This window comes from Mustela nivalis (genome assembly GCF_964662115.1).
Source record: "Mustela nivalis genome assembly, chromosome: 6".
In the NCBI taxonomy this organism is placed as follows: domain Eukaryota; kingdom Metazoa; phylum Chordata; class Mammalia; order Carnivora; family Mustelidae; genus Mustela; species Mustela nivalis.
In genome coordinates, this window is record NC_139025.1 from 12,518,599 (window position 1) to 13,006,185 (window position 487,587).

The following is a 487,587-nucleotide window of genomic DNA, read 5'->3' on the forward strand; positions in this document are numbered from 1 at the left end:
GCACGTTGTGGAGTGTCACCTGGCTCCAGGGACCTAAGAGGGAAGGAGACCCCAGATCTGTTCAGGGAGCTAGGAGCGGCAGGTAAGGGGAGGGCAAACACAACACTTGCAGGGCCAAGGAGGCCGAGCAGGGGCTGGGCTAGGATGCCAACCCTGATGCACCGCGCCCTGTCCCACCCCCTGTTCTCGGGTCCCAGAAGAGCTCATCTTGCAACCCGGGAAAGTGGATGCCTTTGTTCCTCACCAAGCAGCACTTTCTTGGATAAAGCAAACAAGTTTAAAGTTTCTGAAATGTACAAGTTAAAGTCTCATGTAATAGAAAAGAAAGAATCTCGTCATTAAAAAAAAAAAAAAAAAAAAAGATCTGCAACTTTAAACAAGCCTGGAATGATCTTCACTAGGATTGGGCACAGAATGCGGGGTGGGAACAAAGGGTCTCGTCCCCTTGCCTGCTTCAGGTCCCCAAGGTAAGCTCAGCTCACTCTTCAGGCAGGCACACGGGGCTGGGGAGCTGCCCCTGTGCCACCACTCCCTGTGGTGGGTGTGGGCTCGGCTCTGACACAGTCCCCCTTCCTGGGGATGCACCTGCTCCAAGGAGGCCGGGCCTCGCTCTGCGGACCCTGCACAGTCGCCTCTGAGACACCTCCCGCAGGTGGCGGTCAGGAATTAACAAGGTTGTGCCTTTGGAGAGCGCAGCTGAGCCTTTGCAGGTGTCTCTGGTGGGGCTAGCCGGTCCAGCACAGCCCTGAATCATCTTTAGGGACCTGTCAGGCTCTCCCTCCAGGTGCTGGATCTAAGAACATAGTTTATGGACTTCTGACACGTTTCTTTTTCCAAAGCGGATCCTGATGTCCCAGAGTCTAATTCCTTCCAGGCTCAGCCCGGCTTTTTTTTGTAGACCCCCTGCCAGGGATTCTGCATTTTCCATCGAGGACAGGAAAAGCTCAGTTTGCTGAGAGGACCAGATCTCTGGTAAATGAGTGTGAGAAAGAGCCATGGCAGGGGTCCCCCAGCATCTGTGACATCAGATAGCAGTTATTCTTCCAAGATGCACCCCGGCCCGTGCCCTGGAGGGCAGAGTCCTACTCAGCAGCCTGGCTGAGCTTAAAGAAAATAGATGGGGTAAGGAACTATCCCTGGGTGGTCCAGGACCAAATGCACACAGAGTCCAAAGGCCAGTAGAGGGAACAAGGACAGGGAAAACACAGCCCCAGTCTTCAGGGAGGCGGGCAGGGGAGGAGCCTGGATAAACTTGGACTATTTCCTTTCCCAAAAGGCCAGGATTTGCACCCGTCTTAGAGGCTGGACCCTCTCCCCCAAAAAATAACTTTCAGAAACTCCACCATTAGATATTCACTCCTTGCCTTGAAGCTTTCAGAAAACCGGAAGTTGCTTCGTGGGTGCAGAGTTTCAGCTGGGAAAGAAGAGAATGCTCTCGAGTTGGGTGGTGGTGACGGTGTCACAACAGGGTGACTGCGCTTCATGCTGCCCAACTGTATGCGTAAAGTGGGTCAGAATGGTAAATTTTATGTTTTGTATATTTTACCATAATTTTTTTAAAAACGAACAAAAATATAAGTGTAGAAGGTCTTAGCTTCATTTAGGCTGCTTGGGACCAGATGGTGGAGTGACTTACAACAGTTGCGTGATGAGAACCCAGGTCTCCCTGGGGCGGACAGTCGGCTGGGGTAGCCCCTCGCGGGCCTTCTTTCCAGATAAACTCTTCTTTATAGCCAACGGTGCATCGAATCTGGCTCTTCCTCCCCGGATGCCCTGTAACCCTTCCCACCCCTCTTCCAGCCCCCAGCTGCCCAGGGTGAACGTTCCGGAAGAGTCCCCCAGGGAAGCCTCACACCACTTCTGGAAACACCTCCCTTATGCAGGGCCTAACCAATTCAAAGGAAAGTTGTAGGAAGCAGAGCTGGAAAAGTGGGTCCAAGTGTCCCACTTCCCACTCCCATCACGTGCTGGCGAGACCTCCTCACTCAAGGTCTGACCCTTCCATAGGTCACGCTCATGTCCAAATGGAGGCCCAGTGCCCCTTTGGAATCACAGGGTCCCCCTTCTGTTCACCCCCTCCCCTTCCTTTCACCCCTTGCTCCTGTTTCTGCAGAGCCAAAGAGCAGTGAGGACGAATCTCACACGGTAATGTGGCCCCACCAAAGCCGGACACAAAGGAGTAATGCTGTGCGATTCCATTTAGGTGAAGTTCAAAAGCAGGTAGGGCTCACTCACGCTGTTAGAATCCGGGCCTTGGTTGCTCTTGGGCTGGGGGCCGGAAAAGAGTGAGGAAGGGGTGACTTCTTGGGTGGTGACGGCGTTCTCTCTCTCGGTTTGGGGTACAGAGGTACATTCCTTTGCCGAAGATTCAACAAACTGGACTGCAGGACATGTGGACACAGAAACCTTCCCTCCCCTCGGAAACATTTAATGGGTTGGAGGCAGAGGGTTCAGAAGGCCACGAAGCTTCATAAACCCTTCATGGGTTCCTAAAGCCGCCATTCTTCTTCCCTGGCTTGGGTGTACTTCCTGGGGCTTAGGCCTGTATGCCTCTGGGAACCTGGAGCTGAGCTTTTGGGGGCAGACTAGGGGACAGTGAATCCACCAGCCAGCAGTCTCTGAAAATGTCCTCTCCGTCTCCTCCATCCTGTGAGGTTGACGCCCAAGCACCGTGCCTCCTGGGGCTTTCATCAAGCAACAATTGTGACTTGCAGAAAGGTTTGCCCACCTGGAAATGTAAGGGAGGTCTCTGAAATGCTCCACATCCGGCCTGCTGTCAGGTAGAAATTGAGCGGCGTGCTCTAGGCCTGGGCAAGGGGCTGGGGGACCCACTCCAGGTGTCCAGAGCATGCTCTTTCAGTGCAAGGCCAAGTTCCCATCCCAGAGTTCCTGTTGGGGCTTGACCCTGATGCTCCCCCACTCTGAGTTGTGAGGTGGGGTGGGGAGACTGCTGACATCACCATCAGCTGTCCCCCCGCAGCTCCCCCTACCCCAGAGTGGCCAGTATAGTCTCTGTGGCAGCAAAGTCTGGTGTTCTTGGGCCACAATGCTGCCTCAGAGGTGCCCCGAGATCTCCTGCTTGAATCCCCTCCCATTCATGGAAGAAAACACAGGCCCAAGGAGGGGCGTGACATTGTCCCCCTGCCACACAGCCGGACTGCCACTAATTAGAACTTGCATTTCTGGAGTCACATGGCTTCCTGTCTCTTTGGAGATTCACAAAGGGCACAGTCTCAGGGAGTGGCACCATCAGGTCTTAGCAGAACCTGGGGGCTTGTCCAGAGACCCTGGCTGGGACAGGGAAGGGTGCTGAGGACGGTGGCTCATGGGGAGACACAGGCTCCCTGGAAAAGCCGCAGGTACTCTGCAGGTCTGCCCATCGGCTGCCAAGTGACACTGTGAGCCTAGAGGTGGCCAATCTTAAGTTGCAGCCATATAAGTCAAATTGCATGAGAACTTTCCAAAGTGTTAAACAGCAGACGCTGTTATCAAGCAGCTTTTGCTAGTTTATGCTGGCTAAGGAAGAACCCCAAACTCTCAGTGACCCACAGCAACACTGATTCCTGCATTGTTCGTGGTCCACGTGGACTGCGGGTCTGGGGCTCCTGGGCTCCCTGCTCAGGTTAGCTGAGCCTCTGTCCACATGACTTCTTTACTCTGGGATCCAGGCTGAAGAGGCCGCTTTCATCTGGGACCTGCCATTCTTAGAGCAAAGGAAAAGGAACAGTGACTAAACCTTGTATCTGAGATGATGAGCGCCTCTGAATTCTTCACCCTGGATTGGCCAAAGCAAAACCTATGGCCAAGTCCAAGATCAATGGCGAGGAGGGCATACTTCCAGGGCAGGAGCACTGAGGAGTTGGGAATCATATCACTCCACACAGAGGCTAATACACTGTTACTTTGGAAAGACCTGACAATCAAATAGGAGCATCTCGGGGCCAGATTAGAGCCTCGGGAGGCCACCAGGTACTGCTGGTGTGGAAGACGGACTTGGAGTCGGAGAAGTACACTCAAGTCCAGCGCAGCTGCCTGACTCACTTTGCAACCGGACCAGGTGCATGGACCTCCTGGGCCGCAGTCTCCTCGCACTTGTAAGACGGGGATGAGAATACCAACCTCCTGGATGATCACAGAGCCCTGGGCACAGCGCCCGCCCCGAGCCGACTTTGGGGTACGGACGTGGGCCAGAAGCTGGAGAGGAGCCCTTGGGTTCATTGACTGCAAAGAGCAGAGCCATGTGGACACAGCATGGCCGTTCCTCCAGAAGTTAAATATAGAACCGCCCTGTGACCGAGCAATCCCACTTGTGGGTGTGTACCCAGAAGAGCTGAAAGCTGGCTCTCGCGCAGACACCCATATCCCCTTGTCCACAGCTGCATCCCTGACCATAGTCACCAGGGGAACCGAGCGAGGTGTGCATCGGCATGTGAGTGGATAAACAAAGCGTGGTCTACACATGCGATGGAATACTATCCAGCCTTAAGAAGGAAGGGAATTCGGATGTGTGCTGTCGTGTGTGGATGAACCTTGGAGACCTCATGCCCAGTGAAATAAGCCAGACACAAAAGGCTGATTTCACTTAGATGATTCCGTGGAGAGCAGGTGCCTGGCGTAGCCAAATTTTTAGAGACAGAAAGTAGGATGCTGGTTGCCTGGGACTGGGGGAGAAGGGAATGGGGCGTTCGTGTTGAACATGTACAGCCTTAGTTTGGGATGATGAAAATGTTCTGGAGGCGGATGGCGGTGACGGTTACGTAACAGTGAATGTACTTAATGCCACTGAACTTCAAATGCCACGACACTTTAAAATGCTTAAAATGGCAAATTTGATGTTATATTTTACTACAGTTTTTTCTTTCTTTCTTTCTTTCTTCTTCTTTTTTTTTTTTTTAAAGTGCCGAGCTGCACATTCCTGGTGCAGGCAGGTCTCCAGGTAAGGGCTGCTCCCAGCTGTCCCACGGCCCCGCCTTGTGGGAGTCCGTGGCCACTGCCACTCAGTGGCCTCCCGCTGGAAGCTGCTCCCACCAGCAGTGCGACATCTGTGAGACAGAGCCTGCCCTCCGACTTCCTCTCGACCGCTGTGCTCTGATCCAGCAGCGGCCCGGAATGGGGCACCTGCTGCGTCTTCGGCCCTTGGCTTCTCCCCCAGAATTCTCACGCTTGTTCCTTCGTTCACTGAGCAGATACTTACTGAGTACCCACGGACGTCCTGGCTCTCTTCTGGACTATCCGTCAGGGAATGAAAGACAAAGGAAATATTTTCTCCCCTCCTGAAGCTTATGTTGCAGTGGGGGAGAGAGACAAGAAACAAAAGATAAGTTAAAAAAAGAAAGGAAAAAATTTTTTTGTTAGAAGGTATTAATAGTTAGAAGGCATCGTTTGTTAGAAGGTATTAATCCTTGGGAGAAAGTAGAGCAGAACACAAGGGACTGGAGAGGCCAGTGGAGGGAGGGGGCTCGTCGTCTGGTGGTCGGGCCAGGCCCATGGAGAGGGTGACTGTTTTGGGTAAGAGCTACAATCCACACTGCCTACACCCTTTTAAAGTGCATGTACTGAAAACTAGTTGTAGATCGACATGTGCACCTCACTCCCTCAATTCATCTTAGAACATTTCGTCATTCCAAAAAGAAACTGTGCCCATTAGCTGTCATTCCCCATTCTTCCCTCCGCGCAGCCCTAGGCAACCAATTCCTTTTCTGTTTCGATACTTTGCCCATTCTGGACATTTCCTATAGATGGAGTCACACACCATGTGGCCTTTTGTGTCTCTCATGTCACAGAATGTTTTCAAGTTTCATCCATACTGTCGCACGTGTCAATCAATACCTCATTCCTCTTTAGGGCCAAAGAACATTTCACTATATGATGCACCATGTTTTGTTGATCCATTCGTCTCTTCATGGACACCGGGGCTGGTTTCACCTTTTGGCGATTTGAATGGTACTGCTACGAAACATTCGTGTACGAGGTCTTGTGTGAAGAGCATGACTCAAACAAAGACGAGAGGAGATGCGGAGATTCACCAGGCGCACAAATGTAGGGGCTCTGAGGTGTCACCTGCGTGGTGTGTGTGTGAGGCAGATAATGGAAAGAGACATGGTTGGAAAGAAATGGGTGGCCAAGTCACACCAGGCATTGGAAGCCATTGTAAGGACTTGCGCTTGAGTACATGAGAGCCACTGGAAGGTTTTGAGCAGAGAAATAGAGTGACTTGACCCTGTGTACACGTACACCGTGTAGAGTTTGCTTGAAAAGAATGCAAGTAGCCAGGCCCCAGCAGCACCCACCTCCACGGGGGACAGGTCAGACATGCAGAAATCCAAGCCCGGCTCCAGACCCAGCCATGCGGTCTGCACCTTGTCAGGACACCTGGCTTTGAGAAGCATTCTTTTTTCTGCCCATCAACTCCCTCCTCCACTCTATTAAATCGAGGAGTGAGGGCTGCTGGCCTGTACATGACTTTCTGCCCCAGTGATGGTTGAGCAATGGGCACAATTAGAACACCAACCCTGGGTTTTCCTTCTCTGGTCTTGGGCTGCTGAGGCCAGGTCCCAGTGGGGGAAGAAATCAGGATATGGAAGGAAAAGAGCCAAAACACAGAGGCCAGAGCTGTCCGCCTAAGGCTGGTCTCTCAATTAGGATGTCTTGGTTGTAAGTAGCTTAGTTTTCCCAGCCAAAGAGAATTTATTGGAAGGGTACCCAATCTTTACAGAATTGAGGAAGTCTGAAGAGTCAGGCCTGGAAAGAGGTGGGAATCTGGGTGCCCCCCAAGGCCTAAGAAGCAGGATGGACAAGAACAGCCTCATGGCGGACGGAGTGCCCAGGCGGACAGACGGAGTGCCCAGGCGGACAGAATCCTACCCTTCGCCTTGTTTGTTTCCTTCTGTTGGAGATTCGGGTTCCAGGGAGGGCTTGGTGGGCTCCTGAGTTTGGGATGTGCCCTGTCAGACTGTATCTGGGAGGAGTTAATGCTCAAAAGGAGACCTGAGTATTGTTCGGAAGAGGGCAGAAACCGTAGAAGCTCCCAGAACAGCAGAGGTCCTTTCGGAGGTGTCACTACTTGGTACCGTTTGATTGTGGAGGCGACCGCCCTGCTGTCCTTGATTCTCTACAACTTCTGCTCTAGCAATTCTCTCTGTTACCTCTTGCCGAATTGTCATTTTTACCATGAGTTTCCCACACAGTTGCTGGTAACCTTATCCAGATACTCTCAACACCACCAGCCAATGGCTCCCCCGTGCAGGAAAGAGTCCACATTCCTTGGTGGGCCTCAGCCCTGGCCTTCGCTGGCTTTCCATCCCTGCTTTCCATCTTGACCCCCCACCCCACCCCCACCACATTTGCCCAGGTGGGACTCGGCCGCATTTCCAGACTCTGCCTTCCCAGCCCGGGCCGGTCCTGTCACCACACCCTTGCTGGACCTTGAGCCCACAACCTTCCCGCCCATCACTCAGGATCTCCAGGTCCTGAACTCCGCCCCACTGTCTGCACGTCACCTGGTCCTTTCGGTCAGGAGGCCCATCCTGCCATCCTGCCTGCCCCACATCCCATGGCATGTGGCACTGAGCAAAAACTACAGGCAGGGGGTCCATGGCTCCCCTGGAAGACTTAGTCACTCTGGAGCTATCTCTAAGTGGATTGACCCTGAGCTAGTCTGGGCTCTGAGCTCAGGGACACTGACTTGACAGGTTAGGGATCCGTCTGTGGTCCTTTGTGCCTCTGTGGAGCCACCCCTCTGACTCCACCGCCTCATGTCCCCGCCTCTTCCTTGCATCACACGTAGGAACTCTCTGCCTTGGCCTTGGCCTTGGCCCTGGCCCAGATGAAACTGTCATTATGAATGGCGTCTGTCCAGGTCACTTGGCGCCTCCTTGGTTCCTCCTTGAAGCCTTCCTTGATTTCTCCAGTGCTAACTAAGGACACTGGACACTTGTCCAGACACTTTCTTTCTCTCACACACAAAAAAAGAAAAAAAAAAAAAGTATGCTTCTATTAACATATTTTCAAAGTGCCTTCCTATATGTCAGATCACAGCCCAGCCTTGAAGAAGGTGGAGCAGACCAGGTTTCATCCTCAGGTGGGAGATGAAATAACCCAAGGTCAGAGAGGTGCGGTGATTTCCAAAGGCTGCACAGCTATTAGTGGGAAAGACAGGAGGGGTGCCTGGATCTAACTTTCGTTTCACACCTGTCTGGAATTCCACAGCCCACTATTGGAATATTCACCTATTTTAGAACTGTCTTTCATCCAAACCGGGAGCCCTGGATTTCAACACTAGCCCTTCAATTCGATGACAGCTAGAGACCAGGGCCAAAGGCAGCTTTCACAGAGATGATGGTTCTCTTTCCCGGCCCCTTCCAGCATAAAAAATGGAGCTTGGCAAATCTGACCCCCTCTGCAGCGCTGTTTGGGTTACCAGATCTCTGCAGATTCTCCTTCTGAGTGTCTGAGAGGCTGTCTAAGCTCAGGCTGCTCTAACAGAATACCGTAGACTTGGTGGCTTAGAAAGTATAGGTGTTTATCTCTCTCAGGTCTGGAGGCCGGGAAGTCCAAGATCAGGTTGATGGCAGATTTGGCTCCTGGTGGAAGATCCAGCTCCTGGCTTGCAGGCGCCGGGCTGCCTAGCTGTGTCCTCACATGGCGTCAAGAGAAAGCTCTGCTCAGCCTCTTCAGACCCTAATCCCACGATGGGGTCTCCACCCTCCAAACCTTATCATAAACCTGATGAAGCCCCGGAGACCCCACCTTCTAATGCCGACCACACCGAGGGGTAGGGCCTCAATGGATGAATTGCGGGGCGGGGTGGGGGGGACCCATTTGGTCCATGAGGGAAGACGCCAGTTCTTGACTCCACAAGCTGCAGAGCATAGGGCCTGGGTCTCCCTGTGCCTAAAGTGTTTGGTGGAGTCAGCGTTGCCACCCAAGGGAAAGAAAACGAAGCCTGCAGTACTGAGCGAGAATGCTGCTGGCTGGCTAGCAGCCAGACGTGGGGGGAATTGGAGCGCTGTGTCTTTAAGAAGGAAGAGGGCACATCTTCGGGGGTGGAGCCCGGCCCCATTATCCAAGGGCTTGGAAGTTGCTAGGACCTGCCTTTGAGGAGAGCAGGCCTTGTGGGTCTGGTTTGCAGCTCTGGCACCACTCAGGGCCCTGCTCCCCTACTTCCCTGCTGCCACACGACTCAGCCTTGGCACCGGTGAGCACCCTCCCACCCACACACCCACGAGCTCTCCGCCGTCTTTCCAAGCCCAGCGCTGACGGCTGTCATTTCCAAACTCTTCTCCAGGCCTTTCTTCTTCAAGTTCAGGCCCTTCTCTTTGGTGAAGAGAAGCTTCTCCACATGGTCCCTTTCTTGCCTGTTGGCCTGTGCTGGTGGTGGGGAGGGGGGCGGTGGGGGGGCAGCTGAAAATAAGAAACCTGGTTTTCTAGGCTGACCTTCCTGGGTGATGTTTAGCCACCCAGGCTGCTGGCTGTGTTTAGGCTGTGAATCACGTGTGTGTGTGTGTGTGTGTGTTTTCTAAGCTGGAACTGAGAACTCTCTGGAAAGGGGCAAGGTGTCCCAGGCCTCCAGGATCCCAGGTGGGCTCCCAGGTGCCTGCCCCCCGGGCAAGAATGAGCTCCTGGAAGCAGGACTGGCCTGAAAAGTGGAGACACTTGCGTTCTCTCCCCACCTCCCCCTGCAGCTTTTTGGCAACCCCCTTGACCTCCCGAGGCATCCTCATTCCAGAAAAGAGGCAAACAGTTGCGTCCTCGCCTCCTCCAGCTACCATAAGACCAATTAGACGCATGATGAGAAATTTCCCTCCGAGGACCAGTGAGCGGAATCAGGTGGGCGGAAGTTCCAAGGAGGCAGATTTGAGATCCGAATCAGGAAGATATTTCGATTTCCCAGAGTCCCTCCTGTAGATTCCTTGTCACCCAGAGAGCCTTCTGCTCGGGGAACTCGTCAAGCCTCCCGGGTGGTCATCTGACATCAGTCCTGCAGGAGGGAGCAGGGCTGTCCCCTCTGAGATGTGACAGTCTGCTTTTGGTTGGATGTGGAAGGGCTTTGGGAAGAATCTCGGGGGGGCGGTTAAGAACGTTGGTTTCTCTGGGCCATTCCCAGGAGCCTGGCCAAGCCTTCTCCTAGGAGGGGGTTAGGGTATGCCAGGGGACAGCCAGCTGCCTGCCTGGGCTCTGGTGTCACAGAAATGCCTTGCCATTTTCCAAGGCACCTTGAGTGGAGAGCTTCTGAGTCTGCAAAGCACATTGACGGAAGCCACAGGCCCTTTCTGCCTGGGCAGGGAGAGCCGCCTTCCGGCCGTGCAGAGTTGCCCAGGGAGGAGGGCAGCGGTGCGGCAGGCCACTGGTCGCGGTGCAGGTGCTCAGGCGGGAGGTGTGGTGCCCTCACAGGGGACATCTGACCCGGCCACGCTGGGAAGAGATGAGCCCGCCCTGCCTTCCAGGTGGTTCTTAGAGTATGATCGAAGGAAACCTTTTCTCCCCCCTCTTTCAAAGCCGACCCTTCAGCTCTAAGACGGAGAATGAGACCCTCTCCTTCTACTCCGTAGTAGTTTTTGGTCGGGAAAAAGCCAGAAGAGATGAAGGAGACAACGGACACTTTTTTTTTTTTTTTAGGCTGGTCCTGTAGACCGGTGGAGAGCCCAGATTAGGGACAGGGGTGGGTAGGGAGGGCAAAAGCTGGACTGAAGGGTCAGGAAGGCTGAGCCCAAGTGTAACGGCTTGATTGGGAGAAGATGCCTGGCTGCGGGGGTGGGAGGGCCCTAGTCCCCTCCGGTGCCGGAGGTCCAGACAGGTTGGGGACAGCAGAGACCAGCCAGGGTGTTGATATGACCTTGGGTGACTCCAGCAGGGGCGCGGGGCAGCCAGCGCAGAGGAGGAAGAACCGGGCTTCACCAGGAGACACCGGGAGCTCTCCAGAGGCAGGAGGGGGCGAAGACAAGCGCAGGCCACTTGAAGAAGCAGCTCGTCAGTTAGGGACGGAGAGTGACCAGTTCGTTTCATCGCTTTTTCTTGTGAAAGAGACAGAAACATGTTTACAGACTGAGGAGGGGCTCCCAGAAAGGCAGAAGTTGAGCAATTAGGAGAAGGGACATGATGAATCAAAGACACCGGGAGGGCAGGGAAAGGGGAACCCACAGACCTGACGTGCGAGGGGCCCCATGCTGGCCTTTACTCCACCTGGAAATGGAAGGGGAAGGGTGCTCCCAGCCCTCTCTGCCACGAGGGGCTTGGGGAGGGGGGACGAGGCCGTAGTGGGGCTGAGGGGCCACCAGGCATAAAGACTTATGCGGACGCCACCACACCCACTTGTGAGCCTCACCTGGGAGTAGAAAGGGGCACCTGGGGCAATGGCACGAGAATCACCAGGTGGAACTGATGAGTTTAGACAACCCGCTCCTGGCCCCTGCCCTGTGTATGGGATGGGGGAAGCTGGTCTGAAAAGCCAGGACACCCTGCCGTGGCTCTGTCCCTACCTCTGTAACGGTAGGATGTTGGGCAGATGGGAAGCTCTTAGGGTTTCCACCGGCTGGGTGGAGGGGACGGGGGCTGGAGCCTCACCGCTGCTCTGGGGGAGAGCAGAGTGTGGTATTAATGGCACGTCCCACTGCCTTGAAGAGCAGATACTCATGGCAAAGCAAATGGCCCAAGGCCCAGCAAATTGTTTCCGAGGGTGGCAGTGTCCACTGGTCCAGAGGACCCAGTGTTCAGGATATCGGGAGCCCAGCCTGACTCTGCCTCTGAAAGGTGTGGGACTTTGCCTTGGTCACTGCAACCTCTGGCCTCCGTTTCCCCTTCCCCTCAGTGGGGGGTGGTGGTGGCCAGCTGGGAGGGAGGGCAGCTCCACATCATCCAGTGAGGGAGCAGCCTCAGCGGAGTTAGACCTTTCCAGAAAGTGCAGGAAGAGAGTCAAGAGTGAGGGTCTCCTCTCTTCTTCCCTTTTCCCCCATAAGTACAAACGTCCCACAGTCTTTGCCCCCAGTCACATGCTGCAGTCCCTGCACCAGCGTCTGGGGCTGCTGTCACCAGCCCAGCTCCCGGGGCAGGACCGTGGCCAGCCCAGCACAGGCTGTGCTCGCCGGTTCCGTGGCCGCACCCCCAGCAGCGCCACAGTGGCCCCGACTCAGTGGCTGCAGGCAGCTCGTTCTCTGCCCCCTGCAGGGACTGGGATTGATTTAGCCTGTTTCCGTGGCAGCGCTGGCAGCTTCTGCTTCCCCACGAGGCTGAGTGAGTCACGGCCACCCACGCTAACCCTTGGCACAGCACAACCTTGCCGGGAGCTCAGAGGAGAAATCCGCAAGAAGATGGCAGAGCGCTTTGCACCGTCGGAAGGTTTCCCGCGCTGGGTTGCAGGCCTGGTGTGGATGGTGCGCCGGGCACAGGGGTCTGGGCACCGCTCACCCACCCAGAAACCAGGCGGGCTCTCCCAGCGGGAGATGTTAGAGACCAGCTTCAGCTGCCTCCGGAGGGGCTCACCTGGGTGGGGGCCAGCAGCTGCAAGGTCTTATGGGAGAGGATTGCAAGTTTTCGGACTCGAAGTCTAGGGCTCTTTTTATCCCCCGTGACCAGCTCTGCACCAGATCGGCCCCAGGTTCCTTCTGGCTCTCATCCTGGGACCTTCCTCTGTGGCACACATCTGCCCTCTCCTCTGGGCAGTAGCCCTCACTCTGGATTCCGTCCCAGGCCCTCCCCTCCCTGAAACTCCCCTTTCTCTCTTCCTGATCTGGGTGATCTGAAAGAAGACGTGCCTCCTGTACCATTAATGGGTGGTAGCAGATTATAGTGTTATTCTGAAGGTATTATACTTAACCTTGACTTTGAGAGACAGAGCATCAGCCTAAGGGATGGGCCAGCAGCAGCAGCAGCAGCACAGGGAACTTATTAGAAATGCAAATTCTCAGACCCCACCCCGGATGCACTGTGTCTCAGACTCTGTGGGGGAGGGGGTGACCAACTGTTCGCACGGGCCCTCCAGGTGATGCAGAGACAGGCCAGGTTTGATCATCTCTGGCCTAGGGAAGTGGATCTGAAGCAGTGTCATTCTCCCCCTGGGAGGAAGGGAGCGTTTGGGTCTGTATCTCTGTCTATACTCAGAGCACAGCTGCGAGGGTTTCTCTGTTCTGTGCGAGCCACACTGGGGCGCGTGGGTGAGCAAAGACCCCAATTGCTCCGACTCAGGGGAGGGGCTAGAGTTTTCCGAAATCTTGTCCTTCCTCCAGATTGTCTGCATCCCATGGAAAGAAACTGGTGCGTTTTCCCCCATGTGGTCAACGGCAGCGTTGCCTCCCCCACCGCCGAGAGGACCTCGGGGGTAGAAGGAAACCCACCCATTGGCAATGAACAAGCCAGCCATGGTGGCCAGGCCTGGGGCCCGCCGGGGTCCGCTGCAGCAGAGCTGAGGGACTCCGGCCGAAGGCAAAAGCCCTGATAATGCTTGTTCATCAATGTGCGTTACTCTTGTCTATCAGGTTGGGGTTTTTTTGTCTTGTTTTTTTAGCGTTTTGTGATCACCCCGTGCTATGCCCAATAAATGGCCTGACCTTGAAAGAGCTTTTGCAGGCAGGTGGGAGCATTAGTCAGAAGAGATCAGGCTCTGCCCAGGCAGCAAACCCCAGAATCACTGTGGCTGAACCGAACATCACAAAGGCTTAGCCGGCAGTCGATTCCTGCGACGACCTGCTCTGCTCCACAGAATCACTCAGGGGCTCTGATGATAGACAATCCGCATCTTGTAGCTGCCTCGGTCACTGCAGCAGCAGCGGGAAAAAGCTGGAGAGGGTCAGGCACCCGCCCAGGAGTGAATCCTGGCACTTCTGGTCACAGAACAGCATTCGTCGCCAGGCCCTGCCTAAGCTCAAGCAGGTGCACGCAGGAAGCCCATGCAGAAAGGAGAGAAGGATGGATACAGTCAGGTACTAAAAGGCATGACTGCATGGAGAGAGACCATTACTCTTTCATAAATGTTGCCAGGTTGCTTACAGTACCGTGTAGCAGGCACTGGGCCGGACCCTGGGGGGAGCCCGTCATCTAGCGAGCACCAACAGCAGCGTAGTGTGTTAGGAAGAGCGCCCCCTGGAGTTGTGTGATGCAGGAGCCCTGCTTTTATTGTCCTTGCTTAGGTTATGTTTGGTCATTATCATCTGTCTTCCGCACCGTCAGGAAGACTTTGAGAGCAAGACTTTTTACCTGAGTTGCCTACGGCTCTATTTTTAGACAGTTAGCCCAGTCCCTAGGGGGCTTGACCAATACTTGTTAAGTGAATGATTAAAAATGGATGATCATGAACTGTGTTTCCGACCCATTCCTGCCCTCGAAGAGCTTACAGTCTGCTGTGCCAAGAAGTATATAAACAATCAACTAAAGTATAAAGAAATGTCATGCCAGAGAGGGAAAAATCCTTGCCAGAGAAACATCTGGGCCCTCGGGCTTGGGAAGAGAGGCAAAAGGTCATCTTAACCACAGGTGGGGTCAAGGATGCTTGCCGGGGAATAACGAAGGTCCGGACAGGTTAATGGGCCTGACAGAGGGTGAGCTGCAAAGTAGCGGGCAGGACCCTGCCGTATCCCGGGGTCTGCTGTTAGCTTCCCACACCAGCCACTAACGTATCTGTGCAGCGGTCTGGTTCTCCCAACGGCTTGGAGAAGCCTCGTGTCTAGCTATCGCTCCTCAGGGAGGCTTCGAACCCCCTCCAGGTGTCGAGCCTCAGAATTTGGTTCACTTTTGGGGTTTTGCGCTCATCCGCTAGGAGAGGTGGAATGTCTGGTTGGGTCCTCTCTGCCCCACTGTACCTCAAAGCACCAGCTGCCCGGACAGCCTCACAGAGCAGGTAGCAAGTCACACGGCTGCCTGCAGAGAGCCACGGGAAGGCCCCACCTCGGCGAAGCCAGACAGAGGAGGGTAGACAATGGTGGAACCAGAACCTTCCCCACAGGCAGGAATGGGGCTCATTATTTTCAGTTTAGCTTGCAGTGAAAACAATGACATAAGCTTCCCATCTGGCTTCCAAAGCACTTTGGAAATGATTCCATCACAAGTCCATTAATTTTATGTGGGCTCTAAAGACAGGGCGCTTTCCACCATTCAGGCTTTGTCACCGTACTGTCCTTCATCCCCACGGCTGCCCCATTCCTGCTTCTCCATCCTCTCCTGCCTGCCCACCTTCCCATCCCGCAAACCTCTCCCCGACCAGGACCCCAGGGCCCAGCTAGCAGATACTTCCTGGGTGCCTGCTCTACAGAAGGCCCATGCTTGGTGTTGGAGATACCAGGAGGAGCCCAACCAAGGCAGAACCTCAAGGAGCTTTCTGTGACATGGGTGTGGCTCAACCCTGACCCCTTCCTAAGATCCTGTTTCTCCCTGTTCCGCCTTCCACCCTCTCCCCAAACACTGGTTCTTCCTCCGATGCCCCTGTGCACCAAGCAACGAGCTGAGAGTTGTGTGCATTCCTTTGTTTAATTTTTCACTCCAAGGAGATTCTAGGAGTATGTCAGTCTTCTAGATAAGGAGATTAAGGCTCCGAAGGGTATAGAAACTGTCCAAGGTCACGCAGTGAAGAAATGCCCACCTGGGGTGCCTCCCTGTCGCCTGCCCTCAAGATCCATCTTTCTCCTGCCGCGCCGCCTCCACCGAAACTCGGCCGCTGACTGTCCAGTCCACACTCAGAACGAAAAGAACGAAGAAATGTCTAGGGCTTTAGCACTCTCTCTCCACCCCTTCCTTTGGAGAGTTAGCTTAAAAAAAAAAAGTGTAGTGATTTTTTTCCCTAAAGACCAGGAATTAGAGATCAATACCTCCTCATATTCCTGGAGTTTAAAAAACTGGATATTTTGATCATTTCTCCACTCCCTGGAGAGTAGGAGAACCCTTTCTGACACAACCACGTTAGCAGTCTGGTCTGACACATGGGCTGTGGCCTCTGTCTCAGAGGTCATCCCTGGGAGGTCTGGAAACTGCACAGATGCTGGGCTGTCTCTTCACATCTTCGGAGAGGGTTTCGATGCTCTGGGAAGGGGTTGGCACTGCTGGCGCACTGGCAGGCTTCGCTCATGGCCGTTTTTCACCCGGTAGTCCCCTCGGAAGGGCAGGAGATGGCAAAGAGCTCCATGGAGGTTTCTGAAGGTTCACCTCCAGGAAGAGGGACGGCTTTGGACAGCGACTCTTGCTCGCCATGGGATCTGTACATTGCCCATGGCTTTCAAGCGTTCTCCTAAACTAGCAGCTGGATCAACAGCCAGATTTCGTTATTCTGGTGTTTGAGGCTGTCAAGTCTTGACTTGATTTTTTTTTTTTTCCTGATTTCACCACTTTCACCCACTCCAGCCAGCTCAAACTGCCTATGCCAGGAGAATGGAGAGGAAACGAAGTTGGGAAAAAAGTCAGAACTCCCCAGATGGTCTTTTGGTGTCAGCCAACTCTCCCACACAGTTTTGGTGCTGACCGCCTCCAGGAACACCGACTCCCTCGGTCTCTTACTTCGCTCCTTCCTCAGAGCTCCGCACAACCTCCACAAGGAGCTCTGTCTTGAAGGCCACCTTTGTGGGGCGGTCCCCAGGCCTCCGTGAGCTGCAGCCAGGGGCACCATGGGGCTAGGAGCATAGGGCGGTGGGGATCCCAGAAGGGTCAGAGATGCCCACCGGCACGTGGTGAAGCTTGGGACACAGGCCAGGTGCAGGGTAAGGACCCCAGCCCCAAAGGGGTCCAGTTGGAGAAAGACTGAGCGACTGGGGTGGGCTCTACATATGGGGGCTCACGTGGGACGGGGCTGAGAACGGTACCCAGCTTCGGCAATCCGGGCAGGGATTCCTTATCTCATCCCGGGCTTGTGTTTCAGAGCCAAGGCTACTTGAGCCCTCGAAGCTGCAAGAGTAGCTAAGTGTCAGGAAAATGGAAGCTGAGCTGTCACATGTTTCCATCCAACTTCCAAGAGTGCAGACCCACAATTTTGTCTGCCAAGCTACCCCCAACCTCACTGCAGTAGTAGACCCTCTCGCACGGTTGCCTTCCCCACCCAAGCATGGCTTATACAGACGGCTCTCGACCAAGCCCTTCCTAGAGATGTTCAAACTCAGAACCCACGGTATGACTTCGGTAGACCCTGTCAAGGCCCAGGACATACCCCTGTCCCTTCACTCTCCATTCTGACTCTGCATGATGGATTTTCTTTTCTTTTTTTAAGATTTATTTATTTATTTATGTGACAGGAATCACAAGTAGACAGAGAGGCAGGCAGAGAGAGAGAGAGGAGGAGGAAGCAGGCTCCCTGCTGAGCAGGGAGCTCCCGATGCAGGGCTCGATCCCAGGACCCTGGGATCACGACCTGAGTCAAAGGCAGAGGCTTAACCCACTGAGCCACCCAGGCGCCCCGGATTTTCTTTAATAGATTCTCCCGCACAATCTGTTGACGAGCAGGTTCTCCAAATGTTCATGCGCCATTGAGAGTCTGACGCGCTGGTCTCTCACTTGCTCATGTTAAAAGCCAGAAGATCAAGAAGGATTGAGTCATTTTCTTCATTGGGTTTCACAGGCTTTCAGAGCGCTCCAAAGATTCTTCATTTTGAAGCGAAATGCTTCCTTTCAACACCACAGCTCTCTCCCAACCTCCAGAATCTCTCCTGGAATTCAGAGCGGCTGAGTGGCCCTTTTTATATTACCTACCTGAGCCGAACCTTCCCTAATTTCAGTGAAACCCCTCAAGCTGGGAGTTAGGTGAACTCAGAGTCAGCTGTCTTTTTAAAGAAACTGATTCTGACACAGAACCATATTTTGCTATTTTTATGCTATGCACTTATTTTATCTACTAGACTGTAAACTTTTGGAGAAGTGTCGAATGTCTTTGTTTCCCTTGGCTCCCAACACTTCATATTCAATAAATACAAGTTTGAGACAACAATGAATCATTCAATCACATTCCTTAGGTTAAATATAAAATTAATGATTTAAGTATCATTAATGAAATAGATAATCCCACTAAGAAACATTTTTTTATTTTATTTTAATTTTTTTGATATTTTTATTCATTTGACAGACAGAGGTCACAAGTAGGCAGAGAGGCAGGCAGAGAGAGAGAGGGGGAAGCAGGCTCTCTGCCAAGCAGAGAGCCCAATGCGGGGCTCAATCCCAGGACCCTAGGATCATGACCTGAGCCGAAGGCAGAGGCCTAACCCACTGAGCCACCCAGGCACCCCACTAAGAAACATGTTAAAGCATACTGTTCTATATTAGAGTGGTTTTTAAATAGATCCCAATATTAATAACATTGGGCAAAACAGGTCGGTATTTTTCTTTTGCATGAGGCACAGAGGCACAGAAATTCCTACCACCTTGAGGGTGAGAGGAAATTGGAGGGTCCAGGCAGAGAAAAAAATGTGCTATAGATGTATATCTTGATTCTTGTATATCTTGATTCTTCTTGTGGGCTAGTGAGCTGGCTGAGGTTCATGTACGGATGAACACATCGGATTCTGGGGGACTCAATGGAAGCATGAGGGGTGGGGCAGAGATCCTTTGATCCTGATTGCCTCTCCAGGCCTGAAGTGTTCCCAGCTCTCTCCTGCTTCACAATAGGGCTGGTGGCCAGAGGACATCGGTTATCTATTCCACCCTCTTCTGGTAACAACACCGGGATTTGCTGCTGGGGACACATCCTTCCCCCACTCTCAACGCCTGTGACCTCATCCTTCTGTTCTAGAAGCGGACACATACCCCTGTCCTGGTCAGACGGTGGGTTCTAGCTCCCTGGCCACAGTGTGGATTTAAGAGGAGCTCAACCAGTCAGCCCAGGGCGGGTGGCTGGAAGAGAGGAAAGAGGCACTCTTTTCCCGCGGGCTAAGCCCAAAGATTCGGGGTGACGTGGGAAGGTGGGGGACTCTGAAGAGGGAGGTTGTGCCTGAGAATGAAATGAATGAAAATGAAACTGACCTGGGCTGGTCAAAGGAAGCCGCACAAACTTTACTCAATGGACTGCCCAAGCTGAGACATTGCCTCCTCTCAAACCAGACTGCTTTGGTCTGGTTCTCAGTGCAGCTAAGGGTCCTGCCCATGAGAACAGGGAACCAAGGGAGAGAGGACTCTGCCACTGAGTCACGCTACTCTGGTGCCAACCTGGAAGGGCTCCACTTCTGTGCCTTTCCCATATTCTCCCCTGACAGCATCTCATACCCCGGGCAACAGTCCTTGAGAGGCTGCCTGCAAAGCCCAACGCACCCAAGGGCCCTGGCTTCCCCCCGGTGTCCCACCCTCGTGTGTCAGCCTACTGGTGGGGGGAGGGGAGGGTTTCCTGCGAGTGCACTTAAATACGTTCAGAGCCATTTTTAGACTTTTTATTCTATAGACCAGAAAATTGCTGAAATTAGGAGACATTTGAAGTGGCTCTTCAACAAGCCCAGAAGAGATTTCTCTTCTGCTGCTCTATTTAAAAGCCCAGCAGCAGGTTGTTTGGGCTTCTGTCTTGCTGTTATGTAATAAACATAATGTTAAGCTTTGGGAGCCCCCACTACAGGTTGAGAGGGAGGCATACAGCAGCCTCACAGTGATGCGTGCCCTGGAAATGCTTTGTAGAGGTTGGGAAGAAGGTAATAGAGCTTTCTGTGTTAAATAGTGTTAAAAATAACAGCGTGTGTGCGCAGATCTTAATTACTATGTAAATTCCCGAAGGAACCGGTAGCAAAAAAGAAAATGGAAAGGAGGTGTTTTATTCATATAAGGGGGAAATGTAATCAAGAACCAAACAGAAGCTGTTTTTAAGAAGACAAAGGGACCCAGAGGTGTGGACCCATCTGTTTCAGAAAGGAGACTGTATTAATTTTCTATGCTGTGTAGCAAATTACCATACATTTTATGCACTTGAGACCATGCAGATTTATGAAAACTCAGATCTGTGGATCAGACCTCCTGTCATGGTGTGGCTGTGTTCTCTGCTCTGGGTCTCAGGAGTCTGAAATCAACGTGTCGGCTGGGAGGAGCCACCTCGGAAGCATGGGGTCCTTCTGACCTCACTTAGCTTTGTGCAGAATTTAGTTGCCTTTGGTTGTAGGACTGAGGTTCCCATTTTCTTGTTAGCTCTCCCTGGGCACTGCCCTCACCTCCTAGATGGCTCCCACCTCCTCACCTCTACAGGCTGTCTCGCAACATAGCTGTTATTTCCTTCAAGGCCCCGGAAAATCTCTCTCATGCTTCCAGTCTCTCCACCTTCTTTCATCTTGGACCCCTAGACCCTTTTTTAAGGAGATCAGCTGATTAGGTAAGGCCCACCCATCCCTCGTGGGGGCAAGAATCATGGGGACTATCTTGGAATTCTGCCTACCTCAGTGGTCAAAGTGTACAAAAGCAGAACCCCCACACATGTAATCTTATTACGCTACTGTTTTGGCCTGAATGTTTATGTCCCACCAGAATTGCTAATCTGCTCTGTGATGGTATTTGGAAGAGGGGGTCTCTCAGAAGGTGATTAGGTTTACATAAGGTCATGAGGGTGAGACTCCTGCAGTGGGACGGGCATTCTTATAAGAAGAGATGGAGAGCCCAGAGCTCTCTACCTCCACCATCTGAAGATCTAAGGAGAAAGCAGCCATCTTTAAGCCAGGAAGAAGGCTTTCACAAGGAACTGAACTAGCCCACACCTTGATCTTGGACTCCAACCTCCAGAACTGTGAGAAATAGATGTCAGTCTGTGGTATTTATTTATAGCAGTCTGAACTGACTAAGACAGCTATAATACTGAAAGCCACATTAATTTACCTCAATATGAACCTTCTAGAAAGCAGGCTCTCCAAACACTGTGAAAGCATCCAGTATCTAGAGTTTTCTCATGAGCATGTCCTTCCATGTACACCTCATTTGTTTGAGCTTTTATTTGTTCAACCCTTAGCTCCTATTCTCCTTTTGGCCTGGTGCTTGATCCCAGGGCCAAGTCTATTTTTCCCTTAATTCCATCCACAGTATAGAGCTGAACCACTCACCAGAATCTGACTTGCCATCCTGTAGGTTGTTTAGAATTTCTCTCATTCAGCTAAGAAGCTCCTGGTTCTATTCTGGGTGCTCGGGAGGCCTTGTCCAATCTTGGATGCAAGGCCAACTGAGCCTGACACCCTCAGCCCCAGAGCAGAGCCCAGGGAAGGAGACCATCCCCAAGGCCTCTTATTCAGGGTCTTTTGGGCTCTTTTAGGCTCTTCTGGTGAAATCTTATCTATTCACTGTTCTCCACTCTCCTGCTGAGTGGGCAAATGAGCCCCACAAGAAAGCAGTTTTGGGGCTGGGAGCCTTGCTATATCCTCATTCAGGTTAAACTTCCTTAAGTAACTGAGAGCAGACCTGAGTTAGATTTCTTAGGGCATTTCTCTGTGCTGAGTGCTTAACCAGGAAAAATGTTACACAGGGTACCGAGCTGAGGGCAAATAGCTGTGACCAATTCCCTAACCTCAGTCACAGAAGGGACTTGAGGGGTTGGACTTTGGGGTCCCTGGTGTCACCACAAGCTAGATCTACCTCTTCCAGAATCCTTTGCCCAACAGCAGAGCTATTGTGAAGATTTCCCTCACCCTTCATGCCCCAAGCAAGCAAGATGTTTACTCCAGCCCTGGAAGGAGGAGGGGGGTGCAGGCAGCAAGGGGAAGAATGCTAACCAGAGCTAACCTAAGTCAGATGGCTGGGCTGGCCACTAACCAGAGCTCTGCCTCGCCCTCTGGGGATGGCAGAAGCAAAAGTCTGGATCTCTGCATGGCACTCTGGAGGTTTAAGCTCGGATCTGAAGCTTAACCACCCCCTTCCCAGAACTATTATTTATTCCCTCCCTTTAAGAGGAGGTGACTTGCTGTAGACAATAAAAAGAGCTTGGGACTGACCCTTACCTACTGCCTGTCAGAACTGAAGGGGGTTCCTTAATTTCTCTCAACTTCCATTTCCTCATCTGAAAGAGTGGGGTAATTATACTTGGCTTGGTCTTCCTGGCACCACACTTGGAAACTACCACTCCCTCCAGAAAGGGTTACTATTGCTGTTCTTGTTAGCCCTGCCTCTGGGTGTAGGTTTTTCATGGCTCTGCCTCAGCTAGGCTGCGAGTCTGAGAGCAAAGATGGTGTCCGCACTGAGGACTGCAATTCAGGTACCTGAAAGAGAGGAGGCGCTGGTCTCTGAGTAAGTGTGGAGAGTCTGGAATTTGAGCAAGGGACAGCGGCCACAAGGAAATAAGCGTCTACGCGCAATGACTTACTCTATTTTCTGGGTCAGTGGTTCTCAAATTCTTTGTGTTCAGGACACATTCAGAGAAACAGACATATTCAGACACCCGTGAGTCAGCAATAATTGTAACTCTCTCCTTACTATTGAAGAACAGTGTCTTTCAGAAGCTATGAAAGCAGTCACTGTGGGGCATCTGGGTGCCTCACTGGGATAAGGGGCTGACTCTTGATTTCGGCTCAGGTCATGGTCTTAGGGTCCTGGGGGATTGAGCGTTGTGTGGGTCTCCAGGCTCAGCACAGAGTCTGCTTGTGATTCTCTCCCTCTCCCTATGCCCCTCCCCCAACTCATGTGCTCTCTCATTCTCTCTCTCAAGTAAATCTTTTTTTTTTTTTTTTTTTAAAGCAATCACTGTGGCCTCACTGTTTATTGGGATGTCTTTGACCCTGTGGTTGAGCAGTAGCTGTTTACCGCCCTGATCTCCCCTACTAGTGTGCACAAGAAGAATTCATCCATGTCCAGTTAACCACCATAACTTCCAGGTCCCTGGCTTGATAACACAGCTTCAGTGCTTTCACAGCAGTAGAGCTTGTGGCTGTGGTGTACCGGCCTGCCAGTCTCAGGCAGGAACTTCCACATTGGCCTTGGAATCCCAGGATTGAACTTTGCAATGTTTATTGGTTGGTAATCTCATAGGTCCTTGACATATAGTCATTTGTAAGTCATTTGGCCAAGATGTTAATTTTTAAAAAATTAGTTTATTATACAAGTAATATATGAATATGTGTGTGTGTGTGTGTGTGTATATATATATATATATATATACATTTAATGCTCACACAGTACAGACCCAGAGAAAAAGCTGTAGAAGTCTTCCTCTTTTTGTATCAGTCAGAATAGGTCATGTTATTGTACAGTAACACACACCCCCAAATCTCAGTGGCCTATGGTGTATGTCTTATTCATAGTGTGCATGTCTTATTCATACTGCATGTTTTCTATGTGTCCACTACAGCTGTGTTTTTTTCCTTCCTCTAGAACCAAAGCTTATGGAAAAATTAGCCATCTGGAGCATTGTCCCTCTCATGACAGAAAGAAAATGACAAGGCAAATGGTGCCCTGACTCCCAGAACTCAGCACTAAAGTGACCAACATCACTTCTTTGACTAAAACAAGTAATATAGCCATTCCTAAGTTCAATGGCATTGGAATACATCCTCCACAGAGAGGAACGTGCCAGGAAAGAAACTGAAACGTTTAGTGAATGAGAACACATCTCTACCATCTCCTCCTAGGATGACTTCTTTCCCAGAGGTAACCGCTCTCAAAAGTTCAGTCCCTTTTCTTACGTATTGGTGTGTGTGTGTCTTTCTCTCCATTTATTTATTTATATTTCTGTAGAAAAAGGCATGTACAGAAACATGGAACGGTATACATGTTGCTCTGCAACTTTCTCTGATCACGTCCTTTGTCTCAGAGACCTTTCTACGTCGGTATAGAAGTCTATCCTGCTCTTCTAACAAATGCACAGCATTTCATGCCATAATATCTTGACATTGTTGGAGTACTTTTGGGTATTTTCAAAATCGTTTGCTATTATATATAATGCCATGATAATTACCCTCATACAGACATATATATTTATGCGCACATGTATTTCTGAGTAACGGTTTTCTAGAAATAAATTGTTAGAGTAGAGCCTGTGTATGTGACAACTTTAATAGGTTTGCCAATTTGCCTTGAAAAATGCCTTCACTGGGACACCTGGGTGGTTCAGTTGATTAAGCGTCTGCTTTCAGCTCAGGTCATGATCCTGGGATCTGGACTGAGTCCTGCAGTGGGGTCCCTGCTCAGTAGGGAACCTGCTTTTCCCTCTCCTCCCTGCTCAAGTGCTCTCTCTCGCTATCTCTGTCACTATCTCTGTCTCTCCCTCTCAGATAAATAAATAAAATCTTTTTTTTTTAAATGCCTTCATCAACACACATACCCATCAGCAATGTAACAGAGTCTCATTTCCTACATAATCAACAACTTTTAATATTATCAAACTTTTTCTTTTTTGTTTTTGTTGATATGGTGAGTTTTAAAAGTGGTAGTTCATTATTTTATTGTGTTTAATGTGTTTCCTTCTTGAGCATTGCTTGTGTTTATTGTCTAATTTCATATTTTCTCTGTTGTGAATTGTCCCTTTCCACTCTCTACCTGTCCTCTAGTGGTTGTTTTTCCCTTCACATTTGAATGAGCTATTTGAGATTAACCCTTTGTCTGTACTACTGGTTGTGAATGCAGGCATTTCTCATTTACCATCAGGAACTTTCCTAAAAACCAGACACTGAGCAAAATGTTACAGCAGCTTTTCTTCTGTCAATTCCTCACTACCAACCAATTTCCTAAAACACAGAACAATGTCAATATGTGCAACAAATTAGCATGTCAGTTGCATGAACCATGCATAACAAATTAGCATGTCAGTTGCAGGAACTATGTGTAACAAATCAGCATGTCAGTTGCACCAAAGGTTGCTTCCTGATGATCAAACAGTGAATGACTTTTCATAGATATTTGCATGTGTGCATTCACCTGGTCAGAGGATCATCAACGCCAGACTCAATCCCTTTGCTGACACTGAGTGCTTTTCACATCTGCATGTGATTTTGACATTCTTCCAATTATATGTGGAAAGTAACTAGAGAACTCCTCCCCACCCCCACACACATGCCACTTTGTTTAAAATGTTATATTGAATCTAGGGGATGTACAAATAAAATTTTCTGTATTAACCTTGGTCCAGAGCACATTGTGTTGGAGAGAGATGTCTGAGTGTCACAGATAGTAGTAGTAGGGGGATTCTCTTTTTAATTTTGTTTTTTGGGGTTTCCCCCCTAGCTTTATAGAGTTGTAGTTGACATGTAACTTGAAGTTGTATAATGTGATGCATATACAACGTATGCATATACATATGTTGCATAATAATCACCAGAGTTAGGGAAGCTAACACATCTTTCACTTCACATAATTTCTTTGTGTGTGTGTGTGTATGTGGTGAGAACTTTTGAGATCTACTCTCAGCAACTGTCAAGGATACAACACAGTATTATTAACTACAGTCGCCTTGCTGTATATTAGATCCTCAGAACTTACTCTGCTGGTAACTGGGAGTTTATGTCCTTCGACCAACATCTCCCTATATCTTTCCCTGTCCCTAGCAACCGCCATCCTATTGTCTGTTTCTGTGAGGTTGGCTTTTTAGATTCCACATACAAGTGAGATCATCCAGTGTTTGTCTTTCTTTGTCTGACTGAACTTCGCTTAGTATATCTACTGCCCTCAGGATCCAGCCATGGTGTCATGAATGGCAGATTTTTCTACTTTTTGTGGCTAAATAGTATTCCAGTGTGTATGAGTGTGTACACCATAGCTTTTTATTCATTCATCTGTCGATGGACATTGAGGTTGTTTCCATGTCTTGGTTATTGTCAATAATGTTGCAGTGAACATAGGGGTGCACATATCTTTTCAAATTAGTGTTTTTCTATTCTTTGGGTAAATTCCCGGTAGTGGAATCACTAGATCATACAGTAGTTCTATTTTTAACTTTTTCAGGGAACTCTGTACTATTTTCCATAGTGGTGGCACCGTTGTTTATAATTTTGTTCATGGCGTCTCTTTTAGTTGCAAGATTTGTCATTTTCATGCAGTCGAATTTGTCAATTATCATGTTTCAGGTTTAAGGATTTAGAGTCTTGTTTTAAGTGACTTTCCCTCTCTCCAGTTCTTTTTAAAGATTCCTACATATACATATATTTTCAGATTGTTAATTTTATGTTTGGCTCTTTAATCACAAGGAATTAATTATTGGGTAAGATAGATAGAGATAGGATAGTGGAGTCTACCTTTCCTCTGACCCCAAAGCAGGCAGCATATCAACCCAACACCTTTTTCCAACTGGTTTAAAATATACCATAAATTAAATTCTCAGCATTTAAAAATATGTATTCTCTATCTTCAGGAATCAAATTTTGCAGTGCTCCTGGTGTACAGGGATGCAAATCTCGGGGAGCATAGTGCTAAGGACCAGTATCCATGTATCAACAAGGGCATTCTCTGTCACTGTAATGATTGTCACACAGATAAACACTTTATGTGACAAACTATTCTGAGATCAAGGCCGCTGCTGGTGATGCATGCCGAGGGATCTGGTGAAATGTTGATTACAAATAACTTTGTTCCTATTGTAATAAGATTATGAAAGTCTTTAAGGGGTCATTTTACTTTGTCAGTTATCCTTTAATGCACTCTCCCTAGGACCCTTATAGATCTGATGATGTTCAAGAAATCAGGGATTCGGTAACTCTAGGGCGAGTCCCTGGAAACATTCACGTTCTACTGTGCTGTGAGCTCTCTGGGTCCTGGAGATGGTCCTGCAGCTGTTCCCACCTCCGCCCTCCGTAGTTAGGGGTGAGACTTCTCCAGGTGTTTTTGTCCCACTTGTTTTATGAGAGAGGAGGCTGTGCTCTTGACCTCCATCCCTATCTCTCCCCACCAGTCTCTGCTCATCCCATGGCAACCTGAGCGCCCCTTCTCCACACCTCTGAAAGGCCACCTGCGGGTCTAGTCAGAGAAGTTTGAAGAGGCCAGAGTCGGGGTAGTAGAGTACAGGAGTGTTCAGATCATGGCTGACATCTCTCTCTCTCTCTCTCTCTCTCTCTCTCACACACACACACACACACACACACACACATACCCGGAGTGAAAAGTAGTTGACATCTTAGAACAAGAAGGCCAGCCTGGGCTAAGAAGACAGTCTGAAAGCCTCATGAAGAGTTTTGAGAAAGCGTTAGCCTCTTGGTGGCTGCCAGTCCGGGCCAGGCATCTCCTGACCATGGGCTGCCCCCCAGCTGGCCTGGTAGGTATCCTCCTCATTTCTTCGGGGGGCTTCACCCCCTGAGACCAAGCCCTTGTGCCCCCGCCAGGGCTACTCAACTTCCTGCTCAGCCACAACAAGCTGCTTGAAGCCTCACTCCAAAGCCTGGAGAGACACAGCCCGTCCTACCTTAGGCAAATGTGATATTTCTCGGCTGTCCCCAGCTTTATCTTTGAAACAGAAGCAAAGTTCGTGTTCCACATCATGGATCTATGCTTATTTTGATATAAAAAAATGCATGTTCAATTTCATGCCTCACCCTCCCAGTAGGTCCCAGTATAAAATCCGAAACTGCTCTCTACTTCACAGTACTCAGTACAGTTGTAAGTAATTCGTGTTTGCCCAATAATTTAGCTGCTTTCCTTCCCACTGGACTGTCAGCTCCCAGAGGGGTGTACTACGTCTTCCTTACTCCCTGCATTCGAAGGGGCTCACTAGTGCCTGTCGGGGGCTGTGGCTTTTAGTCTCCGCGGTGAGAGCCTTCTTCGTACGAGACTGACATAGGGATTCCAGTCCTCGTAGAGGTCAAGTATCTGTGCTTCCATTTACAAGCAGAAATTCCTGGAGAGTGGCCTCACAAAGGGGTCCTTGTTTACCAAGGGTCCAGGTGAGAGGCATGATCCGTCGCTGCTGGGGACCGTGTCACAGCTCCTGGCGCTCCCCTGGGACAGCGAGGTGATGACATCACCTGAGAACACATACAAAAAGCACCTATTCCGTAAAGGTCTCTAAGGAGAATTACTTTCAGCTCATTCTTGCTGTACTGGGTGCATAACATCATAAGTCACAGTTTCCTGGATTCAGTTCAAGGGCATCAATGATTTGGTAGTTATTTGATTTATAGAAGTTTTCCCAAGTCAGAGAGGAAATTGAAGTGTGTTTTGCTGAGGGTAGGAAAACAACTCAATTTGGAAGAGGAGCTGATACCTCGAATAAGCAATTGTAAATTATGTCAATTTCCCTCACCTTTGGGTCTAATTCTGCTGTCTCCTACACGATGTCAGTGACAACCCTGCTTAGCATTCCTGATACCCACAGAGCAGCAGTCAGAAGATTTATGGGTTAAAAAAATGCAAGTTCCTTAAAACAGCCAAGTGCTGTCTCCGAGTTTCATGCTAAGATATGGTTAACAGCATTTGAAGACAACACTAAATAAAAATAGTAAGAAATCTGAATTGTGGAATAATTATTACTGTAATTACTTGCATTTATTGGACACTTGTTACTGGGCAGACACTGGGCCGAGTTCTTTATATGGATCGGCTTGTTCATAGCAACCATTCGAGGTAGGGAGAATTATTATGCCCATTTCCCAGATGAGGAAACGGATCTCTGAAGAGAGTTTGTAACTTTCCCAAGATCTTGCCTAGTGGAAAAGAAAGTCAGAGCTTGGAGGCTGGTTCACATCATTTTCTGGTCCGGGCTCTTAGCACTGACCATGAATAAGCAATCAGCATTTGTGTTTGAGAAAGAAACAAACTTCGGTCATGCTGAGTACCAGTGGCTGGGGAGCTTGTGTTGTTCACTTCGGGGCCAGACAGATTTGTTTCCCTTGACAAAGACGTAAAGATCCTTCATAAGCGGTTCATTTATGAACTCTTAGGTGATGGGAAATCTTCTGTTCTCTTCCCTTCAAAATGTTAAGCATTGCCTTTCCTCTGCAAACCCATTACAATCTAACAAAATTTTTGCGAGTTTGGCCCAGGCTGAAATTCCAGCAAGACACCTGTTTCGGTTTGGCCAGTCATCAAACAGAGAGTTCTGACCAGCGGTGGTCTTTGGAATGGTAGGCTGACATTCACAGCCTCTGCTGAACGTCTCTCTCTGAGAGCAGGGTTCCCCAGGGTTTCTTTCAGTCACTGGAGTTGGTTGGAGTTTGTAGACGCTTCAAGTTACCCTTACAGAGTACTCGTGCAGGTGCATTTGGCAATGGTACGACCCTTTCCCCACAGCCATTGACCTTTCTGTCCATCCGGGTCCACAACCATCCCCCACTTCGGGAAACATTATCAATCCTCTTCTGTCCAATGCAACAGGGATAGACAGAGCGGACACTATCTGCCCAATGTTGTGCTACTCCAGGCCGGGGGAGGAGACTCTCTAGAAAACATTAATGTCTTAATAAAAGCTGACATTTATTGACTGGTTCTCGTGAAAGCAGGACTTCATTTTATCCTCGCAGTCATTCTTCCGAGTGGCGGAGCCCCAGGTCCCAGTAGGGGCCTGAGGATCCAGGCTGATTGCAAATCTGACATCACAGTCTGAGATATTAACCCTTATTTCTTTGGTACCATTGCAGTGAATGCCAGGGAGTCTGAAGACAAGGGTGGGACTAGTCCCGGAAGAATCCAGGGAAGGAGTGGAAATGGAGCTGGATTTAAAGGATTGCATTGGAAAGATTGGAAAGGTTTGCCCAGGGATGGAGTCGGGGCAGAAAAACAGGCTCTCTTGTTTTTGTTGTCCCTATAGAGCAGTGGAAAAGGTGAATTAGAGCACTTTGTGGTTGGCATTACCAATTAATTTTAAAATAAACACCCTCCTTGTCATTTGAACTTAATCTTATTATATAGCAGATCTCTTCAGATTTCTTTTGTTTGTGCAGATTTTGCAGGCAGGGCTTTTAAATCAATCAAAGAGTGCCTGGGCTGAAAGGAATTATTTTTTGTGTGCATTAAAATAATTGGCCTAGTTCCTCTCTGAAGCAATAAGTGAAACATCTCTAATTCCTATCTTAGAGGAAAAGTAATACTGTATAGGGCAAAAAGCATTCACCTAACTACCTCTCTTTTATTTCTAGAACATGGGATGATGTCCGGGAAAATGAATTTACACTGTCTGGAGGACAGCTGAGATCAGCATATGTAGCCTGAACTTAGCACAGATACAGTGTCCTTGACAGTCATGCTGCATTTGCATGATAAGTGAGCAAAGTTTTCCAATAAGAGAGAGGGAACAGCCTGAGAAACGAGTTTGAACTTCTATATCCTGCACGCGGCGTCAAGATACCTCACTGTCCTCTTTTCTTCCACTTTCTGTCATCCCACCATAAAAGTGCCTCATATAAAATATTCTTCCTGGGATATCTGGACTTTGTTTCCAAGTCATTTAATTTCCCCCTAGTTGTTGACTCTGTGTCCTTGTCTGTAAATCATCGAACTCCTTCACGGTTTCAATCTTCTTGTCTTTTTTACAGAAAGGAATTTTTTCAAAGACATATTTCAATACATATAAGGGGGATATTACCCGACTTTGATTTAGCATCTGCAAAGGAGCTTTGGTTTGTTTCTGAGAAAGCTAGAATCAGGTGACTTTCTTCTCTGTATGGGAGCAATCCAGGCTCTCTGTCCCTGCATAGAGATAAGCACTGTTGGTGGCAGCTCTGTGGGGTGGCTGGGCCCGAGCCTACCTTCAGCTCCACTCTCTAGCCCTGATCAGTCGAGTTGATTGTGGGAAACAGTCTCTCCTGTTTCATGGGAGTAAGGCAGCACGTGGACCTTACTATCACCAGGCCTCCTATAATCATCAGGGACTTAGCCCTAGGAGGCAACCCACATTGGATGTGAAAGAGAGGGGTGGTAGGAAGAAAGAGAATTCTCCTGTCATTGTAGCAATCAGTGCTGTTTGCTGTACCTCTGGGCTCCCAGTTGGCCAATAAGTCCCTCTTTGTTTAAGAGTTTTAATTCAGTTTTCTGTTACTTGCCGCCAAAAGCATTTTACCTGCTACACCCAACAACTGGGCTGTTGAACTGAAACACAGTTCTACACCTTACAGTGCAGTTTATCCATTGCATCTGTCTAACAGTAGCATATTGGGTAAGGAAGTTGCACCCACTGACGGTAGGTGAGGTAGGATAGACGATGCTGTTAGAATTGTATCTTGCGCTCCCATGACAGCCTGAAGCGAGTATTCCAAGTCAGCAGTTGGCTCTCTTCCCCTTGGTTCCACTAGTTTTTCAGGAAACCAGCTTCCTTCCACCTTTTGCCTTCCCATCTCTTAGGACTTTGTCAGCATCCTCATCAAGCTGGCAGAAGGGGAAGGAAGATGAAGGCGGTACCTCTGCCTCTTGAAAACCTGGGTCCAGAAATGGTACGAACTATTCCCACTCTCTTTTGGCTCAAACTCAGTCATGTGGCCACATCACCCAGCAAAGAAGGCCAAGAAGAAAAAGTAAATTGTTGATAACTAGTTCACAGTCTTGCCCAGAAAGAATGTTCTATAAGATTATTAAATTACATGACAAAAAGCTCAAGAACAGGGCACATAATATCAGCCCAACTTTCCAAATGCCCGTGTCTATACATGGATAAGCTATGCCTCTCTATCAACATTTGTTCTCAATCTCCTGCAACCATGTTCCCCTTCTGGCACCTTCCTGGTGACCGCGTTTGCAAATACACTCCACCGCCCTCTGGTAACCATTACAGATTTCATTGTAGATCTTGTATTAAGATGAAAATCAAATTCCTCTACGGACACTTGTTCTTTCCTCCAAAATTCTCACCCCATGTCAGTGGTCCGTCTTCACCATCCACGTGCTTCCCTTCCACCATGACCGGCATAATCACCACCTGACCAGAGCCCACTCTGCTCCCTGCCCTTGGTTATATGCCATCTGAGAAAAACAAAAACCTGCTAATCAACTCAAAACGAATGATATACTTTTCTCCTCCAGCATACCCCTCCAAGAACTTAGTGAATAATTCACTGAACAAAGAAAGGTTTCTTCTTGGGGTACATCTGCTGGGTGGGGAGCTGCTAAATAAGATGAGTTTTTGCCATAAAAATTCACTTCCATAGACAAAGAAAACTGGAGCGATAGTCCCAAAATGTTGACCATGTCTATCTCTAGGTAACTGGATTACATGTAATTGTTTTCCTCCTGCATAATTCTGTACTTTTCTGTAAATTTCGCTTCTGTATTTTTAAAATGTTCTATAGTACATGCTGTACTTCTTTAACGAGCTGAAAAGACATATTTTTTCCCAAGATTTTACTCACTTATTTAGAGAGTAGGGGGAGGGGCAAAAGGAGAGGGAGAGAGAATCTGAAGCAAACTCCCTGCTGAGCATAGAGCCTGATGGTGAGCTTGACCCCATGGCCCCGACATGACCTGAGCTGAAATCAAGAGTTGGACACCCACCCAAGTGAGTCACCCAGGTCCCCCAAGCTGAAAAAACATATTAAAGGAATGTATTTTTGCTCAATTTCCATGATTGATAGAAAACTGTAAATCAAAAACCACAATGAGACCCTACTTCATGCCCATTAGGATGGTTACCATAAAAAAAAAAAAAAAGGAGAGAGAGAAAGAAAAACAGAAAATAGTAAGTGTTGTCAAGGATACAGAGAAATTAGAATTCTTGGTTGTCGCAGGGAATGCAAACCAGGGCAGCTGCTGTGGAAGACAGGATAGAGGTGCCTCCAGGCATTAAACGTAGACTTACCATAGGATCCAGCAATTCCGCTTCTGGATTGACATCCAGAAGTGAAAGCGGAATCTCAAAAAGGTATTTACACCCCCATGTTTATAGCAGCTTTATTCACAATAGCGAGGGGACAGAGGCAGCCCAAGTATCTATCGGTGGATGAATGGATAAACAAAATGCGGCATTTACATACGATGAGATATTATTCAGTCTTCAAAGGTGGGAAATTCTGGCATGTGCAGATGATGAATCTTGCGGACATTATGCTAAGTGAAATGAGGCAGTCACAAAAACACAAACACTGTACAATCGACTTGTGCGAGCTACTTAGAGTATCAAGTTCATAGAGGTTGAAAGTATTACGGTGGTTGCCAGACTGGTGGAGATGGGGAACAGGGAGTTAGTGTTGAATGGCTACAGAGTTTCAGCTGGGAAAGATGAGAATGTTCTGGAGGCCGACGGTCATGTGAATATCCTTCACACCACTGAATCGTATACTCAAATGGTTATTTGAAATGGCAAATTTTTGTATATTTTACCATAATTTCTTAAAAGAAATTTGCTTTCCGGAAGCAGCTTTATGAGAATTCTTTACTTGGATAGCTTGTGATCTCTTTTGAAACCAGATATTGCTACAGTTCAGACTTTCCATCTCTATAGTATTACTGTTTTTTTTTAAATTTAAATTTTCTTAATTAAAATTAACGTACAGGGCAATATCGGTTTCTGGAGTAGAATCCAGTGATTCATCATCCTCATACAACACCTGGGGCACATCCCAAGGGCCCTCACCCAGCGAGCCCATCCCCCACCCACCGCCCTCTACCAACCCTCAGTTTGTTCTTGGTCATTAAGAGTCACTTATGTCTTGTTTCCCTCTCTCTCTCTCTTTTTTTTCTTTTTTCTTTTTTTCTTTCTTTCTTTTTTTTTTTTTTTTTAACTTAAGTAGGCTCCACTCCCAGTTGTGGAACTCAATGCAGGGCTTGAACTCACAACCCTGAGATTGAGACCTGAGCCGAGATCAAGAGTCAGACACCTGACTGTCTCAGCCCACCAGGTGCCCCTATAGAGTATTACTTTTAAAATGAATTTGTAAGTGATGTAAGGAAAAATACTTATGACACCCAAATTACAGAAGGCACAGGGTTTGATAAGCTATGGCTTTCTCCTCCCTAAAGATTTGCTGTCTGGTAAGTGAGAAGGACAAGTAAACAATGAACTATGGTCCACTGGGAAATGAAACCGTGGCCAAGCACAGAGATAGAGGCACTGAATTCTGCCTGGGTGGTTAGCGGGGCTTCCCAGAGAAAGAAGTGTTTAAACACTTGGGGGTTTGCTCATAGAGATGAAGGCGTGAACATGGGGGCACACTGGAAAGTGGCAGAGAGATGGAGGGACAGGACTGGATCATGAGGAAACCAGTCAAGCCACAAGTACCATCCCCAGAGGCCTCTGCGCAGTCATGGGACATCCTGGGACTTTGAACGTGCCTGGCTAAATAAAGGCTGGGGAGAAGGCAAGCTCAGGCTTGCATGTGGCAGCGTTGCCTTTACTGGGGAGAGGACCCAGGAGGCTGGCTAAACTCAGAAATCACGTGAAAGCCAGCCATGGGTCAGGGCCAGAGTGGAGACCTTGGCTGGCTCAGCAGTGTGGTTCTAGAGAAAGACGGAGCCCGCCAGAGCTCCTTGCGGAAAACAGGGGAATGGCTCCCTGCATGTTGGTGCCTGATCGTGTGCAGGTGTTGCTTTTGTAGTCTGACAAGAAGAAGAATGGAAAACTTTTCCACTCAATCCAAAAGCTTCTGTAATGTTCTGTTGGCATCTTGGACTTGGCCAAGCTGAGGCCCATGGCTTCCCCCAAGCCCCATAGGCACAGACTTCTCTCGGGATGACGGCAGGCAAATGGTGCACCGCTGGGCAACCGTCACCTTGGCCCGGAAGAGTGGAGACCAGAGCGTGCTTGTGAACTGGACATCTGTGGGCGCTGCGTCAGTTGGGTTGCGGGATGGGGGAGATAGATATGTGATATGGAGATATTGTAATATTGGACCTGGAAGATCTTCAAGGTCAACTCAATTGCTACCTTATTATCGATTGGCGTGTGTCCCTCCTGTCACTGCGGCTGTTTCTGGCCTCTGAAGCCTCTGTCATCTGCTGGTCCCTCCGTCCTGTGGGGCACATCTAGTCCAGGCAACTGCCTAGATGGCCCTCATGTCTCCTCTCTGAGGCTCCAGGCCCCCCCCCCCCCAGGACCCTTCCTGCTGCTCCAGGGACCAGAGCAGTGAGTGCCCACAGCTGGCTCTCATCAGTTCATGGCTTGAGCACAAACTGCAGGGGACGGGTCATGTGGAAAATCCCACAAATCCAGATCCATCCACTCTCAGGGGATCGGGCCCCTCTCTTATCCACAAATCACAAAAACCTCTACCCCCTTACCTTCTTGGAAGCCTCTTTCAATTCCCCGGGCAGGCTTGACTGCACGAAGAGCTGGAAACTCCCTGCCTGGGGTCAGGACACCCAGGTCTGGGAACACAAAGCGCTGGCTGTTTTTCCTGGAAGGAAGAGGGGAAATTATCTTGTCATTGTTTTTGTTGACAGGTCAGAGTGGCAAAAAAGAGAAGCTATTATAGAGAAGCTGTAATTTCTCAATATCTCACCTTGTTGCTCGTCGATGAGCTCACTCGCCTGAGCACCTGGAGACAGGAGGGCTGGGCTCCGCATCTGACACCGTGACATCAGTGGAGCCCTTGGCCTGACACCTGTTGGTCTGCTCTGGGCTTCTTCGCTCCCCAGGACGTGCCTGTCAGGCAGCTCTAGTGGGCCACTGATTGCTGCTTCCGTTCCTTTTCTTCCCACCCCTGCTGCTCCCAGGTGGCACTTCCCACTCCATCCACCTCTGTCTGGTCCTTCTCCTAGTTATTCCTGTGTCCTCGGGCACAAAGCCCCAGAGGATCTGATTGGATCTTAGGGCAGAGCCACACTCATGCAGCAGAACCAAACCCCAGCGATGCCTGAGCATTAGGAATCTGAGGGATGAACCCTCTTTACTTCCATATAGATTTAAAACTCCCTTTGTACTAAGGATCCTGGCATGCCCGACCCCAAGGAGTAGCATCCTTTGTGAGGAGCCCGCTGCCCCAGGCCCAGCTCAAGAAACCATGAGATCAAACGGCCTGAATGAAGCTATGTGGACGAGGCCCTTCTCTCCTGTGGCTCAGGGAAAGCCCTTGTCTTTGTTCACCAAAGAAAAGGCCTTGTTCGCTTTTTCTGGAGTGTTCTTTAAGGAAGCTTGCAATCTGCTCGGTTCTGTCTATTGGATTTTCCGTCTTGACTGGGGCCCTCGTGGAGCTGAAGCCAACCTCCCCTCTGATGGCCAAAGTCAGGGACTTTACAAGTTCTCGACACTGGAAGCTTTGCAACATCGGAGCCTCTCCCCCGGCCTCCTTCTGCAGCCTCTCCCGACAATCTCTGAGTCTAAACACTTTGGCCTCGCATCCGGGGTCTGGGGTGTGTGTCAACAGTGCGAGGGCTGCTTCTGCGTGTCGGCTGCTGCCCTCCGTGTCCACTTGCCCAGGTCTGAAAGCCGCGACCTTTCACCTCCTCCTGGGTGCAGCCCCCCCTACCTCCCTGCCTGCTGCAGCCTATGCGCGTGGACAGATACAGGATCCAACAATCTGATTTATGTTTTCCAGATTTATCACATCACTCGCATACCCAGGCCGGCTGATATTTTAGGAGCGTGAATCAGAGTGTCTGGCATGGCTTCCTCTGCAGCCGAGCTCGTCTGCAAGCATGATGAAGTCGGGAGGGGGAAGAACTCCACTTATCAGGGAGGAAATTTGTGTCAGTGACAAGTCTGCCTGGCAACAGTGCTACGAAAGAGACACGCTAGGCCCCAACATCGGGACCAAAATCTTCACGCCGCTGGAGAGCGTCACGCTAAGCAGTTTTCCTCTTTGGTGAGCTGACTATACTCTTTGCAGGGTGGGTAGGGGGAGGAAAGGAAGTGTTCTGCACAAGCATTCTCCCAAGGAGATACCATCACCTGCCCTTAAGCAGGAAGACTATGGTCAACTGAAATGTCACCAGGCTGTAACTGTCCATTATCCATGGATACGTCGTGAATGAGTAATACAAAAGGGGCTCATACAGTGGAAAAGGGAGGTGCAAAGGTAAAGCTGCCAGAGGCAGAGCTCATGGACCCCCTGTGATTCAGGGTGGGCTCTGCTTGGGGAGCAGAGCTCAAGATGAGGCGACAAAGAGGTAGTCCTTGATTTTTTTCCTAGTTCGCTTAAGCGCATGCTGCTAAAGAGAGAGTGTCTGATGGCTCAAGGAGTCTCATCGAACAATGGAGAAGGTAGATCCAGGGCGGGTGTAGACATCCAAACACTTGCAGATCAATTGGAAGCAGTGCTCGTTTCTTCTCTGCCTTTGGACCTCAACACCCAGATCAATGGTAGGCATAGCACAGAAGCTTACTGCAGGTGTTAAACCAAACCCAGGCCCAGCTCTGTTGGTACTTTGAGCGCCTGTGAGTATATCGCTTTACCCTCCAGGCATCCTTTTTACCACTTACCAGTGATCTCTTAGAGGTCGTCCCAGGTCGGACATTCTAGGATTCTCAGGTCAAGACTAGTTTTAAAATCCTAAGAAAGCAGGGAATTTAAAACGTTTCCATAAATGTTTATATCTCAGATGCTGGATCCTTGGGTTCCTTTATTACCCCACTGTGTGCACGCAGGTCTTCGGGCTTAAATGTTCCCATGAATACATCACCCAGCGGTATCTGGGGTATATTTACATTTTTAGCATCCGTGTAATTCTATTTGGTTTTATGCCACAGGAAGTTCAAGCCTGATTCATTTAAGGAGTTTCGCAAAATGAGTCTTTAAAAAGGAAAGACGATGTGTTGCACATGTTAGACCATTGTACTTGGCATTGTTATCCAATCAGGCATGTTGGGGGTGGCTCGAGCTTCGGTCCAAGAATCTGTTAGCAATCCATAAAGTTGAATACTTTACTGTCTTATTTGGAAGCATGGAGTTTAAGAGCTGGAATGGGCCTTCGAGGTAGGCAGGCATCTCTGACTAAAACAAGGGCAGGGGAGATTTTGCCCATTTTTGCATGCCTCTCAGCTCTCCATGCGGCTTTCGTATTGTGGGTCTAGAAAATCTGATCCGAAAAAGCCCTGGTGCTAAACCTAAGAATGAGACAGTTGGGAACAGACAACAGAACTGGGACCAGTCTGAGAGTGTGTTCCTTCCCACCCCAAACAGACAGCTCCAGAGTTCAGTTCCTGCTTGTCACAGGCGGGGTGGGGGCAGCGGTGCAGGGGGGCTTCGTGCCAGGCGGGAGCTACCTTTTGCTGGCTTTTGCAAGAAGTGTATACCGAAGAGAAGCCGCCCTCCCTAAAAGTATAGCCGAAGACCCATGGGAACCTTACAAGGGAACGCTGAGCCCATGCAGACTGACAGAGAGACCGAGGACTCACAGCGATGCCATCAGACCTCGGATTGGAGTCAGCAGACAGGGCAGCGGCGGAACCCAGAGGAGAGACGAAACCAAGAAGGAGAGAAGCAAACATCCCGAGATGCCCCTAGTGAGATGGGAGATGAGGGTGGAAAGTGCAGAGGCGCTGCCGTGGGGCCTGAGGAGGCAGCGTGATTGCGGGGGACTGTACGCCTTAACCCATGGGACATGTAAGCTCCCATGGAGGACACAGTCCTCAAAGTGAAGGCTGTGGACGGAGGGAAGTAGCGTACTGGAAGGTGAAAAACGAAGTCCAAAGCTGGGAGAATTGAGGGCAGGGGAAGGTGAGGGCAGCAGGTTCAGAACAGAGTCTTACATTTCGGGAGTTCTTCTCTGTGGCACTTGACCCATGTCTGGGGCGACCATTTAAAGGCCCTCTGCCGAGGTTCGCACAAAGACAAGGGACTGAGGGGATTTGGACAGGATCAGAACAGAATCCTGTCCTTTAGACAGTGTCCTTGGATACTAGAAGTTAATAGTGGGGCCACAATCTGTATTGTAAAATCTCCATTGTACTTTTGGCTGCAAGTAACAGGAAGCCCCGCAGAAAGGAGATGGAACCCAGAGGGATATTTAGCATCTCATAAAACAAGAAGGTGACAGAGGGCGGTGCCAGGGTTTTCCAGGAAAGGGGCCCCCCTGTCTGCAGCAAGGATCCTCTGTCTGCCCATCTTTTTTCCCCACTGGTCCGCAGGCGGATGCCCGCTCAGGATGGCTCTCCTCGTGGCGTTGGCAGTTTCAGGCATCCATGCAGACAACAACAGTCAAGGCAGAAGAAAGACCGAAGTCCTCACTTGTGTCACATCTTTGTGTGTGTGTGTGCACGCGTGCACACGTGTGTGTATGTCATTTCTTTTTTTTTTTTAAGATTTTTATTTATTTATTTGACAGAGATCACAAGTAGGCAGAGAGGCAGGCAGAGAGAGAGAGAGGAGGAAGCAGGCTCCCTGCTGAGCAGAGATCCCGCTGCGGGACTCGATCCCAGGACCCTGGGATCATGACCTGAGCCGAAGGCAGCGGCTTAACCCACTGAGCCACCCAGGCGCCGTGTATGTCATTTCTTAAGAGCAAAGAATCCCTTTCCAGAAGGGCCTCTTACAACATCCCCTCCCATCTTCTCAGTCATGGGGTGACCTCATTACGGCCCCAGGCCTTGTCCATGGCCATCTTTCCGCAGAGCACGCTAGACCAACAGACTGGCTGAGGCTGTTGAAGGTTCATCCTGGGGGGCGGGGGTGGGAGGCTTCCCCGGAAGCAGGTGGCTGTCCAGGCAGAGGTGGACAGAACTGGGAGTCTGCGTGGGAAGGATTGAGGATCCAAAGTGCACATGGGTTTAGTTGTTCTGGGTCATGGTGAGGGGACTGGAGAGGGCGTCCCCAGCCCAGGCCTGCTAAGCCCCTCCACTGACCCTCTGCACTTCGGGGACAACTGTGACAGAGGAGTGACCGAGGTCAAGGAGAAGTGAAATGACAGAGCAGCGTTTCTCAGGTAGGGAGGGACAGCTCTCGAACTACCCACCCCCCCGCCGCGCCCCCCAACTCAGCCCCTTTTACCACCGCGACAGCTCTTTCCCTGGGACATTTTAAACCACCTTCGTTAAGGCTTATTGCAGGGAAAATGTATTTGTTTCCAACTTTATTGAGACATAATTGACATATAACATTGTGTAACTTTACGGTGTAAAACGTGATGATTCAATACACCTATATTTTGCGAAATGATCACCACCATAGGTTAGTTAGCACATCTGTCACCTCGCGTCATCATCTTTTGTGTGTATCCTAAGAACATTTTAGATCTACTGGGAGTAGATCGTGAATACTTGCGAGTGTACAACCCAGCGATGTTAACTGGGGTCACCACGCGCACGTCGCGGCCCCAGGACTTGTTGGTCTTAAAACCGGAAGTCTGGACCCTTTGATCAGCACCTCCCACATTTTCCCTCCCCCCCAGACCCTGTTTTTAGAAGTTGGTCTTGTGTTAGATTTCACATATCAATACATTTATATAGTATCTCTGTGTCTTTGACTTCAGTGAGCACAGTGTCCTCAAGTTCCACCCAAGTTGTCACACATGGCAGGATTTCTTTCTTTTTGAAGGCTGAAGTTTATATACAGCTATATATAATTACATATAGTTGTTATATAGTTATATCTATAATACCTATTTTATGTATAGAACATTTATATATATATGTTATTTATATATATATAACATTTTCTTTATCCATTCATCAGATTCAGAAGTGGTTTTCATGTCTTGGCTCTTGTGAACATGAGAGTGCAGGTGTCTCCTTCAGACACATACCCAGGACTGGCATTCGTGGATCATAGGCCAGCTCCGTTCTTCATCTTCTGAGGACCCTCCATACAGTTTCCCACAGTGGCTGCACTAAATATATTCCCACCGACAGGGCACGAGGGTCCCCTTTTCTCCACATCCTCGCCAACACTTCTTACTCCTCATCTTTTTGATAATAGCCACTCAAACAGGTGTGAAGTGGTATCTCATTGTGGTTCTAATTTGCATTTTTGAAGCATCTTTTCATGTATCTGTTGGCCACCTGTCTTTTTTCTTTTCTTTTTTTTTGAAAAAATATTTATTCCATTCCTCTGCCAATTTTTAAATCAGATTATTTGGGTTTTTTGCTGTTGAGTTGTATGATATCACATACTTGGGATATCCACCTCTTACCCCCTTACCTGAAATATGGTTTCTAAATATTTTCTGCCATTTCATAAGTTGTGTCATCATTTTGCTGTTTCCTTTGCTGTGTAGAAGGTTTTCAGTTAGACGTAGCCCTACTTATGTATTTTTGCTTCCGTTGCTTGTGTCTTCAGTCTCCAACCCTCCCCCACAAAAGAAAACTGGTTCTAAAACCAAGTGTCAAGGAGTTTTCCCTGATGTTTTCTTCTAGGAGTTTTATGGTTTCATGTCTTATATTTAAGTCTTTCATCGATTTTAAGTTCATTTTTTAAAAAGATTTTATGTATTTATTTGACAGACAGAGATCACAAGTAGGCAGAGAGTCAGGCAGAGAGAGAGGGGGAAGCAGGCTCCCCACTGAGCAGAGAGCCCGATGTGGGGCTCAATCCCAGGACCCTGGGATCATGACCTGAGCTGAAGGCAGAGGCTTAACCCACTGAGCCACCCAGGTGCCCCAATTTTAAGTCCATTCTGCAAGTAGTGTAAGACAAGGATCCAGTTTTAAGCTTTTGTGTGTGGATACTTAGTTTCCCCAGAACCACTTCTTGAGAAGATTATCTTTTCTTCCTTCAAGTCTTCCTGCCTCCCTTGTCAAATATAAGTTGGCTGTATATACATGGGTTTGTTTCTGGGTTCTTGATTCTATTCCATTTATCAGCATGTTTTGCCATCCAGTTTTGATTACTACAGCTCTGAAGTGACAGTTAAAAATCAGGGAATGTCTGGCTTTGACATTGGTTTTCTGTTTTCTCAAGATTACTTTGGCTATTCAAGGTCTCTTACGGTTTCATACCAATTTTTTTTTAATTTTTTATTTTTTATAAACATATATTTTTATCCCCAGGGGTACAGGTCTGTGAATCACCAGGTTTACACACTTCACAGCACTCACCAAAGCACATACCCGCCCCAATGTCCATAATCCCACCCCCTTCTCCCAAAGCCCCTGGTTTCATACCAATTTTACAATCATTTTTTCCTATTTCCATGAAAAAAAATGCCATTAAAATTTTGATAGGAATTGGGCGAAGCTACCATCTGTGGGATTATGACTGAACGCCTCTAAGTCAGAATCCCGCCCAGGCGGAACGATACGGCAGCGCCGCGGAGCCTCGGTTGGCCTCGGATAGCCGGTCCCCCGCCGTCCCCGCCCGCGGGCCGCTGCGCGCGCCCCACGTGGCGTGGCGTGCCCGGCCGCGCGTCGGGACCGGGGTCCGGTGCGGAGAGCCCCTCGTCCCGGGAAACGGACCGCGGCCGGAAAGGGGGCCGCCCCCTCGCCCGTCACGCAACGCACGTTCGTGGGGAACCTGGTGCTAAACCATTCCTAGACGACCTGCTTCTGGGTCGGGGTTTCGTAGGTAGCAGAGCAGCTCCCTCGCTGCGATCTATTGAAAGTCAGCCCTCGACACAAGGGTTTGAAAAAAAAAAAATAGAAAAAAAAAAATAAAAAAAAGAGAAAAAAATTTTTGATAGGAATTGCATTGACTCTACAGATGACTTTGGGAAGTATGGACATTTTTGCAATATTCATTCTTCCAGCCTGCACACACAAGATAGTTTTCCATTAATTTGTGTCTTTTTCGGTTTCTTTTAGCTGTGTCTCATAGTTTTCAGTGTATAGATTGTTCACCTCTTTGGTTACATTTATTCTTAAGTATTTTTTTATTGTTTTTGAAGGTATTGTGAATAGGATTGTTTTCTTTATTTGTCCTTCAGATACTTAATGCATAGAAATGCACCTGATTTTTGTGGGTTGATTTTGTGTCCTGCAAGATTATGAAATTTATGTTTTAGTTCTAACAGTGTTTTGGTGGTTTCTTTAAGGTTTTCTATATATAAGATCATGTCATCTGCAAAAAAAGATAATTTTACTCCTTCCTTTCCAATTTGGATGATCTGTCTCTCTCATCTCACTGCTGGGGCTAGGATTTCTAGTGCTATGTTGAACAGTAGTAGTAAGAATGGTCATCCTTATCTTGTTCCTAATTTTATTTTATGACCTACTTTTTTCTTATTTTAAGAAAGAGCTCTTAGTTTTTCACAGCTTTTTTCATATATGGCTTTCAGATGTTGAGAGATGCTACTTGTATACTTTATTTGTTGAAAGCTTTTATCGTGAAGGGTGTTGAATTTTGTTAAATGCTTTTCTGCCTTGGAGGGATTGTGTAATTTTTTTTAAAGATGGTATGATTTTTATTCTTCATTGTGTTAATGTAGTCTATAGTGTTTATTGATTTCTGGATATTAAGCCTGCATCCCAGACAGAAATCCCACTTGATCATGATGTATGATCCTGTTCATATGTTGAATTCAGTTTGCTAGAATTTTGTTGAGAATTTTCGCACGTATATTCATCAAGGATATTGACCTTTGGTTTTCTTTTCACATAGTATCCTTGTCTGGCTTTGACATCAGGGTAATGCTGGCCTTGTAAAATGAGTTTGGGAGTGTTCCCTCCTCTCCAAGGAGGAAGAGGTTGAGAAGAATTGGCATTACTTCTTTAAATATTTGGTAGAATTAATCAATGAAACCATTTAGTCTTGGGCTACTTTGTGGGAGGGTTTTGATTCTTCTTCTGTCCGTGGTCATTATTGGTCTGTTCAGGTTTTCTATCTCTTCTTACAGTCTTGGTAAGTTGTCTATTCCTAGGAATTTATTTATTCTAGGTTATCTGATTTCTTGGTGTATAATTTTTCTTAGTAGTCTCTGTGGTCCTTCCTATTTTGTGGTATTCATTATAATGTCTTTTTTTTTCATTTATAACTTTGCTATTTGAGTCCCCCTTCTTCTCTCCTTGGTTAATCTAGCTGTTAACTTTATCTTTAAAAAAAACTCAACACTCAGTTTTACTGATTTTTTAAAAATTTCTTCTCTGTTTTTTGTTTTCCTTCCTACTGCTAACTTTGAACTTAGTTTGTTCTCTTTTCTAATGACTTGAGATGTAAAGTTAGGTTGTTTATTTGAGATCTTCCTTTTTTTAACATATGCATTTATTGCTATAACCTCTTAGAACTGCTTTTGCTTCATAGCATAAGTTTTTATATGTTATATTTTTATTTTCATTTGTCTTAAGATACTTTCTTTCTTTTTTTTTTTTTTAAGATTTTATTTATTTATTTATTTGACAGACAGAAATCACAAGTAGTCAGAGAGGCAGACAGAGAGAGGAGGAAGCAGGCTCCCTACTGAGGAGAGAGCCTGATGCGGGGCTCAATCCCAGGACCCTGAGATCATGACCTGAGATGAAGGCAGAGGCCTTAACCCACTGAGCCACCCAAGTGCCCCTCAAGATACTTTCTGATTTCCCTTTATATTTATTGACCCACTGGTTGTTCAGGAATGTGTTGCTTAATTCCCCCACTTTTGTGAGTTTTTCAGTTTTCCTCCTGTTATTGATTTCTGGTTTCATACCATTGTGATTTAAAAAAGATATGATTCCAGTCCTCTTAAATTTGTTAAGACTTGCCTGGTGACCCAAAATACAGTCTATCCAAGTGCACTTGAGAAAGATGTATATCCAACATCTGCTGGATAGAATGTCCTGTTTATGTCTGTCAGTTCTATTTAGTCTATATTGTTATTCAGGTCAGGGGAAACTTGTTTGGCCATGAAATTGGGTGACATATCTAATGTGGCAATAATGAGATGTGGCCATTTTGAGGGAACAGCTGAGATCGGAGACAGAGCGACTTGGTTTTATTCTTGACTCTATTTTCTACTTGCGAGGCACTGAGCAGTTACTTGATGTCCTTAGACCTACCTCCAGCACCACAATTTCTTCGGCATGTGGCTTCTTTCATGGGACGCTACGACGAGGGCTTTCATGAGGGCTACCATGGCAATGAGTGTGGCATTCTACAGGTGCACAAACACAGGGCCGGCTGAGGGGCTGAGAACAAGGGGGCAGGGGAAACAAACGTCCTCATTTTTCTCTTCTCTCACCCTTCCATCCCCATTACTACTCACTGCCTTGGCCAAACTCAACAAGAAGCCGAGGGACAAGGAAGGAAAAAGAAAGGGTGGGGAGAGGGGCAGTCTATACAAATATCTAGTACAGGTGTCGTAGGTGCCTTATGGATGGATAGAAATGGGTATTGTTTTTGTTTTTTTGATATTATTTTGTTTTTTAAGTTTCAGAATCCTAAAGTCCATTTTTTCAAAAAAGGAAAGGTCAAACTTCCCATATATAAGAAAACCAGACCACGTGTTAGAGACCACAGCCCCTGGCTTTCCTGTTGCTCTCTTCTCTCATCCACAGAGGAGAGCATGCTAAAGGAGAATTAGTTACATACTGAAATTCAACGATTTGAGGAAAGTTTGTGAGCAGCGTAGTTGGAATAGTTTTGTTATCTTCCTGCTCGTGTAAATACAATATGCCCCCCCCACCCAGACTGTCTCTGTGTGTCAAACAAGTTCCTCCACTTCAACTAAACCGACCTGTCAGTGTAGCCAGACGCTGGGTAAACAAGTCTGACAGAAGCTGTGGTAATGACAACATGGAAAGCCATCTATCTTCTGCTATGATGACTGCATCACCAGTGCGTGCACCTTGAGTAGTTTTTCCTGAAGTGATGATACCAGTGGACCATTTGATACAGCCACACTCTCTGCCCTGTACCCATCAAAGACCAGCATGTGATGACAGGTCACTATTCCATTCTAAACTCGAGAGCCAGACTTGTGTAGTCAATGCAGATTTCTCCTAGCTCAGAGATGAGTCACTGTGCAATAAGCGTAAGTGAATTACACATGGGATCCGATGAGTGTAGACATTTGCATGCACAGCCCTCTCCTGCCTCCTGTTCTCTACTCTTTCTCTGTTCTCCGTTTCTCCCCACTGCCTCAGATTTTTGCCTTCCTCGCCCATTTTCTTTCCATAGAGTCATTATTTTGTAATTCCCACCCGTGGAGCCAGGTAGATTGAATCAGCACATCCAAGCAAAGAGCCCAACCTTTGAGGGGTGGAGCACATTTCCCGAGACCAGAAGAGAACCAGGCTAGATTCTAGAGCAGATCAGTGTTCCTCCTTGAGACAGTAACTGATATAGCCACCAGTTTTGATGACCTAAGACCTTGGATGTAGGCTCTTGGTTACTTAGTCCACAAATTACCTTCTTCTGGTGGCTCTGCTCATCACAGTTATGCCAGATACTGACCAATTCTGTTCCCTCAGGAACTGATATTTGAATCCTTCCCATGCCCACCCCTTACTCAACTGCTGAATGAGCCAGCGAGAAAGTATTTCTAATTGGATTCCTGTTTTGATAAGATTTTACCTGTTGCCTTTAAAATAAGCACATAAAGGACTTCCTCTCCTCCTGCTTTTCCAACTTGTAGCAAAAGGAATGAAAAAAATACCACATACATTGAGAGGAACAAGACAGGGGAAGGAGGTGTTCTCTCAACAATAAGAAATGTCTCAGCAACTATAACTTAATTTAGAAATATATGGGTAATTCCAAAGAGGGAAAGTTTTTGTAGGAAGCATGTTTCTTCTAAAAGCAGCAGTTGTCTTTATGTAATGGATATGCACAAGAACTTTTTGTCATCCGTGCCTAGAGCTGTTTGCTTCAATTATCTCAGTGGATTTCAATTTACCTCCTCCTCTTCCCTTGAGAGGAGACCATTGTTTATTAAAAAGGCGATCCAGTTCCCTTCTCCTGTATCAGGTGCCTATCCTGTCACAGAAGAAAAGTGTCTATAAAGAGCCTCCTTTGCTGGAGTGGGTGTAGGATCCTCGCTGGGATAAGATTAAGCTCGAGTGTCAGTCACACCCTTAGAGCAGTGTTTCTCAACCCAATTTGCACATTAAGATCACCTGGGGGAGTGTGGAAAGGGGTGGTGTATCTATACACACTGATTACCTGGGCCTCACCCTGGAGAATCTGATTTAATTGTCTGACGACCAGATATCCATAGGTTTTAAAAGTTCCTTAGTGGTTCTAATGTGCACCCAGGTTGAAAATTACTGCCTTAGAGCTTTCAGAAGTCTGCCCATGACTGGCTTTGTTACCTTATTGACTAGGTAGCTTTCTTCTGAAATTCAAAAGGAGATGCTTGAAATTGTTTGCCTATCTACAGTCCAGTGATGTCCAACCCTAAAGGAGAAAGGGGTGTAACGCCTGAAGCCTACGAGGGCCAGAGTTCTGAAAAGTCAAATATTTGAATCTGAGTATTGGAATACTGGTCAAACTGTGAGGATGCTTCCTTCCCTCCTTCCCCACCCCACCACCATATATATGCTTGCTTGTGTGTGCCTACATACATACATACACACACAATGACATACCGTGGTTCTACAAATGCACACCACTTTTGGCCCACCTGGCACAAAGCACTGAAGCAGTTAATTTCTATTTGTCAAAATGGTCTTCCTCCCCTTACTGGGGTGCTGGTGGCCTTCTTAGGGTCAAATTGTTTTCCATCTCAAGTTGTTTGTTTGCAATTCCAACACAGGTTCCCATAGAAACAGTGCGAATATGGCGATAAATTTCCAAAGTCACCTCAGTATAGCCTGTTAACCCATAATACATCTAAACCAGCACACAAAAAATTCTAGGGCAATCACTATGGATTTAAAGCACTAACAACATGTGTCCACCCTGCTGGATTACTAATACACCAATGTGTTCCTTGAAAGAATAAGGGCACAGGCAGGAAGAGTAACATAGAATGGCAATGATACAAAAAAAGAAGAGAGAAATGAGTCAAACTCAAGGGTGAGAGCAGGCTTTGGAGACCAAGAAAAGAATGAACATGAGCACTGAGTTTTAAGATCTAAGGGGTAGGCTGAGGTAGATGTAAGTGAGGTGGTATAATGGGGGTTTGCCTATTTAGTAGGTCATTGACATTCACAATCTTAAAAATTCCTGACTATGTAAACAGGGAACTCTTTATGGAGGCTGTGGGTTTCTTCCAAATTACATGCCCATAGGAATTTTCTCTGATTTTTATGAATATCTTGGTACCTTTGGTCATGTTTTCAATTTAATAGAAATTGAATTCTCTCTTGCCATTTTTTCACAAAGAAATAAAGTGTTACCAGGAAGTGGTGGAGAATGCAATGAACTAAAAGCAGATGCTCCATCTCACCTCCAACCAAAGACTTCCAGGATGTGCTGCTTGCCAGTTCTCTATTTTTGTTCAAGACATAAGGTATTTACATAGACTATCCTGACTTTATCCTGGAAGTGGTAGTTAATGTAATAAGACAAGAAAAGGAAATGTAAGGTATACAGATTTAAGAAGGAAGAAATAAAATTATCTTTGTTCACAGAAGATGTAATTATCTATGCAGAAAACCACAAAGGATTGGAACTAATAAACAATTATGGCAAGATTGCAGAGTACAAGGTTAATATACAAAAGTCAGTAGCTTTCTTATATAAAAAAATAAGGGACGTCTGGGTGGCTCAGTTGGTTAAGCAGCTGCCTTCAGCTCAGGTCATGATCCCACATCGGGCTCCTTGCTCAGCAGGGAGGCTGCTCCTCCCTCTACCTCTGCCTGCCATTCTGTCTGCCTATGCTCGCTCTCTCCCCCTCTCTCTCTGATAAATAAATAAAAAATCTTTTTAAAAAAATGAAAAATTGGGATTTGAAATTAGAAAAATACCACCATTTCTACTAGTGGCAATAAATTTTAAATATTTATGTACAAATTGAACAAAATATGTAAAATATCTATATGAGGAAAACTGGAAAACCTTGATGAAAGAAATCAAAGAAGATCTGAAGGGAGAGGTATTCTATGTTCATGGATAGGAGGACCTGACATTATTAAGATGTACTTCTCAACTTTATCTGTAGATTCAACATAATCCCAGTCATAATTCCAGTAAATTATTTTATGGATGTCAATAAACCGAATTTAAAGTTTACATGAAAAGACAAAAAAAAAAAAGAATAACCAACACAATACTAAAGAAGAAGAGCAAGCTCAGAGGAGTGAAACAACACAACTTCGAGACTTATTATGGAGAGACGCTAATCAAGACAGTTTGCTATTGCCAAAAGAACAAATCGATAGATCAATAGGACAAAATGGCCTAGAAATATACCCACACAAATTCAGTCAACTGATCTTTAACAAAGGAATTAAGGCAATTCAGTAGAGATAGGATATTCTTTTCAATAAATGATACACATCGCATGCAAAAATTCAATGTGGATCCAGACCTTTCACAAAAGTAACTCAAAATGGATCATGGACCTAAATGTAAAAAACAGTACTTCTGGAAGATACCATAGGAGAAAATTCAAGTGTGCTTGAGTTTGGTGATGACTTTTTTGACAGAACATTGAAAAAACATGACCCATGGGAAAAGAAAAAATTGATCACAGATTTCATACAGTTTAAAACTTCTGCTCTATGAAAGACGCCATTAGGAGAATGAAAAGACAGTCCACAAACTTGGAAAAATCTTTGCCAAACATGTGTTTGTGGAACTTATATCTAAAATACACAAAGAACTCTTCAAACTCAGTAAGAAAACAAACAACTCAGTTAAAAATGGACAAAAGATCCAAAAAACACTTCACCAAAGATGTTTAGATAACAAATATTTAGTATTTGTTTAGTAGGAATATGAATATGAAACATATACATATGAAATATGTAAATGAAAAGATCCTCCACATTACATGTCGTTAGAGAACTATAAGTTGGAACAACCATGAAATACCACTACGCACCGATTAGAATGGCTAAAATCCAAAGTGGCTTCAAAAATCACAAGTGATCAAAAATATGGATGAGCATAGCCTGCTATGTTAGTACTCCAAATTAAATGCATGTTTGAAGATGTGCTAGCAGTGGGACAGGGAAGAGGAACTCTCTATGGGACAAAGCTGTGAGTCAGTCAGAAAAAGAAGATAGATTTGCCTGGCAGAAACAAACAAAAGTTACAAAGTTTTAAAATAGAATGAGGGGCAATTTTTAAGATGTCGACCACTCTATCTCCAAGTAAAATCCAGATCAGTTCACTGCAAATAAACTAAAATCATCTCACTTTCTATGTCCAGTAGATGCCTCCTGCATGGATGTCCTTTGGACTGTGCTGTAGAGATTGAAGGAGACAAAATGGTCAATGACATTTGCAGGCAAGTAAGAGAAGACAAGTACACCAATAACTAGATTTGATAACAGGTACAGAAGAGGATTCTCTAAAAAGAGGGAGACTGGGGAGGAAATAAATGGAAGCTTTTGGGAGAGGGACATTTGGGAAGGGTCTTGAAGAATTCGTAGAATTTTTACAGGCGATCAGACCAGGTGACAGTCCAAGTCAAGAGAGCGTTGTGAGCAATCAACCAGGTCAAGAAGGACAAATGTTAAGTGATGCAATTTGGCTGGAGTTGGGGCATAAACAGAGTGATAATGGAAAGTGTAGCTGAAGGGCAAGATTTGAACATTATGTGGAGAATCCTGAATGTCAGACTAAAGCATTTGCACTTAATTCAGTAGGCATTTATCAAGCATTAAGCACTGGACAGAATTCTAAAATTGTCCTTTTCTCTGTCCTTGGGCCTGATGTTGATGGAAAATTTGCTTTCTTCCCATATATATCTACATTTCTTCTCTTGTTCTCCCCTATGCCATCCTCCTCCTCTCCTTCCTCACTCTGTTCCTGATGAATTTCAGATCTTCCTGCCTACTCCCCTCCCTTTAGCAGGGAGCAATATCTGTGGCCTAAATTAATTTCATTCCATTAAAAATCCCATTTGTAAGGATTTTTTTCTGGATTGCATGACCTAACATAAGCCACTAAATAAATAGCTCTCTGACGTCTGTTTTTTGTTTGTTTGTTTGTTTGTTTGTTTCTGTTTCTCAAGTCACCAGGTTAACATCTCCATCAAGAGATGAAAAAGCTTTTGCTCTGTGGTTATGAGATGACAGATAACGTTGGTGTGCCCCAAAGTAGAGGGGTTCTCATAATTTGCTGGAGGGTGATAGTTAATGCAAATCTAAAAATAAAACATAGCCAGGCAGCCTCAGGTACAGCCCTCACCAAAAGCAAACAAGGTTTTAGTAGGCAAGTCATTATCGCTACTTTATTTATTCTGCAAGCATTTATTGAGCATCTACTCTGTAGCAATTACTGTGTAGGTTAAAGGGATAGAATTATAAAAGACAGTGTTTCTACATAGCTCACATCCTGAAGGGAAAAAAAAAAGAAAATATAGCAATGTAATAAGTAATACAGAACTGTGCTTTCCAAATTTATTATGTATAACAAATCACCCAAGGATTTTGCTAAAAGTACATTTTCATTCAGTAGGTCTGGGGTTGGGTTAGTCTGCATTCCTAACATGCGGCACCCCAATGATGCCTATTCTATTGGTTCTGGACCACATCTGGAGAAGCAAAAATCTAGAGAAGTTCCCAGGGACATTGGAGCAAAGCCACCAATGAGTTTTCTTTTTAATGTGAACTCTCTCAAATAAAAAGAGTTATTTCAGAAAAAAGAAACATTAACATTTTATCAAAAACTAGCGATTAGTATATCTTTGCTAATTGAATTTAAATAAGAAAAGAAAGAAAGAAAAGGAAAGGAAAAAGAAAAATGAAACCATGAAGAGGCTTGGAAAAACAGAAACAATGGTAAACCTTAAAACAATTATAAAAATCAGTTGGCAATTTCTGACTGTAAAAATAATGAACAATTTTTATGGCTTTAAAAAAAGGTTAAAACTAAAAATCTAAGCAACAATAAGAAGATGGAGAAGATATACGCAAAGAATGAAGTAAGTTAAGGTTCTGATTGAATTTGGAAGGATATAAATACTGACAAGTATTTGACTTGTTGGAAAAGTTATACTTAAATATGAAGGTTAAAAAGAGTTAAAAATGTACTACTTGTTAGAACAATTCAACCGCATCTAAGGGAAGACTTCATTATCAGATTCCTCACACATATCATCCATAGTATTTAGGATATAAGAAAACTTATGATACATTTGAAGAAATAGGAAAATGTCACCCACAGTCAAGAGAAAAGTCAAGTGACCAATATCATCAATGAACCAGATGTTGCAATTAGTAGATAAGACTTTAAAGCAGCTATTATAAATATGTTCAAGGCCTTGAAAGATAATATCCTTAAAGAATGAACAATGGGGAGTTGCAGCAAAATGGAAACCATAAAAATGAACTGAATGGAACTTAAAGAAATGCAAAGTACAATATCTGATCTTAAGAAAATTTATTGGCAGGACTTACCAACAAATGAGTTTGCAGAAGAACGGCTCAGGAAATTTGAAAACTCATAAACAGTAATTATCCAATCTGAGAAAAAGAGATTGTTAAAAAATACCACAATCTCGATAGCATGTAGAATAATATTCAACGGTTTATCATAAATGTAATTGGATCCCAGACAGAAAGGAGAAAGAGAATGGTGGGGGGGGAGAGCCTATCTGAAGAAATCATGGCCAAAGTTTTTCATTTACATGATAAATGTAAATTTAAAAATCCAAGATGCTCAGCAAATCCTAAGCAGGATAACAGCAAAAGAAACACATATAGGTCCATTAAGTCAAACTAATGAAAACCAAAGATTAAAAAAGAATTGTGAAGGCAGGTATAGAAAAGAAGGCACATTATATGCAAGGAAACAATGGTACTAATGATGTCAGCCTTCTAATTTTTTAAAAAAAAAAACATAATCAGAAGACAATGGAGGAACTTTTCAAGGACTGAAAGCAAAAAACTGTCAACCCCCAATTTTTTATCTAGCAAAATATTCAAACACTGAGGTGAATTCAAAAGACATTTAGATTTTTTTTTTTTAATTTTTAAACATATAATGTATTTTTATCCCCAGGGGTACAGGTCTGTGAATCGCTAGGTTTACACACTTCACAGCACTCACCATAGCACATACCCTCCCCAATGACATTTAGATTTTTTTTTAATAAGAAGATCATTAACCGTAGATAAAGGAATATCTAAAAATATTTCTTTAGATTGGAAGAGAATAACATAAGCTGGAAACTCAAATCTATAGGAAGGAATGAACACCAGAAATAATCAATACATGGTACATATGAAAGGCCAATGTCAGCTCAGTGACAGATGCCAAGATGGAATTAGACATACCTAAGATTTTTTGGGGAAATGCTTGTGAAGGGGAGGGAAAGCCAAGGGAGGAGTTGGGAGCGCTTCAGAGAACAATGTAGGTCTGACACCTGGGCAAGAGGAGAGGGGGAAAGTTGGGGACAGTGTGGGAGAAGACTTTCTTTTAAGATTTTATTTATTTTATTTAAGAGAGAGAGAGGGAAAGCATGAGCAAGTGTGAGCGGGGGAGGGGTAGAGGGAGAGGGAGAGAGAATCCCAAGCAGACTCAGCACTGAGCATAGAGCCAGACGTAGAACTCATACAGGCAACCATGAGATCATGACCTGAGCCCAAACCAGAAGTCCTTGGCTTAACTGACTGCACCACCAAGGCCCGAGAAGTTTTCACTAATGTGCAGCTCTGAAAAAATCTTGACCAGGCCAATTAGAATCTCCAGAGCAGAGACTGCCCATGAGAGGAGTCCCAGGTCAGGCAAGAATGGCCTAGCTCTAGTACCTCTGCTGTGCTCAGTCGCGGGCTGAAAGCAGTCTGGGGCCCGCAGTCTCAGCATGAAAGCTGCGGCAGACCTTCATGGGCAGCCCTGGGAAGCTGTCCATCAGTTACTCTGCTCCCAGCGGGTTTCTTGAAGGGAGATCCAGGCAGCACACCTTTATGTATTTATTTTTTTCTCTTTTTAAAAAGTCATATGACTCTTTAAAGTAGGAATGAAAACACTATAATGTGGGGTTTATCATGTAAGTCGATGAAATGTAAATGACAATGATCACACAAAGGAGGAGGAGGTAAGTGGAACTATACTGTCGCAGAAGAATTCTACTTTATATGAAGTAGTACGATATAACTCTAAATAGTTGTGGTGAGTCTAAGATGTATATTTGTAGTAGAGCAACCACAAAAAATAAGACGTAGTACAGCTACAAAGCCAGTAAAGGAATTAAACTGAAGCAGCACACACACACACACACACACACACACAAAATTAAGCCAAAGGCAAGAAGGAAGTCATGAGGAACAAAAAAAAACATGAGGAAGAGATGGACAAGGGGTGCCTGGGTGGTTCAGTTGCTTAAGCATCTGACTCTTGGTTTCAGCTCAGGTTATGATCTCAGGGTCCTCAGATCGAGCCCCATGTGGGGCTTTGTGCTCAGTGCAGTCCACTTGTCCCTCCCCCTCTGTCCACTCCCACATGTGCTCTCCCTATATATAAAATAAATAAATAAAATCTTAAAAAAATAGATGGATAAATAAAAAATAACAAATAGCAATTGACACACCTAAATCTAATCATATTTATAATTACATTCAGAGTGAAGAGACTAAACATTCCAACTAAAAGACAGGGATGGTCAGACTGAATAAAAAAAATGAAGACCCCCCCACATATTCTGTCTATAAGAGACACACTATAAATGTAAAGACTTGGACTGAAAGTAACAAGATGGATAAAGATATATCTTGCAGACGATAAGCATAAGAAAATTGGAGTGGCTAAATTACTATCAGACAAATAGATTTCAAGACAAGGAGTACTACCAGAAATAAAAAGATACATGTAATAATAATAATAATAATTTTCAATTCATGAGGAAGACATAACCATTGTAAATAATTCTCAGAAAATTAAACATATACTTACCTATGGGCCAGCAATTTATAGGTCATTAACCATGACAATGAAAACATAGGTCTACAAAAAAGACTTGTACAAGAATGTATATAGTAATTTTATTCACAATAGCTTAAATTTGGGAACAAATCAAATATTCATCAACTGGAGAAGAGAAAATTGTATACATGGATACAGTGGAATACTATTCAACAAAAAATAAAAAATTAAAAAAACTGCTGATATATGCAACAACACGGATAAATTTCACATTATGCTAAACAAAGAAACCAGAGATCAGGGAGCACATACTGTGTGAGTCCTTCTATATGGTGTTTTAGAACAGGTAGGACTTACCTATGCTGAAAAAACAAGTGAACCTCCTAGAGTTCTATCTAGGGTGGTAGAAATATTCCTCCTAGAGTTCTACCTAGAGTGGTAGAAATATTCATTATCTTGGTAGAAATTGAGATTATATGGACACATATGTTTGTTAAAACTCATAAATTATTTATCAAGGGGAAAAAAGAAATCATAAACAGATACAGTTGTAAAGATATGTAAAAAATGATGTCTGTCCTCAAAACAAGAGCTTTTTTTTTTTTGAGAAAGTAATAAAAAACAAAAGAACACATAGTGACTTCACAAGGAACAAAATCTACCACACAGCAGAACCTCTATGATTTCTTTTGCTTGGAGTTAGAAACCAATTATTTGGAGGCATTGAATGGTAACATCTGAATATACATGGTGCATTTTTATCTGATTTTTTGTGTACGGTGTAAGACCAGGGTCTAATTTCTTTCTTTTGTATATGGATGTCTAGTTTTCCCAACAGTTTGTTGAAGAAACTATCATTTTCTTAGCGTGTATTCATTTTCTTACCTTTGACCTTGTCAAAGGTCAGCCGACCATGCATGTGTGGATTTATTTCTTGCTTTCTATTCTGTCCTATTGGTTTTTATGTCTGCCTTTATGGTGGTATCGTACTGTTCTGACCAGTGTAGCTTTGTAAACTGTGTTGAAATCAGGGAATGTGATGCTTCTAGTTCTGTTCTTCTTTCTCAAGGCTGATGGGGCTATGCAGAATCCTTTGTGGTTCCATATGAATTTTAGAACTCTCTTCTATTTCTGTAAAAAGTGCCCTTGGAATTTTGATAGGGGTTGCACTGAGTCTGAGATTGGTTTGGATAGTACGGACATTCTAACAGTATTGTCTCCCAATTCATACGCATGAGATGTCTCTCCCATATGTTTGTACCTTCTTATATTTCTTCCAGCAATGTTTTCTCATTTTCTGTGTACAAGTCTTTCACCCCCTTAGTTAAGTTTACTCCTAAGTGGTTGATTCCTTCTGGTGCTATTGTAAATAAGATTGTTTTCCTAATTTCCTTCTCAGTTTATTATTAGTGTAAAATCCAAGTAAACATCACTTGTAAGAAACATGCCTAAATAAACAACCTCAACCTACCAAAATTTTTTGAAATAACAAAGTGAAAAAAGATTACCATGCAAATACTAACTGAAAGAAAGACCATATACCTACAGTAATAGAGACAAAATAGAATTTAAGGGAAAGTGTTTATAAGCTATAAGAACAATACTATGTAAGGAAAGAAAAGTCTACCAATAGTAATAATTAATAATTAAGAGCAAAATGTCATGATATCGGAACTTAAATTCAAATGGTTCACACACACACACACACACACACACACACACACACACACACACACAAAATAGAGTGGCACCTGGCTGGCTCAGTCAGTGTGTGACTATTGATCTTAGGGTCATGAGTTTGAGTACCACAATGGGTGTAGCAATTACTTAAAAAAAATTTTAATGGGGATAAACGGCAAATGTTAAAAACTTATAAATCTAAGTGAGTGGAATAGAGGTGTGTGTTCATTTTATTATTCTACTCATTTCATAACTGTTTCTGTTTTTCTATAGTTTTGAAATTTTTCAAAATAAAATACAATTTTACAAAGTAAAAAGTTGGGAGAAATTTACTTGAATAATTCATGAGCTAAAGAGAAAATCAGAAGAAACTAAAATATTTAAAATGAAAAGCAAAAGCGTTACATATTAAAGCCTGTGGAAAACAAGGCAGTATATAAAGGGAAATTCATAGCCTTAAGTAAATTAATAAAACAAGAAAGATTTAAAATAAATCCTTATGCTCAAATAGCTAAAAAGCTAAATAAGTGAGTAATTCCCCCCAAAATAAAGTGAGGAAAATAATTAAGATGTGAGCAAATGTTGATAGAATTGAAAACAAACAATAGAGAGATTCAATAAACCAAGGACTTGTACTGTGGAAAATTAAAGAATACAATACCTAGAAAGTCTGAAAGAAAACCAAAAAAAATTCAAATAAGCAAAATTAACCGAAAACCCCTCAAAACCCATAATAACAAGCAGAGTAGATCTAGTAGCAATCATAGTAGATCTAGTAACAATCATAGTAGATCTAGTAGCAATCATAGTAGATATATGAAGAATAATACAATAAATGTTTTTATTAAGCTTAAAAACTTAGATGATATACGTATTTTTTCTTTAAAAAAATGAACTGCTGAAATTAAGAAGCAATTACCAAAATTAACCTAAGAAAAAGTAGAAAATCTGTATCAACTAACCCATTAGAGAAACTGAATCAATAATTTAAAGCGTAAGCATACCTACCACTCTAAAAGTGCCAGATGTGTTACATGAAAATTTTAGACTTTCAAAGGACAGATAATTCCTATATTTAAAATTTTTTTCAGAGAGTAGAAAAAGAAAGAAAACTTTCTTTTCATGTGGTCATGTTCATGGTCACGGCCACAGATAACATGTATGTTATAAAGAGCCTAAGGGAAAACAGGAATATTTTTCCTATGAAACACCATACCTGAGCTGAGTCTTAAAGGGTATGTAGGAATTAGCCAGGCAAATAAGGACGAGAGTATTGAAATCCTTTATTCCAGCTAAAGTTTAGAATTTTATTTAATGTTTTTAAAGAATTTATTTGGGGCACCTGGGTGGTTCAGTTGGTTAATCATCTGCCTTTGGCTCAGATCATGATCCCAGTGTCTTCGGATCCAGCCCTGCCATCAGGCTCCCTGCCCCGAGGGGGGCCCTCTTCTTCCTCTCGCTCGGCCTACCTCTCCTCCTACTTGTGCTCTCTCTCTCTACCAAGTAAATAAATAAAAAAATTTTTTTAAATTTAAAAAAATCAAAATTTTATTTATTTATTTGACAGAGAGTGAGGGCGTGAGCAGGGGGGAGGAGCACCGGGAAGGGGGGAAGCAGGCTGCCTGCTGAGCACGGCACCCGAAGGCTTGGAAATATAAACCTATATTTTGAAAATGAAGGAGTAAAGCTGAAGACTTTTTTTAAAGTAGGAGAAGGTAATATGCTCAGATTCCCATCTTAGAAAGATTATCCTGACAACAATGTGGAAAATGGTTTGGAATGGGCAGATCTGAACCCAGCCAGTCCCATGTAAGTGAAAGCTGGCTTTTCGTGCAAGTCACCTGTCCCACATCCCTTGGTTAATAAGTGCTTGGATGGGGCCTGAAACCTGCTTTTAATTATTCCTCTATCATTTAGACAAAAAGAGCAGACAATGTGCCAAGGAAGGATAAAACTTGCTAGTAAGTAGTTTTAAGTGCGACTCTTTTAAAGCCCACATCTGAGGTCCTTCAAGTCTGACAAGGTCTTCTGAAACCCGAGTGTACAGCAATTTCTGTCAGTTCAACCATAGGATCTCATACTTGGAGGGAAGCCCAGAGGCCCCTCTCCCACCCATTACGGGAATCTCTTCCAGAACACACCCAACAGATGGCCTACGGGCCCCTTGTGTGGACACTCTTCACCTTCAAAGGGAGCTCCCGGGCCTCCTGTTCCTCGGCTGGTCAGATCTAAACATAGAAAATTCTCTCTCATGTGGAGCCAAGTTCTTCCTCCCTGTAACTTCAGCCATCCATCTGCAATGTCCTTTCCCTGAGTTGTCTTTTCTCAAGGAAAAACCATTAGCCTTAGAGAGAGTAAGCATTAGGATGTGCCATCACAGGGCCATCATGAAAGTTATCATGTTTAAAATATGTCAGTGGGGCGCCTGGGTGGCTCAGTGGATTAAGCCTCTGCCTTCGGCTTAGGTCATGATCCCAGGATCCTGGGATCGAGCCCCGCATCGGGCTCTCTGCTCAGCGTGGAGCCTGCTTCCCCCTCTCTCTCTGCCTGCCTCTCTGCCTACTTGTGATCTTTGTCTGTCAAATAAATAAAAATATGCCAATGGTTGTCCAATAATGTGGACATCCTTAATGCCACTGAAAGTAAATAGTTTCATGTTGTATGTACCTCACCACAATTCAAACTTAAGAAGTCATTCCAAAAAGACGGCTGCATTACACTGTCCAGTTAGAACAATACAGCGTGATGCTTTGAACTTTAAACATTGGCGGGTCTTCAAAATGACACTGGATTTTTGCTTTGCCTCTTTCTATCTTGTCCTTGCTCTCCTCTGGGAATGTTGTCAGAGTTGATTCCCATCCATCTGTCTTTTAGCCAGGGTCTCAGTTTATCTTTGAGAACCAGGTTTTTCTCTCGTTGGTTCCCTCTAAATCCTGAAGGTTCACTGGATGGCGTAAAATCGCTTTAAGAAAAATTTAAATTAGGAACCTTAGCTCGGTTATTTCAGGGAAAAAAATAATTATAATACTTTGAAGCCCCAGGAGTCCCACATTGCTCTAACATAGTTCTAGAGGAGGAAAGATTCTTTAAAATTGTGTGCTTCTAAGTGCTAAGGTCTTAACCTTTGTAGGAAGAGCTGCATTTTTAAAAGAGGAATCTCAGAGAATATGCATGACCCAAAAGCAAGCAATGATAACAGTGACATTTTTAACTGGCTCATCTTGCTCATCTACTAACCAGTTACCTGGCTGTGAGGCTACCTTCAATTATGGGATTTAAAAATTTTTTATCTTCATGAGATGTTTACTTACTATAAAATTTTCTTGCCAGAGAGTGAACCTTAGTTTTTCTGTGGGGACAAAAATCTATCATGACCTCTGCTCATCAGACAGGCCAATCCCTGATGGGCTGCTGCTTCCAGCAGCTAGGACCTTGACCTCATGAGGTCATTGGATGCCCCACCACGCTCAGCCTCATTAGTTCTGGGGCAGCTGTGTTAGCCACGGCCCCAGGAATTCTCGTTGGTGGTCATTTACAGCTACAGATCACTTGAGTGAGGTTGGATCAACTAGAAGTCATCTAACACAGCAACTGACCCCAATTTGGCAGTGTTTTAAAATTCAAGACCTCCACTTACACACAACAATGCATTAGTCTCTTCGATGTTCAAGTCTTTTGTAAAAAATACTGATTTTTAAAATTTGATATCAAGTTAGATGACTTACTCCTTTTTCATTTATCTTTCCCTTTTATAAATTAATATATGCACCTCAGAAAGATGAATGTGATTTTCCCATAAAAATCTCTATTTTCTTGGGACGCCTGGGTGGCTCAGTGGGTTGGGCCGCTGCCTTCGGCTCAGGTCATAATCTCAGAGTCCTGGGATCGAGTCCCACATCAGGCTTTCTGCTCAGCAGGGAGCCTGCTTCCCTCTCTCTCTCTCTCTCTCTCTCTCTGCCTGCCTCTCCATCTACTTGTGATTTCTCTCTGTCAAATACATAAATAAATAAATAAAATCTTTAAAACAACAACAACAACAAAAAAAAACCACCCTGTTTTTAAAAAAAATCTCTATTTTCTTAATTTTTGTAATATTCTTAATAAATCTTGATTCTGTCCAAAACCATATTCTTAAAATATGTCATACCTAGGACACTTCCCTGTGAGATCTTTGCAGGTGGTGTGTTTTTTAAAAAATCATTTGGAAACAAATTTTGACTTCTGGTATTTGCAGAGCAGCTTGATTGGACTAACCCTCTCATGAACAATAATTATAAATAATAATAAAACTGTTTAAAATGATGTTTAAGATAAATGAACTGCATACATGAGAGTCCCCCAAAAGTCAGCAAAGTGGAGAGAAGTCTGGTCTTAAAAAAAGCAGAAAGTACATCTTGTGAGATTTGCAAGTTTGCCGGGATTCAAGTTTCAGGTTTCAGGTCTTAACATTCAAGTTTTTAAAACATTTCGAGATCATTTTTGTGTATGGCATTAGATAGTGGTTCAGTTTTAGTCTTTTGCATGTGGCTGTCTAGTTTTTCCCAACACCATTTATTGAGGAGACTGTCTCTTTTCTGTTGTGTATTTTTGGCTCCTGTTTTGTAAATTAACACACATGTGTGGGTTTATTTCTGAATTCTCTGTTATTTTTTAGTGATCTATGTGTCTGTTTTTATGCCAGTACCACCCTGTTTTATTTTATTTCATTTTTTTTTTTTTAAAGAGAGAGAGATCACAACTAGGCAGAGAGAGAGAGGGGAAAGCAGGCTCCCCGCCAAGCAGAGTGCCTGATGTGGGGCTCGATCCCAGGACCCTGAGATCATGACCTGAGCCGAAGGAAGAGGCTTACCCCACTGAGCCACCCAGGCACCCCACCCTGTTTTAATTACTATAGCTTTGTAATATAGTTTGAAATCAAGGAACATGATGCCTCCAGCTTTGTTCTTCTTTCTCAAGATTGTTTTGGCTATCTGGGAGTTGTTGTGTTCCATACAAGTTTTAGGATTACTTGTTATTATTTCTCTGTTGGTTTGTTATTGGTGTATAGAATCACAACAGATTTTGGAATGCCTATAGACGACATTTTGGAGTCAGATGAAGAAACAGTGAACTCCAAGATAAATCAGTAGAGAATCTTAAATCTGCAGAATATAGAAAAAAGTCCCAAACATTTGAAAATTAATCGATACATTTATAAAAATCCATGATTTATATCATAAAGGAAATTTGAAAATATTTTGAATGGGATTATAATGAAAATATAAGATATCAAAGTTCATGTGATTCAGCGAAGGGAGTGCTCAGAGGGAAGTTTACAGATTTAGATTCACATATTAGAAATGAAAAACTGGGGCACCTGGGTGGCTCAGTCCGTTAAATATCTGCCTTCAATTGAGGTCATGATCCCAGGGTCTTGGGATCGAGCCCTGCATCAGGCTCCCTGCTCAGCAGGGAGTCCGCTTCTGCCTCTACACCACTTGCCCCCCCACCCTGTCTAGTGCTCTCTGGCTCTGTCTCAAATAAATAAATAGAATCTAAAAAAGAAAGAAAACAAAAGAAAGAAAAAGAAAGAAAAGAAATGAAGAAAAACTTAAATTATCTATTCATCTCTTGAAGAAAGAATACATAAAAAGTGGCAAATTCATACAATGGAATATTATTTGGGAATAAAAAGGAATGAAGTGTTGACACATGCTACAATATAGAGGACACTGGAGGACATTTATGCTACGTGAAAAAAAAAGTACTTTCATTGTGTGACTCCATTTATAGGAAATGTCCGGAATAGGCAAATCTGTAGAGACAGAAATTAGATTAGTGGTTGTTTAGAGATGGGAAGAGGGGTTAGCAAGGGGTGGGATGACTCATAAAGAACATAGGATTTCTTTCGGTGGGTGATGAAATATTCTAAAATTTATTTAATGTTGGCTGCACAACTCTGTGAATATTCTTAAAACCACTCAGTTGTATACTTTGGGTGAATTGTGTAGCACGTGAATTACATCTCAATAAAGCTGTCACCAAAAAAATCTAAATTTACAACATAAGAAGTCAGAGAATGAGCAAATAAAACCCAAAGTAAGTAAAAATGAAGAAATAATAATGATAATAATAATAATAATTGAAAACAAATGAATGATAGAGAATATGAAGCCAAGAGTTGGTTCTTTGTAATGGCCAATGAAAGTGGTAAATACCTAGCAAGACTGATAAAAGAAAAAGAGAAAGAATATAAAAATTTATTTATATTCTTTCTCTTTTATATTTTCATTTCCAATTTACATTTCTAACATATAAAATGAAAGAGAGGAGACAAACCCTACAGACATTGAGCTGGTAAACATATGAGTACACATATGTAGCAAAACTCATTAAACTACATGCTAAATGACTGAATTTGAATATAAACAAGTTCCCACTCTACAAAGCTGTAAAAGAATCAATGTAACCCATTGATTACATTTTACTTTGTTAATAAAATAAATAAATAATAAAATAATAAAGTAAAAAATAAAGTAAAATAATAATAAGTTATTATTATATAAAAATAAAGTAATAAAGTAAAACCACATGACTGTATCAGTTGCTGTCAATCCTCCAGACTTCAAGATAGAAGATTCTAGAAATCGTTTGTTTCTTTTCCCAGGCTGATCTCAGGATCTTTCCAACCATGCTCCATGTACGTCTTCATGATGTCTGAGAGGACATCTTTCAAAGGCCATATTATTCCCTCTCATCGAGGTACTCCCATAATTTGTAAAGACCATTTCAACCCTGGCACTACTCTTTTCCTCACTCCCTTAAAAAAAGGCCCAGGTGAAACTCTGAAGATTGTCTTGTGCTGGCCATTTCTGTCTTAGCAGGATCCTAAGAGCTAGTCAATGGCTACTCTCATTTGTTGACCTTGTTACAACAAAATCTATACTCTGAGCATAGGTCATCTCCTTCAGTGGTTTCTTTTCCCTCCCGGGGTGATTGCGTGCTACAGCAAAATGAAGCTCGGTACCTGATTGTGTGAGTGGGCACCTGTCCAGGGAGGATCAAATAAATGGGTATAGACTGGGACCCATGGGAGCCTCACCTTGGTCTATGACAGAGAACAGGAAAAACCTGAGCTTTTCTTTACAAAGGCAACAGAAGACAAATGCAAATGTAACCAGTTCCCCCTGAGGAAAGGGAAGCAAAGTTACGAATCAGTTTCTTTTATTCCTATGTTATTTATTCTGCAGAAAACCATAAAAAGGAGGCCTCTTCGTGCCTCTTAAAGGTCTTATGAGTGACTAATACCACTCTGTGGTTTTGTGATGTCTCAAACTTATTCTGGACAATACTGCGCTCTACCGAATTCTAGCCTTTCTGCCTTAGAGCTTATGGGTAGAATCTTGAGGTGAGATAAGGAAGGCTTCCCGTGTTACTTTGTGTGGACTAAAGACCCCGTAGGAATAAATTGTGAGACAGTGCACACACAGTTTAAGAGGACAGACTTAGTGTCACATAAAGATAGGTTCTAGTCTCAGTTTCGCCAATGATTAAGTGTATGGGCTTGGGCCAGCCATTGAATCTTTCTGAGCCTCAGTTTCATCATCTCTAGGATGGGTCTAATACTACTACCTACCTCATAGGGTGGCCAGGAGAATTAGGAGAAGTATCAATGGTAAAGGGCCTATGACAGTGTCTGACCAAGAATAAAAGAACTTGTGATACTATTTATTTCTTCATGCTTACACATATTTTCTGCTGGGGAAACGGACACTGGTATATTTCTGTGGGAATATAAATTAGCACAGCCTTTCGGGAAGGTGATCGCTGTTAAATTTTTTAAATCTCATGGGCTTCCCGCTTATAATTGCACTTGCAGGTGTCTGAATTAGAGAACTCATCATAAGTGCATTTAAACTCGGCAAAAAAACTTGAATTTGGTGTACTAATAAGCCTTATCAAACATATCTATAGACAGGGGTGCCTGGAGGACTCAGTTGGCTAGGCGTCTGACTCTTGACTACGGCTCAGGTCATGATCTCAGGGTTGTGAGATCAAGCCACACTGGGGGCGTGGAACTTGCTTGAGATTCTCTCTTTCCCTCTCCCTCTGTCCTTGCCCCTCCTCTCTCCCCCTCTCTGAAATGAGAAAAACATACCTGTAGACAGCCTTTTCCTTAGGTACTGCCCCACGTCATTCTGTACTAAGAGGGGGATAGCTTAATTAAAGACTCATCAATGGGTTTCTCACACTTCTGGAAAGTCAGCCATAGTTTCCTGTTATTTAAGAGATGAATACGACATAGAACCTTCAAATTACACATTACAGAATTGTTAAAAATCTTAGCTATAATATGGCTTAACCGTCTTCTCTTATAGACGAGAGTATTTTAGGCCCCCTGAGGTGAGATCACTCCCCCGATTTACCCATCTGGCTTTGACAAAACCCCAGGGCAAGCTGGTGCTCCGGTCAATTTGTGTTTTTGAAGCCCAGCTGTGTCGGAGAATTCATTCTTACTATTCTCGAAGCAGCAGGCACACCTAGTTGTTCACCAACACCCACCCAGCACCCACTCCCTTTTCCCCGTTCCTGAGAGTTAAAAATGCTAACTACCCAGACTCCCTTGCAGCCAGACCTAGTTCTCCAGGGAGATGTAAATGGAATAGGCTCTCAGGAAAGCTATTGTTTTTCTGATTAAAAAAGAGAAGGATAGGGCTGACACGTAATGTCTTTACCCTTCTCTGTGTTTCCACCTGAAATGAAGACACGCCCCCTAGACTGTCAGCGGCCACACACTGGAGACCGGCAGAGTAGGACTGTAGAAGGCGTCTGGGCATCCGTGACCCTGCGGGACCCTTGCGTCAACCTTGGACAGGCCACCTCTTGTTGCTTCCTGCCATGTCAGAAACGTAAGCCCTCTCTTGGTTAAGCTTCTGCAATCCTATTTTCATGCCCTCTTCACTTCCCAAGGCGTAGAGAGGCTGCCATACCTAAATTCACCTTGTCTTCTTCATTCCTGTCTCAGGGGAGGAGGGCATCATCCTTCTCTCCAGATGTAACCATCTCCCATCTCACTGTCTCCCTGCACCCCCTTCTGAAGTCCCTTCTCTCTTCTAGTCCCTCCTCCTTGCTCCGAAGGTATCTTTAACATTTGCCTCCAGTTTGGATTTCCCTACAAAATACCATTCTTTTGTTGCACTTCATGCCCAAAAAAACCTTGGGAGGAGAGACTCGAAAGCCTGCCCTCAATGCAGCTAAGACAGACTTGGATATACCCAAATCTGAAGAACATAGCTGGCCACTCACTCCGTCCAGATTTGTAACTAGTTTGACCTTGTGGGTCCACCTTTGACATTGTGAACCCTGACCTCTCTTGCTTTCCTGGCATCACTCTCCCCCACCTCGCTGATCCTGTCTGCTGCTCAGGTTCCTTCTCTGACCCCTCTCTACCTACCCTCCTTGTCCTTGGATGCTGCTGGCCCTCGGGTTTCCTCCCAAACTGTCCCGGAAGCCTCTCTCACCCACGTGGTCTCAATTCTTGACATTTGCTAACTGTCTTCAAGACTACTTTCATATCCCCTACTTGTCTGGTTTTTTTGTTTCCTGAACTTCAAATTCCTATTTTTCTAGCTTCTCCTGGATCTTCAGTCGCAGTGTATCTGAAGCCACACCCACCGTGTATCCCCGGCCCCCACCCATGCGGTAGCACGTCACCGTCCAATAGAGGGCACAACCGTGGGTCCAGGAATCTGAACTGGAAGACTTGAAGGTATGATCAGTTCTACTCTTACCAAATCCGCGTTCCTAAGAATCAGTGTGGTATACAGAATTGACCAGTGAAAACTGTGGGGAAAATGGGCACAACACTCAAAAACTCCATCAGTGGCATGAAAAAAAAAAAAAAAGGAGCCTAAAATGGTAGGATGGTCTTACCTATGTTCAGTGGTCAGGAAGTCCATAAAGAATACAGTAAGTAGTGGCACTTTGAGAGATGGACAGTTTGCGTGCGGGGGTGGGGGGCGCTGGAAGGGCTGTGCTTTGTGGGTTATTGCAAAGTGGCGAGAGGAAGAATCGGGCACAAAATGGAAGCATGAGATGTGGGTAAGCATCGCTCATCATGCACGTGGTGAACCAAGACAGCCAGCAGATGTTTGAGCAGTGTGTGTGTGCGTGTGTGTATGGACACATACGTGCACATGTGTTTTGAGTATTCCTAAATTGGATGCAGCTTTCTGCATTCACCTGGTATTTCTCGAGGAACACGTACATGCAAAACTGATCCTGAAACGTGTATCGTGCTTTAAATGTTTCCTAATATATCAATAGGATGGGGACGCCTTTGAATGTTCAAAGCACAGATTGTAGTTGAACTGACTGTATCTTGGAAAACTCTATCTTGTTACACTCACAAGCACTTGGTCATGAATTCCCATGAATTCTGCTCCTGCCCACATCTGTGTCGTCTTCTCCATCCCTGCTACCGCTCCTTGAATCCAGAGGCTCGTTACCTCCCTTCTGTGACACTGCAGCCGCCACGTCTCACTCTTCCTCGTTCTACCCCTGCCGTCAGGGGCCTGGGAGATGCCACGTCTGCAGTCGTGTCCTGAAGCAGATGACAGCCAGTGAGGCTGTGACCCCTGATTCCCGAGCCACTCATTCATGGGCGGATGTGGACCTCTCCAAGGCTTCTCACAGTGTGCTGTGGGGACTAGAGGAGGGACTCCATATAGAGAATCTGTACAGACTTGAAAACATAGCAGACCTTCAGCAGGTGGTGGTTTTTCTTCCCCTTTCCTGTTGTTCAACTCAATATAGGATTTTAAAATATTAAAAATATGCAGAGTGATTCCAAGCTTTCTGTAGGATTAAGCCAGATCCCCTGAGAAGGGTTTACAAGACCCTCCCCATCTGGGTCTGGCAGGGCGCTCAGCCTCAGTCTTTCTGATCCAGGTCCCAAACCATTTCCTTTTTGAAACCTCCCCACTGTTCCCTCCCCTCCCTCGCCCAGAAAAGAAATCTGTCCCTCCCTCAAACTGCCACCGTGCACTGTGCAAACACCTCTGATCCAACATCTCCCCAGTCCTGGGAGTGGGCACTGCTACCTACCAAAGACCCAGATCCCTTGCCTCTTTACTAATAGAACTCAGGTCTCTTCCCTGAGCTCATCCTATCCAACCTTCTCCCATGAGAGCTGGGGATGGTGACCGCATTCATAGAACCAAGTGTAGATCCTGACTCGTCTGCACCATCAGGGGTTCTCATTCCCTTTGCCAGCGATGAAGTCTGACATGGGCACATAACCTGATTCTGGGATCTAAGAGATAAAGGTATGTCTGCTGGGAAATTTGTGAAAAGAGTTTCCTCTATTCTAAGAAAGAGATACAGGAAGACATGGTTTTCTTTCTCCCTTTGGATGTTGTGATATCTGATGTGATGGCTGGAATTGCTGCCGACCTCTAGTCTGGTTGGACGCCAATATACATAAACCAGGTCAAATTCAAGAGAATTATAGATGTTATATTTTCAGTGACATTTAGAACCACAAAGGACTTCAGTTTTATATCCCCAGCACCCGGAAACATGTGCCACATACTGGATGCTCAGCAAATATTTGTTGGATGGATGGATGGATGGATGGATGGTTGGAAGGAAGGAAGGATGGATCTCCCAGTGTCCTGCTTGTTGTGCTTTCCAGTATCTGCCTCCTTCTCAAATATCCTGCTCATTACAGAATCTTAGTATTATATGAAAGATCAGGAAGAGGCAAAGTGTTTAGGCAGGAAGTCCAGAAAGTCATAAAACTGAAAAGCAGCCCTGATTGGTATCCTAGGAGTACCTGAAGGCATCCTGGGAAAGCAGCTGACCTGGTGCAGTCCTTGTGGCAGGGCCAGAGGGGGCGTGTCTGTGACGGCCACCCAATACTCCTTCAGCTTCAGCTTCTCCTTGCACCAGGGCTTATACAACCCAAAGTTCTAGTACTTCAAACACAGGCATGTATCTCACAGTTGTCAGGGAGGAGTGATTTCCCTAAATTACTGATATCTGGGTATCTGTGATGAACGAGATGTAAGGAGAGAAGAGAATCATGGACTCTTACTGGTACAGAGTAGTTACTCCACACTAGGCTCATCTCACGTCACCCTCACTGGCACCCAATGAGTTAGACACTATGGCATCCTCTACTTGAAAGGAAAAGAAATTAGAGCCTAGAATTTAGGAGGTTTGCCCACAGCCACTAGGAGGTGGACCTAACTCCAGAACCCCAAGAAATGGATGCGAAGTTGCCCTCCAACAATTTTCCTCAAATATCAGTTGGCTGACAGTTCACTTTACTTTGTTTTTAACCACAATTTATTGAGAAGCTACTCATGGGTTTGACCCTATATGTACCCTGTCCCTTTAAATACCGCATTTATTTTGGGGACCCGGATGTTATTATCTACTGAGAAGATGATAGCCCAGAGAGGTTTAGAAACATACCAGAGTCACCCAGCTAGTAAGTGACAGAGGCACCCTGGTCCACTTAAATCTGGGCTCTTTCTAATATCTCACAGCCGCTTCTATTCTCAACTCTGGCAAAAACCTGGAGAACCTAGACTATTTGTAGGAAGGCACCCAGGCCTTAAATCCAAGTAGCAAGGTCAATATTTTGTAACAAAATGAGAGAATGATAAGTGACCTCTATTTCCAAATGACTGAGGGACCAATGAGTCAGTCCCTGGACGGCCTGAAACCAGGGCCAAATTTTCCTTGTAGTCAGTGGCATGTGCAAACTGACTGTGACTTGTAATGTTTGCCCTCGTATAAATTGTCCCCTGTTGTAAATTTCAAGCTACCAAGAGCTGAACACCTGGCGCGCAGGCATCAGTTGGCTGTAGTGCACTCTACCTACAGAGCGCCCCGCTCTGCTCAAGAGGCAAAACCAGCCAAGGCCCTAGAATTCCAGATCTCATGGCTGCTCCCCTTGGCTCTCTCTCTCAGGAATGGCACTTCCATCTATCCAGGTGCCCAAGGGCAAGTCATGGAGACCTACTGGGTGGTCCCCGTCTGCCCACTTCCAAACAGTGACCAAGTCTTCTCTCTTCTACCTCCTAGATAGGCTTCAAACCCATCTACTCTTCTCCTCTGCCCCTGCCAGGGCTGAGCCATTAGCATCTCTTGCCCAGACCACCACATGATGTCTTAACTGCTTCCCCTTATCCACTCCTGCCCTGCTGAGTACCCTTCATGATCTGCTCAGAGTCATTCGGTGACAGTGCAGATCTGAGCACATTACTCCTTGAAGGAAACTCCTTCACTGGCTGCCCGTAGCTTTAAGAGGATGACCAGTCCTCACCATTCTCCAGACCCAGCCCTGCAGGACGGCCTTCCCTCCTCCAGTGTTAACCCACCACCCTGGTCCCCGGCTTTCCGGTGCTTCAGCCTTCCTGGTCTTCATGCAGCATTTCAGCGGGTCCAGCTGCTTCATGCATGGAGTTTTTTATTTGTGTAGTCCCCTTCCCTGGAAAGGTCTTTCCCTCCCTTCTTTGTCTCCCTTACTCCTACGCATCCCTTAAGTCTCAGCTGAAAAGCACTTCCCCCAGGAAGCCTCCTGTTGGATCCTCAGACTAGATCAGACCCTCCTGTTACAGATTTCCAAATCATCCTGCACTTGTCTTTCCAGTCACCCATGACCTGTCTTCCCCACTGGGCCATCAGCTTTCTCACTGCTTATGGTAGGAAATGCGAGACTCTGGAGAGAGCATTCTGCACAGAGCAGCCAAAAGAGTCCTTCTAAAAGGCAAGTGAGTCCTTATGACTCCTCCATTCAAAACTTGGAACAGCTTTGCAACTCTCTCAGAGTAACCTTCCAAGTCCATGCCAGGGTCTATTATTCCCTACAAAATGTGTTTTCTTCTCTTAATCTCCCTACTCTCTTCCCCTGCGTTAGCCACACTGGCCTCCTTGACCACTGTCCTGCCTCAGGACCTTTGCATGTGTCATTTCTTCTGCTAGGAAAACCAGAAGGTTCACTATCTCAGTTTCTTCAGATCTCTGCTTACATGTGGCCTTATCAGAGAAGCTTTCATTAGCCACCTTATCCAACCCTGATGTGTTTTTCTTCTAACACTATCAAGCAGTTTGCTAATTCTTAGCAGGCGCTGACTAAGTGTCCTACAAATTTAATTAAATTCTGACACTATCTACCCAGGGATAGTGTCAGACCCCACAGGGTAAGGGCTCAGTCCCACAAGACTGCCCCCATTTCAACCTGAGTCTCAGGTTCCCACAACTTCCTCCGCAGGTTTAATTTGCTAGAGTAGTTCACGGAACCAGGCGAAATATTTGCTTACATTTGCATTTATTATAAAGGATGTAACAAAAGATACAGATGAACAACCAGATGTAGGGGAACTTACGACGAGGTCGGGGAGGGTTCCAAGCGCAGGAGCTTCCATCCTTGTGGAACTGGGGTACGTGGAACCTTCTGTCCCTGTGAGACCTCCAGCACGTGAATGCAATCATAAAGCCCTACACTCGTCAAATCTTGTTGTTCAGGAGTTTTTACCCAGCTTAATCTGCAGCCCCTCACTTCCCTTTCCCAGAGATCAGTTGGTGGAACTGAAAATTCCAGCCTTCTCATCACTTGATTTTTCTGGTGAGCAGCCCCCATCCTGAGGTGATCTAGGGGGCCCATTTTAAGTCACTTCTTTTAGCATCAACTCCTGTGTGTGCAAAGTTGGTCCCTGTGAATAACAAAAGACACTCCTGTCACTCAAGAAATTCCAAGTATTTTAGAAGATGTATTCCAGGAATCAGCGACAAAGACTAAGTGTATTTCTTAGCATACCACACCAACCACGTGCCCCCCCCCATCTCTCTGTATCTCTCCCCCTTGCCCTGCTTTATTTTTCTTCATAGGCCTTATCACCACATGACAGAGAATCTGTACTTACTGGTTCATTTGTTAATCATTATCTCTTCCTCTCTAGAAGATGAGCTCTAGGAGAGCAAGGACTTCGTCTATTTTGATCACTGTTGTGCCCCTACCAGTGAGAACAGCACCTGGCTTAAGAGTACTTTATTTTTTATATATAACAGTTTATTCAGTTGCTGGATCCTGGAAAGTTTCCTGGAAAAATCTCACCAAGACTGGTACACTGTGGCTTATTTTTAGTAACATCTCCCCTGGGTGATATATTGACTCCTACTTTCTGGTAATTCATTCTGGTGATTAATGAATTCTGGTCACTCTTTTTCACTAATCCACCTTTTTGGTGGAGAGAATAGTCCCCTGGGCCACAGTTTCAGCACTTACCACGTGCGGTTAGAAGCAGCTGTTCAGGAGAGGGAAGGCAGGTCTGAAGAGAAATTGTAAAATCTGCCTGTGCTTTGCCACGCTCTGAGAAAACATCAAACAAGGTATTTTAATACCAAAGGTCAGAGGCACTCTTTATTTTATCCTCTTTCCCCTAGAAGAAATTACTTTCAGTTTAAAGAACATGTTCTGATCATTTCCATTGGCAAACAAAAGGAACTTGAAAGTGAATGGATTAACACACTCATTTTTGCTCAGGAAAAGCCAATACAAAGTTCTCCTTATTCCTTCCTGTTTTAAACAGAGGATGATTCCAAGGTTAAGGGTAGCTCTCTGGGATTCCTGACACTTCCAAGTGATAGATGAGGTTCTTTGTGGGGATGGGGGAGGTCACATCCTTTAGAAAGGGAGAAGAGGGGACAGAGCCACAGCTGAGCCCTAACATTTCCATGAGAAATGCCATCTCATCATTAGGATAGAATTGAACCAACTTCCACTGGATGCCTCATGGACCATCGCTACTCTATCTACCCTTGGTTCCAGCCTCCTGGAACCCTTGGTTCCAGCCTCCTGGAACCAAGGGTAGATAGAGTAGCGATGACTCCTGACTCACTGTTTTGCCGGGGCTCTTTAACTTCCTGGCGGTTCTGCTTCCTTATCTATACAATGAAGCCTGGAGCCCAGAGGACAGATGGTCGAGAGCTGGGGTCCAACCCCCGCTCTGCCATGTCTCAGATTTCCGGTTGGGGCCACCTCTGTAACATCTCTTCGCCTCAGCTCTCTCACTTGTCAAATGAGGAAATGATAGTTCCCACCACTTAAGGCTGTGATGAGGGTAAGTGATGGGTTCAAACTGTCTGACCCACAGTAGATATTCAGTAAATGCTAGCATAAGGAACAAATTCTGTTTTCTCCTCTACTACTCACACTGAGCGCCAGACGGGTGAGTGATTTTTCCACCTCAAGCAATTTTCTGACACCAGCGGAGTCCCACAATTTAACTTAATTCTGACCCTGTCTACCTGGAGATAGCATCAGATCTCACAGGTTTAGGGTGTTGTGTGGGTCCTAAGAAGGACAAGGGGTAAGATTCCCAGGGTCAACTTGGGACAGACTATGTCAGGACAGGCAGGGTCTGGATCCTAGAAACCGTTTGTGTGGTTCTGGTCACCAACTCATGTGTCCCAGAGCAAGTTTCTTATCCTGAATCTTTACTGTCTCTGTTTACAAACTGATGGGCAACATCTGCTAACATGCCTGCTCGGTGGGTCGTTGGTGTGAGGATGAGTCAGTGGGTGGGAAAGCGCCTTCTCTGACAGGCGCAGCGACTAATGAAGAAGGTCAGTGATGGGGTGAGTGCTAACCCTTTGCCCCGCACTGACGCTTTGCTGCATCCTGGCTGGGGGACAATGGCAGTGTTGCCACACAGTGATGTCAAGAAAACATGTCAGAGATGAATGATTCACAGACCGCACCGAGGGTATGGACGCTTTGCAGAGTCAAGAGGGGAAGAACTGGCAAACTCCACATGTTCTGTAAGACGGCTCCGAACCTGTTGTCCGACCATCTAAAGAATTTGGCTGCAGGAACGGTGGTAAAAACCATGGCCTCCCTCCTTGGACAAGGTCTGGAAAATGTGAATGATAAAAAAAAAAAAGGAGAAAAAGCTTACAGATTCCAAAGGAAGATGCCATATGCCCACAAATAAAGCAAAAGCTCGAGCTGTTAATAACTGGGAGAGCTGCTCATAGAGCAGAGAGTGGGGCTCGGAGTCCAGCATGGAGGGGGCGGCGTGGCTTCAGAGGGCATCATGAACTAGAGCCACGGGAACTGAGTGACTTCAGGCTGCGTTCCAGAATGACCGTGTGTCTATGGGAGGAAGGAAATGAGGCCTCTGGCCTCTGTTGCTCCTCATAGCTGGTGGGTTAAAACCCCTCCTATGGGCAGACACTATGGCCTTACTGTTCTCCTACACGCAGAGCCAACAAAGACAACTGTTGAAGCCATTTTGCTATGTACTTGGGGTCGAGACCCAGAGGTTAAACCTGCTGGTGAGCACTGAAGGTTTGTAGACCCATACATAAATGGGAGAAAAGGGACCTAGAACAAAGGTCCCCTGAAGGAGACGAGGAGGGAAAGGACAAAGACTGAGTGGGAAGGAAATCGCAGTCCACACTTGACACCTTGTGCCGGTCACTGAGGTGGGAGGCATTAAGCAACCGCATTAGGAAAGCCCAGGACTCAAACAGGAAATGAGCCTACCACGGCTCTAAGGCAAAAGTCAACTACAATATACCGAGAAGTTGGAAAGAGGGATTGCGTGAAAGTGCAGAACATTCTGTGGTGGTTAATGAAGACTGCAGGAAGAAGAAAGATGTGCCCCAGGCTGAGTGTGTCCGGGGATGAGTAATACCGACTGAGTACAGGAGAGACTTGGAAGGTTAAAGGTCCCATTTCTAAGGAGGCTGAGGTTTGCAACAAAATTCAGTGTAGGGGGTGCCAGGGTGGCTGGGTCAGATAAGCATCTGCCTTCAGCTCAGGTCATAATGCTGGGATTCTGGGCTCAAGTCCCACATTGCACTCTCTGGTCAGTGGACAGCCTGTTCCTCCTCCCTCTACCTGCTGCTCCCCTTGCTTGTGCACACACACTCTCTCTCTCTGTCAAATAAATAAACAAAAAATCTTTTTAAAAAATGCAGTGGAGACACAGACTGGGATGTGAGCCCCAGCATCTGATTTCTCGCTCTGTTACCTTGGAGTTCACTGAAGTTGAATTTCCTCACCTGTCAAATGAAAATTACGATATCTCCTTCGAGGGTTTTTGCAAAGAATAAGAGTATATGTTAAAACACCCAACCTAGTGCTTAGCACGGACTTAATACAACCTAGCTCCCTTTCTTTTTTTTTTTTTTTTAAGATTTTATTTATTTATTTGACAGATCACAAGTAGGCAGAGAGGCAGGCAGAGAGAGAGAGGAAGGGAAGCAGGCCCCCTGCTAAGCAGAGAGCCTGATGTGGGACTTGATTCCAGGACCCTGAGATCATGACCTGAGCCGAAGGCAGAGGCTTAACCCACTGAGCCAGCCAGGCGCCCCTAGCTCCCTGGTCTTTGGCATAAGCCATTGCTCAGGCTTCAGTTGGTGTAAAGTCATGTTCTTTCACAACTGACAGAGGTCATTACTTGCCCCAGAGTTATCCTATGAGCTCAGATTCTAAACAGGAAGTGATTCAATAAGTAAAATATTAACAAAATGGAAGGGTGACAATGACACTGTCTTTGCTTTTATCCCCCAGCTTCTGAAGAGTGGGAACCACGTGTAATATCCCCCGTGCTGAGCCCAGAGCCTGGCCCGGAACCCTGATAAGTTCTTTCTAAAAGAATGAAGGTGACTGGTGAGGAAACCTAGGAGGATAGCCAAAGGAGTAGACGTATAGCACTTTGAGAAACTTCGTATAAGAACAACAACAACAAAAACCCCAAAACAAAAACAAAAGCACACACACATGGGAGAGAAGTAAGCCTTTATAACCCACGCAGGATCAGAAAGACCAGCACCCATCCCTGGCTTGGTAACAAAAGAAAGGAGCGAGAGGAAATGAGAGTCTGAGCGAGTCCGTCCCTTGCTTGTACAAGCCACAAGGATTCTCAAAAACTAGAACAGTTGGGGCCTGTGTAACATGCTAAGAACTTTTTCAGTAATGGGAGGAAGGAGAACAAGGAAGACCCCCTCCCTTTGCTCAGGGCAAGATGATAACAGATGACAGAAAACAAAGGTCTTGCAGGCCTTCTACCTCCCTCGCAGAGAGGAAGCACCTCATCCTGAAAAAGGTGCTTGGGGAGGTGGCGAGTGCCAGGGGAACCTGAGGTCAAGAGCTCGTGCATCTCAGCTGGGTTGGAGACTCTCAGCCAGAGTAAGTTACATCCCAGAGGTCAGAAATAACTTGTTGTAGATACACTTGCTGTCCTATTCTTGGAGATCTTTGACAGACCATAAAGAATTGGAATGTTGTTCTTAAACCCAAGGCGAGCAAAGGATAAAAAAGTGAGATCTCAAAATATCTGAAACCGGTTGTTTCCAAATGCTGGCTCTCAGATCCTTCCTGAGGCCCTTTTTAAAAATGTGGTCAGAATCTATGGAACTCAGATATAGAAAATTGGCCAAAAGGGACATACTCTGGGTGTCAAAGGGATAGAAGGCTAGGAACACCTCCATTTTGCCTTCCTGCTCTCCCCCTGGAAAGGGGACATGTCCTGAGGCACTCTGTTGACTCCTACCTTTCTAGACCAGTAAAGTTGACATTTGCTGACTGAATCATTCATTAGCTCCTATAAAAGGAAGCAGCCAGCATGGGAGCCCAGCAAGCAAGAGTTCCCCAAGAGAAAGCAAGGCCAGACCAACCTCATGTTCTTTTCTGTAGGCTATCAGTGGAATGTTGTAATAGAATTCATCTGGATTTGAGCAATGTATTTGACAACATCTCTCATTAGAACACACAAAATGAAGTTGCTACCATGGAGCTATCACATGGTTGCAACGCTAAGACCAGCCCCAAAAGTTGTTAGTTAAATGGTCAATTCAAGTCCTAGGGACGTTCCAATGGCCTGCCAAGGAGCTCTCTTCTATCAGCTCCTTCTGTGACATTTTAATTAATAATGCTAACAATAATTACTGTTGATTAGGTGCTTAATCTATGTGAGGCACAATGCTAAACACTTTATAGTCAATCCTAAAGGGAGGTACCGTTTTTACCAGAGGCTTGAAATGGACAACTAGCTTGTTCAACATCACATAACGAGTAAGTGGGAATCAAGGACTTAAACCTCTGCCTAAGGGACTCCAGAAACTGCAATTAACCCGATGAGGACATGGGTGACACTCATGACATTCAGGGAGAGCTAATGAATCGGATAATAAAATTATTACCCCAAAAGATCAACAGTTCAAAATGATAGACTAAATTTAAAATAATTAATGTAAACAACGAATAGCCAAAGTTCTAAAAAACAAACAAGCAAAACACAACTGTAAAAAAGAAGCTACATAAATACAAGATGGGAGAGAGATAGCTTATTAGCAGTGGATATGAAACAAATCTTGGAGGTTTTTTTAAAGATTTATTTACTTAGCATGCATGTACACAAGTGGGGGGAGGGACAAAGGCAGAGGGACGGGCAGAAAGAGAAAATCTCAAGTAGATTCCCCATTGAGCTTGGAGCCCAATATGGGACACATGACCGTGAGATCATGACCTGAGCCAAAACAAAGAGTTGGACACCCAACTGACTGAGCCACCCAGGCACCACAAAAAACTTAGAGGTTTTAATTAAAGACAAATTCATCACCAGTAAATGGTGAAATATACCTGCCAAAAATGTTAACATGAACACGAGCCATATTCATAGACTAGAGTGTCCAAAACAAAGGAAGGGCCGGCATGCCACAACCTGTAGAACTCATTGTCTTGTCTCCATGTTCTGCGCTGGGAATCGCATTTGAAGATGGATGCTGATAAAGAGAAATCCAATCAAGATTGCCAAAGGTGTACAAATGATCTGGGAATACTCATCTCAGAAAGGAGGAGATAGTGGGAATGACAGAATTGTTTTCAAGCCTGTCTGGGCCCCTTCTCAGGTTGCTGCATGGAACTCAAGTGTGTTTTGCTCCGGCAGAGAGACCCAGCCTGTGGCACATTCACCTATAATGTCATCCATGCTTTCTTTTCTGTCAGTGTGCCTCTTCCTCTCTGCCTTGCTCTTATAAAGATCCATGTGAATGCCCTGAGGGCTCACCCTGATCATCCAGGATAATCCTATTCCAAGATCCTCAATCACATCTGCGGAGGCCATGTCCCCACAGAAGGTGATGTTCACAGGTTTCAGGGATTGGGGCCTGGGTAGCCTTTGAGGACCATCTTCCAGCCCACTATAGGTAGCATGACTTTGGAGCCTGAATCTGAGACATTCCCTTCCTGGTTCTCCAGCCTAATGATTGTAGCAGAAGTAGACACTGAATGATACACCAGTTCTGAAGTGTCCTGAAAATTGTCCCAGAAGCCCAAGCCTGAAGCCTGCTCCTCAGACTCCTCCCTAATTGTGCGTGCACCCATTTCCCTTCTGCTTGAACTACGAACATGTTTCTGTTATGTGCAACTGAATCCTAATGGATACTTACAATATGGTCACATGGTGATGGGGATCCTTTAAATTCATCTCTTATTTTTTCTGTGTATCTACATAACTGAGCTACAAATTTATTATACTCGTATTTACAAAGAAAAGTCACCACCTTTAAAAAAATTGCTCTGATACTGGTTATAAACTCCTTCAGCTATGTGGTAATGATTATTGTGGCGGGTGGCATATGAGGAAAGATTTAATTTTCACTCCAATCTGGTAAACTTGGTTGAGAGGATCAAGGAGTTCATTAAGATCAATTCTGTCTCTCAGGTTTCCTCTTGTCCCTGGTCCTCTCCAAGGTCGAGTCTGTCTGTCTTTTTTTTTTTTTTTTTTTTAACATATAATATGTTATTTTGCCCCAGGGGTACAGGTTGTGAATCATCAGGCTTACAGACTTCACAGCACTCACCGTAGCACATACCCTCCCCAGTGTCCATAACCCAACCACGCTCTCCCTTTCCCCAGGCAACCCTCAGTTTGTTTTGTGAGATGAAGAGTCTCTTATGGTGTGTCTCCTTCCTGATCCCATCTTGTTTCATTGATTCTTTTCCTATTTCATTTATTCTTTTATTCTTTTTCATTTCTATTCTTTTTCTTATTTTCTTATTCTTTTTTTTTTAAATATTTTATTTATTTATTGGTGGGGGGGAGAGAGCGAGCACAGGCAGACAGAATGGCAGGCAGAGGCAGAGGGAAAAGCAGGCTCCCTGCTGAGCAAGGAGCCCAATGTGGGACTCGATCCCAGGACGCTGGGATCATGACCTAAGCCGAAGGCAGCTGCTTAACCAACTGAGCCACCCAGGCGTCCCTTATTTTCTTATTCTATTTCTATTTCTTGTTCTTATTCTTTTTCTATTCTATTCATTTTCATTTTCTATTCTTTTATTCTATTTCATTATTCTTTTCATTTATTCTTTTCCTCATAGCAGGGAGATCATATGATAATTGTCTTTCTCTGATTGACTTATTTCACTTAGCGTAATACCTCTAGTTCCATCCACATCGTTGCAAATGGCAAGATTTCCTTTCTTTTTTTTTTTTTTAAGATTATTTACTTATTGACAGACAGAGATCACAAGTAGGCAGAGAGGCAGGCAGAGAGAGAGAGAGAGGAGGAAGCAGGCTCCCTGCTGAGCAGAGAGCCTGATGCCTGGCTTGATCCCAGGACCCTGGGATCATGACCTGAGCCAAAGGCAGAGGCGTTAGCCAACTGAGCCACCCAGGCTCCCCAAGATTTCATTTCTTTTGATGGCTGCATAGTGTTCCATTGTGGGAACACATCTATTGTTTTTATCCATCTTTATCCATTCATCTGTTGATGGACATCTAGGTTCTTTCCATAGTTTGGCTATGGTGGACATTGCTGCTATAAACATTCAGGTGCACGTGCCCCATTGGATCACTACATTTGTATCTTTAGGATAAATACCCAGTAGTGAGATTGTAGGGTCATAGGGTAGCTGTATTTTCAACTTTTTGAGGAACCTCCATGCTGTTTTTCAGAGTGGCTGCACCAGTGTGCATTCCCACCAACAGTAGGAGGGTCCCCCTTTCAGTTGAGTCTGTCTTAGTGGGTAAAATGGATTATATGAACTTACAGTGGCATCAGCGCGGAAGGGAGACAAAGTTCTCAAATCCATACTCAACCCCCCTCCCCCCAGTCACACTGATCTTTGCTTTGAACTGGCTATTGTAAACTCTTTCCTGACCAGTGGCTTCTGAGGCACACAGCACAAGCACTCATGGTCTGGTCTTCTGCCCATCTATGGAGGCTATCACCCTCTTTACATTTCCTATCCTCAGACATGCAGGGACTTCTGGGCTCGTTATAGACCACACAAAGCCATGGGGATAAGGAACACTGGGTCAGGTTTAACCATCTACCTGGGACTCACCAAAGCTGCTGCACTATTGCTGTTTGCCCCGTTGGAGGCAGTATGCAGGGCTACTCTAGAGACTGACAACCTCCTTGTATGATGGGGTGGGGATGCCTTCAAGTTCTTGGCCTCCCCTCAGTTATCTGGATGTTCTAAGCCTCCCTCTATGCACACAAGTCTGGTTCTGAGGCAGGCTGAGAAACAGAACCTGTGTCTGACCTTCTGGATGCTGTCTGACTATAGGATTCCTACTATAATTCCAGGAGCCAGAATTGGGCAAGTTTTGGGGTTTCCATGTCATATGCAGCACATCTATCTCCTGATGTGTTCTTTCTAGGATAGTCAAACTCAGGGCATGACCATTACATGCAGGAGAGTAGTCCCCTGTATACCAAGAAAAGAGCTCTATAATCTAGTACTGATGTTAAAGGGGGAGAGAACATAGTTTAAAAATTCTTCCCTTCCTTCCTTCCTTCCTTTTTTTTTCTTTTTTTTTTAAATATACTTATTTATTTTTGAGAGAGAGAAAGCATGTGAGAGGAAGGGTAGAGGGAGAGAATCTCAAGCAGACTCCCTGCTGAGTGCAGAGCCTGATGCAGGGCTTGGTCTCATAATCTTGAGATCATGACCCGAGCCAAAATCAGAGTCTGGACACTTAAACTACTGAGCCACCCAGGCACCCCCCAAATCCTTTTCTTTCTTGATGTCTGGTTTTCATGAATATTTTCTTGTTTGATATCGAAAGGCCAAGGAAGTCAGCTGTGAATAACACTCCCTCTTGAAGGCAGTACCTGGTTTTTGCTGAGAACAATATGCCTTGGAACTCAACAACTCAACCCTGCTCATGGGAGACTGTTGGGAAGACAATTCAGAAGGAAATTAGAATAGACCGGTTTAATATTTAAAAATATTATCTGTTAACTTATGTATTCACATCAACCAAATTTTAATCACAGTTACTTTTGGATTCAGGCAATTTGGGTGAAGTGATTACTTTATTCTTTAAACTTCCAGTTATTGCTTAGATTTTTAAAAATAAGCAGTAGTCTAATAAAAATGTCCCTAACAATTTCATTTGGATCCTTTCTCTATCCAGCTACCCCCCACCCCTTTATTTCTATGTCAAAGAGCTAACATCTTAGAGATTCTCCACAGTTCAACATTCACTCATTCATTAATTTATTATGCATCTACTCTGCTTCAGGTCATACATTCAAGGATACAGAATAGAGCAAATGTCATTTTTGCCTTTTAGGAAACCACAATTTAGTAGAGAATGCAAAGCACACAACTCTAACACATTCGAATAATTATGATGACATAATTTTCTGACCTTATATGTCATGAAGAATTGACTCAATTTCACAACACATCTTTATTAAGCACCCACACATTAGCCAGGCCCCAGACTGGGTGCTGGGGACAGAAACACATTATTTGAAACAGAGACTTTCTCTCCAGAAGGCTCTTGGGGCTTTTCAAGCCAGCAAGACAAATTTCCCCTGAAAGTCTGTAGGACAGAGTTCACCCTCCAGCCAGCTGGTCTACCTGTAGGAAGCCAGAGCTGTTCTAAGTCAGAAGTGACAGGATCTGTGTCATAGATCAAAGAAAACACAGGGGCAGGATGGACATCTGCATAAAGCTTGATTGGTCTCTGCAGCCACCAGGGAGGAAGTGACTAAGGCTGGGAGTCAGAGTTGTACACTCTTCCACTTAAGAGGACTTTCTTCAAACCTGGTCTCCACATTGAGCTGACTCACGGGCTTCCTTCTCCTATGGTGTCAGAGCTGCCTCTCCCCCGACTGCTGTGCCGAGCTAATAGATTGCTTGTTTCGAGGTAGATTGCTGAAAACTTGTTTCATTTCTCCTTTCTATTTCCAGGTATGTCACTGACTTGCTGAGTCATATTTGGCAAGCTCAGGATCTCTCTTTTCTCCCTGTTTTTCCATCTGGATAATATGGTTTATAAAGAGCTCTAAGACATTCTGTTTCCAAAAAGGTAAAATCGTACAAAAATAATTGTGTTGTTTACCAAAAGGTTTTTTATCTGTACATAGCTCACTTAAAACATTATCTTATTGCAATAAAAATATTTTTGTCTATTTTGTTCTTCACTGGGATGGAAGCACTTTGAAGGAGGTACCATTTGTTTATATATTTCTGTTCCCAACACTCAGCACCACACAGTATAATGAGGCCACGTACTCTCTGTCTGGTCCTTGGACCCAATGGGAGATCCACGCATGTATACAAGTGGCCTGGAAGTCTCATGATGTTTTGTGGTGCCTCTGGGCACCTTTCGAGGTACAAGGGCTCTCATCTGATTTTCAACAGTGTGAGTCAGCCTCCCCGCCCCCAACAAAAACCAGATAAAAACCATAAAGGAGTTTCTTAAGATCTACTTATCTTACAGGTAACTGTGCAGCTGCTACTATTTCTCAACACCGAATTACTAATTCTGGTCATTCCTCAGAAGTATGAGAGTCTAGAGGAGCTTACACAATGTCACAATGGCTGCACTGTCCATTTAATACCAGATTCAAGGGCAGGAAAGAGAAAAGTCTGAACACCGTGGTCGTCTCATGGACACTGAAGTAGCAAGAGGTAGGAAGCTGATCACTTAATACTATGCTCTTCCTCTGGCCAAAGGGCAATATGCCCAGGTAATCTATTTTAATTTAATAACAATCAATATACTGAATAAATATTTGATGGTGGCAAGTAGGAAGCATGATGAAAGAAAAAGCCAGTACTATAAAGGTATCACCATGCAAATTTTGCTAGGACTTAATTTTGTCATAAATATTTTAAGATTTTTGGACTTGAGTTATAAATATGACTTCTAAATGTATATCCTTCTAAATTTTTTTTAAAGAAAATCAAATGTATTGGAGAGAGCAACTAAAAGTACAGTTAATGTTTCTGAGTTTATGTAGCTTTATTTGTTGCTTTAAAAAAATCTGCTTCTTGGGGCGCCTGGGTGGCTCAATCGGTTAATCGTTTGCCTTTGGCTTATGTCACGATCCCAGGGTCCTGGGATTGAGTCCCACATCAGGCTCCCTGCTCTGTGAGGAACCTGCTTTTCTTCTGCCTGCTGTTCCCCTTGTTCATAATCTCTCTCCCTAACAAATAAATAAAAATAATTTTTAAAAAATCTTCTCCAGACCCAAATCATCTTGAGATTGAATCCATGTTTTGTTTTGATCTAACTCTAACATTTTATACAGAGCACAGAGCTCTATTTTCATTGGTGCTTCAGACACATTGCCAGTAAGGAGGAATGGGAAGTATCTAGATACAATTAACTTATCAAATGTCTTCATAGGGTACTTGAGAGACTAAATAATGAGTCTAGAACTAGCAGAGTATGTAACAGATATGCCACACCCACTTTCTGCCTTGGGAGTATACGGAAAACACTCAACGGGACTGTGAAAGTCAAAAGTCTACTATTTTATTGTGCAGAATTTTCACTTGTAAGCTCATTATTGTAAAATAAAACAGATTTAAAAACCCACATTCAACAAACGCATAGCTTAATGAATTATGATAAGGCTAACATTCTTCCAACCAATAGCAACAAAATAAAACTTGGCCAGCCACCTGTCCTAATTATAGGCATCCCCCTTCTTTCTCATTCTTCGCATCCTAAGCTCCTGACTTTTATGGCAGTGGTCCTCTGGACCAGAGGATTCATCCCCACCTGAGAACCTGATAGTAACACAAATCCTTGGTCCCTCTCACAGATGTGCTAAATCAGAAATCTGGGGGTGGGGCCTAGTGATCAGTATGTTGAGAAATCCTTTGGGTGATTCTGACGTGTGTTTAAAGTTTAAGAATTATTGTTTTACAGTAATCACTTACTTGTGTTTCTTTACTTTTTATCACCAAAGTATACATCTCTATACACTCTAGTTTAGTCGTGACCATTTTTAAGATTTAATGTGTCTTTTAGGACTCTTACAATGTGAAGGTTTCCTTTATAGTCCTTCCTTTTCCTTACAATGTATCTCTTAAAGAACGCAGGCTGTAATTCTCCCAGACCTGTAAATTTTCTCACAGTTTGGACTTTGCTGATTAATACACAAATCTGAGTTTGCATCCATGAACTTGCTGATTGGCTACATGATGTATTTCAACATAGTCTTCTGTCTTCTGTATTTCCTGCAAATTGACAGCTAGATCTAGATCTAGAAGTTATAAAATGTGTGTGCATGTGTGTGTATGGGTGTGTGTTAGTTATTCCATACTGTGGAACAAACTACTCCAACACATAGTTGCTTAAAACAAGAAACATGTGTTATCTCAGTTTCTGTGGATTGGGCATCTGAGGTGAGCTTACCTGGTGGTTGTGACTTAGGGTCTCCCATAAGGGTGTAGTCAAGATGCTGGCCAGGACTGCAATCATCTGAAGGCTTGACAGGGGTGGAAGATCTACTTCCCAGGTAGCTCACTCTGTACCTGGCAAGTTGGTGCTGGATTTTGGCAGGGGGCTCCAGTTTCTCCTCACCAGGGCCTCTCTGAAGACCTCTTTGAATGACCGCGAGCCATGCCAGCTAGCCTTCCCAGAAAGAGTGATCCAAGAGAAAAAGGCAGAAACCACTGTCTTTTATGCTATAGCCTTGGAAAAATCACACTCCATCATTCCCAAGCTATAGCACTGGTTACATAAGGGAGGAGAGGGGACAACGCAAGGGCATGAACATCTATAGGACAGAATCATTAGGGACCATCCTGGAGAATGGCTGGTAATCAAAGATAGAATACCTCACGCACTAATCCATATTAGTGGATACTTTCATTTCACATGCAGGATTTGAGGGTTTTTTTTGTTTGTTTTTGTTTTTGTTTTTGTTCTTTTGTAATATACTCTGTATCATATCTCTTTTCGTCCACATGGAGATTCCTAGCAGTTAGGATACAGTAGTATCCCCTTATCTGTCCAAGTTCCAAAACCCCCAATAGATACCTGAAAACTCAGTACCAAACCCTATGTATAAACCGTGTTTTTTCCTATGCATACATACCAATGATACATTTTAATAAATTTTAATTTGTAAATTAGGCACGGTAAGAGAGACTAGCAGTAATAATAAAATAGAACAAGTATAATGATACACTGTAATAAAAGTTATGTGAGGGTCAACTCTCAAAACATTATACTGTATTTACCTTTCTTTGTGTAATGATGTGAGATAATTAAATGCCTACACGTTGAGATGAAGTGGGGTGAATGGCAGGCACTGCGGCTCCGGTCGGCTGCCACTGACCTTCTGACACTATGTCAGAAGGAGGACCTTTAGCTTCCAGACTGAACTTGACTGCAGGTCATCAAAGTCACAGAAAACAGAAACCATGGATAAGAGGTAACTGATTATCTCATAACTACCCATTTGTGTTTAGGTTAGCTCAGGTCTTTCAGGAGGCAAACAACCTGGGATTAGACAGGAAAGCGATTTGGGAGGGGAAAACGGGAAAGAGGAAAGGAGAGCAGCAAGAGAGGCAGGGGTGGTCTGCAGGCTAGAGTGTGCAAGTCTAACACCTATGAGAGGGACTGGGGAAGGAGGGAGGATGGGTAGGAAGAGCCTCTGACTGCAGCACATTAGTAAGAGAGTTTTAGCCACGTGGCTAGGGAGCCCCGGAGCCAAAAATGTCAGTTGCAGAGGTAGGACCAGTGGGAAGGAGCAGGGACCAATGGCCTCCGTTGTGCTCATTCATTGGCTGGGAGCAGCCCTGGGGGCGTGGCCTCCAGGCCAATGTGCAAACACAGCACGGGATCCATACAGCAGAAAGGGGTGGGGGAGTGTCCACTATGCTCCCAGAAGGTGGAAAAAAATGCAGAAAAAATGAAAAAACGGCACATATTTATCGGTGCTGTGGCTTCATTCCCCATTATACGCAACAGACTCAGGATAACAATATCCATACTCTCACCACAAATACGATCACAGAAAAGAGGTCAAATATTTTTGTACTTGCTCTCTCCATAACCCCCCTTGTTAAAAAAAAAAAAAAAAGTGGTTCTCTGTTTGTGATTCAGAATATGGTCATTGTATACAGTATTCCCCCGCTTTGAACCTTCATTTAAGACCTTTATGTATCTACCAGTCCTCCTCCTCGGCTAAAGTTACCTCTTCCCTTTGGTATCTCCTTTGCCCTCCCAGCAATCAGTAACATTTAACCTGGCTTCAGTGTATCCTTTTGTATTTGAGAAAGGATCTAAAATCTAACTGAACGCAGTCTGGTGACTTCCACTGCTCTAAGTAAGAAGTAAGAGGTCCTCGACGTTCGGTTACACAGGTGACTTCAAAGCCCAAACTAGATAAGCCAGAGCTGATCGGATGGCTCAGTAGGCAGACCCATGACCTGCACCCATGCTGGCAGGCTGGGGTCACTCACGCGCCTAGACCCAAAGTAGGGGTGTAAAATCGATGTGATTTTTTTTTTTTTTTAATGGAAAACAGAAGATCTTGAGGACACCGTGCACTCGAGCAGCCTCCTTCCACGACCCTCAGACATCAAGAGGATGCAGTGTGTGGCTCAGGACTTCTGCTGTTCTTTAATGGAAAGTTTGAGAAGCATTGGTCTATATATAGCTCACGGGTTAGGGGGAATTTTCCTGGTTTTTAAAACATCATTTACATAACAGTGAATGAAGATACATAGAGAGGCTGGGGCAGCGGAGCAGTTATTCTGGGGGCACAGGTTTTAGTGGTTTTTTTTTTTTTTTGTCTTCCCTCCCCTTTCCCTATTCATGGCCCCAGAGTTTGCACCAGTTAAAATGGCTCTGTAAATCAGTTAAGTACACAGAGGCAAATTCCAGCAAACTCACATTCGTGAGAAGAATCCCATTAAGATTCCGATGTGAGGGCTGCATGAGATACGTGCGGAAGTATCTTTGATACTTCAGCCTTGGATGAATACGCGGAAGAGTATAAAGGATCTCTTTGGCCTTCAGTGTGAGAACTACTGATTAACGTTTTTCTTTCATTTCCTTGATCTTGACCAAAAACTGAAGATGCTGGCCTCGCAGACGCTGGTGGCTGGTACTGTATGCTCACCAGCCTGTGGCCGAGTCCGTGGTGGGGAGTCTCCCTGGGCAAGGCACCTGTCGCCTGGCATGGGGGCAGCAACTAAACACCGAGGCAGGGAAATCCATGTCTAGTGCAACCGTGTCTACTCCTGGTCTAAATCCCCTCTTGCCCCTTAGATTTAAGAAGGAGGAGGATTACAAAAGCAAATGGGCTTCTGGCTTTGGCTCTTGATGGCTCCTGTGGGCTAAATTCTTCCTATTCAAACCAAACACCTCCTTTTTTTTTTAAGTCAGACTTGTAAAACAGAACATAGAACGATTATTTTCATTACCAGAAGATTTTTCATTTTTCAAGATGAACATTTGCCAATAGATTCCTATAAATAACCAATTCCTTTGGCATATCTAAAACAAGCTATGACTGACAATGGTGTGATGCACATGGAGCATTTTGGTAACATATCCCATAGATGTCCTGGGGGTGGCCTTGCCAGGTAAGGCCAGCGAAAGCCTGTGGACCAGTGCTGCACGCAGATTCTAGCATTTCTAGAATCACAGTGGAGAGAAAGTATCTTTTGCACATCCAAAGTCTGACTCAAATGTTATGAAATCAGGTTGTGTCCTTGCCCTTGTCCTTCAGCCGAACCTGTGTAAATCAATGTGGCAAGCAGTTGCACTCCTATGGGCGTGTGGAGTATAAGGCATGGGGGCTGACAGCCTGGACTTAAGTCCCAGCTGTGCCCCTCACTGTTTCTGTGACCTTGGGAAAATTATTCAACCTCTTGGAGCTTCTGTTTTCTCATCTGGAAAATGGTTGACATGAGGATTCAGTGTGATAATATTTTTAAATGTGGGGTTACATGTAAAACCCAATCAGGCTGGCACATACTAAGTTATTAACTGCCATTAATAACTGTTAGATGAACAAGATGCCATTCTTCAGGCTCTGCAAATAGGTGGACAGATGTCTTTCCTGTTCTGTTCTGATTACACAATCCGTGAACCAAGAGAAGGCTCAATATGCAGCTTCTCCTGGTGTCTAATTAGCACTGAGAGAGCAAGTCTATCTTACACTACACTCCAAACAGCTGTCTGCAGCTAATACATTCCTAAAGTTCAAATGATCGGTATTAAACAAGTCATCCAGTGCATTAATTTTTTTAAAGATTTTATTTATTTATTTGACAGACAGAGATCACAAGTAGGCAGAGAGGCAGGCAGAGAGAGAGAGAGAGAGAGGAGGAAGCGGCTCCCTGGGGAGCAGAGATTCCAGGACCCTGGAATCATGACCTGAGCTGAAGGCAGAGGCTTTAACCCACTGAGCCACACAGGTGCCCCAAGTGCATCAATTTCTGCAGGGCATAAAGGGCAGTTAACTCTGCCAAGTGATTCCATGGAGATGTATGTTAATTAAAATCAGAAAATCTTCAACTGCTCTATCAAAACTTTTCTATAAGTCAGACCACTGTAAATATATTTTCAATATATTTGCTCGATCGCAGAACCCCAGGATCATGACCAGAGCTGAAGGCAGAGGCTTTAATCCACTGAGCCACCCAGGCGCCCCTCAGAATTCTTTTAAACACAGTGCCCACAGTCACTACAAATCAATCCGAGTTGGCATGGCTGGTGAGGAGACGGTACTCTGAGTTTTTAATTAAACATTCATTTAGTTGAATTTCCCTGAAGGAACATCGTGGCTCTCCCTTAAGAGGTCAGGAGACCTCAGGACAGTAAGAAAATAAGTTGAATTTCTAAACTTTCATCATCAAATATCATCCTTGACATACGCATGCCCAGTGACAACAGCTTATGGAATTTCCCCCAATTACCAATGCAGTCACAATGTCTGTAGTCCAAACTCTTGCCAGAGAAATGAACCTGGATGTAATTACCATTCAAATCCTGTCAAACCATGTTAAATGCCTAATTGATGTCATAGGAAAGTCGTATTCTATCAATCTATTTCCAGTTATTCTGTTATGCTGTGTTTTGTAAAAAGTTAGATCACAAAAAATTTGTATAGCATGACCCGATTAACTTCAATCCCTTGGGGCTGCATTCTCCCCTGCCAAAAACAAAACAACAACAAAACTATCTCTTGAAAAAAAATTTTGAGATGGCTTTTAATAAGACATATGTATGATAAACCAATTAAGGGAAAAATAGAAATTCAAAAGCTTTGCAGAATTACAGAGATGCATACTTACTGGGACTCTAGGAAAATGTGGTTATTCTGGTTGAGCATTATTCTTAGGTTTGAGCTCTAGAGAAGTATGGAAGGTTAAATCATTACCTGGGTAAAATGAAAAGTATTTTTGCTCTTTCAATGAAAGACTTTCCTGGAATGTAGAAATCAGGATTCATACAGGATATATTTGCTACTCTGTTCTTTTATAACTCTTCTGACTTTCTCCTTTTATTTTATCTGAAAACTTAGTCGTTGATGGTTGGTGTTGTTTGGCCAGACAGTACAAGATCAACCCATATTCAGACTTCTCCTGTTTTATCACTGTCTGATTGTTGCTGTGGCCCGTTATTCAATGCACAAAACTCAAAAGTTTCCTTTTCAAAAATGGAACTTCATTTATCTTTGACCATATTGCCTAATAAATGGAAGCTAACTTGCTACCAGTCTTCATTGAATGAGGTCACTTCCTTAATAGCATTTCTGACAGATGGCTATTGCTGTTAGTGACAGCAGTTGACATCTTGGGAATTTAAATATTCAAAGAAATTCAACGTGAATTTATTTAGTAATCTGTTATGTGTCATAAATGGTGTGGGTTGGGCTTCAAGGCATGCTGGGAGTTCTCAGCTAAGAGAAAAATTTGAGCTAAAGTCAGCCAAGACCAAAATCCAACCCAGGTCCAAGTCCAAGATCAACAAGTCTGATCTAGAAATGTAGAATGGGGCATGATACAGAGCTTTGCAAGCAACAAACAGTACTTGTTCTTAAGGGTCAAGTCTGAGCCCAAGATCAAGGGCATTTGTTCAGATTGCTGGAAGTTGTAACTGCTTGCAGGGTTTAGAGAAAAAGATTGGCAGGAATTAGCTGCATCCATGGCTTCTATTCATAGCTGGACTTCAGTTCTAGGAGGAAACTGGAGTGGGTTCCAATAGTGTGGGTAGGGAGGCTATAACTGGATGTATACATTGCTGCCCAAAGACTAATTTCATCCCCAAACAAGTTAGACAGTGAATATAGGCTGCAGATGACTTTCATGCTCTACCACGGCAGACCCTGCTACATGCCTTTCTGATATCCAGGATCTTGTTCTTTCTTTTTCTTGTTCTGGACAGCAATGTGCCAAAGTCAAGCAGTGGATTATGAAAGGTCTGAGCCAGTCAGAGCAGTCCTGTTGCCCAGCTTCCTAGACTCCTTTACCATCAGAAGTGCCATGTGATCCTCAGTGGTAACCAGTGAGCCAGATGGGGAGTTTGCTGAGGATGCTTTTTCCTTTAAAGGGAACAGAACTGGGGCACCTGGGTGGTTCAGTCAGTTAAGCATCTGACTCGTGATTTCAGCCCGGGCCGTGATCTCAGGGTGGAGAGAGCCAGCCGTGCATCAGGTTCTGCGCTGAGCACCGAGTCTGCTTAAGATTCCTCTTGAGAGGAAGCTGCTTCTCCCCCAGCTCACACATGCTCTCTCTCCCTCTCGCCTTCTAAAATAAATAAATTAATTAATTAGTTAATTAATTAATTAACCCTCTCCTCCCACCAAAAAGGGGAACAGAACTGGCACATCCAGCACCTTCAACCCTTCTTGACTTACCTGAAACCTGTCACTGGGAAGAAAAGGCCAAGAGAATCCTAGCAACGCCAGCCCTGTCATTGTTCAGTCACTATACTAATGCTGGGAGTTCTCAGCTAAGAGAAAGATTTGAGCTAAAGTCAGCCAAGACCAAAATCTGGCCACTGTGTCCAGATAGCTATGATGTAAGAATTAGAAACACTTTTGTTTAAGCCACTGATAGATGTTCTATTATTGACAGTGAGAATCATTCCTAACGCACTACGGAGATGGAAATCCTCACCACTATCACATTCAGAAACTGGCGCTGAGCGTCGGTGGGGCAGGAGACTGGAACTGAGATGGCATGCTGAGCTCGGGGCTAAGGACCATGGGAAGGAGCACGGTGGTGATTGGGTCTTCAGAATCCTGTAACTTTGTTTGTGGGTTGAGACTTGTGATGTGGTCTGATCAGATCCCATTTGAGATACTTGCTCTAGTTCAGAAGACCAGGCTTTAAGACAGGTGTTATCTAGGATTAGCCTAGGAGAGTCAAGACATTGGAAAACATGTGATGCAAGAATTGGCTGAAGTAAGAGAGTTGTAGCAGCCCAGATGTTGGCATATGGAAGGCACTCCTACATTAAGTGAACCATTCCATGTTTTTCAGTGGTCTCTAGATGAAGTCATGGCTGGTCCCAGTCTGGATTCCAGCCCCGATCAGATATATGTGATCTTGACAAAACTGTTTGAACTCGTGACTTCTCTCATTAAGACCTGGTGGCTATAATGATAACAGTGTATTATACAATTGAAATGTGCAAGATAGTAGGTCTTAAATGCTCTCATAAAATCAAAAACAAAAAAATTCTATTACCTCTCAATTTCCTGATCCTTAAAATGGGGACAAGAATAGTACCTACCTCATAGATACATGTGAAAAGTAAATGAAGCAATCCATAACTCAGTGCCTGGAATACAGTAAATGTTCAGTAAGTGATTTTTGTATTACTTTAAGAGGTAGTTAAGTACATGGCCTCTGGAGTCAGAATACCTTCCAATCCCAAGTTCATCATTTTCTGGCCTTATCACCTTGAGTAAGTCTCAGTTTCCTCATCTATAAAGTGAAGATAATGATAGCACCAACCTCCAAGGGTGATTGCAAGAATTAAATCAAATAGTGCAAGTTGTGTAATTTGGCACAGTTAGGTGTCCAATAAATGCTGGCTATTATTATGATTATGATTATGATTATTATTAGCTAGACCTTGAACAATATAAAAATGTATAGAACCTACTTTTCTCACAATGCTTATTATTTTAGTTTCTAAAAATTGAGAGAGTTAAATAATGACATATATGCAAGAGGAGATCAGGGAGGGAAATAATCAGTAGAGGATGGAAAGGTAAGAGGTAACATCTTGGAAGGAGTTGGACTTAAGGTGGGTCTCATGTGATAGGTAGAGTGGGGACACTGAGGAAGTGAGGCAAGCACCAGGGGTGACCAATATCGTGCATTTTTCAAGAGATGACTTTGTATATATTATTACTCTTCTTTCTCCTGACCTCACCTTCCTAGAGCAAACGGAGTATTTCAATATTGTGATTTAGGAAAACACAACCTGTAAAATAGTTTGCCCCTTCTTTCTTTTTTTTTTTTTTATTTTAGATTTTATTTATTTATTTTACAGACATCACAAGTAGGCAGAGAGGCAAGTAGAGAGACAGAGGAGGAAGCAGGCTCCCCGCGGAGCAGAGAGCCCGATGTAGGGCTCGATCCCAGAACCCTGGGATCATGACCTGAGCTGAAGGCAGAGGCTTTAACCCACTGAGCCACCCAGGCGCCCCTGCCCCTTATTTCATAATTGCTCATCCAAGAAAATCCAATGATATTTAAAAATCATTGAGTAATGCAAAGTTCAGGTCATGTGTAAACCAAGAAATATGTAAGAAGGAGAAGTAAAAAAAAAAAAAAAAGGAGAAGTCAGAGAGTACGGGGACTGGTATCAAGAACCACTAGGCACTTGATCCCATATATAAATTGGTTTAACAGTCATGACCATTCTAAATGTAGACTGCACATGCTCTCCCCGCCCCCCCGTTGAAATATGGATTACACTTTTGGAAAAGTATCTATTAAGAGTTCTTTGAAGCAAACAAAAGAATTTCTGTTTCTAAAATGGGGAACACTGGCTTCAAATATGTTAGCAGAGGACTCAAGGCTCTTCCTAACTTGGACACGCCTGTTTTGCCAACCTTATCCCTGAACAGTCTTAGATACTGGTACTGGGCTGGTCTCCTCGAGATCTCTCGAATGTGTCCTGATCCCATACAGGGCCCAGCAGCAGCCAATGCCTGTCATAGAGTGGGTGTCCAAAACTACTGGCTGGAACCACATCCATGTGTCACGTGTGCTGTTTTGCCAGCCTAGAACCATCTTCTTTGCCATCTCTGTCTCTGTTTGGCTCAAGTTCACACCCTATCTGAGACCTCTTCCCACCACATGAGTGTCTTTTCACTACACAACACTACTTGTCATCTGAATCACAGAAAGCATATATTGTACTGCTTGGGCCACTTCTCTGGTCCCAACCACATTCTCGTGTTTTCCTTTCAAGGATGACCCAGGTGTTCACTGTGAGAGAGCAACATGGACTAAGCCCAGAGGCCCAAACAAGCAGGGCAGGCGGGGAGTGGTCAGAGATTTTGATGGCATGTCCCTCAGGAAACATCTCTAAAAAGCAGCATCTACACCACTTTCTCCAAATCTTTACCATAGTTTTGCTCCATGAACACAGTACCCTATTACAGGGTGACCATATTCTCCCAAGCTCTTGCTAGAAATCTCAAGCCTTAAACGATTGTGACGTATCAGTCTATTAAGCTAAGTGACTTCATGCCTAACAGCCCTGCTTCAGGGGGATGCGGTGTCCTGGCTGGAAGGCTGCTAAACTAGAAACATTCTTTCCCTGTTTTCTAAGAAGATGATGCCTGATTGCTCTGCCTTTCCTTTGTGATCCAAATGCTCTGTTATCAGGGTAAGCCTTCTCTGATTTGTGATTGACAGTTTTGCCAAGTGGGATACCTAGCCTCCTTGCCTTACAGATGAGAACTTAAGTCTTTTGAATTTATCCCATGATCGCTGAGCTCTGCCTATAGTTTCTTAGCATGCACAAGGTCTGTTTCTCAAAGGAAGTGATCTCTGCCATTTGTTTGCCCCTCTAACACTTTAAGCTTTGGTTCCATGTCACAATTTATTTGTATGCCAGGTGTTGTTAGATAAATAGACATTTGAATTATGAGAAACTAGGTATTATTAGACAGTGGATTTGTCTCTTTTTCATTTTAAGTTATCTCCTGAAATTTACTCCTGGTTTTACCAATTGATTGTCCCAGAGAATTACTGAACGTTTACGAACAGGAACGATATAACACATGAGCTTCTCCTCGAGGCTGTGGGCTTGTTCTTGGCAGGGAGTGTGTTATCATTGCTGCGTGTTCCCAGAGCTGCACACAGCCTGGGCTTTACTGCACGTTCTACAAACCTTTGGTGAAAAAAACACGATGTGTTAAAGATGACCAGGCCCCATATTCTTCATTATTGCCCTCTGTTATTACATAGGCTGGAGATGTAATTGCTTGACTAATTGAATGTGGCGGAGGTACCATGCCATTTCCAGGCCCAGGTCTTAAGAAATTGACAGCTTCCATGGTGACTGGGTGTTGGCTGAGTGGCTGACTCTTGGTTTGGGCTCAGGTCCTGATCCCAGGGATATGGAATTGAGCCCCATGTCCTGCTCCATGCTGAGCACGGAGCCTGCTTAAGATTCTCTTTCCCTTTCCTCTGCTCCTCCTGCTTGTGCTCTCTCTCCCTCTCAACTAAATAAACTTAAAGAAAAAAAGAAAAGAAAAGAAAAGAAAGAAATTGGCAACTTCTACTTCCTGTTCCTCAGAACACCCTTTCTGGAAGCTCTGCCTACTAAGTCTGATTACCCCGAGACTGCTTTGCTGAAGAAGCCTGGTGGCTACCAAGGTGCAGACTTGTGGATTGGAACAGAAGAATCACCTGGCTGGGTTCTGCCAGAATTCTCTGACCTGGGAATTGTGAAATATAATAAAACAGTGGTTGTTTCAAACCTCTATATTTGAGGGTAATTTATTAATAAATAAAAAAAGCAGAACACAATCCTGAGATGGGGGCTTGGTGTATATTATTTAGCACTCCAGAGGTCAACTCGTGTACTTACAGCTGTTGTTCATCTGAATTGGTCTGATTCACTACCCCACTGATGGCCCAATAAATGTTGTCTTTCATCTTGTGTGCTCCTAGGCAGCACAGACCAGAGATCCAGACACAGATCTCAGGACACAGAGATTTCAGGTGGGATTGTATCCAGTACTTGGAGCCCAAGAGGACAGAGTCATCATAGTTGTCTCTTCTGATTATTAGAAGAGTTCACTGCTGAATAGTAATCACATTTCCAATAGATGGGGCTAGATGGGGGCACCTGGGTGGCTCAGTCTGTTAAGCGGGTGCCTTAGGCTCAGGTCAGGATCTTGGTGTCTAATAATCCCTGCCTCAGGCTCTGCTCGGCAGAGTCTGCTTCTCCCTCTTCCTCTTTCCCTCCCCCCTTGCTTGTGTTTCTCTCTGTCAAATGAATAAATAAAATCTTTTAAAAAAAATACTTTAAAAAGTGGGGCTAATTCCAAAAAATGGAATTAGATAGGAGACTCCAAGTCTGTTCATAGGGTTGATGGAGTGAGAACCACCCAACAAAATGAACATAACGACACAAGGCAAATGCTTTTCCTGTCTTGTCCTCATGATATGTCCTGAGAAATACAGCTGCAAAAATTGGACTGGGGATGGACTGAAGAAGAAGAGAAATTCAAGCAGAGAAGAGGGAGGGGCAGTGAAAAGTCACATTCATTCTGTGTATACTTGAAATTTCTGGGTCAAGGGACTGGAAAACATCTTACTAGCACTTTAAATTTTTCTGAAAATAATTGAAGGGAACAACTGAAGAATAAAATAATGACAAGGTAATGGCTTAATAAGAAAACCCTTGGAGAGGGTATTAAGAAACTTGTTTTAGTCTCAATACCTTGAAAATTATGTGACTTATCCCTAACTCTGTTTTCTTGTTGTAAATGATACTTTAATGGAAATTCTGTGGGTTGAATTACAAGAGAGGAGATAAAAAGTAGCTTAGAAAGAAAGAAATATTGTATGATTAACGATATCAACTCCTGAGAAGTTTGAAATAGAAACTCTTCAAACATACCTCTTTTTTTAATTAAGTTTTTTTAATTAAGTAAAGATCATCCTTTACTATTATGCAAATGCTGATTATTAAATTTATATAAAAATTAGTTTGGCTAGAAAATAAAAGACAGATGAAAGAACCAGTGAGACCTAAGAACTGCAACATTGTCTAAGAAGCATTCGACATCTAGACCGTTTCTGTTGCATTTTGGGCTGAATGTCACAGGGCACAGGCTGGGAGCTAAAGGCCAGATCATCTGGTGACCAAGTGGCCCCTTTAGAGATTGGGGACCAAAGTAGCCCCAGGAAGTGGCCACAGGGAACTGACTCGGTGTAGTTCTCCTGAGCTATTGGGACGCTCTTCAGAACAGCTACACCCAAAGTTATGCACGAGGGGCCCAGGAATCTGCATTTAGCAGGCACACTGGGGGCTTCCCTGGGCATCCCACAGTTTGGTGGCCCCAAAGCATGTGACCCTTGCATGTGACTGTCCCCAACCGTGCCACGTTCACTCTGACCTAGGTTCTTCTGCTCGCTGCTCATCCCTCCGGGAACACCTCCTCCCACCTTCTTTCATCTTCACTACATGTGCCAAGATCCACTGGCTTCCTGGAGCCATCACCAGCTTCTTGATCTCTTTTCCATAAACACTAATTATGCTACTTCATCCTGTCTTATCCTATTTCGTAGCCTCTTTCACTGTGCACGGTATAGTAAATCCACCTTCATGGATTAATTCCATTAATTCCTTCCCAGGGCAGAAAAATCCCTCTTTAAATAGTTCCCCTGTTTGACAAGAACCTGTCCCCTAGCCATCCTTTATTTTGGTTAAGTGTTTTTCTGTCTTGTCTTCCAAGACAGAAGAAGGATGAGGCCTAGAGTTTGAAGGGCAGACAGTCCCGAGAAGCAGATACCTTCCAGAGAGAGATGCAGGGCCTTACTGATTGGACCTCAGAAAGGACAAGGTTTCTTCCACCACTCTTGATCCTTTGGGATTTTTTTTCCTACATCGTCCCCTTTAGCGTCAACATCAATTTAAACCTAATCAAAGACTTACTATTTCTATCTTATCCCTACATGATACTTTCCTTAAGGGGTGAAACCTGGTCATATACCTCTCATGTAACTTCTCTACCCTGCATGTTTACAGTGGTCTGCTGTCCCTCTTCCTGGGAACGGTCACCCTCGTGGTCTCATCATGGCTCCTTCATGCCATTTTCTGCAACATGGCCCCAGACTCCTGGTCACAGCTGATTGGTCTAGAGGTGGGCACCTGATCCAGAGCTGGCTCAGGCAGGTCCTTCTCTCTCCAGATCTTTTGCAAACTTGGGACATGTTTGAGTTTGGAATGGATCTGGGAGATCTGGGAGGTATGTGCCTTACATGGACCAAAACAAAGTCAGGGAAAGCATTGTGCAGAGGGAATGTCATAGCAGATGCTAGGAGAGGAGCAGGTGAGTGATGTAGAGAGGCTGGTGTGTACTGTATGTCTACATTTCTGCATCGGTATTTCACTGTATTTCTGCATATCTTTTGGAACTCGGAGTTTTCAGAAGAGTACCTATTTTATGTGAGCTTGTTCTGAATGCTTCAAGAAATCTGGAAAGACATGGAGGGCAAGGTGGGCAAGGGGGGTTAATGCTAGGCTTTTAGGTAGCCAACTCACGAGTCTAACAAAATGTGTTTTATCTGAGGGCACCTGGCTGGTTAAAAGAATATGAACTCTTGATCTCAGGGCTGTAAGTTCGAGTCCCATGTTGGGCATAGAAATTATTTAAAAATAAAATATTAAAAAAAATTCATGTTAGGGGCACCTGGGTGGCTCAATGGGTTAAAGCCTCTGCCTCTGGCTTAGGTCATGATCCCGGGGTCCTGGGATCGAGCCCTGCATTGGGCTCTCTGCTCAGCGGGGAGCCTGCTTCCTCCTCTCTCTCTGCCTGCTTGTGATCTCTGTCTGTCAAATAAATAAAAATAAAATGTTTTTAAAAAATTCACATTACGTTATGTAAGCTTCTAAACAGTAATGTGTTTAAAAAAACAATCATGAGACACATGGGTGGTTCAGTCAACTCAGCGACTGACTCTTGGTTTCAGCTCTGGTCATAATCTCAGGGCCATGGCATCAAGCCCCACGTCAGGCTCCCGGCTAAGTGGGGAGTCTGTTTCTCTCTCCCTCTCTCTTCCCCTCTTCCTTTGCCCCTCCCCTGCGCATGTGCTCTCGCTAATAAATAAATAAATCTTTAAAAAAAAGTCATGATTAGTATTACCACTTTTTAAGGCAAGAAAACCAAGGCTTAGAGAGGTAAGGAATTTTTCTAAAGCCACTAGGGCCACGAAGTGTGGAGGTGGAGGTCCGGCGTGAGGCCAGGGCCCTCTCACTCCACTAGGCGGAAGGAACTGCCTTCAGGTGAAGACCAGTCGGTGTGATGCTTTCATTTTTGTGGCACAGTCCTAGCTGCAGGAATTTGAATGGATTCTCAAGGCCAATCCTGCATCTTCAAGTTGTCCCCGGTTCCTTGGCAGGCACTGCGCTTTGGGCTGCTCTCTGCAGAAGTGTGGAATGAGGAAAGCGTAAGTGCCCCGTAGCCCAGGAGCTGGCTATTCTGAGAGGCGGGAGCAGCTGGGAGCAGCAGTCCTGAGAGGCTCACTGCCAACCAGAGCAGCTGGCACGGGCTGGGCATGCCACAAGCTAGAATCCACTCTTGCGGCACCAGCCACAAGAGCGCAGCAGGACGTGTCTGCAAGGTTGTTTGGGAGTCTACACGCCTCTCCAAACTTTCTGCGGGAGTTGCGGTGGCCCTTGATATCCGAGATGGGTCTGTGGAGTGGGGGTGTGGGTAGGAGGCAGGATAGCCTAGGGACAGGTGGAGACCATAGTTGGAAGGGCTAGACCAGTGAGAATGGAGGAAGGTTCAGGAACGTTTTCCTTGTTCAGGGACAAAAGTCCAGACCTCAGATTTTTGATCAGCAGCATATAGACACTTGAAAGAAGCTAAGATGGCAACATACAAATGTTTAGTCCAAAGGGAGGGGCTCTTAGCCCTCTCCTTGTGCATGTAAAGAAATAGAAGTCCAGAAAAATGAAATAAAAAATTAAACAACTTACTAAAGTTGTAGTTTATCTGGATGAGTTAGACTCTGGAAATCTAAGCGAGAATCCAAGGTCTAGTAGGTTTTCTTCCACACCACTAGGAGAATATCTGTAGCATAAGAGAAGATTACATGTAGTTGCCTTGGCTATTTCTTATACCTGAGTAAGGGTATTCATCACTACCCCTCAAATGTAAAGAACAAATGACATGGCAAACTTTAAAAACTTCATTTAAAAACTTCATCTCTGAAAAGTGATATGTAGAGTTCAGGGTGAGAGAGAAGCTGTTTTAAGATCCTATAATCACATTTAAACTATCAGCATAGTCATTCTTTCCTCTGTGCCCTCACATGAAAGCTATGATCACTTTAACATACCAGTCATGCTCTTTGGCATGACTACAAGCAGACACCCTAACTGGATACGTCTTCTGCACCCAAGAATATGCAAAGTGTGACCCTTGCAGAATCTCACTGTGCTCTCTGGTTCCCACCGGGCAGGTGCAACTCTGGCGCTCCCTCGGCTCCTGGGTTCTTGTCAATGTCGCCTTGGCTCTGGCTGGCAACGACAGGAGGCAGATGGTTCTGGGAGGCCTCAGCCCACCACTTCCAAGTCATGAGCAAGTCTCTTTTCATTTCTAGGGATTTAAAAAGACAAGAGAGTGGAGAGAGACCCCCCCCCCATCTTCCTTCTTGACACATTCTTAATCATGAAATCTGATGAAAGGAATAACGAGACAGGGGTTAGTTGGAAGGAAGATTCCAGCTCCCAGGAAAATGCTCACATTATTTGAAACAGTGCAAAGAGCTTCCTGAAGGGAAATAACATTGGAAGGGTGAATAAAAAAATTTTGAAATGGTTCAGAGAAGATAGACTTCTTTAAAAATACTGTAGCAGGAGTAGTATGTGCTGATGCCTTGCCGAAAAGGTCAAAAGGGTTGGTGAGCCAGAATTTTCAGTCCTTTTGGGTTTTCTATTGAACTCATGTTAGCAAAAAAATTGTCAGAAAACCAGGAATGGCATGAACAGCTTAATGGAATATTGTTTCATAAAAACATATCTGTGAGAAGGAAAGAAAGCTTGTGAGGGTGCTTTTAATTAAAATGTTATCTAAGTGCAATATATCAGCAACTATAAGCTACTGCCTCCTACATTATGACTCTAGTTCTGCCCTCTTCTCTGACCCATGAATTTCTAAATTTCATGCTTTAACTATGCTATACCTCCTAAATGCAAATTGGAATATGTGTGTCTCTGCCTTGCTGAAAATCCTTCAGTGTCTCCCCAATGCCTACAGAAGAGAGGCCAAGCTCCTTAACACATCCCACACAGCCCCTCGTGACTTGTCTTCATTCTTTGTAGCTGATATTGGTGCCTAAGTGGTGGCTTGTCTCCCTACTCCCTGCTCCTATATCTTTATGGCTCAAAAAGTTCAAGGAGGTTTCCTAATAGCAAGATGTTCTCTTCCCTTCTGAGGTAAGGTGATGCCAGGTAAATGATTATGCCACTCCATCAGGAGGGAGTTTTGATTCTTCTCTGCTGTTAAACTTCATTCTTTCCTTCTACAAACATTTACTGAATGTCTTGCCTGTGTTAGGAATTGTGCTAGACAGTAGGGATTTAAGATGAACAAGACATGTGTCCTGCCTTCAATGAGTTTACACACTGAGTAAACTCTGAGTAGTAGTTTCCTCTTAACTGTTGTAACAAATTTAGTGGCTCAAAACAACGCAAATGTGTTCTCTTGCAGTTCTGGAATTCAAGGTGTCAGTAGGGCTGTAAATCCTCTGTAAGGCTCTAGGGGAGAGTCTCTTTCCCTTGCCTTGTCCAACTTCAAGAGGCTGCTGACATTCCTTGGCTCGGGGCCCTTTCCTCTGTCATCTTAGCCACTGGTGTGGTGGCCTCAAATCTCTGTTGGACCCTGTTTCCATGGCCTTATTATCTCCTGTGACTCTAACTCCGATCCTCCTCCTTCCCTCTTATGAGAAACTTGTGATTACATTGGGTCCACTCAGATAATATAAGGCTCGTATCCTGTTGTCTCCAGATTTTAATCACATCTGCAAAATCCCTTGTGCTGAATGTCCCCTTTTCCATATTCACAGGTTCCGGTACTAGGACATGGACATCTTAGCAGGGAATTAGTCTGCCTACTGTTCTCTGCTAGCCCTTTTACTTTGTCTTTAAAATAGCATTGCTTGTTTATTCAACAAACACGTGTTGAGTGCCTGCTGTATATATGCCGGGTTCTAGGTGCTGGGAATACAGGAATACAGAAGTGACAACGCAGAAATAAAGCTCTTGCTTTCAGAGATCTTATCTTATGACCAAGAGGAGAGGGAGAGAGAGAGAGATAGAGATAGAGAGAGAGAGAGAGAGAGAGAGCACGCAACACAGGATTTAAGAAGCAAAAGCACCCAGAGCAAGCAGGCAAATGACACAATGACCTTTGAACAGGGAGTGAGTCACACAGACATTTGGGGGAAGAGCTTTCCAGACAGAAGGAACAGCAAATGCAGGGCCTAGAGGCAGGAGAGTGTCTGGTGTCTTCAGGGAACAGAGAGAAGCCACCGCAGCTGAGGGGGCGTGGGGTGGGTTGGAGAGGGAGGAGATGAAGTTGGAGCTTTAGATGCAAGTCAGAGAATACATGTCTCCAGTCCAAAATGGGAAATTTGGCTTTTCCTCTGAGTGACATGAGAAGCCCTGAAGGCTTTTGAGCTGTGATGCGATCTAACTTACTTATGCTCCACACTCTGGATCTAGTACATAGAACAAATTATTGAGGGGGAAGGGCAGGAACAGAGAGATCAGAAAGGGAGACCAACGGGGGAATATCGCGATAATCCAAGCGAGAAAAGGCTTGAGCCAGGGTGGATTTGCAGTGGGTGGAAAATGATTGGATTGTACATGTATTTTGAAGGAAGGGCCAACGGAATTCACTAATGGTCTGGCTATATGATCTGAGAGAAACAGAGACGTCAAGGATGCCGCACGACTTCTGCTCTGAAGGAAAAACCTTTGAATCTCTGGAAAGGTGCCCTTAACTGAGGTGGGGAAGATTGCAGGAGGGAACTGTTCTTTGGGGGTTTTCTAGAGCTTTTCATCTTTACACATGTAAAGTCTGAGACACCTAATATACAACCAGCTGGAGATGTTGAATAGGAAATATGTTACCCTCAAAAATAAAACTGTCAGTTGTTTTACCAGCAAAATGGGTTTATTCAGGAATAAACTTTAGGAGGAGTGCATTCAGGGCAAGCATGCTGTGGCGAAATCAGAGGTCAGTCCAACAAACCAAGGATGGCATTTTATGGAGAAGGAGGAGGAAGTTAGGGGGACTTTCTTTGAAGGAAAACCCATTGCAGAAAAGCAGGAGTTCAAGGTCATGATGGCTTCTCATTGGCCAAGTTGCAGCCGTAGCCAATTTCTTGTAGGAGATGTAATGCACATCTTTTCCCTGTTGGGGCCTATAACTGATTATTCTTTCCTGTTGACGATTCTTCTGCTAGGCGTGTAATGACACTTCCGTTGGAGTCCATAATTGAGAATTATTCCTGTAATTGAGGTTGCATGGTAGGACTCCTTCTTCTAGCCTCTGGATTCCACATTAGGGAGGTTTCCCTTTGTTAATTTTCACAGATGTATGAGTCTGGATTTCAGGGAGGCGTCTGGACTGGAGATGTAAATTTGAGTGTAGTCAGAATATACATGTCATTTAAAGTCATCAGATTGGTGAGATGACCACAGAATGATAATAGACCATAAAAGAAGATATCCGTAGAGACCTGGGGACTTCTGAGTTGAGAGATGGGAGACTGAGAAGGCCACAAAACTAGAATAAGAACCAAGACACTCTTCGCCCAGAAACCACATGAAGAAAATATTTCAAGGATGAGAGTTCCCAACCTCGAATGAGGTGAGGAGGGGAACTGACCACTGTGTTTAGCAGCAAGGCAGTCACTAAGGACCCTGAGAAGATCTGTTTCCCTGGACTGGTGGGGGCAATTCAAGAGAATGGCGGAGAAGAACTGAAGACAGCAAGCATGGCCAAACCTTCTGAAGATTCAAGGGGTAAAGTGAAGCAGAGGGAGATCTGGACTCTAGGGAATGCCTTGTTTTTCACCATGGCAGATATTACCACGTGTATATACGCTCTTAGAAATGACTCAATAGAGACGGAAATTTCCTGATGCAGGAGAGAAGGGACAATTATTGAATCGATATCCCTGGGTCAGAGGGGTGGGACTAGTGCACGGTGGGAGAGGTTAGTCTTAGCGTAGAGCTCTGAGAGTTCATCCCAAGTGCAGCACAGAAGAACATGTGCAGATAGGCGCAGGTGGGTTGGTCTCTCGAGTGGTAAGGAGGGAGTATGTGCGAGCTTCTCTTTTGACTGCTTCTGTTTTATCAACAAAGAAGAAGCAACGCCGGTTAGCTGTGAGTAATAAGCCAGAGGTTTGGTGAAGGGGAGAAGATGTGAAGTAACCCTTTAGAAGAGAGGGGGAGTACACAAGGAAGCGTAGTAGCTCTGCTAAGCAATGTCAATTGATTATAAAGTTCCTGGTGTTTAAACATGTGGTAAATATTATCACATAGATGGGAGACCGAATTGTTCTGAGAAATCTAGTATTCAGAAAAATCAAGTTACACCGCATAGGGCTAAAGCCATAAAACCCTAAAATTGGAACAGCATTAAATATAATTTAATTTTGGATGATTTAGGAGCACTTTGATCTTGTTTTAATAGTTTAGAGTAATTTTCTGCGTATGTTTTATTACTTCCCTATAGATGTATAGTTACTAATAGGAAGTTCTGAATTGATAGGCTGGGTAAACCAGACTAAACTGAAAAACATGGAAGTTTGAATTGATATTTATAGTATTAAAAAATACCAACTTTGCTTGCTTGGTAGGCTACTGTGTCAAAATCATTCCATATCAGATATGTTAGGATGTTTTGTTGTATAGAAACAACTAGAAGGAAATGAAGTCAACTGTGTTCTAACAGACTAAGGAGTGAATAGGGAAGGGGGAACAGGAAAGGACTAGGTGTTCTCCTTAACACTAGGGAAGGTCACGTGTCCTTCATCCCTCCGTGTGGGAGGGGGTTGGGCAGAGGTGGGTAGAAGAGCCAAGGGAGAGTAGGCAGGAATGGTGTTTGGCAGACTCTGTGTTCCTCTTTTTACTCTTCTGCTGCCTCTTCTCTGCTATCTTGAAACCCCCAGAAGGCCAAGGAGAATACAGAGGGAGTGCCTGAGCCAGAAACATGTAATTGGAACCTATAGCTTTGGTGGATTTCACCTTTTATCTCCTTCAGAAACAGGTGAAAATTCTGTCACCAGTGACTGGTAAATAGTAGCCCAGGGCCTTGAAAGAACAGTTTTAGGTCCCTGCGGTAATTCCTTCTATTCTACTCTATTTGAAGGTTAGGGAGGTTACCTTCATAATCTGAGGCCAATACCCACTCTTGAGCCTCATAAGCACTGAATAAAGTTAATAGATTTGGCTAGCACTTGGGGCAGTTATTTCAAATGTTATCGAATAGCTATCTGGGAGTCATAAAACAGGTGGCCCTGAAATTGTACAGCGCTGGTGGATACAGATTGGTAGCTATCCTTTATGGGTAAAACTACGTTACCCTATGTTACCCAAGTTGAGCCAGAGCAAATGGGCAACTGATTTACAATAGGGCACTGCGCTGTGAACGCCGGTTCCTTCATACACCTCAGTGGCATGAATAGTGATGCTCTATTGAGTTTCTTTGTAAAAGAAATGGTATTTAAGATTTTATTTATTTATTTGAGAGAGAGAGAGAGTACAGAGGGAGAGGAAGAAACAGACTCCCAGCTTAGCAGAGAGTCCAACACAGGGCTCAATGCCAGGACCCCGAGATCATAACCTAAGCTAAAGGCAGGCGCTTAACTGACTGAGCCACTAAGGCCTTCCTCTTTGTAAAAAATATATTAAAAACACCAGTGTGGGAACTTAAGGCCTTGCTCCCCTCCCCGCCCTTCCTTCTCTCCTTCCTTTTTTGTCTTCTTGCCCTCCTTTTCCTTATAGTTATTTTGGTGGGGGTGTGGATATATTCAGTTTAGGTCTTTGGTTTGAATTAGCATATTTATTAAATAACAAGGAATCTGTTTTGAGTTAGTGTAAAAACAAATCATGAACAATGGATTCCTTGTGAAATTACTGTAGCATGGTCAGTATTTTTGTTGTTTTTACAGTTGAGACAAGAGAAACTTTAAAATCAACTTGTCAACACTTAGCTAAGCTTTGTGAAACTGACCTATAAAACGAAACACTCATTTTATTTATTTTTTTATGGAAAAAGAAAATATGTTATTTATTAGAAATTTTTATAGGCCTAGAGCTACAGAATTTTAAAGCTGACCTCACATCTGGGCTACCCCTCATTTTACAGATGAAGAATCAGAGGTTAAATGACTTCTCAAGGAGACTCAATTATTAGTGACATAGAAAAACTCAAACCTAGTTTTCTGAAGATGTCCCGTGCTTTTCAGTCATTGTCTTCACTTAGGTTTCTAATGTAAAACCTTTTATCAGTCTAGGATTTAAGCTTGCACTTGACCTGAGAGAGTCTTAACTGCCTAGTCTTAATGTATTTTCATGGGTTTTCTAGTTTTGAGGGCTTGAATTAAATCACAGTTTTCTCATATTAATGTAAGTCGGAATGTGATTTATTAGCTTTTTATTGAGATATAATTCACATACCATGGAAGCTATTTTTCACATATCCCTTTTGAAATCTAAAGTTCAAGCTTCACTTCTAATCACAGTATCCATTTTATGTCAGCAGTGACTACTTACACCCCCCAAAGGAAAGTTCTTACAATTAAGAGAACGTGAAAAGATTTTGTCTCCATCCTATGCAGGATTTTAAAGTAGGTTTGAAGGCGTTTGAAAGGTGGTGATTTAAAAACAACAACAAACTAAAAACAAAACTTCTCCCCACCCCAGGGTCTTCAGGAGACGAAGTTGTAGAAAGGAAGGACTCTATTGAAAAAGACACATTGTGTGAACAAAAATGCGCAGTCATGGCGTGAACAAACACCGCTGTGGAGCAAAAACTTCCATGCTAAGCCCAAGTAGGTACATACTCTACAGGCAGGGTGAAAGGAAACTCCCGAGGACACTTGCGGACGGCTGCGCAGACATTAAGTAAATATCTACTATGTACCAAGCCTGTGGAGGCGCTGAGAACACAAAGATGAATAAGGCAGATCCTTAAGGAGCCCAATCTGGTGGTGGTGGTGGTGATGGTGGGGAGGCGGGGGCGAGGGAAGGGAGGAGAGAGGGAGCCTGTGCAGAGGTGGTTGGGGGATGAGATTAGACGGGAGGGTTGAAGGAGTGACTATATGGTAGAAATCCGGGGGTACAGATTCGTGCTGGCTTCTATGGCAGAAATCTCCCCCAGAACCTCTGGAGAATCTGCCAAATCTGGCCGGATACCATGACGCGGGTCTACAGATGTCCTCTCAAATAGGTTTAAAAATCCTCCTCCCGCTTCCAGCCATCGCTTTCCCCACCATGAGGGGGTCGGGCAAGGGAGGAGGCAGGTTGAAAACTGCACCCACGTTCGCTGCCTCGGCTCCCTGCAGGAGACAGGAATCCAGGGCTTTGCCGTCGTCATAGCAACTAGGAGTTCCGCGGTCCCCCACCTTCCTCCAACTCCTACTTCCCCCGCAGGCCCGGCGGAGAGGCTGCTTCTCTCGCGAGATTTGCGCGCTGTGCCGAGCAGCCCCGCGGTGATCTCACCCGAGACTTGCCGAGGGAGGGAGAGAAGGAGGAGGAAGGAATGGGGCGGGGAGGCGGGGAGGAGAGGGGAGTGGAGGGGAGGGAAGGGCGAGTGCGGCGCCGCCACCGCCGGCAACTTTGTGAGCGAGTTCAGTGCGTGCGTGAGCGAGTGAGCGAAAAAGTCAGTGCGGCGCCGACTTCCCGGGAGGAGGGTCCCCGGGGAGGGCCAGGTCTGGGCTTCAGAGGCCGCCCCCCAGCCACTCCATCCTTTCCCGCCTCCGGGGGCTCCCTTCCCATTTCCTCCCCCCCCACCGGTCCTCTCGGGCCTTCCCACCCCCGCCCGCAGTTACCTGGCCCCTCCCCCACTCGGCACTCACCTCCCCTTCCCCTGCGCCCACCTCCGACCTCCGGACCCCGAATCCCCAGCCACCCCAAACCCGCTTTACCCGCCGGCTCCCACCCCCAGCTTTTTCTCCTGGGGGCAGACAGGCGGGATGGGGGGCGCTGAGCCTCGGAGGCGGCGCGAGCGGGGACCAGGACGCCCAGACAATAGTTGATGCCCGGGGACAGGGGGCACCTCCGTCCCCCCACTCCAGGAGCGCGGCCCCCGCCGGCTGCTCCCCAGCCTGCTTTCCGGGTCCCCCTCGGAGCCGGGCTCGGGAGTTGGGCAGATTCCGCCCCCACCTCCCCCGGGCCCCCCTCCGCTCGGCGCCCGCCCCAGCCCGGCCTCGCCGCCCGCCGTTCTCCGCAGAGGAGGTGGCGAGTGAGCGCGCGCCGACCGTCCACCGGTTTCTCTTTCTCCCCAGGGAGAGCGCGCGGCGGACCCACCCCGGACGCGCGGTGGCACCGGGAGGCCGGGCCGAGCGGTAAGTGGCTCCCGCGCCCTGGGGCCGGGCAGGGGAGCTGGGGTGCAGGACTGTCGACAGCCCCCGCCCACAGCGCATTTCTGGCTGGGACTCGGGGCCAGGGCCGGGAGCAGGACACCCGGAGACCGGTCAAAGTTTTATTTCCGATTCGGTGGCGTGCTGATAGCGCAGCCCGGCGGGGGCGAGTCCGGGCTGCACCGCGCACGGCGCGCGCGCACGCACCACGGAATCCGAATCTGCATAACTACCGGCGGAGCGCCTCTGCGAGAGGCCGGGAGACCCGCGCCCGGGTCGGGGTGGCTGCGCCCACCCGGCTGCTCCCAGCGTCATCTGGCTCCCTTCCCCTTCAGTCACCTGGGTGAGCGCTGTGCAGGCTTTGCTGGAAAGGACAGGCCGAGGGGTGTAATCATGGGAAAGGGAGTAGGGAGCTCGCTGCCCGCGGGTGGTTAATTTCTCTCCCGAGAGTCTGGGCGGGGGGGGGGGCGGGGGGGGAGGGCAGTGAAAGTCGGGGATGCTCTAACCTGCTTTCCTCGGAGCGAGTGAACCTCGAGAAGGCTGGGGAGGCGTGAGGGCGCTTCAAAAAGAACTTTTCCTCTTTAGGCTCATCTGTTTCCAACTTCTGACCCTAAAGGAAATTTGCGAGCCTCCCTGTCGCTTCAGGGCATTTCTAGGTGGACAAGTATTCATTTGGGGCAGGTTGAAATTTCACCTGGTTCCGCCGTTTGTTGAATCGAGAGACCAGGGAAATGGCTCACTTCAGGGAGGATATTTAATTGAGTTGTTGGCATTCGTTTTTGAAAGGAAGCGTTTGGGGACTGATGGCTCCTAGAGACTGCGTTTACCTTAATAGATTTATTTTTTCCTGACGGGTATTTTAGAGGTAGCATTCCCAGAAATTCTTACTACCTGCTGGACGATTATATTTCTAAACTGGGAGCCAGTGATACGATGCAAATTTCAGAGTAAAGGTGTCGACTTTCATCAGGTTCCAGGTCTCTCTGGATGAACTGGGGTTGGCGTTTCCTCTATAAAGTAAGCCTTTCATGTTGAAACTCTGACTCAGACTCTTAAACCCATTGTTTTTATACTGGTACTCTGTGGGAGTTAAGTGTCAACTTTCTCTTCTTTTCTCATATGGAATATTTGTCCAAGGCAAAGATTCTCTGACTTAATCTTTTGGAAAAGTACAAGATTGAAGTCCTGTAGAATCATTCTCTGCAGCCAGTCTAGTAACATTAATTTTCTATATAATCCTGACTTAATGACTTTCACTTTTCTCTTTTTCATTTTGTGAAGGCTGCAATTAAATCATCTTTACCGGGATGGGGAAAAAAAAAAAAAGCAAAACCTGATGGGAATAATGTAGAACAGTGGTAACAGCAGTAGTCTCAAATGAAAGGTTTACGTAAAGCAGTTTATGGTCCCTGATGTGTCCAACTATTAGATGACATACCAGTTATTAACAAGAATATTAATAGTAAAACATTTTTCCCATGGAATAAATTATTTGTACTGAGGCATCAGCAATTAACAGTGCATTTAAAATGACTTGGGTGATGATTTGCTCATAAATGGTTAGGGGCAAAACAAGAGATTTTGGGGATGAATGGCTTTATGTGGGTGACAACTTATTTTCTTATCTCATTATGCTTAAGTAAAGGACTCTTGAAGTTGACTGTATCATTAGATTTCTGTAGTTTGACTGCGAGAACAAGTTCTGCAAGTGGCTCAAGATAGTCAGTAGGTGTTGCTGTTAGCTTCTCTGCAGTTCTTGGTTCTACTGCTCTGGTTTGTAATTGCAATTCTGATACAGAGAACTTTTTAGATCTGAAGTGTCAGGCAGTCGTTGGGATCCTGTGGTGAGGCTGACTTGAACTCTTGGTAATAAATCCAAAGCACCTTACTTCGATTTTTTTTTACTGGGATTCATTTAACTCTATCCATTCACTTTATTTTCTGGCTTTTGTATTTATTTACTTAGCTTTTGCTTTGAAGTACATGAGTAATTTTAGGGAAGCCCCAACCTCTGCCCCCATTTTTTTTTTTAAACAACTTAAAAAAAAAATCTTCATGTAGCTTTGTTGAAGTCGTAGGTTGAACATTGCTTGAATTTAGTGGTTTTGTAAACTTTGGGGGGTCTTGGTTGACTGAGTTGAGATATGTGTATGTTCTGTTGGTTTACAGTTTGAATTTTTCAATAAATGGCTGTTTTCTATCTCTTTGAGCTGTGAAACAGAAGCATGAAGAGAGGCAGAAAAGTGTAAAAATATAGATTTCTTGAATCTTTCCAATTTAGGGGAAAGTACATAGTGATTCATGAGAATTATGTGCTTCCTGTCAGTCCACATGGTTGTGTTATCATGCAAATACTGGTCCCTATCAGGGCACATGTAAAGTATGGATACCTAGAAGATTTCTAGGTGACAGCTCATATTTGAGATTTTTGGTGCACTGATGAAGTTGGTCTTACTCCTCTAATGGAGAACTAGATCTCTGATATAGAATGCTTTTTTCCTTATGATGCAAATGACAGAAGTTAATATCTGAAATTCAGAAAGAAGTGCCCGCCCCCTTATGATACAACTATATTCCTAACCTTTTGTAGTTTATGGTGTCAGGCATTATTTATTGAGTTTCTCTGTCCAGGAAGTGTGCTGTCAGTTTCCATGGTTCCAGTGGTGAGTAAAATTGTGTGTTTCATGGAACTTATAGTCCAGTGGGGCCATTTGTAGTAACTTTTCTGGGTTTGGTGTATGGTACCTTGATGCCTCCATAAAGGTTTTGCATAGCAGGCAATCGGTTATTTTTATTATTTTATGAAATAGTGGAGCCCAGTATTTGCCCTCAGTTCTGGGTCTCAGATTTTCTGGCCATAAAAAATAATCAAACCTCTTTGAACTTCCTTTCTGGAAAACTGTCTTTTTTGGCAAAGGTGGACCTAATGCTTGCTTCGTAGCTTTGCTGCAAGAATTAATGAGAAAATATGTATGAAAGTACTTTGTAAATCAAAGTCTTATTTGCAGTTGCATTTTCTTTCTGATGAGAAGATTCGTAGATTGTTGAAACTAGAAGGAATTTTGAATTTAAATCAATTGACCCATTTTTCTCCATTTGTAGATGATGAAACTGAGGCCCAGAAAGTTGAAGTGATTTGTTGCAGTTTATAGAAGAACTAGTTAGTGATCAGGCAGTGATTGGAAGGCAGATTTCCAAATTTAACTGGACTCCTTTGTTCCCTGGTTTTTGTTTTGTTTTATTTTGTTTTGAGTCTGTAGATTAAAATTTGTTTACTGCTCCCCTCCCCCCAAAACTGTTCAGTGTTTAATTAAGTATCTAAATGAGCAAAACTTAAGGAAACAAACAAAATAAACATTAAGGTCGAAGAGCTTTGAAAACAGTATTGATGTAGTGTTTGGCAAGTAAGTTTTAGAGTTAACTCAAATTACAAAGTTATGGAAAAAGAAATTATGAGTTAGTTAAAATATCTACATGGTAGAGCTTGTAGGCTCTCCCCTCTTTTTGTGGGGGGGGGGAGGGAATATACTTTATTAACTTAGAGCATAATATACTTGTATGCTCTTTAGAGAAGCCAAACTTCATTTCTTCTAGCTTACCATTTTCCTCCCTTTATATAATTTTTCATTTGTGAAAGAAGTGTCTGTCCTTCCTTATTTCTGGAACAGTGGCAACTTATAGACCTTCTCTTTCAGCTACGTGTAAGTGTTACCAGGAGGTGGGGGGGATGGGTCAGATGGAGGGATAATTGCACAGAAAAAAGGAACATGTTGAAGGAGTTTCCTGTTGAAGATCTGACTGATTTATAAAGCACCACCACCCTCCCTTCCACTAGGGTAATCTGAGCCAGGAGAGAAGAAATATCCCTGCAGGCTGGGTGACTGCCCTTCAGATGAGGGGCTCTCTCCCTTCTCCTGGGAGGGTTGAGCATTACCTTACTCTCTTGGTGCTTATCCAGAAATCTGTGTCTTGTTCCAGATCTGGTGCTGCTTAAAATATGGGTGTTCCACGATCACTGGCGGTTGACCATCTTACCTGTCCGCTGCACTTTTACTTTTTGGCATAAGTAAATTGACTTCCTTGGATTTTAGTTTTTTGTTTGTTTGTTTGTTTCTTTTCTTTTCCCTTTCCTACATCTAGCTAATTGGGGGGGTGGGGAAGGTAAAGTGCACACGTCCTATATGGCATTTTATTTTGCAAAGGTTAGAACTAAGTTAATGATAGTTAGATAATTATTCTTTCATTCTGTTGGCGGGCTTTTGATGAACTGGGAATGAGTCAGAAGCATGGGAGAGATTCCCTTTGCTTTGGATCTCTCAAACACGGACGGTTTGAGTGAGGGACAGAGTAACTTGAGTGTGGTTGGGTTTGTGATTATGAGGGTGAGAAAATCCACTGGGGTATACCTTTTGAGGGTGGGGGCCAGTGCACATCCATTTTCTCCTTTTATTGTGTCCTGGGGAGAATAAAGAGAACATGAGTGTTTTCTTGAAGATCAAGAAGGATGACCCTGAAATGACATGGAGGAACAACAGGAGCTTTTTTAGTTGGACCCTAGGAAATAGCATTGCCTTGGTAGACTTCCCGCCGAGTCAGGTGAAATTCCAGCTCTCGGCCTCTGGAGGTCTGGGATGAGAATTTTCAGTCTTTATATTTCTAATTTGTTACTTGTCATGTTGCACCAACTTCTCTCTCTAATTAGGATTATAGTATGCCTCGCTTTAAATTGTGGGAAACAGACAATTACATAATGTTACATTTCCCTTTTTTCAGCTCAGCAGAGGCAGGAGCATGGACGCTTGTTGGAGTGTCCAGTTTGGAGAGGGAGGGTTTCTGGTTTGCACAAGCACAGGGGTCACTCGGAGGCGACTTGAGTGGATAGGACAGGACGTCTAGCCTTGGCCACCACTGGATTCTTTTTCCTCTCTCCTCCCTCCTCCCCCAGAACAGATCTGGGTTAAATGCCTTTTGCAGATACAGTAGTTAATTTTGCTTATTTTCTCTTTCCTCTTCTACTTTTTTCATGAAGTCTTTTACCGAAGCTATAGGTATAATCATTAATTGGTTTTTGTGGTTCAGGGTCTTGCTTCCTTTTAGAATGAATTCTCAGCTCCTCAGAAGAAGCTGCTGAGAAGTAAAAAACAGCTTGTTTCACTGTGAATGATTACGTTTCTGTAATCCAGACTCGCGTGTGACCTGTCTCTTCCTTCGGCTCTTATGTTATTTATTTATTTATTTTTTCATATTCTAAAGTGTTTGCCTAGGCAAGTTGGATAAATTGCAAGCTCCTTATGTTCTCTTTAACAGTCTTGGTCCCCAGAATTGATGGACTGTGGTTCTTTACAAGTTTCTTTTTGGTACTTGATGCTTTTGGGGAAGCAGCTGACAACCAAATTGTAGTACGTCATGGTTTCAAGAAGAGACGGTGCCCATGAGATTATCATTATTGTTGCGTGTCCTAAAATTTTCACCCAATTTGACTATTATTGCTTGCTCCACCTTTGTGTCCCTAGGAAAAGAGGGGAAAGCAGTATTTTCCCAGAGTTTTGCAAGAAATGTAAGTTTATGACTTGTTGGAACCGAACAACTTTTCTTCAGAAGGCTGTACAAACGTGCATTCTTACTGTGCGCTGTGGGTCGTTGTGTGGTTGCTGGACCTCCCCTGTCTTCCTAAACCTAGTCCTGGCTGCTCGGGGGAAACCTCAGAAGGTTCTGCCAGTATCCTTTGTCTGAGTGTTCCTGAGCTGCTGGCATCTCCTCCGTAAAGAGAGTGTGCTGTGTGTGTGTCTGCGTTTGCGGGGTGGGGGTGGGGGTCTGACTGTGGTTCCTAACCCTGGTCTCTTTATCAGTTTGCGAGGTGCCTGTGGCTCTTCTAAGCGGCTCCATGTTACTCTATTTTTTTAATGAGGATCTTAGCGCTGATCCTGAGTAATAGGAAATGAGGTCCGATAATTGCATAACAAAATGTTTCAGTAGGTAAATGATAGGTTATGGAGAACTACAGTGTTCATAGGAAAGGCCTATTCAGAGTTCAAGAATGTCAGCAGAATAATTGGTTTTGGTTTGTTGATTGTTTGGTTTGGTTTGGTTTGTTGTTTGGGATGTTCTGAAGGCCATTTCCCAGGTAATGTTTTACAGTAGTGGCTTTCAGCGGTTTGGGGAGGGTGTGCGTATGGCGAGCACTGAGTGCTTGGGTGGAGAGGGTTAGGGGATCCCTTGAGCTTTGGGGCAGCATATCAGGTGGATGGTGGCGTGAAGAAACTGAGCTGTTGATTCTGTTACGCTCTCTTCCACCGGCTTGACAACACGTCTTTTTTTTTTAAATCATTTTTGAACCTTTGCTTGACAATAAGGTAAACAAGTAGTAGGCTTAAACTAACAGTTGCTGGCTGGGGATTGTAGAAGCTTCGTTTTGAACTGGGGAGAAGGGGAGCCTCTGATCTTCTAGGCTGTCCCATTGACAAAAAAAGACAGCTTGGAAAAAAACTCTGGAAATACCCGCTGACAGCTCAAAGGGTCAGGCTACTTAGACCCCTGCAGTGGAGGTGGAACATGTAAATCCAATTTGGTAACTGTATGTGGGCACTTATTTGTTTTTATTGTGTGAAAAAACACATAACGTAAAATTTACCATCTTAACCATTTTTAAGTATATAGTGCAGCAGTGCTAAGTACATTCATGTTATCGTGAAACAGACCTCCTGAGCCTTCTCATCTGGCACTTCTGAAATCCTACTCTCCCCTTATCTGTGGCTCCTGCCATTCTGCTTTCTGTTTCTGTGAATCTGTCTGCTTTAGACAACTCATATAAGTGAGAATCTGGCAGTATTTTGTCTTTTTTGTGGCTGGCATATTTCACTCAGCATAGTGGCCTCAAGTTTCATCCATGTTGGCATGTGACAGGATTTCCTTCTTTTGAGGCTCGTAAATATTCCATGATATGTGTAGACCATATTTTGTCTACTTGTCCACTCATGGACGTTCAGGGTGCTTCTACCTCTTCTGTTGTGAGTAATACTGGTATGAACACAGGTGTACCAGCATATCTTTAAGACCCTGCTTTTAATTCATCTGAATATACACACAGAAGTGGGATTGCTGGATCATATGGTAGCTCTATTTTTAATTTTTTGAGTAATCTCTATACAGTTTTTCATAGTAGTTCTAAAACCACAGTGGTTTCACATTCCCACCAACTGCACCCAAGGGTTCCAGTTTCTCCACATCCTCGTCAACACTTGTTATTTTCTGTGTTTTTCGTAGTAGCTGTGCTAATGCATGTGAAGTGAGATTTCACTGTGGTTTTGATTTGTATTTCTCTAACAATTAAGTGTTTAGCATCTTTCATATGTTTGTTGGCCATTTGTCTATCAGCTTTGGAGAAATGTCTGTTCACATCTTTTGCCCATTAAAAAAAATTTTTTTTTTAAATTTTTTATTAACATATGATGTATTATTAGCCCCCAGGGGTACAGGTCTGTGAATCGTTAGGCTTAGACACCTCATAGCACTCACCATAGCACACACCCTCCCCAATGTCCATCACCCAGCCGCCCTCTCCCTGCTCCCCTCCCTGCACCTTTGCCCATTTTTTAATCGAGTTATTAGATTTCTTATTGTTGAGTTGTAGGAGTTCTTTATATATTCTGGATATTAACCCCTTATCAGATGAATGATTTACAAATATTTTCTCCTGTTCACTGTGCGGGTTGTATCCTTTGATGTACAAAAGTTATAAAATTTGTCTATTTTTGCTTTTGTTGCCTGTGCTTTTGATGTCATACCCAAGAAGTTACTGCCAATACCAGTGTCACTAAAGCTTTCCTCTATGTTTTTCTTCTAGAAATTTTGTAGTTTTAGTTCTTAGTGTTTAGGTCTTTAATCCATTTTGAGTTAATTTTTGTATATAGTATAAGATAAGGGTTTAGCCTCATTCTTTTGCATATGAATGTCCAGTTCTCTCAACACTGTTCATTGAAGAGATTGGCCTTTCCCCATTGAGTGGTCTTGGCTCCCTTGTTGAAGATCAGGTGCCCACATACACAAGGGTTTATTTCTGGGCTATTCTGATGGTCTGTTTGTCTTTATGCCAGTACTACAACTATTTGGATTACACTAGCTTTCTAATATTTTGAAATTGGGAAGTGTGAGTGGCACTTTTAATTGATGCTATTCTTGGTGTTAAATAATAGAGAATAGAGAAGTCGACAATTGAGAAAACAGTTCACAGAGTTTTTCATCTTTTTGAGGGATCACTTAATGAGGTAGTGATGTAGATGGCAGAATGTTTGCAAGGCTATCCGTTGACAGCTAATAGAGTAAGAGCTGTGTGTCTAGCACTTACTGGTTTACAAAGTACTTTCACAAATACTTATGCCAATGGCTTGGGAAAGCTTCCAAAGGGTGATGGACCTTGAAGATTGGATGTGGACCCCACTGGATATCAGTACCCCAAACCATCTGTATCAGTTGGGTCGCAGTGTTAATGGAGGTCTTTCCTGAAAGACGCTAGTGGTAATCTCAGGAATTTCAACGGTGTCAGTTTTTACACGAACTGTCACTTGTGGTATTGTTTTCCTTGACACTGTATTGCCTTTCCTACTCCATTCCGGTAGACTCTGCTTCTCCCCATCTGCTCCTTGAAGAGCTGTAGGCCTCATACAAAGATAGAATTGTTAGCCGCAGCACTGTTTCCTTTTCTGGGACGTGCAAAGAAGAGAAAACTAACCTGCCTGAGTTGTGTGGGATGAACTGAATGAGAGAGATTGGAACCAGAAGGGCCAATGAAGTGGCTGTTTTAGTACGTACTTTAGGCTACATAAGACATGCTTTCTTACCTTCTTAATAAAATTATGGGGATAATTTTGGTTGAGTGTATTACTTGAAGGGAAATTGTTAGAAATGTTGTGGAGGAAAAATGTAGTGTGCTTGCATTTGGTACACCTGAAATAAAGAGTTGTTGGTGACCAAATGAATTTATGTCTATGTGGGTGAATCTTTAAGGAGTAACTTATTTATTTCGTAAATATTTATTGACTCCCACTATAATGCCAGTGGCCAATGACTGCTATTAGTGACAAGGGAACGCATAGTTCCTGATACTATGCGTGGCTGATACTCTTCTAGTGATTGATATGGTCCTTTTCAGTGTTCTGTTCCTCTCATCTGATTTTCTTTTAGTCAAAGGCCACCTGTTGTACTGCCGATGCAAAAACAGTTGTAGTTGTTTATTATGAAAATCGTTCTGTGTTAAATATTCTTTGTATAGGAGAAAAAAAGAAACCCTAGACAGTTCTGCCTTTTTGGTTTCCAAGGAGATAGGTCTTGGCAAAATTTGTTTTATCAAGTGCTTTTCTAAGTAACAGAACTAAAGGAAACAGGCTTTAATGAATCTTGGCTAATTCTTTCCTGAGGACCCAGATAAGGTTTTCAAGTCTTGGTGGTTCCCTTTACTTCCATGGCGGTTCCAAAAGAATCTAGAAGCCTAGTTTTGGTTAATGGATTTTTCCATTAGTTGTCACATCTTAGAAGAGTCATATACCCTTTTCGGGCCTTCACTCATTCACTCACTTAACAAGTTTTATTGTTCACTTTATTATAGACCAAGTATCTTTTCCTTTGTAAGAGGAGGAAAGTTGAGGTTGAGTTAAGTTTCCTTTAAGACCAACTGTTAAAATCCTGTGAATTTATTATTGTGATTTAGTGAGACTGAAGGCTTTTAGCAGATAGTAGAAATGTTTTTGAAAGAATTAAAGAAGTAAATTCAGAGAATTTGTTTTTAACTCTAAAACATTTTAGTGAGGAAATTCTGTAATGGTGGATAGTTTTAGCATTAGTATCACTTTGCTCTGCAAACAGTCAGCATTTTAACTCAACCCTGAGAGTTGTAATTTTGGTAGGAGACAATCTCACCTTTCTGCTGTACCTTGCAATACTGTAGAAACTTGATTCCTGTTTGAGATTGGTGTAGTGCTAGTGTGGGGGACTTAGAAATGCTTACCACCCCTTTTCCTGGGTGCTTCTGTCATTAATGTGGTGGTAGTCCTGAGATGTGATGCCATCCTGTCACTGAATACAGAAGAGTCACAGAGCTGAGGACAGTGCTGTGAGAAGCAAGCTGGCGGTTGCCCACGCTGCCCAATAGGGAAGATTCAGATAACCTCGTGTGAGGTTTCATGTCTTTTTAAAACGAAAATGGTATTTTCATATTAATTTGTCATGAGAAATTCAGCCTAGTATTATGTGTGATAGGGTTCAGTTATTCAAAGTAAGATTGAAGAATTTCTTCCCGCATGGATTGTTGGCTATGGTAAGTGTGGTCTCATGGTTACCGAGAGCGCCGGAAGATTTGTATAATCCTGGCTCTGTGAATTTGGCCATTTTTCTTTTGTTTACAAATCAGCAGTATTCACTGAGCACCTTCTAGATGGCAGGTACCTGCTCTCATCCTGGATCTACGGCAGTGAACAGCTCTGAGTGAGGTGGGAAGCCACCAGAGGATTTTCCACGAAGGGTCCGATCTGTTATAATTTGAAAGCAAAGCACTCAGTTGTGCAGAGAACAGAATAAAGTATGTACGAGCGGGGTGGAAGCAAGGAGACTTCAGGGGGTCCTAGCAATGATCGGGGGCAGATAGGATGATCAGTGGAGGTGACGAGAAGTGGCTGCGTTCTGGATGTACGCCAGGTGGGGCTGATGGGACTCCCCGAGGGTGTGATGGTGTAGAGAGCTAGGAGAGCCTTCAAGGAGGGCAGCAGCGGTTTGGCCTGAGCAGGTGGGATAATGGTGCATTTGCTGAGATGGGGAAGACAGGGGAAGAGGTTTTGGTGAGGATTAAGAGCTGGTTTGTATGTGCTGGGTATGAGGTAGCAGGTGACATGCAAGAGGAGAAGTCAGCTTGGCGGCTGGCTGCTGTGCAGGCCTCCGTGGGCTACAGTTTTCTCATCTGTGAAATGGGGGAAAGCATTTGTCCTTCTCAGAATTCTTGAGATCAAATGAAAAAAGAAAAAAAAAAGTGAAAACTTCTGAAGTCATGTCTGTGGTGGTGGCATTATTTCTGCAAAGTAGACTGCTTACCACCTTAGGCCCTGTGTGGTCTCTTGCACAGGGCTTAAGTGACAGGCCATCGGCCAGAATGTGTTGTGGAAAGTTGGCACTGGCCTTTCAAAGGCCAGTAGATGGGATTGAGTTCTTTCTTATTCCTTCTGTGATTCCTGGGCAGCTTCTGGGAGAACTCGGTATTTTGGTTTCCTTCAGGGTGTTAGGGGGCTTCCTTCTGTGCAGGGAGCTGGAGAACCGTGTGGTGCCAGATTTGGCCTTAATAAACATCCCTGCGAGCCGAAGGGATTTTATTTAGGAGGAAGGATATTACAGTAGAAAACCCCAGCTCTTTGCTTTCTCAACGTCTTTATTCTCTGAGGCTTCCCATGCCTTGCATCAGTTAATAGGGTCTCATAGGTCAGATTTATTGGGGAGACCACTCTCCATGGTTCTTGGCCCAGAATGCCTATTTATGTATTCCGAGGTTTTTGGATTGCTGCCAGTTTTGCTATGTTCAATGAGGTATGTTCAATATATATTTGATGAGGTATGTTCAATATATATTTGACCCCACTGAGTTAAAATTTAAGATCCAAGTGATAAAGTTGAGAGCAGCAGTCTTATAGTTCAGTCAGTGACATTTGGACCTTATTAAATGTCCTGCCTTAGAGACTGTAGTAGAAAGTTGTGTCCTTGAGATGCAGCCTTTGCTGATGATTGATACCTCGCCAGTAGTCTGCTGTGGCTCTAGGAGCATCTAGGGGTGTGTTCTGTTCTCGGCTCTTCCAATGTGCCCCCCACCCCAGCCCATTTGCACAGAGGCACTGCCAACCTCTCCACTGCCCTCCTGGTTTGCTGCTTCTGTGGTGCGTCAGTAGGGGGCCCACTGCAGGTTATGCGATTTAGGAAGAGGAGGTCAGGGAGCCTTTGAGGGCCTGGCACCTCAAAGTTGATGAATGACTGACGATTGTGGGGAACGTGCCTAAGTAAGTGTGCTAGGTGTTGAGCGCCACAAGAGTGGTAACGGCTTTAATATGTGGGGAGGCATCAGGAGCCAGGTGTTTCAGAGGATACTCACAGGTGGGAAGGATGTGGATATTCTCATATACCTTCCAGACAAGAGGATCTCTCTTTTTCTTTCAGGTCTTCACATTTATCAAATAAGTTCACCCATCTGTGCAGTTGTAGTTAAATTATGTAACCTTTTGCTTTGCGTTGAATGGACTAAACCATACATTATCTGATTTCAGCTGGCAAGAAACTGAGCAATCGTTATCTGTTGTCCCATCACCTGATGTCATTGTCGGAGAAAACCCCAGCCTTTGTCTTTACTTTCAAAGTACCTATTAGGAAATTTAGGTCAGTTGTAAGAAAAAATTTGAAAGGGATCTATATATTTAAATCTCTGTCTTTTCCAGGCTTAACCATTTTCTTCCCCTAGAAGCTTACTTTGATTCTCTAAAATATCTTTTAGAATTTTCCGGGTTGCCTGATTGCTTTTTATTTGAACTCAAGTCTAGTAATCATTTTTATTGGGCAGATAGGCTGTAAGTTTCTGAAGTCGCAGTGCCTGTTTATGCCCTCTTCTTTTTCTTTTTCCTTTATGTAACACTTTTATTAAGTTATAATTAACTCATTATATGGTTCTCCCATTTGAAGTGTGCATTCACAGAATTGTGTTACCATCTCCATAAACAATTTTAGAACATCTTTGTCCTTCCCAAAAGGAACTCCAGCCCCATCCAGTTTATAGACTTGCCCCCTGTGGATGTTTCCTGTGAATGGGCTTGCACCATATGTGGTCTTTTGTGGCTGACTTGTTCAGCTGGCTCTACCGGAAACTTTAACTTTTTTCCAAGCTCTTTAACATTGGTGGTAATGTTACAGATTTTGGACTCAAAACCAGAGAAGAGCAAAGGCAGGAGCTGCCATGTGGAGCAGGGACTGTGAAGCTTCTGTAAACAAGCCCCCCCCCCCCCCCCCCCCCCCCCCCGCCCCATGCTCAGAAAGCTCTCAGATGTCTTCTCTGAGTCTTCCCTTTTTTCTCTTTTGGGCTGGTCTGAGACCAAGCACTGCCTTTTTTTTTTCCCCCTTCTTTTGAATAGATTCTTTTCAACTTTTCCTCTTTTGATTGCCACCATCGTAGGACAGACCCTTGACCTTTGTACCTGGGTGGCCTTAGCAGGCTCCCTTGTGAGCACCTCTCCTGCTGTCCCCCTGTCTAGGCCATCCTGTCTGATGATTCTGTCTGATGCAGAATCGCCAGGGTGTGTGCGCCCCCTCAGGGGACTAAAGTGGTTCAGCAACTTGTCAAACTCATACACTTCTGCTTGCTTTTGTGACCTCTCTCTTAGGTCTCTCCCTCCTTGCTTGTCTGATTTCTTTGGCCTCTCCACGATGGTGTCTCTGCCTTCACATGGGCCTCTGCTTTCTCCTCTTCCCAAGGATTTCGAACTTTCTTTGAGCCATTGTTCATATTCCGTGTTCTGTTCAGTTTAAAACTCTATTCCTCCCCCGTAGCTTTCTCTCTCTTATCCCCTTCCCTGCAGATCACGCCCCTTATCATTATTTAGTTTTCTTTTTATCCCCTCTGATGCAGTACCAGCCCCCGAGTTATAGTTATGTGTCTTTCTCATCCTTCTGTGCCTACTTCCTTCACTGCCATTTTTCTGTTAAGTGTAACCTTGAGTTCTCCCTTCTCTGATATGCTGGTGTACTGTGTTGTATGCTTCAGGAACTTAGCATTAAGTAATGAATGTGCAATTCATCAAGGACATTTAGCCTGGAGAAGACTCAGAAGGGATGTCATCCCTGTCACAAGGGTTGATGGTCCATCATACTGAGAGAGGAGAGAACCTTTGTCTTCCCAGGCCCCACAGAGAAGAATGGGAATAGAGTCAATACAAACATTTGAAAGAAAGGACTTTGCTAGTAGACTCTCTTATAGGAGTGAGTGGCTGTATTCCCTATCGCAAGCCCAGGCTGGATCATTCTGGATGGGGCCCTTGTAAAGGCCATTCAGACAGTTCTTGGTGGGGCTCAACAAGGGTAGTGGTTCTTAGTCTCCGTGGAGTGGTAGAATCAGCAGGGGACCACGCTTGGGTGTCTCCTTGGGTGTTCAGGTTGAGCAGTCTGTAAGCCAGGCTTGGAAGCTTCTGAGGCAGGTAGCTCTTTTAGTCTTCGAGATCCTATGAGTGTGTGATTTGTTTAACAAATTTTTAACAAATTTTAGCTTGCACTATAGCAGTGTCAAGTTATGGGTTTTGCCTTCATAGGACAAGGGGAGGGGGGAATTGCAGACAGACAGGTGCCACCATGTGATTTCTCCTCAGGTAGACGGAGACCCTTGGAGGACAGGGACCATCTCTTACTTTCTATGTTTATTTGCCCTAGAGGAATGGGCACACTGGCATTCTTTTTTGTGTGGCAAACTGATTGATCTGCTGGTCACTGATTTTTTTCCATTGAGCCATTTTTTTCCATTGAGCCATTCCATCAATTCCATTGATTTTTTTCCATTTTTTCCCCAATGAGCCAAAAGGCTCATTACTGTGTTCTTTACCCAATTGTTTTCATACAACTTAATTTCGTAGTTGAAAGGGAGCCCCTCTGTTTTCGACTGTTTCATGGCAGGCTTAGCCTTTGGATTTTGTTGCTTCCTCGTTACACAGTTTATAAAGACTACCACTTATTGTACTCAGTGTGCTAGGCTCTTCATGTCACACCATTGCTAATCTTGGTAAGAAGCCTATAAGATAGACATTAGGACTCCATGAGTGGGAGCCAAGCTGCTGAGTTCCTGTTCCTAGCCTTCCTACACTAACTTCCAGTGCAGCAGCTACTGAGTTGGGAAATTGTCACCTGTTGGGACTAGAGTAGTTGCGCCCATGTTTTGGTTGTGTGCCGAGAATATATTTTATTGTTGAAAATGACGGAAAGCCTGTCTGCATATAATAGGGTAGCTATGCCCATCACCCTTTTAAACACTGTCCATGCTGATGATAGACGTTCTCCACCCACTTCTCCAGTGAAAGGCTGGTCTTGCTGGTAAACTTTTAAACATGGTATGTAGTTTCTCATTTGTCTGTGTTGTGCCACGGCGGACAGTCAGGGCCTGTCTTTTGTATCTGCAGTGATGATCTGGATTTCTCAGAACTAGCATGTGACCATTTGGCAGTTTCTTTTCCTGTATCTCCTGTAGGACTTCGGCCTGTCAAGGTGACCTCCATAGTGCTCAGTTAATAATAGTCCTGAATATCTTTCGCTGAGCTCTACCAATGAATAGGTTCTTTGCTTAGATCATCTGATTTTATCCCTGTGGAATTCCTGTGCTGTAGGTGTTATCAACAGATGAGAAAGCTGAGAAAGGCTAAGTGGCTTGGCCCAGCTTGCAGACCTGTGCCTGTTTGCATTTTCTTTCAGGGACTCAGGCCTGGTTTGCACAGGCATTATGCCATTTCTTTTCATTTCTCTCACCTCCTCCCATGGCTGGTTTCAGAAAAATGAGGTGGTAGGTGAGTGAACGTTAGGAGAGGCACAGAAGCAAGCATCTCTGACTCCTAGAAAAAATTCATGGTTAGTGTATTTAATTTTTTCCCTTCTGGTTGAGTCAGGCTGGTGGTCGCGGTTGCATATTCTCTCTGCTCAGCTGAACTTACTGAGATGTGGGAAGCGACCTCATAGGAGGCTCACACCTGCTACAGAAGTTCAAGGCCCAGGGTTGCAAATGTTTCTAGCGTAAGTAGCTTGACGGAATAGAAATATTTATGGTTGTGGCAAAATAAATATAAATCTTCACCGAGTTTGTAATAGCCACAGAATTATTTTCTGATAAGAGCACTTTCACTTTCCTTCCCAACTTTAGGCAAGACAGGAAACGTGAGAGCTGTGTTTTCTGGGTGAAATGCCGCCTTTCTCATCTTGCAGCATGGATTCTGCTCGGAGGTTGTCATCCTCTCACTGACTTCCTCCTGTTGCCCTAAAATGATCACAGTGTCATCAAGTCAGCATCTGCTTTGTTTTGAAATAAGTGTGGTTTAGGAGTCTGGAGGTATATTAGCCATACACAGATTTTTAAAGAGAGGTTAATAGAACTGAAGTTAATTGAAAATACAAAAACAGGTGTAAGGTTGGTCCTGGCAATCAGGTGTGCTTCTAGGAAACATACATTCAACTGATCAAACAGCTTCTAGGAAACATACATTCATCTGATCAAACTATCACTTTTACTAGTGATAGTAAAAGTTAATTTAGTTAACTGAGGTCATGGTGAAACAGGAAAACATTTTTACTACCTTAACTTCTCTACTGACTTACGGGCTTTGTATGTTTACTGACTCTAATACATCCTTCTTTAAATTTTATGTTCAGGTCATTTCTCCAAACCAAATATTTGAGAGTTCGTTTTCATGTTAAATCAGTCCTTAAAATTTTCTACTTTGGTTTATTAGATAAGGATTTTGGTGGAGTGATAACACGGCTGGGGTGGTTTTAGCTTAATCTTCTGTTTGCTTTCATATTTAGGCTTATTTTTTAATCTTAAGAACAAAGATTAATTTGGAAGAGTATTCTTAAACTTTGGTAGCTGAGCAGGGCCATGATGTGCCCTCTAAATGGGGCATAGAGCCCTGGGGTTCTTTAATGAATGCAATTTCTGGGGCACTCATTTAGAGCAAGACGCATGAAGACCTCAGGTCTGTTCACCATTGGGTTCTTGGTTTACCTCTGCAACAGGGAGTCGCCTTGAGTCGTTTACCTTTTCTTCGGGTTGTTAGACTTGTCATGTTTAACTGCTCTGGTTTTTTGAAAGCTACTTTTTTTTATTTTTTAAAAGATTTTATGTATTTATTTAATACAAAGAGAGAAATCGCAAGTAGGCAGAGAGGTAGGCAGAGAGAGGGGAAGGAAGCAGGCTTCCTGCTGAGCAGAGAGCCCGATGTAGGGCTCGATCCCAGGACCCTGAGACCATGACCTGGACCCCGAGGCAGAGGCTTAACCCACTGAACCACCCAGGTGCCCCTGAAGGCTACCTTTTTAATAATGATATTTAACTATGATACTCCCAGTTCATTAAAGACATGCCACATTCATGCCTTGGTCCACCCACCATCCATTAAAAAAGTCCGTTTCTAAGTATTACCTGAATACTCCTCATTCACTCAGCAGACACTCACCGAGCTGTTTTGTGTCGGGCCCACTGCTGTGGACGAGGGGCTGTGCTGAGTGGTGTGCGGGTGATGTAGCAGACCCGTTCTCAAGATGCTTCCAGCTCTCTGGGGAGCTGAGTTGGGAAGAAGAGAGAGAGATGTCCAGCAGGAGACGAAGGAGAACATTTATAATGCATTGGCTTTTCTTTCCTTTTCTCTTCCTTGTCGTTTCCTTTTTTTTTTTTTTTTTTGTATTAGGAAAGCACTGCATAAGGTTTTATTTTTTTGAAAAGTTGGAAAATAGCAGGAAGTGTGAAGAAGAAGATAGCCCTCCATCATTCTACCACCCAGTGATAACTAACCACAAGTAAAGTGTCCATGTTTCCTACCTTTCAAAAATGGCTTCTGAAAACAAGCAAAAGGGGCACGAAGGTGGAATCTGATGGGGAGAAGGAAGAGGCCCCGGGAAGATGGCAGCATTTTCCACCACGGGCATATGGCGTCAGGTGCCACGGCCTTGGGGGTGGGGTGTCTGCGATTCCTCAGAAGGAAAATGTTGGGGAACAAAACTAAGAGCAGCTTTGACCTTCGATTTCCCCGTGAATAGTTTCTGAGTTGCAAGCGACTCGTGTTTTAAAACTTTGTAAGGTGGTAGTTGACATTCTAGATGCTTTTCTCAAAGGTTAATTTTATTTTAACCTGGTGGCTCTGAGTTGGCCGGAGCCTGCCCTCAAGGACAGGGTGTGAGAGCTGATTTGCAAATCACAGTGTGTCCACTGTGTGCTCATGCTTTAAAGCTGGGATGTTCACAGCAGGAGAAGCAGAAAGAAACAGTTGTAATTTTTGAGGGTCTGTTATGTACTCTTACGTTTTTGGATATATTGTCTCATTTAATTTTCAAAGCCAACTTTTGAGGAAGGAATTCCCTCATTCTTACACTTTAGATTTAGAACATGGGTGCAGGGGCTAATTTGTGTGCCCATGTTACACAGTGGTTCTTGGTAAGTGGAAGTGGTACATACAGGCTTTGGGACCCAAGTGCTAGTTTCCATCCTACCACCGTGACCTCAGGTGGTTCTTCAGCTTCCTCCCTCTTTTTAAGAAAGGGGACAGTGATGCTTTAATTCACAAGGTTGTTGTCAAGAAGAAATGAGACAATGTATGTCACGCCCTCTCCATGGTTTGGGCTTAGTACCGATAGATCGGAGCTCTAATTATTATTATTGTTAATTTTTTAAGTAGTCTCCATTCCCAGCATGGAGCCCAACTCAAGGTCGAACTCATGACTGTGAGATCAAGATCAAGAGCCAGACGCTCAACCCACTGGGCCACCCGGGCACCCTTGGGAACTCTAATGATGATGGCATGGTGTGGCAGCAGGGACAGGGTCTGGCACGTAACACACGCCCAGCCCAGTCGTCTCACTGCCCATCCTCCCTTCTTGCAAGCCCTCCCAGCTTTTCAGCCGCCCTGGTCTCTTTCCCTTGGGTTTTTAAAGACCCGGATGGAAAGATACATTTCATTTGGGTTTTAATAGTGGTCTCAGAGACATAAATTTCATCGACGTTACACAGGAACATCCAGTCTCGTCACAGTTGTCTTTGAAAGGTTACCCTGAGCATTTCCCCCCAGGCGTCAGATGGAGGAAGGCAAGAGTAGGAAAGCGAAGAGCTCGGGGGAAGGAGAGGTCAGGGGGCAGAGAGGGAGGAACCAGCTTGGGTATCTTCCCAGCTTTATTTGCTCCCTGCCGGCCTCAGCTAAGGCCGAGTGTGGCTGAGATTTGTAACCGAGAAGAGGTCAAGACGGCAGGACAGCTGCTTGTGTAGGACATCCTTGGTACTCCTTGCATAGTCATAGCTTTTTCATTCATATATTCAATCAAGAGTTTGTTGGAGCTCTCCTGGGTTCAGGGCACTGTCAGTCTTTGGGACTCACAGGGCGCATCCGTTCTCATGAAAGTAAGCCAGGGTGACAGACGGGAAATAGAAAATTACCAAGTCACTTATTAAGTGGCAGGAGAGAGAGAAGCTAGGGGAGCTTTGTCAGAATATGTTAAAGTTATTTCTCTGTGTTTGCTTCTCCTGTTCGACCTTGAAGGCCAAGACTGTGCCTTTCAATTTTGTATTCCCAGAGCCTAATCTTACATGCATCCCTGAATAAATATGTATAAAGTTCAAAGCTGGCATAAGGAGAAGGTAGTTTATAAATGGTGCATCTCAACTCTCCATATATTTGTGGAAATCTCAACCCGATAAGTGGAGACGTCTGATAAGTCCTTGATCTGTTTTTAGAAGGCAGAAGATAGAAATTGTGACTCACTGATTCATGCTGAGAACTTTGGGTGAAGGTGGCTTCCATTTCTTCATGATGGAAGAGTCTCACGGCCTAGATTTTTAGAAGGAGATTTCACAAAGCTCAGGGAAAAGATAGGGTACCTCCAAGGCCAGCAGAACTATAAAAAGGAGTATGGTTTCATCCAGATGAGTGGGAGGCTCCAAGAAACAAAAGTTGTGATTGTAGATTCCAAATCACACTGATAAGCAAACATGGGGCCGGCTTCTGAGAAGGCAGTGCAGCTGTTTGGGGCCATTGCAAAAGAAGCCAGATTAAAAAAAAAAATAAATAACAGCTTTATTGATACATAATTCACATACCCTAATTAGCCTATTGAAAATGCACAATTCGCTGGTTTTTAAGATATTCACAGCTTTGTGCAACCCTCACCACAGTTCATTTGAGAACATAACACGTTCATCACCTCAGAAAGAAACCCCATGCCCTTTGCTTTGGAGGGAACCCCCCACCCCATCCCTTCAGACCTAAGCAAGCCCTGACCTCCTTGCTGTCTATGGAGTTGCCTGTTCTGGGTGTTTCATATAAATGGAATCCTGTAACATGTGGTCCTTTATGCCTGGCTTCTTGTGCTTGGCACGAGGTCTTCAGGGATCGTGCATATTGAAGCATATGCATCCAAACTTTATTTTTATTACCGAGTAATGTTCCATTGTGTGGTTATATACCATTTTGTTTCTCCATCATTTAATGGACATTTGGATTGTTACCACTTTTTTGTGTTAAAAAGAATGCTGCTGTTCATGTGTAAGTTTCTGTGTGTACGTGTTTTCATTTCTCTTGGGTGTACACCTATCAGTGGAGTTGCTGACTTCGGAAGTAACTCTGTGTTTAACCTGCCAGACTGTTTTCCAAATTAGCGGTACCGTCCGACATTCCCACCAGCGGCAGTGTGTGAACGTTCCTGTTTGTCCTCATCCTTGCCAGGGCTTGTTGCTCTACTGTTCGGTGATTTTGTTTTAGCAGTCCTGATGGGTGTGCAGTGGGATCTCAGTGTGCATGTGATTTGCATTTCCTTAGTGACTAATGATGTTGATCATCCTTCACGTGCTTTTTAAAAACAATTCTATTTATTTATTTTTGAGAGGGAGAGAGAGAGCCCAGGAGAGCAAGAACAGGAGCAGGGGAAAGCAGGGGGGTAGGGGCAAGGGGAGAGGGACAGTTACACTCCCCGCTGAGCAGGAAGCCCAGTATTTGGATACTGGATCATGACCAGAGCTGAAGACAGACGCTTAGCCAGCTGAGCTACTCAGGTGCCCCGATGATTCATGTGTTTATTGGTCATTGTATATCTTACTTGGAAAAATGTCTGTTCAGATCTTCTTCCCATTATTTATTTGTTTGTTCGTTTATTTATTTATTTTAAAGATTTTATTTATTTTATTTGAGGGAGAGAGAGAGCTCACAAGCAGGGGGAGGGGCGAGGGAGAAGCAGGCCCCCCACTGAGCAGAGACCCTGCCCGGGGATCATGACCTGAGCTGAAGGCAGATGCTTAACTGATTGAGCGACCCAGACGCCCCTCCTCTGCCCATTTAAAAATTAAGTTATGTCTTTTTAGTGTTGAGTCTTAAGAATTGTTTATATATCCTTGGGGCGCCTGGGTGGTTCAGTGGGTTAAGCCACTGCCTTCGGCTTAGGTTATGATCCCAGGGTCCTGGGATCGAGTCCCGCATCGGGCTCTCTGCTCAGCGGGGAGCCTGCTTCCTCCTCTCTCTCTCTGCCTGCCTCTTTGCCTACTTGTGATCTCTCTCTGTCAAATAAATATATAAATTCTTTAAAAAAAAAAGAATTTTTTATATATCCTAGATCCAAAGTTTTTACCAAATATGATTTGAAACAAATTTTCTCCTATTCTCTGGGTTTTGTTTCTGCTTTCTTGGGAAGCCACATATGAAGTGGTGCAGAAAAGAGAAAGGGGTGCATCGTAAGCCTGCAAACAAAGGAACAGACTGAAGAGCAGCAGATATTTACAAAGATTATATCTCGAATGACCCGTGACTTGTAGGAAAAGGTTTGAAATTACCACAATGATTGAAGAAAACTTTTTATACGTATGCACACAGCAGGTGCATCGTAAAGATAGAGCTCAGTCATCAGAAAATGAATACCCATGTGTAGTCAGCATGCAGGGTCAGGAAAGAGAACATGCCTCGCCCGCAGAAGCCTTCTCATGCAGCTTTGCCATCACTAGCCTCCTTCTTCCCCAAAGGTAACGACTCTTCACTTCTAACACCATAGATTGGTTTTTACGTATTTTTGAAATTTGTAGAACGGGGATCATAGAGGGTGTTTTCATTTGTGCCTCGTTTCTTTCATTTAACTTGTAAAATGTATCCATGTGTTCCTTGTAGGTGTAGTTCTCTTTTCATTGCTCTGTAGTTTTCCATTGTGTGAAAATACAACTGTTCATATGTCCTACTCTTGATGAGCATCTGGGTTTCCATTTTTGATCTTTGGCTGTTATGTCCTTTGAGATGCAGATGGGCATGGATTTCTGTTGGATATACGTCTAAGGGGGGGTTTGCTGTGCTATCAAGTATATTTGGGTTCAGCTTTAATAAAGATAAGGTATACGCAAATTAGTGATCAGTCTATACAACGAGATGAGGAGGAAGAAGGAAGCTAGACTCACTGTTTAATCTTCAAGGAGGGAATGCAGAGTCCTTCACTCCTCCTGCTGTCTTCTCCAGCGAAGAAAGTGGTTTTCAGACCGAGAAGGGTAGAATACAAAAGATGCTGCAAAGTGAGAGTGTTCTCACTCAGTTAAAGTAGGTAAAAATCTCCAGGCTGAAATGAGTTGTTTCCTAGGATACTGAAAACTCTGCAGTTATTTTCGAGGAACCCAGTTGGAAACTTCAAGAAACGAGAAGGTGAGAGAAGCTCCTGAAATCAGTGTTTCTGTTTTCTAAAGAAAGGAAACTGGATTAAGTTGCATGTGAATTTCTGGCAGAAATTGAGTCTGGGTTTAAACAGGTGATTCGGTAACACTAAGAGAAAGAGGTAGTGGTTACCTGGAGCCAGCGGAGTTTCTGTCATTCTAGAAATATTTATTGGGCATTGGCGGTTCAGTGGTAGAATTCTCGCTTGTCAAAAATACTTACTGGGCTTCCAGTTCCCATAGGTTCCTGGTACTCCAGGTGCTACAATACAAAGATGAATGTCAGGCTCCCAATTTAGGATATCAGCTTGTAGCAAGTATTCTTAGTGCATTTCCTTGCATGCGTCCTTTAAATGGCTCAACGGAGGTGGGGGGGGGCGGGACAGACCCATACAGAGAAGCAAGTAATTACCAAATGTATGCAGAGTGCCTGCCAAGCTGGTTATGAGGTGCTTTGTGGCCCTGGGAAGGAGAAGGGGAGAAGAGGAAGCCTTTGAAGAGGTGACCTTGCTTCTAAAATAGGAATAGACCAGGGGTGAGTGGATGAGGTGGGGAGGGCGGGTACCAGCTGGTGTGGGTATAAGAGCATTTCTGCTCTCCTGGGTAAAGTGATTATGAAAAGCTTTCTAGAAATGGGAAGATGTGACTGGCCACTGATTGGCCTCACAGTGAAAATCTTTGCATATCATGCTGAGGAGTTGGGACTTTCATCTTATTGGCAGGGAAGAACTCCGGAAAGATTTAAAATATCCGGGGAGCAGACAGATCAGATTTGCATTTAAAAAGTCCGCTAATAATGTGGAAAATAAAAAGTCCTAATCTGAACCTAGGGCAAGGAACACCTCTTACGAGAGTGGAGGTAGGGAGTACGCAGGCCAGGAGACCAAGAAAAGGAACAGATTCTAGAGGGATTTCGGAGAGACTAAAATAGGTCATTTTGTGCTAATCGTGTGTTCTTCTTAAAAATAGATTTTAAGAAGGTAAGATAGGCTACTAGTTAAGGGACTGCTATCTTTTGATTTCAACAAAATGTCTAGTTTGACAAAATGCTGTCCTTAAGAACGAGATGGAAAATACGAACTGTGTATTTGGTGGCTTTTGTTGCTTGTTGAGAAGTGTACTTTAAAAATAGTAGTTTTAATGGATTTGCCTCAGCGGGGAGGGAAACCTTTAGACTCTGTACTCCTCTGGGTTACAACTTTTATTTTATTTACTTATTATTTGTTTGTTTGTTTATTTAAAAGTCGGCTCCACACCCACCATGGGGCTTGAACTCATAATCCTGAGATCAAAAGTCGCATGCCCAAGCCAGTCAGTGGACCCTGGGACTCTTGATCTCAGCATTACAACTTTTACCTTTTACTGAAAGAATTTTATTCTTGACAGATGTCCATGTGAAGCAAACTCAGAAAGGTAAGGTAGTGTAGTTGACAGAAGCAAGGTTTTAAAAGACGCATGTTGGAGGAAGTAAAATTGGGGCAGGACAGCAATTTTCTTCTTTAATGTTTGAAGTACAATGTATGTTAGTACCTGAGTGGAGGTACAGTGTGTGTGTGGTATTAAAATTTTGGGGGGGATTGTGATTAAGGAAAATTTCTAAGAAGTCTTCTCAGGGAGCCATAGCAACAGAAGTTTGAGAAACGCTGCCTTGAAGGTATTCAAGGGTTGGGGCCCCTGGCTGGCTCAGTCAGAGGAGCATGTGACTCTCGATGTCGGGGTTGTGGGTTCAAGCCCACATTGGGTGTAGAGATACTTAAACATAACACAAACTTTAAAGAAAAAAAAGAATTCAAGGGTTGGAATGGGGAAACTTGCCCTAGGTATGGGTGGGGAGAGCCCCCAAGATGCCTTCATTTAGGACCAGAAACCAAAGACCCCACTATAAGATGTGAATAATTCTCGCTTTATACGTTTATGTGGAGGAAAAAAAAATTCAATAGAGTTAAGTTTCTTTGTTACTTTTATTTGGCCCTGAATTCAGTATGAGTCCACAGGGTGGGTTTTGCTAAGAAACAAGTTAATGAAGCCTGAGGCTTCCTTTATAAACATAAAAAAGATGTTCTAGAGTTTAGAGAGTTAGTGTTGTATCCCAAACTTGACAGAGCTTCATAGTTGAATAGGAAAAGTGGGAGTATCCAGCAGATGATCAGGCAGACAAGAGGCCCAAGAACCCCGGGGAGAAGAACGAAGCCAGAACAGAACACAACTGGCTTATTGTTCAGAATACCATGGTGGTGGTGAAGAATTTACAGCTCAGATCCACAAGCATAATTGAATTGAGCAAGCCTGTGTACTTAATAAACAAGTTTAAATCAGTATTTATGAAGTGCCTACTATGGACGCTAACTAGCATGGTTCTAGACATTGGAGACTTAGACTTACTTAGCAAAATGGGAAAAATATGAATGTTCATGGAACTTCTGGTGTGTAAAAAACACGTTGGTTTGTAAAATATATCCAGTATGTAAAATAGACAGCATTCAGATACTGACAAGTGCTAAAGAGGAAAAAGAAGGGCGGGGTGGGGAGAGTGGAAAGGTTGTAAAATCCTGGGTAGTGGTGGGCATGTTCATAAAGCCTCACCGGAAAAGGCCTTACTGAAAAGGTAATTAAAACAAAACTTTATGTAATAGTATAAAAAACATATAGAAGGGTACAGAAAGTACCCCCTGGGTAGGTGTGGTGGGGTAAGTTTTTACAAAGTGAATACATTTGTGTAATCAGCATTCAGATTAAGAACAGAATATTACTAGCCCATGGGGCGCCTGGATGGCTCAGTGGATTAAGACTCTGCCTTGGGCTCAGGTCATGATCTCAGGGTCCTGGGATCGAGTCCCATGTCGGGTAGGGGAGGGCTTCCTACTCAGTGGGAAGTCTGCTTCTCCTGCTCCCTCTGCCTCTCCTTCCGCTCCTGTTCTCTCTCACTCTTTCTTTCAAATAAAGAAAATAAAGAAAAGAAAATAATTTCTCAATAAAGAATTTTTTTTTTAAAAGAATGTTATTGGCCCCTCAGGAGGCTCAGTCACCCCTTCCCAAATTATTACCTCTTGACTACTAATTCCATAACTTATTATTTGCCTGTTAGCTTTATATGACTGCTTTATTAATTAATATAAATTCTTCTGTTACTGGCTTCTTTCATTCAGCGTGGTGTTTGTGGGATCCGTCCATGTCCTTCCGGTTGTAGCTGGTTCATTGTTGTTGCTGTAGAGCATTCCATTGTGTGATGACACCGCAGTGGTTTCCTGCCCTTGGCGAGTGCATAGCGCCGCCTTTTCTGTGTGTGTGTTTGGTGAAGACGTCTCTGGGGGACGTAATTAGAAGTGGACTTGCTGGGTCATGGGGTTTGTGTATATTGATTGTAGTCGACACTGAGGAACCGCTTTCCGATGGTTCTCCGTCAGCACCGTACTCTGGGAGCTCCACATTCTTGGCAACACCGGGCATTGCCTGCTGCTGAACTGTAGCTATCCTGGTGGGTGGTAGAGAGCTTCCGTGTGGTTTTAATTTGCATTTCCCCATAGACCAAGGCAGTTGAGGACCTTTTCATATGTTACTGGCCATTTTGATATCACTTTTTGGGGCAGTGGAAATGTCCTATATCTTCACTGTGGTGCTGAGAAGTGGTTTGTTATGGATGTGTTTTGAGAGTAAGGCTGAAGGGATATGCTCACGGTCTGGACATGTGGAGGGGGAAAGAGGAGGCAGGGATGGCTTTAGGTTTTATTTATTTTTTTTGCCTGAGCCAATGGAAGGAGGGGAGTTAGGATGTTGGAGATAGAGAAGGTACAGGTTACAGATCTAATTTTTTAAAATTTTCAGCATTTCGAAATAAGTGAATCAGAGAGACAATTATCATATGACTTCACGCATATGTGGAATTTAAGAAACAAACAGAGGCTCAAAGGGAAAGGGAGGGCAAAATACAATAAGACGAAATCAGAGAGGAAGACAAACCATAAGAGACCCTTAACCATAGGGAACAAACTGAGGGTTGCTGGAGGGGCGCGGCGGGGGGGATGGGCATCAGAGTGGGTACGTGATGGAACGGACGCTGGGTGTTACGTAAGACCTGTGAGTCACTAAACTCTACCTCTGAAATTAATAATACAGTACATGTTACCTAATTGAATTTACATTGAAGAAATTATATTTTTCAGCATTTTATGCCAAAAGAATAGAAAGGACATAGTCTCAGAATAAAGAGGAGCCTTTTGAATTGGATCCGTTTCGCTGGCTTTATTAAGTCCTCACGAACAAGGTGTTTTGTCCCTCCCTTCCCCCCCTTCCCTGAGGACCTACAGTCGAGGTATCGTTTCGCACACTAGCTTTGGGAATCACTCATCTGCAATATATTACGTATGTATTTTTGACTTTGATACTATTAATGAATGTGCATCGTATCCCTCCTTAAACCTGCAATAAATAGATTGAGGTTAGAGTCTAAATATGAGAAACCAGAAAAAAAGCCTTCAAAGTAGGCCACGTGTCATTTCTAGCCCAGAAATACTTCATTTCTTAAAAAAAGAGAGAGAGCGCGAGCCAGATGCATCTCAAGGACACATATGGTGCACGTGTTATCATAGTAAAGCTCCATACTCATCTTAGTAACTTCCTTGCCCAGAGGCTCTATGAAATTATTGTTTCTAAAATCTTGTTTGGAAGGAGCCAAGCTCTGAGTTTTCTTGAGCAAGCTGATTTGCCTCATCCTTAGGGAAAAATATAGCTATTTTTGACTTTTGTGTATTCCCGTTCTCCCCATCACCAGTGTTAAAGTTAAGTGTGCTACAGAGGATTTGACGAAAGCAGTTTGGGGCCGCAGTCGGGAAGCTGGAGGCGCTCTGAGTATCCGTGAGCCATGGTGAGCTTGGCACCAACGTTAGTAGACTTGTCTGCAGTCTCCCTTGACGCATACTTGTGCTCTCCTTTGAATCAAGTACCCACTTCCATTTGGCAGACCATCGAGTCGCCTTCTGAGTGAATATCGGTGTCATTCTTGGTGCCAAGTGATCGTTTATGTAAAAGTTTTGCCTTTGAGTATTACCTGAGAAATATTTGTGTGCAGTTTGATGGTACAGAGTAATTTGATTATTCAGAGATATCAAATGTCCTTTGTAAGATTCTCCTGCAATTTCAAAGAACAGTATTACTAACAACTGATTACTTTTCTCATCTTTGTCTACTGATTTTATGCGACTTAATGTCTGTCTACTGAGAAGAGAATTTTTGACATACATAATCACTTCTCGGCATTTCCAGTCTGCTTTTGGTGTTGGGTCATAGGGTAATATTTTAGTTACCTGATGTGTCTGTAGTTTTAACATGATTATCTTGCCCTGAGGGATGGGTGAAAATAAGTGAAAAGTTCATTGCTGCGTTGTGAATTAAGTTATGCCTTGGCACAGAGGGCTGATCGTTTTGGCATTACAACACAGCATTAGATCACCTTGTCTGCAGTTTGGGAATGTTCTCAAAGTGCTGCCTAACACTGCAGGCTTCTCCATAAACTTGAGCTAGTACGGAAAGCAATGTTTACTGTATCCTGTTCTCAAATATCTCGCCAAGTTACTGTCATCAGACTCTTTATTGATAGAAAATTAGTTAGGCAAAAATCATTTTCTTCTCCTTCCATGGGAGAGGTGATGAAATTTATGAGAAGGTACATATAAGGGAAGGTTGGGAGTGTTGATTGTGGATTTGAGCCCTGGCTGGAAACAACTCTTGACTTATAGTGGAATGTTCTGTGTGTTCCTTGTGTCTTTCAGTCTCCGCTCTCGTATGTGGAAATAATGAAAGGAATATGTGCTACGTGAATTGGTCAGGGTTTTTGGTTACAGATGCTAAGGTCTATTCTAGTTCGTGTAAACAGAAAGGGGTTTCTTAGAGGTGATAGGCAGCTGAGCAATTCGCCAGGAGGGCTGAAGAAAGAGCCCTGAGGCCGAGTTTCTGGAAGTGGGTGCCGGTCCTGGGGACTGGCCCTCCGAGGGGCTACTGCCCCTGCCTGGGTCAGGATGCTCCAAATCAGGAAGCCAGAGCCCGAAGCACTCCACGTTGCCAGCAAAGTGCACGCCACACATCCTTCCACCTTGCTGCTTTTCCCACGTGCTGGGACTCTGTTCCGAAGGAGTCGCATGTGGTGCCAGGTTGGCAGAACCGATTCCCAAGCCTTGCCTGTACTAGAGGGCAGAGAAGGCAGGAAACAGAATTCTTCCGTCCGCAGTTGGTTTATTGGCTTTCTTTATTAATTCTGCTTCGAGAAAGTGGGCTTTATACAGAAGGAGCTGTTAATGGTGGTGAGAGGGAGGGTAGATTTTGGGCCTCTCTGAATAAAATGTTCATCACAGCACCTTTTTAAATATAATACCTCGGTAAGAAGACTAATGGATTGCAAGGAATTTTGAAGGAAGCCTACTGTTTAAAAACACATGTTTTACATTTGGTGGGGGGGGTGCATAAAGAATATTTGGAACCCCAGCAGGTGGATGCTCTTGTTTGTTTAGGATTTCCCTACTAGCCCAGTAAGAGTGTGTTGGTAATGTAACTGAGACAAAAATACTGTCTTTTTTTGGTGAATTCTTTTGTCCTTGGTGAACCAGTTCAGACCCATTCTTGTGAATCTTTCGCTTTGAGAGAGTTGAGGGTTTATGCGTGAGTCAGGATGAATTCATTACTGTTCTCAGAAGAACAAATTAAAGTGTATGGATCTGTGATGGCTGCTTAGCATTGCTACAATTTTTCAGTTATGGTTATTGACCTAACTTTTTCTCTGAAATGGACCTAGCCCTGGATGGGCTTGGAAATCACATGGTCCAGGGCCCTGATTCTGTAGTTGAGGAAATCGAAGGCCAGGGGGTCAAGAGGTTTGCTTAAGGTTAGACAGCTTGTTGGGGGCCGAGGGGCCCTGATTTCACAGTCTGCCTGGTCTTTCCCCACCAGCCCCTCTGGGAGAGCACAGATTTCTCCCCAGTGGCATGAGGGTCTCATAACGAGACTTAAGTCCTGGTGGGGACATCTCAGTGGGTTTGTGGTTGGGTAATACTGTTGTTCCTTCCTGCGTTAAGTAATACTTGGAAATTTTAAGGAAAATGGGTCACAGAGATAAGAATTTTGTTCAATTGAACACTTGGGAAAGGAAAAAAACCACGTAGTGATTGTGCCTAATTGAAGATGTGGGTTTCACTTGGTAGACCGAGCTGCAAAAATGAAGGAGGTTTACGCACAGCTCTCTTCTGGGCTGGGCATACATTTGCTCGCACACTGTTGTTTTGGTATTGCTGTTGCATGCCCAGTCAGTACAAGGTAACAAGTACTAGGAAACTAGAGTCTGACACATGTCTCCGCTCCTTCAAGTCTTTGGTTTGAGTCTTGTTCCCTGACCCACAGTTTACCTTCCTCCATTCACGCCGGCGTCTCCATACTGCACCGTCCTGGCCTCCTGTTTTCAGTAGCACATTGTTCCTTCCTCTCACATACGATGTATACGTATATATACATATACAATATGTATCTCCCATGTCATTTGTATGTGACGTTTACTGCATATGAGTACAGGATGCGTGTTATGTCTGTATGATGTCCAGATAGTCTCTGTGCCGGTGTGTCCTCCGTCAGACTGCAAGCTCTGCGAAGCTTTTGTCAGTTTGTGTATTCCCAGCATGAAGAATAAATAGTGCCTGCCTTGTAGGAGATAGTCAGTGTGTGAATGAATGAACTTGGCAAAAAGCAACTGTTCTTTATGATTTCTACTGGTAAAATGCCAGATTCTCAGTCCTAATGTTTATTTTATTCACGAACTCACGGAGGATGGCAAAATCACCAGTTGGGACCTAAAGAAAGGGAATTATCCCAAGGTTGTGCATTGTGTTATCAAGTATTCTGGAACTTCCTTGCTTCTTTGGCATTAAGGAAGGAACTTGGCTTCAGATGGAAAAAAGTCACTAAATGTTCAGATATCAGTGGAACAAATGTTTTAGACATTAAAATCTAGATTACTCAGTGATAAAAATGTACAGATACAGATTTGGATGGTAGCTGTTTTAAACCCAATTGATAGAAAAGCTTTTCATTTTCAGCATTATGGCAAGTACAGTCAGGTTTCAGAGAATCAAGGTGCTAAGGCAGCGGATGGGAAGAGGAAGGAATTAAGGCCTGGGGAGAGTTGGAAAAAACCCTTCAGCAGAGTTATCCAGATGTGAAAGCACATTTCTGCACTTGCTCAGAGAAACGACAACACGAGACACCGAGATCCATTTAATTCAGATAAAGTCCATAATGTTCTGAAATTTTCATTTATCTAATCTGCTGGTAACCTCCCAATAAGTTCTGGGGGCATAATGTAACTTATAAACACTCATTTTTATTATTTAAAGATGTATTTGATTTTTAGGATTCAAGGGACATAAAGATGATCCTTAATGTCTCAGGAAGATGTTAAGAGACCTAGAAAATATCTTAGAAATAGACGATGCTGGCTTTTCATGTCAGCTTAAGCCCAAAGGTTTAATGACTCGCCCAACACCGCACAGTTAATTCATGGCAGAATTGGTACTAACTTTGGTCCCAAATTAGAACTGAAGTATCCTTAATAAGAGACAGGCCTCTCTCTGATAACCTAGGGGCACTTAGGAATTTGTTCCAAGATTTATGTTTTATCTTAAAAGTTTCAAAAATGCATGCAGATACTCCATTTTATGCAAGTTGCGTTCTTCTTTTTATGTGTAGAGCCATGCATATTTTAAAATATATTTTATTTGTCAGAGCAAGAGAGAGAGAGAGAGCGCACACAAGTATGGGGACGGCAGGCAGAGGGACAAGCAGGCTTCCCGCTGAGCAGGGACCCTGATGCAGAACTTGATCCCAGGACTCTGGGATCTTAAGTTAGCTGTCTGAGTGACCTAGGCCCCCCAAACATGTGTATTTTTGTGCTAGTCTGCAGAATTGTCATCTGGAATTGGAGAAAATGAGCAGAATGAAAGATCACCTGAAGTTTCTGTGTTAGTGTTATATCGGAGCTTTAAAGAAAACTACAATGGGGGAATAAATCTACTTGATTTGCTCTGAAGTTAATTATAATGGAGGAAATTAATTATCGCACAGTGAAAATACCTTATTTAGAAAATATTTTCAACCTCAACTTGGGAAGAAAGGATTGCTATTTTTGTCAATTCAACATTCTGTTTAAGTGAAGTAAGGCATTGTGCTTTGTGGCTTTTTTCTTTTTTTTTTTTTTTTTGCTGGAGGTATAAGTTTGGAAGTGGTGAGTTTCTTTTAAAAAAGAGCTGGTTTTTGTATATAATTTTGTAAGTACATTTTCCCTAAAGATTAGATCATATTTGTATGGAGAAAGATAGCCAACCCCGCCTTACCCCCTTCCCCAGTAGGGAATTACTCTAAAGGTTTTGCTTCTTAATCGTTTATGTTAATCTTTTTTTTGCAACACATGGTTAAATGAGATTTTTATCCTGCCACAGAGTTGTAGCTTGATTTTAATATACTCCAAAAGATCTTTTCCCCAGCTGATTAAAGACAAAGGTGTGATAGGAAGAGCACCAGCCTGGCAGTCAGAAGATTTTGACTTCCATCTTGTCTGTAGGATGATGGTTTTACAGTGGTAATGGGGTAGAGTAGCCTCTTCCAGCTCGGAAAACTTATGATACGTATTTGCTCATAATCTGCTTAGTGCCTCATACGCATACTCCCTAAAATGTCAAAGTACAGACCGTGTGTGTATTTCGAGTCTCACCGTCTCCCCACAAAGCAGCTCTTTCGAGATGAATACTTCGGGAGCCAATGCCCCTTGCTTTAGTCTGGCCATTGGGTTCTCCTGTGTGACTGCAGGGGAGTCTCTCTGGAAGGACCTGCTGGGCATCCACTGATGGCTCTCAAAAGGCCCTTTCTTCACTAAGTAGCCTGAGCTCCATAAGCCTTCTTAGCATTTTTGAGACAGACTCGTTGGGCACGAGGAATGTTCAGATTGGGCCTGGCATCTTTAGGAACTGGACCATTGCTCGTCTTGAGCGGTTTGCCTCTCGGAGTCCTTGTATTAGTGGTGGAAGTAGCCATCTAAATTTTTATGGTCTTATATTTGCCGATTTTCCACAGATCATAGGTGTACATGGGAGAAGGCCTTTGGCCGAAGGGTCTGCATGAGTGTCTCCCCACGCTAGTCTCATGTATGCAGAGTCTTTCTCCTCGAAGGGGTGCTGTGGTGTGTGTGTTCTCAGTTGTCTGTGTCACACTGGCCAGTTGACTAGCTCTAGGTGGGCATGCGGAAATGGCCGGCAGAATTACCGGATTCCTCTCCCAATCTGGCAGGCTTGGATGGGTAGGAGCCCAAATACAGTATCTGTTGGCAGGCACGTCTTGGCACATGGTGAGGGACTTGTGGGTGGGGAAAAGCACGGCTCCGGGAAAGCTGACTGGGGTGGTGGAAGCCCCTGCCCATGGTCACACAGCGACTGTAGTCTAGTATCCAAGCGCTAGTCTTGTGTCATTTTCTTCGAAATCACAGCTGCAGAGTCAGAGACAGCTGTAAAGCCCCTCAATTATTTTGTGATTCAGCTCTCATTATTTTTCACATCTCCTGGATTTGAAGTTTTGAAGATTTGAAGTTTTGTACTCAGAGTCTGGATGGAATAAGGTACCTGTTAAAGACTTACTTTGAGGCTGAAGAAAGCCTTTATTTTTCTTTCATTTCCCGAAGGTATGGCGGTATTAGAGCAGATGGAAGGCTGGAGTTTGAGCTTAAGTTGTGTGAAAACTTCATCAGCCAATTGGCTGACTCTTAATGGTGAGACAGGAAGAACCACCCACGTTTTCCATTTTGGATTTGAGTCACAGAAAACAGGTTTCCTGCAGAAACCATTTGGCTTCAACAAGTGTATGGAAATTTCATCTTTGATCAAATTGATGTTTTTATCTTCATCGTGCATGCATTTCAAATTAATTATTTTCCCCCTTTCAATCTTTAGGTTCAGTTTTGAATGTGAATGGCAGTAAACCTAATACCCAAGATTTCTGTATAAGAAGTAGATCAGAAGGGCTACACTTTCAGGTAAGGATCTCATTTGACTTTATCTTTTCATAATACACAGCTGCTTTGGCAAAAGTCCGGTGTGGCTCCTACCCCCTTTCCCATGAATAGAAGGATAGGTGAATTTTCTAAAAGGCAGCAAATTGATTGCTCTAGACAGGTTTCCACCTGTTTGGGATTACCTAAGAGTTATCAGTGGGGTCGGCTACTTAAAATTATTAGAGAAGCAATATGTGATGGCCGTTAACACACGCACACATACGCACACTCATTCAAAATGGCTTATAAAGTGGTGTAAATTTCTTTTTTTTGGGTGGAGGAAATCATCTTTCTAATAACTACTACTTCCTTCGCATAGTTGATCGATTGAGCTGTCATCTTTCTGGTTTCCAGTACTTTAAGTTCAAAGACAGATTGTTATCAGATTAATTTCTCTACCTCCCTGGCATCCCACAATACTAAACAGTTGTAGGCATAAGAATATTATAGAAAAAGCTCTGAGCTTGAAATAATTTGGAATGTATAGGGCCAGTATTTAGAAAGGCGTTTTCTTCAGGAGGAGAGGGTACTTTGTAGACCAAAAAGAAACAACCCACTCTCTCTCCATCGAGTAAAAACCATATTTACATAGAAAGTGTTGTGCTGAGTTAGAATTGTCACAGTCTTTGTGGATACAAATGAAAGCGTATTCTCAGAAAACTGAAATATTGGTTTTTAGTCAATTACCTTGTTTTCCTAATTGGTTTTGAGGTATTGAGCTGTAACGCCATCCCCCCTCCGCCCGATATTAGCTCTTGTACCTCTTCATGGTGGTTATTTTTCAAGTTTAAAATATGTAAAACTCAGTTTTAAATTATTGGCATCGTTTGAAGAGTGAGTAATCCCACAGTCGTACCAGTAATGCATTGTAGGATGGCTCTTGTAGCAGGCTTCATCTCCTGACTATGTTACCAGTTGTCAGAAATTCGTTTGCAAAACGTTAACACACCGACAAAGAGAACTCTGTGGAGAGAACCTGGCTCGGGGGTTTGTAATGAGCTGCAGATGGTGTGTGGAGATCATTCCTTTCCAGTTGTTCCTGTACTCAGCCTTAGTCAGACCTGTGTAGTAACTTATTATTATTTTTTTTTTTTTAAGATTTATCTTTATTTATTTGTGGGGGACAGAGGGGCAGAGCGAGAGGGAGAGTCTTTCAAGCAGGCTCCACACTGAGCAGGGAGCCTGGCACGGCGCTCCATCTCACAGCCCTGAGATCCTGACCTCAGCGGAAAATAAGAGTCTGACACTTAAGTGACTGAGCCACCCAGGCGCCTTGATAGTACCTCTTGGCTCATCTGCTGCAGGCTGTTCCGTGTGGGATTAGGTGCTGTTACCCTTTGCTTAGAATTCTTCTGGGCCTCCCTATTGCCTAGGGCAGTGGTTGTCAAACTGCTGGGTCTCAGGAGCCCTGCTGTTAAAATTGTTGAAGCCTCAAGAGACCTTTGTGTTTATGTTGATTATATCTATCACTATTTACTGTGTTGAAGTGGAGAAAAATTTAGAACGTAAGAATATATAAGCTTGCATTCCCTTAGTTGGAGAGTGATGACATCATTAGTTATGAGCTTTTGTCAAACAGTGTACATTTAGGAGAGAAAGAGAAGCAAAAGGCAAATAGCATACTATTATTTTTACAAGTTAGATTTATTGAGGTGTAACTTCTATCCAGTGCAATCCACCCATTTTGGTGTATGAGTCATCTCTGGGTTTTGACAAGTGCATATGGTTTTGTGAACACGGTGAAGATATAGAATGTCCCCCATCACCCCAAAATGTCCCCTTGTCCTTAGCCTTAGCACCCTCTGACCTTTTCTGTGTCCTTTCATTGTGTTTTTTCCCTACTGTCATCTAAGTGGAATTACACAGCCATGGCCTTTTGAAATCTGGCTCCCTTCATTTAACAGAGTGCATTTGCGACTCATTCATCTTGTTTTATCACTAATATTTTTTTATTGCTGAGTCTTACTCTGATGTATGAATGTACTGCATTTGTCTGTTTACCAGTTGGAGAACACTTGGGTGGTTCTCGGTTTTGGTGGTGATGTGTCCTAGCATTAATATCAAAGTAGTTATAACCTCACAGACCCCCTGAGAGGGTCCCAAGGACCCCCAGGAGCCTGAGCCGGCTCTTGGAGGACCTCTGGCGGTCTTGAACTACTTGCCTGTGTGTGATGTGCCCTCTGTTTAAAACGCCAGGATCTGGGCGCCTGGGTGGCTCAGTGGGTTAAGCCGCTGCCTTCGCTCAGGTCATGATCTCAGGGTCCTGGGATCGAGTCCCGCATCGGGTGCTCTGCTCAGCAGGGAGCCTGCTTCCTCCTCTCTCTCTCTCTGCCTGCCTCTCTGCCTACTTGTGATTTCTCTCTGTCAAATAAATAAATATAATCTTTAAAAAAACAAAACAAAACAAAAAAAACGCGAGGATCTACCTCAAGGGTCTTCTCTGTTCAGGCCTTTCTTTTTTTTCCTTCTTCTTCTTTCTTTTTAAATACGTATTTATTATTTGAGAGAGAGAGAGAATCTCAAGCAGACTCTGCACTGAGCAGAGCCCCACATGGCACTTGATCTCATGACCCTTAGATCATGATCTGAAATCAAGGGATGGACGCTTGACAGACTGAGCCACCCAGGTGCCCCTCTGCAGGCCTTTCAAGCCCTCTCCCCACCATCACCCAAGGCTGGGCCTCAAGGCTGGGCCGGTCACCACCAGCTTTGTGCCTCTGCCGTGCCTTGTCCCACTGCTCAGCTGTTACTGAGGACGTGGTAGCTCTCCCGCTTCTGGAGAGCCGTGCTTTCTCTCTGTCCCACGTACACACCCGGCACATGGAAGATATAGTACATGTTTGAATGAATAATAGTACCTTTACATTTGTGAGGTGTTTTCTTGTTTTTAGAAAACTTTCCCATATAACATGCATCTCTCGTTTCAGCTCTGCAAGTCATATAGCACAAATGATTTTTAATATCTTCTATTTTTATTTTATCAGATAAGGATGTCTATGGTCTTGACCAAGCTGTATCTTAGAATAACCTGGGAAGCTGTTAATAAACATACTAATGACCCGGATTCAGTCCTAATCTCTGGAGGTCAGCCTTGAGTACTAGGATTTTCTTTTCTTTTTTTTTTTTTTTTTAAGTTTTTATCCATTTACTTGAGAGAGAGAGAGAATGAGAGAGATCATGAGAGGAGAGAGGTTAGTGGGAGCAGCAGACTCCCTGCTGAGCAGGGAGCCCGATGTGGGACTCGATCCTGGGCCTCTAGGATCATAACCTGAGCTGAAGGCAGTCGCTTAACCAACTGAGCCACGCAGGTGCCTGAATATTAGGATTATTTTAAAACATCACCATTGAACCTGATGTGCAGCCCCTGGAGAATCATTGCTCCAGAGTGTGATTTACCACGAAGTCTTAGTGGTGATGTTGTTGAGACTGGAATGCTGATCCTTGGCTCCTGCTGGAACGCCTTTTCCTCCAGGCTCTGGACTCTCACATGAATGGAGGCACTGCAGAGATTTATAGAGTCCTGTACCTGCATTTTTAATTCTGGAGGTACTGTTGTATGAAGGCTGGAACACTGAACTGAGGGTCGGGTTAATATGTGTCTGTTGGGCTCTGTATTTATTACCCATGGATTAACAAATACTTGAGTCTGATCTCACTTTTAAAATAAGGATACTACCTGAAGTTCTAGAAACTTATTACGGGGATTCAGTTAGATACTATGTTAGCGGACTTTTTTTTTTTTTTTTTTAAAGTAGGCTCCATGAGCCCAACCTGGGGTTGAAGTCATGACCCCTGAGATCACGACCTGAGCTGAAATCGAGAATTAGATGCTTAACAGATGCCCCTGTTAAAGGATTTTAAACAATTTATTTAAAGGATTGTGAAATTCTTTTGTAAACTAAAATGTGCTTTCTAAAACTTGTTTTTATTTGATTTTAGCTTCATGTATTTATTGGCTAACTTTCCTTGAGGTTCATAAATTACACAAGTGATATATAAGTGTGGTCTCACTGAAATAGTGAAATAACAGATTTATGGAGAGTAAAACTGAGAGTTCACCATTGGTTGCATAATTTTGATCCTTTGTATATGAATTTAAGTGCATAAATATGTATGTATGTGACATACTTTTTTCCCCTTTGGTTGTATTAACATAAAGTCTTATATTATAAATTATATATATATTTTTAAAATTTGACAGCATGTCTTCTTTCATTCCATATTAGTATATATAAACCCCTCTCATTCTTCTTATAGCTACATAATTTTTTCATGTATTTCCATAGCGGTGGACATTTAGCCTGTTTCCAGTCCTTTACTTTTATAAAAAATGCTGGTGAACATTCTTGGCTCTTAGGAAACCATTAGTTAATTCTTGTTAAAACATATATTCTGTTTTACAGGTACTGGGAGATGAAGTAATAAATGTCTCATTAACGAAATCTTTGACCTGTTCTACTCAAGTCAGGATAGAACTTAGACTTTGTCAAAAATTGTAGTAAAATTTACTAGACCTTGGAGAATTTTTTCATATGATCTTTGTAAATTTAGTTTGTCTTATTTTTGTGGTATTATCATTTTGGTATTTAGATAGACTTTTGAAGACCAGCATGTATATTTCTTGACTCCTTTAGTGTTAAGGTGTTTCCCTTGACTAACAACCACAGTGCAGAGAGATGGCCAGTGCTTCCTGACGTCCAGCCCTGTGTTAGGAGCGTGGTCGCATTTTTCCCCTTCACTAACCCAGTGAAATTGGTAGTGTTTTCCAGGGTAAACATTCAAAAATGGAAGATCAGAGAAGTCAGATCACTTATCCAAGGCTGGTAATGGGTCTAGGATTCAAAGGTGCTGCTTCCACCTATGATGCCAAACAGTCTACCAGGAATTCACTGAATCAGAGATGGTACTTTTACTTAATGATGTCACAGTTTACTTTGTAAATTACTTGTATTTGGGTATTTTACTTTTTAGTACCAGTAATAGTTTAACCTTTGCAGAAGTCCATGCTTTCAAGTATCCATTTTGTAGAAAGTATTTATAATAAAAGCAATATTGTAAAATAATAAAAACAAATACTTATTGAATATAATAAGTGGTATGTTGGAGTGAAAGAGACCGCTAAATGGGGAATTGATGTTGAATTCTATTTATTAATTAACAGAATAACCTTCATAAATGAATGTTTCCTCAATGGTAACATAATAATGTACTAAATTGATCACTCTATACTTCATCAGCCGCCAGCCCTAAATGATAGTAGTGTGAGTAAGAAATACTTGGGAGAATATTTGTCAGAGGTAATGTAGATGGATTGCGAAATGGAATTCTAGTAATGCTTCCCCTTGCCTTGAGTAATAAGGAGAATACTGCCAGAAGGGTTTGTTCATTCATGACAAATGAAAGATTAAAATGCTCTATCTCTGTTAATGAAAGTACCGGAATGCAGCCTCAAAGGTTTTTATTTTTAATTAATTAATTAATTAATTATTTTTTTTCGAGAGGGAGAGAACGAGAGGGGTAAGGGTGAGAGGCAGGCAGAGGGAGACAGTGAGAGAGAGAGAGAGAGAGAGAATCTTAAGCTTAAGAATCTTAAGTCCCAACAGGGGGCTCCATTTCATGTCCTTGAGTGGAAATCATTACCTGAGTGGAAATCACGAGTCACTGCTTAACTGAGCCACCTGGGTGCCCCAGCCTCAAACGTTTTAAGCACGTTGAAATATATATTCTTACAATTTTGTTATAGTTAACGTTTTGAGTATTTTGAGTGGCAATGGGTGGTGGTTATTTCTCAGTAGTGATCATTATAGATGGAGTTTTAGCAAAGGTGGTTTCACATATTCCTTGTGTACTCTTCCGTCATCTTTTACTTGAATGGTAAAATAAAGTCGAGGTCTGAGTGACACAGTCTGGGGTACATGCGATGGTGGGTGCCAGCTTCTTAACCCTTTCTTCTGTCTCTTTAAAACATGTCTCCTTTTTAAGCCTTAAAATACGGTGGCTGGATAGTTGAAATAGATTTTTTGATGGACAGATGGAACTCTATTAAGAAGAAAGAAAACATATGGCAAAGCATACTTCAGACTCCATCGTATTGTCTCATTCCTGATTTTTAACTTAAAAGCATGTTTAAAAAGAAATATTTTTGGCCAATATCTATTTGATAATTGGCTGGCGGAGGAGAATGAGCGTGCTGGTTCACCTTCTCGTGTGGATCTGTTCACTCCGAGGTAGGGTGGCGCCAGAGTGGGCTTCCAACACAGAAAGCAGTCGGGAGGCAGTGACTTTCAGTTGCTATTGATAGGCAGTCAATTCCAGTCAATAATCTAGTGCAATCTACTCCAGACAGCACGCCGTGGAAGTGTTCTCTTGTTCTTTTTTTTCCTCTTATTTGTAGATTTACTGATTCGCTTGGGTAGATGCAGAAACCACATTGTTTTGGGGGCTGCTTTCTGAGATGACACACCCACCCTTCAGAGGAATTCATTTCTTTTTGGAATTTGGCATTTGTTATTTTTATCCCTGTTCTCTATTTAAATTTTCAGCCTTTAGAATGTAAATTCCCAAGTGCATTTTGCCTTGGTGACTAAGGGGTATTATGTAAGGACCCCTCTCCCCCTTCACTGTGTGGACATGCATTTCTTGGCCTATTATTTGTTCTGCGTCTGTATCTCAGTGTAATCCTAACAAGTTCATTCAGGGAGTGGTTAAACTGAGGTTAAGTGGTATTCTGGTTGTTTGGCAGGATATGGCCGTAAACACGTCTCTCTAAACACGGAATGGCCTGAGGTGGCTGTAATGTTCAGTTGCGTAATCACAGATTACACCTGACAAACACAGGAACGAGTCTACAGGCCTCCTCCATGCTCAGTCAGAAATTGCCCCACAGGTTGGAGTCTACTGTAGAAACTGTCTATAGAGCTCCCTTGAATGTTTTCTTAGATAATTATATTAATATCATTCATTTAATTGGAATGTTTCTGATTAGATGAAACTATGAATAGTATTCCAGCATTTCAGAAAGCCTCCCACCTAACATCTAAAGGGATGAGTTAGAATGTTATACGTGTATTAAAAATGTGTATGTTTCTCAGGATTTTGTCGTATTTTTGCCTTTCTTTCTTCCCTCTCTTCCCGGTATTGTGACTTGCAAGCAATTTTGCAAAACATCCCCTAAGAAATAATTAGTCTTCTAGAGATTGGATGGGGTGGAAGGAAGTTACAGTCATTCTATTTGAAAGGACGCGTAAAGTGCCCATAGAGGGCATCTCTGTGTGAATGTGAGGGACTGGTCTTTGGAGCTCTTAGGCAGTTTTGGAAAATACTCCATGTTGGGGCCCCTGGGTGGCTCAGTGGGTTAAGCCTCTGCCTTCGGCTCAGGTCGTGATCTCAGGGTCCTGGGATAGAGCCCCACATCGGGCTCTCTGCTCAGGGGGAGCCTGCTTCCCTTCCTCTTTCTCTGCCTGCCTCTCTGCCTCCTTGTGATCTGTCTGCCAAATAAATAAATAAAATCTTAAAAAAAATACTCCATGTTATTGTGGGCAGTGAAGAACAGAAATAAAATGCCTATTATAGTGGGTAGGAAGGCCTTTTTGGGCGTATTATATATGTTCTGAGGCTGATGTGAATATTTTTGAAAAAATGTTTTACTTAATTACCATTTACAGTATTTATCAGGAAATTGGATATATTTGAGTTTCCATAGCCTAAAATTTTGCTAAATGTTTTTATGGAACTACTTTTTTTAAAAAAGGTGTTTTTAACTTTTTTGTAACTGTTTTTATACATTTCATGTGTTTTATTCAAACTGATTTTGTCTGAAATTTGCTTAGAGAAATCAAATCCAGTTAAAAATACTTCTTGACAGAGGCCTCAAGGTTGACATAATAGATTTTTATTTGAAATATTTACTGTTTTTTTTTAAACTTATTTTATTTTTTTAGCAAAGTAATAATATCTCTGGTTTAAATAGTAACTGAAATGGTAATTCAGACTTAAAAAGAAAGGATCCTGTGTTCCACGTGTTGTTCTTCAGAAGCAAGCATTTTCAGGTTTCATTTTTAGCTGTTTCTTCTGGCATTTACTGCCATATATTTTTAAATAACCAATTTTTACTCTTAGGGCTCGGCTTTTCAACTCTAAACATTGCCTTTTGACTGTTTTCTACAGAAGATGAGGGTTTAACTTCCTGACCTTTCTTTTCCCATCCTCCCAATGATAATTAAAAAAAATTTTTTTTTAATTTAAGTCTAAGGCTCACAGCCAGTGTGGGCTTGAACTCACGACCCTGAGGCCAAGAGTCGCGTGCTGTACCGACTGAACCAACTGGGCACCCCACTTCCAATGATAATTTTATTTACTTTTTGGTCAAAGTGTCATTTAATATTTACAGTATTATCATTTGAATTTTGAGGACTATGGCCACAGAGTACTCAGTGGTCACTCGCTCTTTAACTTAGGCATAGTGGTTACTTTGTTTTTAATTGGCTTAACTTTCTATTGATCAATAATTTTGCACTAAACATTCTGATAGAACCATAAAGACTCACATGGTAAAACATATTAGGGTGTCTGTCAGTTTCAGTTTTTCTCGGTGTTGTCAATCCCAGAGTTCCATGTCATGTTGGTAAATGACTTGCTGTCCAGCCTCTACAGGGCTGCCGTTGTGGGACTCCTCTTTACCACCATCTTGGTGAGGCTTGGTTGTTTTTTTTCTTTGATTACTCTTCTGTTTCCTGGGTTTTGTGTTGTCATCTCTGTTGTTTCTCTCATTTGGGTGGGCTATATACACACATGCGCACACACCCACACACACTCCAATATTCATACGCCCAAGAATGGGATTAAAAAAGCCTTTTTTTCCCTAATCGTTTGCTGCTAATATGTAAGAAAATACTTGACTCTTTATTTTTGTATCAACTTTGTATCTTGCAGTCTTACTAAACTCATCTATTAGTTCTAGTAGTTGTTTTGTATATTCCCTGGAATTTTATACCTAAATGATCATTTGATTTGTAGATAAGAAGTTTTACTTTTTTGTCTCAGATCTTTATTCCTTTTGTTTTTCTTGCCTTCCTGCATGGCTGAAATTTGCTTAGAGAAACTGAATCCAGTTAAAAATACTTCCTTGACAGAGGCCTCAAGGTTGACATAATAGATTTTATTTGAAATATTTATTGTTTTTTTTTTTTTTAACTTATTTTTTTAGTAAAGTAAGTAGGACTTCTGGTTAGTATTGTTTAAAATGTGGTAAGGAGAGATGTTCTTACCTGTTCTTCATCTCAGGGGAAAACAAGTCTGTTTTCTACCTTTGAGTGTGATGTTGCCTTTGGTATTTTCCCACACGTGTTCTTCGTCTCTTTGAGGAAGTTCTCTAACTCTTCCCAGGATGTTGGCAGTATTCGCACAAATGGCCGTGGAATTTTGTTAAATACCCGATCCTGAGATTTTTCTCCTTTAGTCTGTATGCTGACAGATTTTCAGATGTGAACCAATTTTTGGAATAAATTGTACTTGATCATAATGTACCTTTTAATATATTATTGGATTTGGTTTGCTAACATTGTGTTGAAGATATTCATGTCTTCATGCGTGAGGGATACAGCTCTGTCATTTTCATTTTTTGTGATGTTCTTGTCAGGTTTTAGTATTAGCATTAAGCTAACCTTATAAAATGAGTTAGGAGCTCTTTCTTCCTCCTCTGTTTTCTGAAAGTGTTAAATTTCCTTGAATGTTTGATAGAATCTACCAGTGAAATAATCTGGAGTTGTGCTTTGTTTTTGTTTTTTGTTTTTTGATAACAGATTTATTATCTCTAAAAGATAAAGGGCTTCTTAGATTTTTTTGTTTCATTATGTGCCAATTTTAATAGATTCTATTTTTCAAGAAATTTGTCCATTTTATGTAAGTTGTGCTCAGTTTGTTGGCATAAGGTCACACATTCTATTCTCTTATTATCACACATTCTATTCTCTTATTATCTTTTTACAATGGTACATATTTTTGGTATTTCTGGTACTTGTCTTTGGTATTTCTGGTATTTGTCTTTTGTCTCTATTTTTGATCTAACTAGAAGTCTGTCAGTTTTCACAGTCCTTTTAAAGATCTGCCTCTTGGGTTTTATTAATTTTCTCCAGTGTCTGTATGTTTTCTACTTTATTGACTTCTACTCTTTATTATTCTCTTTCTTCTATTTTGGGTTTAATTTGCTCTGTTCTTTATGATTTCTGAAGGGAGAACCTTAAGGACAGGGTGGCAGATCCTTTTTATTTTCTTATATTAAGCATTTTAAAGTTTAAAGTTTCCCTTTAAGTTCTGTTTTAGCTACATCCCACAAATTTTAATATGTTTTATTTTTGTTGCTATTTGGTTCAGAATATTTCCTGATTAACTTTGTGATTTTGTCTTTGATCCATGAGCTATTCAGAGGCGTGCTGTTTGGTTTTTGTACATTTGGAATTTCCCAGATACCTTATTGTTACTGATTTCTAATTTAATTCTGTGTTGTCAGAAAATATACTTTGTGTGATGAAATTCCTTTTGCATTTATGGAGACTTACTTTACAGCACACCATATGATCTGTCCTGGTAACGTGCCAGGTGCATTCGAAGGGGATGTGTCTTCAGTTTTAGATTGTCTGCGAATGTCTGTCAGGTCAAGGTGGCTGGTCATGTTATTCGACCTTCTGTGTCTTTCCTGAGTTTTCTTTGGTCTAATTTTATCAGTTACTGAGATGGAGTGTGAGCATCTCTTACTGTAATCATGTCATTGCTCTTTCCTTCCTTTGATTCTATTTTTGCTTCTATTTTGAGATGCATATACATTTGTAGTTGTTGTATCTTCATGGTAAGTTGTTCCTTATATAATATAATGCTCTTTTTTCTCTGATCATGCTTTTTGTCTTAAAAGTTGTTTAGAGACTCAGTGTTGTGCATGGTGGGGCTAGCGTCTGGTGTTTCTGGATGATGATCTTGGGCCCTGCTATTTCATTAGAAATTTTGTGTATGATCACTGAAGAAGTTACATTTTGAAATATCATCTGCCTCTGCATTCAAACTGAATATGGTGTACCTGGAGAATGGGACTGTAAGGGAATAGGATCTAGGTCCATTAAATTTTTTATAGGGGAAGGAAGAACAAATCTGAAATTTAGAGCAATGTCAGGGACAGGAGGCCTTGATAGAGAGGCGTAGCTGTTAGCCTTGGGAAGCAAGGCAATGATCTCAAGTAGAGTATGGATAATATGGGTGTTTCACAGTACTTTTAGATACAGCCATGTCTGATCTCTTAATCACCATAATACTTCCTTGGTTATGGTCATATTTGAACATTAGGTCCATGGCACATGAAGACCAAAAATCTAACTACTAGTGGCTTAACAGCATTTATATGCTGCTCACATAAGCCTCTTAAAACATGTTCCAGATATGAGAAAAATGGAACTTTTCCCACTTTTAATGGGGAGAACTAGAAAAAAGATATTAATAACTAGCTCTTACCATAACACAATTGATACTTGGACAAAGTCTAAAGCATTTACTGCCGTGTCACTCGCTGAATGAGCTTGGGATCTTCCCCTCCCCCCTCTGCTCTTGTTCAGTGTGTTTAGAAGCGCCCAGATTGTAGAGGAAATGGTGGATTTGTCAATTGGGATAATGGTGATCAATGCACTAGAAGTGGTGTTTTTTAAAATAAAAATTGTAGTCATGTAGCTATGAACTTTTACATTTGTAGACGTAGGTATAAATAACTTAAGTGCTTGAAAATTCATGGGATATTGGTTTTAGAAGCTGCTGTACCGCATTGCCTTTGCTCATGATCTTTTTGGTCCTAGAAGTATTTAAAATAATCTTAATCATAAGGTAGGATGATTATTGAGTTGAACAGTCCTACTTTGTTACCTTGTGGGGAACAGCAATATGATGATTTTTTGGGTTTCTGATATACTTTGTGTACTGGTCAGGCTGTACATTCTAGGTACCCTTGTCACTGAATGTGTTTCTGGGTTGATAACCTCACTTCTGTTTGCCTAATTTCTTCATTTTGAATCCAGTGGGATACTATGTCCAACAGTTGCATATATATTTTTAAAAGACAGGGAAGTACCACTTGATCTCTGTTTTATTCTATTTTCTCCTTTTTCTTTCGTTTATTTTTTTTTCTTTGTTAGACCATATTTTTTTAATAAAGACTTTTCTTTTAGAAAAATCACCAATATGGCATAGTAAATGAAGACTATCTTTGAATTGCTCGAATGTCAAAATATTTTTATTGTAGGGGCGCCTGGGTGGCTCAGTGGGTTAAGCCGCTGTTTTTGGCTCAGGTCATGATCCCTGGGTCCTGGGATCGAGTCCCGCATCGGGCTCTCTGCTCGGCAGGGAGCGTGCTTCCTCCTCTCTCTCTCTCTCTGCCTGCCTCTCTGCCTACTTGTGATCTCTCTCTGTCAAATAAATAAATAAAATCTTTAAAAAATATATTTTTATTGTAAGAGGAAGCCGATCCTCGTTAACTCTTTTCTGTAATTAAAGTTTAGGATTTTAATCAAGTTGTACTTAGCGATAATTCCCTTTGGAGTTAGGTAGGTTTTGGAGAAGAGTGGTGATTTCGGTTTTCCAGTGTACTTTCACTAAGGACAGGGGCACAAGGGTCCTGTGTACTTTGGTAATTGTGTAAGCCAAGCGGTCTGGGTGGTTCCAGGCTAACCCTCCTTTTCATGGATGGTAGAACCAGACAGAATAGGCTTCAGAATCCGGATACGCAATGAAAATGGCATTACTGTTGAAACTTTGTCCCACCTTTTGTAAACATGGGATAGAAAAGCAACAATAGCCTAAACAAATTTACATTAGAACCTGTTCAGAGAATGGAGAAAGGAGAGAGGTTGTTTTCCCCAGCAGTTCTTCCTGTTTCTACTCCCTTTTGTTAGTTATCATTCACTTGAAGAACATCTTACTGACTTCTCTTAGGATTCCTTTACAAAGGAGCTGTGTGTAAAATTGAACTGACTTTCTCTCTGGGGAAGGGTTTTTATTAGGAAGAATAGCTTGGTAGATGCTACAGCAGTTTTAAAAGGTCTAGTCCATTCTCGACTTAATTAAAGGGGAGAGTATTTTAATTTGTTCAACAGCAAACCCTGAGTGCCCATAGGTGAAAAGGCCTGTCGGTTCTCTGGGGAAGCGGAGATTGGGCAGGGGTAGCCTGTGCTCGCCAAGAGCTGTAGGCCTGTAGGGAAATCAGCTGTGGGCATAACGGCACTGGAGTGAAGAGTGCCCCGAGAGAGACCTGCAGCCTGCTCCGGGAGTTCAGAGGAGGGAGAGAGACACGCATTTTCCTAATGCACGAGGCGATTGGGCTCAGGGAAGCTTCCTGCCGTGGTGGGATTTAAGCAGTGTCTTGCTGGGTGGGTTGTGGATGTAGGCAGAGGTCTTCATACCGAGGCATGGGCAGGTGCTGGGGGCAAGAACTTCAGAGTTGGTGCTCAGTCTAGCATGGAGAAGTAATCAGTAACAGTCATAATGATGCCAATACAAGCATTTATTGAATGCCTAATTTGTGATAATTATTGTTGGTTTTAGTTCATTTTCTTGTAACGTAACAACCCTATGAGGTAGACAGATTGTCATCCCTGTGTTACAGAGGAAGAAGTTGAGGTACAGATAAGTTAAGAAACTTGGATAAGGCTATATAGTTAGTAGAATTTGACCCCAGCCTGGTTCTGGAGAGCCCACCCTTACTTGCTGTGCTGTACTATAGAAAATGTAGAAAAGGTGAATTGGGGTCTGTCTGTAGAGCTTCAGATGCCCACATGAATAATTTAATATATTGGAAGATTTTTTCCCCCTGTGGTTTTATCTAGGGGTTTTAAACACATTCTCTCATTTCTTTTAAGGTTGCTTTACTTTGAAAGGCCTTTTCCCTGTTACCTTCTTCAATTTCTACTCAGTTCTCAATTTTTGGCTTATGTATCACCTTTCCGTGAGAGGTTTTCCTCAGTCACCCAGGAAGAAGAGCCCTCCTGTGCGCTCCCATGGTGCTTTGCCACACTGTAACACGATGTTCCTTAGGTGGTGGGGTCGTTGTTCACTTTGTTTCTCAGCTAGACTGTGAATTATGTGAGTGTTGGCATTGTGTATCCTCTTTGTATCCCTGGCTTGTATCCCTGGCGTCGGGTTCATCTTTGTTGCTGAATAAAGCTCAGATAAGTCCCAACTGATTGAAAGGGAGACTAATAAATTTTCAGACATCATACTGACTTTTTAAATTGCTTTCCTTCTGAGTTACAGGTGTCTGAATACCCAGAGAAGAGATAAATAGATGATAGTATGTTTTGGTTGACTGAGTTCCTCTGAGAAAGAAGGAGAGAGATTATTTGGTTTGAGGTTGCTGGGAGGGCCAGGCTCTGGGCTGGGCCCTCATAGACGTGTAACCTTTAAGCTGGCAGGGGAAACAAGGCCCGCCGGTGGAGAGAACAGCATGAGCAGAGGACATAGGTTGGGTCAGTTATGAAGGAACTCTACCCGCCTTGACACCTGAGCCTCTCAGCTTTCTGCTACACCCACTAGGGCATTTGAATAACATATAGAATCTCTTGAAAGCCTGAATTTTCTTTATCTTCTGCCAGAAAGTTGTATGGGCCAGGAAAAGTATTTGCCATGTTGTGGTTTGAATTTAAGGTAAGTTCCTAACACATGGAGTATGAGATTCAAACGCAATGCTTTCTTGGTAGGAAAAGTACTGTTAAAAAACAGGCCCATTTGGACTAAATTAAACGGCTCACCCTCCAGAAATTCTTTAAAATCTTACAACAAGTAACGTCACATTTAGCTGGCATGTGGTCAGCCTGACTGCCTCGGACCAGCAGGGACCTTGAGATTCCGGTTACAACCTGTGCTGTTGAAGGCAGCCTCTTGCCCTTTATCTAGAAGCATGGTGGGTGTGATGCAGGAGCTGAGGATATGTAGGACACGTCTGGCTCCTCGGACCCATGGAGAGGAAGGTGATGAGGAACTCTCATAATGAAGGGGAGTGTTGGAATCCAGACAAGGTTGTCTTTGTTAAGAACCTCTTCCTACCTACCACTGGAAACCTTTTCAAAGTGCTTCTTGAGGCACGAGTCAAAGTAGCACAGATGGTGCCAGAGAACTAGCGACGGCCCTCAATGAAGAGCTTTGTTCCTCGCCAAGTTTGGGGGGATAGTGGGCATGTTCTTAGGAGAAGAGGGAACGGACAGTCTTCTCTAAGATGGTCGAGGTCATAGCTCACCGTGGTACTGCCTGATCGATGTGGCGACTGTGGGCCCTTCTATGAGCAGAAGAAGGGCCAGAGGGAAGGTCTGTCTCTTGTGTTTGTGGCCTCCATCCCAGGCTCCTCTCTACACACAGTTGCTGGTTTTAAATTTTCTTTTCTATTGATTACTGAAGATCTTGGGGCCATAGGTGTTGAATAGAAGCTTCATGGTTTTGTTCCCTGAAATATCCCCAGGGTCTAGAAGAGCAGTGCCAAATAGAAATATAATGTGAGCCTCCGTGTATTTAAAATATTTTGAACTTCTGGGGTGCCTGGGTGGCAGTGGGTTAAAGCCTCACCTTCAGCTCAGGTCATGATCTCAGGGTCCTGGGATTGAGCCCCGCATCAGGCTCTCTGCTCAGTGGGGAGCCTGCTTCTCCCTCTGCCTCTGTCTGCTTCTCTGTCTACTTGTGATCTTTCTCTCTCAAAAATAAAGAAAGAAAATCTTAAAAAAATTTTTTTTTAAAGATTTTATTTATTTATTTGACAGAGAGAAATTACAAGTACACTGAGAGGCAGGCAGAGAGAGAGAGAGAAGGAAGCAGGCTCCCTGCTGAGCAGAGAGCCCAATGCGGGACTCGATCACAGGACCCTGAGATCATGACCTGAGCCAAAGACAGCGGCTTAACCTACTGAGCCACCCAGGCGCCCTTTAAAAATTTTTTTTAACTCCTAGTTGCCTGCCATGTTAAAAAAAAAAAGTACAAAGAAATTAACTTGAATAATACATATGTTTAACCTAATATCCAAAATATTATCTTCTCAACATGTAATCTATATAAAAAATTACTGAGATATTTTACTTTCTTTTGTTCATACCAAGTCTTCAAAATCCAGTGTGTATTTTACCTTTATAGCATGTCTCAATTTGGACTAGTGCCATTCTAAATGCCTAATAGCTACATGTTTCTATCACTTACGGTATTGGAAAGAGCAAGTCCGGAACTGTATCTGGTCTGTGGCGGAAACCTGGCAAATGTGTGTTATGTGAAGGAAGAAAGGGAGAGATGGAGGGAAGGAGGAAACGACAAGACCTAGAAGAGGAGTGAACAGAGGACCGCTGTTGGACTTGTCTTGGGCTCTCCTAGTGGTTTCTAAATAGAACACCTGCTGAATGATGCTGCACATTTTTAGTTTAAGATCATTTGCAAGTGTGTTATCTTATGGATATATACCTTCAACGACACTGTTTCGACAGGTCAGGTTTTCCTGTCTTTAATTTATGGGTGGCCTAGCTGAGGCTTAGCTAGGCTAGGTTCAGTGTGTTTGGTATAACCAGGTTTCACACTCAGGTCTTTTGAGTCCTAGTGCCATGCTTTATGCTCGCCACTGTGTGCCTTCCATTTGGCTTATGTTAGTTAGGTGTACTCCTACTTTCCTGTGAACACACGTGGGATGGATAGATACTAAAAGGTAGACTGAATAAATATTTTTAATATAGTACTACTTAAAAAAATAGTAAAGGTCATATCTTAAGGTTTGTTTTTAATTCAATAATCAAAGATGGGAGTGTATACTATGGCCAGTATACATATATGTGTGTGGCTTCTCTAGCTGTTAGCATCTTCTGAATTATGGAAGGCACATACAAATGTGAGTGAAAAGTTTGTTTTTGACAAGGTATGCATACATGTGTTTGAGCCTGTCCCTCTGTATAACCATTCTCTCTCTCAGATTGTCCTCTGGTAGGCATGTGTCAGGATTTTCTGTTCTAGCACATGGAAAAACGTCTTGTCTCTTTCACAGAGTGAAAGTGACTTGACCAGCATAATAACCCTCCAGTGTGTAAGTTACTGGATTTTTGTGCCTTTCTTGTTTCTTAGGCCTTAAAATGGTTGGTTTTGTTGTGCTTAACATTTTCTTAAAATATATGTATGTATGTGTGTATATATTTGAGCGTGTGTGAGCACGAGAGAGAACAAGTGGGGAGGTGGGCCAGAGGCTGAGGGAGAAGCAGACTCCCTGCTGAGCAAGGAGCCTGATGCTGGGCTTAATCCCAAGACCCTTGGACCATAACCTGAGCCAAAGGCAGATGCTTAATCAACTGAGCCACCCAGGTGTCCTGTGCTTAATGTTTAAATAAAACCCTAAACCAGAGGGGCACCTGGGTGGCTCAGTGGGTTAAAGCCTCTGCCTTTGGCTCGGGTCATGGTCTCAGGGTCCTGGGATTGAGCCCCATGTTGGGCTTTCCACTCAGCAGGGAGCCTGCTTCCCTTCCTCTCTCTCTGCCTGCTTCTCTGCCTACTTGTGATCTCTGTCAAATAAATAAAAATCTTTAAAAACAACAACAACAGAAAAAGCCCTAAAGCAGATACTTTTGATATGATTCAGTTTGTTGTGGCTGAAAGGCTAAAGAGGAGTGGAGGTTAATTTCTAGAGCATCAGTATGATATTATGGAAGCATCTTTTTGGATGGAAGCCAACATTGGTCACCTTTCTATCTAAATCCTACTCCGCAGAGCATAGTGTGTTAGTGAGATATCAGGGCACAGTAGATACTTTATACAGAGTGTTCAAATATTTGAGTTTGTGAGAAACACCTCTAGCTTACAGAAAATGACAGTGTGATTTTAAGCTTTTCCCATAGTCAGAAGATACTGCAAAACATTTTGTTCGTTCGTTTTCGATTTAAAATAATGTACCATGAATTTGGAAACAGTAATGCAGAAGTTATTCACCAATAAATGTCTGTGTGGGTCTTTGTCGTAGCAAAAGCCACCACTTAGATTTTAATTGATCCAAGCCAGAAGCAAGGAAGTTAATTCTAATGTGTCTTGCATATTTAGGAGGTCATTCATAGGGAATTTTCTGCAAAACCACATGACTGTCACTATCTATTGGGTGTGCTGAGGATTTCCGTGTGGATAGCTTCTATATAGCCTTCAGCTTCTCTTTTCATAGCCTGGGGAATGCCATTAGTTCACTGAATTCTTTTTTTTTTTCTTTTAGTTCACTGAATTTTTAACGTGACTGTAGCTGAGCCTTTCTGTGCCAGGTTCTGGACTCCAGAGGCTGGCAAAGTCACATCTGCTCATTTTTCCTAACTTGTAGCTCAGCATCTCAATATCCGGGGAACCGAGATCCTCCCTGCAGAATGTGGGGGAATCTTGAATACACTTGGTGCCTAAGGGACAGAAAACCGTAGGTCTGTGACAGCAGTTCCCAGCCTTGGCTCAATGACAGAATCAACTGAGGCGCTTTAGGACCCTAAAACTGTCCAGACCCACTGGTTTCACACCAATGTGTCCCAGCATTACCTACATTTCAGGGAGGATCTTAATTTCCCATTCAGCTTTACTGAATCTCTAATCATGGTGTGCCATGATTTTTTTTCTACCACCATACCTATCTATCAGTAGTGACTTCTGATGAATCTCAAAAATGTTCAGGAAGGTTTGTTGGTTTCAGAGACAGGGAAGCTTGGGTAAAGGATGAAATAGGGCAGACTCCTCTGTAAGAAGCCCTGGGGGGAGCAGAGCCCTAGAGTGAGGGAGGTGGTGGCTCCTGGAAAGAAGGGGGTAAGCAGGCCGAAGCTGAGAGTCTCTAAGGGGAGAGAAGGAGGTGAGTCCTGCAGGGAGTCTCTCTGAGATGGCTCAGGGGGCTGTGGCTTTAACTCTCTGCAAACTGCATTTCTTCATAATTTGTATGTTTCCCTTTTGTCGTTCTTTGTCAGAGTAAGCAAGAGACATGATTGCTGACCATTGCTCAAGAACCTTTCCCTTCCATTTAGATTGTTTTTAGGTTAGTGCTGTTTGTAGGGAGTCCGCCATCTGTTGCAAGTGGTAGTTTTCCCACCAGTTTTTATATTTTATGTAGTCTTAGATATAGAAGGGTACTTTAGACTCTCACATTTCCAGGGGTTTGCTGGGGACAAGTTAGATGCTCCTGTTTCTGAAGACTTGGTATAGTTTCCTTTTTTTATTTGGTAATGACAGTATTTTGTGGGATATGTCTTAACTTGTTAACTTAGACTAAGGTTATCTGTTAATTCAAAGAGTGGACCTTTATTTAAAGATTTTACTTATTTGACAGAGACAGAGAGTCCATGGGCTTTTGAGCAGCAGGAGGAGCAGAGGGAGAGGGAACTTCAAGCAGACCCCCTGCTGAGTGGGAACCCTGCCCCGAGGCTTGATCTCCCCACCCTGAGATCATGACCTCCTGAGCTGAAACCTAGAGTCCGGTGCAGTCTGGTGCTCATCTGACTGTGCCTCCCAGGTGCCTCAAGTGGATCTTTGTTGATAATAATGTTGATCTGTTCCCAGAGATCTAATGTGCCCCCATTTGATATTCTGGCTGCTGTGTGGTGGTGTCCGTGTGTGTTTCATAGTGTGAAGAACCCCGCTGAGAGCATGGAAGGGAATCGATGTTCCCGGGAGCAGTGCTGTCCCTGCTGCCGGCTTCTGATTTCCCTGTATTAACCTGCAAGTTCAAGTCCCTTCACACCAGTTCTCAAGATGCAAAAAAGTAGAGAATAAATGTAGTTGTTTGGGTGGGTGGGAGCATTATAATATTTCTTTAGGACTGAAATCTGTTCCCCAGCATTCCTTCTGCTTTACAATATTCACATAAGTATGACCATGGGGAAAAAAAAAAAACAAAAAACAAAATGGTCCAGAAACCTTTTCTGGTAAAGCCTAAAGACTTAAAATGTTATTATATTTTCATCCTAAGTGAGTTTAAAAATCCAAATATTTCCCCACTGATTATGAAGATCTTTATTATAGAAAATTTGGGAAACTACAGAAGAGTATGAAGAAGAAAATAAAGAATGCCAGTAATCCTACAACTCAGCAGTAACTCTTGTTAATATTCAAACTATTTCCTTTCAGGGTTTTGTGTGCGTGTGTGTGCGCGCGTGCGCCTGTGGTGCATACTGTTTTGTATCCTGTTTATTAACTTAATATTATGAGTAATTTCCCATGTAAATAATGGTTCTTCAAAAATAATGGTTTTCATTGGTTGTTTTGTTGCCCATATATTTTCTTTGCTTTGAGTTTCTGGTTGAAACACTCAGTACTTGGCTTGGATGCTTTCATTCCTCCGCGATGCCTTTCCTTCATGGAGGAGGTCAGGAGACTTTCCCCTGAGTTTCCACAGAAAGGAGCACAGAGATCTCCTATAACACTGACCATATTTTGCGTCATGTAATTTTTTTGTGTACACATCTGATTCTTCATCTGACATCCCTTGAACCCTTCCTTTGGAAGAGGTACTAGGCACAGACCTCATAATACAGCGTAATGCAAAGGAAATAAAAGGCAAAATACCGTAAGATAGTTTTGTGCCTGCGTTCAGGTTATTGACACCTGGCCTGGGGATACAAAGGCATTATTTAGGTAATTATACAAATAAATGTTAACTCACAGTGATCCTAAGTGATTTAAAAGAGAGGTAAACAGTGCTTATGAGAACAGTTCAAATGAAGAAGGACAAGGTGTTCTATTTGACCACAGATTTAATGTGATCCAGGTCTTGGCTTTTATAAAGATCTGTGCAACCAAGAGATACTCTGTCCACACAAAGAACCTGATGTGGTTCAGGGCTCTGCTGTGGTTGGAGGGCCCTGGGCTTCTTTGGACTCAGCTCTGACCAACAAGAGTACATTATAAGGAAGGGCCCATGTTGGAGAAGATATTAGAAAGAATTTCAAATGAGGCCCAGTTAGGAAAACTGTAGTAAGTGCTTCTGAGGAAGAGAGGATACAGGGAGGATGTTTGAGTTGTCCAATACGGAGCCATTTATCAGGGTGTATAAAAGAGATTCTGGTAGTTGATGGGAAGTGAGACTGTTCTGCTAGTTCCCTTTCCGTTCTAAGACTCCACACTTTTAAGATTATCTGAAGCCATTCAGTGTCTGGTGGGTACCAAGAGGACCCTGAGGGTTGTTGTCAGCCTGTGTAAATTTAGATGGAGAGGAAGAGTGTCTAGCCATCTCCCTGCATGGCGACCCCTCCCATCTGTCCTTTTCAGAAGGACGTGAGGGAAAGCTGTGACCTGCAGTGACTGGTATCTCCTGAGGACAAGCTCTTGCAGGCAAACACTGTAGGAATTCTTGTAACACATAGGAGGAAGTCTGAAGGCGTCGACCTGGGCAGAAGGTCATCTTGCTTCCTCTCACTCCTCTCCCCTTACTCTGTCACCCAGCCTTATTTGTCCCAGTGATGGGGAAGTTTCTTGCGTAAGGTGACTTCTTGTCCTTTGGTGCCCTTACTGGCTTCTTTCTTTCTTTCTTTCTTTCTTTTTTCTTTCTTAAACACTCCTCTCTCTTGCTAAATAAAAATTTTTAAATTTCTTTTTTAGGACTCGCTTAAAAGTTACCATCTGTAGAGTTTTTCAGGCTTCCTAGAGTTAGTTACTTTATAACACATACCTCTATTATAGTATTACTGAAATGTTTTATTTAGTTGCTTAGCTTGCTCCTTTGGAGTGTAAAGTATTGGGATTATGTATTCTGTTTGACTTTTCAGTGCCTGAAAGGCACTCTATAAATGGTATATCCAGAGTATTCAATAACGTGTGAATGAATGGATCTTATTATTTATTTGTTTATTTATTAGAGAGAGCATGTGTGCATGGGGGATGGGAGGGGGTTGAAGGAGAGGAAGAGAGAATCACAGGCAGACCCTTCACTGAGCACAGAGCCCAGCACTGGGCTCAGTCTCACAACCTGAGTTGAAACTAAGTTGAAACGACTATGCCACCCAGGTGCCCCCTGAGGAAATGAATTTAATTCACATTTGCTTTACTGTATTGACACCTTACTGTGGCTTTGGCACTTAACCCCTGTGAGATAAATAGCTGAGCTTTTTGATTGGCCGATTAATACCTTTAGGTGGTCAGGGGTACAGTTTTCTTGGATCCTCTATTAAGGATGCCAACAGAGAGGGCGTCATTATATGGGGAGGCATTCCTAGTTAACACAAGACCACTTTGTATCTTGGGTGACCTTTTAAAACTTCTTCAGAGTTATCAAATTGACCTGAAACTAATGTAGCATTATGTGTCAACTATACTCAAATAAAAAAAACTTTTTAAATTAAAAAATGATCAAAGAAGGTTGTCAAATTTTTAAATCATATTTTCAAGAAGAATCACATTTTCTCTTTTTTTAAAGAAGAACCACATCTTAATCAGGGTTCTAGGTAGTTTTGCCACAAACATTTTTGCTGTGTCACTCATTGGTTATAAGGTAGTTTTGTCATAAAAGATAAAATAATGAAAGAAGAGGGATGTTAATAAGGTCATAATGAAACACGAAAACTTGATAAAATTCATTATTAATTTCTTCCCCATTAAGAGGTATCAGTTTTCCAAACACTAAGATGCGTATTTGTACCTGAGTTTCGTATTGCAACTTTGAGAGCCTTCTACACGGTTGTTCATTCTTGGCACATTGTCATATGCCCCTTAGTAAGACAGCCCAGAGTTGTACGGGAAACAGGGAAGGAATGCTGATGTAATATTGTAATCAGCTGGACTTTGTTATTGTTGTAAATGGTGTGTTGTCATTTTCTAGTATAGTGCGGTATTCAGTCTAGCATGGTGCTCTCACTTGACCACTCTTGTAAGCTCTGTCACTGTATTTTCTGTCATGTTGTTGTATGTAGTCATCATCCACTATTTTAAGACCATGATGGCTTCTGGTGTATAGACCATTAGGAAGGCTGGGTAATATTTAGATAATAAAAAATGGGAACTTTGTCAATGGAGAAATGAAACCAAACTGATAACTAGCTTTCAATACAGTAACTGTGTCAGAGGGGATTAATTCTTCAATGGAGAAGTGAAACCAAATTGTCAACAAGTTGTTTTATTTATTTATTTATTTGTCTGTTTGTTTAAAGATTTTATTTATTTATTTGAGAGAGAGAGAGGGAGTACAAGTGGGGAGAGGGGCAGCCGGGAGAGGGAGAAACACACTCCCACTGAGCAGAGAGCCTGATGTGGGGCTTGATCCCAAGACCCTGAGATCATGACCTGAACTGAAGGCAGCCGCTTAACCGACTGAGCCACCCAGGCGCCCCAAGCTGTTTCATCTTAAATGAAACCAAACTGTCAACCAGTTATTTTATCTTTTATGGAAATTGCCTTAAGGTCACTTAGTTACAAGGTGAAGATGTGGTGAAAATGTTTGCAGCTGCAAAGATAAAGTTTATGGCAAAAGACACCAATGGTGGACATACCAGACGTGCTTCATTAGTACTAAAAAACGAAGCTAAGAGAAAATTGAAAATTGTCATTTTTTTGTTAATTGTGGTGAAGTGAAAGACATTTGCAGAAAGATGACATTAGCATTGGAAGTGAAGTAAGTCTGTACTAAGATATGTTACCAGTAAAATTGAATGTATACTACGGGCAACTCAGGAGCATGTTCTGTTCTAAAACGATGTAGAGCACATAGTTTGCAAAAGCTGATTTATAACTGACTGTGCTCTTGTGTGTAGAAATTGCTTTCAAAGGAGCTTGGAAGTTTATCAGCACCGGTGGTCTGGTTATGGGACTGATCAGACCCTGGGAAATCTGATGCGCTTAAACAGAAATTCCTGAATGTTGATGTCTCCTGGAAAATCACTTGTTAACAATGAGAATTGTATTTCCAAGGAGACAGGTATTTTATACCGCGATAAGAGAATCCGGTTCCCAGGTGATAGATTACCAGGGCAGGATTGGTTTCTTCCACTACGGCAAAGTGCGCTTTCTGCCATTTCACTCTCACAAAAGACCTGTGTTAGTACCTGTTTTCGCTAACCGATAGAGATCCAAAGAGGATTTTCGTTTTTATGAAATGGTAATTGCTTTTTTGCTTTACGCTGTTCCGGCTTACGAAGCGTTTCCTAGGAGTACTCTTCTTTTGAGTAGCAAGGGAAGCCTGCATGACGATCTCCGGAAAGCTTCCCGGTACGTCAGTGGCGTCAAGGCTGGCAGGGGTGGATGGAGTTGCTGGTGCTCCTATGGGTGAAGCCTAGAATTTGCTGCCCAAGTTTTTGCTTTGTTCCTGCCAACATACCGTCCCAGATTTCTTCAGGGATTTGTTCTACTGGGCACAGATCCTTTTTCTCATAGCTTCTGGCTGATTCTAATCAAAACAGGGTGTGCCTTCCCCTGCTATTCTAAATAGCTTCAGTTCCTCTGTTCACAGAATTCTATCATATTCCTTTCCAAAAGTCGATTCATTCACGGGAACCTTCTGTAAGGGACTATTACTTTGTAGATAGAGATTTTGTAAATTGTTTAAGTTCTTAGAATATTGTACTATCAATCTCTTTTCCCAGTGGTGTACTTTCTGGACTTGATGACTGATACCTTGATTTTTGTTTATAAGAAAGAACTTTCTTGAGAGGCTTTCTCTGGTGTGAATGTCTCCCTCTATCCTAATTTGTTCTGTTATTCTCACCTCCCCAGCTATTACTCCTTTGTAAAATGTTCATTTAAAATCAGCAGTGATTGGGGCGCCTGGGTGGCCCAGTGGGTTAAAGCCTCTGCCTTCGGCTCAGGTCATGATCTCAGGATCCTGGGATGGAGCCCCACATCGGGCTCTCTGCTCAGCGGGAAGCCTGCTTCCCCCCCCACCTCCCTGCCTCTCTGCCTACCTGTGATCTCTGTTTGTCAAATAAATAAACAAATCTTAAAAAAAAATCAGCAGTGATTAAGATTACCTTTGTCCAAAAGCAAACAATTCATCTGCATATTTAAATTTAATGATTTTGGGTTCAGGTTTGATTTAAATGATGCAGATTCATGTTGCAGAAAACCGACATCTTACATATTCCTGACGCTGTAGTTGAATAATATACTCAAAGCACCTTCCAAAGTTAAAGTAATTTTCTCATTGACTCATTAAGAGGACTTCACCTGATGGATAAGCAATAATTAGAAAGATAATATACAAATTTTGTAATTTATTTTGCTACTAACTCAAGAGGAAACTATTAGAACTTTAAAAAATGCTTTACATTTTCAATTATGGATACAAAGTTTGAGGATATTAGTCATGTTTTATAATTGGGCTGTACCGTATGATATGATGTTAATGGAAGTATGAAAGAGAATACACAAGGGCATAATTATAACCAAATGTGCACTAATGTTGGTTTCTTAGAGATGGAGCTGGGTAGGGCCTTGGGAAATTTTTCTTGAAATGAATCCTTGATGATCTGTAATTTCACCAAATCAAAAAAATACAGTTGGCTCTTGAACAATGTCGGTGTTAGGGGTGCAGATCCCCTGCACAGTTGAAAATCTGAATATTAGATTCGACTTCCCAAAAACTTAACTACTAATAGCCTACTGTTGTCCTTGCCATTAACATAAAGAATTAATCAACACATATTGTATGTTACGTGTATTACATAGTGTTTTACAATGAACTAAACTAGAGAAAAGTGAATATTGATAAGAAAATCATAAGGAAGAGAAAATACAGTACTTGTATTTATTGAAGAAAATCTGCATATAAGTGGATCCACGCAGTTTAAATCCATGTTATTCAAGGATCAATGTATGCTTCAGATATTGTCGATAAAGTAGATTTGACGTAATTGTGAAGAAAAGTATACTAATTTTGGCAAGTGTGAAATTGTCACAGAACATGTGCTAGTTGTTTTGTTTTGTATTTCCTTGCAATGGCAGAGGCCAGTACCCTCTTCGAATTTTATGTAGGCTCATGCTATGATTGTTAATTCCCTCCAACGTGATATAACAAGCCAGGCCTTTGACTGACATTTGAAAATGACTCAAGAGCTGTCCTGCTGTGGACTGCACTAGAATTCCTTTCACTGGGCCCCCTCCCTTGGACTTTATCCCAAAGACCCAGACTTTATGAGCATCGGGGTCATTTCCCTGGGCCCAATGTGTGGAGAGATTTATATATATTAAGTACTAATTATGTGCCTGGTGTTTGCTATGTGCTCTACATTTGTTATTTCAGTTAAGCCTTTTTACAACTCCAAGATTAGAGATTTAGTCTGTGCATTTCAGTCATAGAGTAGTAACTTGTCCACTAAAGGTAAATCTGAAACTTTGCTTCCCATCCAGTTCTGATGGTGGAGACCATGCTTTATTCATTCTACTATGACAACCTGTATTTGGGGAAGGGAACACAGTGACTTGGAGCACATTTCTTGTTCCCTTTCTCCTAAGTGGCCAGGGTCTCTTTTGGTATATATGAGCTAGACCACCATTATTGCTAAAAGTAGCTGTTCCTTCATCCACTAGCCATCTAGCCATACATTCGTCCATGCATCTAACAGACATTTATTGAGTACTTACTGTGTGCCAGGTGCAGTTTGAGAACCTGCAGAAATGCTGGTTATCAAGCTCTCTCTGCCTTCATGTGACTTATACCCACTTATCGAAAGACTCATTTTACAGTAAGTATGTGGAGGGAGAGAGTGTCTGGTGAGCCATGTCAGACTTCTAGGAGGCTCTCAACAAACATGGTTTTTTTTTTTTTTTTTTTAACCCTGCTTCTTTTTACCTAATTTTTATGTGCCTGGTCAAATATTGTCTCTTGTTTGTTCATTTATGGTTGTACTTTGAATTGTTGACCTGGGTTTGTGTGTTTTTATCAGTTCAAGATCAGTCTGTTAATCTTTAGAGACCAGCATGGTCCACAAAGAGATTTCATCTAAGTGGTCAGTTACTCGGATTTTGAGTATTAGGAAGGTGGTATGGGACATAAACTTACAGTTTTGAGACAAATAAGTTCTGACGGTTAATGTATAACAAGGTGGCTGTAATTGATTAACAGTGTATTGTTCAATTGAAAAGTTTGTTTTTTTGTAGAGGTAAATATGTGAAGTGATGTTTGTGTTAATTAGATGGAAGGAATCATTTCATAGTGTATACATGTATCAAATTATCTGTTGTGCACTGTAAATATCTTACAGTTTTTGAAAGTGTTATTTATTTACTTATTTGAGAGAGAGAGGGAGAGAGTGTGAGCGTGTGGGTGGGGAAAGGTGCAAAAGGAGAGGGAGAGACAATCTTGAGCAAACTCCTTGCTGAGTGTGAAGTCTGACACAGGGCTCCATTTCTTGACCCATGAGATCTTGAACCAAAACCGAGGGTCGGGTGCTTAACTGACTGAGCCACCCAGGTGCCCCAATTTTATTTGTTGATTATACCCTCAAGGCTGGATAAAGAAGGTGGTATTATAAAAATGGTGTAATTTTTTTCTAAAATGTTAAATCATTTTTGTTCTTGTATAGGCCTTAATCCTAACTACATTGTATATATGCTTTATTTAAAATGTTTGTTTATTTATTTATTTGAGAGAGCGAGTGAGCGAGCGAGTGTGGGTGCACAAGTTGGGAGGGACAGAGGGAGAAGCAGGCTCCCCGCTGAGCAGAGAGCCCGATGCAGGACTTGATCCCAGGACCCTGGGATCATGACCTGAAACAAAGGCAGTCGCTTAACCCACTGAGCTACCCAGGCACCCCTGTTTATGTATACTAAATTGTTGTCAGTGTCTTATTAATAATTTACCATATATTGCCTGTCATTTTAAAAGGTTTATTATATTTTACAGTGTGAGGTAATGAGTTAGCGCTGAAACTCATTAAGAGCATGAAGCTTAGATCCTATTATGAAATTCATTGAACAAATGTTACACGTTGTGGAGAATCTTGAGCTGGTTCTATTTTGGGGATTTTTTTTTGTAGATTATCTTGTATCTTTTGATAAATTTAAACTACTTATAGATTTTCAAGGGGAACTAGACCGACACATTTCGAAATGCCCTTCTAGAGCTGAGTGTTTCTTAAACTGGTCTCTGTGTGGCTAATGGATGATTTCAGAGCATGTTGAAGATAAATACTAATAACTTCAAAGATCACTTAATGTAACTTTGATAAAAATACTACTTTTTGAGAATAGTGTAGGTGTTCCTTTTGTGGTGGTGCAATTTCTTATTTTGACCTCAGTTCCATTTTCCCAGTTGTCACATCTAATTGTTTTCCGGGTGGTGTGAGTTCTATGTCCATATCTCTTTCAGATTCCTTCATTTCTCTAATCCTTCTCCCCGGTTCCAGCCCCAGTCATCTCTCACCTAGGAAGTTGCAACACCTTGTTGCCAGGATTTCCTTATTCAGTGCCTTCCTCTTTTGGGCTCTCTTCCACATTACTGTTGATGATTTTGAGGGGGAAAGGAAAAAAAAATATGTGTATGCATGTGTGTGGTGTGGCACACATACATCATGGCATTTTTGTTTCTGATTGTGATGGTCCCTCGTAAACCTTCCCTAGCTCCTCATTGCCTACAGTGCAGTCCTGTAGGTTGCAGGTTGTTTGAAAACTTTGTAGAGTGGTTCCGGCTTTCCACCACCAACCCCTCGGTCCCTTCTCCTTGCCTTCCCAGTTGGTACCAGCCAGTGAACTACTTTCTTGGCATTTGGTTGTTAGTGGTACTTGGTTGGCATATTTGCCATGTACGGTATTCAGCCTTTCTTTTGTCCAGGTAGGCTTTTAAATATGGAAGCCACTATTACATCTTGTTTGAACACCTCACTTAGGGGCACTATGAGGCACTTCTACCATCTGAGCTAGCAGAGTTTGCTTTCTGTGCTTTAGAAGATGTGAAAATTTCTCACATAGATTAACTTTTTTTTTTTTTTTTCTTGAAAGGCTTATGGCTTAAATGGAATTAAAGAACTGAAATGTAATTTTCGTTCTTTAGACTAATTTGTTGAAGACTATTGTTTTCTAATGTAGGCACTATTCGAAAGTTCTGATCTATTTTTGTACTATTACATTTTCAGATTCATCATTAGATGTGTTGCATTTTATTTTGCAATAATAAATATTTCTTTGTAGCTGTGTGAGGTGATGGGTGTTAACTAAAATTATTGTGCTGATCATTTTGTAATATATACACCTATCAAATCATTACATTGTACACCTTAAGCTAATACAATTTTATGTCAATTAGATTTCAGTAAAGCTGGGAGGGGAAACCAAACACACTCGCTCACTCTGCTACAGTACAGTCTTGTACAATGAACATAACAAAAACTTCATAAGGCATTAGCAGCAACATAGATTTAAAAAAAAAATACTGCTACTTCGGCCACCTGATAGAATTGCAAGTCATTCTGAGTTCATCTGAGTGCTTCTCTGTACTTGAACGTGAGCGTTCACAGGACAGCAACTCCAAGTGACATGCGCAGGGCCCATAGCTGACACTGTGAGGATGACTTGATTGTCATCTCGTGGTGATCGATCCCACACAAGTCCGTGGGTGCCAGCGATGGTGTTGAGGGAGGCATCTGGCTCCCTGGCTCTGAGGCCAAAGCTAGATGAGACACTGAATCAGTAGGAAAGCCAGTCTGTCTCCGGTGGCTCTTAGGGAAAATTTCCACGCAATCTTTAGAGCTTAAGTGTTTCTTCGTATGTTTAATATTTAAAATGTGTCTCCGTGGTTTATAGTCTTTGTTTACTCCCACACTATGTGCATTACAGCCTTTTCTGTCTTTATTCTCTGTCCACCCCCCCCCCCCCCCCCCGCCCAGTTGCTTTGCCTCTGTCTTTTTTGCCCATTGGAAACTTATTTGTTACACTTCTTTGATCCCACTGAGTTGATCTTAGAAGCTTTATGTCCTTTTGCCATTTCTTGAGGTTGTACAGGCCAACACTTTGGCTCTTATTATTGCTGTATTTACATGTCCTTTACCATGAATTGGGTTGTAAGCTTGTTGAGGGGAAAGTATGCCATTGGGATCTTTGGAGCTCTGCAACTTTTTGAAACTCAGAGCATTCTACCCAGTTGCTATTTAAGAATGTTTGAATTATACAGCAGAGGAAATAGTCAATAAAACTAAAAGACGCCTACCGAATGGGAGAAGATGTTTGTAAATGACATACCTGATAAAAGGTTAGTATCCAAAATATATAAAAAAATTTACACAACTTAACACCAAAAACCCCCCAAATAATCCAATTAAAAATGGGTAGAAGACATAGACATTTCTCCAAAGAAGACATCCAGATGGCCAGCAGACACATGAAAAGATGCTCAACATCACTCAGCATCAGGGAATTTCAAATCAAAACCACAATGAGATCTCACCTCACACTTGTCTGAATGACTGAAATCAAAACCACAAACAAGTGTTGGCAAGGATGTGGGGAACAGGAACCCTCATGCACTGTTTGTGGGAATGCAAACTGGCAACCTGTTTTCAAGCCACTCTAGAAAACAGTATGGAGCTTCCTCATAAATTAAAAATAGAATTAGCATATGATCCATCGATTCCATTGCTGGGTATTACCTGGAGAATATGAAAACACAAATTTGAAAAGATACATGCACCTACATTTACTGCAGCGTTATTTACAGTAGCCAAGATAGGAGGCAGAAGTCATCGACTGATGAATGGATAAAGAAGTATATGTACACAATGAAATATTCCTCAGTCGTATAAAAGAATGAAATCCTGCCATCTGCCATGACGTGGATGGATTTAGAGAGTATAGTGCTAAGTGAGAGATGGGGTGCCTGGGTGGGCTCAGTCGTCTACCTTCAGCTCAGGTCATGATTCCAGGGTACTGGGATCGAGCCCCGCATTGGGCTTCCTTACTCAGCAGGAGGCCTGCTTCTCCCTCTGCCACTCCCCCTGCTTGTGTTCCCTCTCTCATCATCTCTCTCTCTGACAAATAAATAAAATATTAAAAAAAAAATCAGAGGAGACAAATACCGTAGGATCTTACTCACATGTGGAATTTAATAAGCAAAACATACAAGCAAAGGGAAAAAAAGAGGCAAACTAAGAAACAGACTCTTAGCTATAGAGAGCAACCTGCTGGCTTCCGGAGGCAGGTGTGTGGAGGGACGGGTGAGACCGGTGATGGGGATCAGGGCTGCTCTTACCTTGACGAGCCGGTGTATGGAACTGGTGAATCCTGTACGCTACACTTGAAGCTAGTATCACAGTATGTTAACTACACTGGGATTAACTTTAAAAGAAGGTGTGTGTACTTAAATACTTGTTCTTCGAAGAGAGCAAATAATTGCACCTCAGGTCAGGGGACTTGGTTGGTGAAGTGTAGAGAAGCTGGGTCTTGGCTGTCGTGGAGGCTGTGGCAAGTGTCACAGTCATTTTTGAGAGTCAGGAAACACGTAGCTGAAACTTTCTTTGTCATTTAGCTCTAACCAACATGTGGAGCTTGTAGCATGTTCCTTCAGGCGTTCAAGTCCTGCGTCAGCGGTGAACTTCCGCTTTTCTAGTTTGTTTCGTTATTAACGGAATGCTTCTTACAATCTAGTGACGGGAAGGGGGGGCAGTTGATGATCTAGTTGCATTATCCGCCCCCCATCTGTTTCCTGTGTATGACAGCCATTTCCACTCCGTGCCTTTGCCCATGGGGTCAGGAACATACGAATGTGATTCTGGTTCTTTCAGTGAGAGGAAAGTTAACTACTCAACTTTCCTCAGATTTGTTTGCTTTTTTCAGGCCTCAAGCTTGTCATTAATGTATTTTCTTTAATACCAAAAATGACTTTTCTGGTGTGAAGAGTAGGTGGCACACTTTGTAAGGTGTCTTGAGCCCATGTTTTCCTGTGGGAGATTAGGACTGTCTGTTCTGGAAGTATGCTATTTTGAGACGTAAACCTATTATTTTCATTTTTGAAATGGATGCAACATCTCGGGACTTATGACTACTTTGGCATCATTGCATAAATAATTTTGAATTTTTTTCATTCCATCGTATGGTAATTTTTCTGAATTCATGCTTTGCAAAGGAACAAACTAAATATTAGGGGTTGTTTGGTGTTCATTTCAACAGTGGCTTCTTTGGGTGGTAAAATGTCACAGGTTGGGCTGGTAGGATATTGAAATGGGGTGTGTGTGTGTTTTAATCAATATAAGTATACTAAGAGGAAGAGTGTTGTGTTGACTTATAGATATTAAACCTTATTACTCTGTTTACTTTAAAAATATTTTGAGTAGACTAGAAAGGATAGAGAATTATATAATACCTTCTAGCATCATCAAATCTTAACCTTCTGCCATATTTGTTTGAGATTATAAAACATTTTGGAAGAAGTTGAAGCTCCCCTTTTCTGCCTCCTAATACCACACGGTTTTCTTCTTTTAGAATGCACAGTATTTGATGACTTCGAAAATTAATACTGGATTTCTATCCGTTTACCCAGTGAGCGGTGGTTTCCATTAGGGAAATGAAATTTATACACCTCCCACTTGCAGGATATGGTTAAACTGCTTCTGAAGAGGTTTTACGGAGGTGATGTGAGGTCAGTGAACAAGATGAGAAGCGCACATATTTTGAAAAGTAAATTTGGTTAAATGCGGGCATTCACATTCTGGTTATTTAGTTTAAATGACATTTCAGAGTCACCGTCATTTCTTCAGATTAACTCTTTATCTCAAATGCCTGGATGGTCACTAAAACGGACTTTTTTTCTGTGAAGATTTTGTACTGTAGTTTCAAGTCTTTTTTTCTTGAGTTGCATGAACTTGGTTGGTTTTGATAATTTTCCTCCAAGCATTTCATCCAACTTACGGAATTCTGAATACCTGTCTCTTTTACTTACTTTCTTTTTTGGGGTAAGTATGATAGAAAAATCGAACAGCTATTTATTTTTACTTAGTGCTACCAAGGTCCTTATGATTTCATTCTGTGGCGTAGCTTACGTTGTTGTTCACTATTTGTTCGGTTCTGGAGGTATGTTAAACTTACGTCACATTTTCTAGTTGAAATTTAGTTTTGATAGGTTCCAGCGAAAAGAGGGGAAAAAAATCTACTAAAGTGTAGGTTTTTGTGTGTACATGTGTTTTACCTTTATATAAGGTATATATCATAATTAAGGAGAAACGAGGAAAACAAATTAGAAAAAGATTTGCCAGTGATCCTATCACTCATGTAAATTTTTTTTGACATCTATCTTTCCCGTTTTTTTCTGAAAAATATTTATAACATTTTAACATAGTTCTTGGTTTATCACGTGCATTTAAATTTAATATTAATAAACAGTAAGCTGATTTACTAAGTTACTAAGTAGTAACCATCATTGATAAACATATGTATAATTTTAAAATATTTTATTTATTTATTTGACAGAGAGAGAGAGCAAAGCAGGCGGAGCAGCAGGCAGAGGGAGAGGGAGAGGGAGAAGCAGGCTTCCTGCTCAGCAGGGACTCGATCCCAGGATGCCGGGATCACAGCCCGAGCTGAAGGCAGATGCTTAACAGACTGAACCTCCCAGGAGCCTCTGTTCATAAGGGGTATTACTTAATTGAAAGATAGGTTTAGACATTGTCTATTTAAATTAAGTCAAGGTAGAAGCTTCTAGATGTCCTTGATTTTATTTGTACTTATTCTCATACAAGTACTGGTGGTTATTGAGGACTTTGTGAATAGTGTGAATATGACTGCTGCTGCTCCCTGTCCCCAAACTGGGAGTAGGTGGCCATCATTAAGAGAACTTGTAAGGAAGCAGTTTTGAGACACTTTCAATGTATAATAAAAACTACCAAATATAATTATGTATGTGTGTGTGTGTGTGTGTGTGTGTCCTGAGATCTGTACCTCTGTGAGTGCTTCTCATGTGTAGGGTATCGATCGTCTGCCTTCATCCCTCTCAACCTGCATCTCTTTCTTAGCTCCCAGGAGCTTTTCCCATGTACTTTTCCTCATTTTTATATTTTCTTCCTGACTTTATTATTTTAGGAGCACAGTTCACATTATTATTCCTCCTCCTTTTTTTCTTTTTTCAAAGATTTAATTTATTTATTTGACAGAGAGATCACAAGTAGGCGGAGCAGCAGGCAGAGAGAGAGAGGGAGAAGCAGGCTCCCCACTGAGCAGAGAATCCGATGCGGGGCTCAATCCCAGGATTCTGGGATCCTCACCCAAGTTGAAGGCAGATGCTTAACCCACTGAGCCATCCGGGTGCCCCAGCAGTACCCCTTTTAGTCAGTTTCTCTGTGATTGCATGGTAGGGTTATGGGAGATGATGGGTTGCTTGGTAAACTCCTGCCAGGTATGTGGCTTGTTTGAGTCCACTGTCCCGGTGTGTGCTCAGGCTGCCAGCCCTGTGCGTAGGACCTCAGTGTGATTACTCTGTTTCCTCCTGTTGGCAGCCCTGTGCATTGACTCTGAAGCTGCCCTTATAAAAAATGTAAATTGGAGCTTACTTTTTCTTCATTGCACATGTGTGTGAGCAAACACACAGACACAGACACACACACACACACATACACACACACACAGTCCGCCTCAAAGTAACGAGACTGCATTTGGGTTTAGATGAAGTCAGTAAAAGGGGACGGAATTAATAACTTCATAAATTTTACCAGAAAACTCAACATTTCTGTGTTGGGGATTGGCATTCAGGGGTGTAAAGATGGTCTAAATTTTTTCTAAATTGGCATTTGAAAGGCTTGTGTTAAAAAAGTAACCAGTAGACATTCTTTTAATATCCTGGGATCAGGAGCTGGTAAAGGTGACTGACTTTTTGTCTGAAAGTTTGTAAAGCATGTCCAAATGGTACTTATAGGGGAAAAAGTATTCTCCTTCAGTTTATTAAAGAACTAACTATATTCTAATCTCATTTTATGTTATACATTTTTAATTTACATTTTGATATACATTTTAATTTTCATTAATACTTACCCTCATAGTAGGGCCCTAGGATATTCTTACTGATTGAACGACTGTCTCATGACTATTAACTGTTGATTTGCTACCAGTTTTAAATGTTTAGCATTTGCAGGGGTTTCTAATAGATTCTGTCCTTTGATCCTCATAATAATCTTGTGAGTTAGGCAGGAGAGGAATTTTCTCCATTTTGCTGGGAACTTAGTAGAATTGCTCAGGTGTCAACTAAATGATGATCCCAGGGTTTGAATTTAGGCACCTCTACCTTCTAATTTTATGCTTTTTGCTCAGTGCTATGCTTTTTCCCATATTGATGTGGAAGCGTTTTAGTACTTCGTGTCGAACAGTTTATTTGAGGGCACAATTTTAAGTTCTAGGTTTTTGTGGATGAACGTAAAGACAAGATTTCTACCCTCAAGATAGACTGTTAATAAATAAACAAAGGGATAAGGTAATGATTGTGCCTACAGTAATAATGATTGGTACATAGTAGGTGCCCAGTAAATGTTTGCTGACTGAATGAGTAAGTGGGCAATGTGATAAAAAGGGAATAGGGTCTCACATAGGTAGATTGACTACAGAAGGTTTTTCTTTCTTTTTTTTTTTTTAAAGATTTTATTTATTAATTTGACAGAGAGAAATCACAAGTAGATGGAGAGGCAGCCAGAGAGAGAGAGAGAGAGAGAGGGAAGCAGGCTCCCCGCCGAGCAGAGAGCCCGATGCGGAACTCGATCCCAGGACCCTGAGATCATGACCTGAGCCGAAGGCAGCGGCTTAACCCACTGAGCCACCCAGGTGCCCCAGAAGGTTTTTCTGAGGAAGTGACATCTGAGCCAGAGAAAGAGCATTTCAGACAAAAGGACAGCATATGCAGAGGTCCTGAATCAGGAAAGAGCTTGACTTATTTGAGGACACCAAAGATGGCGGTGGAGCTAGAGCATAGTAAGCTGAAGAGACAGGAGTTCAACATGAAATTGAAGAGAAAGAGACCAATTATATAGGTTTCGTAGACTATGATAAGAAATTTGGCTTTTATTCTAATGTTGGGAGACAATTTTCCATGTGTCCTGTATTTCCGACTGACAACTTTTGTTCTAGACTGTCTTTTTAAGGATGATTTGTATAGTCAGCAGCCTTAGAAGACTCCCTCCAGAGCAAAGTCAGTCACACTACTGTCTATATAATAAGGACAACGTCTCCTTCTGGAGTAAAGTTCAGGCAGGCATACTGCCCATTGGGTTCATTAAGTTCAGGGTTACTCTTCTGTAACACAACCCACTGCTGTGCAGGTGTTAACTCGTAAGAATTGGGACGTAAGGGACTGGCATGAAAAAAGCCGGTACTTGGGCTACGGCTTCTGCTGTGAGTAATGAAATCCTTTGTCTCTGAGCCACGTGTCTCGTGTCCTCCGCGGTATCCATACACCTCTGACAGTCTAACTTATTAGCTTGGAATTTAGAGTAAAATCTTATACCTTTCACACTCCTTGACATTTCAGGATATGGAAAGCCACTGATAGGTTTTCAGCAGGGGAATAAAGATACGTAGTTTAACCTTTAAAAAAGTCATTTCTGACTATGTGGAAAATGATCATGGGTAGAAATTAATGAGGAATCTGGGGCAGTTGTCTAGTTGAGAGATAATAGTGGCTTGGACCAGTGTGTCGCCAGTGGAGAGGAGAGGATTCAGGGTGCTCTTCAGGAGGCGGAATTTATAGGTCTTGGCAGAATGGATGCAGGCTGTGGAAGAAAGGATTATCCATTCCTTTAGGATTAGGTTATATCCATAACCTAATCACTCTTAGGTTTTTGGCTCAAGCAAATGGGTAGATAGAAGTGACTTTGAGTTGGAGAAGCCTCAAGATGAAGGTAATTAGTTTGTAAAAGGACTTATTTCTAACTTTTGTGTTTAGAATTTCAGGGAAAGGAAGAGTAAGTAGTAGTTTGTACGAGTTGGGATCAAAGGACCATTGTATGTACTTTCCAGGGGAAGAACATTTTTCTTGTGTCTTCATGAGCTGTCAGATCCATTAATGTTTAGAAATTCAAGTCCTGCTGTCTCTTGTTAAGGGGGTTATCTCAATATCACTAAATTAGATGAACTGGGGAGGATTTATTTATTAAATAGCCATATTGATTTTTGCCCCAAATTCATTATCTGGGAGTTTACAAGTAAACGCTTTAATATGTTTCAGGGTTTTCCCCTTTCCAACATTAAAGGAGTAATACATTTTTTTTCATATTTTTTAGAATCTAAATTTCTTTAAATTTTTAAAAAAGATTTATTTACTTTAGAGAAAGAGAGAGCGTGCATGAGCGGGGCTAGGCCGAGGGAGAGAGACAGACTCCCCCCTGAGCGCAGAGCCTGCCATCGGGCTCCAACTCAAGACACGGAGATCATGACCTGAGCCTGAAATCAAGTCAGATGCTCAACGGGCTGAGCCACCCAGGTGCCTCTAAATTCTAAATTTCTTTTAAAGTTGGGCTGTTGTCCCTAAATTCTCAAGGATAATTACTGCTCACCTTGCAATGATGTAAGCTGAATGAAGTAAGGTATAAGAAAAGGGTACCTATGGATTAATTTATTCTTTTTGTCATTTTCATTTAGAAACACCTCAGAGGGGCGCCTGGGTGGCTCAGCGAGTTAAAGCCTCTGCCTTTGGCTCAGGTCATGATGGCTCAGGTTATGATCCTGGGATCTAGCCCTGCATCAGGCTATCTGCTCAGCAGGGAGCCTGCTTCCCCGCCCCCTCTCTGCCTGCCTCTCTGCCCAATTGTGCTCTCTCTCCCTGTCAAATAAATAAATAGAAACACTTCAGAATAACTTCCTGTCTTTTTAATACCAGAGGCTGATTTCAACAGCACCTGATTGCTTTTCATAAAGAAAGTAACTAAAAAGCTGGGGTGGGGGTGGGGGGGAAGCCCCGCCCTGGAGAGTCCTGTTAAATGGCTTTCTTTTTTTAATCTAATAGGGTTTATCCTTTTGTGTGCTTCTCATTCGATTATTGTCTTTACAGGACCATTTTGCATTTCTTAAACTTTATGTATTATAGACAGTTTTGGGCTCCAGCACAAAGTTTGCATGAGTTTTGAATTATTTTTGTACCATCTTGCACACGTCCTTTGTTTTCTTTTGTTCTGTGGTATTTTCTTTAGTCTTTGGGCTAGGTCTAGATTTTTGCTCTTTGGAAAGAAAAGGAAAGGGAAGGTAGAATTTATTAGCAGGTTTTTGAGGGAGTTGGGAAGGAGACTAGTCCAAAAATTCTGCTGATTTCAATGTATACTCCACTGCTTGCAAGTCAACAGTGGGAAAACATATTCCATGTAACGAAAGAGAAAGCTTGAACTGAGATCACAAAGTCGTTAGTGCTGATCATGGGACTTTTCTGGGCTGTATGAGTTGGTATTAATCACTAATAGTCTCTGGAGATAATTCTACCAGAAGTGCAGTTAGAATGCTGTTACATCTGATTTTTTGAGAAGATTAATATGTTTTTTTCTTTCCTTCTTATGCAGATCCATCTTTTTGGGGTTTTAGTAATTTTAAACCACAGCCAGGTAGCAGAGTGGGGTTTAAGCTTCCCAGGATGTTCTGTCTTTCCTTCAGAGAAGTATTGTTGCTTTGCCTCAGTACCCCATTATACAAATTCTTTGAAAGGGCTCACCATTTTGTCACTCATTTCATGTTTCATAAAGTGTGCTAGGTGATGAGTCATTTCTCCCTATTTAGTCTTTGCCCAGGTGAGCCCTGGAACTTCATGAATGGGTTGCTGGTCTTCTCTCCCTCATTTCTCGATTTCAAAACAGAACAAAACTATAAGTAATAAGATTTTGCCAGAGTCTTCTGAGAGGAGATTTTATTTAGTGACTTACTTGAGCCAGAATTTGTAGCCTATGGAATGTGCTAGAAATGGTCTCTAGAGGATTGTTTATATTGTTCTTTCAGTCTCATTATGACCCAGAGTTGTGCCTCTCCCCCCTCTCTGCCCTTAGGAAGATTTTTACCCCCCCTTCGCGCCCCCCACCAGTTTTGGGCTTAGACTTGCCTGTACCCTAAAACCAGTCTGGAAATGGTTCAGAGGCACAGGAATCTTAGCCTTAGAACCATAGCTTCTCTCTCCTGCCCATCTTTCTTCCACCTGAGGAATAGCTAAGGGCACAGTAGACAGAGGTCCACCTGGTTTTGTGTCTGAGCTCCTGCTTGTTAGTTGTGTGACCCCAGGCAACACACGTAACCTTTCTAGACCTCAGATCTTAAATGTAAATTTGCAACTGCTGATGATCTCCTGGTGGTTTAGTGAGGCATAGTTGTGTATGCCAGAGAACTTGTTTTTAGGGTTTACTGTAGAGTCTCACTAAGAACTAGAACACAATCAAGTATTTAGAAGTTGTGTGTTTCCCTATAATTCTATTCTTCTGTCTTTCTCTGGAGGTAACTACTGTCCTGAATTTTACGTTCAGCATTCCTTTGCTTTTAAAAATGAGTGTATTTGTAAACAGTGTATTTTTAGCTCTGCCTATTTGGGCTCTGCAAAAATGGCATCCTGTATAGTCTCTAATAACATTTTTGTCACTGTGGGTTTTTCCCTTACTCTGGTCCTCTAGTTAGAGAGAGTGGGCTTTTTCTGATACTAGATCAGAGGTTGGGGTAGCATTAGGTAACATGAGGGCTGAGTCCAAGAAAGAAAAGTGAGGTTAAGAGAGCCACGTTTACTGCTGTTACAGAGAAGGGAAAGAGAAGAGCTAGAAAGACCCCATAGCTGGGCAGGAGTTCAGGGCATCTCTATGAACTCCTGGTCTGCAATATACATAGATATTGAAAGAAATAAAGAAGGACGTGTTTGTCCGTCTGTGTGTGCTCCTCTCTCCTGGCTAGGAGCAGCAGGAACCCAGTTGCAATAAGCACGCCCAGATCTTGGTTTGTAAATGCCATTTTTCCCCCTTCTAGGATGGTAGGGGTTATTAGACTAGAAATCGCTTTTTTTTTTTTTTTGGCAGCCATTATAAAATAATTAATTTGGCTAAGAATTATCACTGGAACAAATGTTGGTTGGTAGCATATTTATATAGTCTGAAAGTATGGTATCACAAAGTACTTACAAACTACAAAGTAGAAAGAGTAACTTTGTAGTGGAAATCTGACAGAGTCCCCCCTAAAATCAAGGCATAGAAATTGACGTTACCAGTAAGGGAAGAAGGGGAAAGTAGCGCCTCCTAGTAGGATCCAGCGAGGGAGCTCTCTTCTTTGGCATTTCTGCTGAAAATTCACAACTGGAGGCGCATCATAAGAAAGTATCAGACAAACCCAGGTAAAGGAACATGCTACTGAACTTGCCTGGAATCTTCACAGTTTTCAAGGTCATGAAAGTCTTGGAAAGTGAGGAATTCTGGATTGAAATACACTAATGAGATGTGAAAACTAAGTGCAATGTGAGATCCTGGATGCATTGGGTCCTTCTACTAATATGGACATTACTGGGGTAATTGGAGAGTGTAAGATCCGGTCTGTGGATTAGATGATGGTACCGTGTAATTCTGATGATTTTCATGGCCACAATGACAGTTTTGTAGAATGTCCTTAATTTTAGGAACTACTGTCTAAACTCTGGAGGCTCTCCTGTTGGCTACTTACTCTCAAGTGGTTCTGAGAAATAATGTTACTTGTACTAACTAGTCTTGCTTTTTTTTTTTTCTTGGTTGGCCCATACAAGAAGCCCCTCTTGTTAGTTGACGTAGTAGTTAAATGTTAGCTTATCGGGCAGATCATTTGTAAGCTTCAAGAAGTTTGCTTTCTCATGCTGTCTTGTTGTGCTGCTGCCCCATAGAGTAGGCTTTCTGTCACATCTCGATTTGTCTTATGGTATGCTGGTTTTAGAGTATTTGCCTTCATTTCATGGGGCACTTGGGTGGTTCAGTCTATTAAGCATCTGGCTCTTGATCTCAGCTCAAGTTTTGATGTTAGGGCTGTGAGTTCAGGACCCACATTGGGCTCCATGTTGGGTGCGGAGCCTACTAAACTAAACTAAACTAAAATAGTAAAGTAAAATAAAATAAAATAAAGTAAAAATTAAAAAAAGTGTTTACCATCATTACGATGTTTTTTTCCCTGCTCATTATTTATTATGACAAACTTCTTCTCATGGAAAGTATGATTTATAGAAATAGGGCCTTTACTCTTACAATTCAGTGATAATACTGTATTTAACTTTGACTTTGTATGTTCTGTTCTTTTATCTTCAGTTTGCTGGTGAGCTATTCAACCTTTCCTTCTCTTTCTCTCTCTTTTTTTCCACTACACTGCATCTACCTTTGCATTGAATATATTTCAGTAGGCTTTTAATAAAAATTGTTGGGCTGGTTGATTGCTATCTTAGAATTTAGAGTTTCAGAAAGAATAAATAGAGTTAGGGGAATTGCAGAGTGGTGAATTCGATGCTGTACTAAACCATAATCTAGGCAGGTTATGTGAGTGGTTAGCCCCCAGAGGTTTGGGGCAAGAAGGGGGAGAAGGTTAATTGTCAGAGCAGCCTTCCCTCTCTGAAAACATGACATGTAAGTTGTCTGTTTGGTAGAATCTGCCCTTTCTTGGAGCCTTTGGAGAACAAAGACTCATGGGTCAGGCATTGAATGTCCACCCATTCCTCTCTCTCTTGTGGAACCGAAATCCATCATAGAGGGCTTGTTTTCCTTAGGTAGGTTGGAGGACAAACTTCTCTTTAGCAGCTACACTAATTTTCATATTTCTCCGAATGATCAAGGAAAAAAAAGCTTTTAAAAAACCAAAGTGGTAGTTACATTGCACTTAGTACACACCCACACACACAGGCTTTTCTTCAGCATTTTTTTTTTTTTTTTTCCTTGCTGCTTTTACAGTGTAGGTGGCCTCTGGATTGCTTTTGACAGGAAATTGAGCAACCTTTCCTTTTTGGAACAGAATATATTTTACTGGCGAGAGAAAAAAAATAAAGTGTTTATGTTTTGAAATTTAATTATGAATTTTTATTTGAAGACTGATTTAAATCTAGAAAAATGGAGGTTGGGTTAAGTAGATGTCATATTGTGTGTTAATATTTCTGAGCCTCCCTAGTAATTTTTAGGCCTTCTCTTCTTTGTTCCTTTCTTGTAAAAAGACAAGGAAGGCCTGGAAATTATTTTGCTTCACAAAACAAAAAGACTCTCCTTTGTTCTCTTAGCCCCTTATGGGTATTAAGAAGTCCTCTTTGACCAGGTCCGCAGTGTTTTGGTTTGTGTTTGAGGCTGCCTTCCCCAGTGGTCTTCTTTCTGTAGTGGAGGAGTGATGGGCTCTACCTGGTTTCACAGGCATCCTAAATCTAGAACGTATGTTAGCCCTACCCTTGGACGAGCACAGGGCTCAGTAAAGCTTCCTAATGATTTGGCTGGTTGCAGAAGTTCCTGGAGCAGGGGTAGGGGCTCCAGATGGGAACACCGCCTCTGACCCAGATCCGGCCTCCCCCGCCAGCGCCCCCAGCAGTGCTCCGGGACATGAATGCCGGTCTGCCCACCAGCGCCTGCCACCCACCCCGCTGCTCACTGCCTGGGGGGCTCTGCTTGAGTTCAGTTTAACTAGTTGCTTTGCACACTGAGCCTTCAGAAGAGGGAGAAATCAGTCTATAATTAGAATATAAACTCATATGCCACATCAGGGAAATAGCCAGTCAGAAAGGATTCATTCTGATGGAATCTTCTAAGTGTGTTCGTGTAGCCTAGCCTTTCATTTGAGCTTAAACATTGCATGTTTGTTCACGTACCCGGCTAGATTCCTGGAGCACATCAGCTGTCAGGTATGTCTTCATTATGTAATTAGGCAGTTATAGCTCGTTAATTAAGCTTGACCAAACAAAACACATGTTTTGGGTGTTATAGGTTTCTGTACTTATGTCCTTATTCTGTGGGTGCAGTGGGTAGACCAATCATGTGAAATCTGCAAGGGTTAGTATCTGGGGTTCTTGACTTCGTAGGTTTCTTTCCCCCATGGTTTCTTCCTGATATCTATACCGTGTGACTGCAGTAGGGTAGAAATGACCTGCGGCGGGGTCTGACCAAGCTCTGTTCTGCTCTGTGTGGGGACATGGCTGGCCCTCAGAAGTCTCATTTTGAGTTCAGCGAAAGTGGATTTTGAAGTGCCTGTATATTTGGCTGAATAAGTGATGGGACTCCTACTATCTAGGATGACAGGCTGGGAAGAGGAACGTCATCCTCTTGTCCTTATTAGGAAAGGGGAATATCTGTGAGGGAAACTAAGTTCTGGTTCTTTTCAATTCATTGGTCTTAGCTCCCATTTTATATGGTTGGGAACAAAGTTTTGAGGGGTTAACATAGTTTGACATAGTGTTTCACCTCAGTGAACTTCAAAAAATTAGTTTCTTGGAAGGCTCTTAAGGATGTATACTCTGATTACTTTAGTATTTTTAGAATGAGTACATATACTGCATATTATTAATATGAGGCAAACGTATATACTCCTTTAAGTAACAATAAGCTTTAAGAGTCACAGGAAATGTTCGTATCTGTAGTGGGAGCTTATAGCCTATCTGAAATGACCACTGTGAGAACTGTAAAATTTCTAAGTGATCACAATAGTTGTTTGCTTTGGAACAGGGTCTCTCAACCTCACCACTGTTGACTTTTGGGGCTGGACCATTCTTTGCAGTGGAGGGCTGTCCTGTGCTGTGTAGGATGGGTTAGCAGCATCCCTGGCTTCTACCCATTAAAGGCTGGTAGTGTACCTCCTCCCCCTGTTGTGACAACCAAAAATATTTCCAGACATTGCAAGATAGCCCCTGGGGTATAAAGTCATCCCCTTTTGAGAACCACTGGTTTGGAGCAGTGGTTCCCGTAGGCATGGGACAGGCTGATCACATCAAAAATCACTTTGTTGGAAGCCTTCATACACACTCAGGTTCCTGAGTTTCTCCTCAGACTTCCTGAACAGAGGATAGGGCTGAGGCCCTAGATCAGCAATCTGCCTGGAGCTTGAATAACTGGGTTGAAGAATTTGTTGAAGTGGGAGTGGCTATTGGTTGGCTTTCCTTTAAGTGTGCGTTGTACTACGCATGAAGAGATGACCAATTAAAGAGGGTTTTAGAGGTAGAGTTTATTCTTTCACGGTTACAATCATAACTGTGATTTATAACAGTGATTTCCCCCCCTTAATATTGTGAGGTATAATTGTATGTGATTCAGAATTCGAAAACAGCCTTAGTATACTAAAGTTCATAATTACTTTAATCTAGGTTCTGAGAGAATACCTCAAGTCGGACTCAAAAGCAAGATTTACTACTAACTTCGAAGTGGAAGAAGGTAAGTTGGTGGGTGAGTCAGAGTCCTGTGGGGGGAGGGAGCGCCGCTCAGATGCGAGTGCCTAGAAGACCTGCTCTTTGTAGGGATATTTGGATTTACCACAATTAGACCCTGTGTTTTTTCCTCCCTGTTTTTTTTCTCCATTGTTTTACTGCAGGGAGGCAGAAACGGGCATTGGAGAGGAAGGGAAACTGGCAGCTTTTACTCTGTGATTTCTGAGTTCAGCATTGTTGTCTTTATAGTTAAAATAGTTCAGGTTTTTTCCCCTGGCTACTTAAATTAATAATAATAAGGTTTTTTGTCACCTACTTATGTTCTCATTCCATAGTAAATATGTTTCAAAAATTCTTCTACATCTTTCTTAAAATCTGATGGGTGTTTATACCTCAACTTGTGTTAACTGGGGTGCGTTAGTGTGTAACTGGGAATAGCAGACTTCTGAAAAACGGAGAGATGGTTGGGTGATGTACTTCCTGATACGGGTATTATCATGGTCTCAGAGTGGTTCCCCTTGGTTACTAGCCCCAGGTAGGAACCCCAGGCCCACCTTGGGTCTGCTCTAATGTTTCAGTGGACACTTCTCAGACATTTTCATCAGCTATGAAAGGGTATACTCCTATTAAGAAAAATAACAACTTCATTCAGATTGAGAGAGACATCTACACAAGCTTCAAGTGTTAGAATATGTTAAATTCTTTTTTTTTTTTTTAAAGATTTTATTTATTTATTTGACAGAGAGAGATCACAGTAGGCAGAGAGGGAGGCAGAGAGAGAAGGGGAAGCAGGCTCCCTGCTGAGCAGAGAGCCCGATGTGGTGCTGTGGTGCTCGATCCCAGGACTCTGGGATCCTGACTTGTGCTGAAGGCAGAGGCTTAACCCACTGAGCCACCGGTGCCCAGAATATGTTAAACTCTTAAATTCAGATAAAACAAATGGTTTGGGGATGTGTGGGTTTCTTCGGTTTTGCTGCAGTGAAAATCTGGGGGTTTTTCTTACCTGCTGCTTTGTCAGAAACAGAAGCAAACTGCCTAAGGAGTTCACTCTTCCAGAGCACTGCAACCTCCAAAGGACGGTAAAGGTTATCTGACTATCTCCCCCATAGTAAACCTTTGTGCAGAGCTGAGGGCTTCTTTTCCAAAGCTCACTGGGTAATTGGAGCAGTGCTTTCAAAGTGGCTGACTGTCTTTGACCTTCCTTGAATTTCCGTAAGAGGAATCGAGGAATTATTATCTCTGACCATGTTTTTAAAGTGCATTAGGACACTTCCCTGGTAGCATTTATTTGGTCAAACCCAGTATTGTTCTTTAATAAAGTGAAATCCAGGAGGATTTTTAGGTCTCTGTAATTTGTAGCCACTTGAAAAGCCCAAGTCTTCTATTAGCAACACAATAGAAAAACCGTGTTTGAGAGTGTAGCATATTTGGAAGCATCAAGAATTGCTTAGTGGCACAACGAGCATTCTGCAGGCACGTCCCATGACCGGAGCTCTTGTCCTTTCTGAAGGAAGAGAAATTGGGCCTGGTAGGAGTGCCCTCTCCTCTGAGGTCTTCACCTCAGCTTGGAAGTTGTTTTTCAAGATTCACATTTTTCCCCTCTAGAGTGCCTGTATACAATAGAGACACACACCTTCTGTGCCACCCTTGTGTGTCCTATGGTATTTTAAACACTCTTAAGTAAGCATCAGCTCCTGATTGAACTTGAGTAGGACAGTTGTTAGCAGAAGCCTTAAGTTCTAGGGTTACTGTGAGGCCAAGCTTGTTTGGCTTTTGTCTTGTAGCAGCTATCCCTTGTCTTTTGAGTTTTGTTCAGCTTCACAATCCGAACCCTGGGGCACTTAAAACACTTCTTTTAATGGCAATACTATCTGATGGTGCTAGGGTGCTCTCTGTCAGGTCTGCTGGGAGGTTCTTCTCTTATGCATTCCTACTGGCTCGTGTCTGCTCAGACGAGGGAGGCGTCACTGAGCAGTTTTCCAGACCTGTTAGTGGCATGGCTCTTTCTTGGCCTTCTAAATGTACCCTTGCCTTCTAAAGACTCTCTACTTCAGGGAACTCTGAATCAATTCCTTTCATCAGAGGAAAACAAAAATCCAGAAAACCAAACCAGATAAACTCACAAAACCTTTTATTTTCTAGACAGTCCTATGTGGATCTTATTAAATCCATCATTCTTAACATTTTTATTTATCTATTTTTTGAGTAACAATGTTCTAGAGTACAAAGTTGAGTTGAGAAAGTATACTTCTTTTTCTTCCCTTAAAAAGAATTGTATGACTCTAGTCTCTCTAAATCCCTAGTGAGAAACATAGAGCGCTATTAATTGATGTTAATCTCTGACTAAATTATTTGCTTTTACACATTGAAACATTTGAATAATTTTCTCAAGTATTGTATTTTTTGCTTTGAATTTTCCCATTCTCGTATAGACAGTTATGTGCTCACAGGTAAGTGGGATGCGGTTTAAATTTTTCTCTCATTTCGTTTTAGTTACTGCATCCCAGGCTTCTGCTTTTAGTGGGAGAGTAGCTGAGAAAATTTTAAAAAGCTCCGCACTTCTTTCTTTTCTTGAAAATAAAATAAAAAGATAAATAAATAAAAATGGTCACATTTGCATAGACTACTAGTTTGCAGATATGATGTGCTTCAGAAAGATGTGCTGCTTACTGTTTCATGGAAATCCCAAACCTTTAGTAAGTGTAAAAAAAAAAAAAAAAAGGAAAAAAATGCATATTGGTGCATTCTCCTAGACTTCTCTTGGTGTTATAACCTAATAACCATTAACGTGTTTCATTGGCCCTCCGGTTGGTAGAATGACTGAGTCAGAGTCAGAAGTTGGTTGAAAAACGGAACCTCCTCCCTGGCTGCCCAGCCTGTCCCCTGACACACCGGCTCTCCTTTCCCTGCCCACCATCCTAACGAACTGTGTCTTCCTTATAACCGAAGCCAGCAGTTTCCTCGTTAAAGGTAGTCCAGCGACAGACAACAGATTAATTAATAAAGGTCTTTGAATATACGAACTCTAAGAAGAGAAGAACTCAGATGCTTCCGTCGGGCACACTTGTGACAGTCTTTGGGTCAGCCTACCTTGAAGTTTCCCTGTAGCACCGAAAGTACAAAAGGGAGACAACTTTTTAGAATAAATACTAGATGAAATTTATTAACAAATGCTGACTATAATATAATAGGAAAATATTAAAATTTTATAGTAGCAGAGGAATGATTGCAGAGTTTTCCTTTCTCTTTGGCCATGACTAATGGGAATGGAGTTGAGCATGCCTGTGGGCCCTTCAGAGTTATCTCACTGTGCTTACTTATTATACAGAGCCGCCTTCTTTGTTCTTGAAAAAGGAGATTGGGGCGCCTGGGTGGCTCAGTGGGTTAAGCCTCTGCCTTCGGCTCAGGTCATGATCTCAGGGTCCTGGGATCGAGCCCCACATCAGGTTCTCTGCTCAGTGGGGAACTTGCTTCCCGCCCACTGCCCCCCCACTGCCTGCCCCTCTGCCTACTTGTGATCTCTCTGTCCAATAAATAAATAAATAAAATCTTAAAAAAAAGAAAAAGAAAATCATTGAAATCCTTTGGCCTAGGAAACATTTTTACCAGCCTATAGAACTGTGGTACGACCCCATCACATTTACTAATAATATCATGCTCCTTCTCTCTGGGGTAGGAACAACTTATTATCACTGAAGTGTTACCCTTACATTCTTCAGAACATAAGAGCACAGCTGTCCACATCAAATAAAATTTGAAATTCGTTCTAGTGACAAACAGAACAAATGCTAATAGGAGTTGAACTAAGTTGTCTTTGAAGAGTGCTGTATTTTTTAGTACCCGGTCCTTATGTTGGGCCCCGAGTTTGTATGTATGGATATGATTTTTTTTTTTTTTTTTTTGGAGTGGATACTGTGTTACCTAGTCAATTTCTTAAACTATTTGTTTTCATGTTGACTGTCTAACAAATTTAAAATTTGCTAATAGGAGTGGATTTGAGCAAGTATCTAAAGTAAAAAAATCAGAAAAGAGAGAAGCGAGAGCGTGAACACTGAATGGATGTGGAAGTCAGGGTGGGAATGGTGCAGACCTCGGTCACTACCTGCCTTCAAAGGTCGGGTCGGTGAAGGAATTCTGAAGACGTGACTTCTGGGATCTGCTCGCACTGTGGAACTAGACATGAAACTTGTGGGGAGCCTGTGTCCGCCGGTTCTTCCCAGTATACCTTTCCCAAAGGGTTTGGGAAACTCTTCGTGGTGGGGGATTTATCTTGCAGCTTAGCCTTTATTTTAATGTTTGTCAGTATCTAAGCTTATTTTGTATATAAAAGGAAGTTGTAAATATCATCACAAGTATTTGAGGGGCTTTCATCAAAACCCTGTTTGCGAACTTAAGGCCATGGTGGGTGAAATCCTCCGTTTAGGGAAGTGCAGTATGCCAGGGGTGTGGACACGTGGCCTTTCTCCATGGCACCAGCCTCTTCAGAGCTAGGGATGCTTCCTGAACTACTGTTTGTCCCAGCACATGGCTGGCTCTGTGTTCTCGCCATGATGGTATCCTTAATAAAAATGTGCTGATGCGCTACTACTCTAGATGAGTCTTCAGTAGGTCAAGTAATGAAATGGTTGCTGAAGACCTAATGAACTTTGATTCCCTTCCCCCTCCCCCCGAGAGTGATTTTTTTTTTTTTAAGTCTGTAATTTAATTCAGTAGCTAGGCTTTTTCTGCTATTGGCTGATGTTTTCCCCCCAGTCAGCTGGAAAACAAATGGTTTGAGAAATTGATGAGATAACATTTGCTGAGTATTAATCTTTATATAGGGACCTCTAGGTAAGTCTTTTTTTTTTTTTTTTTAAAGATTTTATTTATTTATTTGACACGGAGAGAGATCGCAAGTAGGCAGAGAGGCAGGCAGAGGGAGAGAGAGGAGGAAGCAGGCTCTCCAATAAGCAGAGAGCCCAATGTGGGGCTCGATCTCAGGACCCTGGGATCATGACCTGAGCAAGGCAAAGGCTTTAACCCACTGAGCCACCCAGGCGCCCCACCTCTGGGTATGTCTTAGCCTTAAAGCCCTTGTAGTTACAAGAAACAAGATATTCAACTTCTGTAGCCACTTGTCTCCCCTCTGGATTTATTAGTGGAGAAGTTAATTAAGTAAACAACTATTTAACACCTGGTTGATGTTGACCAGGATGGAAATAAAAGAAAAACCCAAATGCCTCTTGTAATCAAGTTGTTTTTCTAGAGGAGGAGATAAGACACAATTAAAAATTGCTGTAACAAATGACCGAATACCTTTTGTGGAAATAAAAGTAAAATGCATTGAGGTGTCTGTAGAGGGATAATTAAATCTATGGAGACAGAATCATTGGAACTGGACAATGAAAGATCCATCCATGCATCTGTCCATTGTCTACCTACCCAACCATCCGCTGAAAGGGCAACATTTATTTCTTCAGGTAACCAAAGTATCATGTTTATTGTATAAAATCTGGATGTTCCTAAAAGGTACACAGATCAAAATAAAAATCACCCTGTTCAAAGCAGGTCACTCAGTCCCCACTAATCAGAGGTACTTATCCCTGTTAGCATTTTTGCTTTTATTTGTGAAAAATTTTAAGCATACACAAACGTGGAGAGAAGAGCACAGTGATCCCCCCGGAACCCATCATTTAGCTTTAACAATTACATTTTGCTGTTTTTGTTACATTGATCTTATTCTTGCTTTTGTGGGGTTTTTTGTTTATTTTAAAACATGACCTAGATATTACATCATTTTACCTGTAAATATTTCAGTAAGTGTTTTTTAACAGATAGTGACTTTTACAAAGTCATAATATCATTACCCTTAACAAAACCAACAATTACTTTTTCATATGACTTACTAGCCAGTCTTATAATCCCCAGTTCCTGTCCAATATCTTCCATTGTCTCGTAATTGTGATTTTACAAATAATTTGTTAGACTCAGGATCCAAGCAGGATAACACATTGCATTTGTCTCTTTTAAGTCTTTCTTAATCTGTAACATTTCCCCTTCCCCCTCTCTCTTCATGTAATTTACTGTAGAAGAAACTAGGTCATTTGTTTTTCAGGACTGCTAACATCTTAATAGTTTTCTTTCATTTTTTGTTCTTCTTTGTGACCATGTACATGTTTAAAAGCAAAATTGGGATCCTGTGCATGCTGTTCTAGAAGCTCTTTTTGTATTTAATGCTATAAGGAGGATGTTTTCCTGTGATTTACTTTTCTACAATTTATTTTCTGTTAAATCGTGGCATTATAGTTACTAAAAATGAGAAAGATGCATTTGGTTATATTTAAAGTATATTTTAAAGTAATGATCGGTATTTCAGCAAAAAATTGCTTCTTCCCTCCCTTCCCCTTCCTTTCCTTCCATCCTTCCTCCTTTCTTCGTTCCTTCCCACCTCCCTCTCTTCTTTTCTTTTCCACTCCAGCAACTAGCTGTTGTGGGGAGCTAGAACACTGGAGATGTGGTTCTCGGACTCGAGAGCACGTTTCATTTATGGTGAGCCATGTGGATAGAGGGTTGTGTGAAAGCCGGGCTGGTGGGACGCTGACAGGGTTGGCTGTGGAGTTCAGTGGTGCTCCTCCAGGCCTTGATTTTCGGAGGAGCCCACTTCAAGAAGGGGACCCTGATCATTGGTATTGTAAGCTGACCTTTATTAAAAAGTTAAGTTGGCTTTCTCATAAAGTGAAGGCCACTGGTGGGAAAGGACTCTTAGTACTTAAAAGGGAGCATGCCTGATTTAGTTGAGATGTTAACGTAATCTTTTTATTTTTAAACATTTATTTATTTTAGAGTGAGGGAGAGTGACAGGGGAGGAGAGGAGAGAATCTCAAGCCGACTCCATGCTTAGCCCAACGTGGGGCTCTGTCTCAACACTCTGAGAGCATGACCTGAGCCGAAATCAAGAGTCAGGCACTTAACCAACGGAGGTACCCAGGCACCCCCTTTTCCACCCTTTTTTCTTTAATCCAAAATCACCTAATAACCCTGTAAAGTCCTTCTGAGATGTTTTTAAGATTCATTTTTATAAGAGTAATAAATGAATCTGCTTGTAAGATTTTCTCCACACCTGCCCCTTCCTGTTTGCCTCCTAGCTCTCCAGACATAAAGCCTTTGTTGATGTAAGGTTTATATTTTCACTTCTAATATGAAGGCTTGGTATTTTTGTGTTTTAAAACTTCATATAATTGGTATTGTATCGAGTATCAATAACTCTTTGTCATTCAGGTACGTATGTGCTTTGGAGGTCCGTGTTACTTCATGAGAAACCTGGTTTGTCCTTTTCAACAACTGTCTGACGTTCTGTAGGCTCATCATGGGAATAGAGCATGGTTTCTCTGCCATTCTCCTGTTGCTGAATTCCTAGGTTTTCCATAGTCCCTGGTTATGAGTACGGCTGCGAAGGGTATTCTCATCCTTGGCACTGTGCACGTGGGCATGTGTTTCTCTAGGTGGCTGTCAGGCCAGGGGATGCTGTAACAGTTACTCCCAAACTGTTTTACCAGAGTGACTCCCATTAGCAGAGGGAGTTGATCTAGAGAAATGGGACAGGACAGGAGCTAAATCTAAGAGCTGACTTGTGATTTACAAATAAGTAGACCTTATTAACTTCTAATATTTGCCTTTGAAATTCATCATCATTATTATTATTAATCATTATCATTATTTTTGGTGCTGGTCATGGAGCCTAATGTGGGGCTTGAACTCACGACTCTGAGATCAAGACCTGAGCTGAGGTCAGGAGTTGGACACTTAACCAACTGAGGCAGCAGGTGCCGTGAAGTTTTCTCTTAAAAGAACTAGTTTTATTTATTGGGCTGTATATTTCTACCAGATGTGCATTTATTTATATGTAGAGAATTTTGCAATTAAATGATTAACAAGTAAATTATTATAACGGCCACCGCGTTCTTGTGTAAAAATAACACCTAGTTATAGAATCTGTGCCCTGGGGCAGAGCCAGGTGTGGGGATCGTATTAAGTGTCTCCGAGGTCTGGAAGGCCTCCTCCTCGGACCGCTAAGCCCTGTTGTAATGGCTGAGGAATGTGTTGTGTCTTCAGCATCACCCACCACATGACGGCCACCGCAGGCAGAGGGAGCACATGATGAAATGAGGGCCTCCGCCGAGGCAGGGAGAGGCATACCGCCATGCCCTTTGGTTTCCCGTAAAGAGTGGGACTTGCCTTTTTCCTTGCCCTTGTGTGGTTGTCTGGCATGTCAAGGAAGACAGGCACAGCGTCTCACTCCTTCAGTCTCTTAAGGAAAGAGTGTAATCATTGTTTTATCTGTTGATGATATTCAGAAACTCTGGGTTTTGAAGTTGTCAGTCTTAAAATGCGACTTCTTCCTGCACAATGGTTATTACGCAATATTCCTTTTAATTTCCAAAATGCTTTACCCGAGGCCTGGAGGGGATTCTGAGCCTTGCCCTTTGATTTGCATCTGTCAGCCAGGCCTGCTGGGTTCCAGGTGCCTGCACGGTGTGCCTCGTGGTTGGCGGGCTCCCAGCTGCCCGGGCTAGGGAAGCCCTGTGGCCCCATCTTCTGTAACAGAGGAGGAGACAGAGGCTGCTTTTATGACTGACATACCCTGTGCCATGCATCAGGTCACTGTGTGGCTCTGCCTCTCCAGCAACCACAGGGTGAACTTTTATGCCCGTCTTTTTTTTTTTTTTTGCCTGGAGTTTCTTTTTCTCCTTGCTGCTTGTCAGTCGCCTTTCCCTCCTTTGAAACACATTGGAGTTCCTTTCCTCAGGAAGGCATTGTGGGCTCATCCTATAGCTGGCTGTTATTTCTTATCCTCATCCACTGAAGTAGATTTGCTTGGAAAACTTGGAAGTGGTTTCTTGGAAAACTCTTCTCTATATCTATGTTATTTATAGAAGACCTTACACCATAAAATGCTGGTTATTTAGGGAAAAGGAACTAAAGGAACTTTAGAAGAAAACCATTATTTATTAGTGGCACAATGTTATTTCTATGTATTGAAAGGGAAAATTTCAACTGACAGAGGTAAACTCTCTAACTAACTCTCAGAGGTTAGCTCCTGATCACCTTAAACCAGTAGGTCCAGGTTGAGGCTTATGTTAAATAAATTAGAATAAAAACTCTCCACTGATGATTCATGTTATCTTTGCATATTCCTATATGCCTGTAACTTTCCCCAGTGTTCTTTTTTTTCCATGCTGTGAAAAGTGGTGAACAAATTAAAAATACCAAGTAGCAGTATATGCTCTTAAAGATAATTCACAAAGAAGATATTTGCAAATGACATATCAGATAAAGGGCTAGTATCCAAAATCTCTAAAGAACTTACCAAACTCAACACCAAAAGAACAAACAATCCAATCAAGAAATGGGCAGAAGACATGAACAGACATTTCTGCTGTCTGATGTCTGAAGACATCCACATGGCCAACAGACACGTGAAAAAGTGCTTTATATCACTCAGCATCATGGAATACAGATCAAAACCACAAAGAGATACCACCTCACACCAGTCAGAATAGCTAAAATTAACAAGTCAGGAAACAATAGATGTTGGCGAGGATACGGAGAAAGGGGAATCCTTCTACACTGTTTGTTGCTGGGAATGCAAGCTGGTGCAGCCACTCTGGAAAATAGCATGGAGTTTCCTCAAAAAGTTGAAAATAAAGCTACCCTATGACCCAGTAATCGCTGTACTGGGTATTTACCCTAAAGATACAAATGTAGTGATCCGAAGGGGCACGTGCACCCAAATGTTTATAGCAGCAATGTCCACAATAGCCAAACTATGGAAAGAACCTAGATGTCCACCCACAGATGATTGGATAAAGAAGATGTGGTACACACACACACACACACACACACACACACACACACAGGAATACTATGCAGCCATCAAAAGGAACGAAATCTTGCCATTTGCAATGACATGGATGGAACTAGAGGGTATTATCCTAAGCAAAATAAGTCAATCAGAGAAAGAGAATTACCATATGATCCCAGTGATATGAGGAATTTGAGAAATAAGACAGAGGATCCTAGGGGAAGGGAGGAGAAAATGAAATAAGACCTGACCAGAGAGGAAGATAAACCTTAAGAGACTCTTAATCTCAAGAAACAAACTGGAGCGGAGGGGGTTGGGAGGGATGGGGTAGCTGGGTCATGGACATTGGGGAGGGTATGTGCTATGGTGAGGGAAAAAAAAAAAAAGATAACTTACAGAGGGGTGTTTAGGTGGTTCAGTCAGTCAAGCTCTTCATCGGCTACCTTCAGTTCAGAGGTCATGATTTCAGGGTCCTGGGATCCAGCCCTGGATGGGGCTTTCCACTCAGCAGGGAATCTGCTTCTCCCTCTCCCTCTGATAGCTCTCACTCTCTCTCAAATAAATAAATACAATCTTTAAAAAAAAACCCGTAACTCACAGAAGGTATATGTAGACTAACTAGTACATAAAAGGTCTATGAAAGCCAAGTTCGAAGCCTATGTAATCCTAAATGAGGGAATGCACAATTGTTTGGATGTTTCAGTGTACAGCATACACAGTTTAACTTCAACTCTGAATTCAGTAAATCCTTTCCCCATGCATTTGCAGACACTTATGTATGCTTTCAGTTTGTAATCAGTGTTATTTTGTTTTTGTTGTGTTGGGCCACACCAGAAATAGGAAGGAAGTGTTACGCGTGGCTCCTTCCCCCAGTACAGGCGGACAAATGCCTATGTTGGTTTCTGTTTATATCAGAGGACTCCAGGGTCCTAGTTTACACCGGGATGTGAAGGAAAAGAGAGATCATCGACTCTTAGATGCGGAAGGAGCCTTAACTGCCATCTCTGTGCTTTGTAGATGGAAAATGGGTGTTCACAGAGATCAGAAGTGTTGCCCAAGTTGTTTTACTTTATGGTGCTGGTCCTAGGCTCAGAGCTGAGTTTGTGGAGAAGGCATTAGGTCAGGCAGCATGACTGGTGCTTTGGGGGAGAAACTCAGTAGTATTTCTCTGTCCATTCAGGGACCTCAGTACTCGCTATGGTATTTATCTTTTGCATTTTGAATAGTTAGAAAATTAGGTATTGATGGGGCATGAGGCTAGAATTTTTTCTGTGGACATTCTTAAGCATGCTATCTCCAAGGTTTTTCCTGAAAAGACATCAGAGAAAACTATAACTTTGTCTGAATTGGAGTTTATAATTTTTCTTAAATTATGAAGTAAGTAATTTTTCCTTGAAAAGTGTTTTAATAGCCTTTGCATAAAACATTTCAAAAAATGCAAGGCAGCAGCACACTTTCACCTTCTCAAGTGTTGACTTCAGTTATGCCTAACTTCTACTGTAAGGGCTGTGTCTTCTTTATTCTGTTCCCTACAGCTCTCGGCACAGAGCTGTATTTGCCTCTCTGTTTCCCTAGCCGAATCCTCAGTGAGAATTACTTTTCTTTTCTTTTCTCTTCGGTGTCGTTGTGAACTAAGGACCAAAGGAAATCCCAAGAAGGATTGTTGGATATTTGAAATACATAACTTCTTACTAATAAAAAATTGGATCATTGGACCAGAACATATGAATTTTGATTCTCATTTTTTGAACCCTTACCATGTGACAGAGATTCTCCAGATTCCTCAAGTACAGAAATGAGTTGACATGGCCCCTACCTTTAAGGATCAAAGTCTGGTAGGTGAGGTAGGCAGGTGGATATTTAGGGGCGACAGCTGAAGTATTAGAAGTGTTGAAGTCATGCATCTCCCCTTGATGTGTCTCTTCAGCAGTGTGTAGAAGGATATGAATATCATGGAAGATAATAAACTTAATCATAGAATTATTGTTTTTTTTTAAATTAAACTTTATGTTTTAAATAGCCAATATATGCCCATAGAGTAAAATCCAAAAGGTTATACAGTGAACCTGAACAGTATAGATTTTATTCAGATTTCATGAGTTTTTCTACCAGTGTCCTTTTTCTTTCCCAGGATTCAATTTAGAAATGTCATTTTGCATTTAGTATATATGTTTTCTAAAGTTTATTTTTACACAAATTGTGGCAGACCGCACTATGGTTTTATTCTGTTCCATTCCAGTTTATGGCTGTACTTTGTTATCGAGTCTCTTAATGATGGAGTTTAAGTTGTTTCTGATCTTTCATTATTATTAACAGTGCCTCTGCGGCTGTCCTTGAACTTCAGAGTGTACAGGTTTATATAGAGGGATTTCCGGGTTAAAGAATATGTATCTTCATAGCTGTGATAAGTATTGCCAAACTGCCCTTCATAGGCCTTGTTCAAGTTTGTGCTCCCATAAGCAACGTATGCCTTTCGCCTTCTTCCTGTGATTAAACCTTTTAAACCTTGCCAGTTTGATAGCTGAAAAAGGGAATCTTTTTGTCATTTTCCTTTGCATTTCTCATTTTAATGAGGTTGTAGGTACTGTCAACGTGTTCAAGAACAGTTTTTCTTTCTGTGAATTAATTGACTTTTATGATTCTTCGTTCATTTATCTGAGATAAGCTCTTTAATTAAAAAGAGAAGTTATTTCACTGGGTATATATTTTGTCATTTATGATAACTTGCGATGTATAAATTTATTATGATTAGATAATCAGATTTAGTTATATTTTCCTTTATGGGATTTGGGTTTCATGTCCTCCTTAGAAAGGTCTTAGGCTCTCCAGAAGTATGAAAAGTATCTCCTACTTTCTTTAAATATTTTTGTTTCTTTTATTTTTTTAATGTTTAAATTTTTTGACCAGGGGCGCCTGGGTGGCTCAGTTGTTAAGTGTCTGCCTTTGGCTCAGGTCATAGCCCCAGGGTCCTGGGATTAAGCCCCAGGCATCAAGATGCATCTGGCTGGGTGGCTGGCTGGGAGCCTGATTCTCCCCCTCTCCCTCCCCCTCTGCCTGCTTGGGTTCCCTCTCTTGCTGTCTCTCTGTCAAGTAAATAAATAAAAGCTTTAAAAAAATAAATTTTTTGACCAATTTGAGGTTTGTTTTTGTTTTTGTTTTTTTTTTGTTTTTTGTGTTTTTTTTGGTGAGTTGGTATCCCATTCTTTTTCCATGTGGCTGTATAGTTGTGCCAAAACCATTATAGAGTAATTTTTTTGTTTTTGCTAGGATTTTAAATGTCACATTTTATCTTATAGCAAACTCTCTGAAGTATTTTTAGAATTTTTATTTTATCTTCTGATTTGATGGTCTATTCATCTACCAGTTTCATGCTTCTAAATTATTACGAGTTTATAACACATTTAGGCAAGTATTAAGCCTTGGTCTCCTTTTTTATAATTACTCTCATTATTTTTGTTCATTCATTTTTCCGTATGAACTTGACATTTTGATACTGAATTTCCAAAAGAATATCCTGTAAATCTTAGTGGGATTGTGATACATTGCCATATTAATTTTGATTTTTTTGCTTAAGTATTGACCTTCTGGGGCTTTTTTTTTACATGACTCAAATGTTTCTCATCTTCTGTTTTTTGTTTTTTTTTTTTTTAAACATTTAATTTTAAAGAGATTTATCACTGATAATATAAAGGGCAGTCATTCATAATCTTACCTTCTCTCCCAGGACAGTTTATTGTTTCCATAGCTCACTTTCCATTTCCCCTCTGCTTTTGGTGATGCCGAGTCATGTTTTTGGGTTTTTATTACTTTATATTCTGTTACTGGCACAGTGCCTTGCATCCAGTAGGTGAATGTTTAAAAAACTCAGGCATACTGCCGTGGGACCCTCACTGGAGAGTGGCGTGGGAGCGTCCGCTGAGATTGAGCTGGTGTGCCTATGGGCACGTGCTGTGGGCGCGCAGGTGCACTACCCAGCATCCGCCCTAATGACAGCACATGCGTTTCCGCGCTGAGGCATGCACTCCAAGGGCAGAGGCAGGTGCCCCTTTCTGGAGCCCCCCCAGCCCCCCCCAGCATCCTCATGGTCTCTTCTTCTTTCAGCCGTTACGTTCTGTTGAAGAAATGAAATCCTGCAGAACGGGGTCATAGCCCATGCTGAGCACTTTTAATGTGATTCTCTACCTTCCTTTTTAGTTAAAAAAAAAAAACAAAAAACAAAACCCTTCAACATAGTCATCCTTTAGAGAAACATATCAGAATCAGCTATTTCTTTCCTCCCAAACTGCTTAGATTATCACCTAATATCTTCCCTCAATTTTGATCATTTCTCCTTTCCTTGTTGGAAATCACTATGTATGATTTTCATACCATATAAACCCGATCACCATCATGAGCCACGGTTCCTGATTGCAGTGTGAGTGTGCTAGGGACAGAAATACTCTCAGTTCCCTGGGTGTGGCTCTTCTGTTCCCACTCCCGCTCCTTCAGCATAAGGAATCTTGTTCTCAAAGACAGGGTGGTCTGCACCCGCTTCAGGACCGCTTTAACTCCCCTTCAGTCCTTTTGGGAGCACAGCCTCTTTGTCCACATGCTTGACCTCAGATCTACACCAGCTTTGAAATTTTTATTTCTGTACCAGAGGATTCCTTCAGTCCGCAAACATTTATGCACAGTGGGGTGTGGGGAACGTGACTGCTTTGGTACCCAGTAGACCTGAACCAAGATTGCATCAGAAAACAGGAAATTGTTTCGTGCAAAGTCCTAGTCAAATAGCCCCTTCATTGTCTCAGCAGCATGTTGAAGGAAGAAAGGAGAGAACCATCTGGTAGCCTGGGAATTAAGGGCAGCAGGGAGATAGAATGGGAGTGTTTAAGGCACGCTGGACGGGTGCCCGGGGCTTGGGTCACACTCCCACGTGCTTCTGTCTGCAGCATGCCTGCCTCCCTTTTGGACCAGTTGGAAAGCCGTGGGCTGGTTACTATGGGAATTGATGGGTGCTGCTGGCAGTGAGGGAAGGAAAGTTCTTGGAATTGTTACAAAAATCTAGGAGAGCAGGGTTTCACCCCCTCTGGCTTCCCTGCTCACTGTTCTTGCATTGGATGAACACACTTGATGTTAGCTTGGGGAAAGCATTTCCAAAAGCTCACCTCTGCCATCCTAAGAAGAGGTTGGGGGGTTCCTCTCCCAGGCAGGCTTCACAGAACACCGGGCAACACACGAAGGATTGCTAATATGCCCAACGACGAATTTTTGTTTTCACAGTTGGCTCCGCACACTTCAGTGAGCTCAGAATGAAATTCAAGCTTCTGTTTCTTTTTACACTGTCAGGGAATGTGCCACAGACAAGGAGATGGGAAGTCAATATTTAATTCCGGAATCATGACCTTCCCCGTGTCTTCACTACCATTACCTCTCCCTAAAAGGGTGGTGGGGGGGGGGGCGCCTTCAGGGTTTGTTACCAGTTTGCTGGTTCTGAAATGTCAGAGAGAGAAAATAAATGTTTTAATGAAGTGATACCCGCAGTGGAAAATAGGGAGTTCAAAATACATTTTATAAGTCAACTTTCATTAATTTGATTAATCAGTAATTTAAAAAGTTCTACCATTGTATGTGCTAGTTTATTTTTATCACTACTCATGAACATGGAATGTAAAGCATTGATTTGTTTTTCTAAGAAAAATAATGGACTTGAGGAGAGAAGAATATTAAAGTATAGTGAACATTATAAAGTTCAAGAGGGCAGGGTTTTCCTGCCTGACATTTTTGTTTCGGTTCGCTGGTTTCTGTTGTTTTTGATTCTTTCACCATGAGTGAAAACCTTACTCAGGGAAAAGCTTTTCTTTTGATTTTGAGAGATTTTGTTGAATTCCTCCTGTAGGTGTAAGAGTGCTGTCTAGATCTGTTCAGACCTTGACTTCAGGGTCTTAAGAGGTGATGAGTCACTTGCAGAGCAATCATGCAATGTTAAATTACCTCGTGATTTGGATGATGTAGTTCTAGAAGCCTTAGCACTCCTTTTTAATTCATTTCATTCCCCTTTCTGTGGTAGGGGGAGGGGCTGGGAAGGAAGGCCAGTTCTCCTTGAGCTTCAGAGCAGGGAAATAAGATGATTAAAAAAAAAAAAAGGGTACAGGGTAGGGTGTGGTGCATCGTGTTAGAGATGAATTGATGGACTGTGGTGGTGGCTCCAAAGTTAAGTGTCCTTGTTTGGGAAGCCCCAGAGGCCTTCCTGGAGGTGGCCACTGTCTAATAAGTCACAAGTGTTACTATTTAAATTGGATCTAAGCAGCATCTCAACAGGTGTTTTCCTTTGTTTCTTAGCCTTAGAATTTCAAAGTGGCCCGATTTTTATGGATGTGCTTTGCTTTATACCTATGAAGTGCTTCACACCTCAAAATACTTCTTTCTAGTGTATGTTATTATCAGAGTGCCAGACCGTCTAGACTTGGGCTGTAAACGTGCCCCTGGATGGAGGAGACTGGTGTCTCCTGTGTGATACTGTGACAGAGGGGAGCGCCGGGTGTGGTGGGAGCCCTGGGAGAGGAGGGCCGCTAACCCCGAGGACAGGGTCCGGGGACGCCAGGGCCCTGGGCATGGGAGTCCAAGCTGTGCAGTGGCTTCCTGACACTTGTCATTCCGCCGTGAAGTAGTTGGAACTCCTCCTGGTTAACCAGGAAGAAGGCTGAGGCTTGTTCCATCTGCTGTGGCAGCAGTGTCGTCCAGAAGCTGCTAAGCCTTGCAGAGTTGTTACTGTAACCCGTGTTGTTCACACTGAGTCTAGCGAGGCCAGTCCCTGCTCGCAGCCCAACCTGTATGGGCCAGAGTCGAGATTTCAATGATGTTTTTGCCAAAGCGCATACCTTTCCAGGGAGAGAGCCCACCCTATGGAAATTCAGTGGAAGGGGCACTAACAGAGGCTTGGGGAAGAGGTGGCCCTTCAGTTGGGACAATGGGGTGCATGTAATTTCTAATTAATGGAGAGGCACTTTATCGGTGGGCACTGAATGCAGACGGAATATATGAGCGAAGGCCTGGAAAGAAGTCAAGTGACGAGGGTGTTGAGGCAGGAGAGGGTAGTTCACAGTTTGCCCGGAGTGATGGCAGGCGGAGGGGGATGGGGAAATGACTTGAAGAATCAGCGTGAAACTCATTTGTGTGGAACTTGGAGTGCCTGGTTGAAGAATTTGGACTCTTTTCATTTAGTTACTGAGAAACCCTTGATGGTTTTGGGCAGGTGAAGGTGGCTGATAGGATTTCTTCTTCATATTGACTTTGAATTTTATAACTTTTATTTATATCATATCTCTATATAAATTGTTGCTAAAATTTTTAAAAGATGGGGTAAGGAAAGTTAAGATTCAGTAGGAAAAAAATAGAAGGTTTACTCTTTAGGAAAGGTCATGAGACCTAGTTGCTTCATGGACTATAATTCGGATGACATGAATTTTCAGAATCTTGTCAGCTTGGTGAGTTCATGGCTGTGAGATGCGTGGAAACATGGTGTTGGTGTAAATCTATGTGACTAGTGGAATGTCTGTGACTTATTTTATATATACAGCTACTAAGTTTGACAGACGGAGGCTATTTATGGGTCCCTTTCAGATCCAGGGTCTTGTAAAGGGACTTTTTCCCATGGGCTATAGACTGGGAAGCCTTTTTTTTTTTTTTTTTAAATTATTTTTTTAAAGTTTTTTTTTTTAAGATTTATTTATTTATTTGTCAGAGAGAGTGAGCAAGCGAGCACAAGCAGGCGGAGTGGCAGGCAGAGGCAGAGAGAGAAGCAGGCTCCCTGCTGAGAAAGGAGCCTGATGTGGGACTTGATCCCAGGACCCTAGGATCATGAACTGAGCTGAAGGCAGCTGCTTAACTGACTGAGACACCCAGGCGTCCCTTTTAAAAGATTTATTTATTTATTTGACAGAGAGAAAGAGAGAGAGAGAGAGAGAGAGAGAGAGAGGTGTCACAAATAGGCAGAGAGGCAGGCAGAAGGGGAGGGAGAAGTAGTCTCCCTGCTGAGCAGGGAGCCCGATGTGGGGCTTGATCCCAGGACCCTGAGATTATGACCTGAGTCTAAGGGAGAAGCTTTAACCCACTGAGCTACCCAGGCACCCCAACCCTTGCAAATTCTTTTAAGATAAAATAGCCAAATAGAGCAGGAGTAACCAAAAATATAAAATCTGGGGTGCTTTCGTGGCTCAGTGGGTTAAGCCTCTGCCTTGGCTCATGGTCCTGGGATGAGGCCCACATAGGGCTCTCTGCTCAGCAGGGAGCCTGCTCTTCTTCCCCTCCCCCCACTTGTGATCCCTGTTTGTCAAATAAATAAATAAAATTATTTAAAGAAATAAAAATGTAAAATCTTGTGGGCTAATTTAAAAACTACAGAACGTGTGTTATTGGCATGCTGTCGCATTCTCTTTAGAAGGGGTCATTACTAAATTGATATATCTCCTTTCTAGCCAAGATTTCATTCTACTTGATTCAAAGCCCACAGTATAGATGGGACTACAAGGTTTGCCAAAGCATGGAACAGTAGTAAGATTTTTTTCTCCCTGGCAACTTGGAATTTATTTTTATAATTCTAGTAATTAATTATGAAAAAATGTTATTTTGTTAACATTTATGGAAAGTTGAAATAAATGTGTATAAATATTAAATGTGACTTGTTTTCTGATAGAGTGATAGCAAAATATGAGGAAGAGGTGATTATTTGAAGATTCAGTCATCCTAGTAGAGCATGTGTTTCTGTGACTTCTAACATTCTTCTCTAGATAACATAGCATAATATTGCATGTTGCACCCTGAAGAGGGAGTGTTGGAATATCCTGGGGACATCAATTCATCTGGGAGCCAGTTTATAGTAGTATGCAAGGGAGATAAATTTTATGTTTATAGCTTTTGAGTTTAAAATAAAATCCCGAGATTCGATTTTTAGACTAAAAGAAATTTCACAGTGGTCATTCTGTCTCTGAAAATATTTAGACTTTCATAATTCTGTTTTATAATTTTTGTAGCCCAATACCTAGTGTGAAGTAAGTAATTGATGCATTATACATAAGGTCTTAGTGGTATTCTGGGTACTGTCTGCTGTTTTTAATACCTTTTTTTTTTTTTTAAGATTTATTTATTTGAGAGAGCCAGGGAAAGAGAGGGAGAGCATGAGTGGTTGAGGGGCAGAGGGAGAGGATTTTTAAGTAGACTCCCTCCTGAGTGTGGAGCTGGGCACGGGACTGCATCTCACGACCCATGAGGTCATGACCTGAGTTGGAATCAAGAGTTGGAACTTAACCAGCTGAGCTACCCAGGCAACCCTGTTTTTAATATTTCTTGTAAGGACATTATCTTTTAGGCTAATTAGTATATCAGTTTTGAAAATTGGTCAAATTTAGTCATTGATAAAGAATTTTACCTTTTTATACTTGTTGTAGTTCCTGGTAATCCTTCTGATGGGCTTTTGAATGAGTAAAGATGAAATTGATTTTCAAACAGAAGCCACATGTTAGGGCGCCTGGGTGGCTCAGCGGGTTAAAGCCTCTGCCTTCGGCCCAGGTCATGATCCCAGGGTCCTGGGATCAAGGCCCGCATCGGGCTCTCTGCTCAGTGCAGAGCCTGCTTCTCTCTCTCTCTTTCTCTGCCTGCCTCTCTCCCTACTTGTGTTCTCTGTCAAATAAATAAATAAAATCTTTAAAAAAAAAAAAAAAAAAGAAGCCACATGTTAAATTGACGCAGAGGTTGTTGCCGATATTTAATATACTTCAGATGATTATATTTGTTGGGAGACCCACAGATACACTTGAAGAAGCCCTTCCTCGGCACTCTCTGTTAAGACTCAGTGATTTTTCTTGACAGTTACAATCTTGTTATGCTAAGCAGGTTAAGTAGAATAATTTCTATGTAGAATTTAGGTTTTTAAGACCAAACTGAGCAATGTTAAATGGTACATACATATATCTGTAGTTAGAGTTGCAGCAACCCTTGTCTTAGAAAGGAAGGGGGTCAAGAGGGACCATTTCCTTGCAGTGGTGCCACACTGTCCCAAGAATGGCTCACTTTCATCCTCCGGCTGCAGAAAATAACTTGCACCAGGACCCCCTCCCCCAGCCCTTGAGTTCAGGAGTCCATCTCTTGGCACCTGGCTAGGTGGGAGGGAGAAGAAGAGCCTAGAGTTACACTTTCTATCTCTTGGACCCATGGGAGATAAATAACATATGAAATCCAGACAGTCTTGGACATGTTTTTCTTTGGTTATCAGTTCCTGTCCAGGCAATCCTATTATAGTCATTAAAGCAAAACAGAACAAGACATTTTTGAAGGTTAGATGTCAGTGGTGTTACAGAGCTCTGGTTGTATGTGTGTGTGAGTGTTCAGATATCTGAATTGGGGCTCTAGTTTCTGGGTGTACTTATCCAGGTTCATTATGGACAGAGCCAGGTAATTCATGTTTCTGAAAGTAATACCCATGGGCTCCTGTTATTTACCCAGAGCCTTTACAAATAGTGGGGAGCTGTAGCCCTTCCCAGCCCTTTGTAGACACAAAGAATGACTTCATTTACTTCAATGGGACTAGTATAAAATTCTCAATCAAATTAGAATTCATTCTGAAGTGTGCCATTTAGTACTTTTTCTTGGGGTTATAGGAGAATGTTTTGAAATCAGAGCAGCCTCGGAAGACATAAGTCTAAAAAAATTCCCAGGTTCTCCTGATTTGTAGTTCTTAGAATAGGGAAAGAATACATCCCAAGCTTCTCAGTGCCCAAGGCTGTTTCCCATCCAGTGTTCCCAGGTTGGTATTTCTTTGGCTTATCCTGGGAAATTGGGAGATGTGATTTTTTTTTTCTAGAACTCCGTCCATGTACTGTGCCAGACTGTGAGAAACAAGGCTGACTTCTTTTTCTCTGTTTCCTAGAGAAGGGTGTTGACATTAGGCATTGTGGAGCCCAGGAGGTGTGTGCCGCCCACTCCTTGTCCGTGACTCTAGACTTCACCCCCATATGCTGTTGAGTTACAGATTTTGTATAATGTGAAGCGATTGTGAATGATCCCTGTAGCTTCGGGAGATTTTGAAGGAGGTGAGGAGTGGTCCTTGCCACACAAGACTCAATGGGGTGCTGCCCACACTTGTTCTGTGCCCGCAAGAGCCAGTTCCTAAACACGGAGGCACCTCTACCCCAGGGCCTACTGGTGCCCAGAGTTAGAAGTCTTAGCGAAAGCTAGCGGATGCCAAATTTAAGTACAAAATATTTGTGATGGGAACTTTTTAGAAAATGGGTTTATATTCTGATTGGGGAGAGAAAACTTGTTCATGTGAGCTACTTAGAGTAAATGGAGGGCAACATACAATGTCACTGCTTCATTGACAGCTTTTATTTATCCCAAGGTTAGAAAGAAAATCCACGTACCAAGCTTAAAGTATGAATAGGAACTTTGACTTCTGATGTTTGAATGCGAGGGCCGAATGCGGGGGCGGGGGAGGTGGGCGAAGGCTAGAGAAACTCTGTCTTTAAAAAGTGTGACCTCCTTCATGCTCCCTGATAAACAGAGGATTCTCAGTTGCCTGGTGCTTTGAATTAGAATCAAGGCATAGTCTTCCCCCACTTTGGAAGAAAATATTTGTTGATCATTGTCTACCCTACGTATTAAGGAAGATAAGCAGTTTTCCCCTATCTCTTGTTTTCTTGAGATGAGCAGAGAGAAGTTATCAGCCTGAAGCTGAAGCCAGTCCTGTTTATCTACACTGATTACTGTTTCTTTCTTGGGAAATATGTATTAAAAACGAAATCTGTCCATACTCAGCTGTGAATGGGAGAGACTGGACAGCCTCTCTCTGATTGGTTGTGCTGATGGCTAATCAACTAAATGCATATGTGCTATATGGAGATATGCACTGGATACTAATATTAGTGTAATTATCTCTTACTTCAGTGTAAAACACTGATGAGTGTAAAAATGTCTGACATCTGTTGCTGACAGATATTTCTTATCTGAATTTCTATTGCAACATACATTTTCCCTCCCAGTTATTGTAGTTGTTGTGCCAAACAAAGTAAGTAAAACAGGTATCACGTAACTTACCAGATTTTCCAGTTGAAGTCAAAGAGTTTCCTGTGTCTTTTTATCTGTTTTAAAGACTTCTGCTTTGTTGACTAGGTAAGTAGTAGGTGCTAATTTTAGATAATTTGGGAAACAGAATGGGACAAGAAAAGAAATCCTCATGTATTCTTACATGAGTATTTTCTTAATTAAAATTATGAAAATATTCAAACCATACCTGGAAGCACATTTGCCAGTTAATGAGCCAAGTAGGTCCTGCAGATAGAGACGGACGTGTTTGGAAGATTCCACGGGACCAGGGTCGTCTGTTTGGGGTCTCAGAGCTTAGGAAACTGAGCACACGACGACAAGGGTGCCAGAAGCTTTTGTGTCCGTGTGTTTGAAGTTGTAGAAGCCAAATTTGGAAACTTCCCCTTAAATTAACTTTTACAACTGGTACTGTAGTGAAAGGAAACTTTGTAAGACATACTAAAAGGAAGAATAAAGCCTGAAAATCACTTTATTCAGAAGTTCACAGCTGAAATAGTGCAGCTCCGATCTTCCGCACCCCGGTGTCTTGTATTAACCCCACGAGCCTGCAGTGCCGTGACGCAATCCGGGGTCTCAGCGCTTCGGGATCGCCCTTCGTTTCGATGGAAAAAAAAAGTGATGTCCAGTACTTCCCTCTGAGTTCTGAATATGCGGCCAGTGCAGGGTTCCAGGGATGCTCTTACGTGTCACCAGGTGGTGGAGAGTTTACCTGCTTTTGATTTTTCTTTTTCATTAGAGTGATGTCCAGAACATTCATTTTAGGCCCATAGTTATTTGACTTGCGGCTCATTTTGAAAGGTCCTTGTTCTCCAAGGTGTGGAGGCCCCCTGGTCAGTGACAGAGCAGTATGCTAGCTTTGCGTCCTGTGGCTGCAGGTGCTTTCTTGAGGCCCCAGGACAGCCCTGGGAGCAGGAAGACTGTGCAGGTTCCCTCATCCCTTTTACACGCGAGGAAGCTCAAGGGGCTTGTCTAATGCCCTTTGATTATGGATGGCAACTATGATTCTTCTTTCTCTTAGTGCGCTGTCCTTTTCTTCTTGGTTGCTTTTCCACTGATAATAACAGAAGCTGCACCGATGATTATAGTAAGTATCAGAGCTGACTTTTATTGATCAGTTCCCATGTGCCTGGCAGCGTTCTGTGTGTGGCTTTTTTTGTTTGTTTGTTTGCTTGTTTTTAATAATTCTGTGTGTTTTTACATGTATTGACTTTCACTTCACTCCCAGGGAGGAGGTGTTACCTTTTTACAGACCAGGAGACCAGGGTACAGAGAGGATAAGGAACTTGCCTGAGGTCTGTTGATAATTATTGCGAATCTCAAAGGAAAATATGTGAAATTCTCTGCAGGTTCTAAGCTCTCCGTAAATGATAGTAGTTACGATGACTGTAGCATGTATCCAGTTAAAATTTCTACTTATGTGTCTTCGTCTTCATTAGCCCTTGAGTTCATCGAGGGCAGTGGATGAACTGCTGCTCTGGCCCCAGGGCTTGGTCCGGACTTGGCACCTTGCTGATACTCCTGCTGAATGATCCTTCAAATGTATGGCGTGACTGTATCCTGGGGTGTAGGATTTGATACCAGTTTTGCTCTCCATCATCTCGTTGATCACCTGGTTAATCAAGACATCATGCTAAATCTGCATAGATTGGTAATCTGTTGATCCCAGAGGACTCGGACCATCTGCTTCCTTGTCCCCCGTTGTCCCAGGGGGACTGGTTGTGTTCTGAGGCATTGGACACACTTCAGATGGCCTTTGTGCTGACTCTAACCACTAGAATCCTGTATTTTGAAGAACGACAGGACATTTCAAACAAGTATAACATGAATTTTCTAGCTGAGATAAAGAGAACTTTCCACAATTGGCTGAAAGAAGTGGAAATCGGGGAAGTTGAAAATGGTTTTGCATTAGGATGTTCTGTTTCTTTTGAAGTGTAGCCAAGAGATTCTTCATAACAGCCTGCATTTAAAGTCCAATTGTAAAAAAAATGACACATTGTGGCTGTGTACCCTCTTATTTTTGTCTTGTTTGATGTTAGGATGGGAGAATAGGCTAGTACTATCAGTGTGGCGTTAACTCTTTGAGTCAGCCTGTTCCAAAGCAGGAGTGTTTGTGGTGGAGTCAAGACTGAGTCGTGACTTTCTCACAGGTAGAAGCCGATGGGACCAAGGAAGCTGCTGCTGTTTTGATATTCTTTGGTTTGCTAAAGCCCTGTTTTAAATTACCATGAATAAACAAGCCACTGCCTTGAAGGGAATCAGGAAATTTAGATTCTAATTCTGGTTTCAGTTTTTCTGACTCAGTGTGGATGATTTGAGTGGCGGGAAGAGAAAACTCCACTTGGCTTTTTTTTTTTTTTTTGTCTGAGTAAACGAAGTGACCTTAGTTCTCTTAAGGAAGGGTAATGAAGGTAATGGCCAAAATTCTACCTGGTGCATGACTTACTACTGTGTTCCTGAGAGTGGGATTAACCTTTGTGGGTCTCTAGGATATAATGAACATTAGACCTGGGGCTACACTTCTGGGAACAGGGAAGTTTCTAGGTCCTTTTTTTTTGTTCAGATACAGAGTACCTGGAAGCCATAGTGATTTTAATAGCAAACTAGGAAATACCGATACATTAATACACAATTATATACATACGTACATACATAATACATTAGGAACTGTGAATGACTTCATTAGCAGAAAATGACCACATATGTGAAGTAAAGTCAGAAGCTCTGGCTGGCTCAGCTTTGAAGGTGAAGTGGAGAGCTGACTCAGCTGGGCATGACTTTTTTTTTTTTTTTAAATATTTTATTTATTTATTTGACAGAGAGAAAGAGAGATCATAAGTAGAGAGCCAGGCAGAGAGAGAGGGGGGAAGCAGGCTCCCTGCTGAGCAGAGAGCCCCATGCGGGGCTCGATCCCACGACCCTGAGATCATGACCTGAGCCGAAGGCAGAGGCTTAACCCACTGAGCCACCCAGGCACCCCTGGGCATGACCTTTTCATGTCTTTATGGGGGTGTCAGTTTCCTGCTGCTCTCTTGTCCTCCCTTGTTCTGCTGTATGTGCTTTGTTAGAAAACCCTGTGTCAGATGCCAGAAGATTGATGAAGGACACCTGGGTGGCTCAGTCATTAAGTATCTGCCTTCGGCTCCCGTCATGATCCCAGAGTCCTGGGATCGAGCCCCACATCGGGCTCTCTGCTTGATGGGAAGCCTGCTTCTCCCTCTTCCACTTCCTCTGTTGTGTTCCTACTCTCTCGCTCTCTCTCTGTCAAATAAATAAATAAGTAAAAAGTATATGAGAGAAAAATCTTAAAACTGAGAAAATTTTCTTTTGTCGATTTAATTTTTTTGTGGAAAGGGAAGATGATGTCTGTTGTCTTATTTTTATCAGGGAACTGTATTTCTCTCAGGTCTTAAGCTTATTTTTTAATCTTAACAATGATGTGTTCACTGTAAATACATAAGCAATGAAAGAAAACTTAAAAAATAAAGGAAAAATAAAAAAATAAAAAAAAATAAAAATAAAAAAATAAAACCACCCCTAAGTCCTAAACCTAGCAATATATTTTAACATTTTGTTAAATACCCTTATATAATTTTTTTGTACACATGTAATGTAAAATATGTTCATACCACTTTTTATTTGGTTTTATATTGTTCATTTCTGTTTGGGGGCTTTATGGATTTTTTGGTCAGTCCTGTACTGATGTCAATATTTATTTCTCAGGTATCCACTTATAGCCAGAGGGTGTTTTCTCCAAGACTCTGTACCATTTATGTGAAATGCTCTAAAATCTTTGTAAGAAGGGGAGGCCATTAATTAAGCAAAATGTCAGACAAATTATTCTGGGTAGCCAAGTTTTTCATGTAGTGAAGTGTAAGCTGATGATTTCTAAGACTTCTTAAAACAATATGGATGAAAAATTTTCCAGAGTTCTTGTACACTTTTAGCATGTTTAAATGTATACTTTGGCCCTGGGGGTTTATTTCTGTGAGTTTGTCTTCATGAAGCAGAGAACATATACAAACATGTCTGTCCAGTGACATTCACTGCAGCATTGAATATGAAGGCAGACATTTGGAAATGATATGCAGTACTTTATGGCTATATTCACTACTGTATCTAGTAGTGCATCCATAAAAGTTTACATTCTAGAATATTTGACAGAAGGGAAAATAGTTATGGTATAATAGAAAAATGCACGCTAGGAATTATACACATTGTGTATTTTTATATTTACATATAATACATAGATACATGCACTCATGAATACCTTGATTTTTTTCTTATAAATTAAAATTAAGTGTAACATGCATATAGAAAAATGCACAGACTCTGAGCATTTTACCATTGATAAACTTTTGTGAACTCAACACACATGTATAACCATTACCTAAATTAAAAATTAGAATGTTAGAGAATTAGAATATTATCAAATTCCAGAAGCTTACTTGTGTTTTCTTCCATTTTATTACCTTTCCCCACCCTAATATAAGGAAAGGTAACTGTGGGCCAGATGTGTCTTATTTTGAACTTCCTAAAAATGGAATAATCTGACAATATACTCCTTAGTCTGGCTTCTTTTGCCCAATATTATATTTGTGGGTAGAACAGCTCCCCTCTCCCTAAGTATTATTTTGACATGTTAACTATACTGCAATTAATTTACTTACTACTGAACATCTGGTTTGTTTGTTTGTTTGTTTCTGATTGTTTTGTTTTGTTGTTGTTTTCCCTGTCAGTTTTTGCTGTTACAGCGAATGCTGTTACGAGCCTGCCTGTATTTGATTTTGGGACGGCTGTGTGTACCCTTCTGTTGGGCATCTGTACCTAGGAGTGGGTTCCTGAGGTTGAATCTGTGTGTGTTCATTTTTAGTAGATGACACAGAACTTTAATGGAGGTGCCCTGTTCACTGTTGCTCACAGTGTCGGCGAGTTCCACTGGCTCCACATCTTCATCAACACTTAGTTTTAGTTTTGTCTTTTAGCCATTCCAGAGGGTATGGAGTGGTAGCTCTTGTTGTTCAGATTGCATTTTCCTGAGGACTAGTGAGTAATCGCAGTTTGATTTGAGTCAATTCCCTTCTGAGGAAATCTTCTGTTATTAAATCTTGTGCTAATCAACTTCATTTCAACAGTAACAAAACCTGTTACCTTCCTCTGGCATTGAGGGTGTGTTGTTCTCCCAGTTTCTTTAATTGCCAGACCCAGCATGGATTCTTCTGCATCAGTTAAGTGGGGCAATCCCTAATAGATACAACTTGTCACGCATCCAAATTTTCCTGCTTGATGCTCCAATTTGTGTGACTTTCTATTCTGTATTGAGAGAATGTTTGAAATTATGAAATATTTCAAGTTACCTATTCATTTCACATCATGACTGATTAAAATGTTGGCCAAAGAATTCAGTTTAAGAAATCCCAAAAAGAAAAACTTTTTGGCTTTAGTCACTGATTTTCTTTAGGTCAGTATATTAAGAATGACTCATCCTATTTTATTCAGAGTAACTTTTAAAAGAATCTCACTCCACAGTAGAAAATTGCAAGTAAATTTGATGTAGGTAGAAATGCATCTGAGGCTTAAGGCTGGGTCTATTTGCTACATGGAATATTGGAGGAGAATGATAATCCTTACATCCAGTTCCTAGCTTTTAGTATTAACCTTTTTTTTGATTAATGAACTAAGAGATCCTGGAGTTATCAAATTATGGGTCTTAGAATAGAGAGACTTCAGGGTAGATAGAACTTGAGCCTGCCTTTTTTTTTTTTTTTTTTTTTTTAAAGATTTTATTTATTTAGGGCACCTGTGTGGCTCAGTTGGTTAAGCAACTGCCTTCGGCTCAGGTCATGATCGTGGAGTCCTGGGATCAAGTCCCACATCAGGCCCTCTGCTCATCAGGGAGCCGGCTTCTCCCTCTGCCCCTTGCCCCTTTCATGCTTACTCTCTCTCTTTCTCAAATAAAATCTTAAAAAAAAAAAAAAAGATTTTATTTATTTATTTGACAGACAGAGATCACGAGTAGGCAGAGAGAGAGGAAGGGAAGCAGGCTCCCCACTAAGCAGAGAATCCGATGTGGGACTCGATCCCAGGACCCTGGGGTCATGACCTGAGCCGAAGGCAGAGGCTTTAACCCACTGAGCCACCCAGGTGCCCCTTGGGCCTGTCATCTTGACATAACACTGATACTGAACATGTCCTGGGTAACCAGGCTGGACGCCAGGCCTTGTCATCCTCACCTCATTTAAGGCCCACCAATAGTGGGAGACAGGGAATGTTATACTGTTTCATACATGAGGACGTTGTGGTCGGAAAAGGCTAGTGGATGCCACATCATGACTGAGGGTGAGTGGAAATTTTCTCACTCTGATTTTATGACTGTGTGATGGAAAATTATAGTAGGTAGGGCCTTTGGTTTTAATTGAAAAACTCTGTCAATTCTTTAGATGTCCTGGGGACACCAGTAATGTATGAAAACAGAGTAGTAGCGTTTGAATCTCAGTTGAAGGCCAGCTAGGGTATTTTATGGAGAAAGTTTTTCTTCTAGCTTCATTCTTTCTCATAATCTGTCAAGGGTTTCAAGCAATCATCCTGATTAAAGACACATTTTTCAGTAAATATAACACCACCAGTGGTGGTGGTAAAGTTAGAGAAATTTATAGTTGAGCTTCAAGCTTAAAGCAACAAAAGCATGCATTTGTTAACGTTTGTTTTGAACGCTACAGCCCCAGCAGGCCTCTCTGTCCTAGGCAAATCATATACGAATCTGCTCCCAAGGAACCTGAGTTCTCATGGATGTATAGGAAAGCAGCCTCAATACAACATAGAAAGGGAAGCTGATAGGAAGTAGTTCGTTGCAGGCAAAATACTGTAGGATTCCATACAAAAGACAACTTTCTGCTGAAACCTATCAAAAAATCAGCTCTGGAGAAGGTAATTTTGGAACTACCCTTGACGGGTAGAGGGGATATGGGGACCTAGAAATTGGCATCTGGTTGGGGGCAAAGCCGCTGCAGAGTTTATCTTTTTATAATTCTGAATAAATACGCTAATGAAATGAGTACTGTAAATAAAATTTAAGAAATTTACCCTATCAACAAACAAATGGTATGTGTTGTAAAACCGTAATGTTTCTGATGAAGATTAGGCAAAGCGCCTTTTACTTTTGGCTCTGGTCTCTTCTGCTTAATGTCAGCCCCAATCACTACCTTTTTCTGCCCTTTCGCTCTGGAGGCTCAGAAACGTGTGCTGTGTGAGACAGGACATCCGGGGCCATGCCTCTTTCCACTTTTCATGAATGCTCTTCTCCCTGTTAGGGATTGTCCTTGTATCATGTAAATATTTGGGAGAGCCTGGGAGAGCAAGCATTTGATAGGTCCTTTGTGAGTGGAGCACGAATGAAGAACTAAATGAAATAAAATGTTGTGCCTTTTTACTGAGTTCCTATTTTTATCGAGCACAAGTACTTGCTCAGTTAGTTACAAGCTGTCCCAGAAAATCATTGTAGTGTAACTGCATCAAGCTGGCTCCCAAGCAGGAGGGACCGAGTGTGCAGGTTTGTGACTTTGTGTGGAAACGGTTTTACCTTTAGCTCTGATTGTATGTGTGCTGTTGTTTGGTCACGGGAATGATTGCCTAGAGTGGTTGATTCTGAATGATCGTTTTTGTTTTTTTTCCTCATTCCTTTTCTTAAATTATTTGGACCAGAAGGAAAGGATAAGAACTTACACCTACTGCCTCTACTGCTAACTTAAAGTTTAAAATTCTTTTGGTTTCCCACAATGTTGTTGGGACCATGAGAAAAAATTCCTAACCTGGAAATCATTATTTGGCCTTTTTTTGTGTGATGAAATTTGGTTCTTTCACATTATAGCCTTTAATACTTCCAAATCCTTATTGAGGAAATGTTAAGTTAATTATAACAATAATAGTTAACCATTATTGAAAAACTTGTACTCAAAAATTCGCTAGACTTTTGCCTCCTTGACCACATATAATCTCTGTATCATCCTGTGAGATGTTGACGGACGTCTTCATGTTACATGCAACGCTATAAATGATTTTTTGTCAAGGTCTCATTACTCATAAGTGGCTGAGCTGGGATTTGAACCCACATTTGTCTGCTCTAGTGCGTGAGCCACTGTGCTGAATTGTTCTTCCCTGTTTTTTTTTTTTCTGTATATTTATGTTTTCTCCTCCCATATTATGGTGATAGGATGTATCCCTGTTTTAGCTTAAAATAACACACTTTTAGTTGTCACTAATCCTTTATATAGCAATATTTGTTGATTTCCCATCTTTGCTACTCTCATGAAAACTCTTTCATTTACTGTGGTGTTAACTGTACTTAGATATCGTGTGGTTTTTCCACTTACCAGCCAAAAAGTGAATTATTTAGTTTTCACATGTTAGTATCCTTTTTTTAACTGGCAGTTTAGTCTAAATAGCTTCTAACAGTCCTCTGAGACAAAACCCTGGAGCCTAGATACTTCTTCTTGTGCTAATTTGTGCAAAACAGCATCTCAGGTCATCCTGTGTTGTAACTGCTCAGGAACACAGTGTGTGGATAGTAACAGGGCAGCCCTCGTGTGCTGGAGGTCACATCGCAGAGAGAAGGCTAAATCCATTGAGAAAGTTCTGGTACACATTCATAACATGTTTAGATTTGCATTAGAAAAATGTGCAATAAAACCATAAGGGAGACTCCTACAAACTACAGGCTGCTGTGGGTAGGTGGGTGGCAGAGGGGCTCGATGGGTGATGGGCAGGGAGCAGGGCACTTGTGATGCGTGCTGGGTGTTGTATGTGACTGATGAGTCACTGAACTCTGCTTCTGAAACTAACATGACACTGTATGTTAACTGGAATGTAAATAAAAACCTGAAACATAAACAAAGCAAAACCCTTTCAGTAAGTGTCAAAAATTCTTATTGTTACAAGAAGTTAACATCTACATTTTAGAAACATAAAAACATAACTATCTATTTCATGGCCTGTAATGCTACAGTGGATAACTTTATTATATACTGGTCTGCCAGTGCTTGTGGGGTAGGGTGGTATGCTTTTCCAGTCTAACATGTCTAGACAGAACCAGATGTATAATTATATAAAATCACAGCTTGGGGATTATGGTTGAAAAACTTTAATAATTATTGGCAACTGTGTGCCATTTTGTCTTACTTTGCATCCTTATTTTCTTGGCCTATTGCTGTAAAGGAGTTAAAGTTTATTTTTAGGCAGAACAGAAAGTGTCTAAAGTGTGATATGATATGAATCTAGTTTTTTAAGTTAAATGTATTTTCCATGCAAATATATGTTTCTTGACTTGGAGAATTGAATAAATCTCAATAAGAATTATTGCTTCCAGCATTAAATTTGGGTAGAAGCTCTTCGAAACCAGCGTAATAGGACAACAAAACTGCCACTTTAAATCCAGAATTTTTTTGAATGTGCATTGACTGATGCTGTGTACAGTGTGTTTTTTTAGAAGTTCAGACTGTCCTGGCATCTGTCTAGTTTTTATCTCCTGTCTTCTCCCTCAAGTAGTCTTCTAGGGAATCTAGCTACGAACCGTTTATTCTTCACAAGAGGGAAAATTTCCAGCATCTCCACTTCCCCTGTCGGCCTGTCCCCTCCAGAACAGGCTGTTATAAACAAGCTCCGGTGAACATTTTATTATTGAATGTAGGAGTTCCTTATAGAGACTACATACCAGTCCTTTTTTTTTTTAGATTTATATTTTGCCATGATTTTCCCCCCATTTTTTTTTTAACAAACTTTAGATAATCAAAAGTCTTAAACAGGATTAGATCTAATGTGTCCATTAAAAAAAAAATGGTTCTTACTTACTGTGTCTCAGGAGGCCTTTGCCTTCTCCCCTCCCCCTCCATCCTGACATTTCTTCTGAAAGCTTCATGGTTTTAGCTTATGTATGTTGAGGTCTATGATCCATCTTGAGTTCACTTTTTTTTTGACATGCTCTCTTATTACCTCCGTTTTATAAGTGAGGATTTTGGCAATCTGAGAATTTGGCGCTCTAGCCGTGGTATGTAATGGTAAATTCGATTTATCATTTTAGAACTTTTCGTGGATGATCATGATGAAGCTGTATTGTAGGTCGTATCGTATAAACCATTTTGCTCAGGACATTTTTGAGGCATATCTTCATGGTCACAAAAACATTGTTGCTGACAAACGAATGTTCTTTTGTCGGGGTTCATTCCCATGATGAAACCAGCCGTGTTAAGTGAGGAATAAGACTGCAACCTTGGTGTGCATGTATTTTATCAGGAGAGATATTGTGTTTATGTACAAGTGTCCTTTGAAGCTGCCTGGTGTGACTTGCCTGTTAAGACAATCATCTTGTGATAAGAAATTGAAGTGAAACAGGGGCACCTGGCTGGCTCAGTGGGTTGAGTGTCCAACTCCTGGTTTCAGCTCAGGTCATGATCCCAAGGTCATGAGAGTGCTGAGTGGGGAGTCTGCTTGAGATTCTCTCTCTCTCTCTCTCTCTTCCCTCTTCCCCCACTCTCATGTGCTCTGTCTCTCTCTCCAAAATAAATAAATAAATATTTAAAAAAAAGATACTGAAGTGAAACAATCAGCACGATTGAGCTCTTTAACCTGGTCTGATTAAGTGTTTTTACTAGCTGTAGTATGGAGGCCTGCTCTGATGTCAGGCTGTGGTTGTCTCAGGGTTATCCCTTATTCCGACCCTTTAGGCTCTCTCCTCTGACACTGTAGAACCATCACTGGTCCCCGCCTCTAGGGCTCAAGAGAAGCCCAGCAATTGATGTGTCATGGAGGGTATATGTTTTGGGTGTTTCCTAGGTGTTAGCCGTCCTGCAAACATTATATTCCTCCCAACAGTTTCCTTCTAAAGCAGAAGGAAAGGAAGATTTTCCCAGCACACTCTTGGGGGTGGCATGTGGGGAAACTTAATCTAGTTCTCTAGGAAAGCTTCAGAGTGGTGATTTCTCGTAAGTCCTTTCATGTGTCTGGGTTGAGATAAGACTACAATATGCTGGCAATTGAGTCAATTCAGAGATATGTGTGGAGTATTTGGGGGGAGGACAAGGGGCTCCCTGTATTAGACGTCTGTAGGTCCAAGACGCTGTACTGTAGGGGGATGTGAAGGTGAGCAGGACAGGAGGAAGCTAACGTTATTCTTAAAGGGAGCTTTGCTTTGTCCTCGGGCTGCCGTCCATTAGAATGTATGATTAAGCTCATTTGAAGCTTGCTCTTTATCGGGGAGAAAAGCTGCCCTTCATTTTGAGCTGTGCAGTTGAGCCTAACGGAGAGAGTTCAGGCCCATCGCTTAAGGACACTCCGATTCCACGGCAACGCTGGCGGTGCCCATGCTACAGATCGGGCCTGCATCTGTGTAATTAGCAAGGGCAGCCGGCCGGGCTCACGGCACTCTCCGAGTGGCCTTCTCACTAAGGAAACATTAGCTTCAGTTGATAACTCTCAGAAACTAGGACAGTTCTCAGGCTGCTCTTTATTTGTATAGATAAACAACAGGCATTAATGCAGCCATGCCGAAAGCAACAGTTAAAAAAAAAAAAAAGTCACTATGTTTTAATTGTATCCTCTTAGCAAGGTTATGTTAATTTTTTAATCTAAAAATTATGACTGAAGTAGAAATTTGTATGCATTATGAACCAAATTAAAAACATTTTCCTGAATAATATTGGTTTTGCTTAATGTTTGCTATTCTCTCTGATTAAAATGGATGTTTATAGCCTCAAGCATGCTGACCAATTAGTTTTTACGAGCTACTCTATATTGTGCAGAGGAACCAAACTTAATGGACTTAGTTATTTGTTCTTTTGGTGTATTTTGAGAACAGTTTTCTCTTTCATATTTGTTCTCTCCATTTTGATCGAATGAAGTTTTACTGAGTGCTTTTGATCTACGAATCAGTTACGGATGTATGTGGTAGTTAATGATTTTAAGGCTATAAGTAAAACTGGCTTTGACTTATAACTTACAGACAAGGTTTTTGAATATTTCTACAGAAAAATTTTCTGACTGCTTGGAACAACACTCTGAACTGTCATGTGAAACCAGCCATTGATTTCTTTGCCATCACCTGTGTCCAGATTTATGTCCATACTAATTACAGTCAGCAGGGGTTCTTGGAGTCCACACTGTGTGTGGGCATTTACAAATGCAATGTTTTGTGCTGCTGTGTCTAAGTGAGTGTTGACTATTATTTATAGGTAAAGAACTCTCTCGTCTTTGTAGATATTAGGTTATCTGAATCAAGTAATACTTGCCTAGCTATTTATATGTTAATATGTTTAAAAAGAAATTTCTCTACAAAGAGGCATTAATCATTCACTGTTTGTTTGATCAGATGGTGATGCCGACATTCTATTGTGTAATCATAAACTAGCTTGTCATGTTTAATGCCACGAGCAGATGCACTTCCTAGTATAAACAGCACGCAAAGCCCCAAATCTCAATGCAGTATTTAGGAGCATATTAAAATCTTTGTTTTTTTTTTTTTTTTTTTTGTGTGTGTGTGTGTGATTTAAAGAAGTAATTGTGGATTGCATTGTGTCAAATTTTAAAAAAAATGTGATTGCTGCCACAGCTTAAAAACTGAAGAAGCAAAATCTGGCCCATATGCTTTCCATATAATGTGTTATTCTTGGAGACTGTGTCATTCCTAGAGGGTTAGTGCATTAGACTAACTGGAAGCAGACCGCCTGGATTCAAGTCTTACCTGTACCACTTGCCCAGCTTTGTGATGCTGGGCAGGTTACATAATCTCTCTGTGCTTCAGTTTCCTCCTTTGTAAAGTAGTAATAATAGCGATAACAGTGTGTACCCCATATGGTTGTTAGGAGACTGATACACGGTAATATCAATAAAGTGTTTAGGACAGTGCCTGGCACATTGTAAGGACAAACGAGCAAGACCACAAATGGTGAAATAGGTAGATGTGTGTGTTACTGGGGCTTCTCCTGCAGTCAGTTCCAGTTCCTTTTTTTCTAATGATTTATTCATTTGTTTGAGAGACGGAGCACGGGTCGGGGGAGAGAGAGAGAGAGAGAGAGAGAGTCTCAAGCAGACTCCCTCTGAGTGTGGAGCCTGACTTGGGGCTTGATCCCATGACCCCGAGAGTGAGACCTGAGGTAAAATCAGAGTGTCACGCTTAACTGACTGAGCTACCCAGGCACCCCTCCAGTTTTTTTAAAGTAAGTCTATGATGTCCTGATGGGTCACAGATGTTTATAGGATGACCATTATGCTAAGTATTATTCTAGGCTTTATCGGGGATACAAAAGGACTGTAAGGCATGGTTGCTACATTGGAAGCTTGCACCGTGTTTAAGTAGGTCCCCACAAGGTGATAAGTACAAATGAGTGTTAGGTAAGGGAAAAGGTATAATCCTCAGTTAAAACACAGGGGATGAAGAAGTATAAAAGGTGACTTTTGACCATGGAGAACAGGAAATGTAAAAATCCCATAACAAAAAAAATCTCAGCTTTGTGCCTATGAGAACCATATGACTTCATGGAAGAAAGCTCATCATGTTCATTGTTCTCTAGCAGAGCGAGTCATTAATCTTAGATGTGTTCTAAGTCCCCTGTTTTTGTTTAAACATCTCCCTTGACTTCATCTATAGCTCTCGTTACTGCCGAGTGCTCCAGCCCAGAGCGTCCCGGCTCTCCGGTCTTTTAACATTTCCGGGCCGTTGTGGTTTGCCTTGATTCTGGAGTGCTCGGAAATGCCCATCTTTCTCACCTCAGCCTCTCTGAGACCTTTCCCCAGTCTCAATTCCGAGATGCCTCCTCCAACCTCCCAAACTGAGCCCCAGCTTCTCCAGCTTTGACTTAGCTGTAGTTGTTTTTCTGGCTTGTTTTGGGGGGGCTAAATGTACGTGAAGCCTCCTTGCATATTATGAAGTGCGGACAGCACAGATGTAAGGGGCAACATTGCCATGTCTTTTTTGCACGATTTTTTGACCTAATATATATTTATCCTGTCATTCCTCCACGGGACTCCCCCCCACCCCACCGCTTCCCCCAACCACTGGCCTCTGCCACGTTCACTGAGAGCTCCTAAGTCAGAAGTTCTATGTTAATGCATCCTAGTTTGCTGCCTGTGCCCCCGCCCCCAGCCCATGTCAAGACAGCAGGGAGCCGTGATGAGTGAGCGAGTGAGCTGAAGGGTGTTGTGCCTGGAGTAGCACCTCCACTAGCTGGCGACCGTGGACTCGGGTGCAGCTCTCACAAGAGGCCGTGTACTTAGTGTGGGCAGAAGAGCAAGGGCTTCCATGTTGAAGGACGGATGCAGGTACGACTTCACTTCAGTGTGATATTTTCCCCCCTTTTGACCCCTTTGACACTCACATTGTCACGTGACAAATGAGGACGTGATGTTTACCCTGTGGGGTGGTGTTGATGAGATGAGATGTTTGTGGAAAACCATTTGTTAATGTTAAAGTGCCTATTAGTTGTTTCTCATAAAAACACAACGTTAGGCAGAATTGTTCATCGCTGCACTGTGCGCTGACAAAGTTCACACGTCATGCTCAGCCCTAACCAGGAGGTTGATGTGGTTGGGTGAGTAGAAGCTGGAGGGCTGGGGAGGCAGCATGGGGCTTCCTGACCTTGACTGCCTCAGTGGTTGGTCCTGAGCTGGTAACAGCAGCTGGGGGTGACTGGCAGGCCCCTTACGGGGTGTCAGGGGAACCCAACAAAGTGATACCTCAAGCTTTGTAAACAATAGGGTTTTCAGATTGGGACAGAGATAGAGTGTGTGAGGAGCTAACATTACTTCAGATCTGTGGGAAGTTTACCTTAGGGAGCTTTCTAGTGTGGGGGTGTGGGGGTGGGGCTTATGTTACTGCAATTTATGAAGAACCTTGGGACAAAAAATTATGAAGCCAAATGATAAGTACCAAATTGCAGACACTCAGCTTCTCTCTCTCTCCCTTTCTCTCTCTCTCCTAGAAATTCACAGTGGATTTTCATAGAGAAGGGTTAGTAAAAGAAGAGAGAGAAGTTAGCAACAACAGCTTCCTGCAGTGACTGTGGGATTTTGAATCTGGGTAACTGGACTTTTAGCTTCTGTTGCTGTGTATTGTTCTCTGGCTCTTCAAGAGTCTCCACGTTAGTCATGGGCTTTCAAGTGTCTGTGCAGCTGGGGACACTGCAAGAAGCCTCTTACATACACCAGAATGAAAGAATAAACATCTTCGATTTAACCACTTCTGTTCTCCAAATACTGGCAAGAAATGTGTTGTGTATAAACACAGGGAGAAGGGAGGCCAGGGGTGATGGTTTGGTGGAGCTGCTTGTGCTCTCATAATCTCATAAATTTTGTAAAGTTTTTTGGACCTTAAAGTTCACATCTGTAAAATGAGGGTGTTGGAGTAGAGGTCCATTGTCATGCCCGTGCTGCGAATATTGTGTATTTCAAAGGACCTGGAAATGTTTCTCCTGATATTCTAATTATACATGGAAATTTCCCAGAGGAGTCTGCAAGTTTTTAGGACCTCTTTTCACTCAACAATGTTTATTAAGGACTTACTGTGTACCTGAGTCTACTACTTTGGGGGCTGGAGATAGATCCGTGAAATAAGGCAGGGTTCCTGCCCCGTAGACACTTACATTTTAAGGAGAAGGAATAAATCCACAAACACGAAGATGTGCTAGGAATTGCTGTTACATTGGATGTGGAATTACAAATGGGAAAAGTCGTGGACAGCAGCCTCATGGCTGGTGGTTACTGGTCTGGAGAGTGGAGCAGGTCTACGGGGTGAGAAATCCACACTCCGCTCTTTGACATGCATCCAGAGTTTTACATTTGAGAGTCTTCACTTTCGACATGGTATTTGAAGCTTTGAGGCTGGATGAGCTCAACTGATGACTGGATTTAGAAAGAAAGGGGCAAGAGATGTGGACCAAGCCTGGGCTCTGTTGGGAGGTTCGTTGGAAGAGGAGGGTAGGAGAGAGGGAACTTGGTTGGCTTCTCTTGGCTTCCATTCCACAAATCTGTTAAATACTAACACGGGTTCTGGCCCTCCCTCTGAGTTCAGGCACTACCTGTGTCTGTAGAAGTTAACATGGCACCTACGTATACACATGACGTTTAACAAATGACTTTTAACACAGTGCTGAGTCCTTGCAAAGTGCTCAGAGGCGAGAGCTCTCTTTGGTGTCTTCCATCTCCCTCGCCTCTTCCTTCTGCCTCGCCTCTTCCTTCTGCCAAGCTCATGGACGGTGGTGATATGTCTACACTGTGTGCGGCAGCCACTTCTTTCTAGGTCGGCTGATTGACTTGAATGTTGATCAAGGGTTGGTTTCCTTGATAACAAAAGCTGGTTTTTGTCAGTAGTGCTTGTTATTGTATAATTACATAGTTGAAATTTTATGTAATATGATTAAATGTTAGTTTTTTACAAAAATATGCTAAATATTTTTGAAAGCATCCGAAAGCAGTCCTCCAAAAAGATGCTGTTAAGTGAGGTATGATCGTGGCAGCTGCAAAGGATTGGGGGAGTAGTTAAACTTCCACAAGGATTCTCAGCTTGTTTCCTGAGAGCCTTTGAGTTCATATTCCATTCTAATAAGATAGGGAGAGTGGGAGATGTGAATGATGCGTTTTGGTCATGGTTTGTGTAAAAATGACTAGCCTGCAGTCGGAGACTGATTATTCATGGCAGAGATGTTCGCTCTTCATCAGGAAATTGGTAAAAGAATGTATATTTCAAATTAGATGGCCCAGCTCTGTGTGTGTGTTTATGGTTCTCTGCCTACAGCAGCTTTTTCAGTTTCTAAATTGATTATCGTCCTATTACCTTCATTCATTGGGATTTTACCGTGTGGCCTTTGTGAAAAGCTTTTTGACAGTATGTGTCCAAAGCCTTCACGGTGATTATGTCCTGCCTTACCACTCTAGGACTTTATTTTGTGGCAAAACACTTTTTTTTTTTTCAATTCATAAAAATTTATGTTCAGGGATGTTGATCATTGTAATATTTGTAACATAAAAATTAAGTGCAGCCTTCTGTCACATAGTGCAGAATGGTTCAGTTGTGACCCGTGTGTATAGAGAAGACTGTTACAATCAAGCATCTGATTTTTTTTTTTCTTAAGATTTTATTTATTTATTTGACATACAGAGATCACAAGTGGGCAGAGAGGCAGGCAGAGAGAGGAAGAAGCAGGTTCCTTCCTGAACAGAGAGCCGGATGTGGGACTCGATCCCAGCACCCTGGGATCATGACCTGAACTGCAGGCAGAGGCTTTAAACCACTGAACCACCCAGGCGCCCAAGCATAAGATTTTTGAGAAACACTAACCATAGGGAAAAGTTTTCACAGGATAATGTGAAATTATAAAAGATACAGACCATTTTACATAACCTCTTAAAAACTTACAGTATTAAAAGTTTACCCCTGGGTGGTAGGATTGTGGGTGACTTTTGAGTTTGTATTTTATACTTTGTTTAAATTTTGTAATTTTCCACTTGGGTTATTTCTGTAATTACATAGTAACTTTATTATAGCAGTGGATGGTTTGAAACTTCACAAAGAAGACTTTTGAACTTGGTTGCTTTTGAGAGGTGGTAAGTCATAGCAGGACTTAGTAAGAGAGAACATGAATAAAAACACTAAGATTACTTTTAGTCTTTAAAATAATTATTTGTGGAATGCCTGGATAGCTCAGTTGGTTGAGCCAACTGAGCCTTCGGTTCAGGTAATGATCCTAGAGTTCCGGGATCGAGTCCGCATCAGGCTCCCAAGTCCATGGGGAGTCTGCTTCTCCCTCTGACCATCTCCCCTCTCATGCTCTCTCTTTCTCAAATAAATAAATAAAATATTTTAAAAAATAAAATAATTATTTGTAATTAAAAATATAAAAGATTTACCTTTATTGTTATATTAAGTACATACATATATAAGTAAATTTACTATTCATCTGTTATATGAGGTTGACTATAATATATAATTAACATGTTGGTATTTATAAATCTAGAAGTAAAATTGTTTTTAATCTTCTTACTTATTATTAATCATTTATAATAGTTATTAATCTTTATAATGACCAAGAACAGGTGAGCAAAATAGAATGTTCCTCCTTTTGAAAATAAAGAAATAGAGTCTCAGAAAGGGTCATTTCCCCTGCCCCAAGTCACATGGTTAGTAATGGCAGCTTTTGAAGCAAGATTCTGTGATTCTGAATCTACTGGTCTTACTGCTCCTGGCACTGCACTGCATTCCAGTCTTTTCTCCAGCAAAGTCAGGTATGGAAGGAAGGAGTCATGGGAATCTGGCTTAAAAGTCCTGAACTGAGGAACTGCTTGTAAATAGAAGAGGGTTAAATAACCTGGGTGAGGTAGGAGTCTGTCTTTGAAACAGGAACCTGAAGGGCACACAGCTGGCTCAGTCAGTGGAACGTGTGGCTCTTGATCCCAGGGTCGTGAGTTCGAGCTCCATGTTGGGGTATAGAGTTTACTTAAAGAAAAAACAACTTGAGAGCAGAAATGCTATCAGAAGGAGCCTCGGTTTATGGTTTCCAGAATGAGTGCGTCTGTTGGAGAGCAGGACCGTAGCGCCGTTATTAAACCATTCTAAGCAATACACTAAAATTTTCCAACATTCAACATGCGGCTTGAAGCTGGGACCCTTGCGTGGGTCCTGTGGCTGATGGAAAGTGTCTTGTCTGGGGCTCAGCTATCCGGGGGCTGGCTTGTGTGGGACTCCACGGTGCAGGGGGGCAGGCAGCCTTCCTCTCATTTGCTGTTGGCCTGTTACCGCTTCCCGTGTTTGTTCAATAGACTTACAGGTTATGCTAATCAGTGTTAATTAAAGCAGCAGCTACAAAATTGACACCTGGCTTAAAAAGATTCCTACGAAGAACCATAGGTTGAGGGTAATGATGATGCTAACACAAATGAGCTGTGAAAAATTGGCAGAGCCGAGACTTCCCTCAGTACCAGCTATTATCAACTATGAAATTAGCCAAAAAGTGAATTTTGTCTAAGAAAATTGTTCTCCTCTGTGGGCTGCTGTTGGAGTTACAAAACCCCTCCCAAGTGGAGGAGGTGTTGTTGCTGACGGCCATTCCCAGGGGTGCCGTGAGCCCTTCTGGGCAACAGTGGGTGACACCTGCCCGGAGGTATGGCCGTGTCACTAGTCGAGTTTCCAGTTTAGATTCTTGCTAACCTGCATTTACTGAGGATCCCTCAGGTACCAGGCCCCAGGCTAGTGTGGTGAAGACAAAGCCTTTCAGGAGCTTACAGTCTAAAAGGGTCTCATTCTTATGCTAAAATTATAGACTAAAAATTTTTTAGTTTTAGGGGATTTGTGGAGTATCTCAGCCAACCCTGTTACTGTTTAGGTCAGGACTTCTCTGCCACGCACAGCACACTGATGGCGTGTTGTCGGTACCTAGGAGCCATCGAAATTGCTCCCCTGACTTGGTAGCATTGCAAAATCGTATCCAGTTTTTCCTTTCTTCCTTGCTGTTTACAGTTGAGTTCTCAGTCCTGATTTTCTAACTTGCATTTTTTCCCAGGAGGCATTGCTAATCTATTCCAGCCTGGAAAAAATAAAATCCCCCAACTTCAGGCTCTAAATCATGTAAAATGAATGAGTTTTCTTTAAAAAAAAATTGCATGTGTGAAGTTCTGTGTATTGACTTATTTTTTGAATGCAGAGTATCTTTGTCTGCATAGACTAATAGAAATTATAGCATCCAAGGCAGCAGAAAGAGCATGGCCTTGCTGGGTCACTTGACATCACTTCCCACTCCTGACATTGAACAGAAGGCAGCGTTCCCTGTGGGTACATCAAGGTTCATCATTTATGGTCAGTGGATTGTTTTTCAGTTACGTAAGGAACCCCAAGAAGTTCTCACTTTCTGAAAAATAATGTAATAAGTACTTCAGGCTTGGAATATTATAAACAGAGTTGGCTTATTAAATGTTCATATGTTCCTCTGCACTGTTCTCAAGCAAGTTAAACAGATCAAGGAGGAGTCTCTCCCATTTAAAAATATCCAGACTCTCCTCATGTTTGTGTTCAAATTATTTTTGTAATGATTGGTGAGAGCAGCGTTATCTGAAAGTTTAGTGTGTGTTATCCCCGCCCCCTTTGGTGGTGGTGGTGGGATATTAGATTAAAAAGTAGGCTTTCCTCAAGAGTATTATTAATGAAGACATAATGATCTTCAGCTATAGTTTATTGCAAATTACATTAAGAGTAGACAAAAGGAAATTCAACTATTTTAATGTTTCAGTAGAGGGAACCTTTGAAAAGTAAGAAAAACAGAAAGGCAAAGAAAGTATCCATAGCTTCATCATTGAAATAAAAGTTCTATTTCAAGAGTACTTTTTAAAGTAACACGGTTCTGATTACCTTGCACTATTGCTTGGCCAGTGGGTACTCGTGAAGGAAAGGCGTATCGCTGAAAGTGGGGTGGATGACATCTGCATTAATTTTTTTTTTTAAAGATTTTATTTATTTATTCGACAGAGAGAGAGAGAGAGATCATAAGTAGACAGAGAGGCAGACAAAGAGAGGGGGGAAGCAGGCTCCCCGCCAAGCAGAGAGCCCCATGTGGGGCTTGATCCCAGGACCCTGAGATCATGACCTGAGCCGAAGGCAGAGGCTTAACCCACTGAGCCACCCAGGCGTCTCTGCATTACTCTTTGAAGAGTTAATTGTTTTTCTTTGAAATAGGCGAAAACGACTCCAATAAGAAATGCTTTGAGGAAATGGAAGACTAACCTATTTTAACAGAAATAGTGCAGAGATGTGTCTAAGAATATGATTTTGTCATAGTATTTTAGCCCTGGGTTGGATCATTTCAGTTTAACGTTGGTGGTTGAGAGCTGTTTCTCCCCTTCGCTCACTCCACTGGGTAGAGCAGCAGTTCTGACGTGAGGTGTATGGAAGTTAGGGGCAGGCGTGGGCGCACTGTGGAGGCACCCGCCTTCTATGGTGGGAATGATGACGTGCAGGCATTCTCAGTGAAACTGGTTTCCTTGACCTTTTCCTTCTGTATTCCTACTCCTTGAGCTTTAAAACAAACTGAATGTGCATTAAGTGCTTCCTGTTGAAGAAATGGAGGGGGTTAGTGAAGCTCTGTGGGGCTAGAGATGGGACCCTGGGTGGTAGTGGACACACTTTGGAGAGCTTCGAGACCATGTGTTTGGTTCTCGGATGACTCACCTGCTTTATAACATCAACATCTCAAAAGCCAGGTGCTCATATGGCTAGAATTGTTGGCTCTGTTGAATATTGGTTTTCCTACTGTGGAAGAGTCCTATTTTTTTGTGATTGAGTGCTTAACTTTGGGAAGAAACAGTTTTGTGGTGTCTTTTAAAATGTTTTATAAATAAACCTGGTTTAAATAATGCTTGATACTACATGTTCCATTGTCTTTAAAACCCATTTCTGTGGCAATATTCAGCACAATTAGTTACACAATTTAGCTATGTAAGATGTTATTGTAAATTTGAGGTATTTTTATGTTGGTTAAAAGATTAACGTGGATTAATTTTTTTTTTTTTTTTTTTTTGCTGTACAGTTCTGTGAATTTTAACATATGTGGATTTTTGTAACCATCCCACAACTGTTTCATCCCCTCAGAGAGTGTCCTCGTGCTGCATTCTCTCCTACTCCCTGAATCCTGACAACCACTGATCTGTTCTCCAGTTCTATAGCTCGGTCTTTGTAAAAGTGTTGTTTAAATGGAAGGATGTAGTGTTTAATCTTTTGAAGTGGATTTCTTTCATTTAATGTAATGCCTTTTCATTCAGCATCATTTTAGTTGTGGGTATCAATAGCATGTTCCTTTGAATCCCTGAATAGGATTCCGTTGTGTGGAAATATTACAGTGTGTTTGTCCATTAATCTACTGAAGAATATCTGTGTTGTCCTAATTTGTGGGTGTTACAAATAAAGCTAACTGTGAGCCTTTGTGTACAGGTCTTTACGTGAACACGTGCTTTCATTTCTCTGGGGTAAATACTTGGGAGCAGAATGGCTGGATTATGTGGTAGGTGTACATTTAACCTTCTAAGGAAATGACAAATCATTTTCTAGAGTTAACATTGTGTATTCCCAGAAAGCCGTGTAGGAGTTTCAGGTGCTTGACATCCTTGTCAGCATTTGATATTATCAGTACTTTTTGTTTTAGCCATCCTAATAGATGTGAAATGTATCGCATTGTGGTTTTAATCTGCATTTCCCTAATGGCTAATGAACATTTTTTTGTGTTCTTATCTGCAGCCATTAGTTTATTCTTTTTGGTGAAGTGTCTGTTCAAGTCTTTTTTTTTTTAATTTCTAAAAAATTTATGATTGAAGTATAGTTGACATACGATATTGTTAGTTTAGGTATACAGCATAGTGATTCAACAGTTCAGTGAACTTTCAAATGAAAGTGCATTTCATGGCACTTCACAAAATGCCAGATAAGTATAGTTACCATCTGTCATTATACAAAGTTATTATAATATTATTGACTCTACACCCTCTGCTATGCTTTTCCTCCCTATGACTTCTTTATTTTGTAACTGGATGTTTGTACCTCTTAATTCTCTTCACCTGTTGTGACCCCCTCCACCACCACTTTTTTTTCCTCTGTATTCATGAGTCTGTTTCTGTTTTTGTTGTTGTTGCCATATTTTTTTTTTGAGTGAGATCATATGGTATCTTTCTCTGACTTCTTTTATTTGGCGTAATACCATAGGGCCATCTTGTCTCAAATGGCAAGATTCCATTCTTTTTTTTTTGTGGCCAAGTAATAATCCATTGTGTATGTATACCACATCTTTTTTTTTTTTTTTTTTAAAGATTTTATTTATTTATCAAAGAGAGAGAGGGGGAGAGAGCGAGCACAGGCAGACAGAATGGCAGGCAGAGGCAGAGGGAGAAGCAGGCTCCCTGCTGAGCAAGGAGCCCGATGTGGGACTCGATCCCAGGATGCTGGGATCATGACCTGAGCCGAAGGCAGCTGCTTAACCAACTGAGCCACCCAGGCGTCCCTGTATACCACATCTTTATCCATTCATTATCAGTGGATGCTTTGGGCTTTTTTGTACCTTAGCTATTATAAATAAGGCTGCAATAAACATAGTGGTGCATTTATCTTTTTGAATTAGTGTTTTTATTTTCTTTGGGTAAATGCCCAGAATTACTGGATCATATGGTATTTCTGTTTTTATTTTATTTTATTTTCTGTTTTTATTTTTTTGAGGAACTTCTGTACTAGTCTCTATAGTGGCTGCACCAATTTACATCCCACCAGCCATGCATGAGAGTTCCCTTTTCTCCACATCCACCCCAACTTTTGTTATTTCTTCTCTTCTTGTTAATAGCCATTCTGACTGCTGTGATGTGCTCGCTCATTGTGATTTTGATTACCATTTTCCTAAAGAATAATGATGTTGAGCAACTTTTCATGTGTCTTTTGGCCATCTATAGGTCTTCTTTGGGAAAGTGTCTGTTCAGGTCCTCTGCCATTTTTCAACTGGATTGCCTGCTTTTTGGTGTTGAGTTATAGGATTAAAAAAAAAAAAAAAAAAAAATATATATATATATATATATATATATATATATATATGATATTAACTTTTGTCAGCTATTAACATTTGCACAGATCTCCTGGACAGTAGGTTGATTTTTCATTTTGTTGATGGTTTCCTTTGCTGTGCAAAAGCCTTTTGATGTAGTCCCAATTGTTCATTTTTGCTTTTGTTTCTGTTAATGGAGGAAATAGTTTCAGGAAATATTGCTAAGGCTGATGTTCAAGAGTTTACTGCCTATATTTTCTTTTAGGATTTCGCATTTAGGTCTTTCAACATTAAATTTATTTTTGTGTGTGGTGTAAGAAAGTAGTCCAGTTTCATTGTTTTGCATGTAGTTCTGCAGTGTTCTCAACACCATTTATTGAAGAGATGGTCTTTTTCCCATGGTATATTCTTGCCTCCTTTGTGTAGATTAATTGACCATATATGTGTAGGTTTATTTCTGGACTGTCCATTCTGTGTCACTGATCCATGTGTCTGTTTTTGTGCCAGTACTACACTGTTTTGATTATAGCTCTGTAGTATAATTTGAAATTTAGAATTGTAATACTTCCAGCTTTGTTCTTCCTCAAGATTGCTTTGGCTATTTGGGGTCTTTTATGGTTCCATATAAATTTTAGGGTTATTCATTCTAGTTCTGTGAAAAATTACTATTGGTATTTTGATAAGGATTGCATTGAATCTTTTAGATTACTGTGGGTAGTTTTGAAATTTTAACAGTATTTTTCCAATCCATGAGCATGGTATATCTTTTCATTTACTTGTGTTGCCTTCAGTTTCTTTCATCAGTGTCTTAAAGTTTTCAGAGTTATAGTTCTTTCACTTCCATGGTTACATTTATTCCAAGTATTTTATTGTATTTTATTTTTTGGTGAAGTTATAAAGGGGATTGTTTTCTTAATTTCTCTTCCTGCTAATCTCTTATTACTGTATAAAAATGATACATTTCTGTATATTAATTTTGTATCCTTCAATTTTACTGGATTCATTTAGTGTAATAGTTTTTTGGTAGAGTCTTTTCGGTTTTCTGTTTAAAACGTCTTGTCATCTGCAAATAGTAAAGTTTTACTTTTTCCTTACCAGTTTGAATGCTTTTATTGCTTTTTCTTATCTGATTGCTGGAGCTCTTACTTTTATTCAACACAATACTAAAAGTAACAGAAGTGGACACCCTTTCTTATTCCTGATCTTAGATGAAAAGATTTCAGCTTTTCATCATTGCGTATGATATTAGGTGTAGGCTTGTCATATATAGCCTTTATTATGTTGAAATATGTTCCCTCTAAACCTGCTTTGTTGAGACCTTTATCATGAGTGATGTTGAATTTTGTTAAATGCTTTTATTCCATCTATTGAGATGATTATGTGATTTCTATCCTTCATTTTGTTATTGTGGTGTGTCATTTTGATTTATGGATATTGAACCATCCGTGCCCTGCTGAGATCAGTCTTTTTTTTTTAAGATTTTATTTATTTGTCAGAGAGAGAGAGGAGCGAGAGTGAGCACACAAGCAGACAGAGTGGTAGGCAGAGACAGAGGGAGAAGCAAGCTCCCTGCCGAGCAAGGAGCCGGATGTGGGACTCGATCCCAGGACGCTGGGATCATGACCTTAGCCAAAGGCAGTGCTTAACCAACTGAGCCACCCAGGTGTCCCTGAGATCTGTCTTAACTTGATCATGATGACTGATCCTTTTAATGTGTTGTTGAGTTTGGTTTTGCTAATATGGGTTGAGGATTTTTGCATCTGCGTTCATCAGAGATATTGGTCTGTAGTTTTATTTTTTTGTAGTGTCTTTGTCTGGTTTTGGTGTCAGGATAATGCTGGCCTTTTAGAATGAATGTGGATGTGTTCTTTCCTCTTCTATTTTTGGGAATAGTTTGAGAAGAATGGGTATTACTGTTCTTTAAAACTTAGGTAGAATTCATCTGTGAATCCATCTGTTCCTGAACTTTTGCTTGTTGGGAGTTTTTTGATTACTGATTCAATTTCATTACTAGTAATCAGTCTATTTGGATTTTTTATTTCTTGTTTCAATCATGGAAGTTTTGTTGGTTGTTTTTGCTTTTTTAGAAATTTATTCATTTCTTTTTAGGTTGTCTAATTTGTTGGTATGTAACTTTTTATAGTAGCCTCTATTTATAATCCTTTGTATTTCTGTGGCATTTATTGTAACATCTTTTCATTTCTGATTTTATTTGAATGAGTCCTTTCTCTCTTGCTCTCTTTTTATGAGTCTGGTGAAAGGTTTATCAGTTTTTTATTTATCTTTTCAAAGAACCAGATTTTAGTTTCATTGATCTTTTCTACTGTTTCTTAAATCTCTGTTTTATTTGTTTTCAAGTCTTTTGTCTATTTTTACTTGAGTTGTTTCTTTCCTTGGTTTAAGCTTTCATTTTTTAAAAAAATATGTTTTTTTTTAAAAAAAATATTCTTTGTTGCAGGCGCCTGGATGGCTCAGTGGGTTAAGCCTCTGCCTTCAGCTCAGGTCATGATCTCAGGGTCCTGGGATCGAGTCCCGCATCGGGCTCTCTGCTCAGCAGGGAGCCTGCTTCCTCCTCCTCCTCTCTCTCTGCCTGCCTCTCTTACTCCCTGTGATCTCTCTCTGTCAAATTAAAAAAAAAAATTCTTTGTTGCCTATGTGATTTGCAAATATTTTCTCTAACCTGTACCTTACTTTTTAATTCTCTTAGCAGTGTTTTTCTTAGAGCAAGAAGTTTTAAATTTGGAAGTGTGGTTTATCTTTATTGTCTTTTTAATGGCTCATGCTTTGGGGGTAATGTCTAGGTACTCTTTGTTTGACTCCACATCATACCAATTTTCCTTTGCTTTCTTCTAAAAAGTTTATAGTTTTACATTTTATGCTTAGATCTGTATGATCTATTTTGAATTTATAGTTTATAAGATCTGAGGTGTAGGTCAAGGTTGGATATCTGATTGTTTCAGTACTATTGAAAAGACAGTCTTTTGTCCGTTGAATTGCCTTTCCACCTTGGCCCCAAATCAGTTGGTTTGGTATTTGTGTGGGTCAGTTTCTCCAGCTCTTCCTATTTCTCTGAGGTTCCCTTTCTTAGTCCTCCAGACACAAAGATGGGGCTTTAGAATGGGGCAGTGCGCTTCCTGTGACTGTCTCCATTCTGGGCCAGGGGCAGGAAGACAGAGAGCAGCAGACTCACATGGTGAGAGTGTAGCTCCTCTGATTAGTGAGGAAGAAAGGTTCCTTTCCCTTAAGGTTTAGGTGACTGTTTCCCTCTGCTTACTACCACCTTGTGATCGATTCCCTAGGGCTGGGAACCTAGACGCAGAGAAATGAAAAAGAACAATGAGGAATTTCCCCCCATTCTAGGAATCACTTTTCCTGCTTCCTAAGCTAGAACTTGGAGTATTTATGGATTTTCCCACTCTGTCTGTATTCTGGTGCTTGCTCATGTTCAGAAGTGGGGCTACCTCGATTCCAGGCTGGGAAATTTTAGAGGAAAACATGGGGAAATTCGTCACTGGTTGGGTAATACTTTGAGTTTTACTCTCCTTCCCCCCTTGAGCCTGCTGTGGTCATTTACTTTCCAGAGCCAGCTCTCAAACAGCTGTTTCAGATACTCTGCCCAGGTGTTACAGCTGCTTGCAGTGAAGAGGCTGGATGGAGTGTGCCTCCTTCATGTTGCCTGAGACCAGACTCCCTTATGTTGTTTTGAAATACAAAACTTGGGGTACTGTTTTGGGTGGATTACATAAACCTTAAAATAATAGGTATTCTGTGGACAGTTGTTTCTCACAGGCTTTCTTTTTTTTTAAGTCATAGTATCTTGGCTGAATTGATTTATTTACATTTGTAAATATGAGAACAGAGTGGAAACCTTGTGGTTTGTGGAAATTGTGTGTTGAGTTTATAGTGAGATTTTCTTCCTACTAAAAAATGAGCAAATGTTGAAGGCAAACATTTTAGTACTGTATGCAGATTTACACTTAGTACTGTGTGTTTTTAGTCTCACTACTGCACCTGGATGCACTTGGGAGGCCGGAACCATTTAATATGCTGTCTACATTGTAATTCTTATCTTATGTGATAGCAAGAATTGTCTGACTTTATACCCTCAACATCCAGTATTGAGTTGCCTCTGAGATGTGAGTTCCCATATCTACATTCTGAACCCCTTGCTTAAGCTTTGAGAGGAATTAGAAGACTTAGGGAAGTCCTAAAAAGAGTGGCAAATTATTAACATATTCATTCTCTTCTGACTTAAAAAAAAATATGGACTAAATATAATTTTGCAGACAGCTAGTAAAAAGCAAATATAGCGCCGTGGCCTCCTAGTGGAAACAACTACATGGTCTAGAAATTAGCTAATTTAGGTAATTATTTATCAGTAGAAACCCATTAAAAATTAGTGAGGGGGAGGAATCAACTGTCGGTGATCGTAAATCTCTTGAAATCAACCTCAGGAGGCCCTGTTAATGGGAGCACAGCAGGTTATAGGAGCAGAAAATTAGAAAGGCCGAGTTTAAGGTAATTAAGAATAACTCCTTTGGCATTAAAAATATAGAAAGTGACAGTAATATATGAAGAGGGAAGATAGTTGCATAATCCTGTGGTATCCCTTTATAGATACATCACAGTGGTCGTTGTTATTGGTGTTATGATTTTGGTATCTATTTTACACAAGATGATTGAGTCTTTGAGGACTCTCTCATTGGCTCTCCTAGCATTCCCATGCTTTTCCTATTTAAGACTATTAATGATTGTGATCATTTATGGACCTCTGTAGCAGACCCTGTCCTGGGCACCCTCTGTTGTTATCCCATGTCTTCCTCACCAGAGCCTTGTGAGACTGGTCCTGTTTGACAGGAGAGGGATTGGGCATGGGGTGGGTAAGCGCTGAGGACTGAATTCATGTGGTCTGGCTCTGGAGCTTTGCTTTACTTTTAACCTTTTAGCTATAAGATTGCTGAGTTGCATGGGGGAAGATTCTCAGAAGGATTGAGAAGTCCAAATTAAATACTAAAAATTAAATTAATTTTATGAAAATAAAGAATATTTTGACTAGGTATGTAGGAGCTTCAAAAATCATATGCTGGGTTTAGTGATTATCCAACTTAAACCGAAGAGGGAACGGGAACAGTCTCTGTTTTATGCTTCATTCTGTTATCAGAACGTCTCTTCTGCCAGTTTTCCCCATGTCAGCTTGGTGTAAGTAACCGCTGTCTGTCACCACCCCCTTCCTAAGTACAGCTCACTTGGTAGAACTGTGCCACAGTGAGCTTCGGTAACCTGGTGCCGGGGGACTGCATCTAAAGGAAGACTCAGATGGGTTGAGGTTCGTGGAAGTAGGAACTTGGCACTTTTTTTCATATGGGTAATTCAGGGTCCTAATACACTTAGTATTTTAAGCTTCCCAAGTGATAGTAGGAAATGAGTCTTTATGAGTGTTCAAAAGAGATGACTCCTCTATGAGTTTCCTTCTTGTTACTGCAATGAATTAAATTGCTCTTAAACCAATTGGTTGATTTTATACTTCTAAGAGAGATTAAGACCCTTAAGGAATTGAGGAATGGTGTTAACATCCTGTCCAGATGGATATTTGTGCCTGGATGTTCGTGTTTATCACATTTTTCTTTGTGAATCTACAGACAGCGGCCAACTCGGAGTCAGCCAGACAACTTGTGTGGTATCCTTCCTTCCTATGAACAGTTTTGGCTGATAGCTAAGCATAGATAAGATCTTTTCTTGATGCCTACAGAGATGTTTTCCTCTTTTTGATAAGTGACTTCATAATTCTAGACCAAGCACATACTAAAATCATTGTGGGAAAAAGTCTTAAAAAGCCAAAATTTGAGGGCTATCAAAATTGTATCCTTTGTCTAACTCCAAATACTTGGTTGCCAGTAGTTTATCCTCATTGCATAGACATTTGACAAATGTTTGAGATAAAAGTTTTTATTTCTGTTCCTAACAGTGGATCCTAAATAGAGGGAACTAAGAGTGGAACTGGTAGTGAGAAATGGACTCAGCGGTATCTGGTGGCGAAGTTGCACAGTCCTCTCTCTGAAGATGTCTCCAGATTGACCTTTCATTTGCATGGCACCAGACTTAGTGACCACTTAAAACCAGACCACTTTATTCTGTTCTTCTGGAGCCGTTGGTATTCTTGGAACATTACATGGATATAAAATGTCTACAGAAACCAAGGAAGACCCAGCTTCATTGTAATGCCTTAGGAAAATCTTATAACAGATCAAGCTTAAAATGTGAATTCTGACTGTAGCCTTATTCCTGCTCACTTGGATACTAGTTGACCGTCCCATTCTGCCCCTGCAACCAGTTCAGTTTCCCCTTTGCCACCATAATTTCTGTGCTGCAAAGCATATTTATCCATGTCCTCCTCCTGCTTGAAACATTTGCCAGGGTCCTTACAGCCTGTGGGAGAAAGTCCAGGGTAATTTCTGTGGCTTTCCAGACCTCTGATGGGAACCTGGGCATCCACATTATCTGCCAGACCTGCTTTGAACTTGGTCCTTTTGGCACACCTGGCAGTCTCTCACCTCCCAGTGCTTGCACTGTTCCCTTTCAGTGCTTCCCTTAACACCTTCTGGTTCTGGAAGATTATACTCAGGGGTGCCTTCTTCTGACACCCACTAGATTGGGTGGTGTGCCCAGCTCCTGAACTCCTGTGACACTCTGTATCTCCCTGTCTTTGTTCCCTGTCACTGGATTGTATTTGTCTGTTGATGTGAGGGTGCTGTGTCTTCCTTGAGAGCAGGGCCGCATGTCTTAACTACCGGCTCCCTCAAGCCTGACACGGTAACTGACACATTGTAGATATTGTGCTCAGTGCATATTAATGCCTGAGTGGTAGAGTGACCTTCCAGCTCCTGAGTTCCCAGCCCCAAAAATGTTTCGGGGAGGAGCTGAGAGGACTCTGTTACTCAGAATTTATTCTAGCTCTCATTTTATTTTTATTTTACTTGATGCTTTTAGTTAGCCTTTAATTTTTTTTATTTTCATTTATTTATTTTTTTTAAAAGATTTTGTTTATTTGACAGACAGATCATAAGTGGGCAGAGAGGCAGGCAGAAACAGAGAGAGAAGGAAGCAGGCTTCCTGCTGAGCAGAGAGCCAGATGCGGGGCTCAATCCCAGGACCCTGGGATCATGACCCGAGTCAAAAGCAGAGGCTTTAACCCACTGAGCCACGCAGGCGCCCCTAGTTAGCCTTTTTAAAAAAAGTTTTTATCTTTCATCTTTGACAGCCAAATAAATAAAACCCTTTTAGTAATTAACATCATATTAATAGCTACAAAATCCTAATACATACATTAACACTAAATTTTCCAACAATGGGAGTGAGCACTGTTTACATGTTGTGGTTGTAGGAACTGAGGCCGGAGAGAGGTAAATTAGTCTGCCCAAGGTTTTACCTACAGTTAGTAGTCATTAGAACCAGGATTTAAATCTGGGTTTGAATCTGGACATTAGTACATTTCATTGTCCCATTTTGCCCTCAAAGAAAGCTGGTGTTTGTGTACTAATTTAACACCCAGCAGGAAGTCCTCCGCTATCAGGCAGTGCTGAAATGATAGAAGGCTTGCTGTTTGGTGACCCTCTTTGAAGTAGAAAGGAATAATCTTTTTAAAAAGGTGGACAGAAATCAACATAGAAGTAGAATTATTTTGTTTTGTTTCTCCATTTGGGTTTTGTTTCTAGCTTTAAACAAATCTGTCCATCGAGTTAAAATGAAGAAGGTGGACATGCTTTCTTTTCTACACCCTGTAAGTTTCTGGTTCTCCCCAAAGATAGCAGTGTCCCCCTACCCCCGCCCCACCAGCTTTGTGGAATTATTCTCTTTATGTTAGACATCATTTTTTGCACATAATACCTTAGTTATTTGACAGTAGGAGGTGGAGGAAGGTGTCCAGTAGCATTTCCACAAAGATGTAAGAAAATAATGACTCTCCCCTCTATCAGACAAGTTGTTGTAAAGCAACTCTGCTTTTTCAAAATAAAATGATGATATTGAGGAGAATAAAAATGCTGTGGCATAGAAATTGCAGTGTGGTTCAAGTGACAGTGACAACCAGGGTGAGTTCAGATCCTAGATCTCCAAATGACGCTCACCAGCAATTCACCTGGCTTGTACAGCACCGAGAAGCTCTCCGCGAGCAGCTTGAGATGTGCGGTGCTCCTGGTGCTTACTTCTCCCACTCCCCCTCCACAGGGTCCCCCTTGCCTGCTTCCCTGGGTTTGTACTCCTGGCCCCACTCACTCCCCAGTTCAGCTCCCAGAGTGGATCAGATGTTTCAAGAATGAAATGTCTTCTTTGCCCAAAGGAAAATATTGGAAAAGATGTATTCTGATTTAAAAGGCTGTTTAGTAATGACATGGGTGTGTGATTTAGATGACAAACAGTGAATCATAAAATAATATGTTTTAATACTACAAAACTTTTTTTTTTTTAAAGATTTTATTTATTTGACAGAGATCATAAGTAGGCAGAGAGGCAGGCAAAGAGAGAGGGGGAGGCAGGCTCCCTGCTGAGCAGAGAGCCCGATGCGGGGCTCGATCCCAAGACACTGGGATCATGACCTGAGCTGAAGGCAGAGGCTTTAACCCACTGAGCCACCCAGGTGCCCCCTACAAAACTTTTTGAAACTGCTTTTTTGCCAAATCTTACTTACCATGTATGCTTTAAGTATTTTCTAGCATCTGCAGGGAAAGTTGTGTCTGACTAGTAGGAACATGGATCTGATTCAGCATGGTTGATCTCTCATGTGAAATGTCTGTAGGGAAACCTCTTAGGAGTTGTTGTTCCACCAAATCATCAGGGAGGGACTTAGGCTGCTCTGGCTTTTAGCATCCTAAGAAGCATAAGGCCATCATCCACGAAATCATGGGACACTGTCAGAACTCGAGCCAAGCTGTCTGCAGGAGGAGGGGAAAAGAAAAGTGGCAAAAGGAACTTTCTGGAATCTCCACCCACTGACTTCTTGAAACTCTTTGGCGACCACTGTCTTCAAAGGAGGCTCAACTGTGGTGTTTAAGTAGGCACGTTGCCAGCCTAAATAAAGTCAGATTTCTGTGACTAAAGAGCAACAGGAGGGCAGTGGACATTAGGTTTGAAAGGGTTGACTCTGCCACCAAGTATGAAGTTTATTTTTTAAGTCATGAATCTGCTTAACTATCTTTTTAGAGTTTAAAGGCAGCCATATTATGTAAGGATATTTTAAGGAAATATTTCAGTTTTAGGAAAGTTTTCTTTTTCCCCAGTCTACGACTGTGCTTTTTGTAAAATGTTCTTTTATTTCTCTTGAATAAATAATCTCGTAATATTATAAATATTAATAATCTGGGCTTAAAAATAGAGTAGGATTGATATTATTACATGCTTCAGAATAAAACACTCTTTCATGCTTCAACTAAAGGCACATGTTTTAGAAATTGCTGCGAAAAATCACGAGGTCTTTCTCACTGAGCCCCTCCTTTACATGTAATGGGAAACAGCTCTGTCCATCGGGTGGTGAAAACTGCTTCGGGTGTCTGTCGTCATGATCCAGAGTCAGTCATGCTCCTTTGAGGTCCTGTGGTCTCTGCATGAAAAGTTCTGCTTTTACTTTTCAACCTGGGAAAATTCTCTTTATCCTCCAGGCTATACTTGACTACTTAGCTTTTCCTCCTAGCTGCCCCCTACCCTCTGTGTCCCATGACCTCCTGACTGGGTGCGGCTGCTTCGGTGCTCCTGCTGCCTGCGTCACAGCGGGGACCTCCAACTGTGATGGTGTGGAGCCCGTGAGGTAGTCTGTAGGGCGCTCTGATGCTCCCTGCCTGCCGCAGGAAGCACACATGGGCACATCCCTTTTTCACACTGTCTTATAATCGCTTCTGCACTTTCCTCTTGCTTTTCTGGATCATAGTTTCCTTCAGGAGAGTTGCCATATTCTGTTCACTCTAGTTATTCCTGGCACCCTGTGCAGGGTGCAGTGGATAGTGGCTGCTCAGTGAAGGTCGTGAGTGAGCGAGTGTGCGTGAGGCACAGGGGAGAGGAAGACTGGAGCTCTCCAGCGTCTGCTTTTGTTTCACTCAGACGCAGAGACGTTCGGGAGGGGGGTCCCTGCATCTGGCTGGGGGTGCACCAGAGCTGAGCAGGCAGCCAGCTTCCCTACCGATCTTTTGTCTCCGTGAATGATCTGGCCCTCTTGTAGACACCATGGCATCCTTCTGAAATCTAGAATTCTTTGTCATTGGAAGCCTCTTGAGTTTAGCGGATCTGGATTCATTGGCTTCACTTACTGAGTGCCTGCCCTGTGCTGGGCTCTAGAGCTGCAGAAGTGATTAAGGGTGGTCCTTGCTTTTAATTTCTTTTAGGATGGTGGGGACATACACACACACCATCTTTAGTGTGTAAGTGCTTAAGTGAAAGACTGAAGGTATGAACAGAGGAGGGACGTGTGAGTCTTATGTTTTTTTCCTTTTTCCTTAAGAACATTAAGTTCTCCTGCAGCAGGTAAGTAATCTACTGTTCCTTAAATCCTGTTCTTTCCGAGACTTTATAAGCCTGTTTATGTTCACATGCATGAGACACCAGGCTGTTGCTGGCATCATGAGGCAAAAGCAGCACCAGAGGAGACTAGATCGCCTCTACAGGGCTCGGCTCTTTGACCACTCCTGCCGCATGTGACAAACACTGAAAAACATGCTGCTTAGACCTTGTCTTCAAGTTCCTGCTGGTCATCCTTAAGGTGATTGCTTGCTAGGAGATAGCTACCGGCAGCATCACATTCACACTCTAGTAGGTGGAAGAAGAGAGAAAAAAGGGCGGAATTCTGAACAGAGTCCGCTCCCTCTAAGCAACCTTTCTTTGCTTAATTTTCTCCAAACACCTACGACTGTTTCTCATTGGCCAGAAGTGAGTCATGGACACACCTGGCTGCAGAGTGGGCTCTGAAGGTGGTCTTTAGGTGGATGTCCGGCTTCTCTGATCAGTGTGGGCTCTGTTAGGAACAAGAGGAGGGTGGGTATTGGGTCGTAACAAGCCCCTGTCAGCTACGTGGTGGCTCAAGAAATGTTCTTTGCGTGAATGAGTCAGGCCTGACCAAATCAAGCCCTTTGGTGTAGACACTAAGCATTTAGTTCTCATGGTCTACAGGTTTTGAATCTTAAAATCAGACTAGCTTTTCAGATATCTAGAAAATGAAATATTTAGATTAGCCCTGTCCTCTGAATCGCGGAGTTGGTTTATCTTTGGGCGTGGGGGCCCTGGGCCGGAATTGTAGGCTTGCTGGAAGAGGCAGATTTTGTGTGTGACATAATGGCCATGTCTAGCATTTTACTTTTATTCTTGATTTGTAATAGTTTCTTTATGGATTTTTCTAAGGTACGGTTAGTTTCATTTACAGAAATAGATAGTTTATATAGTTTTGTATTTATAGACATTATTACATTGGTGGACAGCTTGCAGTCTGTTCCTGAAGTTTCAGAGATTTTTATGTCTTCTTTTTTCACTTCTGTCCTGGGGCACTTTTCCTCATGCGGATACTAAGGTTGATAGGGCGTAGTTTCCTAAGTGATAGAATGTGCTCGTGCCAGTCTTACACTACTGTGATATCTTGAAATAGAGCTTTTAAAACACATAGTGGAAGTTGTAAGTACTTTGAGACTTCCTCAGAATTGAGAATAACAACCTCCAAAATTATCATCATTCGATGCTGTAATGATTTAACAGTTATTATGAGAGGATATCTTTTCTCTTCTAGTTTGTGAACATAAATGCAACAGGAAACTGTCTTCATTGTCCGTGATACTATTTTGGTCACGATGGCCCCGTGAACTTGTACTTTTTAAAAAGAAATGTTCTGTGAGGAACCTTAAAAATAGGTTTTTGTTGGCTTCTTCTTTGGGATGATATTCATGTACTCTGTACGCCATTGAAAATATGCTCTAATACTTCATTCTGTGGGGCTGACCAATCGGAAATTGGTTTCCCCAAACTCTCTAAACATAAGAATGGCCTGCTTTTATTAGTTATGTGAAGAAGTAAACTGCAGAGACCCTCAGCTGCAGGATGGCTCTCTCTTCACAGCTGCCGCTCTTCCTTTGTGGACGGTGCCAGTTGCTAAGAGAAGGCTTTGTCTGTTGCGTATAAAATGCACTTTGTTTGGACCTCCCTCGAGCAACTTGAACTGCGTATGAGTCCAGCTGGACATTCCTCAGCAGATGATCATTTAAATGCAAGTCAAATTTAGAACCCAACTTACATTAGTTTAAAAATAGGCACTGCCTTTAGAAAGCTGACCTCTGGTCCATTTGGGGCTTGAGGATCTGATAGGGTATTTCTTGTAATTCCCACAGCTCTGTTTTTGACTCTGAGAGGCAGTACGCAGTTAGGCTCGATGAATCCAGTATCCTTGTAACGTGGGACCCCTGTCTTCATGCCATGCCTCCTTTCCTTCCAGTGCATTCGTGGCAAGATGAGAGATTTTGCATCATGGAATGGAATCTGCCTTCTGTTACATTTTATTGGACGTTTTATTGGCTAGGCCAGGCTGGAGAACATAGGAAATCTAGCAGATGAATTTTAAGGTATTAATATGATAGGTTCTTTCGTTTGGAGCTCAAAGTTTATCAAATGATGTAGGTTAACATTCATCACACGCAAGTGAATAATCAGTCATCAAAATACGGAGTAATTTTCTCAATGTCTCATTTAGCACACCCAAGTCTCAGGTTTACGTAAGGTGTGTTCAGCAGAAAAGTTAATGGGGTAAGGTTGAGGTTGTGAAGAAGTTTATACTTGGCCTTTGAATGCTCAGAGACGCGAGCATGTATCGAGCTTGCACGGCTGTATGAATTACTGCCGAAAAGTTTGTCTCAGACTGAAACGAAATGGTAAGCTTAGAGTTCCAGATACTTGAATTATGTAGACTTCGTTAAAGAAGTAACCCTCGAGGACAGTTTTTTTTTCCTTCGTCATTTAAAAAGGTAAAATGGATACTTCTTTTTACCCAGTAAAATCTGTCTTCATTTCTGGACACCACTTTTCTTATAGTCTTCATGGTATCAACTTACTAACACCTTTTATATAAGCTTCGTGGAGGCTCTTACACTTTTAAACAGAGTTAGTGTTTGACATTCAGTCTCTTTGGTACATTTAGCAACACGAAGTTACATATTGTGATCCTCCTTTGTAACATAATTTTTTACAGTAAAGGGAATGTCTTTCCGATGACCATATGATCTCTCTGATATGAGGAATTTGAGAAGCAGGGCAGTAGGTCATGGGAGGCAGGGAGGGAAAAAATGAAACAAGATGGGATGGGGAGGGAGGCAAACCATAAGAGACTCTTAATCCCAGGAAACAAACTGAGGGTTGCTTGGAGTTTGGGGAGGTAGGGAGAGGATAGCTGGGTTATGGACATTGGGGAGCACAAGTGCTATGGTGAATGTTGTGAAATGTATAAGCCTGATGATTCACAGACCTATGTCCCTGGGGCAAATAATATATTATGTGTTAATTAAAAAAAAAAAAAAAGAATGTTTTTAAAGAGGCAATATGGGTTTTTGCTTGCTTTTTTTTTTTTTTTTTTTAAGAGGTCAGAGTATATCGAATATACCCTGTGGGTGTGTGTGTTTGTGGTTCACGTTATAATAGTTGATGAGTTTCCGAGAGAGTCTACAGTGCATTGCACAGGTGATGTTTGGAAATCTCCCGTGATTACCCTGCCATACTCCTAGGATAGAAATCTCATACACTGACATGGTTTGAAACATTTGTGGACATGTATACACATTTTTTCTTTGTTGTACACCTATTTGGATAAAGGCAAAGTACTTGCAATAGTCATTTTTCATCATAATATTAAAGCTGAATCTATATAAAGTAGAATTTCCTTCAAAGAGGCAGCCTGAGGTATTAAGCAGCTGTATCATAAAGAACGTTTTTGAAGTTAGTGTTTTAATGGGAATGAAGATTTCTGTTCCTGATACTGGAAAGTTTATTCCTTTAAATTAAAAATACTCTTTATAATGTCTTAATTTTCATACTGCTCTGTAGCTTTCTGAGTGCTTAAGTAATTAACACCCTTTTGGTATGCAGGCTGCATTTTTAGCAGATTGTACACAAAAGCCAATTATTTGGAAATATGAGGATGTACTTGATCCTCTGATTTAGTTCAGGTGTGTATAGGTTAAAGGTGGAGAAGCAGAAAGGGAAATGGAGGGAGACAGAACTGACAAAGATGAGTGGGAGTGTCCAAACTGGGACTTGGGAAGTAGGAAAATGTTCAGACGAACCCTCACCCCAACAAGAAAGCTGAGTGCGTTTGACAAGCTTAGAGTTAGTGTGGTCGGACCATAGTAACGGGGGAGATGGGGCTCGCCTTCAAGTTGGAAAGACTTGCTTGGTTATCATGTAGGGGCTTTTAGACTGCATAAAGCATTTTTTAATTTTATGCCTAGTGTAATTAGAAGCCACTGGATGGCTTTAGGCAAGGGTGTACTGTGTCTCTCTAAAGGGTTGCAGTGTGTAGAAGGTATTCGAAGGTAGCGGGAGTAGAGGCAGGGAAGTCAGGTTGCAGTCTTGCAGTCTGTCTCTGGGACATAAAGGGTTGATTGCATTTTTTTTTTTTCTTTTAGAGCTGGAATTTTTAGTTTTTGCATTATGGATGAGCTTTATTTAGTTCTCCCAATAGAGCATAGGTTCCTTGAGGTCCTGTGGTTGGTTTGGTCTTTTTCCCTGCTGTGTGCCCATAACTTTGAGCAGAGTTTGACAGAGAGAAAGTGCTTAGTAAAGATTTCTGAACTGACCACCTGATGGCCCGAGAAGAATGTGCTTCTGTTTCTAGCTCATCTGAGTCCATCAGCATCTTCTCCTCTGCTGTCTGCCTGGTGGTCTGACAATATGGAGACCCATCTAATGGCGAGGGTCACGACAGTCAGGTCGGCATAGACTCTCGTCCTTGACAACAAGGTCTCTGTCTGCGTACTTGGGGAAATATTGGCAGGTACCAGGGCTAAAGTGCAAAGAAGGTCTATTAGCTTAATTTTTGGTGCTAGCTGCCTAATGGCATAGCTACAAGAAGGTTTTGGCAGGAAGGAGCCAGTGTGGGTTGCTTGGAGTTAGGGGGAGGTGAGACATAGCCAGCATATTGGAATGTGGTAGTGGTTTTATTAGTTCAGAAATTTTAAGTTTCAGTATAACCATGTTTTTTCCAACTATATTAACAGATCAGCTTGATGCTTTATTAAGAAAAAAAGAGGAAGAAACAAGAGGTGGGATTTGAGGCTGCATTGTCAGTATGTGATCAAGGTTCCACCCCCCCCCCCCTTTTTTAAACCGAGATCTTTGACTTTGAAACAGCTTGGCAGATAAAACCGTTCAGTAGTGTGAACATCCAGTGGGCCGAGAGCAGTTTTATTCTCGGATACAGATCATGTTTATATAAACTCTGAGTATAAATGATTTTCGTTCTCAGGTTGAGACTTGTAGACTGGGTGACCGGACCAGACTTGTGCATTCACTCTTTATTTTTTTTTTTTTTTAAAGATTTTATTTATTAATTTGACAGAGAGAAATCACAAGTAGACGGAGAGGCAGCCAGAGAGAGAGAGAGGGAAGCAGGCTCTCTGCCGAGCAGAGAGCCCGATGCGGGACTCGATCCCAGGACTCTGAGATCATGACCTGAGCCGAAGGCAGCGGCTTAACCCACTGAGCCACCCAGGCGCCCGTGCATTCACTCTTTAATGATGTGAAAGTTCAAGTGTGAAAGAAGCATTTGAGGCACCAATTCTGTCTTTGCTCTCGTGGTCAGGAATTGTGGGAATGTGCAAGTGCGCTTTTCCTCTCCCTTTATTACTACTAAGCTTCACCGAGGTGGTTATCTGTGCTGTAAATGGGTTTGTAAGTGACTTCAGTTGTAAAGTTTGGGATAAATTTCTTCCTTTTCTCCTTGAGGGAAGTGAATGGCATTTTCATGCAGTTATCTCCCTTTTTGTTGCTCCAGAAGACAGGGTCTGGGATCTGTTTTCCTTCTGTACTAGTCCCCAGTTTCCAGCTCAGTTCTCATCAGAGAAGCTCACGGAAGACGGGCTGCCCCTCCAGCCCTCCCTTCAAAAATAGTCCGTGAACGGCCACATGCGTACGTGTCAGATACTGTTTTGGAACAATACAGTTGGCATTTTTTTTGTGCATGGGACTAGAGACTATTGAAGTAATTAAATTGATTGACCAGTATGACTGAGGAGACCACCATTATTTCTCTCCAAGGACATCGTATTGACAAATGAAGGGGAGCATTTTGTTTTAAGCGTCACTGTGAAAGGAACCCTCATCAAAATATATGACTCGAATTTATTTGGAAACTGGAATTATTGCTTCCTTTGTTACAAACATTGGAACAAGAGTTGTGCCTGTTATGTCAGAAGTGAAGCTGATGTTATAAAGCCCACAGAATTTTATTCAAATGGATTGAGATAAAATCTGTCTACACTTGGAAAATATGTCAGACAGTTTAAGATGAATAAGTTTGGTTCAGCACATATATTCCTTTGTTGTTCTTTAAGTTGATGTATTCAGTGTGTTGTTTGCGTTTGTTAATTTCACTGAAGAACTTTGGTATTCCTGATCACTGATAATGTTGACAAGACATGGCTTAATATTTACCACACAAATGGCACATTGGCTCTCATTTTTAAATATGAGTTGTCTCGTTGGGCGGTGTGTGTGAGGTGGTAGTATTAGCAATCTAGAAAATTGAAGCTGTGGAAGCTATCAGTTTCAGGTCTTCCTTTCTAATTTGTATACCTTTGATGTTTTTGCTTGCCTGCTTTTTTGCTTACTGTGTTAGCCAGAACCTCCAGTTGAATGTTGAGAAGAATGAAAAACGGACCTCCTTATCTTGTTCCTGATGTTGGGGAAAGCTTTCAGTCTTTTACCATTTGTGCAAATACCCTTTGTCAGATTGAAGATGTTCCCTTTCTATTTCTAGTCTGCTGAGGGCTTTTTTTTTCCCCCTCAATCATGAATGGGTGTTGAATTTTTTCTATATGTTGATATGATCATCCTTTTTTGTCTTATACTGTATTAATATACTGTATTAAATTAATTTTCAGATGTTCCGTTATTGATTTTCAAATGTTAAAACTAGTTTATGTCCCTGGGGTGAATCCTATTTGGTATCAGTATTTGGTAACAATATCTAGTCTTTCTTTATTGTTGCTGGATAGGATTTATTCATTGAGAGTTTTTGTGTACGATATTTATGAAGGATATTGATTTGTTTTCCTTTTTTGTAATGTCTTTGCATTGTTTTAGTATCAGGATAGTATTGAATTCAGAGAATGAGTTGAGAAATGTTCTCTGTTCTTCTATTTCCTGGAAGAGTTTATGAAGAATTGACATTATTCTTTATAAATGCATGATAGAATTCAGCAGGGAAGCCATCTGGGCCTGGGATTTTCTTTGTGACAAGATTTTTAATTTGCCAGTTTAATTTCTTATTATAAGTCTATTCAGATTTCCTGTTCCTTCATGAATCAGTTTTGCTAATTTATGTCTTTCTAGGAATTTGTCCATTTCATCTAAATTATCTAATTGGGTGATACATACTTTTTCATAATTATTCTGTAGGGTCAATAGTGATGGCTCCTCTTCCATTCCTGATTTTGGTAATTGGTGTCTTTTTCTTTATTTCTTGGTCAGTCTAAAAGTTTTGTCAACTTCATTGACCTTTGTAAATTAAAAGAACCACAGTTGACTTCATTGTTTTTTTTTTCTGTTGTTTTTCTGTTTTCAGTTTAATTGAATTTTGCTCTAAACTTTAATTCTCTTCCATTTGCTTGGTTTGGATTTGGTTTACTCTATATCTAGTTTCTTAAAGTGGAAATAAATTGAGATCTTTCTTGTTTCCTAACAGTTATAAAATTCTAAACTGTTTTAGCTACATCCTATAAATTTTAACATGTTGGGCTTTTGTCTGTTTGTTTGGTTGGTTGGTTTTCATTCAGTTCAGAACATGTCTTAATTTTGCTTACAGTTTTTTTTTTTTTTTTGACCCATCGTTGTTTAGAAATTATTGTTTAATTTCCGAGTACTTGGAGATTTCCTAAACTTCTTTCGGTTGTTGCTTTAATTCTTTGGAGTCCCATATTTTGTATTATTTCAGTACTTAAATGTATTTTATGGCATAACAAATGGTCTCTTCTTGAGCCTTGGAAAGAATGTGTAATCTGTTGTCAGACGGAGTGCATTAGAGATGTCAGTTAGGTCAGTATGGTTATTAGAGTTATTTAGATGTCCCAATCCTTGCTTATTTTTTTGTCTACTTGCAGTCATTTTGAGTGGAGTGTTGAGGTCTCGGTTAACTGTTGAATTGTCTTTCTCCTTTCAGTTCTGCTCATTTTCATTTCATTTTTTGGGGGGCTCTGTTGTTAGATTACACAAACTTTTATAATTATTGTATTTCCCTGATTAATCAATCCTTTTATTGTTTTAAACTATCCCCCCTAATATTTTTTTTTGTCTTAAAGTCCACTTTGTTTAATAATAGTATGGCTACTCCTGCTATCTTATGGTTACTATTTCTGTTATATGTTTTTCAGTATTTGAAGGTGATCAGAATGAGTCATGTGTCAATCAATATGAGAATGTTATGTGTGATCCTGTTATACCTTTTTCAAACCTGCTACATTTTGTTTATATCCATGATAGTGATACCACCTGAAAGTAAAAGGAGAACCCTTTTAAAAGTAGCAAACAGTTGTAAACTATCATACCTGTGTGCAGTTCTGTAAAAGTTAACACCCATAGAGAGTCCTATAACTTCTGTCACAGTCAGAATGCCAAACAGTTTCCTAACCTTCCCCTACCCTCTCATGCTAGACCTTCATAGTTACTTCCCCTCCACCACCATCCCCTAGCAACTACTGATCTGTGCTCCATTCCTATTGGTTCAGTCTTTTTTTTTCCCCATGAAAAATTACCATTTGGGGTCTGCAAATAGCTGACTTTATCCCTCCTGTGACTTCGTATAATTGCTGAAAACTCAAAAACAAACAACAAACAAAAACTACAGCGTGATTAACCTTTTTTCGTTAGAGACAACTTCCTGTGGTAGTTAAGGAGCTACAGTGTTAGTTTTTTTGTTTTCAATTGTAATTTAAAAAATGTTTGTTTTATTAACATAAAATGTTTTATTTGCCCCAGGGGTTCAATTCTGTGAATTGTCAGGCTTACACACTTCACAGTACTCACCATAGCACATAGCCTTCCCAATGTCCATAACGTTCGGGTGCACGTGCCCCTTTGGATCACTCCATTTGTATCTTTAGGTTAAATACCCAGTAGTGTAATTGCTGGGTCATAGGGTAGCTCTATTTTCAACTTTTTGAGGAACCTCCATGCTGCTTTCCAGCTTTCCAGAGTGGCTGCACCAGCTTGCATTCCCACCAACAGTGTAGGAGGGTTCCCCTTTCTCCAGATCCTCGCCAGCATCTGTCGTTTCTTGACTTGTTAATTTTAGCCATTCTGACTGGTGTGAGGTGGTATCTCGTTGTGGTTTTGATTTGTATTTCTCTGATGCCGAGTGATGTGGAGCACTTTTTCACATGTCTGTTGGTCATGTGGATGTCTTCTTTGCAGAAATGTCTGTTCACATCCTCTGCCCATTTCTTGATTGGATTGTTTGTTCTTTGGGTGTTGAGTTTGATAAGTTCTTTATAGATTTTGGATACTAGGCCTTCATCTGATATTGTCATTTGCAAATATCTTCTCCCATTCTGTCAGTTGTCTTTTGGTTTTATTGACTGTTTCCTTTGCTGTGCAAAAGCTTTTGATCTTGATGAAGTCCCAATAGCTCATTTTTGCCCTTTCTTCCCTTGCCTTTGGCTATGTTTCTAGGAAGAAGTTGCTGCAGTTGAGGTCGAAGAGGTTGCTGCCTGTGTTCTCCTCAAGGATTTTGATGGCTTCCTGTCTCACATTGAGTTCTTTCATCCATTTTGAGTCTATTTTTGTGTGTGGTGTAAGGAAATGGTCCAGTTTCATTTTTTCTGCATGTGGCTATGCAGTTTTCCCAACACTATTTGTTGAAGAGATTTTCTTTTTTCCATTGGACATTTTTTTGCTGCGTTGTTGAAGATTAGTTGACCATAGAGTTGAGGGTCTATTTCTGGGCTCTCTATTCTGTTCCATTGATCTATGTGTCTGTTTTTGTGCCAGTACCATGCTGTCTTGATGTTGACAGCTTTGTTATAGAGCTTGAAGTCTGGAATTGTGATGCCACCAACTTTGGCTTTCTTTTTCAATATTTCTCTGGCTATTGGGGGTCTTTTCTGGTTCCATTTAATTTTTAGGATTATTTGTTCCATGTCTTTGAAAAAATTGATGGTATTTTGATAGGGATTACATTAAATGTGTAGATTGCGTTAGGTAGCATAGACATTTTCACAGTATTTGTTTTTCCAACTCATGAGCATAGACCATTTTTCCATTTCTTTGTGTCTTCCTCAGTTTCTTTCATGAGTACTTTATAGTTTTCTGAGTACAGATTCTTTGCCTCTTTGGTTAGGTTTATTCCTTGGTATCTTATGGTTTTGGGTACAGTTCTAAATGAGATCGACTCCTTCATTTCTCTTTCTTCTGTCTTGTTGTTGATGTATAGAAATGCAATTGATTTCTGTGCATGATTTTATATCTTGACATATTACTGAATTCCTGTATGAGTTTTAGCAGTTTTGGAGTGGAGTCTTTTGGGTGTTCCACATAAAGTATCATATCATCTGCAAAGATTGATAGTTTGACTTCTTCTTTGCTGATTTGGGTGCCTTTAATTTCTTTTTGTTGACTGATTGCTGAGGCTAGGACTTCTGGTACTATGTTGAATAGCAGTGGTGATAGTGGACATCCCTGCTGTGTTCCTGACCTTAGTAGAAAAGCTCTCAGTTTTTTTTCCATTGGGAATGATATTCGCTGTGGTTTTTTCATAGATGGCTTTGATGATATCAAGATATGTACCCTCTATCCCTACACTTTGAAGAGTTTTGGTCAATAAAGGATGCTGTCCTTTGTCAGATGCTTTTTCAGCATCTATTGAGAGTATCATACGGTTCTTGTTCTTTTATTCATGTATTATATCGCTTTGATTGATTTGCAGTTGTTGAACCCACCTTGCAGTCCTGGAATAAATCCCACTTGGCCATAGTGACTTTTCCTTTTAATGAACTGTTGGATCATATTGGCTAGTATTTTGGTGAGAATTTTTGCATCTGTGTTCATCAAGGATATTGGTCTGTAATTCTCTTTTTTGATGGGCTCTTTGTCTGGTTTTGGGACCAAGGTAATGCTGGCCTCATGAGTTTGGAAGTTTTCCTTCCATTTCTATTTTTTGGAACAGTTTCAGAAGAATAGGTATTAATTCTTCTTTAAATGTTTGATAGAATTCTGATACCTGAGAAGGCATCTGGCCCAGGGCTCTTGTTTTTTGGGAGATTTTTGAGGACTGCTTCAATCTTCTTACTGGTTATGGGTCTGTTCAGGTTTTCTATTTCTTCCTGGCTTAGTTTTGGTAGTTTATATGTCTCTAGGAATGCATCCATTTCTTCCAGATTGTCAAATTTGCTGGCATATAGTTGCTCATAATATGTTCTTACAATTGTTTGTATTTCTTTGGTGTTGGTTGTGATCTCTCCTCTTTCATTCATGATTCTATTTATTTGGGTCCTTTCTCTTTTCTTTTTGATAAGTCTGGCTAGTGGTTTATCAATCTTATTAATTCTTTCAATGAACCAGCTCCTAGTTTCGTTGATTTTTCTACTTTTTTTGGTTGTTGTTGTTTTTTTGTTTGTTTCTGTTTCATTTATTTCTGCTCTGATCTTTATTATTTCTTCTTTCTTGCTGGGTTTAGGCTTTCTTTGCTGTTCTCTCTCCAGCTCCTTTAGGTGTAGGGTTAGGTTGTATATTTGAGACCTTTCTTGTTTCTTGAGAAAGGCTTGTATTGCTATATACTTCCTTCTCAGGACTGCCTTTGCTGTGTCCACAGATTTTGAACAGTTGCATTTTCATTATCGTTTTTCCGTGAATTTTTTCAGTTCTTTAATTTCCTTGTTGACACATTCTTTCTTTAGTAGGATGCTCTTTAGCCTCCATGTATTAGAGTTCTTTCCAACTTTCCTCTTGTGATTGAGTTCTAGCTTCAGAGCATTGTAATATGAAAATATGCAGAGAATGATCCCAGTCTTTTGGTACCAATTGAGACCTGATTTGTGACCCAGAATATGATCTATTCTAGAGAATGTTCCATGTGTACTAGAGAAGAATGTGTATTCTGTTGCTTTGGGATGGAATGTTGTGAATATATCTGTGATGTCCATCTGGTCCACTGAATCATTTAAGACCTTTATTTCCTTGTTGGACTTTTGCTTGAATGATCTGTCCATTTCAGTGAGGGGGGGTGTTAAAGTCCCCTACTATTATTGTATTATTGTCGATGTGTTTCTTTGATTTTGTTATTAATTGGTTTATATAGTTAGCTGCTCCCATGTTAGGGGCACAGATATTTAAAATTGTTAGATCTTCTTGTTGGACAGACAGATATAATTGCTCCTCTTCTTCTCTTTGATCTCCTGTTGGGTTTGTAGGTGCTCGGAATGGTTTGATAACTATCTAGCTGAACTCCTGTGACCTGATGTCATCTCAGTCTGCTACTCCTCCGCCATCTTCTGGTTCAGTCTTTTTGAGGACGGCATTTCACCTAGTGAATCAGATCATCATATAAATAGAGTCATAGATTATTTATCCCTTTGAGACTGGCTTGCTTCATTTAGCATGCCTTGGAGATTCATCTGAGGCACTGCCTATTTCTGTAGTTTGTACCTGTTTATTGCTCAGTACTCCATTGTGGGGAAGACCCAGTTTGTGCATTCACCCACTATATATTCACCCACCACCCATTATATATTCCATTTTGGGCAATTGAACATTTATGTTCAGGTTTTTCTGTAAATGTAAGTTTTATTTCTATTAGGTAGATTCCCAGGTGTGTAATTTCTGAGTTGTAGGCTAACTGTATATTTAGTTTCGTAAGAAACTGCCATTTGGTAGCAAGAATCAGAAGCAAATGGAACTCTCAAACATTGCTGGTGGAAATGCAAAATGATACAACCACTCTTGAAGACTTGCTACTGTGGGGTGTACAAGTATTTTTTTATTTTAGCCACTCTATTAGGTGTGTAGCAGTCCTTCATCATAGTTTCAACTTGCATTTTCATGGTGGTGAATGATGCTTTAAATTTTCTATATTAACCATTTCTGAGAAAAATTTTTCTAAGTACTCTAAATATAATCTCTTTTTGATAACAGAAGCTATTATTATGACCTATAATTATTATATGGGTTTGGAATTACTGGAACACTTTCAGGGACTACTATGTGGTGTTAAGGCTGCTTCTGTGTCTTTTAGGCTTTACTTTTCTGCCCTCGGTGTGCTGGATTCTGGCAGAACTCCCATCTCCCGTTCTCTTTTTGGTTTACAGCTTTTGTGAAATTATCATGAATAAACCTGTTAGAATTGTGTTTGAGAATGAGTAGTAAAGTGCCTCTCTGAATGCCTCAGGAGCTCTTTTCCAAGTAAAGTACCTAACCTCAGTGACATCTGGTTTTAGAGCTTCTGAAACTGGGGCTATGAAATTGATAGGACAGATCTGTGGATGTGACTCCATATGCACTCAGGATTAAATGAACAGTCTCACTTGCCAAGTAAGTATTCTGCAAAGTATTCTGAGTAACCTTGAATTCATTCTAATAGTTCTTTCTTTTTTGGTGTCATTTCTCTACCACCTCTTTTGCTTCTTTCCTTTTTCTTGCCTGTTGTGGGGCAAGTAGAATATGTCATCTGGGGCCTTCCTGGTTTAAATATTGGTGTCCCTGATTAACCAGGACAGGGTGAAGTCTTTCTTTTAGTTGAGTTCAGTTTAGTTTTGTTTTAGTTAGGATACTTGTAAGCTCTTTGACTTCTTCAAATGAGAGAGTCTCTATGAATTATTATTAACAACAATGTAAACTAAACTAAAGAGTGACAAGAAAAAGTATATTCTTCAAGTCACTGTTGCATAAGTGACATTTTTAAATCATGGGCTGTGGCGCTGATTCTGAATCTTTTCTCATATTCATCATGTCACTTTGATGCATTTGTTATAAATAAACTTGATGAGTAGCTTGGTGGTTTAATACATAAATTTTAAAATTAGACAAGGAAACAGTTCCTGTATATGTACTTTTTATAAGCACAATGTCTGCCTGTGTGTTCTTGATCAGATTCTTACCTAAGTCTCTGAAGTACTTTGCTGCTTTGCATGCCTCATACTGTCAAGCAAGTTCTTGTTCAAGGGATGTGTAATTAGATCATAATATGGTAATTTGTTATGCAGATATCATGTCTTAAATTATCAATCTACCAGCTTTATTTTCCTTAGTTATTTTTGGTTCTCTGATGTGAAGTAAGATAGTAATTTCTTTATGTTAACAGAAATTATCTGGGCAGAAGTACAAGAAAAAGGTTGTTGATGCTCAGCACCCTGATTTCAGTTATGAGATTTTCAGCTGTGTTATTTATCGAGGGGGCTCTTTTTATCACATTCACTGTGATTCCCAAATTCCTTTATGATATTCAAGTAACACTTATCTTTAAGAACCATTGTTCAAAATTGTTTGAATGAGAGTTCAAAATGAAAATAAATGTTCCTGACTCAGGTGGGGATCAGTTAACATGGGATGTGCTCCACCAGACAGCAGGGAGGCATTCCTAATCATTTCCCACTGGAATGACCAAGAAGAGTGTTTGTTGTTGTTGTTGTTGTTGTTTTACTGAACAATTAACACTTAGTTTGTTAGAAATTAAAATCTTTGTATAAGCTTGTTTAAGGTGATGAACTTTATGTTATGAAACATGCCAATGTATTAATTGAAAGTCTAACTGTTCCTCTTGTCACATTTTAGTTTCATTGAAATTAAACATAAAAGAAATTGATGAATTGAACTACATTAAAATTAAAAAATTCTCTTCATCAAAAAACATTCTCATAAGAATGAAAAAGCAAGCAACATGGTGGGGGAAGATATCTGCTATATCTATCTATCTATCTATCTCCAACAGAATATATATCCAACAGAAGACTCCTAGAAAATATATAAAAAACTATAAACCAGTCAAAGTCAGCCCTCCATTCTGTCTTACCTTCTGCCAGCCAGAGACAGAACACTTGAATAGATAGTTTACAAAAGAAGATACTAGTTTGGCAATAGGTGTGAAAGTGTGAAAGGGTCTCAAAATCAGGGAGAAATGAAAATTAAATCATAATGGTATAATGGTATTATATTATATAATATATAATATTGTCATCCTTGACAATAATATATAATATAATATAATATATTATTGTCAAGGATGACAAATGGAAAGGTCTGATAATTCCAAGTGTAGAGCAGCTGGGATGCACACACACACGTCTAGGGGCAGTGGAAGTGGGTACAGTCTGTGGTCCAGCAGAACCAACAGAAACTCACGCCTGTGTGCTCCAAAGAATATGTTTAAAAATACTCATAGCATTATTTGTATGCCAAATAAGGAAGAATGAAAATGTTCTCAGTAGTAAATGGGGAAATAACCTGTGGTATGTTCATTAGTGGGGTACTAATGCTTCCTATTACAACACAGATGAGCTTCCCAGGGTTGTGAGAAAAAAGACAGCATATTCTGTGACCTTATTTATATAAATTGCTTGCCAACCTTGTACTTTCCTTGAACCATAAAGTGACCAGTTCATAAGTAGGTAGAACCAGTCTGAGGTGTTGGAAGTCATCATGGTTGATGGCTTTGGATGTTACTGATGACCTACAAGAGTGACTTCTAAAGTGTTAGTAGTGCTCTTTCTTGGTTGAATAGTGGTTGCATTAGTGGGTTCACTTTGAAAATTCTGAAAGGTGTTTGCTTGTATGCATATATGTATATTTCAATTTTTATAAAGTTTTGCTTTAAAAAATCCATTTACCCCTCCCTTTTTTAATCTGCATATTGCATTCTGACATGGAAATGATAATTAGAATTTTTTCATGTTAGCCATAATTGTTCTTAAAAACCGCCTTTCCTTCAAGGACTCTTTTTTTTTTTTTAATTTTGTTTTAAGATTTTATATATTAGAGAAAAAACATAAGCAGGGAGAGTGGCAGGCAGAGCAGGCAGAGGGAGAAGCAGGTTCCCCACGGAGCAGGGAACCCAATGCAGCACTTGATCCCAAGACCCTGGGATCATGACCTGAGCCAAAGGCTGATGCCCAACTGACTGAGGCACCCAGACATCCCAGGACTGATGCTCTTATTTGGCTATTTTGGTTTTACTCTTTCTTTGGGTTTTTAGACCTAATTCCACTGGGACTGGAGTAGTTCCCCACACCGCCAAGCAATTCTACGGACATCAGCTGGGTGTTTTACAGTTGAGTCTCATTCTGATACCATATACCCAGACTAGGTAGTTCAGGTTTGATTAACTTGCTATAGGGGCACACGGAACTGGGAAACCTGTTTACTAACCTGTTAGGAAACCTGTTTACTAACTAGAGTACCCATTTATTACAAAGAATATTAAACGATACTAATCAACAGCCAGATGAAGAGTTCCCTAGGGGGAGGAATGGGGACAGGGCATGGAGTTTCCCGACCTCCACTCATGCTACTGTCTGCAAAGCTTCCATGTGTTCACCAACCCAGAACCTTCCTAAATCCCATCCTTCTGGATTTTTAAGGTTTCATTACAGGCATGATTGACTGTCCTTGGCCATTCTCTTGCCCATCTCCCCTCCCTGGAGGTGGTGGGGGATGGTGGACTAAAAGTTCTAGTCCTCTGCTTGGTTGTCTCCATTGGCTACCACCCCCATCTTTCATTGCATTACAAAAGACACCTCATTAACATAATGTTAGAGATCTCTTCAAGCTCTCAGCACATAGGATACTCCAAGGATTTGGGAAGCTATGAACCAAAAACCTTGGAAAAAGACCAAAAATGTATCAGAAATATGTATTTGGTTATCTGAATGACCACATATATATTTCTTATTTCTTACAAATCACAATATTATAAGGATTATTTTGAAGTTGGAATATTTTAAAAGGTCAGAAAGAAAATTTCTGGGCTTTTGGTTTAGGAATAAACTATAGTGGGTTTATTAAATATGAAAGCCTGTCAATGTTTAAAAAATGCTACCGAAAACTAAAATGAGGTGTTGATAAGGTCTTTTTTTTTTTTTTAAATATTTATCGATTTATTTGTCAGAGAGAGAGAGATTACAAGTAGGCAGAGAGGCAGGCAGAGAGAGAGAAGCAGGCTCCCCACTGAGAAAGGAGCCTGATGCGGGACTTGAGCTCAGGACCCTGGAATTGTAACCTGAGCCGAAGGCAGCCACTTAATCGACTGAGCCACCCAGGCATCCCGATAAGGTCTTCTTAATGGTGGTCCTGTTAGTCCAGAGAGAATATTTTTCACTTACAATAATGCAGATCTAGTTATGGTCTAATACACTTCTTGGTTAATATAATTTTATCATCATTGTGTTCTCATAAAATCCTCCTAGCACTTCCCATATTCTGCCATATGTTAAAGTTATTTATATTTCTTTCTACTGTATATTCTAATTTTCTTGAGGGCAGGAACTGTTTCTTTATTTCTTCTAACATAATGCATTGCTTATATTAAATAATCAGAAAATGTTTTTTTAAAAAAAGAATAAAAACAAATTAGCAAGTAAAAAAAAAAGGAAGAAAATGCTGGTTGTCTACATTTTATAGAAGATAGTTTATAAAATCCTGGAAGTATGGAATTCTACTGCGTATTCCCCATACATGAGACAAAATTAGCTGTAATTTTTGCTTGATGATGTGATGATCATGTAACATCTGTTCCAGCTGATGGTCTTGAAATTTTATAGTCTTCTCCATTGAAGAAATGTGCTTAATATATGTTAGCACAATGAACTTAGTCTAAGTTTATCCTCATATGGTGTAAGTAATATTATTTAAAGATTGGAAGATCTGGACTTATTACATTTGATAGTATAGGAAAGTGCTTTGTAAATTAATACAGTTAATCATAGTTAGTAATAGTTCTCTAACTAGAGGGTCATGAAGGAGTTTTCTGTCATGGTACGTATTTTGGCATTGATGCTGAACCCATGTTTATGTTCAGAATCACTTTAAAATATTTTATGAGACAATCACTGGCCTAACATAAATTGATTGTGCTGAAGAGACATTTTAAGATGCTCATTTCATTGACTTGATTATTTTGTATGTTTTCAGTTGTATAGGCAGGGGTATAATAAATGTATTGGCTGGCAAGATTGGTTTCCTCATTTGTATAAAACATTAAGGAATTTGTGGTGCATGCCAGTTTGGAGGGGTTAATTGTTGTAATTATGGTAATTTCCAGAGGTGTTTAATGTCAATATTTCATTAAGTGTTTTTCTTTACAATTTTTTTTTTCCAGACAACCCATTTGTTGAGGTTAAAAAACCAGTGAAATTGCCATTAAAATTTGTTTATGTATGTATGTGTACACACACACACACACACACACACACACACATTCACTTGATCCTTGAACAGCTGTTAGGGGTACCAACCCCTCTCACAGCTAAAAATCCACATATAATTTTTGATTCCCCCAGAGTGTAACTACTGATAGCCAACTGTTGATTGGAAGCCTTCTGAGAACAAAAACAGTCAACACATAGTTTGTATATGTATAAAATCTGTATTTTTACCACAGAGTAAGCTACCGAAAAAAAAATGTTATTAAATCATCAGGAAGAGAAAACATTTACAGTACTGTACAGGTTTACTGAAAAAAAAAAAAAATCCATGTGTAAGTGGACATGCACAGTTCAAACCCATGTTGTTTGGAGGTCAACTATATATACTTATTTATTTTAGTAAACCCTTTATTTTGGAGGAAACTTGGATTTACAGAAAACTTGCAGAGATGTGAATATGTATTTTAAATTGTCTTCAGTGATAGTTCCTTAATTAGTATTTCTATGAAAGTTTAATATTTTTAATAAAGATGGCACGTGCCTCTAATTTTTGTCCCATAGACACCTATTTGGTTTAAAAGTATATGTTTACATGAAAGTAGGCTGATTTAGTCCTTTTTTTCTTAAATGCCACTCTCCCTCTGCTATGAAGTGGCTATCACTTACATGGAGAGCTGTGAAACATAAATGTGTGTATGTGTGATTTATGTGCTATATTTATGAGCATGAATAAACTTTATTGAATCAGGACCATGGGGATCATTTAATTATAGATATGATCAGAAATCTGCCTGGCCAAATGTTCACAGTTTTATATTTTTATAAAATAAAGTAGTTTAAAATTGCGTTTGCCAAGATTTCATTTCCCTTTCCTCGCTTCTATTGTAATTGTATGGTAACCTGAGAGGGATTTGCGAGGACAGAGGGATACCACGTTTTATTGAATGGAAGGTACTTTCAATGTGTAAGACACATCATTTTTTTATGTCTCATTATGTTGTCTTATTTTATCTGTCATTAAGGAAAAACCCCACAGCCTTTTAAAACTGTAATATAGTGCAAAGATGCCACCAATTGTAAGATTGGTCATGATTTCAGTGGTGTTACAATGAAGTCAGATGTGAATTTTAGATCTGTGCAAGGCACTCATTGTCACTGTCAATGTGAGAATCATTTATTTAAATTGTGTGGCTTTTATGTGCAGATCCTGTTGGAGACATGTTCTAATGTGTCTCTTATTCTAAGAGGACAGGAAAATTTTCACTGGAGTTTTACCTCTGGAAACAAACAGAGTGCTTTCCTGGGGCTGAGAAGGAAAAGCCACATGCCGCTTCATGTAACTCGAGTCCTCGCCTGCGTGGCCTCCAGAATACGTTCCATGATGTTCCTTCTCTCCTGAAATTTTAATTTTTCTCTTTACTGATTATTCACTTTCCTAGGTTATAACCTGAAAACACTTGGCTCAACCCTGATCCTTCCCCAAATTACTATCCCCTTTTTCCCCCAGACCAGCACCTGCTTCTTTCCCAGCATTGCCTGGGTCACAGGCACTTTCCTGCCTCTGTCATTTATACATTGGTGCTCTGCAGAAGATTTATGTCTCTGCTGTTTTGCTGAAACTGCTTTCTCGAGGTCCCTAGTAGCCTTCTGATTTTCTAAAGCTGGTAGCTTCTTTTGAGTGCATTTGTTCAGTTTCCTCTCTCTGGCTCTCTTGTGTTTGGCTCTCTCCGGCTCTTTCCTTCACACGCTGGCTGCTGCTTCCATCTCTGTGCCAATTCCATAATCCCATGGTGCCAGATTTTCTTCCTATTGCATTTACTGTATTATTAAAAGGATACTGAAACATGAAAAAAATCTCCATAAATCTATCACTCTAGTGTATTATTAATTATTTCCTCATTTGAATATTTCCATCCGTGGCTTGACCACATGCCAACCCCTTTTTATTTTATTTTTTTCCCTCATCGTAATCTTGGTAGGCATACTGGGTTTTGGAGGATTTTTTTTGGTAACCATATTGTTTTATTGTCTGCCTTCATGTGATATCAGCTATCTTCTTGCGGTCTTCCGTATTGTTATATTACAGGACAGTAAATTAGAGAATGTAATGTTGATGCACTGTAATTTTTTTATATAGTATTTCTGTTGGACAGTTGACTCATCTCTAGATTCTTTGTGCTTTATTTAAAAAAATATTATAGTAGAGCATATATTCACTCATATAACCTTTTACTTCTGTTATATTATTGACATGAGATCCATTTCCAGGAGTGCCATTGGTTACAGGGGTGATGCTGCTAAACATTACCTATTTTTTTTTAAAGATTTTATTTGTTTATTTGACAGACAGATATTATAAGTAGGCAGAGAGGCAGACTGTGGGGGGTGGGGAGGGAAGCAGACTCCCTGCTGAGCAGAGAGCCCGATGTGGGGCTTGATCCAGGACCCTGGGATCATGGCCTGAGCCGAAGGCAGAGGCTTTAACCCATTGAGCCGCCCAGGCACCCCAATATTGCCTATTTTTAAAGGTGTTATCTCAGTTTATGACCCTGCAAGCAGTTTTAATTCAGGCTTACTAGTGTCAAAGGTGGAAGAATCATTTTCCCGATGTAGGGAAGGAAAGCTTTTCCCTTCTTCCATTCTAGCTTGTCTTTCCTGGCTTCCATTCTGCCTTTCTAACAATTTAATTATATCCTAAGACAGATTAACAGGAGAAAAACAAATTTTATTTCCTGTGTGTGGAAGTCCCAAAGATGTGAAGAGCTCCTCAGCCGTCAGGCAGTTGAAGCTCAGTCCATTCTTATGAGGTGAGGGGAAAGGGACACAGGTCTGGGAGGGAGGGAAAACAAATCCCAAGAAGATGAAAAGAGCGAATGTTTGGTCCAGAAATGTTTGCCAGGCCATGTAGATACGACTTTTCATATAAAAAAGTTATCTTTGATATCAGTTGTCTTCCCGGTACAGGCCGCTCTATCTAAATTCTTCTAGGCAGTTAAGGGAGACGTAAAAGCAAAGCAAAACAAAACAAAGCCCCTCTTTCCAGGTCTATAGGCCTCGATTGCCTCCAGCTCAAAATAGTGCACGTTAGTGGAGCCCAGGTGGATCCCGCTGCACTTGAGTCTCACGGCTGAGCCTCCCCGAGAGCTCTCACAGTCCAGAGGCTGAGCTGGTTGGTTGCTCCATCTCACTGGACCTGTCTGTTGGTCCTGACCGTAGGCCACTGCACTTACACTCCTGTCAGGAAGACAAGTATTTAGTAAGAAGCAGTTTTGTGGAAACAAACAAACAAACAAAAAACACCGTGGTTAATTGAAGGAGACTATAGTCCCAGGGTCAGAGTTCTGGGAGGAGCCAGTTGGGATCCCTAGATGTCAGGCTTGAAGCATCTTCAGGTAGAGCACGCGGAGGGAGGGGCAGTCTGACAGACTTTCCTGGTCTGCAGCTGAATGTCTCCAGTGGTCTTGCTCAGTGTCCTGCACAGCCAGAGGCATGGAGATGTTCTGCACGTGAACGGTTGTTGTGGTTTCTCTGTAGCTTATACCAAGCTGACCCACTTCAGCTTGCAGGCTTCAGGAAAAGAGCAGTGTTAGTTTTCAGTGATTCCAAGTCAGAAGTGTGAGAGAAAAATTAAAATTGTTAGTTTGGAGAGTTACTGTAGCCAAATATTGGAGGAAATGAGGAGAATTCAGGATCTAGTCCATTTTATAGGTAGCAAACAGAACCTTAAAAACAGTGAACAGTGCTAGAATTTGATACCCACAAAGTGTATTAGTGACACACAACTTTTCTCTCTGTAATTATTTATTTATTATACTATTATACTATTTATTACAGTAAATCTAAATTTTTTTGCATTAAACTTGGCCTGGTTATTTACATAAGTGCAGCAAGAACAGGAATTGACTCTTCTCTTAATCTGCTTTGCTGTATCTTTTTATAAGGAATCTCAGATTAGACTTGTAAAAGCCTCTCAAGGCTAGGAAGCCAGGCCAATGATTTACCTTCAGATTTATATTGTAATACCTATAGATTTGGGTTAATTCCTTTTTCTCTTGAGTTCCCCCAAAATATCCTCAGGTTTTTGTGCCTGCCAGAAAGTGTGACATTCTTTACTTACCTGGTAAGGCTGCCAGGAACTCTGTAAGCAAGTATCAGTTGGATTTTTCCAGTGGGCTTTATTTAAACCTTCATAAATTCAACCTTATTTTCTTAAATTGTCTGGTCATATCTAAGTCCATTTGTGTCTCTTTGAAATATGACATTCCAGTCAAAGCCTTAGTAACATGACCAGTTTCCCAGTGTGAACTGTTATAAGGAGAACAGATTCTTACTGAACTTATGGAAGTAACTCTATTGCCATGAAAATAAGAATACTCTCTAAGAGTTTTTGAACTCTGGAGGGATCAAGTAAGGAGCAAAAGATAAGTGTTTTTATCTTCGCAAAAATACATTTTTACAAATTGCTGATAGCTTAAGAGAAAAACAGTTTCCTTAAATCTGGAAAAACAAACCATAAGAGAATGAAGAATATTTCAAACAAAAAGTAATAAAAATTAGAATCATCCTCACCCATTCATTCATTATCATGAAATTCATTCATGACGTTGACCTTGATCTTTTTATTAGCAGTTTTATGAAACCACTGATTTCTTCATTAGAGTTCTATAAATTCTTAACCAGTTTACTAGTATGATCTTAAAATGATCAGAAACTTGTGCACGAGACTACTTGCCAGTCCTTCCCGTGAATCTCTCTGAAGGTGAAATGTATTTGCGAAAGCATCAGAGTAAGACAGTAGCTCTCTGGAAATGACAAAGACTTAAAAAGCCATGGCTAAAGGTCTAACGAGAGTTCATCATAATGATACTGACAAGGAAATTTGGTTATGTCTGTGACATAACTAGAACTACAAGTGGTAACATTATATGGATGTATGAGATATTTTAAGAAATTTCATACAGTTTCTAGAACACTTGCATCAATAATGCTTACTTACACAATCTAACCTAGGAATCTTTATAACCAACAGCAGACCAAAAGTTTAAGAAAACCTTGTCCTTTTGGGGCTCCTGCGTGGCTCAGTCAGTTAGGTGTCTGCCTTCAGCTTAGGTCATGATCCCAGGGTCCTGATATTGAGTCCTGGATCAGGTTCCCTGCTCAGCAAGGAGCCTGCTTCTCCCTCTGTTCTCCCCCTGCTTGTGCTCTCTTGTGTGCATGCTCTCTCTCTATTAAATAAATAAAATACTAAAAAAAAAAAAAAAAAAAAAAAAAAGAAAATTTTGTCCTTTTAACAAAGAGATAACCACATTCTGATCTTGCATCAGTACTTTTGATATTAAAATTCATTTTTAATTAAATCCATTCCAGCCTTAGCCCACTTGACCACACATAAAATTTATTTCCCAAGATTCCTTTTCCATAAACCTTCTACAACTTTTATTTTTTTTTTATCTCCATTCAGATTTTGACTTTAATTTTTCCTCTTTTCTTTCTGAAATATAACCAGCTTTACTTTAGGACAAAATTACCTTCTTTTCCTTCAACAAATTATCTCCACCCCTTGTACCTTTGCTTGCTAAAAACACACGTCTTACTTTGCTTGCATATAGAGATATTACCTAGTTATTTCAAGTAGCTTTAGTTATCTATATTAGAATGTCAGACCCTTAAAAAGTTAATTTCCAGTGAAAATTAAGCATATAGTTGTGTGTTACTGGCAAATTTGAGTACAACTTATAATTTCTAGAATTATAAGCTGCCTCATAATACAATCTTTCAGTGTGGCAGAAGACATGTTAACAACACCCACATTTATCTTTAGTGTCTCTGTAATAAGCCAAAAAAATTAAACCTGTGGTCAGTAATGATAATTCAGTATTCTATCTTATTTGGAAGTGATCAGATATTCAATGAATTTCCATCATTTAAGCTAACTTAGCAAAGCTATTGGTGGAAGTTACCAAAAATTTGGGAAACTATTTTTAAGTAGATATGCCATAAAACATAATTATTGCGGAAAAGTTCACCTAAAAACTCTTGACCCACTTATATCTATTTAATTCACTTGTTTTGAACAACTGTATTTAGATTACTTATGAAAATTTCATGAACTATTATATCAGTAAGCCATCGTTTTCTGTTTTTTTTTTTTGATGGTAACTTTCAACAGATGTAACGTGAGCTTTTTGACTTTTAGTCACGCTAGGTAGAATAAAAGTATTATACTTAATGCTGATAACTTTAAAGACATGTCTGTATTAACTAAACTCACAAACTAGCTCTTATTTACCAAAAATTACCCTAGATCATGTGACGTAAAAAACATTTGGGTTAGTTTCTATTATATTTCTGAGTTTTAGAAATGCTTAATGTGATAAGTTATGTGTCTTTAGGCTACTTAAATAGAGCTCTTTTTGATTATTTTTACTAATATATAATGTATTATTTGCCCCAGGGGTACAGGTCTGTGAATCGTCAGGTTTACACACTTCACAGCACTCACCATAGCACATACCCTCCCCAGTGTCCATAACCCTACCCCCCTCTCCCAACCACTCCTACCCCCAGGAACCCTCAGTTTGTTTTGTGAGATTAAGAGTCTCTTATGGTTTGTCTCCCTCCCAATCCCATCGTGTTTCATGTTTTCCTTCCCTATGCCCCAAACCCCTCCCCCTGCCCTGCCTTTCAAGTTCCTCATAACAGAGAGATCACATGATAATTGTCTTTCTCTGATTGACTTATTTCGCTCAGCATAATACCCTCTAGTTCCATCCACATGGTTGCAAATGGCAAGATTTCATTTCTTTGGATGGCTGCATAGTATTCCATTGTATATATATACCACATCTTTTTTATCCATTCATCTGTTGATGGACATCTAGGTTCTTTCCATAGTTTGGCTATTGTGGACATCACTGCTATAAACATTCGGGTGCACGTGCCCCTTCGGATCACTCCATTTGTATCTTTAGGTTAAATACCCAGTAGTGTGATTGCTGGGTCATAGGGTAGCTCTATTTTCAACTTTTTGAGGAACCTCCATGCTGCTTTCCAGCTTTCCAGAGTGGCTGCACCAGCTTGCATTCCCACCAACAGTGTAGGAGGGTTCCCCTTTCTCCAGAGCCTCGCCAGCATCTGTCGTTTCTTGACTTGTTAATTTTAGCCGTTCTGACTGGTGTGAGGTGGTATCTCGTTGTGGTTTTGATTTGTATTTCTCTGATGCCGAGTGATGTGGAGCACTTTTTCACATGTCTGTTGGTCATGTGGATGTCTTCTTTGCAGAAATGTCTGTTCACATCCTCTGCCCATTTCTTGATTGGATTGTTTGTTCTTTGGGTGTTGAGTTTGATAAGTTCTTTATAGATTTTGGATACTAGGCCTTCATCTGATATTGTCATTTGCAAATATCTTCTCCCATTCTGTCAGTTGTCTTTTGGTTTTATTGACTGTTTCCTTTGCTGTGCAAAAGCTTTTGATCTTGATGAAGTCCCAATAGCTCATTTTTGCCCTTTCTTCCCTTGCCTTTGGCTATGTTTCTAGGAAGAAGTTGCTGCAGTTGAGGTCGAAGAGGTTGCTGCCTGTGTTCTCCTCAAGGATTTTGATGGCTTCCTGTCTCACATTGAGGTCTTTCATCCATTTTGAGTCTATTTTTGTGTGTGGTGTAAGGAAATGGTCCAGTTTCATTTTTTCTGCATGTGGCTATGCAGTTTTCCCAACACTATTTGAAGAGATTTTCTTTTTTCCATTGGACATTTTTTTTGCTGCGTTGTTGAAGATTAGTTGACCATAGAGTTGAGGGTCTATTTCTGGGCTCTCTATTCTGTTCCATTGATCTATGTGTCTGTTTTTGTGCCAGTACCATGCTGTCTTGATGTTGACAGCTTTGTTATAGAGCTTGAAGTCTGGAATTGTGATGCCACCAACTTTGGCTTTCTTTTTCGATATATCTCTGGCTATTGGGGGTCTTTTCTGGTTCCATTTAATTTTTAGGATTATTTGTTCCATGTCTTTGAAAAAATTGATGGTATTTTGATAGGGATTACATTAAATGTGTAGATTGCGTTAGGTAGCATAGACATTTTCACAGTATTTGTTTTTCCAACCCATGAGCATAGACCATTTTTCCATTTCTTTGTGTCTTCCTCAATTTCTTTCATGAGTACTTTATAGTTTTCTGAGTACAGATTTTTTGCCTCTTTGGTTAGGTTTATTCCTAGGTATCTTATGGTTTTGGGTACAGTTGTTAATGGGATCGACTCCTTCATTTCTCTTTCTTCTGTATTGTTGGTGTATAGAAATGCAACTGATTTCTGTGCATTGAATTTATATCCTGACATGGTTACTGAATTCCTGTATGAGTTCTAGTAGTTTTGGAGTGGAGTCTTTTGGGTGTTCCACATAAAGTATCGTATCATCTGTAAAGAGTGATAGTTTGTCTTCTTCTTTGCCAATTCAGATACGTTTAATTTCTTTTTGTTGTCTGATTGCTGAGGCTAGGACTTCTGGTACTATTTTGAATAGCAGTGGTGATAGTGGACATCCCTGCTGTGTTCCTTACCTTAGGAGAAAAGCTAAAATAGAGCTCTTTACAAATTAACTTTGTCAATACCATCTGGTGGTAGAAAAATACCACATCTATATACATTCATAGACATAAGTAAACACACAGACGCAAACCGAGAAATACTGTGGCTTCTGTTCTAAAATTTTAGCTATGCATCAGGTATAACACAAAACTCACTAGTTTATAAATAACCGTGTCTCTGGCAAAGGAGCAAGTTAAGGTTACCCACTTAAATGGTTACGGCCTTCTAGTAATATTTGTGGAGAAGACGTTTTCAGTTTGTTTTTAAAGATTTATTTATTTATATTAGAGAGAGAGAGAGAGAGACCCCGTGCACGCACATGAGTGCGGATGGTAGAGGCAGAGAGCAGAGGGAGAGAGAATCTCTAGTAGGTTCCCTGGTAAGTGTGGAGCCCATTGTGGGACTTGATCCCACAACCCTGTGATCATAACCCAAGCCAAAATCAAGAGTCAAATATCCAATTGCCCGACCCACCCAGGTGCCACCCAGGTGCCTCACTTGGAGAAAGCTTTTACAATTTATATTTGTCCATAAGAAGTAACGTTATGGAGGCTGTGAAATAGATTGGGCAAGGGAGCCTTTCTAGAAATTTATATTGTAAAAAGCATGCCCCACACCCGTTTTCCCCCTTCATTTTAGGAGACTGTGGGCTGTGTTTTAGTTACCTGCTGTGGTGTATACATTTTTAAGGACAATGGTAAGATTTACACGATTTCAAGGGATGGAGAAAGAATATACATTATGGCCGAGTTTGGGATATCTTTATCTTTTATCAGAAGCTTAGAGTAATTACTATTTAAGTTTTTACTTTTTCTCACATGTAGGACAATTGTATTCCCAGTGTCTTCATTTTTTGCACCATCTGCTAATGTCTGAAGGCAAATGGGAAAGGAACTGAGTGGGTTTTGAGTTTTAGAGTTAAACTTTTGGTTCTCTTAAGATCCAAGTTGTAAATCAAGAATTATTGCTGCTAACCCCTTTTCTTTTACACTCATGCATGCCATCTCCAAAGCATTGGGTAGCTGCTTCCATTGTAGTAATTCAAGGTTGACTAGCCTTGCTAAGCATGTTATTTTGAATTTGTCTTTTTAAACTAGGGAGAAAGTGCCTTACTAAGGTGGAAACTAAAAGATTTTTGTGTTCTGGAACTTCAGGGTATAGTGAATTATGCCTTTGAGAAGTCTATAAAGTGTTCAACAGAGACCTTCAGATGCTCTCCTTCTTTCTGGGTGCATGATTTAACCTTAAACCAATTCATCTTAGAGAGGAAAGCCTCTACTAATGTTTCTGTTAGCCCCTGAATATCAGCCCCCCGCTGAGACATTTCTTGGCCCTTTGCAGGAGGCCAGAGAGAATTTGGGCTATCTGTTTTTTTCTGAATTCCCTTCCTGCCCTCCCACTCCCACCCCAGGTTGCCCTGGCTTGTCTGGTAACTACATATAATTGTGGGTGGGAAGAACACTTCTTAGCAACAGAACAAGGTCCGTGTGAGTGGCCATTCACCTTTTTAATTGCTCTTTAAATTTGGTTGGATATCCTGAAAGAGGAGTTAGATGGGCTTTATGATTTAAAAGATGTTCCTCTTAATGGAGCATGAATTTTTTTGTGCTTGGGAGGATCTAGGATATATCCACAAAGGCTATTACATAGGAAGTCCTGAAGCTGGCAGAGCCTGATTTTTAGAGCCAAGCAAAGCAAGCCTTAGTGTAGTGTGGGTGCTTCTGCTAAATTCACTTCCTGGCTTCCAGCATTCCCATGAGTAACTTGTGTACTGTGGACCTAGAGATTAGGCTGGAGTGCTGTTTGTAAATCTTGTAGGGAAAGGAAAGCTAAAATAGGCAACGGGGTATTTAAGCGATTTTTCTGAGGAGGGTGGAAGGGTTTGGGAGGTAAAGGAATTGGCTGGGGAGATGGGGCTGGATTTTAAGAAAGAGGATTTATGATGCCAATTTTTGTACTTAGTCTAATTTCTGTTCTTTCATCTTATTAAGGCAGATTTTAACATTAGCCATTATATTCCATTGTGTTCTCTTATTAATTTTGTCTTTTGTAGAATGAGAGCGCTCTAAATTTTTTTTTTCTTTTCCATATAGACAGTTAAATATGGCCATCATCTGGTCCTCGATAGGTCGGATCTTACAGTAATCTCAGCAGTGACATAAAGCAACAAGACTTTTTATGGCATAACCATGGAAAGCCTCCCAAAAGAGGATGTAAAATACAGCCCTTACCATATCCAGAGAGTTCTTTCCCAGGCTTGTCCTGGGAAAGGGAAGACCTTCTTTGTCACAGGCAGTAAGAATGGTATAGTGGAAGAAGCAAGACCTGGGAATCCGTGATATGGGGCAGGCACCATCAGAATGGGACTTCTCAACCATAACAGGACAGTGAAGGTTGAGGGGACAAAGGCCTCCTTAGCACCAGCCCCCCGCACGACAAACCCCTACAACCTGGCATGGCCAGACAAAGAGGGTGCTGCTTGTGACTTTGTGTCTTGGAATCCTGGTCCATTTGACTGATCACCAGTTGCAGATCAGTACTTGCACATATTGGGTGGTGGAGACCAGAGAGAACATTCTCACTGGTCACAAAGCCAATGTCTCAGGGCTTAGAAGAAAGGAAAACTTCAACTAGTTTTTACATAGGGCACCCATAGCAAAGTTTATCTAGACAGACCCTGGTCTGGTGAGAACTATCCACTCACCAGTCTGTGAGGCTGGCTTGAACAACAGGCTTATAGGCCCCATGCCTACATTCTGCCCTGTGGTTTTTCTTCTTATAACAAACAATGCAAAAGACAGAGAGAAAAGAAGCCAGTGATCATCTCTAAGAGGAAGGGTGATGATCAAAAGAAAATAAGAGCACTCATAACAAATCATTACTGGAGTTGTTATACTGAAGAAACAGATTCACACAGAGTTAATATTTTCTCCCACTGATTTGAATTTAGTGGGAAAAAAAGACTTCCACATGACCCTGCAGGCAGAAACCCAGGGGACTGGTGTGTAGGAATCCTTACATTCTGTGGTATCCTGTCAGCTCCAGCGGCCCCCGAATATTTGTAATGTCCAGCCAGTGGAGAGCCCCACTTTGGGTGCCAAAACTGCAGGGGAGGAAATTTTTTCCTTTTTCCCTTCTAGGTTCTTTGGCTGGTCTAATAATTAAATTCACATAAGGCAGATAAAAACAAATTTAATTTTGTATGTTTAAGAGCCCTAAATATGTAAGAGATTCCCTGGCATTTAGGGAGTTGGGGCTTATATTCTGTTTCTTAGGAGCTAAGGAAAGTTTTTAACATGTAAGATAAAACTTAATAATTTAGATACCCTATGACAATTCTGGCCAATGAAAAATGGCTTTTGAGAACTTGGTGATAGTATTGACATAGATGGTAATTCAGAGACACATCCTTCTGTTTATACCTTAACCAATTGCTAAGTAGTCTAGTTTTCCAGGTAGTTTAAGTGGATTTTGTTGTAGATTTTGGTTGATGTTGTTTGTTGATTTTGTCACTAAATAAGTTACGTTGTGGGGGACTCTGATCTCTCCCTGCAATGCTGGTGTCACAACTGCGTGAATTTTTGCTGTAATCTGTACACCATCCATGTACTTAAATCATTCTTGAGTATCTCACTCCTTGAACCTAACTTTCAATTACTGTTACCTTTCTTTTACTCTCTTGAATTGTGGGCATTTCCTAGAGTTCCATCCATTCTCTTTTGTGAGCTCAGCCCTCTTCCATTTAACCTATTTCAGACCCATCTTAAACCACACCTCAAGCCCTGTCTCCCATGAATAGCCAGAGACCCATATTTTCCACTCCCTTCTTGACTCTGTGCTTCTGCGGCAGATTTGCAAGCTTAAGTGCCTGGCCAGCAATGTCAAAGCAGGCCTCAGGGTAAGAAAAAATATTTTTCTATACTAAGAAAAGCAACAGAGTAAGTGGAGTGATAAATGGCCGTTGACATAGGCTCAAGGTCAGGAAGACAGAGCTGGGGACAACAGGGAGTGGGGAGGGGAGACTGTAGACCCCATGCAGGCCATTTAGCTCTGGCCATTTGATGTTATATGGGAATGTGAGCCCAAGGTTACCAGATCTCCCAGGTTTTTAAAATTTTTTAATTTTTATTATTTTTTGTAAGAACAGCTATAAATGAGGATTTGCTCATTAAACAGTCTGAATATTAAAGGATGGGTTGAATTTTTTAAAACATATTTAAAAAAAATATGTCTATGGACCAAGTTCAGTATATAGGCTCCTAGTTTATAGGCTCTTCGTGTAAAGGCAGTTTGTGTTCTGGGTTATTGTCAAGCACTCCCCTGCCCATCTCCCATTCTTCCCTTCTGTTTCTGTTCATTTAATGAGAGAACCGTCCCCCAGTTATTTAAGTGAGGAACTTCCAAATCGTCACTGACACCTTCTTACCTCATTGCTTCTTTATTTTGGAGAGAAGAGGTCTGGGTCAAGGGAAAAGCTTTTTATGAATAAAGGGAGATTTGGACTTGTTAATAGGCAAAAGGGACAAAGCCAAACAGAGAGGGTAACGGACAGAGCTTGGGACGTCCACTTGGGGGTGGATCCAGCTGCAGGACCTTCTTGATCTCCTGATCTACCCTTCATTACTTGTATTTCCCAATGATTTTATTTTACCCAAAACCAAGTATTTTCTCTTTATTTGATGTGCGGATACCATATTTCCTTGAAATTTCTTTTTTTTTTCTTTAAGATTTTATTTATTTATTTGAGAGAGAGAGAGAGCTAGAGGGAGCACAGGCAGACAGAGTGGCAGGCAGAGTCAGAGGGAGAAGCAGTCTCCCTGTGGAGCAAGGAGCCCGATGTGGGACTGGATCCCAGGACGCTGAGATCATGACCTGAGCCGAAGGCAGCTGCTTAACCAACTGAGCCACCCAGGCGTCTCCCTCCTTGAAATTTCTTGAGGAAATTTATTATCCTTTTAGAAATAGGTTCTTTGTTTTTTCATCTTAACTCTTTTTTTCTTTGACATTCTTGAATTCAATGTTTCTTTCCATGTTGCTGATTTTTCTGGGGTGGATAGCGATTGTGTAAGGGAGGTAAAACTTCACCCTCTTAGGGTCTCTGACTGGGTCTGAGAATTAAGTTGACATGCGACACATTAGAAAAGCATTTTTTTGAACATGTACATGGGAGTTTTAGCAGGAAAATGAAGACCTGAAAAAACCATTGAGGCCCAAGTGTTTCTATATTAGGTTGAACAAAGAGTAATGATCGTGGAAAAGAAGCTAAAATATATGGGGAGGCTAAAGTAAGATAATAGATTTTATTTTAAAAAGATTTGTTTGTATATGTTCTTCTCAGCCTTGACTACCTGTCTCTGGTGATCAGAATGTCCTTTTCCTCCAGGTACAGGAATGGGAGTTTTCATAGGGGAGTTTTATCTCCTGTTCTCAGGAAGTAAAGGGGAGATCAGTGCATCTTTCTTGTACTTGTGGTTTTTTTTTAAAGTAAACTCAGTATACCAAATTGGCATGTTTTGGGGTGTCATATTCTAATCTCCTTTGGTTTTTATCATAGATTTATTTGTAGTATATGATAGAGCCAAAAGATTGAATTCAGCATTTGTCATGGAGGTTCTGCTGACCTGGTTGTGCATGTGGGCTCTGATTTACAGGAGCCATGATGGGTGGGCCAGCCATGTTGGTAGGGTGAATTTTCCAGAAGATGTGTGAGTTACTTGTCTTCTCAGTGCAGGTAAGCTTCGTTATTAGTTATGTGAGACACTGTCTAGCTTCTCTGGGGTTTAGACTCTAGCTGTGTGATCTACCCTTCGTTACATTTATTTTCCAAAGGCCCAAAGGATCACTCTGTGGGTGTTTCTCAGTGGTTTTAATCCAGGGGCTAATACCACGGAGTATGGTCTCACAGAGAAGGGACTGACGCAGGTGTCACATTCATTAATGACCTGCCTCACTATCCATGGTGTATTTCTGCTGACACGTGTTAGGTTTTCCTAGAGTCTGCTGGGAACTTTTATTTGGAGGTCCATCTTCTAGTTTCTAAGGGATCTTTCAGTTCTGTTGAATTCCATTTTCATTCCGCTTCAGTATGCTTTTTATTTGTTAGAGTTTGTCACAATGATCTGCTAGTGCCACCTGTACTGGGATTTCCTATAATTGCTGTGCATTTATTTATTTGTTTTTTTAATATTTCTTACAAAATTGGAGATTTTGTAGGTCAAAAGATAAATTTGTGAGTTATTAGCAGTTTTGAACCAGAATTGTTCTCTTTTTTTACAGTTTTACCTTTCTGTTTCTGCTTATGCTATTTCCCCTCAGTCCCCTTTCTGTGGACAGACATCAAATGTAGTATGCCTTTACTTGTGATATGTGTATGGCATTGCTCCTAAGATTCTTGGGCTTGGAAGGTTTTTTCCCCATTGTTCTGCCTGGGAAGTACTGTTAGGGAAACTTAGAGCTCAGTAGCTTGACCTCAAGTGTAGGTACATAACTGGGATCCAGTACCATTTAGTGACCATATCACCTTGTAGAATTATATCTTTCACTTCCCTGTTCTCCTGCGAATTGTGGACAATACTAGCATCTGCCCCTTAATGGTGCTGTGAATAGTTAGATGGGATCGACATGTTCCAACACCTGTGACATGGTAAGTTCTGAAATACTTAGCTGAATTTAAAAGGTTGGCTGAATAAATTCTGTTGTGGTTTGGCCTTCTCTGTTTTGCACAGTTTCCTTTCTGCTCTCCTGCCCCCTCCCCAGACCCCGAACTCCTGTTCCCCTGTTCTTGCCACAGCATTTTGTTATAGTCAGCAGGGAGTGGTCTTCTAGTACACCAGTGATACCCTTGTTTTCCTAGGTAAATTGAGTTAAATGAAGGTATTTCTTTCTTTGTATGACCACAACCTTTAAAACTCATGGCAGGATTCTCATTTTGCCCACCGTATCCGTCAAGACTCTCTAGAGAAACAAAATCAGTGGGAATACACATGTATGTGTCTTATACATATACATAAATATATTTCCCCCCCAGTTCGATTGGGAAATAATTGACATACATCACTGTATAAGCTTAAGGCACACAGCATGGTGATTTATTCACATATCTTGTAAAATGATTGCCATAACAGGTTAGCTAGTGCCCATTTTCACATGTAGGTAGCAGTAAAAAGAAGAAAAAGATGAAAAGAAAAATAAATATTTTCCTCATGATGAGAACTCTTAGGGTTTACTCTTTGAACAACTTCCCCGTATAGCATACAGAGGTGTTACCTGTAGTTATGTTGTATGTTTCATCCCTAGTACTTGATGTATCTTAAAACTGGAAGGCTGCAAGATTGTGCCTTTTGAGCACTTTCTTCGAATTCCCCCTCCTCCCACCCTCTACCTCTGATAACTATAAGTCTGATTTCTTTTTCTGTGAATTTTGTTTTGTTTTGGTGTAGATCTCACCTATAAGCGAGATCATATAGTATTTGTCTTTGTCTTTCTCTGACTTCCTTCGCTTAGCATGAATGCCTTCAAGGTCTATCCATGTGATCGCATAGGATAGGATTTCTTCTTTTTTATGGCTAGTAATCCATTGTGTATACACACAGAAGTAGCTCATGGATTTGTGGGCCTGCAGGTCTAAAATCTGTAGGGCAGACCAGTAGGCCGAACACTCGGGCAGAAGTTAATGCTGACAGTTTGAGGAATTCCTTCTTCTTTAGGAAACTTCAGTCTTTGGGATTAACACCTTCAGCTAATTAGATGAGGCCTTCCCACATTATCAAGGGTAATCTCTTTTCATAAAGTCAGCTGATTGTAGCTGTTAATCGATCTACAAAATACCTTCACAGCAACCCCTAAATTAGTGTTTGATTAACTGAGCACTATCTAGCCAAGTTAATATATGAAACTCACACCTGATGTAAGCTTAACCAGTACAGAAAAACATCGCATGATTGGTTAAGCATTCTATCAGTAGAGTTGAGGCCACCTGTGCTGATGTCATCAAATATCCAACTGAATATTTATGCTTCAAGTTCTTAGCAATTCTGTGTTTAGTGGTGGTGGAGCATGTATGGTGATGGTGAGGTCTGTGCATGTTTATCCAAATTATCGGAGAAGGCTGTTCTCTCCCATTTTGAGCAGCTATAAATATGACATTTATGATTTGAGCCTGTTTCCTTCATGCTTATTTTTAGTGAAAAGATCTGTATATTGGCTGAATTTCAAAAGAACCTGGTTGTTTAGAATTCAGGCCAAATGCACAGTTGTTACTGTAGAGGGGAAAGCAAACATTGCCTTCTGATTATTCAGTGTTCTCTAAAGGAAAGAATGACAAATTCATGTAGCAAAATTATGGCTTAATAAATTCAGTGCCTTGTAGACTGGTATACTTAGGGCATACCCTTGAGGATGAAAGCGAATGCTTTCCCTGGCCTACTGCTTGTGTGCGCCCTGGCAGTTCGTTTTGTCTCTTACCCTGCATAATTGCCTCTTACATAAGGAAAGATTGTTACCTCTGCTTAAAATAGAAATCTCCTCTATGGGCTGTGGAATTGCTCTTTTTAAAATAACGCCATTAGGAAGCAAACAAAATGAATTAGAGGTGAATCAGGTAGAACTGTCACTCTCTGTCTCTCTGCTACGTAAGGATTCGTTTTGAAGATTTTGTGCATATTCCTACCCATATGAAGTATGGACCATAAGAGTCCGAGTTCTGAACACTATTCATGACATTTGAAATAAAAAAAAAATACATTATGTCTTTGATGACAAATTTAAATATGTAGCCTCTGATTTTTTCCACATTGTTAAAGCATGTTAACCTTACAGTGTAAATAAAGTTAACTTAGGGAACCTCCTGGCCAGGTCAGCTTAGCAAAAGGTGGGTGACACCAGTGTTTATCACTATTAGAGGTTTAATGCTACAGCTCTGAGCAGTTGTGTTCATATAAATGTTTCGTTTCTAATCTCATAGTGTTGACTTGAAAAGTTTTTTTGTAGAAAGTTTTTTTTGTAGAAAAGTTTTTTGTAGAAACTTTTGTAGAAAACTTTTGTAGAAAGTTTTTTTTGTAGAAAGTTTTTTGTAGAAAGTTACACTGTCATAATACATATTTTTAAATGAATCAGTAGTCTAATGGGCCTGAGTCTAAGAGAAGCGATCTCCTCCACGCTGGTAGCTGACTGACAGAATAACAGTGTTTTTGGTCTTTTCTTTAAATATATAGGTTTTTTTTTTTTTTTTTTTTTTTTTTTTTTTTAAACCACAGTGTGGATGATGCCTTCTGAAATGTTTTAATTACTTTGGGAAATAAGTATCCTCTTCTTTAGGTAACAATGAGATGTACAATTTTTTATTTTAATGTTTGCCATGGGCTCAATTATTGTGTTCAAAGCTATAGAGAATTATATTATTAGTTCTTGGAGGACTTAATAGTCTATGCCTTGGAAACATCCACAGTACTGAGCATAAAACCGTAGGAGGATGGGGTGCTTGGGTGGCTCAGTGGGTTAAGCCTCTGCCTTCAGCTCAGGTCATGATCTCAGGGTCCTGGGATCGAGCCCCCCATCGGGCTCTCTGCTCAGCGTGAGCCTGCTTCTCCCTTGCCTCTCTGCCTGCCTCTCTGCCTACTTGTGATCTTTCTCTCTGTTAAATAAATTAAAAAAAAAAAATCTCAAACCCCTCCCCCAAAACCCAAACCCTGTAGGAGGCTTCTAATGACTATTAAGTGGTTTTGACCCAGCCTATAGTGAGCTTGTAATCTAATTCGTTAAAATTTTATATTTTAAAATCTTGTTGTACAAGTATTTAGGGAGATTGTCCCCTTGAATTTTTCCACATTCGTGCATTTAGCATCAGAGTTCACTGATTCTGCTGCAAACAAAACCACATTTTATTTTCCTGTTCCATTGGAATTTGGATTGTTTGCACTTTTCTGAGGTTAGGAACAATTGTGTTTGTCTCTGGGTGACAGTTCTCCTGGTGACCATGAACTCAGGAATGGATTGTTGGCCAGTGAGATATACCCATGCTTGACTGTTTTCCAAAGTGACTGTACCAAAGTGCAGCTCCCACCTGAGAGTCTGAATGTTTGCCCTGTTCCACATCTGTGCTGCACACTTGACATTGTCTCACTTGTTAAAAGCAGTTGAGTTGATGGGTGTGTAAATGTGCTTTTTATTTGTTTCCCTAATTACTAAAGAAACCATTGTTTTATGTACATAAGGACCTTCTATATTTTCTTTTATAACTTCCGCCCATTTTTCTCTTGGATCAATCTTTCTTAGAAATTCATAAAAGATATATTCCAGATACTTACTGTTTTGTTGGTTATATGTTTTCTTGTTTGTGGTTTTGCCTTTTTTATGATGATTTTTAATGAACAGAAAATTTTTTTATTTTAGTGTAGAATGAATTTATTTTTCTTTATGGTTTTTTCTTTTTTATGTTGCTAACCTATTCTGAAGCCATAAGATATTCTTTTATTAAAAAAAGTTTTTTAATCCTGCCTTTTATATGCAAGTCTTTAGTTAAATTAGAATTGATTTTTTAATAAAGAGTGGAATATAGATTCAATTTAATCCCCCCCCCCACATGAATAAACACATGTGCAAGCACCATTATTAAATAATTCCACCTTTCTGTATTAATCTACAATTCCTGCTGTGTTGGAATTGATAGTTGGTAGGGCAGGTGCCTCCCTACCATCTTCTTCTTGTGCAATATCTTGATTTTTCTTGAGCCATTGAGTTTTCATGTAAACTTTATATATAATCACCTTGTCTTGTGTCCTGAAAAGCCCTGTGGTTGTAAATGTAAATGTGTGTGCATGTGTGTATGTATAAGCACATACACATGTGTATCCCCCACCTCTGTCACTGTGGGTGTGTCTCAGAGTAGTCCCCACTGGCAATGAACACATCTCGCACTTGGATTTTGATTTCTAAATACCACTTTCTAATCAAAGGACTCAGGACTCCTTGGCTCATTTCAGGGAAAGAAGGTACAAAATGAGACTGAAACATCTATTTTCAAAAAGTAAGAAATGCTCAGAGAATGATAGGGTCATATGAAAATGACCTAGAAGGCATCTTGAAGGGATTTCCACTGGCCAGATCTGGGACAGGTTGGGTTACAAAATGGATAATCGTAGTAGTGTATAATAAGAAAGAATAACCGTGCGGGCATACCTCGTTTCCTTGTGCTTTATTCTATTGCTGTTCACAGATCCTGTGTTTTTTAATAAATTGAAGGTTTGTGGCAGCCCTGTTTGAACAAGGTTTTGGCGCCATTTTTCCAACTGCATTGGCTCATTTCATGTCTCTCTGTCACATATTGGAAATTTTCACAATATTTCAAGCTTTTTTTTTTTTTTAAAGATTTTATTTATTTATTTGACAGAGAGAGATGGCAAGCAGGCAGAGAGGCAGGCAGAGAGGAGGAAGCAGACTCCCAGCTGAGCAGAGAGCCCGACGCGGGGCTCGATCTCAGGACCCTGGGATCATGACCTGAGCCGAAGGCAGCGGCGTAACCCCCTGAGCCACCCAGGCGCCCCAAGCTTTTTTTTATTATTATTATTATATTTGTATGGTGATCTGTGATCAGTGATAATTATAACTGGTGTAGTTGTTTTGGGCCTCAAAAATCATGCCTTGTAAGATGGTTAACTTAACTGACAAACGCTGTATGCGTTCTGACTGCTCCACTGACCAGCCCTCCCTATTCCTGCAGACACAATACTTTGACGTTAGATTAATTAATTTCCTTGCAATGGCGTCTAAGTGTTTGAGTGAAAGGAAGAGTGGCATGTCTCTCACTTTAAATAAAAAGCTGGAAATGATTATGTTTAGAGAGGAAGGCATGTTGAAAGCCAAGATATGCCAAAAGCTAGGCCTTTTGTGCCAAAAAAGCCAAGTTGTGACTGCAAAGGAAAAGTTCTTGAAGGAAATTAAAAGTGCTGCTCCAGGGGACACATGAATGATAAGAAAATGAAACAGCCTTATTGCTGACATGGAGAAACTTCTGGTGGTCTGCAGAGAAGATCAAACAAGCCACATTCCCTTAAGCCAAAATAATCCAGAGTGAGGCCCTAACTGTCTTCAGTGTTGTGAAGACTGAGACAGGTGGGGAAGCTGTGGGAGAGAAGTCTGAAGCTCGCAGAGGCTGGGCCATGAGGTGTAAGGAAAGACGCCGTCTCCGTAACGTCAGAGTGCCAGGTGAGGCAGCAGGTGCTGACGGAGAAGCTGCAGCAGGTTCTGCAGAAAGTCCAGCGAAGATCATTCATGAAGGTGGCGGCACTAAGCAAGAGGCTTTCAGTGTGAATGAAACAGCCTTCCATTGGAAGGAGATGCCATGCGGGACTTTCATAGCTAGAGAGAAGTCAACAGCTGGCTTCAAAGCCTCAAAGGGCAGGTTGACTCTCTTGTTTAGCTGGTGACTTTCAGTGGAAGCCAGTGCTCACTGGCCATTCTGAAAATCCTAGAGCCCTTTAGAATGATACTAATTCGATTCTGCCTGTGCTCTCTGAATGGGTTAAGAAAGCCTAGATGACAGCACATCTGTTTACAACATGGTTTATAGAGTATTTTAAGCCCACTATTGAAAACTGCTCAGAAAAATGTTTCCTTTCAAAATACAACTACTCATTGACAGTGCTCCTGGTCACCCAAGAGCTCCACGGAGATGGACAAGGTTAATGTTTTCATGCCTGCTAACACAACATCTACTGTGCAGCCCATGGATCAAGGAGTCATTTGAACTTTCAAGTCTTACTATTTAAGATATGTATTCAGAAGGGCTCAGATAGTGAGTCCTCTGATGCATTGGTTAGAGTAAATTGAAAACCTTCTAGAAAGGGTTTACGATTCTAGATGCCATTAAGAACATTCATAATTCATGGGAAGAGGTAAAATTACCAACATTAATTAGCAGGAGTTTTGAAGAAGTTCTTTCCAGCCGTCAGGGATGACTTTGAGGGGTTCGAGACTTGAGTCAAGGACGTAATTGCAAATATGACGGAAATAGCGAGAGAACTGGGAAGTGGAGTCTGAAGACGGGACTGACTTGCTGCGATCTCCTGATGAAACTTTGACTGATGAGGAGCTGCTGCTTGTGGACGAGCAAAGAAAGTGGTTTCTTGAGAAGAAATCTCCTTCCGATGTAGATGCTGGGCAGACTGTTGAAATGGCAGCAAACCATTTAGAGTATTACATCAATTTTGTTGATAAAGCCGTGCAGGATCTGAGAAGATTTGACTCCAGTTTTGGAAGACGTTCTGCCACAGGGGAGATGCTGTCGAACAGCTTCACGTGCTACTGAGGAGTTATTGATGAGAGGATGAGTCCATCGATGCAGCAAACCTCATTGTTGTCTTATTTTACGAAACTGCCACAGCCACCCTAAGCTTCAGCCGCCCCCACCCTGCTCAGTCAGCTGCCATCAACATCCAGACAAGACCTTCATCAGCAAAAAGGTTACTACTCACAGAAAACTCAAATGATGGTTAACATTTTTCAATCAAGTACTTTTAAACTTATGTATATTGTTTTTTAGACATAATGCTATTGCCCACTTAGTGGACTATTGTACTGTAAACACGACTTTTTTTTGCTGGGAAACCAGTAAAACCAGTGAGTTTATTGGAATACTCACTTTCTTGGGGTCAACTGGAACTGAGACCACAGTTTCTCCAAGGTGTGCCTGTGTCTGTCATTACCTATTGAATATATATATTCAAAAGCATGATATCTTTGATTTGAGTTCAACACCACAGAATTCATTCCAGCCTTTCTTTTTTTCTTCCTTTGTTTTGTTTGTAGCCTCAGAGTTTATAGCCAAGACAGTGGTCTCCGAAGAGGCTAGGTTTCTTCTCCCCCATGTTCTCTTGAGTGGTGTTATGTTGTGCATTTATAATGCAGTCCATTTGTCACTGATTGTGTTTTCATTTTGAATTGCCCCACATACTGGTTGATTTTAGTTATTTACTTTTTTTGATTTTGTGAAGAATTACCATGTTTATGTATGTCAAAACTAGACAAGGAGTTATATTCGGAGATCCGTCTTCTCTCTATTCCTTGTATTCCATTTCCAACCCCCATTTCCTAGCCTAATGGCTTTGCAATATCTGTAGAATAAAATTCCAACTTAGGGAACACCTGGGTGGCTCAGTTGGTTAAGCATCTACCTTCAGCTCAGGTCATGATCCCAGCATCCTGGGATCGAGTCCCACATCAGGCTCCTTGCTTGGCAGGGAGCCTGCTTCTCCCTCTGCCTCTGCTGCCACTCTATCTGCCTTTGTTCGCTCTTGCTCCTCTCTCTCTGACAAATAAAAAAATAAAATCTTAAAAAAAAAAAATTCCAGTTTAGTATAACTGACAGGTTCTTCTGCCATCTCAGTCTTGGCTTGTCCTTGCCCCCCATGTTCTGGCTGCTGCAGATTTCTTGGTACTCCTCAGATAGGACTGGTTCATTCCGGCCCTTGCACATTCTCTCTCTCTGCCTACAAAGATGCTCTTCTCCTCTTCTTACCTTGCTCATCTTTAATCATTCAATCCATTTTAGCTCTTGCCTGTTATGTATGGGAAGACTTCCTTTACCTACCCCTTCTCCCCACTCCTTCTCCATAATAATTCTCTCTCGTTAATTTCTAGCTCCATAGCGCTTGTGAATATTGTATACTGTTAAGACATTTAACTTAAATTATCGATGCCTAGACTTGTCAGCTTCTTTATAACTGTGAGCTCCTTAAAGACAGGAACTTTATCTTTGTGTTTTCAGCATCCAGGTCAGTTTCTTACACATTTCAGTTATGCAGTAAATGCAGTATAGTGAGTGGATTTCACTTTTTTCGTTTCTTTTTTTTTTTTTTTTAAATTCGTTTGCTCTTTATTTCATTCATGGTATAAGCAGCTGTAGAGAATGTGAATCCTTGGGTTATGCCTTTGATCTTTTTGTTCATGGCATTGTTGTATTCTCTGCCTCTCCCAGTATATTTGGGCATAACCCTGGTAGTTCAATATCTTCCTCTGATCCCTGGGATGTTGCATATCTAATTAAATTTTAGACATGGTACGGATGTTTAAGATGAGGTCAAGGTATAGAAACTGAAGTATGCAAATGTAGAAAGTCAAGACTATTTTGTCTGTCAGGTTTGCTTCCTCAACTTGAAAAGCTGGAAGAAATTGTACTGGAAACAAATCTGTTCAACAGTGTTTTAAGAACCCTAGTTAGCTTTTAAAATGTCATTATTTTTGTCCAAAGGGCACATTCAGTGACCTTGCAAACTGTGTTTCTAAGCTGCTCCTGTGAGTTTTATTCTGTGTATAGATTATCCAGCAGATAATATGGAAATGTGGGGCTTATTTCCACCAGTTTCCTCATCCACCATCTGTTACTTTCCTTCCTCCCTCTGGATTGCATTCCCTTCCCGCCACTCCTCTGGGTTCTGTCTCATCACAGCTCTTTCTCCACAGCCCCCCACCTGGAACTCCAAGCAAAGGTTTGGTTGCCGGGCAGACATCATGCTAGATAAGGGAGGGCTTCAGGACCCTGCCTTGTGGGGGTTCAAGATTTGCTGCTGCTCAGAACAGTTGATGTCCAGGGAGCCTGGACTTTGAGAAAGCATCCACTTGTACTACTGACCTGTATTTTTTATTTATAAAACAAAAATCAAAAACCAAAATATTTTACTTTTTTATTTAAGTGTAACACATATGAAGATAAGTAGATCGTAAGGGAGCCCTTTGATGAATCTTCCCAAATTGAGCATGATCATGAAACCACCACTCAAATCAAGGAGTGCAGTATTACTAACGCACCAAAATTCCCTGTTCCACCCCTTTCTGGTATCTTCTTACCCCTCTTCCCACCTCAAAGGTAACTATTATCCTGACTTATATAGGTTTACCTATTTTTGAATTTCCTAAAATGGATCATGCAGTGTATTCTCTCTGTGTCTGGCTTCTTTGTCTCAACATTATGTCTGTGAGATTCATCTGTGATCTTGTATTAATTATGATTCATTTATATTTATTACCATATAGCAGACAAATTACAGTGTTTGGGCTGGCTGCTTTTTTGGGTAAATTAAGTCTTATTGGCACACAGCCAAACCCATTCAATTACGTATTCATCTATGTAAATGTACCCCAAAAGCAGAAGTGTGTAGTTGCAATAGGGCTCAGTAGCTATATGGTCTGAAAAACAAAAAATATTTACTGTTTGGCCTTTGCAGAAAAAGCTCACTGACCCTTGCTGTATAATATTTCATTGTATGAATACTTGACAATTTGTTTGTCACTGAGTTTTGGCTATTAAGGTTAATGCTTGACTATTTCTGTGTGTGTCTTTGGGGCTACGAATGTGCATTCCTGGTAGGTATCCTGCTGGGAGTGGAATTGCTGGGCTACATTGTAAGTTTATGTTCTGTTTTATCTTGTTCTGCTCAACTGTTTTCTAGTTCACACCCCCACCAGCGGTGTGTGAGAGCTGAATTGTTGTTCGTCCTAAGACCTAGTATTGTCAGATTTTCAGTTTTAGCCATCTTAATCAGTATGTACTTTTATTTCATTGTAGCTTTATTTTGTAGTAAATGGTAAGGAATGAGGGTGAGTACCTTGTTGTATGCTTATTGACCATTGGGGTATCTTGTTTAAGTGGTCTTTTTATTGTTTTATCAGAGTTCTTCATGTATTCTGAGTGAATCCTTTGATGGATGTATGTACTGCAAATATCTTCTTCCATTCTGAGACTTGCAGCATTATTCTTTTAGTGGTGTTTTTATTTCTGTGAACCTGAAGGTGATCAGAATAGGCCACCCAAAATATGCCACTTGGCACGAGGATTATTTTGAGTGAAGGAAACTGAGAAATGGCAGATGCAGGGAGAGTTCTCTTTCCTCCCTTCCTTCCTTCCTGAAAATTGGGGCATAAATTTCCATTTGTAAGGTTACATCCCATCTCTATACCAGGAAGAGAAGAACCATTCTTCTCATTGGAGAAACTTGGGTCCACAGAATCTTACTAAGTGGTTCTATCTGCCACTTCGTTCCTGGTCCTCTTTCCACAGTTTATCATCCGTAGGCACTCCGATCTCCTTTTCCTGTCTATAGTCACTTCTGCACAATTTGTTGCCCCTTATTAAGATGGTATTTAAGCCTCTGGGTCAAACTGCTTCTCTTGTTTTTTTACTTGTTTTCTGTGACATCCCCATGGGTGTAAAAATATTAACATCAATAAAGAAACATATACCTTTTCTTCTGTTAATTTGTCCTTGTCAGTTTAATTAGCAGTCCCCTAGAAACTGAACGTGAGATGGTAGAGAAAAAGGTCTTTTCTTCCCTACAAGCTAATGAATGCCCACAACATTGGTGAACCTTACATACACCGAGGAAGGTGAAATTAGACGTGGTATTTGTAGATATGTGGACAATACCTACTCCCTGCCTTCTCAGAAGGGCACACCATCCCCAGGAAATATCATAGCAGAGAGTGATTTTTATGTTTTTAAGTCCTTTTTAATTAACAGTGTGATTTGCTATATTGTTATTTGTCCTGAAGTCCAAATAGGGACAAAGTTCTCACCTTTCACTTTCAAATACTCAAAACCTTTCCAGGATCTTGGGGTTCCTAGTTCTGTGGGTGTGTTTCTTTAGTGTTCCATGGTATTCTGAATATTCAAAGTTTTAATAAACATGCTGTCAGAAATTTGATCTAATATATGTATGTATTCTGAGACCTATTCCCTCATATCCCTGAGTTTAGAAATGTAGAAATTGAAGCTGACTTATCTCGACTTCAGTTCGTAGTGATTTGAAGAGGGTAGGTAGGTTTTCTAGGGGATGGACTGCATGGTTTTTGAGGTCCATTTAATAATTGTGTTTTTGTTTCAGTTTTACAAATAGCAGTTCAGGACAATGTTAGTTGATTAAAATATATTTAATTTGTTTGATAGTAGATACAGATGATTTGAAGGTATTTAGAGATACTCTAACACTGCAAATGTTTTCTTCTTCTTCTTCTTCTTTTTTTTTTTTTAAGATTTTATTTATTTATTTGAGAGAGAGAGAGAGGGTGGGGAGAGGAGCAGAAGGACACTCAAACTCCCCACCGAGCCCAGAGCTCGATGTGGCGCTGGATCCTGATCCCAGGACCCTGACTGAGATGTGACCTGAACCCAAGTCAGACACTCAGCCCACTGAGCCACCCAGGCACCCCTGTTTTCTCTAACTTCTAATTTAAATGCAACTGCCTAGGTTGGTTTGCCTCTTTCAGAAAAAAGATAAAACTTTTTTTTTCAACTCTTTTCTTTTAATGAGATTTCTTGTGCACTTAGCTATTTTTTTTTTCTGTTTTTTTAAACTGCTTTTTTAAACTACTGTATATTTTTCTTTTCTTTTCAGGTTATTCACTATTAATATGGATGCTATTGTCTAAATTTCTGCAGCCATGGCACAAGAATATAGTAAGTACTATCCTCTACTTCCTATGACCCCCATGCTTTAAAATGTGTTGACATTATGTCTTCAGGGTTTTCATTGGAGCAGAGGAAGTACAGAAACAAAAGTTTTTAACACTGCTTTTCTCAAAGAGATCAGTTCATTTGGTCATCTACTTCTTGAGTTGGTAGCTTTATACAGAAATTCATCATGGCATTGATTAATTGCATCTTTAGATAAACACAGTCGTGCTCAGCCTGCTTCCGGTCAGGACTAGCAGAGCGGGCATCAAGGTTGGATCCGTATCTCGTAGCCCATCCATCTCCCATGTGGGAGCTCCAGGGTCGGCCCTGTCCAGGGGCAAGCCATCCCTGCTTTGTCTGTGCTTGAGTCCTCGTGGACAAATGCCCAGGGTTGGGCGCTACCTGGACAGAAGGATGGTTTCAGGAAGGTCGCGTGATCCTATCGCAGCCAGTGACATTGGAAGGCATGTTGGCCAGGAGCTGCAGGCCGAGGCTGTCTCATACCTGAAACGAGCCTGCAGGAAGAGTCCGCCCCCCTTTCTCGTCCTCTGGGTGCTGTTCCATGCTGGCAGGGGACCTGCTGTGGCTGCACCCCGAGCAAGAAGCCACCCGGGGTGGAGGACAGAGAAGCCAGCCCAGAGGCCTCCCGAAGGCCCAGCTTTTGAGCCAATGCGTTTCCTTTTTGTTTAAGCCAGTTTACACTGGGAGCCAAAACATCCGAAGTGATTCACTTAATCTCCATTTTATTTTTAGTAATCCATTAGTTTCTCCCTGGGGAATGTGGGAGTAATTGCAAAGCAAGGCAAAATAATTCCGTTAAATTAAACTGGCAGGGTGTGCTGCTGGTGTTGACTGGCACCCTCTTCACTCTGAACAGTTAACTGATGGAGTGATTTAGGATTCAGAGACAGGAGAGTAAAATAGATTGCTTTCACTCTCTCTTTCCCTCCAGAAGGTTCTGCCTTTTAAACAACCCACTTGGCCTGGCCTGTAAACTCTGAAAAGCGTCTTGGCCTTCCTACCTGAAAACCAGCCCCCATCCCGGTGTAGATTTGGCAGTATGGACCTGTTCTTTGTGTTTTCAGATTTAAAAACAGTGGTATAGGGAATAACACACATACCCATATGTACTCTCCGTGTAATACACTAGCGAAATTGAATGATTACCACTTCTATGGAACAGTTAAAAATCTAGGATAATGCCCCTAACGGCAGCGCCCTTCTCTGGGTCCGAGGAACTGTTCCTTATCCTGCTCTTACTCGGTATTTTTCCCGATGCATTTGCCTGTGCTTTTATCGCATTTGTGCGGTACGATTTTTCTGTATGCTCTTTAACTTCAGGTAAATGTAGATACTATGTACATTTGTTCTTTAAAATCACAGAGGAGTTGAGAATAAATTTAGGATCATCGAAAGAGGCCCTAAATTTGTTCTGAGACACTAGACATCCCAGTGACCTATGCTAAATGTGTTAGACTATAAATTGTTGAGTTTAATCAACATGTGGACAGCTTTTTATCTTATTCTCTGAATCAGTGTCTGGTCTGCTAGTGAGTTCCCTTTCCTCACCTGCTTCTGTACTCCCATGCAGGCTCGACTTCTGTTTGAATAGCCTATGCTCAGAAGGCTTGCTTTTGGCAGACTTAGGTAAATCTGCATTTTCCTGCCATCACACTTACAGAATTTACTCTCATGCATTCTGAAACGTCAGTTTGTTCCTTGTATTGGTGGCAGCAGTTCCAGAAGAGGCATCCACTCCTGTGAGCAGGTTGGGAAGCATGGTGCTTTGAAACACAGGACCTCAGTCACTGGCACTGTGTCATTATTTCCTTTTGTGTCTGAGCTGGAATCTTGGAGATCATTTTGTATCATTCTTGTTGGAAATAGATCTCAAGTCATTTAACTTCTGTGATCAAATAACTCCTTCTGTTGCTCTTGGAGGATTCATGTTACCCCTTGTTCTTGTTTGGAATGTGGCCTACACAGAACTCAACAGTCATTTCCATTCAGGGATCATTAATTCCTTCACTTGGGGACATAATTGCTGATAGAGTGTCAGAGAAAGATTTATGACAGTCAGAAGAGAACTTCTTTCTTTTTTCCTAGGATGTTATTTTTGTTTAAATGTTTGATGTATAGGGAAAAAAAAAGTAAGCTCAAAAGATATTTTCTCCTTAGTTCATATATACTGTGTACATGTTACAGGAAGGAAAACAATAACATCTTTTGTTGGAATCAAATGGGGGTTTTTGTGCTGTGTATATGCATTTTTCTGTTGTTAAAAGAATGGGTCCTCCTTTAAATTTTATTTAGATGTAACTATCTTTAGCTTTTTTTCCTTCAGTGTGGACCCAGGATTTTAAGTTAAGATGTTGCCAGTGTGAGATGATTATAGCCATCAGTGGAAATGCCCAATGAGGCCCTTGTGAAAAAAGCTACTCTCCCATTGAAAGATGACTAGAATTCAAGATAGCACATGCTGTGTTATACATCAGGCCAAATAGAAGAAATACAAGATATTTACATTTTAATCCCATAGTATATTTTATATGCATTTTCTCATTAAAAAAATTTAATGTTATAGTTGCTTTTTAATGGACGAAGCCTATTGAAAAATTTTTTTTGAGAAATTGATATTGTGAACTGATGTGTTTGTTGTATTTGTGTGTGTGTGTGTGTAATGGTATCTTCTTATTTATTTTTTTATATAAAGGGATTGGTAGGCTTGGCTTGATTTTATACCTCAAAATGAAATGGTGCCTTTGTGGGGGATGGTCCATAGGGCTGAGAGAACTTCTAGACAGTGACTCAGACCTGTAATTAGGTCTTGCTCTCCGCACCCTTGTTGACTTGAAAGCACTGGCCATAGACCATTTAGTCTGGGAAAGCAATACATGAATCATCTAAATTGGCACAAATTATCTGGAATGCTACTAAATGTTTTCTATTCTTTATTCTGATTGAGGGACTGAGAAAGGGAGACTTGTTCTTTGTGAAAATACTCAAGAGGATACTTACAGATTTGGGGAACTGGATTTCTTCTCTAGATAGAATGGAAAGCAGTTGAATATTCGACATTTGTAAAACAGTTTTGATTTTGTGGATTTGCTTTAGAATATTCCTCTAAGCTCTGTATCCTTCCCTTTGGTGAACTGTTGCTTGTCCATCTTTCAGGAAGGGGAATCCAGGGACGCTCTTGTTCTCTGGAGCCTCAGCTTAACCTCCACACCACAACGGGAGTTACGGGAGAATCCTAGAAGGTTCTATTGTGCTTATTTTGCTTCCTTCTAACTTGGCCCACTCATCAATATCTCTCATATTTAGGATATAATTTTGTTACCCTTTTCTTCCCTTTCTCAAAATAAAGGGTCAACAGACCTGTTGAGACCTGTTAGGTACTTGGCAATGAAGTTGGTGAAAGTTTCTATCTTTACTAAATAAAAAGTTTACTTTGTTTCAACCTAACTTTGTAGCAAAATCTTGAAAATATTCATATTCCTTCTGAAGTGGCAGACATTTATAAATCATTTAGGTTAAAGATAAGACTATATATAGAAAGTCAGTCTTTTAATTTTTTTTTTTTTTTTCCTTTTGGGTTTTCTCTGATGGTGCATTAGGGGTCTTGCCAAGGGCTTACTATCTTACTGTGTCTGCTCTAAAGAGAAAAAGACAAGCAGACTAATCCATAGCAAAAAGACCAGATTTTCAACTTGTAACATGAGTTGACCTTTTGGTGCATGGATAAATCTTTATTTTCATTTTGGAATATATGCGAATGAGCATCTCCTAGGAATGCATCTGTTGACAGGAAGCAGAAGAAAGCCACCGCTTACCGTGTAATTGCATATCTCGCGGGTCTGTCTACTATTTTGTGTCTGTGGGTATCTGTGCATAAACATGTGAGTTATGTTGTTTGTCTTCATCTAGGGCATTGGCTCCCTGTTAGACATGGCCACATTCACTTTAGAGTTGTTGGAGATCAGGCATTCAAATCATAAAATTATTATTAGCACATGCTGATTTGAGTTGGTAGATGTTAGAGTGAATTTCTAAGAAAGAGGTGAAGTATTTTATGAATACTCTTGACAAAATTCTGTATTAATGTGGTTAGTTAAACTTTTTTCCCTAAAAACAAATCACAGAGACCTTCCTATTTGCAGTTTAGGGTGTGTTCATGGAGAACTGGGATCCTGTTTGTCACGAGGACTTGCTTAGTACGCAGTTAGCCTTCCGCTTAATTTCTTTCTACAACTAGGGACCACGAGACCATGTCTTGGTACCAAATACAAATCACCCAACCTTTTTCCCTTTAGTTTACATATTGTGTAAACAATTGGGTCATTAGCCAATACATAAACAGAGGTGTGTGAAAGCTGTATCTCTAGTGGGAATTTAACATCACTTGATGGTTTCCAAGTTACTTTCTGTAAATTATTTCTTCCATGCCAGTCAGTACCTCTTGTTTGATGGGTACAGTGAATCGTAAAACCTCAGTCAAGAATTCTAAAGTTCTTAATGAATATAAAAATACCTAAAGGAGTTTTATGTTTGATTCTGTCCTATCCCCGAGGAGCAAATGCCTTCTAACTTTGTGCCAAGGAAATCTCAGTGTTCTGAGTGAATGCTAATCCCTGACCAACACATCCCATCTCTCTCTCTTTTTTTTTTTTTTTTAATTCTCAGACTAATTAAATAGAATTAGTCTGGCCTGTAGGGTTAAGTGCCCCTTCTGTAATCTGGAGAACTCTGCTAAACTGTGTGTGAAGATAGACCAGCTGTCTCCATTTCTGTCTGGATATTTGACCCCATCCCTAAAATTTGATAATGTACTCCCTGTACTACATAAAGACTTCATTTAAAGATGGAGGTCAGTGGATTTCGATGCTCTGCAAGGGTATAGAACTTACTGCTTTTAAAGATTTAGGCCAAGGCCCAGCATTAATCACTGCTCTAATTTGATCCTTGACTTGTATTTTGATGATCATTTGGAATATCCATTCAATTGTATTTATTCAATGCATGAAGAAAATCTCATTTAATACTGTCTCCCAGCATTGGGGCGCCTGGATGGCTCAGTGGGTTAAAGCCTCTGCCTTCAGCTCATGTCATGATCCCAGGGTCCTGGGATCGAGTCGCGCATTGGGCTCTCTGCTCAGCAGGGACTATGCTTCCCCCTCTCTCTCTGCCTGCTTCTCTGCCTACTTGTGATTTCTGTCTGTCAAATAAATAAATAAAATCTTAAAAAAAATACTGTCTCCCAGCATATTTAAAAAAAAATCTTTAATAAAAATAATATATTCTTATGAAAATGTAAAAACAGATAACCATAAAGATGAAAACCAAAATGAGAACCATGTAGAATTATGCCATCTAGAAGTAGCTGTTATTAACATTGGCTAATAATGTGTTCTCACAGAACACAGAGCATGCCATTAAAACATGGATACGTCCCTCACCCCAGTTCTGAATAAAGATGGATGGTGGTGGCACCCAAAAACCCTGAAATACCTCTATATGGTACGTGTTAAACCTAGTATCATCTCAACTGCTACCTGTGTTTAGTTCCACAGGTTGTCATCACGTCGTCACAGAGTAAGGAGATAGCCTCTTGAGAGAGAAGCTGGACTGGGGCCCATACTGGCTACCTTTTGTTACCATCCACTTTGAGGGAGAGATTTTCATGAGTACGGCATAGTTCTTGTTTTTCTTTTTTAAGTGAAGGTGTATTGTGAAAAAGCTGCTTTCTAGAAAGAGTAGAATAGTGTGCTTTTGAAAGAAAGACATTCCGCTCCCTTGATGGAGAGATAGGAGAGAAGAGTCAAGGAACCGAAGGCTCATGTGGTAATTCTCCAGGGATGACTGAATGTCAGAGTCTCTCCTGGGCGGGCTGGCTCTCTCTCTCTCTTGCTCTCTTTCTTTCTTTCAGTACGGCATATCTGTCCCCTGCGACCTCCTCTCCGATGCTCCTCATCTCTCCTCTCCCTCCCCTGCCCTGTGGCAGCTTCCCACAACCGAGCAACGCAACATGGCAAACCTGCGGAATTCTGCACTGACTCGCGCTCTGATGTTCCCGCTTCAGGCTTCGGTTTGCAATAACTTGGGCGACTGTGTGGTTTGCAAATCATCGCACCACAAAAACTCAAGCCACAGACATCTCCCTGGATCTAAAAGTATTTGTCCTTTGTGGTGTTGTGATAGTTTCTGAGCATTTGTTTGTTGGCCTCCTTCTCAAAGGCCCCAAATAACGTGGCATGCCACAGCCCTCTAGGCTTCCAGTGGGCCACTTTCAAGTGTCCCTCACGGAGCCATTCTCCATGAGCAGTGATGCGCTGCAGCCCGTTAGTGGGTAATGAGTACCCTCCCCGTTTCTTGTCCTGAAGCCATTGTGGTGTAAACAGAACAAATGAAGAGAGCTTTACACTCTCTTCCAAGTAGAGAGTGTAAAAGTTTTTAAGAGAAAGTCTGCATTTTGTGTGGTGTCGTTCAGTTTTGGCACTGCGTCTGCTTAAATGTCAGCCTGGAGTACTTTGGGAGGCTCCGCCCCTGGAAGGCACTGAGGATTTTTGGAAGAGTGTTAATCCGAAGCTGTTAATGTTAAAGAACGTTTGTTACACAGCAGCAGCTTGCTGACTTCACTTTTGCCATTGCAGTGTCTTCCACTGAGAGACCCCGGAATTCTGTCAGGCAAATAGGGCCAGGTTTTACATTACTTGGTAAGTTTATAGTATTGGAAAACACTCAAACTTAGGTTCATTGATATCACAATGTGTTTTTAGTTTTAAGTACTTTTTTTTTTAAGATTTTATTTATTTGACAGAGAGAGAAAGATCACAAGTAGGCAGAGAGGCAGGCAGAGAGAGAGGGGGAAATAGGCTTCCTGCCGAGCAGGGAGTGTTTTTAGTTTTAAATATCAAATTGAGGTCTTTGTATTTCAGTGGTTGAAGAAAGCAAATTTTAATTCATTTTTAAAAGTCATTATTAAATAATAATCCTATCTTTTCTACCAGTTTTACCTGTGGGACATTTAAATACTGCACAATGATATTTAGTAGTTCTGAACAGTTGTCTTTTTTTTTTTTTATGATTTTAGTTATTTATTTGTCAGAAAGCACAAGCCGGGGAATGGCAGGCAGAGGGAGAAGTAGGCTTCCCATTGGGCAAGGAGCCTGACGCAGGGCTGGATCCCAGGACCCTGGGATCATGACCTGAGCCAAAACCACACGCTTAAAAATGGACTGAGCCACCCAGGCACCCCCGAACCATTGTTTTTTCATCCACAATGTTGGGATTGTTTTTCAGTTGATTCTTTTGGATAACACGCATTAGATTTATTTCAGGCAACTCTTCTCAGCCCCGTTGCTGTAAGTAAATAAATAAAGAACCCTCCCCGTTTATTTATTCGCTTCTCATACTCCTAACAGGTTACAAGACTATCAGCGGGTTCCTGATTTTATTAAGTTTATTACTCCGCACAAAGACAGCTTGATGAGTTTTTTTGCTTTTAGGTATGATTCCAATATGATCTCTTTTTGGAAGGGCTGTGGATAAGTCATTTTCAGTCCGTCTCCCCATCTTGTTCCTTAGAGTGGGCTACCTCTTTCCTTCTTCACCTCCACTTCTTCCTCCTTTTTGGAGATGGAGAGTTGGAGCTGGAGTGGGGTTGAGGCAGAAGGGTAGTTAGGGTAGTTAGATTTGACTTTTTTTTTTTATTTTAGATTTTATTTATTTATTTATTTATTTATTTATTTATTTATTTGACAGAGAGAGAGAGAGATCACAAGTAGGCAGAGAGGCAGGCAGAGAGAGGGGGAAGCAGGCTCCCCGCCAAGCAAAGAGCCTGATGCAGGGCTCGATCCCAGGACCCTGAGATCATGACCTGAGCCAAAGGCAGAGAGGCTCAATGCACTGAACCACCCAGGCGCCCCTAGATTTGATTTTTTCAAAGTGGAGGATGAGAATAAAATCAAGTTCAAGTAAAGAATGAAGTGGTGGACCTGATCTGGGAAAAAAATTAGAGGGTAAAGAATTCGGGTGAGGAATTTATAGTCTAAAAAGTGAAACACCAAAGGGAAGTTGCTAGCTCTGCCCTTCCCCCATCAGCTGTTTCTTCTGTGGACTTCCTCGCACCAGGTAGCCACTATTTCCTCACCAGCGTCTGAGGACAGCTTTTGAGCAATAGTTAACTTGTCAGTGGGTTTTTTTTTTCCTCTTCCCCCATAGTAGATGCTCAGTTAATAGAAAGTTTGACTTGCAGAGTTAGCAGAAAGAAAAATAGTCCTTAAAACTGCCCTTCTAATTTGCTATTAGATGAGTTCCTCCTTCATTATTTCTGTGAGGAGGCTAGGAGGTAAGTGGTGGTGCTTTTTAAAAAAATTGAATCTTCCCTACTGTTATACCAGGATTTTTCTTTTCTTTCTCTAGAGGAATGAAAAGTGTGAGAAATCATTCAGGTTTCAAGTTAAGAAGGTACATTGTTGTCTAGTTCCCACAGAGATGATTTCTAGCCATTCTTATATTTCATTGTTCTCCGTAAATTGGTTCAATTAACATTTTGTTCTGAAATCTTGTCACATTGAGTTCGTGGAGTCCCCTAGAGGTGGCGTGAAACCACAGCTCAGAATCACTGCATTAGGGATCATCCCTTGGCCAGAAAGGCAGTTAATCTGGAGTTAGTCTGGAGGAATACCGTCTGGATGCTTTAGTGATTCTCTTCTGCCTTCTTCAGATCTCTGTCCTTATCACCAGGTCTTTAAACTTCATTGTCAAGTTCACTCTCTTCCTGATGTTGCAAAATAGAGGCATGGTCATGGTGCTTTTTGGAGGAGTTTGTGTCTGTTTTCTGCTATTTCTGGATACAAAAGGCACAGCAGGACCATTCTTCTGGGTTTCAATGCTTAAAAAACAACAAAGTTGAAGGAGAAAGAAAGAAAGGAGAGAACAAAAGGAAAAGAGTCTGGTTTCTTAAGTAGTTTGTCTTTCTTTTGCAGATCCTATTTTGGTCATGATTATTGAATGTCATGTACCACTGACTGCAGGCACAGGGTGTTTCCAATCTGGGAGAAAACCATGGTCTATAAAATAGTTTCTCGGTTATGGTTTCTCAGCTGTTCTTTAGCACAAGAGAAGATGCAATTATTTCAGTTTTGCTAGTTGTTTTCCTCTAAGGGCAGAGGAGAACATTGTTTTTCTGTGAGCTTCCTAAGGCCAAGTGGTCTGTTTGACGCTGGGATGTTCCATGTAGTCCCGCATGGACTTGGCCCATTTTCCCAAATGAGATAATGAATACAAAAATGCTCTAGTAAACTATAAAATATCATAAAAAGGAGAAGTATCATAAATCGTTCTCACTATTATTCTGGGCTAGAGTGGGTGACTACAGATATTCTGCTTAGTTCGTGACCTTTCATCTAAGCATCTAAGAACCGGCTACTTCTGATAATCCTGTTTCTGGGGACTAGCTAGTTCTTGATGATGCCGGGTTTTTTGTGTTTGTTTGTTTTTGTTTTTTCATTTTTTTTTTTTAAATCTGCCTGGACCTTTTATGGCAGAAAAATGATTTGCATATTGAACAAATGTTGTAATGTATATTGCATTAAAATGAGTTCCTGACATTTCACAATATTTACAAACACAGGAGTCACTGCCCTTCATATACGGCAGTAATTGTCTGTTGGCAATGACCGTGAAGTTCTTGGCCATGTGAAAAATTACTTCAGAGTCTCAGTCTCCTCGTTCAGCCAGGGGCCTGCTTCTCTGGCAGATGGACTTTGTTGCCTTGGTTGAGCTTTCGTATAGAATATTGCTTTTTGTTTTGGATTAACTCTTTGCCCTCAGGCTTTTCAGTTGGTACAAATCCAGGGGAAAGACCGTTCTGACTTAGAGATGTGACCTGGTCTATAGAAAGTAGAACTTGCGAGGACAATTAAGAGGGGGAAGAAGACTTTGTTTCCTCTCTCTCCCAGAGGATCTACAAAGCAGAACTGTTCTCGTCTAAGTCCTCAAGCCTCTGTGGGTGAAGCGGCCCCGTTTCCGCAGGTACTGTCTCATCAGGTGCCTGCAGTGGGACGCGGCCACGTCAGTCCGCAGGCAGGATGATAGGTGCTTCTGCATGGGCTGTGACCGCCTCATCAGAAACGCTTCCCCGGCTCTCAGTAGTGGATCCGGGCCGACTCTCGGGGGGCTCTGAAAATACCGTCTTCGTTTACATCCCCAGGCCTCTTGGAATTGTTTCCAAACACTAATGGCTTGGTCTCTGCGGCTCGTTTCACTCAGGGGCGGAGATGGGCTGATGGTGGCATGTTTTCTAAGGCTGTCTGATTCGAGGGACGTTGTAGGTTCTTCCTTTCCAATATACAGATCTTCCTCGACTTAGAGGGATTCTGTGCCAATAAACCCATCCTAAGTTGAAAATCGCAGAAGTCAAAAATGCATTGAATACACCGATCCTGCTGAACATGAGGCTTGACCTACCTAGCCTGCCTTGACGTGCTCAGAACATTTGCATGAGTCTGAAGGTGGGCAACATCGTCGTTCATAAAGCCTGTTTTACAAGAAAGTGTTTAAGATACCATGTAATTTGTTGAGCGCTGCTCTGAGCGTGAAAAGCAGAACAGTGCTATGGGTACAGGATGGCGGTCGGTGTACCGGTGGTTTACCCTCAAGATCACGTGGCTGACTGGGCCCTGTGGCTGGTGGTCACTGCCCAGCATCCGGAGACAGGATCTTAACATGTATCACTAGCCTGGGAAAAGATCAAAATTCAAAATTCCAAATAGGCATTCTCCTGCTTTTGCACCATTGTAAAGCAAAAAAATCATTAAATTGAACCATCATACCCTGGGGACTGTCTGTATATTGAAATCAAATTCAGCGAAAGGCTGTGATAAAGTTGATTCATGGAATTTGTTTTTAGGTATTTGGGTTTTGTTTGTTTGTTTGTTTGTTTTTTAAGCAGAGAATTATAACGAGGCTAACAGTTGTCTTGGAAGTGATGTCTGTCTTGGCTGAGTAAGAAAAAGAAGAAAGTGGCAGTGGAAACACTTGATGGACCTGGATGAAAATGTTTTAAACTCTTGTTAGCATAGAAGTCTCCTCCTTCAAAAGAGAGGGGATATTTAAACTTAATTATGGAGGCCTTTTAAACTGGAATTGGGGTGAAAGCAAGAGGACTCAAACATGCAGAGAAAAGAAAGTCCAAGTTGTAACTTCCACAGCAACCAGACTTGTTTAAGCTACAAAGAAGCAATTTCTTGTCTCCACCTCTAGTCCGTGTATATAATTCATGACCCCATATGAGGTGAATTAACTCTTTTATTGGGCCATTTATTAAATGTTAAGTTCCATCTATTGGTGAGTAAATCAGCCTAGAGAACATGTTCCATATTGAGAATGTTTGGCTAACCTAAGGATTCGTGTGTTTATTAGTCTGTGATATCTCCATTTTAAGGAAAGTAAATACAGGCCCAACGACATAGTTCTCTGTTAAAAGCAGCAAAACAAGTCACTTGAAGGGCAGGGAGCAGATGGGTCCTTGCATACTTCGTTCTCAGAAAGATAATTCGTGTGGACACAATGCAGGCTTCGCTCTAACGAGAGAGAGTCCAGCTCTGCCCGCACGCCCTCGTTCTGTTAGGCCGGCCTATGGCCGCTGCGCAGCGCTACCTCAACGTTCTCCCGTCATACCTTTTCCATCGATGGAGCAGAGGACTTCCACACACCTGGGGACTAGGACAGATGGAGGAGACAAAGGCAGCTTCGGGGCCAGCCTACTTCCCAGCTCCCGTCTCCTTGGTCGCTCTGTACTCGCTTCACACCTGCTCTGTGAGGCCCTGCTCCTGTCCACAGGTGACCCCTTCATCCCATCTGTCTCGCGGTCCTCCCACCTTCCAGGTGTTGACCTTTAGCCGTGTCATTGCATCTCTCCCAGCTCATCGCTACTTTGCCTGTCAGCGCCCTCCAGCTCTTTCTCTGTCCAGCACAGATCTTCCCGCCTGTCACAGATCTGTCATCCTCTCTCGTTCCCTGCACTGGGGGGAGAGGAGCTTGACATCATCACTTTTCTACCCTTTGTCTTCAAGATTTTTGTTTTTTAATTTTTTGAGCTGTCATATGCACGCAATAAAATGCATATTAAGATTTGGGCTATGTCTAGTCATTGGCTCTTAGGAATGAGGCTGCTATAAGCATCCTTATGAAATCATTTTCTGAGCATGTATTTTCATTTTTCTTGGGTAGATATCATGGAGTAGATGGATGTTTTGCTGTCTAAGAACCCATCAAACTGTTTCTCCAAAGTGGTTGTGCCATTTTATACCAACAATGTGTGAGGTTCTAATTGCTCCCCGTTCTTATCAGCATTTGGTATTGTCAGGTTTTGTTTTGGTTTTCATTTTAGCTGTTTCTGGTGGGCTGAGTGTGAAACACAATCTCATTGTGGTTTTAGTTTGTTTTTTTCCCTGAAGTCTAATAATTTTGGGGATCTTTTCATGTGCTTCTTGGCTATTTATCCCCCCCCCACTCTTTTTTTTTTTTTTTTTTTTGCAGAGTATCTTTTTTCAAGTATTGAGTGTTTTTCTAAATTATTATTGAATTATCTTTTAGTTATTTAGCTGCAAGATTTTAAATATATATTAAAATACTATATATATTTAAGTAATAAAGATACACATAAACACAGACACATACAATGTTTCTGGTGAGAGGAAGGTTTTATTTTAAATTTAATTTACCATTTTTCATGGTCAGTGCTTTACTGTGTGTTATTTGAGAAATCCTTGCCTATACAATATTGGGAGTATACTTTTCCTATATTTACTAAAAGATGCTTTAGGGTTTTATCTTCTACATTTAGCTTGATAACCTAATTTTAATCTTTTAGGGATATGAAATAGGGCAGCTGTTGAGGTGACTTTTTTCATACACACACACACACACACACACACACACACACACACACACACACACCTAGTACCATTTATTAAAAGATATTTCTATTAACTGAGCTGGTGTTTTGGTTGAAAGTCCGTTGCCCATCTACGTGTGCGTCTATTCCTGGACTCTCTTCTGTTTCTCTGCTCTGATGTCTGTTCTTAGGGCAGTTACCTGCTGTCTTGAATATTGCAGCTTTATAATAAGTTTTGAAGTGAAATAGTGAAGTCTTCTAACTTTGTTCTTGTTTTTATAATTGTTTTGACTATTATAGGTTCTTTACATTTTCATGTAAATTTTAGAATCAGCTGTGTTTTTTTTTCCCCCATAAAGCTTGGGAAAGATACAGAGATCTAACTGTATCTGTGTGATACAGTTATCTATCTGTGTCTAAAATGGGACTGGAACTCACAACCCGAAGATCAAGAGTCCTATGCCATACTGATTGAGCCAACCAGGTGCCCCTAAAGCTTTTTAGATTTTGATTGGGATTTCATTGAACCTCATTTTCAGTTTGTGGAGAATAGACATTTTGATGATACTAAGTCTCTTCATCCATAAACCTCTCCACTTAATTTCTCTGAGCATTTTGTAGTGTTCAATATAGAGGTTTCTCACATCTTCCATTTGGTAAATGAGTTTTTTAATGCTTCTGCGAATGATGTTTTAAGATTTCATATCCAGTTGTTCACTTGCTGTTTGCATACTGACCTGAAAAACTCCTAAATTCTCTTGTTGGTTCTAATGTTGTGTGCATGTGTGTTTTCTAGGATTATTGACATATATGATTCTAGGTAACTGTGAATCCCAACACTTATTTTTTCCTTTCCCATCTGTATATCTTTTTAAAGATATATACCTTTTGCAAAGATTTGCTTTAAATGGCCTTATTGAACTAGCTAGAACTTTCAGTATAAGGCTGACTAGAAGTGCTAAGAATGGAATATTTGCCTTATTTGTGATCTCAGGGAAAACATATTCAGTGTTTTCCTGCTCGGTTTATACCTAATTTTTTTTTTTTTTTTTTTTTTACAGTGGCTAAACCCAATAATTCTTTGATCTCCTTAGTTCCAGGTGTGGAGCTCTCAATCTACATGTTCCCAGGCTTCCCTTTGTTTCTGACATTTGTGCTGAATTACCCTCATTCTTCTCTTTGTTTTCTGCCTCATTTCCCCCAAAATAACTTCCCTTCTGCCCCTTGTCCTTCTTTTTCTTCTTTCTTCTCCTACCTCCATGAAAATCGCTTCTTATCGTTCACTAGCTTTTCTTCTTCTCATTCATTTATTCTTCTATCAGCTAGTTATTGAGCAGGTACAGTGTGGCTCGCTGTGCTGGTATCTGGGGCTGTCCAGGTTGATGACGTCCTGGTCTCTGCCCCCAAAGAGCTCACCCTAAAACCATGCGAAGTGGTTCCAACGAATGAATGGCTCGCCCAAGATGAGGGGTGTTTCTCTAGTCCTCTGCATGTGGTCACGTGCCTGTTCTCAGTTGTGTCCGTCCCAGGCCGTTTCTGCGTCCAGCCAGAAGCACGGGTGTTGGAATAACGGCGCTGCTTACTGCTTTCAGTTCTCTGGTTCATGGAAGGAGCTAGCCCAACAGTGCTTCAGCACCTGATGGTAGTACCTTGCTTTGTATCTTCCGGGACTCTGTAGAGTTTTATATGCATCAGAAACAGTGTTTTCAAATAAATGAACTCATAGAAGACCTTGTTCTTTGTTTATTTTTATCCTGTATTTTATGACTAGATAGATACTTTAATCAACTGAATTATGAAAGTGATTTGGGAATGTATTAATTTACCAGGACAATTTTTTCTTGTTCTTGTGTTTTGTTGGAATATTCCCATGCAGGGCTCCTTTACCTCTGAGCTACGGGACAGTAGGATGGTTCCCAGGCTTGTTACTGCTGGCAGAGCAGACTCTTTCTTTCCTTGATAAGTAAACATTCATGAGCTACACTTTTTCAAGATTCCTACCTAGGGTTTTCATTCTGTTACTTTATCCAAACAATGTCTGTTTCTTTTCCTTTGTTTGTCAGAATGCTTCTCTTAATAAAGAGCTCTGCTTCTCCTTGTAGAGCCATAATGATGCCACAGAATACATTTCTTAAAGGAGGTACCAACTAAGGATTAATGTATTTTCAGATCATTAAATTATAAAGCCATGAATAGTGTATTAATGCTAATGGAATAGATACATGAAGCATTGTTCAGTGATTTCACTGGCACAAAGGTGAAGCAATTAAATACATTAAATATATACAAATTGAATTATGTATTTCTTTCAGGCAAATGTATGCTACTTAGTATCCATTAAACGTGTCTGCATAGCTTTATTGTGTTTGAGCATCATGTCAGAAGTCTGTAAACCCAATCATGTAATGAAAAGTCTGTTACTAGCATTTTATTCACTGAGTTTCCATCATTTACAAAATTTAAATTACTTTGAAAGATAAAGAACTTATCTTTTATTACCAATGGATTTTTTAAATATCCTTACAGAGAAGAATGTACTGATGATAGAAGGTATTTATGTATCAGATAAAATCCGTGTATATGGATGTATGTTTTATTGTGATTTTTTTAAGAGCCCTAAAAATGCAGTTATCAACATATAGTCAACAGGAGAATCAGTGTTTTAAATAGAATTTACACTAGGATGTAAACAATTCTTATATTCTTAATTAAAAATAAAATAAATTTTATATTCAGTATTAAAGTGAAATGAAAAGACATGAGTGGACAATGAAATATTTCTTAAACTATTTGACCGGGAGCAATTACTGGGTCTTCCTCTCAGAGGTTGTATTATTCCTTTTCTTGTTTTTAAACTCAAGTCTGTGTTTTCTGTTCTTTTTCTTAATATAAGATTAAAAATTCTTTACTTTGGGGTACCTGAGCATCTGCCTTCAGCTCAGGACATGATCTCAGGGTCTTGGGATGGAGCCCTGTGCTCAGTGGGGAGTCTGCTTCTCCCTCTGCTTTTGCCCCTTTCCCTGCTCTTTCTTTCTCTCTCTCAAATAAATAAAATCTTAAAAAAAAGAACTTCGCCTTTATTATGCCTAATAAGAGTTCATAGTGATTCAGTTTGAGTGGTTTTCAGTGCTGGAGAAAGATTTGAGAAGTCCTTCTGAAGGGCAGTCACAGTGGCTCCCTTGGCCTTAAAGAGGACCTCACAATGCAGGGTTCATTTATCAGTAGATTGGGATTTTGTGGGCATAATTTATTTTCATCGATTACTCTCTCTGAATCCTACTATTTCAATTATGTTACCATCCTTTAGGCAGAGCCTTCTTTGTGGGAGAACATTTTTCCCCCTCCCCTGTTATGCGCTGAGTCTCGTTCTCCTTAGGCAGGATGCTTTCTTGCCCTTACAGGGAAGGGACCGTCCCACAGGGAAGCCAGGTAATTGTGCTATAGCCCTTGCAAGCCATAGGACCTCTTTTGATTATTTCTGATGTTTTATTTATCCTCTTATTCTCTCTGCCCAGATTGTCCAGATAGAGTCAGATCTGACAAAGGTCAGCTGCAAACATGTGATATTTTCAATCACAAATTGGCCAATCGGGAGGTTTCTATTTAGTTACTTGAACTAGGTCACCAGACACATTGTGTTAATCCCATAGTTTAAATGGGCCGTCTGTTGAGTCACCCTGGTAATTGTTCCCTTTCTGAATGCCACTGTACCCAAGTTAAGCTACAGCCGAGGGTGTTAGGAGTCTTTTCAAAGAGACTAATGCCCTGAACTGTGGGCCCCTCTCAACGGAAACTTGCCCTTGGAGGTTTCTGTTGTTTACTTACTTGCTTCTGTATTCTTTTTCCTCAATTTTGAGATTTTTTTTTTTAATTGTGAGAGTTTTGGATTGTAAAAGTTGAAGGTCAAGCTTGTTGAGGATAATTAGAAAAAGGGAGATGTGGGACTGGGAGTAAGAAAATGAAAACATTTGTCAGTAGCAATAGTGGATTTCTTTGCTGGGAAGCTTTGGGAAAGGCACAGGAGAGGACGGATGAGAAACCTGGTCTGCACATTTGGGCTTTTCTGTGACTCAGGAGAGGAGCTCAGAAGGGTGGAATGAAGGAAGTAAGAATGGAGGGTGTGAGTGGAACTGGCTTGCCCGAAGCATCTGGAATATGCATTTTACTTTGTGTTTCTGATTTTCTGGGGAGATCTGGAAAGTAAGAGTCAAAAACATGGAGTGTGAAGTCTGGAGAGCCGTGGCCATGAGGCAGAGAACTGGACCGTAAACACGTTACCTGTGAAAAAGAGAAATACCAGCTCCATCCTGGGGCCTCTTCTCTACCAAGGAGAGGCCATCTCGTTCTGCGACTTTCACTGCCAACCACATACCTCCATGATACCTGCTTCTCTATCTCCAGCTCACACTTATTTCAGATTTGTGTTTTTGGTGGCTTCCCTGATATCTTCACATACATCTCCAGGGGTCAGCACAAAACTCTTGATTTCTGTGTCAAGTGCACAACTCAATGTGGTTTCTCAGGACTCTCTTGGTTTTAACACCTTCTGGGGAAGCCTCTCAATCCTAGGCAGACCAGTGTCGATGGTCATCCTACGTACAGTCCTTAAACCTTCCCGAACACTCCAAATTTCTTGGGAGACTCACCACCCAGAACCATCCACCCTTCTTGACATTGAAGAGTTACCCTTGATTCATTGTGTTCTACATCCAGCAGAGTGCCATGTAGATTACCAGCATCTAATCTCTAATCTCTCAGCATGCCTACTGTCTGTACCTTCAAAACACCCACCTTGTCCACTGCTCTCTGTTTCTGCTGATCCTACCCTAATGCATGCCATGTGCATCTCACGCCCGGTCATGTCACGAGACAAGGCCGTGCTGCCCTGCAGCTACTTAAGAAGGCCTCCAACTTCCTTGTAAACTGACACCATCTGTCTCTCCTACCTTAAGTCACCCCCCTCCCTTCCAGCCGTACTGGCTCTCTTCCCTTTGGGCATGCTGAGTCTTTTCCTATTTTAGGGTCTTTCTATTTGCTCTTCCCTCTGCCTCTTCCTTTATTGTTGTTCTTTAAAGATTTGTTTATTTATTTTACAGAGGGAGTAAGGCGGGGGGGGGGGGGTCAGTCCCTCCACCCTGAGATCACAACCTAAGAGTCAAACCCCAAACTGACTGTACCCCCGGGTGCCCCAGGAATGTCTTTCCTTTGGGTAGCAGATTCTTTCTTGACGTTTAGGTGTTCTTATCTTAAACGACTTCTTCACAGAGAGGCCTTCCTTGACCAACCAACTGATGAGAGCTGCCAACCAGCCACGTTGACCACATTATTTTTTTAATTTAATTTTTCCGGATGGCACTTCTCACTCTCTGACCTTTGTATTATTTATTGATGGGCTTGTTCTTGATCTTCCCCTACTAGAATGTAAGCTCTTAGAATGACAGCTTTGCCCCTGTGTTCACCAGCCTATCCTCACATCTTAGAACAGTTCATAGATAGGTAGGTATTCAGGAAATATCATTAATTAAAATAAAGAATGAACTTAATTACCTCTAGACATCTAATTAAAACTTTGAGGGAAAGAAGATTTTGGAAGATTTTTAGCAAGCGAGGATCAGTAAATGGAAATTGTGGGGTATCTGTCATCGCTGCTACAAAATGTATAGAATATTGTTGATACAATTTCATTTAATAACATCATCTTTTGCTTTATGTTAGTTAAAATTCTTTTATAACCTTATCAGGATTATTTGCAAATATATTTCCCTATGTCATATATTTCTTTTCAGTTCGTATAAGTCTTTCAGTGGCAAACTCCCCTCTGACAGTGGTTTTCAGGTCTGTACCCCCGAGGGTAAAAGTAGAACCATCATATACATTGGTGTGTGGGCGCTGCAGAGAGCCTGGGAGCCTCCTCCCTTGTTTAAACCAAGGGACTAAGTTTGGAATTTGGGTGATTATAATCGATGCATTTCAATGCTAAAGATACTTCTAAACCAGGGTGGGAACCTCTGGACCCTTGGCACTTGGGGCCAGATGCTTCTGTTACGGAGTCTGTCTCTGGTGAGGACGTCCGCAGTTACCCTTGGCCTCTGCTCAGTGGGTGTTCGTAGCATTACTCCCCAGCTGAAACCGTACATGTCTCCAGATACCGCCAAATGGCCCCTTGGGGACAAAATTGAAGCCTACTGTTTGAAACCGCCCTCTCTTTTTCTTTTATATTCTTTACCTTGGGAAATTACTATGCAAAAAAATCAAGTTGATGGCTGATTTGGGGGTGGGGGGCAGTGAGGAATGTAGCAGATTTTTAAAAAGCTATTATAAAGACAGATTCTTCATCTTACATCATTACTAAGTTATAAGACTCTATTTTCAACTTAGTATGCCTCTGTAGTTCCACGGTAAGCTTTGCGTTAAAAACCCTAAAATATTCTGAGGGAATTTGTTCTTTCAGTGTTTCTATATTTTTCGCCTGCTCCCATCACCATGGAGCTAAACGCTTTGAGAGACATGTTAGGTTAAAAACAGTAATGACAGAAGAGGAAAAAAATGTATTTCTTCTGCTTCATTTTTCCTTCTCTCCAGTTCTTCTTTACCCCTCAGTCAACCGAATGGGGTCTTTAATGTGAATTTTGCTAAATTGGGCATCAAGGTAGGAAAGGTGGGTTTTTCAGAGTGTGTTTCTCTCCCCCTTGGAAAATGCTCACATCAGAATTTGAGCAGATCTATGAATTGATGATATTCTAAGACAAGACAAAGCGTACCAGAACCATGTAGGGAAGGAGCCTTTTTCCTTGGCCTGCACCCATTTTAGAGATTTATGTATGACACAGGACACATTGAATTGCTAGGACTCTTCTTCATCATCCCGAATTTTTTTAACATATGGAAAGCAAATATCAAAATGTGTGTATGCTTGTCTTTAGTGCAGAGCTGATTGATTCTCTGAATGAATGCTGTTCTTATCAGCTTTCTTAAATTGAGAACTTAGCCCAGGATTGCCTATGAAGCATTTCAGTACTCCAAGATTCTCTATGAGTTGAAGAGTTTGAGTTTCTAGTCTCCTTTCTTTGGAGTGGAGATGTTGCAGCTTGTTGGGTGTCGCGTGCTGTAATCAGTCATTTCCGGTCCACAGAGAGCAAAAGGTGGCACCCATCCGCATTTGTGTTTTTCAGGTTAGGGTTTTTATTTGAAGGCATGCCCTCAACCAGTTATATACTTTGAGCCTTGACCTATCTGAGTGGAACATTCTGCTCAGTACTTTCACATGTACCAAGGATTAATAGCAAATGGGGAAAAATTCTTTTTCCCTAGTATTTACAGACAGTGGTATCTTCTGTGAGTTTCTAGGAACATGCACTGATACATTGTTTCTGTTCATCAAAGGTGATTTGGAGAGTGTTTCTGTTTAAACACTGCATTTTTCTTTTTCTAAACAGATTAATGTCTTTTAATATCAATTAGTAATCCAGTGGTGGTCTAACTGTGCTGAAACCTTCCAACATTAATTTCAGGATGCGGCGATGCCTCATTTCTTTCTAAACAACATTAGTGCTTCCTTTTGCATGAATGAAGACATGGTATTGAATTTAAGAGTAGATGACTCTTAAACTATGGAATTTAAACATCAGACTTAAAAATAACTGCAAAGATTAAAAAAATAGGAAGTTGAAAAACTTGTATCTGGTTTTGTGCTATGGGCTAGTGAGAGAAGAAGGTCTTTTTCTATATTATGAAGTCCTTTACTTCTTATCAGTTACCCCAGGATGAAACCCAAGGAAACATTCCTCGCATTCTTGAGTAAAACTCCACCCCCCTCCCTTCTGTATGAATTGATGGTATGAGCTGGTCTTTGTTCATTTGTATATTGATCAGAACAAAGATAACAATTCACAAATTACAACATCCTCTGATTTTATTTTTAAAAAATATTTTTGGCAAGTTTTTGGATGTTTTCTTTCTTGTTAACTCGCCAGCAGTATCCAGACAACCCTGCTTTTTACAGATTGAGTATAAACATGCATGCAGAAAAGTTACTCTCTTCTTACCTTTATAGTGTTGCTACTCTGTTTGCAAGTATATATAGACACACCCACCCACATACATGTAGATTTACACATGTATGTATATGTGTTATGTGTGTTTCTTCATCTATGTGAATGTTTTTCCTTTGGCTTTCAGTTTAAGCAGCAGATACCTACTATGTGCCCAGTGTGGTGCCCAGTGCTGGAAGTGTAACGAGCTGGTAGAGACCCTGTCTTCTTTAGAGACTGTAGAAAACCTCGATACAATGTAACATGCGTATGGAAGGTTAATAATCACTATTAACATTACCAACCCTGAAATCCTGCTTGTTGTTGTAGTCTGCCCATCTGCACCCGTGCTGTTAATCAGGCGTTTTCCCTTTATCCATTGTTGAGATATTACTTAAATTTAAACGTGACATTCTGTTGTGTTCTTTCATGTAGTTAAACACTTAAACATAATTGTAATGAGTAAACAGTATTGTGTTTGTGGACATAACATGATTTCTTTAGTTTGGGGACATTTAGGATGCTTAGAGTTCTTTCATTTTTTTAATTTATTATTGTATTTTATTATATTGTATTTTCATCATGCTAAGTGTACTCTTTAGTTCCCATTCCCTATTTCTCCCTCCCCCTCACTCACCTCCCCTCTGGTAACCACCAGTTTGTTCTCTATAGTTAAGAGTCTGTTTCTTGGTTTGTCTCTCTCTCTCTCTCTTTTTTTCCCCTTTGCTTGTTTTATTTCTTAAATTCCACATGAGTGAGATCATATGATGTTTGTCTTTTTCTGACTGACTTATTTCATTCAAGATTTTCCTCTCTAGCTTCGTCCATGTTGTTGCCAATGGTAAGAATTCATTCTTTTTTTTTTAATGGCGGATATTCCATTGTGAGTATGAGTGTGTGTGTGTGTGTGTGTGTGTGTGTGTGTGTGTGTGTTTTGGACATTTGGGCTGCTTCCATAGTTTGGCTATTGTAAATAATGCTGTAATAAACATAGAGGTGCATGTAAGCCTTTCAATTAGTGTTTTTTTTTATTTTTTGGCGAAGCATTCAGTATTGTGATTACAGATTGTAAGGTAGCTCCATTTTTAATTTTTTGAGGACGCTCCATACTGCTTTCCATTGTGGCTGCACCAGTTTGCTTGTCCGCCAGTGGTGCACAAAGGTTCCTTTTTCTCCACATCCTTGCCCACACTTGTTTCTTGTGTTTTTGATGTTGGGCATTCTGACAGGTAGGAGGTTATATCTCATTGTGGTTTTGATCTGCATTTCCCTGATGATCAGTGATGTTGGGCATCTTTTTGTGCATCTTTTGGTCATCTGTATGTCTTCTGCCAACTTTTTTAAAAAGATATTTTTTTTTTTTTAAATTTGAGAGAGAGAGCACATATCAGGAGAGGGAGAGAGAGAATCTTAAGCAGACTCCCTACGGAGCATGAAACCCAATGCAGGGCTCAGTCTCATGACCCTGAGGTCATGACCTGAGCCACAATCAAGAATCAAAGGTTCAACTGAATGAGCCACCCAGGTGCACCCACTATTCATTTTAAAATTGGATTATTTGTTTTTTGGGTATTGAGCTGTATCAGTTCTTTATATATTTTGGATACTAACCTTTTATTGGATATGTCATTTGAAAATATCCTTTCCCATTTAGTAGGTTGCCTTTCAGTTTTATTGATTGTTTCCTATTTTATTTTAAGGTAGTCTCAGTAGTTTATTTTTGCTTTTATTTCCCTGCCTCCAGAGACTTTTCTAGAAAAAGGTTGCTGTGCCCCATGTCGGAGATTACTGCCTGTCCTTTCTTCAAGGATTTTATGGTTTCAGGTCTCACATTTAGGTCTTTAATCCATTTTGAGTTTGCTTTTATGTATAGTATAAAAAAGTGGTCTAGTTTCATTCTTTTGCATGTTGCTGTCCAGACAGTTTTCCCAACACCATTTGTGGAAGAGACTTTTCCCATTTGATATTCATTTCTCCTTTGTCAAAGATTAATTGAACATATATAATTGTGAGTTTATTTGTGGATTTTCTGTTGTATTTTATTGATATGTGTGTCTGTTTTTATGCTAGTACCGTACTGTTTAAAATACTAAATTTAACTTGAAATCTGATATTGTGATACTCCCAGTTTTTCTTTTTTAAGATTGCTTTGGCTGTTTGAGAGCTTTTGGGGTTCCATATAATTCTTTTCTATTGTAAATAATGCGGTCATGAACCTATTCTCCATAAGATTGTGTCTTTTGGATTATTTCCTTAAGAAATTTTCAGGAATAAAATAGCTGGGTATATAAAAATTATGTAAACATTTTATAAAGGCTCTTGGTACATATTTCAAAGTTTTTTTTTGTTTTTTGTTTTTTTTTTTTCTTAAACTAGTTTTCACTCCTCCCTGTAGCTAGGGAGCACATTTTATTGGTGGTGGTGGGGGGCAATCCCTGCCTCAGCCTCTTTATTTGTATTTATTCCTGAAGAGAAGTATTTTTAAATGCTTATTAGCCAATTATTTATTTTCTTCTCCTTTGTTAATTGCCTGTTACAACTTTTCCCAGTTTTCTTTTGGAGTCTTAGTACCTCATCTTGATTTATAGGGACTCTTCATAGATGTTCAGTATCTAAACCTGTATTGAACTTGCTAGTTTTCGGTTTGCCTTTTAATACACAGATGTCTTCAAGTTTTGTGTAACCAAATATATCGGCCTTTTTTTTTTTTTTTTTTTCTGATTTTCTTCATTACTTTTATACATAGGATATCTTTCTCCATTATATATCACTACCCCCTGCCATTTTATTATAGTTTTACTTAAGTTCTTTACAGTCACTGATTTCATAAACAAGGAGGTCTGCTGTTCGTGAATCAGCAGGACCTTGCTGCCAATGAAGGCTACTGTGGGTTGTGTCTCTGTGCTTCTCTGCTTAGCGGGACCACTGAAGCTACTTGTTACCTTCTGGCTTGGGCTCTCAATCCAGGAGTGCCTGTTTAATTCATACGACTATGGTTCTGTTAAACTTGGGCCCTCGTGGACGTACTTTATAGAATACAAAGAATGAAAATGAACAAAGTAAAGTAAAATTAAACTAAAGCCTTGATCGACTCCTACTTGAGTTCGTACTTGTTTTAGGAGGCCCAGCAATGAAACTTGGCTCCTGTCAGGTGTAACTGATAGAAAGAAACCTACCTTACTTTTCCATGTGGGAATACTGTAACATTAGGCGTGAGTTGACTGCCAGATAGAATGTAAATATTATTTCTGGCTGTTTTATGATGAAAACTACTGATTTTTAGGTTTGTATAAGTTCAGTTTTTAAGAAATAACTAACTCATCTTTGCAAGGGCACAGACCGAAAAAATAGGGGGAAAGCATACTTTTGCTTGCATGTCCAGAATGTACCAAGCCTTGCACTAGATACTCACTGTTCTTATGACTGTAGAGAGAGCCTTGCTTTTCTAAGGATGAATCTGGTTTTTACCTTCTCTGATTTTCTGGATACATTAGGAGCAGTAGGTTGTTAGGAGACAGTAGGGAACTGGACGTGAGGAGAGTGTCCGCCGGTTTGAAGGTAGACTTCCATTCTGAGAGAAGGCATGTCAGGAGCCTCAGAGAACCACTTCCCGGGCTTCCATTTAACTGACCGTGGTCAGCGGTGGTGTGGAAGGCTGGGCAGAGCTGGTGGGTGCTGTGGAACTGGCATCCACACATATCGGTGATTTGCTCGTGACGCTTTAGTTTATGAACCTCAATAATCTAAGTCACCTGCTTTATTTTCTGAAGCATTTTAAATGTATGCAAGCTAGCAGCAGATGCCAACATTTTCATTTTCTGCTCAAACCTAACTATAACTTCACTTTTTGTAGAGGAAAGCAAAGCAAGATAAAAAAGTATTAATAGTTTCGTTAATGTGCACTGTTCATGGACTTTTGTTTCCAGTGACATTGGACTCCCCCGTGAATAACTATATACCAGGAAACCAGGATTGTGTTAGAACATTATGGAAGATTATGGTGCCATTGTCTAGGACAGTAATAATCTTAAAGAGATAGCCGCATGAAATGTCATAACCTTTTAATTTATCTGACAGATTAATGTAGAGCAATCATTTGGTAACTGTAATCATTTGATTACAATCAACTTGATTTTTTTTTTTTAATCAAAGAATTTGGACCTCATTCCTGACTCTCACTAGAATACTTTGAGCCTGATTCACCTTTATAGACAATATGAAGTTTTCCACATTTTTTTCATACCATATGTAAAATTTAATTTTGGGGATTTCCAAAAGCAGGTTTCTAACTTGAAAAATAAGAAGCCAACTCCCATTTAAAGTAAGAAAGAATTATGTAAATTTATTTTTTGTGTGAAGATTCATACCAATTTCTGGAGCAAGCTTTGATGTGGAGTACTTTTCTTGGCTAATCATTAAAATACAGGCTGAAAGAAAGGGACTTCCTTATTAACACCCCAATTTTATACTTCACGTGTATGATTTTTCATATATTTTCTAGTGGTCTCTACTGTAGGAGCTAAATTTAAAGAACTGTCTTAAAGATCTTATTATTATCTTCTATTTATTCATTTGTTTCTTCATTTCTTTATTCTACCTACTACCTCTTGTTTAAATACCTTTAATCAAAATAGCTCTTGGTAAAAATTAAATGGCAAGTATTTATAAATAGAAATCACCTTTATGCAGATTAATTTCTTGTATCAGGAGTGTGATTTGCTTCAAGTATTAGAAATGACTGTAGTGGTTTAAGTAAAGGCAAGTTAATTTCTCAATAAAGCCAACACTTCAGGTCTGGGGTACATGCTCAGGGATGCCATGAAGGACCCCGGATTTTTTTTTTTTTAATTTTATTTATTTATTTGACAGAGATCACGAGTAGGCAGAGAGGCAGGCAGAGAGAGAGAGAAGAGGAAGCAGGCTCCCTGCTGAGCAGAGAGCTCGATGTGGGACTTGATCCCAGGACCCTGAGATCATGACCTGAGCCGAAGGCAGAGTCTTAACCCTCTGAGCCACCCAGGCGCCCCGAAGGACCCTGGATTTTGTCCTCCATTCCATTCATGTCCTTTCTCAGGCTGGCCTTGGTTAATGTAAGATGCCCATTGCTCTTCTTGGCTCCTTGTACTTCCAGGAAGAAGAAGGTGTGTTGGCAAAGGACATGCTAGCCAAATCTGCTACATGGCTGCAGACATCTGCTTACTTCTCATTGGACAGACTGGATTAGGTAGTTACCCCTAGAGCGGTCATTGGTCAGGGGGCCCCAGAGTCCATGAGTGATTTAAAGAATTCCTGCTTTTTCCCTTGGGGCTGGGATAGATGATGTGCACCAAGGCTGCCTGAACAAACTGAGAATTTATCATTAGGGAAGAATGGGGAGGGATAAATTTGAGGTCGGTGATGGACAGGGTCTGCCATACCTGCTGGCTTGAGTACAATATGTACTAGATAAGTTTAGAAACCTTGTGCATTTTCAATTCCCTGAACCCCCTGATTTCTGGGAATAAATTATAGATATTTTTTCAGAATTTCAATTTAGATATTCTTATCTAGTCACAGTCTGTCATTTTCATGGATGACTCAGGTATTAGGGCAGCAAATACTGTGTTTTAGACTCTTCCCTAATATTATGATGAAAAAAATGGGACTTTAGGGTAATACTCTAAAATTGGATTTTGAAATCTGTTTGAGGAATTTGTACTTTTTAAAAGTTCTCTTTAGTAGTTGCCTACAGGATTAATTTTGTCATATTTGTGATTAAAACCTGAAGGTGATTCATTTTCAAAATATATAGACAACAGTCCATATATATATACACACACACACATACACATACTAATTCACATTCTGCTTTTTAAGTTTAACATTATATCATGTTTCACTTGTAGTATTATATCATTTAAAAAATATTTTGGTGTCTTAATTTATGTAACTATATTCCAATTATATGTTAAATTTACTTTCATTTTTTGCTATTAGTAATGCTTTCATTTACATCTTTATTTGTATAGGTTGATTTTTAATGTTATGGATTATTTTCTTTAAGAATTCCTGCCCTTTGAAGCATTTGGCTAATTGCATCCTGATAGCATTGTAACTAAGGAATTAGTTTGAATTTTGTTTATTTTTGTTTGTTACAGTAGTAAAGTGAAACATTATCTTTCAAACTATTTTCTTTTCTTGTGAATAGGCTCTTCTTCTTCTTTTTCGATTTATTTTTCTAAATAACAAAATAACATTTTTTACATTGTAAAATTACATATTTTCACTTCAGAACATGTGTTACCCAAGTGCTATCATCTCGCAAACAACACTAATACTTTCTGAACAATTTGTGTAAAGCTGTTTATGTGAGTGATTATGTATTTTATTCATAGTATATATACTAGTCATTTGTCTGTGTGCCTGATAGTGTGAGGCCCCAGCAATACTATGGTCATTATAACAATTATCACATCCATGATATAAAAAATGGTACATTTGTCTCATTTTTTCCCACTATTTGTGTCATTTCGTTTTAGGTCATAGTAAATCATCCAATTTCCAATAGTAACTTATGGGTCTTTTTGCTATTTAAAATAAATACCTTTTCCAAAAACAGAAGCCATTCCTACAGAATTCTTATATAGAATTTTATTAAATTATTTTGTATCTACTAAGTGATCTTATACTTTTGTTCTTGTCTTAGTAATTTATGTGACATGCCAACAGATATAATAATATTGCCTTAAATTTCATTTGTGTTGATAGTGTATGTAAAGTTTTCACTACAGTGCTTGGTGAATAGTAATTTTTCAATAAATAAAATGCAAGAGTTTAGTTTTCTCTAATACCTTGAGTATTGAAATTGGAACGCTGTTTAACTTAGAATTGATTAGACAACCTGCCAGCTTTTATTTTACTCTATGTTTTGTATTTTACATGTATTTTTTCCTATGCATATAGAATATATAATGCATGATCTCCTAGTTAAGAAGTTAAAATTTCTTCAAGTTGGAAAGAATTTCCCGTTATTTCTGTATCTCATATTTAGGAAGCATTTTATTGATAATTTTTTGTTTCTTCTTTTTTGGCTTTCTTTTGCTATTCTAATTCTTCATACTGTTCTAATGGTCTTTTTTTGGTATTCTAATGCTTTATACTGTTACGTTTTAAAAGGAAAACACCTGTGTCCTTGCTTATTCATTTTCAGATGTTTAAAAATATCCACTGGTTTATGTATATATATTCTAATCTCAATTTGCTTCTCTTTTATTTTTACTTACATGATTTCTAGGGGGATATGAAGATTTTATTATTTTTATCAAAGAATCTTGTTTGAGACATAATTTATTTTATCCTTGTGTGTTTATGTTTATAGCTTATTTAATTTTACCTTTTTTTTCTTGTTTTTCTTTACATTTTCCTGTATTTTGGGGGAAGGTTATGTTGAATTCTCAGTTTATCATTTGTATTAAAAGTTATAAATTTATCTCTATGATTTTGACTTAATCCAATAGGTTAGAAATTTCACTTTTCAAGTTTTAGGAATTTTTAAGAGTTTTATTTTTAAAAAAAAATTTTTAGAAGTGGGGGCAGTGTATGAGAGTGCAAGCAGAGGGAGGGGCAGAGGGAGAGGGAGAGAGAATCTTAAGGAGACTCCACTTCCAGTGCAGAGCCCAGTGAGGTCGGTTTCATCTCTATCCTGGAGATCATGACCTGAGCTAAAATCAAGAGATACTTAACTGACTGGGCCACCCAGGTACCCCTTAATTTTCAGGAATTCTAAACAATGTCTTCTTATGTTTCAGTTTGTTCTTATATATAGTTATTACTTTGTTTTTATTGGGCATGCCTAAAAATTAAACTTTAATCCAAGTATATAGATTCCATTTTTAAAAATAATCACAATTTTAGGCTTTTTAAATACTTACTATTAGCTCGGTTTATATATACATACCATAGACAGTGAACTGACTAGAAAGGTAATTCTATTTTTAGGACATAGAAGGAGGACAACTTTGTTTCATGAATTTTGTCCTTCCTTGTCTCTTGTCATTACTGTGCACGCTGGATCTGTGTGACACTGACTGCCTCGCCCCCTTTCCTCATGCTCTTGGCAGAAATGTCCATGCCTCGCTTTGTGTCTTCCCGACCTTCTTTAGAACTGAGATTCCTGGCACTCATTCTCTCTTCTCCTGCTTTGTTCTTCATAGTGCTTTGCAGCATGTCAAAAAAAAAAAATTATTATTTATTTTTTGTCTGTCTCTCTCCCTAGACTGTAACTCCAAAGAAGGCAAAGAATTCTGTCACTTTCATTCAGTGCTATAACCTGGGTGCCAAGAATAATAACCTGCTATAGAGTAGACACACAGTAAATATTTGTCTAATTAATAACTGAATGTGATTATTTTCACTTGATTTCTCCTTTTATGTTTCAGTTTTTTCCTTGATTTCTGTTTATGACTTGACATAAAATGTCATAGTTTATTACAGATCTTTCTTTTATCATAGCACCAGCTTGATGTTTTTATTTTAAACTTGATATCCAATAATTTGGCTTCCTTTGTTGTTTTTTTTAATCCAGTTTTGTAAAATATCACCTTTAAAATTTTCTGTCCTCTTCAGGCTTACGCATTTTGAAAACATGTTGGGAAGTTTTTTTAAATTTTCTTTTATTACAAATTGGGCTCTTTTCTATAAGTTGAAGTAATTTGTTTTCATTTTCCTATTTATATTACTCAGTTATTTAAAATCTGAGAACCTGTATGGTAGTTTAAAAGCTTTGACCCCTCAGGAACTATAATCAATTCCTTTTGATATTTGGACCATGATTTGTTTCATTTTATACCTTCATGTGACTTGGAGCATAATCTCTGGACCAAACTATTTCTCATGATCTATTTATGTATTATATCCATGTTCTTAGTCCATCATGATCACTGTGTATACCTCACAGTGCAGTATGGTTTGATCGATTTCTCACTGCTCAAGCAGTACCTGTTCCTTTTTTACTGAACTACTGTGTCCAGGCTTTGCATCCCAGCTCCCTCCTGTTTTATCTTCAGGAGAAGCTCATTCTTCTCTCCATGAAGCCTTCCCTCTTACAGAATTCTCCTGTGCCTTCATAGGGCACTCTGTGTCTTCTAATGCAGCATGCCTTCCATGGTCCCTGATGTGCACTCAGTGCTGAATAAATATTGCTCTCTGTATTTTTTATAGTATTATTTGTTTATTACTTATACTGTATCCTGTTCCCAAACAGGATATAAGGGAGCAGGATGGCTGGGCTCCCTGTATTTTTTTTCTTTTTCCTCCTTGATGCTCTTTTGTTCTATAACTTACAAGGTAGTTGTGCCTTTCTGTTTTCTTCTCCAGACCCACTTTTTTTTGGCTTCATGTGAATAAATGATATACTTTTATGAGCTGTTTTTCTTTTTTCTTTTTCCAAATATATGGAGGTCTGCTCTGTTCCAACATGTACTCCACTTAGAAATATGAGCAATATTTCTTTCCCTTCCTTGTTGTTCTTGGTTAAAAAAAAATTTTTTTTTTTTTTTTTTAAAGAAATCTCTACACCCAATGTTGGGCTTGAACTCACGACCCTGAGATCAAGAGTCAAGTACTCTATCAGAGTCACGTGCTCTACCAACTGAGACAGCCAAGAGCCCAAGAGCTTTTTACCAGTACTTTTCCATACCCTGGTTCCTGACTTAAAAGTAACTTTCTGTCATTTCCTTACATCCTCTGAATCATGCTCTTCCATTTCTGTCTGTAGAGAAAGTACTTAGATTTCACATTATCAGATTGGTAAAAATTAAAAGCTGTTGGAGAGAATGTGGAGAAATGGGCCCTCCGTTTAAGAACATTAGTGATTTTCAATTTGTTTATATTTTCTCCTTTGAAGTTTCTATTTGGAAATTATCACTTTCATTCTAGTGTATTTCATTTTCATATATACCCTAATGTCTCTCATTCACTTTATTTATCTGACAATTTTCCCTTCATGTTATTGTCCAATTTTTGTTTTACTTGTACCACACAACTTTTTCAGTTGGGTCAGGGTTTCATTTTTGTCAGTTTTCTAATTAAGTCACTAGGTCTTGAATACCTAGTCTTAAAGGATACTTTTTTTTTTTTCATTTTATTTATTTATTTGACAGAGATCACAAGTAGGCAGAGAGGCAGGGAGAGAGAGAGGAAGGGAAGCAGGCTCTCAGAGAGCCTGATGTAGGGCTTGATCCCAGGACCCCAGGATCATGACCAGAGCTGAAGGCAGAGGCTTTAACCTACTGAGCCACCCAGGCGCCCCAAAGGAGACTTTTTTGAATTCATTTCCTGTATGTGCTCTCAGTAAGATCCTGAATTTGATTTTGGGAAGGAGGTGGGTAGCCCTGACTCGTGGTTTCATTGAAGGTTAGATCTTCCGTTGATTTTATAATCAAGTCCAAACTACTAGTATTTCAAAAATGCCTTTGAAAGTATAATCCATTTTTTTTCTCTGCCAAAATCATACCAAAAGTAATGTAAGAACACAATCTAAATTGTATTCCTTGCCATATACTTTAGTGAAAATAATAGGCCTAATGGAGTAGTGGCCGTTTGTTAGCTGGCAAATCCTTTACCATTGCACAAATACTCACGTGTGGTAAGATTTATTCCTTCTTTAAATATTCCGGCATATTTTCATGACTTTCTTGCTGATTACTCATTAGTTTTAGTAAAATTATGGGGTCTATGTTATTTTCTTAAATATTCCAAAGTAATTGTGTTTTTTTAAAAAACTACTTTATAGCAAATATTTATAAAGAAGAAAATCCTTCCTTCCAAAAAGCCAACTATTTCAACTATTCAACTGCACCATCTCTTGCATTTCCCTTGTATTTAAAGTCCTTGTGTTTTTGCATATATAAATATATGTTTACAAAGTAGAATATGGGGGCACCTGGGTGGCTCAATGGGTTAAGCTTCTTCATTTGGTTCAGGTCATGGTCTCGGGGTCCTGGGATTGAGCCCTACATTGGGCTCTCTGCTCGGCAGGGAGCCTGCTTCCCCCCCACCCCACCCCTGCCTGCCTCTCTGCCGGCTTTTGATCTCTGTCTATCAAATAAATAAATAAATAAAATGTTTTTTTAAAAAAGCAACAAAGTAGAATATAGCATATCTTTTTTACTCAATGTTGTATCTTGAATTTAAGCCATTTTAACTACTAGCTAACTCTATAAGACAACAAAAAGGAAAAAAATTTCAATTTGTAAAAAATTAAAGAGAACCATTAAATTTTTAATAATAATAAGAGTTTAATAAGACTCCTGGGTGAAATAAATTAAAAGTAAGCAGCTTTTCAGTGTACAACAACACTGTATTAAAAATATAATTATGTGAATGATCCCAGTCTGAATAAGAAAATACTATAATGTACCTGATAATAAATATAACAAATGATAAGCGGGGACTCCTGGGTGGCTCAGTCAGTTAAGCACCTGCCTTTGGCTCAGGTCATGATCCCAGGGTCTTGGGATCGAGCCCCATGTCAGGCTCCTTGCTCAGTGGGAAGCCTGTTTCCCCACCTGCCTTTCCCCCTGCTTGTACTTACTCACTCTCTCTGAGAAATAAATAAATAAAATCTTAAAAAAAAAATGATAAGCAATGACCATTGGATGAAAAGATCTTAAAGACGATCTAAATAAATAGGAGCTATATATGTTATTGAAAGGGAAGACTCAATATTACAAATAATTTAATATTTTCTAAGTTAACTTACAAATTCAGTGCAGTTTGAAAACAAAGCAAACTGAGAGTTTGCCATGAAACTTGACAAGAATGATACTTAAATTAATTGAAGGGGAGAACTGATGGGGTCAGCAGTGTTTATTATTATTTTATCGTATTTGAATTGGTTTGGCATTGGCAGTTAGAAAAGCAGTGGCCAGTCTTTCATTGTTTGTTATAGCAAAAAATTGGAAACAAGATAGATTTCACTCAGTAAAATCTAGCATATACAAAGAATGGAAAACATACAAGTTATTATAAAGGCTCTATATCTTCCTGTATCAACATGAATAAATCTTTTTTTTTTTAAGATTTTATTTATTTGACAGAGATCACAAGTAGGCAGAGAGGCAGGGGGAGGGGGAGGGGGAGGGGAGCAGGCTCCCTGCTGAGCAGAGAGCCTGATGCAGGGCTCAATACCAGGACCCTGGGATCATGACCTGAGCTGAAAGCAGAGGCTCAACCCACTGAGCCACCCAGGCACCCCCAAATACATCTTTAAAAACAATCTTTGTGTGAAAAAAAGTTGTAAAAGGATGGATTCCAAATAATACCATCTCTATAGATTTCATAAATACACAAAATACTTATGGGAGAGCAGAGCATCTTTGGGAGAAAAGTTTCTTCAGAGAAGCTAAGATTGGAATGGAACTGATATTTTAGCTGTACTTGTAATGTTTTATTTCTTTGTAATCTGAAGCAAATTTGGCAGAATACTGACATTTATTAAATCCACATGATGGATAATAGGTATCTCTATGTTTTTGCATGTTTCAAATATTTCATCATTGAAAGTTTTTAGTTTAGAATAAATAGCATCACAATTCCCAGTTAAACATGTCACATTGAACATACGCCACAGTTATTTCCTTCCCCTCCTTAAACCCTATGACTTATTAAAGAGCTATAAAAAGCATAAATATTCAAAGACAAATAAGAGAAAAATAGGAGCAAATTAGGATTAGAGGGATAAATGTTTATACCTAATTTAATGATGTGGACAGAGCTGAGAGTGAATGCCTTTATAGAGCGGTTCTAGGGAATTATTAATATTAATTAATTAATATTAATAATTGTACAACCCCAGAATTGGAGGACCCAGGTTGCTTGGAAGATTGGAGAGTTGGGACCAGTTGTAGATAGATACTGGGGTCCCTTCCCTAACCTGGTGTAATCATAAAGCCTCCAGAAAGCAGGAGGAATTATTTGAAATATTTTTCGCTGAGCTTGGTTCTTGGAATGCTGAACACTAGGCGGGAAATGTAACCATTCTTCTCTAGAGAACCTGTGAATGACTAAAGTGACCTATATACACCTGGCATGTGTGGATTTCCCCAGTATAAAGAAAAAACCCTCTGTTTGAGTTAAACTGGAGGAGTTTATGGAAATAATATTTAATGACTTGCAGAATCACTAGGAAGGCTGTAGAACTGGGTTTGGAAAATGGGTGAGAACAAGGGAGGCCAAGGGGCTAAGAGGATACTCAGTCACACAGAAAGCCACCGTGGTGTTACCCCTGAACACTGATGTCCAGCCTTGTGTTGCCAGCATGGGCATTTTACTGAGGACACCACCATGCGCTGGAGGCACTACTGCTACCACCACTTCCCATGTAAATTGATTCACTAACCCCTTGCTCTCTCCAGATACTACTTTTCAGTTCAGAGTTAAAGATGTGCATATGTCATTGGCCAAGGGGCAGGTTATATGTCTACATCTTATCTGTAAGAATGTCTGCTTGAGTGACACTGTGACATTTGTAACTTCTATTGTGGAAGGTAGATACTCTGTATAAGGCAAGGAATTGCCCTGGATATAGGAAGAGAGCTCCAAGACTAAACAGGTACTAGACAGTTATAATTATATTTTTCCCTGTGTTCAGTTTCCACAGCTAAAACAACTGGGAACCTAACCAGTCCCCTGTAGGAAAGTTTGTGTAGTAGTCAACAAGACCTGCTTTTACATAGAGCTTCTATCTTTTTAATGCCTGAATGTTAAATATAAAAGGATAGCTAATGACAGCAGACATATGACCAAAAGCCTTCCAAATGAGAAAGACAGAGATCACAACAAACAGAAGAAAAGTATATGTGGGGAAAATACAGATACTGAATAGGAAGAAGGAGCTTTAAAAATTAGTTTAACATTAGAGGGGATGAGAAAGAGTATTGCAATTATGAAATAAAAACAGAATTTTTTTTAACAATCATTGAAATTAAAACAATTATGGAAAACAAAAGTTTTTCCAGAATTGAATCCAAGAGCCAACTGAAACATTTAATAGTATGGTTGGGAAATGAAGGTAAAAAATTTCTCCCTGGTACTGGAAAGAAAAAGAAATGGGTGGTGGGAGAGAAGAGATAAGCTTATCTCCTTATTCAGGAGATCCAATACCTAATAAATAGAACTTTCAAAATGAAAGAGAAAAGGAAGGAAGAAAATTATTTAAAAAAAAATGAAGTAAGAAAGAAAATTTCACTTAAGTGAAAGAGATATGTTTTTAAAAGGCTTACTGGGTGTCCAATACAAGGATTATAAAAAGACTCACAGAAAGGCTACTCCAGTATTTTAAAAGACCTTAAAAACATCCTGAAAAACAAACAAATGAACATGTAATGTATAAAAGAATAGGAATCAGACTATCACTGGACTTTTCAGTCCAACAGTGGATGCTAGAGGATAATGAAATAATACCTTTAAAATTCCAATGGTAAATGTTTTCCAACCCAGAGTTCTATACCCAACTGAATTGTCAGTTTAAGGCCAGACCTGCCAAGTCTCAAAGCTTGTACATATGTACTTCTTCTTAGGCGTTTGCTGAATGAAAGTAATGGTTATCAAACTGAGGGAGTTAAGAATGAGGAAGATGTGAGGTCTTCAAAGCATGGGACCCATCAGAGGAGAGAGGAGAAGGAACTGTCAAGATGATAATGATGGGATGCTTCTGAGAATGCCATTACAGTAGACCTAGTGATCAGCCAGGTCAAATGGGAGTGTAAGGATGGAAAGCTCTAGGAGAGAGGATTCCAGGAGACAGAAATGGAATTGATAGGGCACATGTTGTTTTTAACCATCTGGGAAACAGTAATAAAAACTTTTTTTTTTCTCCTCTTCTTGAGTTCAGGGAAAATTAAGGGTACGTGTATAGAAACTAGAGGAACATGGGGAAAATGGGGAAAAATGAAACAATTATTAACTCCAGGAAAAATAATGGAAGCAATTAAGCAAATATAGCCATAATAATACAAATCCTGCTATATGTGTAGGTATAATATATGCACATAGCATAGGGCAAGGGAAGAAAGGAGATACTTATTGATGTATGCTTATTTCTCATTTTCCACAATAAAACTTCAAAAGATAATATCTAAGATAAGTCAAGAAATAGCAGTATGAACATGTTAGTGAGGAATATGAAAATACTGGAGAGAACAGTGGTGTGAATGAAAGGGGTAGCTCCTGCCAGTGGAGAAGATGGGGTAAAGCACTCTGGTTTTTTTCTGTTTTTTTATATGTTGTAGTACTATTGGCCTTTAACTACTCTATGCAGTACTTTGTTAAAAATGTAAATGCAAAACTAAATAGCATAGCAGTGAGTATCTTTGTACAAAGTTTTCCTTCTAGAGATTGTAAAATCACTTCTCAGTGTGTGTTGTCCCACTTGTGTTTAAATGTGGATGACATTTATCATTAAACTTCTGTAGGAACAAAGTATCCAAAGCTAAATAAGGCATAATCCCTCACCTCATGGCCCACTTGCGGCTTAGTTGGTGGTGTATCAGAAGACCTTGAAATATTGGAATATTTTGTATGATTGTCCTTTGAGAACCAAGGATGTGGTGTGAGTGTTAGAGACTTGAATAGAAAGAGTGGATGCTTAGAGCTCACAAGGAACGGAAAGTCTGACACAGATTCCGGGTCCTGCCGGAGAAATAAAGATCAGAAAGAGCTGGCCAGAGTGTGAGGAATCTTGGGGCTCAGTGAAGGAAAATCCCTCTGCCCTTGGACAACTATACATTTCCAAATGTTGAAAGAGAGATTACAGAGCCCAACCATGTGAATATTTTCTGGTTTACTGGGGTTTGTTTTTTTTGTTGTTGTTGTTGGTTTGTTTTTTAATTTTTGGTTTCTCCTGAAAGGGTTTTACCAGTTTTTATGACCTCTGTCAACATAAGGATGTCTGTTTTAACTGTGCACCATTAACCGTGAGTCCTGGCATTCTTAGGATTTTTTCCTAATGGGTATAAAATAATGTAACATTATTTTGATTTGAATGTCTTTGATGCTTATTATACCCGTGATTTTTATAATACTAGTTAGCCCTTTTCTTCCACTTGTGTTCTGTTAAAAATTTTTTTTCCAACTTCTTTTAACTGCAATTTTGTCAAAAAAAAAATTCAGAATCAATTGCTTTGTCAGAAAACTTCAAACTGAGAATTCCTCATTTTTATTGCCAGCAGAGCTGGTGTTAGAAGGTAATGATGCATAGTAGAGTGATAATTTCTTTAAACTAGAGAATCCCTGTCTTGATTCTGAATCACCATATGTTACATGCAGTACTCTCAAGGGATGTTGTGTAAAGGTAACATGGCAGCATGGTAGGGGCTGGGGTCTGGTGTGGCCAACTTCCTAGGAGGGACTACAGCCAGATGCAGTCTTTTTTTTTTTTTTTTTAATATTTTATTTATTTGACAGAGAGATCACAAGTAGGCAGAGAGGCAGTCAGAAATAGAGGGGGAAGCAGGCTCTCTGCCGAGCAGAGAGCCCGATGTGGGGCTCGATCCCAGGACCCTGAGATCATGACCTGAGCCGAAGGCAGAGGCCCAACCCACTGAGCCACCCAGGCACCCCCAGATGCAGTCCTGAGGAGTAAGAGTTGGACAGGAGAAAGAGGGGTAGGTAGGAACAAGCCGTGAGAATGAGGGAAGAGAATTGTGTGACTTGGTTTCTCCTGAAGACTCATTCATGGTACATTCAAGAAATTGTAGCTGGATCTCTTTCCCCTTGGCTGAGCTGAAGATTCAGAGAGTAGGGAGCCAAGGCTGCCTATTAGAGGGATCTGTCGTGCATTTGGGAGATTGTTGTTTTGCCTTGAAAGTGGTGGGAAGTTATTGTGAGGTTTTAAGCAGGAGAGTGTAAGTGTTGTGCTTGCATGCACTTTGTAAACACTCAGTACTGAACAGGCAGAGTGCTGAAATTTTAAAGCACGAGTGCTAATGCAGGCACACAAGATGACGTCTGAAGATCCAGCTTTCCATTCCAGCTAAGGGGATTCATTTCACTTTGTCACAAAAATGAAAAGCATGGCCAGGAAACAGAAGACTTCCTGCCTCAAGGTCTTGTCTTTGAACACTTGGTTAGTTTGCATTTTAGTTAGTATTTTTTTTTCTAGTTTGTAAATGGAAGTTTAAATGATAAAGTTAATAAATTAGTGGGCAATGTGGAATCTAAAAATAAACCCAAAAAACAAAAGCCAAGCTCATGGTTACAGAGGACAGATTGGTGGTTGCCTGAGGTTGGGGAGAATGGGATGAAATGGGTCAAGGTGATCAACAGGTACCAAGTTCCAGTTATAAAATGAGTAAGTCATGCTAGTCTAAGGTACAGCATGGTGACTATAGTTAATAATATGGTATTGTGTATTTGAAAGGAGCTAGGAGAACAGAACTTGAAAGTTCTCATCAGAAGAAAAAACTTTGTAACCATGTATGCTGATGGATATTAACTGAACTTACAGATAACATGCAGTTATCATTTTGTAATATATACGAATACTGAATCATTGAGTTGTACACCTGAAACTAACATAATGTTATATCAGTTATACCTCAATTTTTTATTTATTTATTTTTTAAAAAAATTTTAAATTTATTTATTTTCTGCATAACAGTATTCATTATTTTTTCACCACACCCAGTGCTCCATGCAATCCGTGCCCTCTATAATACCTCAATTTTTAAAAAATAACAAATTTGTCAGTAAATCTCATTTAGAATTCAGGGATTTTTAAGTTTGGAGGAATCAATAAACATAATTTTATTTGAGGGTTATATAGAAATGTGCATGAATATTTGTGTATGTGCATAATTAGTAAAGAAAAAAAACCTGGGGGAATGTGGTGTGAATTGGTTTAAAAAAGTTATTTCATTCGCTCTTTCTTTAATTGCTGTTGACAAGTTGTCAGAAACATTTGTAGAGGGCTCCTCTTGTCAGCACCAGGATATACATGGATTTTAGGTCAGCTTGGCAAGGGGAGGTCTGCTGCCTCTCCTGGAAGCAGGTAGATTCTTTTGTTGTTCACCTTCTGCCCCTCTGCTGTGGTTTTCTGGTTCCGTACTCAATTGAGTCTCCTCGGAAGTGAGCTGTCCCATGTCCTGATCCTTCCTCTCTTCTGCCCTTATCTTTCGATGCCTATCTTACTGTGGGTGCCCAACCACACCATGTTTGGGGGAGTACACAAACTATCATGAGTGGCTACCCTTGAAGTTGGTATTGGGGTGTCCTGAAGGAGAAGATGTATTTTTCACTTTTTCTGCACTATTTCCATTTTGTTAGGGTTTTTTTGGGAAACAAAAAGCATATAATTTGTTCACTTAAAAAACAGCATTGCAAAAGGGGGCAGCAATGGGAAGACTTGTATGGGAGAAAAATCACATAAGCATAAAAGATGATTATTCTGACCGTCATGAATTTGATGGTAGTTGTTTGTAATTTCTCGTTTCTATTGTCCTCCTCACCTGTGCTGTACTAACCAGCCCTCCTTTTCCTGTGAATGTGTTTATTTACTTTGCTAGGATTTTAAAGAGCTGATTCTATTGTGCATTAGTTTGCCTTTTGGTGATTTCACTGTGACGGTGCCTTGTCCAGTTCTAACAGATGCACTTCTGGTCTCTCTTTTAAAAGATTTGCTCATTTATGTGGCTGTTTTTCAAGCCCTTTTATGGTAACTGGATAGAAAGGAAGAAGGTCAAATCGCTGTTATTTTTCATTTACTTTTGTTGTGAAGGTTCCTAAAGAGAAAAATGAAGCCAAAATCGATATTAAATTTTAGTTAAGTGGGCTTTTTTTTCCCTTGACCTGTCCTCCTCAACACGGATATTTTTGAGATAACCATAAGTACATTTTAGATTACATGATAAATTCTGTTAACTTATCTGTTAATTTCTAGTCCATTTTAACTGAGATCAAGTGATTTTTGTTTCTTAATCATATGATTTCAAGGATATTGAGCTTAGATGCTTTTGGGATTTAAAAAAAAAAAAAAGAAAAAGCCCTCAGAAACCTAAACATCTCATCAAGGAGAGACATTTTTAGGAGGGAGGGTGTTCTAGGGCCAGCAGCTTGGGTGTGGAGTCAGACCCCTAGAGCCGTGACCCGGTTTGGGAGGCAGGGTCTTCACGCATGAACTTTGTGGATCACCCCGCCGAGCAGTTGCTATGGGGAGTAAACAGGGTTGTGCAGAAAGGATGCTCAAACTGTGGTTCAAACTGATGGCGACAGATTGCAGAGGAGCGTGTTCTGGAAGAACATCAGGGCATAACTGATGGGATAGGAGTCTGGGCTTGAGGAAATCTGGCTTTGTTCGTGGGCTTGCCCCCTGTTTGCCTTCGGGGAATTTACAGTTTCTGACCCCGAGAGACCACATGTAGAAGATGAAGGGTTTGGACAAGGTCTTCTTTCTTAGAACTCAGTTTTAAATGCCGAACATAAGGTCAGAGAGGGCTGTCCTGGATCTGAATCAGTCATCTCCCAGATCTTTATGCCACAATTTTTCCTGAATTCTAGGCCTAAATCACACAATAACAGGGTAGTGATTGAGGAGGAAGGTTCCCAACAGACAAGTGAGTTGACCACCTCACATTTTAAGGAAGTTAATTATCAATAGTTTTCTCCCACTAAATGTATTTCTGCTAGATAGAGAGATTCATATCGGAGTTAGACTTCAGAAGTAATAACTGAGGCTGTAAAGGGAGACCTCTTTTCTTTTACAATATATTTTTGAAGTAGTTTTCTGCCATCAGTTTTCTGCCAGCCCAATAATTATGGAGAGCAAGCCCGCCGGGTGTGAGTACTTTGTGTCATACACAATCTACTTACCTCCCTGAAAATGGAGATAACCTCACATGGTGCTCATGAGGAGTGAAGGCATAAACACCTGTTGGAGAGTGAAGTGGATGGGAATCCGGACACTGTGAAGCCCTGCAGGGAGAGCTTCTGGTCAGAAATAAGGGCAGAATGAAACCGACAAATGAACCATCTGCAATCTACAGAAATGTTAAAACAGGGCGGGGTGATTTTAATTTTTTGTTCTTTCTTTCTTTTTAAGCTTTTATTTATTTATTTTAGAGAGAGGGTGCATGAGCAGGGGGAGGGGCAGAGGGAGAGAGAGAGTCTGAAGTGGACTCCAGGTGAGAGCAGAGCCTGATGCAGGGCTCGATCTCATGACCCTGAGATCATGACCTGAGCCCAAACCAGGAGTTGGCCTCTCAGCCGAGTGAGTCACCTAGACGCCCACTTTAAATTTTTCTTTTAAGTCTTGGTCCTTGGCTGGTATTTTAAAATCTGCGAAGTGAAATGTGGTTACTGTTGATATTAATCATGATTAACAATTATTTGGATATTAGAGTTATTATTTGGATATTAGGATATTACAGTAGAAATAACTATGTTTATTCATTATTCTCACTGATGCTATTATCTGCTCTTTTTCTAAGCTGAATTTACATGTGCTTTTTCGATTAGATTCTTTTGGACTATAAATACTCAGTTGAGAACCACATTATGTTTATTAAAGCCACTGGTGATCCTCTATCTGACTGAACCCTCTGGATTCCCCTACTCCTCTCGTCTGTTCCAAGTACATTCGAGGGACCTCTGTGTCTCCTCCTGGGAGGGTGACTAGCATAGGGCAGAGCACCATCTGGTGCCCCCGAGTCTGTGCTTGCAGCCTGACAAGCTGTCTTCGTGATGTGGATTCTCTGCTGCGGTTCCTCGTGTGTAGGTCAAAGGCGGATTTCACAGCGTATCTAATTTAAATCTGACTTAATACAGTTCGGACGTCTTTTCCTTCTGTCCCCAGAGGAGAAGGTCAATATTATTGGGCTCTTCTCTCCAGGTTGCAAACAGTTTCAGTTTCTTGAGCCATCGATATCTCATAGCAGAGTCACATGGTGACAGTCTTTACACCGAGGCTGAATCTCTGGGGAAGGAAGGCTGTGAGGACGGAAGGGGAGATGCCTGCAGATGTGGGGAAAGGAGATGCGCCCCCCCGGGAAGGGGGTGAGTGATGGCGGCCCAGCCTCACTCTGGTCAGACAGCCTCACCTGGTTTTCCACGTCACCACCACCTGGTGAGGGGCTGAAAGGTAAGCCAGCTGGGCAGGAGGGAGCTTTTATATCAGTATTAAATTTAAAGATGTCATCTGTAAATGAGGAAGTATAGGCAGTTGTGTTCATCATCTGTATTAAGTAATTAATCAGACCTGTCAATACTGCTGATCTCACAGTCTTGAATACTCTACACGTCACGTAGCCCTCTTTGATTTAATTTAAATCTGACAGTTTAGTGCAGTATCATCTCCTATGAAGGACATCAGATCTTTTGAATTTTGAGTTGTTTGGTGATTTGAATGGTTGGAGTTTTAACACAGTGCAGTATCTTATTCACTGCATATAGTGCAGTGTTCATTGTACTATATTCCCAGGGTTTTGTTTTTTTCTTTTTTTTGTAACAGAATGATTATTTCTTTCTGTTTCTAAGAATCACTTCTGAAAAATTATAAAATGATTATTTTTCTCTTAAGTTTTTTCTTCTGATTATTAAAGTTACATATGCTCATTTTAGAAAATAGAATGACTACAAAAAAGGGGGGGGAGATATAAAGAAAAGAAAAAAGCCCAGAAGTCATTCTTAATCCAATTATCTAAAGACAAGCATTTTAAAATCCTTTGGGGAACTCCCTTTGGCATGTTTATATATCTATATGTAGCTTTTTAAAAAAAACAGCTATATTTATAGTGTATATACAATTTTGTTAATATCCTAGATTATTCTAAAATTGGGCATTCTTGTCCCCAGTTGTGTTCAACAGGATGCACAGTATAAAAATGTTCTGTTTTTTAAAAAGTGAATCCATGGTCATATCCATTAAGAAACCTTAGTTTAAATAAATTAGGTTTTGTTTTGTTTTGTTTTTCTCATGGAGTCTTTAATCTACTAAAAGTTACTATCATGTCCTAAGGGAGTTGATATATACTGTGTTCCTGCCTTATTTAATTATGGGACCCTTTTATGTGGATTAATAACTTGCAGAATTTGAGGCAGAATTTGGGAAAAGCTGATAAGGATTTCCCCCTGCGTATGAGACATTTGTTGGTTCTTCCCTGCATCCATTTTTCACGTTCCTCTTTCTCTAGATCATATTTGGTATTAAGTGGTTTAGTACCAAGTCCTGTTTGATAGCATCTGTGTAGTAGTAGATCACAGTGTACAGTATTGTTGAATACAATTTTTATGAATTTTAAATGAATATTAATATACAAATTATTACATCAAAAACACACACTTGTTTTCCTGATCTAGTCTGGTCTTGTAATATCTTGCTGTCAGATATGGAAATACGCAGGGCCCCTGATAAGAGGGTGAGCTCCGATTTCTTTTTCTTGAAAGTATTAGTTTACCGAGCGTCAAAACCCATTATTTTCCCTTTAATAAATCGGATTCACTGTGACCCTCCTGCTCATTCCCTTTTACTTTACTTCTACCTTTACCATTCCCCCTGGAGCGCCTCAAACCTAGCTCTTTGGCGTTAGAGTAATTACGTAAGTTTAGTCGTACTTAAGTATAAAAGATAAACATTCCCATTTATTTCTCTTTTTCTTTGGCCAGCTGTTGAAACGTTCACTGCTCATTAGTAACTGCACCACATAACCTGCTCCATACCTACTTTATTCATCATCTCTTTTTTTTTTTGCCATCAAGCTTTCGGCCAAAGTTTGTTGTGTCCTTCACCAGGCCTTTGAAATGTAACTTTTTTTCATTAAACTTTTTTAGTTGGGCAGGTGGGTAGGATCCAGATGTTACTCTCACTTTTGGTTCTTGCTCTGGCTTAATGGACACATTTTAAATTGCTTGCTTATCTCCAAATTCAAATGTGACTTGATCCTGTCACATAGTGTTGTAATCCCATAACTTTTATACTCCGTTAATTTCAGAGCAAGTGTTTTGAATCTCCTTTGTCTCCATCAGTGGTGTCTGTTTTTCCCATTCCTTCCTGCTTTTTGTTGAAGGGACAGAATGGAAATGAAAAAAGCGGGAAATTCCTGTCTAAAAAGTTACACTTTGATTCAAAGATCTTAAATTATGCATGACATTGCACTGAGATGTTTGTATGTGTTTCAGACTCTCTTGAAAGAGCGAGACAGCCCTTCCAATGGAGATGTCGTTTTTATGTAAAGAGAAGGAAATTCAGAAAGCCAGGAAGGGATGTAAAGGAAAGAGTTTACCTTATTTGGTCATCTTTGCTAACCTAATGTTCAAGCACTGTAAGCTTATATTTCTATTTTAAAATAAAGCTGCTTATTCCATTCTAAAGAATATTTATGGGCATTCTAAATCTGTATATACAACTTTGTAAAGTATTTACATTGATACTTTCATAAATAGTCAAATTTCATAACTAATATTAAATAAATACCAGTGGATGAATTTAACAACATCCCATTTTGGAATATGGACATATTTGATGAGAAGGACTGCATCTTTTTGGTGAATATACTGTATTGTGTTGTAAATTATTTTAGGGCAGAGGAAGTGTAGTTGTTGGTTTTTCAGTTTTTGGTTTTGTTTTTATTTTTTCCCTTCCCACATCTTCTTGTGTAGCCTTTAAACCATTTTTTATGCCCTTGGCATAAAGAAAGTTTCTCATGTTCCTTTTATTGAGTTCCTTCAATTCTTTATTGTTCTCACTTCCTTATCCCTCATTCATTTCTTGGGAAAAAAATTATTTTTCCATTTTTTTGGTAGTTAATTCACCGTACAAAATGGGTAAATAAGGAAGGTATCAAATGAATACTTGCATGTATTTTATCTGGAGTTTAGGGAAAGAGGGTTGTGAGTGGAGACGTGGAGGCTACTGCACAGAGATTATATGTGAAGGTTTGGGTACTTCTGACATTACGAGAAGGTACTGGCTACCGTGCAGCCACCGCCCCATGCAACTCCATTATTCTGTCTGTGGTCAGTGGCACAGGCAACTGTGTGATCCAACCAAGTGAGCATCCTGCTTTCCAGAGGAGTATGTTTCCTTGGGTGTAGCCGTGCCTGCTGTCTCATCCTAATGCCCTCAGTGCCCCCATGCGTCCCAGTACCAATACCTTTTATAGCCCCTTTAAAGTATGAATCACCAGTTTTCAGTGGAGCCCACTGGTGATACTGAAGAGTGTGCAAAAAGAGAAAGGCAGGGGAAAATGAAGAACATGATCAGCATGGAAATCTAGAGAAGAACGTTGTAGAAAGGAGGGGAGGGGTCAAGAGTGTAAATGTCTCAAAGAGCCAGAATGATGGGGACTGTTTTTATACCTGTAGCTTCCCTTGAAAGAAGGGGTTGTTTTCTCTAATGGCCCTAGCGCCAAATGTGTGGTCAGCACTCAGAAGGAAATTCAGAAATGCTGGGGATGATGCAGAAGTGAGGAGGAAGCACTTCTGGAAGGTTGATATTATCAGGAAAGATGGTGGGTTACGCTGTGATGAAAAGACTGTATTATTTTCTGATAGAATCCGCAGCAAGTCACTGAACTAAACAGTGGGTTGGTATTCTTACTAAATGGGTATAACGTAGACACAAGTAGTGGTACCTAGAGGTGGAAAATTAAATGTGTACCAAGGAAATTTCTATATAGCTTACTCCTTCAACAGGTGGAAGTGATGTGCTGTCAGTATTGTTCTTCTATTTAAATCTATTGCTTTTTACTGTATTTATTGATGTTTAGGCAGGTTTGCTGATAGTAAAGGGAATTGCTAATAATTGTCAGCATATGTTTGCTTTTCTGTCGACCTTAAGGAATGGGTTTTAGGTGTAACTGATCTGTCATAATATTACACAGATGGTTGACATCTTTATTTTTGACTAGTTTAACAAATGCAAAACATACATATATTTCTACATTTATTAGTCTCTGTCCAAAGTTCATATTGCACTGAAAGGGATTTGAGCTATGCTGTACACAAGGATAGTGAGAAAGTGAGGGAGATGGGGCAGGCAGGGAATGAGAATAGTAAAGAAGGTCCCATGACAGAGACAAAAAATACCTGTTACTTGTCTGTCTTCCACTCCTTGGTTTTTACAGGTCATTAAACTGTGGGCATGCTCTCTCCCCATGTGCCCATCCATATTTTGAAATTAAAAGAAAATACTGCATTGTTTTGCAAGATGTAGCAGGAGTCGTGACATTTCTTTCAAATTGCAAAGAAATTTTTATGAAATATAAGATTTTTAAAAGCTCATTAAAAAATCCAGGAAGGCTTTGAGATGGTTCTGAAGAGGAGGTCTGTATAGAGACAGCCAAGCCTGGGCATTTCCAAGTCAGTTCTATTTATTGTCTTTTAGGGCTGGCTTTCAGTTTCCTCCTACAATGGATACAACTTCACAGATCCTAAAAAAGACTGTTCTGCAACAAACTATTTTCTGAGGGAAATGAAACGTGACAAGAATGTCTTTATCCTGGTGGCATTAGTGTGTTGGCCTTTTAGAGACTGAAAGCTCTGAGAATAGATTTATTTGGATTTCTGTGAGCTTGTGAGAAATGTTGAAAGCATCTGATTTTTATAAGAAGCTACTTAGAATTGTTCTTTATGCCAGTGTGTTCTTTGTCTGAAAGCTTGTTTCTTTGAAATCAACACCCCACCTCCCACCCCCCACCCCCAGTTACAAAATAGCTCATAAATTCTAGCTTTGGTTGCCTAAAGATTTTTTTCCTTTGGAGATGGGCTGGAGGTTACTTTGTATTTTGGCTCAGTTGCCTGGTTTTCCTCCCATTTTATGTGGAGCACTTCTCGAACCTCAGCTGCGGCCACATGTGCTGTCCCTCTGCCGCTGGAAGCAACAGTTAGCATGTTATTCCGCTTGAAGGCTTACAGTTCGAGAGGAGCATGCAGCCTTGTGAATTGTAAAGGAATCCAGAGCAATCCGGGGAGGGCAGAAGTGGCTGGAGAGCTCAAAAGCCAGGTTTAATTAGGTAGCCCTGCAAAGCCTTTATCCCCTGCACAGAAGCAGGGGGGAAGAGGAGCCAGAGTGAAAACAATCTGCGTTTCTCTGCCCGGCTGCCTGGCCGGCCCCTGAGCCCAGCTGGAGCTGAGCCGGCCCTGCATTCTGCAGGCAGCGTGCAGTTTCTGAAACTCCCCTAAATGTTCCAGCCTTTAAATAGCAGCGAGTCTTCTAAAAGGATGCCGCGTGCTCCAAGAGAAATTAAAGCGGCTGCCTCGGAGGCAGGAGGCCGACGAGTGAGATGCTTAATTATCTTGGAAGTAAGTGCTTGTTACCGAGGAGCCGAGTGCAGCAAGCGCGGGTCGTCCTCGGGGTGTCAGCCGTGATTTGTAGACAATGCAGCCCTGTCAGCGCAGTGCTGGTTCAGCAGCATCCTTCCAAACATGTATTTGGCAAGAATTTAAAGGCCACCTCTTGTGTAATTTGTGGAGCCTTGGAAAGGGGTCTTCTGCCTTTATTTTCAGGATGTACGCAACCATGCGGGGTTTTGTACTCAGAATGTGTGCCTCTTCCCTCCTGCCTGATGGGCTCACAAGGAAGTTGGTGTTCTTCACCCGTCACCTGCAAGGATGCTAACACTTCTCTGTCGTCTGTTGGGGAATACGGAGAGGTCTGTCCAGAACAGCATTTTTGTTTCTGCTGTCTTAGTACATCAGCACCGGAGGGTGGAGGAGGAAGCAATGCGTAAGGAAATGCAGGCGTTTTGTTAATTAGCGGAATGTTTCTAGCTTCAAGAGTAGACTAAAGAGAGCTGGGGAAGAGGTGGTGGTGAATGCGGGACTGCTCCTCAAGGGGTAAGTAATAAAGTGAGGGAAATACAGGGGAGTGCTAATGGAGGTAATGGCTCCGGGAGAACCTGTTTATTTTCTCTCTATTGTATCTGCTCTTGCCAACTATGTTAAGCGTTTGTAAAGAAACTGAAAAAGCAAGTGGGGTTTTGAAATATGAAGGATGTTAAAAAGTGAGTGTTGCAGTGTACTTGATAACATGATTTTTAGTCAGGTTTAAAAACTGACTCTACATTGTTCTGATTATTGAACTCTGTTGCTCGTGTTTCGAACTTCTGCTCGGCACAGTGGTTCATGATGTTCTCCCTTATGGGAGATCACTGGAGCCTGTACTTGGTCTGCACTTGGGGTAGGAGCCTTGATGTCTTGGAACAAGATTCCCTATCCCACCCCACCTCCATTACATGTAACAGTTCAATGAAGCTAAAGTATTAATAGTCTTTCAAAACATATATTATTTAAATGTTGGATTTTATTAAATGCCTTCACTTTCTTTTAAACATGCTTTACTAAAAAGATGGGCTGTGAACTGTGACCTGCAGTCCATTATCGAGTCTTTTATTTTCATGTGTCTGGTTTTAGCAATTGCATATTTATTTTTAGAGGTATTTATCAAATGCTAATTCTAATTGTCCTTCTCTCTTTTAGAGAAAGCATGGGATTGTGGCAATCACAGAGTCCCAGTAATACAAGTTCCGTTCAGTTTCTTCTGAAAGAAAGCTGTCTGTGAAAGCAAAGCAAAGGGAACCATTGTGGATTATAATGTTTTGAAGATCTGGATTTTCAGAGGTTTGGAAACAAGGCATCATTTCACCTTTTAAATGAAAAAGATTAAGATCTCATGCAACTGCTGTATTCTCTGGAAACCGTTCTCCAAAAGGGAAGTGCACATTTAAAACTTAGCTATGATGGTCCTTTGTGCAGGGATTTGAGTCTGATTGCTTCTCCATCATGACCAGCTTGAAACGGTCGCAGACAGAGCGGCCTGCTGCTCCCGAAAGGGCCTCGGTGGTGGCCACGGATGGCGCTCCCAAAGTCCACACCGACGACTTCTACATGCGGCGCTTCAGGTCCCAGAATGGCAGCTTAGGGTCCTCGGTCATGGCTCCGGTCGGGCCTCCCCGAAGTGAAGGTTCTCACCATATAACCTCCACCCCCGGAGTCCCCAAGATGGGGGTTAGGGCTAGGATTGCGGATTGGCCCCCACGAAAGGAAAACGTCAAAGAATCTAGCCGTTCAAGCCAGGAAATAGAAACCTCAAGTTGCCTTGAGAGCCTGTCCTCCAAAAGCAGTCCTGTGAGTCAGGGGAGTTCTGTGAGCCTCAATTCCAGTGACTCAGCCATGCTGAAGAGCATACAGAACACGCTGAAAAACAAGACGAGACCGGCGGAGAGCATGGACTCCAGATTTCTCATGCCCGAAGCCTACCCCAGCTCCCCCAGGAAAGCGCTGCGCAGGATCCGGCAGCGGAGCAACAGCGACATCACCATAAGTGAACTTGACGTGGATAGCTTTGATGAATGTGTCTCGCCCACCTACAAGACTGGGCCGTCACTGCACAGGGAATATGGTAGCACCTCTTCCATTGACAAGCAGGGAACGTCCGGGGAAAGCTTCTTCGATTTGTTAAAGGGCTACAAAGACGACAAGTCCGATCGCGGTCCAACTCCAACGAAGCTCAGTGACTTTCTCATCGCCAGTGGGGGCAAGGGCTCTGGTTTCTCTCTGGATGTTATTGACGGGCCCATCTCCCAGAGAGACAACCTCAGGCTCTTTAAGGAAAGGGAAAAACCACTCAAGCGCCGGTCCAAGTCCGAAACCGGAGACTCATCCATTTTTCGGAAATTACGCAATGCCAAAGGTGAGGAACTTGGAAAGTCGTCGGATCTGGAGGATAACCGGTCGGAAGACTCTGTCAGGCCCTGGACGTGCCCAAAGTGCTTTGCCCACTATGATGTCCAGAGTATATTATTTGACTTGAATGAGGCGATTATGAACAGGCACAATGTTATCAAGAGGAGAAACACCACCACGGGGGCATCAGCCGCTGCTGTGGCCTCCCTGGTCTCGGGACCTTTGTCCCACTCGGCCAGTTTTAGCTCCCCGATGGGCAGCACCGAGGACCTCAATTCCAAGGGGAGCCTCAGCATGGACCAGGGAGATGATAAGAGCAACGAGCTGGTCATGAGCTGTCCATATTTTCGGAATGAAATTGGGGGAGAAGGTGAGAGGAAGATCAGCCTGTCAAAATCAAATTCTGGCTCCTTTAGTGGGTGTGAAAGTGCCTCCTTTGAGTCTACGCTTAGTTCCCATTGCACAAACGCGGGGGTGGCTGTCCTCGAGGTGCCCAAGGACGGCCTCGTGCTGCATCTGGACAGGGTGAAGAGGTACATCGTGGAGCATGTGGACCTGGGCGCGTACTATTACAGGAAGTTCTTCTACCAGAAGGGTGAGTGGAGATCCTGCAGCCTCGTGGATAAAGTAAATGTATCTGCTACCATTTTTGTCTTTTTGTATTTTTGAGTGAGTTCCTCCTTTCAGGCATAGAAATGTATATTTACTAGGAAGGGTTTTTTAAATGTAGTGGATGAAATATAGTCTTTGTCTAAGAGACTTGCTCTGTTCCCTTGAGAGAGAGATGCCATAAAGTTGAAAATATTTTAAAGATAGGTTTTTTTTTTACTACAAAAACATTCAGAATGCTGCCTTTTTGTAGTTATAGTTTTATAAGGAGTTTTATAAACTACTTTTGTAGTTTTATAACTACAAAAAGGTTTATAGTTAGTATGGAACCATTTCTTTTCTGCCTCAGTGTTCTCATCAGTAAATGGGACTTACACATTCTTATCCTTTTGATAGGATTTTTGCTCTTTGACAAAAGTCGCAGAGCCAGGAAGTCTCAGGCAGGAGTCAAATCTAGATCTTACAGAATGGGGTAAAAAAGGGACTGAAGAGATAAGTATCCTTAGTATGTTGGTGACTTCCTTTCTAATCTTTTCTACTTTATGTTTGTGTGGGGGGAGGGATTATATATGCATCTGTTTTTGGATTGTACTTTATGTATAGTCTTACCTCCTGTTTTAAAGAAAGGCCCTGTGATTTATTGAACCGTCAGTAGTTTAAATGAAGTCTTAGGAGCAATCTAATAGTGTTTTTGAGCCACATTATTCACTCAAGAGTGAGCTTAAGTCCAGCAAGTACCCACGCTGAGAAAACAGGCTGCTCGCCAAGGAAGGACCTACCCTGTGGAGCATTAGCCAGCTCAGGAGTCCCCGCAGTCCAGCCAAGGGGCCCCCCAGATGCAAAGTACTAGAGCAGTTTGACTTTCCACTTACTGCTCCAGGGTTTCTGAATCTGACTTAGACGTCTCCTTCCAAATGAAGTTCCACTTCTAGTGCCCATGGTAGCTGTATTACATTGTTCACAGTAGAATAAAACTTTCTCTAAGGTTATTACATGGTAGACCGTGTTCACGAGGGTTTATTGACCATAAGAATCTTGTCTTGCTGCCAGGTATCCATGTCTTCAGTCATAGATACTTGACAATACGATAACAAAAATCCCATTTTCATTTTTAAACAACCAGTGTTTTTCAATGATTTTATGGTGTTCAGATTTTAGAAATCACCTTTTCCTTATACACTGTCCTATATAACTTGACAAGGTTTCTCAGTGTTGCCAACTTGGCATTTGGGCCCAGATAATTCTTTGCTGGAGGGGGCTATCCTATGAGCCTTGTAAGATAAGATTAGCAGCAGCTCTGCCCTCTATACCCTAAAGGCCAGGAGTTGCCCCTCCCCAGCTGTAATAACCTGAAATGTCTCCAGATAGGTCTTGGGAGGTAAAGTTGCTTCTAGCTGAGAAACCCTGCTTTATTGTACCTGGGAAATTTTTCACAGGTGTTTCTGAGCTGTCTCTTGTTGGGGGCCATCTCACTAAAAAAAGACACATTAAGAACATGTTAGTTATAATTTTACTTATGCAGTAGCAGGCACTGTTTCTATTAAGCAGTATATTAATATTAATGAACATTTTGAAGCACATATTATGTATGAGGAAGTTTTAGTAAGTATTTGATATGCCCTGCATTTTTCTCCTTTCATCCTCAAAATGCCCAGTGAGATATAGGTAGCATTAACGATGGCATCTCCCAGTTGAGAAGACAGGACTCACGTGGTTCAGTGGACATAAGTGGTTCAGCTGACAGGGAACTAGTCGTGTGGGAGCCCGGATTCCACTCCTGCTGTCTCACTGGCGTCGTGTTCTTAACTGCCGTGCTCTTTCTCTGCTATGTTAGACTGAAGGGAAAGAGTATGTTTTAGTGTTTAAATCTGGTAGAGATTTGTATGGCATAAAAATTTGGACATCTATATTCCAGAGGTATCCAGCTTAGATCACAGCACTTCATAAATTTAAAAGCCACTAATCCAAAGTCATTTCTAATTTGAAGCATGGAAAATAACCCTCTTACTGAGCATAATTGGAACTGAGTTAATTGAAAATACCAGTTAAAAGTAGGGAATCTTTAAAAGTTATACATGCCCAATATATTTTGTTTTCACTAAAATATGTAGAATGTACTTGCCAAGCTCTTGTGAGGCCAAGGGTTTTTCTTCAACAGTGATGCTACTATTTTGAATTTTATGTTGTATTAACAGTATAAAACCATCAGAGGTACAACAGACAATAGCAATGCAATCCAGTTTTATGGACTCTGAAGTTTCATTTTTCTCTCATCTTTTATAGTCGTCTTGCCCACGTCTAATCCAATAGCTTTCTTTTTAGTGACTTGCTTTCATTAAGTCTTTCTAAGGCCTTCCGCTTAGTTTTTAATAGAAACAAGATTTATCTCTTATACTCCTATTCCATCAGCTTTCATAATATTTAATTAAATTTCATAATTACAATAACAAGTCGACTGGCATAAACAGGTTTGGGAAGACACCGCCTGACTCTGTCAGCATGAAGTCCAGCAGGTGGGAACAAAGTGCGTGTGGCTCTGGAGATGGTCTGCTCCTGTCCTTGGGCGTTCATCATTGTGCTGGACGGGGGGACTCAGAGCAGCAGTTAATCCAGGAAGTCGGTCCGGTGGGAGGCACTGTCACAGTGCCTGCTGCGTTTTCTTGGGCTGCACAACTTAGAATTTTCAAATCAGGCAGGTCATTTGTCACTGTAGGATAATGAACAACAAATTATGGCTCCAGGTAGCCTCATTTGAAGCTAAAGTGAAGCCCCGTAAGGTGTAACTATATACTTAAGATATTATATAGTTGTACTTAGTCACTAATAGGATATGGTTAAACAAAGTATCCTCTTATAATTTTTACGCTACAACTTGATTCCCTGAGATTGGTGGGCTAACGCCTTTCCTGATCCCGATCGGGATCTGCAAGCCAGTCCTCTCGCTGGAGGAGGACGTCAGTGTTGGGTGCAGCCGGGGCAGCGCCACTGGCCTGGCTGGCAGTCCAGTCCAGCCTCGTCATGACCAGACCCTTGCCCTTCTGCTGTTTAATACATTCCTGATTGCACTGTGGCTAAGTCTCTGGACGTGGGAGCGGGAAGGGGTTTCCCTTTCGTGGAACAGTCAACATTATATGTAAAATATAATCTTATTGGGCTTGTGAAACTGCAGTCACTCTCTGATATCACACTGTTTCTATGCATGTCATTGTTTTGTGAATGTAGGCTCCAGAGGATATCTGATTCCGCTGTGTAAGCCGTGTGTGTTGCTTGGTGGAGGCTGGGCCAATGCAGGAAGCCCACTGTTGGCACTTGCTATTAAAATAAGCACGGCACCCTCAAGGTTCTGTGCACCATCCCTTTCTCCGGACTGCGCCTCTTTGCTGGTTTGCTAGCATGCTGGTCCCTCACCCAAGGTTAAATGACAGGAATAACATAGGTAACATTTATTGTGTCTTTACTTGGTGTTTTATGTGGATTTCTTCACTTCCTGCTCTCAGGACCCTGAGACGAAGCTGTCATTGTGATGATTGCAAGTGATGCAACCGCAGCCTTCCTGGAGAGACCCAACCCAGGCAGTAGGATAGCATTAATATCAATAGGGTCATCTCCCTTTGAGTCCCTATGTGTATTTTGTGTCTAGTTTTTATTTAGATAGTCACCGAGATCGAAGTACCCCAGAGGTTTGTTAAGTAGAGAAAACTGTTAAAGTTACGATGTTGCCTAGAGTCAGCATGGCTTGTTGGGGAGGGCACTTCGCCAGCCTTCGCTCACCTCACTTTCTGCGGCCGTACAGGACTTCTCCAGTTTTGCAATGAGTGTGCCTGTCTGTGAGGCAGGTCTTCCCCAAATCCCATTCAGACTGAGCATATGTGGAAAAGAGGGGCCCGCGGTCTTGGCAGTGGTGTTTGTTGCTCCATTGGTCAAGAGTGTTGATAGGCTAGTCTCTGTGCCACGTGGAGTGTCGCTCTCAAAGTTACTGGGGATGCTGTGGTAGTGGCAGGCCTCTCCCTACTACACGGTAGCCAGGAGAAACTGCCACTCTCTAGTCTCAGCTCATCTGATAGCTTCCGACTCCTACTGCTTGTCTAATTATTCTTCCAACAACGTTAAACCATCAGGTTTGATTGTCTCTGTTGTTCTCCCCTTGTCTTCCACCTCTGCTTCTCCTCACCCCACCACACACGTGTCTGTGCTTGCTCCCACAGGTGCATACACACACGCACACATGCACACACCTGTCTCTTCAGCGGTATGCGGGACCCCAGAACTATCAGTTGATTGTTGGATTTCCATTGCTTTTATAACATCCAGTTTTCTTGATAAGAAGGTGAGAGATAAATAATCACCATCTTCAGCATCATGTTTCTCTAGAATATATACCTTACCGTCATGTGTACTCGGAAGCGACAGTTTTAGCAGTCTGATCTCGTCGCAATTTTGCTATCAAGAGCTGGTCTTAAAGCGCAAGTGTGTTAGATGAGGTCAAGCAGCTGTTGTGAAGCCAGTGGACTATACTGTGGTGTGTGTAGATCATCAGGAAACACCATCCAGCTAATAAGCTTATTTGAAAAATCTGTGTTTAGTTTGTTTTTTAATCCTTCTGTAAGTATTGCAATATCAAACTTGAGAAAAGCTGGGTTGTGTGTGTGTTTTTTTTTTAACTTAATTTATTTATTTGACAGAGAGAGATCACAAGTAGGCTGAGAGGCAGGCAGAGAGAGAGGAAGGGAAGCAGGCTTCCTGCTGAGCAGAGAACCCGATGCGGGGCTCGATCCCAGGACCCCGGGATCATGACCCAACCCGAAGGCAGAGGCTTAATCCACTGAGCCACCCAGGCGCCCCAGTTGGATTGTCTTATATTGAGTTCTTTAAGGATAATTATGTCGATGGGACAGTTTTATTTTTCAGGGAGGTGGTAAGCCAACAAGTCTGCATCGCTGGCCCTCTGGGTTCTTGAACTTAACTGTTAATTTGACCAACATTTATAGGGAAAGATTTTATACATGTATAATAATGCATTGTTTTAATACCCTTGTTTTTTATTTTTCACTGAGCTCACATAAACTGTATATGATAGGTTTGAAGGTGGCTCTCTACTTAGGTAGCCCTTTCAGGGAGATTTTGGGCACTAAATGCCTTCTAGAGCTAACCTGGGAGTGTGATTTGCCACCATCTTTTTTTTTTTTTCTTTTAAAGATTTTATTTGTTTATTTGACAGAGATCACAAGTAGCAGAGAGGCAGGCAGAGAGAGAGGGAGAAGCAGGTTCCCTGCCGAGCAGAGAGCCCGATGTGGAGCTCAATCCCAGGACCCTGGGATCATGACCCGAGCCGAAGGCAGAGGCTTTAAACCACTGAGCCACCCAGGCGCCCCTGCCACCATATTTTTATCTGCTCAGGGCTTCCAGAAGCAAGGAGGCCATTGGGTATGAAAGTTTGCATGTTTCTCCTTTGAAAATGGTCCTCTTTTTCTTTCTCAGCTGTGATCCCTTAAATTTTAACACTGATGATGATCTGGACTCTGCAGTATAAGAACTATATTCTGAATAGAATGCAGTACTACCTGAGCCATCTCCACTCAGTGGTTTGTGGAAGTTGGTTAAAAGGGTATGTGCCTCAGCTCTTCCTCCCTCTGCTTTTATTTTTAAATCAAGATAAACCATCAGAGGCCGCATGTGCACAAACACTTGACTTTATTCAAGGTCATCTTTTTAAGATCCAGTCATATAAAAACAGAATTTGTTGTTGCAATAAAACTGGTGATGAAGCATTGCCCATTATGTCATTCTTTAGCCCCTTTGGAAAGTTCCATGCGACAAATTTATTTTAGAATGTGATGCCAGGACTTGTTTTCTGGTAGCTACTATGTCTGCTTTCTGGTGATAGGAGTACTTTATTGGTTTGCTTCTCTTGTTGACTGTGTCTCCTGTTTTATTTCAGCTCCCACAACCACATTTGATTCTCAACTGTACAGCCTTCATTAGTAACACCTTGTTTCCACTTGCATAGTTTATTTCTGGTTCATCAGCATAATTTGCATATTTCCTTTATAATTGATGACCTAAAAATTATCTTTGGAAAAGACAATTAGCATACATGTACATCTAACCAAATGCATCTCTGTCTTCCAAGGCTTTCTCCTCCATTCTAGCTACCTTTCTTTTCTTTCTTTTGGAGTCCAAAATGGGGCTTGAACTTGCTACCCTGAGATAAGACTGGGCTGAGATCAAGAGTTGGAAGCTTAACTGACTGAGCCACCCTGGCTCCCCCTAGTTATGTTTCTCACCATCTGTCACCAGCTTCCACCTGGAAGGCTGATGAGTTGAGAACTCAAAGCCATGCATACAATTGTTGACTTCTTAGTTTTTCCTCCCTAAACAAGTCTTCCTCATCACTGCTCACTTGCTGTAAATGCCATTGATATCATCCGTCACTAGGCTTTGAAGCACTGAAGCCTCTTTGATGCCTCTCTCCCCTCATTCTCCTCCTCCGATCAGTTGGGAGGGTCCCTTGGGTCTATCTTCAGATTGCTGCTAACTTCCTGTTCTGTCCTGGTCCCAGGGTGATAGCTCTAGGCCCTCATTGCCTCTTGTCCAAGTTCTAGCATAGGTGTCTTTGTCTCTCCATCTCTAATATACCTTACTCAAAATCCAATCTCCTGCCTTTCCCAAATATAATCCAACCTTGCAACAGTATAAATTTATATTTATATAAATTACATAAATTTAAATCATATAAAATTATAATAATTAAATTATAAAAGTTATATAAAGTTGAATCCTCTGAGAAGCAGATGTTGAGACCGTATAGGCTTTCAAGTGGTTTGTTTGGGACTAGGGGATGATGCCTGGGACAGAAAAAAGGAGAAGTGGAATTGAACAGGGAAAGCCTTCAGTCCATGATGCAGATGTGACCCCTGACAGGAAAAGAGCACAATTGGACAAGGGGAACCTCAGACCATGATATAGAGCTAACAAAGTTGTAGGCAGTACAGTGGAGTGAAGAGTAAGCTTTAGAGGAGTGCAGGCACTTTTGGCCCCAACACGCTCAATTCATGGATGGGGCTATCTGGGAAGAGAGTGGCTGGGTTGAGAAACTGTAGCAGATCCAAAGAAGTTACAGCCAGAGACTTTGAACTAATTGCATTTCTCATGACTCAGTCAATCAGTTGTAAGCCCTCTCTGGAAGGGAGACCCAAGTGTTACATGTCCTCTATGACTGCCACATAGGCACGTGTGCCTATGTCATGTTTGGCAAGGTATGGGGGACTGGAATGGTAAGCAAAACAGAACACCCTCGTAGAGGGCAAAGGACACTGACAATAAGTCACATAAAAGTATAATACTCTTCATAAAAATTAATAATACAGAAGTAGAGAAAGTAATCCCTCTCCTAATTCCAAGGATTTGGCTTATAATCTTCATCTTACACATAAATTCATTATCCTATTTAGTATCAGCAAGTGTTCTTTATGTTTTTAAAGTAGTTTTAAAAATCAACAAGTAGAGGCACCCGCATGGCTCAGTCAGTTGAGTGTCCGACTCTTGGTTTCTGCCCAGGTTGTAATCTCAGGGTCCCGAGGTAGAGCTTGGAGTCGGGCTCTGTGGTCAGTAGGGAGTCTGCGAGGTTCTCTCTCTCCCTCTGCCCTTTCCCTTGCTCATATGGGCCTATTCTTTCTCTAAAAACAAATATAAAAAAACGAGTACCCATGGGGCACCTGGCTAGCTTAGCCAGTAGAGCATGTACCCCTTGTTCTAGAGGTTAAGACTTCAAGCCCCATGTGGGGGGCATAGAGCTTACTAGGAAAAAAAGTACATATTTATATCTTCATTCATTAAATAGTACTGATGAAGCATATACTCTGTGCCAGCTGCTGTGCCTGGCAGAGAACAGAAGCACACGCTCCTGTCTTCATGGTGTATAAAGTCTGCCATTGGTGATCTGATCTTGAGACAAATGAGAAACATTTGAGCATTATGAGAAATAATTAAGAATTATGAGAAATAATTCAACCATTATACTTTTTTCTGAATATTTTAAAAACCTACAATTTATTTTTTCTCTTTTTCTGGAGTCCATTTAGATGGATGGTGGAACTTCTGAATTTATCCTCCGTGATTTTGGCTTTGTAATTTTCATTTCTCTGTTTCTGTTCTGTGTTTATCAGTTTTATCTCCCGGGCGAGGGATTGGTGTGCAGCTCTCTGCGTGCAGTTATCTAGGCCTTTCATTTTTGCCAACAATTGTGTATTTAATCCCAAGGATCCCATTATTTTCGTTTCCCTGTAGTTCCGTTTGACAATAACTTATCCTCCCTTTTTCTAACCCACATTCCTCCATTGCTGTCATTAGACATTTCTCCTCCTAAGTTCTTGGAATGATCTGTATCTTCTGGGTTGTATTTTCTGTTTTCTCCTTTTTCTCTCTCATGCTAATTCTGGTTTCCTTAGTTGTCTGGTGGTCTTGTTTATGCACCAGGGCCGGGGAGCATGGGCGTGGACGGCGGGCTCCCCCTCGGCACCGTGCGCCCCGACCCCAGCAGGCTTTGCAGGCGGTGGACAGGAAGCGGAACGGTAGCGCCGCCTGCGGCACAGAGAGCTGCGTGGAGCGTGAGGGGGCGGCGACCGCGGTGCAGGATGGGAGCCACATGGGCGCTCGCCGGGGGTGACTGTGTCCCGCGTGGTTCCTGCGCGGTGCTGCCTCTCCGCCTCCGCGCATGCGTGTTGTGTTCTCGTCTCTCCCGACCGCCTGACTGGCTCCTGGCTGTGGTGGGTCTGCCCCCGCCGTCACCCCGACTCGCCCTGTGCCCTCAGCACTTCCTGCGACGCACGGGCTCCCAGCGGGCCTGAGCAGCCCTTGGAGGCCCGCACCTATGCCTCGGCAGGCTCCGTGACCGTGCCGCAGCTGAGGGAATGTTCGGTGTGGGTGCGAAGTCTGTGAGTTCACGGAGTGGAGCGTGTCTTTGCCTACGGCACCCGGGAGAGGCCGTGAGGGCCCTCTGCGCGCACGACCGCGTGTTCCACGGCCGGCCCTGAGTAATGTGTGGCAGTTCCTTTTCCTCCCTTTTCAGGAAATGAGACCACAAACAAGTCTGTGTGTGGTCGTGGTGGTTTAGTGGGAATTCACCCGGACCACCAAGCTGATCCCCACAGGCCCAGAACACCCGTATGGACACCGAGTTTTTCTGTGGTGAACTGTGCTAGACGCGGCGGCTAGGTGCTGGCATCCGTGAGTGACCGGCGACGAGAAGCAGGGTGTGCGCCATCGCAAAGCCTCTCCCGGAAGGTATTTGCAACCCTAAGAACTGGCGGGTGCCCCCTGCATGGAGTTGAATCAGGGTCTGTACCCTGAACCCGGGAATTGATGCACTGGGAAGGGGACATCATTTCCTTGGCTCTAGAGTACGCACCCTCGGTCCGATCGTGTGAGACCACCGGGGAGACCCCAGTGGGTTGGGAAGTACTCTGTGAGGGTGCCATGGTCGTGAAAGACGGCGAGCCGAGAGCCAGCAGCTGTCAGAGACTGCAGGGGACTGAGGGGGAGTAACTGAGTACACCATGGGATGCTGCGCGGGATTTTGGGACGAAAAAGCAGATGGAAACCGTGATGGACTTTGAATAGAATCATCAGTTACTGGGATCATTGTAGCCGTCTGAATTTCCTGGTTCTGACCATGATAATTGTATTGTCTGGGGTCACAGAAGATGCTAGGATTGGAGGAAGCTGCGTCATGATCTGTGGAAATTCCTTATACCATTTTTGCAGCTTTTCTCTGCAAAGTAGAGAAGATGAAAAGTGAAAAACAACCACCAGTTACCGTGGTTAACTTAGGAACCATCCACTTGGGAAGTGGGAGTGCTTCCCCAACTTCCTGCGAAGTCTACCAACATGACTACCATGCTCACGGATTCCCATATGCTCTTCTCTTTGCTGAGTCAAGGGAAGAAGGGCTCTTTAGATCTATTATTCAGTACAACTTGATACATAAAGCCTGACTCACCTGTCTTCCAAGCGTGTACCTCATTACGACTTTAGACACCCAGTGAACCCTTCCGTCCTGAGCTCCTAAATCAGGTGCTCAAGAAATATTTGCTTTATTGAATCAGTTCCTTTCCTGGCTTTTCTCATGGAGTCCCTCCTCTGTACATGGAGGCCATCCCCATCTGATCTTTGGGACAGCAGAGGACCTCTTCCCACACACATACACACACAGCCCCCGCCACACAAGATTTTATTTATTTATTTATTGAGAGAGAGAGAGAGAGAGAGAACACATGAGTGGCAGCGGAGGGACAGAGGGGAGAAAGGATCCTTAAGCAGACTCCCTGTTGAGCAAGGAGCCTGACATGGGGCTCAATCCCACCACCTTGAGATCATGACCTGAGTTGAAGTCAGGAGTCAGATGCTTAAGCAACTGAGCCCCCTGGGAGGCCTCTTTCTAACTGTGTTCACGTCCAGCAGAAGCATTTGATGGCAGAGGAGCCTCAGCAGAAGCAATGTCTGCAGCTGGTGCAGGCTGTACTGTTTGTGAGACTCCCGGCATCATCCCTGTCCTGCTGAGCAGCAGTGGTTTTGCCCTCAACTGCATTTCTGGCTGTCTTGGAGGGACATTATTCCAAAGGCCTTTCAAAAGCATTTTTAGGTAGGAAGACCTCTTGCTGCAATGTCCCTGGTAAGGAGGGACAAAGGGTGTTTAAGTATAAAAAAGTTGACTTAGTGATGGGTGTTTCATTGTAATTTCTCATATGTGGTTGTTAAATACATTTTTTTCCCTCTGAGCTGGCATTTGAATCAGGGTTAACATTAAAAGTAAAGAGTTACACTAATGTGCAGCCTTTTACAGTTTTTTTAATACTGACTGGCCATTTGTAAACCAAATACATTTTTTAATATTTTAAAAAATCTTCCCATTATAGAAGTTATATATATTCATTACGGAAAAATAGTAACTATAGAAAATTAATCTTGGGATTACTAGTGATTTTATTTGTTTCTTAATACATGCCTATTCATGTTTTCAGTAAGATAGGATCATTAGATACAGTGTATAAATTTTTTCATGCTTCCGTAATTGGCTCTGTTAAAGTTTTCCAGCTGTCGCAAATTAAGGTTTTCCCGTTTTTCATTATTACATATAACGTTTATATCAGATAGTCCTAAGGTTCCCCCCCCCCCCCACCGCCTGCCCCACCATTGCCCTCTTTGGCAGTTGGGCAAAACCTATGGATTCACCTTAGGATAATTTTTTTTTCACCCAGATTAAAGTAAAAATACAAAGCAATTCAAGCATATTAAAATACAATTGCAAAAGCATTTAAAATTTTGTTTCTTCTGTGTTAACAAAATGATCTAGTATCAGGTCTGATAACTTTCAAAGTAGTGATGAACATAGTTGACATTTTGACATGTCTGCAATAACTATCAAGTGACATGAAAATATCTATAGTTTCTTTTGGTGTCAAAGTCACACGTACAGCTAATAGTACTGTAGTTTGTTGCCTATGTTTATCATTGACAGAAATGGGGGTGTTTGTTTAGAAATTGATTAAAATAAAGATCTATATTTTTTTCATTCAAGTACATGGGCACCCTAATTTCTATCCATAGACAAGACGAAAAACCTCTGGACATACATGAATCTTGTTATGTAACTTTCCCCCCACATACCCTGTTACTTCTGTAAGGTAGAGTCCTGTAAATCTAATGGTCTGAACTTTATAGGAACCTTGATTTTTTTACTGCCAGGTTGCTTCTCTTAAGAAAGCACAGACCAGAAAAGTCTACCTGGTATGCTTAAGATTGTATAGTTGAACATTTTCTTGCCTACTAGGAATATTTATAGTTTGTATTTTTGATTACTTACTATAGGCTCAAAACATTTTCTTTTAATCATTCATGAGCTTGAATTTTTTAAAAATATAGTTGTTGGCTATTTGTCATAGATAATGACCAATAAAATTTCCTCGGTTTGATTGTATTACTCTTTATTATCCTTTTGTTTCAAAAGGAGTTTTTTGTGTTTTTTGTTAAATCTTTTCAATGCAATTTATTAATGTCAATGTAACACTATTAAAGCCTACCCTTTATTGGCAAGTTATGGAGGTGTTGTGGGCTGCTTAGTCACGTGCTCTCCTAAGCCCCACCACTTCATGCAGTTTTGGCAAGTAAACCACCTTACTTTTTAAGAATTATCTATGGGAAAAAGAATTGGAACTTCAGAGCACTCTGTACTTTGTAAATGTGCACAATTACTCTTATGCAACAATAATTATAAGCTTAGTGGAGTGCTATGGGACAGAATTCTGGCAGGTGGCCAGTCCTGTGTAAATGTCCCCATGCATTACTCTGACCTGCTTTTGATTATGATGCAAAGTCCTGGGCTATTTAGTTCTCATGGAACCTCCACCCTTATAATTAGGATGAGCCCTTTGGGGACTGGAGACTGAGAATATCTGAGTGGTGCACTTCTCAGAAAGAGCCTTTCTTTAAAAAGCTGGCGTCTTAATACTTCTACTTTGCCAAACCTGGGTTTCATTTTTTAAAAAGCAGAATATGCTGCTGTTGCTTGCTTGCTTGCTTTTCTCCTAGCTTTAGGTCTGTCCTCTCTTTCTAACCTAGTTGTCAGTCTTATTAAGATGTAACAAGTTGTACAAAAACAACATCTGAACAGCTTGAACCCAGCAGGCATAGAGGGGCATGCTACATTGCGGGGCCTTCCCCCTTCCACCTGGAGATTCTGCCTGATGAAAATACAGAGGGTCCACATTCAGGTCCATGGCACTACCACTGGCACACTTGTAGTCCAGCAAGAGACTATTCTAGGGAAAAATAGCTTAAAATACTGAAAATGGTGACATAATTGTCATTGGCAGGTCCATTCTTTGACCTGCTACCATATAGGGGGAACCAGGTCTGAGTGCTCAGTGCTAGTACCTTCAGTGTCCCCTTCCACAGTGACTTAAGATGCCTTTTCTGGAGACCATGGAAGGCTCTTCATTTTTCCTTCTGCACAGGCAATTAGGGTAGCTAAGATGAGAATATGAACGTTTTTGTGATGTTAGCATATATTTCTCGATGCTTTCTGAAGTGGCTGCTGTCCGTTCACAGCGCCAGCCACAGAGTATGAATGGGCCACTTGGCGAAACACTGGTTGTACTTGACAAATGTAGATGCCAGCTTGTTAGGTGTGAAGTAGTAGCTGTGTTTCATTTGCTTTCTCTTGTGTTTATCATGTCTGTTCTCCCTATATAAATTTCTCAATTTTAAAGAAACATTTTAACTTTACAAATTATTTATAAAAAACTTAGTTTTGTTCATAATTCTGCACAGTGCAGATTCTACTGGTCTCCCTAGAGAAATGTACAAATGAAGTACTAATACAGAGTCTGCAAATACTGTGAAGACCAACACAAAGATTGCCTGTTGAACCCTTTAACTCCTGTGATTGTATTTTCCCTTCCCCCTTTACAGATAAAATACCAGTCTTATTTTTTATTTTTTTATTTTTTTGCCTTGTACACAGCTCATTACCAGGTGATGTGACTGTACTTGATCTAATTACTTGGTGCTTTGAACTACTTAGTACTTCCCTTTTCTCTGAATGTGAAATTACTTATTATTGTGAATGTGTCAACCAAAATATATAGTTTTTTATGCAGATTGTTCTAGTGATGACAGAACTGCTCATTGCCACTCTTGGTATCATCTTTGTTAAAACTCAGGAACCAGAACTAAACTTCAGGCTAAAGGTTTGTTTAGGTGTTAAATATAGAAAATGCAGGCGGGGACAGGGGAATCAACCATCAATGGATAAAACATTAGTATCTCTCCCTTTGAACATAGCAAAGCCTTGACTTATGGCACATCAAGGAATAACATTTTTGTTTTGATACAAGCTCTTTATTTTTTAAAAATCTGATTTTAGATATTCTCAGATTTGTGATTAAGGTGTTTTAAATAATCTAAATGTTTTTTGGGAATATTAAACCAATCCAAAATTCAGTTTTTTTGTGCAAAATACCAGAATTGCCCTTCTAGCCACTTAAGCAATTGGAGCTCAATTAAGCTTTCTTTAGGCATGATCTGGCTAGTTAATCCCTTTAGGCATCAAATTTTATTAGACTTTTTTGTATTCATAATATAATTTCTGAAACTTTGGGGAAGATAATGTTAATATAAAATGGCTAAAAAAAAAATGAGCTTTGAAATCAGTAGTTAAAATCATGTGTTTGAAATCTGGTACTGCTAGTTGCTCATGGCTAGGTGGTGACTTATTCTCTCTAAATCATTGCTGCCACATCTATAGAAAAGAAGGAAATACCTATATTTCCATGGTGGACATGAATATTAGATAGAATGCTTGGCACAGTGCCTCACTTCCCTGCATTATATCGTTCTGACAGAGTGTTTGCAGTATTGATTTTTGGCATTCCAGTGTGCTGGCACTAAACTGTCATTAGCTTTGGTGGCCCAACACCTGTGTTTCAACTCCTGCATCAGTCCATTTACCCACCATACTTGAATATCCAGTTCCTTCTCCCGTCCCCTCTCCTCCCTCAGACTTCATTATCCTGATTTCTCTCCTCACAGGCTTTCGGCTTCTCTGTAACCCTCCTCTTCTTGTTCCCCTTTCACCCTCCTTCCATTCCCGCAAAAGACAGAGTTGATTTGTGGGTCTGGCTGCAGTTGAATAACTCTACTAGCAAAACGTGCAGGTAGATGGCTGCTGGGAGGAAGGTTCGAGTCCACTGAGCTTGAAGGACAGGAAGAGCCCAGACTGGCCAGAAGGACCAGATAAGATAGCCTTCAAAGGCTGGTATTTTGGTTTTAAAAGAAAAAATCAGTCATTTGTCTTGAAATCAAAGTGTAAGGATTCAGAAATTTGATTTAAGGTGATGTTCTGAATTCTGCTGTCGGAGAGTTACACAGTGCATTAGGATTTTGAACTGAATAAAGTTATGTTCGTGTAGAGAGGGAATGTTTCTAGAACTCTGTAATCCTCGGGAGCAGGAAACAGGGACAGTGCACACAAAAAAACAAGGCTTTTATTGTGTGAATAATTCTCACTCAAATGAAAAGACATTTTGAACAAGCAGTGTCTGATCATGATAGTAGTGAATTTAACACCAGAAACCAGACCAAGATTTCCATCTACCCCAGTGAAACTGAAATAGTTCAACAAAGGGAAATGCCTTCTTGGAAATAATAGCTAGAGCTCTCTTTCAAGGAAAACAAAACAGAATGTAAGTTTAAAAAGCTCTGCTAGAGCTTTTTAAATGGGTTTGAAGATAGAGTCTGAAGAAAGTATTAGAAATTAGTTCTAATCATCTCATGAACATTCCCCCAACTCAGCAGCTGTGAAAAACTGCAAAAAAAAAAAAAAAAAAAAAAACGGTCAGGACTTAATGATGACACACATAAAACTTCTAAATAATCTTTAACCGATTAAAACACCCAGACTTTTCTGTTTTATAAATATTCTTCATTTTTATGTAAGGTTTAGGGTTTTTTTCAGAATAATACTATTTTGGGGCACCTGGGTGGCTCAGTGGGTTAAAGCCTCTGCCTTCGGTTCAGGTCATGCTCCCAGGGTCCTGGGATCGAGCCCCACATCGGTCTCTCTGCTCAGTGGGGAGCCTGCTTCTTCCTCTCTGCCTGCCTCTCTGCCTACTTGTGATCTCTGTCAAAAAAAAAAAAATACTATTTTAATTTTTTCTGCCAATTTATACTAGAGTGATAGGGTTTAATATTGACATTATGATGAATTTGTATTTTGGGGGTCCTAATAATATTTCTATATTTTTGTGTTTGAAATATATGAAATATTTCATTTCAGTGATTTGTCATTTTATGCATTCTTCCTTGAAAATGACGTTTTGGGGGCGCCTGGGTGGCTCAGTGGTTTAAGCTGCTGCCTTTGGCTCAGATCATGATCTCAGGGTCCTGGGATGGAGTCCTGCATCCGGCTCTCTGCTCTGCAGGGAGTCTGCTTCCCTCTCTCGCTGTCTGCCTCTCTGCCTACTTGTGATCTCTGTCTATCAAATAAATAAATAAAATCTTTAAAAAAAATAAAATAAAATGACGTTTTGGAATTAATACACAGAATAAACACTTTGATTTTGCTCCAGTGTTGTCACATTTTAGAGGATGTCTAGACAGCATTTCATTTGAGACCTGCAGGGTGAGAGGACTTAGTCAAATAAAGTAGAGCTGTTGGAAGAATGTTCTAGACAGTCTTTTAGGTGAGAAGGGGCATAGTGAAATTTGAGCAACCGAGAAAAATTCCGTATAGTGGGTTTGGAAGGATGATGGAGGGATCTGACTTGGAACTGGAGTGACAGGCTCACAATAGGCTGAGAGGGCCTTTGGAAAGGCATGGAAAGTATCCAAGAACCCTTGGGAAACCAGAGCATTTAAAACTTAATAGTGATGGTCAGGTCTGCATTTTTAGAAGGATCATCTGGCTGGTGGTGCGAAACTAATGAGAAGACCCACAAATGTCTAGATGGCTGAGGGATGGGAAGGAAGGTAGGTAGATTTGAGAGCTGTGCAGGAGCTGGAATTCCCAGGGGGTCTGGGCTGGACAGCTGGGTGGATGTGGCACTTGTTGCAATTGGGACTGCAGAGAGAGCTCTGCGGGTTGGTGAGGATGGTAACGAGTTCCTGTTTGCAGATGTTCACGGACAGACAGAGTTCCATCGGGAAGATGTGAAGATAAGGGTGGGGGGATTCGAGGTGTCTTTAGTGGGCACCTAGACTCTTTTGAGGTGACAGTAGAAGTTCTTTCTGGGCGTGGGTGGAATATTCATGATGGGAAGAGGAAGGGCACCAGAGGAAGACCCGCCAGAGTGGCCAGAAGAACAATGGGCAGAGGTGGTATCACAGAAACCGGGAGGTGAGTGTGTTTCTAGAGAAAATGATCATCTGTGCCAGATGTTTTGGAGAATTGAAGCACGATAAGGACCAAAATGATGCATTTGCTTTAGCTTGAAAGCTGTCAGTGGTGGCTGTGCGATGAGAGTCGGACTGTAGCAGTTGTGAGGTGAGGAACTAGGCAGCCCTTTCAGGAGGTTGCCAGTGGAAGCAAAGACAAAGGAGAGAACCCAAAGGGTGATAAGGACTTGAGGACAAGTTTTATATTTAAAGATGGAGACATGAGCCTGATTCAGTGATGATGGGAATGAGGAAAAAGAGAGAGACACTGAAGTTGAAGAGGGGGGTTCAAGGTCTCAGGGAAGGTGCAATGAATGGAGGCCAGAATTGCGGGGGAGGTCGGGTTTGGGACTGTAAAGAAAAGGAACACAAGTCTGGATCCAGGTCAGTTTTTGTGTATAATGGCGGACAGTGAGGCTGCTTGCTTCTGATGTGGCTTCTTTCTCCTTGTGGTTAGACAGTTGTTGTCATTTGCTGAGACCAAGGAGAAGGTAGGTGGGGGAAGTGGAAGGAGAACAGAGGACGTCTGCAGTGTCTGCTCCGGGGAGGGGGAGCGAGAGCTGCCTGGGGACCGCCTGAGGGCCGCTGAGGTTACCAGCAGGGAACTGAGAGCAGCCCGGAACAGCTGTCCCCAGCCGCAGAGAACGGCGAACCCACCCGCCTTCCTGAGGACTGTGGGGTGTGTTGGAGGACTTTGTAGAGAGTTGGACTGCAGTCCGACCCCCAAAGTGCAAGGAGCAGACTGTAACGCATGTGGCTCCTGCTCCTCTCGGACACCGGCGCGGTGCAGTCCTGTGCTGCGGCAGTAAAATGCTCCGGGTGGTGATTCAAGCGTTCCTTCTCTCAATGGCCCCAGACCGCTGTCTTGTTTCCTTTAAGTTCTCGTCCACATTTTCATACGATTTCTGTCTCCTGTCTTGGTTTTCTTCCTCCTTGTCTGTTGATCTGTTACATCACTTGCTGCATGCAAGCCTGTGTCAGCCCTACGCTCTGGACATTGTCAACATCTGGAAGGATCACTCCTCTGAAATAAAGCCGCAAGCTTGAAGACCAGACCACCAGGCTTACTAAACTGAGATGCAGAGTAAGAGTAGACAGCCGCGGAGTGTGACGATTCTCACGGGATGTGGTTTGAGAGTGTACATGAGTGTTTGTACACAGATTTCGTGACGCCTATCAGGTTGCTTCTCAGTTGCCCACTTATGAGATGTTCGGTGCCTCTATTCCCACTGAGTTTTCTCATTTTGAATTTCCATGGATTATGACAGTATTCTTGGAGAGCCCTCGTGTATCCTTATATAATCCCTCTTCAGTACCGGCAAAGTGTCTTCATCTATATTACCTGAATTTTAAGACTACATGATTAGACATTTAATGCCATTATTTCTTCTTCTTCTCATGGGCTTTTAAATGCTTTTATATTTCACATGGAAATGATGTGTATTTTCAAATTTATGCATTTTGTAGGAGGGTGACTTACCATGTCATGGCTCCGTCATCTAGCCATGTCACATGTCAATGAGCTAGGACAATGTAAAGTATTGTGGAGGTTCAAAAAACAAATTAGCTACTTTTGTTTTTTAGCTTTTCATATATTTCTGTTTTACGGGATTCCTCATCTGTGAAAATGTCATGTGTGTATCAACAATTTCAACTTTTTTAGAGAATTATATACTTAGTGTATAGTGAATATCATTTTCAAAGTTTTTTTCTATTAATTAACTTAAGTTTCATCCTGACTTCCCCTCTGGTCAAGAGGAAGGAATTCAGCATCAGTCATTTGGTGGCTTCCCTCTAACCCCCCAGGCTGTGCCAGGGTTTGGGGTCATGTGCAGGGCCAGCATGTTGAGGAAAGGGCCCTGAATCGTCAGTCATCTGGCTACACTGCTTACCCAGGAGAGAGCTCTTACCCACCCCAACTGTGCCCTTCGGGTTCATGGCTTTGCAGGATGGCTCTGGTGCTCCCTGTGTGGGAACCACTGGTGAGGCCCAGAGCCCTGGGCCTCAGCTTCTGGCTCTCTCAGCTTCTTCTCCTAGAAGCTCTTTCCTCCGTAGACCCTACTCTTGCTAGGAGACAGTGTGGCTCAGTGACTCCCAGTCCTTTCTCCTCTCTCCTGTTCTAGGAGGTCTTTTCTTTTTTTTTCTTTTTTCTTTAAATATTTTTACTTATTTATTTGAGAGAGAGAACGTAAGTTGGGGGCAGAGCAGAGAGAGAGGGAGAAACAGACTCCCTGCTGAGCAGTGGGGGTTTGGGGGTGGGATGCAGGACTTGATCCCAGGCCCTTGAGATCATGACCTGATGCTTAACTGACTGAACCACCCAGATGTCCCTTGGGAAGTCTTTTTTAATCTGGGGGAAAACCCTCAATCCTCAGTCTCTGTTCTCAAGAGATGTAGGGCTTTTTTCTGTTTTTTTTTGCACAAACACTGGCACTGGCACAAACCTTCCCTTAGGCAAGGAAGCCCACACAGTGTAGCCTATTTAAATGGTAGAATAGAGGGGACAGAACACAAATCTCTTAAAATAATATTAAATAATAAAGTAGTAAGTTGCACACTAGTTTAAAGAAAAAAAAAAAGACACTTAACAAGCCAGTGCTCTTCAGTGTTACCTCCCCTGAGACCAAACTTGTATAGCTAAGTCTCTGTTTTTATAACTCACTGAGGAATATTTGCTAAATGTGTTTATATTTTATTGACATAACTTCTGAGCGATCTAAATATCAGGCAGAATGTAACATTTTTAAAGTGACGTGTCAATTTTCTAATTTTGCTTTGTCTTACTTTACCCAAGAACACTGGAACTACTTTGGGGCCGATGAGAATCTTGGTCCAGTGGCTGTGAGCATTCGAAGAGAAAAACCAGAAGAAACAAAGGAAAATGGATCTCCATACAACTACCGAATAATTTTTAGAACCAGTGAGGTAAGTTGCAAACCAGAAAGACCGAGGCTTGACCGGAGTGAGGAGTCGCAACAACACAGCCGTGGAAGGTACCAGCGCAGAGCTGCCTGGGTCTCAGAATCTGCCGAGGCCACGCTCATCTGTTCTACTGGGGACGGGGGTGCACATCACCATTGGATTTGAATTCTTCCTCTCCATCGACCCTGGGTAGATGCGATAATTGAATGAGGGGTTTTGATTGGGAGAAAGATACTCAGATAAGTGTGGCCCCAGGAAGCTGGAGTCCTCAAGATTCCAAAGTGGATGTTGTGTACCGTGCCCCGGCAGCCGGGCGGCACTGAGCCAGTGGCCTGACAGGTGAGAGCGGGTCACCCAAGAGTTAACTCGCTCTTCCACACTGTTGCTTAGAACCATTTTTGACCCAAGAGGAGGGAAAGAGACTTTTCTTCTTCCACTTCTGCTTGGCCACCCCCTGGGCCTGCTCCCCAGCTGTCAGGAGCCTCCAAGGGACGCGGCGAACCCGAGGCTACTTCACAGCATGGGAGACCGGCTCTTGGGGCTCTCTAGGACTCGGAGTACACATCACGTGTGAATTTTTTTTTTAAAGAAAAAGAAAAGAAAAAAAAAAAAAGAAAAGGAAAGGAAAAATGAAATAGCCACTAAAGCAGTTTTTGTTGGTGGTGCTGTTGTTGTAAACTCATGAACAAGTTTGGGACCCTGAAGTTTCGCCTTTGTTTTCTTTCTAAACACACAGTTGTGCCAGTTACGAATTTGTTACTGCCTCTGTGCACCACATTCACCGTAGGATTGCTCTTGTGCATTGATGCCCAATACCCCGCTGAGGTAGCTAGAAAATAATGGTTTTGAAACCAGATTAAATAGGACATTTACTTCATTTTCCCCATTGGATACAAGGCAGGTTTCAGGGGTTGGCTTCACTTAGTAATTGTTCCTCAGCTTGAACTCTGGGGAAATTAAAAATAGGATTTTTAAAGGCATGCCTTCAGTATCTAACGGGTTGTACGTAGTGGCCACAGAGAACTGAAGAGCTCACATGCCCCACTGTACTTTCTCTCTTAACCAGAGCTATATGTTAAGCAGATTTGGGTGAACATAAAAAGCACAGAGAACACACTGTTTTTTAATCTGGACGTAGGTAGTTGCCTCTTTCTGCCTTCTTAGATTCCTGTCAGCCTGTTTCTTTACTTCTGAGGTTTTTGTCCTCCTGTTCCTACCTGTTTCCCCTCCCAGGGCCACTCCAGTTGCTACCATCCATGACGTCCGAGGGCAGAGTTTTCTAAGAGGGATTGCCCGGCTAGATCAGTTGGTAGAGCATGAGACTCTTAAGAGGGATTCCTCCCTGGCTCCGGTCACTGGTCTCCATGATTGTCCCCTGCAGCTTGCTTCCCAGCTCTCCCTGTCTGGCCCCGGCCTCTCCTCTCCGTCTGGTCTGAACTGCTGTCCTTTCATCCCCTGCCGCCTATGCCCAGTGTTCAGGCTGCACACACAACCCTCCCCACCCCCACTGCTCTGGTCTGACAGTTTAGTCCCCTTCCTGCTAGCCCATCCCATGGTCCCTTGGGTCCATTGCCTTAGCCCTTGACTGGAACATCCGAGTCAAACGTTGTTCCTGCTTTAAGACACCATCATCACTTATTTTTATGTTCAAATTAATGTTTAACTGACAGCTCTGTTACTAAAGTTGTTCAGGCCAGAAACTTAAAGTCACACTGGACTCCTGTCTCCTCCTGGCCTCCTAACCCCCAGTCTGGTCTGTCAGCAAAGCTTGTTGACTCCGTCTTCACAATATGCCCAGAATTCAGCCTCTTCTTTCATCCCACCACCTTGGTTTGGGCCAGGCCACCATCCTCTTTCTCTGAGAGCCTTTCTTCTGGCTCTGCCTTTAAGCCCTGCAGGGATTCTTTAGAAATGTAATCCAGATCTGTCATTCCTCAGTGCAAAATCCTTTAAAGGTTTCCCATCTCCTGAGTAACAGCCGGTCAGTGTCCTTGCTAATTTAGGCTTCCTTCCCCTCCAGGCCGCCTCAGTGCCTCTGCCTCAGGGCTCAGCTATTCCTTATTCCTCTGTCCTGCAGAGTCCTTCCCCTGGCTTCCTCAGCTGCAGCTCTCTCATTGCCTCCTGACCTTTACGCATAAATCACAGGGGCCTTCTTTGGCCGCTGGATCTAAAATTTCTACTCCCACACAGCCCATTTCATGTCTCATGCTAGGCTTTATTTTTTTCACGAACATTTATTACTGTCTCACATGTAGTACTTTTTATTTTGTTTGTTTTCTGTCTCCCCGACGAGAATTTAAGCCCCATGAAGGTGGGACTGTTGCTTGAGTGGTTCATGACTACACGTCTAATGCGCGGAATCCTAGGTCATGCTCTCCCTTCCTCTCTCCTTCCTGTCCTTTCTAATGTGTATGTAATGAAGTGTCCCTAGCTTTCTTGTTAACTTTTTCCTTTCCGATCAAAGTCATCCTTAAATGTGGTGTAACTATAATATCCTAGTGAGGCTTTTCACAAAAATTAACTAACGAAAGTCCTTTGAGAGAAATATCTCTAGATGCCGGTCCCTGTCCCACAGACACTTCCGCTGTTTCCTCTTGCATTTCAATAGAAATCATCAGTGCACAACCTAAACATGTTTATAAGCCTGACAGTTTATGAACAAAACCTTACAGCATGTGAATGTTTTTAAGCAAAGGTGCACCAAGACTTCTTAAGATCCTTGTCTTATTTCTGGAAATCGTTAAGAAAAATGGCAGCAATGCTAGTGATCCAGATAGAAAAAAATGAGTCTGTCTTTTTTTCCTCTGCTTTGGCTTCCGTGAGGTGAGCTGCTATCTTTCTGTGGTGCAGGATTAGCCTTCCTGGTCTTGGTTTCTCCACTGAACAGACTTCAGCCTGTGTAGCTTCCTGTCCCCAGGCACAGGTGGTCCCATGGAAGCAGGGGCACAGTAACTGGGTTGTTCCGCAGTTTACCGTGATTTAAAACTCAAACAGAAGAAAGCTTCAGAAGACATTTCTGTCAAATTCCATATTAAATCATAGGAAAAATGTTTTTATTACACAAGCGTTATTTGAAAACAAATTATTTATAAATGAAAGAAAAGATATTAATTAAATGGATAGTACCTTGTTCTTGTATTGAGAGCAAGATGCTGGTAAATTTTGCTTTTCCTGCCCTTCTCTCTCTTCCCCATCAGCTGGGAAATGTTAGAGATTTGCCTTCTCTGGTGCCTGTTCCTTTGGTTTCCATTTCCCTGCTAACCGTGTTTCATGCCCCTTTGCCTGGTTTCTGAGCCTCCTAACAGCTTCCTTCCAGCTAGACTGTCTGCCTGCGGCTTCTTCCTCCTGCAGTTCATCTGAAGGTACACGTCCTCTTCCCCATTCAAACGAGGTCTGAGGCTCCGTGGGGTGCCTGACAGGGCACAGCTCCCTCACGCAGGCACTCATGCTCCTGGGCCCCGGCTTCCCTGTCCGCCCTCCTGGGCGCTCCCCTCAGATCCTGCTCCACCACCGTGGTGGCTCTTTCCACCCCATATCTTGTTCTTCTTTGCTCTCCCACATGCTCTTTTACAGAACTTACACACACACCCCCAATCTCGTGGCCCCTTTTTAGTGCCAAGCCTTCCGTGAGGGCCTTTTCTTATGCACTGAGCCACAACATCGTGTACTCTGCCTTTGGACTCTCTTAGAACCTGAGCTTGTTACACTCTTCTTAGCAAATTCAGCCTTCCGAATTGCCGCTGAGGGCTGCTTCCCTCGTCCCCTCGCACACAGCGCACCTGGCCGTCTGCAGGCACGCCTTCCTCTGTCTCTGGCCACACCTGCTGCGGGTCGGTGCCTGCTGACCTGCTGGCTTCATGGGAAGGTGTTCAGTGTGATGGGGTTTTTTCTTAAGTCACCATACAATGTTTACATTATAGTAACAGTTTTGCTGTGTGACACTTTCTGGGAATTAAGATTCCTCTAGGCTTCATGTTTACTCCAACAAATCATCATTACATGGAGAAATTTCTTTGGTGATGTTTATATTTCGTAATAATGGAAAGTGGTTTAAGAAATAAGGGGAAATCTTGGGGTGCCTGGGTGGATCAGTGGGTTAAAGCCTCTGCCTTTGGCTCAGGTCATGATCCCTGAGATGCGGATCGAGCCTTGCATTGGGCTCTCTGCTCAGCACGGAGCCTGCTTCCTCCTCTCTCTCTCTCTCTCTGCCTACTTGTGATCTCCGTCTGTCAAATAAATAAATAAAATCTTTAAAAAAAAAAAAATAAGGGGAAATCTAAAGTGATTTTCAGTGCTGTTGTCTAGGCTGCTGTACTACCTGCAGTCATGGTCACACTATCGTAGCATTATAAATATAAATAGTATATGCTTGTGAGCAATATGTTATGAAATTTAAAACTTTATCCTTCCCTTTATCTTTTGTAATAAAATAATAGAATTTTGTAATGTAATGTAAAATAATTGCATAGTAAAATAATGTAATATAAAATAAAAGGAAGGTGTAACATCTAAGTCCTGAGCCTTTATTCTTCAGATATTTCTCTGGGATATGTCCTTCCTAATTTGGTTAGTGGTATTTTACAGCCATATAAAGACTTGATCTTATTGAGCTCTCTAAGGAAATGCTCTATTTGGTTTTTAAGTAGGTGTCCCTGAAAGGCTTGATGATGAGTGCCTTTGGACTTGGCTGGGTCTTGGAAGTGTTGGCCTCTTTTCATACAGACTTCTTCTACCCCTCCTTCATTCTTTCTCCCTCACCAGCTTCCCCTACAGAAGCCCTTCCCTGCTCCTCAGCAGCCCCTTCCCCTAGGCGGTAGCATTCGATGTACTTACGTCTCTCCTGCACCCAGAGTCCTCAACGGAGCACGCATCTGTCTTTCAGCTCATGACACTGAGAGGCTCAGTCCTGGAGGACGCCATTCCCTCAACAGCCAAGCACTCGACAGCCAGAGGACTGCCCCTGAAGGAAGTGCTGGAGCATGTGATTCCTGAGCTCAATGTCCAGTGCCTGAGGTTGGCCTTCAACACTCCCAAGGTCACGGAGCAGCTCATGAAACTGGATGAACAAGGGGTGAGTTTGACTTCTGGGGGAGGGCATTCTTGCTGCTCAGATTAACTGCTAGGTTTCCAGAATACAGACCTCGATACTTCTTTTTTGTCAGGAAAAACTGATACCATATATGACAAAGGATGGTCTCTTTGCAATTACTCATTTTCTCCTTAACTCTCTGAACATTTCTCATCCGATAAAATTTTCGGTCTGAATTGATAGATACAGTTCTTAAACTGTGTTCAGTATAAACTTTCACTATAAAATCTTCCATAAATGCAGTGAATTTTTCAGATACTCTAGGAATAAGTAGTAGTAGTAGTAAGAGGCTCTGTTTTAAGTGCTTTAAATATGTTACCCATTTTATTCTCCCAACCCTATGAGACTGGCACCATTATTATCCCCATTTTAGAGATGAGGACCCTGAGGTTCAGGAAATTGAGTATAAGCCCAGGTTCACATAGTAAGTTCGAAGCCTGTGCTGTTAGCCGCTGTACCCTTAAACGCTTCAATTTTCAAAAGTCTATTTATGCCATCGAAGATGTATGCTAGCCAAGATTTTAAAAATCTGTGTCCTAATTAGTCACAAATGATCAAGATGTTCTCACTTCCAAACTTACTGTACCTTAATGTTTGGCCATTTGGTCAATATGCAGATGGTTGATAGGATAATCTACACAGAGACAGCAAAAGGGTAGAGAACAGAAAGTTATGCTTTGGAAAATTCACTAACCAAGGATTCTGCTTGGAATAGTTTGAGCATCTGGGCTAGTTGTGTTAGATGCTGTATTTATATACTCTGATTCTCTCTTTGAACATCTTTGAACATTTCAGCCATATTACATCCTGGCACTATGACTAATTATAGCTTTACTATTGCAATTAAAAAAATTCTCCAAATATAAAATTGGTCCACTTATTGAATGCCATTTTATGAGCAAATTTTGATGGCATCTCCTTAATTAACCAAAAATTCCAACATTATTAAAATGACTAGGAGTTTAAAAAAAAATCCATTTTAAGGTGTACCCTTTTAAGTCAGCCAGTGTTAGGAGCCAGTGGCTGGACACAACTTTTCAAACCATTGCTCTCTGTCCATTCACTTTACTTGTCAGAGAGCCCAGCCGATGTCTGTTCTGTAGGTAGATTTCAAGTAGGCTCTGCGTGTCCACGTTAATAACTTTCAAATCAGGCATACTTGGAATGTTTCAGAAGACCACCGATGTACCAGTAAGCTCAACTGTTTGGGGGCTGTTTTCTAGTAAATGTTCTGAAATTTAGTCTAACAGAGGAGGAATAGAAAAATGAGGATTGGGTTCTACTTTATGGATTCAGTCTTTCCAGTTACTGTGCTTTTCAAGGAGAATTATATTTAGACATTGATAATGTAATCACAAATTGAACATTCTAAATCCTACATTAGAACAGGTTATTTTATAGAAAGGAGGTATTTTTTGCCATTTTTCTGTTTTTGTACCCATATTCAGGAAAAAGTGGGTGCCCTAATTATAGACATCTTGTGTGGTCTCTGGTTCATCTTATGCCCTCTCTTAGTGATGAACACTTTCTGGTCCCATCAACATAGAAAAGATAAGAACACTAGATAGTGAGTTTAACTTAAAGCTAAATTTATTTAATTCACAAAACTGCCTATGCTACATTTATGGGCTGCTTATTCTTAGGGGTTATTAAAATATCCTTTCCTTCATAAATTATTGATGATAATATGTGTTAGTTTCTTTAATGCCTTTCATCTGAGAAATTAAAATTTGGCAACCTAGGGTAGTCTCCCCAGTTTTATTTTGGACATTTTACTAGGCAGTAAAACCCAGAAGTTTGAAGCCTGCTGTTCTAATCTGCGGCTCTAAATCTGGACTAAGGAGCACCTCCCCGCACCCCATCCCTCCCAACCCCCAACTCCCTTGGCCTCTGTCTTTTCATTTATATCTCCATAGTATTCAAAGCCAGGATTGTGCTGATAAAAAGCAGATGACATGCATACTTGAGCGTTTAGTCTGGGGAGTCATTTTTTTTTTTTTTTTTTTTTTTTTTTTTTTTTGGTAGGAAATCTCATTAAGGCCTTGGAATCATTTTGAGAAAATGATTATTTTCATGCGTTTATATATACAGATTTTTAAAAAGAAATGCATCTAAGTGCAGTGGATTACACATTTGAATCATTGCAAAGCATTTTCTGTTTCCGTCCATGTCATCATTTTTAAAAATTTCATGCTTTGTTCATCCTTACATTTAAAAAGATTCATAGAATGTTATCAGGAAACTAGACTTACTGAAAAGAACTTCTAGATGTCCCCTTAAGTTTTATTTAAGCAATTCCTTTAGTATCTTTTTTCCTTTAAACAGCATACATGATTATGCTTGGAAAAAGAAAACACTGTTTACTTGCTTCATTGCGACATTTTGCCTTCTAGATCTCTGGTACTTTATTTTTTCATTTTACCACTTCTAAAAAGCTGAAATGAATAGAAGAACAAATTAAAATTTTATCTGTAATATATGAAAGAAAGCATTTCACAAAAATATAAAAAATGTATTTTTCATTTGATTAGACTGATATGTTTGTGGGAACTGAAGGTGGGTGTTTTAATTTCTGAAGTTTTAGAAAATAAATATATGCTTATCCACATTTTATATGTGGCTTCTCTGAGCTTTCACATTCTCTTTCCTGATGCCTTTTTGGGCTCTCACTATTTATTGATGTTCATTTCCATCGTCCTAGACAAGGCAATACCCTACCAGTGATTTCACACTGTCAATAATTTAGAACAGACTGTGACTCAGAAAATTTGGATCAGTTCTGGATTTGGTTTATCCATCTTGGTCCTAGACCTTCACTTATTAGATAATTGAGAACATCATTTATGATAAAAATAAATTAGATCAGCATGTATGTTTACTTAGTGCACTGCCATAAGCACATTAGCACATGTCCTGACTTACTTTTTACAGTGCCCTGCACAGGACTTCTAATCATTGGCCCATTTTATGCTTGAGAAGATTGAGACTTTCAGAAGTTCTCAGTGCTGTTTTCCCTTAATAGTCCTGACCACTGGGTATACACATTTGCAGAATACTGCCCTTTGTTTTTACGACTTGCAAGTTTTTATACTTCTGCATGTCTTGAATTATTTAGATATTCAAAACTATGTTGTAAAATATCAGGAATTTCATGATCTCTTCAGGCCAACTTTTTAATAATATAGCTAATAGTTACTTTTAAATTTGCCATGTCAGAGCCATTTTCTTCATCAGTCACTTAAAAACATCTTTATCTCATCTATTCTGTGCAAAGGGAATGGAAAGCCACTGTGCTGGGCACATGATGTGCTCCAAAGAACTATTAGCTGTGGTTGATAATGATAAAATATTAGTTTATTAGTGGCCTGTTACATGCACTATCTCATTTAACCTTTGTGAGCATCCCATGAGAGCACTGCTAGTACAGGCCAAATAATATGTTATGTTCACGGTCATAGGTAAGCACAACTGTTTCAAATCTAATAAATGCTTATTGAGAACCACTCTCTACGGATTGTTAAATACTACAGAGAATAAATAGGCTAGTAAGACACAGTTCTGACCTATGAAGGAGACAAGGTCATAAATTACTATAATGAAAGTCAGGTTTAATATAATGAGTATAATAAAGAGAATTGCAAACAAAGAGCAACGAGGTGCAGGCCAACAGGGCCAAGCCATGACTGATGAGGCCTGTTCCCAAGATGGGCCATGGAAGGGAGGAGGATTTCCTCAGGGCGGTGGTCAAGACCCAGAACAGTAAGAACAAAGCATGGAGGGAGGGAAGCAGAGTGTGGTTATGGCAGTGGACAGCGTAGCTGCACAGGAATGGGAGGCACATTTAAGAGTAGTAAAAATAGGGTTTTTTTGGTTTTTTTTTTTGTTTTGTTTTTATTGAGCAGTGACCAAGCCAGGCATCCTATGAAGCAATTTACATGAATTATTTTAATTAGTTCTCAGAATTCTTTGGTGTCTGTGCTGTTATTGTTCTTGATCTACAGGCAAGAGCACTGAGGCACAAAGAGGCCGAAAGACCCCCACCATTCACAGTTAGGGTCTGGTGGCAGCGGTCCTGAGTGCAGGCATTCGAATTCCAGAGCCTTCACCCTTACGCAGTGCACTGAACACCCTGTCCTCCTTTACCTCCCTTGAGTGGGAGAAGAAATTGGAAAGACGGCTCCAAGCAGTACTGCTGCTGACTTCGGCGTCTAATATTAAGTAGAACATATTAAATTATAGTTGCCAGTTTGCAGTAGAGAGAATTGGTAATCCTGTTTCATTAGGAAATGTCAAGTTTCATGTACGTGGTAGTGGTTTTACCTAAATGAGTATCTCCACTATTTTTCTAGATAATTATTAAAAATGCAAAAAAATGAAAATATTTATTGGGCTTTCTATTCCTTAAAAACTTATGCCTAAGTTATTGAAGTTAAAGGGGAAAATGATCATATCTAATTAGGTCTGCAAGATTTATTTCAAGAAGAAATGTTAAGGAAAGAAGCAAGTGTTATTTGGTAATGAATACCACTGATTCTTTGATTAAAGATATGGATGAAATTCTGTGCTGACAGAGGATATTCGTTGCCACATTGCCTTATTTTATTGAGGATAAATGAGTTTGACCAGCCACTCTCTTCTTTGATTCAGGCAGCCAGATTTGAAGAATAAACCATAAGGAAAACATCTTTCCCAAAACCCCTTTTATATGAATGAAGCTTTGGCAGAACAATTACCATTCCTGAGATTTTCTTCTTCTTTTAGATTATGATAACAGCTAGTACCCAATTAAATTCAGATGGCCACCACTTTGGTTCTAAACCGCTCATGGACCTATATGTCTGCTATCAGGAGGGAAATACACATGACCATCATCAGGCCAGGGGAAGAAGGCACTGGCATTTGTAGCTTTATTTCGTCTCTTCACAAGGATTCTGCCCTGGCTCATCCATGCTCTTGTGCTGGGCTGAGGCTGGGCTGGATGTCTAGCTGGAGTCCTGTCCAGTGCGAAGCTTCTCTGATTAGCACAGCAGTTGGCTGTGGTGGGACCGCAGTTTGCAGGATGGATTTGAGCATGGTAAAGTCATGCAGTGGGGATTCTTTGGTTCACAGTCCAGAAAGAGTAATGGAGGGCAAATATCTCAGTCTTGGCTTTAAATTGTGGATTGTGTTTTAAATTCAGCTTTAGAACAAAAATCTAAACTGGTTTCTTTCCTACAGGACTTACCTTAACTAGCTAATATCTTCAAATGGTGCAGAAATCAAACTAATTATGTTTACTTGGAGGGATCCCATTCCTACTCTGTTCTATTTCCTCCCCTCTCTTCCTACATAGTTGTTACCCTTTTGCTAGTTTCTTATATAGTCTGTCTTTCTTTATACAGATACCATCATATATGCATATAGAGTCTTATTTTTTCCTGATACAGAATATAGCATGCTGTAGACACTTTCTTTTTTCACTGAGTAATGAATTTTGGAGATCTTTCTATATCAATATCTAAGAAAGCTTTCCCATTGTTTTTATGGCTACATAATACTCTTGTGTTGCTGTACCATAATTTATCAGTTTCCCTTATTGATGGACATTTGGATTGATTCCAGTCTTTTCCTATTACAAACAATGATGCAATGAAGAGCCTTTTTCTGTATAATAGAAATTTGTCTTAATGCCAAATCAAAACCAGGTACATTTATTATCAATTTAATACACAATATGAAGCTTTTTATTTTTGTGAGAAATTTTGCACATTAGGGAAGATTATTGCATGTTTGTATAAAAATTTTTTATGTTACGCCAAGGTAAAAATAGCTTGGAATATGTCTGTGCACAAATAAAAATAATTTTGACAGCATCTCAGTCAGCTTTTTAAAATAACTTTCCGACCAGTATCCATGTCATTTTAAAAGTGATTTTATTTTTGTTAGTAATTTCCAGTGAGGATTAACTTTCTAAATGGCATTTTTTGCCCACAACACTGAATTTTTCCAGTCTCTTTGACATTCTTTTTAGGGGATAGTGTAGCGATGAGTCTTTTAAGAAGTGGTTAAGAAATTCATCATGTTAAATGCTGTAAGTGTGAATGATGAGGATTTTGAAAAATGAACAAGGTCTTCACGTCCAGTATTGACGGAATGGTTTGCTCAGACCAGCTTACCTAGTTAGAATAACCAGGAACACTGGACAAAATAGTTTTTAAAAGTAAAGTAAGTTCGTACTTTTGCTTCTGGAAATGCAGAGTAGATCTATTTTTTGCCCATTCTTCCTGCTAAGTAAAGCTAAAAACCTTGTGCACTGTATATAAAGCAAACAGAAAATGAATTTGCAAAGTGGAGCGAAGGAGGCACATTGGCTAAGGATCGAGGGATTTGAGGAACAACAGTGGTTTATTCATTATAAAAAGAGAAGTAGGGAGGAACTTGCTCAACTTAACAGAAAACATCTACAGCTTATATCCTCCTTACTGTGAAAGACTTAGTATTCAGAAGGCGAGAACACTGTCACCATTGCTGTTTAACATGATACTGGAAGTTCTAGTCAGCGCAATAAGGCAAGAAAAGGAAAAGAAAAAAAATGGATAAAGGAAAGAAAAAAAGGACAGATAAAGGAGAGAAAAAAAAAACTGTCCCTTTTTCAGTGACATGGTAGTCTATGTACAAAACCCCAAAGAATCTACAGAAACTTCCTAGGACAATGGAAGTGTGTTCAGCAAGGTTATAGGATTGAGCATCAGCTCACAGTGATCAGTTTGATATCTTTGTTGGTTCTTTTAATTGAAGTAGAGCTGACATACAATGTTATGTTAGTTTCAGGTGTGCAACTCAGTGGTTCAGCGAGTCTCTGCGTTATTCTGTGCTCACAAGGGTCCTGCCATCTATCACTGCAATGCTGTGACAGTACCAGGGACTGTATTCCCTGTGCCATACCTCTCCTCCCCCTGACTTACTCTTTGCATAACTAGAAACCTGTACCTCCCACTCCCCTTCACCCATTTTGTCTTTCCCACTTTCCCACCCCACTCTGAGCAACCACTGGTTTGTTCTCTATATTTATGGGTCTGTTTCTGCTTCGTGTGTTGGTCTGTTTCAGATTTCACATATAAACAAAATCCTATGGTATTTGTCTTTCTCTGACTTATTTCACTTAGCGCAATACCCTTTAGGTCCATCTGTGTTGTTGAAAATGACAAGATCACATTCCTTTTTATGACTGAGTAATATCCCATTGTATATATGTACCACATCTTCTTTATCCATTCGTCTATTAATGGACAGTTAGGTTGCTTCCGTGTCTTGGCTATTGGAAATAATGCTGCAATAATAATAGGGGTTCATTTATCATTTTTAATTAGTGTTTTCATTTTCTTTGGGTAAATGCACAGTAGTGGAATTAGTGGATCATATGATATTTCCTGTTTTAATTTTTTTAAGGAACCTCCATTCTGTTTTCCACAGGGGCTGCCCCAATTTGCATTCCCACTAATAATGCACAAGGGTTCCTTTTTCTCCACATTCTCCTCAACACTTGCTATTTCTTGTGGTTGTGATTTTTGTCATTCTGAGGTAATATCTCATTGTGGTTTTGACTTGGATTTTCCTGATGATTAGTGACGTTGAGCATCTTTGCATGTGTCTCTTGGTCACCTGTTTGTCTTCTTTAGAAATCTATCTATTCGGGTTCTCCCCTGTTAAAATCAACCATTTGTTGGGCTCTGCAGCCTAAAGAAAAGGTAGAAGCCAGCACAGGTTTCTAGAGTGCCAAAGAGTAACTCTCACAGTGGGTTTTACTCAACAAAAATATTCTTTAAAAATGTAGGGAAAAGTAATTTATAGTTGGGGGTGGGGGACAGTGATCATCTGAGTTGATACAGGGATGGGCTACAAATGGGAACCAGGAAACTCGGAAATGATGGAAATTTTCTGTATTTTGATAGTGGTACCAGGTGTATTAGAACTTATTAAATCCAGCAGATGCAGTTTGCTGTTCAGAAATATATGCCAATAAAGTTGATCTAAAAATTCAAGGCAGATTTCTGCTTCTAGCCAAGATTAAGAAAGAGGGGCTGGATTTACCTTTTTTTTTTTTTTTTAAGATTTTATTTATTTATTTGAGAGAGAGAGAGAGCATGAGAAGGGAGAGGTCAGAGGGAGAAGCAGATTCCCTGTTGAGCAGGAAGCCTGATGTGGGACCCGATCCCAGGACTCCAGGATCATGACCTAAGCTGAAAGTAGTTGCTTAACCAACTGAGCCACCCTGGCGCCCCTGGATTTACCTTTTCATCTGAAACAACTTTAAAAAAAAACTAGGCAAAACAATGAAACAATGGTTTTTAGCATTTGGGGCATTAGGCAGCAAAGGACAGTGATCTCTGGGAGGTGGAAAGCAAGTTAAATGGATAGATCACACCAGCTTTCTGCCTGAAGGGTTTGCAGACTGCGGTACAGGGCTGGAGTGTGAGGGGTTGGGGGGTGTCTGTGGAAGCCCAGCGGTCTCCCAAGTCAGACATACAGCTTAGTCCAGGGAAACCAAGGAGGGGGCAGCCTTTGCAGAAATGAGTACTAGTAAGTGCGTGCATTTGAGGAAACAACTTGAGTCCGGGGTGAGAACCACCTTCCAGGTTTACGGGGACAAATCCTTAGTCCTCCCACAAGGCCAGGAATAGCTTCTGCCTCTACCAAGTCAACTGGAGAACCTCCTAGTTCCCATGGCAGAGAATCCTCTCAGCATGGTTTTGCCTCAGTAGTGGGGCAAAATTATCCTTAAGTTAGACATTACTGTTGTACGGCCTAACGGAGTTTAAAAGCAAGAACTGAAAGGATCAGACTACTTCCAAATATCTGTGTTCCAGAGCAAAGCTCAGGCCCCCTCACAGCTTCATGGCCCACAGTCTGAGAACCGCCTCACAGTGAAATACCATGACTCATACCGATGGATTAAGTCAAATAATGTAAAGATTGTATAAGAATTTCAAAACTGGATTGTCTTGTGGTCTTTGCCGCCCCAGTAGCCTCACTGAGGCCGGGACACCAGGCAAGAAGAGGTGGAAATGCAGAACTGAGAAGTTGCTTACTCAGTTATGTTTTTGTTGGTGGAGGGTTCTGACTTTATCATCCATCCTTGCAGACACTCAGGGCTCTGAGTGTTTGTATTTGTTTCTTTAATTCTATGTTGAAGTTTCCACCTAATTAGAGGAAGAGCAATTTTATCTACTGTTGGTTCCTAGCTCTGAGAGCCCATATCACTTTGGTGGATTTTAAGGACACTCTGCTTTATTGACCTTCATGTCAAATATAACCTTTGCCCTGTTCGATTGACCACCATTCCTTGTTATAGTAGAAACATTGGTGGGGGTCTAAATGCTTCCAGAAGGCTCCCTGTCAGCCGATGATGTGCAAGCATGGGATCGTATAGCATGGCCCTGAGATTAACCAAAGTGAGGATCTCAAACTGTGGGTAAACACAGGCCTGTTCCCAGGATGGCTTCCGGTGTCCTCATAACTCTATTCTGAGAAGGACACAGAAGGATTATATATTCATGTATGTAAACCCATACAGATGTGTTTGTGTTTGTCTCAAAAAAAAAAGAAGAGTGCTGTTTTATATAACCTCCTAACGACTCACAACCCCAAACCATAGCTCCGCCTCCGTGTACATTTGCTCTTTCTCTTGAAATGGTCTGTGTTCTATTTACCTCACTCCTCTTCCCCAGCTCCTCTCTTCTGGCAGGGGGCAGGGCTGCTAACGAAGGATTGCAGGGGCCTGCGTTCGGAGAATACCACCTACCTTGATTTAATTGCAGTAGAAACCACGAATACAGTCAGATTGTCACATTAGAGGATAGAGCAGTGACATTTGGCACAGTTTCAGACTGGAGGAAACCTGACATTCGAACAAATTTCATAATCCTCTTAAAGGCTCCTTCTTTTCACAAGCAGCAGATGCCAGTTTGTTCTCCGAGCTGCCGGTGGAGTTCACCAGAGGATGAGAAATCCATCAGAAGGAGGCGGCACACTGTCTCATTGTCCTCGGATTCAGCTCCTCCAGTGGTTTCGGGGGAAGTTTCCTTACTTCTCTCTGTAGTGAACTCCTTTCTTTATAGAAATGAATCCTTTTGAATTTTGCACAGTGAAATCTTAGGCCTTTATCTGAGAAGTTTTACAAAGCCATCCACAAATCCAGTGTCACTCTGATGCTTTCTCTTGAACAGGATGACTTTTGTTTTACATTGTGGCCTGAAAAGGCTGATCTGGGAGGCACAGAGCCAAACAGCAAATAGCTCAAAACCCCTTCCTTTCTCCACATTCCTTCCTCTCTTTGATAGCCCTTCCTGCAGGGAGACAGTAGAGATCTGGCCACATGAAGGACTTCTTTTGTAGTTGACACAGAGCCTACCACAATTTCTTATTTGTTGAGACTTAATAGGGTAGGTACTCAGATTAATTCTAAGGCCCAGGTGAGATCCCTACCTGTGGGAGTCACCCTGCGGACATTAGCCACATCCAGACACTTGAAGCAGGCTGGCTGAGAGAGGGGAGACATGTCAGCGGTGTGCAGGAGGCTTTATTCTGACATATTCTGTTCCGTTTTACCTACATTTGGTATATAAAAAGGGAACTAGGTTGAATATGTTTCTGTCAATGATTTAAATGAAGTAGAAATAATGTGACGTCGAGTGCTGTTTGGAAGATATGCCATGATTACTCTATCTGGTTGTTGGCACGTTTCTGACTTGGCACTTGACCTTCTGCCTGCTGGGGTCACTGGAGCGAGGGAGAGTCACTGCTAGGAGCTCTCCTGACTCTGGGCGTCCTACTAAGGCTGCGGTGCTTCCTCGCCAATGAGATAGTGTGCTATGGAGGGAGGAAAGCAAGTGAGAGTGTCGCCCCTGTGACATTTCCTCATTACTGTTCTGAATCACTTGGTTTCGAAAGTTGGAAGAGCAATTCAGGTTCATAGTCCCTTATGTAAAATGGTAGGGGCTGGGTGGGTTTCAGAATTCAGAAATGTCCTTATTTTAGAAGGACAAAAGAATATATATACCATATGGTAATATGCCCACTGGGACTGAGACAGCACCCACAATCACATTAATATTTCCACAGGGGAAAAATGTAAATATTCATATAACATGGAATAAATTAAAAATATTTATGTCAGCCCCATCAAGTGATACTGCCACATGTGTTTGCCTAAATTTGGTTTTTCCCTTTCATCTCCAAAATTGCAAGTCAGGGGCTGTGGATTCAAGCCTGGCTGACTGTTGGTGGTACTTAGGAGAGCCAGCACCCAGTCTGTGGTCTTGTGCCTCTTCCTGCTCCCTGGTCACTTCCTCTTCCACTCTCCGGCTCCACTGATCTGTCACAAAGGGATAATATTTGCTCTATGGGCTGTTGTGAGGATCAACTCTTTTTTTTAGAGTATTTTTTTTTTAAGATTTTATTTATTTATTTGACAGAGAGAGATCACAAGTAGGCAGAGAGGCAGGCAGAGAGAGAGGAGGAAGCAGGCTCCCTGCTGAGCAGAGAGCCCGATGTGGGACTCGATCCCAGGACCCTGAGATCATGACCTGAGCCGAAGGCAGCGGCTTAACACACTGAGCCACCCAGGCGCCCCTGTGAGGATCAACTCTTAAACATCAAACAGGGACTGGTGTAGAGTGTGTACTTGGTAAATGTTAGCTGTTACAATCTTTCCTCTTCCCTTTCCCCTTTTGCTTTGGGAGGTGAAAATTGACGAATGCGCTGGCCGCAGTGTCACCCTGGAAAGAAGCCAAAGCAGTAATGGAGTGTCTCGATTTCACTGGGGAATTAAAAGTCTGAATTTTTATACTGAAAATTAAATGTCTTGGGACGCCTGGGTGGCTCCTTCGGTTGGGTGTCGGGGTCCTGGTTTCGGCTCAGGCCGTGATCTCGGGGTCTTGGAATCCAGGTTGGTCTCCCGCGCTCAACGGGAGTCTGAGCGTCTCTGGGTCCCTCTCCCTCTGCCCCTCTCCCCTTCATGTGTGTGCGCGGGCTCTCTCTCTCTCTCAAGTAAATAAATCTTAAAAGAAAAAAAAAAACCTAATGTCTTCTTAAATGGCTAATATCACCATAGAATTTGTTTGCAGAATGACTAGACTTTTCAATGATGAGTAAATATTTTGGTTAATGTTACATCATATTTAAATCTCCTGAATGATTTTTTTTAACTGTCTTTGAGGAGGGAATATTTGCCACTAGCTGATTTGCCATTATGAAACCCCTTTTCAAGTTTCTATTCAGACACTCATCGTTTAGAAAAAATATTTGAAAAGTGTATTGTTGATGATGTTAATGCTCTGACAAAGCTATAACTAAGGTTTATACTTTAGTATATTGGAAAAGTGGCATTGAGATTGAAATCTTTTCCAGTTTTACAAAAAAAAAACACCAAACCAAAACAACAACAACAACAACGACAAAAAAACCTAAAAATTTGCCAGTACATTTATGGGCTTTTTAGTGTGAAACAATATTTATTTTGAAGTATCTTTTGTAAAGTGAACCTCTGCTTTTAAATTTATAAAGACTTCCCCTTTTCTAAAGGGGGGGATGATTTAAAAAGCACTACCTTTTGTTGTCAAGCTGTTTTTTAGAGTCTCATTTTGTACCCTGTAATCCATTCAGAGAAATTCCCTGAAGTACCAACCTCCCTTCTAAGGGTGCATGATCTTGTCGTACAGAAAGTGTTAATTCATTTTCCTGGCCCTTTCTCTTAACTTGTGAAGATGACAGGTATAAATGCTTGTTCTGCTGTATTTTTTGGATTAGAGACAGAAGAATTAAAACAGAAGGATTTCAAGAGAAGAGAAACATTAGCTTTCTGATGGGCCTGTGCCCTACAGGTGTTAGGAGCATCAAAATGGGGCATGGTGGACCTGCCTACATTTACATGCCCTGTACTGCCTCTCTTCCCAGCTGAACTATCAGCAGAAGGTGGGCGTCATGTACTGCAGAGCTGGGCAGAGCACTGAAGAAGAGATGTACAACAATGAATCTGCTGGCCCGGCGTTTGAGGAATTCCTTCAGCTCTTGGGAGAACGTGTTCGGCTCAAAGGATTTGAGAAGTATCGTGCACAGCTTGACACCAAAAGTAAGAAATACTTATACTCTCCTGCTAGGCTTATTTCCCTCCTGCTGCGTTGATGTTCATCTGCTAAATTGCCCATAAAACAACATGGCCATTTACTGCAGAACACTGCTGCCGAGAGGGGAGAGAAGCCAGAGAGGGAGGATGTGGCACCAAAACAATTGAAGACTGTAATCAAAGTAGCTAGGATCGGACTGGTAAAAAAAAGAAAATCGTGTTATCGGAAGTGTTGACGGAGTAGTAGAGCCGTGGTGCAAGTCATGCAGGATGGCTTCTGGATAGTGTTGCACAGATTTCCCTATATTTAGCTGAATGTTAAGAGGGATTGAAAATTCCAGAATCTTCAAACCATCTGGTCGTAAGCTCTAGAATTTTTTATTTTCATGATCCTCGTGCTTATCTACACAGTCAGTCTTCATACGGTTTTCTTACTCATTTTTGTATTCTGTTAATAGTGAGGGCTTTTGTTTGCTTATTTTCTATTTTTATTGTTAAGAGTCTAATTGAATCCCTGAGAAAATAGGCTTCTTAACTTTGGTATCAATTTGGCTCCTGAAATTCGGTGATTGAAAGCACAATGATGGAGCAGGGATTTTTAGTTATGGCTCACGAACATACAAAGTATATGAACATACATGTACACTCCTGTTCCCCTAGTCATTAATAAAGTAGTTAAGTTCTCAAGTATCTATTTAGGTTAGAGTAGGTTGACATCTGCTATGTGTCTGTGAGGAGGCAGTTTTAAATTTTATCTCAAAATCCATCCATGGACATCTGTGACCTGTTTTGCTTAGAGAGGGTCTTTGGGTGAGCATATCTGTACTGTAGTCTGTAGTAATCTCTCCGGTTTTCTGTACAGGAAATTAAATAAGGAGTTGAGTCATGAAAACAGAAAAGCATTCATAAACTCCACTGCAGGGAAGAATTTCCTGTTGCCATGGTTTTGCTGTTGCCAACTTGGAAACGACATGCAAGAGAGACCATTAAAGCCCATAAATAGCCTCAACTCTTAAATATTATTTTAACGTTCCATACTCTGCTTGCAACTGCATGAAATGTGGAATCTCAGTATGCCCTGAGACTCTGCTTTTCCAGAGATTCTGACATTTGCTCTATTCGCTTCAGTCCTGTTGTCCCAATTTGTTGTGTTATATAAATTATTCTCACTGCAAAGAGCTATATGAAAGGGTCTGGGAAGAGAATATAATAAGCACCTTTGTTCTTTTTTTTTTTATCATATAGTATATTCATAGTTTCAGGAGTAGACTTCAGTGATTCATCAGTTGCATATAACACCCAGTGCCCATTACATCGAGTGCCCTCCTTAATGCCCATCACCCAATTTACCCCATCCCCCCCTCCCGTACCCTCCAGCAACCCTCAGTTTGTTTTCTGAGTTAAAAGTCTTTTGTGGTTTGCCTCTCTCTCTCTGTTTTTATCTTATTTTATTTTTCCTTCCTTTCCCCTAGATTCATCTGTTTTGTTTCTTAAGTTCCACATATGATTGCGATCGTACAGTATTTGTCTCTCTCTGACTGATTTCACTTACCGTAATACCCTCTAGTTCCATCCATGTCACTGCAGATGGCAAGAGTTCATTCTTTTTGATGGCTGACTAATATTCCATTGTATACATATATATTCATATATATATATTCCATATTTCGTATGTATGTGTATTAGCATTCCATTGTATATATATACACCACATCTTTATCCACTCATCTGTCAATGGATATTTGGGTTCTTTCCATAGTTCAGGTATTGTGGATACTATTAACACCCTGATTCTCTGCATGAGTGGCCAGATTGGAAATTGGACTGTGATTTATGCATTCACACACACCCCGCTGCCTCTGGGTGATGAAAGGCAATATGAGAATAGCAAGAGTGAGGATAGCAAGACCATGCATAAGCAGTGTGGCATTAAGTAAGACACTAGATAAGCATTTTGCATATTTTGCCTCCAAATCCTAGTAACGGTGAAGGCTGAGGGGGACAAGCCTCGATTAGTAAACTCTTTCACAGTTCTGGAATGTTCAGCAGGAAAAGGCTCCTCTTAGCTGTGTGCCCTCCTTTAAGGCCCATGTAACCTTTCAGGGCAAAACTGAGGAGCGGAAGAGTCCATAATTTCTTTTTCTGCCCTTTCAGAATGTCAGATTTCCTCCAGGGAACAGAAGTCCAAAAGTATGTCTATTCTACAGCCCCGAAAGAGGCAGTTTGCATATTTATCTCTCTTACTTCAAGCTGACAGGATTAAAACCAGCCTCTGCATTCCTCAGCAGCCTCTCCCTGGCCATGGTGCACCCAGGGATGAGAATTTGCTGTGTGTGCTAGGAGGTCATCTCACCACATTTTGTCCAACTTTATTTTGGGTCAGGAAACCCTTTCTTTCAATATAATCATTAAAATGAGAAAATGCTGGGACACCCGGGTGGCTAAGTTGGGTAAGTGTCCAACTCTGGATTTCAGCTCAGGTCTTGACCTCAGGGTTGTGAGATCGAGCCCAAGTCAGGCTCTGCGCTGGGCATGGAGCCTGCTTAGAATCATTCTCTCCCTCTTCCTCTGCACCTCCCTCCTCTGAGAGAGAGAGAGAGAAAGCTGTCCAGTTCCGTGTTCCTAAAGGATTGTTTCCTTTACATTCAGCAGTGATTGGATGGATTGGATCTGTGGATTTGCTTTTCATCAAATAAAAATAGTAATTGTCAATCTTGATTTCTTAATTTTTACTGTGCCCATCTTCTGAATCATCCGGTTGCACATACATTAGATCAGTCACCAGCATACTATGGGTAAATGAGGCTCTATTAATTTAATTTTTTTAACTTTTTTGTCTCCCTATGCTTCCATATGGATAATTCCTCTTAATATATCTTCCAAATTCACTGTTTTTCTTTTCTTCCATAGTGTCTTAATCTGCTGTTAATGCAGTCCAATGAAATTTTCATTTCAGATATTGTCATCTTCAGGGCCGAAATTGCATTTGGTCCTCTTTTCTTATATTTCTCACTTTATCCTCTGTAGGTTCACGTTTTCCTTTAAATACTTGAAGATATCTATGATTGCTGTTTAAAAGTTTTTGTGTGCCAGTTCTCTCATCCTTGTCATTTGAGGTCTCCATTTAACAGATTTTCTCCAGCTTTTGAGTTATATTTTACTGCTTCATGTCTCTGGTTACTTTTGATTAGAGAGTGTATATTGCGAAGGTTTTATGGTTGTCCAGATTTTGTTGTCTTCTGTAAAAGGACTGTTGAGTTTTGTTTTGGTGGACAGATACATTACTTACAAAACAGCTTGATCTTTGTGAATCTTGTTCTTAAGCTTTATTAAAGCGTACCTAGAGCTGTTCTTTGCCCTCTAACTTAGCTCTACTCTAAGGCATGACTTTTCTTGTGTCTGAATACCCACAGATGCAGTGAGGTCTCTTTCCTGTGGCTCGTTAGGACTTGAGTGTCTTCCAGCCTATGTGAACTGTGAGAGTTGTTTGCTTCATAATTCTCTGCTGGTTTTTCTTTCCCTCATAGTTTTTCTGTCTTTCTTTTATTGAGGTATAATTGACATATAGCATTCTGTTAGTTTCCGGTGTAGAATGTAATGATTCAATACTTGTGTATATTGTAAATTACCTCACAGTAAGTCTAGTCAACACGTGTTGGCAAACAAGGTTACAAAATTTTTTTTCTTGGGATGAGAACTTTTAAGATCTACTCGTAGACACTTTAAGATACGCAATATAGTATTATTAACTATAGTCACTATGCTGCACACTCCCCTGATAGTTTTTCTTTGCCTGGCTTTTGGAATCTTACTCTCTGTGTGTGCAGCTTACTGTTCCGTCCAAGACTGAAGGACCCTTATGCAGAATTCTGAACCTCTCTCACTGTGGAGTTTCCTCCTCTTTGGTACTCTGCCCAGCAAGCATCAGCTACCTCAGGCTTCTTGAACTCCAGTGTGTTTTGGTTTCCCTCTTCAAAGCCATACTCTGTGCTCTTGTTCCAAAAGCACCTCCAAGTGGAAAACCTGGTGGGAATCAGAGGGTTCCTCTTCTTTGGCTCTTTTTTTCCTCTGAGATCACTATCCATCCCTGCCTATTATAAAATGCCTGAAAAAATTTGTTTCAGATATTTTGTCAGTTTTCCTAGTTACTTATAACGGGAGAACAAGTCCTGTACCAAATACTCTTACAGGTGGAAGCGGAAGTTCCAGATATTTTCATGTTTGCCATCTCATGCAACTCTCACAGGCCTTGCCAGGTACACAGAATTGGCTTCTTTACATTAACGTGCCCAAGTTTAGATGGCTGGGAAGCATGAGGGAGGTAGAACAGATCCTAATGCTGAGGTTAACAACATGTTCAGAGAAAGCATTAACGTGGAATTAAGTACAACAAACCCCAGAGCTCTGCCTCGTGGCTGTGTCCCCCTTTCTCAAGCCCTTGGGCTCACATTACCCAAGCCATCTCAAGAAATGGCTCTGCTTGTTATGTATTACGATTCTATTCAGATTTTAGGAAGAATTGATGGAGTTTTTGAACCATTTTCTTGTTTTTCCCAGTTTTTCATACAAAGTCCATTTTCCTGGTTCAAAAATAAGGTCTTATTCACAAACAAGCTACAGATGTGTCAGGGGTTGGAACGGTTCTACAATGAAGACATTTTCGGTGGTGGATTTTTTTTTTCTTCCTTATTTTGCCTCCTCATTTGGATGACATAACCTCTAGATAATTACCATCCTCTCACACTACAGTAAATGCAAAAATAAACTTCCCACCAAGCAATTTGTTGTTTGGAAGCGGGAGGCCACCTTCATTTTTAGCTGTGTATATGGGTGAGGGAAATCATTTCCTGGGCGAGTCTAGTTTGACAAGGCAGGACATGGGCGACTTTAGAAGCCCTTTGTAAAGCATTACTCCCTGAAGCTTTCACCTTCCTTCATTTGCTGCAGTGTTTGTGAGTGCCTGTCACTTCCCCCATTTTTCCGTAGTGTTACAAGAGCTGCTGAGATTCAGGGTCTTGGAAGAGTAACAAATTTTTTCCAAAAGAAATAAGTCTTTTATTTGGAATAAATATTTAAACTTTGATAGGGAACTGGATGAAACTAACACTGCTCAAATGCTTTTGCATATGCAAAAGTCCGTTTGGAGTTGCAGACATGGATGAGTGAAGTAAAGGAATCTGTTTTCACCTCCTTAACTCTGTGTGTTACACTGTAAGGTTTTTCCTTTGAGCATTCCTGGAATGCACCTGGCAAAGAATTTAAAGTATGTAAAGGTCCCTCTTTAAGAAAACTACCCTCTTTTACTTCCACTGTACAACATTCTAAATTCTACTCCGCCCATCCTGAGCATCTTTTGTGGGCAAGGACTTTCATATACATTATTTCATGTAATCCTCACAGCGGCGAGAATATCGATGGACAGAGAAGTGGAGTGATTTGTTTGTGGTCATTTAGCAAATGATGCTACTGTCACTCAAATTCAGATCTTACTTCCGAAATGAGAAGCCAGGTAACTGCAGGTGTCTTGCCAAGTGAGTTGTTGGCAGAAAACCGTAGTGGCTGACTCCTTAGTGCCAGCCCCCACTGTCTCCTCCTTCCTCACATCTCCAAGTGTTAGAGGTTCTGAGAAGCCTCGAGTCCCAGGTGTATCCACTGGCACCGGCCTCGAGCTGATACAGTATGGGCTCACCTGTCATGGCAAAGGGCAGGACAACAAACTTTTCTTGATCCTGTCCCTGAAGTAAAGGCCACCGCTAAACATACCTTGAAAAATTATTAGTAAACATGATAGATGCCAGAGCGGTTAGAACTCTTGATTTCCCCAAATACTTCATTAGTGAGTGAGTGAAATCATACCACAAAGGCAGAAGTGTGTGTCCTTCCGAATATGTGCTGCTGTTCCAGATGTCAGTACTTGGCCCTGGCTGTGCTTGTGGGCACAGGGTTCTGCGTTCCCCATACCCCAAGACAAGGTTGCATGGATGGGACATCTGGGGATGGGACATCAAGGGATAGTCCCCAGAAGCCAACTGACGATTATTGTATTTCAAATTAAATAAAGAGATAAAAACGAGACTTATAAGCTATCTGATTTCATCTTGCATTTGATGTGTTCTGTAGTGGTGAGTATGTTTAATTAAGGAAGCTTAAGCTTTCTTCATTCTGTTGACTTTATTTAGCCTACATGCATTTAGTTAATGAGATTACTTTTCTCTTGTGTTCATAAATATTTAAAACCAGGAACTTTCCTGAAATCAAATTGCATAGGTTTGTTTGCCTTCATCGAGCTTTTCTTAACTCTGATACATCTTCAGTGATTGAGAAATGGTTGTTATAACAGTCTGATTACTTGCCCTCATTCAGATTTGTACACAGACACCTTTTTAACCAAGCTTTAGACTACAGAGAAGTCAAGGCGTTGAGTCTACACTAGCAGTCAAGGGTGATTATGACACTGACTGTCTCTGAAACTGCTCTACAAACTCATTAACCAGTTCATACCATCCTCAATCAAAATGCTTAATGTAGGATGTGATCGTGTGTTTTACACTTTTTCAAAGCAGCTGAGAAAAATAGTTACCATTACTCAATTATTCAGTACTGCCTGTCATCTTCATTGAATATTAGAAATTTTACTTTCTCTGACTTTATTAGTGGGTGTCCGTCACTTGCGGGTAGTATGATTTGGAGACAGATCATGTGATTATCAAGATGACCCATAAGATGCCTGAATTTACTTTTTAACTTTTAAAGCCCCTTGACAAGTATGAAGGAGCATTATCTTCCTTTCACCCCTCTTCTCAAAGCATATTTCCCTTTAGAAATTTTTTAATATATATTCTCTTCAGCCAGAGAAAAAAGGATTTTTGTCACTTTCATTTTCCTGATTGTCATGCTATTAAATTTTTCATGGTTTCAGGGTTTCAAGGTCGCTAAAAATGCCACAATAGCAACATTGGATGCTTTATTTTTAAGAAAATATAACAAACATTCATTTTCCATGCTCTCTGATAAAGTTTAACAATTCTGGTATGTATATAGTATTTTCAGGATTTTGGAATTCCTTCCTTCTCAGAAAGGAAAATGTCATTTTTTTGGCCCTCATTTCACCTCTGAAACTTTTGAAACTATTTAAACTGTCTAAAATTATCAGCAAAACTTGGGGATTTCCAGAAGTCTCCAGAAAAAGGCTGGTCAAGCAGCGTTCATGACATAAATGAAACATGCAGAAAAGATAGCAAAAATGGGCCAGAAGTAGAAAAGCAGATGACCTTCCGCATTGTCTTCCACATCAGCTATCTTCTCTGGCAGTAATCCTTTTAGAATTAGACAGACATAAAAAGCGGAATGTAATTCATGAATACTAGATGACAGTCTCTTTTCTAGTTCATTAATTTTGCTCAAAATTGACTTGAAACACATGTAAGTACACGTCAAAGCTGACACATTCACTTTAAGATTTTAAAATGTACTAATCAGTTCAAGAGTTATTTATAGCAGGAGTACTTAACAGTAGATAGGTTCTTCATACTCAAGATCCATCTTAGCTAGTTCAATTATTTATTATAGTGATTTGTAGTTTTTTGTGTTGGTGGTCATTAGGACTTAGAAGATATTTTTTCTTGGAAAGTTATATGTTGGTCCCTATTTTTACAATGTTAGAAGAGTAGTCTGCTTTATTTCACTTTTATCTTGCTTCTAATTCTAACCCTTTGCATTTAACCCTTTGCAAAAATTAAGGTCCTCTGAGAAGCTTGAGGTTGAAATTCCAGGCTCTACAACATTCTTACAAGTCTGTCTTCGAGGCACCATGGTGGTAGTCTATTCTTGGACCAGCGCCTAAGGGCAGTGGAGCTCCTGAGTTACAGTCGCCCTGCGGGTGTTTATTAAAATAGATTCCTTCACCCAGCCCCATACCCACGGAGCAGGATTTCTGGGGGTGGTGCATGGGAATCTGCCTTTTAAACTCACTCCCCAGATGCTACTGTACATGATAAATTTGAGAACTACTGCCTCCTGGTATATGCCAGAGGCTCTGTCTTGCAGCTTCTCTAAAATGCAGTTGAGCATTTTGGTCCTCAGCAGTATGGTTGATGGAGGCTTGAGTTTACCCAGGATGAACACAGTTCTCTCATTTTGCAGTCAATGTGTCCAGGGCCTTTAAGACTAAAGATGCTCCCTTTTGATTGGACAGTTAATACTTATTTCTCTGGTTTCCAGTTATTTGTGGGCAACTGAGTTGTTAATGATTAAGTGGGAAGGGGTTGCTGTTGACTTAAGGAAGGTGAGAGCAGAATGGTCTTAAAACATTGTTGGACATTGCTAGAATACCTTTGTTGTTCAGTTTTACAGTCTTGGTAAATCTCCATCTGTTTCTTAAGAACAGAACATTTCTCTTGCTTAAATGAGAAGTATTGGAAAAGATGTTCTTCGACTGATGTTTGGGTAGAATTTAGGGGTGTGTAAACTTGGATGGGAAATAATTTTACCTTTATTTTCACTGATCCCCTAAAACTTAGCACTTTCTTAATAATTGAAGGTAACAAACTCTAATTGTTTAAGTTCTACCTATAATTTTATTGCAAGTAGAAAGCATAGGTATTTTTATACTGTATTTTTTTGGGAGACTCTTTAAAATATTACTTATGTACATCACTACTTCAGAGACATAGTAGTTACTAGATCAATTGCTAAAACTTTTTAGAGAAATCTAGTATCATTTTAAAAGTATTTTTGATAACTATTTTGCTGTATAATAGATTTCTGTTGTAATCATATATATTTTATACATTTACAAATACTATTCTGACAAGGGACCCATAGGCTTCATGTGACTACCAAAGGGAATCAGATACAAAAAATGGGTTAAGTACACCAATGCTCAGGCCCTTGGGTGGCTCAGTCAGTTTAGTGGCTGCCTTCAGCTCAGGTCATGATTCCAGACCCCAGGATCCAGCCCCGCATCAGGCTGCCTGCTCCACAGGGAGTCTGCTTCCTCCTCTCCCTGCCGCTCCCCACTTGCTTGTGCTTGCTCTCTCTCTCTCTCTTTGACAAATAAATAAATAAAATTAAATTTAAAAAGAAAACACTGATACTAGATCTTATTCTAACACCTTTTCATTCTAAACCATTTCCTTTTTTTTTTCTAAGATATTTTCCGTAAGTGAACTGTTTTTCCTATTACAGTCATCTCGTCATTATATATATATATTTTTTTTACTGTAGCTGACTCCACTGGAACCCATTCTCTGTACACAACATACAAAGACTATGAAATCATGTTCCATGTTTCCACCATGCTGCCGTACACGCCGAACAACAAGCAGCAGGTAAGAGACCGAGCCGGCGTTGTCTGTGTTTCCTCACCCTCGCTCATCTCCCCCAGAAGCCCGAGTGGCAAGTTTGTAAAATCTTAAACCAGAATTTAATGTTGCACCTGTCACCACAGCAGGAAGCTTTGTACTTTGCGGAAATAACGAATAGCAAATGAGCTGAAAACAAATGAAGAGACACAAATTCTAGGTTAACAGCCAGCTGGATGGCTTTGTGAATTAATCACTTGCTTTTCACCCGCGGGGACGGAGGTTTTCATGGAATCTGAAGAGAACAACTTGAAATCATGGTGATTAGGTGACCCTGCAGGGTTGCAGAGACCATGTATGAGTGGGTGGAATTCCATCTCAAGAGGCCAAGGTACAAAGTAGGAAAGTACTGATGTGTCATTGCAGATTTCAGAGGAGGTTTGGTACCCTAACTGGGAGCAAAACCAAAGTAAATGTCAATGAGATCTCAGAAAAAGGTATTTTCTTAACCTTAATGAGGAGACCACAAAGAAGATAAAAAACAATTACCTTTGTATACATTATACACAGTTTCTTTTTAAAAAGATCTAAAAGCACAATGTCTATTACTAAAATAGGGTAGTTGACATAGGAAATGAAGAAACCTAGAAGTGGCAGATTGTCACGGAGCAAAAGGGAAATGGGCAGTATTGTTTTAGAAAGTATGTGGTTATTGCTGTTTTTAAAAAATATGTCAAAATAAATGATACCAAACTGACATTTAAAAGAGCTGGAGAGCAAACACCTTCTCCTTTCGATAGCAGTTATAAACACAAGCCGTCCAGAATTACTTCTGACCTTAAAATGGATCTAGATTTTGTTATTGTCAACTGTTGTGCTAACAGAACACAGGCCAGCTGCAGAATGAATCACATCCTCTCTCCCAGAATTTAACCAAACAGAGATCTAATCGAACACTTCATCACTGCAGGTTTGATTAAATCACAAATCGAGGTAATGAAATTTTGCTTCTTATAATTACCAAAGGAATCAAAGAGAGGAGGCAAAGCAGTGAATCACCTATAAATCTGAAATAAATCTATTTAGACTAAATTCTATGATCTTGAATTTGATAGCAGTTTTTTAATGCAAAGTCCAAGTTCCAGATTACCCAAAGAGGAAAACATGATGGTAAGGAAAATGTACTTTTCTTATTCTGACCAGTAAGTAGACAAAAAATTTCAGGATGTTCACAAGTGATGTTTAAAGGATTATTCTTTCTACCTGATTACTCAGCAGAGAAGTAAGATACATGAAAGGATAAAAAATTAGTTAACAAGATTCAGTTACTTGTTTATTTCTCCTAAATGAGTTGAAGTGTGTTGAGCAGCATTAGTTGGTATTTAAATAGACAGCTATCCAAGTTATTTAATTTGGAGGCGCAGTCAAGGCAAAAGTGTTATTATGGTCCTAAATCAGAGTGAAAGAATAGTTGGTACTGCTACATCTTAAGAAATTTTAATTCTCTACCTAGAGAATTTATTTCTTTTATGTAGATCACTTTAGGCTTAGAAAAAACAAACAGAACATAGCTTTTAAAATCTTGTGGCAGGAATTTATTTATAAATAGTGTCTTTCATTATATATAATGTGAGATGGATAAGTGGATTTATTTCTGTTTGGGTCCTTTACTAAGACTTTAGTGTTACATATCAAGCAAGAAGAAAGAATGACATTGCATCAAAAAGACAATGACATCATTGTATGTATACATCAATGATGTAATACATAGACAAATTGCATTTTCTTTTTTTTTGGCATGCCCAAGATCCTGAGTAGATTAATAATGTTTAATAATGGATAAGTTCTCTATAGCAATCAGTACAGACCAGCCTTTATTTCTGTAACATTCAATAATGTATCATGTTTAGAAATGAAAATAAATGGCCTCATTAGAAGTTAATTTTGGGATGCTTTGAAACGGGAGATAAACCATAAGAGACTCTTAATCTCAGGAACAACCTGAGGGTTGCTTGAGGGTGAGGGGGAAGAGAGGGCGGCTGGGTGATGGACCATTGCGGAGGGTGTGTGCTAAGGTGAGTGCTGTGAATTGTGTAAGACTGATGAATCACAGACCTGTACCCCTGGGGAAAATAATACATTATGTGTTAATAATAAAAAAAGTACATTTCTGGAACATTCTAACTCCCAATTCTCATCCCTAATCTAAAAGGCTACTGTTTCTCCCAGCTGGCAGCCAATACTAAATCATCGATTTTACTGGTATGTAATTTGTGTAGGTTAAAGTCACTGGAGAATTTAAAAAAAAAAAAAAAAAGTTTTACAAATGTAAGCCTATACCTTATAGATAGTTGATATAAATTGTATATTTTGTTATTTTTCTCCTTGACAGAACCTCTATATAATGAATGAGAAATGCAAATTTTGTTCAACTTTTTTTTCATACTGCTTAATTAAACTATCTAATAAACCCCTCTGACAGAACCGCTGACCTAACCTGACTTGGGGTGCCTGAATTTGAAAGCCACCTTTCCAGAATGCTGTTGAATGTGAAACAGAAGGTGGCCTTAAGCAGCTTCCACTGTAATTAAAAAAGCTGCTTCAACTTGAAATTTAACCCACTTTAGAAATATTAGGAATGTCTGCATTCCCAGCTGGTAGGAAATACAGAAAGCATCTTCGAAAACACCTTAGCCACATTTCTTTAAATGGAGTGAATTCAACCAGAACATAAATTGCATTGTAATTACTTCAGCCATTCTCTTCTCTAACACATCTTCCCTATGGCAAGTTTCTTTCTTATGTGAAAATGGAACAAAACTGTTGTTATGGAAACAGAATTTGGAGAGGCTGGAACTTGGCATAATATGCCAGATATTGGTTTGGTCCTGAATGGGCTCTATATTTTATGCAAATTTCAGAATATTCATTTCTGTATTCTTCCTGGGAGGGATTAAGACAGACTAAAATATTGCCAGCAACTGTGTCGATTACCTCCCTTAATATGTCCTGATTAATAATAAATGTTTTAAATACAGTCAAGTGAGTTGGGAGGAAAATGCAGAGTGTCGTCATTTTGTTGTTTGCTTATTTTTTCTTTTAGCTCCTACGGAAGCGGCACATTGGAAATGATATTGTCACAATTGTTTTCCAAGAGCCGGGAGCACAGCCATTCAGCCCCAAAAACATCCGCTCTCACTTCCAGCACGTGTTCGTCATCGTGCGTGTCCACAACCCCTGCACTGACGGGGTCTGTTACAGGTACTGGCACCACGGCTGTGGCTGCATGGGTGTTGGGTGGCGCTTGCACCGAGGGCCCCCTCTAGCTCCGCTTTCTCAAGTGGCAGTGGGAAGTCCATTAATACTTACTTTTGTCTTTAAACTGTGCGTGTAGATGGCTGAAGTCACATGAAGATGTCACCTGACGGTGTTGACATTGCCCAGACACGGCTAGACACCTGCTGTTTCCATTTGTACCTGTTCCTTAGGTGGTGTCCTTCATCCATACCATCTGGTCACCAACTAATTACTCATACTGCTAATTATACTTTGCTTTTGGTGTGGCAAGAGCAGAGAATGATGATCATAATAAGTAGAAAAGTTTTAATTATTATTATTTAAAAAGCTCAGACCGTTGCTCAGGACCGATTTGATTCATGCTGACATTTCTGACTGCCATCTTGGAGGCATTTCTCAGCCTTAGTAAGCCCGTGATGGAGTTGTTCCCGTGCTCCTTGTTGACTTGGTCTCATGAGTATCAGAATTCAGGCGTCTCTGCAAGAGGTCTTTGAATTGCTGGGTTGATGTGGGCAGAGTACCAAGAAGATATGGAGGGCTGTTCTGGCATTAACAAGATGTTTCTAATATGAATCTGTCCTTTTAAAGTATGGATTTTTATCCTGTCTTCCTATCCCTAAAATTTGGAAGATTAGGCTTTGTTAATTTGGGGTATTTGTTTTTGAATTAATACAGCCACCTACCCAGAAGCTGGCCCACGCAGACTGATAACTAGTTTGTTGTGAGCTCCACACCCGTCTAATTCTAGGTGTCAGGCGGGTTAATTGCAGAAGTTGAGCAAGTTTCTGGGCATGAAACAAATAAAGGTTCCTGCGGACTCCTGCAAGCCGCCACCTTCCCTGCACCCATCCCATGTACGTGTTGGCCTCTGGTGATAAGCCCAGCACAATGCTCGGTGCTTGATGTGGGGTACCTCATTTAATTTTGAAAACCCATGCCTTAGGTACTGTTTTTTAAAAATCCCCATTTTCAGATGAGGGAGTTTAAGCAGTGGGACTAGGTAGTTAGATTGTAATGCACTAAGTCTGATTCCACAGTGGGGCCCTTCACTGTTCTGTGTGCTGACTCGCTCCCGGGCCCTGTGAAGCGTGGGTCCTTGCTGCCCTGGCTGCTAACACAAAGGCTTTTCCAGAACTCTAGGCGAAGGGGTGGAAACTCCAACAAAAGAGGCCTAGATCTGCAGCCTTTTCCTGGGAAAATGGTCCGTGAAGGCTGCGTGTTTAGGTGTGCAGAACATTTGACTCTAACTGGGAGGGATATCTCTTCCCATTTAGAAAATACCCCCAAACAAGTGAAACACTCCTCGTGCTGATTCGTGCTGGGGATTTCATACAGCTTTGGTAGAAATCAAATCCCTTTTTGATTGGTCACTACCATGTTTGGGAGTAGAAGGCTGTGCAGTTTGTTTTAGAGAGAGATTCTTCTTTAAAAGCCATTGTCTAAATAAAGTGCTGTTACATAGAAATGTATAGCATAGAAATGCAAGCCATATGTTAATTTATATTTTTTAATGGCCATATTTTTAAGGTAACAAGAAATTAATTTTAGCAATATGTTTTGACCCAGGAATATATTTTATTTACCTGCTATATCCAAATGTTATTATTTCAACAGGTGATTTTGAAGTTTTAAAAATTATTGGCCTATTTTACTTATTTTTGGACTAAGACTCTGGAATCTGGAGTCTGTTTTAGACTTACAGCTTGTCTCAGTAAGGATGCTTGATTTTCATTGGAAGTAATCTGTGTTGAGATTTCATAAAATTTGTAACTGGAAAAGTAGATTCGTATACCCAGATTTTCCAGACATCCTTTTTCAAAGCTTTCGAATAACTGAGTTGAATGTCACTTTTAAAAATATAATGTAACTTCCTACTCCTTGGTCACAGTAGCCACATTTCAAGTGCTCAGTAGCCTGCACGTGGCCAGTGCAAGTCTAAACAGACGGATCGGGAAGAAAGTGTCTCCCAGCCCTGTTCACACTTTGCTAGATGACGAAGTGAGGTCTGTCTTACTCTTTTATGTCCCTCCTACAACTTCACCTTGAAAATCATGCTTTTTTGCTGCCTTTCTTATTTTTAATCTGTTGCCTGGAGAGCCAGTCTTCTTAACCCCACCCTGCCATGTGATGCTGGACCCTTTGTGGGAGGACACTGGCCTCCCTGGGTCATGCCACATGAGCTAGTCTGGGATTTCCTAGTTGTCAAGCTTGTTTGGGGACCCAGCACACGGCTTTGTAAACTGGGAATGTGGGTCCTCTGTAAACCCAAGAGAACATACCAGTTTGGAACATCACTAAAAGAAATCACAAGAAACTAAAGTAGTGATCTTCTGTTGTAAACTTTACATGTATTAATTGTTCTCAGTCCCTCTCAAACAGGGGTTGGCATGTTTCTTGGGGTGTGTGGTGACATCAGATGTTTAAAGTCTCAGAAGAGGGCAGTTTTTTGTAGTTAATGCTTTGGAGAAAGCGTGTGAAGGGATTCATGTTCTCATGAAAATAAATGGTCATGAGGTGCCTGGGTGGCTCAGTTGGTAAAGCAGCTGACTCTTGATTCCGCTCAGGGCATGATATCAGAATCCTGGGATCGAGCCCCGTGTTGGGCTCACACTCATTGGGGAGTTTGCTTGGGATTTTCTCCCTCCCTCTCCCTCTGCTCCTCCCCTAGTTAAAGTGCATCCAAGTCCTTGCTCTCTCCTTCTCTAAAATAAGTAATCTTTAGGAAAAAAAAAGAAAAAAGAAAACTCAGAAAGAAAAGAAATGTATTATGAAGCACAATAGAAAATTTGTATAAATTTTAAGATAAAACATGGGTCTTCCAAAGAATTTCTGTACATATGAGTTTGTCTCATACTCCATCCACTCCCCAGACTACTAGGGATACGAATTTATGGGCCTCTTTTATTAGAGGTACTTTGGTAGAAAAGTTTAGTGCTGCATTAATCATACTAAATTAGATTTAAATCTAATTTAACTCTATTTCTGAGTGATAGAGTGATTCAGATGCTTTTTATCATTGAAAATATCTTGTTCCGAACTTTCCGCCCTATGAACATTCACATTTATTTATTGACATCTACTTGGTGCCTGTAATGAGGAAAGTGCAAAAGTTGTTTTCTCAAAAGAGCTTCTTGCTGTATTCAGGTAGGAAAGTGTGGGGTCAGTACAGGCTGAAATTATAAGGAACATTTAACTGAGAAAATGGGGTTTGGCATGTGTTTTAAAGCACCAATGGATGAAATTCAGTGGGGAAAAGAGAAACAGTTCTAGGAGTGGCCAGCATTACATACAGAAGCATAGACACAGGAGGGGGTATAGAAGGTACAGTAAGAAGGCTGCTCTAGTAGTTGGGGTTACTGGGCGGTGGAGGCCCTTGGAATGCTAGGCTGTCTAGTAGCACGGTATAAATGGAGTTCTAGGGAAATTCACCCAGTGTCACCATGCAAGGTAATTTGTATACAAAAAGGCAAATTTGGAGCTCATTGCTGTTGTTCATTGATTTTTTGCCTGTTCTTTACAGTCCTTAGTCGCATAGTATGTGTGCTAGACACTATTCTAGGCCTTGGGCTGCCTCAGGTAAGCCAAGAGAGAAAAATCCCTGTGGTGGATATGGAGAAGAGGTCCTGTTATCTCCCCAGGGATTGAAAAATTTATAATAGGAAAAACTGACTATTTCAAACTAATTTCAGAGGCCAGTTAACTTTGAACAGTAGACATAGCCAAGAACTCAGAAATGAATCGTTAAGTCTGTACTATGCCCATACCTGTTAAGAGAGTCCTCTGGTCTCTTTATTTTGTTTGGTATCATCGTACTGAGCTTAATTGTCTGGTCCTGCTTGATAGAGCAGGTAAGAAGCAATAAATCCAAAAGATGAGGAACTGTTCAGTGGCAAGAATACACCGAAAACATCAATAAGTAATTACTAATAAGAGAGATGCAGGAAAATTATTCAGATCAGTGATACAAAGCTAATAAGCATAGCAGTCTGGGGTCATTTGGTTTGAGAACAAAGGACCAATTATACTTCATTCACCCCTGGGGCCTCACTTTGTAAAAACTCAGTGTAAAATGATTTTCAACATATTTTTAGCAACCAGTGAATTAGGAGATCCAGGCATTGATCTTCAGAGGTTGCAGATAGCACAAAAAGAGACAAACATGTGTGTCATAAAGGAAGGGCACAACCCCACTTATGAATTGGTCTTGTTCCCTATGCCCCCAACATTGAACCTGAATCTGATCAAACTTCTAGAGAAGCCAATGTACAGGAAATACAAAAGACAGAAGAACATGCCCATATTCAGCAAAATTCAGGCATCATGCAACTCTATGTGATAAGTAGCCCAATTTCCTAACACATAAATGTAAGAAATAAAACAGAACATAAGAAGTAGAGAGGAATGAACAGATAAAAAAATTAATATAAAATTAATTAAAACATGTGGATCTAACTTGAATTCATTTTAGATAAAAAGATTTTAAAACTTTTTTTTAATTTAATTTTTTTTTCAGTGTTCCAGAATTCATTGTTCATGCACCATACCCAGTGCTCCATGCAATACGTGCCCTCCATAAAATTTTAAAGCATCTTCTGGAGCGCCTGGTGGCTCAGTGGGTTAAAGCCTTTGCCTTCAGCTCAGGTCATGATCCCAGGATCCTGGGATCAAGCCCCACATCGGGCTCTCTGCTTGGTGGGGAGCCTGCTTCTCCATCTCTCTCTGCCTGCCTCTCTGCCTACATGTGATCTCTGTCTGTCAAATAGATAAATCTTTTTAAAAAATGTTAAAACACCTTCAACAACTGAAAATTGGAAGATTGACTCACTGTGAAATTAAATAATTATTACAGTTTTAAAACTAGTGTGGTAATAAGTGGTTATAATAATAACCTGAGTCTTCAAAACAAGTGTTAAATTGTGTTCAGTAACCATGTTTAGAGAGGTAGAAATGTATGTTTCTTCTCTGAGAAAGATTTCCATATTCAGAGGTTAAAATACAATAAGTGTTGAGAGGAGGTAGTAGGATATAGTCCAAAAACCACTGGGAATCAGACCAGACTGTTAAACCTCTCAGATCCTAAATTTCCCTTTCTATGCAGTGGAAGGTTGCTTGACATCTACTTAAAAGCCCATAAGTAAAGTATCTAGTTGTAGGCAGGCAGTGTGCTGTATGCATAGTAAATGTGCACGCCCTTCTTTTCTGGAATAAAAGTAAATAAATATGCAGGCTTTAGCTCAGAGGAACAATTCAAAGTGGGTCAAGTGGTAGACATTTCTTTCAGAAAGTGTTCAAAGCCTCGTCGGCATCCCTGTTGTTCAGTGTTGCCAACCTTTTTTAAGAGAAAAAGCGAAATATGTCCCTCTCGGTGCTTCAGACCATTTGGGAAAAGCCCAGCCTCCCTAGTGTACAGCCTCCTGCATGAGGTCCTTCGGGCCCAGCCTTTCCACTCTCAGCCTCCACTGGGGCTTCTGCCGATTCTCCTCCGCACCCCTACTCCCAGAGCCGCATGGAGCTCCTTATAGCTCCCAGAACATACCGTGCCCTGGCCCTCTTCTCTGCATATGCTGCTTTCCAGGCAGAAAGGCCTCTTCTTACATACCCCACCCCTCCTTTAGCTGATGAATTCCTGCTTTTCTTTTCTTGGGGAGGGCTCTCCTGACCTCCCAGGACTAGGTAAATTGCCCTTCCTAAGTGTTTCCAGTAGAACCCCACACCTCCCACAAGAGCACCCAAACCTCTGGATGCAGCCCCGTGAGACCTGGAGCTTCTGGAGGCCCAAGCTTGTGACAGCGGTGCCTGCCTTGTTACAGCAGGTGCTCCGTGTGCATCAGTGAATGAGTACTAGTAGAGGCCAAGAGCGCCCCAGGGAGAGAGCAATGGGCACACATTTGTTTTGCTGCTGATCCTTCTTGTCCTTGCCCCGGATCTGCTTTCTCAGAAAGCTCCCCAAGCTGACAATCTGATCCAGCCCCCAAGAAGGGGAAGCCTCCCCTACCGTTCTGACGCCGAGTCCCCGTCCTTCTAAATTTGGGGTTGGAATTGTTTATTACCATTTCCGTGGTGCTTCAGAAATTCAAGCATTGTCGTCTTCTCACTTTTTTTTTCCCATTGGGACATCTGTTCGGATATCTCTGGAACATTCCCATGTATCAACTTGAAACTGGCTTTGGGTATCAAAATCTGCTACTTTATCCAAGGTCACTGATGCCATCAAATGCTACAAAGCCCAGCCTAATGGTGGTCTCTTCAGCTCTGTGACTCTTGTGGATGGTGCCTTGTGTAAGCATCTCAAGAATGGGGTGTTCAAAAATGTTCCTTCAGAAGGAACAGCGTGGTCTTGTCATAGAGCACACTGCTGTCCATCCAGAAGCTCAGATTCCAATCCTGGATCTCTGTAACAGGCTCTGGGCACATCATTTTACTTCTCAGAGTCTGTTTCCTGGATAAGTGGAAAAATTCGTACCAGCCATTCAAATGGAGGTTCAGGGCTATGCCACATGTCAGTAAAGCAGGATACTTTCCTAGTCCTTGAGTTGTACTCCCAAGACTTGGGGGGACAGAAGATGTTTTTGTGTTAAAACGAGCACAAATATTCCTCAGTAGAATGCAAAATCAAGATGACTTAAGAAGAAACTCAAGATTTTATTGGCAGAATTTGAGGAACACTGAATTCTCCATGTTCTTTTCTGGTGCTAACTTTCCATAATTGCTTCAGCCTCTGAGCGTCTGTCTGCTGGATAACTCTCCTGGTAGAACATCCAATCCTCAGCCCTGCCGAGTACATCCAGAGTGGCTAGGATTATAAAGAATGTATAATTTCTTAGGAGATACACTATTGCATATGAGGCTAACAGAAGTGTGTCTAAGCAGAAGCCCTTTGGAATCTGCTTTTAGAAATAGCAAGAACCATTTATAATTACTACATCTTTAAGGATCTATATATAGCAAACTGAAGTTCTAGAAAGCCTTCTTATAAGGCAAAAATATTCGCTCTTCTGAACTTAAAGCAGGCATTATTAGCAGGAGTTCAGAATGTGTGGCATCTAAATCAATGTGCTTTTAACCTTGTAGAAAACCTTGAAGTTATATTAACCCAGAACAAGACCTTTTGTTTGAAAAAAAGCATCCCTGGGCTGCTTCCTCCTCCTCTTCTGCAAGGGTTCTATTTCTAATGATGCGAAACTGATTTTAGCATCTGTATCGTTTACCTCCCTACCATGATGAATCATTGATAATTATATGTTGAGGCTTCGTTTTTTTCCCCTCATAGTTCATTCTAGAGGCTTCTAATTATTGTTGGGTTTTCAATATATGTTTGTCTAAAGTTCTAACAGTTAATAAATAGATCTGTAGAGAGCCAGTGAGTTAAGGGGCAAGCGGGTAGATAATGCTCATCTTGGCACCTCTGGTAAGCATTTTCCTCTTGTATTTAAAAGAAAACCGCAGCTGCTTCTTGAGAAAGAATAACAATTTGAAGTGAAATTAACAAGAAAAGGAATTGCCAATTTAAAAATGAGTGTTTCTGGATCCTTATAGGACTCCTCTTTAGAAAAGCTAGCATATCTGGATTTTAGCATCTTTTGCTTGACTTTTTAAGGGAAAAAAAAAAGGATCAAATTAAAATTATACAGCTGTCAGCATTCAAGCCAGACAGCTCACAACAGACAAGAAAAATTGCCTTTCTAATACTGGTGTAATTAGGCTGTAATGCATATGGAGGTTTCTGTGAATTCTTATCTCCAGTTAGAAAATGGAGTGTTGCTTGCCACCTTTTTTCACCATGAAGCCAACTAGATAATCTTTTTTTTTTTTTTTTTTTTAATTTTTGAAAACCAACAAATAGGCCATTCCATGGCATCTTCAGACAAAATAGGTAACTTAAGACCTGGGTTTCCTGATTTTTATTTATTTATCCTATTTTCATGACAAATAATCCTTTTTTGAAAAGCAAAGCTAAATATCTTAAGCCCTTTTTAAGCAGAGCAAAAATAGTAATGAAGTCAAGGTCTTCAATTTATTTTGAAAGATACACACTCTCTGATTCACTTTTCCCTTCTGGAAATTCAGAAAATATTTTTGTATATCTTCTCTAATACTTAGTACAATTGCATAATAGACTCACTTTTAAATAATAAGGTAATTTGAAAAGAGGGACATTCAGTCTGTTAGACTCATCATTTCCAGCCCTCTCAAAGTCCACTGAGGTCCTAGAATGAGGTCTTAGAACATGACAGAAAACACACAACCTTTCTGTTTCTATTTAACTTTTGTTGTTACTGTTTTAGGAAAAACTTTTTTTCTTTGTTGAGATGAAAAATAATAGGCTATTACAGATGCTCATATGGTCCTTATCTTAGTCCCAGTTTTAACAGTATTATGCAGAAAAATGACTGGGTCAGGCTTTCTCAAATTAATCTTGCTTGGAGGAAAAGGAAAAGGGAAATATTTCCTCACAAACAAGTTGTCAGAATCAAATTCCAGATGTAGAGAATGTGGATCAAAGAATAGCTCAGTTTAATACTATGATTTTTTAAAAATTTTTTATTTTTTATAAACATATAATATATTTTTATCCCCAGGGGTACAGGTCTGTGAATCGCCAGGTTTACACCCTTCACAGCACTCACCATAGCACATACCCTCCCCAGTGTCCATAACCCCACCCCCTTCTCCCAACTCCCCTCGCCCCAGGAACCCTCAGTTTCTTTTGTGAGATTAAGAGTCACTTACGGTTTGTCTCCCTCCCAATCCCATCTTGTTTCATTTATTCTTCTCCTACCCCCTTAACCCCCCATGTTGCGTCACCACTTCCTCATATCAGGGAGTAATACTATGATTGTAAAGCACGATTGCTATTACTATAAAAACCATAATCATTTTAATACTGCAATTTCAATTTTCATTTTAAAATTATGCTTTTTGGTCTGGTTGCATAGGCCAACAAATAATATTTTAAATTTAAAAAAAAATTTATTTAAATTTAATCCATAGCTTTCATGACATGCATCTTGGGATATTTTCATTATAGACTGTCTGCGCATAGGCATCATAATCTAAAATGGAGACCACATTTGTATTCTTAAGAAATCTATGCTTATTCTAAAAGGTTATCCTGATTATAGTAACCCATGCTGTGAAATAATCAGTAGGTATTTAAAGGTAAAATATTACAGTACACATTTTTCCCTCATGGAGTTATGGTTGGTTTACTATCCATTAATGTAAGGATGCTTTTTGGGGTTTCTTGGACAAAAAAAAAAAAAAAAAAAAAAAAAAAACTATAAATAGAAATTTCTATTATTTCTTGTGAGACAGGTCTTCTTCTTTGAGAATGTGTATTTTATTCTCATGCTATGAGACTGAGAACTCCTGACGCTCCACTTTTTCACCTTTGCTCTGTCTCGTAGTGTGGCTGTCACCAGGTCCAGAGACGTGCCTTCCTTTGGACCTCCCATCCCCAAAGGGGTCACTTTCCCTAAGTCAAATGTGTTCAGGGACTTCCTTTTGGCCAAAGTGATTAACGCAGAAAATGCTGCTCATAAATCAGAAAAGTTTCGGGCCATGGCCACTCGGACCCGCCAGGAATACCTGAAAGATCTGGCAGAGAAGAATGTCACCAACACCCCTATTGACCCATCTGGCAAGTTCCCATTCATCTCTCTGGCCTCCAAGAAGAAGGAGAAGTCTAAACCGTATCCAGGAGCTGAGCTCAGTAGCATGGGGGCCATCGTGTGGGCCGTCCGGGCCAAGGACTACAACAAGGCCATGGAAATGGACTGCCTGTTAGGGGTGTCCAATGAGTTCATCGTTCTCATCGAGCAGGAAACCAAGAGTGTGGTTTTCAACTGTTCCTGCAGAGATGTGATAGGGTGGACCTCAACTGACACCAGCCTCAAAATCTTCTACGAGCGAGGAGAATGCGTTTCAGTGGAGAGTTTAATTAATAACGAGGACATTAAAGAGATCGTCAAAAGGTTGCAGGTGAGTATTTTCTTTCCACTTACCCACATTCCATTTCACTTTCCTGAAGCTTTCAGTACAGACCAGAAGCAAGTTCCTGAAGCTGGTGCAATTTTATTAGCTCTTCTGGAAACTCCCTTGATGATGTGAAGCAACCCAGAGTTTCTGTCACTCGTTTTCCATCCTTTTCCGAAAGGAAAAGTAGAGCAAGTGGGAGAAGACACTCCGGCTGTGCATGTGTGCTGGAAACCACTTGCACGTGACCTGATCCTACTACCCTGATGGCTGATGGGGTGGCCCAGCAGGTCTGCCTTGGCTGTCGAGGGACGCTGTTCAGTTGAGCATCTGCTGCCCTGAATTTTCTAAGGGCGAAGTGAGTAGCAGAATACGGTCTCTGTTGGCTGCCAGCTCCCCGTGGGTTCTGTTAGAGGTTTCCTTGTAAGCTCAGCAAAGCCATTGAGTCTTTGGACACAAAAAGTATGTTCTTTTTGGCCTGATGAATGGAGGTCAGTGAAGGGGAAGTAACTGGTCGCTCGTCAGCTGGCGTTACAGTTTTCGCAATGACCCCACAGGCGGTGTTTCTCCAGCATCCTGCCCAGCACTCAACACCCCATGGCGTTAAACTGTGCTCCCTTTTGTTTCCTTGTTCAGTTTGTATCCAAAGGTTGCGAATCGGTGGAGATGACTCTGCGGAGGAACGGGCTGGGGCAGCTTGGCTTCCACGTCAACTACGAGGGCATCGTGGCAGACGTGGAGCCCTACGGCTACGCCTGGCAGGCGGGGCTGAGGCAGGGCAGCCGGTTGGTGGAGATCTGCAAGGTGGCGGTGGCCACCCTGAGCCACGAGCAGATGATCGATCTCCTGAGAACATCTGTCACGGTGAAGGTCGTCATCATCCCCCCGCACGATGACTGCACCCCGCGGAGGTAGGTCTGAGTTGGCAGCTGGGAACCGAGCCATCCAAGGCCAGGTTTGTGTGCCATAGAGAACATCTCCTGCTGGGCGGGGAGAAGGGTGCTGTGCGGTGTCCCGGGTCACACACAGTGCTCAGAGTTCCATCCACGGAAAGCCTGACTCAGGACCTAGCTCCCTTTCGGTCTGTGGCAAGAGCAGCTGGAAAGAGTGACTGGGCTGGACCCTTCCCCAGATTTTACGTCTGTGGGTTTATAAACTTGCCAGTACTGCAGATAGAGAAGTCTGGTAACATGGTCTTAAGGATCTTGCGCCGGTAGCTATCTTAGCATGGAGTGCTTAATATTAGAAGACACTCAGCAGCACAGACTGTCAGGCTTCATGACGCTCCTATTCATCTTCCTGTCCGAAATTCCGAGTGCCGTTCTGACCCCTGCCTGCTCTGTCATCCTGGAGCCCTGGACGTGACTTAGCAAGCATTCTCTTAACTGCATCTGTGTGTGTGTCGGGAATTGGGTTCAAATGAGCTGGCTGGTCCTGCTCATGCTGCTTGGCAGTTGGGTCCCCAGCCCTTTGGCAGAAAGAAGCCTGGGAGCTCCCTGGCCCTCCCAGCTCCTGCCAAGCCAGCAACATGCTTGGAAACTTAATTTCTTGGTCTCTGGGGAGATTTCTTGGTGGAACAAATTTAATCAACTTTTTCTTTTCTCCTTTGGGCATATCCATGCTTTTTTTACTAATTTTTTCCAATCTCTTCATTCACTTTCAGCCCATTATTTCCTAAGAGTTTCTCTTAAGCTTTGGCAATTAATTCTTAGGCCTTCCAAAGCCAAAACATCCTTCACCTGTTTGTTTTTTCCTCAAAATGTGACCTGTCCTACACCTGAGCTCTTGCAGATTCATGAATGGTGGATGGCAGAATGTGCAAACCGTTATGTGGGTTATCTGTGACCTTTAAAAAGTCAGCAACAAGGACAGTTTACGTGCATGTCAGTCCTTCGGACCAATGCTGTGGAACAGACTGTGCTCAAGGTAGTGTTTCTGAGCAGTGCTTACGGCCTAGACAGCCCAGAGACTAGGCGGTCCCATGTCACAATATGGTGAACTCCCATGTCTGATGGCTTCAAGACATGTTCCCTTTTGGATGACTGGATTTTTCTGGAAACCAAAATATGTATCTAGAGCTTTTTATTATTTCAGCTATTTGGGGGAAATTGTCTTACACAACGACCCTGCCTCAGTTAGCCAAGTGTTTCCTGGTTTCCTGAAGCACATCATCATTAATGTTAAAATTTTGCTGAACCGGGATTCAGGAATGACTCTGGTGACGGATCAGAGAGGTGGTTAGGTCTTTATAGCACTCTCTGGCTGCTCTGTGTCCCTTCTCTTGTCCTTCTGTCTTCTGTCCCTTGGTCTTTCCTTCACATTGTTTACTTGGTTGTTTCTAAGTAGGCAGCTATAAACTGGAGAAGAGAACCAAGCTTTGTAACTTGTCAACCTTAATTACACACAGTACAGAATTAAAGACGCTGGTCTATGGACTAATGGTCTAAGAATGAGTCTGTGGATGGTGTGGTGCCATCTTGTCTGCTCAGAGGCCTTTCCCCTGGCTTCATAGGCTCCCCAGTTTGTGTGGGAAGAGGGGAAGGGATAGGCACACGTGAGTATGAATATGTGTGAATGGACAGGCAGCATGACTGACATTGAACTGTGCGCAGTTACTACCGGAAAGGTGGTTTAGAAGGCCTGACTCTGGATAGATAGGCCTGCAGCAGAAGGTGGTTTATCTACAGTGATATACTAAGCCAGATATGTCTTCTGTGGAGTGCTGGTAAAAACAACTAACGTTTGCTGAGGATTTAATTTTCCAGGTTAGAAAAAACACTTTTACGTGGATTAGCACTTTTAATCCTTGTAACAACCTTATGAGGTAATAGTATTAATAGGATTCCTATTTAAAGGAAACCAAGACTCAGGTTAGTCACTTTCCAAGCTCATCTGGCCAATTTAGGTCTCACTTCAGAATCCAAGCTCTTAACTACTACTTAGTGGGCTTGGGCACAAATCCTTTTTTTTTTTTTTTTAAATATACCAGCATAAGCAGGGATCTGCTGGTATGTTGGCTTTATGCTGAAGAACAGAACCTCGATTTGTAACCTTTGCTGATGCCCCTGTGCCAATACTGCTTCTGGGGTCGATTTCAAGCTCCCGTCATGACAGTGCTGGACTCAGTTGGGATAGATGCTCCCAGCCTGCTCTTGCAAGCCGGGACAGGCTCCCGCACACCTCCGAATGAGCGAGCTATGTTTATCTTCATTTTCCAGCACTGCTGCCGAGACACCCGTTGCTGCTCTCGGGGCCAGTGGAGCCTGGCAGTGACGCAACAGAAAGGCGTTAGGAACCTGCCCCCGTAGGGCCGGGACTGAGAGGCTGGGATGCAGGATGGGTGCCGCGCACTGCCCCACGCCTGGGAGGCACACTCTGCCTTTTCCACAACGGTTTCCATCTGAAAAGCCCCAGTCACACCTTCTGGGCAGGTGTGAAATGGTGCCTTGGCTGCCTTTTGGGGGACTGGAAACTCTCCTCTCTCCCTTTCCTCCTTTAAAAACAATTTCAAAGGAACATTGGAAGCATGAACACCTTGCTGTAATTTTCAACGAAATAAGATAATGCTCTTCTGTCATTTTTCTCTCCTCCACACTTCACACTCCCACTGCTGTTTTCCTAACAGCTGATTACTCTGTTCTTTGACGAGTGACTCTCTTTGCCAGCTGTTCCTGCGGCTCCAGCTCCAGGGACTGGGCCTCCTCCGGGCCCCTGCCCCATAGTCCCGCTGCGACCTGCTTCCCGGGGCGCCAGGGTCCTGAGGGGTCACAGGCACCCAGTGTGCTGACTGGACATACATGCAGACACCATGTGTGTTCACATGGGAGAGTCCTTGGTTTCGAAAAGGCAGGTTTTTTGTTTTAATGAAAAGAACAGTTTAACAGCAACATAGGGCTTCAATCAGAAAAGTGAAGTAGGGCTCTTTTCCCTGGTTTTAGGACATAAGCAGATCCTCTGACCTACTGCTTTCATGCTAACATCGTTTTTAAGAGACAGAAGGACAAGGGAAGTAAAATTCCTGAGCCCCTGCTAAGTATGGGGCATTAAAAATAAATAAATAAAGTCAAGTCCTCCATTTCCATTAAAACGAGAAGGAGGAGGTGGGAAGAGATTCCGTCACTGCGCGGTGGGCCAGCAGGACGAGCGAGAACGTGCACCTGCTGGAGGCCCTCCTGCAGCCTCCGTCAGGAAGTTTCCTGGGGAGGAAGATGTCCAGCATCAGGAGGGGCCCCTCACCCCCTGCCCAACCCTGACTCCAGAGTGCTGGAGTGCATGGCCCGCATGTATCTGTTGGTGCCTGCGACCTCTGAATCCTCAGGAACTGAGCCCTTGGCAAGATGAAAAACACCCCGCTAGCAATTACACCGACATGAAATCATGAGGTTCTGAGTAGTGGTGCGCCGGAGTGGTGGACCTTTCTTCTGTTGAGGGCCACAAACCTACAGCCTCTGAAGAACGCAATCAGGGACCATTCAGAGGAAGAGCTAAAAACAAACAGTTACATAAAAGGACCAAATTACTTTGTAAGTAGAACAGATCACAGAGTTTTGTCTTCATTTTAAAACACAAGTATTCAAAATGCAAAAGCATACTGCTTGGGAACCAGAAGGGCTGTGAGAGTTCGTTGGTTCAGATCGCTCATCCTTTTAGGCAGAGAGCTTTGGTGCAAAGAAGTTAGGTGTTTTTTCCAAACCCAAATCACATGGCCTGTTAGGGTCCCAGCCGTCCTCAGACATCTGAGTTGGCTGCTTCCGGAGTCCAGTGTTGAGATGATCTATTGGGTGTGCTTTACACTGGTTCCTCTTACCTGCATTCCTAGCGTTGAGAGGGAAAAGGAGAAAGCGATGAACCATCAGAACCTAAAGGAGGAAGACTAAGAAGGCTGAGAAAAGAGACTGGGGACAAGGAGTGGCTTTTCAACCAGCAGGGCTTCAGTGTGTAGCCATGTGTCTCTTGGGCCTGAAATCCTGAAATCATAATTCCAGTGCCCATCGCTCCTCAGAGACTATTGAGTTTTCCATTTTATCGTCAGCTATGCCAAATGAAGCAAGTAGTCCCTGGAAATGAAGACGGCTGGGGACTTGGTGTGGATGTAGCCTTTAGTTAGTGATGAAGGCCAGTGTCCGTGTAGATTAATTATGCGAGTTCAGATCCCGGCTTGGCCATCTCGGGCAGATTCATCTCTCCAGGCCTCCGTTTCCTCATCTGAGAAGGTGGGGATAACCATAGCACCTACTTAGAGCCGTGGGGGCGCCACGGGATCTGCGCCTGGCCCGTCAGCGTTCACTGCCATTCAACACTGCGTTTTCGTAAATGACATAATAAAAATCCTTCTATGAATTTTCCTGTGTCACTACAAACCAGCTCTTAGCCTTGTTCTTCAGCGTACAGCCCACTTCCTGACTCCATGTATCGTTCTTATATTTTCGGAGCTAAGTCAGTGATGGGAAGCAGGTGGGTGGGCTGTCCCATCCCGGACGGCAGTGAGCCGTGGCGAGTTAGCTGAAGTTTAAGATTGCAGACCGTCTGTTTCTCGTTCTCTGCGAATGAGCCTTCTCTCCCTGCTTAGGCTTTCTCATACTGCATCCTGTTATCATTGACTGTGCAGGAGGTTTCTCGCTACACGTTAGAGGTGGTGGAAACAAGAAACAGACGAAGACGACCAAGTCTTGGGGTACCGGGGTCTTTTAACCGGTTTTAGTATGAAATGTTATATAGCTTAGAAGTCTATTTCAAAGAGTTTTTGAACTAGAAGAGAGTCCAGCAATCACCAATTCCCAATCTTTCATTTCCCAAAGAAGCTAAGGCCCCAGGGATGAAAGCAGCTCGTCCATTTCGGAGTAGGTTACCTTTGTTTCTGTTACCAGGAGGCAGCTGTGCCTGGAAGGTGCATGTAGAGTGCTGGGGAGTTAAAACCCAGCAAGAGAATCTGTCAGAGGGTGGGGTGTGCTGAAGGGAAGACATGGCCCACGGGAACATTTTTGAAAAGTTGGTGCCCAAAATATGTGACAGCAATGTTCTGTACATGTGCTGGTTGCCAGCACCCAACAGAAAGATGGAAGATACATATACGTCTTTGCCATGTAAGTGATACGATACATTGGATTTACAAGTTAAGACAGACCACTGTGGGGGGGAAGCAGAAGCTAGTCTTGATTTTGGCGTGGAGGGAAATTTTCCCAGGGATCACTGCAAGTTTTTATTACTGCCCCTTCTGCAAGCTGCAACATTCTTGCCTTATATTTATAGACCCGGAGCACAAGTTACTGTGTCATATGCCGTATTTGGTCAGAAATGGAAGACTTCAAACTGTACTACAGTGATAGCTCTGTTAAGAACCAAAAAGGTATCACACCTTTTTTGTCAGAACGATCAGGATCAAAGCTAGAAATTACATCCAAGCCTCAGGTGACAGTCCCTTCTATCAGAGGAAAAGTTTATTACATAAGAAGTCACGAGCTGCTGAAAGTCATGTCAGATGTGCCACAAAGCAGTGTTCTGCACACCGCAGGTTGTAACTCCAAAGTAGATCGTGAAATCCACTTAGGGAGCTGCATTCAGTGTGCTTCTTTAATGAAGAGGATTAACACGGAATACAGCCGAGTGGAAGAGTGTGAGTGTGTATATATGTGCATACAGCTGAGTGGAAGGGTATGTGTGTGAGTGAGTGTGTGTGTGGGTGTGTGTGTGTGTATACAGCCGAGTGGAAGGGTGTGTGTGAGTGTGTGTGTGGTTGGGCTGCATCACCTTGTAAAATGCATTTCTTACTGGGCTCATGGTCCCAAAGGTTTGAAAACCACCACGGTCCTTAATGCTTCTAAGGAGTACAGAGGAGCCTTGGGCAGAGAGTCAGATTAAGGTTGATTTAGGCTTTTAAGGAATCAGGAAGAGTGGTAAGAAAACTCTGAGAAGAGGTTCCTGTTGGAGACTGGGGCTGAGACTGAGCAGGCAAGGACCCCAGCAAGTACATGCACCTCAGAAGCAGCCCTTCTCAATACCCGCGTCTCACGGAGGTGTGCAAGAGGGCGCACGGTGGTGTAGACGTTGGAAACACCAGGAGTCCTACCTGAGACACACAGACAAGGTCCTGGGACAGTGATACCTTCCACTGGGCTTATTCTCCCACCAACACAAGCCTGTTTCCCAAATCAAGACCCAGCCTCTGGCCCTGTGCTGTGCAGAGCGGAGCCACAAGTCGTCCGTGGCTAAGGGGACTAGCCCGCAGTGAGAAGTGCTATACGTGTACAGTACGCACCAAATTTAGATGCATGTACATCATCTCCTTGTTGAGTTTTTATATTGATTTTCTTGCTTACATGTTCACATGACAGCATCTTAGATATATTAGACTAAATAAAAGAGTAAATTAATTTCACCGTTCCCTTTGACTTTTTTCATGTGGCCGCTAGCTCGCGTTGTCTCTAGTGGACCTCACTGTTAGGACTCTCCTTCCTCTGTCTCTGAAGTGTTTCATAATCAGCTTTAACCCATCCTTGAAATGTAGCAACCCTTCCTTTCCCACCTGCTGCTCAAGCTTTGAAATTCCTTTACGCAAGGAAGTCTTTTTTTTTTTTTTTTTTTTTTTTTGCTTAGTGGGCATAGGGTTTTCTCAATAATTTGTAGTTCAGTGAAGTTAATAATAGACTGAACATTCCTTGGTTGTTCCAGTAAAGAGAATGGAGAGTGGGTTCCACATTTCCTAAGGTTTCGGGGGCCGGGACAGTAGCACCAGAAAAGGGGCTAAAGCAACAGAAAGACATTTGGGCCTGACATCAGTTTCACTCAGGCTGCTCCCGGGGGCCAGCCCTGCTTTCCCTGCTGTGGGAGATTTTTGGCTTGGGGTAGTCGGGGGTGGGGGCAGTGAGGGGAGTCTGATTTCAGATTATGCTTTGTTCCCTGGTGATTTGATAATTGCAAAATTTCTATAATTGGGTTTTTGTTTTCTCCTTCTGAGCTAAATGTGGCTCTCATTTTGGATTTTGAAATCTATCCCCCCCTTCATTTTTTGACTGTTAAGATCCCAGACAAACTCAGTACCTTTTTAGATCCACAGTCATGCTACTGAGTGAAGGGTGTGTAGAGCTTACTGCTTGCTTCTTCTGAGGCCTGGTCTTGGGGTTCTGCTGTCTCGCCCTGCCGGCCTGGCAGCCTTCCCTTCTCAGGCCTCAGGCCTGACTCTGCTCCTACTGGCTCCCTCCGCTCACTGGGATGACTCTGGGTCTCACTGTTTTTTCAAGACTCCATAGGTGAGACTGAGCAAGGGAAAATACACCAGTATAATATACTCCTGGGGTTCTGGTTTTTGAAAGGATAGTAATGATTAAGACAGTTTGAAAAAAAGGATGAAGTATTTGATCCACTTTCACTGTTAATGAGAAGCAGTGTGGTTCCACTCACAAGAACAACAATATTAATTTTTCTTCTTTCTGTGCCCTCACTAGGAGCTGCTCAGAAACCTACCGTATGCCAGTGATGGAATACAAGATGAATGAAGGGGTTTCCTATGAATTCAAGTTTCCCTTTCGAAATAATAACAAATGGCAGCGGAATGCCAACAAGGGGACTCATTCACCGCAAGTCCTCTCTCAGGTGCAGAGTCCCATGACCTCGAGGCTGAACGCTGGGAAAGGAGATGGAAAGATGCCTCCTCCGGAAAGAGCTGCCAACATCCCTCGAAGCATCTCCAGCGATGGGCGCCCACTGGAGCGGCGGTGAGTGTGCCTCCAAATGCTCGCTCTGCATCTCGGCCCCAGAGATGCAGAGCACCAGACCCACAAGCACTAACTGTAGGTCTTCTCATATTGTACTAGAAATCCAGAATTGTGGGGCACCTGTGGCTCAGTCAGTTAAACATCCAGCTCTTGATTTTGGCTCAGGTCACCATCTTAGGGTTGTGAGATCGAGCCCCACGTTGGTTTCACACTGGGCATGGAGCCTGCTTAAGATTCTCCCTCTCCCTCTCTCCCCTTCCTCCTCTCTAAAAAGAAGGAGGAAAAAAGAAATCAGGAATTAAAATAGAAACAGGTGTGTGCCCTGGTGGCTTTCAAAGCATGGTGGTGTTCTAAAGCCGTAAGGATGAGTGTCCAGCAAAGCATTCAGCTCTGAGCAGTGAATCTGTGCTTTGTGCTCTCACTTCCATGTGACAGCAGCAGAAACGGTCACTGCACACTTAGTGGCAACAGGGGTTAGAAGTTGGCAGACTCCTTGAGGGGACATTGGCCATATTATCATCTTTCATAGTCTTCGTCTTTTGGGGAGAAGTGATATGATAGTAGCAAAAGACTGCAGGTTTTTGATTGTCTGTGTGTCACTTTGTTAATAAAGATTGTAAAAATTTTAAACAATAGCACTGTAAATGACCTATGCCAACAAGGGAGACAGTTGAATTTAGTAAGCTGGTAGTCACCCGCTAGAAGCCAACTTCTCTCTGTACACTTTCCTTTCTGCATCACTTCTGTTTGTCTTGATCACGTCTCAGAATGTTTTTGTGACCCCCATGCTGGAGAGGGGTCAGGAATCCCCGGAGCTGGGGAGAGTTCTCTGTTTCAAGAGCTGTGCGGGGCAGAAGGAAGGTGGGAGCCAAAATCTGAGTCTAGGTCAATGGAGCAGCAGAAACAGGGTGCCCCCAGCTTTGCTGAAGTAGCCATTGATTGGTTCAGACTGGGAGCAGAAAGCTGGAGGCTTTAAAAACCACTCTGTGACATTTCTTTTCTTAGTCTAACTATTATACCTTTATGCGTTTTGTGTGCTATTGCATAAAACATTGTCACTTAACTAGCTCAGAAATATTTGAGTATCGTGTAGAAATAATTTATAGACAACAACGACAAAAAACTAGCTGTCTTTCTAAACTTCCTCACTTAATCCTGGAGATCTGCTTACAGAGCTTCACCAGTCACCACAATAAAAGATGCCTCCCAAAGTGGCTACTTTCCCATCTGGACTCCTCTTGTTTTCATCATTTTCGAGGAGGAAAATATACGAGAGATCTCTGAATAAACTCTTTGTTCTCCACATTCCAGACTTGGCTCTCCCTGAGGTGTGTGTGAGCTGGAATTCATGATTTGGCCCACATTTTGAAAGATGAACTGCAGGAACTGATTGTTTGGAGAAGGACCTTCTCAGTGCTATTTTCTTTCTCTTTCAAGACAATCATGAGACTTTTATAAGTTAAATTGTTTTGTGTGGTTTTCTTTATACAGTATTTCATATAATAACAGAACAGGATATATTTTGATTCCATGCTGAATTTAGTTTCTGCAACAGAAACTGAAGCCTGTTGCTGAACATCCTGACTTCAGAAGTGGAAATATTTTTTGTAGCTAATTGTCACCTTATGATGCAAGCAGATTTCAGTGCTAGAGATTGCATCAGCTCCCTTATTTCCAGAGGGAGCTCTCTGGGTTCGCGAGGTGATTCCTGAGGGCACTTGTGTCTGCCCTTCATCTTGACCACTCCCTGTCCCCCACCCCTGGGGGAAGGGGAATCTGAGCGCTGTCCCTGAAGACCATCAGAGTAGCCCAGGGGCCCTCCCCGCTTTAGAGATGAAAGTGGCAGGAGCGAGGTTGCCAGTGGTTTTCAGAGAACTTTAACCTCCACTCAATTAAAACTTCTTAGTTTCAGGTATCTTCAGAACACTGGACTGGTATCTTGTATCTTAACAAGGAGGGTTTATGTGACCTGTGAAGTCTCAGGTGTACATATGCAGGATATTCGGATTATCTGACTCCCCTTCCTTTTGAAATATGTGGTGGTTTGATAGTCATCTTCTGTGGAGTCTTAAGAGTTCACTTTCCTATCCCGTCATCGCTCATTTTCAGTAATACATTATTTCTTTTTGTAAGTTTTAACTTGGAGTCACAAATAGAAGGTGCTCTCTAAGAACCTTTGTTTTGCTACTGTTTCAAGGATAATCCGATAGAGAATAGACATGACATTCATCAGGAATATTTTCTGAGTCCTCCATGAATCCCCAGATTTGTAAATTTACCTGGAAGTATCATTTTCTTCTTGAAATGTAGTAAAATGTTACCAGAAGGCATCCCCTCTTGGTGTTACTGAGAACGGAACACCTTCCTGAAATGGGGAAGGCGGGCTCCTGGCTGCCGGATTTTCCTCATCTGTTCAGCCTTCCCCGTCCTGCCGGTCCTGCCCTGGGCATCATTTGCATTTGTACCTGGGCAGTCTGTAAAGTATGACTCCTTTCAGATGAGTTGCAAGTGGTCAAAATAAATGCTATTCTCTGCCATACCTTGAATCTTGCCGTATTGATCACATCATGAGCCTAATACTGAGAACAGAGTACTGCCTTTACGTAATTTTCATTCCATTTATTTTCCTCCCCAACATGAGGCAAGTCATACTGAACTGGTGAGAAACCAGCTGTATTTAAGCTGAAGCCAATAGCCCTCTCATGTGTGCCCTGCCCACATTCGCTACTCAGATCTGCCTGCATCATTCACCGTGGCGGGTTCCAGCCTGGTTCACTTTTGATGAAAACACCAATTACTGCCTGTAGAAGTCTAGTTTTCATTGCATTTTTATGTAAGATCCCAGACTTCAAGGTCATTAGGAAGAATTTTTTTTTAATACTTGTGGAACAGATTTTTCCTTTTTCCTTTAATACCAAGGGCATGATTTTTATAACATACCAAAATGTGTTGGTGTTTAAAGTTCCTAATAAGAATTATTTCTCTGAATTGTGTTCTGAATACATTGTTGAGAGAACCTGATGCAGTACAAGCAGAGGGTTCATTTGCCATCCAAATAGACTCAAGTCTAATTCTGTTTGGCTTAAATATGTGAGCTTTATGCGCTCCAGGTGGCCTTTTGAGTACAGGATTTTATAGTATTTGTGGGAGTAGTATTTATTAACAGAATTAATATTTACTCAACAAAAATAGGTAATATGACTCAAAAATATCACTATTTTGGCCTCAGATTTATCTAGAGTGTAAGGGTAGAATTGGAACTGAAATATCTACCGTAGCGCATTGAACTTACTGCATTACTGTGCTTAAACCTAGTGTGGGACCAGTCATAAAGCCCTGATGCGTGTTAATGTATTTCAGGAGCTTTGCCAAACAACAGGCATCTTAGCATAAGGAATTTTCCTTTCTCTCTTTTTTTTAGTTGAAGCATCACCAACCTTTATGCAAATATTTGGTGTTGGAACTTAACCAGCTTTGGTACTTTTAAGTCGTGCCTGGATGCCACTGTTTCCTGCATCCCCTGCTTTTAGCTCTGAGCAGCTGGGGGGAGTCCTTCCCCCCTTGGGAGGTTAAGGCTGGCTGCGTGGAGCCTCCGTGCCCCTTCAGCAGACACCAGCCCCCCACAAAGGGCATGATGGTCATGTAACCAGTCTGTGTCCTTAAAGAGATGCTGAATTTATTTCAGCAGTCCCACGCCAGTCTTCACTGTTACTTTCTGCTTTGACATAAGGCAAGCGCCCATTTGATCCCCCAATGGTGGTTAGACGGTTTAGGACTTGCATGTTCCAAGTGCCGTCTCCCTGGCTCGTAGTTGTTTGTCTTGAGTTGAGGACCTTGAAACCCTAGAACTTGAGAGTGTCACTGTCGCTCCATCTACATCCCTGCCCTCTGTGTTTCTAGAGCTCTGGCCCCCGGATGCGGCAGTCTTCAGTTCATCCGGCACCATTCGCTGCTCCCGCTTTCAGACTCCTTTTCTCTGTCTTCAAAACGTTGCCCCTGGTTTTTTGTTTGTTTATTTTGTTTCTTTTTTCTTTTTTTTTTTTTTTTTGGTCAGCTCTTTGCACCTGTCTCATTGCTCCCCCAAACTGTGTGTCCTCCAAGACTCTTTCCTCCCATGGCGTGCAGTGCCTCACGGCGGGCTCATTGACCTCCACCACATCCCCAGCGTGCGAGCAGTTCCTCAGTGGTGTAGCTGTGCCTTGACCTCCTTTTCACTGTTCATATCCATTTGCCTGAGGACAAGCTGAATCTGCCCTTGAAGGTCACGCCCGTGTCTCCTCACAAGCCCGGGAGGCCTGCAGCCAAGGCCTGTAGCCGCGCCCCTGTTCATCCATTCAGTCCTCTTTCTCACATGTCACCAGGCACAGTGAATGGTTGTGCCAGGGCCACAGGTATCCAGGGTAGGGCTAGGATTCCTAATCACCTTCCTCTCCACCCTGTGCCCCATCCCACGCCCATCCAGGTAGGAGTCGTAAACTTCTCTGAGCTCTTGGTTTTCAAGTTTCCCCAGTCATCATCACAGGCGTGTCAGGTCACACTAGGACTATTCTGGCCCAGACCACGTTGCAGACTTGGGAGACTCGCAGGCTGATAGAAGTGGAGGCGCCCCTCATCGCAGCCTTCTGCCAGCCGTCAGCGCGAGTCCGTCTGCCTGTGAGCCCTGGCTCAGCTGGCTTGCACCTTCCACCCGCCACCCCAGGCTCTGGACTGTGAAGGACTCCGTGGCTGGGTTTTCTGTCCTTGATGCCTTGATGTGAGTGGCCCTGCTCGGACTGCCCTTCCGCTCCCTGTTTCTGCAGCTTAACAACTGGTCCTTCCCAGAACCGGTTCCAGCGGACCCTTGAACAACATGAGTTCGGACTGCATGTGTCCACTTGTGTGTGGGTTTTTTTCACAGCGCAGTGCTGTGAATGTATTTTCTTTACTAACATTTTCCTTTCTCTGCTTACTTTACTGCAAGAATATCGTGTATAATATATACAACATAGAATACATGTGTTAATCAGCTGTTACCAGTAAGGCTCTGGGTCACGAGGCAGCTCTTAGTAAAGTTTTGGGGGTGCCTGAAGTTATACATGGATTTTCACGTACTTTAGGGGTCGGCACCTCTAATGCTTGCATTGTTGAAGGGTCAGCTGTAAATTTCATTGTAGTCTTACTTGGGGATATTGCCAGTTTTAGCCTGTCTTATTCATCATTATATCCCAAGGATTAATTATAAATTCTGGCATTGTCATGGGCCCGCAATCAATTTTTTAAAACTTTATTTAGTAATTAAACCAATAAACAAAAGAACTTACTTAAATAGTAGGAACAGAAGTAAATCAATTCAGGAGAAAGTACATTTTTTTTACTTTTACATTTTTTGTCATTTTTTTGCCCTTCTTTATTGTGGTGTAATATATATGACCTGAAATGTACCACGCTGGCAGTTTACGTGTAGAGTCCCGTGGCTCTGGGAGCATTCACTGTTGTGGCAGCCTCCCACTGTCCCATCTCCAGAACCTCTTCAGCCTGGCAGAACGGAGACTGTCCCTGTTAAACAGTCCTTTCCCGTCCCTCCCTGTCCCCCTCCCCACCCTTAGTGACCACCATTCTATTTTCTGTCTCTGTGACTTCTGTTTCTTATATAAATGAAATTATAAAATACTCATCCTTTCAGGACTGGTTGTTTCACTGTAACATAGTGTCTTCGAGGTTCACGTGTGTGGGGATTCCGACCTGTGTTAATGCAGGCTGCTGTAGCAAAACTCCATTGGCCAGGTGGCTTAAATAGCAGACATTGATTTCTCGAGGCTCTGGGGGCTGGGAATGCCAAGGTCAGGTGCCCGCAGCTGCAGTTTTTGATGAGGACCCTCTCCCCAGCTGTGGACAGCAGCCTTCCCACCATACCCTCACAGGGCAGAGAAGGAAGCTTTGGTTTCTCTTTTTCTCCTTACAAGGGTACTGATACCATTGCGGGGGCTACGCTTTCATGACCTTGTCTATGACCAGTCACCACCTCCCCCAAAGGCTCCCTTCCTAATATCATTACAATGGGGGTTAGGGCTTCAGCCCATGCATTTGGTAGGGGTTGGCGGGGGGGGGGGGGACACATATTCAGTCCATGACACTTCCTTCTGAACCTGAATAATTTTCCTTTCCGTGTAGATACCACATTCTGTTTATTCATTCATCCTTCAGTGGGCACTTGGCAAATCAGTTCATTTTTATAAAAATTAAAAGATCAGTAGAACTGAAACATTCAGTAGTCTGACAAAGCTATAGAATTAAAGCTAGATTTAGATAGAATTCCTTGATTTTTGTTGGCTTAATTTTAAATAATCCTATTTTAAAAGTATATTGCGAGTAAAGCTGTCTCAGACTGACTCAGAGTGAAGTGTGAGTTGTTCTTGATTGAATTTCGTATGAAGCTTTCCATTTAGTGGAAACCGAATTACAGTATTGTATTTATGGCCAAGAGGAGGAAAAGCAGAGGACCATATTTGATGTAAATTCACTGGGCTCTTTTTTTTTTTTTTTAAGATTTTATTTATTTATTCGACAGAGAGATCACAAGTAGGCAGAGAGAGGAAGGGAAGCAGGCTCCCCGCTGAGCAGAGAGCCCGATGTGGGACTCGATCCCAGGACCCTGAGATCATGACCTGAGCTGAAGGCAGAGGCTTTAACCTACTGAGCCACCCGTGCCCCTCACTAGGCTCTTAATGCTCCTTTTCCCCCAACTTGCCACAGGAGCTGGCATCCTGTGGCATCCACACTAGGATTAGGGTCAGGTGGGATGCAGGCTCCCACGTTCAGATTATAGTACAGTGATGTTTCCTGTTTAAGTGTTCAGGAAACGGGCACAGTGCTGGAGTTCCGCATACCCCCTGTTCCCTTTCCTTTATGTACTCCAGACGGACCCAGGGAATGAGACCAGAGTGCTCCAGCGTGGCCCCCAGCCCAGGCTCTCCAAGTGCTTCGAAGTAGCTGTCATGCGCTCAGCCCAGACACATATCCCCACCGGGCTTCCCCCAACATGTGCACCAGTGTTGCAGCGTGAGCCACTGGAAAACTCCCACATGTGCCAGGAGCGCAGAGGCCTTGGTTCACATGTGAGTGCTGGGAGTGATAGACAGTGGGAGGTTCCCTGCTCCCCGCTGTACTTCAGGGCACCACGCATCAAATGGGCACTAGCCCCACGCCCCAGAGCTGATGCAAAGATTGACCGAGGCGGTATGGTTACGAACAGGTATGGTTTAGAACAGGCCTGCCACATAGGGAGGCTCAGAAAATGGTGGTTGCTGTTTGTCACTGTTGTCCTTTTTTCGCTGCTTTTCCAGACAGAGCTTCGTTGGGGGTGGGTGGTGTTGAGCGAGGGCGGAGCAGATCATGTTCCACTGGAGCATTTTTGGGCTGTGGTGGCTCGGCCAGCCTGGGCCGATGAATCCGTCTGCAGCCTAATCCAGGCTAGGCGTGTGGTAGGTCAGTGTGTTTTCACAGGCACGTTGTATTGTCTTCAGTGACAGTGTCACGGGTGACTTCGGTGAGACAGAGGATGAGTTCAGGAGGCCTGCTGTGCTGAGAGCAGTCCTGATGAGCTGTGCATTTGCAGGAAGTATAGGAAATTCTGGCAAACCCATCCATGCAAATTAGAATGACCTTCAAGAGGATCTGATGAAGCAGTTGTGTTCTGGAAAGAGCCGTAAGGGGGCATGTGACCATGCTGCTCTGTGTGTCACAAAGGAACTGTACTCCTGTGAGTGCCCAGCAGCAAGGTCTTACCCTCCGACCCAACGCTGGGAGGCTGCTACCATAGGACTGCCTGAGGAGTCCTGGCCTGGCCATACCCTATGGGAGGCTCTACAGAGGCCCACGATGGCCCTGAGGCTACCTCAGCCCCTATGTGTGTGCACGCACACACACACACACACACACAACACACACAACATGGGGAGGCCTTTCTAGAAGTCATAGCTAACATATGTCTTGCTGTCACTCTCCTCCCCGTGGAGAACTTAGGCCTTTGCCTGATGAAGGCGCATCAGCTACATGAATACATTTCTCAAGAATTTAAATAACTCACGGGGGAAAAAAGTACATTCTGCTGCCTTATATTTGAAACGACTGACATTTTTCTTTAAGATCTGTTGATTGCAAAGTATATATATATATGTATGTATACATACATATATATATATACTTGTAGAAATTAGTTATAATGAAGACATATGAGCCACCAAACCCACTGCCACAACCATCTGTGTGAAATTTTCCCCTAAGCCTTTTTGTTCAGGGTCCTGGATAATGAACGGGCCAAGGTCAGCTTCCGCTTGTGAGAATCACCCAGTATGGTTATAGAGTGGCCGTTTGGGATCTGCCTGTCATTAAAGTACTTGCTGAGAAAAGTGGATTTAATTTCCTTTTTATTTGCAGGACCAATTGCTATGTATCATTAGATGGGGAGAGGGTCCTTAGGGCTGGTTCTTAAGAGCTGAGGTGCTCTCTCACTCGAGAGTGTGTGTTTCTGCGTGTTGGGTGTATTTGGGCTGAGTGCTGGGTGCTTGGCGGTGGCCGTACCTCAAGAGGGCTCATGAGACCCTGCTTCGGGCCATGTAAAGACGGCCCTGAGCCACTGGCTCTGGAGCTGCAGGCTCATTTTAAGGAGCGCAGTGCAAACACATAAGGAGGGTTGATAGGGAAGGGGCTCACTCCTGTACCTGTGGCCTGCTTACAGGTCTGTGCTGGAGTTCACTGGCCTCTACAGTCCCCATTCTGGAGAGACTCTGAGCCCAGCCAAGTGAAACAGCCTGGAGTGTCCCAATCTGCCACTTTTTGTTTGACTCTCTCAGCTTCCCATTATATTTTTTAAAAGGACAGATGATCATAGTGTATGAAATACGCCAAAATAAAAGTAGGGGTGTAGAGATGAAGATGGAGTTCAGCCTGGAACCATGGCCGGCAGCAAGTGGTTCAGACTTGGGTACTAGTAGGGTCTGGTGGAAAAGGAAAGTGGGTTGTGGGGTGGAGGTTTTTTCTCCCAGCTTAGGGCAGCTGTGAGGAGAGGACTGGGGGTCTCGGAGACCCCCGGAGGGGGCTGCCAGTGCGCAGCCGCTCTGAGCGGAGGCCAGCATGGCATGCCGTCATTCTGCTTCTGCTTCCCTTATTCTTGTTTGAAAACTGGGGCAGGGAAGGAACTTATTTCGTCTAGTTTTTTAGTCTTTAAAATTCTAGCATGTCAAATCCAAACAAAATCTCTTAGCTTCTCCCAGAAGGATTTGGTTGTGACTTCTTTTCATGAAGGATTGTGGGTATTGGTGGAGGGTAAGACTAATCGAAGAAGCTAGTGTTTGTGGTGGGCTAATGGATCCTCAACTGTCTGTATCTCCCTCAGATTTGACTGTTTAAGGTCAGCTCCGGCCATACCAGTGCTTTGCTCTAGAAGCTTCTGTGCATCCCTGTTACCTGACAGAGAAGGGTTGTGCTTCCTTGGCCCACCACAGGGGGCTCACCCTGCAAGACCCACGCATCCTCCCAGTCACAGCCCCTTCCCGTCTTCTGCAAGGATAGAGCTCTCACCTAACTCATGGTGGCCACACACACCCACACTCCCCTGTGTCCCAACTCCTGACTTCTGTGGAAATCCTTGGCTTCCTACAAGACCTATTCCAGATACATTTCTTCATAAAGCTTCCTTTCTCCTAGTTTTCACAGTAGGAGTTGACTTCTAACCTGCCTGAGCCCCCTGACACCCTATGTGTTCCGCTCTCATGCCATTTACATTTTATTTGTGTTTTATGTAAAAACTCTAAGTCAGTAGTATTGAGTTCATCCTCTGTGCCAGGCTCTATTCACAGTCCCCTGTGAGAGTTTTCTCAGTTCACCCAACAGCCCAGGACCTTGGTTGCCGTTCCCCTCTTTCTTCAAACACGGATGCCCAGGGATTAAGAGATGAGATAATTAGCATAGAGTGCTAGCAGGCTGGTGGTGGAGCTGGGGTTAGCATCAAAGCCATCGGCCGCCATAGCCTCCAGCGCCATGCTACAGGAGCGAAATCTAGCACCGTACATAGACCAGAGCTCAAGACGGATGAGCTTGTCAGATGAGTACATGCGTGTTTGTGTGTTGGGGGCCCCATTGCATGCACTGCAGTCTGGGCCGGCTTCGCAGAGCAGCCTCTGCAGGTGCACAGAGCCCCACGCTCGTGAGGCTCTGTGCTGGGTTCTGTGCTCTGCTGTCCCTGTCTTGACAGTTTACTGGACTGTTCAACAAAGGGGATTCTTTGTTTTCATTTTGCAACTGAGTCCCATGAATTATGTGGCTGATCCTGCAAGCAATCCATTTTTATTTTCTGTTCTTTCGAGTCACCCTTAGATAGAAAATTGACTCTTGTCAAGAGGCCCCCATGATGGACGCCAGGCTGGGAACTTCTAACAGCGTGCCAGCAGCTGCGACGTGATGATTCATTTCTCTCAGTGTGATGGATTGCTGTACTTTCCTAATTGTGTAAAGAAGTTATCCCTTGTTGTAGAGTGACCTTGTCGCAGGAGGCTCATCAGAGCAGGATTTTCATGATCCATTCTGAACAGCTGATATGAACTGCTTGTTCAGAAAGCCAGGGGGCTAGCTCTGGTTCACAAAGAACACGGTAGAAAGAGATGAAATGACAGAGGGACAAGTGGCTTGAATTAGAATAGCTTGTTCAAACTTTGGTCTGGAGATAGCACCCAAATTATATTACATTGAATCATTTGTGAGAATTTTTTGTTGTTTTTTTTTTTTACAAAATTCTGGAAGAATTCTGGTTGATCTACATTTCTGAAAACAGATTTTAACTTGGTCCTGCTCTCTGGGTGAATAGCATTTTAATTGCTAAGTTGTGGTAAAGTGCTGTGCTTAATTATGGACTCAAGTATCTAATTTGTCAGTCATTGGTGCTATTTGAAACCCTCTCTCTTGTTTTTACCATCATTCCACTGTTTGCACTTGGGTTACGGAGGGCCTCGTCTCCTTGGACACATCTAGGCAGTGCTGTCACTTTGGAGTATAAAGCAGGACAGAGAGGCATAATTAAATCTATATGTAACTACTCAGGAAAATGTTTTATCATTAGCCACTCAGATACTAAGAATTCTTTATCCACAAGTTGATAAATTATAATCAGTCATGATCTGAAGAGATCAATTTAATGAGACTCTATTAATGTTAATACTGTGTGTATAGACCTGTGAGTTGATTTATGGGAAGGGCATGATGGAGTGCAAGAGATTTACTTTATTAGAAATCTGAGTTTTGTGGGTAAGTCTCTTCTCCCTTTGCCCTGGTGTAAGAATGCTTCTGGAAAATGAGGGACTGATTCTGATCTTGGACCATCTCTTCCTTAATGTCCATTCCATTCAATTCTGTTTCCATTGCAGTGAAATGCATTGCATATAAATGAAAAGCTGGTCTTAAGCAGAATCTTGTGGACTCTGGAGGTATTGTCTAGCTGGCTGATGATCATGACTTTTTCAGTTGCTGCATTTTTCATGGGATCAGAAAGCCCTGGTGTTTTGTTTCTGCAGAGGGAAGTCATAGGGACCTCCAGAGAACATTTAATTTCAGTTGCTTTAAAAACATTTAGTTATTTCTTGGCTAAATTAAAAAAAAAAAAAAGTTGGGAAAAGAATCTACCAAAATTAACACTAAAAGGTTGAGACATTTCCTCACAGTGACTGGAACATTCCTGGAAATTCTTACATTCCACAGAATTGAAAAGTCTCACAGCCGCTGAAAGATGTTTTAGTGTGAGTCCTCTAAACCTATTTGGCATTAATGTCCAGAAGTCAGAGGCTTGTTGAGACTAAGATAGTAGAAAGATCTCAGTTTCTCTCAAAAGAGAAGAGAAGCCCTAATCTTACACTGACTTTTCAGTGGTGCTTTCAAATACAGGGGATGGTGGGGTGGAGAGAGCCAAAAGGTCAGCGTGCTGGCTTCCTCTGTGAGCCAGTTTGGGGGTCCCCCTTTTCCAAGTGGTGGGACAGCACGTGGCTGGCCCAGCTTGAGTCACAGCCAACCCCAGGCTCTCTCTGGCAGAAGTGGACTGCCCAGCAGGCAGCACCCCGCCCCAGTCACTGAACGAGGGCTGTTCTCAAACAGTAATTGTGATGGTATTCATTTCGGACTGTTAGAAAAGAATAGTAAGTCATCAGAATAAGAGCTAATTCTGAAAATTCCTTTGCCCACCATACATACGCATCTAGCATCGTAAAAACATTTGGATGGCATTCCATCGGTTTCTGTTTGTGTGTTCTATGTGTGTGAACAGACAGAAAACAAAGCCACTATTGAGTTATATAAATGCAGAAGAGGGATGGGAGTGAATGCTGGCCTTCTGGAAATGCTATTTTTTCACTTTGGGATAACTCCAGTAACCAAGTAGAATTTTCTGATACATATGCCAAATAAAAGAGCTGAGGTTGAGAACTAGCACGAGATATGTTAAATTAATGTACGTTTTGGAGAGCAGAGTAAGCAGAGCAAGCTCTAAATACAAATGTAAAAGTTACATCTGACTTTTCCTACGGAGTCTGTTGTCACTTCCTTTCGGAAACACAAACATCTGAATATTTACTGTAGTTTAATTCACTGGCATGACTGGTTCAGCTGAAGAGAGTTGGAGGGTCACAGGTCCCCCAGATGTTGCAGCGGCCCTGACCTGGCGACCATGCTCACACTGTGTCTCCTTTGTTTTCATCTTTCTTTAATGCCTCCTCCTCTATGCGGCAGAAACACAAAGTCTCCACAAACGCAGCTCCATCTGAAGTCTGTCTGTGGTACAAGCCTATAAAAGCCAAATTCTTAAGGCAGAAAGCAGTATGATACCTTGTGCCCTTGGGCTCCACACTGCTCCTTAAACCCTACCCAGTCCTCCTTGAAACTTCCTTCTCCTGTGCCTCCTCCGCTCCAGCCCCTTTCTGATTATTTCAGAGTAAATAGTGAGAAATCTGGGATATGTCTTAATGGGAAAGAATAAAGCGAGGTCAGTTTTATGGTACCCAGCTAAGTCTCTTGATCTCTTTATCAAAACATGTTACTCAAAGTAGGCGTGAGCCAGTGTTCCAGGGCCCTGCAAGTCCCTGACCCCACTGAGGCTGCCCCACACCTACCCTCTGCCGAGCCGGTATCCACCAGCCGTGGAACTAGTCTTTCTGTGGGTCTGCATAGCAAGAACAAGATCGCTGATAATGACCAGGGGAGCTTAGGAACTCGGCCTGTTGTCCCAGCTTCTCATCCCATTCCCTCAAGACCTGGCATCCTTGATGTCCTTATTCGCCGCACTGGGCAATGCCTAGAGGAGCCATCGTCAGGAAGTTCTCTTGCCACTGCACGTCAGAGCGAGGATATGCTCAAGAGTGTCTGGGGTCATTCCACCATCCCTTTTTCTCACATTTAAGGAGGAACGTTAACTTTGAAGCTGTTCTAATTGCTTTTTAGTAATTAGTAATAATAGTCGCCAGTTTGGGCATTTTCTTATTAGTGACTGACTGTTTTCCAGCTGATGTAGACCCACCATGGCTGTGAACCCCTGGCTGGGCTTCTGAGGTCACTAAGGGCCCTGATCCTGAACCCGCCTTCTGTTCTTCATTTTCTGCACTGCCGATAGGGGCCTCCTTCTTTCAGCAGACGTGTTTGAAGCCACCAGAAATGTAAAGGGAAATAAAGCTCAGAGCTGCCCCTTAAGGAGCGAGTCTGGTTGGGAAGATAGACACACATAAGACCAACCTTTCGGATGGATGTGTGACAGCGGCACCGAAAGCAGGCGGTGGGGGCCCCCCAGGAAGTTCTGATTAGGCATTCGTGGACCTGATGTTGGAATTCGGTCTCAGAGAAAAAGGATTTTATGTCAGAAAGGGAGACAAGAGGCAGAGAGGACGAGATGAGTAAAAGTATGCACGTGGTCGCTGTGTCTGAGAACAGGGGCACCCCGAACGTGTCCAGGATGGAGGGTGCGCGGAGGCGGCAAAGAGCACAGAGAGAAGGAAGGGCTTAGACCCGATGGTCCAAGGCCTGGAAGAAGGGGCTGGGGATTCGGTCCTCTTCTCTGAAGGCAACGGGAAGGCGTGCAGAGCACAGTGCTAGTCCCATGGCTCGGCCTGGTGGGGGTGGGAGGAGTGGGCTGCACAGAGCCTAGAAGTCAGAAGACCAGTTAGAACAGAGCCGTGCTGCTCCAGGCCGGAGGGAGGACAGTCAGCAGGCTGAAGACCAGTCACCGCCTTAGTCTTCGCGTTGTCAGGACCAGCCCCCAGGCTGCCTGACACACTTACTCATTAAAAGTTGAACTTAGAGCAGTTGATGTGGAAGATGAAGAAAGGGGGAGGGAAGAGGACAGTTCCAAGGGGTTTAGCTCAAGATAACAAATGCAGGAGGGACAGGTTTCGGGGAATGGCAAAACCTTGGGTTGGATGAGGTTTAATTCGAGCTGCGGGTCAGGGTGTTGGGTAGGGACCTCCAGGAGACAGTGGGAGAGGCTGGGCTTGTCGTGGAACAGATTGAGAATCTGGATTCTCAAGTCTTTGGAACAGATGGGTTCGGGAGTCATGCTCTCAGCATCCACCCCTGTTGTTCTGTTAGAAAAGCCTCTTGTGATTCTGTTATCCCTTGTGTCACCTTCTGGCACCCGAACCACATCCTGTCCTGCTTCAGAAGGCACATAGTCGTGCTGTTAGAAAATGCTCTAGTTCAGCGAATCAGGGTCTGTCCCAGGCTGCTGAACTTTGGTTTGAGTAAAAGATATCTTTTCCTGCGAAAACACCTGTGCAGACCTGCTGCAAGCTATCCCTGGAAGCGGAGAAGAGTTGTCCTTCTCTGGGGGACAGCAGTGGCTTAGCAAAGAGCAGTGGATTCACAGTCAAGGGTCCCAGCTTACCGAACCAGTGACTTTGATCCCGCTGCCTCAGCTGTCCCGTGGAAATGGCTTGCCTGCTACAGAGTCAGGTGCTACAGAGCTGGTGGTGCAGCCAGCTTTTACCTCCAAACTAGAATCTCCATAGTGAGATGGACTTCACGTCCATTCACATGGCCATGTCACCTACTGATGTCCCCGGGGTTACGCTGTCATCCACTAGAGGAGAGGAGGTAAAGGACACAATCTGTCCCAATGACAGAGCTCCGGTGTCTGTCCCCAGCGCCCGTCAGCAGAGTGAGGAATCTGGGGCACACCTCTACCACACTCTTACATAAATTCACTAGTGCCAATTAAATTCAGTAACTGACACGCCAGGCATTTTTTTTATGGGGGTTTTTAGATGGTGATGCTCTATAATCAACCCCATTTATAAATACTAAATAGCATAATCTGAATATTCATTCCACACTTTGAGTAAGAAAATTGGAAAACAAAGACACATACGAAGAGTGCACTAGTCTCACTGTGGTCACACTCTGGAAGAACCAGTGTGAGAAATTGGAATTAATTGCTGTGTCAGTGTCACTGGGGTTCCATTATCCTTTGCACTGCCATACTAGGAATTCACTCCACTGAATTTTGGCAGCTTTGGGAAGCATACATGTCCCCCCCCCCCCCCCCCCCGTTATTTTTTGACGTCCCCCAACCACATCCCCTTCAAGGCCATTCTCCAGCTGTTCCCTGAGGGAGTCATTTTATAGGGAAGTTTCTTTTGTAGGCTTCCAGCTGGCTTCATTTTCACTACCTCCGCGAAGTGGCTTTCTTTGTCGTGTTTATATGATATTATCCATCATGCACTGCCTTGGGGCCTTCCCTTGGATTGACTTCATATTTTTGGTTTGCGCTCACAGGCTGTCTCCCGGTTCAGACATCTATGTGACGGTCTCCTCCATGGCTCTGGCAAGGTCCCAGCCCTGCCGTAACTCCCCTAGCAACCTGTCTTCATCCAGCGAGACTGGCTCTGGTGGAGGCACTTACAGGCAGAAGTCCATGCCCGAAGGGTAGGTGTGGCGCCCATTGACAGCGCTGTCTTTCTTCTGTAATTCAGACAAGCTTTGATCACTCTCAAAGGAGCAAGAGGGAAAATGTGGTTAATACCGCAGATAGAACTCTATACATGTTTTAATGTCTGGTTAAACCATTTCTCAGGAAGTTCATCATTCTCTGGCCTCCAAGGGCTCCATGGCAGAGAAATCAGGTTACGTTCATGTCTCCAATTGTATGCATTGCCTAGTTTCATGGTATAGTAGTTGCATAGTTCAGGTTTTGTTTCTTCCTCCAAAGCAAACTCCATAGTACTGGCTAGAGTTTGTGTTGGTGTTGCCGTTGAAGCAGGGGAAATAATCATCCTAGCCAAAGCTTAAAATTACTTTTCTCACACTTTCAAAGTCTTCTGTGACTTTAGCTTGAGAGTTTTGCTGGCTTGCTTGCTTGCTTGCTTTCTTTCTTTCTTTCTTTAATTCCTTTTTGGAAAACACCAAACACCCAAAGGTTAACTCTTTGCTTCTGACAAGACTTAAAAATAAAAGGCTGAGCATACATGATTTTAGAGGCTACTAAAGAGAAAAACACCACCACGACCGCCAGAATGTCTGAAGCTGGGACATAATTAGCAGCAAAACGTTACATGACACACACATGCCCCCTTTGCCCAGAGGAAGAGTAAAGGAACCATCGAAGACATCCTGCTGGGCCATCTCTCTGGGAAAGGTGGTAGAGAACTTGGAACTATTTGAAAATCAAATGTGAGGCATTTATAAAAAACATGTTTCTATTGAGTTTTCCCTATATATATATTTTTAACAAATGCACAATGATTTGGTTACTTTCTTGAGATTTTATCATGTTATAAAATAGTCATATTTACTAAGAATACCTTCATAATGGATATTTTGTTATAGCATTTTGTTGGTTTTTACAACCATTTAGTGTTGTTGTTGCTAAATATTTATGTTAACAGGAAGTAGGTAATAAACCACCACTCCCTCTGCCATCTCAGTGTCCCCCCGGGACTCCCCTAGTAGCATATCTAAAATGCACATGTCTCTTTTAATTACTTTAGTGACAATGAGAAAAAAAGGTTAGCTCTTATCATGAGTTAAAAGGTTATATGATTTTAAGTATTACTATCATACCCTACCATGGGCCCAACTAATTATTTGTTGTTTTAATTAGTAGATTTTAAATGGGCCTGGTTTGACTTCAAAAATAAGAATTCACTGCCTCTTCAGTGTTGGTACAGCAATAAGACATAAGCTAACAGCAGCAAGAGCACTGTTTTCTTGTGACCTGATACGTGTACCCTCGAAACGTGTACCAGAAATGTAAGCCGAAATCTGAGTGTCTTGGTGAATGTTAGCAACACAGTTCCTGTGCTCATCCTGCAATGTTTTTAATTATTCAACCTGTTCTGTAATGCCAGCCCTACCGTAGGTGATATTGAGGGTTTTTCCATTATTTGTGAGGTTACCTGGTAATTGTTGACCATAGATGTGTATCTATATCAACATAGATGTTGACCAAAGATGTGTAACATCTTTTTTCACCTGGACTGCTCTTTAATAAGAAGGTAATGATCCAGTGTTCTCTAGAGCCTGGGCATTTTTGCCTGTACCAGTGATAGAGGAGACGGTGCACAGTCTGACTCACGTGCTTGTCCCATGGACCAGGCTGGATTCTAAAGTTACCCTTATCAAGAGAAAGATGATCTCCTCTACTCTACAGCATAGCCCCGTACATGTAGGTATATACCATTGATGGTGGGGCAGGACTGTATGGGGTCCACGGCAGATTCAGTCCTGCTCAGCTGTAAGAAGCTCAGAAGCGTGGGGTAATACCAGTAGATCAGAGCAGGACATGGTTGTCATCCACATGTGTAATCTGCTCATTCCTAGTCCTCCCTCTGCTTTAAGGGGCCCAGTATCTGCCTTTGTGCCCCCAGTGCAGAATTCTGAGACTACCCAGATGGGTTGAGAGATGAAATTTAGCAGGGTGACTGATAATGCCCGTTCCACACAGGTTGGGGGAAGGTACCTGCGCAAGTTTAGGATGGCAACAAGAGATAAGTAGAAAGCAACACTGTGCAAAAGACAAAGGGTTTGTTCTACTCTCCTTGGAGATTTGTCTTCGACTACATGCTTGAGGGCTGTGGAGTCAATGGCCAGAGGCAGGGATGGGCTGAGTGAATGAGAAGCTTGGAGATCAAGTCCAGAAGCATAGTGGAGGGCCCACAGCCCAAAGGTGAGACAGAGACAGGCCACTGTAGCTTCCTTCTAGCACTCTGCCATGAGGGTCGAAGCTTGTCCCTGAGGACCACTGAGATCAAGAAAGGAAAGTTGTAGAGAAGTTTCCAGCCTGTGATGAGGAAAGGCCATGAGCCTGCTCTGCAGCCGTGTACTGGCTCATGAGTTAGAGAGTCCCTGGTCCCTGAACATGCCTCGTGTCAGCCAAATGGTACCTGCTTCTCAAGGCAGGATTGAAGGACAGCCTTGCTTTATCGCTTATTTAAAACCAGACAGCCAGAAAAGCACTCAGCTTTAAATCCAGAGGTTTTAAAAGTTGTCTTTGGTTTCCATTGCTACCAAAAAGGAGAAGCAAGACTGAACCCATGTCTAACTTTTATATCTGTGCCTTTTTTAAAAGTCTTCATTTATTGCAAATTTGAAATAAAATTATAAAATCATAGGGCCAGTTGGAGGATATTGACTGTTCTTGAGCTAAACAAGGACCCTACCTAGGGAGGAAATGGCAAATTTCATAATTAGAGACTCACCCCACCAACCGTTTTTGTTGTCATTGTTAATGAAAATCAGCATCATTGCATCAATTAATAAATACGTACAAAGATGCAAACAGTTTTAGTCATTTTCTTCCAGATGTTTGGATCAACTTACAGGAAAGGCAGAACTGAAATCCACACACAGTCTGCAGGAACCACTGTTTTGTTTCTTAAACAGCACCTTTCACTGAAATTTTCACAAGTCAGTTTTCTTGTTTAACATAAGAGAGGTAACTTCCTTTAGGAAGGTTTGTGATTGAATTTGTAAGCAATTGTCATTGTGCAGAAGTAATTTAGGGAAATGTTAGAGTACAAGGTTCATGTTAACAGCCTTCTCTCCTTTGCAAATGCTTTTGTATAGATTTTTCTCCCCATCCATAAGATAGAATTGCCATTTTACAAATAAAGGCATGGAGATAAAATTCAAGTGACTTTGGGGGTGGGGGGGGGGTGGGGAGGGGCTGGAACTTGACTCCAGGCCTCCTCATCTCCCGCTCTTTCCAGTGCACCACTTGCTGGGCCTCCCCATGCATTTATCAGTCCCTAGCAAATAGGACACCTGTCGTAAGCCTCAATCAGTTGGGATCTGTTGATCTTTTATCACATTGATTACTCATAAGTTCGTTAGTAACCACACACAAACGTGTAAGTGTCCACATGAGTCTTTGAATTTTTCACTCTGGCCCTTTCTCCTGGGTTCACTCAATATTTACCAGCTGATATTGCTAATCAAGGCATATGCTTTATAATTAGGCATATATTATTATTCTACCCAGGGTAAAATAAAACTGACTCATTAAATAACTAACAGTTCTTTCCAGAAATAGCCACTTGCCTTTATGTATGCCAGTTTCCTACTTCCAAATTGCCATTCCCAAAGGCAATTTAAAATTTAGACATCTTGAAAGTGGTCACTCTGTAACGTAAATGTTAGCAATCTTTGTCTTTCAGACCTTGGAGCACACATTTGGAAAATATTGGCCCCGAACCCGAGTGACTTAGTGATTTAGCAGATTACTGAGTTAAGAGAAACCCCTAATGTGTTCCAGTCAGAAGACAGACATGGAACATGAAGATGGTGAAATCTTTTCTTTGCCCATGAATGAGAATCTGAGCTTGGCTACATGTGGGCTGGAACATTTGGGTTTTCTTATTCTATATTTATTGGGTTAGCTCAAGGCTAATGTCCCTGGCCCTTGTCTACAGAGTATGTACTGAACATATACCCTGTTCTTGAACAGACGTGTGTTCACCATGACTCTCACAGTTTCGGCATCCGAGCACACGAGCGCAAGCATGGGTAGGCGAGGGCCTTCATTAGAGTGTTGCTCATTTTCCTGAGGCCCATCTCTTCCCCTTCTGGCTGGAGGTCCCTGATGTCGTCTTTGCCTTTGTTTGGGGGCAATCGCCACAGGTTTGGAGTCAGCCGCAGGTCACCCGCCTCCATCGACAGGCAGAACACCCAGTCGGATATTGGTGGCAGTGGGAAATCCACACCCAGCTGGCAAAGAAGCGAGGACAGCATTGCTGACCAAATGGGTAAGTAACTAATTCCTACAAGCAGCAAGTTGGCCACCTCTTGACCTCATGACCGCATTCTATGATAGAATACAGCCTCGGTTAATACATGCGGTTAATACATGTGGAGGATTAAGGATTAAGTTCAATTATGTATGAGTGAGGGCAGCAAATAAGACCTGAGAGAAAAGTCAAAGAATTCTAAGTGACCCCCCCCCGCCCCATTTAGACATAGAAAGGCCGTAGGAATTAGTTTTGTCACCGAGATGAAAATGCCACACTGCCAAGCCCCTTGTGTCCTGAGTATCTCCCTCAGCCCTTGCTTGTTGGGTGGTGGCTGCCTACTCTCAGTGCCCTGGAGATTTGTTGGTATTCTTAATGTCAAGTTTAAAAAAACAAAACAGAAGTACAAAGTGGGAAGGAGATGCAGTTGCTGTTGGGTCCCATCTGTAGCGTGCTTAACATCTCGCTCCTCCCGCCTGGGCTGTTCCCCCCTGGCTCTGCTATTAAGCTGTCAGCTGTGGACAGGTCCTAGCAGTAAAAAACAGCTGGATGGGGAGGATTCCCACTGGTGAGCCTCCACTGGGATTTCTGGCACAGCCTTTCTCTCGCCACGTGGAGCTGTTCCACAGTGACACCGTAACCCTCGTTGATACCATAAAACTTTGCCATGAAGCAAGACCAAGTCTCAAAACAGTAGCCTCAGGGATTTAGTGTCAACCTTGTTCATCCATCTGGGACTCGAGTCTGGACCGTGGGGTGGGTTTTTATTTTTTTCCCCTTTATCCTAGCTCTAGTAGCATTACCACCAGTGGGGGTAAAAAGAAGGAAACTTCAGGGCCAAAAAAGATAACTTTTAAGGCAAAGACCCATCTTTATTTTTTTTTTCTTTTTTGCAAATATATTGTTTTGCTCTGTTCTAATGACTCTTCCCCTGTAAATGTACCAATAAGCACAAATGTAGAAAGCAGTGGAGACGTATTTAGCTAAGCCAGGAGTGAGGAAAAGAAATGTAATTCTCAGGTTCGGAAGATCTGCTTTGTTCCAGTCACATCAGTGAGACATGCCTTGTTACCGGAGCCATCTGTCATTACCCACTCTCACGGCACCTACCCCCAACGCAGAAAACCTGAGCATTTTCCGATCTGCTGTTCTGCTCTTGACGGAATGTTTTTAATTCCATATGTTTTGATACTGTTGAGATGGTAACGCCACATGTGAAAAGGATCCCTTCTTCAACATGACTTTTAGCAGCTTTTTTTGGCTCCTAGTGCGGCCTTCAAGCAGAGCTGCGAGCAAGGTCTTTGTGCAGCGTTCAGAGCCCCACTTCCCACTCATGTGAAGTCACAAAGGTATCTTGGGACTGGAAAGGGTAATTACAAGGTTCGTCCTAGACCCACATTCATTGTTTCACATAAACCTCCCTCCAGTCTTTTTTGCTTTGCATCTACTCTCATTTGGTGGCATCCCACTCTTCATAGATGAGGCTCGGAAATTAATATCAATGAGTCTTTTTAATATAATTGTTCATCCTTTTAGTAAGATATGCCTTTTTGCTTGCCTGCTTGCTTGCTTTTTTTTTTTTTTTTTTTAAAGTAAGATACCACAGAACCTGCCAGAGAAGCCTTTTCACCAACTGGTGGCCTTTCCATCCAAAATCGATGGCTTCAAATAAAATGTTAAAATAATTTTTTTTTCTAATTTTTTAAATTCTACCTTTCCAGAGGAATAACCTTGCTTTCTCTAACTGGAACATCAGACGGAATCTGGGGCTTGGTTGGTCTAAGCCATGCTAGGGAGAAACCAAGAAAAATAATTGCCCTGTTCTCATTACTCAGAGCACTGTACATTGCATGTATCAGGGGCCGACCTTGATACACTCAATTTGTAAGAGCAATTCTCTAATGACTCTCAGGTCACTGAGTGAAAATGCTGAGGGGACTTTTATCTGGTAGCCAGACCCACCTGTCTCTGTACCTCACGTGTGACACACTGGTGCCCTGGTGGAAGTGAGGGCTTGAGCGTGATTGGCTCACCCATCTCGGTGGATTTCGTTTCTCTGCCTCTGCTTCCGGAGGTGGTCAAGAGTCAGAGTAAAAGAGGATGTTGCCCTGTCCTTTACATTCAGGAATGGTGTCGCAGAAGTCCAGACCTGTTGCTCTTAGCTATCAGTGTGTTAAAGAAGCTAAATCGCTCACCTTTTACCTTTGGAACCCCACCTTGAACGCCGGCTTGGAGTCCAAAAGGAAGCAATTGTCTTAAGTAAACTAGTTGCTGTGTGTCTTTTCTGTTGTGCTTAGCTTACAGTTATAGAGGACCTCAGGATTTCAATTCTTTTGTCCTCGAGCAGCATGAATATACAGGTAAAATATTTCCAAAGTGTCCTGGTAAGTAACACGTGATTGCATCCGTGCCTGTCTAGGTAATGTAGACCGAGCTAGGTTAGCCACACTTGGCAATGAACAAATTTCATAAATTGAATCCATATAGTCTCTACTTTCCCCCAAAACCAAAAGTTGATTCCTAACTTTGCCGCGTTGTCCATGGCCTTTGGTTTGGTGGTACTTGGCTCTGCTACTGTGTATGACGTGACACACTGTCACCAGCTGCAAGCTTCACCCATCAGCCACTTAGTTTCTGACATGCTGTCTATTGTGTAAACTCTCAACAAGCTTATCGCTGAAATTCAGAGTTTGCTGGTCAGTGACCTGAGAGATGCAATGGCAAGCCGTCTTCATTTGTCAACATGTGCTCGTTCCTGTGTAGCGCCTGCCCCATAACGTCCTGTGCTGTATTCCAGAGCCGACGTGCCATCTCCCCGCAGTATCAAAGGTACTGCCTGCTTTCCGAGAGAGCCCCAGTGGGAGATTAATGCGGCAGGATCCGGTGGTCCATTTGTCTCCAAACAAACAAGGGCATGTAAGTTAACTGTAAAATAACGAAAACGATAAGATTCCTAGCAGCGTACCTTCCATGCAATGTGAAAATGGCACAGGCGCGCTTCGCTGTTTCTTCCATGTGGTCAAAGAAGCCATTCTGGCGGGAGGTGGGCATTTACTGCTCTGGCCCTGAAATTTCTATTGCCGGTGGCCCTATGGTTGCTTTGAGATAAACTCAGATTCCTCTGTGGTATGCACCCGCCACCCCCACAGATCTGGATGGAAGGCCACATGATGCATTCACAAGGAGTCCTAAAGTATTGGGAACAGAAAGTGCTACACATGGGTCTATGGCAAGGATGGGATATGGTGGAAGCATCCATCCAGGGACAGAGAGCTTCTGACAACTGCCCTTCCTGCTTCTCTTGTCTTGTGTAGCTACACACATTTTTGTTTTGCCATACTTCTACATAATTTCTGATCATGAACGGGTAGAATGAAGGATCAGAGGTTTTGCTCATATAAGCTGTGCTCTAGTAAAATGAATATGAAGCTACAGAAACAGAGCACATGCCTGTGGCCAAGCACCCTACGCTAGGCTGTGTGGTGAGAGGCTTCACTGCAGAAATGTGATGTGGTCTTAGTTCTACTTGTAAGTGATAAATTACCCCATCCGTCAGTTTCCCTTCCCTCATTAACACCTTTATATTGGTGACACAGTGAAATAATATTTTGAATAGATTGAGTTAGATTAAATATATTCTTAAAATTAAGTTCACCTGTTTCATTTACTTTTTTCAATGTGGCTACTATAAAGTTTAAAATTATAAATGTGCTTCCTATTATGTTCCTATAGAAATCTGTTATGTAGTTTATACCCTCAGCACATCTTGTTTTGGACTAACCACATTCAAAGTGCTCAGTAGCCATACATGGCAGGGGGCCCCCAAATCCCACAGCACAGATCCAGAGCTAAGGAAGTTCTGCCCCACAAACATTAAGAGTAAAGGAAGACCTCGTAACACATGTGGTGGTGTGGCAAACAAACTAGAGTGCACCGGTGAAGTAGCGGGCTGATTGGTTCTTGTTTTAGAAGGGATTGTTCATTTGAAGTGAAATTTTTGCATCCTTCTCCTGCTCCTTCCCCTCGCCTGTGAAGAACGTGTCCCTCCCTCGGGCAGTACATGCACACACGTGCGTGTAGTTCCTTCTGTCCCCGTTTCACTCAATCTCTACCGCGTATCTGGACTTGCTGTCTCCTACCTAATTTAAAATGATACTTTATTCAAATACCTTTTGAAGTTTTATTTCTTGGGTAAACTGTAGAATGTTCTAGGCAACCAAGCAAGCCTCCGTGTGGAAAGGATTCTGTACACATTTTGATTGAGATAATTCCCATACCATCATATTCACCCATCTGAAGTATGCAACTCACAGAGTTGTGCACCCATCCCTGCGATCCTCTTCCCTCCAAGCCCTTGACCACCATTCATCCACTTTCTGTCTCTGTGGACATGCCTGTTCTGGACATTTCCTATGAGTGGAATCAAACAATATGTGGCCTTTTGTGAGTGGCTTCCTGCACTCAGCACAACACTCTTAAGGCTCTTCTGTGTTACGGCATGTATTTGTACTTCATTTCTTTCTGAATAATATACCATTGAATGGATATACCACATTTTTAAATCAGGTGACGGACATTGGGGTTGTTTCTGCATGTTGGCTGTGATGAATAATGCAGTTGTAAATACTCATTTAGGTTTTTCATGAACACGTTTTCATCTCTTTTCAGTAGATACTGAGAATGGGATTGTAATTGTTTTCCCACAGCATCTGTCCCATTTTACATTCCCGCCAACCATCATTCCTCTCTGCCTTTTTGGTTAGAACCATCCTAGTGTGTGAAGTGTTGTCTCACTGTGGGGTTTTACACCTCTCTAGAGACTGGGGATCGTGAGCATCTTTTTGTGTTTGTTGGCTATGTGATACTATCTTTGGAGAAATGTCTATTCAAATCCTTTGCCCATTTTTAAATTGGATTTCTTGAAGCACAAAAGTTTTTAGTTTTGATGAAATCCAGTTTATTGTTTCTTTTTATCTTTTGTGCTTTTGGTGTCATATCCAAGAAACCACTGCATAAATAGGTCATGAAAATGTATATGTACATTTCCTTCTAAGAGTCTGATGGTTTTGGTTCCTACATTTAGGCCTTTGATCTTTCTGAGTTTATTTTTCTGCGTGGTAAGGATCCAGCTTCATTCTTTTCTTTTGCATGCAGATCTCCGGTTGTCCTCGCACCATGATTTCCCCCCATTGAATTGTCTTGGCATCTCTGCATAAATTTTCCCTCTAAGCACTCCTTAGAAAGAAAGTGGTGTTCTAAAGAGCTGCCAGTTGGGGAAGGAAAAGGAGATCTCTTTAGGAATAGGTCTTATATTCTGCCTTGTTTCCACTCCGAGTGGTAGGACTTTTGGAATCCAGCACACTTTCTGATTAAGGTGATCTCAATACTATTGATATTTTAGCCCAAGTGAATGAAAAATGGATTCTTAAAAAACAACCTGTCTCTAGCGTTCTTTGCCACAAATGCTGCAAGTGGGTTTGTCCAGGCACCTCCTGTCTTTCTTCAGCTTGTTGTCATTTGAATTTTTGTGCCTTGAGAACCCCATAACCAGGCACGGGCCAGGAGATGCTTCTCCCTCGCGTTCTAGCACTTAAGTCAGTCTTGCTTCCCTTGCAGTCCGATAGCCACTACTCAAGCCACTCCAGCAGCAATACTCTCTCCAGCAACGCATCGAGCGCCCACAGTGACGAGAAGTGGTATGACGGGGACCGCACCGAATCCGAACTCAACAGCTACAACTATCTGCAGGGCACCTCTGCTGACAGTGGCATCGACACCACCTCCTATGGCCCCAGCCATGGCAGCACGGCCTCCCTGGGGGCCGCCACGTCGTCCCCTCGCTCGGGGCCAGGCAAGGAGAAGGTGGCCCCCCTGTGGCACAGTTCCAGCGAAGTGATCTCCCTGGCAGATCGGACTTTAGAGACAGAGAGCCTCGGCATGGAGCGGAAGGCAGAGTCCTCCCTGAGCCTGGATATCCACAGCAAGAGCCAGGCTGGCTCAAACCCGCTGACCAGGGAGAACAGCACTTTCAGCATCAACGATGCCGCTTCCCACACAAGGTAATGCTGTCCCCCGCTGCCTCGGCCGCCGCGCCCAGCCTGGTCCTGGGTCCGGCGGCCAGCCTCATCCCGCCTTCCTGCACCCACCAGTGTCCAAAGAAGGGGGTTCCAAGGCAGTGACTGCCCGTTTTACATTTGCCTTGGATCTGCCACCCGACACTGGATTCCTCCCGTCCCCACACATTATCTTTCACTGCAAATAGAAAATAGAAAAGTTCGCAGATTTAGTCTTCATGAAGTTGTGTTTGATGTTATAAAAGACTTTCTTCTGTACCAGAATCAGAGAAGAATTTTAGAAGTCTGGCTGTCAGGTAGTGATAGAGAATGAAACAGTCTTTAAAGATGCTAAAAGAGAATCTTGAGCATATTTTTAAAAGAAAGGGGTCCTTCTAGACTCATGTGGCTTTATTTATGACGCCAAACACATCCTCCACACTGCCTCTCCATCACCGAACATCACTCAGCCTGTGTTCACATGATAATTCTTTTTCAGGAAGTGCCTCCTGACAGTGATGTGTTGATTGGGGGCAGGGGGGTGTCCAGTAGAAAAGTGTGGCTAAAATTAGACCTCGAATCTCCCTTTCTGAATAAAAGAAGTACACATTCTCCAATCTCTGATAGGCAAAATAAATGCCATTTTCCATTTCCTCTTTTGGATTTGAGCCTAAAATCCAAAGTATGGCAGGATTCTTCCGTTTCAAGGAGGAAGTATTCTACTCCGATGTTTTGGGGCCTATTAATGTCTGTTGTGGTTTCTCCTTTTGCCTTTTGTTGTTGTCAGTCATTGATCAGTTTGCTTGACAGCACCTAACCTTGCTGTCCGCTAGGCTTCCTTTATCATTACGCCCTGAAGAAAAGTAGCAGAGAAACTGAATTTAGTTTTTCTTTTTTGATGGGAATCTAGGCACATAAATTGTCAGTAAACCCCAGATAATCTAAATAACAGAGGACGCCCTCTGTGTAATGTGGATTTGTTTAACGTGGTCGGGTAAATACTCAGTTCTCTCATTGTGTCTGCACTGTTACTGATGAGGTTCTTGAGCTTCCCATCAAGCATTTCAGAAGCTTTACTTCTGTTTACTACTACCATATCACCTGTCTAGAAACCACGTGACTCCTAAGCAGGAAGGTGATTGGGAAAGTCCTCTCTGTATTCTTTTTTTTTTTTTTTTTTTTTTTTTAAAGATTTATTTGACAGACAGAAATCACAAGTAGAGAGAGAGGAGGAAGCAGGCTTCCCACCGAGCAGAGAGCCTGATGCGGAGCTCGATCCCGGGACCCTGGGATCAGGACCTGAGCTGAAGGCAGAGGCTTTAACCCACTGAGCCACCCAGGCACCCCTCCTCTCTGTATTCTTGAGTACCAGGCATCCAGTTACTTTTCCATAATTCAGAAAATAGAATTTTTGGTTCAGATAGGTTAAGGACATTGTTGGGAAAGCAGAACAGAAAGCTGAGCATCAAATGCCATCCTGCTGTAACGTAGACCTAGGGTCACGTGACAGAGAACTACGGCAATTTGAGGCCGCACCATCTCCTTGACTAATCCTGTGCCCTAACTCAGACTGTTTTTCAGTTCCGAATAGTTTCTGTGTGTCTTCTAGGTTTAGCTCGACTCTTTTCTTTTTGGTGTTTAGTTATTTTGAAAGGAGGTTATCTTTTTAAGAATGATATTCCGGGGACACCTAGGTGGCTAAGTCAGTTAAGTGTGTGCTTTTGGCTTGGGTCATGGATCCTAGGGTCCTAGGAGCAAGCCCCACATCGGGGTCCCTGCTCAGTGTGGAGTCTGCTTCTTCCTCTTCCTCTGCCTCTTCCTGACTTGTGTGCATGTGCACACATGCGCTCTTTCTCTCTCACTTTCTCAAATAAAATCTTTGAAAAATTATATTCCATTTGGGGATGTATATGTCTGGTCTGATTTGATGGCAGAAGAAAGTCAAGTTATGGAGGTCTTATCTGGAATAGCATCCCCGTGGAGTAAGGTTGACAGGCTGGGCCTCTGAAGCCAAAGCTCAAGATGTTAGCTGTGCCATCTAACACATGCTGAGGCTACAGAGATTCCCCCTGTGAAAAGTAGGGTTTGTATAATCTGGGCTGGCATTATCTGAATGTGCTGATGGGGGCTGCCTAAAGGCCTCAAAGGATTATCTAAATTTTCTGCTTCAAACGGACCATGCAGAAATCATTGAAATCATCATTTGGAAATAACTCTTTGGTTGAAAGTCAGACTTTGTAGAGAAGAATGTGGCCTTTCAGGCAAGGTGGAGGGCTTCCCACCCGCTGACAGGTTGAGTCACAGTCATTGTTAGACTCTGGTAAGCAGGGATGCTTTGTGCCTTCTGTCTGTTGATCTTGGCAGACTGAGCTGGATAATCAGAGCTTCTGCAAACTTCCTTCTCTGAAGGAAAGAGGGACTTAGCCACCAAATGCACGGTGCTGGAGAAACCAGAATCACTGCAAATTAGAGTGTGCATGTCCTCAGAAGACGGGAATAGCAATTAATGTGGAGATCTCTTGACAGTGCAGAAAAGAGCTCGTACCTGGGACGTGGTGACAAAATCTAAATTACAGTGATTAAGTTCCACCGCGTGTTTCTGGCTGGGCTGTGTTCCTACCCCTCTGTCCTCCAGTCTCACTGCGGATGATCGTGCAGGTTTTTTGTGCCCCCCCCCCAGGAGAACTGCATTAATGTAAGTTGATAATTACATAGGCTTGTTCTATTTGCATATCATTAAGAGAAGCCACACACACTGATAACAGTTCAGTCTATTCATGGCTCTGAAGTGTTGCTCCCTAGAATATACATGTGTTTTCTATGAAGTTTGGAAGTTTAGGGAGAGATTTTTGGTTTTTTGCAATGGCTGTTTCACTTTGAGGTCTTAAACCATTCCAAAAATAAAATAAAATGGTTTATGGTGACCATAAGAGAGATGAAGACCTTTCCAGTTATAAAACACTCTTACCAGGGGACCTGGGGGTGGCTCAGTTGGTTAAGCATCCAACTGTTGATCTCAGCTCAGGTCTTGATCTCAGCATCGTGGATTCAAGCCCCATGTTGGGGCTCCACGACCAGCATGGAACCTGCTTTAAAAAAAATAAAAATAAATAAAAGTAAAAGACTCTTACCAGCTGGGCTCTTCTTTTTCTTAGAGTTCTGGCCTGGGTGGTAGACAGTGCTGGTTTGTGTGGTGACCAAAGACCCCTCTGTTAGTGTATGGCGCTCTCGTCCCATATAACCAGTGATATTACTGCCATCAGACCAGACTCAGGAGCACATGTTATAAAGCTGAAAACTCCGTTCATAGGTACAAATCCACATTTCTTCTGTAACGTCCTGACCTGTCCTGTTCAGGGGTTCAGGCTTCCACAACCCCTCTCATGTGCCAGCCATTCTGCCCTATCCTCCTGATGCCTATAGCCCCTCGGAGCTCGGCGGTCAAGGCGTGCCCACACCTGCAGTGACATCCTTTCCCCCTGATGGCCAGCACTAGGCTGTTTCCCACCCACTGTCCATCCTGAGCACCTCTCCGTACTGTGTGCCACCACAAGTGTAGTTTGGAGCGCTCGGGACGTCACAGACCTCAGATAGGAACAACTTGTTCCTTAAAGTTCCCACCTTTTTGAGTGCTGTGAAACGTGTAAGCCTGACAATTCACAGACCTGTACCCCTAGGCCAAATAATACATTATATGTTAATAAAAAAAAAAGATCCCACCTTTTGCCTGATGACTCCTCAGGCCCTCCACCAATAATCCAGTTCAAAACTAACATAAATCCTCCACTCCTGACTACGACTGTATCTCAAAGCTTGTTGTAGAGAAGTGCCCGTATTCGCACAGAGGTGTGCTGCTTTTATGAATAGGTATATGGAGAAGAGTATACAAAAGTCCCGGGACAGCGTGAACGTTGAGTGAAGTCATCTCTACGTAAGGTTTGTTTCATCTGCAAAATACAGCTGGGGAGAACTTTTTAATAACGTCCATGCAAGTATCAGTCACTATCTGGATGTCAGTTGGTCAGTGTCTGACATTCACTTAAAGGGCTGATTTCAGTCCAGGAAAAATGCCTGCCCCTGGTCACCAGTACAGTTCAATTTCATGACTGTGCTTTTTCTGGCTGACTTAATGAGTTCACTAGTCATGCCAGGAAAGCTGTAGGTTTCTTGAGAGTAGAGGTATAGAAGGACTTCTTCAATTGAGTTCACATAGAACAGCAGGATGTGCCTCGGCCTCCTGGAGCTCCCTGGACTGTCCGTGTGCCGCCGAGTCTGCGTTAGAGCCGGCGTGTTTGCCTTTCATTCTCTGCCCTTTTTGGCATCTTGTGTATGAGAGAAATATGCCTTCTTTGTTTAGAAGTTACTCTGTTATCTTTATTCTGCTAACATTTCTCTCTCAGATCTCTCCTGCCTGGAATTTTTTTTTTTTTTTTATTGCTAACAATGAATTGCCTCTCATCTGTGCTTTTTTCTTAAGATGAGAATATTATTTTTCTAAGTGTTATGAGCTAATTCAGAATTTGAATGTGAAGCCTCTGAAATGATAAACCCAGAACTTATCCTCAACATGTGGTTGGCTCTGCTTGTCTTATGTTGGTTGGGTCATTTTCATTGGTCATTTCTTCTTTGGTCTGACACACAGTGGGCATTCAGGAGTATTGTATTTTGCTTTTACCTAGCAGAAACTTGCACAGATTTGTGCTAAGCTGTTGTGCCCCATTTCTTTCAGTTTATGGGAGAGGGTGATTATTTTATCTAGAATACAGTGCTGTCTAGTTAACCTGAAAGACTAAGAAACAGAACCACTGTGGTTGAAATTTCAAGAGAACACTGAGAAAATGAGACCTCTCTCAAGCCATAGACATCAGACGGCTGGATGGGGCACTCACTGCCATAAGGTTTATTACCTCTCTGATCTGCGATGCAGCTAATTAGTTCATCCAGTCAATATGGACAGCCCCAATTCTCCCAATGCCATTATATCATCAGGCCAAAAGGAATTCGGAAAGAACTGAGTCCATCCCTTGTCCTATTGAAACCATCTTACCAGGATCAGAACTTGCCCGGCTGCCTCAAATGCGGGGAGAGGGAAGATGATCCCAAACAGAGAGAGGCCATGTCCTCTCTGAGTAATTCCTGTGCTCATGTTCTCTCCTTCTTCAAAACTGCGTCCTATGTCTACCTACCTGAAATTCTTCTCACTGCAGCTTAAATGAACAATTAAGAGAGACTAAATGGTTTCTCTGAGCTGAGTTTTTCCTAAACATTAAGATTTTTGAACGCTAAGATTATAAAAAATTGTAGATATCAATAAGAAACCATGTGCAAAATATACATACGTATATATATGTATGTGTGTGTGTACACACACACAATCTCTTTTTTTTTTTTTTTAAGAAATATTTTTAAAGAAATTTTATAACAGTTCTCCACCCCCAGGCAAGTTGAGAGGGGAACGGAGGGGAAGTAGGTTTGCATCCTGAGATGGTGGTACAGGTCTCATTCTGCCCTCTGGCTGGTCAGGGCATTTCACCACGTGGGTCCCTTATCTGGGAGCAAATAACACCTGGCCTACTTAACAAAATGGTGATTTTTCTATGTCTGTGAGAATAAGAAAAGGTTATCAAGTGTATTGCAAACTGTAAATTTTCTTTTGAGGTGAAAGGCTTTTGGCATTTTTTTTTAAGCTCTCCATCACCTGCCTTAATGAGGTTTATCTTGCTCCTTTTCCTTCAACAAACATGGATCTCCCACAGGTCCTATAATTGTCTTTTATGTGTCTCATTCTATAATTACATTTTTGCTTCTCAAGCTCCCTGCTTTTTCTTTTTCCTTTTTAGATGCCAAACCTGAACGTGACATTCTTCTCAGCTGTGCTTAAAAATATGATAATATTCGTAGTTCTCTTATTAGCTCCCTCCTATCTAGCTCAGCAGACTTGTTCAGCTTGTGGTCCACTGTGACCCCTGAAGCCCCTTCTACTGTGTATGCCTCGCCACCCACTTCCCTATGCTTTATATATCAGTGTGCCCTTGGACTTACTAAATATCTTGTGTTGTTTGTTTTTTAATTTGAATTCTAGTTAGTTAACCTACAGGGCAATATTGGCTTCACAGCATTCAGTGCTCATCAAATAAGTATCTCATGTTCTAGATGAATAGTTTTCTTTACCATAATTATTTGCACATCTCCTTTGCCAGCTTAATCATTCCTGTTTCTTTAACCGATCCTTTAGATTGAGGCTTCTCAAGCCCTCCTACATTGTGGAGCCCAGTATTGGACAGAATCAGCTAGTGTTGAACACAGCGGAAACAGGAGTCCTCCTTAAATATATCCTCCACGTTATCTGTCACCCAGAGGCTTAAGTATTTGTTATTTGTACAAGTAATCACAGGAAACCTGATCCCTCCCCTTGGTGTCTGGCCAGCATTCAGACTTCATGCAGATTTTGTCATAGCCATTACACTGGTGACTAATTGCTGGTCTCCCCGTCCTGAAAATATACTTAGTACACCCAGCCTGTCTAAACTCTGTCCCTCTGTGTCATCCCTGGAGGGCAGATGACTCCAAGTGTTTCCTTCGGCAGCTTTTGGCAGCGCAAGAGCAAGCATAGCCAGTGTGTCCCACAGGAGGCGGTGGCCTTAGTGACAGTGCAGACGTGCAGGACGGTTCCCCAGGCCCTCAGAGCTCTGGTATTTGGGCTTTTGTCTCCTGACACTCAGGCTGCTCCATCCTCCTTGGGTTATCCCTTTGCAAGGTCCACAAGCAGAGGTAGCCCCTCCTCCATGATGCGGTACATGTTGTGACTCGCAGATAGGTCGTCCAGCATCTTCTCCTGGGAGGTTTGACCACGGCTGGGAAGGTGAAATCACCAGCTCGTGGGGCATTGGGTTCCTGGTTTCACTGGGCTGAGACAAGAAGTTGGGACAGACTGCCCCAAGTGTCCAATTACCCCGTGGCCTCCGTTCTTTTTGTGTGAGGTAGTACATATGTCCATGCAGCTCTCTTCCTTTTCCAAAATTCATGTCCTGGAATGACCAGACAAATAAAACCTGGTCCATTTTGAGGAAAGGGGAAACACACTGTAGTTGGTATGAGAAGTAAAGCTGGTGGCCCCTTCTTGTGGCATCCAGGAGCCCCCGACCGGACGGCTCAGTTTGGCCGTACTCACAGTTAAACTCACTTCTGATACAGTGAGAAAAGTCACGAGTGTTGTATCTGCCATGTCCTAACATACCGATTGCTGTTCTCTTTCTTTTCCGTCTTGCTCACTCATTACCTTCCTCCACAGCTCCCCGTGGAGAGATCTAATTTGCCCAGGGTACCACCGGATTGCGCGTATTGAATTAACATGAAATCTGCGGGATGGTGAAATAACGCAGCCACACCGTCCCCCTGTACAAGGGAGCTGATGGCTTCATTGTAGTTGTTTTGTAATTAAAGCCGCCTCAGAGGTGCTCAGGGCCAGCGGGGTGGGCAGCTTCAAGGAGCCCCACCACCGGCAGGGGCCAGGAACGGGGCTGCGAAGCAAGGAGGAGCCCACCCATTTTAGAATGGGGGGGAGTGAGAGGCTAACACAGTAGTTCGTAAAACTCTAGGGACATCTTTGGGGACTCCTCCAGATTTCTGGGGCTCTCAAAGATCTGACATAAGCCAAGGAAACTTCATTTACATCAATCCCTGCAGGTGGCCACAGTCATGGCTGGAGGAACACTGCTCCAGGGGCTTCACCGTTTCACCTTTTTTTTTTCCTTTTTGAGAGTTTTATTTATTTGAGAGAGAGAGGGAGAGAAAGTGTGTGCAGGGTGGGGGCGGGTGGGGGCAGAGGGAGAAGCAGTCTCTCCAGTGAGCAAGGAGCCCGATGCGGGACTCGATCCCGGACCCTGGGATCATGACCTGAGCAGATGGCAGACACTGAACCAACTGAGCCACCCAGGCGCCCCGTGGCTTCACTTTCTTGATGGTGATCTTCACTTTCTTGATGTTTGATGATGTCTTAACAGTCTGAATAAGTCAAGTGATTGGAGCAGTTCTCGATCAGTGTGCACACTTAGAGGGAGATTCCACAAGAATCCATACTCTAGGCACCAGCCCAACTCTTATCAAATTAAAATATCTGGCATTGGAGCCCAAGAATGTGTGTTTTGAAAGCTCCCAGGTGATCTTCATGTGCCTGCTTGGAATTAGAGGCCAAGTGTGCCAGAGTCTCACCTTGCTTCATGCTGTGAGTGGTATACATTAAAGAAGGAAGCACTGCTGATGAATTATTCATTTGTTTTTACTTTTACTTTTGTTCCCAAATCTAATCAGTTGTTAAGTAGGGCTGTCTTGATTATAACCATTAGTGAATAAAAGTGCGCTGTAATTTCACACCTGAGAGCTAGTGCCAGCCATCACGTTCACAAATAAAACTGATAATCGGGGTCTATGGTCTTACTTAAGCAATCATCCTTTTAAGAATATGCTTAGAAGCATAATCTGTAGATTTAATTATTTCCTGCAATAAAAATAAAGCAACACCTAGTTTTAAATACAGCCTGAGTAAAACACATTGTCTTCACACCTAACTCTCTCTTACATTTAAAATGAATAGCTGATTCATTTGACCGTTTCTTTCATCACATATTGAATGCCTACTATGGCCGGCGACTCTGGTAGGCATGGAAAGTACAGCAGTGAAGGAGAAAAAGATCAGCCCTTGTGGGGCTTCCATTTAAGTGGGGGAGACAGACTATCAACAAGATAAGCAAGTTAAGTAGATAGTGAGCTCCGTACGTACTGAAGAGAAACCCTTTGTCCAACAACTATTTCATCGGGAGTCCACTATATTCTGACATTGTTAGACACCCAAGAATGTCTGCCTTCAAAGAGTTTATAATCTGGTTCAAAAACTTACTGAACGCCTCCCAGGGAAATGGTACTAATTAAATTCATACAGGAAGCAAAGAGCTCCAAAAACTGTATATGCTGTATATATTGTTCTCTCTTTGATGTCTCTAAGCCTTTCCTATAATTTCCCTTTTCACAGAGGCCAGACATGGCTGAAACCAGCATAGCTATTTTTTAAAACATGGGAGAAATGATTTAAAAATTAATGGGACTATGCAATTTACATTTTATTCTCATTCTACATTCTACATTTAATGGCAAATTATTTCTATTTTGACCACACGCTTAGTCTGTCAAAGCCCCAGGGTTCTGAATCTTCGTGCTATCATATCAAGATACTTGCTGAGAAATGGAAACTACAGGAGTTTCGAAGGCTTGTCTGGTGCAGTGGTTTTCAGGTTATGAGTTAAGGACCATGGCATTGGCTGGGAACGAGTCAGAGCGCAGATTCCCGTGTGTCTGCCAAGGCACCCAATCAGAATCTCTGGGGTCTGTCCTTCAACGTAAAACGTGCCCTGACATGCTCCGGCACTAGTAATTCACAAACACCTGCTTTCACCTCTGGGTGCTAATCAAGGCAGGTAAAACCAGCCCATGATTATCCAAGACGAAGGTGTATGGGTCAGACCCTGATGTACTATTTTTGACTTATGGGAATCTGCTTCCCATCAAGGAAGCATGCTTCCCATGCTTCACTGTAACCCTGGATGAGTGGAGACACCCCCACATCTGTGTTATAAGTGTGTATGAGAGAGGTATCATGGGGGGGGCAAGTCTACAAGCCAGAGATAAGCTCTTGTCCCTAAAAACGAAATAAACAGCCACAACCCTGTCATATTGTGGCAAATGACTGCAAAGGCTATGCCCACTCTTAGCGCCTAGGAAGCTCCTGCTGGTGTTCCGGAGTTACTGTGTGTTGCTCTGTCTCTGGAGACACAGTCGGAGCTTGTCTGCCTCTGTCTTTATGTCCTTCCTGATTCCTTTTTCCTTCTGGTTCATCTTTCCACTTTTAGTCTGTTTTCCACATCAGAGTCCTACTATTATTTTGTTCTTATTGATTTAACACATGGCATTTATGGAAGAGTTCTGTATCCCTTTTCCCTTTTCTTCCTTTTAAAGGCAAACAAATGGGATATTTTTTATCAAGAGGTGAAAACTAAATGAGATTACATGGCCTTTAAATTTATGCTGCCCTTTGAGGTCTTGGGAGACATTTTTTTTCTTTCCTTTCCGCTCTAGCTACAAGTCTCTGGGAAAAAGAAAACTGTTAGAGCAATCAGAATATAGCTAGTCGTTTCTTTTTATCGTATTTTTTGTGAAGTTTGAGCCTGGTCCCTCCCTCTTAATTACAAAAATAAAGATGTTTATGTTTGTTCTGTGGCAATAAGGCCCATTTAGTGTAGCGAACTTTGCAGATCCCCTCTGTTCCGTGCCCTGTTCCCTCTAGTCTGTGGCAAAGCCTCGTGGACTGATAAGGCCTTCTCCTTTCAGGTCATCTACTTCTGATTTATTTTTGTGGGTGTGTTCTCATTGAAGTATGACACATGTAGAGAAAGAGGTTCAGGTCATACTGTCCATTGGCGTGAATTTTCACGAAACGAACATATCCCGTGTAATCTCTACCCAAATCAAGCGCTAGAACAGAGCCAACATCCAGACACGGCCTCCTCTCACTTGTCTTTCCCGGTCATTCCCACCTCCTCGCCCAGGTAAACACAGTCTCGAATGCTAAAATCACACACACATTTTGCTTATTTTGGGCTTTATATGAGTGGAATCGCGCCATATGTTTTACTCCATGTCTGGTGTCTTTAAGTCAACAGTATGTCAGTGAGCGTCACCATGTGTCTTAGGTAGCATCAGTTTAGCTGCATGGCTGTGTCAAATTTACCTCGTGAGAACATGGAACAACTCATGTATCCCTTCTGTGGAGCATTTGGAGTGTTTCCAATTTGGGGACATTACAGATTCTTGCACATGTCCTTTGGTACACCTGCGTGTGCATATGTCAGGCACAGGCCTAGGAGTGGGGCTGCTGTGTCCTTCGATACACACACGTTCAACTTCAGCAGAGAACGTGAGCTGCTTCATCTCAAGACCGTGACAGCATATCCGTAGTGTAGGAGAGTTCAGGCCACTTCACATCGTTGTAGCACTTCATGTTGGAAGTCTTCTTAATTTTAGCCTTTCTTTTGGGTGTGTAACTGGTTTTTCTTTTGGCTTCAGTTTGTAGTTTCCTGATAACTGACAATGTTAAGCATTAATGTTTACTTATTAATCTTTTAGATATCCTTGTTTGTGGAATTCCTTTTCAAATCTTTGCTCATTTTTCCTATTGGAATGTCTGTCATGTTGAGTTTCAGAAGTTCTGTATTCTGGATTGGAGCCCACCGTTGGGTGTATATGTTTTACACATATTCTGCTTCTCTTTCTTTTGAGGACTAGAAGTCCTTACTTTCAGCGGGGTTCAATCCTTTCCTTTATGATCCTATGAAAGAAACCTCTGCCTCTGTCGCAAAGATGTTCTTCGCAGTGTGGTCCAGAATCTGTAGATCCACACTTAGCTATGCAGCCAGTGGGAATGGATTTTTAGGTGAGGTTGCAGTGGGGGCTCAACACTGACTTTCATCTGTGCGCGCTCCCTCGGCACCACTGAGATTGGGTGGTTTTGATTTGTTGTTGTTGTTGTTCATGCCCTTAGTTTTTTCTTTTTAATAAAAAATGTTTTTATTTTAGACTAGTTTTTGATTGGCAGAAACATTACAAAGACGGTGCAGAGAGTTCCCGTGTACCCTCCCACCCATGGTCTGGGGTACACATGTCGTAGCTAATGCGTCATTATGAAGTCCGGGCTTTATTCAAATCAGGATCATTGGTTTCTGACAAAGCGCTGCTGGCAGATGCTGTGAGACCACGTCCTGTGACAAAATCTTCCATGACAAGTGTGCTGTGGTAGGAGCCCACATCTTTGGTCTCCGCTGACACTCGAGAACTCAGCAGGGCTCGCGGGGTGTGGACACAGGTCCTGGGAGACCCTGGGGAGGGACGTGTGGAAATTCTGCCATCAAAGAGCCTCCAGCGTTGTAGAAATCCTGAACTCTCAGGCCCGGCCTTGGAAATCCTGAGCTTTAGTATGTGATGAGTAGCCTTTCCTTGGGTCCTGAAGACTTTAGTTTTGTTAATCTTGAACCAAAGTTTAAAATCCACAAATCATGACCTGCTTTGTGTTTTCTATTTAGTCAACATGCTGTACATCACATCCCCAGGACTCCCACATGGACATTTGTACCTTTTGACCCTCTTCCCTCAGTTTCCCCCATCCTCCACCCCCACCTGTGGCCACCAGTCTGTTCTCTGTGTCTGTGAACTTGGGTTTTTTTAGATGGCACGCATAAGTAGATGACATAGTATTTGTCCAGCTTATTTCAATTAGCGTAATGTCCTCAAAGTCCATTTATATTGTTACAAATGGCAGAATTTCCTTCTTTTTATGGCTGTATAGTATTTCATTGTGTATTTATACCACTCTTTTTTTATCCATTCGTCCATCAGTGGACACTTAGGTTATTTCCATAGCTTGGGTCTTGTAAATAATACTGCAATAGACATGGGATTGTAGATGCTTTCAAGTTAGTATTTTCACTTTCTCTAGGTAAAACCCAGAAGTGGAATTTCTAGATCATATGGTAGTTCTATTTTTAATTTTTTGAGGAACATTTTGCTGTTTTCCGTAGTGGCTGCACCAAATTACATCCCCACCAACAGTGCACAAGGGGTCCCTTTTCTCCACATTCTTGTCAACACCTGTTATTTCTTATCTTTCTGATAACAGCCATTCTAACAGGTGTGAGTGATATTTAATTGTGGTTTAGATTTGCATTTCCCAGATAATTAGTGAGGTTGAGCATCTTTTCATGTAACTGTTAGCCATCTGTATGTCTTCTTTGGAAAAATGTTTATTGAGATTCCTTTGCCCATTTAAAAAAAATTATTTTTTATTAACATATAATGTATTATTTGCCCCAGGGGTACAGGTCTGTGAATCGTCAGGCTTACACACTCACAGCACTCATCATAGCACATACCCTCCATTTACTCCTTTCCTACCCCCCAAACCCCCCAACGTTGCCTCTCAACTTCCTCATGTCAGGGAGATCATATGATAATTGTCTTATTCTGCTCAGCATAATACCCTCTCATTCCATCCACGTGATCACAAATGGCAAGATTTCTTTTCTTTTGATAGCTGCATAGTATTCCATTGTGTATGTGTATATGTGTGTGTGTGTGTGTGTGTGTGTGTGTGTGTACACACAAACACCACATCTTTATCCATTCATCTGTTGATAGACATCCTTTTTTAACCAGATTTTTTTTTCTCTGGAGTTATATGAATTCTTTATATATTCTGGGTATTGTGCTTTTATCAGATGTATGATTTACAAGTATTTTCTCCTTCACTAGGTTGCCTTTTCATTTTATTGATGGTTACCTTTGCCGTACAGCTTTTTAATTTGACATAGTCCCACATGTTTATTTTTGCATTTGTTACCTTTGTTTTTGGTGTCAAATTCAGAAACATCATGGCCAAGATCGATGTCAAGGATATTACCCTATGATTTCCTCTAGGAGTTTTGTGGTTTCAGGACTTACAGTCAAGTCTTTAATCCATTTTGAGTTGATTTTTGTACCTGGTGCAGGAGAGTGGCCCATTTTCACTCCACTGATCAGCCTTTTAAGAGTCCCTCTTGCTGCCGGATGCCACGGGGAAGGAGACATCAGTGTCCCTCTTTGGCCTTGGATGTGGGTGTTTGGAGAACTGTATGCTGATCTAGCTTGGACCTGGGGAGCATCACCATGACCCCTATTTCTGAGGAAGGCAGGCAGACAGCCACTGAGATGGCCAGACCTTTTATTGCCATTTCTCCTGTTCCTTGCCTGTCCTAGAGCCCCTAACAAACTCCGGTGTGCCAGCATGTTTCAGAGCATCCCTGATTTCCTCAACTGTTTTTACCTTTTAACTTAGAGTGCAGACTAAGCCCCAGTGACTGTGTTTCATTTTTACAGCAGACATTTAAATTGTAGCAAGAAAAAAAGAAAGACTAGCCAGCCAATCCCATTAATATTTGATGATACAGTCATTGTTCTTTAACGTGGCCATAACCCCTGTCCTGGATGACACTTTGATAGCCGCCGTGTGGACCCCGGAATGCACACATGCACACTGGGGTCCTTTTGTCTTTGTCACGCTTCTCCTCAGTACCATGAGCTCTCGACACTCTGCCAGCCCAGTGGTCTTCACCAGTGCCAGAAGTTCCCCCAAAGAAGAGCTCCATCCTGCCACCTCGCAGCTTGCACCTTCCTTCCCCTCCTCCTCCTCCTCCTCCTCGTCTGGCCCTAGGACCTTCTACCCTCGCCAGGGCGCGACCAGCAAGTACCTGATTGGGTGGAAGAAACCCGAAGGAACCATAAACTCTGTGGGATTTATGGACACGAGAAAGTAAGAATTCTTTCGCTTCTCTTACTGGGTGGTTTGCTTTTAACAGGACGGAGAACAGAAAAGGTTGAGGCAATTTCCTACCACAGAGGCGGCCGGCTGGGGGTGGTCAAGAGATTTTTATTTTTCCCTCCTAAGTAAAACTTAAATTATTTCTCTCCTTCATTCCTTAAATAAGTTATGTGGCAAATCATTGATTTGAGAATCTTAGATGTTGTAGGAAGGAGTCTGTCTAGAGAACAAACTGCAGAATAATTGACCTTCTGGCACGAAGGTGACATTCTCCCTTCGGTGATGTTAATCACAGCCTTCCCATGGGGTTTTTAACTCAGGGCCCAGCAGAAGGGAGTGTTAGAGAGGGACTGCCCTGAATATAAAGAACTTTTTGACAAAGTAGTACAGGAGTAAAAAAAAGTTCTAAATGAGTCATTCGATCATGTTGTTTGAGTTTGTACAGAAGTAACATTTGGGATTTGTAGCCTGTGGTCTTACTAGTAACTCGTGCTAACTCTGGCTTAGTGGGGCTAATGGGTTCCTGTAGAAGAGCAGTTTGTGGTGCTTCCAGTTGGTTGTGTTTCTTTCACAAGCACTTACCTGAGCAGCTTGTCCTTGTGTCTCCTTGAATACGTACCTCCTGACTCACCGCCTCAGGGTCCATTGTGGCCTTACGTCACCCTGCTTGGTTTCTCCCATCTCTTCCTTTCAAGGCGCCATCAGAGTGATGGCAACGAGATGGCCCACACCAGGCTGCGCGCCTCAACCAGGGACCTCCGGGCGTCCCCCAAGCCAGCCTCCAAGTCCACCATCGAGGAGGACCTCAAGAAACTCATCGACCTGGAAAGCCCAACTCCTGAATCCCAGAAGAACTTTAAGGTATAGGACAGAGCTCGGGGCGTGTGGCTGTTAGGGTGGGTGGCCAGAAGGGCCGGGGCTGCTCACCACGGTGGCCCCTCCAGGAGGTGTTGGCTCCCAGCTCCTGCCCTCATGCACTCTGCCCTAAAATGAGCTTATGACGTTCTCCAAGCGTTTTGTCCCCGCTGCCACAGCTTTCAGTCTGGGTTTTATATTTACCTGTCCCTACCACCCTTTATCTTCCTTAGTGTACCCCACTGCCCGTGCACAAGCCACGCTCTTCCACAGACGTTAACCCAGATGGCACTGCTTCTGAGAAGTTGGCAGAGCACCTGTGGCTCCCTCATCACACAAAAGTTTTCTGTAAATGCCTTAGAGCCTTCTGTCCAAAGGGTCCCTCCTCCCACAAGTAGCTCCCAGGACACGTCCTGTCCTGTGTGCCTCACCTCTGCCACCTGACAGGTGAGTCTACGTCTGTGCACCACGTAGCATTCAGTCACTCGGAGAGATGGCCTGATTTACACCCACTCTCTTCACCTCCTCATCCTCCAGAAGCCACCTCTGCAGCCCAGCAAACTAGGTCTACATACTTACCTTCAGAACTTTCTAAACTGTCTTTACTTTGCAAAAACCTCTCCACTTCCCTTGCAGAATTCTAGGCTAGAAATTCTCTAAAGCCAGCCTCCCTCCCCATCATGTCCTGAGTGCCTGCTCAGGGTTTATGTTTGTGGGTCAGTGGCCAGACCTTGGCGCAACCACGTGGCAGAGTTTGTTCTGCCCGCCTTAGCTTGGAGGAGCCCTGAAGCCTACTTGAGGGTCTTTCTTGTCCTCAGAAGTGTATCATCTCCTCCTCCCAGGGCTTGGAGCTGGCCTTTGTTGAGTGGGGCCCAGAGCTCTGAGCACAAGGCATTTATGTGTGCGGTATGTTGTGTAGCCCCAGAAGGAGGGGATCTACCCCCAGGAAGGGCAGCACAGCACACTTGGACATGTTCTGTTGTCCAGCTGCTTAGCTGAGTGACTGGTAGTCTGTTTGAAGTGACTAGAGAGTATAGTTTAAGAGGAACTCTGATAGTTGATTGGAAAGATAAGCTGAAGTATTTCCTTAACCACTTGCTGTCCTCAAACCAGGAGCAGAGTGCAGGGGCCATGCCCAGCGGGATGAGCTATGTGGCCTTGTCCATTCTCTCTCCAGCTTCTCGTCACAAGAGTGTGTGTGTGCGTGCGCCTTTCTCAAGATAGGCCAGACATACCCCCTAAACTGAAAAATCAGCATTTATAGAAATTAAGTGTACTCCAAAGGCCATTCTGGCATTGTGTGCGAAATAAAGATTTATTAACATAAACATTAACATCATAAATCATTTTAAAGACTTGGTCATTCTTGATTTCTGTAATTTCTGTTTTATAAGCCAGCACTTCACAGCTCTGACTCATCACGCAGGGTACAAATTGTTTCCTTAGCAACCTCGCAAAAGACAGTACTTGAAACTTCTTTATCCATCAGAACCCAAAGAGGTGTATTAAAATGTTTAAGTACCAGTTTCAAAATAAAATTTTTTTCAGATTTTTGTCCTTTGAGGTTAGAGGAAAGTAAAACTTGCCCTGAAAGGAATCTTTCCTCCAATTCTCGGTTTCCCATTTTTGGAAAGGGGCAAACTTAGAGCTTTGATTATTTTGATTTACTCATGCAGTAGAAATAATTGAAAGCAAATGTCTCTTTTGCCCTCATTCCTGTTCTTGGCTTTTATTTCCAAAATGAATTATTTTAACATTCCTGAAACAGGGGTGTACCTTCTTTGTGCCCCGATTGCATTACCGAGAGACCCTCTGTAAAGAAGGCTCTCTGCAGGCTACTCCCTTACCGGGAAGGGCTGGAAGTAAGGCTCGTCTTTCTCCAGTGTCCTCCTTTCTGGTTTGGTTTCAGATGACTTTAGCTAAGTATCTCCGTGTGTCTTCCGAAATTCTCCGTTGGGATGTCCCTGGCTCTGCTGTGTCAGAAAGGCCTTGTGAGGCCTTTGAGAGGTCTTCCAGGCCAAGCCTGGCTTGAAGCCCCAGGCCACTGCATCAGGTGTCAGGGTCCTGGCAGTGGCCAGCTTTGGGCTATGAGACTTGGAACCCACTCGGACCACACTGGCTTTCTTGGAGAGCCCGTGCTACCTGTGAGTGAGTGTCAATATCAAATGAGAGGGTTAATCCAGGGTGATTTGCCAGCAATGTGTGATATCTGCTGTGGGACGTGGTGAGCTGTGGCTCAGCGGTAGGTGGCCACAGGGCCTAAGCACCTGCCACAGAGCTCCTGTCTCAAGGAAGATGGCAGTCTGCTGACCTTCTAAGAAACCTCACTGGCAGGCAGAGAGGGATCACCTTATCTCCTCCAATGGCTGCACCCAGCGGCAGGTGAACAGACAGCGCAAACCCATGGTCCCGCTTTGCAGCCAGAGCTGTGAGGCACAGGCCAGAGGTGGTGGCTGCGGGCAGCTCCAGGTCTCGGGAAGTGCTGGTGCTTGCTTACGGCGGGTGCTGGTGACCAGCTCATGAAGCCAGGAGGCCTGGGAAGAGGGCGGGAACAGGAGCTGACCTGGAGCAAGAGGCCCCTCCTCTAGGCCGTGTTCCTCGGCTTTGAAATAGATTGGTGGTGCCGGATGGTTTTAAAGTTTGGGAACCCCCCCTTTTTAAAGAAAATAAAACATGGAAGTCTAGTACGGAGAAGTCAGAAAGTGGAGTCCTCTGACGGGAGGGGTGGCTGTCGTGGGCGCCTGGTTCTCTGCTTGAATGTCTCTGCTCCGCAGGCAGTGATGCTGTGAGGAACCGGTACGGTCCCCAGGACAGTCTGCAAAGCCCCCTGGCCTGATGCGCTCTCAGAGCCCTTGTGAGTCAGTGTTGACTCATGGTGGTTCTTTCCCAGGGCTGCAGCACTGGGCACAACCCAGCAAGCACCCTGGGAGGCAGGCCCAGGGCGCTCTCAGAACCAGATCGGTGTGCACGTGCCTTCAAGACTAGAGGGGAACAGGGATGGGGTGACGGGCCACCCCGACATGTTGGGACAAAACGACTTTTTTTTTTCTCAATTTATTTATTTTCAGAAAAACAGTATTCATTATTTTTTCACCACACCCAGTGCTCCATGCAATCCGTGCCCTCTATAATACCCACCACCTGGTACCCCAACCTCCCACCCCCCGCCACTTCAAACCCCTCAGATTGTTTTTCAGAGTCCATAGTCTCTCAGGATTCACCTCCCCTTCCAATTTACCCCAACTCCCTTCTCCTCTCTAACACTCTAACAAATATCATGTCCTTTTAATGGGCGCAAAGCATCAAGGCGGATTGCCTACTTCCATCTCCTGCCCTGCCTCCCTTCACTGCAAGATGTTAGCACTTCTAAGAAAGCATCGCCGCTCCAGGGATATCCTCCAGGTGCCAGCTCACAGCCCTGAAGTTTGTTAATATTTCCCAAAGAGGCTGAAACTAGAATTAGTGGAAAACCACCTTCCTGTATGACCATCAGGGCAGGGATACTCACTAGAAAAGGAAATCCCTTTGCTGACCCCAGAGGCACTAAAACAGGTTGGGAGCAGTGTTTGAATGGAGAGATCTGGGGCCTGGCCTGGTAGGCAGGAGTCGTACGTGATAGTCCTAGAAGCTTGCCGATGGGAGAGAGAGAGGATCTGGCTATATTTTTTAAAATCATAATCAGCGGGCCATTTCACCTCTGTCATGCCCACTCTTCTCGGTGAGGGGTAAAGGAAAAACCACCATTTCCATACCCAGTTCCCTGCATTGACAGACTCACAGAGCCCTTATCTCAGCAGCTTCGCTGTCTAGGCAAGCGTGTATGTACCTTGTGCTTAACTCATCATGAATTTTTAGAAGTGAGCATAATTTTTACACCATCGGCTACACCTGGGGCTCATTGGCAATGCGTTTGACTAATTATTTGTTCATATTTATGTGGCAGCTGTGCACACCACTTCCTAGGGAGCTTTGACTTGATTAACCCTTGGTTTGATGAACAGAAGCATGTTAGACCCTGAGTGTCAGCTCTCTTCCCGGCGTCCTCAGCGGAGACACGGTTGTGTCGTCCTCTCTCTGCCCCTTCCCATTGTCCCAGAACGTCCCGCAGAGGCCTTCTGCCGGCTGAGACTCCGCCCTCCTACTCACATCTTTGCCCGTCCTCTACATCGTTCTCCCTGCCAAGGAGAATACTTGTCTAGGAAGGACTGAAGAAGTGCAACTTTATTGCTAACCCACCAGATACTCTGCTGGCTCTGAGGCTGGATATTTAAAATACTGTTAATGTGTCTCTTGTTTCTCAAGTAATGGATTCTCAGAAGTTTGCTTTTTGCAAAAGGACCTCAACTAAATGTCAAATCTGGTGACAAAAGCAAAGGACAAGAAAGAACAGCTATCTAGAACTTCTGCCATTTATATAGAACTATATCAATATGTAGATGGCTTCTCTATTTTAGTGGGTAGAAATCCATCCTCAAAAACATTCTGTCAGACTGATTCAGTAGACTCTTAGCAGCTGCTGTTTATCAAGAGGCACCTCCTACTAGAGCTGCTCTCTGTCCTGAGGACATAGGCCACCATGTAACTCCTTGTCCGCCCGCCGCTCTCAGTTCCAGGCGCTCTCCTCGCCACAGTCGCCTTTTCCTGCCACGCCCACGGCGAGACGGGCCCTGCACCGCACGCTGTCCGATGAGAGCATCTACAGCGGCCAGAGGGAGCACTTCTTTGCCTCCAGGGCATCACTTCTGGACCAAGCCCTGCCCAATGACGTCCTCTTCAGCAGCACGTACCCTTCCCTGCCCAAGTCTCTCCCACTGCGGAGGCCTTCTTACACCTTGGGGATGAAGTCGCTGCATGGTGAGTGGTTTTGGGTGCTCAGATTCCCGGCTTGCCAACCTCGGTCAGCTGCGCGCCTGTAATCCCAGACCTCAGGGTACGCACGCTCTGCCTCCCCAGAGTCCTCTGGGATGCCTGTTTGGGGTCTGTTTGATTCGATGGTTGTCTATATTGTGAAATGACCGCCATGGTGAGTCTAGTTAATATCCGTCACCTTGCATAGTTGCAGAGTGTTTTCTTCCTTGTGATGGGAACTTCTAAGATGCATTCTTAGCAAACTCCACATAATAATAATAATAATTCCACACAGTAGTCCCCGTGACTTGTCTTTCTCTAATTTATTTCAATCAGCATAGTGCCCTCAGGGGCCGTCCATGTTGTTGCAAATGAGAAGATTTCATTTTTTAAGGCCAAGTAATATTCATGTTTGTGTGTGTGTGTGTGTGTGTTTCATCCGTCAGTGGACACTTAGGTTGTCTCTTTATCTTGGCTATTATAAATAATGGTGTAGTGAACTTGATATACATATATTTTTATATGTATATATACATATATTTTTCAAGCTTGTGTTTTCATTTTCTTCGTATAAATACCCAGAGAGGAATTTCTAGATCATATGGTAGCTCTATTTTTGAAGAACCTCCGTACTGTTCTGCGCAGTGGCTGCACCACTTTATATTCCCATTAACAGTGCACAAGGGCTCCCTTTTCTCCACACCCTTGCCAACACTTGTATCTTCCCTTAACAAGTGTGAAGTGGTGTGGAGTATTATGCCTCCATCAGAAAGGATGAATCCCCAACTTTTGTATCAACATGGACGGGACTGGAAGAGATTATGCTGAGTGAAATAAGTAGAGAGAGTCAATTATCATATGGTTTCACTTATTTGTGGAGCATAACAAATAACATGGAGGACATAGGGAGATGGAGAGGAGAAGGGAGTTGAGGGAAATTGGAAGGGGAGGTGAACTATGAAAGACTATGGACTCTGAAAAACAATCTGAGGGTTTTGAAGGGACGGGGGGGGGGGGGTTGGGGGAGCCAGGTGGTGGGTATTAGGGAGGACACGTATTACACGGAGCACTGGGTGTGGTGCATAAACAATCAATTCTGTTATGCTGAAAAGAAATTTTTTTTAAAAAAGCGTGAAGTGGTATCTCATTGTGGTTTTGGATTTGCATTTCCCTTATCATTAATGATGTTGAGCATCTATTCACTTACCTGTTGGCCATCTCTATTTTGCCTTCAGAAAGATACCTATTCAGATTCTATTTTCTAATTGGTTTGTTTTTTGGTTATTGAATTATAGGAATTCTTTATACATTATGAATGTTACCCCCTTATCAGATCTGATTTGCAAATATTTTCTCCCAGTCCATAGGTTGCCTTTTCATTTTGTTAATGGTTTTCTTTGCTGTGCAGAAATTTTTTAGTGTGCATGTGGTCTATTTGTTTATTTTTACCTAACAAAGGTAACAAACCTTTGCTTTTGGTGTCAAATCCAAAAAGTCGTCATCATCAAAACTGATGTCAGGGAGCTTACTGTCTGTGTTTTCTTCTGGAAGTTTGGCTTTAGGTCTTACAGTTAAGTCTTTTATCCATAATGAGTTAACTTTTGCGGTTTGGTGTAAGATAGTGCTCTGGTTTCATTCTTTTGCATGTGGCTATCCCATTTTCCCCACACTGTTTATTAAAGACCATCCTTTCCCAATTGTATATTCTTGGCTCCTTTGTCATAAATTAATTGACCACATATGCATATGTTTATTTCTGGGCTCTGTTCTGTTTCATTGATGTGTTTGTTTTGATGCTAACACCATACTGTTTTGATTACTATAGCTTTGTAATATAGTTTGAAATCAGGAACATGAATGCCTCCAGCTTTATTTTTTTCCAAGATAGCTTTGGCTATTCAGAGTCTTTTGTAATTACATAATTTTAGGATTGCTTGTTCTACTTCTGAGAAGAATGTCGTTAAAATTTTGTAGGGATTGCCCTGAATCTGTAGATTACTTTGGGTAGTCGCATGGACATTTTAATTATATTCTTTTATGAGCATGGAGTATCTCTCCACTGCTTTGCTTCTTCAGTTTTCTTTTATCAGTATCTAATGTAAGTTTACAGTGTGCAGGTCTTTTACCTCCCTGGTTAAAGTTATTCCTAGGTATTTTATTCCTTTTGTTTACTGTTGTGAGTGGGATTATTAATTTCTCTGATAATTTTGTTATTAGTGTATAGAAATGCAGCAAACTTATGTGAATTGATTTGGTATCCTACAACTTTACTGAACTCCTTTGTTAATTCTTAGAGTTTCTGGTAGAGTCTTTAGGGTTGTCTAGTATCATACCACATTGCAAATAGTGAGTTTTACATCATATTTGGATGCCTTTTATTTCTTGTCTAATGCCCCGACTAGGACTCCTGATATTTTGTTGCGTACATGTGGTAAGAGTGTGCATCCTTGTCTTGTTCCTGGCCTTAGAGGGAAGGCTTTTCGGCTTCCATCGTGGAGTATGTCAGCCAAAGCCTTTATTATGTTAAAGTACATCCCCTCTATACCTACTTTTTGTGATTTTTTTTAAATCATAAATGGATGTTGAGTTTTGTCAAATGCTTTTTCTGCATCCACAGAGATGATTATATGATTTTTATCCTTCATTTCATCAGTGTGGTATGTATCATATTGATTTGTGGATGTTGAACCATCCTTCCATCCCTGAGACAAATTCCACTTGAGCATAGTATAAGGAGGTACTCTTAATATATTGTAAATTCAGTCTACTAATATTTTGTTGAGGATTTTTGCATCTGTGTTCATCAAGGGTATTGGCCTGTCGTTTTTTTGTTTTTTTGTTTTTTTTTTTTTCTTATGGTGTCCCTGTTTAGTTTTCGTATCTGGGTGGGTAATGCCAGCCTCATAAAATGAGTTTGGCAGTGTTCCTTTCGCTACTGCTTTTTTGGGGGAAGAGTTTTAAAAGAGTTAATTCTTCTTTAAATATTCAGAAGAATTCGCCAGTAAAGTCCTCTGTTTCTGGGTTTTTGTTTGAATCAGTACTCAACAGACCTTCCAACCATCCCCTTACTAGTAATCAGTCTGTTCAGATTTTCAGTTCCTTCATGATTCAGTCTTAGTGACTTAGCACAGCAGGTGGCACATCAGTCTCATAATCATGATTCAGTCTTGGCAAGTTGTATGTTTATGGGGTTTATGCATTTCTTATGCACACTTTGTTGGCATAAAATTCTTCACAGTAGTCTCTTAAGATCCTCTCTATTTCTTTGGTATCAGTTATAGTGTCTGCTCTTTGATTTCTGATTTTGAGTCTTTTTCTTTCTTGGTGAATCTGGCTAAAGCTTTGTCAATTTTGTTGACCTTTTCCAAGAACCAGTTCTTAGTTTCATTGATCTCTATTTTATGTGTTTTGTTTATTTATTTCCACTCTGATCTGTTATTTCCTTCCTTTTACTAACTTTGGGCTTTATTTGTTGTTCTTTTCCTAGGTCCTTCAGGTGTAAAGTTAGGTTATTTGAGATGTTTCTTGATATGTAGGCATTGTCACTATGAACTTCCCTCTTGGAACTGCTTTTCCTGCATCCCATAAGCTTTGGTATGTTGTATTTTCTTTTTCATTCTTCTGAAAGTATTTCTTGATTTCTCTTGTCATGTCTTCTTTGACCAATTGCTTGTTCAGTAGCAATTAGTAATTATTTAGACTTTTGTCATAGTTATTTAGTAGTATTTAGTTATTTAGTCTTCACACATTTGTGAATTTTCCTGTTTTCTTCATATAATTGATCCCTAGTTCCATAGCATTATTGTGGGGAAAATGTTTGATTTCAGTCATCTAAAAATTTATTAAGACTTGTGACCTAACATATGATCCATCCTGGAGAATGTTCTATGTGTGACTGAAAAGAATGTCTATTCTTTTGTTTTTGGATGGACTATTCAGTATAAGCTGTAAAGTCCTTTTGGTCTAGTGTGTCATTTAAGGTGGATGTTTCTTAATTGACCTGTCTAGATGATCTCTCCATTGATGAAAGTGGGTTATCAGAGTCCCCTACTATCACCATATTGCTGTTTCTCCCTTCAGGTCTGTTAATATTTGCTTCACATACTTAGGTGCTCCAGTGTTGGGTACATAAATATTTACAAACATTATATCCTCTTATTGGATTGTTCCCTTTATCATTATGTAATACCTTTTTATTTGTCTTTTATTATAGTGTTTGTTTTAAAGTGTTTTTCATCTAATACATTACCTTTCTTTGGTTTCCGTTTGCATGGAATATCTTTTTTCAGTTTGTTTATGTCCTTACTTCTCAAGTGACTCTCTTACAGGCAGCATATAGGTGGGTCATGGGTTTTCTTTACTCATTCAGCCACTCTGTGTCTTTTAATTGGAGAATACAGTACATTTACATTTAAAATAATCAATGATAGGCATAAACTTTTGTTTGGTTTTTTTTTTTAATAGTTCCTCTGTATTCTTTTCCTCTCCTGCTCTCTTCCTTCATAGTTTAATAAATTTCTGTTGTGGTAGGCTTAGGTTCCTTTCTGTTTATCCTCTGTGTATCTATCATAGGTTTTTGCTTTGTGGTTACCATGAGGCTTATGTATAACTTAGATTTATAACCATTTATTTTCAGTTCATAATAACTTAAGTTTAAATGCATTCTAAAGTTCCACATTTTTACTCTCCCCCAACATTTTATGTTTTAGATGTCACAATTTACATCTTTTTATCATGTGTATCCCTTAATTAATTACAGTTGACCTTTGAGCAACAAAGGAGTGTGGGATATCAACCATCTATATACTCAAAAATCCATGTATAACTGTTGACATCCCAGAAACATTAACTACTGTAGCCTAATGTTGACTGGAAGGCTTACAATTAACATAAACAGCCATTTCAAATATTTTGTATGGTATAGGTCTAATATACTAGAATCTTACAATAAACTAGAGAAAAGAAAATATTAAAAATCATAAGAGAAGATACATTGATAGTACTGTACTGCATTTACCAATATCATAAATTTACCTTGTCTGTTTGATTAACCATCTGTCAGTACCTATACAATTTTTGTCTTATAGGATTCAAAACACGGTAGATGTTATATGTATTGCTAACACTAGATGTCAAAAGTGAAAAGGAATGCGTACTTATTTATAGGTACAACAGTTTGTGCACAGATGATGAAGCAAGAGCAGTATGATTGCTCTCTGATAGCCTAGCGGAACTGATACACTTCTTCACAGTGGCCTTGTCTGTACACTAATGAATGAAGCCCTATAAAATTTTTATGGCATAAAGTACTACAGTCATATTCGTAGTACAGTTCTAGAAACATTGTTACATTTTTTCCTATGATGATAGGCTGATACAAGAGCAAGAGACATAATTTACAGTAATGTAATTCCTTGAAAGTAAAATTTTAAAACAGTAGAAAAACTAAGGCATTATTAATTGTGTATTAAACATCAGGCACACGTGCCTATGTAAGGACAGGTCATCCACTTCCATACAAGACTTACACTCAGTGTTCTACATGATGAGTATTTTGGTGATGGTGATATTGGCAGAAAAGCATCTTGTACAATTACTGCTATATGGTTAGATTTTTACACAAAATGTTTACATATACAACAGATCAGTTTATTAACTGTATGGCCTGATGATTAGTTATTATTCATTAAGTGGAAGTGGATTATCATAATGGTCTTCCCCCCTGTCTTCACGTTGAGTAGGCTGAGGAGAGGGAGGATGAGGGGTTGGCCATGCTGTCTCAGGGGTGGCCGAGTTGGAAGGAGAGGTCGGAGAGGCAACACACTCAGTGTAATTCTTTGGAAATACATTGTAATTTCTGTTTTGCTTTTTCATCTCTCTAAATATGTTTCTATACAGTACCGATCCTTCCACTGTGAGCATTAGTTCAGAACCCACATCCTATAACGGTTCATGTCATAAAAGGAGTCAAAAGCAGTCTTAGAGAATCAGAACTCTTCTGCCAGATTGTCCAGTGTCAGTTTGTTTTCTGGCACTTCTTCTCTGTCTTGTTCTTCCTCATCTGGCACTGGTTTGGAAGCACTCATCTCCATCCAGTGGCCTTCTGTCAACTCCTCTGGTGTGTTGTCTGTTACCTCTTGGACTTCTCCAGGATCTGCATCTTAAAACCCTTCACCTCCCTAGTCTTTTTGCCAAATCCACAGCCTCTTTCATGATTTTCTTGATTGGTTCTATTGTAAATCCTATGAAGTTATATACAACACCTGGACAGTTTTCTCCAGCAGGAATCCATTATTTCAGGCTTGATGGTTTTCACAGCTTTTTCTATAATCTTGGTGGCATCTTTGATGGTACAGACCTTCCAGAATTTCATGATGTTCTATCACAATTCCCTTCCATAGTGGTGTTGACAGTCCTTTTCACAGACTGCTGTGTGTAGGGAGGCCTAGGTGACTCTGTCACATAAGCATTTGCCTTCAGCTCAGGTCATGATCCCAGATTCCTGGGACCAAATCCTGGATCAGGCTCCTTGCCCAGTGGGGAGTCTGCTTCTGCCTGCTGCTCCCCCTGCTTGTGCACCACTCTCTGACAAATCTTTTTAAGAAGAAGAATATTGTGTGTAATCATCCTTAAAGGTTCTGATGACCCCTTCCTTGATCTGGGGGCTGAATTGGAGATGTCGTGTTTGGGGGCAAGTAGACCACTTCAACACCAACTCATGGGGTTCTAGGTGTTGAGGGCATTGTCCAATATCTAAAGTACATTAGAAGGCAATCTCTTGCTGGCAAGGTACTTCCTGACTTCGGGGACAAAGCAGCAATGGAACCAATCCAGAAAAAGGGTCTTCACTTTCCAGGCCTTCTTGTACAACCAAAAAGTCTGACAGCTGGTATTGTTTCAAGACTCGGGGGTTGGTAGGTTTATAGAAGAGGGCAGCTCTGATCCTAAACTAAACTGCATTTGCACAGAACAGTAGTCTGTCCCTTTCTGCCTTAAATCCTGCTGCTCACGTCTCTTCATATGGATTAAATAATAAATGCCTTTTGTGACATTTAATTCTAGAATAGGGCACTTTTGTCTGCATTAAAAACCTGTTCAGGCAGATATCCTTTCTCCTCAGTGATTTTCTTAATGGTGTCTGGGAACTCATCTGCTGCCTCTTGGTTGGCAGAAGCTGCTTCTCCTGTTATCTTGACATTTTTAAAACCAAATCTCTTTCTAAAATTATCAAACCATTCTTTGTTGGCATTAAATTCTGTAGCTTTCGATCTTTCACCTTCCGTTTCCTTTGAGTCGTCATATAATGACTTTGCTTTTTCTTGGATCATATTAGAGTCTGCAGGAATGCCTTTCTTATTAGCCGTCCTACACCCCCCCTGAAAGCTGCATTTTCAATAGGAGATAAAAGGGTATTTGACAAAAAGTACCACATTTTTGTGCCTTGTGGCACTGCTCTGGTGACAGTTTCATGAATTTCCTCTTCTTTTTTTCACAGTGGTCCTGATGCTAGATTCATTTACCTTGAAATGGCAGGCAACCACAGCTGCAGACCTCAATCTGGGATACACGTCAAGCAGTTCAACGTTTTTGTGTTATTTCATGTCTTTTCTGCTTTTTGGGAACACTTCCAGCATCGCTAGTAGCACTTTGGATGGGTCCCCTGGCATTATGCAGGGTTTATGGTGTTGCACTTTTTATATGAAAAGTACGTGAGAACGGAGGCCAGTTTTTGCTGTGATACCCAGTTCACTGGAGAGAGGAACTGCTCATGCAGAGATGATCAGCCTCACATGCATTTTAAGTAGCTACTTTGAACACCAGGCCTCACTGCAGTAGCAACAGGAGGTGGCTCCAGAATTATTATAATAGTCCACAGTATGTGCCATAGTGAATTTTGTGCAATTATGATGTAATACTGCATCATTGTACACATTTCTCTCAACTGTGAGTGGTGCCCTGTACAGTATGTCTGTGTTTTGGAAAGTTTTAACTTTTTATAATAGATTTATATATGTATTTGGCATTCAAGATATTCTCTTTATAGATATATTTCTAAGCTGTGTAGTTTGCAAATTTTTGAAATTGTTGCAGATCTTCAAAAATTTTTCTGAAATATTTGTAGAAAAAAATCCACACAGAAGTGGACCCATGCACTTCAAATCTGTGTTGCTCAGAAGCCAACTGTAAAATAATTATTTTTATTATATTTGTCTTCTTTCTTACTAGCCTTGTAATTAATTTACTACTGCCTGCACTATATGCTTACCTTTTCCAGTAAGATTGATATTTTATATTTCCTTTTTACTAATTAGCACACCTTCTTTTCAGCTTAAAGACATCCCTTTGACATTTCCAGTAAAGCCATTCTAGTTGTGTTGGACTCTTAGATTTTTTTTTTTTTTCTTAAAGATTCATTTATTTTAGAGTAAGAGAGAGCACAAACAGGGGGAGAGGCAGAGAGAGGTGACAAGCAGACTCCCAGCTGAGTGGGGAGTCCTGAGTGGGGAGATCTGAGCTGAAATCAAGAGTTGGATGCTTAGCTAACCAAGCCACCCAGGCACCCCCTCCTTCAACTTTGTTTGTCTGGAAAACTTTATCTCACTTTCAATTCTGAAGGACCACCTTGTTGGGTAGAGGATTCTTGGTTGGCAGTTTCTTTTTCTTTCAGCCACTCCCTTCTGGCTTGGAAAGTTCCTGTTGAAAAGTCTTGTGGGGGTTCATTTGTACCTACCAACTTGTTTTTCTCTTGCTGTGTTTAAGATGTTCTTGTCTAACTTTGGAGACTTTAATTATAATGGGCCTTGGAGTGAGTCTTTTTATATTCATCTTGTCTGGAACTCTGGTCTTCCGGATCCATAGGTTAGGGACGTTTTCTCTCTCCTCTTCGGGGACCGCTCTAATGCAAATGTTGGTTCGCTTAATATTGTCTTATAGGTCTCTTGAGCTGTTTCACTCCTTTTCATTCTTTTTTTCTTTTTGCTGCTCTGAGTGGATGAGCTTCATTGCCTTATCTTTGAATTCACTGATCCTTTCTTCTGCTTCATCTAATCTGCTGTTGAACCCCTCTAGTATATTTTTTTAGTTCAGTTATTGTATTCTTTGGCTCTGTGACTTCTACTTGATATTTCCTTATGTTCTCTTTTTGTCGAAGCTCTCACTATGTTCACTCTTCTCCCAAGTTCAGTGAGCATCTTTATGTCCACTACCTTGAACTCTTCAGGCAGATTACTTATCTTCCTTAAATTAAGGATTTTTTTTTTCCATGGTTTTATTTTGTTTTGTTCATTACCTACTTCTCTGTCTCCTCATTTTGCTGGGCTCCTTGTGTCAGTCTCTGTGTTAGATAAGACAGCCGCCTCTCCCAGTCTTGAAGGAGTAGCCTCGTTTGGGAGATTAACCTCATCCTTCAACTCAGACCTAGCTCTTTCTGGTCTCTCAAACCTTTGTGATGGTCCAAACAGCCTGTTTCATTTTTAATAGACCCTAGTAGTTGGGGGTCTGCCAAGACCAGTGTCCTAAGGGGAAGATCTCAGTCAGCACCTAGATTTGTAGGTGATTAAAAGCCAGATCCTGGGCACCTGGGTGGCTCAGTGGGTTAAAGCCTCTGCCTTCGGCTCGGGTCATGATCCCAGGGTCCTGGGATCGAGTCCCGCGTCGGGCTCCCTGCTCAGCGAGGAGCCTGCTTCCTCCTCTCTCTCTCTGCCTGCCTCTCTGCCTACTTGTGATCTCTGTCTGTCCAATAAATAAATAAAAATCTTTAAAAAAAAAAAAAGCCAGACCCTCTGGCAGCAGCTCTTAAAGTATGAAAATATACAGTCTTATTGGACGATAACTATAAGCCCCACTGGCCATCAGAGCCTGGTGATTTCAGAGTGTCTCCTAGGTGGCATTCCTAAAAACTGGGGTACTAAGTGAGTGTATAAGTTCCTTTCTGAGAGATAACAGTGAGCCTGAGGAAGGCAGAGGGCAGGCACAAGGATAGCAGGCACCGGCTGTGGCCTCTGTGCCCCACGAGCACTGCCATGTGCCAGACCTGATGCCTGCCCTAGGCCAAAGCTATGGAATAAGCAGAAAGACAGGAGCTTGTTTCGGTCTGCGTTCTGTGCAGTGCCCTACAAGTGGTAGGCTGTCAAGAACTGTCCCTTCAATTGTTCCATGGGACCCAGGATTGCAGGTCCCCCCATGGCTCCCAGAGCCAGGCAATCAAGGGGCATCCCTTAGGTGGCAGCCCTAATAAGTACTCACTGTTATCTCTCAGAAAGGAACTTATACATCCATCCTCTCCGAGCATGCTTGCTAAAAACAGATTTCCAGACCTTACCCAAAGCCTGCTGAAATTTAATACAAAGGTGTAGTTTGGAGATTATATTCTTACCAAACATCCCATCTGCTATTGTGATTGGGCACATTTGGCTAAAATTACATTATTTTTTGGAGACTTGTATCCATTGGACCCCTCCAGCCACCATAAGAGCCCAGACTTGCCATTGCTCTGTCTTCACTAGACTCTGAGGGTATTACCTGTGGTGTCAGCCAGTTGTTGGTTGACTCATTCATTCAGTGAACAGCCAAGTATTTGTCTAGGGAAAGACGTATTGATGCCAGGTACCTCCATGTTCTTGCCTTTAGTTTATAAATGCCTTCTCTGTGACTGCTTTCTTTTATGAAAGTCCATATTCTGAGACTGTGGTTTACATTTGTTCTTTTTCTTTCTCCTCTGTCCGCCTCCATTCCGAAGTTCTGCACCCACCCTCCCCTACTGTGACCTAGCTCAGCAGACTCCGGCTATGAAACCTGGGGTCCTGCTTGTTCATTAGATATGCTGTACCCGGTCTCCCATCTGGCCTTTCTCCTTCCGGGTGTTCTGCGTCCATTCAGACCCGTGTTACTTTTCCTTTCTGCTGCTTCTCTGGAGCAATATTTTCTTTGAATCTCCTGCTTGCCTCATTTGCTCTCTCCCTACATCCCACAAGCTCTCAACCCACACTTGTGCGTGTCCCTCTACACTTCTGTCCTGCTCACTGCTCCCCTTCACCCCGATGGTAGGCATCCCTTGGGGAGCATGCCAGCTTCCCCCTGCTCCCTCTCCCCCATCTGATGACAGCTGGAATCTGGCTTCTCTTTTCTTCACAAGATCACCCTCCAAAGTTGACACATGAAATGACTGCTTTTTACCATCTAGACTCTAGAAAAAACTTCCTGGTAGTGACCAAATAGGCCCTAACCTTTTCTCCCCCTTGGGTCTCTACATTGGGCCCACTCCCCCCTGAGTTCCATTGCTCCTGCAGCAATAAACCCTTTGTGAAGGCATGTCTGCATGTGTCCCGTCAGAGCAGACCCGGTCTTCTAGAGGTTTTCGTTCTAAGAGAGCAACCTGGAAATCGCACATGCAGACACTATCCAGCCGCGGAAGGCAGGGAACAGGCTGCCCTCTGTGAGCTTCTTGCTTTCCTGAAAGTCAGGCAGCACGGTGACCCATCTCCTAGACGGAGCAGCCCTTGTTGGGCCGATGCCTCAGCCCTGGCCTTTTCAGCGACTGTCACTGGGCAGTGGGGAGGAGTGGCTTCTTTTGTACATATGGAAATGTGGGTGCCAGAGATAAAAGGGGAGAAGGGTTGTGAGTGACACGCAGAATTGTCTGTTCCACCTACTTCCCCTTGGTGGGAGCGTGTTTAAATAGATCAGAGCATTTAATATCTGGCAGTATTTGTTGATTTCCATTTACTCATCATTTTGCTAATTTAAGCACATTAATAACTAGCAGCTGTACTTCAGAGCAGTTCTTTTTGTCATTTGAAAGGGAAAACAAGCACTAAATATACTTTGGTTTACCAGGCTATCATCACTGGGGAAACTTTTTAACTCCTTGTAAACAGGTGTTTCTGGAGTCACTCAGCAATTTTAACTGAGATTTGAGCTTGCGGTGGCATGGATTTTTACTGTTACAGTCCCGGTGTCCCTTCTCCAGAGGTCGCACACTCTGCCCTTGCTTCTGCCCCAGCCTCTGCCCTGCTGAGAGCACCTGTGTGTCGTGCACTCTGTTACCTGCCTCCATGAACTTGAGCGGTAGCAGCTTGCGCTTGGACAGCGGGGGGCTCCCTGCACCCACTCTTCCGTGCCCCAGGCTGAGCAAAGGCTCATCGTCACGATGACTTCATGTTTGTGTTTTTAAAATTGTTACCTTAAGGAAGCTCAGGCTACTGGACTGCTGTGATCCAAAACCGATCCCAAGAGTTGCTGCTTCTGTCCTTGGGAAGGAGAGCATGCCCACACCAATCCTAAAATCACCTGCCTGTAGTAACTGCATTCGGGTAATCGAGCACTCTCGTGCAATCCGATTTGCTCCCCACATCAGCCTGCAGACACATCAGCTGTGGAAACCAGCGGGCCAGTCCCCGAGGACAGGGAGTCCACAGGCAGGTGGTCAGGCCCCAGGGCCGAGTCCAGTATTCTGCCCCAGAACAGGGATCAACAAGCTTCTCCGGTCTGGCTTTTGAAACAGGCCTTGTTGTCCTCGTCTGAATCCTTGACTCTGGGGATAAAACAAAAACAGGAGGACGTGTCTCCCCACTCCCCGTAGACAGACAGCCCCTATGGAAGCAGACATGCTGTCTCAGGGCAAAATTAACTTTTCTGGGCCTCACACTACTAGAGCTGAGACAGTGAGAGACGATTAGGCAATGAGGTAAGACTGGAAGAAGCCAGTTCCTAGTTCACGGCTGCTTTAGAAGAGCCCCTGACCATCTGCAGGACGAGAAACGGGTCCTAGGTCACACTGCCTGGGTAAGGTCTCGAGCGGTTCTCCAGCAGGCGTGAGAAGGATCTCATCTCTCTTCTCGGTCACAGGAGAGTTCTCGGCCTCAGACAGCTCCCTCACGGACGTCCAGGAGACCCGAAGGCCTCCCATGCCCGACCCTGGCCTGATGCCCCTGCCCGACGCGGCTGCCGATTTAGATTGGTCCAACCTGGTGGATGCGGCCAAGGCCTACGAGGGTGAGTCCGCCGACCATCCGGACAGGACACGCAGGGCTACAAGGCCATGCTGAGTTTTGGGGGGTGTGAGGCTCTGGTTAGTCTGTCCACTCTGCTGTTTTGCACACACAGACCACACGGGAGGGGCACGCTTCCAGCTGGGGCACTCGCTGTATGATTTCATCTGATGTAGCCTGACATTTCCTCTACGCAGGATTTTGTAGCATGGCTGTCTCCCCTCCCCACACGTGGGAAGGGCAGGGAGTGGGGGAATCCCAGCTGTCACTTGGCTGAAAAGAACACCTGTCCAGAGAGTGTCTTTGACCACGTGGCAAGTTCGTCATTGCGAAGTGCACCATTGGATCTGTTAGGGATGCTTGTCCCACTTGGCCCTGTCCCAGCCTTGACAGATGTTGGGTATTCCCTTTGCGTTTCCCATTCACCTCTCCTGACTCTGGCAGCATGTTCTCAGTCCACGCTGCCCTGTGCCAACCCGCTGTCTGTGCGCTTCTCGGACGCAAGCCCTCCCACGGGCGCTGGTGTGCCAGCACAGAAGGAACGCGGAGTGTCAAGCTGTCCGTGTATGTGGACGTGAGGTTGGCAGATGCCCTTTTTGAACTGACTGACTCCACTCTGTGGTCATCATTCCAGATTCTTCAGTGCTAAAATGTTCTTTAGAAAACAAAGACAACAGATGAGTGGTTTAGGGTTAGGGGTTTTTTGTTTTGTTGTTTGTTGGGGGGGGGTGGCTTATGTTTGAAGAATTGAAAGTAGCTAGTGCATCAAGCTGTAATTTTCAGAACTTGCTGAGGTGACAGTGAAGTAGGCCACAGGCGGCCCCGTGCTGGCCGCTGGCAGTTCCCCAGTACTGACATGACTGTAAATTTCAATTTATTGGTTACTCTCCCTTCTAGGAGATGGTAATAGTTTTGTGTTTTTAATGAGAGGTTTTGAAAATTTTACGGTGTTTTCTTGGCTCAAGTTTTAGGTTGGGTATATTTTAAAACACGTACGGTTGGACTTTGGCTAAAACCCACCAAGGTAGCCAGGAATCTTGGCTAGTGGAAAACCTACTTCTAGAAGTGCGTTTTATATCATCACTGAGTGGAAAAAGCCCTGGTCTGGAAATCTGGCACAATGCCTGTTTCCAGGGAAACATGTCATAGAATGCTACTTGATGAGTAAGAAAAAGAAGACTACAAATGGATTCACAGCCCGGGTTTTCAGAAGGGATCTTCTACCGCTCCTGTCCTATAGCTGAAACAGTGGTTTTCTCCTCCAGGGTCAGCAGAGAAGCCTCCTGATGTATCCCCATATGGGGATTAGATGTGACCGTCAGTGTAGGCTAGTTGTTGACCTTTGACAGACCCGGCCTGGAACGTGGCTCCGAAATACTGATCGTCTCCTCCTCTCCTTCTCTCCCTCCAGTCCAAAGAGCCTCCTTCTTTGCTGCTACTGACGAAGGCCACCGGCCCTTGAGTGCTGCATCCAACAGTGACCAGCTCGAGGAGCAGGCTCTGGCCCAGATGAAGTCCTACAGCAGGTGAGTCACCCTGTAGCGAGGTCGGCACTCTGCACCGTGTGTCCCCAGCTGTCGTGACAGCAGGTGGGGGAAGAGGTGGAGGCCGCAGGCATTCGCTGATTGGAGCTCACCACCACAAGGCCAGACTCTTCACATCTTAGAACGCTCTGTAACTACAGCTGTACACATAATGAAACTGTTCTTGATGACTTAGTCTTAATCATGAATATTTATAATTCACGAGGCCTTAATACACGTATGCTCTCAGGACTGATCACCTTAGGTGAGGAAAAGTATGTACCTGGCATCCTTGAGCCTGGTTTTGGAGTGCCTCCCCCAGTTGGTCGTACTTGGTCAGTTGGTGCCCCCATCTTAGCGGCTCCCCCCGTGCCGGGTCAGATCGACATTAGATCCGGGTCACCAGGAGAGGGAAGATTCGAGAGGACTCGAAAGGCAAGTGCAAACTGAGACCCAGATGGTTTCCTGAGTAGTTAAGAGCAGGGATTTTGACTTTTGCTGAACTGTACTGAGGTGGATCCCACTGTCTGATTTCAAGTGGTGAGGCCGCTGGGGAGTTGCGTGCTCGGACTCTGTGGGAAAGCATCTGACAGGCCGCCGTGGTACACGCCGTGGCTGCTCCCTGATGCAGGAGGGGGTCAGCGGCTTGAAATCGCTCCTTTTAAAACCTTTTGAGGATGGTTAAGAATCCAGGTATCGGGCGCCTGGGTGGCTCAGTGGGTTAAGCCGCTGCCTTCGGCTCAGGTCATGATCTCGGGGTCCTGGGATCGAGTCCCGCATCGGGCTCTCTGCTCAGCAGGGAGCCTGCTTCCCTCTCTCTCTCTCTCTCTGCCTGCCTCTCCATCTAGTTGTGATTTCTCTCTGTCAATAAAATAAATAAAATCTTAAAAAAAAAAAAAAAAAAAAAAAGAATCCAGGTATCTAGGAGACAGGCGACAACAGGGAAAGTGAGGTTAGCACAGGTTGCTCAAATAGCCGTGGACTGTTGCTAAAGACTTCGCTGATCGAGTGTATAAGGAAATGCTCTGCACTGGGAAAGCGGAAGAGTCGGGGTGGCTTGTCTGGGGTGTAAGGGACAGGTGCTGCATTCGCTCTGATCACTGAGGCATCTTGGGACCGAGAATGGCAGTTAGTTTGGCTGTTGAGAACTTTAAAAAGAAAAAACAAAATAGAGCATCAAGGGCACAGTGAACCCAGAATGTACCTTAGGGTGGGCCCTCCGAGCAGGAGAAGTCTGAGTGAACAAGTCTGTCTTCCTGCGGAAGGATTATCGAGCAGTGAGTTCTTCAGTCTTCGCAGAACCCGAAGAGGGTGGTGGTGCCGGGCACGTGTGTTCAGTGAACAGATGGAGTTGTGTTTCTAAAAATCAGAGCCTCTGCAGGCACGTAATTCACTCTGAAAACCTTCAGAACGTAATTCACTCTGAAAACCTTCAGAAGTCAAGACAGGCTGCTACGCGTTTTCCTGGGGCGCCCCCTCTTAGGGGTTTGGAGCTTCTTATCGTTTCATTTATTTACAGCCTTGAGACACTCGTGCCACTGTGAATTTGGCCTTTGGCGCTTGTAGATCTAGAACCAGCAGAAGACAGCAACACAGCTCCAGTACATATTGCCTTTGAGTCCAGGACTCGAAAACCTCGGTCTATCTGTGTCTTTTCTTTTGGCCTCTGGGGAGAGGCAGCTGCACATTCTCCTAGCGGAAGGCTTTAGCTTGTGGGTTGTGGACTCTGAGGTGGTGGATCCGGCTCGAGCTCACTCAGACCTGACTTCAGGTCACAGGAGCTGGACGAAGAACGGCTGACGAGGGCCGTCTGCCCAGCCAGTCGGGTGGCCTTGTCATCCACTCGCTCCCTGGGGGTTTTTTGGTATTCCATAAGCGTGGCATTACCAGCACTTCTGTTAATTGGGAGAAAGAAACTGGCGGGCCTAGTTTGCTATTATGATCTACAAAGGAGACATTAAGGTTGGACGGATGAGCTTTTGAAACATTCTTATTTTTTAAAATACTGTAAAGGATATTTAGACAAGCTTTCGAGACAGGAGCATGATAAGTTAGCTGCACGTGGATGAGTAACCACGGACTGTTTTCTGGGGACAGAGACCTACCTTCTCCTGGTTGCCCCAAGGTAGGGCTGACCTCGGCCCTTCTGCCCCCAGAGGAGTGGCTCTCTCTTTCCTTCAGCCACACTGCACAGCTGTGCGGTGGAAACACAGACATTTGTACCTTCCAGAAAGTACCGCTCCTGTTGCCAAACAGACCATTTTCACTTACTGTCCTGTTTTCTTTTGTCGTGACAGTGGACGCTACTGATGGGCCGCCATTCACCCTTGCATTACCTTTTGTCAAAAATGACCATTTTCTTTTTTTAAAGTGAAAATGCACATTGGGTCACTGTACTGAGAAATTTGACATTAAAAAACCGTTTTACAGAGACAGCAGCCTCATTAACAACTGCCCAGCAAACCCGGCCAGCACTGTCTTTTGTTTCTCATCCCCAGCAGTAAAGATTCCTCCCCCACTCTGGCTTCTAAAGTGGACCAGCTGGAAGGTATGCTGAAGATGCTCCGGGAAGATCTGAAGAAGGTAAACACACACTCTCAAAGCAGAGCCCGCTCAGTGCCACCTGCCCTTGAACAAATCCCTATTAGTGGAAGAACACGTGGGTATTGTCTGTTTTCTCGGGACACACGGTCCACGAGCTTCTTGGCGCTCGGTTCCCACCAGCACACCCCGTGCAAGCAGGCCTTCGTTGTCACGTGTGCAGAAAAGTTGTTGACCCCGGCCAGCCCCGCGGAGCCCTCTCTCGGCCTCCCCACCCCCCGTCTAATGGGTCGGTAGCCCAGACCCACCCATCTTCACTGTCAGTCGGGCTCTCACACCAAGAACATGGAATGTAGTTTGACTGTATTAAGAGCCTAAAACCAAACAACAGTCCAGAATTTAAGACCGCCCTCGCAGAAGACATTAAGGTACACGGTAATGTCTTCACGTTCCAAAATAAACCGTAGTGAGCCCCCAGGGGACCTGATCCCTGGCTTTAAGTATCGGGATCCCCAGGGCCAGGCCGGGGATACAGTGTTAGGATGAAGAACAGAAGTGGGTGAAGGGGACACGCGGGTCCCCGGCCACCCCTCCAGCCGCTGGGTCCCAGCCCTCTCCTCCTCTGCCCTGCCTCCCAGGAAAAGGAAGACAAAGCCCACCTGCAGGCGGAAGTCCAGCACCTCCGGGAGGACAACCTGAGGCTGCAGGAGGAGTCCCAGAACGCCTCGGACAAGCTGAAGAAGTTCACGGAATGGGTCTTCAACACCATAGACATGAGCTAGGGCAGGCTGCGGGGGGCCGGCCCGGGCTGGGGGAGGGGGCCCGGGAGGAGGGGGCTCTGGTGCGGTTTGGCGCTGCTTCGGCCACGCCGCCGAGAGCCTGCTCAGCCCGCCCGCCCTAGCTTCCTACTCTGGCCCCTTGCGGGGAGCGCACAACACAACAATTGCAGATCAACAATCATTATCTGCCTTTTGTAGAAAAGAAAAACAAAAAAGTAAATAAAAATTTTAAAAAGTAAAATAAAAGTTTAACTGCTAAAATGTGAATGTCTTTATTTTTTTGCACAATATCTTTATCTGTTACGTATTTTAAAAAGCAAGTGGGCCTAGGCCGCCTGGGGCCCGTCTGCCTCTATTTCCATGAGCTCTTACTGATTTCAGGTAACCCAAGCTTTCCCTCGTTATCCTGACCCATGTCATTGCTCCTAGGAAAATAAAGTTTTTGCACATGGTTTCTTGGGGGAGGGGGATTTCCTTACCTTTGTCCTAAAATGCCTGGGGAGGGAGGTGCTTGGAGAAGATGCCTCCCTCCCTTGAATGACCTGTGCATGAGCTAGTGCCCTTTGTCCCTACCTTCTGGAGGACAGCGGGCTCAGGGTTACCCGAAAGTCCGTGCGGGAGACAGAGCCAGTGCCTCGGGCGAAGCCCCTTTCCTGTCCTGCATTGTGACATCACTCCACCCCTCAGTTCCTCTCCCCTAGAGATGGTCCCCCATGTGCGCTGCTCAGAGCTAGAACCCTTTCTGTCTGGTTCGACTGGAATCTGCCTCTACAGCTTCCTGGCTCCAAACATTACTGGCTTTCAGAATTCCTCCAGACTAAAATCTCACTTGTATGCATTTTGGTCAAAAGTATATCTTTTGTTTGAGATGTGTAAAGATGAAAATGTAGCAAAACTGTATTTTTAGCTTACTCAAAAATTACCATATTAATCAATTCTCTCCAAAGCAAGACTTGACCAGTCTGGGGAAAAGTGAATGTTAAATTGTTTTAATTCTCGCTTGTTAGGAGCAACGACTGTGATCATAGAATGGGCTCTGGAAACCTGCATGTCCCAGTGTGCAATTCCAGCACGGCGTTTTCTGAATCCTTTTGTGGCCAGCCAGAGGATTCTGCTGCAGACATGACTGATGTGCTATTTTTCCTGTCTAGTGATGCAGCTGCCCTGGGCCTCTGGCCATCGTCCCAAGGCCTGCAGACGGACACACCAGGCCCACCAGTGTTGAGGGACCCAGGGAGCCCTGGGGGCCTTGTTTCTTGCCTTCATAAAAATGTCATGAAGCTGCCACCTGTGTCCATTCAGTGGCAACTCTGATGTAGGGAACATTCTGCGATGTCATCTGCTCGGAAGCTCCCTGCCCCAAGTAATCTCAACTCCTTCATCCATCCCTGAAAGACACAGGATGGATTTTCTCTCTGCCCCCTCCTCCAGATTTTTACAGTTTCATTCATGATTGTGATTTTTCCAGAGAATTATTATTCTTTTTTGGGGGGGGGTGACATTTCCATTCTGGAAATAGGAAGATTTCGGAGTGCTCTGTAAAGATCTCAACTGTCTGTCTCTTTCTCTCTTTGACTTGTATGAAGGAGATTGTTACATTGCCTGATATCTCTTTGTAAATGAGAAAGATCGCTGACCTCCAAGCATTCTGAAGTCTTGCTTATCCTTCTGAGTTCAGTTTTTATTTTGTCTTTCATTAGTTTGGGGACTTGGGGCAAGCTATTTATTAGAGTTTTGCAACAGAATCTTGTTTGAAGCCTTTAAAGACTACTTGTAAAATTAAAACAATAAAATTCATTTTAAACGCTCTTTTAAAATGCTTTGGTATTATTGCTTGAGGTTTTTAGATTTGAAAGACCACCCAGTAGCTCATTGACCCTCCTTGCAACCAACTATTCTCACAGGGCTCCATTAACACTAAATGATTCTTCAAAGTTTCTGTGCCTCTCAGAATGTTAATAACCTTTTTTTACTCCGTTCATATGTCCTTCGAGAATTCCTAATTTGGCTTCTCTACTTAAAATTTAATATTTGCAGAGCACTTTCTAATTAGTTCCCTCTTCATTATCCATGTGTGGATTTTCCATAACAACACTGTCATTCCCTGAGACCAGCACATTTTTGGACTGCCTCTACTGCATCACCCAAATCTGAGTTAGATGTTCTGTGCTCAGAGAATACAAATGCCTGTTAATATCAGGCTGTGTAAAATATAATTAGAAAAGTTAATCTACTGAAAAAATCATAATGCATTCCAAAGCCAAATGGAACCAAATTTTTAAAATCTACCACATCAGTGTTCCTCTCCACTGGTGCAGCTAATTGAGAACTGACAGAGTTCCTTCCTTCTATTTGGTTCAATAACCCTACAAATTCTAGAATTACAAGACAGGGCAAGACTGGATGCCATGAGATAAATCTGATGAGCAAGCTAAAATCGTGGTCTGTCTAGACCATGATTCTTACCTGGTTTGAAGGGCTTTTCCATTGTTGTCGAAGGGCTTGGAGGGGGGTTGGGAGTCCCTGGGAGAAGGGGCCATTAGCCTACATTGATGGAAGGGCCATTTGGTTGTGCTTCATCTCTGCTGCCTGTGATAAAGAGATGGGGTCGGATTGGGTTACCAACTCCTCAGATGGGGATAAAATTGATAGTCCAGGGGCAAAGGAAATAGACCAGTGAACCTAACCCACTTGTCTCTAGTTAAATACAGAACAATAACCTGAACCATTTCAGCAACCTGCTGCTGCTTCCCTCTCTCAACCAAACCGGAGAGGAAAGTGCAAGATGGCGCAGCTGGGCCACAAACCTGGGGCCAGTGCAGCCCAGGGCACGGTTCAACAAAAACGCTGTTATTTTTTAAAGAATGATTCCACAATAATGGCTCTTCTCGGTAGAAATTAGGCCCCTGATGGCCTATTCATAAGGAATAAGCATTGGGTCCATCTGAAAAACTTTGAAGGTGTTCAGAGACTCAAATCCCATCGACTGCACAGCAACTCTGTCCTAGGATACATTACCTAAATCTCTGAGCATGGCTTTTTCATGGTAAAATCGTCACAGTTTCATAGAGTTTGAAGGATTAAATGGGATCAGACGTGTAAAGACAGTGATGGGCAAACCGAAGATACAATAACACGTCTTCCTTATCTTCCATCTCCAACAGGTTAAGGCTTTTCTGTTGTTTTTCTGGGAGGGTGTCCTGGCGTGTTAATAGCAGAATGGGATGGAAGGGTCAGAATGAGCTCCTCCGTCCACTTTCCTGTCAGTCAGGAGCTTTCCATCCCCTGCTATGCTTTTTACAACACTGACTCTCAGACTTGAGCCTCCACCAGAATAGGTCATAGGGCTACATCCCCAGGATCTATGATTTAGCAGGGCTGGGGTGGGGACTTAGCGTTTATATCTTCTAGAAGCTCCCAGGTGATGGCTTAGGAGCAGGGCTTTCAAAGAGTAGCCTCAGCATGTGGACATCCAAACCCATGGACAGTTAAAAGAAACAGATGCTACAGGGAGAGGCACATAGTGTGTCCACATGCCTGAGTATCATTTTCATGGGTCAGCCAACCACAGAGCACCTTGTAGGAGAAACAGGCTTAAAGTATAGCTAAAGAGAGATTAGGTAAAAGGCTTTTTTTTTTCCTTTTTTACTAAAGAGGTAATAATTTAGAGCCCCCTTTACATGAATCTTTCTGCCACTCGACTATTTTTTGTTTTGTCTTATTTTTTTAATTTTTTATTTTTTATAAACATATATTTTTATCCCCAGGGGTACAGGTCTGTGAATTGCCAGGTTTACACACTTCACAGCTCTCACCAAAGCACATACCCTCCCCAATGTCCATAACCCCACCACCCTCTCCCTACCCGCCTCCCCCCAGCAGCCCTCAGTTTGTTTTGTGAGATTAAGAGTCACTTATGGTTTGTCTCCCTCCCAATCCCATCTTGTTTCATTTATTCTTCTCCTACCCCCTTAACCCCCCATGTTGCGTCGCCACTTCCTCATATCAGGGAGATCATATGATAGTTGTCTTTCTCCGCTTGACTTATTTCGCTAAGCATGATACCCTCTAGTTCCATCCACGTCATCGCAAATGGCAAGATTTCATTTCTTTTGATGGCTGCATAGTATTCCATTGTGTATATATACCACATCTTCTTGATCCATTCATCTGTTGATGGACATCTAGGTTCTTTCCATAGTTTGCCTATTGTGGACATCACTGCTATAAACATTCGGGTGCACGTGCCCCTTCGGATCACTACGTTTGTATCTTTAGGGTAAATACCCAGTAGTGTGATTGCTGGGTCATAGGGCAGTTCTATTTTCAGCATTTTGAGGAACCTCCATGCTGTTTTCCAGAGTGGTTGCACTGGCTCGCATTCCCACCAACAGTGTAAGAGTGTTCCCCTTTCTCCGCATCCTCGCCAGCATCTGTCATTTCCTGACTTGTTAATTTTAGCCATTCTGACTGGTGTGAGGTCCTATCTCATTGTGGTTTTGATTTGTATTTCCCTGATGCCGTGCCACTCGACTATTTTAAATTCCTGTGTTACCTGGATGGTTCTGGAGTGTCCTCACGACCATTAACAGGATGAGACTAGTTACCAGGTCAGCGAGAAATGGCCTAGGTCACCTTGGGCAGGGGTGGTGGCAGACAGTTTAGATGGCAGTGCTGCCGAGGAAAGCAAGGCCCTTGGCAGGGCCTACAGTGAGTGGCTACTCAGGAACACAAAAACTGGGAGACTTGCATCAAGGCTGGGAGTGCTGAATTCCACTCACCAACATCCAGATTCAGTCCAGCCTGCTCACCCCAATCTCCGAGTGCCTGTCAAACCTCAAAGTTCCCAGACAAGCAAAGTTTGGACTGCCTTCATACCTGCCGGAGCTGTTAAGGAACCTTTGCCTAAATCCTCATGCTGTAGACCAGCTCCTTTTCTCCACTTCTGTCCAGAAAGGAAGGAAGGGTTGCTGCTCATCTTCATATCCTTTGGATAAGTTGCAGCTCAGAGACTTGGAGACACTAGCAGTCTCTCCCGAGACGATCATTAGAACCTTGTTTGATTGGCCCCTGCTCTGGCCCCTCCTTGCTCTCCTTTCCACAGATCTCCTGCCTTTCCCCAGGTCTGCCAGCCTTGTGTTCCCTCCATGCACCTTCAGACTAGCCTTCTGGCCCTCCATCCACGTAAACGTAGCATCTCCTCCTGACTTGCCTTTGTGCACCCGAGTCATCACCTATGAGACCCGAGAGCTTTCCCCTCCTCTTCTCTTCTCTGCCTCTCGTTACACCCCTTCAGTCATGCTTGCGTCGACCGCACAGCTCCTTCCATCGCTTGCCCTGCCTGAGCACATGCCCTCGCGCGGCCTACATGGCTCATCCTCCAGGCACCGCCCACCTTTAAATATATGCAGCTCGTTTTATCCTTCCATGTGGACCTCTCATGACCCATCTTCAACCTGAATGATCTCCCAGACAAAATAACCCGAGTTTTGTGTACCTTCCTCTGTATCGTTAGACAAATGCTTTCTGGAGGGATTTCACCCCATTCTGGGGGTGCATCTGTCATTCTTTTTCCTTAACCAAAGTGCTCTGTGTTCCTTTAAATGGGCCAATCTCCCTACATGTTGTTTTGCTTACATATTTGTTAGCACAAGTCCATAGGGCTAATGAGTCCATCCAGCCACACTTCTACGCATTTCTGTAATCCAGCATGGAAGCATCATAAAATGGTATTTACCAATAAAATCCAGCCTCCTTTGCAAGAGTATCAATGCCCTGGGAGGGTATGGGCTCTCTGGGGTAACAGATGCCTCCATCCCCATTACCTTCCACACCCCCAGCTCACCGCACACATTTACATAACTGGCCTGATTTAACCAGCATTCAAGTTGCTTCCCCAGGATCCCATTGGTGAACCCAAGAGAGCCATTACCTTCCCAGCCCCAGTGCCCCTCACACACACACACACACACACACACACACACACATCACACCCCCACACACTCATCACACCCCCTACCCTCACCCACTGGTATTCCTGGAAGTGAACGCTCTTAGAAAATACACCAAGGAAGGAGTTCTATTCAAGTTCAAATAGCAAACCAGAAGTGACCAACAAAGTTGCCTGGAGGTGGTCCTTCTGTCACATTTCCTAATGAAGAGGTAGGATGGGTTTGTAACTGACCTAGTAATTCTTCTAAAGAGCTAAGAGTCGCTGAACACAGTAACTCTTTTAAGCTACTTACATGTTCTGCCATCTTAAAGCAATGAATGTGCGTAACAAACTTTTGTCTTAGTTGGTACAAAGAGAAACTTGGCTCAGTGTAGATTCATATCAAATCAATGAGGCTATGCCTATTAAAACAAGCATCTTAATTCAGTCTAGCTTTATACTAATGATTCCAGCTGGAGTCAAAGCCAGTGCTTCTTTCATAGGCCCTGAGAACCAGCAATTCTACCTCCAAAAAGTAAAGATCTGGGGGTATGGAGTTACTGACCACCATCTTTAAGTATTTGACACACTGTAACCAGTTTTGATGTCTGTGGTTCTAGAGGCAAAAATGAAACCAGTGGATGTTTGTTGCAGGAAACAGGTTTTTGTCTCTGAGATTGATGATAAATAAATAGTGACTGGGTGGTTTCCTGGGCTTGAAGCCAAGAATTAAGAGTCAAACTAGGAACCACTTTGCAAAGATTCCATCATCCTTTCATCTTTTCTAGTGGACTCTTGATCATCGTAAATAACTTGGAGTCATGAGTCACAGACTCAGGAAGGAAGGGGACCTTTAGAGATGGGCAGTTCTACCCCCCAGCCCAGACAGGACTGAATTTCCTCTTCGTCGTCCAGCCACCTGAGCGTAAGCATCTCCGGTGTGGGGGAGCTCACTACTGACTGGGGCAGCACACTGGTCTTTCAATGTCTCTTTTAAGTCATTCCTTTCATTTAGGGAAAGTCAATTTCCCTTTAGTTTTTGTGACTACTCCCAACCCTTCCACTTTGAATTACACAAATATAAATTTCTCTCCCCAAGTAATAACCATCGATACGTTGGAAAATACAAAGTCTTCCCAGTGTTATTTATTTATTCCCTGGACAAAACCCCCCATTTTCTCAACTTTTCCTCCTGGGTCATGGACTCCAGCCCCTGCCCCACAATAATATAATCATCTATGATACTCCTTAAGGACACAAATGCTCTATGGACATTAGCCCCTTGAGTCCTCACAGCCGCCCTGTGAGGTGGGGCTATTGTTGTCCCCACTTTACAAAAGGAGAAACTAAGGTCTAGAGAGGTCAAATAATGTGTTCGTAGTAAAATAGCTGGTAAATGGTAGAGGTAGAGCTGGGACTCAGACCCACACCTCCAGATTCCAGAGCCAATACTTATTTAATCTGTACTTTATCAATTCTGTTGCTCCAACCCATGGTCCCCTGCATTGACCAGTTGCATGGATCCTTGCTGCAGGGACCTAGACACTATCATGGACACTAGATGGTAAATGGGGTGGGTGGGGGGCCACAGAAGAAGACTAGAAGGACACCTAAAGGCCAGAAGACTACGAGGAAACCACCTCTTTGGGGGGCCCTGAACAGAGAGGGGGCTCTGAAGTGCTCCAACATTCTTTCTGATACAATATAGATGTTCTCCCTGCAAATGACAATGCAAGAAAGCATCTCTGTCCAATCCCAGGCCAAATCTAGAGGTAAAAGAATCTTTGAAAGCTCGAGTCACTGGTTCTTAGACATCAGCACCACCTGGACAAGTTGATTAGTTTCTGTTCCTTGGCTCTAGGCTTAGAGGTTCTGTATGAATAGGTCTGGTAGAGCCGGCAATCTTCATTTTAATAAGCATACCAAGGGTTTAGGATATGGATGATTCCTGGACCCATTTATTTGAGAAACTCCACCCTTGCTTTCAAAAACCCCTGGGCAACTCTCCTGAGCAAGGGAACAGGCAAGGTCTTACAGGTGAGCATACTGTCTGCTTGAAATACCTGGATACTTGGCTGCTTCTCAACATGTGGGAATGGCTAGCTGAGGCCAGCTGGCTGGGCAGGATTCTCTATGAGGGAAGTGTAGAGTGACCCTTTTGAAAAGCCATTTACTTAGTGGCTGATAATTCTCAACTTCACCCCACCCTACACCCAGATTTTCTTATTTCTTTTTTTTCTTAACCAAGAGGCATTTGCTTAGTGGAGGTCAATTAAAATCTTTGTTTTAAAACCAACTTCTTAAATATTGTATAGAACACTCACCTCTCCTTAGGATAAACTGCCACAACATTAATTTTACACTCCATCTAATCAGATCTCTTTACTGATGTTCCTGTAATAGCCTGCTACCAGTTCTGTATCCTTATCAGGGAGCAGGTAGGAGTCAGAGATTTCAAAGTTGGTCCCTGTTTTCAGCCATCAAAAGACAAAAAAGACTTCTTGTTTCTACCACTAAGCCCATCTGTCAGAAACTGCCCAAAGTCCTTGCAGTCTGCTTGCCGAAGCAACAGACAGGAACAGAACCAGCCCAGCCTCCCAGGGTAAATCTTGGCAACAGCCCAAACCTATTCCAACTGCCTGCCACGGTGTTCCTGGGGGCCAGGGTCCCTGGTCAGCTTCTCTTCCTTTAGCCAGTGTTCTGGTTATCAATGGCAATGGAAGCCACTTCATACTTAGTTACTTAAAACAACTACCACTTTACCAAGCAGCCGTACTTCACTTTATTGTGTTTCACTCCACTCCACGGCACAGACATTGCATTTTGTACCAACAGAAGGTGTGTGGCAACCGTGCATTGAGCAAGTCTATCGGTGCCATTTTTCCCACCGCATTTGCTCACTTCAGGTCTGTGTGTCACATTTTGGTAATTATCACAACATGTCAAACTGTTTCATTATTATTACACTTGTTAAGCTGATCTGTGATCAGTGATCATAGATGTCACTATTGTCATTGTTTTGTAGTGCCAGAAACTGTACCCATATAAGACAGCAAACTTAATATATGCTGTGTGTTCTGCCTGCCCCACCAAGAAACCACTCCCCCATCTTTGCCCCTCTCCTCGGGCCTCCCTGTTCCTTGAGACACAGAAATATTGAAATTAGGCCATTAATAACCCTACAATGGCCTCTAAGTGTTCAAGTGAAAGAAGAGTGAAGTGTCTCGCATTCTAAATCAAAAGCTGGAAATGATTAAGCTTCGTGAGGAAGACATGCGGAAAGTCACGAGAGGCCAAAAGCTAGCCAAGCTGTGAACGCAAAGAAAACATTCTTGAAGGAAATGAAAAGTGGGATTCCAGTGAACACGTGAATGGTAAGAAAGTGAATCAGCCTTGCGGACATGGAGAGTTTTAGTGGTCTGGGGAGAAACCAGCCAAAGCTGAATCCAGAGCGAGGCCCTAACGCTCTTCAAATGCTGTGCAGGCTGAGACAGGTGGGGAGGCTGCGGGAGAGAAGTCTGAAGCTCGCAGGGGCTGGGCCGTGAGGTGTAAGGAAAGACGCCGTCTCCGTAACGTCAGAGTGCCAGGTGAGGCAGCAGGTGCTGACGGAGAAGCTGCAGCAGGTTCTGCAGAAGGTCCAGCGAAGATCATTCATGAAGGTGGCGGCACTAAGCAAGAGGCTTCCGGTGTGAATGAAACAGCCTTCCATTGGAGGAGATGCCATGCGGGACTGTCCTAGCTAGAGAGAAGTCGACGGCTGGCTTCAAAGCCTCAAAGGGCAGGTTGACTCTCTTGTTTAGCTGGTGACTTTCAGTGGAAGCCAGTGCTCACTGGCCATTCTGAAAATCCTAGAGCCCTTCAGAATGATACTAATTCGATTCTGCCTGTGCTCTCTGAATGGGTTAAGAAAGCCTAGATGACAGCACATCTGTTTACAACATGGTTTACTGAGTATTTTAAGCCCACTGTTGAGATTACTGCTCAGAAAAGAATCCTTCCAAAATATTCATTAACAGCTTCTTCATTGACAATACATCGGACCACCCAAGAGTTCTGCTGGAGATGTACAATGAGATTAATGTTTTCAAGTCTGCTAACACAACATCTATTCTGCAACCCATGAATCAAGGAGTAATTTTGACTTTCAAGTTTCTATTATTAAAGAAATACATTTCATAAGGCTATAGTTACCATAGTGATTCCTCTGATAGATCTGGGCAAAGCAAACTGAAAAACTTCTGGGAAGGATTCACAATTCTAGATGGCATTAAGAACATTCATGATTCTTATGTAAAATAGTATGGAGGTTCCTCAAAAAATTAAAGATAGAATTACCATATGATCCAGTATTCCAAAATGGGGTATTTACCCAAAGAAAACAAAAACACTAATTCAAAAAGATGTATGCACTCACATGTTTATTGTAGCATTATTTACAGTAACCAAGATAATGAAGCAACCCAAGTGTTCATTCATAGATGAATGGATAAAGATGTAACATATATACACACTGGAATATTATCCAGCCATAAAAAAGAATGAAATATTGCCATTTGCAACATGGGCAGATCTAGAGGGTATAATATGTGAAATGTCAGTCAGAAAAAGACAAATACCATATGATTTCTCTCATATGTGGAATTTAAGAAACAAATGAACAAAGAAAAAAAGATGAAAAATAAGACTCTTCAATATAGAGAACAAAGTGGTGGTGTTTACCAGAGGGGAGGGAGGCAGAGGGATGGGGGAACTAGGTGAAGGGGATTAAAAAATAAAACAATCATGATGAGCCCTAAGTAATGTATAGAATTGTTGAATGACTATGTTGTATACCTGAAACTAATATAACATGATATGTTAAGTATACTGGAATCTTAAAAAAAAAATATCATGATTCACAGGAGGAAGTCAAAATATCAACAATAACAGAAATTTGGAAGAAACTGATTCCAGCCCTCATGGATGACACTGAAGGGTTCAAGTCCTCAAAGGAGGAAGTAACTGCAGATGTGGTAGAAATAGCAACAGAATTAGAATTGGAAGTAGAGTCTGAATATGGGACTGAATTGTTGTGATTTCTTGATGAAACTTTAATAGATGAGCAGTTGCTTCTTATGAATGAGCAAAGAAAGTGGCTTCATGAGATGGGATCTACTACTAATATGAAAGTTGTTGAAATGATAACAAATGATTTAGAATATTACAAAAACTTAGTTGATAAAGCCACAGCAGAGTCTGAGAGAATGACTTCAATTTTGAAAGAAGTTCTACTGTGGGTAAAAATGTTATCAAACAATATCACACGCTACAGAGAAATTGCTCATGAAGGGAAGAGTCAACTGAGGTGGCAAACTTTTTGTTGTCTTAAATTTCCAACTCACCTCACCAAGCAGCCAACACCCTGATCAGTTAGCAGTCATCAACCTGGAGACAAGACCTTCTGCCAGCAAAAACACTACAACTCACTGAAAGCTCAGATGATGGTTAGCATTTTTCAGTAAGAAAGTGTTTTTTTTAAATTTATTTTTAATTTGATTTATTTTATTTTTTAGATTTGAGAGATACAGAGACAGAGATAGGAGAGAGAGAGAGAGAGAGAGAGAGAGAGAGAGAGCATAAGCAGGGAGAAGAGGGAGAAGCAAGCCTCCTGCTAAGCATGGAGCCCGATGTAGGACCCCATCTCAGAACCCTAAGATCATGACCTGAGCCCAGGGAAGATCCCTAACTTACTAAGCCACATAGGTGCCCTTACACCAAAGTATTTTTTATTTAAGGTATAGCATTATTTTTTAAGACATAATGCTATTGCACACTTAACAGACTATTGTATAATGTAAACATAACTTTTTTTGGCAAACATAATTTTACACGCCCTGGGAAACCAAAAAAATCACACGACTTGCTTTACTGCAGTGTTCTGAAACCAAACCTGCAATCTCACCAAGGTAAGCCTATATACAATTCCACAGGTCAGGAATCACTCACTTGAGTGATTCTTCCACTCCATGTGCTATTAACTGGAGTGACTTAATGGTATTCAACTGGGCTGGTCTACAGAGTCTGAGATGGCTCCACTCACATTCTTATTCCCTCAGCAGGGCCCCTTCTCCTCCCTCCCTGTACAGTCTCAGAGCCTTTCCATGTGCTCTTCCTAACAGGCTACTTGGGCTTCTAACAGGATATTCAAGGTTCCAAGAGACCAAGGTGGAAGTGGGTGTTCTGCTTTACAGCTAGGTCTATGAAGCACCTGGGTGGCTCAGTTGGTTGAGTGTCTGCCTTCTGCTCAGGTCATGATGTCAGGGTCCTTGGATCGAGCCCCATGTTGGCTTCCTGTTCAGGGGGAGACCTGTTTCTCCCTCTCCCTCTGCTGCTCCCCCTTCTTATGTTATCTCAAGCACACTAGTGCTTTCTCCCTCTGTCAAATAAATAAATATAAAAAAATAAAAATAAAAAAATAAAGCTAGGTCCAGAAATGGCAGAATTATCACTTTCGCATGTTTTTTCAAGTCTAGGGGAAACAGACTCCCCCTCTCAAGGAGAGGCTTGTCAAAGGATATGCACCATCTTGAATCTCCCACAGCTGGCCTCCTCTCCTCTGGTCTGCATGTGATCAGTCATTCTCTCTCAGGCTCCTAGAGCCTCACCAAGGCTAGAATATGAGGTTCTAGTTCAAGATGGCGATGTAGGAAGATACTGAATTCACCTCCTCCTCCAGATACTGAATCTACAGTTATATATGGAACAATTTCCTCTGAAAAAAGAGCCTAAAACTAGCTGAGTGACTTTACACATTGGGCAAATGAGGAAGAAAACCACATCAAAGTGGGAAAGAGAAGCTGAGACACAATCTCACCATAAGCCCCACCCCTGGTGTGTGACCCACAATCAGGAGAGAACCTACAAACCAGAATTTGCTAAGGAGCAAAGGTTTTGAACCCCACATGTGGCACCTGAACTTTAAAGACCTGTATGTGAGAGATAAGACCCCAAAACATCTAGCTTTGAAGCCAATGGGCTTGCATCCCTGAGACCCACAAGGCTAGAGCAAACAGAGAAACAGTTCTTTAAAAGGTTCAGAGAGGCAAACTCTCCACTCCAGGACACAGAACAAAGGCAGAGTCTTATTTGCTTATCTTAAAGTATCAGCCTGAGGAACATGTATCTAATTTAACAGACATCTAAAGAGCTACTGAAAGAAACACTCTCCAAAGGCAGGGGCCAGTGAGCACCATCTTTGCCTTCTCCTTCTGCTCTTCCAGTTTGCCAGTATCTCCCAGAAAGGAGCTTATACTTTCACCTGGGACCGTGGTTTTTGTGGCTGCCCCCTGAGGGACACCTCTAAATTGCTTGGATCTGCTAGCCAGTAGGGTTTGTGCTCATGGGCTTCACAGAACTGTAACATACGGAGAAAGAGTGTTTAACTGGCTACCATCTCTAGAGCACAGCATTTAGGAAACAGAGACTCCCAGTCTTTCTGTGAAAGAGGCCTATTAGCCTATCTCCATAGCTCTGCCCTAAGGGCCAGGCTTCTAATTAAACACACTTCTAAAAGCCAACTGTAATCTTCTCTGGGCACATCCTCCCACTCTCCCTCCACACACTCCAAAGCACAGGTTTCCCAGAGGGGAGCCTGTACACATGTCTGGTGTCCCAGTTTTTAGACCAGTGCCCCAGTTTTTGTGGATGTCACCCTGGAGACATCCCTTGGTCACCTGAGTGTGGTGGCCGGCAGGACTTGTGCTCATTTCAATGTGATGGTAGCCAAGAAAGAAATGGTTCTTTACTGACTATCGTCCCTGAGCTCAGGACAGAGGGAGCCGAGAGAACTGCCAATTCCCAGTCTTCCCCTGAGAGAGGTATATTTGCATATTTAAAAACCTGCAGCCTAAGGGTCTGGCTTCTAATCAGCCTCAATTTAGATGCTGACTTAGATCCTCCCCTTTGAGACACTGAGAAGTGTTGGCACAACCTCAGCTACTGGGAGCCACTAAAAATAAAATTGGCTGCTTGGACAATCACAAAGGTTTGGGAGAAAATTAAGAGCTAAGTCAGGGTTGAACAATAATTTCATCACCGACATGAGGCCATTCCTTTAAGATTGGGAGAGGTGACTGTTTTATCTAATACATAAAATCCAACACACACACACACACACACACACAACCAACAAAGAATAAAGAAAAATAAAGAAATAGAGAAAAATATTTCAAATGGGAAGAGCAAAACAAAACCTCAGAATAAGGCCCTAATGAAATGAAGATTTTAATTCACCTGATAAATATTTCAAAATATTAGTCATAAAAATGCTCACCAAGCTTGGGAGAAGAATGAATTAAAGTGAAAATTTCAATGAAGAGGAAATATTTAAAGCACCAAATGGAAGTCATAGAGCCGAGGAATACAAGTACTGTATTGAAAAATACACTAGATGGGTTCAACATCAGACTTAATGAAGCAGAAGAAATAAAGACAAGTCAATAGAACCTATACAGAGAATAAAATGAAGAATGAAAAATAGCAAAGATAGTTAAGGGACCTATAGATAATATTAAATGGACCAACATTTGCATTATAGGAGTCCCAGAAGGAAAAGAGAGAAAGAGGCAGAAAATTTTGAAGAAATAATGGTTAAAAATCTCTCTAACCTGGGGAAGAAAACACCTATCCAGGTCCAGGAAGACTGGAGAGTTCCAATAAGATGAACGCAAAGAGATCTACAACAACACACATTATAATAAGAGTCTCAATAGTTAAAGACAAGGAGAAATTCTTAAAGCAGCAAAGGACAAAATAACTTTTATATACAAGTGAACCCTTATAAGACTACCAGCAGATTTTTCAACAGAAACTTTATAGGCCAGAAGAAAGTGCATGATAAATTCACATTGTTGAAAACAAAACAAAACAAAACAAAAACCACTTCCAACCAAGAATACTCTACCCAGAAAAGTTGTCTTTCACAATTGAAAGAGGACTAGATAGTATTCTGGACAAGCAAAAGCTAAAGAATTTCATCACCACAAGACTGGAGTTAATTGTAAAGGGACTTCAAACAGACAAAAGGGTACAAATTAGTAACAGGAAAAACATACAAAAGTATATATCTCACTGATAAAAGTAAATACACAGTATAGTTCAGAATAATCTAATGTTGTAAAGATGGTAGGTTGATTATTTATAAAGCTACTATGAAGATTGAAAGACAAAAGTCATAAAAATAACTATAACTACAAAAATATGTTAAGAGATACACAAGATATAAAGATGTAAATTGTGACATTAAAAAGCAAAAATGTTGAGGTGGCAGTTAAAAGGTAGAAGTTTAGAATATTTTCAAATTTAAGTTGTTATCAACTAGAAATATGAGGTTATAAATATACATTCTTTTATACATGTCTCATGGTAACCCTGAAGCAACAAATCTATAGTAGACACACAAAAGATAAAGAGAAACAACTCTAAGCACCACCACTAAAGTAAAGTAGTTCACAGAGGAAGAGAGCAAGAGAAGAAGGAACAGAAAGTACTAAACAGCCAGAAAACAATGAACAAAATGGCAATAAGGACATACCTATTACACATCACAGTAAATGTAAATGTACTACATTTTCCAATCCAAAGATATAGTGGCTGAATGGATTAAAAGAAAGAATATAATCCATCTCTACACTGCCTACAATTCATTTCAGATATAAGGACACATGAAGACTGAAAGCGAAGAGATGGGAAAAGACATTCTCTGTAAATGGAAACCAAAGGAAAGCCAGGGTAGCTGTACTTATATCAGACAAAATAGACTTTAAGACAGAGACTGTAATAAGTGACAAAGACCACCATTACATAATGATAAAGGGATCAAGCATATAAGGACATAACAGGTGTAAAAATTTATACACCTAACATAAAAGCACCTAAATATCTAAAGCAAATATAAATATACCTAAAGGAGAATATAATCAGTATATTGAGAGAAATATAATAATAGCAGGGAAATTTAATATCCCACTTAAATCAAAGGATGGATCATCCAGACAGAAATATCAGCCTTTAAACATGTTAGATCTGCTTAACTTAATGGATGAAATAAATGGAACATTCCATCCAAAAGCATAATACTCATGCTTTTCAAGTGCACATGGAACATTCTCCAAGATAAATCATATGGTAGGCCAAAACAAGTCTTTTTTTTTCTAAATTTATTTTCAGCATAAAAGTATTCATTGTTTTTGCACCACACCCAGTGCTCCGTGTAATCCGTGCCCTCTCTAATACCCACCACCTGGTTCCCCCAACCTCCCACCCCCCCACCCCTTCAAAACCCTCAGATTGTTTTTCAGAGTCCATAGACTCTCATGGTTCACCTCCCCTTCCAATTTTCCTCAACTCCCTCCTCCTCTCTAACTCCCCTTGTCCTCCATGCTATTTGTTATGCTCCACAAATAAGTGAAACCATATGATAATTGACTCTCTCTGCTTGACTTATTTCACTCAACATAATCTCTTCGAGTCCCGTCCATGTTGCTACAAAAGTTGGGTATTCATCCTTTCTGATGGAGGCATAATACTCCATAGTGTATATGGACCACATTTTCCTTATCCATTCGTCCGTTGAAGGGCATCTTGGTTCTTTCCACAGTTTGGCGACAAAACAAGTCTTAATAAGTTTAAGAGGATTGAAATCATATTACGTATACTTTGTGACCACAGTGGTAAGAGCTAGAAATTAGTTACAAGAAGAAAACTGGAAAAGTTAGAAATATGAGATTAAATGACAACCAAAGAGTCACTGAAGAAGTAAAAATACTTTAGACAAAAATGGAAATACATCCAAATTTATTTGATACACCAAAAGTAGTTCTAAAAGGGGAAATTTATAGTTATAAAAGCCTACACATCAAGAACAGATCTCAAATAAACAGCTTAAGTTTACACCAGAAGAAACTGGAAAAGAAACAAAGCCCAAAGATAGTAGAAGAAAATAAATAAAGATCAGAGCAGAAATAAAGACTAAAAAGACAACAAAAAATATCAATGAAACTAAGAGCTAGTTCTTCAAAAAGATAAATAAAATTGTCAAAACCAATTGGGTCGATTAACCAAGAAAAAGAGAGGGCCTCAAATAAAAATCAGAAATGAAAGAGGAGATGTTATAACTGATACCACAGAAATACAAATGATCATAAAAGACTACATATAAACAATTATATGCCAGCAAATGGAACAATCTAGAAGAAATGGAAAATTCCTAATCATATTACCTACTAAGACTGAATTATAAAGAAATTCCAGAACTAGAAGACTTCACTTAACACCAATTCTATGACTTATGATCAAGTAGAATTTCAGTGATACAAGGATAGTTCAACCTCCAAAAACCAATCAAGATCATACACCAGATTAACAAAGGAAGGATAAAAAAAAAATATCATCTCAATAAATACAGAAAAAAGCATTTGCAAATATTTAACAACAATTTATGATAAAAACTCTCAACAAAGTGAATATAAAAAGGGAATATACCTCAACTTAATAAGGGCCTTATATGACAAGTGAATAGCTAACATTATACTCAATAGTGAAAACCTTAAAAACATTTCTTCTAAAATTAGAAACAATAAGGATGCCCGCTCTCACCCCTTCTATCTAACAAAGTATTAAAGACCAGAGCAATTAGGCAAGAAAAAGAAATAAAAGCCATCCAAATAAGAAAGGAAAAAGTAAAACTGTAACTTTGCAAATAGCCGGATACCATTTATAGAAAGCTCTAAATATTATACCAAAAAACTGTTAAGACTAATAAATGAACTCAGTAAAGTTGCAAGATACAAAATCAATATACAGAAATCTATTACATTTCTCTACACTAATTATGAACTATCAGAAAAGAAAATTAACAATCCCACTCACAATTGTACCAAAAGGAATAAAATACATAGGAATAAATTAAACCAAGGAAGTGAAAAAC

General features: G+C 42.2%; 1 protein-coding gene and 2 long non-coding RNA genes across 11 annotated transcripts; 2 read left to right on the forward strand and 1 right to left on the reverse strand.

The window, feature by feature from the left end:
- Positions 1 to 9: 9 nt before the first annotated feature.
- On the forward strand, positions 10 to 14,018 carry LOC309867410. The gene is made up of 5 exons (XR_014313158.1): positions 10 to 82; positions 899 to 1,122; positions 1,372 to 1,519; positions 2,114 to 2,220; positions 13,221 to 14,018. It is a non-coding gene; the product is annotated as an uncharacterized lncRNA (long non-coding RNA).
- A 92,400-nt stretch (positions 14,019 to 106,418) lies between these two features.
- On the forward strand, positions 106,419 to 469,951 carry SIPA1L1 (signal induced proliferation associated 1 like 1). Of its 9 annotated transcripts, none has more exons than XM_082733366.1 (25): positions 106,419 to 106,508; positions 107,134 to 107,193; positions 140,596 to 140,678; positions 285,901 to 285,962; positions 334,338 to 336,138; positions 355,876 to 356,006; positions 360,886 to 361,074; positions 374,026 to 374,200; positions 383,420 to 383,523; positions 386,600 to 386,757; positions 396,201 to 396,774; positions 397,405 to 397,679; positions 405,210 to 405,479; positions 421,257 to 421,406; positions 425,598 to 425,722; positions 428,002 to 428,064; positions 428,502 to 428,620; positions 431,321 to 431,763; positions 445,907 to 446,146; positions 446,851 to 447,016; positions 451,618 to 451,864; positions 464,705 to 464,851; positions 466,259 to 466,373; positions 468,869 to 468,953; positions 469,550 to 469,951. In XM_082733366.1, exons 5-25 carry the CDS (start codon positions 334,641 to 334,643, stop codon positions 469,691 to 469,693), a joined length of 5,418 nt encoding a protein of 1,805 aa, XP_082589492.1. In that variant the 5' UTR covers positions 106,419 to 106,508; positions 107,134 to 107,193; positions 140,596 to 140,678; positions 285,901 to 285,962; positions 334,338 to 334,640; the 3' UTR covers positions 469,694 to 469,951. The 9 variants fall into 9 exon arrangements, 7 of the variants coding, with proteins under 7 accessions (XP_082589492.1, XP_082589493.1, XP_082589490.1 ...); XM_082733364.1 differs by lacking the exons at positions 106,419 to 106,508; positions 107,134 to 107,193 and adding exons at positions 107,415 to 107,551; positions 184,849 to 184,915; XM_082733368.1 differs by lacking the exons at positions 106,419 to 106,508; positions 107,134 to 107,193 and adding exons at positions 107,415 to 107,551; positions 184,849 to 184,915 and having other exon boundaries at positions 468,872 to 468,953.
- Positions 107,317 to 107,862, reverse strand: LOC309866084. The gene is made up of 2 exons (XR_014312410.1): positions 107,715 to 107,862; positions 107,317 to 107,572 (listed from the first exon to the last, which is right to left on the reverse strand). It is a non-coding gene; the product is annotated as an uncharacterized lncRNA (long non-coding RNA).
- Positions 469,952 to 487,587: the final 17,636 nt, after the last annotated feature.

Excerpts from the sequence above, each read along its gene's own strand:
- SIPA1L1 (XM_082733366.1), top strand. The coding sequence starts at position 334,641 with ATGACCAGCTTGAAACGGTCGCAGACAGAGCGGCCTGCTGCTCCCGAA. Across the intron at positions 374,201-383,419 it reads TGCACAGCTTGACACCAAAA|CTGACTCCACTGGAACCCAT; the intron begins GTAAGAAATACT and ends TTTTTACTGTAG. Across the intron at positions 386,758-396,200 it reads ACTGACGGGGTCTGTTACAG|TGTGGCTGTCACCAGGTCCA; the intron begins GTACTGGCACCA and ends TCTGTCTCGTAG.